Here is a 576,716-nt window from a genome sequence, read left to right on the forward strand (position 1 = left end):
TGATGGGATGCACTGATGTGGCATGCAGCCCCTCCTAGAACAATGGCCTCTTTAGCAGCTGTTCTGGTAGCATTGAGGACATCCAGAACTCTTAACTCTGTCTGTGTTCTCATTCACTGGACATAACTTGTTCCTTCAGCCTCCAGCACAACTAGTCCTTCTGAGAGGTTAGTGAGTTTTCCCCTCAGCCTTACCTCTTCATGTTCACTAGTTGGGATGTGTGACTTCTTCAATTTGAGCTTTTTAATCTTTTCTTTTCAAAACATGGCATCATCTTTGATGCCAATGACCTCTCCAACTTCTAAGTCATGAGTCTGAACATCTTCAAGATTTAGATTCAACCCCACCTTCTCCATATACCACACCACCAATAACAATAGTCATAATTTCAAGGTGGTTGTTCCTATTCTCCCCAAACCCTGGAATTTTGATGGCTGCAACCTGAAGACCAACTTTTAGCCTGTTCAAAGCCATTGTGCTTAGAGCATCTGCATCAATATCTTCAGCAATTATGGCCAAGGGCACCCAGCTGATGAGCATTAGCATTGTCAAGAGCATGTACAATGGACTGAACACTAGACATTTTCTTTTAACTCAACAGAACAGAGGCATTTTGGAATTTACATTTTTGAGCTTTTGATGTATTAATAAAATGTGGTTAAATGTATCCTCTATCCAATTTCATGCCTGCAATAATTTCCAATTCATAATTCAGGGTTTTCCCATCCTTCATTGTGATGATGCCCTTTCTTCCAACCTTTTTCATTACATCAAAAATGATGTTTCAAATGTCTTTGTCTCCATTTACAGAAACTACAGCAACTGAGCAACTTTTTTTGATTGTCATAAGCTTAGACTGCTTTTCAAGTTCAGCAATTACAGCAGCAGCAGCCAGCATCACACCTGCCCTGACTCCACTGGATTAGCACCTCTGCTGTGATTCTCAAGGCCCTCCTAGGCAATAGAGCATGGCAGAGCAGCAGCAGTCATGATGCCACCCAGCTTCTTCACTTGTTAGTAGTAACATCTTGAACAAGTTTAGCTCTGATATATCAGGGGACCATGGGAATATTTAGCATTAGTGTTTGACAAGTCAACCGACCAGACCTATAAATTCCTGATGGGGAGTCCCACCTGGCAAATCCATAGGGTCACTGGCTGTGGAAACCGGTTGTTTTCTGTCTGTAACTTTCTCACGTGCCATCATTATACCTCCCTATAAGAACAGCTGTGGGGTTCCTTCCACAGTCCATTGATAGTGTGTTTTACATCTTTGGACATATAGTTGTGGATGGTCAGGTTATGGTTTCTGTTTAAGCTGTATAATTCTGATGTATAGAAATAATACAACAATATTCTTTACTGACACAGGAAAGTAACAGTATTCTCCATTTCAAAGACAGCTAATTTTAGACTTTAGAACAAATTCAAGGCATACTAAACTGCCCCTGCAGAAAATACACAAAGACTAATTCCCAGGTGTTGTTTATTGCTAAATCAAGGCCAGGCAGTTTCCACTCAAATATAGCTCCTTGCAGTAGCTCTCTTTCTGCACGTACCCTGACTGCCCAAAGTTCAGGCAATTGTTTAATGCTTGGGATCCCTCGCCAACTTAGAGCTATGTGCATGAGTCAATGTGACATCACTAGCCTAAGAGAAACTATATGACTTATTTTGTGTTTTGAGAATGGGTAGGGCCCTGAAAATGTAACTTATAATTGTCCAGAGTTTGGCTGTGAGGAAACAGCGTTGGTGTGGAGAGAGACAGCTGTGTAGAGCTATGTGAGACCTGCTGCAGAATGTGTGTGTGTGTGTGTGTGTGTGTGTGTGTCTGTGTGTGTGTGTGTGTGTGTGTGTGTGCTGAGTGAGAGAGGAAGAAGAAGAAGAAGAAGAAGAAGAAGAAGAAGAAGAAGAAGAAGAAGAAGCATGAGAGAAGTGTGTAGATGGAGTGAGTGGGTGAAAGTGTGAATGAGTAAAGAATGAGTGAAGAATGCAGAAGTATGTGTGTAAGACAGAGAGAGAGAGAGAGAGAGAGAGAGAGAGAGAGAGAGAGAGAGAGAGAGAGAGAGAGAGAGCGCTTCTATGTCGAAGAGCTGTGCCTAGGAACTGTGTAAAAGGCTGTGTGGTAAAAGAACTATGTGAATGAGATGTTTAGCTGTGGCTGGGTGGAGATTTGTAACTATGTGGAGGCAAGAAAGATGAAGCTGTAGAGAAAATATATGTAGAAGATAAATGTATGTAAAAGAAAGATGTGAAAATGTATGTATGCAGGCAGCAGGGTGGACATATGTAGCTGGTGTGGAGACAGAAACAGTCAGAATCCATTCTTTTTAAAAAAAATATTTTTTATTTAGATTCCAATAGTTCTCTTTTTTTCTTTCATTTTTCTTTATTAAGAAATTTTCTACTCACTCCATATACTATCCACAGATCCCCCCTCCTTCTTCCTCCTCCCACCCCCCAGCCCTCTTTCCAAAGCCACCCCGCATCCCCACATCCCCCAAATCGAGGTCTCCCATGGGGAGTCAGCAGAGCCCAGCACACCGAGCCTTGGCAGGTCCAAGCCCCTTATCACTGCACCAAGGCTGTGCAAGGTGTCACACCACAGGCACCAGGTTCCAGAAGCTTGCCTGTAGACCAGTGACAGATCCCAATCCCCCTGCCTGGGTGCCCCCCAAACAGTTCCAGCCAAACAACCGTCTTCCATATCCAGAGGGCCTAGTCCAGTCCCATGGGGGCTCCACAGCCACCAGTCCACAGTTCATGGGCTTCCACTAGTGTGGCCATCTCTGCACATCCTCCCATCATGATCTCAACGTCCCTCGCCTGCAGTATCTCTCCTCTCTCTCATCAATTGGATTCCCGGAGCTCAGCCTGGTACCTGGCCATGGATCTCTCTATCTGCCTCCATCAGTCACTGGACAAAGGCTCTATGATGACAGCTAGGTTATTTGCTAGGCTGGTCACTAGAGTAGACGGGTCCAGGCACCCTCTAGATCACTACCAGCAGACCAAGGTGGGGTCAACCTTGGGGATTCCTGAGAGCCTCCCCAGCACCCTGCCTCTTTCTATTCCCATGTTGTACTCATCTATCATGGTATCTCCCTCCCTGCCTTCCCACTCTGTCCCTGTTCCAGCTTGACCCTCCCATTTCCCTATGTTCTCAACCCCCACTCCTCACCCTCTGCTACCTCCCCACACCCAGTCCACTCATGTAGATCTCATAAGAACCTGGAAACAACCTAGATGCCCCTCAACTGAAGAATGGATAAAGAAAATATGGCACATATACACAATGGAGTACTACTCAGCAGTAAAAAACAATGATATCATGAAATTTGCAGGCAAATGGATGGAGCTAGAAAATATCATCTTGAGTGAGGTAACCCAGACTCAGAAGGACAAACATAGTATGTACTCACTCATAAGTGGATACTAAATGGGAGGGAAGGGATGGCCAGACTGCAACCCACAGCTCCAGAGAGGCTAGCTAACAGGGAAAGACCCTAGGAGGGACACATGGATGACCCTGTGAAGCAGAAACCATTCTTAAGATGAAGTAAAAGAGAAAGTTATCATCAGAAAGAGTGTGTTTCCTTATTATTTACCTCTCAGATAGAAAAAGGCTAGCCCTCAGATATATAAGAATTTTTCCTAAGCCCTCGACACATTTGTAGATTTTCTTACAATACCCTGGAGATGGCCTTGGAGCAGGCTCTCCATAATGCCACTGATATGATATTTTTATGTTTATCCTTAAATCGATTCACTTGACAACTGTCACCCCTCTTGTAGAATATTATTTTAAGGTGTGCTGCTTTTGTTTATGTTGCATTTGTTTAACTCTGTGAAGCTGTGTCTAAAACACCTGATGGTGTAATAAAGAACTGAATGGCCAATAGCAAGGCAAGAGAAAGGATAGGTGGGGCTGACAGGCAGAGAAAATATGCAGAAGGAAAAATCTGGGAGAGAAGAAAAGAGCAAGAGAACAAGGAGGAGGACTCCAGGGGCTAGCCACCCAGCCACCCAGCCACCCAGCCACCCAGCCACCCAGCTACATAACCAGCAAGCCACAGAGTAAGGGTAAGATTCACAGAAGTAAGAGAACGGGGAAAGCCCGGAGGCTAAAGGTGATGGGATGAGTTAAAGTTAAGGGAAGCTGGCTAGAAACAATTCAAGCTAAGGCCAGGCATTAATAATTAAGAATAAGCCTCCGTGTGTGATTTATTTGGGAGCTGGGTGGCAGGCCCCCCAAAGGAGCAAAAACAAACACCACCACACCCCGTCTTTTGTTACTTTGGAACTTCCCAACTCTGCTCAGCACTCACTATTCTTCCCTTTGACCCCATTGTCACAGCTACAACAATGGCTAAAGGTTGGAAAACACCTTGAAACAGTACGACTTGAGCATTCACACCAAAGTTTACTTCTTCACAGTGAGAAGAGGAGCCAGTGCTACCTGCACATTCTAGCAAAGGTCTCATCTAGCAGGAGACTGTCGGTATTCCAACCGTTTCTTCGGAGCGGCTACTGAAGAGCACATAGCAAGGCAGGCCTTCAGCGGGGAGTGAGGACGATTTCTTGATTTGTTTACACAGAAGCTGGTTTCATCATGGCATTTCAAAAATAGCTTTACTTGACCCCCCTCCCCATCCCTTCATCCCCTGATCCTCCTGCTTCTCATCCCCATGAAAACACTGGATATTTGCCCAGGAGTAGTACAACTGGGCCACATTTTATAGAAATACTTTACACTTATTTTCACAGTGGCTGAGCACACTGAACAGCAGTGTGTAAAGCTTCCTCTTGCCCACATCCTTCCCTCTGTTTGTTATTTGTTTTCTTGATAATGTTCCAAATGTTGATAATGTTACTTGAGGTCTACAGTGTATGGAGGCAGTCAGATGATCTGCTCAGAAGAAACCAAGCAAATGTTAGATAACTTTTAATTTAAAAGTTTACTGTAACATTCAGGATGTAACTAGCAGAAGTTTCACACATCTTTGTGTTTTCCCAACATTAGATATTCTCTAATTTAATATTTATTTATTTTGATTTTGTGTGTCTGAGTCTATATGTATGTATGTCTAAATATTCATGCAGTGCCAGAGGAATCCAGAAGAGAATACCTTAATCCCTGGAACTGGAGGTACAGGTGGGTAGGGGAACCGAACCTTAGTCCTTTGCAGGAATAGCAAGTACTTTTAACTGCAGAGCCAGCTCTCCAGCTCTGATTATATACTCTTAACTTGTGAACCGTGTCTTACAGGTCGTCATTTTGGAGAATGAATTATACTGAAGACCTGTTCATACAAAGAAACAGAGAGAATTGCAGGGTGGCATTCAGGGATCTGGATTCTATGAAGAACCCTTCGACTTTCGCCAGGAAATTAACTGCTTAGAACTCAGTCCTCGATGTTCTTGGTTAGCCCCTTATTTCCAACATCTTGGGGCACCTGGAGTAGATTAATATTATTAGGTAAAGTTTGCTACATACACCTTGAGGCAAAAATTTACTATTATTGTCAGAAAACCAAAGACTGTCTATGAGGTCAGGTCTGTGGCCGGTCTCATGCTTTACCACGCTCTCCATGAGAGAATGAATTCACTCTGAGAGTTGTCTTATCTTTAACGAAGTGGGGAGACCTGTCTTCTCATATACACACAGCTATTGGAGACCACCAATACTCACGGAATGGACTCTAAGAGTGGAGACTGACCAAATTGGCTAAGATTAAGTCAAGAAAAAAGGCCAAATCTCGGTGGTATATGATCCTTAACTGTGCCGTTAACTAAAGGGCATTTATTTCTCTCTCACATTTACTGTCTGCTTTATTCTGAGACTTGGTCTCACTATGTAGCTGAGGTTGGCCTGTACTTGTTATCCCCTTGACCAACTATCCTCTTGAGGCCTGGGGACACAGCCTGACTTACTATTAGTACCTTTATGTCACCAAAAAAGATGGCCGTGTTTCTGTCATTTTTTTTGGATACATTTGAACTTGCAGTAGGTATCTTCAGAGACTGATAGATTTCCAAGAAAGTTTCACGTTCCTGATCTATAGAGCAGTGCCCCAAATGGCTGAACCCACAACATACTGAAGCAAGATGTCCATTCAAACTTGAACAAAAAATGAACATCTAAGACGTAGGATGTGACCCTTTAAAATATCCTCATGAAAATCATTAAATATGCACTCTCAACACTATTTTCAAGGCAAGTCATTGGGTTAATAGGCCTAGAAAACTTCGCTCCACATTTGCTGTCTCTGGTGGTGGAGAAATAAAGAAGAGCCTCTCAATTTCTTGTGGCTGTAAGTAGTTGGCAAAGAAGTTGGTTCCCTTATATGGGACTTCTGAGCTTGATGAACTGAGTTATGTTAGCAGATTTATTAGCACTGGACTTAAATAGATCAATTTCACCAACAGGAAATCACATTTAATCAGTACATACAAATTCGGATGATATTTGGCAAAAGATTTGACTTAGGACACAGTCTTTGAGAGCAAGCAGATTTTTATTTCTACAAATATCTAAAATCTTAATAAAATAAAACATATTTCTGAAATCTAGTGACTCATTCCTAAAATCTGGTATTATTGCTTGTACCAAGGCTAGAAGAACGTAACTCTTCTTAGGTATTGGTGGTTAAAGAAGCCTGCAGTAATGCATTCTAATTATACACAAAGACGAGGTGGGCAAAAGAGTAGCCAAATAAAAATAAAATGTAACTTCTCACTTATCCACTTAAGTACTGCTAGAAAGAGAATACATTTCTAAGGCTACTCAAAAACTAGTGACTTTTAATGTGAAAAGAAGTCTGTGAGAAAATTATATGGTAATTATGAGTAAAACAAGTTCTCGATTCGACTTGATGATAAATTTCAAATTTTCCTCTTTCCAGTTAATATCTACAGCAAGCAATTGTTTTGAAGATTCAATGATATAATTGACATTAAGTGTTTAAGACAATATTTATAATATTTACATGACTATATAAATGGATACTTCAACTCCCAATTCCAATTTCTTTAAAATGGAACTATTTATTTCAATAACTTGGAATTTTTCATGAGTCTTATTCACTTCCTTACGAGGAGTCAACAAATCATTGGGAGCAATACAAAAACTAAGGATGTGGAAGAGAAGCCCTGCTCTGAATTCCTGTAATGTGCCTGACAGTAGGCCAAGAATCTTTGTGTTTCATCTCAAACTTGTCCTGAAAATTTAATGAAGAAGACCATAACAGCAGAAACAGCTGTTCAACAATCATTAGTAGATTCTCCCATCTAAGGTGTCTATTGGGGGATAAGAAGTCTGTTATAGACTCCTCTTTATTACTATTGTTATTTGGAAAGTGTTGGAATCCACCTGCCAATTAAGTATCTCCAGTCTTCATAAGCCGAGTGCATATCCACTATGTTTGATCATGTGACTCTATAACTCATTATGTAAGCTTGATTGTTTTCTCTCTGATGCGTCTGAATGCTCTTCTACACCATAGAACTTCAACAATGCTATTTCATTTGCTAATGATGTCCAAACATGTTAAAATAAATTGCAGGGAGACACAGTGGGAAATGAGGCTTATCAGGTGGAAGATCAAATGGAATTAAGCTCTTGACTAAATGTCTGTAAAATTGATTTGACTTAATAAATTTGATGCAAATTGAGTTGTATCATTTGGGGGTGTGTGCGCACACATACATACATGTCTTTAACTTGCCAAGTACATCTTTCCACTGTCCTCTTAGAAAATCTCATGAATAAATAAATATAAATTGGTCATTTTCATTTTAAGAATTCACACTTTCATCTGCAATTGAAAAGCAAGTATAAGCCAGCCTGAGTGCGGACAGACTTTAAAAGCCATGAGGAATTGAGACTGCCCAAAGATAGCTCTGGTTGTTAGGTTGCCATGTTGTTTTTGAAGTTAGGGTTACTCTAAGTTCATCTCAGGTTTCTTTTTTACATCTGTTTATTTGTGGAGGGAGCAAGCATGATATGGCATGATTGTGGAAGGCAGAGGACAACTTGCCGGAGGTAGTTCTTTTCTTCCACCATGTGCACTGAACTCAGGTCTTCGGCTTGGTGTCAAGTGCCTTTACTTACTGAGCCACCTAGCTGGCACCATCACAGGTTCTTGATTAAACCCGATTACTTTCCCTAAACATTTTTGGTAAGATAGAGTGGTAGATAGATGATAGACCAATAGACAGTTAGATAGATGATAAATAGATGATAGACAGATAGATGATAGACACATAGATAGATATGGATAGAGATATATAGATACATAGGTAGAGATATAGGTATACCTTGTATAGGTATAAGCACATATTTGCAACTACTAATAGACAACATTGAATTTATCTGATCACCACATGATATGGCAAAGCTTGGAGTGAGAACATTAAGTCAACTCCTACAGTTGATTTTTATAGATTCTTTAGGATACACCTTCAATATCTTTCAGGAAGCTTTTCCTTTATTTCCTTCTTCCTATTCAGTAACAACAAAATATGTATCCTATTTAATCTGATGCCTTCATGTTATCAAAACTTTTGTTGCCTCTTCTGCCTTGCCTATAAGACTGTGAATGTATTCTAGATAATGACTTCATTTTGCTTGCTCTTGATCCCAAGCTACTAGCATAGTGCCCAATATATAGTGTATGCTCAATGGATGCTTGTTGAACTGAACCTAATCAATTTAGAAATGAGTTTGAATATGTAAATTTATTCTGAAGTATCTCCAAATACTGTGTAACAATATCCTCAAAACAACATCCTAATTTCTATCCTAGAGGAAGGCTTTTTAAGACATAGGAAAAACATAAACCACAAGTCTCAGGAAGTCCTCGAAACTTAAATTAACAGTAAAGACTGCTGGGAAAGGAGAAATTCTCATACTTGTGTAGACCTTCAAGTTGTGCAAAGAACTCTGGAGTTTCAGTTGTGAAACATCTGCCATTGAATCCTCTGTGTTCCTGTGAGTATGCCCTCATTCATACTCCTATAAGTAGCCCCACTAAACTCATTAAATGACCAAGTTTTACTTTGATAGTATCGTTTCATCTGTCATTTGTGCCCTATATGGGTTGAATAGTGCTCTTTTGTTTCTTTGTTTGGTTTGTTGGTTTTTTTAATTTTTAATTTTTTGCTTTTGCATTCCAACCAACGTTTCCACTCCCTTCTCTCCTGCCAGACTTCCTTCTCTGCTCTCCACACCATCCACTTCTCCTCTTCTGTTTATGTTCAGAAAAGGCAGGCTTCTGTGGATATCAGCAAGCCATGGTATAACAAGCTGCAATGAGACTAGGCATCTCCCCTTCTATTAAGGCTGTAGGAGGAATGGATCCCAAAAGCCGGCAATAAAGTCAGAAACAGCCCCTGCTTCCACTGGTAGGATTCTTACACAAAGACCAAGTTACAAAACTATAACATATATGTAGAGGGCCTAGATCAGTCTCATGCAAGCTCCCTGGATATCTGTTCATTCTCTGTGAGCCTCTGTGAGCTTAGGTTAGTTGGTTCTGGTGTTTTCTTGTGATGCTCTTGACACCACTGGCTCCCTCTTCCACAGGATTCCCCAAGCTCAGCCTAGTGTTTGGCTGTGAGTCTCTGCATCTGTTTCCGTCAATTGCTGGGTGAAGCCTCTCTGATGACAGTTGGGCTAGGCACCAGTCTATGAGTATAGCAGAACATCATTAGGAATCATTTCACTGACTTTTGTTTCTAGTCATGTTTGGTTCTGTTCTAGATCTCTGGGGTATACACCTCTGGGTCCTGGTTCTCAGGGGTGAGTTCTCTCTCATGATATGGGTCTCAAGCTGGGCCAATCATTGGTTAGTCATTCCTACAATTTCTGTACCATCTTTACCTCAGCACATCTTTTAGGCTGAACATATTGTAAGACAAAGGGTTTTTTGGCTGGGTTGGTGTCTCAATGCCTTCACTGGAAGTCTTGCCTGGTTACAGGAGATGGCCAATTCAGGCTCTGTATCTCTCCTTGCTATGTTTCTTAGCTAGGGTCACCCTCATAGATTTTTGGGAGTTTCCATTTCACTAGATTTATAGCTTGTTCTAGAGATGACCCCAGAACCTCCCAGTACTGTCTTACTCCATCCTCCTTACACCTGATCCCTTATGTTCCCATCCCAATCCCTCCCACCCAGACTCCTCCTCCATCCATCAGCAATGTCTATTCTATTTCCCCTTCACAGTGAGATTCATGTATGCCCCCTTGAGCCCTCCTTGCTACTTAGCCTCTTGGATCTGTAGATTGGAGCGTGGCTCTCCTTTAAGTGAATACATACTATATGTATCTTTCTGGGTCTGGGTTAACTCATTTGGGATGATCTTTCTTAGTTCCATCTATTTGCCAGCATATTTTGTGATGTCATCCTTTTTAACAGCTAAGCTATATTCCATTGTGTAGTGTACCACATTTTCTTTATTCATTCTTTAGTTGAGGGACATCTAGGTTGTTTCCAGTTTCTGGGTTTTACAAATAAACCTGACATGAATATAGTTGAGCAAGTATCCTTGTGGTATGATAGAGCATCTTTTGGGTATATTCTTAGGAGTGGTATAGCTGTATCTTGAGGTAGATTGAGACCCAATTTTCAGAGAAACCTCCATATTAATTTCCAAAGTGGCTGTAGAAGTTTGCACTCCCACCAGCAATGGAGGAGTGTTCCCCTTGCTACACATCATTTCCAGCATGCACTTACGTTTTTGCTCTTAACCATTCTGACAAGTGTAAGATAGAATCTCAGGGTCCTTTTGATTTGCATTTCCCTGTTGGCTAAGGATATTAAACATTTCTTTAAGTGTTTCTCAGCCATTTGAGATTCCTTTGTTGAGAACTCTCTGTTTAGATCTATACCCATTTTTAAATTGGATTATTTATGGGGTTTTTTTTATGTCTAGTTTCCTGAGTTCTTTATATATTTTGGATATTAACCCTCTGTTAGATGTGGGGTTGATGAAGATCTCTTCCCATTCTGTAGGCTGCCATTTTGTCCTTTTAACAGTGTCTTTTGCCTTACAGAAGCTTTTCAGTTTCATGACATTCCGTTTATTAAATGCTGATCTTAGTGTCTGTACTATTGATGTTCTGGGCAGGGAGCTGTTTTCTGTGCCAGTTTTTCATGGTTATTCCTTACTTTCTTTTCTATCAGATTCAGTGTATCTGGTTTTATGTTGAGGTCTTTGATCCACTTGGACTTGGGTTTTATGCAGGGTAGTAGATGTGGATCTATTTGCATTCTTTTACATGCCTCATTCAATTAGACCAGCACCATTTATTGAAGACGCTTTCTTCTTTCCATTGTATTGTTCTGACTTCTTTCTCAAAATCAAGTTTCCTTAGGTGTGTGGATTTACATCTGGTCTTAGATTTGGTTCCATTGATCAACTTGTCTGTTTTTATACCATTAACATGCAGTTTTTATTATTGTTCTGTAGTACAACTTGATATTATGGATGGTGATACTCCTAGAAGTTTGTTTATTGTACCTGATTGTTTTAGCTATCCTGGGTTTTTTGTTTTTCCATATGAAGTTAAGTATTGTCTTTTCAAGGTATGTAAAGAATTGTGTTGGAATTTTAAAGCAGATTGTGTTGAATCTGTAGATTTCTTGGCCATTCTTACTATGTTAATCCTACTGATCAGTGAGCATGGGAGATCTTTCCATTTTCTGATATCTTCTCTAATTTCTTTCTTCAAAGACTTGAAGTTTCCATCATACAAGTCTTCTACTTGCTTGGTTAGAGTTACCCTAGATATATTACATTATTTGTAGCTATTATGAAGGATGTTTCTCTGATTTCTTTCTCAGCCCATTTATCATTTGTGTTTAGGAGGGCTACTGACTTTTTTGAGTTGGTTTTGTATCCAGCCACTTTGCTGAAGGTGTTTTACCAGCTATAGGATTTCCCTGGTAGAATTTTTCAGGTTGCTTATGTCTACTATCATATCATCTGTAAATAGCATAGCAATACTTTGATTTATTCCGTTCCAGTTTGTATCCTTTTGATATCCTTAGGGTTTTTTAATTGCTGTAGCTAAAACTTCAAGTACTGTATTGAATAGTTATGGAGAGATTGGACAGCCTTGTCTTGTCACTTATTTTAGTGGAAATGCTTTAAGTTTCTCTCTAACTAATATGATGTTTGCTAATGGTTTGCTGTATATTGTTTTTATTATGTTTAGGTATGTCCCTTGTATCCTTGATCTCTCCAAGACTTTTTATCTTGAAGGGGTATTGGATTTTATCAAAGGCTTTTTCAGCATCTAATGAGATGATCACATTTTTTTTCTTTCAGTTTGTTTTTATGGTGGATTATACTGCCAGATTTTTGTATGTTGAACCATCCCTGAATCTCTTGGACGAAGCCCACTTGATCATGATGGATGACCTTTTCTATGTATTCTTGGATTCAGTTTATAAGTGTTTTATTGAGTATTTTTGCATCTATATTCATAAGGGAAATTGATTTGTAATTCTCTTAATTCTCTTTCTTTGTTGAGTCTTTGTGTGATTTGGGTATTAGGGTGACTGTAGCCTTATAAAAAGAATTTGCTCATGTTCCTTCTGTTTCTGTTTTGTGGAATAATTTGAGGAGTAATGGTTTTAGCTCTTCTTTGAATGTCTGGTAGAATTCTGTGCTAAAACCATCTGTCCAAGTTGGGAGCTGGCCTTCTGTAGGCTAGCTTGACCTTTGGTGCAGCATAGGTTCAGTGCATATTCATCATGGTGGGACATGGTGGCATGCATTGGCACAGGAGGTAACTTTCTGAACAGAAAATCATTAACACAAGCACTAAGATCAACAATGAATAAATGGGACCTCATGAAACTGAAAAGCTTCTGTAAGGCAAAGAACACTGTCAATAGGACAAAATGGCAGCCTACAGAATGGGAAAAGATTTTTACCAAACCCACATATGATAGAAGTCTATTATCCAAAATATATTTTAAAAACTTAAGAAACTAGACATCAAAAGCCAAATAATATAATTAAAAAATGGGATACAGATCTAGACATAGAATTTCCAACAAAATAATCTTTTTTATTATTATTTTTTTATTTTTTGGTTTTTCGAGACAGGGTTTCTCTGTGTAGTTTTGTGCCTTTCCTGGAACTCACTTTGTAGACCAGGCTGGCCTGGAACTCACAGAGATCCACCTGCCTCTGCCTCCTGAGTGCTGGGATTAAAGGCGTGCACCACCACTGCCCAGCAACAAAATAATCTTAAATGGCTAAGAAACAAAGAAATGTTCAACATCCTTAGCCACCAGGAAAATGCAAATTAAAACTACTTTGAGATTTCATCTTACTCCTAATAGCTAAGATCAGTAACACAAGTGACAGCTCATGCTGCTGAGGATATAGAACAAGAGGAACACTCCTCCATTCCTGGTGAGAATGTAAACTTGTGCAGTCACTATGGAAATCAACATGGTGTTTCTTCAGAAAATTTGGAATCCAGCTACCTCAAGATCTAGCTATATCACTCTTGGGCATATACCTAAAGGATACTCCATCCTTCCACAAGGACACTTGACCAACTATGTTCACAGTAACTTTATTCAAAATAGCACAAAACTAGAAACAATCTAGATGTCCCTCAATAGAGTAGATTTTTTGGGGGGTGAACTGGGGGCAGGTAGGGATGGAAGCAGGAGTGATCAGGTGGAGGGAACGCAATGAAGAGAGAGAGTGTGGGGGGGTAGAGGTATCTGGAATTCAGGGCTACTTGGGGTGGGCAGCATGGAAACCTAGCACAGTGGAAACTTCCCGGAATCTATGAAGGTGATCCTAATGAGGACTCCTAGTGATGCAGGATATAGAGTCTGAACCAACCATTCTTCATAGCTAGGCAAGGTTTCCAGTGGTAGGACTGGCTTGCATTCGGTTGTTGACTGAGAGGATTCAGTGTAGATTCCTAAGCAACCCAAGCTAATTCTAGGACAAAGGGTTTCTCTCCAAAAAACTGACAGTTGGCCACAGTGCCAAGCACACCATACACTCAGCTCATTGAATGTAGAGTGGTTGAGCAGGTATCTGCATGGAGTCTTCACTCCTGTGTTCTAGTTTCTTTGGCACAGGAAGGTACTTTGCAGGCTATGGAAAGAAAAACCTGGATCTCAACCCAGCCACAAAAACCTCCACCTACAATTTGTCTAGCATGCAAAATCTGCTTGGGTAATGGTGGCACAGAAATTGTGGGAGTGGCCAACTAATGTCTAATTTAAATTGAGACCCATGCCACAGGAGGGAGCCCATGCTCAACACTGTCTGGATGGCCAGGAACCTGAGTTCCTGAAAAAAAATCAATGAAATGATTTCTAGTAATAATCTGCTATATTCATAGATCAGTGCCTTGTCTGGTCATCATCAGAGAGGCTTCCTCCAACAGTAGATGGGAGCAGGTGCAGAGGCCCACACACAGACATGCAGAGAAAGACTGTCTAAATTAGAGGCCTCCAAAAAGGTCCTTCCTCTCAGAACTTGGGGAGTCCATCAGAAGAGGGGAAAGAAAGATTGTAGGAGTCAGAGATGATGCAGGACACCAGAACATGGCCTATGGAGTCAACTAAACAGGGCTCTCATGGGCTCACAGAGACTGCAAGTGTTGGCACCAGGTCCTCTGCTTATATGTTATGGCTTGGTGTTTTTGTGTGACTCCTAACAGTGGGAACAGGTGTGTCTCTGACTCTTTTGCCTGCACTTGGGACTTTTTCCTCCTATTGGGTTGCCTTGTCCAGCATCAATATGAGGGCTTTTGCCTTGTCTTACTGTATCATGTTTTGCAGTGTTTGGTTGTTGTCTTTTGGAGGCCTACTCTTTTCTGAAGGGAAACAGAGAGAGTAGGTATAGATCTGGGGAGGTAGGGTGAGGAGAGGAGTTAGGAGGAGTGGAGAGAGGGGAATCTGTGGTCAGGATGTATTGTACTGAAGAGGAATTTATTATCAATTAAAATAATTAAATAAAAAATATAAAAGTAGAAAAACCTGTACATCTGACAAGGAATTAGCACCTAAAATATATAAGGGATTCCAATAAATCAACAGCAAAAGCTAAAAAACAGAAAAATGAGTATTTTAAGTAAATAGGATATTTCTCGAAGGAAGATTTACAGTTACCCAACAGCCACATGCAAATAAACAAACAGACAAACAAAACAACCTTACTCACTCAAACATCACTAGTCACAAGGGAAAAGAAGATCAAACCCAGAATGAGATATCGCCTCACTACAGGAAAAATGACTATTTCCTTATCAGAAAGACAAATGATGTAAGTTCTGGTTAGAGCTATGGAGAAAAGGGCAGATATACATGCTGTTTGTGGGAACGTAAATAATGCAAACATTATGGAAAATAGTACGGATATTACAAAAATATTTTTAAAAATATTGGTACTAAAGAGATGGCTCATCAGTTAAGAGCATGTACTCCTCTTCCAGAGGACCTGAATTTAGTTCCTAGAATACATATCAGGAAGCTGACAAACATCTGTAACTCTAGTTCTGGGGCATGTAACACCTGTGTCTTCTGTGGTCACTATCTTCATGTGATTATAACCCTCTATAATGGAAAATAATGAACATATATATGTTACCATATATATTTATATTATACATTAAGTTATATATTATATAAAATTATATATTAAATTTAATGTATATGCACGCACACACACATATATAAATAAAATAAAACTACCCAAATGATCCAATACTTCCACTAACGGTCACTCATCCAAAGGTAAGGGTCAGTGTGTAAAAGAGACCTTTGAACTCCCAGTCTGTTGGAATCATAATGACTTAGAAATGGAACCAACAGGGATCCCTTTACTTAGTGAAGTGATGAAGGAAATGTGGCACTATGAATAAGACAATGCTCTTTGCCCACAAAACAGTGATTTTCTGTCACTTGTGACAACACAGATGTAGCTAAATATCCCTACACTACATGAAATGATCCAGACAATGAAAGGCCAGTGCTTGTGACAATTTCCTGTGGGATCTGAAAATGCTGATCTCAAGAGTGCTAGAGGAAGAACAGTGGTCAGCAGAGGCAAGGACAAATGGAGTGGCATGGGGAGGGCATTAGGAGGGCTTGGGGAGGTTGTGGGGAGGGCATTAGGAGGGCTTGGGGAGAGCATAGGGAGGGCATGGGGAGGGGATGGGGAGGGCTGGCCAATGAGTACAAACTACAGATAAATAGAAGTAAGAAGCTCTAGTCTCTTCACACTGTCTGTAGACTGTACATGAAAATTGCACAGTGTCCATTTCAAAAGAGCAATAAAAGAGGTTTTAATGTTTACAGTATGAATAAATGATAAACAGTTGAGGGACTATATATTTTTAAACTATTTTAGGCAGGATATAATGCACACATGAATAGAATCATCAGTTGACTCCTCCATAAAATGATTCCCCTATAAATAAATGATATATGTTTATATCAAAATATTTTTAAAAATTATAAAGTAAGTCATAGCTTCTACAAAATACAGTTTAGATTTGCAGATGGGCATCCATGTTGCATGTTCTAGGCTAAATGAGTTAATTCTCTTTGTTCATTTCCTTGCCACTGAATTTAATAAAGGAGAAATTAGCATGGTTGAGTGGCAGGTGCCTTGTAGGTTGCCATGGTTTCTGCATCACCTTCAAGTGCTATTCTGGAGTAGCATCAGCAAGCAAACTCTGTTGAACATTCTGAGCAGGTTCTTCTCTTTTCCTTCTGAAAACTCATTATGAATCTTAATATGTTTTAAAGGCTCCCTACCCCCAGTAGTCTCATATTAGTTTCTGGCTCCAAGGGATTAAGCCATATAATGCATTCTCTTGCTTACATTTGTTTAAGTGCTTTTCATCCCCTCTGGGGAACAGTACTAAGCATTGGTTCCAAGTTGATCTAAGCAGTTTGAACTATAATATATGCAGTATCTATTACATTTGGGTTAATTTGTACATTAAAAACTTAAAATTATTCTGTTATAGGGACTCACAGGTTATATTTGGGAATATATGTATATGCGAATATATATATACATGTAATGATAATTTTGAAAAAAGAGGCCATGAATTTAAAGGAGAGTGGAAAGGGGTATATGGAAGGCTTGGAGAGAGGAACAGGAAAGATGAAATGTAATTAAAATACAATCTTGGACAAGACAAATAAACAGAAGAAAAAGAGGCAGAGAGAAGGCACAAGAATGAGACACCCACTAGCTAGAACACTGAGGAATCCCATAAAAACACTAAACTGGAAGCCATAAGATATGTACAGAAGATATGGTGTACAGGCTGCTTCAGTCTCTGTGAGTTCATATGAGCTTCGCTCAAGTTGATTTAGAGGACCTTGCTTTCTTGATGTCTTTCACCTTCTCTGGTTCTTACAGTTTTCTACCTCCTCTTCAAGGAGTTCCCTGGGGCTGAGTGTTCCAAGGTCTCTCACTCTCTGTGTAACATCTGGCTGTGGGGCTCTGTATTTGTTCCCATCTGCTGTAGGAGGAAACTTCTCTGATGATGGCTGAACAGAATATCATTAGAACTAATCTTATCACTACTCTGAAGCATGAATCTAATTAGTCTTATCAATAAAACACAGGAGTCAAATATCAGGGTAATAACCTGAAAGATCAGAGAAGCAGAGGAGCAGCCACCAGCGACTTCTCAGCTCTCTGGATCCTCCAAAGGAAAGGGTCGGGATCCTGTCTCTGCTCTGCCTTATCACTTCCTCTCTCCACCTCCCAAGTGCTAGGATTAAAGACATGAGCCACCACCACAGGGTCTCTATGGTTAACTAGTGGTTAGCTCTGCTTTCTGATCTCTAGGCAAGCTTTATTTGTTAGAACATGAACAAAATATCACACAACACTACTTCCCTTCCCCCCACCCCCGTTTTTTAGACCAGTATTATTTGGTTTACCCTAGACCTCTGGGACATCTAGTCTCAGGTTCTGGGTCAATCAAGCAGTGTCAGGTATGTATTCCATCTCATGACGTGGGCCCTAAGTCAAATCAGTTATTACTTGGTTACTCCCACAACTTTGTGCCACCATTGCCCTAGCATATCTTGCAGGCACTGCACCATGGCAGATAGAGTGTTTGTGGCTGGTTTGATATTTATATTTCTCCTTTTACTTTTCTTTCTTTTTAAAAATTTACTACATATGTTACATCCAAACCCAAGTTTCCTTTACCTCTACTACTCCTAATCCCCACCTCTCAGGCCCCCATCTCCTCCCCTCTCCCCAAGACCTACTCTTCCATTTCTCTTCAAAAAGATCAGTGTTTCCAAGTATATCAACTGAACATGGCATAACAAATTAATTACAATAAGACTAGGCATAAACCCTCATATCAAGGCTGGATGAAGCGACCCAGTAGGAGGAAAAGGGTCCCAAGATCAGGCAAAAGCATCAAAGATACCCCCCACTCCAACTGTTAGGATTCCTATAAGAACATAAAACTATACAACCATAATGTATAAGCAGAGGACCTAGCTCAGACCCATGCAAGGCCCATGCTTGTCAGTTCAGTCCTGTGAGCCCCTGTAGTCTCTGCTTAGTTGATGCTGTGGGTTGTGTTCTTATGGCATCCTTAACTCCTCTGGTTCCTAGAATCCTTCCTCTCCTTCTTCTGTGGGGTACCCCTGGTCACTTAGTGTCTGGCTGTGGGTCTCTGCATCTGCTCCCATCAGTTGCTGGATGATGCTTCTCTGATAACAATTGGATTAGGCACTGATTTATGAGCATAGAAGAATCACATTAGTAATCATTTCATTGACTCTTTTTTTGCCAGTTCTATCTGGGGTCTCTGGGATTCCCAGGCTCTGGTTCCTGGCCATCCATGCAGTGTCAGGCATAGTCTCCATTTCATGGTGTGGGCCTCAAATTGGACCAGTCATTGGTTAGCCACTCCCATAAGTTTTGTTCCATCTTTACCCTAGCATATTTATCTGGCAGGCAGGACATATTGTAGGTAGAGGGGATTGTGGCTGGGTGATGTCCAGTCTCTGCTAGGAGCCTTGTCTGGCTATAGAAGATGGATGAATCTGACTCTGTGTCCCCATTACTAGGAGACTTCAGTAAGGTGATTCTTGTTGATTCCTGAGAGTTTCTATTGCACTAGGTTTCTACATCATCCCCCAAATACGCCCCCCCCCATTCTAGTCATCTCTGTTGGTGCTCTCTTCCTCCATTCCTCTACCCCTGGACCCTTCTGCTCTCTCCTCACCCACCCCAAGTCCACTCTCAAAATCTATTCTATTTTCCCTTGCCAGGGAGATCCTTACGTCCCCCCTTATATCTTCCTTGTTACTTAGCTTTTCTGGGTCTGTGGACTCTAGCATGATTACCTATTTCTTAACAGCTATCCACTTATAAATGGGTCTGGGTTACCTCACTCTGGATGATTTTTTTTTCTAGTTCCATCTATTTGCCTGCAAATTTCATGATGTCATTGTTTTTAACAGCAGAGTTAAAATACTCCATTGTGTAAATTACCACAATTTCTTTATCCATTCACTGTTGAGGGACATCTAGGTTGTTTCCAATTTGGGGCTATTATAAATAAAGAAGCTATGAACATTATTGAGCAAGTGTCCTGTGATAGGATAGAGCACCCCAATGCCTCAGAGTGATATAGCTGGGTCTTGAGGTAGATGAATTCCCAATTTTCTGAGGAACCTCCATATTGACTTCCATAGTGGCTTACAAATTTGCACTTCAACCAGCAATGGAGGAGTGTTCCCCTTGCTATACCACTAGAATGAGCTGTCACTTGTGTTTTTGTTCTTGGCCATTTTGACAGGTGTAAGATGGAATCTCAGTTGGTTTGATTTGCATTTCCCTAATGGCTAATGATATTGAACATTTCTTTAAGTGTTTCTCAGCTATCTGAGATTTCTCTATGGGGAGCTCTCTATTTAGATATGTAATCCATTTTTAATTGGATTATTTGTTTTTGATATCTAGTTTCTTGAGATTTTTTATATATATTTGGAAATTAGCCCTCTGTGGGATGAAGAGTTGGTAAAAATCTTTCCCCATTCTGTAGGTTGCTATTTTGTCCTATTGATGGTGTCCTTTGCTTTACAGAAGCTTCTAAGTTTCATGAGGTCCCATTTATTGATTGTTGGTCTTAGTGTCTGCACTAATGGTGTTCTGTTCAGAAAGTCATCTCCTGTGCCAATGCACTCAAGGCTGTTCCCCACTTTCTCTTCTACTAGGTTCAGTGTATCTGGGTTTATGTTGAGGTTTTTGATACACTTAGACTTGAGTTTTGTACAGGGTAATAGATACTGCTTTATTTGCATTCTTTGACATGAAGACATTCAGGTAGACCAGTACCATTTGTTGAAGATGCTTTCTTTTTTCCATTGTCTATTTCTGGTTTCTTATAAAAAAAAAATCAGTATGTGGATTTATGTCTCAGTCTTTAATTTGATTGCATTGATCAACCTGTCAGTTTTTATGCCAATACCATGTGGATATTTTTTTTGTCTGTCTGTTGTTGTTGTTTTTTTAAATACAGTTTCTCTGTGTAGCCCTGGATGTCCTGGAACTCACTTTGTAGTTCTGGCTGGCCTAGAACTCACAGAGACCCACCTGCCTCTGACACTAGAGTGCTGGGATTAAAGTTGTGTGCTACCACTATAGTGCCATAGTATAGCTTGAAATTAGGGATGGTGATACCTATGGATGTTCTTTTATTGTAGAAGATTGTTTTAGACATTCTGTTTTTTGTTTGTTTGTTTTTCCATACAAATTTGTGTTTTATCCTTTCAAGTTGTGTAAATAACTGTGTTGGGATTTTGATGGCAATGTGTCAGATCTGTAGATTGCTTTTGGTAGGATGGCTATTTTTACTATTTTAATTCTACCAATCCATAAGCAAATGGAAGATCTTTCCATCTTCTGAAATCTTCTTCAATTTCTTTCTTAAAAGACTTGAAGTTTTTGTTTTACGTTCTTTCACTTGCAAGGTTGGAGTTATTCAAGACATTTTATGTTATTTGTGGCTATTGTGAAGGGTGTTGTTTCCCTGTTTTCTACCAAGTTTATTTGTCATTTGTGTATAGGAGGGTTATTGATACTTTTGAGTGAATCTTGTATCCAGTCACTTTGTTAAAAATGTTTATCAGCCATAAGAATTTCCTGGTAATTTCTTTTTGGGATTGCTAAACTATACAATCATGATATTAATTGCAAACAGTGATACTTGGACTTCTTCCTTTCCAATTTGTATCCTCTTGATCTACTTAAGTTACCTTATTGCTCCAGGTAGAGCTTCAATTTCTATATTAAATCGATATGGAGAGAGTGGGTAGCTTAGTCTTGTTCCTTATTTTAGTGGAAATGCTTTAATTTCCTGTCAATGTAATTTGCTGTTGTCTACAGGTTTGCTGTATATTTCTTTTATTATGTTTAGATATGTCCCTTGCATTCCTGATTGCTCCAAGACCTTTATCATGTGGGTGTTAGATTTTGTCAAAGGTTTTTTTCAGCATCTTATGAGATGATCATGTAGTTTTTCTCTTTCAGTTTGTTTATGTGGTGGATTACATGTGGGACGTTTACCCAACCACCCCCACAGTTCCCCAGAGTTTTCTTGAGTGCGAGCAGCAGGAAATATTAGATAGAAAAATTTATTGCGGAGAATATCACGGAGATAAAGAGATAGAAAATAAAGGATAGCCTCGAGAGGGCCTGGAACCTATTCCAACGGGCCCCTACTGTCTCTGCCCCAGGGTTTTTATAGAGATGCCAAGGGGTGGAGCAAAAGACCTCCTCCCCCAGCACAGCCAAGTGCAGACCATCTCAGATACCTGCACTCAGGCCCGTGGTCTAATCATCCTCTATGAGGACCTGCTGGGTAAAGCCACGAGGAACCCGAGAATGGGCTCCCACAATTACATTGACAAATTTTCGTACGTTGAATCATCCCTGGAATGAAGCCTACTTGATCATGGTGGATGATCTTTTAGATGTGTTCTTGGATTTGGTTTGCAAGTACTTTATTGAGTATTTTGGCATTAATGTTCATGAGAGAAATTGGGTCTGCAATCTACGTGTGGTTTGGATATCAGGGTGACTATGGCCCTTGAAAATGTATTTGGCAATGTTTCTTATGTTTCCATTTTGTGGAATAATTTGAGGAATAACAGTTTTAGCTTTTCTTTGAAAGTCTGGCAGAATTTTGTGCTGAAACCATCGGGCCCTGGGCTTTTTTTTTGGTTGGGAGACTTAATGACTGCTTCTATTTTCTTCGGAGTTATAGGTTATTTAAACTGTTTATCTGATCTTGGTTTAACTTTGGTAAGTTGTATGTATGGAGAAACTTTCTTTTAGATTTTCCAATTTGTTGGTATACAGATTTTTGAAGTATGACCTAATGTTTCTTTAGATTTCTTTGGTGTCTGTTGTAATGTCCCTCTCCTTTTGTTTCTGATTTTATTAATTTGGGTAGTCCCTCTGTGTCTTTTAAGTTAGGTTGATTAAGATTTTGTCTCTCTTGTTGATTTTCTTAAAGAACCAACTCTTTGTTTCATTGACTTTTTTTCATATTGTTCTCTTTGTTTCCATTTTATTGATTTCAGTTCTGAGTTTGATTATTTCCTGCCATCTACCCCTCTTGAGTGAGCTTGATACTTTTTGTTCTAGAGCTTTCCAGTGTGCTGTTAAGTTGCCAGTAGAGCATTAAATGAAAATGAATGCACAATATACCCAAACTTATGGGACACAATGAAAGTGAAAAGAAACATTCATAGCTCTAAGTACCTGCATAAATAAATTGGAGAGTTCTCATACGTTTCTCTTTCGAGAGCATGCAGAGTACATTCTTGTACCAAATATGCTGGAAGGTAGATTTGAAAGCTGTACGTAGGCATTGGCTTAACTTTGAATTCATCATCAATGAGTTGTGTAGGTGTTGTCTTCAGCAATGGACCTTGTTGTCAGTTTGTGGAGAGCAACCTATTGTCTTGGCAACAGCCTGGGTTGTTTGGTGATTTGGTGGCTCCCTTTGAGCCAACAACTCAATTAGATAAAATCCAATCCTGGTACTGGAAGCTTTATTTGGTGACAAGAGGTGGCCAGTTTGGACTCTGTCTCCCCATTATTTGGTGATTTCAATCTTTAGCTTAATCTTATTATATTTTATTTTGTTATTTTTTTTAAATGAAGACTGAACCTAGTCCCTATGGTAAAAGCTAACAACTGAACTGTTACTTACACCTTCTGGGAGAGGAAATCAGTTTCCTTCAATAGAATGACACTAGGTATATCAACCACCCCAGGACAGGTCTCCTGTTTAGGAGCAGTTGACTAACATTTAATGGACTCCACAGTCTTTTGTGTGACATTTTGGTGGGTTTGGGGAAGATGGGTGTGGTTTTATTTTGTTTTCTTTGTTTTGGAGTGTTCTGTCATTGTATTGTGGGGGTTTTGTTTGTTTGTTTTGAGAAGGAACTTAAAGTTGGGTGAGTGATGAAAGGGAGAAAATCCAGAAGAACTTAGGGAGAGGGGAGGGGAAGAATATGATCAAAATGTTTTTAAATTTTAAAATTGTTTTAAATTAAAAAAAAGAAAAATATGTTAAAAATAAAAAAACCCACCAAAGTCCTGTTATAAATATTAAGGAGCCAGTTAGAAGGCTCAGTAGGTAAGGGTGCTTGCCACTAAGCATGGTGACTTGAGTTCTGTCCCTGGAACCCACAGGGTAAAAGCAGAAAAGACTATTACAAAAGTTATTCTTTTGTACACACACACACACACACACACACACACACACACACACACACACACGAGAGAGAGAGAGAGAGAGAGAGAGAGAGAGAGAGAGAGAGAGAGAAATAAATAAATGTACATTTGTTTTTTACTGTGAAAACTGAATGTAAAAGAATGTAAATTGGTCTTTATTCATAGCCTTTATAAAAATGAATTAACATTTTAGTGTTTTTTGATTGCTTGGGAGTTTTACACATGCATGCAATTTGTTTTGATCAAGTCTATTCCAATCTCTCACCCCTTCCCATTCCTCTTCTTTTCCTTCCCACTACTCTTCCTTCTCAACTTAACCACTGAGTCTACTTAGTGCTACAGATGTGCACAGGTGCAGAGAGAAAATGCTAGAAGAAATAGTAACTTCAGGAAGCAAGAGAAAGCAAGAAAAACAAACACATGTGTTTGTGTGTCTTTTATTGTAATAAGGAATTCAAATTTTAACCCCAATGCAGATATTTTAATTAGATTTTCTTTTACAATTTTTCTTTTTTATTATATTTTTGTTATCTAAATCAATATTAAAGTTTAAATATATCTTGACCACATTCTTCCCTTGTCCCAAATCCTTCTAGATCTTCCTCTCCTTCCTATCCATCCAATTTTAAGTTCTTTCTCAAAAAATAAACAAAAACTCAATACAACAAAAAACACTTCAAAACAAAGAAAACAGAATAAAACCAAGTCCAAAAACAAAACATAACAAAACATCAAACTACAACCAAGTAAAAGCACACACAAAAAAAATTATGTAGTCTATTGTATGTTGGTCAACTACTCCTAAACATGAGGCATGTCCTGGTGTGGTCAATCACAAGTGTCAACCAATTAAGGAAAATTGATTTTCCCTCTCCCAGAAGGTATAAGTGACAGTTCAGTCGTTACCCTTTACCCTAGTGCTTAGATTTTATTCCTTCACTCATTCATTATAAAAAAATAGCAAAATAAAATATAATTATATAAAACAAAAACCATCACCTTGAAGGTGAACATGTCAACCAACTGAAGGAAAATTGCCCAAGAGAAGGCACAAGAGGTTCCACTGCTCAGTTTCCAATCTCATCCCATTCTCTTAATGGGTGGCAAATGTGCTAGTTATTCTAGACATGCCACATTCCAGGTTCCGATAGGAGAAAGAACTGATCCAGGTGTGTAGCCATGCTTGTCCGTGAAAACAAGACAGAGCAAGGAATTACGAATGAGAAAGAGGAAAACTAGGATGCACTCTCTGATTTCTGCCTTTTTGTCAAAAGTCTCAATTCATTGTTGAGTTCCTCACAAAGTTTGTAGACTTTTTCATTCATGTTATTGATTTCGTGTCCATGTGGCTAGCTTTCTTACCAAGGTGGCTGATTCTTCTCCAGGTCTTTTATTACCTCACTCATTTGTATCCTCTTACAAACAAAGATCATTTCACAAGAAAACTTTCAAAGTAGCCAGCTAGCATTTTTCATATTTCTGATCTTTGCATTAAATACTTGAGTTTTCTCCAGAGTAGTCTTATTTCCTTGGTTTTTCATGTTTCATGTGTTTCTGTGTTGTGATTTGTGCAGTCTTTGGAATGAATATCTCATCTGGTGTGCATGAATATTGTGTGTGTGTGTCTTATTCTCATCTTCCCATGTAAATGCCAGGACTGTAGAAGCTCACACCAATGTGTTCATTTTTTATGGGAGTTCTGGGGATTCTAGGGATTAAAATAAAATGACAAAAGAGTATGATAAAATGAGGGGATTCAAACGCAGGCCCTCAGGCTTGCTCGACAAGGGCTTTTCTTTACTGAGTCATTTCCCAGTTCATATTTGTTAGTTGTCCTGATGAGTAGCCTTGCCAGATGAGGTGCATTTCCGGTCCAACTTAGAGAGGGGAAGTCCATTGCTGTGACAGCAAAAACAGTAAACTAAAACAAATTAGATACACATTTTAAATACAGTCAAGCCAAGGACTCTACTACACCACCCATGATGAAATATGTTGTACAGGGCACTATGCAGTTAAAAAATTACATAGGCAAAGTAAAATAATAATCACACAAAAGAAAGAATGGGCAAGGAAAGTGAAACGGGAAAGAGGAATGTAGGCTAAATAAAACAGGAACAGGCAGAATATGATGGTATCACAGACATGTAGAAAAGAGGAAAAATAAAAACCAACTGTTCTACAGAGAAGAAATCTTCAAGCAAAATTACTTAGATATATGAAATTTCAAAACTCCGTGAGTTGCATTAAAATAAAACAAATAATAAAAGACTATAATAAAGGCCAAAACATTCAAGGCAAAAGAAAAATTTAATCAAAATCAAAACCAGACAACAAAAAAGACTCTAACACAAAAACAAGGAATGCAGTAGCTTCTTTCTGAATTCTCGACCAGCAGAACCTGCCAGCTGGAAGACTGTCGGCTGACGTTGGAGGCTCTTCTCTTTAGACTCTTCCAACCTGTGCTGTGCCCAGAGCTGGTTGTGGCTCAGAAAGCTGCTGAGCAGTGCTGCTAGCTCCGTTTTCTTCTAGCATTTTTGTACCAGGACAACGTTTCAAAAACCGTAAGCTTTGCAGCTAGTGGATCTGCTAGTTTCTCACTCACTCAAAAGCCTCCCAGTTTGTACATGTTGTGATAGCTAACATCAAAGCCATGAGAGCTCTCCCTGAGGTATTTGGGTGTGGATCAGGCAGATCCACTGAGATCCATCACTAGAAGACCCCTCTTGGTCTTTCTGATCTTGCTGATCACAGTGTTGAATGTGTCATGTGAGACAGCTGAAAGTCAGGTCCCCTGGACATATCTTTAGAGTTTTCATCCCAAAGTGGAACACTGCATGCCTTTCTGAAGCTACCAATTGTTTTTGTTGAAGAGCATCAGTTTCCACTGCAGTTATCCTTTCAAAAGCAAACAAGTGAGATCAAGAACTTATAAATAAGACCTTCATGACCCAAGCTTCATGTCTGTTGAATGTCCTGGTGTAGCTAGGTCCATCCCTCTCCCAATCTACAGCAGCCTCATGCGGACATTCCCCTCAACAGGGAAGAGAAATGCTGACTTCTGGTTTCCTGGCGTGTAACTGTTCCTTATCATCCTACCCTTAACCAGTTCAGTCTTAAACAATATGTTCCCTCTCAACATGGTTCTCAGCCATAACACTCTAAGGCAACAAGTGTAACAAAATGAGGGTCTTCTCCATGGGCTGTCCATGCTAGCAGGGTGCCTCTCTTGTCCAAAGGCCCAGCTTGATTGAGGACTGTAAGAAATGTGATCTAGGCCTGTGTTAGAACTGTTAATCTCTTGACCAGGGCTCCCTGGATTACCTTTTAACATTGCTTCTGCTTCCTCATCCTCTGTGGGGGCCACATGGTGGGAGCCAGGTGATCCATACTTCTTTTCCTTGGTCACTCTCTGTTTTCAGCAGACCTTTCAGGTTTAACTATTTGCACCTTTGGAATAAAGTCTACAGACTGTTATCTCTATCCCCTGTGTTCACTGCATCAGACGGCGGCAGCTCTTAGTTCACTGTTGTTCTAGTCTTGTTTCTCTTGCTGTGATAAAACACCAAAATTTCCTTCGGGGAGAAAAGTTAATTTTAGCTTACAACTCAAGGGTCACAGTCCACCACTGAGGGAAGTCAGGGCCAAAACTCAGGAGAAGTCATGGAGGGACGCTGCTTCCTGGATCACACTCTGCCTTGCACTCTGCTTGCTTTCTTCTTCTACAGCCCAGACTCACATGTCTACGGATGGCCCCTCCCCCAGTGAGCTAACCTCCCCACCCCTCCCCCCCACCCCCCACCCCGGTCAATCATCAGCCCAGACAAGCTCTCACAGATATGGCCACAAGCCAATCTGATCAAAGCAATTCAACTGAGGGTTCCTCTTCTGAGGAATTTAGGTTGTGTCAAGTTGATGATAAAACCTACTGAATGTAACTATTACATCCCAGAACCATCTCGAATGTGCTTCCACAAGATGTTCTACATCTAAAAAGAACAGAGATGGTCTCCTCTTTTCACGAATCTGTTGCCTGTCACATTTTGCTGTTCACTGTAACTAACAAATTCATAGCAAAGCTGCAGCAGTCTGCAGACTTGATATCTCCCCTTCCCGATCCTGCTCTAAGAGCAAGTGAAGACACATAGGGTGGCGGAGAACTGCCAGAAATCCCTTGAATGAGTCAGGACAGATTGCAGAGTTCTAAGGCCATGGGTTTCAATCTGAATTTTGTTTCCTATACAAGTAAAAGCAGCCACATGGTTATAGATTTAACCATTTAACCAGATGACTCTGTAAAGTTACTCACCTATAACATCTAAAACCTGAAGACTTCTTGTAAATTATGGTGCAAAGATTGTTGAATAAATAATTTTAAAGAGCAAATTGTGTGATTATTTTCTTATGAGTTACAAATCCATGGGATTTCAAGTATTCACCATTTCTTCATTCTATTTAGTCTCAATTCAACGTCAGGCCTTCATGGCTGGGGAGAGGAAAGGTTTTTCCAAAAGGTCCCATATGGGGTCTTCTGGGAAGGGGTGTAGTTCTTTCAGGTACCAGAAGTTGTACTAATTTATAGACAACTTTTTCATGACCCAGGTTTTTGAATCATGGAAAGTCTTATTGAGGTCTGTTTCTATAGTACCTGGTGTTGGGAAAGACAACCCAGAAATTCAAATGACACCAAAAGAGGGAGGAAAAAAACAAGAAAATGGTGAATGTTTTATTTATTTTAGTCCTATTATTGTCCCATTACTGTTGGTTTTCTGGAGGGTTCATGATTTATGAATCTAATCTCAGTAAGTAGAAATCTTTTAAATGATTATCACCACACTTGGAGATACAATCTGGAGACCCAGGGAAAATTCAGCACTGAACACTTTCTACTCTCACAGTGGGCAGTATTAGAGACATTGGTACCATTTTACAAGGATTCTTCTTTCCTTTCAAACAGACACTATTTAAAGAGTTAGGTTCATTACAAAACTGGAAGGAAGAGCAGTTTCCTAGACACATTTGCCTTCACCTGTGCTAGACTTTTCCACTACAATAACATGTGTCATGATTGATGACTCTATGTTGTCATGTTACTATCATTCGTATTTCACAGTTTTCATAAGATTCTCTGTGATGATATTTTATTTGTGCTGAAATGTGATGATATTTTATTTGTGCTTTAATAAGTAAAACTTTCCTGGAGATCAGAGGAAAAACCAAGCTATTATAAGTAAACACAAAAGTCATGCAATGTTAGCACATGTCTTTAATCCTATCACTTGAGAGGTAGAGATATATCTGGATCTCTGTGAGTTCAAGGCCACATTGGAAACAGAGCCAGGTGTGGTAGCACATGCCTTAAATTCCAACACTAGTTAACCACAGAGGTCTAGAGGTCTGTACAGACAGACAGGAAGTGACAGAGAGAGCAAATCAGATGGCAGAACAGCAAGGCATATAGGTGTGGGTAGACAGGAAGTTGCTTGCATTTGGAGGCTGAGGTATCTGTGAGATGAGGTTAGCTTGTGGCTGTTCCTCTGATCTCTCTCAGGCTTTAACCCCTATACCTGGCTCCATGTTTTTTTTATTTAATAAGACTGTTTAGAAATTCATCTATAGTTCTCTCCTGTTTTGTAGGTAACTATATGGAATTTGATAAGTGATCAATGATGCTTTCATGGTATAATGCAGGACAATTTCACCACCCTACAAATCCTCTGTACTTTGTTCAAGACCCTGCCAGTGACATTTTCATTTTCTTTAGAGTTTTGCCTTTTCTGTGGTCATAAACTAGTGTCATACAATAGGAATCATGGAGTATGTGGGTATTTTAGAGTGGCTAATTCCCTTTAAAGATATGCTGTTGTGGAATATTATTTTTAGGTTTGTTACATTTGTTTATGCTGTGGAACAGTTGTCTAATGATGCAAAGATGTGTTGCATTTTTTTGTTACATTTGTTTAACTCGGTGAAGCTGTGTTACTTTGCCTGTCTATAACACCTGATTGGTCTAATAAAAAGTTGAGTGGGCAATAAGAAGGCAGGAGAAAGTATAGGTTGGGCTGGTAGGCAGAGAGAATAAATAAGAGGAGAAAATGGGGTTGGGAAGAAGAGAGAATCAAGGAGAGAGAAAAGAAGGGACCAGTCACCCAGCCACATAGCCAGACATGGAATAAAATGGAAAGAGAAGATATACAGATATAGAGAAAGGAAAAAAAAAGTCCAGAGGCAAAAGGTAGATGGGATAATTTAAGAAAAGCTGGCAAGAAACAAGCCAAGCTAAGGGTGGACATTTATAAGCAAAAATTAAGTCTCCATGTGTGATTATTTGGGGGCTGGATGGTGGATCCCCCAAAGAGCCTAAGGAGTAAAAGTGTAAAAACAACCAACTACAATATGCAATTAAGGTTCCTCCATGTCCCTGTATATTCTAAAAATTATGGTGTTCTCAGTGCTTATCATTTTGTTGTTGTTTTTCGAGACAAGGTTTCCCTGTGTAGCCCTTGCTGTCTGGAACTTACTTTGTAGACCAGGCTGTTCTTGAACTCACAGAGATCCACTTGCCTCTGCCTCTTGAGAACTGGGATTAAAGGTGTGTGCCACCGTACCCAGCCCTAGTGCTTATCATTTATTCAGATTTGATGCATCCCCTTCTTGTGCATCCACTTAAATACATTTGGTGTCTATTCTTCAAACCCATCCTTGCCCTTTCGAGCACATGTTTCTAGTATACCATCCTACACTGAAATTGTCATTGCCTTCATCCTTCTTATAAAATGCAGTTTCATCTTGCTCCATTGTGATGGATTCCATCCCTCTGGTCATGTTATCATCCCTTTACCCTTGTCTGTTGAAAACTTGGCCTCAGACAAGCACTCAACAGAAAACCTGACAAGGCTTAGGGAGAACCACACCTCAGCTGTGAGCAGCTTTAGGACAGGAGCTGAACTCTCATTCTATGAAAATGACTTATGTAAATCTCAAAGCAAATGATACTAGATATATTTACTTTAATATTTTTTTCTTTCAGATTCTGGGTTTTAATTGTTACTTCCAACTATTTCTCCTGGTGGATTCAAGGTTTCTCTTTCTTGTGCATTCAACATCTTTAGGATGCATCTTTTGCTCGCAGCCTGTGTGTGCTACTGAGTGTGTTGGTGTATACTTGTTTGTAATAGTGCTTTATGAACCATTGTATTTCTGAGGCACATGATGTTTGCATTGTCCCTTTGAATTTTATAAACTTGAGACTTTTTCTTTCTCTGGCTCAGTCTTAGAATTTGTTGGTTGATTTTCTTAAATTTTTAAAAAACAACTTTTAGGCTTGTGGCGACATTCCTGCTGAGCTCCTGGCCTGGCTCCCGAGAACAGCCCCTAGCCCTAATCCTTCCTTTGTTTAACCACACCTTCTGTTTCTCTTACCTTTGGTTTCTCATATTGCCCTATGTGAATCTTATTTGAGAGTCAAGGATCAGAGAGTCCCCCAAGGATCAAAGGCCTATGCAAAACTTGGTCCAGGAAACCTGGAAAACTGTGGCACCTGGCATTTGGTCTCTGGGAGCTCCTTTTAGTTTGCTTTGAAGGTACAGAAATTAACTATCTAAACTGTAAATGGAGTAAATAAATATGCCCTAGGTGGAGGGAAAAGGGCTTCAGTCCTTGAGGCTGGACCCCCCCTGCAGCCATGATAGGCTAGATTCATTCTTAAGATGCCTCTGTGTCTTCATTCCACGGACCAGCGTGAACCCACACACTCGTGTAGCGACCACACAGCTACATAGACTTAGTGTTATTTTCTATTTTTTTCATGTAGTATATTTATTTTATTTTCCTCTTGCTCTTTATTATTTCCTAACTTTGCTGTCTTTGATTTACTTTGTTTTTCCCTATTGTAGTTCCTTGGGGTATAATGTTAGGCCATTTGTTGGAAACTTTCCTGTCATTTGATGTAGGCTCTTATTGTTCAAATAGTCTCTCTTGCATCCCCCTTGGCATGGGCTCACATGTTTATCTAGAGAAACTTTGAAATGTTCCTCTTGAATTTTTCCTGTGGTCACTTGATTTATTGTTTCAGTTTACTTAGTTGTTTAATTGGCATGTTGTTTATTTTTCACATATTTGTATGTCTTCCAAAATTCCTCATGTTTCATAAAATTTTGGTCAAAAACAGTACTTGGGATGGTTTCAGTCTCTTAAATTTGTTAATAATTGTTTATTTCTCAGCATATGGCCTATCCTGGAGAATGTTCTATGTGCACTAAAATGATTTTGTTACCTACTATTCATGCATGTGAAGAAATATATACATATGAATATATATTCATTATTAATTTGTTATTTTGCTGATTCAAAGACAATATTTATCTATACAACTATTATTTCATTTCTTCTTGTTTATTCTTCCATATTTATTACAATGTTTATGATTTAGAGACTCCCAATATTGAATGAATGTATTTATTTGTGATTGTTATGTGCTTATCTTTTTTTTATTTTGTTTTGTTTTGTTTTGTTTTTCGAGACAGGGTTTCTCTGTGTAGTTTTGGTGCCTGTCCTGGATCTTGCTCTATAGACCAGGCTGGCTTCAAACTCACAGAGATCCACCTGGCTCTACCTCCTGAGTGCGGGGATTAAAGGCATGCGCCACAATTGCCCGGCATGTGCTTATCTTAAAGCAATCCATTTATCAACAATCTTATTTTATGTCTGTTGGCTGCTATATCCATGGTATATCAGCTTCCACCCCTTACCTTTCAGCTTAACTATGTCTTCCAGGCTAAAGTCAATCTTATTACTTAGAGCTGATCTATTTGGTCTTTGTCTTCTGATTGGACAACTTATCCATGAACATGTAAAAATAATGATGATAGGTTTAATGGTTAATTTTGACTATCAATTTAAAATGGCTTCATGGAAGTATAATTTTATATAGTATATGAAACTTATTTGAAAGGCAGAATTCGGTGAATTTTGAAATATAATTTGCTATTATCATTCTGATGATATAGTTTCCACTAACTTTCCTCCATTTATTTAAAAGTTCCATATACATCATACATTAATAAATGCTTATTCATCACTTAAGACAGAGATATATTCTAATAAATACATTGAAAGACAATTTTGATTGTGTGAACATGATAGAATTTCTTACATAAGCTAAGATATCTTCAAGGTCACCTGGCAATATGATTTTATGCAATCACCCTTCTGTAAGGGTTCCTCATTAAACAAGATGTTATGTAGTGCATTATCGTGTTTAAATAAAATATAAACATAATAAATGCAATGTTGATGCTCTAAATTAGTGACACAAATCTGTTCCTCTACCTCCAAACTACACCAAGGCAGCATTCACCTTCTTTCTACAACTGTACGTTACATTGGGTTCCCCAGAATTTGTATAAATATAGTCATGTAGCATGCACTTTTTTTCTCTTTTACCAAAGTCAGATAGTTCTCTTGAAGCTCATCCATGTCCTTGTCAACACTTGTTACGGTAAGTCATTTCAATTTCAATTGTTTCTTCATATGTATAGTGGTATATATGGCTCAAAATTTAAATTTTGTACTAACTTATTTTAAAAATCAATTTAGTAATTGAAATTCAATCAAGAAAATGGATAAAAACATTAACTTAATTTACACAGATAATGTATTTTAACACTACAACAAGACATATTATATCCTGAAATTCTTTTGCGCTCAAGTACTACTCTCAACCCATAATTTTTGGCAATCACTGACCTCTCTATCTGTATTGTTTTCCCTTTGACATGTGACACAGTTGGAGCGAACAGTATGTGAACCTTAGGGTCTCATTTCTATCACTTCGTAAAGGAATTTGAATTAGTTGTGTATAGAGATAATTGGTTATTTTCTAGTTAGTATTTTCACTGAGTGTTATTCCAAGGCACATAGGCATCATGGAATCTTTATCCATCCAATGACTGAAGAACATGTTAAAAATCCAGGTTTAGAAATTTAAAGTTTGAAAATTATAATCAATGCAAACAGAGAGATTCATATTTTTATATAAATGTATATTTTCATTCCCCAAGGGCAAATTACTAAAAGTGAGGTGCCTATATTATGTACAGACGTATGTTCCATCTTATAAGAAACTGAAATCATACTCAAAACTAGACACATTATTTTGAATTCTCCATTGTTGCAATGTATGAACATGTGGTTTCCTCCACACTCACATGAAGGACTACTTTGATTTTCATTTGCCTTTAAGATCAATATTATGGGCATCTGTTCATGTTTTTACCAGTGAACTACAGATCTCCTTTGTAAAATGTGGCATTTCTAATGTTTTGCTCATGATAGTTATATTTTCTTACTTGTCAATATTGAGGTTTACTTATATTTGTAATTACAAGTCATTGGTCATACATAGCTTGCATACATTTTTTTCCATAGTTGAGCTGTCCCTTATGTCAATAGTGTGACAGTAAAATACATATTACTAATTTCAATGAACTTAAGTTGATCAATTATTGTACTTTCATGTTTTGTGTTTTTGATATTATATCTAAAATCTCTCTGCCTCACTAAATGTTCAAACTCATCTTTGTTTCCTATAGAATTCTATTGTACTTTGGTTTGTCTTTACATTTTTAGTGAAGCATATGTAGTTTGAAGCTTGGTGAACATTTACCTTCATGAATGTGTGAAAAATCTATCTTCCTTTTCATTTTATTGCTTTTCTATCTTTGTAAATGCTTCTTTTTATTTAACATGGGTTGATTAGTTAGAAAACTTTAGTATAGGCAATTACATACCTATGTCTGTCATTTATCTTACGTTCTTCAACTTTTTTAGCTTATGTATCACTTGTTTTATATAAATTTCATTAGACTTTCTACATAGTTGCTTTTTTCTTAAGATAGAGATAATTTGAAATCTTTAAAAATTTGTGTGTTATCTTTTGTGTTATTTCACTGATTTATTTGTCTAGAACCTTCAATGCAATGCCCATTAGAAGTGAGAATAGATGTCTATATCTCATTCAGATCTCAAAGAGAAAAAAATCACTTTTCACATTAAGAAGTTCATTGATTTTCTTCAAAGAATGCCCAGTGTCAAAGATATTGCTCTCTTTTCTTTAGTCCCTTGGACTCAGCTGTTTTTTATGCTGCTGCTGAGGAAGATATTACATAGTGGTCCTTCTGTAATTGGTTCATATGAACAATCATGCTGACTGGATGTGGAACATCAAACCATACAGTCTTTGCACTAATTACCGATTATTACATTTGATTTGCAAAATTTTTTCAGAATTTTGCATTTGTTTATAAGCAATATTAGTTGTTGTATTTTCCTCTCCTTGTAGTGTATTCATTCATACAAGAGTAACACTGGCTTCCTGGGGTGATTTGGGAATATTCCCTGTTTCTTGGTTCTATAAAATATGGTTTCTGTAGGTAGGAAAATATCAGAAAACAAATAGGTATTAGGTGAACTACACCTGTTCTCTTAATCTTCCCACACTGAGCAATCAAATCACAAAGGTAGTGTCAACAGTCTGTACGTCATGGAGGACAATAAATTCCATGTCAAAAGTCAGTGCTAGTAAAGGCAAGACACAAAAATATGGATTTTCGTAATTATATTTTCTTTTTTAACTGTACAAATAAAATAAATTCAAGACAGCGTTTCCTTCCAGGAGGCAGTCTAGGACCTCTAAGATCCAACATGTACTGACAAGGCGTGTTTTAGAATCCCCTGAACTCAGGTCGGTTTGTTGTTCCCAGCCGTACGGGCCCACATAGAAGCGATTCCAGCGTTGTTAGTTAATGTAGAATGAAGAACAGAAAATAGACAGGAATTCATTTGTCTTTCACTATGGCCTGACCCCGTGTTCTCATTACATTCATTCCACAGTGGAGCCACCTTTCACTCTTATTGGTGACTCGAGTGTAGCTGTGAATTACCTGCACCTTTCCTTCAAGCATCCTCCTTAAAAATAGGTTGTTTTTATCTACAGCCTGGATTCTTGCTATTGGAGCTTCTACAAATTTGGATCTTGGAATTTTATCACTACTTTGACTTTGTAAGTGGACTTACCTTTCCTTTGTGTTATTTCCTTGTGGGAATTGGTCCTTTCTAGTGATAATGACATGGCAAAGCTGTCATTAAATGTACTCTGTTCATTCCCCATAGATACAGAGAGGAGAATCAAACCGGCCCATCAGTCTCCACACAGGATTCAGTGATGAACAGAGTTCATTTGGTGAGTGATATGTTTATTGAGGGGCCAAAGATCTTCTATTTTGTTGATCATGAACTGAAATTACCTTGCAAGCATGGAACTGGCAGAGACATTCTAAAACCAAGTAAATAAAATATAATTCAAAGCTATAGTCCATGAAATGTATACACACACACACACACACACACACACACACACACACACACACACAGAGAGAGAGAGAGAGAGAGAGAGAGAGAGAGAGAGAGAGAGAGAGAGACACTTTTAACAAAACACGCTATTGAAAGTGGTTTGAATCACTTAACACAAACTGAGAGCTTGCCTTATTATATTTTCATTTATGCTCTGCTCCACATTTTAGATTCACATCTTTGAATATACTTATTTGACTTTCTCCTTGGGCTGCATGACTAAGAGGCAACTGAACTCACAATACTCAAAGCCAAACATTAGTTTCTTCCCCTGAATTTATACAGATTAGTGCATCTGCCTCTTAGTATGTGATTACTGCCTTCCTGTCAGCCAGCCCATAGACTAGTTCACCTGAATCACCTGTCTCCCCTCACTGATCATGCCACCCTTCAACAGGACCTGGCTCTTGCCTTTTAAATACTGCATCAAACTTTCTACTTCTCTTCATTCAAACCCAGTCCATGCCAGCCCACCTGTCAGTATACACTTCTCCAGTTGCCTCAGGACTTTGCAGTTCGATTCCCTACAACCAGTTATCTGTACAACATTTAGAATCTTGGAAAATGTAAGCTGGATTCCTTTAGTTCCCGCTCAGAATATTGCATTTACTTCTGATTGCATATGAAGCCTGAATCCATTCTTATAGTAAAACAGACTTTCTGATAACTCTGATCTCAACTCTATTTCATCCTTCAGCATTGGTCACTACACACGCCATCCTTCGTGTGTCCCCGTCTTCTTCTGACTGAATGTTTCTCCTCCTCTATAGCTCAGTGTAGATTACATCTCTTTGAGAAGACTACCTCTACCTACCATCTTTAAAGAAGCAACTCCTAACTAAAATGAGAATAAATTTATCAAGCCAACTGTAGTCTGTTATACTTGCAACCACAGAACTCGAGGTAGAGAAGAATAAATACAGATCACGGATTAGAGGTGACCCCAGGCTACATAGTGGGACTGTTTAAAATCAACAGTATCAAAATCCTTAGATAATACTCCTCATATCATATTGCAATTAGTAATTGTAGTTTAGTTAATTTTCTTTTTAGTTGGTGCCTACACTAGACCAGACTAGAATGTCTATTAATAGATGAGTCACTGCTCTTATATGCCACAAAGCATGCTGGATCTAGAGCAATGCTAGATTCATGATGCTCAGAGGGCTTCTGACTGTGGCTGTGGCTGTCAGAGGCCAGGCAGGGCACCAGCAGGTAGCATTAGAACTCATGGAACATGGCGGGGTGGTTGGCAAAGCCATGTCTGAGTGAGCCTTGGAGAGGCAAAGCCCCAAGGACTATGTGTTCTGAGGATCTCATGCTGTTATTGAGCATAGCTCTGATTGTTGCCGTCAGTCACCACATCCCTCATAATCTATGGGCTGTGTGAAAACTCTCAGGGGGTTTCTAGCCCCTCACTGGGCAGTGTTACTGGTACTTATAATAGTGATGGACTTTTTCCAAACATTGCTGCTGGAGCAGATTAATGATTCAACCACCACCCTTAGAAAAAATTCAGACATGTAGATTGTTAGGAAGGTTAGCTTAAGATGTTTTTGTTTATGGCTTTGAGGTAGAAAATCTTGGGGAACAAAGTACAGTTTATAAAGACACACTTTCTGATAGTTGAACAAGGGATTTGTTGAGGTCAGAGAACAAGAACAATGAGAGCCTGGCTATTGCTGGCTGACGGGACCTTTCTTGATAGGATGGATTGGTGATCAAGGGTGATGATTAACCCTTTTCTGCCCTCAGCTTCCTGATATAAAAAACTGTTGATATGCACCCTGAGGATTTACAAATAGAGCTGACTGATTGTTTTTCATATGTAAAAGTTTAGATTTATGATTCTTTTAAGAATTTGTATAAGATTGCTTTTTAAGATAAATAATAAAGTGATTGATTCCTTGTTTGTAACCACAAAACGCAGGTCACCAGCTAAAGAACTGGCTGTAAAAATCCTGAGCCCTCTGCTCCCCCTCCTCAAGAGGAACACCCTTGTTATCTCATTCAAGAGTTAAGAAAGAGGCAGCAAAGTAACATTATCCTAGTTGGCCTTCCCTACAAGGCTTAACTGTAAATGACTCCACAGGACCCCCTGAGAAAGGTAAAACGGGGCTGGTGGAATTCGCTGCCACCACTACTGTAAGTGAGGCCCACTAGCAGGGTGATTCATTGGGGAAAGAAAAGAAAGAGTTAACTTGCAAAATGCTTGGTGGGTGTGGGAAAATAACTTGGAGTGGTTGCTCAACTTCAACTAACAAAGAAAGCCTTGCTGACAGGGTCTGCCCTGCTATAACCGGCCCCTGACACTAAACCGGAAATTCCAAAAGGTGATCCCCAATGTCCCCCTTAATCCCAGCACTGTGGATAATTCTATTTGCTCATCTCTCCAGCTGTTTTCCCTCTTCATGCTCTAACCACTTGTCACTCCTCCTACTGGGTAAGTGTCACTACCAGCTTCCTGCTTTGTTTATTTTTACTATGAAAGCCAGCATGCCAGGAAGCTTCATGTCGCCCTACCAGCCCCCATCACATGGAGAGGGACATTTCTATCTGACAAGTCATTCAGTCCACTTAGAGATGGCCCTGATTGAAACTCTTGTTACCAAGACACTTATCCTCTCTGCTTCCTCTTACTTCCTCTTAGCCCCCTCCTGTAACTTCCTTACCCTCTCTAAGAGCTGCCTAAATTCTCCAATTCTCATTTAACCCTGAAAATCCTTCTAAGGGTGGTGGTTGAATCATTAATCTACTCGAGCAGCAATGTTTGGAAAAAGTCAATCACTGTTATTGTAAGTACCAGTAACATACAGTGAGGGGCTAGAAACCCCCGAGAGCTTTCATACAACCCATAAATTATGAGAGATGTGGTGACCAAAGACAAGAACTGGAGCTATGCTCAGCAATAGCGTGAGGTCCTCAAGATACAATAGTCCTGGGGCTTTGCCTCCCCAAGGCTCACTCAGGCATGGCTTTGTCAACCACCCAGTCAGGTCCCATGAGTTCCAATGCTGCCTGTCGGTCCCTTCAAACGGCCCCCAACATGTGGCTGAGGAGCAGAGAAATCCCTTCCCCTGGCATTTCTGAGGATCTGGGTTTGATCCTAGTGCCATAAAATTATATTAAATAAATATATAAAGGAATGGACATGATACAGATAAAAAAAATACATACAGATAAAAATTAAAAACAAAATGAGATTGATTCTATTTGAAGGAATATTATAAGATTTCTCTGTTCTAGCTCAACCATTCCATTCCCTTATGTTCTCATTCACCATCCCCTACCCTCCATTGCCCACCCCTCATCCCCAGTTTACTCCTGGAGATCTCATCTATTTCTCCTTCTCAGGGCAATCTATGCGTCCTTCTTTGGGTCTTCCTTGTTAGCTAGCTTCTCTGGAGATGTGGGATGTACTCGGTTTAACCTTTGCTTTACATCTAGTATCCACTTAGGAGTGGGTACACACCATGTTTGTCCTTCTGAGTCTGGGTTACCTCACTCAGGATGATATTTTCTAGTTCTATCCATTTGCCTGCAAATTTCATGGTGTCATTGTTTTTCTCTGCTGAGTAGTACTCCATTGTGTATATGTGCCACATTTCTGCATGGCAAGACAGTTGTGTAGCTTGATCTGCTTGGGGGGGCCCCTGGCAGTAGGATCAGAATCCATCCCTGGTGCATGAGCAGGCTTTTTGGAGTCCACTACCTATGATGGGACACCTTGTGCAACCTTGAGGCCAGGGGAAGGGCTTGGACTTGCCTCTACTGGATGTGCCTCTCCATGGGAGGCCTTGCCTTCTTGTGAGGGGGAGTGGGGTGTGGGTTAGGAGGGGGAGGCTGGGGGGGGCGGGAGGAGGGGAGAGGGGAATCTTTGATTGGTGTGTAAAATGAATGAAAAAAATTCTTAATAAAAAATAAAATAAATAAAAATAAAAAAGATTCCTCTGGAATCGAAAGTGTAATTATTTAACCCGAAATGTGTGTGTATGTGTGTGTCTGTATTTGCACTTAATGCAATGACCTCCATTTTGGAAGTCAATGATTTCCCTTAAAGGGAAAGTGAGGCCAAATTGTAGAAATGATTAAATAACAAACTTCACTTATTTGGGGTGCAACTACAATTATAAGGGTAATGGAAAATGCATTTGAAAGAAATCCCTTTGGCAATGGAAGGGGGAGGCATGCTTACAAGGCTCTGTGGTGGTAACATTTACAACCTCAGTGACAAAAGAAGATAACACACAGCAACAGACAAGGAAGAGTCAAAGCTAATTCAAGCTTACGGGTCTTTGTGACTACTACACTGATCCCTTGAACAGACAGGAGGGCTGTGCATAAACCGGGGTGAGAACAAGGCAATTATGAACATCCTAAAGCATGTACACCCACTCACAGAAAGCAGATACCCTGAAAGACAACACGAAAAGACAGCTTACAAATGTAAAAGATAAATATGATAACTAGCAAAAAAATGAAATAGGAGTTTGATTTTAAAGAATATTATTATTTATAGCAGAAAATCGCATGCTACATTTTATAAAGGGAATAAGATACTTATAAAGTCATCGAGACCGACTTTGAATTTGTCCATCGTACGTGGATTGTCGTGGCTTCAAGGACTCTGAGAGCTATCAGGAGCCACCATTGTCACTTTGCAGTGAGGAAGATGTGGTTTGGTGTCTTCTGCCAACACTGACATCATAGGCACCCCATGCGGGGAGCTGGGGAGTTGAGCGTAGATGAAGGAACCTACTCAGGCTTGCCTGTGTGTCCACACGGGTGCAGAGAAGCTGTGTCTCCTGTTCCTGCTGCCTTCTCTGTGGGGCAGAGATGGACGCTGCTCACAGAACTTTTATAGTATCCTGAGCTTCCACAGCAAATGTGTGGAAGCGATGAGATTTTAGGTTTTAGCCCCTGTATTTCAGGTATGTGGTCTGCAAGGGTGTAAAACATAATGAGGCTGGGATTTTGAGTGACAACAAAGGAGTAGATCTCTGCCCCAGAGCCACTGTTGTCGGGGCCATACAGGTACACATGCTTTTCTTATGCTTCACCAAGTAGTAAGCCGTGTTATTGCCCTCATGTTACAGATATGTAAGAATGTGAAGACACAGAAACATTAAGTAACTTGACATACACCGTCATCTAATGAACAGGGGACTGATGGATTCTCTCTAGGTATAGCCACTCAGAAATGCACATTCCTTAGTTTTGTGCTAGAGCTTTCTCCTTGGAAACAGTAGCTGTGAACCTGAAGGGAGAGCAAATTGAGCAAAGATGAAGAATTCACCTAGAATTTAGGGTATTTATGAGAGGCAGGAAATGGATGCAGAAGGCAGGAAATACAGAGTAACTGGGACTGAGGACATTTAAAAAGGAATAAAAACTACAGATGGGTTGAACTGTCATCAAGGATATGGTGACTGATTGAAGTTTATGACCAAATGAAGAGGGGAGAAGCCATCTTTCCAGGACAAAGAAGCTGATTATTTCACATTTCACATTTCACAGTTCACAGTTCTGAAACTAGGGACCACATTGAAGAACAGAGTCACGTGCACAGGAAGGTATATGTGGTTTTAGCAGGATGGGGTTATCCCTCAGTGTCCTACTGCAATAGACTTTCCCCATCTCTTACTATTTGGCTTAAAGATTATTGAAAGAATATTTCTTGATCCATGGTTATTTATGAAAATCAAGAGAAGAGGGAACTTGGTGCTTGCTAGTAAATGGACAGGTGGACAGAGCCACAGAACTATGTCTTGGTTGCTATACTGGCACAGACAGGTGTTCGCTTGACCAACAGCAATTGTACCCACACTTCCTCCTGAATCCACTCTCCAATCAAATCAAAACAGTGTCCCAGAACAGTCTCTCTGCGTCCCTTGTGGTATTCTTATCATGACTGATGATTTCATTCCCTTGTAAGAATCAAAGGGCCCACACATGGATGTTTAGTACTATTTCATAAGGCCATTCTCTAGTTCTCTAGTAAACAGCATTTTACTCTAATTTACTGCGGGCTGTCTCATATTACATCTACCTCCAGCACCTTTCCTGTGCTGATACAGAAAGATGCATTATTAGTAAGAACACGTCCTGATGATGAAGACCTTACAGAAGAGGAATACTCTCTCTGCTGTATCAGCTATGTTCCTGAAACACACCAGATGGTAAAAGTTCACTCTTAACATATGCCCCGAGGCTCCCTTTGGTTAATTCCTTTGCAAAAAGATCTAAATTAATGTCTTTGGAATTTGTCTTCTATTGTTATCTGCTCTAAAGAAGCACAAACGAACAGCTTGAAGAAGTCTATAAGAAAAAGAATTAGTTTGGTATGTTCAAATGACTCTACATTTAATCTAGACAACAAAGATTAATGATTTGCTCACTCCCAGCTGGGGAGCTATTGGCAGAGGATGGCTACTTGTGGAGGGAAAATCATATATTTTTTTTAAGAGTGTGGCTACTGATAAGTTGCCTGTGCCCTGGTGGATGACCTTATACATACACATTGGGCAGCACTAATTGGACTCAGTGGGTTAAATCTACCCTACCCTATCTTATCTTATCCTATCTTATCTTATCTATCTATATTCTGTCTATCATCATCAATCTATCTTATATCTATCATCTATCTATCCATCATCTAAAATTTTTAAATAATTACTGATGATTCCTTAGTGTAGAATCATCACAGCTGTTTTTGACTCTGTTTGGGGATTGTGCTTGATGCTTCCCTTAATAAAGGTGACCATGGAAGCCCATTCTGCCAGGAAAATTAGATTAAATAGTCATCAATGTAAAACATGCATTGCTATTGTGGTCTAGCAGAAGTGGGGTCTATTCTCCTTGAAATGTTATTTGTGCTATCCTTTTGTTATTTTCAAAAATGTTTAAATGTTGCTACATGGATAAATATAAAAAATAATGTATAATGGGGAGAAAAGACAGAAACATAAAAATAAAACCATATTTATTTCAACAAAAATATACACACAGTGAACAATGAATATGATTACATAAAATAAAACGAATGTGATATTTCTTCAAATGCTAATATAAAATGATCTATCTATTTGTGGCTCATTTCCTGGGAATACACATTATTGGTTCATGTAGGACATATATTTAACATAAAAAAGAAAGCGAGTACTGACCTTTCAAATGAATAGCATAAGACTCTGAAAATGCATTACATGAAAAGATAAAATGCTCACCCGAGAACACACGTGCACAAAGGGTGGCCTGTACAGATAAAGGACAGCCCTGCCTTTGGAAAAGTGTGAGGGCTCTTCAACACAGATAGGTTATGATGTTGATAGTGACACAAATAATTCCAAGAATTATGTAGATATTATAGACATATTGGCCAAATTTGAGTCTCTAGAGCCTGCTGATGAACAATGTCATGGGAAAAGACATACTGTTACACTGTGCGCTTTCGTTACAAAGGAATAATTTTAAATGTTTGTAGAAATTCTTCCAGTACAGAATGGTATATACCTCCCTCTTTTAAATACTACTGTTACTGAGGGATAGAGTATACTGGTGTGTACCTACAGCACATAGCTTGTAGACAGAAGCATTTTTACAAGTTGCATTTACGCTAATGCCCATGCTCTTTGGAGCTAAAGGCTGGACTACTTTTTCTTTGAATACATATGCCTGAGTACGTATTGGATTCATCATTTGAGGGATTAATATCATCTTATATGCATCCATTTCTTTAGTTAGCATTTTCTGGTCTTCTTAAACCAGAAATATAATTGATGTATTTTATAATCTTAGAAATAAAATTCAAAGAGAAACTGACATGTCCCATTGCTCAGAAAGACAGAGTGCAAATTCCTGTTCCTTAATTCCATATTAACTGTCATTGTATTTTATCTAAAATGTTGATTTTTATCTTTCTATTTTTAAAGACAGTTTTTTGCTATAGTTTACATCTTTGTGTAGAAAGAGGCAAATGAAAAAAACCTTCTAATTTCAAGCTGGCAGAGAAATAAAAGATAAACTACACAAGGACATTTTACTTAAATAAAGCTAATATCATAAATATGGGAGCATAGCTTAAACAATTGGAAGTGGGCTAGATGAATACGAATTTGTGTTAAACCTGTCCATCAATCATGTAAGTTTTCAGAAAATTAAATGTCATGTTCAGTTGTGGGTAGTGCACGCTGTATACAGCTTCTAGATAGTAGAGATGTTTGTGCCCTCTCTGCTTGCTTCCGGCCACACTGCTGATCAGTCTCTCAAGTTTCTGAAACATGTACTAGAAAGGGAAACCCTGCCTTGAACACCCCCCAAAGTTCATTTAGTTCATAAAAGATTACAAAATGTGACCCTCATATTGAACTGAAGTAATATGCCACTTGGGAATCACATAGCTATATCTGGTTGTCTTAGCATATGATGTATTTAATCAAACAGACTGGTTTTCAACGGTGTTCAGTTTGGTAAACATCGGACATAGCGGTATGATTCTGTTTTCCTCTCTACAATGCCTCACCATCATTTTAGGAATTGAGATGGAGTGTATTTTAGTGATATTATGACGAGCTTAACATTCTCCTGACTTTAGTCCTGATGTATGATTTACAAGAAGGCTATCTTGCCACTTGCAGCACATTATTGATAGTTTTTAAACTCATCTCTCTAATTAAATAACCGATTATGAATAAAATGTTTCTACTCTACTATATAGACATGCAGGTTTCCTTAAAGCAGATAAAATCCAATATAAAATTATAATAATCTGATTAAAGACTACTTTCATTCAAAACCTTTCTAATAATCATAACCTCCCTCCAATAATTTGTTATTTTCGGGAGAAAAGGTTGTAGTGGCACAGAGCTATGTACTGGTTGATAAATGCTTAACAACTGGTATTTCATGTTATAAATATTCTAGTTTATAGCATTTGCCTGTTTTTGTGGTGTAAATGTTCCCACAGTGGCTGATTTCAAGATACCAACATTGTGTTCTTAAATGTGGATTCAGGAGATTCACAGTTGCATATTATCAATACAGCATTTGCACAATGCAGAACCACCAGAGCCAACTACATTGGAGCAAGGGGGGGTCAAGACCATGATGAGAAAAACCAGAGACAGCTGACCTGCTCTAGTGGGCGCTCACAAACTTTAGACTGACAGCTGGGGAACCTGCATGGGACCAAACTAGGCCTTCTGAATGTGGGTGACAGTTGTGTGGCAGTGAGACCAGGACTTATCCCAGGTACATGAACTGGCTTTCTAGAGCCCATTCCCTGTGGTGGAATTCCTTACTCAGCCTTGATGCATGGGGGAAGGGCTCAGTCCTTCTCCAATTTGGTATACCAGCCTGTGTTGACCCCAAGGGAGGCCTTACCCCCTATGAGGACTGAATGGGGTTGGGATGGGGAGTGTGAGGGGGACGAGAGAAGGGAAGGGAGAAGGGGAACAGTGGTTGGTATGCAAAATGAAAAATACTTAAATAAAAAAGAATAAATAAAAAGAAAAAAATCTGGTTTTAGAAGAGCCAGGAAGTTATAAGCTTTGACAGTCATCTTTACTTTTAATAAACTCAGTTCATATCTTATGGTTAGCCAGACACTGTACAGCAACCAGCTTGGACAATTCCTGAAAGCTCCATCACTTCCCATGAGTCAACTAGCACCAGTTTTGACACCCGAGAGAATGTCTCTTGGCACAGAATCTTTACAGAAGGAGGGATTTGATTTGATTGGATAAATAACTCATTTTTCCCCTTTACCATTCTGAGTTCTACTTTATGAAAACTACCAAAAGGGTGGGTGTATCATCCAGTCAATGTCAGCTTTCAAGGCTTCACGGTTTGTCAGCTTTAGTATTATGAGTGGCTAGTGGCCATAGGGAGCATGGCCCTGACTGAGGCGTGGCCTAATTTTATATAATTCATCAGCTGCATCATGTAGTTACCAGGACTCTGATGCATTGCCAGACTGACCAAAATGTTAGCAACTAGAAGATGTTTTAAGTAGTGTGTGGGTAAACTCAAGGCAATATTGAGGAAAAAAAGCAGAAGTGAGAATTCAGTGGGCTGGTGTACCCAAATATGGCCCTGTTTCAATCAGATATTTCAAGTATATATTTAACTGTCCAGAGCACACGTGCACACTCTGGACCTTCGGGAAATAATTATGGCTTTGTCTTTTTGTACTTTTAATATGTTTCTGCTAGGGCTCTGTAAATAGTTAATCCAGAATTGATACTTGAATTTGATGAGATTAGGAGAAAATCTTATTTGTGGGAAAGAAGACCGCATTGTTTAGAAATGTCATTTTCTTGATAAATTCTTTGCCTCAATTTGCTCTCCCTAGATATGGCCACGGTACAGCTTTTCAGTGAAAACGTGGATAGCACAGCATGACAGTGGCTGATAGAACTGTATGAGCACCTGTGTTTGTACAAGGGCGACTCTGATTCTGAAGGTCTTGGTAATGATGAGTCATGAAGTGCTTGTCTGAGTGCATTTGGAGAAGAGTGATCATGTGTAGGAAATGAGGATTTTCTTGGTGAGATCCTCTACTCATCCTCTGTTCCCATAGGAAATGATGACAGTGCTGTCAATGACTAAGAATTCGTTTGCATGTACAGTATAGACAGGTCTACCTTTCATGTTTCATGTTGACAAAGAAAAAAATGTCCTATGAAATGTCATACAAAACTGGAAAACCTTATTGGCTTTCCAGTTAATAAATATTTAGAATATTTGAGTTAAGATGGTTAATCTATAAATATATAAACTATTATTGTTTACAAAATATTTATGAGCTAAAAACATCATATAAGATGTCCTGGGATGCATATCACCACTTAAGACACTAAGAAAAGCTCAGAGCTAGACACAAAACCCCTGTGATCACAACTCTTTCTATCTTAAACTCAATATAGTAATGAGAATAACCACAAATCCTACCACCTAGTTAAAAATCAAACAATTAACAGATAAAATTAAATCACTGAAATGGAGACTAGCTTTCAGAACACTAGGATAATTATTTCCATAATTAGATGCAACTTTTCCATTTTAAAGCCTACAAATAGTTTGGCAACTGCTTTGGCAACAGCCACAGGCCGTTAGCTAAAATAAGAAATGAGTAATTGCATATAGAAGCCTCAGGGGGTCATCGGCTGTTCTCAGACTTTTGAAAAACTCAACATGGGACTAGAGATCTACCTAAAACTCCTTTACAGCAAGCATCTTAGGCAAAGGGCTCTCATGTTACCTGTGAAGACATAAAATACAGCCCCTTGAATGAAGTGACGACCGAGAGGTGTCTGTGGAGGAAACCTCTAGTGTCCTCAGAGGAGACGTAGCTTTGGACAGCACTTCCCACAGGTGAAAATGGGGAAAATGCAGGGTTTTTTCATATCACTTTACTAAGCATCAGTTCAAGTGATAAAACCTTATTTCTATTTGACTCTCCTCCTCTGTGTATTTTCATACATAGTGTAGCAATCCGCAGAAGACAGAAGTCACAGATTAAGAAGTTTAAAAAAGTTAGATGGTAAGGGTGGTCGTAATTGCTCTTCTGCAGTCATCTAAATGACCTGCCTTAATTTACCCACTTTTTTGAATGATGGCCTTACACAATGTGGTCAGCCTCTAAGGAAACCACTAATCTGGAATGTTAGTGATTTTACATATGGTGGTATTTTACAATAAGGACAAATTTGAAATCTCGATTAACTGAAAAATACTGTGTAAATGTATCACTGTTTATGGCTCATGTATGTTATAGGGTTCTCCACTTTACATATGTTGACCTATGATAGACTGAAAACTCACACACTAAGAGGACTGCCAGGGAACACCTTATAGATATGTCTCTCACTTCTGTGAATTCTTCCAAAGGAAATTCAAGCTGCCGAGGATTTTCATTTTGGGCACCAACAGACACTATTCTTAAATTTCTTTGAAATTTTAGTTCCTTAAAACGTTTTCCCAGGACACAGATAAAGGTTCTATGCTGCTCCATCCCTAGGTGGGTTTCTCAACCCATATTAAAGTTCTTCAAAGATCCATAGTTTGCGTTATAGCTCCTGGCTGTAATCACACTTTCATATATGGCTTAGAAGGTGGAATCACATCTGAGTTGGGTAACAAAGATGTGTGCAAACATATCTGCAAACCATGTCAGTAATCAAGGGCGAGGGTCACCATTACTTAATTGCATTTACTATACATGTTTTATAAAGCCCAATAAGCTAGGCTGTGAGGTTGTCTGGAGTCAAGAGTCCGAACTATGGTCACGTGAACTCAGTACCTTTACTAACTCCTCTCTACAGCTTAGAGGGAGTGTGACATTCTCTGAGTTACCTCTGGCACCATGGGACCAACCTTGTTTCCTCAGGACATGGTTTATTTAAATACACTTCAAACAGAATTGCATTTTCTGAACTAACCTCAACCAGTGAGAGTTAACACAAGGGAGAGCAGATAGACAGAACACAGCAGTGCGGGGTCACTTTCAGAGTGAAGTATTGGTTTTGGTATGAGCAACACCCACGCGTGCCTCATCCCACAGACTCATAACAACATAAAACAAAAAAAGACAGAGGTGGAGATCTTCCACAGTGTGTCTGTGTTCCTGTTTGTTTCCATGTTGGTACAGTTAGGTGTCAGCTTTTCCGTAAGTGCCTTCTGGAGGTCGGTAGCACTTGGGGAAAGCCATCAGCTGGAGCATGTTGAAAGCATACCTTCTGCATTTGATATTCTTCAGGACATTCTCTATGCGGCATCCTTCTCTGGTGAAAGGGGAAAAAGTACAACTTCATGAAACACAGAATAAAGAAATACGCTTTATTTGTTCAATGCAGAGTTGCAGCAACAGTCCAAGTAAAAATAATAAAGATTCAACTCTACATTGTTTTCCCCACAAGTGATGATACATCTTACAAAATTAAATCCTAGGCCAGGCTCAATACCATTATTGCCTTCGGAAAGATATGATTAAGTTTCTTAACAGATATTTAACTTTTGATAAACTCTTTAAATATAATTTGCTCCACAATACAGCTATACTTTAGTTTCATAAATATATCTGCCTTTGTATAACTTTTCCACAAATTAACTACCGGTCCCTTAAAACACATTAAAATCTACATGTAGCCCTAAGGATGCAGCTCTAGGAATAAGGCATTTAATTTATTAAGTCTGGCCCTATAGATTTTTAAAAGGAGGTTCCGTTCCTATTTGACTTTGTTGTTTTAGCTATGCAGTGAAGAGAGCAGACAGCTTTCTCGGCAGCCTGCTCCAAACACCAGCTTCACAAAAGAGGAGCGCTCCTCAACCACGGTACAAAAGTCACAGGTGCTAAAAATGGCGCAGCAAGACACAGATGAGACCTTGTTACAAAGAATAGAAAAGTAGTCTGAAAGCCAAATCAACCCAAACCATAGTTACAAACAGGTCAATTTAATTACAAAACATAAATAGCCATTCTTTCCATAAAGTTACTTGACACAAGAAGGTTAAATGCAGCGATGAATAAGAGCCAAGGAGGAACAGAGTAAGAAAACGGACACATTTCTATCAGCTGATCGCAACTATGTTAGCACAGTGGAAAGAAAGTCTGTAACCTCCTGCTTCCCAGATTGTCTCGGGGTTTTACTGGTGCACAATGTCAGTCCTAATTTCTCTAATAAATGAAATGGGAAGGGGAGGTTCAGAACTTCAAGCTTTCAGGATTCTATTTTTTATCTTGTTCAAAGACAGTAATTTTAAAACACATCTTTAGCTACTTAACAGTGGGAAAACACTTTTCCGTGAACAAAAGAGCAAAATAATTCACTTAATGCATAGTACTTCTGCCTTTTAGGATTTAGGAAAAACAAACAAAACCACAATTCGAACATTTCCTTTTTGTTGTTGTTGTTGTTGTTTAAATTCTGTGAATCTGAAAGTGTAGAAATATTACAACATTGTCCCCAGAATTAAAGTCCATTGTCGTTTGTAGAAAAGGAAAGAACACGGCATAAAATTTATTGGTATTTGGCTAGGAGTAATGCAAGACTTAAAATAAGCCACACAACGAGCAGGTGAGAGCTGACGAGAAGCAAGGCGACAGGGTAGAAGTGTCGAGAAGTCGGCTTGTTATCAGTTAGACAGCCTGTCTCGGGGTCATCGGATTCATTCAAGGCTCCCTGGGTTTGTCGGCTGTTAGACAGGAGGAAGGAGGAGAGAAGAGAATAGAACAGCATTTGCAGAGCATCCAATGTAACCTTAGAGAAAACACACACATACCTTATGCAGTACATCTGCACCGCAAGTTTTTATGCTAAGCAGCCTCTGTGCATCTGTACATTTTTTCTCTGTACTACATGGACAAACATTTTTAAAGAGGATATTCCCTTTGATTTTTGGAGGAAACAGCATGATGGTGATACTTAGAGAGGATAGAGCTACATGCAGAAGGAGGAATTGGGTGGGCACAATGGCACCCGTAAACAAGACTACATGAATAAAATTAAATGATGGAACAGTTCATATAAAATGATATGATAAATATGCCATTGGGAAATGGAATCATGATGGAATGAAACACAGGATTTGGGAGACAAGTGGATATGTTCGGCACATTAAATATACCTTCTTCTGGTATTGTATCTGTGTAATGTATTTAAAGTTGTAAAGTGATTTCTCGACATGGTTTGGTCTTTGAAAGGACTGAAGCACCTGGCATGTCATCTTTGGCAGCCATATTATTAGTTTAAGAAAATCCCATGCAGAGCCCTTTATTAGCTCAGTTCATAAATCATTTTGTCTTCAGCGCATCTTATTTACAGGGCCAAAGCTATTGCTACACCCTGTTTGCTGAAAACAGGCATATAGCAATTTTATTTTAGGAAAGAAAAGATTCTCAGATCACGTATGTCCTGTGCAAGAGAAAAATATTTTACTTAAAGGCAGTTCTAATTATGACAAATCTAAAACACATAACAAAATCTCAGTATAGTCAATGGGACGGAAGCAGTTCCCTGTCTATTAGCTTCTCCTGTATTTGGTCACAGTCACAGGCTGTCATGGAATGGAAGTGGACTGGATACAGGCTCCTCAGCCATGGCCCCTTTCTAAGCATGTGCATTCCCTGAAAACTTCCTATACTGATTTTGTGGTGTCAGACCAGGTTCTGACACCACAGTGGTCACATCTGATAACCATCAAAACCAGCTCACAGAGTGACATTTAAAACACCGAGTTGGTGGTCATGTGCCTGGTCTCCCTGTCCATTAAGACCTAAGCATTGTAACCAGAGACAACTGGATGATCTTGAGTATTTGAACAAAAGGGAGGTAATTTTGGACTGGCATAATTCATGTTCTCATGTTTACAAGAATTTGATTAATTGTTCCACTTCCCCCTAAATGTCTGGTGAACTAGATTATTTTATTTTTGTTTTAATTTTTTAAAATATTTTTATATTGCGTGTTTGTGTGTTTTTCCTGCATGTATATATGTGTATCATTTGCATACTTGGTGGCTGTGGACGCCAGAAAAAAGGTGTTTGATCTCTGGAATTGGAGTTACAGACATTAGTAAGCTATGATGTGGGTTCTGGAAACTGAACCCAGGTCCTTCGGGCGAGTAATCAATGCTCTTAACCTTGGAGGCAATTCTCTAGCCCAAATTTTACTTTTTACAGATTTGTCTCTTTTTATTTTATGTGTATTAGTGCTTGTTTGCATGTATATATATGCACCACGAGCAAGCCTGCTCACTGCAGCCAAACTGTACTTCTAGATGGTTGTAAGGCACCATGTGTGTACCTGGAACAGAAACCAGGTCTCTTGCAAGAGCAGCCAATGCTTTCTGTTGTTTCTTCTTAAAATTTGAAATCACAGTGTAATTCTACCATTCCTCCCTGCCCTTTCCTTCAGCCACCCCATCCCATGTCATACACTTCCTCTCTTGTTCTCGCTCAAGTTCATGGTACCTATTACTTTGTTATTATACATATATTTGTATATGTATATATACATATATATGTATATAAATTATATAGATAATTTGCTCAGTCTATATAATGTTAGGGAAGGCTCATGGGACCTCCACCCCAGGGAAAGAACTACAGGAAGGCTGAGAGTGGGAGAACTAGTCTTCCCCAGGGAAGAGCACATCAAATGGATTCTGTATGGAGTGGTCAGCCCTGAAATCACGCACATCTAGCAAACACTTAACTGCTGTGCTGTTAACCAATCCAGGGCTTTCTCAGGGGTCCCAATGAAAGGACAAAAGAACCTAGCTTGATGTCCTTGCTCACTTTAGACTTGGCAAGGCCAGTCTGGGGCTGGGGCTGGAGCCTCAGAGGAATTAAGGTTTCAGTTCCTGGGAACTTGGCTTTTCCTCCTGAAGAGACTGGAGTTATCAGGCCCATGGCTGCGGTGTACCTCATCTGTAATGCTCTGGAGTACCCTGTGTTCCCTCTGTGGACATTGCTTGATTACCTCCTGCTGACTTTGTCCCGCTGTATGAGGGACTGCACTGACTGGCCCATTTCTCTCCTGGAAACAGTGTATAAGTGCTGTACTTCTTAAGAGTTTACTTGGCATAAGACATAGCTTGAGTAAGACCTCCTGACTTCAACCTTTATCTTCTCTATCTTCTATCTCCTTATCTTCTGACCTCCTGGTCCTCTTGCTAAGGAGAATGACCTGCTGGTCCAGGTCAAAATGGCATCCAAACAGAAAGAAGAAGTGCTGCCATGATGTATAGATAAATAAAAGAGGTCAGCCTGGAGGAGGAAGCTCAAGCATCAGAGTAAAACATAGGAGAACATAATTTCCTCCCTCCCTCCCTCCCTCCCTCTCTCTCTCTCTCTCTCTCTCTCTCTGAAGATGTATTTATTTATCATGTATACAGTGTTCTGTCTGCATATATGCCTGCTCACCAGAAGAGGGCCCCAGATCTCATTACAGATGGTTGTGAGCCACCATGTAGGTGCTGGGATTTGAACTCTAGACCTCTGGAAGAACAACCCAGTACTCTTAACCTCTGAGCCATTTTTCCAGCCCTGGGATAGCAGAACCCTTAAGAGCACAGTTTTTCCTTTAGATCAGAGGTTCTCAATCTACAGGTCAGGACCCCTATGAGTTGAACAACTCTGCCTAAGACCATTGGAAAACACAAATATTTACAATAAGATTCATAACAGGAGAAAATTACAGTTGTGACAGAGCAACAAAATAGTTGTATGGTTGGGGTCACACAACGTGAGGACCTGTGTTAAAGGGTCTCAGCATAGGAAGGCAGAGGAGCACTGTCTTAGATTCCTTCCCTTCTTTCTCTCTGTTTTATTTATTTATTTATTTATTTATTTATTTATTTATTTATTTATTTATTTATTTATTTATGTAATGCATTGCTATGGTGCTTAGAGAAGTTCTTTCGTTTCATTCTAAAACTCTGCCCTTGGTTCCCTGAAGAAGATCCTATAAACTGAAGACATAGAAATGTGTAAGTAAATGTTCAAAGACAAAATATCACCTACAAAGGCCACAGGAGTTTCCTATAATTAATTTGCATGATAGAATTTGATTAGAGATTGTTTAGACCCACAGCATAAAGTTGACTCAATTATGATTCAATAGTCCTGTAAATCTGATCACTATACCCTGAAACAGACTCCCAGACTTGAGATGGGGGAGGGGGGAGCCTTTTAGAGATAAAGGGCCTCAAGGATGAGAAAGCAGGGTCAGTTCTGGATTACTTTCCCTTCAAGGTGCCTCTCTCCAGGAGAGGAGAATATTTCCGCTTCAATTGATACAGTTTGAAAATCACCGGAAATGGCCCTGCCTCATTTAGCTGAGGCAAATTCCTTCCTCTTTTATCGTACAGGATTATTAAGCCTCCTATAAAAGCCTTCTGCTCTTCATTTGGGGACACTGCCGGAGCCTGAGCCCCCGATACTTTGGACAAAAAAGAAGCCTGCTTGATGTTTTTGGAGTTTTCCACTACAGCAGGAGAAAAGGGGAGTGCAATCAAAACACAGTGGCAGAACCTGAGCGGACCGGAAGCCTGCTCATTCGGCAACAGAGCACTGGGCTCCTTGGCAGAGTGACCCACCCATGGCTCCCTGGGAGACCTGTCTCCCCACATCAGGCCTGTTAGGGGCAGCTAGGTCCCAAGAAGGGCTGGTGGGGCAAAAGTGCTTGAGGGGCTGAGACAGAGTCAGACAATGTCACCATGACAGAAGGTCTAGAACATTTCCCACACCAGTGTCTTTTCTGTTTTCACTCCTTTCATCCAGCACATCGGCTTTTACCAGCTCAACTTTGGATGCTGCGGGACTAATGAGTAATGAGCCCTGCTTGTAAAGTAGAGCGACCAGCGCTGCCAGAAACTGACAGCTGGGATTTGGCCCTCCATTTAACATTCAAGCATGGTTTTTCTCTGTATATCTTTACCCTCTTTCCTGGGCCAGATCAGCCCTCTGACTATGGCAGGGAAAAGGAAAAGAAACAGATAGATAAATGTAAAAAGTAAAAGCTGGACTGAGCTGTTAACATTCCTTAGGGAGACTTGGAAAGCTAACTCTCTCTTCCCCCCTTCATTCATTCCTTCACTCCTTTCTTTCATTCGTTCTTTTTTTGTAGTTGTTGTTTGTTTGTTTGTTTGTTTGTTTGTTTTTGGTTTTTGAGATGGGTTTCTCTGTGTAGCCCTGGCGGTCCTGGAACTCACTGTAGACCAGGCTGGCCTGGAACTCACAGAGATCCACCTGCCTCTGTCTCCCAAGTGCTACCGCCACCTGGCTTTTCTTCATTTCTTAAAAAAAAAAAAAAAAAAAAAGCAAACAAATAAGCAAACACACACACAAAATTCTACCACCTCTGTCTACTACCTTAGTTCAGCCTCCTTAAGTTAAAAGATATGATGCTATCATTTTAGTATTTTGTTTTAATTTTGATGGTTTTATATGATATATAACACTAACTATGATATATAACTAACACCAACAAAGAGAGCTAGACAGCAAATCTCAAAGCTACTGCCACTAAAAAGCAGCCAAGGTGGGGCTCTGCTGGGTCTTAGTCTCACTAAAAGACATTTGCTCCAAGAAGGCCTTCTAGGCCAATTTTATATAAAAAAGGAGGGAGACTTGTCTATATACCTATAAAATCTCTTGGCATTAAATATAAAATTTGTATAGGGCTAAAAGAAAAAATTATTTTAATAAATGAAGATTTATTTATGATTGAGATATCCATAATTATAAAATAAACTAACTAAAGTACATTTATAAGTGTACTATACATATAAATGTTCTAGTAAGGTCTGTAGGCATATAGATGATAAGCTTAAAGATAATGTGTATGATATTAAAGTTTATAAGATCTAAGATTAACAGTTACAAACAAAACTGACTATTATGTACATCAAATCAAGGTTTATTTAAAACTAACTATTAAAATATCACAAAGTTAAATATATCAGACCAGTGCAATTGATCCTTTGTGTGTTTCTCATATGAGGTACTACATTGCTCTCTTTGGCTAAACTGGGGATTCATCAATCATTCTTTTTTGTCTGTCATTGGTGGTTCAATACAGATATGTCCTTCTGTCTGAATGACATGTATGGCCTATGACTTTGGAGTCTATGAGAAATCTAAAGTTTACTTTCTCATACATTGTCAATTCATTTCTCACTTAAGTTTTCCAGTTTCTAATCACCCACATGTTTCTTCATTGATAGACATTTCCCAGTTTGCAGTGAGAATCTGGTGTCCTGGTTACAGAACGGTAATCCTTCCTGGGTACATGCTTCATCATGGTTCAAAAGAACTCTGTGCCTCTGAGTAGATGAAGTAGAGTGCTGATTGACTTGTCCTGGAGCTGTCCACCTGGTCTAGATGAAGATAACTTCCTTGATTTCCTCATTAGCTACATCCTGTTACAATGTTCAGAGAAAAAGCCTCAACTGGACCTTTGGCTATTAGCCACCCCTGGACAGTGGGATCATCTATGAGACTTACAGGGGAAAAAACAAAGAACAACTGTAACACGGGCATCTTATCATTTGGACTCACTGCTTATGTCAACCTCCTTTATATGGTACTAAATGGGACTTCCTCTATTCCAGAAAATGAGAGACACTGCTAAATTACCTGTATCAACTGTCCCTTCACTAGTTGTGAAGTTCACAGAACTTAGGAGTCTTTTAAACATTCAGGCACCAGTAACTCATCTGGCCTTAAGAAATAAAATAGGAGGAGCTGGACCAATCCAAGGCTTTCTCACAGGCCCTGACGGAAGGACAAAAGGAAGCTAGTTCTCGTCCTTGCTCAGGATTGGGCTTGGCAGGGCCAGTCTGGGGCTAGGGCTGGAACCTCGAAGAAGTTAAGGTTTCAGTTTCTGGGAACTTGGCTTTAGCCCTTGGAGAGACTGGAGTTACCAGTCCCAGGGCCGCTGTGTGCTCAGTCCGCGATGCTCTCCAGATACCCTGTTGCCTTTATTCAGCATTGCTTGACTAGCCTCCTGCTGACTCTGTGCCTTTGCATGAGAGATTCTGCTAACTCTGTTCCATCTCCCCCACGCAAATACCACATAATTGTAATTATAAATATCATCCTTACTAATATGTCCTCCTGACTTGTCAAATTTTAAAGTGAAGGTTATCTCTGCAACTTTGACATTCTTCTTCAGTACTCCCAAAGAAGAACAGTCATATGTTGAAATCTCCCTCTCTTTCTTTCTCTTTTCCTTCCTTCCTTTCATTCTTTTTCTTCCTTCTTCCTCTTCCTCATCACTATCATCATCGTCTATCAATCTTGTATCTACCTATCTATCAATTTATTGTAGTGCACATGTTACATTCTGATTGCAAATTCAGGTTCAAATGCTATCTACAATTTATGAGCATCAAGTACAGAAGTGCCCTGTTTCCTACTGAGGTGATCCTATAAATAGATACTACTTGAGGAATAGAGCACTCAGACTAAAAGAAAATGGAAAAACTAAGGGCGAGAAAATGTTTTCCAATAATGGTCCTTACTCCAAGTTCAGAGTGCTAATTTAGATCAGATTACATTCCCCCCGGCCCCAGAACTCAAAGAAACACTTTATATTTTACAGTCTGAATGCTTCATATGCTTTCCAAGTCAACATTACTAAGTCGAAGGGTTTTGTTTCTGGAAGAGTAATTTTAGAATCGAATTAATTTGTTGCTTATTAACTTCTATCTCTGGAGATTAGAGTAATGCATTAAAATTGCCTCCCATATAATCATCATATTACTCAGCTAGAATTCAAAATGGTCTGGCCACAGAGCTACTTGATGTGTGAAGATGGTGATGTGCAGCAGAGCAGACAGGTGGTCTTGGAACCACCTCCTTTATTCCTGCCAAATAGAGCATGAATGGACATTTCTTCATGGACACCAATGGATTTTTAAGAATTCTGCTTGTAGAAAATGTAAAGGATGCTCTCAGCAATTGTTTCACCAGGAGATTATGGTAAGTAATTAGTGGCTGTCTTTCAAGGCACCCTGACAATTCAGGGCCATTAGTGTTAGCTAGCAGTGACTGTGTATCACCATGAAAGCAAATCTCAGTGGTGTCCTCAGCAGAAATGCCACTTGATCAGACATTTAAGGGCAGTTGAATATGAAGGCTATAAAATAATCCCCAAATCCCTGTCAAAAGAACCACTTAAGAATAGGAATGAGTAAAAGACATGTCTCATTAATAAATGTACTGCTGTCTACAAGAGTAGATCATTCCTCAAACAAAACCCAGCACACATGACTCGATAATATTTTCTTTTTTCCTGTCTTTGACAATTCTGAAGGTGGAGGTCTTAACCGCTCACCACCGGTATTCTCTCAAATCATTCAGAACTCTGCACTGAAAATTCAGATGCCTTGCTTGCCTTGTGGAGATAATTATTCATTGATAGTTTTGCTACTTGATATTGTATTTCTTCAACTGCTATATTACTTCAGGCTCCCCAAAGGAAAAATCAGAAATTAAAACTAATTGAAAACAAAAACTTTTCTTCTGACCAGCAAACCGAGACCATTTCACATTTAATCGTCTGTTTTAAGTTTGGAGCTGTGGAAATACCATTTTGACATTATGATCCATTATTTTAAAGCCAATATCTTAAAGAGCTTTATTTGACTCAATAGTCACTTATGAATCAATACTTACAAAGAACCATGTTTTAACCCCCAGTTCAAACTGTGTAAAAGTTTAAATAGTCAAATTAGTGTAAAATAAATGTGATGCATGATGGGTACCCATGATAGCTTTGGGAATGCTACACACAATCAGAGAACCAAATACCCTCACATTAAAAAAAGACTTTAAAAGAAATCTTCAGTTTGAATCTAAACACTGAATACTGGAGGAAGTAAAGCCACCCCTGGGCTTCTACACAGCAAGTAAAGGAAAGCCTCCTTAGAACATAATTTCTCTGGTCCATATTTTATTTATATCATAGTCTCAAGTAAAGAGAGAAGTTTGTTTATATTTGTTTTCTTTTTCAAGTTAGCTCAAGATTTATGAGACTAGATGACTCCAGATAGACTCAATGAGTATGCTAGACCTGTACCACACATACAAATATACTTGATGACAAATGATCCTCCAACACTTTTCAGACTTCTGGGTTATAATTAGAATATTAAGAGAACATAACTGTATAACAACTGTGTGAATATTTAAATGCATATTCAATTTTATTAAATTATATGTAGGGAGAGGTAATTTCTATTGCGGTAAGAGAAGCCTTTATGGCCAGCCATAGGGTCACCAGCCACATTTAAAATCTCTTCTTTCTAATGTAATTCCAGATATGAGTTTAGAACGTAATGTTAGCATGTGAACTTTAAGAACAATTCTGTTCTAGGGTTGGAGAGATGACTCAGGCTTAAGAACACTTGCGCTTTTGCAGAGGACCTGAACCTGATTTTCAGAACACATGTTAGATGGCTTAAAACCACCTTCATTTCCAACTCTACTAGATCCATTACGATGTTTTGGACCATGTGGGCACCCGTGTGTGTGTGTGTGTGTGTGTGTGTGTGTGTGTGTGTGTGTGTGTGTGTGTTGGTGTGTGTGTACATGTGTTCATGTATATATCTGCCTACACATACAAACACACATAGATGAATGCATAAAAATAAATGAATGTAAAAATAATATTTCTAAATCTTCAAAGAAAGTGACTTGGAAGACACAATTTCATTTCTACAGTAGTCCAGGCTATGTTAGGCAGTGTTTTTGGCATCCTTGGAATGCAGAGGAAATGTGTGAAGCAGAGAAAGATGTATGCAACTCATTCTTCCATGAGAGAACTATCTTTCCTTCTCTATGCTTTATTCGTTCCTTACAGATGATCAAAATGGAAATGTCATCTCCAGACCATGGCCAAGCAATGGTAGAGGCTTTGAAGCCCATCTCTTATTTAAATAATTTGCATCCCTTTGCTGTCGTGACTGGGGTCCCTGTAGACATGTTTCCTGGGATCACTCAGATGCAGGCAGATGCAATGTTCCAGAGGTCGTATTTTCTCTCCTAAAAGCACAAGGAACAGTTCCCCAAGATATTACAGGTCAAAGGAAAATTAGAAGAATTCCAAGCAAGTTGACCTTCTATTTGGGTGCCAATGTAGTTCTTATCATTCAAATCTATTTTGTCTCGATTTTGAGAATTAAAAGGAACTAAAACTGACCTATTAGCTAAAGTAATTTAATTTTCCTTGCTACTACTTTTGAGTTCTGTTTTGATGTTTTCGTTTCACAAAATACATAGAAAGCAGATGATGTCTTCTTGGGGGTGGCAAGCACTTGGCAGTCATACTTTCGGGTGGTGGGTACAGATTGTTTTAAAAGGGAAGTTCATGCCCTCAGAGTTATAATTTGTGAACAGATGGCAGGAGTGACCATATATACAGTCTAAACTTTGGAATTACTGTTAAAGAAACAGAATAGGGGGGCATGAAGAGTTTTAAGTATAACTGGTTTTGGTCTTTGGACTTTAGAAAGGAGAGCATTTGGATCAGGTCCAGAAAGAAATGAGTAAAGGACCGAGGAAAAACATTATGGTAAAACATTTATGCTTAGTTTTGTGTGTATAAAAAGCTAATGGGCAATGTGCAGGTTATTTTTGGTGTATGTAAGGAATGGTGAAATGAATTTGATGTATCCACTTGAGGTTTGCTCTTGATTTTTCCTTCTTCCTCATGTTCTTTGAAGCTGGAGTTGAAAGCATGTGCCCCAGGGATGTAAGCAGTATTGAAAGTATAGTCTTGCCTGGGCTAAATAGATTTGCCTTCTTTCGTGACAGAGAAAATGTGAAGTGTCCACTGGGAAGGACAGTGCACAGTGACAGGATGTGTGAATGCTAAGGGGGAAATATAGGGAACAGGAGAAGAAAAGGGAGGAGAGAAATGGAGGGCCACAGCACACACAAAGCACCGCCTCGGCAGAGGACGTGGGACAGAGGCCGGTGCCAGGAGGATTTTGTGAACGGGTAGGGAGTGCACCCAGGGGACGGACAGGCTGTGGAATGTAGATGGGAGGCTAAGCCCGGCTCAGCCATGCTCTCCAAAGATGTGTGTGTGTGAGGATGGACTTGGATGCAGTGAGGTGAAGATGCTTGATGGCAGGAAATAGGAAAGGTAGGTCAAACTGAAGACTGGTGCGGGCAGTGCCAAGCTCTAGTGCCAGGCAACACCCATGGCAGGACGAGAGCACAAAATCGGAGATTGTCTTCTCTAGGCAGAGATGAGCTGATATGTCCACTGCCACTTACTTCAAAGACATTAAAAAGAAACATGGGCTCAGGAGATAGCTTGGTGGAGAAAGCGTTTGCTGCCCAAGAGTGACGGCCTGCGTTCAGATCCTCAGCACTCTGTAAGCATCTGGCGTGCCTTTATGTGCCCATTACCTCAGTACTCAGTGCAGGTGGGTCAGACACAGGGAGGACTGCTAAGGCTCATGGGAGTTCCAGAGTTCTATACCTTGCCTTATAGTCTTCTCTGACCTTCTAACATGAGTGCATGGGCAATGCACCTGCACACACACACACACACACACACACACACACACACACACACAAACATACACACACACAAACATACACACACACACATACACACACACACACACACACACACACACACACACACACACACAAAGAAACAAAACCCCAAATACATTACACCTTATTGGACAACATAAATAAGGTACTTCTGCAAAGCAAAGGGTACATACATAGAGATATACATTGTCTAGTAACTGTAATTATGATTTCATTTGTAAAGAAACTCCAACAACATGCCTTAGTTCTAATTGATCCAAATAAACAGATCCAAGAGTGGTCACTAAAATACTGCTAACATTTATTTCAAATGTCAGCCATTGTAGGATCAGCCTCTAATTAATAACCTCCTGAAGTTTATAATGATACACTCCCAATTAACAGTCAAACCCTAAGGCTTCCATCTCTCTTGCTAAACCTCAGCAGAAAGTAACGGGGCATGGCTATGCTCACCTCCCTGGAGGGAGCAGGAAGCCTGGCCACGTAGCTGCCTCACTCTAGCTCTTTCTGAAACTTCTAGATAGAACCAGATGCCATGCATGTCGTTAGACTGAGCCTACTGTCTTTTCTCAGCAGCCAGGGACGCGAGGCCGATTTTGGTAACAGGGCACAGTGCATATAAAAACGTAGGCAGGAGGAACATGAGAGAAAATAGCACAGCTTCTTCTTAACTAACTCCATTAAGTCTCAACTTCTTCCTTTAAAATGAGAACAGTCATGTGTCCCACAGGGTTTCTTTGAGAATTACACAAAAGCACACAGCACTTTCACAATAGTAAAAATGAGTAAATAAAGCAATTTTAAAGTTACCTTCTGTTTCTCTCCCCTAGATAAGTCTTTTGTGTGTGTGCAAACAGAGCATGTCCTGAGGAGGCACGAGGCTGCTTATCTCTTTCTTTCTGTCTCTTATGTATTGATGGAGAAGTATGAAGGATGTAGGGCAGCACTCTTTTCATTATGGATGAGCCAGGGTCCCCCTTTTATGTTCATGGCTGGTCTGGAACTCATTACAGACCAGGCTGGTCTCTAAGCGGCCTCAATCCTTCATCTTCTGCCTCCCAAATGCTGGGACTGCAGGTGTGTGTGCCATGCTCGGTTTCTACTTTCTCTATTTCAAAATGTTTCCTGAATTTTTCATTATGTTATGCTGATGAATCTTAAAATCGTGTCTCTAGCTGTCATGTCTGAATTATGCTGTTACATCCAGTTAGGTGTCTAACTAGAATCAGAAGGCCACAAGGCTAACATTCGCCTCGGTGCCAGCTACTCAGCTACATCACACCTTCCTTCTCATGACAGGTGCTGCGCTTCGGATGGAGAATGTAGAGTGCTCCCCAGAGGCTATTGCGCTTGCATGCTTGGTCCCAAGCTAGTAGCACTGATGTGGAAGGTTCTAGAACCTTTAAGAGGTGGAATCTTGCTGAAGGAAGTGTGTTACTGGGCTTTGAGGTTGTTTAGCCTGGCCTCACTTCCTGTCCTTCTCTTCCTGACTGCTGATGTACTGTGGGAATGGAAGTGAATAAACACGGTCACCCACCTGACGAGAACTTACGGCAGGAGTGGCGGTGGTAAGCGCTAAGAGGAGGCAGTATTTTCTCAGGTCTATTTTCTGTTTTTCTCTGTGCCCTTTTGTAACAACACTGAAGATAATCACCCCGGGTCCAACAGGGCCACCATTTGTGTCACTTAAAACAATGTGCCACAATAATGCTGGAAACGGCCGTGCTGTTTGCCAAACAGATGGCCATCAGGAAAAGTAAAAATACCACCCGGAGCCAATTGTGGTAATTGCTTGGAGCTAACTTTTCTGATTAAAATAATAAGTGTTGCAGCAGCTTCATTCGAGAATTACCAGGAGAAGTCTATGGGTACCACCGATTCTCTTCCTATCTATTTCTTAGTGCTTTGCTGCACATCATTCAGAAGTCACACTCTGGATCAGCTATTGTGTTCAACTGAGTAAGACAGACAGGCAAGTTTGGAAAGGCATACTTTTCCCTGCCCTGCCCCCACTATAGTCCTCTTCTGTTTAGATTCCCTATAAATTGCTTAAAGCCTTTCTTCCACTCAAATTGGTGGCATTAAAAGAGACTCCTAGTGGCCCTCTTCCTCCAGCCTCTGTGTTTTCTTCTGAGGCTCAGAACGCTAAGGGATGAACACTGGCTCATTAGCAGTCTAAGGGGCACAGGACTGGGGCTGTGTGCAGAAGAAATGGATTAATGAGACTCTGTAGCTTTACCACACACATTTCTGCTCTCACATCCTATCTTTAACAGAGGATTCAGTAACTCCTCAGCTTTTATAGACCATGGGGGCTCCTGAGTGCTCTTATGGCCCCTTACTCCATAGGATTTACACACTGTGGGACTCATGGCCTGTTCCTAACAGAGAAGTCCCTAATGCCACGGGTTTTATACACTATAGAGGCCAGTGGCCCATTTTTGGGCTGAAATACTCCCAAGGACTGGGAGGAGCTGAGGTCACACGTGTGACTGAGCTGTCTTTGCCTCAGTTGACCTCAGGGCACATAACACTCCTTTCCCTACACACTGATGAGTCTGGCAGGGTGGCTGCCACGGTACCAAACCACAAGAACGAGAATTCAAAGACCTGCCGCAAGAAGAGCAACCGAGAAAGTCTACAAGTGTAGAAAGTGGCATCATTAGGGCTTCTTTGCAGTGACAAGCACCATGACTGACTTGAGGGCTCTCCTCACATAAATCACTAATCCAGGAAATGCCCCCCATGGGCATGTCCACAGGCCATTCTCATGGAGACAACTCCTCAGCGTAGGCTTCCTCTTCTCAGGTGACTCCAGAGTTTCTGTCAAGTTTTGACAAAAAATAACCAGCATGGGTTAGGCCTAGTTTTATGCTTGGGATTACGTAGGTCACAATCTATTAAAATGGTCTCGATCCAGAAAGAAGATATGTTCTGATTATCTTTATTGAAGTCTGCATGTATCTCAAGTTCAGAAATAGTAAAATGAATCAAGTAGATTCTGGTGATGGACAAACTTCAATGTTCACCTAGATTCTTGGTTTATGAATCAGACTACTCTGGAACAGTGATATCAATAAGAAATTTCAGATTACAACAGAATCATCTGTAGGAGTTCCCTGGCAGAATTTTTGGGATCTCTTATATATATACTATCATATCAGCTGTGAATAGCAATACTTTGATTTCTTCCTTTGCAAATCGTAGCCCCTCGATCTCCTTTAGGAGTCTTATCACTCTAGCTAGAACTTCCAGTACTATATTGAATAGATATGAAGAAAGGAGACAACCTTGTTTTGTACCTGATTTTAGTGGAATTGCTTTTTGAGTTTCTTGCCATTTAATTTGATGTTGGATATTGGCTTGCTTTACATTGCCTTTATTATGTGTAGGTATGTCTCTTCTATACCTGATCTCTCCAAGACTTTCATCATGAAGGAGTGTTGAGTTTTTCAAAGGCTTTTTCAGCATCTAATGAGACGATCATGTTTTTTTTTTTTTCTTTCAGTTTGTTTATATGGTGGATTACTTTGACAGACTTTCATATGTTGAACTACCTCTTCATCTCTGGGATGAAGCTTACTTGATCATGATAGATGATATTTTTGAGGTGCTCTTGGATTCAGTTTGAGAATATTTTATTGAGTATTTGGTATCAATGTTCATGAGGGAAATAGACCAGTAATTTTCTTTCATTGTTGAGTCTTTGTGTGGTTTGGGTATCAGGATGACTGTGGCCTCATAAAATGAATTTGGCAGTGTTCCTTCTGTTTCTATTTTATGGACTAATTTGAGGAGTATTGGTATTAGCTCTTCTCTGAACTTATGGTAGAATTCTGCATGAAAACTGTCTGGTCCTGGGCTTTTTTTTTTGGTGGGGGGGGGTTGAGAGATTTTTCCTCAGAGGTTACAAGCCTATTTAAATTTTATCTTATCTTGATTTAACTTTGGTAAGTGGTATCTATTGAGAAAATTTCCCATTTCTTTGACCTAATGATTTTTTGGATTACTTGGGTATGTGATGTCCCCCCTTTTTGTTTCTGATTTTGTTAACTTGGATATTCTCTTTCTGACTTTTAGTTAGTTTGGAGAAGAGTTTGCCTATCTTGTTGATTTTTTTCAAAGCAAATACCTTCAGCAAAATGACTGAGTACAAGATTAATTCAAATATAATTAGTAGCCCTCCTGTATACAAGCAATAAATGGGCTGAGTAAGAAATCAGGAAATAACATCCTACACACTAGCCACAAATAATATAAAATATCTAGGGGTAACTCTAACTAAGGAAGTGAAAGACCTGTATGACAAGAACTTCAAGTCTTTGAAGAAAGAAGTTGGAAAGATAGCAGAAGATGGAAAGATCTTCCATGCTCCTGGATTAGTAGGATTAACATAGTAAAAATGGCAATCTTACCAAAAGCAATCTACAGATTCAATGCAATGGCTATCTGAATTCTAGCACAATTCTTTACATATCTTGAGAGACTAACACTCAACTTCGTATGAAAAACAGAGAACCAAGGTTAGCTAAAACAATCTTGTACAATAAAAGAACTTCTGCAAGTATCACCGTCCCTGATCTCAAGCTGTAATGCAGAGCTATAGTAATAAAAATTGTAGGGTATTGGCACCAAAACAGACAGGTTGATCAATGGAATCAAATCAAATACCCAACTATAAATCCACACACTTATGGACACCTGATTTTTGATAAAGAAGCCAGATTTATACAATGGAAAAAAGAAAGCATCTTTAACAGTTGCTTCTTGTCTACCTAGACATCTGCAAGTAGATGAATGCAAATAGATACATATCTATCACCCTGCACAAAACTCAAGTCCAAGTGGGTCAAAGACCTTAACATAAAACAGCTACAGTAAACTTGATAGAAGAGAAAGTGGGGAATAGCCTTGAACACATTGACTCATGATACAACTTCCTGAATAGAATACTAATAGCACAGGCACTAAGATCAACAATTAGTAAATGAAACCTCATGAAACTGAAAAACTTCTGCAAGACAAAGGATCATCAACAGGACAAAACAGCAGCTTACAGAAGGCTATAGAGAACTTATTTCCAAGATATATAAAGAACTCAGAGACTAGTTGTCAACAAACCCAATAATGCAATTTAAAAATGGGGTACAAATCTAGACAGAGAATTCTCAACAGAGGAATCTCAAATGGCTGAAAAACAAAGGAATGTTCAGAATCCTTAGCCTTCAGGGAAATACAAATCAAAAGGACTTTGAAATTCCATCTTATACCTGTTAGAATGGCTAAGATGAAAAACATAGGTAATAGTTCATGCTATAGAGGATATGGAGTAAGGGGAACACTCTTCCATTGCTGGTGGGAGTGCAAACCTGTACAGCTGCTTTGGAAGTCAATATGGTGTTTTCTCTAAAAATTGGGAATGTACCTACCTCAAGACTCAGCTATGCCACTCCTGGGTATATACCCAAAGGATACTCCATCCTACCACAAGGACTCTTGTTCAGTAATCTTCATAGTAGCTTTATTAGTAAAAGCTGAAACCAGGAAATGACCTAAATGTCCCTCATCTAAATACTAGACAAAGAAAATGTAGTATATTTACACAGTGGAATATTACTCAGCTGTTTTTAAAAAATGACTTCATGAAATTTTCAGGCAAATGGATGGAACTAGAAAAAAATTCATCCTGAGTGAGGTAACCCAGATCAGAAAAACAAACATAGTTACTTATAAGTAACTTACAAACTTACTTATAAGTAAGTAACAAACAAACTTACTTATAAGTAGATATTAGCTCTAAATCAAGTATGATAATGATGCAATCCCAGACCCAGAGAGGCTAAGTAACAAGTAGGGCTCAAGGAAGGGGACACGCGAATCTCTCTGGGAAGGGGTAATAGAATAGATTTCATGGGCAGACTGGGGGCACATAGGGATGGAAACAGGAGAGATTAGGTGGGAGGAGAATGAAGGGAGAAACAACTGGAATTGGGGATATGTCTGGGACAAGCTAGAAAACTTGTGTAATGGAATCTCCCAGGAATCTATAAGGGTGACCCTAGCTAAGACTCCTAGCAATGGGAAATACAGAGCCTAAACTGGCCATCTGCTGTAACCAGGCAAGAATTCCAGTGGAGGGACTGGGACACCAACTCAGTAACAAAACCTTTGACCTACAATTTTTTCTGCCTTCAAGATGTGCTGGAGTAAACATGGTGCAGAAATTGTGGGAGTGGCCAACCAAATACTGGTCCAGCTTGAGACCCATATCATGAGAGGGAGTCCATCCCTGACACCGCCTGGAGGGCCAGGACCCAGATGCTGAACAGCCCAGAGAGCTAGGATAGAAGCAAACAAGATGGAAAAAAGCTAACAACAATAAAAACACTCCAAATGAAATGATTCCTAATGATATTCTGCTGTACTTATAAATTAGCACCTAGTCCAATCATCATTAGAGAGGCTTCATCCAGAAATTGATGGAAACAGATGCAGAGACTCACAGCCAAACATTAGGTAAAGCTTGGGGGAATCCTAAGGAAGAGGGGGAGAAAGGATTGTTGGAGTTAGAAGGGTCAAGGACACCACAAGAAAACCCACAGAATCAACTAACCTGGACTCATAGGGGTTCACAGACTAAACTCACAATCAGTGACTCTGTATGGATCTTACCTAGACCCTCTGAATATATGTTATGGTTGTGTAGCTTGATGTTCTTGTGGGACTCCTAACAGTGGGATTAGGGCTTGTTTCTGTCTCTTTTGCCTGCTTTTGGAACCCTTTCCTTATTCTGGGTTGCCTAGTCCAGCCTTAATATGATGGGAGGTGCCTAGTCTTACTGCAACTTGATATGCCATGTTTGATTGATATCCTGGGAGGCCTTCTCTTTTCTGAAGAGAAAGGAGGAGGAGGAGTTGGGGAGGAGGGAGGTGAGAGAGAGAGCAACTTGAAGGGTAGGAGGGAGGAGAAACTGTGGTCAGGATGTAGTATATGAGATATGATTTTAAAAAAGATTACAACAATATTTGAGACTACATCAAGAAGTATATACATGCATGCAAAATTCTTAAGGAGGGATAGAAAATGAGGTAGAAGAAATCAAACCAACAATGTAATCTATGATTGGCATTTAAGAGTTGTCCCAATACTTGACATTGACTAAAGGTGAGTGTTGGGTGTGGTAGATATTTACTAATACATTTCTTTCCACAAAGCTGATTATATCAACAAGCAGGAATACACTTCCTAGGCAAATTAATGGATGGTGATTTACAAAGAACTCTAAAAAGACAAAGTATCAAGAAACATGGAAAACACTTCAGAAACCACACATAACTTCCCCAAACCACAAATTAATCATCTAAAGGACTTTGGCTTAGTCTTTGGGAGGCCCCATGGATGTTAGGAACTGATTTCATGTCATTTCATCAAATGGCTTACAATTGTCGAGTTCTGGAATCATAGAACGTAAAGCACTTCCATTCTTTTCATTCCCTTTCCTAAATAAAAGCAAATATTTGGTGGGAAGCCAGATGACAAGAAGTTGATGATAAACTTTATACAAATGTGATTGCAAAGACAATTTAATAGTGACCCAGAACACTCTTACTTAGAAATGGGAGGCTAAAATTCTAGTTCCTTGTGCTTTGGATGGCTACATTCTAATAAATGTCATTTCAACAGAAGACACATCTATCTCCTTCATTACCTAAAAATACTTGCCCTGTAGAAACAGTAATAAAAGGCAATAAAAGATGAAAATAAAATGTGCATTATTATCCTGTAAATTTCTATAGTTCTATAAATATTGGGATATTTTTTGTCCTAATGAAAATCAGTATACACAACACATAGGTATTTTACTATGAAATGATGCTTACGTCCTCGAGGGTGAGACAGTTCTAGGATGGAATCTGGATTTCCCGTTGTTATTTGTATAGTTTGGACAGGGTATATAATTTTGCTTTACATTAATATAGTGTTATTGAAAAGAGGGAAGATAATTATATCATTACATATGAGTTAATGTGAAGCTACATAATGAGTGTGAAGAGTCTCTCTCTCTCTCTCTCTCTCTCTCTCTCACACACACACACACACACACACACACATACATACACACACCCAAATTAATCAGTCTTGTACTTTACCTTGCCTGCCTGAAGCTTTTATGTATGTGTGTATACATATATACTTATATACACACATACCTGTATTAGTATAGCATGTCTGGATTACTTGAAGTCACTGAGAATCAGGAACTGCAATTATTGTGACTATTGCTATAAATATTGATATTTATTTATTAAGAAACAATGAAATAACCATGAAATATTTCTATTACTGATTAAAATATTTTTTGAAAACATAACATGTAAATTAGAGTAATGATGCCACAGTAAGAGTATTTATTATCCATTACTATTGTAGTCTTTAGATTTATAATTATGAATAATTCATATTGTATTGCTTTTTCTAAATTCTCTTTAAATTTTTCAACTCCAAATTTGATGGGATACTATAAAGATTTAGTTTTGCTTTTCTTCTTATTTGGTCCTCAGGATTGAACCTAGACTTCATGAATGCTAATTACGAACTGTCTCCCTGTGCAATCTCCCTGCCACACATTCTGGCTCTTTTTAACAATAACAAAAAAAAGACCTACTTAAAAAATACTGCTTGCTTTTATCATGATATAGATCATAGTGCTAATATTTCCTATTCCATGTCTAATAGAATACTTTTCACAGAGACACTGAATCAACCAATCTTATTATTTACTTTGTGTACCTGAAGTAATCATTGAATTCTGAAAATATTTAGCTGCAATTCTTTCAATCATAAATCATTAATATGTATTGCAGTTTTTGTTCAAATGTTTATATCTTTAATAATTGTGAGAATTTAATCTCTTTAATTTAGATAATGGTAATTGGAGATTGGATGCAGAATAAATTACTAACATGCATAATAATTTATAATAAAGAATATTGTTGCACTTTTATTACTAACTTAGTTTATTTATTCCCCAGGAATTACTTATTGAGAATTAATTTATCCAGAAAGTATTAACTGATTACTTAAGTATAACTCTTGTTCTCTCATGTTGATAAACATAAGCTAGTGCCATACAGATACAAGACACATATTTATAAAATAATATGGAATATTTTGAAGTAGAGAATGAATTGACTAATTCCTTATACATTATATATATATATATATATATATATATATATATATATATATATATATAATGTATTTGTTTCATCTACTAGCTAAAACTTAGGCTTAAATTACCTGGTGTCTTAAGACAGAATTTCTATACTGCATCTCATGGGTGTATAGAGCTGGGTTCACAGAAGTAAATTTCTTTATGGTTGGGTTTTTCCATGACTTTAATGTATAAGTATAGTTAATAATACATAACTTGCTGGACTTTGGTGGTATTGGTTATGTATTTACCTTATAATTATTTAATTATAAATATTATTTAATGTACATTTTTGTTCAATTCACATTACCACTAATAGAAATAGAGTGGCCCCTTGGTTCCCTTGGGGGACTGCCTCCAAGATGCCCCCTGTGGTTATCTGATCTGGAGGGTGCTCAGGTCCATTATCAAAAGTATTTATACACAGAACTACACATCCTCCAAATATTTTGTAGATTACTTACACTAAACTAATATCTTGGAAATGCTTAGTAAATGGTCATTTTCTGATTAAATAATGACAAGGACAATAAGTCTAAATTTGCTTAATGTGGACACATTTTAAAAAGGGTCATCTGCAAGGGACAGAGGTCCCCAGAACCTGGAGATTTGGTTGGGAGGGACAGGCAAGGCCACCGCAGACACTGTAAAAGGCCACTCAACTGCTCCAAAGGAGACAGTGGATGGATCAGACGTGTTTTGAGACACAAATCCGAGCCATGAATACAACAGTGGCTCCTAGAAGGCAGTCAGAAGAGGAGCCTGGGGGAGGGCTGCCAAGCTGGAAGAAGAACAAATGGAAGCTTGATGTGGACACTCTGCTGTAAGTAGCAAGATTCTGCATTCTCTTCACACTAGCTGTGGTGTTGATACTGTTTGTATATGGGTGGGAAAAACTGTACATAGTGACTTGTGTCTTTTGTTCCATTGGTGATCACTACAGTCTCATACAGACAAGAGTTAAAATTGTATGTGAAGTTATGGCTCAACCTTTCAGAACATATACTAGTTAAGGTTTTACCTGAATTTATTTCAATTATCCCCAAGAAACCGAAGAGAGGATTATCCTCACCTAGAAAACCAGGAGAGTAAATGATAATGATATAATGATTGCCAGTTTCTATCTGAATGGTACTTTAAAATTCCAAGTACAGGCGTTAACTGCTCGGCATTTCCCCTTTCATATGGGCTCTAGCAACCATTCTTTAGCCTGCTCCAAGCTTACTTATTCCACCTTGAATTTTGAACTCTTAAAGTCATAAGGAGCCATGGTAAATTCACATCTACAGACTATATTTCATCATCTCAATAATAAAAAAGAATGGAAGTATCTTCCTAAGAGTTTAAATGGTGATAGGATTTTTAGAAAATTATTATTTGTTTTTATTTTTAATTATGTGTGTGTTGTGTGTATCTGTGCGTGCAAGTGTGTGCATGCATGTGCACATGAGTGTAGTGGCCTCACAATCCAAAAGAGGGTGTTAGATTCCTTGGAGTTGGAGTTACAGTTATATGAGCGTTGTCCTGTGTGGGTGTTAGAGACTGAACCCCTGGCCTCTGCAACAGCAGTATGTTTCTTAACCCATGAACCATGTGTCCAGTCTCAGTAGTAAGAAACTTTTAGGGGACTGAAAAACAAGCTCTTTTTCTTAGAAATATTTTATAGTTTCAGTCAACCTTTATCCTCATGTAATTTCTTTGGATAACACTAGTTACTTTTAGTATATTAATTTGGAAACTTCTGATACCAGTCTTCTCGGTAATTTATTTGTAAATGACAGTATATACTGCTGTGCATCCTCTGCTATGAAGAAACTAAAGTCAGTCTGAACCTGGCTGGCTGCCCCATGCTCAGTGTGATAGTATGGCATTCATAACCCTTGGCTTATTTTCTGATTCTGAAGAGCTGGAAACAGCTGTGTCTGAGTGCTTTGCTGTGTGTGCATGAGATAACCAGGGCTAGGAAGCCAAGTTCATCACAGCCTCATTTCTGCTTCTAGCTAGAAACTGAACTTAAACTGACCCGGAAATGAGTTTTGTTATCCATATCGTGTAGTTTAGAGAAAGATGCATCATGGTGATAGGGAGAGTGATTGTCCCTGGGGCTGGCAACAGTTTGTGACAGTGCACATGTACACACAATGATGTAAAAATGAGATCATGCCACAAAGTCTCATAGATACTTTTCTTTCCTTGAGGATCGAGTCAGCCATGTCTGCTTGACTGAGTTGGGAATATGCAGCATTAGTTTTAATGTTCTCGGACCTCTTACTATGGTAGGGGACATGACTTGAAGAAGCTGGATAGAAAGCTCCATAAATTATGTTTAAACACATCTACTGACAGATAATGACACCACTGGGCAGCAAGTTGTGGAGATAGAGATAACAATGTACATAAAATCACTAAATTTTCATTATGTACTCTTTATAAGAGTGACAGATAAAAGCCTCTCCCCATGTGTGGCCACAGTCACAAATACCTGTGGTTGCTTTAATATCTCTAATATCTTTAATAACTTACTTTAAATAGCAATCAGCTGAAGACAAATATTAAGTATATATGTCATTAGTTTGAAGTCTCTAGATTCCTGACAATGTCTCATTAATTGAAAATATTTATTTCATGGACCTACTCTGAGAATTTATAATTCCAAGTGATGTGAATCACAAAACTAACTTCTAAAAATACCATTTTTATATCATGCCAAGTTCAAACTGGTTTCATCATTAAAAACACAAATAAGTAACCAACACTTAAAATAACAGAACAATTAGTACATTAGTAACAGTTACCAACTAAGAAGCACTGAAATAGCAATTCAGGTTCTAAATTCGTTGTTGTCATTTATAATGGGATGCATGATGTTAAGGCACAGGTGGTCTTTGGACTGTTTATATGGAAAGTTAACTCAAAACAACTATCAACCTCTAGCTAATGAATAAAAGCAGTTTCTTGTCAAATACGAAAATTATTCTCTATCATTTAAACTGATTGGGTTACACATTTTGTAGCTAGAATAGTATGACCATTAAATTATTATAAAATAATTAAAAATCATCTGCACTATTATCTAACTCAATCTCAGGGCTTGCTACACACACCTAAGGCATTAGAAATCATTATGTGTGCTGGGTGGTGGTGGTGGTGCACACCTTTAATCCCAGCACTTGGGAGGCAGAGGCAGGCAGATCTCTGTGAGTTTGAGGCCAGCCTGGTCTACAGAGCGAGATCCAGGACAGGCACCACAGAGAAACCCTGTCTCGAAAAAAAAAAAAAAAAAAAAAGAAAGAAAAAAGAAAAAAAAGAAAGAAATCATTAAGTGGCCATTCTGAATCTCAAGGGTCATAACTAGCACTTGTTTAATGTTATACAGATACATATTGATTTTCTACAATGAGTGTCTATAGAATTTTTGCAGAAAGTTTTGTTCTATAGAATGTGAAAATAATCTTTCAATAAATCAAGAAAGGAAGACTTAAGCAACCAGAATTTGTGATTTTATGAGATTTATTTTTAAGTGAGATTTTAATTCTGAACACTTCTATATTAAATAAATTTGAATTTTATTAAAAATGTTAATTTTAGATTAAACTTTCATTAAGTCTTTTTCTGTAAGGACCCTTTCATTTTTTTTTCTGTGAATAAATGAAGTTGTTAAAAGTGAGCTATTCAACACATCCTCCACTCAGGCATGCCTGACAGATTTGAGCTGGGAGCTATTGAAGGGGATTATATTCCAGCTGTAAGGAATATTCTAATCACAGACGTTGAAGTCATGGCTTCTGATTCAGGAAGCTTCATGACAGTATCATTGGTACTGGCTCCAAAACCTTCACAACACCCCAGTCAAGTCCAGATGAACTTTGCATAACCCTGTTTTCACTCCTCTAGAGAGTCCTGGTTCGGACTAACACTTTCTAACAGTGCCTTCAGTTGAGTCCAAAAGAACAGTTCAGTAGTGATTCATAGACACTTTTATGATGGACAGATGGATGGGCTGTGCCTATCTTCTGCTGTGATTGCTCTTTATAATGCTAGAAGTTGTCCTGTGATTAGTTAGAAGTTAAAGTCAGATTTTTATGCCATATTCTGGCCAAATCCACCTTTACCAGATTGTTCGGCTCACTTTTGGAATCAGCTGACAGCCCCTTCTGTGCTGTCTCTAGCTCTGCATTAAACACAATCAAAGGAGCTTTTCTCTAATGATCTTTGCATGCCCACTTGTGGGTTATATCATAGATATCACTCTATGACCTAAGCTTATAACATACAGAGGAGGCAGACACAGTGTCCATCAGAAGCATCAGTAGCGGGGTCAGGGAGGGTAGTAGTTGTGGGAAGGCAGCTAAGAGAATCATTGGGGAAAGAGGCAATGGGAGCAGAGACAGGATAGGATAGGGCTGTGGAACAAAGAAAGAAGAAGGTTGTTGTCTTAGAGTTTCTATTGCTGTGATAAAACACCATGACCAAAAGAAACTTGGGGAGGAAAGGGTTTTAGTTCACTATATTTCCATGTTACAATTCATTATGGAAGAAAGTCAGGGCAGAAACTCAAGGCAAGGTTCTGCAGGTAGGAACTGATGCAGAGGCCATGGAGGAACACTGCTTACTGGCTTGCTCCTCATGATTTACTCAGTCTACTATGTTCTAGTACCCAGAACTACTAACCCACAGTGAGTTGGACCCTCTCATACCAATCATCAATGAAGAAAATGAACTACAGGCCAATCTGGTGAGGACATTTTCTCAGAGGAGGTTCCCTCTTCCCAGATGACACTAGCTTGTGTCAAGTTGACATAAAACTAGCCAGTAGCCAGCATAATTGTCAAAAGCCAAAGTTGAAGACTGGGGACCTCACTCCTTGGAGGAGTTCAGGGTAGCTGCTAAGTACCAAAGGACCAGGGTTCTGACAGTTAAGGCTTTGGAACTGTACTCTGAACTGCTATGAATGGTGTTTTTCACTAACTGCTGAAAATGAGATTCCAGAGTTTCTGGGTTCCTGATAATCAAATCTTAGGACAATAACCCTGCAATATTAGCACCTAGCACTGAAGATCTCCAGTTTCTAATGGTAAGGTCACAAGTCTCTGGGGCTGCCAGCCTCTAACTCTGTCAGTCCAACACTCAGTGGACCTTCAACACTAAAGGTCCAAGGATTATCAAAACTAGAAAAAAGACGCCTTGCCTACTCGGTATTTTTATACAACAAGGGGAAAAGAGGACACAAGTCAACTCACTGCTAGTATCTTGAGAGCAAATTAGACCTCACAGTTTAGGAAACAGAAAGTGCCGACATGGTAAGATGATGTGATGATACTTGAAACAGAAATCTGACCAAGGAAGTTTGTGATAGGAAGACGAAGAAAGTCAGTCAAGGGTTTTTTTGTTTTTTGTTTTTTGTTTTTAATTATGAAGACCTAAGTTCCAGGCCTCATAAAGAAGCTACAGTTGAAATACTATGGTCAGTAAAAAAGTGCACCAAATTCCTAGAAACAGCTAAGCATAAAATCACACATATTACAGGAAAAGAAAAACATCGAGTGCTAAGTTGGAAATATAACTTCACAAAGGGTTAGTAACCCAATCCTATCATGTCCATGATGAAGATGGGATGCACTGTTTAGTTGGAAGATTTCTCTATTCACCCTTAGAGGAATGAACAGTATTAACAGGAGTAAGCTAAGAAGTCCAACCAATATGGAGCCTACCTTTTGCAGTCCTCTCAAATCTTGGTTGCTTGGTGTGGTGGTTTGAAAGAAAATGGCCCCCAAATAGAGTGGTGGCACTGTTAGGAGGTGTGGCCTTGTTGGAGGAAGTGTGTCACTGTGGGGGTGGGTTTTGAGGTCTCTTTTCTCAAGCTTCACTCAGTGTGATAGTTAGTTGACTTCCTGTTGCCTGCAAGGTGTAGCACTCTCACCTCCAGCACCACATCTGCCTGCTTGCTGCCATGTTCCTTGTCATGGTGATAATGGACTGGATCTCTGAAACTGTGAGTGAGGCCCCTCAATTAACTGTTTTCTTTATAAGAGTTGCCATGGTCATAGTGCCTCCTCATAGCAATAGTAAACCCTAACTAAGATGCTTGGGAATTCCAAAAAATGGTCAAAGTCCTCACTTTCTATGTGTCAAACATATTCATGCCTGAGATGAGGACCATTCTGAGAAGGTAACTTATTTTCTAAAATTGCATTATGCTGTCTATGAAGTCAGTATGCCCACATTCAAGAATGGCAGGCATCATCAAAATAAGTGATTTAATAATTGAAGGATTTATGATGACTTTGTCATGTCATGAGTCAACAATAAGAAAGTGCAGCACATTTATATGAAGTGCAAAAATGACAAAAAATACTGTATTTTAAGATAAGAATATTAAAAGTTAAGCACGTATATTCTATTTGTATCATTTTATCGTTATTTTATTTTAAAATTAATGAAACTTTACCTGTGATTGGGCTCACTGGCTGCCACTTACAAGCCACATTCATCCTTCAGTTATTGGTCAGGGAGGATAAGGCAAAGTTTCATTCAAGAAGATAGCTGAATTCATCTGTTTCTACCCAAGTGTTAAAAATGAGAGAGCTTTGTATCTATTCCACATGCCAAAGTCAACTTGCATGTATGTGCATCTTTAGTCTTGGATTTGAAACTAAGAGGGATGCACTGCTGCCATTTGTGTTAGCAAAAACCCATAGGCCAGGCCAGAAATAAGCTTCTGTTTAAATAAACATTATGGAAATTCATACATATCCATAGGCAAAAGATGAAGGTATAAAATCCAGAATGAATAGAATTATATTTCCCTTGAGCTACTCCTGCTCAAATTCTGTCAAAATTATGCCCTGAAAAATCCACAGAAATCCAATCCCTCTTTGTGTCATGCTCTTATTACTCCTCATTAAGCATTTCTGGAATTCACAGTGCCTAAGATCATGAAAACTGAAGAAATCAGTCCATTATCCCTCAAGTCCCAACTCAAATGCACCAGAGGCTGTCCCCTCTGCCTGAGAGCTCTCCATGCTCTACCTGCCTGCAGCAAATGATGCACATCATAAGCAGCCCTACACCTCTTCGTATGCGGTCCTTTACACTAGATTGGAACCAATTTATGGAAAGGAGTATCTTATGCTATCTGTATACCATGCTGTATACTAAAGAACAACATATAAAAACACCCATGAATAAGGTCCTCCATGAGATAAGAGTCAGGTATTTTAATCTCTTTGAACTATGTTATATTTATTTGGGGCTATTAATTAGTAAGTACCATGGAAGGTGAACACATTACTTCAAAGTTATGTATGTCCTAGTAAACATTAGAGGGTTTTTTCACTACAAACAATGAAATAGTTATTTTCATACTTATTTGATATTTTTCATCAGTTTGTATTATCAGAAAAGCTTCACAACAGGTGGTGGTGGTGCACACCTTTAATCTCAGCACTAAGGAGGCAGAGGCAAGCAGATCTTTGAATTTGAGGCCAGCCTAGACTACAGAGTGAGCTCCAGGACAGCCAGAGTTACAGAGAGAAACCCTGTTTCCAAAGACTAAAAAACAAAACCAAGCAAACAACAACAAATAAAAAACCCAAAACAACAACAACAAATGAGGAGGCTTGAGTGAGAACAAGCCCCAATTTCTTGGACCCATTCCCAGGAAGATAATCCTTCATTTTCATAAGTGGGTTCACATGAGCAGTGCAATATCACTAGGCTATTATTGCTCAGACTACACTTGGTGTCTTTTTCTCCTTTAGAGCATCACCAAAGAAACCATTTTGGGCCCAATCTGCTCTCTGTCCCACAGCACATAGCTGTATGAGAGACTCTGCATTATCCAGTTCAATATCATGTTCAAACACCTGCAGAATTCAGGAAGCATGCTCACCTTACAATTATAAATGAAGGACTGAAAAGGAAAAAGGAGTTGAGAATAAAAAAAGACAAAACCTGTCATGTAGTTCTATCTTATGTAACTATAATTTTAACATAATTTCACAAGCCTAATTTAAGATGAAAGCTATTGGGAGTGTTGTTGAAACAAACCAACATATGAGTATTTGCTGAAAGGTGGCTTGCTCAGAAATAGCTGTCCCTGTCTGAGAACAAAAGGCTCTTAGCTAGGCTTGAGTAGTCATGGTCTTATTGGTGTTAGGTCAACTGAGGTAGAAACTAACGGGGAAGGGTGTTTTTGTTTGTTCCACATTTATGTATTTATTTACTCACTCATTTTTTAAATATATTTTCTTACTAGCCTAGAACTTACCACTAGGCTTGGTTAGCTGGCAAGTCAGCCCTGGGTTATTTGCCTATCTCTGATTTCACAATGTTGTGATTACAAAAGCAGGCCACCCTGCCTGGCTTTTCATAAATGGCTTCTGAAGATCAAACACAGATCCTCATGCTTGGAAGGTAAATATTTTATCAAGAAAACCACATCCATAGCCCTAGAAAGAAGTTTCCAAAAACAGAAATCTTTGTAGTTTGCTATGGGTAGAAAATATATCCCCTATCTGGCAATGATGCCAGCTGAGAGGTACCTTTTCCTCTTAGCCCCCAACATGTCCTATACATTCTTCCCTTTCTCACCGACTTAACTATTTTCTGATCTTTGCAGAAGGATCCTGTACACAGGGCCAGAGAGGAATATCTTTGTCACTGTTTATTCACATCTGATTCTCTCCAAACAGGTTTGGAGCTTTTTGAAGAGAAAGAACCTAGTACATGTTTTAGATGACTCCAGAACGTGGCATGATGTTTGGTAGACAATGCACAGCGCCCTCAGACATTGTTTTCTTTGCTTTATCTACATCCTGTGGTAGTCATCTTCCACCACAGTGGTATGATGACCCAGTATAAAATGGAACATGTTTTATAGCTTTAACACACAATCAAGTCTACCCTGTGTTGTCTGCCCCCATTACACAAAGAAGCAGAGTGGAGAAGCAAATCAAATTCCTGTGATAGATTTGCTCTTTGTGGTGGTTGGCAGATCACAGATGCAGACAGGCTGTACCCGAGCAAAGGTATCATGGCTCAGTGCTGTGACTTGTACCTTACTTCAGCAAAATCAAGGGCATGATCACTGCAACTTCACCAAGGGACATTCTATTCCATTTGGCTTAGTTGTGCTGCTTGTATTCAATGGGAAATTGAAGGGACCTAGAACTAAGCTGCAAATTAGCTATCTCCCAAAATTTCAAATTTGGTCAAGAACTCATGGTCCAGTTTAATCCCAGAGTCAACTGCAAACTAGTCACAGAGTGGCTTCCTGTGGTTTACACACCACTGGTTTTCAGTTCTATGCTTTCATGATTTCGCAATGTAGGTAACTCAGTATCCAAAGGCATCACTATTCTGGATTTACCTGTTAAATGATAATTTAGAGTACTTGCTTATTTATACAAATGCTGCTTGCTGAGCCCTGATTACTGATTAATTCGGCATCATTGGAGAGAGCCATGTTCTATGAGAACTGGGAAGGCAGCCTAGCCAGTTAGTACTTTCCTTGATTCCTAAAACACACACAAAAGCTATTCTTGACAGTGGGCACTTTTAATTCCAGCATGAGGAGGCAGAGACACACAGATTCCTGCTGCTTGCCAGCAAGAAAGCCCTGCCCACTTGGAGACTTTCAGGCCAGTGAGAAACACTGCCTATAAATGAATAAATGAATGAATGAATGATAAAATAAATAAAAAACAATCAAACAAGTTAATAAATGTGGCTGGCACCTGAGAAACCACACCACAAATTGTCCTCTGCCCCTACAAGCAAGTACATGCACATTGACACACACATACACACAGGCACGCACGCACGCACGCACGCACACCACACCACACCACATAATACATAACCATACAGAAAAATCAAGTATGTTCTGTCATAAACTCCATCCCATTTCTTAAAACACAGGAAGCACATAATCCCCATTTACTTCAATGTTCTTATCTTAGTGATAATGCAATAGTAAGAGCGTATCTATTTGTATGTCATTGTGAAATATGAAGTATCTAAGTAAAGATAGCCAGAAACCCTGCTGCAGAGGATACACGGGGCACTGGAAACATCTTTCTACTTAATTATCCAATGAGGCAGAGCACTTTTAAAAATGTTATACAGTACATGGATCCAGGAATAAAGACAAATACAAGCTGGCCACCTTCAGCTCTTAGAAGCATGGATTTGAAGAAGGAAGGCCTCTCTCCAGTACCTCATAGTCATAAAAACATGAGCAACTGTACAACTGTATTCTTCTTTCTTATTTCAAGACCTAATCCATGGGGTTAAAATAAGATTCTAGGAACTGATACCTTTAGAGGACCTGGTATATACAGAAGGTAGGAAGGCAGGAAGGAAGGCAAGATGGGAGAGAGGGAGGGGGGGCATCGAGAGGAGGCAGGCAGCAGGATGAAGCTAGCCCTTTGACTCATGTTACTTGGTGTCATTCATATCCAAAACAGGCCATCTGATTTTTGCTTGTAAATAGTTGTAAAGAATTAAATTAGGAAATGTATTAAGAGATGGCAGAAATGACATTGAAGGAGAGTGGCACATACTTTTCCATCATGAAGGATTTGTAACAATTTCCTGCAACCAGAAAAGCACTTTCAAACACTTGAAAAGTAGATACAGGAGGAGGCAGTGACTTAAGATCTGTTGATCTAGATGGAGAGGACGTCCCCAGCAGGAAGAGATGAAGTGACAGATTTCAGCTTTTCTGAAGCTTTATTAGGCACATAGCTGTCCACCTATGGGAAGGATTGTTACATGAAGTAATGACCCCTGGTGATGAGATGTACTCAGGGAAAGGTCAGCTGACAACATGTCAGGGATGTCATATAAAAAACCCTTGCCTTGGTTGGCAAGGTCACTAGTAATAACCAAGGTCTCTCCCAAATGCTTTCATAATAAAATAACATTAACATGGAAAGTTACAAGCACATTGGAAGAGAAGGCATTTGAAGTTGACTGATGACAGACGAGTAATCAATACATAGTGGTTCACCAACTCATGGAAACAAAGAATAAGGCAGTCAAGGAAACTTAACACATCTATTTACAGTGTTTTTCTCAACTTTAGCTCATTTTAATAAGATCCATGAACACGGGGCAATTGAAAAGTCGGTATTAAATTTAGTTACTAGAAGGGTCTAAGGGTCTTAAAAGAACAAATCAATCTCTAAGTACAGTCACAATGACTGGGTGATGTGAATAAATTTACAAACACCATCAAGTTAGGTCTATGCAAAAGGAACATTCAAATAATTTTGTGCTTATATAATTTAGTATAGATTATTATTTATGTGAACTAATTATATTTTATATACTGCTTAAATTTATAGCTTTGGTTTCCAGATCAAGTCAAAGAGTGACATTTAAAAAGCTTATTCCAGTTCATTTTTCAATTTCAATTATTCTATTTGGATTATAAATTTTTCAATGTTTCCAAAAGTAGGCAACTTTATGTCATTTGCTCAGACACATAGATCTAACCTTAGTTACATATAAATTCTCACTTCTGCTCAGAGAAGCATCCCTTCATAGAGTGTAAACAGTTCAGACGCATGAGAACACCCCTGTCACTCATCAGACCCTCATCAAACCCACACCATCAAATCCCACAGTAACTTAAGTGAGACATTCACTTACATTCAACACAGAATCCTCGATGGAAAAATCCTGAAGAGTTAATGCAAAGAACAATGCACAGACTAAAAATAATGATGAGATAATTGTTCTTTAAAATATTGTGAAGTTTGGGAAAAGTTTGGGAAAAGTTTGGGAAAAATGACATCTACTTTGCTTCCCAATACTGATTTAATAGGGAATAGGGAAATAGGCTTCACATGTGTATGATGAAAAAATGAAAAAGATATTTACATCTGTTGAAGTTATTGAGTAGGATTTTTGTGTTTGTTTGATATACTGAATCTTAGCCACATGAACATAAGGCAAAAGTGTTATTTTGTATCTGAGAAGATTCATTGTTTACTATCTATGTTTCTTCAGGAGTATAACAAAAACATCAAATGCTGAGCACTTTCTACAGGGAGAAACCTGCATCTGTGGCATGCCATCTACCTTACTATGGAACCTTCTCCTTTAGACACTGGGAGAGCAGCACAGGAAGAGAGCTTGCTTATAGTGGAAGGCAATCAGCTGTGTGGGAGCCACACATCATCCACGTGGGCCATGGCATCTCAGCCTTAAGAGGAAGAAAGAATCCATAGGTAGTTCTGCTATGTCGAAACCAAACAAAGGGGAACACTTGTTCTGGGCCTCCTTCTCTAGCTGCATGCATGATTCTGGAGTCTAAGATCCTTTTAGTTTTATTCTTTTTCATTGTTTTCAATCAGTTCAATACATTTTTTTTTGTTTTTTTGTTTTTGTTTTTTTTGTAATTACTTACCAAACCTGAAGGAAATTATCAGAGTCATCAGCATTTGGAAATGTGTTAAGACATTGTAACTTATCTTTGAGATTAACATATTCCACCATTGCCCTTTTCTTTTTCTCCAAGCTCCCCCATGTATTGCTCTTTCCTTTCTTGCTAAACATTTAACCTAGATAAGGATATCTAAAAGGGGACTACCACCTTTCAAACTGAGGTCAAATTTAAAAAGAAGAAAGATACACTTTTGCCAAGTATTTTTGTGTTATGCCAAAATTATTAAGGCTCCTAAAATGGAATATTCTTCACTTTCATCTCAGCACCTGTTACAAGATTATTAATGTAACCTCATTCTTTGCTATTCAAGGGCTATAGCTAAAGGTAGCAAAATAACCATGCTCACATTTATCATAAATATATAGGGCAGACTGCAGAGAGTCATGACATTCTTTTCCCTTGCCCTATATAGAAAAAAAATACACCGTCCTTTTTCCATTATGATTTGAAACCATAACCTCGGCAGCATGAAATTTTAATTTATGAAAGAAGGAACCCGAAGCTCTGTATCAGAGCAGGTTACAGTGGAATATATGAATATCACAACTGTACCATTTTCTAAAAATAGATCTATTAACTCCTTCCCCACAAAAGCATTATGGTTTAGAGCTTAGTTCTAATTAGACATAATGCCTGTAGATTATGAATGCAGCTTTCAAAACTCAAATTCACTACCAAGATATTGCAATGCAAAGTTACATGGACCTGGGTCATTTCCATTTCTAGCATGTTTCACTTGCATTCATTATTAAGCTTATAAAAATAGGCTTAATTCTCTGTTCGGGAGCTGCACAATTTATCACCAAACTTCAAGTTATTAATATACTTGTTAAGTTTGTATGAATTTAGCCAAACCATTGAAAGCAACACACTAACCTATTAAACACAGTTGGAGTTTGGGCTCTGGAAAGCCACCCAACAACCAATGTCCTGTGGTCGAGAAGCACTCGTCTATAGTTGGCCAGGGGTCACCTAACTTTATCATGAGATGCTCAATAAAATACACCATTACTCTGTGTGTCATATGGATTTTGTATCTTATAAGATAATTTTTCTTCTTTAGAATCACTGGCAACGCTGTGGCTTTTCCATGAAGCTGTCTATGTCAACTGCAGCCGCTAAAGCTCAGCTCACTTCACAGAGGGAGAGTAATTTCTTCTCCTACTCTGTCACAACCAATATCTCTTGGAAGCTCTTGCAGGCCTCTTTCTCTTGTTCTGTTCTCTTTAAGAGAAAAAAATATTCACAGAATCAAATAAAATCTCATAAGGATTACAACAGTTTATGTTGTAAAGTCAAGAAATAAAAAGTGAACAAAAGATGGTATAGATCGCCTTTCCACATTCAAGGACAAAGGTGCTATCAAGGTGATTGGCAAACTCCCATGCATGTAAAAGCATAGAGGCTTCATTTCTCAAATAGTTCAGAGGATGCGCAATTTTGAAAACACATATATGTAAATGTAAGAGACTAGATTTGCTTGAAGTTTCAAAAAACTGCATCAGTAATACTCAATGTTGATTGAAAATGCATGCCACTCCTTTATTGTTGCTCAAGTACTTGCACTCTGTTTTATTTTTTAATTAGAACAATTTAAATGAGTATAGCAAATTCAGCAAGTTATAAGAATGATAAGTTAGAAGCAAATGGTAAATGAATGAGGTGACTGCATTCAAAATGAAAACAAAAAGCCCTGAAAGATGCTACAGATTTGATATGGATGCTTCACAAAACTGGTTTTGAGCTTTTGACTAGTTCATCCAAGAAATAATCCAATACAGGTATACACATACACACACATACACACACCCCAATACACAAATAAATAGATGCTTGTTTTTAGATAAAGAATGTTCTAAATAAGTAAATCACTTAAGAGCCCATTCTTTTCATTTTCTCGGTGTAGTCTGAGGACATCACATCACCTACAGCTTTAGTAGAGACACTCCTATGGGGATCCATCCTGACAAAGCAGCAGCTTATAGGGAAAAAAGCAAATGGAGACCACTACTACACAGTGACAGTGTCAGCCACAGCGCCCTTTAATGTTGACTGAGGCACACTGTGTAACCGGTACCATGTTAAGTGCTTCGGGATGTTAAATTTACTACATGTTCATAAGGATCCTGGATGGTGAGATGGGGTAGCTGTGAAGGTACCACATTAAACAGTTCATCTTTATGATATGCTTTCCAGTCCCATCGTGTGTGTGTGTGTGTGTGTGTGTGTGTGTGTGTGTGTGTTTCCATTTTTACATACAAATGTCTAAGAGCTTTTAGAATTAGGCTCTCCTTGTTAAGAGATGAGAGAACTAGGTAATTTAACTCCAGACAGCATCTTTCTCCTCACTGTTCTGTGATTACTTTATGGACCATATTGAGGCACGCTGTTCTCTGTAGGGATAGCTTCACTTAGAGAGTCTAAGTATTTCTGAACAGTGATTCCCCAACAAACAATGCTGTAATGCTGTAGAAATGTCATGTGATTTGTTACAGCTAACAAACTACCAATTTTGCAAATGATATGCTTTATAAATTATATTCTTGATTCCCTATAATGATGTCACCCTTGCTCATGTGGATTCAGGGGTGCTCACTCAATGGCATAGAATACAGTGTAATTGTACATAATTACATGGGGCTTTTGGCCATGATCCTGCAGGCACAAATATATTAAACTAGACATCTGAACGTCTGCAGCATCTGTGATCTCCCATTCTGGAGAAAAGCTTGCAGTCTTTTGGCTTGTGAAGACACTCAGTGTGTTCCATTGGACTGGAAATGAAATAGCTTAGATAGAATTCAAGTTAGAAGGATGATTGGAACTCTTTTATGATGACTGAAGGCATTCTGATGGAAGGCAAGAATTTCAGGTAGTACAAGATAATACATTATTTGCATCATCTTGTATTTATTTCTATTTGAGAGAAGGGTGATAGGAATATATTCCACTAAGTATGTATATTCATGAAATCATCATCCAGAAAAGGGCTCACGGACTGCTTATAGGAAAAGAGCTCATTAAGACATGCTAAGGTTGGGGCTCAGTTGGTAGAGTGCTTGTAGGCTACGTAGGAAGCTCTGGATTGGTCCCCAGCACTACAAACAAGATATGGTGGGAAGTGGAGGCAGGAGGATCAGACTTTTAAAGTTATCCTTGAATCCAATGGGTTCCAGGCCATCCTGGGGTAAGAGAACCTGCCTTGAAAAATGAACAAATCAACAACAAGAAAGCATCACTAGGTTAGGTGACTAGCAGCATCTGGGAATCACTTCCTTCATTCTCCTGTCTCAGCCTTCTTGGACGTGCACGGACTTCCTGGGGGTGGCCGTAAGTGCTTTAATAAAGACCCTTCGGTCCAAAGCTGCCTGCATCTTTGCTTCTTTAGTGAATACTGCTTTCTATGACATGTTTCTACTATACCTCATTTCCCAAGTGCAGAACCATAGGGTATTTTCGTAAGCTGCTGCAATTCCATTTGTATCTCTGCTGGGACTTCCTTTCCCTTGTCTGAAATACAGTCTGCTCCTCTCACCCCACAGGCTTATAAAAATGCCTGAGCATTCCACAAACTCCCATCAAAACATCCTGTATTTCTCTATCTAAACCCAAGAGAGCCTCTTGTCCTATCCCACTACACTTTTCCTGTTTTAAAAAGTGACAGCAGTTTAAAAAAATATGTCTGCAACAACCACTACCACTCCACCCTCTGGAGCCTGACAGAGACCCCAAAGGTCAGAGGTTAATATGTGGTGGACTCATCCTAACCTGTAATTATCCACAAACTCTCCATAATAAAACATCATGAAAGAGAAACTAGACCTAGTCTGTGGAGACTCCTGGAGAGGATGTAAATATGTTTGCATTATGAGGTAAATACAAGTCTTCATTGGCCAGAATGGGATGCATTAACTTTATCTGAAATGGTCCCCACACTTTTTTTTTTAGTAAAGGTATGCTGCCAATCTATGGTGGTACAAGGAGGTGGGACCACGGTTAGAAGTAGGTTAGGTTATTTTGGGTCTGTCTTTGAAAGCAATAATGAGTTTGGCTCCTTTCTATCTCTCTCATTTCTTCTGTGTCATAGTCCATTGAGCATCCTCCTCCACCACACACTCTTGTCATGATGCACTACCTCAGCAGGAGCAAAGCAAGGGGGCCAAGTGATGGTGGACTGGAGCTTCTGAAAGCATGACCCCAAATAAACATTCCTACACATCACTGACGAATCCCTCTGAGGACACTCCTATTACTGGTCACAGATCTGGGCAGAGATAATACAGAAACACATCACTGAAGTCCTTGAGGAAGCAACAGCACTAACAGAAAATGTATCTCTGCCTACTGTGTTCTCTGCTGACATAGCCTTTAAGACAGTCTGCAATTGTCTGCCAGCTTCAGTTACTTGTGGCTTCAGTTCTCACAAATCTCCTTCATTCTGAAACAGACTCTAGCAACTCATAAAACTAATCTGACCAACGAAAGCAAAGAAAAATAACTGACATGGACAAAACAGAGAGAGCCTGTCTGTACCTATTCGCTAACCAATGAACTACCCTTCTTTGGCAGTCTCCTTACAAAGAAGCATCCTAAATACCATGATGTAGACTTCAGTGCTGCAGGGTCACTTACTTCACAGAGCAGAGCATTTTGCAAATCGTATCCTCCATGTTAAAGACCAGGTACAATATGTTGGGAATGAGGCCTTCCACTTGATAATAAAAATCTAGGAGCAAGAGAATTGGCTCAACTGGACCAGTGCCAGCCTGTGAGGGAACCCTGAGGACCTGAGTTGTAACTCCATCAGTTACATACAAGCCAGGCATGGAGGTGTGCAGAAATAACCTGAGCACTAGTGGGTCAGGGGACTGAGATGGATGAACCCCTGGCCTGACCATCCAGTCCAGCTAGTCCATCGGCTTCAGGTTCAGCACGTCTCAAAGGATAAGGTGGAGGAATCAACTGGAGAAGACAACTGACATCAGACTCTGGCTTCTACATGCACCTAGACACGTAGGCATGTGTACCTGCATGCATTGGAGCACAATGGCATGCACAACACACACTCACATATGTACATCTCTCTCTCTCTCTCTCTCTCTCTCTCTCTCTCTCTCTCTCTCTCTCTCCCCGTCTCTCTCTCTCTCTCTCTCTCTCTCTCTCTCACACACACACATGCTGTGGATATCGCTATATGTAAATAAACTCTGATTGGCCAATAGCCAGACAGGAAGTATAGGCGGGACTAACAGAGAAGAGAATTGAGGGAACAGGAAGGGAAGAGAGAGACTGCCTGGAGCCGCCGCCAGGAGAAGGAAGATGTAAGGTACCAGTAAGCCATGAGCCATGTGGCAAAGTAAAGATTAATAGAAATGGGCTAAATATAAGAGTAAGAGCTAGACAGTGACAGGCCTGAGCTAATGGCCAAGCAGTTTAAATAATGTAAGAGTTTGTGTGTTTATTTTATAAGTGGGCTCTGGGACTGGCGGGACTTGGTGGCAGGAGCTGGAGAGAAATTCTCCAGCTACAAATGGCATCCAACGTGGTGGCAAGAGTTTCCACCTAAAAACTTAGAAAAAAGATTCTAAAACGGACCTAAAAACAGCTTCCTAATTGTCTCTCTCAAATAAGCGGCAGCTGCCGGTTTGAGCTACTGGCGGGTTCCTAGTGTGCACTCTCGACCTGCAGTATGGTGGGAATGAGGCCTCTGCAAGTAGCACATTAAACTGTGTGGTGGATTTAGCCTTTGCTAGTACAAAACAAAAAAAGAGGTTTCTGGGCTACACGCTACTTTGGTAAAAGTGTAGACCCACTATTTCTGAGAGTTACGGCTCCCAGAGCTGGCGGAAAGCGGACCACCGCCATGTTGGGAAGCTGAAGTGGGCGGAGCCAGCAGCCACTGTGCCGTTTCAGGCTTAGAAGGCTGCAGTTTAAAAGAAATAGGCTCAAGCTAATATAAAAAAATAAGCCACGTAAAGATGACTACCACACAGAGAATCTGGATTATGTTCTCTTTGATATTCGTAACTGCAGAAAAACATTTGATTGTAAAAGCTGTTGAGTTATGCCAAAATGTATATTTTAAAGGTACCTTGACTTCAAAATTTGGATATAAGGGTATGTTGCTTTGGAAAAGAGTCTCTGCTCTTGTTTCCACAGAAAGCCAGAGACTATGGATTTGTTCCAGATTAAGATACATCAGGTTTGACCAGCCAAGACCCCCTGAAAGGTCTCCAATGACACCATGGCCCAGATGATTCAACATCCAGAATGGTTTCAAGTCAACTGGCTCAGGTATACAGCCTCACGGACTACTCCATGATCCTAAAATTTTCTTTCTGTCTCCAGAAGATACAGCACCCCCCTCCAGCAGGAAGTAGTAAGAGAAGCTACGCCCAAATTCCCAAATATACCAAGCTGGCTTTAGAGATGGAATTGGCTCACTCCCCCTCTAAACCCAGACATATTGCTCAAAAAAAAAAAAATGGTTAAGAGATTCTTGTGTCCCAAATCAGAAGAGCCCTCTGGTGTGGGACAGAGAAAAAACAATATTTTTATTTAAATCAGGTTGATTATAAATACAATCTCTTTCTAAAACAAAAAGGGGGATAGTTTAGATATGATAGGATGAAAGGGTAGATTAATGAACCTACTTTTAAAGAGTAACAACTTGTTTAAAATGTTTTACATTGCTATAGATTTTAGTTTATTGATACAAATTTAAACTTAATTTTGTTATACTGTATATATATTTCTATTCTTGTTTGAGGTATTATGTTTATGTAACTCATTTAAAATTGTAATGGATAATTAAAAAATAGATTAATAGTTAGTCATCTATGATAATATTTGTAGCCATGTTATTTAAGTCTTCTAGGTATACATAGATATATTTCAGATAGATAGGTAGTCTTCAAACACTTCAAAGACCTACAGAATATGGCATTTAAAATGTTTTAAAAGTTTAGACTTTTTGGACAGTGAGACATGTCTGCTCCTGACAGCACCGATTTACTTCAGAGAGGAGGATGGGCATCAAAGACACTCCATATGGAGTTTATCTTCACCTTGACAAAAATAGCCATTTGGGCAAGAAACTGTTCTTGCCTGGACTGCTTGATCAACTGGACATGCAGGACCCATAGAAAGGTGACCACTGAACTTTGCTTGACAAAATGGTCCTTCAGGTTCCTGCTTTGCAGAGAAAACTGCCAGACATTCTACAAGACACAGAAAAAAGTGAATAGGAGACTCTAGGCCTGTGGGCTGAAGACAGATGCCCCAACTTTACAAGAAAACTTTGCATGACTGTCCAGGCTCAGCTGTCTCTGTCTACCCTGCAAGACTCCCAAAAGTTGCTTGCATCCTTCTCCCATTTCTCAGGCAGTGTTATATCCTTCTGAGGTCTTTGATGTGGTTAAAGACTAGATACTTACAATTTTCCTTAGTTATAATAAAAGATAAGTTAGATATAAAACCTTAAACTCACAAATATAAGATAGATAGGATCTCTTCTTTAATATTGTATCTGTAATTCTTGCTTGATAATTGTTTTGTTATATGTAATTTTACTATGTTAAAGTTAAAACCTTCCTTTTTAAAAAAAAAGAAAAGGGGAAGTGCTGTGGATATCGCTATATGTAAATAAACTCTGATTGGCCAATAGCCAGACAGAAAGTATAGGCGGGACTAACAGAGAAGAGAATTGAGGGAACAGGAAGGGAAGAGAGAGACTGCCTGGAGCCGCCGCCAGGAGAAGGAAGATGTAAGGTACCAGTAAGCCATGAGCCATGTGGCAAAGTAAAGATTAATAGAAATGGGCTAAATATAAGAGTAAGAGCTAGACAGTGACAGGCCTGAGCTAATGGCCAAGCAGTTTAAATAATGTAAGAGTTTGTGTGTTTATTTTATAAGTGGGCTCTGGGACTGGCGGGACTTGGTGGCAGGAGCTGGAGAGAAATTCTCCAGCTACACACACAAATAAAATTTACATAAAATCTAATAAGGTCACTGAGTCTTTAGTCTTTTACTAAAGAGGAATAATTACAGCCCTGTGCCTTAATGGAGATAACTGATCACATACCAAAACTTACACTCATCTGTCTTGTTAATGGTTTATCAACTATTTTCATTTCAAGGGCCCTGGTGGAATGGCAAAGGGAGACAACTGAGACTATGTGTTCTATGTGATTCATACTATCCACACATATAACCTATTGGTTCTTACTTAGACAAACAATTATCCCATGGCATTTTGTTGTCATTTACTCTGTAGTGGCCATTGAACTTCCCAATATATTATGTTAAAACAGAACTTTAAATTCAGTCAAATTTATTGAGCTTTTAAAGACTGGATCTGTATATCTATTAATCAAATGTGAGTTTAGGTTTCTGAAAAAAAATGCACCAAGATAAGATAGCTTTTAGCTCTCAATGGATATTCTAGAATTGAAAACAGAGGCCTCATTCCTATACTCTCTTCCTAAAAAAAATCCTCAAACTGCAGAATCAAGAGACAACTAGCCAAGCATGTATCTACCATTTTGTAAAACTGAGGCTTGATGAGGAAGATTTTGACTAGACAAGGCACCTCATAACTCAAGAACATGATAGAAACTGGTTGTCTAAGTCAGTGAATTCCTGTTAGAACTAGTTTAAATGAGGCAGACTTGGAGTGATTCTCTTTCTTGACGCCATCTCAGTGGCCAGCCTTCTGAGACTCCTGCCTTTTTTGTTTATCTGATCTATGGATCTTCTGATAGAGTGGGGGGTGATTGTTGCTAATCATTGCCCTGTAAAACACAGTCACTACAAAGAGACTATGACTGAATAGGAGGCACCCAGATTTCTTGCTACCTTTCCCATATGAAGAGATGGTCTGAAATCTACCATGTCTATCAAACACATCACCATGTCATGAGCATACCACTGAAAGTAACTCAGACTGTCCTCAGCTTGTGACAGAATCAAGTCCCAGGAATCCTGCTATGAGCTGACAATGCTGTACAAGTATTGCATCATATCTTAGTACCACAGCACCACATGGCATGACATCCATCCCCCATGCAGTTGTGTGACTGACTGGGAGCTGCAGGTCACTGCCAATACAAGCATCACAAGAGAATAACCTGTGATAGCGTTGACAAACTTTTGAAAAAGCCTGAAGAGTGGTTGGAAAGATTCAAAGAAAAATAAAATGCAACTGTTGATAAATTAAAATTACAAGCACAGTAAGTAAAAAACAAACAATAAAATTTAAAACACTGGGCAGCTCAGGGGGTAAAGGAGCTCCTGCTAAGCCTAAGATCGGAGTTTGATCTCAGGAACCCACATGGTAGGAGAGACTCGGCTCCTAAATTTCCCTTTGACCTCCATAAACATACCAAGACACATGTGTGCACTCACAAATGCGTATACACACAGAGAGAGACACATACACACATAACATATGCACACACACACACACAAAACACACATGCACACACACACACACATACACAAATAAGTTAACTAAAACCTTAAGGTATTATTACATCTAGTGTGCATCTTAGAATATTAGTTAAGTTCTTAATTTTTTTTTATTTCTACACCTACCTAAGATCTTTCAATTATAAGCCATACAGACCTAAGCATAAGTATTTGTATAACTTCCTGAAGGTGTCTAATAATCACTCATGGTCAATGTCTGGCGAGTGGAACTTCACAGACCATAGAGTAAAGAGGTTAGAAAATAGCTCTAGCACCATGAATGAAAAGCTGGACTATTTCAATGGCAAAAAATTAGCAGTCAACCAACAACTTGAGACAATCTTATTCCTGAGAAACTGCTGCCTGTACGGGAAGAACAAGTATCCTCTATTGGGTTTTTGATGTTCTGCTACCTGCATGTCTCTGTCCTGTTATAGTTATTTTATTGTGGACAAGACACCACACTCAATGTCTACATACATTGGTGAAAATAACAGAGTGTGTTGGCAGGAAGGAATATAAACTCTACCATTATATTTGACTCATTATGAGCCAATGTGACAGTGCACTCTAGTTTTGTACACAACCTTGAAGTTCTAAAAAAATGACTTTTTTATATGATTTCTATTTTAACTAATGAACTTGAAGTAGTTAAACACATAATAAAAAAATTTCAGGTGATACCAGTGCAGAGGATGAATGTGACTGGAGACCTATAATTGGCTGGCTCTAATGCTTTCCTGAGTGCTCAACACCAAACACTGGACATCAAGACTATTGTCTGTTAGGAGTAATTTTCCAGATGAATTTTTGAGACCAAAGCTCATGTTTCTTTGTAAGGACATATACTAATATATATAAGCATCAGTAATATTCAGAGGGAACCTTCACAGTCTTCTTTTGATACTTCTTTTATTTCTATAGTTAGTATTTGTAAATACACCCACCTTTTTAATTGCTGATTGTTCTAAAGTTATAAAACACATGATTTAACATTGTAGAATATTATTTTAAGATATGTTACATTTGTTTGTGCTGTGGAACATTTGTTTTAATGATGCAAAGACATGTTGCATTTTTTTATGTTGCATTTGTTTAACTCTGTGAAGCTGTGTTACTTTGCCTGTCTAAAACGCCTGATGGTCCAATAAAGAGTGACTGAGTCAGTAGCTAGGCAGGAGAAAGGATAGGTGGGACTGGCAGGCAGAGAATAAAAAGGAGGAGAAATCTGGGAGGAGAAGACAAAAGCACAAGAGAACAAGGCCACTCAGCCACACAGCCAGTTATGGAGTAATAGTGAAAGTAAGATACACAGAAGTAAGAGAAAGGGAAAAGCCCAGAGGCAAAAGGTCAATGGGATAATTTAAGTTAAGGAAAGCTGACTAGAAATAAGCCAAGCTAAAGGCCAGGCATTTATAATTAAGAATAAGCCTTTGTAAGTGATTTATTTGGGAGCTGGATGATGGCCCCCCCCAAAGAGCAAAGAGCCAAAAGAGTGAAAAACTAACAGCAACAATTTAATATGTGGTACTGGAGTTAAACCTAAATCCCAATGTTTCACAAACATAAAACTACAAAGGCTATACTTAGTTAAGTTTATTTAAACTACAATGATATAATACCAACATTATAACCTTTGATGTCTAGTTTTTATTTAATAAATGTGACTTACACTGTCAAACATTAGTCTCATTAGTTTGTGTTTATCAATTCCTTTCATTCATGACACTCCCAAAAAGTGATTACTATTATGTGACCCTTTTACAGATGAGGACATTGAGGTACCAAGAGATTGACTAACTTCCCTGAGGCACAAAGAAGCAGTGAGATTAACTTGTTCTTTGGTAGTATGTGAGGAAACCTGAATTCTAAGTTAGTCCAACTGGTTCCAAGCCCTGTCCTCTGACCTCCAGTCCTCTGACCTCTCCTGCTGACCTCTGACCTCTCCTGATGTCCTCTGACCTCTCCTGCTGCCCTTGACCTCTCCTGCTGTCCTCTGACCTTCCGTGCTGTCCTCTGACCTCCTGTCCTCTGACCTTCCGTGCTGACCTCTGACCTCCTGTCCTCTGACCTCCCGTGCTGACCTCTGACCTCTCCTGCTATCTTCTGACCTCCATGTTGTCCTCTGACCTCTCCTGCTGTCCTCTGACCTCCGTGCTGGACTGATAGAGTGCCTATTCCTATGAGCTTGTCTTACAAAGCCAAATGCCCAAAGATGGAAACCCAGGCAGTCACATGGTTTTTTTTTTCTTTTCAATCAACATGCCTTATGTTTTTGAAATATGTGCATACCTACACTCATTTCCAAAGAAACCCTCACACTCTAAAATAATCACTTTATATACACAAACTAAGAGATAAATTTGACTGGTTTGAAGTTTAGCACAAAAGAAATTTAACAGGAAAGTATTACCAGGGTAATAGAGACATGACATTTAAAAGACATAATTGGTTTTAGGTTAAATCTCCAGCAGCTTAATTTTTAAAAAGAAGAAAAAAATAATTCTAAATCACAAAGTCCCATAAATGTCACATCATAAGCAAATGTTTCATATACAATGCCAATTATGTGCAAACCTATGTAATACAAAAAATATGCATTCTTATGGTTCAGCATGTATAGGAACACATGCCTTTTGTTTACCTGTTTGAAGAATTTCCTTTCTAATTTAGAGGTCCTTTCTTCCAATCTTAAACAAATAGATGACAGTTTCACACTACAGGCACCTGACAGCTAAGTCCTGTCAGTCCTGTGGTGGCCCTGGCCTATTTACTGTGCTCCTCCACTAGCTGGGCATCCATAGTGACATCTGCATTCCTGTTTTGCAATTAGATTCCATCCTCACATTCAGTATTTTCCCCATTAGTACTGAAAGATTAGTTTTGAAAGACATTTATGGTAATAAAGCATATTTTATATGGCTGAGACGTTCATGCCAGGCTTCTAAACCATCCTCAAATGGTTATCAAGACTGATGACAGAACTCTGCTGAGCAATGAAGATGCCAGGAGACATGAAAAGATGTAAAAAGAAGCCTCTCCTTAGTGGAAAACACAGGCATTGCTGCAATGCAGGCAGGCATGCTTCCATGTCTCCACCGGGAGATGCAGAACCGCAAAGAAAGTGCAGCCAACGGGAAGACAGACAGGAAGGAGCAGGAAGCAGCTCTCAGCGGGGCCCAGAACCTCTTCTAAGCTGACTTTTGTCACCTTTATATTAACACGTGTCCTTGCTCATAGACATCTTGAATGAGACACCTTTTCTTTCCAATTATGGCTTCCTTCAAGTTCTGATTTAATTACTGTGGAAATTAATCAAGATATATCTTGGGGCATAGTATTGTAAATGTTGGCAGAATTGTAATATCAGATCTCTAAAGTATCATAGTAACTGCCTTTCTGATGGGGAATGTCACCAATGCAAAGACCATACCAACACGGGTAGACAATCTCTTAGTTGCATCTGGAGAGATTTTGTTTGTCTATTGACTTAGTGTTATTTTGTAAATACTCAAACATGTCAAGAAAATGTACTCTTTAATGAGTGTCTTGGCTGTACAGAGCCATTCACCTCAAGATGAAAAACTAACCAAGTGTGTTTTCCATGCACATTACTGAATGCATGCATAGCTGTATTTCTTTTTATTGCCCCAAATGAGTGGAGGGAATGCTTCTAACTGAAAATGTGGAAATACAAAGAAATCATGAAGTGTTTGGTCTTCTAGTGAGGTATGTGTTTTAACTTTTTTTAAAGTGACCTTAACATAAACAGAATTTAAGATATATCTGATACCTTCTCATACAGTCCAAGGCTCGGATGAAAAAGTCTTTGTGTAACTGATGCTCATCTCTCAGGATGGAGCACTGTTCCAGCGTCACTGACATCGAGGTCCTGTCTTTGGCACTTTTACAGCAGGTAAAGCGAATACCGTTGAGTTTGCGACAAATCTACAAGACACAAATGAAAACAAGGAATCAAGCGGTTCTGTCTACCCTATAAATTAAGCACATTGCCTTTTCCGTTTCTAAGCTAGAAGGCCAACTTTAACTTGTTTATTTCTTTGAGTGGGTATGGGGCTGCCAACACCACTACATGAGATGTCCCAGATCCCACAGAGGAGGCATACAGGATGCCTGATTTGCATAAATGCCACTCACAGCTCAGGAGCAATAGCTTGGCTGAAACTAAAGCAATCCGTTTAGCTTATTCCAGATTAAATGCTTGATGTTTACCTAAAGTCTATTTTTTTAACATCAACAAGCCAAAAATCTTATTATTGATATGAGAGGGTCTCATGAGGTCTCACCCCTAGCTGAGAAACTATTGGAAATTGATGACTGCTGGGGGAGGGACAGTCAGTTTACATCATAGTTCCTGTGTCTGAGAGGCTACTCCCGCTCCACAGACAGCTCCTGCATGCATTCACATATAGACAGCACTAAGTGGATTTAAAAAATCAGTAGGTTTAAAAAAGAGCACAAGACACTGGGAGGGAGAAGTGGTGGTGTGGGTAGAGAGGAGGAATTAGAGGGAAGTGATTTGGTTAGATTTGATCAAAACACGTTATATGGAGGTATAAAATTATCAAATAATAAAAAAATATTAAAATCACCTATTGAAAATAAAAATATTTTCTGGACTTGAATTTATGCTTCAAAATATCTATATAGATAAGGGAGCCCTATGGCAATATTGGGAACACTAAATTGGCTACCATTACTTCACATTGATTGTCACACAGCACAGTTACAAGCGACCGATAGATATACTCTTATAATGAACTGAGCATGAGCCCTGGCGGAAGCCATGACTACCCTCATTCTACAGTGGGGAAAACAGAAGCTTACGCAAACTGTGTAACCTGTCTGTGCACAGAGCAGGAACAGGCTGGAAATGCATGTCTGCCTAAGTCCAAATACTATGCTTTTAACTTCTGTATATCTGGTGTCCCTCTGTGACTTTTGTTATTATAAGACAGACAATGGTCTCTGGCTCAGGAATACTCATTTTCTCATTGTCTTACACTTAACATGTAGACCCTCTGCTCCATTTTCTTCTAGCCCATGATGGTTTCTGAGATGAGATTCCAATAATTAACTGCAGCATCAGCAATGCTAATCAATGTGCATTTAAGATAAATTTAATGTGACACAATAACCATCTACTTTATTATTTGTAATCAACGGGGCCTTAAAAGTGCCTGCTTGGAGAAGAAACATTAAAACTGTTTTTATTGAGGATTTTTTCACTGTATTTTAATTGTAATTTGGTACTTAAAATAAGATTTATATGTCCCTATTAATTCAGATTTTTACTCCCCTCTATTTCCAATAAAAGTAGCTAAAGAAAAATGAGAGTATGGTGTTATCATATCATCTCCTTTTACTTAGAAAATTTTAATTCTTTCAAATAAATAGTATTCTATATTTTCAAAAGCTGACTATATTCACAGTCATAAAATAGACCTTAATGTATACTTTTGAGTTATAATTTTAAAAGAATTAATATTCCTTAAAATATATTGCTACTTTCACATGTACCTCTCCTGCTGGAGATATTGAGTGCTTTGCATTTAAAGTCAAGTGCAGGTGGGATGCTCTCCACAGCAGGCAAGAAAAGTCTCCATTTCAGTCTCTCTACAGCTTTTGAGTGATACAAGCTTGCTTGTACATACTCAGAGAGCATTTGGTTTCTTAAATTTTTCCTTTTTATTATTTAAATTAAGTAAACAAAAATTAAAGAACTGTGCATTTTAATTAAACTGAAAGATCCAAAAAGGCAGTATTTCATTAGACAGATATAAAGGGGGCAAAGGGAAACCAAAATAAAATCCTTTGGTAATGTCAAGGAGGATTCCTGGATCTCTTCACTTTAGGTGTATTACTTAGTTGTTCTGGTTAGGAAGCTGGTATTGAAACTGAGCTTTCGCCTTACGTCAGTGCTGGGAACACACAATCGATGGGGAGTTGTGTGAGAACCTTATGAATGGTACACATACCAGACAAACATTCAGAGATAAGATTGATGAGAAGTGTTTATATATTCAAACAGGAAAAAGAATGTACCAAGAGAAGATGTGCTTTCATGTTTTCATGAATCCATGATTGATCTATCTTTTTAGATAATTTTACCTCATGTATACAATGCCATATTCATATGGTCCCCAGATATTGGAGGGCCTTGCAAATGATCATACTTCCTGGATTCTATGTTTTCAGCAAAATATGAAAAATACTGTAAAACTTACTATAGTGAATGTTTGTGAATTAATAACCATGATGGTATCACAGAACCATGTGAATTAATAACCATGGTGGATACACAGAACGCCATAGCTGGTGTGGTGCCGAGTGTGACCAGTGTAAGTGGCCTGTCTGAAAGCAGTGTTTCCTGGCTTTGTTGCCTTTGATGTTTTTTCCAAGCATATCAGGGAGGCATGGCAAGAACTTTGCTCTGTCTTCTTTTTGGTTGATTATTTTATGTGGTTTCATGGTAAATTATCCCTTCTTTTTTTCCAGAAGTAGCTAAGTAACATTGGTAATAGGAGGAAAGGTTGATCTAAATGCTTTTGATGGGGCTTAAGTAATGTGTGCTGCAGGGCTAATGAATCTGAACTATGAACTGTAGGAGTGACACAGCCAAGGCTGTAAACACAGATTCATCACAGAGGTCTCCAGGGTGCCTTTCCTGGTGAAGGGATGCTTTCCCAATGAAACTTCTAGGATTTGAGATTTTAACAAAATTCATAAATTTAATATGAACTCTGTCTCAGGTTGTCAGAGAAAAGCTTAAAACCACAAGCATGATTCTCTCCCTAATGCTTGTGGAAGTCTAGGCAGGAAAACAGGTGGATCTTCACCCTGAGGGTGCCATTAAGCAAGAGAGAGAAAAAGAGAGAGAGAGAGAGAGAGAGAGAGAGAGAGAGAGAGAGAGAGAGAGAGAGAGAGAGAGAGAGATTCACCGTTCAGCTTGTTAACCCATGGCAATCAATCAATAATAAATTCTGTGCCAATACTTAAACTAACAAACACATTTACAAGCTCATTAACTGAACAATGTGTCTAGGAGTCTTAAGTCAGGGATCTGGTAACCATACAATTGGAATCACGTGTCTCTACAATGGCAGTTCAAAATTCTGATTGCCACATAACATTGACAAGATATTTCCTTTTGACCTCGGAGTGACAAACAAACCCAAAGTCAGTAAGGAGGGTCAATAAGGAGCATTTTCCATGTTGAGCTCATCTTTCTCCATCTCTATTGATAAAATAATCAGCAATGCGATGATGCCTTGTTAAGTAGATAATGCAAGATGAAACCTAGGAACCAAAGTACGGGGCTCAGACCCTGCATCACATGTTCCTGACAATGCTTGTTGGTAATGGTGTGCAGGGGAAAAGGTGGAGAGGAGTGCTTACTGTTGCTGCCAGCCACATGATTTCTACATTCTTTCTTTTTTTGGCTTGAATATTTTGATGGAGATTGTCCAACAATCCTTTTAAATCATTTTGTTCTTGAAAATGTGAAATATCTAAAGGAGAAAAAATAAAGGAGAAAACCATGAAACAATGTCAGCATGAAGCTTCCTGTAGAGTTTTCTTGCAACATTTCTGCAAATGCAACTTTCAAAACAAGAAATGTCCTTCGGAAGAAAAGGTTTGTAAGGGAAATGATATTAATCCCTTTAGTTTTATACTTTATCTGAGGAGGTGCTTCTGTTTCCTCTCCCTCTATTTTATTTAACTATGGTAATATCAAACTGCCCATGAAACAACAAGGAAAACATTTTCCATGAATGTTTTCCTTTCCTGCTGCATAAGTCAGAGATGTCTTGAGATACCATCTCTTTGCCACTAAGTAGCTAGCCTGGATCGAGGCTATATATTAAGTTAGACACATGTGTGAGAGGAATCTGAAAGTTCAATTTGTAAATACAAAGCCTGTTTCTAGACAGGAAGTTTCCCCCATCTTGATGCTATTGCCATTTGGAGTCAGATAAGATTCGTTTTTATTTGAGAGGGAAGTACTGACTATTACAGGATTTCCAACTGCTTCTGGAAATCCAGAAACTATTCGGGAAATTATTATATTCAGACACCAGAAGCACTCTTTCCAATTTGACAGTGAAAACTGTGTCTGAGCGTTACCAAATGTTTCTTCCAAAAAGAGGAAGAGCCACTGCTGTCAAGGAGCACAGGTGTGACAGGGAAGGGGGACAGCACAGGCAGTAGTGACCGGCAGGAGGGAACTGTGGGACCAGGGTCCCGCTGCTGCTCTGATGTGTGCACACTAACAAGTGAAGCATGGGCAGCAAATGGCGCAGCCAACACACTGCACACCAAAGCCAAAGGCCATGTGCAATTACGAACCAAGTGTTCCTGACACCTGAGGAGATGTGTCAATGAAGGAAGGGGACCAAAACGATCCTTGCAAACAGCATTGGATCTGTAATGCATAGTATGAAAAGGTACCAGGCAGCTCACAAACTGAGACATGAGGAGTTCTTGAGATCCTAGACTAAGGCTAAAAGACAGGAGGGTACGTAAGACCTAAGGACCAAGTCCAGTTTATCTAATTACATGGAATACACCGAACAGACATTCCCAATTCTAATCATAAAACTAACCCAGATTTGCTTTAATAGTGATAAGAGTTTGTAGTTTAAAGTTTGTGCCAGATGTTTCATTAGCCAAATGACACAGGCAAGTAATCCCTGACAGAGTTTCCAGAGAATAGAGGTAGCATCTCAGTGAAATATGCAGGTAATGCCTATACACCAAGGACCACGAATGGTTGTGAGGAAACACACTCACTGAAAGTGATCATATTTCATCTCAGGTATCATGAGAATAGAATAAAATGAGTATTCTTCCACTATATATTCTATGTTATAGAAAATAGATTTAAAACATCTATCTGAAATATACATTTGATTTTACTAAATGACATAAGTTTGAAGAGTAAAATTTTCATCATGGAACTAAAGCTGATTCTCAAAGAGAAAATTTGACCCCCAAACGCTCTCTTAGTTAAGGCTACTATTGCAGTGATGAAATGATATTACCAAAGCAACTTGGGGAAGAAAGAGTTTGATTTTCTTAGACTTCTAAGACACAGTCCACCACAGAAGGAAGTCAGGACAGGAACTCAAACTAGGAACCTGGAGGCAGGAACGAAGCATAGACTATGGAGGAACATGGTTTATTCCTTCTGACTTGCTCAGCCTTCTTTCTTATACCATCCAGTACACCTTCTCAGGGATGGCATGCCACCCTACTGAGATGGGCCTACCTACATCCATCACTAATCAAGAAAATTAAGAAACCACAGATTATAGGCAAATCTTATAGACGCGTTTGCTCAACTGGGAGTCCCACTTCTCAAATGACTCTAGCTTGTAGGATATTGACAAAAACAAACAAAACAACAACAAAACCAGATAACATCATATTGCCAGGGAGGTCACTCTCAGTCAGACACCAGTGTTTATACTGGCCAATTAGAAAGAAACACTTATTAAGAAATGAACTGGTTACCTTAAGATTATAAAACGATATACATTTTTCAACTGCTTTTTAATCATTTAAAATAAATATATGTCATTTTAAGACAATAAATTTCTTATAAGACTGACAGAACAGAATATAAACATGAGAGAAAGACTCTAAAGCCTGTGTTGTAAAGACCTGTCTTTAAAATCTCCAGAATCTAATAAGGACAAATAGACGTCCAGGCCCATATTAAGTGCAGGAGAGTGTTCTGAGGCTGCAGCACACCAATGAAGGTGTCAGGACTGAAGGAAGGGTGGACAGGTTGGTGCAGAGCGTCCTACAGGAAACATTCTGGGTCCCCAGGAGCATTTGAGGCCAAGGGACAAATAGAGAAAGACATGGGCACAGGCGGCAGTGCTGTGGAGGCTGGAAAGTTGGGGTGCACTGGACAACATGCCTCAGCATTGCATGGCCCTGAGCGTAGGGTTTGCTTAGATGTAGAGTCTGGGTTCCAGCCGGAAAACAACAGCCACTGGTCACTCACTTCTTCAAGGTCACGACGATTCTTTCAAAGCCAGTTCACTCAAATATATTTCAACCATTTTTAAACCAATGTAAATTAATACATTTACTCTAATGTAAGATAAACGGTCTGGAACTGCAAAGTAGGATGATCACAGTTAATTAATTAATGTGTACTTTGTTATATATTTGATATCTTCTCACACACAAAGAAAGTGGTAACTATTTGAAGTAACAGATACATTAAATAGTTTGGCTAGGGTGATTATTTCATTATATGTATATTAAACCATTAAATTTTATTCCTTACATGTGCAGTCTTTAATTATTAAATATATTTCCATTAATAATTAATACAACATCCTGTGCAAGTCACATATTATACACACATACACATGTCCTCTCTATAACAAAATTTGTGTGAAATAGCATTTAATCCTAGTGTGTATGCTGCACCATAAATGTGTTTCAGCCACTTAAAAATTCCAGTTGCAACCTACCAAAATTATACAACATCAACACAGAGAATCAGTAGATTAGACGTTATCTCAAGACAGAGAAGAAAGGAATATAGAGCAATGATTTCCTAAACACACAATCTCTGTTTTGTGTGATGGAATAGCCCCACAAATGAACAATAGTATCAGGACATAATATCATGTATGTTAATAAATCAATACAACTAATGTAATTAATGAATATCATAAATATCATTATTGAATGAATACCACAAATGTAATTATTATCATGAGTGTAATTAATGAATATCATAAGTATAATTAAAAAATAAAGAAAAGAAAAAAGCTGAAAAAAAATCACTTTCAGTTCTAACATCAAAACTAAAAAAAAATTTGCAAAGTATTGACTCGGAGAAGACTGACGGCAAGATGCTTGCTGTAACTTGGGTGTGGATTGTTCTCCCAAAGCCACACAGTAAATGCATGGTCCCCAGGAAGAGCACAACCTTGGGGGCGCGAGGCCTAGTGGGAGCAGCTAGGGCATGCAGGTTGTGCTCTCAGAGGAGACTTTGGGACTCCAGGTTTTTCTTTCTCCTTTCGTTTGCTTCCTGGCCATAATGTAACTTTTCTCTGCCATGTATTCCTGCCATGATGTCACAGGTCCAAAGCATTCAAGGCCTGGGATGGCCAACGTAAAGTTGTTCTCTTCGTAAGTTTGCTAACTGAGTGATTTTCTTACAGTAAACCAACGCTGCCTAGCACAAAGTTAAGGAATTTTTTTTTCAAATAAACTTACAAACTGTTTCTGAGCTCCTCCTCCAGAGTTTTCCCTCAAGTCTTATTTGTGCTTGCACAGTTACTTGGGGTTTTACAAACTACTCTGGCATTTTTAAGATAGACCAACATATAAAAGAACAAAGCATTTCAATTTACTAATGGAATATATTTTCATTGTGGACATAGGATTTTAGACTCTGATCATTATGAAGGAGTTCCTGGAAGATGGTGAGAGCCTGAAGACCACCCATGCACTCATAAAATCTCAAAAATACGGTAACCTAAACAAGACAAGCATAATGACCACACCAACTGACATGACAAAGTTGTTGGGGGACATGTACAAGGCCCTGCCCCTAGATGAAAAGCTACAGGCAACCAATGGCTGCTGAGAGGAAGAATCAGTTTTGTTTTTTGTTTTTATTCCTGGGGCACAACTTCCTCATATAGTCAGCTCTTAAACTCATGTACATAGGAGCAGCACCAAATGATTCAGGGGTGTGTGTGTGTGTGTGTGTGTGTGTGTGTGTGTGTGTGTGTGCATGTGTGTGTGCATGTGTGTGCATGCATGCTCAAGGAAAGGTCTTGAATTTGAGAGTGAGTGGGGAACACAGAATAAGTTGGAGGGGCAAGACAGGGTTGGAAAAATAGAGCCATTTCAAAACAGACAGTAAGTCTCCTAAATGTGAGTCAAATGGACACTCTCCACCCACTGCCATCTCATAGTGACTGTTTGTTAAAGCATAGCACACAGATATAGTGTTCCCTAGAAATCCCTGCCCCCTTGGGCCACAATATGAGAAAGAAGCCAGGCTGAGGGTCTTTACATTTCCAGGTTCTTCGCCTTTCTCTCTCCTCACTTCCCTTTTGCCCTCTGGCCTCCCTTCCACTCCACATGCTTTCTCTTTCTCTCTCTCTCTCTCTCTCTCTCTCTCTCTCTCTCTCTCTCTCTCTCTCTCTATCTATCTCTATCTCTATCTCTATCTCTATCTCTATCTCTATCTCTATCTCTATCTCTGTGTGTATGTGTCTGTCTGTCTCTGTGTCTGTCTCTCTCTGTCTGTCTCTGACTCTGTCTCTGTCTCTGTCTCTCTCTCTCTTCCTATTTCTTCCTTCTTCCTATGCTGGAGATCAAATCCAGAGCCTTACAACGTGCCCTTCTCCTACAAACTATACACCTAGCCTTCTAATTACATCTCTAGAATGGCAATTACAGAAATTTATCATTTTTTTAAAACCAATATTGTGGTTGGTACCAATTTTTTTAGCCTAATAAAAATCCATGCAGGGCATAAAATCAGGTATAATTTGAAAAAGGGTAATCACTAATAAAGACTATTTTATTCGTTTGTGAACTTTCAAGATGCAATGGTAAGTTCAGATATATGAATAAATTCATGATCATGGAGAAACATGGGCTTGCTTTCGATTTACACCATGCCTCCTGAAATGTCCATACAATTAACAGACCCTGCTTTGGCCATGTGTGCCCACATTATTCTAATATCAAATTTAGACAGTTCAATTGAATCTCTGAGCAACCTCCATACTGTTTTTCAAATTGGGTTTTAGAAAGCAATTGGAGGTAAAAGGTGCAAAATCCTAATTGAATTATTGTTTATAATAATAAACAATAAAGGGGAAAACGTTGATAAAGACAATGGGCAAGCTTTAAGTGTTAATTCACTATGCTATTACATACACTAACAAACAAAATAAGAAAACAGTGCCACGCATATCAACATGGATATATTAAGCCAGAAAAAGAAATGAAGACAATGATATGATTTTACTGTATAAAACTGTATATACATAAATATATGCATATATTAAAAACATACATGAGAATAAAGAAATAATAAAATCAAGGTGTTGCTTCCCACAAAGGAAGAAAGACTTATGTGTAGAAAAGCTGAAGGGAGGGGGGTCACAAATGGGGCTTTTACTTTATCTGCAAATATTTGTTTTTTATAAAGGTTCTCATGCTGGGTTATAGATTCCAAATTCCTAAATCTTTCTTATCTGTATTTTTTTACTTCTGTATTTGAATCTCTCAGAAGTCTCTGAAAACAAAGCCATGATTCTAGGGAAATTACTTTCAATGCCAGTTCCCCCAGCTTGATGTGTGGTATAGGGTGAGTTGTTTGGCGCTGTGCCCCTTTCCACACTGTAAAATGTAGAGAATACAATTAATCCAAGCTGTGGCAAAACTGTCTACATTATTCAGCCCTGTGACAACTGTAAAAACAGAGAAAGACATTTGTTGCTCTTGGGAAAGCCAATCTCATCAGGACAAAACAGAGCCTATCCAGGAGAGCAAACACTTTCCTCACACACTTGTGGACGCAAACGCTACCACATTCACAAAGCAGTGTGCACCTGTCCGCCGTGCCCCTATAGAATAGAACAGGCAAGCAAAAGTTACATGTTATACTTTTATCTTCTGCAGTTCATAAAATGATGCTCCTTTAGCAGCAAGTGTTCTAAACAAAATAATGACCAGAACCAATGGCAGAGTGCTTGTACCTGAATAGGAATGGACTATTCTTCCCAGTGGGTTGAGCTATACCACTAAGGAACTCTGGGATTGACTTCATTATCTCATGGTCAGATGACACTACATTGCTAGAGAGTGAGACAAGTTCATAGGCATCTTTAGTCATGAGAGACTAGCTGCATAGATAAATGCATAATGATGTCAACGCACTAAGAAGAACACAGAGATTAAATGGGGCAAAGCTATCTCTTTTGTACTTCTGAGCCACTGAAACCACCCTAATTTGAAGCTTGCCTTACTGCTGGATTTTTAAGGGACATTAACCAATCAATATTCTTTATTGTTCAAAATAGTTTGAGTCAGGGTTTCTGTCCTTTGCCACCAAAGACATTTAAGGTAATTGCATGGTGGTGTATGTGTTTTTAACACTAACCAGCCACTTTATAAATGTGTGCTGTTATAGAATGGGACAGACACGTAAGATTATTTCTGGATAGCATCCAATCAGCCAGCCCTGCGATGATGGCTTTAAAACATTGCACCTTTGCAAACAGCGAAAGCTTGACTTCTTCCTTTCCAATTTCTATCCCCTTGATCTCCTTATGTTGTCTTGTTGCTCTGGCTAGAACTTCAAGTACTATATTGAATAAGTATGGGGAGAGCGAACAGCCTTGCCTTGTTCCTGATTTTAGTGGAATCGCTTTGAGTTTCTCTTCATTTAATTTAATGTTGGCTGTCAGCTTGCTGTAAATTGCCTTTATTATGTTTATGAATGTTCCCTGTATTCCTGATCTCTCCAAGACCTTTATCATGAAGGGGTGTTGGATTTTCTCAAAGGCCTTTTCAGCATCTAATGAGATGATCATGTGTTTTTTTTTCTTTCAGTTTGTTTATATGGTGTATTACATTGACAGACTTTCGTATGTTGAACCACCCTTCCATCCCTGGGATGAAGCCTACTTGTTCATGGTGGATAATTGTTTTGATGTGTTCCTGGATTCAACATAGTACTTGAAGTTCTAGCCAGAGCAATAAGACAACATAAGGAGATTAAGGGGATACAAATTGGAAAGGAAGAAGTCAAGCTTTCCCTATTTGTAGATGACACGCAGTATACTTGAGTGACCCCAAGATTCAACCAAGATTCAACCAAGGAACTGATACAGCTTATAAACACCTTCAGCAACATAGCAGGATACAAGATCAACCGAAAAAAATCAGTAGCCCTCCTATATACAATTGACAAACAGGCTGAGAAGGAAATCAGAGACACATCACCCTTTACAATAGCCACAAGTGACATAAAATACCTTGGGGTAACACTAACCAAGCAAGTGAAGGACCTATATGACAAGAATTTTAAGTCTCTGAAAAAAAGAAATTGAAGAAGATGTCAGAAAATGGCAAGATCTCCCATGCTCATGGATAGGCAGGACTAACATAGTAAAAATGGCAATTTTACAGAAAGCAATCTACAGATTCAATGCAATTCCCATCAAAATACCAACACAATTCTTCACAGACCTGGAAAGAATAATACTCAACTTCATATGGAAAAACAAAAAACCCAAGATAGCCAAAAGAATCCTGTACAATAAAACAACCTCTGGAGGCATCACGATCCCTGACTTCAAGCTCTACTATAGAGCTACAGTAACAAAAACAGCTTGGTACTGGCATAAAAACTGACATGTGGACCAATGGAATCGAATTGAAGACCCTGACATTAATCCGCACACCTATGAACATATAATTGTTGACAAAGTAGCCAAAAGTGTACAATGGAAAAAAGAAAGCATCTTCAACAAATGGTGCTGGCATAACTGGATATCAACATGTAGAAGGCTGCAAATAGATCCATATCTATCACCGTGCACAAAACTTAAGTCCAAGTGGATCAAGGACCTCAACATAAATCCAGCTACTCTGAACCTGCTAGAAGAGAAAGTAGGAAGTAGTCTTGAACGCATTGGCATAGGAGACCACTTCCTAAATATGGCACCAGTAGCACAGACACTGAGAGAAACAATCAATCAATGGGACCTCTTGAAACTGAGAAGCTTTTGTAGAGCAAAGGATATGGTCAACAAAGCAAAGCGACAGCCTACAGAATGGGAAAAGGTCTTCACCAACCCCACATCTGACAGAGGACTGATATCCAGAATATATAAGGAAATCAAGAAATTAGACAGCAAAATGCCCAACAGTCCAATTAAGAAATGGGCTATAGAACTAAACAGAGAATTCTCAACAGAGAAAAATCAAATGGCTGAAAGACATTTAAGGAATTGCTCAACATCCTAATCATCAGGGAAATGCAAATCAAAACAATTCTGAGATACCACCTTATGCCTGTCAGAATGGCTAAGATCAAAAATACTGAAGACACCTTATGCTGGAGAGGATGTGGAGCTAGGGGAACTCTCCTCCACTGCTGGTGGGAATGCAAGCTTGTACAACCACTTTAGAAATCAATATGGTGCTTTCTTAGAAAATTGGGAATCAATCTCCCCCAAGACCCAGCTATACCACTCTTGGGCATATACCCAAGGAATGCTCAATCATACCACAAGAGCACTTGTTCAGCTGTGTTCATAGCAGCACTATTTGTAATAGCCAGAACATGGAAACAACCTAGATGCCCTTCAACTGAAGAATGGATAAACAAAATGTGGTACATATACACAATGGAATACTACTCAGCAGAGAAAAACAATGACATCATGAGGTTTGCAGACAAATGGATGGATCTAGAAAAAAATCATCCTGAGTGAGATAACCCAGACTCAGAAAGACAAACATGGTATGTACTCATTCATAGGAGGATACTAGATGTAGAAAAAAGATGACTAGACTGCTACTCACATCACCAGGGAGGCTACCTGGAAAACAGGACCCCAAGAAAGACACGGGGATCGCCCAATGACGGAGAAATGGAAGAGATCTACATGAACAGCCTGGACATGAGTGGGGGTAGTGAAGGGCGAGGGTCGAGGGAAAGAGAGCTTGGGGGAGCGGGAGATCCCAGCTGGATCAACAACAGAGAGGGAGGACAAGGAATAGGAGACCATGGTAAATGGAGACCACATGAGAATAGGAAGAAGCAAAGTGCTGGAGAGGCCCACAGAAATCCACAAAAATACTCCCACAACAGACTGCTGGCAATGGTCGAGAGACAGCCCAAACTGACCTACTCTGGTGATGGGATGGCCAAACACCCTAATTGTCGTACTAGAAACCCCATCCAACTACTGAGGGATCTGGATGCAGAGATCCAAGGCTAGGCCCCGGGTGGATCTCTGGGAGTCCAATTGGTGAGAATGAGGAGGGTTTATATGAGTGAGAATTGTTGAGACCAAGGTTGGATAAAGCACAGAGACAAATAGCCAAATGAATGGAAACACACGAACTATGAACCAATGGCTGAGGGGTCACCAACTGGATCAGGCTCTCTGAATGGGTGAGACAGTTGATTGGCTTGATCTGTCTGGAAGGCATCCAGGCAGTGGGACCGGGTCCTGTGCTCATTGCATGAGTCGGCTGTTTGAAACCTGGGGCCTATGCAGGGTTGCTTGGCTCGGCCTGGGAGGAGGGGACTGGACCTGCCTGGACTGAGTCTACCAGGTTGATCTCAGTCCACGGGGGAGGTTTTGCCCTGGAGGAGGTGGGAATGGGGGGTGGGCTGGGCGAAAGGGGAAGGGGGCGGGAGGGGGGAGAACAAGGGAATCCGTGGCTGATATATAGAACTGAACTGTATTGCAAAATAAAAAAATAAAAAAAGTATAAATTACATTCTTTTGGAGGCTACAGAACCTTGAAAGGCATAAAAAGACAGTGCTGCACTAAAATTAGCTGTCTACTAGTTCACTCTTATCACTTACTAGTGTACTAGTTCACTCTTATCACTTACTAGTGTACTAGTTCACTCTCATCACTTACTAGTGTACTAGTTCACTCTCATCACTTACTAGTGTACTAGTTCACTCTCATCACTTACTAGTGTACTAGTTCACTCTCATCACTTACTAGTGTACTAGTTCACTCTCATCACTTACCAGTGTACTAGTTCACTCTCATCACTTACCAGTGTACTAGTTCACTCTCATCACTTACCAGTGTACTAGTTCACTCTCATCACTTACTAGTCTACTAGTTCACTCTCATCACTTACTAGTCTACTAGTTCACTCTCACTTACTAGTATACTAGTTCACTCTCACTAGTGTACTAGTTACTCTCATCACTTACTAGTCTACTAGTTCACTCTCATCACTTACTAGTCTACTAGTTCACTCTCATCACTTACTAGTCTACTAGTTCACTCTCACTTACTAGTATACTAGTTCACTCTCACTAGTGTACTAGTTCACTCTCATCACTTACTAGTGTACTAGTTCACTCTCATCACTTACTAGTCTACTAGTTCACTCTCATCACTTATTGTCTACTAGTTCACTCTCATTGACTAGTATACTAGTTCACTCTTACTAGTGTACTAGTTCACTCTCATCACTTACTAGTGTACTAGTTCACTCTCATCACTTACTAGTCTACTAGTTCACTCTCATCACTTACCAGTGTACTAGTTCACTCTCATCACTTACCAGTGTACTAGTTCACTCTCTTCACTTACTAGTGTACTAGTTCACTCTCTTCACTTACTAGTATACTAGTTCACTCTCATCACTTACTAGTGTATTAGTTCACTCTCACTTACTAGTGTACTAGTTCACTGATCACTTACTAGTGTACTAGTTCACTCTCACTAGTGTACTCTCATCTACTTTTATGAAGGAGGCAATATAAGAAATCAAATACCAAAATTTCAGCCTGCTCAGAGATGAGTATTTTGGCTTACACATGTTCAGAATTCCCTCTTCAATTAATTTAGAAACTTGTCACCAGAAGCCACAGGAAAAAAACTCAAAATTATTGTTAAAATGTGTTTCAGATACAGTATTAAAGATTTTTATGAAATTCCTTTTTTGTGTATTACACATTGAAATCCATGCCTGTATTGAAAAGAGAAGAGTGAGATAATAACATATTAACTATCTTTCTTTCTTTCTTTTTTTTTTTTTTTTGGTTTTTCGAGACAGGGTTTCTCTGTGTAGCTTTGCGCCTTTCCTGGAACTCACTTGGTAGCCCAGGCTGGCCTTGAACTCACAGAGATCCGCCTCCTGGCTCTGCCTCCCGAGTGCTGGGATTAAAGGCATGCGCCACCACCGCCCGGCTATCTTTCTTATTTTTAAAAGTCTCATAGAAATAGATTATGGCTGGATTACAGAATCCCAAAACATGTGACAACTGACAACAGGCCTGAGAGATTCTTCTTTGTTAGCTGGCACTTCAACAGCGGGACTTGAACTCCCTGTTCTGCTTGAGGCAGCTTTCCATAGCAACAGAACTAGTGGCCAAAGGTCTTTGTAAGAGAGGCTTTGTGTGCAGACCAGTGCAGGACTTCGTGAGTCAAGGGAAGTACGTGGATCATCACTTCTGTTTGTGCTCAGGTGGTAAAGGTCCTGGCAATGAAGGGAGGTGGGTGAGCACCTCCACCCATGCACGCCCACTTCCATGAACCCTATTTTATCCAACAACCACAGAGAAAGGATTTGCCTGTTGGGAGTAGATGAAGACAGGAACAAGAATGGAGTTTTCAAAACTTAGTTAAAGAAGGAACACAGGTTAGGAGGTAATCCCAATGTCCTACCAGCTGGCTGCTGCAACCGAGGAAGGTCAGAAGGCAGCCCGGGGGTAAAGGTCAGGCCTTCTCTGTCCTTCTCTATCCCTCCTTCCTGATGATAGAAAAGGAGCTGATTCTCCCAACAGTCCTCTTCTGTAGCTTATCTTAGTCCTCCAAAGGCAAGTGAGATCTTAGCATGTAATCCCACAAGGTCAGTGAGGCATCAGGGAGGGTATAAATGAAGTAAAACATAGAAAGAAAATTATAGAATGAAAAAAGTACACCAAAAGTCTCCAAAAGAACAAGGGAAGCATTGAAGAAATAAGCACATGAAATGTACATTTTATTTCTCTTCTATACCACTTCCAACTTAAAGTGGCCTCTTACTTGGCAAGCTGAGACACCCATATTCCCAGTTTATCAAGAGAGCACCAAGTACTAATTAATTAGCATAAACAGATGGCTCCCTTTTGACCTACCTGACCTACCTAATAAAGCTACCCTTTAGTTCTCCCTGTCCTGCTCGCCCGAGGCCATTTCCACTTTTCTGGAGATTTGTGATGCAAGAATGGGAGGGAAATGATGATCTAAATCGGATGAGAAGATGGATTGAACACAGAATGTCTCACCTCTGTGGGTTGACAAGAGGAGGCATGGTAATTAAAGAGTGACTATTCATATTAAATGCTGGAGGGATTAGAGTATAAAACTATGTAAAAGGTCAAATTCTAAGTTATTAGCAGTCCCTTCTGTGAATTATTTTTATTTATTTACTTTTCTCTTATGTATGAGTGTTTTGCCTGCATGTGGTCTGTGCACCCTGGACATGCCTGGTGCCCTCACAGGCCAGAAGACAGCATTGGACTTTCCTGGAACTGGAGTTACAGAGACCTTTGAGGTGATCTGTGGGTACTGGGGAGACCTCTGGAAAGCAACAGAGGCTAATCCATCTCTCTAACCTCCCCACTTTGATTTTAAATTAGAAGCTGAAATTACATTTTAGTCACCCCTAACAGATGTTCTGTTTATTGAATATGACATCAAATGACACTGAGCCATTGGAGACCCAGGAATTAATCCAGGTCAAATCCAGATACTTGTATTCTAAATGCATATCTTAAAAATTGAGATGAGGGGCTAGAGAGATGGCTCAGCGGTTAAGAGCACTGGATGCTCTTCCAGAGGTCCTGAGTTCAATTCCCAGCAACCACATGGTGGCTCACAACTATCCATAACGAGATCTGGTGTCCTCTTCTGACCTGCAAACATATATGTAGGCAGAACACTGTATACATAATAAATAAATCTTTAAAAAAAATTGAGATGATACTGTTAACCTACTTCTTACTGTAAGACCAAAAAATTACCTTTATGATGATTTTCTTAGAAACTCTTATGGATATTCCAAAAAGAAACGTAATTATTTTTGAAAATTTATCAGAGAATTGGTAATCACTTGAAACAGTAATTAAAGTTAATGCAGGTCTGAAGGAGTGCATGCTAGACAGAGAAATAAAGGTTATTCAATAGAAAGAATGCATAAATTCTTTCAAATGATAGAAAGAATTCACAACCTCTGTAACGGGAAGGATCAGTTGACTTGTCAGAACCCTGCAGAAATAGAATTCCCTGAGGAGCTCAGAATGCACAATAACCATTATCCTATCCATCTCTCCAGCTTGGCTACATGGACTGGGACATCTTTTTGTCGTAGAAACTGACAGTGGAAATATTAATTTTCTTTCCCTAGAGAGATAATGGAGGAATGTACTTTGAAGTACAAAGTATATGCGTGTTAATTACCCTCCTTTGGCTGACAATGACATACAAGTGTTCCAAACAGCTAGAGACCTATCTAAGTGAGCTTTCAACTGAATTCTTGTCTTTTCATCCTAAGCCATTGCATGCTGGCAGAAAAGGCTGGTGTATTGGGAGACCATCCAAATGCAATGCTTGGCAGAATGTGAAACGTGTGATGGGACATTTTAAGTTTGGAAACCCAGTAAAAAGGAAAGAGGAAGAAGAGGAAAGATGACGGAAGATCAGACATCTGCCTGTAGGGATGATGGAAGGTCAGATACTCCCTGTGCACCCACACATAGCAGAGCAGAAAATGGAGAAGCAGGAACTTACAGATCTAAGCTGTGAACACAGTAAGACAAGAATGGGGATTCGGAGGTCTGTTCGGTTTTTGGCCAGCCAGGCTGGTAGCTTTCTGAATGCCTGCCTATGTGACTACTTTTGGTTTTAGAAGCGTTTTTATTTCATGCTTCTGGCCAGTCTATAATTTAATGACAATTAAGTATCATTATCTCTGATTTTATGCATATTGAGAAATAAAGATTGAATACTATTTTGTAGCACATTAAATTTTCAGTGTGTGTGTGTATGTGTGGTGTGTGTATGGATATGCCTATATAGAGGTCAGAGGACAATCTCCAGGAGTTGGCTCTCTCCTCCTACCATGGGGATTCTAGAGATCAAACTCAGGTGATCATGCTGAGTGGCTTTTCCTTTCAAGCGGGACTCAGAGGTGTGTTGGAACTGAGTTGAGAACAAATTCCCAGTTACAAATACAGCAAATGGAAAAGCAAATCTCCACCATAGACCTGGAGATGCCCAGATATCTTAGAATCTGTCTTTTCAGTTCTGACCAGAGGTTGTAGACAGCACTGGTAGTTGGTTAAAAGTAAAGAAAATATCCAGCTGCAAGTCATCATGTGTGGAGCTGAATCACTGTTGTCCCATTATCCAGATGTGTGGATCTAAAAGAACTCAAGGTGGAAACCAAGTCCTTCCTAACAAATGATAAAATTGACCTACATCATTTTCTTAAATGATGTCTTGAGGAGCACTTATTTTATGATATGCTAATGATATATATGTTCATGGTTTCCCAATGCTAAAATAAAATAAAAACTATACCTTTAACCACAGGTTTATTTAGAAATGCTCCTCTAGCACATGAACTATTATCTATTGGGGAAATCTGAAGATTCACAAATTCGTGTGCTTCTCACTTGGGGGCTAAGGAACATAGGTAGCCAGAACACGGTATCCTCATATTTTACCACAGGACAGCTGATTGCAGTATATCCTGTCTGACTTGCATGCCCTCCCTGACTTAATCTTGTCTTCAGGATAATCTCTCATGCACAGCCTGACCTCCCTTCTGAAACTCAGAGACAACAACGAAAAGCAAGTTAATACAAAATAGGTGTTTGGGCAAGAGATATGCCAAGGGAGGGGAGTCTAGCAGTGCTGCCAGCTGCCCACAGTCCAGACCCCATACATGTGTGGTGTCCTCTCACAAAGCTCTTGCTAGTACCCAGAAGAAGCAATGTGAATGGTTCAAGACAATCTAGTGTTACTGCAAGTGGGGGGAAAGGTAGTAACTTATGTATTCATTACGGAGCCTGGAGAATAGTCAATCACTGTGAAAAAGTCGCTTTGCTAATTAGAAATGACTATACCAGTTTTATTTGAAGACCTTAGTGATGCCCTGTACACACGTGTGTGTGCCTGTGCGTGTGTGTGTGTGTGTGTGTGTGTGTGTGTGTGTGTTCACACACTGTAGTATAATTGCCTCACTTCATTTCCCCATTCCGTAAACACGGGTCATTTCCAGAGCCTGATGAAGTATGGGTGACCAGGCTCAGGGTTAACATCAATTTCTGACGCTGGGAAGCATGGCCAAAAATACATGACAGCAACACATTCAAGTTCATGCTGTGGTGATCCTGATGTGGCATCAAAGCATATGTCACGTGGATGGTGACTGGACAAGACTCACAGGTTGTAGACACTGGCGGTCTTTGTGGCTCAGGTAAGCAAGCTGTCACTTGTCACTATCAATTCTACTGCATAGTCCTGTCTGAGACACAGCTCGTAGAGTTATTAGTAATTTAAGGACACACCCATTTAAGTAGTCATAATCTTTACTGATATGTAACACGTGACACAATCTTCTCTGACATATGCACCCACTATATGCAGGACCTGAGTTCTAGTCTGCTCTCTAATGAGTGGGTGACTTTATGACCTTGAGCATTATGTGAGGACAACAGTTTGGTTTGCTGAAGAAGCTTTTCAAACCTAAGACTGATTGTTTTGCCCTTATAGGATGGGTCACATCATCCCCCTCATAAACTGTCACTCTCAGTGAAACTCGTAGCATCCCTTGTAGGTCAGCTTTTCTTGGAATCCAGTCCTGACTGGCCACCTGTCAGCTCTGCTCTTTACATTCCTTTGGGGAACAAAATCCAATAATTTTATTCAGGTAAGTATTATCACATAGTTATTTCTCAAAACAACATATTATTTGGATTTATGAAAAATATGTTAAAAAAGCCAGGCAGATATTAAATGACTGGGTGGCAATATTAAAATATGAAAAGCATTATGAGCTGGAGAGATGGGTGACTTGGAAAAGTTCTTGCCTCCCAAGCATGATGACCTGAGTTAGACCCAGAACCCATGTACAAAAGGCTGGGTGAGGTAGTGCACAAGTGTAAGTCCAGTACTAGTTAGGTAGAGACAGGCAGAGGCCCTTGGAGCTGGCTAGTCTTCAACTCTGGAGAGCCTCTGAGAGATCAAATCCAAGATCATCCTCCGGCTTTTACACTCATTTGAACACATGTGCACTTGTACAGATATGAACACACACACTAAACAAACAAATAACATTATCTATTAGGAGTGAGTTGTTCCTGTTTGTGGCACAATAAAATTCAACTTGAGTTATTATACATCGTATTTATATGTAAGCATCACTTTCCTTCTTTCTGGTCCTTTTATCTCCAGGGTTACTGTCTCAATGTGGTGATGTTACTTCATAAGTGTTTATAAAATTTGTATCATTGTTGGTTTCACTGTTTAAAGTTTCTTTATAATGTTGTCCTGAGAAAAGACTTGATACATGTAATCTATGTTTGGTTGAAATTAAAGGTCAACTGACAGGGTACAAACAGAAAATGCTGAGGGGTTCGAGAACAGCTCAGCAGCAGAGTTCCTTGGGTTCAGTCACACGCATAAAGACAAAAAGAAAGTGAAAACTGAAAATAAGGTGAAAGGTCAACGACAGAAAAGCCTTTCAGCTTAAGTAAACTACAATTTTTATATTTTAACTGACTAGAATTCTCAGCATGCATGCACAGCTTTTGCAAAAAATATCTACAAAGTATATAATAGTTGAACATGGTGGCTAATGCCTTTAATCCCCAAACTCAGAAAGCTGAGGCAGGAAGGCCACTGAGTTCAGGGTTAGCCTCAAATATGTGAGGGAAACCTACATCAGGACAATAGAAGAAAATGAAAAAAAAATGTGTTTTAGTAATTATGATTGATATTATGATTGATTTAAAGATAGTGAAGTAGATATAAATCTTTGTTTTGTGATTTCTTCCTCTAAAGCCACTGGAGAACAGTGGGAACCCCATAGCTGTGGAGAACAACTCAAATCATACTATGAGCCCTTAGAACATCACCTGCATGCAGAATACAATGCTTACAGAGCTCTAACTGGCCTAATTTGAGAGGCTTCACACTGGCAGGTTCATGGACTCCACACAGCCAGGGCAGCTTTCTCTTTCTAGAAGCCAGAATTCTGATTGTCTTCCCCTTAGGATTGTCTACTTTGCCTCACAAGGAAGTGGAAACCTCTGCTCACTCTGTGGGTTTTACTTTGGCTTTCTGGTGGTGGCAAGGGTCCCATTGTCCACTTCTCTAGAACATCTCAGGAAGACCATCTCCTTAGACCATATCTACTACCCTGAACTTTCCATCTATCCTTAAACATGTTCATCTGTTGTGCTGGTTTGAATATAATTGGGCCCCGTAATCTCATTGGCAGTGGCACTGTTAGGAGGTGTGGCCTTGCTGGAGGAAGTGTGTCACTGTGGGGGCGGGTTTTGAGGTTTCCTATGCTCAGGATACTACCCAGTATGTCAATCTACTTCCTATCATCTGCAAGATATAGGACTCACAGCTACTCCAGCACCACTGCTGCCCACAGGCTGCCATACTCCCCATGATGGTGACAATGGACTAAACCTCTGAAATACAAGTGAGCCACCCCAATTAAATGTTTTCTTTATAAGAGTTGCTGTGGTCATAGTGTCTCTTCACAGCAATAAAAACTCTAACCTGCCATCTTGACAAATGAAAGGAACAAAAGATGAAACAATGCTCCTACTTACTTCTATTTGCTTGAGCCTGCCTATGTCTCTTAGTGAACATTATTGAGTTTCCAAAGGGTGTGACTTTTACTCTGTCTTCCTACATGTACCATATGTGTTCTCTCCTTAAAAGCCTATGGTGGACTTTTATTTTACACATTTTATTAAAAACCATTCCATGAAGTGCTGCCATTGATTTCAAAGTCTAATTGCTTCTTCTTGTTGATCCTCATTGTTAACAAATGCACTTGCTCTCTCTGTTCACCTCCCCTGGATGACAATTCTGTCACTTTCTTATTTGACTCTACTCAGAGTAACTTCCCCATTGTGGTGTGCTGTCTCCTGTTTGCTGCATGGACAGATCTTTTCTTCATTTTCTAAGGGGATTATATAGAAATCTATTCACATAATTTATCTAAAATGAATTCTAATAAAACACAAGATGCATATTTTATTTCCTTGTTTTTATCAGGGGAGGAGTTATGTAGGATGCTTCCTAGTACAGAACTGAATGCTGTAACCATGCAGAGCCATGTGTATCAGAAACCATCCAGGAGAAAGTAAAGCAACAGCAGAAAAACCATGGCACTAAATTACTTGGGAAAAATTCATCACCCCCAAACCACTCTCTTCTGCAAAGGGGTTTGGAGTTAATTGTAGATTATCACTTGATTACATTGACTCATTAGACTGCAAGCTACCAGGGCACAGACCTACTCATCTTCATCTTCTCTGGTGATTGACACAGAGTATTATAAATAAAATCATCTCTGCCAGTGCCTGCTAAATTGAATGTGAATTCCAGCAAAAATTGCATATGTATGATGAAATATATGACAATATTATACTTATTCTCATTGCAAACCTGAGATTTTTTTCCTGCAACGAAGTATTTTATATGCAATTCTTATTGTTACAATGGATGAAATACCATATATGACAAGGATGTCAAATGTTTTAATAATAGTTTAGAACAGCTAAAATGTCCTCCCTGTTTTTCCTTCTTAGCTCTCCATGCTGCACAGCCCACACTTATTGTGTGAGGAAAGAAGTCCATTTTGGTGAATTTCTAGTAGACCTGGGTGTTAATACCATTAACTGTGTTTTACATAAATAAAAAATGTTTGAACACAATATTAGAAAAAGGGACATGACTTTGGATGTAATAAATTAGCAGTCAGTCCTTCCTCCTTTAAGGAGGGAAGAACACTTCTCTGGCTCCTTCTGCTAAGCTTGTGCTTACATCTGCAATGACATGGAGACTTTGAAACATGAAGCTCTCTGTACTAGTGAGTTAGAGAAGAGCTCTTTCTTGGACTTTATTCTGAATGTAAAAGGTAAGTCTTAGTGCTTGAGGGAGGCAGGAAAGGAACAGCAACAAGCCTTGTGCAAAGATCAGGAGGAGTGAAGCGCTGGCCATGCCTGCTGGATTGCCCCAGCTGATCAAGGTGCATGTGACTATCACAGCAAGGGCCAGGGGGAAACAGCTCCAGATTTACCCTGCTTTGGTATCAGGGCAGAAAGCATAACCCCCTGAAAACCGCAACACTGTACAAAGAAGACCAGGAGGAAGAACCCACAACAGCTGGCTGGAGACACTTGGACCAGGTCTTTATTTCTGATACACACTAGCTGCTTCAGACCAATGTTCAGCAAAGATTGGCAGGAGAGTGACTGCGCACTGTAGAGAACCTCTGGTCCGGCCCACTAAGCCTTCCAATAATGCTCCTCCCCCCCCCCTTTTTTTTCATGTGAGGGAAGATGAGAGCATAGGATCCTACATGAATTTAAATGAACAGTTATTCCAATGGCGCTGAGATTTTTAAACAGATTAGCTGGTAATTCACTATAATGTACCAAGCATCTCAGAAGGACATGGGCAAGGCTGATGGGCCACTTTTATTTTACATCACACTCCCACTTACTAACACGTAAGGCTAAATACTCAGTAACATTCATAGCAGCTATTAAAGGAAAACATTTTTATAGATTATTGAATTGAGAATATCCACTGAGTCTACGAATATGTCATGGAATTAGAGAATACTTGGGGAAGATTATACTTGCACGCAAATTTTCCTATATGAGTAAAAGAAAAATAAGAGCTCTCTGACACTGAGTGAACATATAGCCTAGGGAAGACCCATCATAGTCTTGATGTGATAAAGGTAGAGGATATGCATTAAGATTAATGGCATCCTCGGAGAGGAAATAATTTTTACTTCGAAAACCACATAGAATCCAAGCATTTCACCTGTAAGCCATTTAAAACACAGGGTTAGGAATTTCACAGGCAACATAAGTATAGTGCATTAATAAAAGCAAGTATTATATTTGATAAATTATCTGTCCTTCAATATAAGCTCCTTAAGTTTACTGTAAAAAAATAAAGATTTTATGGGTTAAAGAGATGACTCAGAATGGTCATATCTACCAGAATGGTAGTTCTTGCCATCATAGCTAATTCTTTAGCCTCTCCCTCTCCATTCTTCTAACACAGCTCTTTGGTTGCCATTTGAAAAGGGATGGTACCCAAGCTCTGCTTTGGGTTGTGACATCTCTACCAGAGGTAAAATCCATATATGTTCCTGTGATTATACAAATCTCAGAGTGTGACTATGACAACACCATTCTATTCTGCTGAAAATCTGATATGCCTCAAAAATATAAGAAACAAAGTAGGGAAAATCAAGTACACTAAGATTTAATGCATCGGATGTGATTGGCTCAATTTAAGTTGTTTCAATCTGTGGTTATAAGAATGTAGATAGAAATTTTGCTAGGTTTTGTAAAGTGGCAGTTGTAGGCCCTCCAAGATCCATGACTTCCACTGATAAGTGCAGATCTGACCCCTCATCAAAGATGTGGCTCCTTGGAACAGACAGAGACCACTGCAGAAAACCACAACTGATCAAAATGCAGAGAATAAGTGACTTAATAATCAGCCCGAAGTTATACATGTACAACACAACTTCTTCACTAAAGGACCATGAGGGAGGAGGTGACAGAGGAACAGGAAGTTTGCTCTGAGATTTAGTTTCCTAGAAATGTCAGAGAAACTATGCCCACAAAAATCTTATCAACATGGCTGCCTACACAAGACCTGAACAAGGACACCAACAGATATGCTGATGTGGAAGATGGAAAGTTCATACTGCCTCAGTCCTTAATAAAGAATTGCAGACAACTAAGGAATGTTGAGTCTTCCCCAGGAAAGAGATCCCAAGTTGGTTATCCAATGCCAAGTGGTCAGCTCCAAAATCATACTTACAAGTAACCTTACACAGACAGATCAGATTAATTTAATATATATTATAAATAGTATATATAATAGTATAATACATATGCACATGTGTTTGTGTGTGTATTTAACAACAATTAAAGAAATAGAGGTCATGAATTCAAGAGCAAGATAGCAAGAGAAGGTCTAATTGAAGGAAAGGGAAGGCAGAAATGATAAAACTATATCTTAATTTCAAAGAATAAAATGATTAAAAAAGTATCACACTTTTAAAGAATAACAAATGATGTGGAAAAATCCTCTTGTACACTGTAAAGAATTGTCACTCAAATTGGTTTAATAAAACACTAATTGGCCAGTAGCCAGGCAAGAAGTGTAGCCTGGGCAACCAAACTAAGAATGCTGGGAAGAGGAAGGGTGGAGTCAGGAGTCGCCAGCCAGATGCAAAGGAAGCAAGATGGGAATGCCATACTGAGAAAAGGTACCAAGCCATGTGGCTAAACATAGATAAGAATTATGTGTTCATTTAAGTGTAAGAATTAGTTAGTAATAAGCCTGTGGTACAGGCCAATTATTTATAATTAATATATGCCTCTTTGTGGTAATCTAGGAAGCAGCTGTTGAGTATTTGGGAGTTGATGGTGGGACAAAAACTTCTGCCTACATATGTCCAGCAAGAATTTTCACATAAAGCCTGAAAAAGCTTTGAAAATGATTCTAAACACACAAAAGTGGAGTCAAACTTGGCTTCTTGGTAACTGCTTTTTGGGGGGGTAGGCTCTGTTTGCTAGTGACAAGCAGAGGCACTGTTCTTTTAAGAGAAAGTTTCCTGACTCAACATTAGCAGCAAATGTGGGCAGCTCTTTTAAGAGGCCCTGCTATTAAACACTTACATGGTATTTATGAGCAGCAGGCAGCAAGCTACTCAGTGGCAATGGGGACCTAAATACTTCTCAGAGTTGGAACCATAAACATGGCTCCCAGAGCTGGTGGTAAATGTACCTCTGCCATAAGACAAAGGGAACCAAGGAGGAGGAGTCAGCACCAGCACAACATGATCTAAGTCACACAGCAGGTTTTTTTGCACATGGAGACAGAAAAGGTTACAGATGCACAATAAGAAATATTCAGAAAAAAAAAGAGCCTCGAAATGGGTCACAGTGTATTTAAAAAATATACATAGTTTTGGGAGAGAAAAGAGAAGGTAGAGACAGTTATAAAAAAGATACATAGTTTTAAAATAATAAGTAAAGTCCTTAAAAAGGGAGTAAAGTAATATTTTTAAAAGCCATGTAAAGATGAAAAATATACAGAGAGTCTGGATATTGTATGTTGTTGTGTTGTCTTTGAATTGTTTGACTGCTGAAGAAGGAGCAACAGCTGCTAAGAGACAATTGATTATAAATGGTGCTGGATTAATCCAATTTATAAATTTTTAAATTATCTTGACTTCAAAATTTAAGTCAAAAGATATGTTACTTTGGGGGAGAGGTTATGCTTTTGTTTCCACAGGAAATAAAAGGCAGTGTATTTATTCTGGGTTAAGAAAAATCAGGTTTAAATGAAGAAGACCCCCTCAAAAATCTGGCCACAAACATAAAGAAATCTAAAAGAACTACAAGACATATGATGTTTATTCTACATGCTCAAGTATAAAACAAAAATTATCTTTGGCTGACTTGTGTACAATGCACAATCTATACTTATACTAATACAGATATGGATGTTACCTTTAAAAGTTTTTATATTTTTCAGAGTAAGGGAACCAGAAACCAATGAAAATAACGACCCAGGTGATCCAACATCCAGAACAGCTTCCAGGTTGCTTACTGCAATGATCCAGCATCACAGAACACTCTAGCCAGTACTTCACCATAATCCTAAATTTTCTTAGGGTCCCCCAAAGATTACCAGCACTCCCAATCAACAGGAAGTAGTCTAGAGAGCTATGTCCACGTTTCCAAAAATAAATTATGGATATTTGTAATTGTTTACATGGATTGGTTACAAGTTGTTATGGATAATAGTCAGGAAGAAAGCTAACCAAAAGAGATTAGATTCAGGGATTTTCTTCTGAAAAGAAAAGGGAGATACAGAAATGATAGGATAAAAGGGTAGATTATTGAATCTACTTTAATCCAAAAACAACTATTAATCTTACATATTTTACATTAGTATGGATTTTGGTTTATTGATACAAATTTAACATTAACTTTATTATTCTGTATGTATATTTCTACTCTTAGAGTATTATGTTTATGCAGCTCATTTAAAAGTATAATATATAATTAAGAAATACAGAATAATAGTCATCTATATAGCAAACTTATAATCATGTTAGATATGTTTTCAAAGTCATACAGAGATATATTTCAGATAGATAGGGCATCCTCAAACACTTTAAAGACCTAAAGAATATGTCATTTAAAATGTTTTAAGAACTTAGACTTTTCTCAACAGTGAGACATGTCTGCTCCTGGCAGCATGAATTACTTCAAAGAGCATGATGATCATTCAAGAAACTCCATATAGAGTTTGTTTTCTTTATGGCAAAAGTTAGCCATATGGGCAAAGAAATTGCCCTTGTCTCAATTGCTGACAGTTACTGTCCAAACTAGACCAGCAGGATGCAAAAGATGACTGCTGAACTTTGTCAAGACAAGGTAGGACAGTCCCTCATAATTCCCTGCTTCATAGGAAAGTCTGTCAGATATGCTAAGCCTGTAGGCCAGAGTTGGATGTCTCAATTGTACAGAAAAATATCAGGTGACTGTCCACGAAGCTTGAGATCCCTGACATTAGGTAACATTTCGCCCTTTGGGGGTCTTTGATAGAGCTGAAGACTAAATAGTTACAATTATAGTTTTCCTTAGTTATAATAGAAAGTAAATTAGATACAAAACTTAAGACTAGCCATGATAAGATAGATAAGTATTTTCTGTTATTTTTCCAAATGCAAATGTATTAGATAATGTTACTGTAATTCTTATTTAATAACTGCTTTTGTTGTATATAATCTTACTATGTTAGTTAAAACATTTCTTTTTAATTAGACAAAAAGGGGGAAATAATGTAGAATAATCTTCTTGTACACTGTAAAGATTTGTCACTCAAATTGGTTTAATAAAACACTGATTGGCCAGTAGCCAGGCAGGAAGTATAGGCAGGGTAACTAAAATAAGAATGCTGGGAAGAGGAAGAGCAGAGTCAGGAATCACCATCAGATGTAGGAAAAGCAAGATGAGAATGCCATACTGAGAAAAGGTACCAAGCCACATGGCTAAACATAGATAAGAATTATGGGTTAATTTAAGTGTAAGAGTTAGTTAGTAACAAGCCTGAGCTACCGGCTGAGCATTTATAATTAACATAAGCCTCTATGTGGCAATTTGGGAAGCAGCTGCTGGATATTTGGGAGTTGCTGGTGAGACAACTTCTGCCTACAAACAAATTTAACAAATTTATTTTTATATAATAAATTGTAAGTTCCTAAAGACACTTGGTTATATAGTCAGCTTTTCCACTCATGGGATTAACATCCATGAATTCAAACACCATAGACCAGAAGTGTCCAGAAATTAAACTGCATCTGTCTTAATCTGTCATAGACTTTGTGTATATGTGATTATTCCCTAGAAAAATACAGCATAGTAGACATTTCCATACTGCTTAGATTGCACTAGGTTTTTATTAGTAGAAATGATTTCATTTAAAGTATTTGTAGGGTGTCCAGAAACCAATCCCTCATGGACATTAGGGAAACAATTCTATTTAGTTGGTAATATAGAACATTTAATGTCCTTAAATCTTTAAACATTTATTTCTTTGAATAGTTTAAATTCATATGTTAGGCAATGCTTGTAAGTACTTGTACTTATTTCCTTTTTAGGTGATATGGTTGTTTTTGGTATAAAAAAAAACCCTTCACAATTTTCCAATAACCTGCTTTTGATTTACCCTGTGAATAAGGATGGCATACTAATAGTTCTCAAACACTACTATGGATCAGACATCACTGGGAAGCATGGGCTCCCGGAGGATACTGGAGTCTGAAAGGAATGGAGGACCTGCATTGCTGATGGGTTCCCAGGTATGCTGATGCTGTCAGACTGGGAACCATATATAGTTTTTATAAATTCCTCTCTCCCCACTCCATGCTGCTTTAGTCATAGCCCTTGTCTCCAGCCTCCCCTGAAGATTTTTAATCAACAACTGATTGTTAATGTTTTCTACAACTCATATACTTACAATCAGGAGGCATCTTTTCCATAAATATCGAATAATATTCTTGAACAAGTTCAAAATTTTCTTGGTTAATACTTTCTTGCAAAGAAACATCTCCAAACCTGAAAATAGGAAAACAAAAACAAACAAAAAACCAACAACAACAACAAAAAAACACAAAGAAGGGAGTCAGGGGGCATGAAACAACACCAAAAAGTCACATTTTCTGTCTTGTCCTTTTAGATAGATGGTGATCCTTTTTCTAACCCACTCCACACCTCTTCTGCAAGTCTGCACCCCATATGTCTCTATCCATTCAGGATCTCCTGCTCATGCTTGTACAGAAGTCTAGAAGAACATGTCTGAAAGCTGGACTAAATGTCATCTTGCCCTCTGCCAACCACTGGGTACACTGGTGTAACCCTGAAGTCTGCCAGCGAGAACTTAACTCTGAACACATTAGGTGTGGGCCTGTGATGTCCAGCAGCTGTGTACTGGTGCCTCTCATCCCCCTTCGTCACAAAGCTTGTTCCTGTATTCCATTGTGACTGTCTTCTCTTTGAGTGTGTCCCAGTTTCATACTTGAAGTTTGTCTCTCTAGCAAGTGGCTTCCAACAAGAACCTCCATCCAAATCTATATATGTTTTTCCTAGGTGTCAACTGAAGTCTCACTGTAGATTTACTATTCGTTCCCAACCACAAACTGAAATCATTTTCTTCTATTGACTATTTCTAAACTGCTTCCAATTTCTACCACAAACTCAGATTTGGAATCTAAGCAGTACTCAGATGCCCTCTCTTTCTCCATTTAACCCGTTACTCACTGGGGTTTTCAAATTTCTGCTTTTATCACTACCGTTATATGAGGTGCAATTCCTCTCACAGTGCTTTGCAGACACTTCAGTGTTACACCTCCGGCCCCTCTTTCCCCTTCCACCGTCATTTAATGTATTCCTAGAACATGATTTCAATCAGCAAATGTTTATTGATATCAGCTGGGTATCAGACAGCCCATTGTGCATTAAGTTAAAATGTTAGAAAAGTTCATCTAAAACGTGTTTTATCATATCAGGTCACTAAACTGAAGTGTTTCTCATCTCTCTATAAAAACCAAATTCACAACGGGTGGTGGTGGTGCACACCTTTAATCCCAGCACTCTGGAGGCAGAGGCAGGCAGATCTCTGTGAGTTTGAAGCCAACCTGGTCTACAGAGCGAGTTCCAGGACAGGCTCCAAAGCTACAGAGAAAAACCCTTTCTCGAACAAACCGAATCCAGCCCCATTAGTTGTAGCATCTTACCTCCACAAATTCTTGAGAAGATGCTTGTGGGCTACAGTCAGACCATTCTCCCTAATTTAAGCATTATAATGCCCATGAGACTTCCCCATTGTTATCTTCCTCCGAGTATACTGTCTTACCTTCCATGTCAGCTGGACGACTTCTTATCTGTCCTTCAAAGCCAGTGAAAGGTAACTTCCCCTACAACAGTGGTTCTCAACCTTCCTAATGCTGTGGCCCTTTAATACAGTTCCTCATGTTGTGATGACCCCAACCATAAAATTAGTTCATAGCTAATTCATAACTGTAATTTTGCTACTGTTATGAATCATAATGTAAATATCTGATATGTGACCCCCAGTGGGATTGTTACCCACAGATTGAGAATCACCTCCCTACAAGAAAGTTTCTATTCCAGAATCACATTCTTTCTTAACTAGCTTTGTCTCTTCAACATCTCTGATTATTTCATGACCCAAATTTCATGTGATATTTGCTGACCTACTTCCTCTAAAGGAGGACAGTCTTTTTTCCCTGTGTCCTAGAGCTTGGCAAAGCAGTGGCTGGCAGAAGCCATAGTCTATATCTATATCAAATTGTACCTGAAGAACAGGAATACAGTATCTGCAAAACACATAGGACAGTTTCCTCAGGGTTCTCTGACCTGGCCAGATACTGTAAGCAACTGGAGGACTGTTGGACTAAAGTTTTGTGTTCTCACAAAAGTCATGTGAAAACTGTAACCTCCAGTATGTCTGTATTTACTGGTGTGGCTTCTAAAGAAATAACTGAGGTTAAACAATAATATGAGAGTGGGTTCTGACCCCACAGGATTAGTGTCCTTACAATGTGATACCAAAGATCTCTGCCCTTCCCCTACCTAAGTGTAAAGTAGAGGTCATGTGAATATTTAGAAAAAGAGCCATCACCAGAAACCAATGCCCTGGAACTGACTCATGGATTTCCCAGTCTCTTAACTGTGAGGAATAAATTTTAGTCTTTCAAGCTGTCTAGTCTTCTATGCTAGTCAAAGTTGATTTATACAATTCTCATTTATTTACCTAAGAATGATCATATAAAATATGTATTTATTATTTGGGATAAATATCAAATAAAATGTTATGAGATTTATGCAGTATATCTCACATGCAAAAGTTGCCTAGATAGACCAAAATTTGAAATCAGAAAAATAGGCACCCAAGAACAGAGGGCTGGGAAGTGATCAATAGCGTGTTGATGTCAGAGTGCCAAGCAAACTGGCTTTCCTGCATCCCTCAGCATTTCCCCTCTTCTGCAATTTTGTTTGTTCTTCAAATCCTATCACTCTCATACAGCTTCCAGGTAATTAAAAGATACATTTTTAATTTACAAGGGAGATAGAGAAAAGGAGAGTGCTTTCAAAACAAAGTCATCTACACAGTGCAGTTTGAATGACACAGATGATAAAAACTAGTCTAGTCTGGAGGCTAACTGGTCCTTGAAAATCCTAACTAGCTCTTTAAAAGTCTGTGAATGAGAGAGGCTGAGATTACTCTACAGGTCACACTCACAGGCTGTGTTCATACTTTCCTATTACATTCAATATATTTCTCAAAGTTTGGACACATTTAAATTTAACTAGCGGCATGATTCCTTTATATGTACAGTTTACCTTGTTACAAGAAGTAACTAGATAGTGTATTGATTGAAAGGAAAATGCTATACATGCATATGTCTAAATTCTGTAAGCAGAAATATGGCATTTCAAAGAAACACTGAACATCATCCTTCTCACGAAGCTTACCTCTCAGCAAGGGTCTGCTGCTCGTTGATCCCAACATTAAACAGAACTGGATACACGTGAAGCAACTGCCCTTCTTTAATCTGCAGAGGGAGCGACTCAAATACTGTCGCTGGAAGCTTGACCTCCACCACATAGTGTTCACTGCGGACAGCAAAGGGCAGAGAAAGAAATGGCATTTGCTATTTGCTTTAGGTTGTTTGTGGTTCCTTCAGAGGAAAAACAGGTTGGAATACAACACTGACTTAGGCTTTTGGAGGTAAAATAGTTTAATAACTGAATATGTAACCTTTGGCATTTGTGATTCCTTTGAAAATTTTGCAGAAAACGGAAACATTTTTCATTGGAAAGTTCCATTAAAAACGATCCTAACTATGCAATGTTGAAAATTTAGGATCCATATAATGAGCTCAGCTCCTTGCACATGTTACACTTTGTTATCTGATGTAGGAAAGACTTGATTGTAGACATGTAAAGCGTTTACTCTAGGAACTGGAGAAAGCTACATACTTTCAGAAGCATATGGAGTAGGCAAGATATATTAGAATTTCCAACATATTGGAAAAAGAACAGGACAAAGAGTGAGTCTCCTTCAGACAATCCTTCTGAATTCTCCAGTAAAACATTTTGTTAAACACTATTGATCATAGACTCATGTTGTGGAGCGGAATCTTTGTTTAATTATGTAAAGATGTGTTGCATTTGTTTGTGTTGCAGAATAATTGTTTAGCTCTGTAAAGATGTGTTGCATTTGTTTATGCTGCATTTGTTTGACTATGTAAAGATGTGTTGCTGGTTTACCTTGCTTACCTAAGGCACCTGATTAGTCTAATAAAAAGCTGAGCGGCCAATAGCCAGGCAGAACAGGGATAGGTAGGACTGGTGGACAGACATAAAAGGGGAGCCAGCCAGCCTGCTGGGGGCATCCAGCCAGACATTGAGGAAGCAGGAAAGCAGAATGGGCAGTATATAGATGAGGTAACTGAGCCTCAGGGCAGCACACAAATGAGTAGAACAGGTTAAATGAAGTTAAAAGAGCTAGTGAGAAAAGCCTAAGCTACAGCTGAGCATTCATAATTAATAATAAGTCTCCATGTCTTCATTTGGGAGCTGGTTGGCAGTCTGAGAAATACTGCTACACATTCACATTTGTTTTTAACTTGTGATGGCTGAGAAAACTGGGAGCACCATGAGTCCTGCAGCCATGGATATTAGCAGCACCCTCCAAATACAGAAACTGTAATTTCCTCTGTTTACTTTCTCTTGGATTATTTTTAATAGGCTGATATTTATTTCAACTCTTTCAAGAATATTAAGACACAAATAAGTCACTTCATGTTGAAACGTCATCCATGTTGCAGCATATGTAGGTGATGCGTGTTACTAAGTCACATTTTAGCATGTCAGTACACCTTGTCACATTTTGTCCATGCATTCATTAGTGAATATAGATTATGCATAATTTTTATTGTGAATAGTCTCACAGTGAATATTTAGGTAAATATTTCTGGGTTGGCAAATGCTTCATTTTCTCTTGGGTATATAGTTAAGAATTAAAGTGTAAGTTTGTATTTGATTTTTAAAGAAACTGTTTAGTTATTTCCTTTTAAATTTTCTAATTAAAATCTAATTACACCATTTCTTCTTTCCCTTCTTCCCTTTCCTCCTTCCATGTCCTCACATCCTTGTTATTCCTTCTCCAATGAATGGCCTCCTTTTCTTGATTATTATTATCATATATATGAAAAATACATAAATGCAACCTGCTGAGTCCATTTAGTGTTGCTTGTATGCATACAATTTCAGGGCTTAGGACTTGGTGTTGAATTAAGGTACTCTATTTTTCCTTACATTATATTTTTAAGTTATCTTTGAGATGTGAAAAGTCTTAGTATATTTTGCGAACAAGTCCTTTAAAATACATATGATTTTTATGTTTTCTCTCAGTTTGTGGCTTGTTTTCTCATGCTCTTAGTGATATCTTTTAAAGATATGTATATATGTGTGCATGCATGCATGCATGTGTGTGTGTGTGTGTGTATGTGTGTTATTTTCTGTGAGAAATGTCCCTACATGTATTTAAGTAACTGGTTCCCAGTTGGTGGTGCTCTCTGGAAGGTTATGGAACCATTAGAAAGCCTTGGTGAAGGAAGTGTGTCCCTGGAGCTAGGCTTGAAGATGGTACAGTGGGTCTCACGTCCAGGCCTCTCTGTGTGCCTCCTATGTGCAGATTAAATGTGATCAGTCTTCTTCCTGACTACCAGGTCTCCCCTGCAGTGATGAATAATCTCCTCTCTGGGACTGTAAAACAAAATAAGTCTTCTCTTTCCTTTCCATGTAGGGATACTTTATCATGGCCACAAAAAAAGTAACACACACAGACACACACACATGTACAAATATACACAACACACATACATACAGACATACACACATGTACAAATACACACAACACACACACACACACACACACACACACACACACACACACACACACACAGAGTTAGGGTGATGGAACCTAGGCCCAGTTTTCTCTGGGCTGAGGATCAAACCGAGGTCTCTGAGCTTGATATGCAAGTAATTCAACTAACTAAGCCTCCTCCCCAGACAAAACAGCTATTTGAGATGGCTCTTGTTATAGCAGAGAGGATGTGCCCAGACACAGTTGTTTGTCCTTCTGGGAATCCTGCACTTTTTTTTGACAAGTTCTGAACATAAATGCAGCTGAAGGAATGTCTTCAGCAAGAACATCCTTCTCTTCACTGCACAAATGGTTTGGTAAAATTCTTCATGAATTGTGACGGAAGTATCAGCTTGTCACATTTGGTAATAAACTTCAGAATAATGTACACAGCTGTGCTATTTTTCCAGGTGCATTTGTGAACAATTTTTATTCATGTTTTTCCTTCAATGAGTAGCAAAGGATGCATTAACATCCAGAAGAGACATTGACTTTCCTAGGGCTCTGTTTCCTGTATGTGCCGGAGTTATCTTTCAACCATGCACGAGGAACTGGCTATTTTGTATGCACCTTTAACACATAGTTCTAAGTAATTACTGTATGTTTACTTTGTCTGTTCTCCATCTTTCTCTAATACATGTTATGTTTACATTGTGACCTGAGACTATTTCAAAATTCAAGTAACTCATATAGTACTTAAATGTGTTAACATCAGATCACTTCAAATCTGGATGACTTCTGATTGAAACAACTTATTATATGGTATAATTCTTCTATTAAAAGTCTCTTTTACACACCATCATTTTTTATTATTTCTGGAAATTTGCCTGTCATAGTCTGACCCTAGAAGCTATTTATTAAAAAACCCTTCTCGGAAATCTCACAGTCTGAAAGTGAATTGTCAAAAATAATTAAGAAAAATGGTGGCGTATACACCCGACATAGAATATATCCTTCCTTCCATGTTGCTGCTTTTAACTGATTTAATTTGAAGTCATCTCAAGAATTATGAAGCTATTAGCTGAGCAATTCCCGCAAACGTAGAAACACCCAGAGCTTCGGACCAGACAGTAATGAAGAGGAGGAGTCTCTGGATGCCACTGCTACTTCAGATTTCTTATATTTCAAACATTATCAGGTTTAACCTCATGATCATTTTACAAACACTCATGGGACTTCTCAGTTTTCAAGATCTCCTTGTATCATCCAATCTGCATGTATTTCTCACAAAAAAAAAAACAAAGAAAAAGAAAAAGAAGAAGAAAACTCCCCAAGCAGAATCCGACCTATCCAAGGACATTTGCCTACAAAACACCATGAGCATGACAGCATCTGGGCTCTGGGCAGGGGCGCCACTCACCGCCTTCCTGTGAGAACGGGCAGGTCATCACTCGATTTGGCTTCGGTTATTTTAAATGCAACTTTCCTCAAATCTGAAATGCCGACAGCCATGTCCTCCAGCATTCCAATTTCATCACCTACGAAGGGAGAAAGGTGCCTTGTTACACACAGACCATTAAAATAAAATGTGCTTCCTGCTGTGCCTCCCTGCTGGGATTTTCTAGCAGTTCAGTGAATGAGTTTCTGAATGCAGTGAGTCCATTCAGCATACTTCCCCCAATTGGCTGTGAAGATTTTTATCAGTGAAATAGAATGGTTTCAGTGGACTCCAAGTCAATGTCCCTTTGAGGGAAGAAGAATTTTCACCTTTATTGGGGGCCAGAGAGAGATTTCTAAGACTTATATGAAGCGAAGTATCATTTAGACATCTTTTGATTGACGGGACTGTTATTTGGTATTTTAGAACAGAGAGAGTTTTACTGATCATTTTATCAATTATCAATCGCCTAAAGCTAATTTTGTCTTCAAACTGTGAAAAATTTAGCCTGGAGACATAATAAATATTCTAGATTAGCATAATCCAATAGAAGTAGATGAATAGGATGTGGGCTACATATATAACTGCACATTTTCTGATCTTCATTTCTTTAAAGGAATAAAATGAAACAAAGCAACATTAACTTTAATAATATATTGTATATAATCCCAGTATATACAAACTGAAGATTCACATGTAAAACAATATAAGCTACTATAAAATGCTACCTTTCCTAGTCTTTGAAATCTGATATTCATGTCTAGAACATATTGATTTGGAATAGGTGAATTTCAAGCACTCCATAAACACACGGGCTCCTGTATTGAACACTACAGTTCTAGACACAAGGCTGCAGTGTCTTTAAAATCCAGTCAATGAAACCAATGTTGTCAATGAGTCTCTATATTTAAAAAAAATCCAGATGGCTGCTCAAGAGTCCACACTGAAATAACACGCAATTCCATTTTCAAAGCATACTATGAATCCCAAGGCAGTCCTAAGGGTGAATGAGTACAGAAGTTAGAAGCTCTGTTATTTCTGTAATATGTGGCATAGAAAAGGCTCACTTTTTATTTTTGATCTTATCTGAAGAGACTGATGTATTATCACTACGGCTAGCAATAAGATCTTAATATGAACCCACGCAATACTTACTATAGGTACTTAGCAGTCCTTCATATTGTACCAGCAAGCCCACCGTGTGCAGCTGCTGTAGGAAGTGAGGATCATGCAGACTTGTATGTAATTTGATGATAAAGCCACACACCAATCCAGCAAGCTAAGGAAAGAAATCAATCAAGAAATTCACTGGGGTCAGCAAACTCATCACTTCAGTTTTTAAATATCTTCAGACTTTTGAGACATCACAGATTTAATTAAAATTCCCCAAGTGTATATAACAAAGCTGCTAGAATTTGCACATATTTATTAAAATAACTTGATGGTCTTTGATCTAGGGTAGCATTGTCTAAGGGCTTGGGAATACAGAATTGAAAAGAAGCTAGATAAATGGATTTTAGAATCAGGGTGGGAAATCTTTGAATTTAATGTCTACCGTCTAAAACCATGGCCCCACTAAATTTTCTTAAGATTTTCAAATTATGCTATTATTGTGTTTTTGCACATGTGACTAGAGTCACTAAAAGAATGTCATGGATAAGCAGTCTTAAGGGAGAGTACAATGCCTGATTAGCCCCATCTGCCACTGGACCACTAACAGCACAATATACTGGCAACAGGCAATTTGGTTAAAATACCCCTTTGCAATAATAACTCACAAAGTGAAGCTCTGTTCTCTCCTTCCCTCCAGGTACTTGACCTGTGAACCTGAATCATTGGCTGGAGAGAGGGAACAAAAGGAAAGAGTATCCCTGCCCTGGGGGTAGAACTGGCCTTGGAGTCATGATTAGGCATGGATATGCAAAGGGAGTCATCCTGCCAACAGACAAGTCTTGAAGCCTTGAAAACTTCTTTTGTGAATGAAAGAAGAGGTCACTGTGAAACCCCATCCTGAGATTTAAGAGCAAGCTGAATAAATAAGGGGTTCTATACAAACGCCCCCTTTGCTGAGCTCTTGGCCATCCCTTGCAGTGCAAGGCCACAGTCCCTTCCTTTTCACCCATAGGCTGTCTGGGCGATGATGCGAGGGACACTGTCTCTTCCCCACAGAGGCCATCCAATGTTCAAGCAAGACATACATTTCACATTGAAATGGATCTTTTCACAAAGCAATACCAAATGTTCAAAAGTTGCCCGCGATGTATCAGCCTGCTTATCCACATAAACAAAACAAGGTGCCAGGCTTTCAGAAAGGATCTTTAAAAATAAAACCAGGTAGGAGCTCTGCCCCTGTCGTGGATGGGACGCCAGCAGTTCACCTGGCTCTGTACAAACAGCACTGGGCACCCACCGCCTGACTGAAGACGATGTCTCTTCTCAGAGTCAGCATGAGACACTGAGGCAGGCTGTAGGCTAGTTCCTGAAGCAGCACAAACGTCAGGGATTGCTTGGCTCGGCTCACCACTTCTCCCATGCACTCCTTCAGGGTAAGGATGAGAGGGTGTAGCTGTCCATACCAGTCCTCTGTGACAGGGGGTGTGGAGCAAGAACAGTGGGAAAGATGTGAGTCTCTGAGAACAGAATCAACATTTCTAGTGAACTTGTACATCCTACCCAGGATTCCTGGATCTTTGCCCCTAGATGTGTGTTGACTGCTGGCTGCTTTTCTGCTTTACTCTTCTTTAATATGGGCACTTCCTGTCTGTCTGGTATGACGCCATCAAATTCTCTCTGTGCTGGAGACAGGACTATAGCAGGACTTCTCCCAAAGATTTCGTAGAAACTTGACCATCAGATCAGCTTTACTACCACAGGGACCCATTTGATACCAATCTTCCCCTCCTCTGCCCATCATGCATTGTTATCCCTAGGGTCAATTCTGGTCTCTCCCTAACTTATGTCCCCTCCTGCCTCCATCACACTCAGCTCATATCCTTCCTCTATAGTGTGGATGAGAACTTCCCAATCAGTCCAAATTTCATTGTTCTCTTTTCCTTATTTGAGATATATAAAGCAACAAAAGGCAACCAAGCACCATCACCACATGTAGAATAAGTCCAAACCCATGAAGAATCCTCCATGATCCGACCTCTGAACACTTGTCCAGAACCATTTTAGAAGATACTTGGCAATGCTGTGCTCTAAGTGTATTAAAATATCCCCCATCCTGCCCTATTTTCTCATCCCAAGGGCTTTCAAGATATTCTGTCTTCTAGAAGTTTTCTTTTCTCTACTTGTCTTTCTGGCAAACAATTTAGGCTCTCTGAAAACTTAGTTTGGGACCTCTATCCTCAACGATGTCGTCTCCCTGAGTCTTCCTGTCTTTCCAGAAGCTCGGGCTCTGCCATCCCCCTTGTGCACACAGCTTCCTCCTGTTACTGCTGGGAATACTTTTTAATAAGAAGCCTGTTGAGGGAGAGGAATATGTTTGTTTATTAATCACTGAATCCCCAGAAACTAGCACAGGGCCAGCTTTTAATAGGTACCAAAATTGTCAACGAATGGATCAATTTACAACAAATATTGTATGTTTTTATAAAATGCAGGTATATATGAGAAAGTCAAACTTTTGACATCATGGGAGTTTCAAATAGTGTTCTTAAAGAATTGTGGTGTGTGTGTGTGTGTGTGTGTGTGTGTGTGTGTGTGTGTGTGTGTGTTGGTAACAGTATGTACATGTGTGCACATACATGTACAGCTATGCATGCTTGTATAGAGGACAGAGGTTAACATCATGCATCTCCTTCCATTGCCCCCATCTTACATTTTGAAACAGTCTCAGACTGACTCTGGAACCCACCCATGGGCAAACATCTGGCCAGTGAGCTCTAGGTTCCACCCCTTCTCTCTGCTTTCCAGTGTTGAGAATGCAGGTGTCAATCACTGTGCTTGGCCTTCTGTTTGCGTGCTGATTGGTTGTGTTTTGTTTTGAACATTTTAAATAATGAAGAAAGGATGATGAGATAGGATCCAAACTAAGGTCTTCAGCTTTGACAGCAAAAAGTATACTCACTGAGCCTCTTTCCAGCACCCAAATAGCCTTTCTTAAAGTCAAAATAAAAATTGAAACCAATTAGGTACTTACATTTCTAACATATATCAACTGCATAATTATGGATCTGTCACATGATACAAGAACAAACTATGTCTTATTCAACTTATTTGGAGAACAAAGACTTGAGAAATATTAAATACAACTTTTTGATTGTGTGACATTCTATTCAAATATAAATTAATTAATCATGAGTTGACAAATACAACTTAACAAGAATGATGGAAGCTGCAAAAGTAATTATCAAGTCAGTTTGTGATAACATCATATCCTCAAGACAAGACAAATCATCTTCGAGAATGAACTGAAAGGTCAATAATCAGTTAAGACCTTGAACAAACACCAGAGAATGATAAAAATAATCATATCAAGGCTGTGCTGTGTTTACTAACATTTATTTGATGTTGTGATTAATAAACTAGATGACCTAATCCAAATGGTTGGAAGGATAATGAGTGACCCCAGCTTCACAAAGAGAGAAATGATACAACATAAAACAGAACATTGTATGTCATCTTTTCAAAAGATATTGTAAACTTAAGTGTTAGTATTAGATTGTGGGGAAAAAAACACTAGAGAATGGGAGATTCAAGGAAAGCTCATTACAGCTGGATTCATATGACAAAGAATCAGCTTATGCCTCAAGATGAAATATGATCAGTGGTTCAATTGAAGCTATTAATTCTCACACCATCGATTTTATAGGAAATGGGAAAGATCACTTATTTTCAGAATAAATGACATTGCAGGCACCAACAGTGTCCTATGTTACTCTGTATCTACCATGTTTATATTCTTTTAGATCTCATCTTCTCTAACTCTGTAATTGCTACCCTCAATGTGTAAGAGTAGTGTGTGTGTGTGTGTGTGTGTGTGTGTGCGCGCGCGCGCGCGCGAGCACTGACATCACCCACCCTCACACATGAAAACACCAGGAGAAGGAAATTCTGATAAATTTACTCAGAGTTCAATGCTGACCATTAGCTGCAAAGCAGTCCTGTTTTGTGATTGGTGCTGTAGGGTTGAGGTTCCACTGTGCAATTATGAAGCAGAAGATACAGTTTTTGTGCAGTAGGTGGAGCTGCTCTATCAGGCTGAAGTAGCCTTTCACTCATTTCATTCAGGAATGAATGAAACATTTTTGTGTATGTTTGCACAGTCCTCAAGAAACATGTATCTATTTTGCTTAAGCACCTTGACTCATGCTCTCCATGTCAGGGAGTAATAAATGGCTCAGAGGTGTAATCGGTTCTTTCTAGTTTGAAAGCAAAAGGCCAACTTAAGTGTCTAAGGTTTTGTCCTTGAATGAATTTGTCATTTCAAATGAAATACAGCTGTTTGCTTTTCTTAAAGGTTTTTGCAAATGGAAGCTCCCTGGACCACTGGCAAACATCAGGACAAGAACCAAGGAGAGAGGAGGAGGACAGAGTAGGAAATGAAGGAGAGAAAGATAGAGAGGAAGGGACCGTTTCTAGTCCTCCTAGAATGGGATAGAAGTACACTGATGTTCTAATCCTGGGAGAAGCAGGAGGCACGTCTCTCGCTAGCAGCATTCCAGCATCTCCATTTAATACAATACCTTACATTCTATATAAGACGGCAATCATGTATTTATGATTGTAATTCAAGAAGAATGAGAATATGGGGAGAGATTAGTTATGAATGAAGAGTTAGAAGTATGAGAGAGTGGTAAGGTGTCTTGAAGACTGACATTATGCTTTCTGTGGAGAAGCACAAACCAGGAAGGTAACGGACGGGTATTTCCTAGAAAGAGAAACAATCGGCTAAGTCAGTAGATAAAGGAACTAGTTGCAGAAAATTTCAAGGACTACAGGTTTATATCCTATGGCAACAGTCCCCTCCACCTCATAACTCACAGGTTATGACATTAAACACAATAGGCTGATGGCCAAAATAAAGGCTGAGTTCTTGTCACAAATGGTCTTTTTGCCCCAGTGATCATTCCATATCATTCTTACAAAGAGCAAAATAAGCTTCAGTTTACTCTTCAAAAGTGATGGTTGTTTTTTGGTGGGAGCAGCTCCTGGTTTGGGAAGGAGCTCACTCTTCACATCCTTCCATATTCTGTCATTTGCTTGGTGGTCGTTTTCTTCTTCACATAAAACCATCTCTTCATGTTGTGTGGTCCAAGTAAAAAAATCCCCACATATCTACTTTCCCAAGGGTTTTTTTTTGTTTCAACTGTGGTTTTACACATGTGCATGACTGTGTGTGCAAACACACATACTCATTTATGAGACACCTCCAGGAAGCAGGGCAGCTGCGCTTGCACTGTGGTTTTGTTCACACTGGTGCCTCACACAGCTCATCAGCTGGGCAGTCCCTGACTTTGCTTCTCACCAATGGGCTTCCTTCAGCGACAGAGGAAAACACAAAGAGAGTGCTTCAGTGTCTCCATAAAAACTTGCTGAGACTCCTTAACCCTGAGCCCACCAAGCAGAATCTTGTCTTGGGAAACCATAAAATGCGTGTGGCTTAGCTGAGCTTTTCCTGAGCTCTGTGAACGGGTTGGAAGCTGTCCAGGCAGAGCTCTGCTTCCCAGCCCTTTACAGCCTTCTCTAACGTATTCAAGTGAAACTAGCCAAAGGATTCAAAGAATGACTGCTGGGTGCCCTCCCTCCCCTCCACACACCATCTATTTCCTGTACAGGATGTCCGTGTCCTCTGAGCTCGATGGCTCTTACGTTGCTCGGGAGAAAAATAAAAGGGCCGTGGAGCAACCAACTGTAGCCTGGCATAATGTCGTCTCACCAGTTTCAGAGCCATTTTCTTCTCTGGGGTTTGACTGTCTGTCCTCATTTAAAATCATTAACCTCACAAAAGCATGTCGCCATTTTCAGTTTTGTTATCACAACTTTTCATATGGGGGTGGGGGGGGTCTAAAAGACTGAACGGCACTAAATGCTCAGCAAAGAGCTGAGAGATGTCCCAGCTTTGTCCATTTACTCAAGAATGTCTACGAAGCCAAAGAAATGGAGTAGCTCTTAAAGACGCTGACAAAATTCCTAATGCCTGAGATGAGCTCAGACTAAATCCTTACCTAACATGTGTTTTATATTTCATACAAATCCCACATAATACCAAAATGAAAATACTGTCATGGCTGGGTGGAGAGGATGGGGAGATGGGGATGGATAGCTTGCTCTTAGAATTTCCCTGGACTTTCAAAAACCCAGGTCCTATACCAGCATAGATAGGGCTTTTTCTGAGACCCTTTGTGTGAACATGTGCTGTAGGTTCAAGTTTACAATGTGAACAACACTGTACAATTTATCGATATGGGTGTGGCTAGGTAAACTACCAAGAAACTTTCCTCTGCACCAACTTTCAGCAAATTTCTTTGTATGAGTCTAACTTAATTATAGACCTAGACACCTGCTCGCTGGAAGCCTGAAATCCATACAGATCTCGAGGGGAGGATGGGTGAAATCCAGACAGCAACGGGTAACTGAGAAAGGAAAAGTGTCTGCTGGGGCTCAACTGCTCGAAGGGATTTTGTTTTTGTTTGTTTGTCTGTCTGTCTTTGCACTCTCAGAGTATCTTCTTCCCAGCCATCCTGCCCCCTTTTCTTGCCCTTACGATTCATTTCTTATCTCTGATCCAGGAATTGAGAACTCAATTTATATTTATTTTACCCCGACAAGAACCTATCTGGCTTCCTTACATTACCCACAGTATTAGTCAAAATACAGCAACCTTCAAAAGAACAAAGGTCTATTTTGCCTAAGAGCTTTGAAGTACCTAGTCCATGGCTGGTTAAATCCACTCCTCCATGGTGGGCATCCTTGGGACAGTGATAGGGGGTAAGAGAGAAACAGATTGCTCACTTCACAGCTAGGAAGCAAAGAGGGAAAGGAAGAGCACAGTTCTCCACATACTGCTCAGGAGCTCATCCCCAATGACCTGTAGACTTCTTATGGGGCCCTAACTCCTGAAGGCTTCATCATCTCCCAGGAGTGGTGTGCTAAGGAGCAAGCCCTCAGTACACATCAGACGTTCAGCTCCAAACCAGAGCACAATGTCTTTGCTTTCACAGAGCCATCTTGAGAAACACAATTTTACTGGACCACAACAGACATGCATTTGAATTCTGATGAGTGTAGCAATATTTGTACCACACACCTCCTAACCTCAAGTATCTTAAAAAATATAAGACAAGGAAGGTTAAAAGCAAACAGTGGTACCTGCAATTGGAGTGAGTATGGAAAGTAGGAGTTGGAAGAATGATTTTAAAAGTGAGCACTTAGAGGGAAGACAGTTGGTCTTCTGTGAGAAGCTGTGGTCATGTATGGATGTGGCCTGTTTGGAACAAAGGGAAGACATCACATGTGGAATGAGTTTAGTGAGGTTTGTGTGGTGTATAGGCAGTCATTATCCACAAAGCTCTGGAGTGTTGGGGCTCAGAGTCTGAGTCTCATAAATATTGTATGTGCTGTAAACTGACCGTAAACCTGAGATGACTCAAGGACCCAGAGAAGTAGGAATTTAATGCAATAAATGTTGCACATTTAAAATATTATTATTATGTTGCATGATGGGGACATCCACCTGCCAGGACACACTCATGGAGTTCAAATAACAACTTTCGAGAACTCTCTTCTACCTTATGTGAGTTTCAGGAATTAAACCGACTGTCCGGTTTACATGGAACTCATTGTATTCACTGAGCTCTCTCTTCGTACCTGTACTTGCTAATGTTGTAATTCAACTCAGTTGGATTGATGTGCCTAAGATATTAAGCCAAATACCTGGGGTCTCTCCTAAGGTTTCTGGAGGGAAAACCAGCCCCTAATGTGGGCTGCACCAGAACAGACAGGTATCAGGTAGACTAAGAGGCAAGGGACAAAGCCTAAGGGAACAGGCATGTTTCTCCCTGCTGCCTGGGCTGCCATGACTTGAACTACTCAGCTGTACCACTTTAACTTGCTATATCAAGTATTTTGTCAAAGAAATCAGAAAAGTAACTAATACAGCTTGCAGCTGTAGTGGCCGTTAGCCAATGGAGAAAAGAAGTGTGAAGTCATCAAAGGAAGAACAGGGAGCAGAGGAAGGTGGAGGTGAGGAGAAAACAAGACAGGTCATATTATATTATCTATCTAAAAAGGGAGCCAAACATTAAGAAAAAGTCTAGAAACAACGAGTGTCAAAGCAAATGAAAGCCCTGGGAGGGAGGGAGCACTTGGGTGATTTTCCCTCCCCTGCCTTCCCCACAGGACAGTATTCAAGAAAAAGACCAAACTGCATCTTAAAGTATAATCACTCTAGTGTCTGCTGGGTACGTGACTGTTCTTGACAACTTTGAGATGTATCAGAAATGAGCATGCTGCTTAGTCCAAGACAAATGAGCGTGAGAAGGACAGAGGAAACCTTCTTTCATGTCAAGGGACCTTGTTTGTCTAAACCCTGCCAGGATGAGAATAGTATCATAAAACTTTCCATTCTTGCTTTAGAGAAACAGCAAAGGAAATGCATCAGCTGAAACCCTGGTCAAACTTCTCACTTCACAGCATAAAGTTGGAAGCTTCAGGAAATTCTGCTAAGACAGCTTCCAGCAACCGTGTCCATTCATCATACAAGCCTTGCATTTGCTGAAGCACTGAAGCTGTGACCCAGGTTCTGGACCAAGAAGGGTCACAGCCCCATACTCCTTGGTCTTATTTGGCTCTAAATAAAGCCAAGTCTTAAGACCCTGGTCTACATGTAGGCTGAGTGAGACAACAGCCGTGGGTGCTACATTGACTGAATAGAGTCCTGTTAACCACAGGAAATAACTGTATTTTCACCCTCAGTCTACCAACATAGACTCAATAGAGGGTTTTAGTGATGTTCAAGGGCAGTGGAATACAGTACACAAGATTATTTTTTCTTTATACATATAAAACTGGAACACTAATGTTTAATATGTACTCAATTCACCAACAGCAATGTGAACACACATTTGCTAGGATGTTCTCTTCAGTAGTCACACGTCCTGATATTCTTAGATGGAAAGGAGCATCTCCTTCTTCCTAACCTAGCCCAGGTTATCTCTAAGTATGAGAATGTCCACCCAGCCTGGAATTTGGATCGACCAGGACATCAGAAATGGCAGTGATAGGATACTTCAACTCTATATCTCATCCACATTGGTTGTACAGCATTCCTCCTCTGAGTGTTATGAGTTCCTGCTCATGATCTTCTGCAAAATGGGAATGAAATAATCACACTTCTCTGTGTGACTGTGTACCTCTACATGCACTGACATTTGTCCTTTGTGTCCTTATTTTCTTCCTACTTCTGAAGATGAACTGAGCTCTCCAATGTATATCATCAACTCCACTCAGGATACATTAGATGCCATCACTAATACCCACTTACGAGCATCATTCTGGCAAGGCTCTTTCCTCCCTTCTGAGTCTGCAATTTTTACTAATTTATTCCCATCAGCAAATAAACATGATACTTCTATTTACCCCTAAGTTGAGCTCACTTCCTCTACAGTTCCTAACCTGTTTCTGTTTCCTTTACTGGTCACCCTTTTTAAATGAATGTACAACTGTGTCCAGTTCCTTTGATTTATTTCCTCTTTGTCCTCTCCAGGGCGCTTTAATCCCTACCTACTAAAGTGAAATCAATCTACTCACTGTCACCAAGGACTTCCAGCATGCGAAGTTCAGTCCCACCTCAAGCCGGCTTTGCTCAGTGCACCTAACCCTGTGTTTCCGGTGCCACAGTGCAGTTCTAATTCACCAGTGATTTTCCAGTCAAACATTGCTGCTCTCTCCACTTCTTTCTTACCTACTACTACTAACGTTTCCCCCAAATAATCTATAGATGATTTCCTTATTCTCTGAAAATTCAACATATTGTTGATATTTACTCTTGAATAAATTACCTTTTGTTTGTTGGAAGCCCTGCTTCTTGTATCTAACGTCATGGCTGATAGCTGTATGTCCAACTTAACAGTCTGGATGAATTCCTACACTCCTTTCCACAAGATTTATCCTATCTAGAATTTTCTATAACTCATACATGGACCATTCAATTTTTACTTGTTCCAGCCACAACTTTTTAGTTATTTTTGATGCCTGTTTGCATGCTTCTGTTTAAACTATGAGAAAACCACATTAAATAAGACTTAAAATAGGTACAGCACCTCAGTACTGTCTTATCTGCTCCATACCAGGAACTGTGCCATGTCTCACCTCTTTCTTACTGGTCTATACCAGGTTTGAGTCTTTCCACTTACATTCTAATTGTAACACAACTCTGTTTCTATCTAGATTGCATTGAGTTAATCACTGTTAAGCCTCTCAACTGCTCCCCATTTTCCTCAGAGTAAAAGTGGACTCTGTAGAGAAGTCAGAGATGATCCTTCCCAGGGCTTACCTCTGAATTTCATTTTTTCTCTTGCCTCTCATTCCACTCATTATTACTGGAGCCTTGAGATTTTCTGGATATGGCAAGCACATGTACCCACCAGCTGTTTTCTACATCCAACAATCCTTCCCCCAGATATCCACGCTGATCCCCCTTATCTCCTGTGTCTTTGCTCAAATAGTAACGTTGAAATGAAGTTTTTGTCAACTGATTATTTCATTATCCCAGTCTCGGACCCACAGTATCATTCAAAATGCTCTGACTTGCTCTGTATTTTCCAACACCTTTGTCCTCATCCAGCACCCATGCACCATACAATGCCCACCCTTCTCTCATGTTGTTTCCTAGTATCTTTTCTACTAAAACAGATATGTGAGAAGGGCAAGTGCCCCATCTACTTTATTCAGTGGTTCATCTTCCGTGTCCAAAATAGTGCCTGGCACAGAAGAGTTATCCAAATAAAATACATTGGGTGACTTTAGAAACATGCTGTATCTCTTTTACCATCATACAACTTTAGAATGGAAGTCTCCCTTTAATTTTTTTTCTTTTAGATAATCACCATTCGACTGAAAAAAGAAAGTGGACTCTAAGAATTTCAATGATTTTCAAAGACCACACAAACAAGTAAAGAACACATGGTATACCTGCCAAGTATTTTCCAAGTCCCATATAGCTATGCTACATCTTAATATAGTGTATGATTTTAAAAGAAAACAATAACAATTTTTCTGACAGGAATAGTCATTACAAATTTAACTTATGTTCAATTGTTATTGAAATTCTACCATTATAGAGAACAGATATGGTCCTGTTAGATTCTTAATACATCTATTAAGTGGTTATAATTATAGTATAGAAGTCATTTTAGCTATTCAACAGTGAATTTTTAAAGCCAAATCCAAGGATGTTTATGTTATAATGAGATTGTGCTCATTCAATATGTAGAAATCCATAGAATTCAATAGTATTAAGCCCCTTTAAGAAACCAAGCATTGTTTCTGATTTTTGTAGTTTAAAATAGCAAGGCAGATTTGTTATATATGGTAAAGTCACTAAAATACTTACCTAGTTTAAAGGACAAGTTCTCAGGAGATCAGCTCCTTTCCATGTTTTTAAATGTGCACACACATTGTAAATGTGCACACACATTGAAGACATAAATGGCCTGAGCATTTCTAGTGGGTGGGAGATGCAGAGAAGGCAATGGCGTCTTTATTCCATAATATCAATAACTCACTATTTGTCAATAATTACATTATGTGCTGAAGACTCAGTAATAAATTATAACACTTGGTGTATTTCTCACAGAGCCAAGTCTAGTAGGGGAGGTAGCATTTAAGACAATGTATATTGGACTCTGGACTGACAGCTGGGGAATGTGCATGGGACCAAACTAGGCCCTCTGAACATGTGTGAAAGTTGTGTTACTGGATCTGTTTGTGGGGCCCCTGGCAGTGGGACCAGGACTTATCCAGAGTGCATGAAATGTCTTTTTGGAGTCCATTCCCTGTAGTGGGACACCTTGCTCAGCCTTGATGCCGTGGGGAGGGGCTTGGTCCTGCCTCAACTTGGCATGCCAGCCTGTGTTTACTTGCCAAGGGAGGCCTTACCATCTCTGAGGAATGGATTGGGGGTGGGGTAGGGGACAATTGAGGTGGGGAGGGAGGGAGAACTGTGGTTGGTAAGTAAAATGAAAAAAATAAATAAATAAAAAAGACAGTGTGTATAGTCAGTCAGAGACCTGGAGTTTTCAAAAGAATTGCCAATGAGCCAGTCTTACTCAGACTGAGAACGTACCTCACTTGGCTTTCACATGTTTTAATAATTTTGAGTCTTTAAACCTTGAGATGTATTATAAAGAATCCTGATTTACTTGAGGAACCTTAAGAGATGCTAACTTTTGGCTGGCCCATGTCCCACTGTGGAACTGGCAGGCTAGAGTCAGAGTGGTGGCCACTTCTGCAAAGATTCTCTCTCCTAGTTTGCTCTGGTTTCTGTTCACTCCTGGCTTCATTCTTATTATCCTGCATGATGCCTTCAGGCCTTTGTGCTTGCAAGCCCTACAGAAAGTGGAGCAACATAATTGGCAGAAGCCAGTGAAAATAAAATCCTGGGGCTTTATTCAAAAGCTGTAAACAAACGTCATCTTTTCTTCCTCGGTGGCGCTGCTGCTGCCCTGTCACAGCAGTCGGTAGTTTTAATTTACTTTCTCATGTCACACTCCCTTGAGCATGGGGGTATGTGCCTGCCAAGCCTTAAAGACCCCAGCCTGACCCTGACTCCACAGTAAAGATAATTTCCCTCAGGCAAGTGGACATGTGAAGTCCCTCCAGCCGGGTAATGATGGAGAGGCTGGGCAGACACTACTAAAGGCATCCATGGGAGAGGGCAGGGTAGAACTCATGAGTCAGATCTCCAAGGCCTGGCACAGGTTCCACTATCCCATTGGCCTTCACTGATGACACAAACCCATTCACATCATCAGGATTTTCATACGTCAACACAGCACATTAATCCCAGAGCACTGAGTTCTCTTTAGGGACGACTCAAGAGCACTGACTCCATGAAGGCGCCTGAGGAAAGGCACACCAGAGCTGTGAAGGGCTGGCCTGTGTGAAGTGAAGCAGCAGCATCTTTCAAGGGCTGGCAGCGCAAAGCACACGAGTTCATGGTATATCAGAATGGAGGATGAAACGTAAGGAAGGAGAGCATGTCAGAACCCTTCAACTAGACACCTGGCGGTTCAAAATCATGAGGGCTTGTAAAATAGGGGAGGGCTTGGTAAGCAAGTTATGTTGTCCAGTGACTCAGACACAGCACCTTAAAGTATGACAGGCACAGAACTATTGAAATTTACGCATTCATTTTTCCAAGGGATATTCTAAGAACTCCAGATTCTTCTTGACTTAATTCCCCAAGTAGGAATCACTCTGTCCAGACTGTAATCCACTTTTGTGATTTTAGATAAATTGTTGAATCCCATCTATGAAATGAGGATCAATGGCAAATCTGCCCCCACAGGATTTTCATGAGGAGGGAGAGAAAAAGGATGTCTTGGACGTGTGCTTTACCATGTATGTAAGCACAGACCTTTGAGCTGGGAATGTGATTCTTATCAGGATTGACACCATGAAGGCTCTGAGCCATCCCAGCTCTGTATGGCTCCATGAACGCACATTTTATTACAGAAACATGGCTGTTGGCCTGAACACGCTTACACTTTGGTATATCAGGACAAAAAAATCCAGTTGCACGGGATATTTGACCTTTTCCAGAGCATTCCACAGTGCACTTGAGAAAGACACAGAAAGGAAGGCCATGCACATCCCAAAGGACACGACTCAACAAAGACATTCAAATATACAGTTGTTTTGGCCTTGTGTCTCAGGACCTGGACTCAGTCCTATATTTCCATCATTTTATCAGTGAACTCTATGAGCACAAAGGGAATGTGTATAAAATGTGAATAAGATAAGCCTGAGTGGGACAGTAGATATGATGGAGGAAAACACAAGGATTTATTAGAGTGCACCCTCAAAAGTGTTTCATACTGCAGTCATGGTGGACATCCATCTCTACAGCAGCATCAGGATAGGCCATCTTACGCTCCTAAAGCCACAGATATTTCACAATGTCGAGCCTAGAATGGTGCTTAAATGGTGTTTAAATCTTAAAAAACACCTAAGGCCTATGCCTGTCCATATTACTCCTAATGAAATGTGACTGCTCAAGCGGATACTATGGGTTTAGCTATCATTAAATTCAGCAGTAACTAAGAGTAGGGAGGTGATCCCCTGTATCACTCTGGAGTGAGTTACCAGAGGACACTGAGTCACCGCATAATTCTGGGGAAAGCCAAGACAAATGAGCACAAGCTTTGAGAAAAGCACCTGGGGGAGGGGGCTTGAGACTTTTCCTTTGAAAAATGCCCCTCAAAAAGTGCCAGTTCAAGCAGGACATGATGGCTCTTTGCAGATATAATTTTGGCTTAATGTGGGAAAAACAAAGTAAAATTGTGTTTATTGCAAAGAATCACATCTGAGCCGGTAGGCAGAATTAAAGGAAGCATCTTTGGATCACTGTCTAGATTGTTCCACACTAGAAACAAAATGATGTTTCCTGTAACCACAGCTGTACATTACAGTCTAGGCTAGAGTTGGCAGAGATAATGTAGGTAAGCCTCTTAACATAATTCAGGAGGCTTAATTACATAATCGTTAAGTTCACATCAAAATCTAAGAGTTTAATATTCACTGATTTAATCTTTGCAGCCTCAATTTATTATGAAATTGAAGGCATGTGGTGCTACACAGAGAGCAGATGTCCATAATTGTGTTTACGTGTACTGAAAGTAAAGGGGCAATCTGTGTTCATTAGCCACTCACACGTAGATATATGAACACATACAAATATATACACACATATATACATAACACACATTTACATGCATAATACATACACTCAATATACACACACAAATGTACACACATGCATACATAATAAACATATATTACACATGTACACATGTATACACACAAATACACATACATACACACACATAAATACAGACATTTGGAAAATCTATTTCAGTATTTAAATCTAAACAGTAGAGAAAGTGAGGCTTCTTTTAGTACTATTTATATTCATGATGAAAGAACTCTATAAAGCAAGTCACAGATCTATCTTAAAGCCCCCATTCTGAAGCAGATGATTCCACCCAAAACCCACACAGCGCAAATGCAAAATAGTATTACCATGCTAATACATTGTTAGGAGAAGAAACTATCAACTCAGAGGAAGAAACGTGTACAGACTGAAGAGGAACACAGGAAAAGGATGAGTGTGCTGGCATCTTGGAAGGCTATCAGAAGAGTGTTGTGCATACACATCAGCAAAACACATAAATTAAGGCTAGAATGAAAAATGAAGGGGGCAACAAAATGGAATTCAGCATGAATTTGATTTACACTGTGAAATTTAAAAATATATCATAACATAAAGAACAATCTAAACATGTTACATAATTAAACCCCAGCAATAGTTTAAAAATATTTGCAGAATTTAATTTATAAAAACAAAGAGAAGCAGTGCAGCATGAAGAAATGGATCACTCCCAGGGTCAGCAGTGTTGGCTCAGAGATTGCAAGCCCTTGCCACAGCCCAGTGACCTGAGTCTGACTCCGGGATCCATAGTGGAAGGAAGGAGCCAACACTCTGTAGGTTGACTCTTTTCCTCCATGGCATGCCATGGCACATCTTCACACAACACAAATAAATAAATAAATAAATAAATAAATAAATAAATAAATAAATAAATAAATAAATGAAAACATAACGTTTTAAGAAGCACTAACAGCGATTTTGTAAAAATGTCAGATGGTATTTGTCATGTCAGATACACAATAAACATTAGATGCTGGAAATCACTAGGTCATTGTAAGAAATAGAAACATATCATTTTTCTTTACAGCTAGTAGATATGGATAATATGAGACTATTGAAACTGATCTCATTATTAACAGCTATTTTGTGAAGATAGTATTGATTAATGCATTTTTACGCTGCTAAATTTCCCATTTAAGCAAAATATAACTTTTGAAAACCAAATGTGGCATGGAATAAAAAAGGCAAAGGTGTGCTCTTGAGAGCACATGCGTAAACACAGTGGATTCAGATTGTTACAGGACAATGCTTCTGTAAACCAGGTGCTGGATCTAAGTGCAGTTATCCAATTAAAGTGACTAGAGTCCTTGGAGACTGTCTGGACGTAGGGCTGTGGCAAGGAACCAAAAATACTTTCTGTTGCTAAAATCACAATGATTTGAGCCCAGAAGAAATGGTAATGGTATTAGATTATAAAACAAAAATAAAGAAGCATGTATGAGTCCATGGTGATAAAAATGATTAGTTGGATAAGTAATGCCTAAAAGGCAGGGGAATATCATAAAATATTCCTTCTCTTAGCAGTCTAACTTAAATGAGAATATCCACGGAATTGACAAATTAAATATTCAAAGACTCTTGTGTGTTAATTATAGCATTAGTACAATAAATGAATATCTAAAATAGCAGTTTCCATTTTGCTAAATTAGTTTACAATCATTAGAATCTCATTTCCACGAAACATTTATGGGAGAATGCTGATATGTGAGACATAAAAACATACATTTTATTTATGATGTGTATTCCAGCTCATTTAAAGTACATTTGTGAGTGTGTGGATGTGTCTGCTTACAGACATAAGAATGTTTGTAACCAGTTGAAATAAAAAGCATTTTCAATCCTATCTACTGCTTTTAAACAAATTGTGTAATGTATTGCCTTTGCTCATATAATTCTTACATGTAGATAAATTAGGGAACATGAGCACACGTCTCAAATATCCTTATCAATAATAACTTGTACTACAGCATGGACCCAATAGATAACTTTACTTGATTGTTTTTTTTTTATCAGTTCAAAGAGCATTATGTGTTTTTGTCCCATATTGCTTTGTGTGACACAAGTCAGGACAGAAACTGAAAGAGTGATCTGCCTCCATCAATGAGGAAGGCTATAAATTGATGAAAGGTAAAGAGATTTTTAATTAATCAACTGACTTAACTAATTAATGTTATTCTAGCTAAGCAGTATCATTTGAAATTTATTTAAGTATTCTAAAAGACACAATTACTTTCAAGACTCATTTACATAAGAAAATTACATTATTTTTTCATATCAATGGCTTACTTAAAACATACTCCCTGTGTGCTGTTGACCAGAAGGTAAAATGTTAACAAAATATTTAACTTTGAAATTATTGAGATAATATTCTGTATTAAACAACTTCACATTATACTTTAGATTGTAACATCTAGGGAATTTTATAACACAAAAATAATATAAAATGAAAGAAATATCTATATAATAAAGTGAAAATAAGAAAAAATATAAAAATTGGTTAGTGAGTGCACACTATACCACAGCTTGACTACAATAGTTCATGAGGGAGATCAGATTGTTAATGTACTGTAACTTTTAAACTTTTATTTTTAATTTTATATGTATAAGCATTTTGCCTTCATGCATGTTTACATGCCTGGGTGCTGTTGGAGGCCAGAAGAAGGTGTCCTCCCCTGGAAATAGAATCACGGTTGTGAGCTGCCATGTGGGTACTGAAAACTGAAGCCAGGTTCTCTGGAAGAGCAGCCAGTTCTCTTAACCATTGAACCATCTCTCCAGCCCCATTTTACTTTTGAAAAGTGTAACTTTAATCCAGGAGCATTGCTCTGGTTAGATACAAGTTGTGAAAAAGTTGTGTCATTTCAAATATTTTAGAACTTTGTTTTCATTGCTGGGCTATTTGAGGGGCTTCAAAAGGTAACAAAATCAGATACCCTTTGTTTCTGCTCTAATTAATATGCACTGAAAACCCCCCAAGGAACAGCCTGATGCATTCTGTCTCTATCTGTGATCCTTGGGTTCTACTAGCCAAGCCTGTTTTCTAGAACACAAGTGACTCTAGCTCATAGTTGTTAGCCAATGCAGGTCCAACTGTGATCTTTGGGTTCTACTAACCAAGCCTGTTTTCTAGAACACAACTGACTCTAGCCCATACTTGTTAGCCAATGCAGGTCCAACTGAAGAAAGTTGAACAGTACTTTTTTTTAAAACACACAATTATGACAAGTTTCCATCTTGATTCATGTGAAATTTGAGACTTACTAGATTCATTAATTTTAAAAATTAGCATAGTATTATTAAGAAAACTTCTACAGACAGGGATAAAAACCCAGTGTGAGCATGAAGAACACTGGCTGTTCACTGGTGTGGACGCACTAAAGTGGAAGACGGGCCATCTACAGAAGACAACTCTAGAATTCTATTATTTCCAAATAGAATTTAGGAAGGAATCTATCATCAATCATGTGAGGAAACATGAAATTTCAAAATTATTTCTCTTATTTTTTTGAGATTATAATTACATCATTATCTCTTCCCTTTTCTTCTTTCCAAAGCCTCCCATATACCCCTTTGTGCTCTGTTTCAAATTGGTGGCCTCTCTTCACATTAATTATTGTTGATATATTTTATATATACATATAATCACTGATATATGCATATACATATTAAACTCATGATGAAATATAAGCAATGGGACATCAAGAGAAAAAATTGGGAAAACATTAATTTTATAAAAGTCCATCCATACTTTGTTATGATTGCTTTTCTTAAAAACAATAAAGAACGGATTTTAGAAGTCAGTGTTAAAGAAATGCCTTTTAATTTCCTCTAAACACAAGATTCCCAGCAAAATACTAGTTCAATTATGACTGAACTACTGATGTCAATAAATACATATTGTTTTGTTCTTGTTAACATTAGTGGATTCACAACAACAATAGTTGATAGTGACATAGTATTGTTAAAATTTTCATTATGCTTGCTAATCAAGGTATCAATATGGCGAACATTTTGCAGTCATCTGTCATCTATCTATGATCTATCTATACATCCATCTACTATCTTATCAATACATCCATCTCCTATCTATTTAGTTGTCAATTTCTATTATTTTCTCTTAGATTCTGTCTATACAATCCTCTGTTTATACACATATACAGTTCCATGAGTATGCATACGCATATGTGTGTCTTTGTATACCTGCCTGCATGAAAATATAGCACTCAGATATGATAACAGAATAATGCACAGAATCAAATCTTCTTATAAGTCTTAGAATAACTGACAAGATGTCCTCAGAATAATGTAAAAGTTCTGTATCACTCTGTTGTCTGTTCAGGAACAGTGAGAGATACCAAGTTCTGAAATATCTAAGAATTTAAAAGCACATGATTGATTCTCTCTCAGCTATCATTTGGGAAACTTGTAAAAGTAGGTGAGACAGTAGCACACTCTAAAGCAGTGGTTCTCAAACTTCCTAATGCTGCGACCCTGAAATACAGTTCTGTGGCGATCCCCAACCATATAATTATTTTTGTTGCTACATTATAACTGTAATTTTGCTATTGTTATGAATCATAATGTAAATATCTGTGTTTTCTGATGGTCTTTGGGGGTTGTGCCCCACAGCTTGAGAACCACTGCTATAAAGAATGCACTTCCAGGAACCTTTATGTAGTTAAAAAAAAAAAAAAAAAAAAAAGGACATGGCAAGCAACCCTGAAATCACACCCACTGCAAATTGACAAATAGCCTCCCATAGTCCACGGCAGAACACCGTACAGTCTGTCATGAGCTCTTAATCAAAGGCACAATTAATTGACTCCTCTCTATCTCATTTTACCACGGTTTCTCATTTTCTTTACTGAGCCAATGATTGGTGAAAAGTGACTTCTTACCCTTTGGGTGAGATGCGATGGACTCCTCTAGGGAAGGAGCCGTGTCTCCGTCATTGCTCCTGCTGCCTCCGGTACCTTCCTCTTTGTGACTGTCTCTCTCAATCAGTTTGTCCACTGTAGCGATAATGCAGTTCAGGCTCTTCCCCACGTTGGCCCACACCCTATCCTGAAGATAGCATGGGTGTCACTACAGGTTTGATTACCAGATCATCACATTAACCAGCTTAGAGAAGCAGCCAGAGGTACCGTCATCAGAGCATTGAGAGGCTACGATAGTCTCACTATTGGACCAGATTCAGTGATACACAAAATCTATCTTCTCCCAATAAGGTCAAGGTTAAATTCTGTTAATTCCTTAGTTAATATAGTATCTTTGAAACAATAAAGTACTATATAATATTAACCAATAATTGAGCATAAACTGTGGCATTTTGCTAGATACATGTCTTATTTATTCACACACAAAAAATACTAATACTTTATTATTTATTTATTTATTTATTTATTTATTTATTTATTTATTTATTAATTAGTTTTTCAAGACAGGGTTTCTCTGTAGCTTTGGAGCCTGTCCTGGACTAGCTCTGTAGACCAGGCTGGCCTCGAACTCACAGAGATCCACCTGCCTCTGCCTCCCAAGTACTGGGATTACAGGCGTGCGCCACCACCACCCGGCTTCTAATATTTTAAAGAAAGACTATCACATCAGAAATTGTCTGTTCTTATGTCAACATTCATATAACAGAAAAACTTGTGGACTTAGGTGTGTATCACTGCAGTGCCCTCGGTATGTATGTATGTATTTATTTATTTATTTATTTATTTATTTATTTATTTATTTATTTATATAGCAGAGTTTCTCTGTGTAGCCCTGGCTGCAACTCACTCTGTAGACCATGCTGGCCTCTAACTCAGAGAACCACCTACCTTTGCTCTCCAAGTGCTGGGATTAAAGACGTGCACCACCACCACCCGGCAGTTACCCTCATCCTCATGTCACCAACATCTTCCAGAATGTGTTCATAGACTAAAACTCTGTCGCCACACTGATAATCTGCCCTTCCCCAATGGCAACACATTTCTGACAACCAGATCCTTAGATCTGCTTTTTATGCATGTGATGCACTGCAGCTACACAACTCACATCGTTTGTGTCTCCGCTCTGTGTGATGCACTGCATCTACACACCTCAGGTCATTTTTTGTTTCCTGGGAAACAGCTCATGATCCTAAGGGGCATCTTTACCACTGGTGTCCCCAGTTATGACAAGCTTGCACTTTTTGAATTTATTGATTCATAAGAACTGCACTACATTTTAAATAAATATTTTAAACATAGTCGCTTTGCTAGAGGAGACCAGTCTCCCTTCTTCGTATTCTTCTTACATAAGTTGGACACATAACTTGACGAAAGTGGTGACTCTGTCTCTCTATACAGCTATGAACCAAGTGGATTTGTGGTGTTTTCCACAAAGATAGGAGTGTTTCAGTGGCTACCTCCTCTATGACAGAGCTATATCAGATACCTGGAATGCTGTTAACGTAGAGATAAGTAAAGCAAATACTGAATACTAACACACCATCACTGGTTTACACATGTCCCTTAAGTGTGCATTTTCCATCTAAGTTAATTCTGTAAACACAATGATTTGGAACAGGGCAAATGTATGAAGAAAAACCCATAGCTGAATTTAGATTATTTGATTGTTGTCTTGTAAAAGTTAAGTTGAATAATCTAACCATGTGGGTTAGGTACACAGTTACTCTGTTTAGCTGAGAAAGTAACAGAATTTTCTTTTTAAGAGGCACATCCAAAGTGAGAAAGGTAATCTTGAGGATTTATGCACCACATGAATGTTGGACAGTGGGCAAAGCACCTCGTTTCTGAGGTCTCACTTGCCACCTAAAATTTGAGATGATAATTCTTGCTCCACCTCCTTCACCATGGTGCCGTCTGCGCACTGTGCCTTGTGTGAAAGTGTTCAGGGGAAATCATTACAGTTTAGTAGGCCCACATCCAGCCCAGCCTGGCTTTCCTCAGTGTGTCAGGCTTGCTTTCTTTCAGCCTGCAATCTTGCTCGTGAAGTATGCTATTAATCACAAATAATCATAACAATCTCTCCACAAGAGGCAGATCTTTCCTTCAAAGCGCAGCAAGGACTTCCCCTCTCAGGGAAATTAAGACACTAATCACATCTGCGGATTACATCATCCTCTGTGTGCTGCCTGGGGAAATGAGGCACAGGTGCCCCTTAGCTGGGAGGGAGCTCAAGAATGCAGAAAATACTGGGCAAAGGAAGAAGCTGGAAGGAAGGTCAGGCTCCTGTCAGCTTTGGATCTGGGGGGAATCTATCCAAACACAGAGACTTACTAAATGACCTATGACCTCTATTCAATACATCTTAACCACTGCTACCCACTTTATCTGCAAAGTGATAACATTAAGGAGTGAAGCAATTCTCTAGCTGATCCTGGGAATAAACTATTGCTGAGAAGCAAACAAGAAATAGATTCTCCTCCATTTTCACATTAGCTTTGCATGGAAGACAAATTTTCAGTTCTCTTTCTGCTGCCCATTTTGAAGGAAGCTTATGTTTTGATCCTATTGGCTCTTAGCTGCCTTTCTTATGTGAAGGAATACCAGAGATGACTTATTTTGCTCTTAATTCTGTCTCTGAAGAGCCAGAACACAAAGATATTTAGAAGGGGATTTGATATCCACATCCCTATGGGGTTCTCCATTTGTGTATCCCAAGACTACAAGATTCCACTGGTAGAGAACATGACTTCAGGGGTAAGCAAAGGCACTGTTTTTGGCCTGAGGAGCACAGTGAAGCTTGTTCACTGACCAAGGCCCTCAGGAACACAGTAATTGTGACAGATAGAAGGCATACATGCAGTTATTCATGGTCAGAGGACATTTCCTGAGAGTGAGAAATGGACAGTCTCTTATGCAATCCTTACATGCAATGAGTGGACAATCAAACTTTTATCACAACAGCTGCAAACCCTGAGCAGAGCATTCCACTCTTCACCTGTGGAAGGGGAACTCGGCTCCCCAAAGGTGGGGAAACTGTGCTCTGCTCATCACTGTCGCCTCCTTTATGATCTCTGCAGATTAAACTTGCTGATTTGTGCCTGTCTCTAATGCTAGGCTGTAAATTCTTTGAGAGTTCTGTTTTCACTCTATAGGACAGGAACTATCCCTCAGCAGACTTTTAGAAGTAAGGAAAAAGGATGAAAAGACAGAAGGAAACAAGATGATGGGGGGAGTTGCTGTCTATATTCATCTAGCATCTATATACTAGTTAATTTCACCTTCAAAAAAACATCAAATAAGTACATATTTTGACTCAGTTTTTCTGAGGGATAAGACTTTAGATAAAAGAAGAATAATAACATTCAATAGTAACATGGAAGAAATAAACTGGAACTTCATTTCTCTTGACTCCAAAGACTTGATTCCTCCAATGAATGAGTGCCCAGATAATGATGGCGTACCATGCCACATAGGACAGAGTCAGGAGAAGATGCTCCCATGCAGGGTCAGAGAGACAAAGGCCATTTCACAGCAGTAAGGTTAAGCTTCAAGTATCTGAGGTTGGACATGAGACCAATAGAAGCCATATTAAAATACATCCAACTACAACCACAGGTTAGCCACACACACTTGTAAGTCTGATACAAAAGGTGTCAAGGACGCAGGACTGAACAAGACACTTTAACAGTTGCCCATTGGTATACTTCAACAAACATTAAGTGGCTTGGCTAGCGGAGGAGGAGGAGGACATGTTCCTGATCCACTTCCTAAGTGGGATACACAGAAGAGCAAGTAGTCCAGGGAGGGAAGACGACAGTTCAATTATGAAGCAACTGGACTCAATCATTTTGGAAGCAGGACACTAAAGACTTATTGGCAAGATTCTCGAAAGGGAACCTGGTTATCTGAGTTCTCTCCTAAAGGAGCCCATTCCTTTAGATCTGAAAACATACACAGAAGGCAGTGAGCAGCAAACAGGCCTTCTCATTCGGATGGTTATTGCTGTGCCAGTCTGTGGCCGGGGCTCCTTGAGCCTCTGCTGCTGACATGATGGGGCCTACTCCTTTTTCCTCTCTATGGCAATCACACTGTACATGTCAGTCTGTTCCCAGGTTGAGGAAAGGCTGCTTAGTGGTCAGTGAGAAGACACAGTAAGTACAGAGATGTGACATTAATCCACATCTCTACCCTTCTCAGGCCAGAGGTGCTAAATTAAACTCTAATTCTGGGTGGCTCTCCTGCGCCCAGAGAGGTTTTAAAACAACCATTCCCCATCAGAGATCTAGCTTGGAAGGCCGTTCCCCAGAAATAGCAGCAATTACCCTACTGTGAAGAAGCAATAGAAGGTTGGTAGTTTACAGGCTAACCTTTACGAAATGGAGCCTGAACTTTAATTGATGCCCTTAACCTTGATGAAGACTCCAGGACTACCCTTCTCCTGAGAGGTTCTAGTCACTGAGGACACAAAGCAAAAGGGGAGCTATGGCAAAACTGACTCCATTCTAAGTCAGGTGCTGATCTAGGCCCTCATTTATTTGTAGGTTAGGATGTAAGCTAACATAAAGGTCAAACCCAGTGGCATAATTGACCATGTTTGATAGATGCAGTAGCATGTAACAGCGGGATCATTACAGCTGCCAGAGTGAACCATGAAGGTAGAAAGCAGAGTGATTACCCAGCATACCACGTGTTTATGAACCTTGCAGCATCAAGAGAGAGCCTGGATCAATAACGAACTTGGAAAAGATAACTCAGTAACACTTAGATGATCAACTTTTATGAGGCCAATTTTTGATCAGCAAGAATGCAATAACTCAATAACTCAGCCAGAACTGATGTGGATGTCCAAGGAACAGAGAGAGAGAGAGAGAGAGAGAGAGAGAGAGAGAGAGAGACAGAGAGACAGAGAGACAGAGAGACAGAGAGACAGAGAGACAGAGACAGACAGAGAGAGAGACAGAGAGACAGAGAGACAGAGACAGAGAGAGACAGAGAGAGAGAATAATTTTTCATTGGCTATAACTCATTTTTAAGGTCTTTGATTAGAAACACTCAGTTAACTAACAAGGTCAATCTTCTCTTCAACTCATCCTTGGGTTAAGTGGAGACTAGTCTAGACTAAACACGTTCTTTAACACTATAAATCTCTGCTCCTTGTACGAATTGGTAGGTCTTCTCTCTGACTCTTCATCTAGACTGTTAGTTAAAATGAGCTTCACATAAGATGATCTATAGAGCAACCAGCACATACATGACCCAGGCGACATAGGGCTCAAACACTTATCAGTGCACATAAGTCCACTACAAACACTAAGACCCATGGCTTCCACTGGAATCAAGAGCAATTTCCTGGCTTTGCCTATTATAGATCTTCCTGCTTTACTTTGACTCAGCTGCAACCAAACTGAGGTTTCATTCATTCCTGACTTCATCCTGAGTTCCAGACTATGCTCAACCTAATAGCCTCAGATAGCCACTGTTGCGAGTAATGACCTCTTCACATTCACTCTTCCTGTTGGGGTCCTTGTCCAGTCTCACAGTCAGAGAGAAGTTAGACCTAGCCACAAGTACTACGGTAATCTTCATCCACCCCCAGGATGAAAGCTTAGTGCCAGAGCTGGTCCTGTACCTTTTCTCAGCCTAGAGCCTTCCAGATAGTGAGGAAGACAAAGATAATTCTCATTCCTCTTAATCATCAGGAAAAATGCTGTAGCTAAGGCTACCATCCTTTCTATCCCCAAAACATCCTGTTAAAGTAGATCAGCACATGCTTATCAGGCACCTGCTAGGTGCTTGGTCAGTATAAACATCAAAAATATGAAGGAAACATTGGAGGAAGCAAAGGAAGCAATATTTCTATTGTGAAGCATACTGAGTTTTATGTCCACTGATGACACAGTAATGATTTTAACTTTTTTGGAGGGGGGGTTTGAGACAGTGCTTTCTCTGTGTAGTCCTGGCTGCCCTGGAACTCACTCTGTAGACCAGGCTGGCCTCAAAATCAGAGATCCACCTGCCTCTGCCTCTGATATGTGCCACCATCCAGCTCAATGATTTTAACTTTTAATTGAAAGTTGCATGCACACATCACTATACACTCATATAATTGTTAGCACCTGTTTTCACAGGTTATTACTTTTAATTGAATTTATGCTAATATAATCAGTCAGCTCTCTGTGTATAGCTCATCATTTTTTTTTGTTGTTGTTGTTTTACTTACTCGGTTTGGGAGCATCAAAAAATTTCTACTTTGAAAAAAAATCTCATTTTTTTATAGAATATATTGCTGTATGAAGGTACCTAGATTAAAGGTATTAATAAATTTCTAATGTATATAAGTACAAATCAATACAGTCATCAAAATATGTGATACTAGACCAGGAATTGGAATAATTGAGAAAGTATTCCCAAAGATATGGTGATATTCAGCATAAAACACCAAGAAGAAATCACTGTTACTAAATTTAATAGAATAAAACATCTCTGTGAAATCTCAGGTTGAGTTGGGGGATGACTAGTTATGGCTTTGGTCAATCCATCCAATCCGTTTTCCCCACATTGACACAGAAGAGTACCTTCCATTGGTATGTATCAAACCCCATGCTAAGTGCCGTAAAGCAGGGACTGAAGGTGAAAGTATTGATTGTAGGTTGGGAAAATGTAGCTATGGGGGGATTTCATGAATATGCATGCACATAAAGTTCTCATTTGGGGTTTCTTTTCTTTAATAGAACATTTGTGCATTTTAATGGACAGCCACGAACCCTGCTTAATCGCCTTTTGTAGACCTGAATAGTGGATAAGTATTCCAGGCACATATCTCCTGTGTGAAATGGACTGGAGAAGTTCAGGAATGCTTCCCATCCATCAAGGAAACTGATGAGCGACTATGTTCAGCTGTCACGTGGGGACCAACTGGCTAAATTCCCTTTGCCTCTTCTCTGCCCTTTCTGGTGCTTAGGGCAACTGCTTGGAAAGACCCCATTTTTTCTTTTTGCTAGAGTATTTTTTCTCTTTATTTATTCTTCTTTCATATAATACATCTTGACTGCAGTTTCTCTCCCTCCACCTCCTCCCAGTCCCCCGACACATACCTCCCCTCTCCCCTAAATCCACTGCTCCTCCATTTCCCTTCAGAAAACAGTAGGCATCCCAGAGAAGAACATGAAAAGAGAGCTGAGGAAAATACAAAATCCTTTCTTCTTCATTGTTTACTTGGTTTTCCCCAATGTAATAAAAAAATCAATAAAACAGGTTGTAAAACCAAATGAGTATAAAATTAATTCATTCGAATAGCCTGATAAAGAGCAGTTATGATTCAAGCTCTTAATAAATATAGTAACTCATGTCTTTTTATATAAATAACTGAAATATAGATCACTAAATGATAGAAATAGTTCATATTAGACTACATAATTTAGTGATTTTTGCTTTTTTCTTTAAAGTTGCTGTATTTCCTTAATTTTTAAAAAGGAAAAATAAATTATTTTAATGAAGTCAGTTTCACTATTTTTAAGAAAATTTAAGGTCTATATGGGGAAAAACAAAATTGTTTTTCTATATCAATGGTTCTGCTATTAATCTGTAATGGGAATTGATATTTAAAAGATATAGTATTATAAAAATCATATAAATTTTGTCAGCTGAAGAAATGCTGACTTCAAATCCTGGATAAATATAATGCCTAGCCTGCTGCCTAATTCCTCATTTCTGCTGTCTCATATTGACAGACACTTGGGTCAACCACATCATATAAGTGAAAGCAATCCACTCTCTATTATGTAACCACCATGCACCTGACCTTGTAACAGGAGAACTCTGACGATGTATTCCTTGTTAACTGTAAAACTGAACTTTATACTCAAGACAACGACCCCTATCATTTATTGGAAAGACCCCATTTTAATCACTGTAAGATTATTGCATAGTTGTATAGTGTGGCTGATGGATGAAAAGGAAAAAGATGGGACAAGGGAATAAGCTTCTTTGAATGTATTATTTATTTCAAATGACTAAATTAAAAACGACAGAGCTTTGTATTCTTTGGAGGAATACCAAGCAAAATTAAAACTGGTGCCACCAAATTTCTAAGACATTTAATTTCTCATGTACTTTGGCTCAGTAATCTCTGATGTAGTGATCTTGCAGTTTTTCTTCTCTCTGCTGAGAGATGAATAGTCACTATAGTGCTAAAGAGTGGGGAATATGTACCCAAAGAGGAGTAGTTGGAAGACGGAGGAATAGTCAGTTTGTACTGGGATATTAATAAATAATAATCAAAGCCACCCACAGTGCAGTGGCTGGTCCTACACCCATGCACATACAGGCAGCTTGGGACATTAATAAATAATAATCAAAGCCACCCACAGTGCAATGGCTGGTCCTACACCCTACATACAGGCAGCGCTGAGTGCACTCAGCAGTTTGCAAAGAGAAAGCCCTGATGTTGGGATGGAAAACTAAGACGGGGAATAGGGAAGAAACTGAAGGTGAAAAGGGGGGGTGGTGATCAAAGCACATTAGTTAATTGAATGAAATAAAAAGAAGCTGAACTTTCATAAAATTTCATCCTACCAAAGGGCAGCATAGTTCACAAATATTAGTAGAAGCTGGAATCTTGAAACAAATAAGGATTGGAGGAGATAACTGGGAATTTTTCACTATTTGGAGAATAAAAATTTTAATTGAATTAATGATTTCTAATACAGAACAATGCAGTGGACATAAGTAGATAATTACATGAAATTCAAGTATTATGTTATTCAAACTAAGAAGATAGATATGAGTAATACTTTAAAGGCTAATTTTAAATAAATTAATTCATTGTATAACTGTGTATTGATCACTGTTGGTAGGTATGAAAGCTGTTTTGCCAATTCTGATAATATAGTAGTGAACAAGAGACTGAATTTTCCTATAGAAATTTATACAGTACATAAACAACATGAAAGACAGAAATAAGAACAATTTACTGACAGAAGGCGGTGGCACACGCCTTTAATCTCAACACTCAGGAGACAGAGCAAGGAGGATCTCTGTGAGTTCGAAGCCAGCTTGGTCTACAGAGCAAGATCCAGGAATTCCATAGGCTATGTGAGCATGGGATTCCAGAGTAATTATTAAAGAAGATCATTTAGATTTGAAAATATATGTAAGTAAATATGTACACACATAAGCACAACTATCTGTCAAAACCTTCAGAAGTGAATGGTCATATTTCAATATGTAGAGGACTCATCCAGACAGCTAAACTACAGGGCACCACTGCTGAAGAAGCATAACCAGAGGTTAGCTAGTGTCAGGCTGACTATAAGGATTAACTACCTCTAAGGAATGAAGAGGATTTAATTCCCTCTTAGTAATATCAGGTCAATAGTTTCACATAACATAAACCTAGCTAGTCAGAGAACAGAATAAAATCTGTTTGAATATCAGTTTGCATAGGTCTCAGCGTGTTTGCATGGATTCTGCACTTGTCACTACAGGTGAGGTGAAAGGTGGACAGGGTAGCCCTCAAGAGGAGGTCAGCATGCAGACTACTACCGCTTGCTTGTGGGGGTACCTGACTGAGTGTGGTTTGTCCTGAGCAGTCTATAGTGTTTCCCAAGCAGCTATGCCCACTGCCACTACTTAGGGCAATATAAGTACACCAACATTCCCATAATCTTAAACACTTGTACTTGCCCCAGACATTTCTAGACAAGGTGACAGTATAGTGTTTTTAAGAACCCTATCAGAAAGCCATTCATAGAAATATGATTCTAAAGCACAATATTTGGCATCACCGAGTTACAGAAAAGCCTGAGTTTGTTTCAGATTATAAATATGGACCTGATTAATGGGATGCTTGATATGAATATTGCTGTGGGTTCGACTATAAATTAAATATGACAGTTGTTTTCCTTATGTTAACATAAATACATTTATCTTAATATGGAAAAGAAAATGTACTCTAGCTTAGGAAAGATTAGAATTTTTTTAATGAAATCAGGCTTATGACTCATTTTAAACTTTGTGTTTACTGGCTCTGTATGAACAACATTTCCACACACAAACTCAGTGCCTTGTAATATGCAATGTATTATTGTATTATTTAAGTATATAATGTATATAATGTATTATTTAAGTCAGGTTAAAATACACATTCTCTTAAATCTTAATTATTTCCTCTATGGTCAAAACTTCCACATTTTTAGCTTTTGGAAATGAACAGTGTGCATCATTCTTTTCCATGGCCACCCTTCTCAGGAGGAGCACACGGGAACATCTTATTCCCAGAATAAACATTAATTTATGGATATAACTTGAAGCAGGAATCAGTTGGGTAATTTGCATGCTGAAATGTAATCCAATTTGAAATGATAGTTTAGACTATTTCAATAATAAGAACAGTTTTCCTAGTTGTGTACCCCACTAGAGTGGGTTAGAATTTAAAGTATGATAAGATCATTTTTCAAACACTTTATTCGACTAGAAATAGCCAGATTTGGCTCCAAATCCACCAATGTATAATTCTGGAATTAAACCCCAATGTTGTAGAGAATAGTGTAATTACTGAAGCCACAAAATCTGGGACAGCCTAATCGTTTGGTTCGATGATGCGCTTTCACATGCTGGACAAACTAATCTTGAGATCCCAGCTGCTGGAAGCATCTGCTCTAGCAGGGTACAGAACGAAATGCAGTATGTCATCTTCACAGGCTGAGAGAGGAAGGATGCTGTGCTAGTCAATTTCCTGGCATAGACTGTCATAAAATCCCCAGTATTCTGTTGGAGTTGAATTGTTTACTAACTTTTCAGGAAAATAAACCTATAGAGCATTCAGTCATTTAATAACCAAAGTTTAGCAAATAACAGGTCTTTTTTAGGTATCACTCATTTCAGTTTTAACCACTGTCATATCTACTTGATAAGTATCATCCACATTCATGTCATTGGTTTTTCTCCATCGAGCCATTTGAAACTAAAACAGCCTTAGAAAACTGTAGAGTTGCCAGAGATTCTCTTTGATGACTACAAAGGAAAAGTTGTTAGATGCATAAAAATGGAGTCAAGAGGAATTTACTAAGATGTATGGTGACATATTGTGTACCCTAATAAAATTTGCCTGAAGATCAGAGAACAGAACAAGCCACAAGATTAAACATAGGGGTGGTACACGCCTTTAATCCTAGCACTCGGGAGGTGGAGATCCATCTGGATCTCTGTGGGTTCAAAGCCACACTGGACCACATAAGATTGACTCAGTCTAGGAGAGAAAACAGAGCCAGGCAGTGGTGACACACACCTTTAATCCCAATACTGGGAAGCACACACACCTTTAATTCCAGGAAGTGATGGCTGGGTGGAAAAAGGTATGTAAGGCCTGAGGAGACAGGAACTAAAGGCTTTTCGACCGAGGAAGCACTTTCTGCTAGTGGCCTTTTGGGTAGGCTCTTTCGGCTGAAGGCTTTTGCCTGAGAGGACATCCTTCAGCTGAGGACTCAGAGACATTCAAACAGAGGATTCATTGAATTTGCGAGATGATGCATGGCAGTGACTTGTTCCTTTGTCTCTCTGATCTTTTAGCATTTACCCCAATATCTGGCTCCAGGTTTTATTATTAAAAGACCATTTAAAATTTGAGCAACAAAGATGTATTCACTTCCCGTATGTTTATTGTAAGAAATGGTAGGCTTCAAACTAAGCGTTGTTACAGTGAATGAGTAGAAACTAAGAGAAACAAGTGGTATTTCTAGCAAAGGGACCAGTGTAACTTCACATTCAAATCCAAGTCAGCTAAAGTCGACAGAGGACATCTTCATATGTCACCAAAACCTGCTTACATTCATTTGAACATGGAATTACTTTCAGAATTTGACTATGTTAGTCATCAATACTGATACTTTTCTAACAAAAAATTAAGAGCTGTAATGATGAAGCTTATGATCCAAATCATATACCAGCATTATATCTAAAACATTTCAATTCTCTACATTTTCTTCAGGGTTACTCCATTGGTCAGAGGTGAAGAACATTTTGAAAATAATATGTTACATGGTTACTATGACTGCTGAATTACTTTAAGGATATTAAATCCCCCGGCAGAGGAATCTTTCTAGTAGAAAGTGATTACTGAGAAAAATCTGTAAGAATGCTATATGACCTTCACAATAATGATTTATAAACAAAGATAAACATTTGGAGGAGAGAAAATTTACTGAGTGGGAGTTCCCTTCTAACTGCATTAAACTTGTATTAAACATGAACTATTTCTATGATTTCAAGAAAAAAAATGACTTCCAGAGGAAATTCTTAAGATGTTCAGGGAGACACAGAAACGTGCAGACCTATTATGCTCAAGATGAAATGTTGTTCGAATCTTAGATGGTCTTTTAATAAAAACCCTGAGCCAGATAGCAGGGTAAAAGCTGAAAGATCAGAAGAGCCAGTCACTAGTTCTTACCTCTACAAAATCCTCAGCCTAAAGAGAGTGAGTTCCTCTTTCCTCACACCTTATATACCTTTCTCTGCCCTGCCGTATTCCTTCCTGGAATTAAAGGCATGCGTGCTTCCCAAGCAAAGGCATGTGATCTCAAATGCTGGGATTAAAGGTGTGTGCCATCTGCCTGACTTCTATGTCCAATCTAGTGGCTGGCTCTGTCCTCTGATCCTCAGGCAAGGTTATTAGGGTACACAATATATCACTACAATGAAAACCAAAAGAAACTTGGAAGACACTTTATCAACTGCAGAAATAATCAACAAGCCTTTACCCTTCCCAGAGAATGGCCTGTGATGAACAGAGAACTATGCCAGCTACTGGCTGGTTCCTTAAGGATGGAAATCCTGACTATTGTTCCAAATGTTGCTAAAATTGCACCCAATCAGCTCTTAAGCTTTCTCCTTTCCCTTCTTCCATCTTCCCTATGTCCTTCTCTCAGCCCAAGGCTCTCAGTATGAACAAAGGAACCCATCTAGTCCAGACCACCTCACCAAAGCCCTTTCAAGACTTCGTATGTCTCAGCTGAAGAAAAGGTTTCTCTGCAGACTCCTCAGATGAGAAGTGAGTCTATTTTGTATTCTAGGAGGGCCTAGAGTTGTCCACCTCCACCTCTACTTTCCAAGTGGTTATTTCCATTACAGCTAAGGTAAACTTTCATCAATTAAAAAAAAACAAATAAAATGAATAATAATCAGATATATCTGTGTGCTGTGTCCATAGCCACTACCTCTCTCCACAGAGGTCAAACACTCTGTTCCCTTTCTGGAATGGTTAACTTCTATTCCTGTGCCCACCTCCACTCTGACCACCACACTCTTACACTATTCTGTGTAGACCTCTAAGGCCACCTAATACAATAGCCACTTGTCTTTCTAGATTTCTGAATATGCTGTGGGCTCTAGGAGGCCCTAGGGTGTCATTAGGGGCTCCCAGTGTGCAGTGTAGTGAATCAGGCAGAATGCCAACTCTGATTGAAGAAAAAGGCTTTCTGTAAAACTTCCCACCAATGATACATCTCTGTCTTTTCTTCGTGCATCACAAGACACTCCTGAATTCAAACTGGGTGGAATAAAATCCTATTACCAGAGGCTATCACACAGTATCCCAGTCTTTGCTTCAACATTTTATATCTGTTAAAATGTTTTATTTCCCCTAAGTCTCTGAACTTCAGGTGAGGACCAAACATGGCTAATCTTTCCATTTCAAATACCTACTGGACTGAAGACCTCAAAAATTATCTATGGAATAGAAAATGAGGAAGAAAGAAGGGGGAGGGCCAATTTTAAATGGTAGGAAAAGTAGGACTTTGTGGGCGGGATCACAAAGTAGTAGAGGAAAATGATTAAAAGAAAGCACATCTATTTCAAGGTTTTTACTTGAATCAGGATAAAAACAGTAATTATTTCTCAAAAGCTTAAATTTGTTTAGTTAATTAAGTGAAGTAATTTCTTTTATATGTCTACTCAAATTCTTTAAATTCACAATGTATATTTTATTATATACATATATGTCTGACATATACTTATGTGTGTCTGATTATTTATATCTGACTTGTTTATTTATGTATATATATGCATATATATTATGGATACCATATATGTATATAGAGAGATCACAACTAGAGGTCTCTAGAGATAGATTTGGTTGTCATGATAAGACTATAAGCCACACGTTTTAACCAAGAAGCCCATATCAATACACCACCACTGAAGCTGACGAGGCCTGTCCAGGCAGTAAAGCATCACCTACACATCAACCACTTATTGTACATCCATCCTAAGAGCTAAGCATAACAGATACAGTTTTTATTTTATAGCTGAGAAATTGAACTTCAGAGAGGTTAACAGGTATGTACATCTTGGAGCTGTGAATGAATTGAGGAAGGGGAAGTTAAATTGAAGAAATATCTAACTTGCTCTTTTGAAATGCTGTCGTGTGGGAAACACAGACTTCATCAGCAGCAAAAACACTTACTCAGCACATACCTTGGGAAGCCTGTAGGTGGGTTTCTTGTGGTCAAAAGTTTATCAAAAGAAAGATCAGTTGCTGTCTCATGGGCCCTTAAACACTGTTTTAGAGACCTGGACCTCTCAAACACCCTATCCTAAATACTTTTAAATTCCAGGCTAATAAGAAAAGAATTGTTAACTAAAAATTTAACATGTAGTGCAGCTAGCACACTTCTTTTGTTGAGCCTGTGACTCAACAAAGGGATATCAGTATGCATACACATGTGTGTGAGCACACACATATATACATATACCACAGAGGCACTTGATGATCAATAGCACACTGTTCTTCCTACCTCTGCCCGCTTCCTGTTCCTCCCATCCTCTTCCTCTCTACTAGAGTTCCTTTCACACCTTTGTTTCCTTTGTTAATTTACCCTCTCCAACAATTATGCACATGCATAAACAGGGGACATGATGTCGGAGCCCTGCAACCAGTAGCTATTTAATCACAGAATCACTAGACAGTGAGAATTAAGAAATCTTCATGTTCACTCTCATTTAAACATGAATAAGTTTCTTAGAATATGCATATGAGTAAACCTCTACCTAGCAAGAGTGGAAATACTTGTATTCTACTACAGCTGACATGACTTTTTTTGGGGGATGGGGTGGTTCAAGAAAGGATTTCTCCATGTAGCCCTAGCTGTCCTGGAACTCACTCTGTAAACCAGGCTGGTCTCAAACTTGGAGATCCAGCTGCCTCTGCCTTTCAAGTGCTGGAATTAAAGGCATGTACCACTACTGCCCAGTTGATTCTCACTGTTCTCCTGAAAAATTTTTAAAATTTTAGTTTGGAAATGAATAAGGAAAGGCATTATAAGATTTTGCAATTTTAGTAATGGAAGTCAAGACTTATTCTTGGTTGTACACATGATTTGTTTGATAACATACGTATTTATAGCAAATAATTGTGATCAGGAATACAACTTTCACCTGCAACTTTCTCCTAAGGAGAAGTGTGGGGTATCTATGCACAGCTGTGTTTGTGACTGGCTTCCAATATATTTTTGTGAGAAGTGGAGCTTTCTTATTATGCTCGCTGTACTTCTTCGGGCTAAACCATGAGAGCAAATGAGGTGAGAAGACTTACCCACTCTTCTTCATCATAGTCAGAATGATGTGGGATGGAGTCCTGCCTTCTCAGCTGAGGGGGCTCATCCTGGGGACAAGTCTCCTCTGTGCTGTCCTTGGGAGACGGTGGTTTCTTAAGGATGCCTCCTGGCCTTGCCGTGTAGAGAGCTAAAAGAGCACTCCTGACCAGCTGGTCCTTGAAGGCATGTACAAAAAGCTCAGTCTGGAAAGAAATTGATGAGGATTAGAAACCCATGGTTGGCATCTCTGTACAGAGCTGTGAAAAGGTCAGTTGCAGATTTGTTGGTACTTAAGTGGAGTGTGTGTGTGGAAAATGCGCAGGAGGCACCAAGGAGGGAGAGTGATTCATACCAATCAATGGGAAATAGTTTGGTTTTGGGATCCTGCCAAGGATTGGAGTCGTCCTGTTTTAAAGTAAACGCTGAGGTTTTAAATGCACTATAAACACCATCTGTCTCCTCAACTGCTTCTCTTTGAGCTCCACAGTCTTTGAAGACAGATTTCACTGGGGATAATCATTTCAATACCTGCTGTACCTCTCACACAATCTCAAACATCCCCAAAGAAAGCCCGATCATGCTATGTCTATTTTATATTTAAAGCAGGAGTAAAGACCACAGGGGGAAAAGTTGCATTACAAAAAAATATTCAGAGTGCTTTCACGCCATGGAAAGATCTCAACAGAAGAGACAAAAGATCAGCCTTCCCTATGAAAATATTTGCTATTTTATAATTTATTATTGTCTCCCAAACTGTCTCCTTCACCACATTATGGCAGTAATGCGGTGTTAATGAGGTTAGGGTGAAACTTGACATGGGAGATTTTACAATCTAGAGGTGAATACTTAGGAAGTGCTAGAGTAATGACGGCTTACCAACAGTAAAGAGTTTTACAGCTGTACATTGCAATTTCCTGATCCAATGTTTAATAGCTTCACGCTGTAATAGACTGGAGGATGTAGTAATTGTTTTTCTTTAATATAGTAAACTTAACATGTCTGTGACCTAACAGTGTATTCAAAGACTAGAGATAAGCCAGCATTGACCAATATGGTTCATAGTTGGTAGTCACAAGGAGCCCCTTTACCCAAGTGTTATTTTTTGAGGGTTATTGATATCATCATCCGTTAATGTAGCAACCTCAGATAATGCTAACTTTATCATTGCTACATTACAAAGTAATTGTTTCTTAGTCTGCTCTCAAAATCCAACCAGCAGTGCCTTGGCTAACTCAAACTTAGTAAATTTTCTCTGTATCTTTTTGTGAATGTCAGTAATTAAAGAGATTCAGGTAAATCCTATGCAAATAAGTACAAAATGGCTTATTATATCTGTATATTTTCTTTATTTCAATAGATCATAGCATTCTAGAGCTGAAACAGACCTTGTGGTTGACCCTTCATTAATCAGATATAAAACTGTATTAGCTATTTTTCTATTGCTATGATATGACACCAAAACCAAGACAACTTACAGAAGGAAGAATTTATTTGGGGCTTACAGTTTCAAAAGGTGAGTCTATGAGGGTCAGAGCGAAAGGCATGGTAGCAGGCATGGTGCGAGAGAAGTAGCTCAGAGTTCACATCTCAATATAAAACCAAGGGACCGACACGGGTTTCTGAAGTGCCAAAGCCTTCTCCCAGTGATGCACCTCCTTCAACAAGGCCACATCTCTTCCAAACCCTTCCCAAACAGATCCACCAACTGGGGCCTAAGTATCAAATGTATGTGCCAAGGCAGGAAGTTCTCATTTATACCACCAGAGAGAGAGAAAGAGAGAGAGAGAGAGGAGAGGAGAGGAAAGGAAAGGAGAGGAGAGAGAGAAGAGAGAAGAGGAGAGGAGAGGAGAGGAGAGGACAGGACAGGACAGGACAGGACAGGACAGGAGAGGAGAGGTCAGGACAGGAGAGGAGAGGAGAGGAGAGGAAAAGAAAAGAAGAGAAGAGAAAAGAAAAGAAAAAAAGAAAAGAAAAAAGAAAAGAAAAGAAAAGAAAAAAGAAAAGAAAAGAAAAGAAAAGAAAAGAAAAGAAAAGAAAGAAATGTTAACACACTGCTCATTGTCAGTCCAAATAACGCTGGTTATGAGTTATCTAACAAGCTCAGCAGTCCTTTCTTATTCCACCCCAACCAACACTTGCAAGCAGTCTAAATGTCTGTGCCCTTTTCCCCTCAATCTGCATCCCTACACATTTTGAAAATCTACGTGTCAGAACTAAATTTCCCTACTACAAATTGCCCATGGAATTATTATTGATGTAAAAATTCATTGACTATTGTCAACTTTCAACAAATGTATTAGTTACTCTGTAAGAAAACAATAAATGTGAAAAGCCAAATATAAAACACTAACAATTGGAAAATACTTTAGAATAAATTATGAGAAGTCAGCTAGCTTATAATGGAAAAGCTCAGTGAGTATTCACTTATGCAATAAGTGGGAAAATGGCAATGGAAAATGCAGAACAAATAATAATGAAGAAATTAACTAAATAGTACTCCATCTAGTCAGTGTGCATAAAGGAAAATGGGTAAACATGCTATTTACATAATTTCTCATAGCCTGGATATACCCATTAATGCTAACTTAATTATTAAAAATGTTAATTTATTCCCTTTCAGGTTACCAAACTTTTTATTTCTTGCTAGTTTCAGTATATTCTTTTGATTTACTGTTTGAACAACAAGACTCCTCTGCATCCCTGCTACTACAGCTCCAATTTCTGCAATACTTACATAATTACCATGTAGAGGCATGGCAATTCACACCAACTAGAATCTTCTACAATGCTTGGATATTCACACTAACTAGAATTTTCTACAGTACTTGGCTGTTCACCCCAATGAGAACCTTCTTCAATACTTGGGATCACTTTTCTGCAATACTTACATAATTCCTAACTACAGAGAGGCATGACTGTTCACACCAACTAGAATCTTCTACTGTACTTGGGATCACTTTTTCCCCAAACATGTACACATAGAATCTCCACTTCATTTATTTAAATCTCATTTGGAAGATAATGCAATAGTGTCTTGCAGACTCTTTTTACAACCAGGACTTCTTTTAGAGAGCTAAATACAAAGTAATAACATTTTATACAGAAACCATAAGAGCTCAGCTTTAACTTTCTGTTTCTATGAAAAATTTTATCTGGATCATTGGAAGTTCTCTGGATCTTTTGAAACCTGCACACGCAGAGTCACATCTGATCAAAAATATCTAAATAGTCTATTTGCAAGATCCATGTGACTGGGGAAAATGTCTTAGTTTTCTTGATAAGCATTACTCATTATCGAAGATGAGTAGAGGTTAGATGATTTATGATCAAAACGGTAGGTTCAGGAAATTATATCCCAATCCATTTGCATACTGCTATTCTTGCAACTGGGCAGTGTAAGGAGGAAGACTAGGGAAGTCAAACTCATGGGATGTTATGACCTTGTTTCTGAATAAGTCATTGACTCTCCGTGAAACACTCTTCCTTTTTCACTCAGCTTACACTAAGAGAAAACAACAACGCTGTCTAAATGTTGTCATAAGGGTAGGTCAAATAACTCGTTTAAAATGTTGATTTAATGATGAAAGGATAAACTCTGAACCTGAGGATGATCTATTTCATGTGTTTCAGAATTTTTAAAAATGAAAGAAAAATGCTATCTTAGAAGTGAAATATTTTACCCTTATGGCATTTTTTGAAATTCATATTTCCATACAACTATTCTTCAAGGCAAAACACAGAATTATCTTAAAGTTTAAAACTACTAAAAATTACTTCTCTTGGGAATGCCTGAAGAAAATTTCCTAGGCTTCTGAATATTAATGACAGGAGAGTAGTTAGGATATGTTCATTTAAGACTACTCTTTTCCACTAGAGAATGCAACAAACTCAATCTATTCTGTTTAGAATTTCATTCTCATTGAAAATAAATTCAAGGCAATGAATTACAGGTGCAATCTGGTCATTGCACTTGTAATATAGAAGTAACTGGTGGCATAAATAGGTGACAGTTATTTTAATAGTCATTTATACAGCAAGAAAAAACTCCATTTATTTTTATATTTGATATGCTTTATTTATTTCAAAGAGAAAATATTTTTATATTCCACCATTGTTATACTGATATTTTTCAAAATCTCTTAAGGAAAATTATACTGAGCAGTCAGGAAGTTACAGATACCCCAGGCATTTATGTATCATGCATTTGACCTTGAATAAACCATTTCCCAGTTTATACAAAATAGAACTTTCAGCCTGTGAAAGTCTCAGTTCAAAATAAAGTATAAACTTTTTTCTGTTTACAATCCTCTTTTTTGACTGAATTTGTTATAAGTTTTCCTTTTGTGCCTTTTTACATCCTGGTCATTCTTGACACTGAAAGGGAAACCGGGAACCTTAAATCACTTTCTCAAAAGCATTTTTCCCCTCTCTTGGTGACATAACGTTCCCTCATAGTCTCAATTACCATCATTATACTCAGGTCTCTGAAACCCATCTTCATGCACGTTCTGAACAATCTTCAGCAACTTAAGGTCTTTGCAGGAAGAGTTCAGTGACAATCTGAATTCAAAGTGGGATTTCGCTCTTGCTTTGTTTCTGTTTGGTTGTGTTCTAAGATATTTCACCCGATGACATCATTGCTTTTAGCAACCCACAATGCAAATTCCTGGAGTATTTTTCCTCGACTTCTTTATGTGGGATTGCTGACCAGTTTCTCCTAGCTAAACCTTCCCAGTAATGGTCTAAGATTTAGACCCTGTCTTTACACCCACAGTAAATCTCCTTTCCGCAATCCAGTAAACAACTTGCCACAGAACCTTTATGGGATGATTTACTTTTCAAATGCTTTCTCTCTTTTTTCCCAGGATGTTAGTTAAAAGCCACGAATATTAAAATATAAACTATGGAGTCTTAGCACTGAATAATGGATCAGAATTTGTATGCTTAGTAAGGTCTCCCGGAAACGTGACTGACATAATGTGATGCCCAATATTGACCAGAAAGGTAAATATACATTCCCACTCTGCTTTTCTGTTGCTATAGGGATGGCCTGCACAGAGCAGGGCACATGTGCAGATGTCAGAAGACAAGCGGGAGCCTCGGCCTAATCCACTTGGTCTAAGATTGGGTCTCTCTGTTGTTTTCACTGTGTTCACTAGGATGTCAGGTCTGTGAACTTCAGGAGATCCTCTGGTCCACTTTCCACCTCACTGTAGGATACTAGAATTCTATTTCTGTGTCTCTGTGCCCTGCTTCACATGAGTTCTGGGAATACAGACCTAGGTCTTTACACTTGCACAACAAGCCCTTTCCCTACGGAGCGATCTCCCCAGCCCAGAGAATAAACCACTGGACAAAGAACTACATACCAGTTAGGTGCCTGGATATCAGAGCTATGTGAAGGAGGATTTTACTTCTCCTTTTCTTCATCTACATGTACCACATTTGCTAGCTGCTTCAATAGGTGGTTAGTGGAATCTCATTTGAATTTCCTATTTCAATATGTGGTTAGTGGAATCTCATCTGCATTTCTGCGCTGAGAAATGATGCTGAGAAACTCTGCATGCACTTACTTATCACTCACATATATTTTGTGGTGGAGTGCCTTTTTAACCTTTTTCCCTTTTAATTTGGTTGCTGTCTTATTAAATTGCATGAACACTTTATATATTCTGATACAGGACCTTTATGAGACATATATTTCCCATATATTTTTACCAGGTTCATGACTTGATTTTTCGATTTTTTTGCTTTTAATCAAATATTTATTTATTTATTTATTTATTTATTTATTTATTTATTGTGTATATGTGTGTGTATGTATGTACGTATGTATGTATGTACATGTACATGTGTGTGAACACTTGCACCATGGGAACTTTTGGAGGTCAGAGGATGATGAGGGCCATGGGCATATACAGCAGGTGTCAACTAGTGTTTGACAAGTTGACCCACCAGACGGATAACTCCCTGATGGGGAGCCCCACCTGGAAGAAGGCATGGAGTCACTGGCTGTGGAATTGCTTTGTTTCTTCCTGTAATTTTCTCACATGCCACCATTCTACATCCCTATAAGAACAGCTGTGGGGTGCTTTCCACAGCCTTTGGTAGTGTGTCTTACACATCTGGGCACACACTTAGCTGTGGATTTCTGTTTAAGCTTTATAATTCTGATAAACAGAAATATTACCAGAATATTCTTCTTTACTAACACAGGAAAGTAACAATATTCTCAGTTTCAAAGACAGCCTTTTACACATTTTGCAAAGACCTTAGAACAAGCCCAAAACAGACTAAGCTGCCCCCTACAGAAAATACACAAAGACTAACTCCCAGGTGTTGTTTATTGCTAAATCAAGGCCAGGCTGTTTACATCAAGACAGAGTCCTTGCAGTAGCTCCCTTTCTTCATGTACCCTGACTGCTCAAGGATCAGCCAGCTGTTTACTGTCTGGGACCCCTCACCAACTTAGAGCTATGTGCATGGGTCAATGGGAAATTGCTTGCCTAAGAGAAACTCCGTGACTTATCCTGTGTTTTGAGAATGGGTAGGGTCCTGAAAATGTAACTTATAATTGTCCAGAGTTTGGCTGTGAGGCAACAGTGTTAGTGTGGAGAGATACAGCTGTGTAGAGCTATGTGAGACCTGCTGCAGAATGTGTGTGTGTGTGTGTGTGTGTGTGTGTGTGTGTGTGTGTGTATGTGTGTGTGTGTGTGCTGAGTGAGAGAGGAAGAAGCATGAGAGAGGTGTGAAGGAGCGAATGGAAAGAGAGAGTGAATAATCTAGAAGTATGTGTGTGAGTGAGTGTGAGAGAGAGCTGTGTGAAAGAGCTGCTGCTGTGCACGTAGAGGAGTTGTGCCCAGGAACTGTGTGAAGTGCTGTGTGGGGAGAGAGCTGTGTAAATGATATGTTCAGCTGTGGCTGTGTGGAGATTTGTGACGTGTGGAGGCAAGACAGATGAAGCTGTAGAGAAAAGAGATGTAGAAGAGAAATGTACATAAAAGAAAGATGTGTAGCCATGTGAAAAGTGTATGTATGTAAAGATATGGAGATATGTAGCAGTGTGGAGACAGAAAGAGTCAGAGACCATTTTTAAGATGAAGTAAAAGAGAAAGTTATCATCAGAAAGCATGTGTGTTTCCTTATTTCACCAGTCATAGATAGATTAAAACTTGTTCCTAATTGCCCTCAGATGAAAAAGTTTCCTACCCCTAGCTACTCCGAGGCATTCCTTTTATTTCCCTGAGTGGATCATGGCAGCTGGTCTCTCACAGTCCGCATTAAGAATACAACCTGCAGGAATCTTTTCTTTCCTATTACCACGTGAGTCCTGGAACTTGAACTTAGAATGCCAGGCCTTGCCACAGGTGTCTTAATTCTCAGAGCCATCTGACCAGTCCCTTTTCACTTCTCCATCTTCTTTACTTTGCATTACACATGTGTGTCTGTGTGTCTGTCTGTCTGGTGTGGATTTGTGCACACGAGTGCACTTTCACTGGGGCCCAAGAGGGTGTCAGATAGCCTGAATCTGGAGTTTCAGGACATGGCACGCAGCCAGATGTAGGTGCTGAAACCCGAACCTCGATGCTCTGGTAGAGCAGCTGGTTTGCTCAGCTGCTGAGCCACCTCTCCAGACCCCACCTTTTCCTTACTTAACAATGTCTTCTCAAACATGAAACATTTATATTTTTGTCATTATCTTTTTAAAACCCTGTTTCTCATATTTACAGTAATATACAGTAAATAGTATTTTCATCATTAATCTATCCTTTCAATATTTCTCTTTTGGGGACTGGATATGGTCAAAATACATTTATAAGGTTATTAAAGAATTAGTAAACATTATTTATTTATATAGACAAAGAATGTTATTTTAATAAAGGCGTCTGTGTATCATTTGCTTGTGGAGCTGGAAGTGGGCATGAGGTGCCCTGGAAGGAGCTATAGACATTTGTGAGCTACCATGTGGGTGTTAGAAACCAAAGCCAGGTCCTCCGCAAGAGCTATTAGAGCTCTTAACCACTAAATCACCTCTCCAGCAATTTTTTCAGTATACGTTTGGTATTTGTTTATGTATTGGCATACAGTCTGATTTTATATTATCAATTTCTCAATTTTTGTTGTATTCTTTTAAAGACTGTGTTGTTCTGAGGCAACTTTAGCTTACTTGAAATAAATGACACCCTCTCAAGCCTTGTTTTAAAGCTTTATTCTTGTGGATTAACCACACCTCATAATCTAATTTTCTTTTAGCTGAACTATCAGACCCAAATTTTCTGAGGACTCTACTCAGAAAACACTGAGTAAGTCTTTTCCCTTTGCTGTGTGAATATAAAATATTCATAGCACTGTTTGAGAACAGAGAAAGCTCTATTGGCTAATGTCTGGTGTTTTTTCCCCTGGACAAGTACAGCTTATTCGTAAGCATCCATAGGTCAGACAAATCTTTAAACACACTCATTTATAAAGCTTCAGAGTTCTTCTATGTTAAGTCCCATCTTCCTTAAACTAGCCTCTGTGAATCTAGCCAACTTGGAATTCCCAAAGTCTAGTTCTTGTCTTTTCTTTGAGAAGTACAGTTCAGACCCTCTCTCCTGTGCTACAGCCTTAGGAAGTAAGCTGGGCATGCACAAGGATCACCCCTCGTCCTCTGCTTTCAAAGCATGGGACCCATTTGACCAGCGTCCCTCTTGAGGAAGAGTATCTATGTATCTACATCACACGCAATATCTTCTCATACTGGGTGCTTCATATACAAGTCAAATGCTTAATATTGTCTTTGATATTGTTTTCTTTGTGTTTTCTATTCCTCAATTTACCAATAAACACAATTCTTCATTGTATAACATTTCACTAATTAAATATTTACAATTTGACAGGGACTATGGAAAGCAGAAAGCAAAATCAAACCCTGAAGTTTCAACTGAATTTAATGAAGTAATTCTGGAGTTTTGTTTTGCCCTCCACATCTGCTTTTACCAACCATTAACAACCCCCCCTTCCTCTTCCCTTCTTCCTTTCAATTTAGGGAGGAGACAGACTTAGGGACGGTTGAAGTGACTGAGTGAGAAACTCCCTCTTAGGAACTAAGTATCAACACAGTGTTCTCTTCAATACCACACATCACTTTAACTTCCGAGAGACCAGGCTGCCATTGCAGAAAGAAATTTAAGGAAATCTTGAGTTTCAGAAGGAAACAGTTTTCATTTTCTTTTGAACATAATAGGGTGTACAGTTCTCCGTGGCTGAAGAGATGCTAGTACCAGATTTCTCCTGTAGACTGTGAGTTTGGACTCTAAGTTTGCACTGTAATTTCCTAAACACTCCAGATGCAAATCTGAGGTTGTAAAAGTTAACAGCCACATCTATATAGACTTTATCTTATAGCATCAAGTACAGTACCATGCACTATTAAGTGCCCAATGGTGCTTTTTGCTGAGCAGGACAAAAATGACTTTTTATGGAGTGGAGGGAGATATGGACATTTGAAAGCCAATGTCATTCATATTTCTGATCAATGGGTTATCTATATACTATCTATATTTCCGTTACTTTTTATTTGAAATTTATTTACATTCAATAATTTTCTTGAATTTTTGTCAAAGATCTTATCTGTATTTTAAGGAAAAGAAAATTACAATTTTAAATTATTCTGATATTGACCATTCATATCATTTGTTAAATTCTGACTTTTATGTGAAATTGCACCCTTTTTTTGAATTATTTAGCTAAATTCAGTGTTTTCTGTGTGTTAGATTAGTATGTGATTAAACTGCATCTTCAAATACTAATAAGTATATACTAATAAGTTATTACAAAGAACCACTGCCCATCAGAAGATATACCAAGATAAGGGCTAGCGATTTGTTTGACTGGCATGTGTGAGACCCTAGGTCTAATCCCCCATACCACAAACGGATATATAAGAAATTTTAAATCATAATGCAATTTAACTGACTTTGTGTAGTCTAGGACAAAAATACACAGTAATTATTCATTATTATAAATTTCCCTTTATGTTCTCCACCACACATATTCCTTAGTCCACTAAATCACGCATATATTCAAAGATATTGTACAGTGGTATGAGCTCAAAGAAGCTTCAGCTACAGACACAACTTATATGGGCGCTAACAATTGTTTAACATTTCTGTGCCCTAGTTTGTAATGAGAATAGTAACAACTTCATGGGATTATCAATAGCCAATATTGGAAATGATAGCAGCTCCCTCATACAGTTGTTAAAGTTGGGAATCTCACTGGAAAGAAGCCTTCCATTGATCCTGAGGCAAACACCACTCTTCCCTGCCATCATTATTACGAATACAACCATTGCCATCAATGGTCTGGAATCTCTTGTTGAGGACAGAGCTTTTCTTATTCATATTCTACTCTGTGCCCCTTGGTTTGGGCACAGGGACAAGAAAATTGTATGAATTCAGATATATATATATATATATATATATATATATATATATATATATATATATATATATATATAAATACACACACACATATACACACACACAAACGTATATATACATGCTTGTATGAATTGTTTGGTCTTGTGTTTAGAAGAGGACACAGTCCCACAGCATGGTTCTCAGTAGCAGCAGAGACGGCATGAACTGCTTTTGAATCAACAAATATCAACTCCTCTATCTGAATATGCCGTGCAGTCAGTTGAGATCCCCTCCTGCTCTAGCTTGAGTTATGGACATTGATAAGGCCTGTCGCCATGATCTCTGGGTGCCAAAGCTTGCCTAAGAACAGAAACACTACCTCAGCTCTAGATTCAAACACTTCCTCCGGCATCAATGTGCGTTGTCCTTAGCCTGCCTCAGACAACCGAGTTTACTGTACAGAGAGCTCTCCCCTACTGTGTGTAGATGCTCAGTGCTGAGTACACAGGCAAGCATGAGCACGGGCAGATGCTAATGTTTCCTACATGTTCTGTAGCATGAATTTCTAAAGCAGAAATAATAAGGAATACTATCCCCCGATGTATTAGTTTAGAAACAATAAAAGAGTGACATGTCAATCAGATGCTACAAAATTGCACATAGGTAGGATGATCAGGTCTTGAGACCAAACACACATGATAAACAAATATGAAGCTGTCTTGTATTGGAATTTGTGGAAAATGGATAGATTTTAGCTATTCTTGCCTCAAAGGCACCAAAAATAAGAGCTAAGAAATTACAAAAAAAAAAAAAACCTCACTAATTTGCTTCATTCTACTGACCTTTGAACTCTAGGATTATGTTTATGCCTTAAATAACACTGTAAATTTATTTTAAAAGTTAATACTATCTCAGAGTGTGGTGACACATGCCTTTAATCCCAGCACTCAAGAGAGGCAGGAGGATTTCTGAATTTAAGGCTAGCCTAGTCTACAGAGTGAGTTCCAAGACAGCCAGGGCTACACAGAGAAACCCTGTCCAAAAACAACAACAACAAAAAACTGGATACTATCAATGAGGTAACTTTTATTCTCTAACCCACAGAATTGTAAGAAATTCTGAAACATAAGCATGCCAGCATAATATTAGATTATATTGAGATTTATGATATCTCTAAAACAACTATTGTTCATGCTCAACTCAGGGACTAAGCCTAAACCCTTCTTTTAAAGACCATGCTGAACTGTTAACTTTCATAATTCTTTGAAATTCCAGGCATGAATCCTTAAAAGGATGTGTGGCTTACAAACTTATCTTTATCCTGCTAGTTTCTAGGGTGGAGAGATTTATCAGTGGACAAAGTCTGTCTACTCAACAGAAAACTTGAGAAAAATTTGGAGCAATTGTGGATTAAAGGAGGTGATAATACTCTGCCCATCCCTGTAGTGAGCTGCTCATCATCTGTGAAATGACACAGCCCTGCCCAGTGTACAGGAAGGACATAAATATCACTCTGCAGATGCACTATTTCCTAAAACTTTCTGCTTAGGTGAACTCAGAAAAACTTCATCTCCTCCACCCACCTACCCACAAGAGAGATGAATCAAAGTGAGATTACATTATTTCACTCTACATAATTACCTTTGGGGTTTTCTCCCGAACCACCCAGTCCTAAAGGAGTTTTCCAAGTTAAAAACAATTTAAAAACATCAATTAAAATATGTAAAATATTCATTTTATATAAATTAATCTGGCATAGGTAGATAGATCACTTGGGCTTTATTTGACTGCTAGGAATGACTCAAATTTTATGACTTTGTGGTTTTTTTTACCTTATCAGATTTTTAGACCTTTCCTCTGAGAAACAAAGGTAATACTTATCCAACAACTGTGAAGATTAAATAAAATAACATAAGGCCTGGAGTCCCTTCCTTGACACAAAGTAGCTACTGGTAAAATCTGACAAGCATTTCTCTCCTTTGTAAGATAGACAAATAGGTTGTAGCATGGAAAGCCACTGGGTTGAAATGAGAGAGCTTGTGTTGAGTTCTTTTTCTTTTTAAATTTATTAGAAAAGTCATTTGACCCTTCTGAACAGAAATTGACTATTTTTCAATGAATGTGGATTTTAGTTTTTCTCCTAGAAGTAAAATGTTCATAGAATTTAACAATGTAATGTAAAATTTTAAGTACAGCTTTCTTAGTAGCAGTGGATATAGATGAATAAAAACCACAGAAATGCATGATATCCAGGCTCTACAAATGCTGTCTTTAGAAAGGCAAAGAACTACCACAGTGTTGATTTATTCCAGAATTATTAGAAGTGTTTTCTTTGGTCAGGTTCTTCACTGTGTATTTATTAGAAATGTCTTCTAACAGGGTACAAAAAGTGTGGACATACAGGTGACAGATGAGCTCAGTAGTAGTAATCTCTAGGAAGCTTTGCTTCACATTTAAGGTCTTGCTCTGATTGGCCCATTTTCACCTTGGTTCTGTGTAATACAGCAGTTCTAATCATCTACAGAGTCTGCTACTGTGCATATGCCCCACGCCTGACCACTTTTATTTACTGTAGATATGGAGAAAGTCAATCTTGGAAAAACCACAGCTTGGGTTCTATCATATTTTTTGTAGTGTTGATAATCTTTTCCTGTTTGATAATGCTGTAGATAACAAAGGGGGATGGAGGGACTGTCCTTGCCACTGATGGGATCTACATTAAGGCTCTGCTTCAAATCAAGTGATCTCCCCACTGCAATGCACAGCTACATATGCATAAAATTATGTGATTATCAGAGGAAAATAATTTTCAAAATCTAATTCAATTCACTTACCCAAACCATAAACCAAAAGAAGGAATAAAAATAGCAATAAAAGAGGAACTATATACCAGGCAATAACAGGTTTCATTTCCTACCAGAGAAAGAAATAATGCATACGAAGCCCACAAAGAGAATGAAGCCAATTCATTTTGATCCTGTGGCGATGCTTTGAAGCTTCTTTTAACTCAGTCTCTTTTACATTTCCAGATGCCATGAAAGGTGATGTAGGCAGAAGGCAACACTTATGGGACTGGGGGATTTCGTTTTGCCCACTAGAGTGAAGGTTTGGTTCTTACTTTTTCTGAGAGCAGCTTTAAAGAACTCTTCAAGCTGTCTGCGGAGTGCTGGCTGGCAGAGTTTAACAGCAGGTCGGCGTGGGTTGCTATGAGAGGCTGCAGCTGATTGATGTTGCTGAGGACTTCCTTGGCCTTAGCTGTGTTTTCCGGTGAATAGTAGATGAACTGGTAGCCCGTGCTGCAACAACAAGGACAGAAGTTATGGAAGGCACAGAGAGCCTCCGCAGCTCTAAACACACTCACTTCATTAGTCTTGCTTCATAAATAAGAACAGAGGTAAGGCAGGTTTACCATGTCCTGAGAGTTTATGTAAATTTAAGGCTAGATCATGTAAAACCAGCCCTCGATCAACCAGAGGGAAGATTTTATATGATTACATATGTTCAGAATTACTATAAGATGACTGCTAATGTACATAATAAATCACTAAACCACACCAGGAGAAAGAGTAGACCCTCAACCCGTATGATCAACTCAATCGCAGTATAAATCCTGGCTTGCAGCTCACTAGGGCTGCTTTGGCAGGTTTTTCGTCCTTGGTCGGAAAAGAGGATCAACTTTGTAAGCAAGTCTATGAAATGGTTAAATTGAGAGACACTCACATGCAGAGAGGAAAACAATGCTTGGTAGGAAGGAAGCATTCAATACACTACCTGTAGTTTTCTCTGTGACATTGACAAGCACAAGGCAGTAACAAACACCATGAACTCACAAGTGGAGAGAAAATAAAATCAACTCCAAGTGGCCAAATAGCCCATTCTATTTTAAAGAGAAAAAAAAAAATCAAATCTAAAGCTCCATTATATTATCTCCACATTTGTTCTTAAATGTAGCTTAAAAAACTGAAGATTGGTTATTAATTAGGAGCCTTTGACTTTCATAATCAGTGTGTAGGAACTGCTGGGGAACCTGGTGAGAGGAGAGGTTCCCTGCAGCAAAGGAGCCCTGAGCACAGAGCAGGGTTGGCGTCCCAGGATGGGCAGCAAGGAAAGAAAGGCAAAGGAAAGGGAGAAGGGGGCGGAGGAAAGGGAGAAGGGGGCGGAGGAAAGGGAGAAGGGGCGGAGGAAAGGGAGAAGGGGGCGGAGGAAAGGGAGAAGGGGCGGAGGAAAGGGAGAAGGGGCGGAGGAAAGGGAGAAGGGGGCGGAGGAAAGGGAGAAGGGGCGGAGGAAAGGGAGAAGGGGGCGGGGGAAAGGGAGAAGGAGGCGGAGGAAAAGGAGAAGGGGGCAGAGGAAAGGGAGAAGGGGCGGAGGAAAGGGAGAAGGGGCGGAGGAAAGGGAGAAGGGGGCGGAGGAAAGGGAGAAGGGGGCGGAGGAAAGGGAGAAGGGGGCGGGGGAAAGGGAGAAGGAGGCGGAGGAAAAGGAGAATGGGGCAGAGGAAAGGGAGAAGGGGCGGAGGAAAGGGAGAAGGGGGGCAGAGGAAAGGGAGAAGGGGGCGGAGGAAAGGGAGAAGGGGCGGAGGAAAGGGAGAAGGGGGCGGAGGAAAGGGAGAAGGGGGGCGGAGGAAAGGGAGAAGGGGGCAGAGGAAAGGGAGAAGGGGCAGAGGAAAGGGAGAAGGGGGGCAGAGGAAAGGGAGAAGGGGGCGGAGGAAAGGGAGAAGGGGGGCAGAGGAAAGGGAGAAGAGGGCGGAGGAAAGGGAGAAGGGGGCGGAGGAAAGGGAGAAGGGGCGGAGGAAAGGGAGAAGGGGCGGAGGAAAGGGAGAAGGGGCGGAGGAAAGGGAGAAGGGGGCGGGGGAAAGGGAGAAGGGGCGGAGGAAAGGGAGAAGGGGCGGAGGAAAGGGAGAAGCGGGCAGAGGAAAGGGAGAAGGGGGCGGAGGAAAGGGAGAAGGGGGCGGGGGAAAGGGAGAAGGAGGCGGAGGAAAGGGAGAAGGGGGCGGAGGGAAGGGAGAAGGGGGCGGAGGAAAGGGAGAGGGGGCGGGGGAAAGGGAGAAGGGGCGGAGGAAAGGGAGAAGGGGGGCAGAGGAAAGGGAGAAGGGGGCGGAGGAAAGGGAGAAGGGGGCGGAGGAAAGGGAGAAGGGGCGGAGGAAAGGGAGAAGGGGGCGGAGGAAAGGGAGAAGAGGGCGGAGGAAAGGGAGAAGGGGGCGGAGGAAAGGGAGAAGAGGGCGAAGGAAAGGGAGAAGAGGGCGGAGGAAAGGGAGAAGGGGCGGAGGAAAGGGAGAAGGGGGCGGAGGAAAGGGAGAAGAGGGCGAAGGAAAGGGAGAAGAGGGCGGAGGAAAGGGAGAAGCAGGCAGAGAGGCTGCATTCACAGGCTTGGTGGAATCTTTCCACATCCTTTTATAGCCAAGAGCCGAACTCTGTTTATAAATACATTAAGCCGGGCGGTGGTGGCGCACGCCTTTAATTCCAGCACTCGGGAGGCAGAGCCAGGTAGATCTCTGTGAGTCCGAGGCCGGCCTGATCTACAGAGGAAGATCCAGGACAGGCACCAAAACTACACAGAGAAACCCTGTCTCGAAAATAAATGGATAGATAGATGATAGATAGATAGATAGATAGATAGATAAAATACATTAAAGTCTGCTTTGAATATTTGTGAAATATCTTCCTTACAGTTACTAGCTAAATTATTTAAATTCCCATAATTTTATTTTCATTTTTGAGAACTTAAAAATCACTGAAAAAAATACTATCTAGAAAGCGGTTTTTCTTTCTCCTTTCTTGGTTCTTTGGTAGAAATTATTTAAATCTTTAAAAAGATGGTAATATTTTACAGATATATAATATATTCCTCACAATTTATATACTTTTTTGTAAAGCAGTTATGAGCAGTGTTCTGGCATGTTCGAACTAATCAGGAGAGCGCACAAGGAAGCGACAACAATGGTCAGAGCGTTGGGGAGCTGGGAGGTGCACTGCGGCATGGACAGCACAGGGCTCATCCTCTTCTCTCTGCTTGTAGTTCCTGGTAGGAATGCTCCAATGCTCAACCCACCAGTCCTTAAGAAATAAAACAACTCCACATTCCTTTTGTAAAGAAAACAGTTGTCTAAAGGTATCGATGTGGCATGACAGCGGGGGATGGTTCTTCATACCCAGGAGCTGTGGTTACAGGATCAGGACTCACTGCACACCATGAACAGAAAATGGTGTGCAGTGGGTCATGGAGGCCCTCTTCACTGACCTACTTTCCTGGTATGAATGTCTGCTTCCTGATCTTATGGGGTCTGACAAGCTGAAGCTCCCCAATGGCTTAGTCCTCAGAAAACTAAAGTGCCCACGGCCAGTGTTCTCCCATCTTTCTGTTCACATGACTTCTTTCTCAGTACATCATTTCTGACGCTCCTTATTCTTTCTCCCGTCCCTTCGTTGTGGTGGCTGCCTCTCCCCCTCTCTGCTTTTCTGACACTTCACTCTGATGTTATTTGTAAATATCATCCACTTTCCCCTTATCCTTTCCTCATTCTGTGCCCTGAAAATTCTTAGCATTCTCCACCCGATTCTCACATATGCTTCCAAGAATCATTCTAAATACTCTTTTTCTTGTGCCTTAGGTGAGTGATGCCCAATGTTAGCGGGCATAAAGTGCACTGACAAATGGGGAAGGGACTTCGGCATTTTTTTTAGGATATAGAACTTCTTTGCAATGCCAAGAGACATTGCTTCAGTGGGCTCTGCACTGTGATACATCCTTGGGAGGTTTGACTGCCAGTGAACAACTCTGTCATTAGAGACACCCACTGTCCCTGATTTGCCTCTGATGTCCCTGTAAATGCTGGGTCACACTTCACAAGGAGTCTGGTAAAAACCTCACTTGAGCTACTCTCAATTTCTCAGAAGTGTTTTACTGGGCTACCTCTACTGTCTCTCTCTGTGTTCTGAGATCCTCCGGCTCCTCCCCATGACCACTGCTTCTTCTGACATTCCCAGCATTCTCATCTTTACCCTTTCGATGACCTCATCCTCTCACCAGAGACTGTTCAGTCAAGCCTGGGACATAACCCAAGATCCTGCCATTGTGGCTCAGTCACGTCTCCTCTGAAGCTGCTATGTAGCAGGCATCTTGGTGAGGCTGAAAGATTCATTTTCCATACTGGAGGCCAGTGTTGCTGTCCACGATGACACAATATAGCATGGAGAAAAATCATCATCCACAAAATTACACTGAGTATGCACGGATTTCGTCTAACTATTGAATGACTTACTCTTGAAACATGTCATATATTTAACAGTTATAGCTTCTTAAATGGGATTATGAATATAATTTAATTATCTAGAAAAAAATAAGTATTTTATAGTGGTCTGAGATGTAGACTCAATCCAAACATTTGAGTCAACTATCAGGATAAAACTAGAACAAGAAGAAAATAATTTTGGAAAAAAATGTATAGACTATAAAAGCAAATTATGGATGATAGAAATTGAAATTGGTTTCACATTGTATTTGTATGAAATAAAAAGTGATTTAAAATATGTCCTTAGACTTTACACAAAGCTAAAAACAATGAGAGCATGGATACATGCCCTTTTACATATTTCATACGTATGTATGACCTTAGTCTCCTATTGCTGGTCTAGCTTATCTCTTCATCTTCTAGTACCAGCAAGACCCAGGTCTCAGCCCTTGGAGCTTTGGAGTTGGGGAACCATTTGACATTCCTGAGCATTTAATCTAGTGGTTTAAATGAGTCAGCCATGTAAAGGGTTTTACAGTGCACATCTCTAGCCCTAACTCCAACCAAAACAAAACTTCTTCAGGCATTTCCACTTAATATGTCCAAAGGAGATCTCAGGCAGCTCCCCATCCTCAACACCTAGCTTGGCTGGACTCTTTTGCACTTTTCTTCAGGACACGGCCACTAGCTTCTCTTCCTCCCTTACAGTTATCAGAAGAGTCGCCCTTTCCTTTCAAATAAACCCAGAATCCAACCCCTTGTTTCCATGCTCACTACAAATATCCTGGTACAAAGGGCCATCACCTCTTACCACTAGGGTTACACACACACACACACACACACACACACACACACACACACACGCACACACACATACAGAGAGAAAAAGACAGAGACAGAGAGAGAGAGAGAGAGAGAGAGAGAGAGAGAGAGAGAGAGAGAGAGAGAGATTTTTCTCAACGTAAGTCCATACAGCCCAGGACTTAACTGTAACTTACCTGTTCTTTCTCTACCCTCCCCAAAACTGCTTAACCCATTGCTCAGCCTCACTACTATTATAGGCAATGGAGATATGGAACAATGTAAATAAGAAAGGAAGGACAATCAGGAAATGGAAGAAGAAGAAGAAGAAGAAGAAGAAGAAGAAGAAGAAGAAGAAGAAGAAGAAGAAGAAGAAGAAGGAAGAAGGAAGAAGGAGAAGGAGAAGGAGAAGGAGAAGGAGAAGAAGAAGAAGAAGAAGAAGAAGAAGAAGAAGAAGAAGAAGAAGAAGAAGAAGAAGAAGAAGAAGAAAGCCACAGGGGAGAATGGCAGAAGACAGGGGCTGATGAATTTAAAAAAAAAAAAAAGTATTCTAGAGTAGTAAATCTCTCTTTGATGGAGTTAATTCTCCCAAGGAAAATTTCAGGATGATTGTGACGTACTTTTCCCCAGTTCATAGACGTGTGTGTTTGTGTGTGTGTGTGTGTGTGTGTGTGTGTGTGTGTGTGTGTATCTTGAATCTAAAGAGGCATCGACATGCTCTTAGTTCTAACTGACAAGAAAACCATATGAATAATACATAAGAATTTCCACCTTAGTCAGTTGAATCTACCCTTCTGGCTTCACAACAAGCATCTGAAACCTGAAACGGCTGAAGGTACCATCAGACTGCTCTGCCTCTCCTTGGCTGCTTTTTTTCCTGTTGGATGTGAGGCTTAGAGAAAAGAACTAGAGAAAACAACACTCGCTTTCTTTGCCTGCAGTCGGTTCATTATGTAGTTAGATGAGCTGTGCTTAAATTGGTCTTTGTTTTTCAGACTAGTCTCCTTGTGGAAAACAAACACGAAACAAAAACACGAACCTTGCACTATTGGAAACTTTAGGGTCCATGTATGTGTTGATCAAAGTTTAATTCTACCACTTTCTCTCTGTCAACTGGTGCTGATGAGGAGACAGAACCATGAGACGGTATCGGCCACTCCGCTCCTCCCTGGGAACTGTTCGTTCCTCTCCTCACTGTCTCTTACTACCTGTTTTAATTTTTAAGCTCTTGACTGTGATTTTTTAACCATGACGGCCTCTCTTATATACAAGTAGATGTAATAGGCCATCTTCATGATATGCCAATTGTATTTTGATAAATCTCTTAAAAAATGTCCTTAGCATGCATTAAAGAAATGGTGATTATTACCCATGGATAAAGATACAGGAAAATAGAAGGTACACTCATGAGCCATTTCATTTTTGCCTGTTAAATCTAATGTAAAAAGAAAGTTTAATAAAGCAAATAATTGATATTATAGATTTAACTAAAGTCCAAATGTTTTCTCCATCTGTATAACAAATAATAACTGAGCCCATACTTTGTGTGTCTGGTATTACACTAATGTTTTCATGGGCTACATTTTTTATTTCCACAACTCTCCAGAAGGAAATACTATTACATTATGTAGACATGGAAGGTGAAGGTTGGGTGGGGCTTTGCGTGGGTCACACAACTAGTATGTGTGGCAGAACGTGGATTCTAGATTAAATCTTCATAATCACCCAGCTTGAACTCCTAATTATGTTTGCCTATCTCTTGAGCATTCTTTTGAGCCATTTTAGATTTTAAAACTTATGAAGCTATAATTAATATGGGAAAGATCTACAATGTAATAATATCATAGCAGGTACAGACTATAAAACTTTAAAATTAAATCTCTCATCTTCTAATTAAGACTGTTCATTAGAGAAGGTTGTGATTCTAGTTTATAACAGAGATTAGTCTAAAGAAATAATCTGTGAATCATCTGATGCTAAATTACAATCAACACATTATTTACTGACTGCTACTTGGCCAATGAATTGAGAAAAGCAAATGGTCAGAGCTAGCAGCAAGGCTGTGAGAGGATACATATTATAATTCCTGTTCACTAAATGTCACTAAATCCCATGGCTGGCCACATGGGATTAAAAAGAAAAGAAAGAACCCTTTTATTTAGGGGTGGAGGTGCCTTTTTTCTTGAAAAATTTCCAAAGTTGGACTCTCAATTCTGAGTGTCCACTAATACCCTGAGGGCGTCCACAGTGACACAGCTTGCTCACTAAGCATTCGACTTCAGCCCCTGATGTTCACATCTCACTACATAGATTTTTTTTCCCACAGTCAATGATGTTTCTGTTCTTCAAGGTTTTATGATTGTTGGAAGTAGGTTTTCACACACACACACACACACACACACACACACACACACACACACACACACAAAATCAATCTGCAACCTATAAGGAAATAAAGACCAACTATTTCAAAGGAAGAAAGGTTTCTGTTCCAATCAGCAAACTTGCTAACTTTTCCAATATATTCACTAACGTGTATAGATTTGTATCCTATGAAATGTATATATGCATAATTTGGTGTTTTCTTCCTTGTTACATCTGGATTCTCACCTCCCACCTTAACAAGCACACAGAACGCAGACAATCCCCAGTCCTTTCTGACACCATTATACTGATGCTCTTTTTTTTCACTTGTGCTGACCTCATAAATGAAGCCGTCTTTACCTTCTGTATGCTCATGACAAGAGTATGATACTGGAATTGTTCAGGAAAAGTCACATTTAATAGATTTTTTTCAATAATAAGTCATCTCATTTTAGGTAAGCCTTTTTCCCCATGACATAAATCTCATGTGTACATTTTAAAGTTAGTATTTCATCACAATCTTACAAAAATGAGATTCTTCCTAGATTATTAATGCTTTTTTATGTATGTGTGTATGTGAAAGCCTGCTTATCATATGTGCATCATGTGTGTGCTTGTTGCCCATGGAAGCCAGAAGAGGGCTTTGGATCACCTGGAACTGGAGTTACAGGTGGCTGTGAGCCACCCTATGTGGTTCCGGCGACCAAGCATGTCTCCTCTGTAAGGGTATCAGATGTTCTTAACTGAACCTCAGGCTCCTCCTTAGATAAATTTTTTTAAAATCTAGACAATACTGTTTTAGATATGGTAAATTATTTTCTTTTGCTGCCTCTGAAATGATTATGGCTAAGTATATAGATTAATAAAGAGTTCTAAGAATTATTCTGGAAGTCTCCATTCAAGGAAGTCCCCGCTGCTCTCATTCAGTACGTACAGGTTGACATGACACAGTGGTTTCAAGTAGTATTTTACTTTATGGAAAGCAAGTCCTCTATAGAATCTGCTCACAGTTTTTCAAAATAAGCAGAAGGAAATGGTTCTGGTAATTTGTTTATTGATGCAATATTCTGGTTTAATTCCTAATCTTTCCGTGGATTGACATCTTTTCTTTGATCCCTCCTTCTGGACTTCTCAACTCTCTTTCTGTGTGTCAGCATTTTATGTGTGTGTGTGTGTGTGTGTGTGTGTGTGTGTGTGTGTGTATACATATATATACCTACATATGAACTTATTAAAAGCTATAATCTTCCTAACTTTTATATGCAATTAAGACACTGAGTTATAAAATAAAACCATTTAAATTATTTTTCTGAGTAAACTGTGACTCGTTTACTTAATGTCAGTTCTCAAAAATGTAAGATTTTATTTATGATTTCCAGCAATTCAGCTGCAGCAACAGTGTGGTAAATCAGGAGGAATCAGCCGTATATTTACATTGCAAATGAGGACCAAGGATGAATGGTTTTCTGAAACCTCACAATTCAAATTCTTCTTGTTTTGTTATTTTTACACAGTGCTATTTTGACAAATTTAGTATCAAAACTTCTAGAGTTATTTACATATTGTCATTTATAAATGTGTAAGTCTTTTTCTTTAACAATTTCATTTCTCAAAACTTTGAACTGTCAAGTGGTGCTTCCTGCCTAAACAACAGAACACACTTGGTCTCCCAAGCTACTGGTAGGTATTGGAGCAAATCCCCAACTTTCAAATGTTAAGTGGAAAGCGGACAAGGGGTATTATTGTCAGCCATTAAGTTGGCTCGCTTTTATAAAAACTTCTACCTTTCTTCTTTAGAATACATAACTGTATATTTCCCTTCTTAGTGAGATGGGAGCAACAGCACTTTTGTAACACATGCCTCGTGGCTGCTGTCTGTCTAGGACTACAAGACATTGTGTGCATGTATCTATAAGACACTTTCTACAAGTGCATGTTTCTGATTCTGATTCCTGATTCCACTGTGTGTCCTTACCATCCTTACTTTATTCAGTCACATCTGTCACTACAGGGAGAGTGACTGACCTCATAGGAAACCTTTTACTTCATGGATTCACTCCACCGTTAACCTTGTCAATGCACCAAATGCCTGTCGAGATAGTTCCCGGGGATCTGGAGTATGCCAGACAACATAGTCCATGCTTTCAGAATAAGCTTTATCTAGAAGGATGTTTACACTGGAGGCTGAATGCTGATGGGGGAATGTCTTTCTGTATGTTGTAAATATGTGTTTCTCTGATTGATTGATAAATAAAGCCATTTGGCCTATGGCAAGGCAGCTTAGAGGCAGGAGGGAAATTCAAAGGGAGAGACAGGAAGAAGGCAGGAGAAGACACCAGCCCACCGTCCAGGGAGCAGCATGTAATGGCACACAGGTAAAGCCACAGACCACATGGTAACATATAGATTAACGGAAATGGGCTGAGTTTAAGTGTAAGAGCTAGTCAGTCGTAGGCCTGAGCTAATGGCCGAGCAGTTTTAATTAATATAAGCCTCTGTGTGTTTACTTGGGGGATGTGAGTGGGAGAGATTTGTCCAGACCGTTGACGGGCTGGGACACAGGGTATCTTCTGGCTACAGAAAGTCTTAGCTACAGAATCAGACTGGGTTTCTAGTCAGTGCCCAGCCTTAAGGTAGAATCTGTGGCAGTAAGTGTGGATGCCCATGCTGGTTTGCTATGGAAGGCACTGTGTGAGAGAGGGATGGAAGTGTTAAGCGTGGGAGAGGAAGCTTAAAAGAAAGCACAGACAAATTACACAGGAGAGAGAGCCCCTGTGTTATAGTTCCAATGTCAGATGTATGTACTCCAACGTGCTTGTGTGTTGAATGCTTGGTCCCAGCTTGTAGTCCTATTATGGAAAGTTCTAGAAATTTATGGAAGGGAAAGTATGTCAATGTGTGAGGACATGAATTAGTTGGGTATATCAGGTCTCTATATCCTCCCCTCAATCTACTTCCTGTTCATCTTAACGTGAATAGCCTTCCCCCTACCACAAGCTCAGGAGCAAGAGAGCCAAATATATGGATTGAAATCTGTGAACCCATGAGCTACAATAAACCTCCTTTTAAGTTGTTTATCTCAGGATTTCTAACTCAGAAAACTGCCTAACATACTCCTCCTTCCAAGTTTTGCTTTCCATACTTTCAATGATCTATGGTATACCATAATCTAAATGGAAAAATAACAGAAATAAATGGTTCATATAATTTTAAAGTTACATGAATTTCTTAGTAGTGAGATGGAGTCTTGGACCATCCTGCTCTGCTTGCTCATGGCTGCTCCATCCCTCTCTGCAGAGTGCTGAACACCCCACTTGATCACAGTCCCTTAGTAGCTTTCCTGGATATCAGCTCAACTATCAGGATATCTTAGAGCCTGTGAGCAAGTAAACTTTATTTTACTGAATAATAGACCCAACTGTCAGGAATGATGCTACTGGTTACCTTATTACAATATATTGTTAGAGTTCTATTTTATTATTAGTCCTTCTCCTTCTCCTTCTTTCTTCTCCTTCTCCTTCTCCTTCTTTCTTCTCCTTCTTCTCCTTCTCCTCCTTCTTCCTCTGTTCCATGTTTATATGTTCAGCTTTATCATATGTGTATGTATGAGGAAGTACAATAAAACAATCTGGATCTATCTGAGTTTTAAGGTATTCTCTATGGTGTGGTGGTATTGTGTTCCCCAAAATATTGTGCACCCTAATAAACTTACCTGGGGTCAGAGACAGAACAGCCACTAGATCCAAAGGCTAGAAAATAGTGGCACTCACACCTTTAATCCTAGCACTCCAGAGGTAGAAATCCCTCTGGATCTCTGTGAGTTCAAGGCCACATTGGAAACGGCCAAGCATGGTGACTCATGCCTTTAATCTCAGGGAGTGAGCCTTTAATCCCAGGGAGTGATGGTAGAAGTCAGAAAGATATATAAGGTGTGAGGACCAGGAACTAGCAGCATTTGGCTGGTTAAGCTTTTAGCTGGTTAAGCTTCAGGTTTTTGAGCAGCAGTTCAGCTGAGATCCACTGGAATGAGGACACAGAAGTTTCCAGTCTGAGGAAACAAGACGAGCTGAGAAGTTGGCCAGGTGAGGTTAGCTATGGCTTGTTCTGTCTCTCTGACCTTCCAGTGTTCACCCCAATACCTGGCCTGGGTTTGTTTTATTAATAAGAACTTTAAGATTCATACTACACTATGGGTTTGGGGATGCACCCCTTGAGGAAAAGGTAACACTAATGCACAATATGCAACTCAGATAATAACCTTCAAGTAAGAAATAGCCAAATTGTTTAAAATTATTAAATCACAAAATTATATTTGCCTTATAGAAATGTCATTCCAGACAAAATGAACCAAATGGTTGGATCAATGCCAGCCGAGAAGCAAGGAGAGTGATTAATCTCCTTGGCAGAGGCACACCTAGAAGATAGTGCTCTGTGGGTCAGGATTATCTTAACCCATAGTTCATTAGTGAAATGAAAGACTTACAGAGAAGTTTGGAAGCAGAACTGATATTCAATCTTTTCTTCTATTAAAATGAAGCAAAGGGAGAAGGGTGCCAAGAATTTGCTGACCCCCGAGTGGAACATCTGAGGGGATGACAATGCAGGGGTTTTTTTTTTTTTTTTTGGCTGTATTTTGTGCTTGCTTCAAGACAAAGAACCCTCAGGAGAGGAGAATGTGAAAGCCAGTGAAGTGGGAAGTGACTTGATATGGCTACCTTGAGGGTATGAGGGAAGTGGAGCTACCTATGGATGGTTTCACATGCACGCATGCACACACACACACACAGGCACATACAGATCTTACAAATCAGTCCTTCCAAATCTGGACATAACATAGGACTGTGTCTGAAGCCCAATGTTTGAGATTGAGTTGTAAACTGCGTATTTATGGAAATTAATGCTTTTTCAAAAGACAATTTAATATCATCTCTGAAATTTATGCACCTTTTTACAAAAATTTATAAATAAGAACATAAATTTCCAGAATTACATGAATAAGGATATATTTTGGGAGTATAAGTGATTATAAAAATAATTAGAAATAATTTAAATCTGTGGTATATTTATTAATCATACTATGTCCAATCAACAAAATCCAAGTCAAATTTTAGAGAGTATAAAATCTGGACCTGGAGAGACAGCTAGTTGGTGAAGGGCCTGCTGTGAAATCATGAGGACCTAAGTTCAAATCCTGGGCACCTACCTAAAAATCTTGGTGTGTGTGTGTGTGTGTGTGTGTGTGTGTGTGTGTGTGTGTGCAACCTCAGTGTAGATGCCAGCCACCTTGTTGCATAGACAGCCCAACCAAATTAATGAGCTTGAAAACAACTGAGGAAGACACACAGTGACGAGCCCTGGTCTCTAGACCTGTGTGCACAGCCCCACATGAATATGTACATGCATGGCACATGCACAAAAGAATGAAATTCAACATGGATTGATGTGATGCCAAAGTATTTTAATGAATATAAAGCTATTTATATGTTTTATATAACAATAGCTAATATTGATAAGTTTTTACCATATACAAGGGACAATTATAAGTATTATCAAAATTCCAAAACAACCTCACAGGGTAATAAACCTAATTTCAACTTTACAAATGAGAAAACTATTATATAGAAAGGTGAGGTAATTTCATGAATGTCACAAAGGCAATTAAATGAGGTAGAATTCTTTTTACATACCAATCAAAATGAAAAAAAAACTTTTTAAAATAAATAAATTTTAAAAAATGAGTTAGAATTCAAACTCAAGTAGGAATTGATGTCTATGAACTATCTATGAGTAAAATTTTCTGCTTGCCCAAAAATAAAGAACAGAAAAATTAAATAGGACTAGAAAAACAGTCAATCACATTGCATTCAGTGACTTGAATTTGTGACACATCTAAAATCATTCAGTGGGGTATACTGAACTGGTTTATTCTAGGAAAGGAGCCAAGGCATTTAGGATCTCAACTACATGTTCCTTTAGTCTGAATTTTATGCTATCGGCAAACATAATATACAACTAAAACAAGAATTTTACGAAGGAGAAAATAACATTTAAAATTCATTTAGGGTCACATGCAAATTAGTGAAAACACTTCTGATCCCATGTACCATATTCCATCTGTACTCTACAAGCCTTGTCCTTCAGTGTGCATATATTCCCAAGCCACGGCAGGACTACATACTTAAAAGTATGTATCTGCCTTTCCCAAGCTGTAGCTAAAAGACAACGCCCTTTCCTTTAGAAACATTTGGCATCATGTACAGAGACTGTGCACAGGGGAGCACCCTTGAGCAGAAAAGCCACATGTGCAGATTTGGCAGAAAGAGTTGTGTATTTGCTAAAAGATAAATTGAACTGTGAGCTAGAAGTAGCCAATGAGAACCAACTCACAGCAAGTAGAAAATAGACCCTTAAGGAATCAAATCATAATCAACACAAAAATTACATTACTGTCTCCTTCAAAATGACATTATTTCCAGCAACTGGATTCAGTTCAAAAGAAAAAGAAAAGGAACTGTCAAAGGCTTTTCACTTGGCCTTATTTTCACTGTGCCTATGTGATTTCATTAAACCACTTACAAGAAAGTTTTTAATGGAATATGTTCTTTCGGAAAGTAGAAACAAAAGCTGCACTTGAAAATGAATGACATGAATTTGAACTATTGGTTCAGAGACTGAACTTTTAAAACAAATTAGTTTGGGTATATTGGACATAACTCCCAAAGAAACAAAAAGGCATATGTTGTTTTAAAAACAAAGGGCATTCACTCATGAATGGGCCAAGTATTTCACACACCCTCCTGGCAAGACTTAGGGAAAATCCTGGAAGAGGGATAAAGAATTGTAAGAGCATGAGGTTGGCGAGGACCTGAGAAAACAGTGTCTTCTGGAGAGAACAGAACTGATGTATCCATGAACTTACATCTACTATACCTATACAAGATCACGTCAGTAAATACTCCAGTAAGTATGGAGTAACGGCCCACAAGCACCCAGCCCTAGCTAAGGAGCTGGTGACTATTGATCACTACTAGGGGAAGAAGAGTCTACTATCAGAAAACTCTGCACTGTGTCAGGTCGATGGTTAATATCACATAGGATGTCTGAGAAGAAGATAAAGATAAAATAATACAGTGGCAGTGAAAGTTTCCCCAAACCATGGCTTAAAATGCCCATCTTTATGCATGTATCAAAACAAAGAAGACCAAGAAGAGTTCCATCATTTAAAGTGATTCTCTGCCTTACAAAATTCAACCTCAACTTCTAGTTATTCATTTTATATTCTGAGATATACTTCCTTGCATTGTCTCTCACTGAAAACACAGTATCTGTTGATTCAAAAGGCTTCAGGAATATATGAATGGTGTGACAGCTCTTTTGATGTTGAGTTTGCTCAGGCTAGCTTTCAATGAGTAGCCCTAAAGCGTTTTCAATTATATATGTCCTCAGCAAGTCGTATTTGATCCATATGTTTCCCTGGAGCTCAGTACTTTTTGATTGACACTAAGTTCACTGATGATCATTTTAGTGTATTTTACAAATAAAATAGCAACAAGAGGATATTTAACACATGAGTATTCCAAAGAAATCAATGTTTAAAAGCACTTTCATTTACCTTAAGTTTCATCCTTCATTTATGCCCTTATGTGCAATTTCCCAGTGAGAAGTGATTAGTGAAGACATCACATATTCATGCCGATATTTCAAACATAAACATGTCTCAGAGTGCAAAGATGAACTCAACAATTGTCTTTGTCAATTGCATACAATGATAAATTATGAAATTGTAGAGTTATGCCTTACATCTCACATACTGACAATTTGCGTTCAGCTAGATTCTGGATGTCTTGTGTATTCATAAGTTTTGAGTCTTGTAATTATATTGTTATTCTCTTTAAAATATAATTGGTTGAAAAATAAATAAGACAATATTACTAAGTCAATAAAAAATTTCCAGTTCCAAGCCGGGCGGTGGTGGCGCACGCCTTTAATCCCAGCACTCGGGAGACAGAGGCAGGTGGATCTCTGTGGGTTCGAGGCCAGCCTGGTCTCCAAAGTGAGTTCCAGGAAAGGTACAAAGCTACACAAAAAAACCCTGTCTCGAAAAACAAACAAACAAACAAAAAAAACATTTCCAGTTCCATACAGGATAGTAGAAATAGCAACTATTTAACTTCTGCATATCACATTAAACTATTCCACACGAAACATAGTTCTCCTAAGAACTCTAAGGAGCAGAAGGAAAAAGGCAGAGTGGTTTGGAGGCCTCAGGATGTAGAAGGTAAAATGACAATGAATCTCTTTTGTTACTCTCTTTGACCTCTATGTGTTGTTATTTGAGTTTCAGAGAATGCCTCAGAGCAGAAAAATGCCAGCGTCAGCAATAAAAGTCATAGTAACAAAATAACGCTAAAAGAAAGCCAAGACCTGGTGAAATTGGTAGCCCAGTGAATCTTGCTTCTTGGAGTTACATCTGCCCATTCTGGGGATGAATGCGCAAGCCATGGTCCTTCTACCAGAGGCTGGTACGGAAGGAGATCATGAGGAACACCTCTCCCCGTGAGGACTGTGGGCAGAACACTGTCTGCCACTCACACTTGAGTAAACACAGAGCATCCCCTCTTCCTTGGAGTCTGTGGTTTAAACTGACTTCCCACTCCCCGCAGGAGATAAATTCCTTCCCTGCAGGGCCTGTCTACCACTGGAACTCTGACTGTTACTTCCCAATGTCCCAAGGAAACCAAACCACTTTCTACAACAGAAAGATTTGGAAGCAGGACATAGACAGTAAGGAGAAGCCCGGGGACAGGACAGGACTTCCCTATGACTACAGTGATGGGAACTCTATGATCCCCATGTGATACACTATTACAGACATACAAGCGAAAACTAAAGAAATGGAACAAGGACTATAGCTGAGACCACAGTATGATGTGAAAACTGGTAGTGTGAAGAAGAGGAGGTGGAAGAAGAAGGAAAATACATTTGTATTGGAAATACAGTGATTCAATTTTAGAATGCTTTCTTCTGAAACATCTGGTCTCTATGGAAATGGATGATTCTGTGACAAATGTGCTCAAATGTTTAAAAGTTCTTGGTTTGTCACTCACATAAAGTGTCTAATAGTTAAAAACTAGCTGTCATTGTAGAACTGCTTCCCCATAGCTTTCAATGTGGAGGTTTCTAATCAAAGAAAAACCACTATTGTGAAGGAAAATAATTGTTCTAATCCTAACATCGCTTTTATGGCTTACACGAATGCAGTCATAGCTAGAGAAACTTACAAGGGAAGTGCTCCTTCCTGAACGTGGGATGAGAGAGGGCATGTGTTACTGAGGCAGACACTTTAATAAGCAGCATTTATAAGTAGTTAATAAGCAAAAGTGGAGGAACAGTAATGCAAACTGTTAAGAGAGATACTGTTTTAGATTCATGCTTTCTTTTTTCCTAAGTAACTAAGCTTCCAGAGTTAGTTAAACCATCTAATTGACAGCTCTCCTTTACAAATGACACAGTTACAGGCTAGGACAGTTTTACATTGTGCCTCAGTCCAAGGCAGCAATCACCTACAGGGTCATCACTAACAAATGAAAGAAAAAAAAAAGGATCTGTGTTCGTCATTAAGCATCTTTGTCTCCATGGTTATACCAGGTTATCAGTCTGCACACTATTTTTCTGGTGAGTAAGAGTGGTACCAGAGTATCCCATTGAGCAGCCTGGCTTTCAGGACAATGTTCTGCCAGCAGAGCTCTCAAGATGCCCATTCATAAAGTTTGTGGGTTCTAGTCTATTCTCAAGTAATTTAGAGAAATTCAACAACTTTCATTTATCTGCTGGGTAAAAATGTTAAGAACTACTCATTAGGATGGATTGATCTTCAATATACTAACCTTGTCTACAGACTTATTCAAAGGAAAGATAATATCATCAATGAAATGTTTGTCTTCTTTCTTTCTTTACTTACTTCCTTCTCTCTGTCTCAAATCTGTGGAGTAGTTTTCGAAGACCTCCATTCTTGAATCCCTGAAAATGGGCAGCTGGGGCACCCACAGTGATGACGTCATAGAGAGCATCTGGAATGAAAACAGGCAAGGAGATGAACACTTTGCAAACATTTGTCTCCTGAACTAAAGTATCCACTCTTCAGGAAGTTTTAGAAATTATTCTGTTTCAGTTTGTAGGAGTGACTATGAACCCTCATCTCAAGGGGGTAAGAAGAACTAATCAATCTTTCTAAAAGCTACCTGTGCACCTCAACAAGTTATAATATTTTCAAGATTTATGACTGCATCTTAATTATATGCTACACTGCAGAACAGCATGTTCTCCATTCCTCTATGTACTTACTGAGATAACATGTTAATTGGTCTTTTGTGTGTTTTACTTTATTGAGTTTTGCATCATTTAATTTGCAATCATATTGAAATTCAACAATAATGAACAATTTCTCAACCAAAGTTTTCAAAGAGAAGAACTAAAAATATTAATTTATTTTGGCTCAAGGGCAGAATGGTACAATCACATTAAAAACAAAATCTATCCAGTCATTTCCTGCTTATTTATTCTGAAATTTACACAACTCAGAATACATACTTTTGTAATGTCTTACATAACATAGAAAGAATTCAAAATATCTCATTTTATTTTCCATCAAGATACTTTTTATAAAAATAAATCCATTCATATAAATTGAAATTCAATCTTTTGACCCTAAATGTTATGGCTTCAAAACATGCCATCATTTTTATATTCAAATGAAAGATAAGGAAGGCAGAGTATATGTTCTCTAGTTAAACTACATTTTTGTTGAAAAATCTAATTTTATAGGAGATCTTTCTCAAATTGATTTTGATATTGACATATTGGTTGTTTCTGAGATATGGTTTACTGAGAAAACATAAATCGTTTCATTAGTCTTGGGTAAACACCATCGCTTCTTCAAAATTATTCAATCTAGATCCACTTGAATTGTTATTGTTTTACATTAGAACATCTCCACTCTGAAAATACAAGATCAGGAGAAATAAAATACAATTTTCAATGTGACCCAACCCTTCATAACAATCAGTTAATGGACTGTAATAATAATTACAACCTGATAATAACTTTTTAACTTTTGAAAAGTCACTAATATACTGAAATATAATATTTCTGGAGATAGAAGAATGATTGTTTTATAAGAAATTTAATTATTTCCTACCCCAGAGAGTCTAATTTATGGTTAAGAAAAGGATTAGTTTCATAGTATAAGAAGTGCCATAGAGAAAGGCAACCAACGGTCTTACTCAGCTATGAAACCTATAAACCACAATGACCAGCATGTCAAGAGATTACCAAGGATGGTAGTGGCAATTTTATATGGGCTGTAACCAACAGCTGTCTAGTTTGACTTTAGACCTGCTCAATACAGGGAACACATGCCTAGCATTGTAAACCTAGCCAACTACTAGCAGTAACATGGACCACAGAGAAGAACCTACTCCTGCCGCTTTCCCAAACCAGTATAATCTCTAATTGCATTCTTAATATATATCCTTGTACCCATAGATAAGAGAAGCTCTTACCCCTTTCTGCCTCTCTTTTCATTAGATGGGGACCATTATAGAAAGCCACAACTGTTCAAGATACAAGGAACAACTATTGTCTTTTGATTAGAAAATGAAACGTATGAATCAAGCCCTGAGAAGTGGGTATGCTCTCTCCTATTAGAATGTCACCATCCCTGTCAATAGACAGAACAGGAAAACATTGTATACTTATTCACTACAGCATACCAACATCAGTATTACTCATCTATTTATCTATACTAGACAAACAACAGAAATTCCAGTCATACTGATATCCTTGACTTCAATACAGAACTATAAAACTGACTCTGGGTTCTTTTTTTCTACATTTAAATTTATTTGTAACCTCTTTCTCTGTCATTAAGGAAGTTGATTCTAATTATTAACATATATGCATATGTAATCAACCTCTCTATTCACATGAATTAGCTTTGTTGATGACCCACATTTTTGTAAGAAATAGATTTATCCAAAAAGTTGCAGCATTTGCATTTTTAAAAACAGTGTTTCCGAATGTTTATTAAGAATAGCCCTCCTTGTCCCATTCACTTAATGAAATTATCAGCTTGAGTATTTTAAGTGTCATTTATTATCACATTAACAAGAAAGTAAAAATAAATTAAAAACAAAAGAAGGTAGAGTGTATAAAATTCTAGGGAAGATTTACTTATTAATAAAAAGCAAGTTATGTTTCTTCTTGAAGGTGAAATGCCAGGAACCGGAAAAAAAAAAAAAAAAACAGCACAGTAATTGGCTACTCAATACCAAATGCTCATCCTGAAAACATATACATACAATTAACGCTATATGGACTAAGCAGGGAGTATTTATATCCTTAGGAAAAACTGTGTGTGTGTGTGTGTGTGTGTGTGTGTGTGTGTGTGTGTGTGTAACCACAACTGAAAGAAGCTATGAATTTGAATGAGCAAAAAGCAGTACACTGGAGGGGTTGGATGGAGGGAAAAAGAGGAAGCGAAATGATGTGAAGACAATTTTAATCTTCATATAGAAAGACAAAAAAGTCAGGATAGTTCAAACAAAAGACAGCAGCAACAACAAAAATTGCTGGAGGTATCACCATCTCTGATTTCAAGTTGTACTATGGAGAAGTAATAATAAAAATGCATGGTATTGACATAAAAACAGACAGGTGGATCAATGAAATCAAATTGAAATCACAGACATAATTCCACACTTCTAGGGACGCCTGATTTTTGATAAAGAAGCCAGAAATACACAGGAAGAAAAGAAAAAAATCTTCAACAAATGGTGCTGGTCAAACTGGATGTCAGCATGTAGAAAAATGCAATTTCGACCCATATCTATCACCCTGCACAAAACTCAACTCCAATTGGATCCAAGAACCTCATCATGAAACTACATACACTGAACCTGACAGAAGAGAAAGTGAAGAATAGCTTTGAACACATTGACACAGGAGACAGTTTCTTAAACAGAACACCGTTAGTGCCAGCACTAAGATCAACAATTAATAAATTGGACCTCATGAAACTGAAATGCTTCTGTAAGGCAAAGGACATAGCAGCAGCCTATATAATGGGAAAAGTTTTACCAACTCCACATCCAATAGAGGTCTAATATCCAAAATATATAAAGACCTCAAGAAACTAGGTATTTAAAAAACTAAATAATCCAATGTAAAATGGGAGTGCAAACTTGTATAGCCACTATGGAAATCAATATGGTGGTTCCTCAGAAAGTTGGGAATTCATCTACCCCAAGATCCAGCTATACTACTCCTGGGCATATACTCAAAGGACTCCATCCTACCACAAGGGCACTTGCTCAACTACATTTGTTGTGAATTTATTCATCATAGCCAGAAACTGGAAACCACCTAGATGTTCCTCAATTGAGGAATTGATAAAGAAAATGTGGTACACTTACACAATGGAGTATTACTCAGCTGTTAAAAACAATGACATCACGGAATTTACAGGCAAATGGATAGATCTTGAAAAAATCATCCTGAATGAGGTAACCCAGATCCAGAAAGACAAACACAGTATATACTCTCTTATAAGTATATATTAGCTGTTAAGTAGAGGATAATCTAGCTACAATCCACAGACCCAGAGAGGTTAGGTAAAGAGGAGGGCTCTAGGGGGCATACATGGATCTCCCTGGGAAGGGGAAATAGATTTTGTAAGTGGACTGGGGGCAGAGGGGAGTACAGTGGGAGGAGTCAGGTGGGGAGGTGAGGGAATGAGAGAGTGGATAGAGAGAGCTGGAACTGAGGGGCTTTGGGGGATTATGTAGAAACCTTGTATGGGAAAAATAATTTTATAAAATATTTAAAAATTATAAAGAAAATAAGATAGAAGTAATAGAAGAAACACAATGTTCATTTCTGACTTCCACATGCTCACATCAAAAACTTCAATCCTCAAATTAAATATGGCACCAATATTTATGAATCAAAAAGGAAATAAAATTCAGAACTAAATTTTAAAATTTATTAAATTAAAAATGTCAAAGCATAACCAATGTTACATGATTAAGAAACTCCAAATCATCACTAGATATATTTTAAAGAGAGAAAAGACCCTAAAACATCCCTCACATTTGACCTTTGTAGAAACATGTGAGATCATCCAGATGCAGGATCAGCACTTTATCTAAATTCTAAAATTGTGTCTCTTTCTCTTTCCCATGTCTCTATTCACCTATGACATTCCATTAATGCAGTCTCTTGTACAGGACACCTAAACTTTGTGTCTGGGTATTGAAGAAGCATTTAAGGTCTCACTCTGGCCTGTATTCCTATGTGTATAGATAAATTGATTCTGCCTCTCAGCCAGACTCAATGCCTAGAAAGCTTGGATCATTATGAATCTATTCTAGGTTCATAAGTTTTGATGGTAAAACTTTTTTCCATTTCACAGTTTAAAAGGTTTATTTGAATTTTTAAATGTCAGCATTAAGACACAAAAAGAAACACTGAAGACACCAACTAGAAAATACTATTGAATCTTCTTCCTCAAATGAATATAGATTTCAGGATGAGCAATAGCTTTGTTCTACAGCTACAGATATGGATATGTAAACTTTGTCTCACACTCTGAAAAACAGTGCACTGTATACAGTGAATAATCCTTAACTTAAAATCAGAGAGTCTGTCATATTCAAAGTAGATCACTCAGTTTCTTAAAAGATAATATTTTCAATAAAACTCACAAAATTATTATCTAAGAGAGGCTTAGTATTTTGGAACACTCATCTGAGAACTAACAGTTACTAATAAATGTTTAAACAACTAAGTCTCTCTCTTTGGGTCGCAGAGCCTTGAATTTCACTTGCAATTACCTAAAAGTAGCAGATTGATCTATGTAGGTAGTTAATTTCCTGGTCTCAGAATAATGAAGAAAGATGTCCAGTTAAAGAGCCACATTTATTCTTAACCATACTCCTTCAAAATCAGAATTAACTACAATTGATTATTTTTCTTTAGGCAAGAGCAGATAGAATAGAATCATCCATATAATAAAATCCAAATTGAAAGGTAGCAATTTAATAACCAGGAAAGGTACTATTAGTTTAAATTATTCTTATTTTCTCACTCTTTGTGTATTTTCATAATTTGAAGTTTTTAGTCATGTATGACAGAACTCTTCAGATTTTGGTGTCAAGAGACAATCATTAAAAACAAGGTGGGGTGTTTCATAGAAAACTAAAAAAAAGTACTTAAAGCATCCCTCCCTTTGTCTTTCTTTAAAAATGTGCTGTAGCTGAAAGTTTTCCTATGTCCCACCTGGTCAGCATCCGCTCAGATCCAAGTAAATGCAGAGAAGCTAGTATTAACTAAAATTTGCTTGGCCACTAGCTCAGGCTTACTACTGACTAGCTCTTGCACTTAAACTCAGCCCATTTCTGTTAATCTATATGTTGCCACGTGTTATGTGGCTTTACCTGTGTGTCATTCATTACATGCTGTTCCCTGGATGGCAGGCTAGCATCTTCTGACTGAGCCTTTCTCTTCCCAGAATTCTCCTTTTCTGCTTATCCCACCTATACTTCCTGTCTATCTACTGGCCAATCAGCATTTTATTAAACCAATGTACAAAAGCATTATCCCACAGCATTTCCTCTTTTCTCTTTAATTAAAAAGGAAGGTTTTAACTTTAACATAGTAAAATTACATATAACAAACAAGAATTACAGTTACAATATCTAGTCTATTTGTATTTTGTAAAATTAAAGAAAATATTCTACCTATCCTATATTTGTGAGTCTAAAGTTTCATATCTACCTTATCTCTTATCATAACCAAGGAAAACCATAATTATAACTATCTAGTCTTCAACTACAACAAAGACCTCAGAAGGATATAATATTACCTAAGTAAACAGGAAGTACATTGTAAGCAACATTCAAAATTCTAGAATGACAGAGATAACTGCCTGCCTGGACATTCACCCAAAGTCCTTCTGTAATGTTGGGGCATTCATTTTCAGTCCATATGCCTAGAGTCTCTCAGTCATTTTTCTCTGTGTTCTGTAGAATGTCTGGCAGTTTCTTCTGAAAAGCAGGAACCTGAAGGACCATTTTTGCCTTGCAAAGTTCAGTGGTCATCTTTCTATGGGTCCTGCATGTCCAGTCCATATAACCTTTTGTCAAGCAGTCCAGGCAAGAACAGTTTCTTGCCCAAATGGCTACTTTTGCCAAGAAGAAGATAAACTCCATATGGAGTGTCTTTGATGCCCATATATTTTAGATAGACAGGTCATCTTCAAACACTTTAGAAATCTACAGAAGATAGCATTTAAAATGTTTTAATAACATAGATTTTTTTTTATGATTATGAGACATGTCTGCTCCTGACAGCACCAATCTACTTCAGAAAAGATATGGGCATTGAAGAAACTGCATATGGAGTTAACTTTCATTGTGGCAAAAGTTAGCCACTGGGAAACAAAGTGCTTCTCGCATCGACTGGGGACAGTATGCTATCCAAAATGGACAAAAAGGACACAAAACAAAAGACTACTGATCTTTGGCAAGACAACTGTAGTTGCAGCTTTGGCAACAGGCATCCTCTGAGGCCAGAGCAATATGGCATCATTGCTGAAGTGGCTTTGCAATCTGGAAAAGGTACAGTGCCCCTTTCTTCGAAGGCAGCTGAACAGGCAGTGGACCGATGGCTTATCGTGTGCAGTGGAACAGCAGCTGAAACAGTTATTCTTGAAAGAGTAACTAGGCTGACGGAGTCTAACCTCTCAATAGTAGACTGACATTTAATAAAGGAGGTGAAGCCACCTACAAGCCAAGAAGAATGGGCAGCCAACTTCCAAAAACACCAGCAATTTCCAGAATTTAAAATCCTGAATCATGACAGGACACTAGTGGAATTCAAGTTTATCTGGTATATGGAAGACTCACACCAAATGTGAGGTCGAGCTGTAGGCCTTGTATACATCCTACTTCACAAATGAGTCTGTCAGATACACTAAGCCTGTAGGCCAAAGATGATGCCCCAAAGTGCAGAGAAACCTTGGGTGACTGTCCAGGCAACTGGCTGTTTCTGTCAACTCACATTTTTTTTGGAAGTCACTTGTTTGCACTTCCTGTTTTACTAGGTAATATTATTTCCTTCTTGGGTCTCTGAGGGAGTTGAAGATTAGATAGTTATAGTTATAGTTTTCCTTGTTAAGAAATTCAGAAAAGAAACTCACTAAGACGTGTTAAGTGTCTAAGTTCGAAAGACATCATAAGATAGTTTTCTGTTGGTAATATAAGTCAGGATAGAAAGTGAATTAGGTACATTTTGGATTCATCAAAATAGGAATATTTTCTCTGAATTGGTCAATGCAAATGGACTAGACATTGTTGACATATTTATTGCTTGTATATATTATATATAGTTATTATACTTATTGTATATAGTTTTTCTTATATGAGTTATAATTATTTTAAATTTTTTTTTATTTTTATTAGACAAAAAGGGGAAATGTGGTGATATTTTATTTGTTCTTTGATAAATAAAGCTTGCCTGGAGATCAGGGGGAAAAGGCCAGCCATTTTAAGTAAACAAAGTCAGGCAGCACACACCCTTAATCTGATCACTTAGCAGGCAGGGTTTCTGTGTGTTTAAGGACACACTAGGGAACAGAGCCAAGTGTGGTGACACATGCCTTTAACCCCAGTACCAACCATAGAGACCTGGAGGTCTATACAGACAGACAGTGACAAGGAAGTGAGGTAGCTGGGCTAAGAGCCAATGAGAGGGCAGAACAGCAAGACATAACATATAAAGGCATGGGTAGACAGGAAGTAGCTCAAATTTGGAAGTTGCAGAGTTGGTGAGGTAAGGTTGGCCATTGGTGAGGTAAGGTTGGCTGGTGGCTCTCTCTATTTCCCTGATCTCTCTAAAGCTTTCACCTCTATATTTAGCTCTGTGTTTTTTATTTAATAAAACTATTTAGAAATTCATCTACAATGTGACTTCCTTCATTGACATTACATGTATCTCAAGAACACGCTTGGTTTTGTGGAAACAGCAATAAGTCCCATGCCAAAGGGAAGCAGAATTTCAGTGGGTGAGCTTCATCAAGTTACAAAGACCAGATTTATTTGAGAATTCATAATAGAGCTTTCTTGTAGCTTTTAAATGGCATTTAATAATAGAAATGAAATAGCTCTGTTTTTACTGGAGATCTCATTAAAATCTCTTCAGCTATAAAAATGTGTTAATAGAAAAATCTATGCATTATGATCTCATATCAAGGAATAATTTAAACCTAATTCCTGACTTCAAAATGGCACACAAATCCATTTGACATGAATCAGCAGACGTTGGTATGTTTGTGTTTCTAAATAGCTCAAACAATTTGGGATCATCACTGAACTAATCTGAGAAAGATTATCCATACTGAGGAGATGATGTATCCTGCCTCTTGAGATACAGGGTTGAGGAAACTCTAACAGGCCCTCTTATTTGTTTCTTCCTCGTGGAACTAACGCTCTCAGTTACACTGAAAAATCTAATTGGTGTTGAATCTGATTCTAAGTTCACTCTCATGATATTAATATTTTTGTTTTTTATATTTTTAGTTAGACATTATTTAAGGTAATTTCAATAGCAACCACTTGAAATAGTTAACAAGGAAAATCAATGAATGTGCATGTGCATACAGTATGCTTGCAAGTTTTATTTTATTTTATACAAACCCAGAGCTGGTCCCTCCCCTATGGACTCAATTAGCAACTAAAAGGCTCCCGTTTTCTGGTTGGCTTTAGTGGTATATCTCTGATTCTCCTTTGCATGATATGGATTTGAATGAGATTCCCCCCTTTGTTCATATATTTGAAGGTTTGATTCCCAGTTGGTGGAATGTTTAGGAAGGGTTAGATGGTATAGCCTTGTTGGAGCTGTATAAGTGGGGGATGGGCTTTAAGGTTCAAAAGTCCACACCAGGTCCAGTCTTGCTTTCTCTCTCTCCCTTTATCTTGCAGATGAAATATAGGCTTTTAGCTCCCACTCCAGCTCTATTCTTTCATGCCTGCTTAGATGCTTCCTGCGATGATGATCATGGACTAAGCCCCTAAACCTATACAAGCCCCCAAGAAATGCTTCCTTTTATAAGTTGCCTTGGTCATGGTGTTTCTTCACAGCAATAGAACAGTTACCAAGAAACATTGAAAAGACAACCAATGGTTTCTTCACTAGAGTGCAGTTAGAGTTAAACTCATGGACAGGATTGCCTCAGGAAACTAAAAATTGAACCCATGAGATAGCTTCATTGAGTCAAGTTGGGTCAAGTGTTCACTCTAGGGTCTTTCTTTCTGTCTCTCCCTGCTCCTTCCCTTCCTGTTTCTGTAGCACAGACTCTGGCATCATGGCCCTTTAACAAGTTCCACCTGAAGGACTAGAGTAAAATTGTAAAATTCTGGTCATATATCTAAGATTTATAGTGCTCTGGTATCCAAAATTAGTAATGTATTAATAGTGCAGTTACATAAAAGAATTCAATGATATACATTTCAAATAGACCTGCCAAAATGTTGCTGCTCAATTACAGGATTAAGTGTAACTTAACTAACACCAAGGTTTTATTTCTTTAAAGAAAAACAATTGCTTTCATTTGAATTCATTACATTTTATGCCCCCAATATAGTACTTTATTATATCTAACACATAAAGGAATTACAACAGATTATTATACTATTATAAGAATATGTATTTATAATCTTTGTAAGTGATAGACTGTAAAAGTAGAATACACTGAAGTATTCCGGAGTGTGCACTTATAATTTTCATTCTGGAGATTCTGTTTCTGTTATTGTCACTTCATCTCTATTGGGGATATTTGTTACACTTAGGTCATCAATAAAGATGAAAAATTAATAGTCTGAGGGAACCTGCAGTTAACTGCAGGTTATCTCATTTGTCAGTAAAAGGCATCACAACATTGGTGCTGCTCAGTCACCCGATTCAAGAGCTAGACATTAGCCTTGCATTGGAAGGATCTGCCCACGATCAAACCACTCTTTAGAACAGAGTCTTTGCAATACACTCAAGTTAATTACAGATCCCTGGGCTATGCCCTGGCCTAATATGACCAGTGTTCTTTTAGAAGAAATTTGAGCAGAAAGCTAGTGAGTGAGAGAGAAGTAGGGGGGAGGGAGAGAGACAATGTTATAGAGGAAAAATGCAGGCAACATGTAAGCCTGCAGGATTAGCAAGGTGTATATTCATATCAGTAAAAAAAAATGGCAAGAAAGATCAGAAACCACCTAATAATAAAGGAAGGCTTCCCCTCAGGTTCACATGGTACGTGGCCTGGCTGACACTTGGATTTCTGGTTGTTTCAGGTATTTCATTATGGTAGTCATTGGAGGCCAATATCCATGCTAAACCAAATTAAATGGATGAGGTTTTGTTTGATTTTATAAATTCCTGCCTTTTAGTCCCCAGTTGTTTTCAGAGAATCAGAGGCTAAAAATAGTACATACATCCTACTCCACTATAGTTTATATTTCAGATAATATTTTAGAACATATCATAGTATACAAATTTTTATAAGAGATATGGAGTATAAAAGCAGTTGATAATACAGACTTATAATAAAATTATATATGAAATCATTACTAAATATTATAATGCCTAACTCAACCTGAACCCAAATCTGTACCCATTTGGCTCTATATGGTATATGTGAGTAAAGACAAAGACACTATCATTTGCCTGTGGTAAGAGTCAAAATTACTCTCTCCTTCCCACTTTACTGTGCCTGCCATTAAGTATTTATATGTAAAAACAGTTCCAGATGGTTCTCTAGTTCACATATTCCCTAATGGCCACTTCCTACTTCAAGACAAATTTGTCTTTGATTAAAGTTTGAGTTTTCTCTAGTTTTAATGGTCTTGATGACATACATGGATACATTTTGGCTTCATGATATCAAAGGACAACAACATGATAAACTGCTATTCCTATATTGCTCCAGATGTCTTACATAATCCATCTCACCTAATCAAAATCAATATTAAGAGCCATAATGACTTAAAGGATTAAATGAAGGACCCAGGCCATATGTAAAAGTTAGTACAGCTCGAATCCACACTCAGATCTGTTGCTGCAAGACATAGACTTTTACTGCACCATAAACATCGTTTCACATTAGCTATTGGGAAAAATACATGGTGATAGTTCTTCAATATAAGATCTTACACTTTAGTGTCTGGTGGTTTTAAAACTATTTCATATCATTAATGTTGAAATTACTGACAGAGAGCAATCAAGGAAGAATTCTTGAAGGCCTTGATCCTGCCATCATATACCCAGGACATAAGAAGGTGAAAGGTGAAAGGTGTGGGCACACACTGTAATCCCACAATCAGGAGGTGGAGGCATAAGGATCAGAAACCCCATCTACATAGTAAATTTGAGGCCAGCCTGGTCTACATGTAAACTTGTCTCAAAGAAAAAAAAAATAAAAACAAATACAAAGCATAAAATAAAACTGATAGATAAGTAAGTTAAAGGGACTTAGGAGGAACATTTAAAATATTTTATTTTCAAATGACAAGAGGGGCTAGAAGATATCCCACTGTTTAAAAGCACTTGTCACCAATCCCAATGACCTGAGTTTGATGCCTGGTAGAAGAGAGACATGATTCCTGCAGGTTGACCTCCACATAGGTGCTATGGTAGTGCATGCACACATATACACATACTATACATACCACACCCATATACAAACACCTTAAATGGGTGTAATAATAATAGAAGAAACAGTAGGGATTTTACAGAACAATAATAAATGTATTGCATCAGTCACTTGAGATCCAGCTCAGCTGTGCTCTGAGAACCCACACGTTTCTCTTGGACAAGAGGTCAAACAAACTATTCTACTACTTGCTGTTGACTTAATTTCACCAGCTCACTTGTTCTCACAAGAAAGAGAGTGTTGCTGTTAATAGTTACCAAAGCAGATAAGCAGGGTACTGCTTCATTCTGGAGTTTAGGCCTCTACCAAAGATAACAATAGAGAGTTCGTTTCCTACTTTTCTTTTTTCCAATTAAAGCAGTCACAAAATGATTACCCTTCAGTCATTAGGAACGCTATTTAGAGAACCAGTACTCTGAGTTTTCATCTCTAACTCAAGTCAGGCACCACATTTATAACTATCCCAGGAAAAGCAGCAACGGTGTTGTTTTGTTTCATCTCTGAGGACCAGCATCAGCTGCGGTTGTTTCGTCCTCCTGCTAAGCTAACTCTTAATTAGGGGTTCTGCCACGGTCAAGCTCTGTAAACAAGCACACCCCGTGACACAACTTGACTCTCCTGGGGTATCAGATACCTTTGAGGTGGGGGCTGTGCACCTGCATCCGCTGCAAGTGTAGATTTATGGGAACAAATTCTAAGCTTTTCTCTCCTTTGCTGCTGCTGGATTTGAAGGAGGACCCTAGAAGGATGAAGATTGGAAATGATCAGCAAATGAATAAACAGACACATAAACAAATATGAAACACGTGTGTGTTCAAAGATACATTTGGCAAAAATGATGATGTTACAAGAACTTCAGAAAGGAAAACGTTAATCCCTTCACTTTCCCCACAAATATTAATTTAAAATTCTTTCCTTCATTATTATGTTACTATAGTAATACCATTACACAGAGTAACATAGTTTACTCTTCCTTGCTTTTGATGCCAAGATAAAAGAGCTACAAAGAGTTTAATTTTTGGCTCCCTTATCTCTACAGCAGCACTTCTCATCCTTGTTCCCACAGGGCATCAATAAACGTAATTCGGTCTGGGGAAGTAACGTCACTGCCTCTTACCTGTTTCCTTGCTGAGTTCTGTCAGGATATCTTGGTACATAGTCACCATTTGATCACAGTGAGTAAGGACATTTTTCCGTAGGTTGTCCCAGTGTGGGGACAGGTCACCAAGGTCTTTTAACTCCTGGTTTCTGTTAAGAATACAAAACAAGATCATTTATTTCTCAGAATATTTATCTACAGTTATCTTTATGTTTTGGTTAGTCACATATGTGATTTTTAAATAAGCATGATTTGTAAATATAAAAAAAAATACAAAATGATAGAGCATTTTTTTTGTCTTTTGTTTCAACAATCAGAACTATTAATTAGGGCTATCAAACGAATAATAAATTATTTCAATGGCCTTCTTAGGAAACTCTGAGTTTACCAGCTTGAAATAAAAATTAAATAAATAAAATAAAAGTGCAAGAAGTTTAGACAATACAAATATCAAAAAAGGAAACTTTTTTGATGAAATCTCACAGATTGTAGACCCTAGTACAGTTTCCTTGGCATTCACTTCTCTCAAGGACAATTTTAATACTCTGCGTGCATATATGTTATCCCAGTTTTATCCAAAGGAAGACCTAATCCTGCCATTTAGGTTTAAATTATTAACTTTTATCCAAATTCTAGCCTTTAGCCAAGTTAATTTAAATAATCAGATTGCCTTTTAAAAGTGATAGTGATGAATGGTTGGATACATTGCTTAGTTGGATGGCTCCTTATTTCCATGACCTTTTGCTGGCCACGTTTTCATGATGTTAATTTAATCAGCAATAATGAACTGTCTTTGCTATTTTGGCCATGAAACATGCTAAATACCAAGCTAATAAATTCAGAAGATGTAGAATCTTTACTATGTAGGAATGCTAAGTGCAAGAATAATTGATGGTATATACAAATATGCCTTGTTTGCTGGTCTTTGCTGTTGTCTTTGCTTTGTTTCAATGGGAATGTGATGAGGTCCACTCCATCTTTCATCTGAGGTCTTTACATTCTTTGCTAACATTAATCTCATTCTCAGCTTTCCCAGAGATTATCTTTCATGACACAATATTCACTGGAGAAGTAATTAATAGTAGAAAATGAGAGTAAAAAGCTTATGATACAATGGGAAGTGCAGAGAGTGGAGAGAAGGTTGAAATATGGAAGAGTTGCGTTCTCTGACCTCAAATCATAGGATGTTCAAATTGATTACAGAAGAATGACAAAACAAGCAAGTGACTCCAGAAGGCTCCAAAAAGCCACGCCTAGAAGAACCAAGGTTGGATCTGAGATAGAGAAGTTTGGGGTACATCATCCTAATTAGTTCCAGCCTTTGCTATAAACACACAGCTCCATATGAATAGTAATACTTAGTATTTTTATGTATACTAATAAATGTGATTTATGATGGCTCTAAGTCATCATCAGAAATACTAACTAAAGGTTTTGATGATGAAGGAAAGGAGGGCACATAACAGTGTTGCTGAATTTCATGTGGGATGAGTCCAAGTGGTTATGCATGAACTTGCAACCTTTGTGGATGCCTACACAAGACCTGCACCAGATCCAGCCAGTCAATGTTCCCACAGGGCCCCTGGCTCTAGCTGAGAAGCTGTTGACAACTGGCTGCTTCTCCAGGGTCTGGCCCCTTGGAGACTGCTTATGCTCCAGTATGTGTCCCCACATTTGTGAGCGCGTGAGCAGCACTAGCTAGAAGCAGTGGGTGATGATACAGTTTTAAAAAAACAAAAAAAAATGTGGAAGACATGAAATGGAAAGGAATTATGGGGTTCAGGGGGAGTTGGATGCAAGGGTTGCGGATAAGATCTAAATATGTTGTATTCATGTATAAAATTACCGAGAAATTTTCATAAAAATAAAACATTCAAACCTGCCTTTCAATCATTACTCTGTGTCTCCAATAACACACTAATTCTTCCCAGAGAATGCTCTCCCCTGCCAAGAGTGCTGTGGATATCTCTATATGTAAATAAACTCTGATTGGCCAATAGCCAGACAGGAAGTATAGGCGGGACTAACAGAGAAGAGAATTGAGGGAACAGGAAGGGAAGAGGGAGACAGCCTGGAGCTGCCGCCAGGACAAGGAAGATGTAAGGTACCAGTAAGCCATGAGCCATGTGGCAAAGTAAAGATTAATAGAAATGGGCTAAATATAAGAGTAAGAGCTAGACAATGACAGGCCTGAGCTAATGGCCAAGCAGTTTAAATAATGTAAGAGTTTGTGTGTTTATTTTATAAGTGGGCTCTGGGACTGGCAGGACTTGGTGGCGGGAGCTGGAGAAAATTTCTCCAGCTACACAAGAGCAATCGCATACTCTCGCTGCACTTCCCTCACTAGCATTCTTCATTTTATGCACTCTCCTAGCCTGTCTCCCACTCCACCTCGTCCTTTAGCAAACAAAGGTAAATAGAGGAGGTTGAGAAGAACAGCTGGATATCAAAATATTAATAAGCACAGGTCCCCCACACATACAAACATCTGCAAAGAGATAGATGATGGCTCAGGCTTGCTACACAGATAGCGCATGCTCCGTATTTCTGGCCATCCCATGTGCCAAGTGTGACATTCTTCCTACTCAATGAATAACTGCGACAGATCACAGCAATAACTTTAGGAAGAATCTACTGTCTGTGTGTCTGCTTTTGTATCACCTTATCTAACTATTTCAAAACACATGTTTTCCCTGGCAGTGGGTGTGTAGTGCCCGGAAAGTTGTCATGGTCCCGCGAACCTTCCACACACAGACTAACAGCATCCCTGCCCCATGTGAAAACACAAGCCACTGAATAATACAGAGAAATGAGATTTAAAAACAAAACATGGCTGTGAAGAGTGAAGGCAAATAATTGAACATAGAATGAGTCTCAAGAATCTGCACGAAAAACAACCAAACCTGCTTTCTATGTTTTATCCTCAATGCATAAAATTTGCATGAGTACTCAGTTGATAAATGGTGTTAAAATGCCCCTTATACCTCGGGGCTACTGTGAATAGAGCAACGGAGGAAGACACTAAACCAGAGGCCGAGGGTGTGGACAGGCACTAGCCCTTCACCTTCACCTACCATCTCCTCCCATGAAGCTGTTCCATTTATATTTGATCTCAGTGTACAGTAATATTGCAGTGGGTAGGGTGTGCCTGCTGCTAAAATAAATGAAATACGGTTTAAGGACAACTAAACAAACTTTTAAGACTGGTGGGAGGGGACAGCTTGCAGAAGAGGGGATTCCAACATGGCTCACACGCACTAGGATCCTGTGAGTAACAGCCATTGAGAAACCATCACTTACCATAACACTATATGTCAAATCCTTATTGTAGATAATACAAATATATGTATATTTGAACATGTATGTGCATATAATATGATATATATATGTAAAGTAGTATGTGAGTCTGTATAGGAATATATCCTATATATTTTATCCCAAGAACCTTAGCAGTAATAACTAAGCAGTAATTCCATAACATATACTACATTTCTCTCTGCATGATACATAAGAGGCCAAGGGTGGTAGGAGAAGATTGATGATGAAAATGGGGAATCAAGAGAGAAACATCTAGAATATAAGTAGTTCAGCCCCTCCCATGGACTTTTACTCCTTATTATTCATTTCACAAATATTCGCTTGACTCTTCAAAGTAAAAATCACTATAGAGATGTCCAACCTGTCTATGGGCTTTTACATGCACAGGGAATTTCTTTAATTCTCAAACCAAGACACCACATGTGGACACATCTATATTAAAAGGGTGTATCCACAATTATAATTTTAAATGGGTTCATAAATTTAAAAATATCCCGGAAATTATTAAAAGTAATTATTGCAGCAAGTATCTCAGACTAATGTTAATTCAGTTACAAGAATGTAGTCAGACCAAAGAGCTTGAGGAAAATTTATATACCAAAGACTATGGCTGAGTAATAGAGACAGTAAAACGGTATTTTAAATTGTTATTATTGGAGTAAATAGAAATATTTTCCTCACAATGAGCTCTATAAAACTATTTTGTGGAATAAAAATAACTATACAATTTGAATGGAACACTTTAGTAGTTAGAATATCATAAAACCACATGTGGGTGTGCATGGGCGGAAAGTTTAATGGCCAAGCTGTTTTCATTCATTCAGCAAAATTAGATCTTAAATCAAACCCAAAAGAAGTCACAAAAAATGATCTGTGAGGGACAAAAATGAAATGCTAAATGGCCAGTGAAGAGGAGGGCACATAACTGATTGGTGGGGGGCTTCAGTTTCCTAAAGGGGTTGGTTGACAGCATAAAGCCAGCCAAGTTTAACTAGCTGTCAGGTTTCACGGTGCGTGCAACCCACGAGAAAAAAGTGCTTTCATTGAGAGTGGGGCGACAATTCTATCCATAGATTGCAGGTTTCTTTTTTTAACACGCACTTTATAAATGACTGTGTGGTTAATGCTGTAATTGATGAGCTACCATTTCACAGACAATGATGGAACCTTCTGAGTGGTCATTCACTCTGATTTTGACTTGACATTAAAATAAGTGGTTTCTCTACACATAATAAGGTTTCAATTTATATGCAAAGACTGGGAACTAGAACACAGTTATTTCAGGATTTAGTTGTAATCACAGAATCTGTATGTGATAAACAGTAGGATTCTATAATTTAATTTTAGGCAACTGCATTAGAAGAAATGAGGCACAATCAGCATGCCTTGTTCCAGGCTAAGAGTCTATTTGTTACTCTTGATAAAGGTGAATTGGTGTTTGCATCTAAACAATGCCTCATTCCTGTTACTGTTGGAAGTCATAAAACATGAACTGCAATTACTTCTTAATACCTGAAGCTCCCTGCTGACGTTCTGCTAGATCGTTGGGACACTGTGTTGTGTGACAGTTTCTCTCAATCCCTCTGTCCCATGCCAATTTGTTTTAATGAGTCATGAAAAGCACAAACTAAACAGACACTGATAGATCAAGGGAGGGGGTGAGGTTTTCTCTGTCTTCGCACCCTGCCTCTTCTCACTTCCTGAAAACACAAGCATTTCTGGATATCATCTGTTCAAATTCCACAGCTGCATGGGCAGGTGTTACCCAGGAAGGCTTGGAAGGTCTGTGCAAACCAGGAGGTTTTGCAGATGTTTACATTGTATTTGGCTGGCTGGTGAGTGCCTCAAGACCATCCTGGTAGTCTTCTTTTGCTGTTCTATTTGGTATTCAGAGTTAACTCGGCGTAAAATACATCTAATAATTTCATTCTTACCACAAGACCCAGAATTCACTGTTGCATGGTTACACTAAATAAATGGGAGATTTAACTGCACTGGGCACCTGTTAATGCTCAGTAGCCACACAGCTGGCATACTATGCGACATATTAGCAGCAAAGAACCTTTTCTATCCGTGGAAGATTTCTTGGGCAATAACTGCTCTAGACAAGGGGGAGGAACATGCCTGAGAGGTGACGTGTCTCCTCTGGGCCCCACTGAGGATAGAGACAGAACTGGGATGTAAACAGGGCTCATGAGGGTAAATTCTACTCACTTTCTCCTATTTCCTAGTGAGAACTATTTTTCTAAGAAAGTATCTATGTAGGGGACTCATTTGAATACTGTCCAACTCCAAAATAAGCTGCTTCATATGTTCTCCAAAGTGCATTTGATACATAGTCTTGGCCATATCAACTGATGGAAAATCCAACCACACAGAAAACTATATTTCTGCTATGTACCTATCAAACTTGTCTACACCTGGTATTGCTCTGAGTACCTGACACATTCCCTCTTTCATTACCTGTAACCTGTTGATGAGGGTACAGTTATCATCATTGTCAATATCATTTTACAAATGGGGAAACTGAGACCCAGAGAAGTCAAGTAAGCCACCTATGGTCACCTGCCTGGTACGAAGTTGATCTGATATTGCTCCCAGACAGTTTGGCTTTAGACCTGATAAAGGCTAGCTAGAGCTGTGTAACATGTGAAGATCCTGGTAAGCCACGAGCTATGTGGCAAGGGATAGGTTTATGGAAATGAATTAATTGAAACTGTAAGAACAGTTAGCAAGAAGCCTGCCACGGCCATACAGTTTGTAACCAATATAAGTCTCTGTGTTTACTTGGTCGGGTCTGAGTGGCTGTGGGACTGGCAGGTGAGAGAGATTTGCCCTGACTGTGGGCCAGGCAGGAAAACTCTAGCTATAAATACCATACTCTGGCTTTTTGATGGAAATGTGGTTGTAGAGACTTCTGAAGGCTACAAATCCAAGATCAGGGTATCAGCAGTTTGGGTTCCCTGATGCCTTACGGATCATTATCTCTGTTAAACCATATCATTGCCTTTACTCTGTGTACATATTCTTGCTTTCTTCTTTATGCCTAGATTTCTTCTGTTTACATGGACACTGGCCAGAGTTGATGAGGGCTATTAATATGATAATGGCCTCGTGGTCCCTTAACTACCTCTAAAGTGTATCTCCGGTACACTGAGGCTGTAGGGGTACAGCAACAGTCAACTGAAACAGAGCATGTGCTTTTAACTACTATTCTATTCTGCAGTGACTTGAATCTTAAATTTAGCACCAAAGCCTAAGTGTTAAAAGTGTGGTCACCAGCCATGGAGGAGACATTAGGAGATGGTTGGGATATTTAGGAAATGAGGCTTAGCAGGAAAAAGTTAGATCGCTGGGGTCATGTTTTTAAAGGGAATGCTGGGACCCTGTATCTTTCCTTTATCCCTTTGGTTTTCTGGCCACCTTGAGGGAAGTAAATGTTTTCTGCCATGTACCTCCCTCCCTCTCTCCCTCCCTCCTTCCCTCCCTCCCTCCCTCCCTCTCTTCCTCCCTCCCTCCCTCTCTTCTCTCATCTTGAATCTACCAGTCTGGGAAAAACGTAAGTGGAATAGCACAAGAATAAAGAGAACGATGTCGTCCTTTGTTTCAGCGGGCAGAAGGAAAGGGTGCAATGTTATTCTATCTCTTATTTCTACAGGGCAGAGCACACCCACTGCTTCCCAATAGCCAATGATCAGCCTGAAAACATACACACGAGTTAACACTATACAGACAGAGCAGGTTTTGTTTAAGATTAAATACGTATATGTGTATAAATATATGCACACAACAATAATTAATGAAAAAGGAAGCCATGAATTTGATAAAAGGCAGAGACGGTTATCTGGGAGGGTTTGGAAGGAGAAAGGGGAAGAGAGGAATGTTGTGATTATATTATAAATTTAAAAATAAAAAATACAGATTCAACTGCTAAGTATCTTGGATCAGTCCTATCAAACAAAATTCTGTAATATCTGTGCTGTCTAACTTGACAGCTACTAGCCTCAAGTAGATATGGCAAAACTGAAATATAACCAGGAGATTAACGTACAATTTTACTTTATTTAATTGTAAAAAATTTAAACAAGGTTAAATAGCCAGAGGTTGCAAGTATTGGATAGTGCAGTTTCAGTGTTAGAGTAAGTAAACAGTCAGGGACTCAGTAGGAGGCAGAGGCTTCAGGAGGCCCTTAAAACCGCCCACTACATTCCACATGCCCTTTTATAGAGCTTGTCACAATACTCATTTATAAATGAGTCAGAAGACAGTCTGGGGATGTCACACTGGCTGCCACAAACAAGTTTAATTTTTCTCAGGAAAAAGATAATATTAACTAACTTTATATTTATTAGAGATAGTTTGACATGAAAATTCCAGAAGTATCATCAGCAAATTTGAGGTGTCCTTTTTTTTTATATTGTAGAGTTCCTGAGACCCTAACACCTGATACCACCTAGCTAAAGATATACCTGTGATTAAAAACTACAGTTAGCTGTGCCTTTCTGTCTCAAAGCAGACAAAGTTGAGAGTAGTAAAGATGGTTAGCTATTGTTTATCTGGGCCACAAAGAGTAGCCTTTTGGAGCTCACGCACTAGTTCCTACAGCAATAAATTAGCCTTATAAACATTCAGGCAAGAATGCTTGAGTCATCCTTGACAAAGCTCCTTAAAGATTTGAAGTTCATATGTATACCTGCTTCCTCTTGGATTAAAGTTTAAGGCAACACGTTTGATCTCTACCCAGCCTTCTAATTTTCCAAATATAATCATACTGGCCTCTATTAATAATTTTGAGTTTTCTCAGAAAAAAAGACAACATTATAACTAACTTCATACATACTAGAGGTAGCACTAATGTCCAGAAGTATCAACAGAATATTTGAAGTGTTCTTATTTTTATATTTCAGAATACCTGAGACCCTAATGAATCTGAAGCCTTATTGCTATTCCTAAATCAGTATCTCAGCTCCAAGCCCCCAGTATGGTGGACAGAAAGTGAGTTCCATCCATTTTTTATCACTGGGAGTTTTTGACACAGTATATTTATGCTGCCAATGGTTTGTGGTACAGTATTAATCCTAAAGGTACACACAGACACATATTACATGCTCAATTTTGTGCCTCAAAAACTACCAGCTTTCCATTGTGATAAGAAAGAATAATAATAACTTTGCTATATACTTCATATGGCTGCTGTGTCCATTATTTATTATATCAAGGCAAGGAATCTCAATATATTAAAGACACATGTGTTTATGTACCAGATATATGTCATTCATTGATCATTTTGCACATGTATGCATATTACTTAGGGTTTTTTTGCACTTGGAAGAAATTGAAAATTTAGAACTGTCACACGGCTGTTCACCATCACTGTGCAAGTGTAAAAGTCAGAGGACAACTTGCAGCAGTCGGCTCGACCTTTCTTCCACAGAGACCCAGGGATCAAACGCAGGTCATCAGGTATAGCAGTAAGTGCCTTTTACTGATGAACCATCTCACCAGCTCAATACACATAATTCAGTGTTTATGACACTCTCTCACAATAATTTTAAATAAAGAATCTTGGCATAAAAAAGCTGTAGCTGTAGCTCAATGACAGAATGCTTGCTTAGCATGGGGAAATTCTGGGTTTAATCCACAGTACCTCACAAGAGCAAATAAAAAATAAGATAAAAACAATCACAACAGGACCAAATCCGCACACAACAGAACAAAGCATCCTTCTAGATGAATTTCACCCCCTTCTTTCCTGTAAGCGTATTTTAATATCCGAACAGTAAAATAAAACCCACATTTTGTTGCCAGCTTGATGACACAAAATACTCCACAGGACCTCTCATTAAAGGATTCCAAGAATTCACAACAATGAACTTAATGGCACACAGCATCTGCCCTCTCTGCCAGGAGTTGGTAGGTCAAAGGCACTCATATGATGAATAACATACCACTGTGCAACAACATAACATAAACAAAAGTGAGCAGAAAAGTGGAATTTGTCAAGCATGAGCCTACAACAGAATCAGAATGTGGGGCTATTAATTCATTCCTCTGGATCCTTAGGGTTAGAGTATCCTCAAGAAAGAAAACAAGGAAACAAAGAAAATATGTGAACAGAGGTGCTTGGAAATCTACACACCATCTATGAAATTCATCGGTTTGAGGCTGACTTTCTAAGTATACTGTCTAAGAAGAGAAGCTCACTCCTGATTGCTTGTCACTCTAAGGCATGTTCCTTTGAAGTCAGTAAAGGTTTTCATCTTTTTTTTCTTTTTTTCTTTTTTCAGGTATGTACAGCTCAAAGGACATTCTGAAAGGCTTAGGCTTCAGCTGTGTGGAAGAAAACAAGACATATTAGCCTGCTCATGAACCAGGGACAGATCCCGATCCCCCTGCCTGGGTGCTCCCCAAATAGTTCAAGCCAATCAACCGTCTTCTGTATCCAGAGGGCCTAGTCCAGTCTTGTGGGGGCGCTTCACAGCCACTGGTCTACAGTTCATGGGCCTCCAATAGTGTGGCCGGTCAACTCTGCACTTCTTCCTGTCATGATCTTGATGTTCCCAGATGTTATTCTGCTAAATGGACATAGCATGAAGCAGCCCTCCCTAAGTTTTTATAATTATTCACATAGATTAGCACATCTCTCAATCCTCATCAGGAAATCTTCTGTTTGCAGAAGATGGCAATCAATACAAAAACTATAGCTTGTCAATGTATAGATGATGAATACATGGAATGGTCAGCTCTAAATATCATACCTTTCCCCACAAGGCTCGGGGATCATCACAGGAGACAGACGGGGAAGAAAGACTGTATAAGCTACAGGCTGTAGATGTCTGCAGCAAAACTGCATTTTCAGGGTCTTTGTACAATGAACTCACAGTGTCTGCGGCTACATGCATAAGACCTGAACATTATTGAGTCAGTCAAATTCCCAAAGGGAATTTCTCATCCCCATCTGAGAAATGCTAACAATTTCTCTAAGGATGTGGCCACTGAGAGGCTAACTGTGTTCCAGTAGATAGTCCTACACCCAGGTACATACAGCTCTAAGTGCACTCAGTGACTTCTATACACGAAATGAAATGAAATTTTGAGGAAATATCAGAGGGAGATTGGGAAAGCATTTGAGGAGGGCTTGGGATGTAATTTCAAGGAAGGTTTAGATAAAATATTTTATATGCATGCATGAAATTTTCAAACAAACTTTAAAATAGTAAATAAGTAATGAAAAGCTCCCAGTTTGTGATCATTAAAAAGTATTTCAGATCTCTGACCCTCAATAGCAAAATTTAAATAATTATAATATTGAGTTAAACGATTTCTGCAATAAGAAATTTAAGTAAAATTACAAGGATTCAATGAACATCTACTACTGTAATGAATGAATGATCTGTCTTCATAGTGCTTACAAGTTTTATTGAAGCAAATTTTATCATTTAAAAAGAAAAAATTGAAGTATTTACTGACAAATAAACCACATGATTGTTGTTAATATGATTTATCATTATACACATGTTCAATTTTGGAAACTGAAATACTCAAGCAAAGTCTATCCTTTCCCAGAAGCCAATGGAATTTTGTATATAAAGTGTGTTTTCAACCTCTGTTTCAGTTTTCTACACTCAAATACTTAGTTCATTTTTTCAGTGTTTCTTCATAAGTTTTCTCTGCATTATAAAACAAAGCATATATTTCTGTTTGATATAAAATTTGAAGAGTGGCTTCCACTTACGTTTATGAAACATTCTTATCCTCAGTTTCAACTTCATCACCCTATCTACTGGAAAGATTCTCTGTTCTCTGTTCATTAAATGAATGATTAAAATTGTAAACAGGAAAGGGATCATGGGAAAAAGAGATAAAAACTGATGCAATCGAATTATTTTCTTCTGGAAAGTTACATTGACTATAGAGTTTATTTATAGTAAAATAGAGTTTTAAATGTCATTTTATGGTATAAGAATTTATATTTCTTGATACAGATAATACTACATAGCCACAGGGGTCTCATCTAAATACATGCATACCACACTAGATTTAATACAATATGTATAGTCTCCATGGAACTTATACTACATAGGTACAACTATTATGTAGACTGGGCCTAGCAAGCTTTGAAATAGTGTGAAATCTAAAGGAAATACCCAACATAAAGAAAATATGTGGTGACATTAGAACAGACTATGAATATTTTATGCTAGTAGTTTGAAAAGACCTATATAACTTATCCTACACTCAACCATGCTAGAAGAACTATAAACACAAGGACACACACACACACACACACACACACACACACACACATACACACACACACACAGAGATGTTGTTTGTAACATGTCTTTCTTTCCTTCTCATCAAATCACTCCACAATATACTAGTTACTTCTCCTTCGTTCTCTAGTTACACTAGATCACGTAAGTAATCTGCTTGTGAGTAGTAACAAACCCCCTATGTCTAATTATTATCAAAACATTTAAACTTCTAAAAAGGAGAGTATAACTCTGAACACTATAAGGAGAAATTCCCCTCCTCAGTCCATCCTAGCATGTAGTGCTGGTACGGTTTTCAAAGGGCTAAAAATCAAAGCTGTCTCCAAAAAGCTCTCATTGCAACCTGCATTTTAGATATATTTCAATCAGACTGTATGAGCCTGCAATGTGATTCATGGGTTTGATATAAAAGTTAAGGCTGTGGGCAAACAAAAGCTATAACTAAACTATCACAGGAACAGAATAGTGGGGTTCAGTCAGAGCAAAGAAGGGAAGACAAATGTCATGGGTTTGTGAGAAATTGTAAAACAAGAACAATCAGAAATTGGAGTTGATTTGGGATAAATTTAGTAAGATATACTATTAAGTTTGGAAAGGGTGTTTTGATTTCTTGAGACAAGAACTGGCTAAGAATAATTTTGGAAAAAAAAATCAGTATGAGTTAAGCTTTAGCCACGGTGGGCAACTGCAACAACTCATATAGGTAGAAGTGTTTAGCTAGCAATTAGAGGGGAGGTTCTGGAGTGAGATACAAGATTTAGAAAGGTACAGCATCAGAGAGCAGAAAAAGCAGGAGAGGTCAACTGCCTAGACCTAGGCAGGAAAGCAGGACCATCCTGTAGGGCTCAGATGAAGGAACTGCTAGGGAGAAGCAGAAGGCACAGTGGGTTAAACTACCAGGAGAGTGTGTCTACAGAGAGGATGTGAGACTGTTTCTAAGTGAAAGGATTCTGCTGAGAGGGCAGACATACAAAGGATAAAGGATGTTCGTTCTGAGTTATCGGCAAACCTTACCAATAGATTTTTTTCATGATAAAATACTTTAGACTTTTGAAAGATTGAACAACAGAAATCAACAACAACAAAGATGGAAATAATATCAGTAATATAGTGTCAATGTTACTTTAATGTCAATTAAAAAGACTGATCATATTTTTCTACATCTTGGATACAAAGTAGAGTTTACTTTCAGATACTCCTGGAAAAGTTGGGAAAAGGTATAAGTATGTAATAAGGACAATAAATATGAAATCAGAAGCAACTTAAAATACTTAAGCTTTCCGGGCAGTGGTGATGCATGCCTTTAATCCCAGCACTAGGGAGGCAGAGGCAGGTGGATCTCTGTGAGTTCAAGGCCAGCCTGGGCTACAGAGTGAGTTCCAGGAAAGGTGCAAAGCAACACAGAGAATCCCTGTCTTGAAAAAAACAAAAACAAACAAACAAAAATTCTTAAGCTAACTGAAAATAAACACTGGTATCTTCATGAGGTTAAAGAAAAGGAATAAATCTTTCTAAATATAATTTGGACAAAGGATAAAATCAAACTAAAGTTGAAGCCTTTGGAAAATAGTAAAATGTCATCATAAATCTCACAGGTGGCAGAGTATGTATGTGATCTCAGAAATATTCATTACAAGTCATAGTTTTAACCATTTCTTAATTTAAACAAAAAGAATAGGAAAAAAAGCTACATGTGATCCACACAAGATGGAAGTTTAAACAGTGAAGACAAAATAATTTAATGAGATAGGAGAGATATACTCATAGAATTCTTTTTAATGAACATTAAAAATAAAATACATTAACAGAAAACTATATGAATGAAACTATAGATCTATATTAGAATAAATAAAAGATGCTGTGGAGCTGGGAAGTTCCACAATCTCCTGCAGCTCCAGCAGTTGCTAGGGATTGGAGGGGCTGGCCCTGTCCTGAACTGGAATTAATGTTGCTCTCAGACCTCATCCGAGAATCTCCTTTGTGCAGCAGATGGTGCTTAACACAGAAGTTACAATTGGTCAAAGGGCAGAGAATAAGCTGAGCCACCGATGGGCCATCTATATCTCAAGGCTGTTGTGATATTTTGTTTGTGTTCTGACCAATAAAAATTGCCTGAAGATCAGAGGGTGGAGCTAGCCACTAGTTAACCATAGACATCTGGAGGTCTGTACAGACAGGAGATAGGAAGTGATATGACTGGGAAGAGACAGGAAGTGATAACGCAGGATATAGACAGGATCTTGGACCCTTTTGGGTCTGAGGAGATGGAGAGGTAAGAGGTGACTGTGGCTGCTCCTTTGCTTCTCTGATCTTTCGGCTTTTACCCCATAACCTGACTCCAGGTTTTTATTATTAAGACTAATTAGGATTGTGCTACACAATGCCCTCCCCAAGGCTCAGAGACAGTTACCCTAAAAAAATGGTGCAGAAAGAATGTAAGAGCCAGATTTGGGGAGGACTGGAGTGAAACAGTATCTTCTGGACATGACGGAAGTGATGCACTCACAAAGTCACAGCTGCTGTAGTTGCCTGGACAAGATCCAGCTGGTCAACATTCTGGCATGGAGCAGGAGGGGATTAATAAGCCCTCAATCCTGAGAAGCTACCAAGAGTTGATGGCTTCTAGGGGAAGCATAATCAGTTTTCTGTAAAGATATGGCTCCTGGCAGGTCAGCCACACTCCATTGGATGGTGCCACACCAGAAGTATGTGGATGACACAAGTTGGAATCCATGTGCTATTAAACTTAAAGAAATGAAAAGGAAGCAAAGTTGGAGGAGTAGGGAGGTAGGGCTAGATTTAGGAGATTAAGAAGTTTATTAGGATGAATGTGATCAAAATACATTGTACAACATTCTCAAAGAATTAGCAAGAATATTTTTAAAAAGAGAAAGAAGACATTATATGATCACCCTCTGGATGAAAGAACTGGTATTACAAAGATATCAGATTCTTACTTCTTTTATTGAAAATAGATTTTCTTCCTCACATAGTATATCCTGGTCAAGGTTTATCTTTCTACTTCTCTCAGTTCCCCCCCCCAACTCCTCTCCTATCCAGATCCACTCCATTTTTGTCTCCCATTAGAAAACAAACAGGCTTCTAAGGGATAATAATATAATAATAAAATTTAATAGGATAAGATAGGATAGGGTAAAACAAAAAGTAACATCTTGGAATTGGAGAACACAAACAAACAAAAGAAAAGAATCCAAGAGAAGGCACAAGAATCAGAGACCCACTCATTTGCACACTCAGGAATTCCATAAAAGCACTAAACTAGAAGCCATAATATACACAGAGGACCTGGTGCAGACCCATGAAGGCCCTATGAATGCTGCCTCATTCTCTGAATTCATAAGAGCTTTGATCATGTTTATTTAGAGGTTGTTTTCTTGGTGTCATCCATCTCTTTCTGGCTCTTGCATTCTTTCTGCCTCTTCTTCCTCAGGGATTTGATGGAGATATCCAAATTAGGGCTGAGTGTTCCAAGGTTTCTCACTCTGCACAATGTCTGACTGTAGGACTCAGTGTCTGTTCCCATCTGCTGCTGCCCTGATGATGGCTGAACAAGGCTCTGATCCATGAGTACAGCAGAATGACACTAGGAACCATTTCATTGCTACATTTATTTGTTTATTTTAGAACAGTAGTATTTGAATTAGACTGTCTAGTCTCAGGTTCTTGTACACCCAAGGAATGTTAGATGCAGGTTCATTCTCAAGGAGTGGGCCGTAAGTCAAATCAGACGTTGGTTGGTGACTCCCACAAGCTTTGTGGCGCCATTGCACTGGCTTATCTTGCAGGCATTGTATATCAAAGGGTTTGTGGCTGGATTGGCATTTATGTTTGGTAGCATACAGAGTATGTTCCTGTACAGAAGATGCTAGAATGTACAGGTGAAGACTATGTAGGCACCAACTCAGCTTCCCCGTGTTCAATGAGTTGTATAGGTGTTGTCTTCAGCAATGGGGCCTTTCTGTCAGTTTGTGAAGAGCAACCTGTCACTTTTGAAACAGACTGGGTTGTTTGGGGATCCCCATGGGACTTCCTTTGGCCAACAACTCAATTAGATATAATCCAGTGCAAGAAGTGGAAGCTTCATTTGGTGACAAGAGATGGGCAGTTGCAGCTCTGTCCATCTCCCTCCCCCGCCATTATTTCCCAATTTCAGTTAGGCTACATTCACTTATAAAGAAAGCTCTACTCTACTAGGTTTCCAAACTGCCCTCAAATGGACCTTAATTTTCTCCTGCATCTCCTCATTTGATCCGGCTGTTTGCAATTCATCCATAACTGTCTATTGTATTTCCCTTTTCTAACGAGATCTATCTAACCCCCCAGAAATCCCTTTCTCTATACCTAACCTTTGTGGTTCTATGGATTGTAGCTTGGTTATTATTGATTTAACAGCTAATATCTACATATAAATGAATACATATCATTTATCTCTTTTTGTTTCTGGGATACTTCACTCAGGATGATTTTTTTTTCTAGTTCAATCCATTACCTAAGAATTTCATCTTTTTTTAATGACTGAGTACATCCATTGTACAGTGTACTACAATTTCTTTATCCATTCATCTGTTGCTTGACATCTAGGTTTTGTCCAATTTCTGGCTATTATGAATAAAGCAGCAATAAACATGGTTGAACAAATGTCTCTATTGTAGGATCCTTTGGGTATATACCCAAGAGTGGTATAACTGGAACTTGAGATAGATCAAGTCCCATCTTCCTGAGAAACCACCACATAGAGGTGTATAAGTTAGCATTTCCATAGTGGCTGCATATGTTAGCATGAGTAGTATTCCACTTACTCCATATTCTTGCAAGCATGAGCTATGATTTGTTTTTATTAATTTTAACCATTCTGATAAGTGCAAGATGAAATCTCAAAGTAGTTTTGATTTGCATTTTCCTGATGGCTAAGGATGTTGAACATTTCTGTGTTTCTCAGACATCTGAGTTTTCTCTTTTGAGAATTCTCTGTTTAGACCTGTACTTTATTTTTTATTGGGTTATTTTCTTGATATCCGAGTTCTTTATGTATTTTGGATATTAGCCTTCTATTGGATGTGAAGCTGGAAATAAATATTTTCCCATTCTGTAGGCTGCAGCTTTATCTGAATGACGGTGTCCTTTGCTGTGCAGAAGCCTTTCAATTTCAAGAGGTTCCATTTATTAATTGTCTTAGTACAAGGTGTCAGCTTTTTAAAAAGGAATTCAGCTGGGCAAGCAAGATAGCACAGCAGAAAAGGTACCTGTCACCCAGCCTTAAGACCTGATTTTGATTCTGGGGATTCAAGTGTGGGAAGAAGAGACCAGACTCTGCATGGTTCTCTGACCTCCACACTTACATTGTGGCACATCCATGTGCGCCCCTATCAGTCACAAACTTAAAGTAATAGTAAAAATACTGTAAAGTATTAAGTAAAATAATAGTAACAATACTGGGTAAAAATTAAGTACTCCTTTGCTGTGGTGACTGCTAAATTCCCTTAACTTAGTGATGGTGGTGGGGAGCTGTGGGCATTCAGCCCAGAATAAAAGATGAAAAAGAAATCAAAATTGGCCACATTTTCACTAGTATGGCAAATTTAGCAGTTCCTTCTGTAATGCTAATAAGCTTCAAGTCACAAGATTTCAAATGTAAAATAAACAAAACATCAAGAGACTGATTAATATTTATGAGTGTATGTGTATGTCCGTGAACGTTGACGCTAGAGAACAACTTATGGTGTCATTCCTTGGGAGATGAGACAGGTCTCTTGGTGGCCTGCAGTTTGCCAGTTAGTCTAGGCTGGGTGGCCAGCAGACCCCACAAATCCTCGTGTTTCTCCCTCCTCAGCACTGGGATTTAAGAATGTACCTCCAAACCCAGCTTCTTTTTCCCGAGTTCTTGGGACTGAACTCAGTTGCCACTCTTACAAGCGAAGCACTTCGCTGGCTGGATCATCTCACTAGCTCAAAGCTAGCTTTTTAGTTACAACACAAAAGATCACAAAACATACATAAAAACTTGAAATGAAAGTAATATAATGTAAAAATATGATTAAAACAATATTTAAAACATGCTGTAGTATATATGTTAAGATAACTCTTAAAAGTAAAAAGGAACATTTTTATAGTTCTAACTAGGTCATGGACTTCTTTGGTTTTGGTGGTGGGTAAGTGCATGAAAATATATTTGATAGTTAAGGCATAAAATCCATTGTAAAGCTCCATGGCTTCAGAATGGCTATTCTAACTGTATAGAAGTTCAGTGAGATATATAGACTTTGGGTCTGGTTAATTTTGGTGTGTAATATTTTTTATTTGAATGTTTTAAATAATAAGTTTACTCAAAATTAAAAAAATAAAATACATTGGATTTCACATTGACATGTTCCTTGTGTTTTGTGTTATTGGTAATCAACATATGGGTGAATATTCATCCACATATGAGATAAAATATAAATGTCTTAAAACCAGTGAGTTTATGATTTGCATGTATAAGTAAAGGGAAATTTTTTTATGCAAAGTTGCCAGAGATAAGTAGGAAATAGGAAATCAAGGCCATAAAATTCAGACTTTGCCTCTAAACTCAAAATATATTAATGATATCCACTAAAGTATCCCTCAAATGTTTACTATTAAAATTATATTACATAATATAGGGCTGGGGACATGGCTCGGTAGTTTAGAAGTGCAGCAGGAAGACATGTGTTTGGATCACTAAAAACCCATGTAAAAGCTTGACATGGTAGCAAATACCTGTAACTCAACACTGGAAAGGGAAGGTGAAGCTAGGCTGACCAGAGGAGCTCCCCAACCAGCTACTGTAGCTGAAGTGGCGAGCTCCAGTTTCAATGACAGATTCACCTTAAAAAGTAAGGTGGAGCATAATAGAGGAAGATATGTAAAGTTAATCTCTGGCCTCCACATGTGCATGCACAGGCAGGTGTGCTCACATACACATGTGTACTACGCTCTAAACACACAAAATAAAAAGAGGTAAATTAAATTATGTAATATATGTGCAAACATTGAAGCAACAGTTTATATGTGTGTTAGCAAACACTTATATGATAGAATACCATGTAATTATTACAAATAAAATTTTAGGAAAATTCAGTAAGGCACAGAAATATACATAAAACTCAGGGAAAGTGAATGTTGTGTGTAGTATAGTATATATTTTAATATAATTTAAATTGTTTGAAAGCACATAAATGGAGCTACATGGCCTTGATGATGAGGCCATCTTTTTGTTTTTGTTTTTCAAGACAAGATTTATCTGTGTAGCTCTGGCTGTCCTGGAACTCACTCTGTAGACCAGGCTGGCCTCAAACTCACCGAGATCCATGATGAAGCCATCTTTACCCAGTATAGTAGCTAAGCCATGCTGTGGAATTGCTGGCAGAAGACAGCAGCTAGAGCATGGTTTCCCACCCCACGGACAGCACAGGGTGTGTACGAACTCTCAGTGACAGCACGCACCCACTGAGCACTAGGGGAACAACCTAAAATCCCACCATTTCTGGTGCAGTTGCACAATCAATATCAAAGGAATAACTTTGAGATCAGATGCATTTGCACACGCTGAGATGCCAAGACATTATCACCTGCCCGAAAGAGCCTTGAAAGCTCTGTGATTACAAGTATGAACCACCAGGGAATTGAAGAGCTAGGTCCCGGTGTTCTTGATGTCTATGCAATACGCACAGTAAGTCGATCAGCTACTGAAACATTGCCTTGGGGTAAATATAGGAGAAAGCAAACTTCTAAAGGTTTGCACAAGTATGTATGGGTATAATATGTATATATGCAACAATAATAATGAAAGAAAAGAGGCTATCAACTTCAGAGTGGGGATGTGGGGGGCAGGTTTGAAGGAGAAAAGGAAAGGGGGAAGTAATGTAATACTGTTTAATTAAATTGTGTTATACAGATATTATTTATTTTATATACATATATGTTGGTATCCATACATAACATATAAATTAGGTTAAGTTATAATAAAGAATCCTCTTTCAACTGTAAAAAAAAATAGAAGCAAAGAATAAAGGTTTGATAATTTCTCTAAAATGAAAGGAATAAAATATTTAAAATAAGGCTGAGGAGATAAACTTTGAATAGATAGTCATATTTACTTGATAAACTAGAGAAAATGAACCTGCTATTAGCTGACAAGCCTAAGCATTCTGTAAGAAGAGCAAGTGTTAGTGTTTTAATTTTACATCGCTGTGAAATAAATTAGCTTTTTCAATCTACAGTCCAGAAACAGCATTGTTAAGACATTAGTATATTTCCTTCCATGTGCTTTTAAAAATACTTATGAAAACTAAGGTGAAATCTTTAATTGCTTATTAGCTTGTACTTTATTTGATTTCATATTGACAAATTGTAGATACATTTACAACATAAAGCAGACACTGAACATATGGATCTGTGTTAGAGTGTTTCCCTGGTTCGTGCAAGGCTCCAGGTTCATTCTCCAGCATGACACACACCCAGAAAGTTACATATTAAAACACAGCTCAAGTGAGTAAGGAAATACAAACTTGATACCAAGGAGGTCATGATGGCCACAGAAGGAAATTCTGCTTGCCACAACCAGAGTAAATACTGGAATTACAGACCCTGCCTTTTCCTTCTGGTGATGGAATTTAGAGTGATTTTACCCTTTATCACATTTCCTTTGTTTTATTACTTTAATTGTTCATATGCATTCTTTTCATAATAAAAAATTCTTTATGTATTTCAGATCTGTATTATAAGTTATATCTTCAGGAACAAATGTCCTGAAATCACTAACCACAAAATGAGCCCATCTTCGCCGCAGTAAACCAGCGATGGCTCGGACTTTCTGGAGCTAAACCGTAATATAGAATCCAAAGTGCAGCACTATGAAAACCCTTCACTGTCGATTCAAAAGATTATTGTATTTGAATTTAAACTGAGAAGATGCCACTGCCCAGGCCAGTTGGAGGGAGCTCCCAGAGGATTTAAACTCTGTCATAGCCATAAGACTGTGTATGTACAATCTCAAATTTAGTAAAAATGGTTCAGACTGGGTCCAAATGTCACACTCACTGTGAGACAAACAGCAAGTGTGGTTTGGGATGTCAGCTGCAGGCAAGGACAGATACTGTGAATGAAAGATACGAAAGTGGCTGCTGTGCCACTTGTCATGTCCCTGCCAGCAGCACTTAAACTTGGGCGGGATTGGCTGCGAAGAATATGCATTTCTTCATTCACACGGTAAGAGGATGCATTCTGCAAACAAGCAAACAGTGAACACATGTGGCCCTGCAAACATGCCCAGACTAACTTACAAACATGTCAAACTCAGATGCATGAAAATCAGCAATACACTTCACTGTCAAGACTTATTTTTTTCATCTTTAGAAGCAGATTTGACTATACATAATTAGCATTGCATTAATTATTTCCTTCAACTGCTGTTATCTTTCAAAGGCAAACTCACAATCAAACTTGAAGAAACTATGGGTCTCAGAGACTCAAACTGTCGAACTGATACCATCTTTTTCTTTCATTATGATTGCTACACACACACACACACACACACACACACACACACACACACACACACAACCTTTTAGAAGTTTGCTTTCTCCTATGGTTACCCCCAAGGGAATGCTTCAGTAGGTGACAGACATATTGTGTATATTGTTGCCTATGCATCAAGGACACAGGGATCTGGCTCTTGGTTCCTTGCAGTATCTTTGATTACCCAGTGCTTTGTACTGTGAGATGACGGGTAATCTCAGAGCTTTCATGAGCTCTGTCTGGCCCTTTAGAGAATGCCATGGCATCTCAGTGGAGCATGTCCTCGCATCTGATCTCAAACTGCTTAGCATGGCAGTTCCTTGGTGTTGACTGTGTACCTCCACCAGAAATGGCGGGCTGCTCATTATTCCCTCCACCAGAAATGACGGGCTGCTCATTATTCCCTCCGTTATCATTTTCTTGACCCTTTCCCTCCCCGTGGTCTTTCATGGGGACTGAGGACTGCTCCTAGTGACTCTGTCTCTTCACACTGCGAAGATGGCTGGTCCACTTTTCTACAGTTGCTATCCTGTTTCCATTTTGAATCTTTTGTAATGTTCTTTTTTCTTTTTCTCTACAACATTTTAAAGGATGATTTTTGAATTTTTAACAAGTTCTAACAATAGGCGATTTATATAAAAATGGTAGCAAAAGGTTTACAGAGCAGGCTGGTTTTCGCTGTTCCTAGGCAGTTTTCAAAATCTATTGGGTTTTATATAGTTCAGTTTCCTAAGATTGAAATATAATTTTTTTTGAACAATCCTAGTTCCTAAGTCCAGCCCTAGCCTTGGGACTCCGCCCAAGCTTTCCACCAGCCTTCTGCATGTTTTAGTGTGTATTTGCTACCAAAGTATTTGAACAAAGCAAAGACACAGAAAAAGACGGAACCAGGAAATGAGGAGGCATTGCAATTTGAAAGGAAAAACAAAAGACAACAGAAATTACTATGGCTTGTACCAACAAATTCGGCAACTTAGAGCCTTTCCTGACTTCATCCTCACTGAAGCTCCTGATTTTTCTACCAGTGAATAGACTGGACAGAGACGTGTTAGTGAAGTAATGGCAGGTAGGAGGCAGGGCTTGGAGACAGGAGCAGGGATGAGGCAGAGGAGCAGCTCTTCAGTCTAGGGGATGTTTTGGGTAGACTAAGGAAGAAACGAGTCTTTCTCTTGCACAGAGTTAGGGTACTCTGTTCACTAGTTTGTTGTCTTTTTAAATAAACTGGAATTAATGACGCATCAAGCAAGCTTTTCAATCCCCAAATTAATCTAAAATAAGATGTATCGAATACAGAACATAGCATAATCATTTATTAGTGTGTGGATAGATTTCCATTATCAATTCTCTGAGCCTTCAGCTAGTTTCTTGGGGATTTGGGACTAAGTTAGATGGACTTCCTTAGATGCAGTTTTGGGGGTTAGGTCCAGTCATCACCTCTTCATCTGTTTCACTGGGCAAATCGTGCTTCTCAGCTGAGTGATGGTCCAGGTCCTGCCTGGTATTCGCTGCAAGGCTGCCTCCTCCAGAACATGTCTGGGTTTTCCACTGGAAATTCCTGGCCATGTTTCCTGTGGCCTGAGTTCCTTTATGTGATCTGATTTCTTTGTCCTGGTTTTCCTCATCCAGCCAACCTAAACACCCACCTCCCTGCTTTCCTTTCAATTGTTGTTTCTCTAGACCCACACCAGTCTCCTTATGTCCAAGATGATAGGAATTCCAACCATGCTCCATGGTCACGCATACCCGACGGAACACTTAGTCATCTCCGCCTAGTCATTTTCGGGTCATACGTCCTGTGTGACCCATGCCCCATGGTTACGCTGTCACTCACGCGAGGACCTGACCGCATGATCTCTACACGTGGGCCTGTGTGTGCAGATGCACCCTGGCCTTTATAAGGTGGTGCCATGTTCGCCGGGCTCTCTCTCTCTCTCTCTCTCTCTCTCTCTCTCTCTCTCTCTCTCCCTTCCTCTCTCCCTCCTTCCCTCTCCCTCCCTCCCTCTCTCTCTCTCTCTCTCTCTCCCTTCCTCTCTCCCTCCCTCTCTCTCTCTCCCTCTCTCTCTCTCTCCCTCCCTCTCCCTCTCTCTCCCTCTCTCTCTCTCTCTCTCTCTCTCTCTCTCTCTCTCTCTCTCTCTCCCCCTTCCTCCCTCCCTCTCTCTCTCTCCCTCTCTCTCTCTCCCTCCCTCTCTCTCCCTCCCTCCCTCCCTCTCTCTCTCTCTCTCTCTCTCCCTTCCTCTCTCCCTCCCTCTCTCTCTCTCTCTCTCTCTCTCTCTCTCTCCCTCCCTCTCTCTCTCTCTCTCCCTTCCTCTCTCCCTCCCTCTCTCTCTCTCTCTCTCTCCCTCCCTCTCTCTCCCTTCCTCTCTCCCTCCCTCTCTCTCTCTCCCTCTCTCTCTCTCCCTTCCTCTCTCCCCCCCCCTCTCTCTCTCTCCCTCCCTCTCTCTCTCTCTCTCCCTTCCTCTCTCCCTCCCTCTCTCTCTCTCCCTCCCTCTCTCTCTCTCCCTCTCTCTCTCTCCCTTCCTCTCTCGCCCCTCTCTCTCTCTCTCTCTCTCTCTCTCTCTCTCTCTCTCTCTCTCTCTCTCTCTCCCTTCCTCTCCCTCTCTCTCTCTCTCTCTCTCTCCCTCTCTCTCTCTCTCTCTCCCCCCCCTCCCCTCTCTCTGTGTCTCTCTTTCTGCCAGGCCTGGCTTCTCCCATCCTATCCCCTCTTCTCTCTAATAAAGCCCATTCTAACTCTGGTAACCACGGCTTGTGACTCTTTCAACCAACAACCTGTGCCGTTATCCTTTCACAAGACCCTCCTTAATTTTTTTAAGTTTCAGTTTTTGCTAACACTGCTCTTTTTTTGATAAACAATAGTGGTGTATTTATTCGTATTCTAACCAATTTTGCCAGTAGTGTACCCACCCTTCTGTTGGGGAATATTATTTTAATTGTGCTACTTTTATTTATCTTGCATTTGTTTAACTCTGTGAAGCTGTGTTACTGTACCTGTCTAAAACACCTGATGGTCTAATAGAGAAGTGAAGGGCCAATAGCAAGTCAGGAGAAAGGATAGACAGGGCTGGCAGGCAGAGAGAATTAATAGAAGGAGAAATCTGGGAGGAGAGGGAGAAGGAAGAAGCATCCAGAAAAGGAGGAGGACTACAGGGATCAGCCACCCAGCTACACAGCAAGCCACAGGGGAGTAAGAGTAAGATCTACAGAAGTAAGAAATGGGAAAAGCCCAGAGGCAAAAGGTAGATGGGTTAATTTAAGTAGAGGAAAGTTGCCAAGAAACAAGCCAAGCTAAGGCCGAGCACTTATAATTAAGAATAAGACTCCATGTGTGATTTATTTGGGACCTGGGTGGCAAGCCCTCCAAAGAACAAGGAGCAAAGAGCCTGAAAGAGTAAAACAAACAGCACCCTATGTGGTGCTATTTCTGGCATAGGTCAATTTGGAATCTCCAGGGACTGCAGAGTCTACTAAATGGTACAATATCACTTGTCATAAGTGTATGGCTGTTGGCCTGAAACAGGAACCCAAGCACAAAAAATTTACTTTCTACTATATGTTTCAGCAATTATAGAATTATAAAACTATGGAAACACTGACAATTATGAGATTTTGGATGTTAAATGTGTTTCATATGATACAGTATTCTGTATTTTTAAGTCACTACAGGCTTGTTTGAAAAGCAGAAAATCAGATTATCTAATTATTCATGGTTCAGAGATGATCTTACAAACCAATGAACTCACAAATCCTCCTGTGTTATTATAAAAATTGATTTCATTTCATTGTAAAAAGTACTTTCCATTAACATGTCTCATCAGTTATCTTTAATAAATGTTTTTTTAGACCAAAAGTGTTTAAAAGCCTTGCTAAGTTACACAGTCCATAGATAAGGCTACTCTTCTTTAATTCAAATAGGAACCAAAGAGTAATCTTATACAGATGAAGTAAAGACATGAATCAGCACTTGTAGTATTGGTTCACTACAAAGCTTTGCATAAGAATTGCAGCTCAGGATACAAAATAGCATCATATTTGCAATGTGTATGTGTGTGGAGCATTGCACTGCTACTTTTGCACACATATTCACAGATAGATGAGCAAAGGTCTATACTTGGTGTTTTCTTCAGTCACCCTCTACTTTTTCTTTAGAGACAGAGTCTCTCACAGAACCTGGAACCTCGCCATGTAGGAAGCTGAGCTGGCTTCAAGCTCCAGTAATCTCTGTCTCCACCCCCACGGCACTGGGACTACAAATGTGTGCCACCTGCTTTTGGACTTGGCCACTGAGGAGTTCATGCAGGTCCTTATGCTCTCACAGAAAGCACTTAAGCTATCTCCCGATCCCCATAATTTCAAATTTTATATCATCCATATTGGAAAAGGTAAAAACAAAAGTGGAAAGGCATTTGAGGTCAACTTTAACATCATTCACAAGTGTGAGGTCAACTTTAACATCATTCACAAGTGTGTGAGGTAATGTATGTGTGAATTACTCAGTTGTAACCACTTCTCAATTTGCTAACTTCAAACAAAATATTAAATATCTACGATATAGAATTTTAGCTAAAGCACAAAAAAGAAATGTGAGAGATGATTAATATCTCTTACCTACACAAGTCTTCTTTTATGTGAAGAGAGATCAGTTCTTTAGGAATATGAAAAGAAAGAATGCTCTCTGACATCTGCTCACGGATCCGCATCCACTTATTGTCAGATGTGGGAAATCTATATAATTTACACACAGGATTCTTTAACACTGGCAAGAAGAAAAGGGCAACAGTTAGATTAGAAGCAAATGTACATCACAAAGAAGCTCAGTAAAGAAAACCATTAATCAGGGCAACATTGTGCTTATCCATTCAATAAAATCCTGCTTATCAGAACCCATGAGTGAACTTGAATTTTTAATAATTGTATTTTTTACATCGTATTTTGGTGTTAGCTTCTAGAACTCTTAGTTTTTGTTAAATTTGATAAGCACACCTGAAAATTCAATTAGTAAATGCTACAATGGAGGTTCTTCACTACCTACTCAGTTCTTTGTCTTTAAATGTTTTATAAAACATACACACCTATTGGGAGCCATTGGTAGCAAAAGTCCATGGAGTAAACAGCAGTGACAGCTAGAGTTCAGAAGGTCAACCTATCAGAACCAAGGGTTCTGTTAGAGGAAACCATCACACGGGCGTTATGGAATTACTGCCTTTGGAATGAACTGGCTGTCTCTTGTGGTAAACTTCTTGCGCAATAACAGCTATGATTCTCCCCATTTACCGAGCATCTCCATGTTGTGTGTACATGTAATCTCATGACTGCATCTCAACCTTGAGCACAACTTTCCCTATACATTTGGGGTAATTGGATAACTGTCCCCAGATGAGTTTATTTTTTTTTTATTAACATGTATCTGGCCAGGGCCATTCTCCAGACAAAAGTATTTCAGCAAAGATACCTTTTTTCCAAGGGCAAAACTGCACATAGATAAACATTAGCTCATCTCACCCACAGACAGAGAAAAGAATCATTAGCAATTAAATCTTCAACTCCTTACCTTCACCCCGGGTTATTTACATAAGACTTTAGTTTAAGAGATTTACTGCTCACATTCCTGGGATGATGTTTTAGCCACTTGCTAGTTACTGACCCAAGAAGATTGCCTATAAGGCCAGGCCTGTGATAGGTGCCAAGCTTCTTTCTTGTGCAAATTAAGTTTTTATTCCTCCTCAGCCAGGTGCTATTCCTAGATTACCTAACTGATCTTAGCCTTTAGTTGACCCTACCAGAGAACTCCCCTTTAGTCACTCCTCTTTTGGGTTGTAATTGGAAGCTGACATTTACTGATTTATGTGTGGGTCCTTATCACCTCTCTCTGTGACCCTGAAAACTTTAAGCCTCAAACTGCTTTGCCAAAGAATTACTGTGTGTGTATATATACTGGTTCCCTGAGAGCACTGGGAGGATGGATGGAGAAGAACAAAGATGAGGACGGAGATGGAAAGAACTAGGTAGAATGATGAGAGAACAGCAGAAGGGACTGAGAGCAGGAGGGACTGAGAGCAGGAGGGACCGAGGGCAGGAGGGACCGAGGGCAGGAGGGACCGAGGGCAGGAGGGACCGAGGGCAGGAGGGACCGAGGGCAGGAGGGACCGAGGGCAGGAGGGACCGAGGGCAGGAGGGACCGAGGGCAGGAGGGACTGAGAGGAGCTAAGTAAGAGCAAAAAAGGAACTGTGTAGATTGAATCACCATGGAAGAATAAAGTGAATGGACTAAAGAGCTCAGTGTGCTTAGATTTATTGAATATTCCTCAGATTAGAATCCTCAACTGGTTGTTAGACTCTTCCATGGACCCCGGGAGCAAACCATATAGGCTGGACCTATTATTGTTTGTGTTGCACACCTATAAATATAGATGAAAATACAAGTGTATACACATAAAAATATACTTTGGAGCACATTTATAAGCCTTTTCTGGTCACTCTTAGCTTTATGTACTTCAGTAAATGACAATATACATGTTATATCATAAATATTTGAAATTCTTTTCAAAGGCCCTACTAGCTAAAAAATTTTATGTATCAGAAAGGCTTATTTCTTTATTTTAAGATTTATAAAATAAATATCATTCAGATGTCAATATGTCAATATCACACTTCCTCCCCTTCCTGAATCCATTTACTATCTGAAGCAAATCTTTGACATTGGAAAGATACTACTTAGATTCGGTGGGCAGTGTTTAAAGAGTAACTATGTCATACAATCAAAGACTCAGGAGTAGAGGAAAGGGTCATACATTAACATTATACATAATACTTTTTCATGAGTCCCAAACACACAACATACTCCCAATCATACCTTTAAGGGCAGAATGTTCTTCCAATTGCTACTGAGTGATGATACCCACTGTAACCCTCAACCACCGAAGTTTAAATAGCAGTACAACCTCAGACACTACCAGTCAGAGGGAGTCAGCCCAGTTCACTAACAGAGCGCATTAAGACTATTAGTTGAGGCCAGGTGGTGGTGAAGCATGCCGTTAATCCCAGCACTCGGGAGGCAGAGCCAGGTGGATCTCTGTGAGTTCAAGGCCAACCTGGTCTACAGAGCAAGATCCAAGACAGGCACCAAAACTACACGGAGAAACCCTGTCTTGAAAAAGCAAGACCAAAAACAAACAAACAAAAAACTATTAGTTGACATTGAAGTGAATCTATCAGATTGTAAGTAATTCTGAGCATAGAACATGGATTAGGTCCCCTCACCATAACATGTAAAAGGCCTTTCAAATCTTTAACGTTCTGTAAGAATACCGTATCTCATTTGCTACTTGAGTAAAGATAAAATGTCTTTCCTGAACTTGAAATGAGAATATGTACACCCATCCGTCTATAACCATCTCAAGGAAAGCCTCTGAACATTATCCTTGTGAATATGTATGTATCTTATTAGAAGCCTTGATTCTAAATGTCACTTTTTATTTTGTATGCATGTTCACGTATACATGTGAGCATGGGGTAAGTACATGTATTATATGAGCGTATGTGTGCAATGAGCACACTTGTGCATGTGCTCTCAAAGGACAGAGGGGTACATCAGGTCTTCTGTTTTAACACTCACTGCCTTAGTTGGAGACAGTGTCTCTTATCAAACCTGAAGCTAAGCTAAGAGCTTGTAAGTCCCCAGCCACCCTCCTGTCTCTTCTCCAGCCACCCAGTGCTAAATGTTCCCATGCAGAGACATGGCTGCATCTGGTCTTGCATGTGGATGTTGGGATCTGACTCAGCTCCCATACCAGCACAATGAACATGCTCATCCACAGACATAGCTCTGAATTCTTTAAATGTCTCATTCTCAAACCAGCAAATTCAAGTCTCCTAAAATACTTCTCTACCCAGCCAAGAATAAGACAGAAGACTCATCTTCTGTGGAACTGACAAACCCACAAAGCAGCAGCAGCTTTACAGGATAATGAGAGAAAAGAATTTGACATCTAGAAATGTATGCTCAAAGAGATCATCTTCTTGATATTTTCATGATTATTTGAAAACTTATCAATTTAATTACAACACAATACATACAAAGTTTACTATACCTTTTCATCTGAAAGAAGAATCAGTAAAGACTTATAGCCGGAAACTAAATGAATTCATCCATTATTAAAATAAATGTGTTTCAAAGATATGAAAAGTTCACTACCACTTCCATTAGCCTATCTCTAAGAGTTGAGAAGAGATGAGAAGAACAAAGAAAAAACATGAATTGAATTCAATAAAATACCACTTGGGTTAAGATCTTATAAATTCATATATGCATACTGAGTTTAGAAAGGTGACGCTTTTTTGTGGTAAAACAAAACCTCAATATCTGAAATGTCTAAAGTATTTCCTACTAATGTATGAAAATATTAATCAGTTATTATGTAACCACTCTGTTGCTATGCCTTAAACCCTTTTTCAGAGTTACAAAGCATCTTTCTGTCTCCCAAAACACTTACAAAGGTTCTTTGGATTTTTCTTGCCCTTTAAAGATCAGTAATTATTTTTTTCATAAAATTTAGATTTTGAGTTCTGTCAGAAAACATAAAGCTCCCCATTGTCTCTGCTGAGCCCCAAACAAGTCATTCACCTTTTGATGTTTTGTTTGATTTTCATTCCAGTGCTCCTCAGGTTTTCTAAATATAAACCTGTGTTGAAATTTTTTAAAGCAGAAAACAAGGACAGTTTGATTAATGATCAGTAGAGAAACTCTCCTCTGACCACTATACACACAACACCCAGACTCCACAGAGGGGCTGCTGCTGTTGGAGGAAACTTGGGACAATAACAAAGTACACACAGGCACACACACACACACACACACACATACACACACACACACACACGTATGCACAGATACACTCACATACACACAAACACACACACAAGCACATGCATACACAAATACACACATAACATACAAACACACACACAGGCACATGCACACAAATACACATGCAGCACATACACACAAGTGTATATAACACACTAACACACAGCAATACATACACACACAAACACATATACAACATACAACACACACAGAAAAACACACACACAACACACACATTCACAAAAGCAAATACATCAACATATTCAACACACATACATACAACACACATTCACAGAAACAAATACACCAACACATTCAACACACACACACACACACACACACACACACACACACACACTCTTCTGGTAACTTAACCATGAAAGAAAACCACTTCACGAATGTCTCCCATGTAACTTTTATAGTATTGGTGCTGATATTTGAGACTTGGGTTTCCCAAAGCAGTACCAAACTGTATATATTTGTCAGTCTCAGAACAAATACGTAATGTGCTATGTTTTGCATCTGAAATGCCTCTTACAACCTTGTTTGTGTAAGCCGCGGCTGCCAGCCTTAGTTCTGTAGAGAGGTGGCAGAGCCATTGCTGACATGTCCTAGAAACCACCAGACTTCACTCCTGCCTCTCTTTCTCTGCTTTTTGGCAACAATGAGTTGACCTACTGTGCTCCATCACACGTTCTGCACCATAATGGTCTGTCTTGCCACAGGCCCAATGGTATTGAAGCCAATTGACCAGGCCAAAATAAACCTCCCAGTTCTCAGGGATTTTTGTCACAGTGATGGGAAGCTGACTGCGTATCGCATGATGGAATCCCCTTCACAACTCAATTTAATCCAGCGGCTTTCCTTTATGACACTAGGCAAGGATTTCTCTTCTATATCATAAAATACCATAGAATGCAGCATGAATTTAAAATTGGTATGGCCTGATCTTTAACCATCATGAGAATATTCTGGGTAATTGAAAAAAAAAATACAGATAAGATGATCTCAACTCAAATTTTTACTTGGCCAATGATGGCAGGTTTCACATCCTCACATAAAAGGCTGCTGAGGGACTCACACATCAAAAACCTAGCAATGGACCCAAATGCTGAGTGTGTCTGCCAGCTCTTTTCCAGCCATTCTGCATGCACACTCCAGCTGTATAAATGAACATGTGACTGGGACCTTGAACTCTGAATCTCCATTATGCCTCTTGTTTACGCGTTTCTGACTGTACAACAGGCTTCTCCCCTCAATAATAGTTGTGCAGAACCTAATGAGTCACAGTTCAAAGATTTACTTACTTTTACATATATGTATGTGCTTGCTTGTATGTTGCAGAATATTTAACTATGCAAAGATGTGTTGCATTTGCTTAACTATGTAAAGATGTGTTACATTTGTTTACGTTGCAGCATATTTATTTAAATATGTAAAGATGTGTTGCTGTTTACCTTGCCTGCCTAAGGCACCTGATGGGTCTAATAAATAGCTGGATGGTCAAAAGCAAGGGAGGAAGTATAGATAGGACTTCCAGGCAGAGAGAATAAGTAGGAGAAGGAATCTAGACTCAGGGGAGAAAGAGAAGAAAGAAAAAGAGACACCAGAGCAACGTCAGGGGCCAGACAGACAGACAGAAGAAGCAGGAAAGTAGGACATACAGAATGAAAGGTAAAAAGTCCTGAGGCAAAATGTAGATGAAGAGAAACAGATTAAATTAAGTTATAAAAGCTAGTGGGGCAAACCTAAACTAAGGCCAATAAATCATAATTAATAAAAGTCTTTATGTCTTTATTTGGGAGCTGGTTGGTGGCCCAAAGAACATTCCAAGTACATTTGTGGTTAAATGCATCATGTGGATGCAGGTTCCTGTGGAGACTGGAAAAAAGTGTTGGATCCTCTGGAACTAGAGTTATGAGCAGTTGTGAGATGTCTGATGTGGCTGCTGGGAACCAAAGCCAGGTCCTCTGCAAGAGCAGTAAGCGCTCTTAACTGCTGAGTCATCTCTCTAGCCCTACAAGAGTCATCTCTAAAGACTGCGTATGTGTATCCCCATTTCCATATTTATTATGTTTTTTCCAAAGCAAAGGTTAAAAAATTCCATATGACAGATTCCACAGAGAGAAAAGCTCTTGAGATGTTTTGCGTTGTGTCAGGGTTTTATGATAACTTAATGAGTCTTGTTCTAAACTGGTCCACATCTCAACTGATACATTACCCTCTTGAGATCCAGCCCCAGGCAAACACAAGAGCAGAGAGGAAATGGAAGATTTCTGTCATTTTAGCATCTCTATTGAAATGTCTGTATCATCTCTCCCAGACTCTGTAACAGAAATGTGCTAAAAGGTGGCATGCCACCTGCTTTCCACAGGGTTCATCAATTATAAAAGCCAAGCTGTGACAATTCTGAATAATTCAAAGATGTCGAGGAAATGTTCAACAAGACCAAGACAGACAACACATAATAGCCCTCTGTCCAAGCAGCCTGGGGCAAAAATACAAATCACAATCAGCAGGGATGTTTTCCTTCTGTCTATTTATGGAAATAACAAAGTATGAGGGGTTATCAGTGGGCTAACTGGGGTTTTGAAATGTGACCCAGGGTCCAAAGGATCACCAGAAAGCACTATTACTTATTTTATCATGTTCTCTTCATCTGCTTCTTCAGAAGTACATCTCTGCTCATCTTGATTCCCCACATGGCTGTGAGGAGGAGGTAAAAAGGACTTACTTAAATAGGAACTGATGTCATTAATTTCAGATCTTCCAAAATGATGACTTTAATGTACTGTGTAACCTTTGAGGGAATCCATTCTTCCCATACTTTCAATTATACAGTTGTTTAATTGTTTAATTTTCCAGCTGATTGTACAGATCCTGCCTCTTCTCTAAATACTACACTGTATTATTAAGGGTATGTCCATGTAATTCAGTTAGATACCGATGCACCTCAGTGGTACTCAAAATTATCTTAGATTTATACACATCTGAAATGGTACTCAGCTCCTATTAATACTGGACAAGAACTGAACAATACAAACAGAAACAACAGAAACACTGACAAGAAGAGGAAGTAAGAAAACCACGAGAGCTCAGAAAGCAGAAGCAGAGAAACAGGGAAGAGACAACTTTGTAAAAGGCAACATGTGTGATATAATTTGTTCACAGATTAAGCTCCCGGGGCTGCCAATGAGTCCATGATTAAGAGTGATGACTAGTCTTCCAGAAGGCCTGAGTTCAGTCCCCTGAACCCATGTTGGATGGCTTACAGCTGCCTAAGCTTCCAACTCTAGGAAATCCCCCGTTCCTGTCCTCTGTAGTCACCTGCTCCAAGTGCACACACCCAAGCACAGATAAACGCATATGAGCGTAGTTTTATTCTTAATGATAAAAATAAGCTCCTAACAAATTTGTAGGAAACATTATGGAATCTAAATTGTGTTGCCATCATTCAATCACAAACAAAAAATACCACATAGAAATGGGTTCTAAGCTGAATTGACAACATTGCTTCTCTCATCCCTCCAGACCCAGGGGTTCTTGGTCTTCCAAGTGTTGATTTAAGGCCAAGAACAAGAGAAAACCCTAACCTACACCCTGATAAAGAATAAACAAAATAAATGACTCCATGGCTGATGCTTGGTGAATTCAGTCTACAGAATTTCGGTAGTCAGAGAAGGGTATGCTTCAACTCTGTCCATTCTATGATGGATAGGGCAGGATGCAACTGGAAAAACTCAAAGGCAATTCACATTTCATGCAGAGAAAACTAGTTACTTACTAGTACACCTCTTCTCAAAGCCGTTGATACACCTCAAAGAATCACCCCCTGTCTACCAGCCTCAGTTAGACTTCCTATGTAACCAACCACCTGAGCCAAGACTTAAGACTTCCTCAGTCTCTACTGCTTCTGTCCATCAGCTGTCTCTCGTTTAGACTGCACATGCCCCATGGTTCTTAGTCTACAACTGTGTTGTCAGTTTAGATGTTGTGGTATGTCTTCTAAAGGTCCTTGTATAAAACATGTGACCCTCTAAGCCGGGCAGTGGTGGCGCACGCCTTTAATCCCAGCATTCAGAGGCAGAGACAGGTGGATCTCTGTGAGTTCGAGGCCTGCCTGGGCTACAGAGTGAGTTCCAGGAAAGGCACAGAGCTACACGGAGAAACCCTGTCTCAGCGCCCCCTCTAAATGTGACCCTCAGGTGGTACTAGTAGAAGATAATCTAAATGTTAAGAAATGAGGCCTCTTAGAAATGGGAAGCTGCAGTTTCTGGTCTCTTTCCCTTCTCCTATTCCTTCGTGACTCCCATTGCAAACCATTTGCTCCCTGGGTGCTCCCATGATGATGCGTCTGTCAGTCAAGTCAGAGACTGCGCATGAATGATATCACTTGATCGTAGACTACAACCTCTAAACCTGTGAGCCAAAATAACTTTCTCTTTATAATTCATGGCCTCAAGAGTTTTGTCACAGTAACGGAAGGCTCACAGTGCTGAGTTAGCATGGGACGCGACCACCTTTGGAGTAGGGATGAACAGGTTGTTGGTTTCCCCCTGTATCTGCTGCAGTACTCAGGGCTCATTCCACAGAAATGCAGCTCACAGATTCCCATGAGGAGAGAGGACACAGCACCAGCCACCATGTGACCTGAGAGGAGGAGGCAAGAGAAAAGGACAAGGCCGAATGCCTTGCTTATTAAAGCACAGAGTCTCAGGGTGGTGGGAAGAGTCACCCTGGCTGAGTGCTCTGCATATCCTTCCACCAAATTCTCCTGCTCAACGTCATCTCCCTGCATTGATTAACTTCGTCTATCTGAGGTAGACAAGAGTGCAGATAAACAGAATACAGAGTTGAAACATAAAAGGCATCTGAACGATGACGCCACTGGTTAGATGACATTTACCCTTTCACGGGAAGCTGATTAACACCCTAAATATGTTAGCACAAACTAAATGAGAAGAGCTGCAAAGTCCCCACGTGCAAGGGGAGTTGATTACATTAGATTATTAAAAACAATGAAGGACAAGGGCATCTGGCATGTGGCAGCAAGAAGAAACCTGAGAAGTTGGAAGGGGACTCTTGGAGGGAAGGTGGGGCCAGTGGGAAGGCCTGAGCAAGAAGGGAAAATGGAAGCTGAATGTGAGCAAAGTACAAGATGTGAGTGTGAGAGGGTGTCACAGAGAAAACCACTGTTTGGTAAGCTAATTAAAAGATAAAGAAATAAAAGGAATAAGGACCAGGGTTTTAAGTCAAAATAGCCCTAAGTTTTATAATTAGAGTAATGCTATGAGATAATCCTTTTGTATGTTGTGAATATGTTTTATTCCCATTGGTTAGTAAAATAGCTGCTTTGACCCATAGCAAGGCAGGATAGAGCCAGGTGGGAAATCCAAGCAGAGATAGAGGGAGAAGAAGGGCGGAGTCAAAATAGACACCAGCCAGCCAGCAGCCAGAGGAGCAAGATGTATTAGAACACAGGTAAAGCCACAAGACACGTGGCAAAACATAGATTAATAGAAATGGGTTAATTTAAGCTGTAAGAGCTAATTGGTAATAAGCCTGAGCAATAGGCCAAACAGTTTGTAATTAATACAAGATTCTGATTGTTTTATTCTGATTCTGTCATTTAAAGAGTAACAATCACACAGGTATAGATCACTTAAACTAGTATAGCAAAACACCATCTCTGATATAAAATGGCATCATCTTACACTTGACAAGGTAACTGTCTTAGTTCTGCATGAAAATAAGCAAAAAGGAAAAATACTGGAGAGCTGATAACTAGCTGGAATCCATGAGCACCCAGAATGAACAGGGTGAATATTTTTACAGCCTCAAGGTATACTAAATCATGGATAGGGCGTTAGTGAGGAGAATACTAACCCAGTGTTTACTTTAGTTATGTGTTTCTGTGAAAGCAATTTTAAATCCTAAGGCAACATATAAACTAGAAAAAATGCTGAGGTGGAACCTGCCTATAACTGTAGTATATGGGGAGAGCAGAGCAAGACGCATTGTAAGTCCTGAGATAGCCTGAGATACAGAGCAAGATATTGTCAAACACATGTGCGCGCGCGCGCGCACACACACACACACACACACACACACACACACGAATTTCACAGTGATTTTTAAAGAAAACAAATTCTATTATTCAAACCTTAAATGCAATTATCTGTTAAATGAAGCATATAATCAAGCAAGAACATGTATCACTGATCATTTGACAAGGTGTTATCAATTTCCTATGGTATTCTGTTATGGAAGAGTCATGTATTTGAGAGCGAAGAATATATCACTGATTCAAGTGCTCTCTTTGCACCTGCTCCAGGACTTCTGAGCTCCTTGCTACTCTAGGCCCCTTCTATCTCTTTGCACCTGCTCCAGGACTTCTGAGCTCCTTGCTACTCTAGGCCCCTTCTATTTCCATGTGTGCCTGTCACTGGCCAATGACCATCATCATCACAGGAAAGCTCGTCTTGGGTGCCTTGTGTTTTAAGAAAGTATCATTGAGAAGACATAGATATATCAAGCCCCACCACCACCACCACCACCCCACCCCCCACCCCTGCCTTTCTGGAGCTGGAAGTCCATTCCCAAGGAAGCTGAAATAATAAAAGTTTCTCTCTTTCTCTCCAACCCACCTTCTCTCCCCCTACCCTCCTTATCTGGTTTGGGATGACTGTTAAATAAAGGACCATGTGGAAGAACTGACTCTTTTGTCAGGCTCACTTGAAATCTCAAAGCTGTGATTCACCAGGACTGAAACTACTATTTAATAAGTAAACTTTATTTTACCAATAAATTATTGGTCAGGTTCTACAGGGCTGAAGATTTGTATTATGTCAGGAGAAAAGGGTTATTACTAAACAATGTGAAATTGAATTGGCCAGGCTTAAGGGCCCCACGTTTGTTAATGCGTGCGCCTCTGCAGTAGCTGGCAGTCTACATCACCACAAAGTGGAGCAGACCGTGGTTGACGCTACACACTGGGCCTAATTGGAGAAAGGTTGTGGTTCATGTCTGAATCAAAAAGAACTAGTCAATCCCCTAAATAGAAAGATAGTCTGTATGTATTGGTGGATGACATGGGCACATTCCCTATGTCTGTTTAGGGTCCACTTACACGCCTAGAAATTACCAGTGTTTGATAAGTATGCCCTCTCAGAATAGGAAGGGCAGTGACATCTTAATATACAACATGACAGTAGTCTTTAAAGGACAAAGGCTCATTTCATGACTCAATAAATAGGGATGTATTCAAGGAAGATGCTTCGTCAAAACTAACACTAGCTGACAGTCAGAAACTCATAACAGGGTCATTCACCAGACTGATTTAACATCCTAATAAAAAGATTTAGAGGATTAATTACTCTTCAAAAATATAAAATATGTGTACATATTTGACAATATAGAGAGAATCGTTTCCTCAAAAAATTTTAAATGTTTTTGGATGTAAATGAGAATTCCTGAAAAACATAATTACAATGGATTAAGAGTTTGTGTGTGGCTCCACAAGAAAGTGCATCAAATGAACACACTTATGGAGCGTTTTGAAAAAGATGGAAAATTTTCACAAGCAAAATTATGCTTGCTGCATTCAATTCAAACATTAAGAGTCAAAAAGAAGCCAGGTCTGGGGAGATGGCTCAGAGGTAAGATCCTTACTACACAGGCTTGTGGGCTTGGGTTTCAATCCTCAGCTTCCATGCAAAGCACCGAGGAAAAGTTTGCAGCCAACAAGACAGACTGACTCCAGGTGCCTGAAGGCAGCCAGTCTAGATGAAACTGGGAACTCTGGGTTCAGTGTCAAATCTTGTTTCAAAAAAAAAACATGGTGACGAGCAGTTGAGGAAGACACCTACAGCCCACCTCTGGCCTAGGCACATGCATGCAGAGGTGAGCATACCCAGCCACACATGCACTCACACACAAAGCAGAACAAGATTTCACAGGGGAAGCCCAAGACTGCTCAGGAGAATTTGGTCACTGACATGCAAAGGCTGAATGCCAGCTAGGTCACCTTGCTGCTTGGCAAGCCAAGGCTTGGACACCAGTTCTGGGAGCTTGACTATCTATGCTCCTGCTTTACCAATGCAAGCATCTTTCAACACTACAGGAACCTATCTGCTACTCAGAAGCACAGAGGCAGAGGAGGTGCTTAGGCAGGAAAGCCCAACCTGGTGACTGTAGGACAAGCTACCAGCTATACTTCAAGTTCCAAATTAATTGTCCCAATTCCCCATTCCCCAACATGAAACAAGTTTAACTTCCTTACTACCACCCTGCTTAAATAAATAAAAATAAGACACACAGTGGGGAGGTTGAATGAGAACTGTTGAAGTGCGGGAATGTTTAGTCCTTAGTGGGTAGTGCTGTTTGAGATGATTATGGAATCTGGGGAGGCAGTCTTGCAGGAGGAAACACATGGCTGAGGGTGGGTTTTGAGAGTGTATAGCTTCACCCTACTTCCAGTTCACTATGCTTCCTGTTTGGGTTGAAGATGTGATCTCTCAAGCTTCCTGCTATGGCTACCATGCTGCCACTTCCTGCCATGCCACCCCACCATGATGGACTCCTCCCTCTCTGGAACCATCAGCCCCCCAAAAAACTTTTCCTTAAGTTACTTCTGATTATGTTTTAGCACAGCAACAAAAAGGAACCAACAACATGTTTCCAACTTGATTGTATGAATTATATAATTATAATATGCAATTTTATCAGAGCTTCACGTACATGACACTTATTGTGCTTCTAGGGTCTTGTTTCCTCATATAGTTAAGGTTCTTGCAGATCTTTTTTACGTGACCTATAAGCTCTTCCTTGAGTTTTCTCTGCTGCCCTCAGATCCCCAGATTCCCAACACACATCCAATTTTGCAACATCAACAAACCAGGGAAAGGATGAGACCTTTAGGCAAACAGTTTTTGCATTTTACAATAGACAAGAGAATTTCCTGAATAGTGAATAACACCTCTAGAGTTATAAATGGAAGATTGTAGATATGACATTCTCTCCCACTCAGTAAGGATCCATAACTCACTCCACACTGCCAAGTTGCATAGACTACATTAATGCAAAGCCTAGAGAAAAATGCCAATAGCTCCCTTTGTCTAAAGATTAAAATTCCCACAGGGGAATTTAACCAGGTTCATGCCAAAGCTGCTGAGTTTAGATAGATAAATAAAGAGAAGGAAAGACAGGAACACATAGGCCAAAGTCATAGTAATTTTTTTTTTATCATCTGCACAATGCACTTCTTATCTATCTAATGCATAGTTTGGGTTTCTTAAATTTGGAAACTCTAACCCTTAGGACCCTGACTCAAGTGGCCTCATTCTGCCTAGTGTAAGGTGACTAAAAAGAAGCCGTTGACATCTTACATTCTGCACATTCCTTGAGGTTGCCTGGATTAAGACATTTAGAAATATATTCAGAAATGAGTGGACGGTCACCCCCAAACCTGTCACCTCCATGAAAAGAGAAAACTGATAATTCATTATGTTTTACTCCATCAAGCACTGTGTGAACTCAGTACTCAGGAGTGCCTCTGAGAGGATGCTGCCCAAGTTCAGCATCATAGAATCCACAGGAAATGAAAATGCATGTTCACATAGCATTAATGCAAGTATCCAAAGTTGAGTTACATACCTGCATTTAATAAAGGCAAGTTGTCCTTCCCGCTCACACTTTCTGGCGCTGTACATTCATATGCTAGTGCACACTAGGAATCAATAGAAAAAAATTAATCATGCTTTAAAATAATGAAATGAGAGACTAAATGATTTACTTTTGTTTGTAACAACATGGAGCTCGACATGTGATTTCAAGAGTTTTAAACAAATTGTTTCTAACTTCATCTTGAATGTATTGTTTGCTTAAACTGTGACCATTTGCTCATATCTATATCTAATACACTTGGACTATGTAATTACAGAGTCCACTTTAGTTCTGGTTAAAGGGCACTCAAGGAATAACCAAAAAGAAGAAAATGACTGTTGCTCAGCACAAAAATAAAATATACAACCTTAGGAAAGTGAGTCAAGGACCCAAATATTTACATTCCCTTCACATTGGTGAATTTCAGCATGTCATTACCTATATTTTCAGTAAAGGAAATGTCAAAATAAAACAAAAGCATATTGAATAATCTCACTTATAGGACAAACAGATATTCTTTGTCTCTAGCTCATAAAATAAGAGGTGCACTATTATAAATAACCTGCTTTGCAAAGCTAATGATTGAGAGTTCAGAACATCTGAAACTAAGGATTCTTTAGATAGAAGGAGAAGAAGGCACAGAAGAGGACAGTTACATGTCCCCAGCGACCAAAGCATAGCAGGAAACAGTGTCCCGAACATTTCCTCACTTGTCTTCCTACGAAGCTGTAACTAATAGAAGAAACAAACTTCTTCCAGCCCCAAGAGGCTGGTGAGAGACTAATGTTCCTTCCTCTCCTGCCAAAGAGGAGAGGAAGCAGGGAGAATTTCCACAGCAAGCGTGCCAGATATTAACAGTCAATATAAACAAAACAAATAAAAGGCCTAGAATATTCTTAGGTTGAGAGCATCTAAGGGAAATGATTATCCATCTATAGGTCCCACCAGATGCTTCAGGGAAGCACCTACAGCCTCAGAACCCCATCCCCAGGGAGGTGACCCAGAATTCCTTGGGCTATTTCCTATCTGCTCTAATATGCACCCCTCACCCTCATTTCCACCCCTTCTTCCTTTCCCTAGCGACTGGTCTTTTCTAGAAGCTCAGACACAGAACCTTCATAATAAAGGAATACACATATGCCTGAAACACTTTTGAAGAGGAAGACAAAAATTCCAAGTCTTTGTTAATAGCACTAAATTTTGTCTAGTACTTATGCCTTGACTATGACATTTATCTACAATATGCAGTAAGTTGGCTAATACAGTTTTGCAGTTTCTGTATTGAGTTTACAGAAAAGTTACTACAGACTTTATTCTTTTAAATAATTTTTCTAACCAACTAACCAACTACAAGTCATCTGTGGTCATCTTCCCTTCCCTCACAGGTAGGCTGGAAAGGAACTCTTTTTTTTTTTTTTTTTTTTGGTTTTTCGAGACAGGGTTTCTCTGTGTAGCTTTGGTGCCTGTCCTGGAACTCACTCTGTAGCCCAGGCTGGCCTCGAACTCACAGAGATCTGCCTGCCTCTGCCTCCTGAATGCTGGGATTAAAGGCATGCACCACCACCGCCCAGCTGGAAGGGTACTCTTCAAACCCCTGGAGACCCTTGCAGTGAGACTTGAGTTACTTCAGGCTCATTTCTCCCGTTTCCAATACGTTCTCTTCTCTTTTCAGTTCCCACAAAGCTGTTAAATGATCTCTTAGGAGTACTGTAATCATCATCATATCAGCGTGTGTGTCCACGTGCTGAAGTCAGATCTAAGGGCCTCAGACTGGTGTAGAAACTCTTCCACAGTGTGTGTGTGTGTGTGTGTGTGTGTGTGTGTGTGTGTGTGTGTGACAGCTGTCCATGAAATAATTAGAGACAGTTTTGAGACATCGTCTTTTGAAGAAGCATGCTGTCAACAGAGCATAGCAGAGTGATCTATATGGAACCTTTTTAACAAAATACTGAATTCACAGGGATCAGGGCTGTTCTGAGATACTTTTTTCCTCCATGGAGGCAACACTGGCTTTGTCGTCAAAGACCACTTTACGATTAAATAAAGATGAGGAACGAATAGAAGGTCCTCATCTGTGACAAAGGACACATGGGAATAGGACCTTCCCACCCCACATCTCCCGTCCAAACTGGAAAGCAGATGGTATCATCTCAACTTAATAGCATTCTAATTTTGAATGGACTATTCACAGTTAAATAGAGATTTAGGTCCATGACACAAAATCATACAACATCCCCCACAACTGATTAAATCAACCAATACTGCTCACCAGGAATCAGGTTAAATCAACCAATTCTGCTCACCAGGAATCAAGTTAAATCAACTAATATTGCTCACCAGGAATCAAGTTAAATCAACTAATATTGCTCATCAGGAATCAAGTTACCAAATTGGCATATTGATTTTTAGGTTTATACATTCTAGAACTATAACAAATAAACTTCTGTTTTTTATGTTACCTAGAGCACATACTTTGTTATGGAATCCCAAACTGTCCAATGCAAGTGACAACCTTTTGTAGGTTTCAATACACGTGACATGTGATGCTTCCTGAAACACCAACTACAGCGCTAAGAAAGTTCTACTCTTTCCTTTCAAGTCCATGCAGTTTTCATTTATTGATTTCTTCTCCCTCCTCTGTGTGTGTGTGTGTGTGTGTGTGTGTGTGTGTGTGTGTGTGTGTGTCTCCATATGCACACTGTGGAAGAGAGGGCAGAACTTTGGGTGTTTCTCTCTATCACTCTCATTTCAGTGTCTGGAGAGGCTGTCTCTCACTGAAAGGAAGCTCACCATTTTGGTCAGGCTGGCTAGGCAGCAAGCGCTCAGGATCAGCCTGTCTCTACTCCAGGCCCACAGTGCTGGGCTTACAGGCACTCACAGTCATGCTCAACTTTTTAGTGGGTGCTGGGTTTCAAACGCTTGTTTGGCTAGTGCTATTATCAAATGGGCCATCTCCCCAACCATTCAAAGCCATGTAGACTATAAAGATGGCTATTATTCAGTAGTAACTCCTAGACTAAATCTTTTATCAGTCACCAGCCACATACATTTAGATCAGCTCTGGTGACAGACAGTGTCACACACTTTATAACAATTTTGAGTGGCAAGATCTATGGAGAAGTTTATCCTTGGCCGTTCTAAAAACATGTCGCACAGTGCTGACATAAAATTTATTTTCATGTAATTCATATGAATATTGTATATATGAGAACTTAATATACATTCATCACTTAATTATATTCTTAAGGGTTGGCAGAAGACTGTAAGTTATTTTATAAAAGAGAAAATTGCAAAAACTCAAGATTTGCTGCAAGTCCAAACAGGACCAAGTTTATGTCAACAATGTTTGGCGTATTTATGAGTTCTGTTAACTTCCAGCACACATCTGGGACTGCCAATGTCTATCAAAAACAAAAAATCCATTTCATCTGTTATGAATCCACATTTCTGGCCCATAAAAGTTATGTGGTACTTTGGTGGGGCATCCTGGGTAACAAGTTCTTCAGTTCTGAAAAGAGCATCACTCCAGTTGCAGTTTTGTCACACTACTAAACTAGAGCACAGGGCAGGGGAGCTGTGAGGAGGATCCAGAGGGGGCTCAGGGCAGACCCAGCAGCCCTCAGTCTGCATGACCCAATCATAGCAGTTCACTCAAGTCCGGGGTGGGTAAACAGTTGAGATAAAGCAGACACGTTCTGGAACAGACTTAGCATCCCTCATTTTACAAGGCTTTGTTCAAGTAATGGCCTGGTACCAAGGGGCTGGTCAGTACAGGGCCATCCAGGGACAGGCAGATGAGGAAAAGCGGCTCATCTTTGAAATGGGGGTGATGCTATGGCAGCTGGGGTCCCGGTACACTGTTACAGGTTCAGGCAGGCCTGTCTGCTTACTTCAGTACTTGGTGCCCAGTTTAGAGTTCGAATTGTCTTTTGTCCAAGCTAACGGGAGAATGTGTGTCGTGGTGGCAACGACGAGCTTTACGTGCTCCAGGGATGTGGCTGGAGTGGAAGGACTAAGCCCCAGGCCAGACGTCTCAAATGCACAAAGCCAAAGATCTGCTTCAGAAACTTGTCATGGCCCTACTTTCAAAGGCAGCCTTGGCATACGTCACAGTGTCTGATAAGGCCCCTGGAGAATGGGAGGGAGAATGCATTCGGGGAAAGAGGAAATAGCAGCCTGATCAGGGAAAAGAGAAACAGTTTTTGAAAGACAGAAGTATGTTTTATAAATGTTAGGTAAACATAATCTCCCAAGTAGGTATTTCCCAATGCTCAAACATCAAGCACATTCTATGCTGGCTATTCTTGGTTGTCAGCTTGACTACAACTGGAATCAACTGAGACACAAGCTGAGTGGGCTAGCCTGTGATGGTGTTCCTCAGGCGGATTATAGGAAGCAGGGATATCCATCCTAAATGTGGGCCGTGCCTTCTGGTGGCAGCCCAGAGCTTTCTGGACACAGAAGAAGAAACATTGCTTTTTGTCTGTTGGCCTTTACTCTTGCTGGCAATTCCATCTGTCCTGTGGCTGTGGCATTCCTTCCCTGATGTTAGAACCAACTTCTTTGGCACGCCAACACGAATAAAGACGGAGAGCTCCAGGAACCTCCAGGCCTTTGGCATCCGCTCAGGACCGCAGAGGGATCCAGCCTCACCATGGACTGAACAACTGCTGAATTCTCCACCTCTCCAGTGTGAGGCAGCCATTGTCAGTCTCCCTGGACCACACTCATATAACACACACACACACACACACACACACACACACACACACACACACACACTCTCTATCAGTTTCAGCTCTGCTCCCTTATAGAAACCTGACTAATACATATTCTACGTTAAGGAGCAACAAACTAGAAAATAAGTCACAGCAGGCTTTATCCTTTAAAATGATCATTTAATACAAAGTATAAGTTATAGTATGAAAAAGCATTTTGTTATTAAAATTATAGCATAAAATGTCTTCCTATTAAACTCTTGGAAATTTTTTAAGCCTGAACTGTGTGTCCTAATTGCTTTAATACAATAAAAAATTACATTTGTAAGGAAAAGATTAGGCTGATGTTTATATTGTCTGTTGTTATTGCTGTCGTTACAGAAAGGGGAAAAGAAAGAGAAAGGCCTGAGTAGATCTTCCTCAGGTTCGGACTTCAAAAACACTGTTTTATTTTATTTATTATATTGCTAGCATTGACTGTCCTCCAGACCTATGTCTCGGTTCTATTCTGCTCTCTCCCTCGCTCTCTCCCTCCCCTCTCCTCTCTCTCTGTGCAATTTTATAAAATACAAAGTTCCTGTTAAATATGCCCTCCTTTATATAAAATTCAAATTAGAATTGCATCTCTTTCCAAAGATGTCTTTGGGAATAAAGAGCAGGCTATGCTTGGCAGTCACTTTCCCAGAATCCTCCCTGTGTCTCATGCAGGGTAATCATGGCAGAATGCAACAATGATCTCCACTTTTGTTCCAGCTGAGAAGAGATCATATCAACATGGGGCTGGCACAGAAGAGTAAGGTGTTCTGAATGGCACAAAGCTTTAAGCAGCTCTGGGGAAATGGGTACTCTGCTTCAGAGAGGAAATGCACATATTGGGCCTTGATTCCAGGGATGATTTCTCATTTAGCTTTTGAATAATGAGATTTCAAACCCCACAGGATGTTGGCAACACAGGCTTCTGGCCAAACTTATCATTTCTAATTTAATCTGTGCAATGAGCTGACTGCAATCCTACCTTTTGTCCCTGCACATCTGTCGTGATGTGGTCGGTGTCCCCATCCTCAATCTCCCCCATCTTCACAAGGCTGACTTCTATGGTGCCGACCACTTTGCCACCATCTGAAGTTCTGCAAGTGAAAAATCAATGAAATACTAAGGTAAGTATCCTCTCTCTTATAAGACATCCAGAACACATTTACTTCTGAAAACCAGGGACTGTTATTTAATTTAAACAGATCTGGTCCATGCACCACAAATCACATTGCTAGCACTGTGTCATTTTCGTGAATTCATGAGGTAGGACCATGGATGGCAATGTGAAGATGAACCTCCCAAAGGGCTCTCAGGAGTACCCGCAGAGGAAAGAACACAATGCAAGTGATCAAAACCCTACACTACATTATAAACCCTGGGTTATAAATGAAAATCTCTACCACAGCATAAACTGGTGCCCCTCTATCCCAACCACATGAGATAAAGCTCATGTCTATTACAGAAGTACTGCTGTGTGAAACAAAAAAGAAATATCTAGGTATATTGGTATAGCTGGGCCACTGGCTCCAAAATTTGACTATGTTCCTATTCTTTAATATCTTCTTCTCAAGAGACAATGCAAAGATGTGTCCTAGCAAACCTAAGCGAAGATGCTTGAAGCAGAACCAACAAGCATCTTAGTAGTAGTAGTAGTAGTAGTAGTAGTAGTAGTAGTAGTAATAGTAGTAATAGTAATAGTAGTAGTGGTAATAGAGAATCTTAGACAAAAGTGGGAACCTAAAGCAGAAATGACTCATCCAGGAACAAAGCGGCAATGCTAGGCATCCATCCTCTTAATGTTTATTAGTCATTGAAAGGCTCATCTATATTTAGTGATGATGCTGATTGTACTAGTAAGATTTTCATCATCATAATTTTCATCAGGATAAAATACTATGATTGGTAATAATAAAGCACACTAAAGATAAAATTAACAAACCACAAAGTTTGAAGATTCTCTAGTCTTGTTTTGTTTTTCCCTAGGCAGGAAAATCTGAAGAATAAATGGTTCCATCACACCATGGAAACACCAACATCATGCTACTGAGTTTCCCTTTAGCCTTGTGAAAACAGGGGTTGTGCCATTCCAGAGGTTTGATGTGTTAAAACTTCCTTCTAAGCCCTCGGGTTAGACTAATACTCTTTGCCAGCATTCTATTCTGAAATCTGTCTAACCTTATTCTTGATATTGATGTTGTACATAATTTAACAAGTACCTTCTAAATATCCTTGTTATAAGAGGTGTTAGAAAAAGAAATAAGAAAATTAATGTAGTTCATCAAAATGCTAATTAAAGAATGAGTAAGTGAAAATGATGCTCAATTGTGTTACTAGCTCATGGTGATTTTTCTTCTAATAAAATAAAATGTAGAAATTAAAATGTACAAAAAGAAACTGGAATAGGAAAATCCTGGTGATATTTGTACAACTAAACTCACATTAAAATAAAAATAAATATTTTTCACATAGAAAAAAGTGTGATTTATTGTTAAATAGTATGCCAAATTTCTTACTAAGATATTAAATAAATGCTTCTTATAACTTTAATTCCAATAGTAATTAAAATATCAAGTCCAGTTCTGAAATCAAAATAGAAAAACATTTTTTTCATCAGTTGTTTGTGTGTGTGTGTATGTGTGTGTGTTGTGATTTGTGATCTGTGATAGTGTAGAAAATCACATTAGTGTCAATTCTGAGATAGTTTTAAATAATTCATTTTATCATTTGCTGCTTAAATATGTCAAAACAAGGCGTTACAAGTCATAAAATGGCATATCTCTGAATAACTCTTCAACACCTGTAGTTAAAAGGTTTAATTATGACCTTTATTGGTAGTACGAATCACTGTTTCCTGGAGATGTGCAGACTTTTCCCCTGAAATTGATTACCCATCACAAAAAAAAATCTTTTAATTCTCAAAGAGAAGTATTTGAACATTTTTGCTTGAGCACACTAAGCTAGTCTAATTTTAGGTAATGTAGTCCCTGTGTATAACACGCTGGATCTCTCTCTCAGCTAACACACGCATTGCATCGGATGACTGAAACACCTGGTGGTGAATGAGTCACTCTGTTCTAGTGCTGTGTAATAAAGGGATTTATCCACTGTGTGTACAGATCTGCACCTGAGGACTGGGTTTGCAAGTCATGGGACCTTTTGTTCTCCTCATTTGAACTTAGTCCTTCTTTTCCAGACTAGATTTTGAGAGGTGATGAAGGTTAGGTGTCCAGCCAGTGTCTTACCAAGGTCTCTACTTCCTCTCCACTTGGACCCGGTGCTAGAAGCTGTACAGCGGCCGGCAAGCGGGCATGAATTGGGTCTCCATGGTCATCACATTCAGTGAATTCTCTCCACAATGGTACCGAAGTGGACAGAAAGACTGTGACCAAAGCCTGTGATGCATCTTGGCACCTTTATTTCAGGAGTATTTGGATGCTCACAGCACCCATAGGAGCTTAGTGCTGGTGTGACATTTAAAATCCTAATGGTGGAGAACAGGTCAATCACTATTGCAATGCAAGATATCACCTTCTCAAAATGCTAAGGTAGATTAATAGACAATGCACAAGGATGTGTGTGTGTGTGTGTGTGTGTGTGTGTGTGTGTGTAAATTCTGATTCACTGATCTTTTGTTCCCTTTTAAAGCATCTGGCTGCTTGCTCAATGACTTACCTGTCTTTTGTATTTCCTACATTATCTCCTATATCAGTGGCCCTCAGCCTTCCTAATGTTGTGACACTTTAATACAGTTCCTCATGTTGTGGTGACCCCCAACCATAAAATTACTTTTGTTACTACTTCATAATTGTAATTTTGCTGCTGTTATGAATCATAATGTAAATATCTGTGTTTCTGATGGTTAGATGAACCCTGTGAAAGGGTCATTAGACCCCCCAAAGGGGTCATGACCCAGAGACTGAGAACCACTGCTCTACAGACTTCCATTTAGACACTGAGTAGAATAAAAGGAAGGCTCTTGCTAAAACTACTGATATTAGAATTCTAGCTTTAATTTCCCCTATAATCACTTTCCATAGGCAGCTGTTCAAAGTTCTCAGAAGTGCACGTCCCCATTTGAGATCTGTGACACACAGAGGTGGATCAGGTTAGACACTAAGGAACTGAATCCATAACCCCTCAACCCTGCTTCAGTCCTTTACTGAACTAAACTGTAATGTACATTTGAGGTTATTAGTTGTGCTACAATATTTTTCCACTCAGAGTACAGCCATCAACACACTTCTTAGATGGCAAAGTCACAGTTCATGAACCTAGAGGTCGTTACAAGACCACTTCTGAAAGATTTAGAAATAGATGCTTTAGTTTGTTTTTCAGATTCAGGACTAAACACAAAAGTTCCTTTATTTCAACATGGTAGTCTTAATGCCATTTCATAATGCCTTCCAAAACCAGAAATACTGGCCAGTGTACCAGAATCCATCCTCAGATGATGTTTAACTATGCTTTCAGCTCATCTCTCTTCACATGGAGAATGCTTTAGCAACAATATCTTAACCATTATTCAGCATGAAAGCCCTAGCAGATTTTAATTTTTGAAAATGGATCATTATCTCTACAGAAATATATTGAAGAGAGTTTTGGACTAGGAACCAAGAAACCCGAGTTCTACACCCAGCTCAGTTATGGATTAGCTCCTTGAGTTAAGGCGGACTACTTCTCTGGGTTCAGTTTAATTTACTGGAAAACAGAGTTCAAACTGGTACTGGGAAAAAAAAACCACTCTAGCTCCATGTTCTAGTCATTTCTGTGACCCCCTTATACACATCAGCAGCAAACATGTTGATGCACATGTGAGAACAATGTCAGGCATGATACAGCCTCCCTGCTTTTCCCTCATCCACCTACCCATCTCCATTTACCCCCAAACAAAGCAAATGTCTGCCAAACTTGGGGAGTAACTGAACAACGACTTTGGTTGAAGCAAATGCAAAGGCAATCCTGGTACATCCTAGTGATTCATGTGGCAACGCAGTGAGGTTGAAGTGTTAACACCCCCTGCAACACAAAGAGATGAGGCCATGTGCTCTTACGTGGTGCATTGACAGCCCATTACTACCAGGAAGAGCACAAGAGAATACGCCCCCTGCAGTATTTCCATCAGACCATCAAGTTCCCTTCCCATCATCAAAGGGACCTAAATATTTAATTGTGACAAGTTGTGGAAGGAAAGAATGGGGGATTTCAGCAACACAAATCTATACACCCTTCCTACTTAGGATTTCAGAGATATGAATACAATAGTGATGGGGGTCCTTGGAAGTCTGACTTTAAAATACACCCCCTCGTGCTTCCTAATGAAATATTCACCCTCACAGGCAGAAACATGCATATATTTTTAGAAGATAGAAGGAAATGCAAAAGGCGGAATATGTGTCTTTTAGTGACACACATTCTCTAAGTGTTTTCCTGCCTATTTTGCCGTCCTTTAACAGATCAAAAAGAAAAAGAAAAGAAAAACACTCCCAAAGATGTTAAACATCAAAATGTAAACAACACCTCTCTTCTGGAAATGCCACTGCAATGCAAACCACCAAATGTCTCTGTAAACATCCAGGGGAAAGCCATCATTAGCCCTGTCAGCCTTTGTGAATATCAAGCAGTTCTGGTGTCATACACAGGGATTTGCAGCCGTGAGACATGCTTTGCATCTAAGCCATCGAGACATGCAGCTCAGAAATGAAAATCTCATCCGAACAAGAAAATAAACAAAGGCCATATGTAGCAGACACGGAGAGTCTTTCTGGTGCATATAATTATACTGTTAGATTAACCCAGGGTGCATGGAAGTGAGAAGACCATGTAGGAATAGATAGCTGAGGCCATCCGAATTCTGTACGACATTCATGAGTAATCAAGGCCGAAGAACTCTTCCAAGCCAGCCATTAAACATTAGGTTCCAACAGTCTTAGAGCCCACCCTCCACTGTGTCACCCTTGGGGCTTTTATCTTCCTCTTTAGAAACTCATCCCCAGAAACTCTACAAGATTCAGCCCCTCTTCTATGAAACCCTAACACAATTCAATCCATCCAGCTGGGCCCCCAGCTTCCCCATCTAGAATTCCAAATTCCCTTTCTCCTGACCTCACTATTTTATAGTCTATCATTTTATACCAGACCCTCCTGTCCTCAAATCCAAACTCGTTCACATGAACAGTATTGGTTTCGGAAACCCAAGCCCCAAGTATCCGGTTTCTACCTTTCCTTAGTCCTCCAATCACTAAGCCCCAGTGCCCCCCCCCCCCACGCATCCCAAGCAGCTCCGTCATTTCTCTTGCGTTCTACCCAAAGAACCTGCTTCTTCCCTGAAGTCTTCCTCTCACATCCCATCCACACCAGGTTCTCTGCCCTCACTCTTCCTTTCATTATTTTATTTTGTTTCTCATGTTAAATCTTTAGCCATTGTTCAATCTAAATTACAGAAGCTAAACAATATAGTCTGTCTTTCCAGACCCTATAGCAGGAACTGCTAAAGTTTATGGAAAACTTTGTATTTTGATTTATAATGACTCACCTCATCACTAAGCAATTGTTTAATAATTTAAAAAATTTATTTATTTATGTGTGTATGTGTGCCTAAGTGTATATATACATGTATATATGAGTGTGTGTGTGCACGTGCACGTGCATTGCATGTATGCAGTGCTCTCAAAGGCTGGAGGAGTATACAGGATCCCCTGGAACTATATTTATAAGCAGCTATTAGACAACTGATATGGGTGCTGGGAACCCCTAACCTCTGCAAAAGCAATGTGGGCTCTTACCAACTGAGCATCTCTCAGGCCCTTCTCTATTTTTGAGAGAAGGTCTCATGGATCCCAGGCTTACCTTGGACTCACTATGTAATCAAGGATGGCTGTGACCTTCTGCTCCTCTTGCCTCCTACTCTCAAAGACTGCAACGCGGGGTTATATATTATTATAGAATTATTGGTATAAAGCTTAGGTTACCAAAAAAAAATGCACAGGATGGAACTACTGGCCATCCATGTTTCAGACTCACTGGTTTGGAATTCCTCCTTATTGTTCAAAAAAAAGTGCCAATCAGACATGAGGAATTCCACTCAAATAAATCAACAAAAGCAAATATTACTCTACTAAATTAAAATAAATGATAAATTTTAGTTGAGAAGCTGTTGGTTTGATGATAAGTGTGAAACATAAATGATTTCCTTTAATTAAGGCATATGGATCATCAAGATGAAGAAACAGGTTGACTAATAGAAACACCTTTGTCAGAATTTGAAGCAACTAAGACTACACTGAAGTGAACAGGACACTCTAGTCTGCCAGTTGGATTGCAGCTGTAGACAGCGTGGAAGGCTACTGTGCCATCACACACTGAGTGAGCCACCCAGTCAGTGCAGAAAACATGATCACTGCAGTATTTGAGGACTTGAAAGCAAATAGCAGAGGACATATGAGACGAGAAAGTCAGAATCTCAAATATCAGCGAACCAGCAGCTATGAGAGTCCATTTCCCTTCTGATCTTCCTTGACCTAGACTAAACACAGTCCCAGTCTTAGAGATTATCCTTAGTGTAAACAGGGTCCAGACCTCTGCTGTCAGCTCAGGATACAGAAGTTAGGACTCCTGATACTCCAAGACAAAGGAGTCTCTCTCTGCATTCTCTTGTGCTCTAGATCCCTGTACCCTCATGGTGACAGTGGTGGAGACAGCGATCAAAGTGGACGGAACCAGGCCTCATAGGCTGCTCTGTCATTCACACCTTCCTGTAAACTACGAGAGGAGAGCTTCTCCAGGTGAAGCTACAACCCCAATTGTGTGGGATGGTGCCCTTTACATGTCCATCATTTCTGTTCTCCTCTCATGTGATCCTAGAAAGAGGGTGGGATTACACAGAAAAAAAAAGGCAAATAATAATGATGGAGAACTAACAAGAGAAAGCTGCAGGACACAAAGCAGTGCCAGAGAGGTCATGGGGAAGATGGAAGAAAGGAAAAGGAGCTCCAATGTTGTTAGTGGGCTCCCAGGAACAGGCTGTGGATCTGACGTAGACTCTAAGAAGTGATGTATTAAGACAGATCATCAGGAAGACTTGTGTACTTGAATGATAGATACCAGGATAGATCCAAAGGACACAATGGCTTGGAAAACAGAAATGAGAATACAGGGTTTCTCCAGATAAGAAGTTAGCACACGCCGGGCAGTGGTGGCACACGCCTTTAATCCCAGCACTCGGGAGGCAGAGCCAGGCGAATCTCTGTGAGTTCGAGGCCAGCCTGGGCTACCAAGTGAGTTCCAGGAGAGGCACAAAGCTACACAGAGAAACCCTGTCTCGAATAACCAAAAAAAAATAATAATAATAATAAAAAAAAGAAGTTAGCACACAAACATTTAGCCATAAACAACTGGAAAACAGTTTTAAATATCTTTATAGGAGGTTCAAAAATTGTAAAAGGTAAAATCCTATTAATGTCAATGATACACATAAAGAAAGTCTAGATAAGTAGACACGCGTTGATAAAGGATTAGAAGATACAGAATTATTAAAGCTGTCACCTCTCCCCAAGCTGGTCCACAGATTCTGTATGATATGAACAAAAATCCAAGGACAAATGTTTGGTGACTTCCTTGAACTGATTTCTGGAGTTCAAGGAAAGGAAATAGAATGGACAAAACAACCTTGAGAGAGAAAAAGTGAAATATTTGCTGGAACTGATGCTAGATGTAGTAGAAACCTACAGAAACTATACAGCTAGAAAGAGAGCCCAAATGCATTAGTAAAAGCTAAATAAAAGAAAAGAAAGGCAATATGCCTAATTGGTTTCTGAAAAAGTTATGAGCAAGTCAGTAGAGAAAAGTCTTTTCAGTAAATGGTGCTGAGACAATAAGATCTTTATTTGAAATAATAAAAAAAAAAAACCAACTCTGCTTGAACTTCACAACTTTAGTAAAAGATAAAGCAGTCCATGAACCTAGACTTATAAAAATGATGCAGGGTAAATTCTGGACCAGACTTTAGCAAAGAACACGTGACACCAAATTCATGTCCTACGAAAGAAGAAAAGTGTCAGGATATGGGAGCTAATTATTGTAAAGCCAGCATTTGGGAAATGAAGGTAAGAGGATGGGTAATTCCATGTTAGCCTGGGCTAAATGATATGACTATGTTAAAACATCAAGTGGTGGGCAGAGATCACAGCAAAGAGGGATCAGGAGACAGGGAGAAAGAAGAAAAGAAGAGGAAAGAGCCAGACTGGAACATCGTCAGAATTGACAACTTCAGCACTGGAGAAGACTGTTATAAGAATAAAACATCAGGGGTGGTGGTGGTGGTGGTGGTGGTGGTGGTGGTGGTGGTGGTGGTGGTGGTGGTGCACACACACCTTTAATCCCAGCACTCAGGAGGCAGAGGTAGACAGATCTCTGTGAGTTCAAAGTCTACAAAGTGAGTTCCAGGACAACCAGAGCTGTTACACAGAGAAACCCTGTCTTAAAAAACCAAAATAATAATAATAATAATAATAATAATAATAATAATAATAATAATAATAGTAATAATAATAGGACAAGTATTTAACTAGGAAAAAAATTCTGATGTGGCATGTGTGAAAAAGAATTTGAACTAAAATATACAGAACGCTCTTAGAACTCTGCAATAATGAAACAAGAAAATAACTAACTAATGAATATGTAAAATACTTGAACACTTACATTTGAAAAGGAGGGTGTACAGATGGCACAATCATGTGAGGAGATGATCTACAGCGTGAGAAAATGAAAACCACTATGATATGCTGCTTCGACAACTTAGGCAGCCAGCACGGCTGAACACTGACGGACACTCTCGTATAATGCTGACAGGGAAATAGTTCAGCAGTTTCTCTGAAAGCCAAACACTTACCAGGTAAGCTAGAAGCAAAAATCATAGACATCTATCCTAAGAAACGAAAACTTGGAATCATTTGTAAAAGTACACACAAAAAAAAATTTAACAGCTTTATTCATAATCGCCAGACAATGAAAGCGTCCCAAATGTCACATAATGTGAATTATTCAACCAACTGTAGTATACCCATGGCATGAAATATTATTTATCAAGAAAAAGAAACCTGGCCCCCACAAAAAATTGTATGAATTTTAGGTATTAGACTGAGTGAACGGAGTTGATTTCTATGGTTTAGATATTATTAGATTCCCAATTGTTCAATTTCTATCTTAAAAATTAAAAATCCACTAGAAGGGACAATAGACCCTTTGGGGACAGAACAGAGGTGGCTTTGGGGGGGTGATCAGAGCTCACCAGCAGCAGGAGGGCTTTCCTCGTGGTGATGGCTGGACCATCTGGCCATCTCTGCTTCTGGCCCTGTAATGCACACTTCATTATGTGTTATAATTCACAGAAATATACAAACACTTTTACACTATTAGGTTGTAAAGCTGAATAAATGAGAAGGAAGATAGCAATCTTCTCTGAAAATAAATTAATAAAAAGCAAAACAACAATTTAGTCTGGGAAAGTAAAAAAATCCCCTCATCTTAAAGGGGTTTCTTTTCCATTTCAACCAAATCTAATTTTCAATATTTCCTTGGGATGGCAGACCCAAAGTATGCATTTTATCTCATGCACTTTGCTTTTAAAGTAACTAAAGACATTAGAAATCTCATACATGAAATTTAAAAAAATACCACAATTCATCAAATTGGATAGGAAATTGCTCATTCAAGGACACACAATGAATTTGCCACACCAGTGACCCAGGATCAGGGTCTAAGTCAATCAGTCATCTACTGCAAAGGTATTCACTGAGACAGATATAAAGGAAACTATTGCTAGGCTTTTGCTTTGTTTTATGATGATGACTTGTCAGCATTGATCACTTGAGTTGGGGGAAGGATGGGTGGAGAGGAGGGTTCACATGTGGAAGAGGCCTTTGAAAGAGGAGGGAAGTGGTGTCAAGACTAGGATTGTGCAGGGTTAGTACACAAACAGCCACTAAACTTGAGTAAATGTGGACTTTTTTGAAAGGAAAAAAATGGGGCTGGTGAAATGACTCCCTGAGTAAAGGTGCTTGGTCAGTATGCCTGGTAACTGGGTCAGACTCCTGAAGCCCACACAGAGGAAGGATAGGCCCTATTTTTGAGTGTTGTCCTGAGGTCCACAAGAGTGTTGTGAGATGCACATGTCCGCACAGGCACACACAAACAATGAGAAAACTATAAAAATAAAAAGATTTAAATGAGAAGAATGTACATATCTTTAAGGTTGGGGCAGAGCTTTTGTTCTTTCTACAGAACTTTTTATGTGAATGGCTTTCAAATGTTACAATGCTAATCAAAAGGCACTTGGATACTAAAAACACACACGACAATCATGGAGAATTGGCACACTCAGTTATTAAATGCTGATGATAAGACTGTATTTAATATTAAAATTTTGAGGTACATATTTTTAATCAGACTTTTTTGTGCTTTTGAGTTTTGTGTCAGCTTCTAATAGTAGGAGGGAGTACAAGAGATTTATCAAGAATGCCAGAACCCAAAGGTCAGAATTATGGTGTGCGAAATGATTTTAAAGTATAATGTATTTCCAACCCGTACAGTCAGAAATTCAATGAGTTTTAAATTCTAGGAGACATGTACTTTGAGACTGAACAGCTCTTGTGACCTACATTCTCATGCTTAATTGCTTCTGGATTTGTTTTAAATTCTTCTATGACTCACTAACAAAATCCTTCAGTTTTTCCAAATGACATTTTCTTTTCTCCTTTAATTTAGCATCATCTTCTACCAATAATATTTTGAAATTCATAAAAAAACTATAGAAATATAAAAATAATGTAAAATTAATAGAAAACAGTCATTACTTAAAAACACTTGTTATTTGTATTACTAATCATTGTTCCAGTCACAGGAATGGAACAGAGCAAAGGACAACAATGCTTATCTTTATGGAAATTACATTCTAGAAACAAACAAGCTATATATCAGATGGTCAGAGCCCTGGAGGAAAAACAGTTAGTGGAGAAGGATCGTGAAGTACTGTGTTGAGGTAGTTACTTTGTAATGAGGGATGGACAAAGGTCTCTAAAATGACATTTGAACAAGCACCAAAGGAAGAGAGGCTGAACTGTACATCTCCCTGGAGGAAGAGCATTCCAGGGAGCAGAGCATTCAAAGGTCTTGAAATGAAATGGTGCTGCCATGTTCTAAAAACAGCAAAGCAGAGATGCCAGGTCACTGGAAAAAAAGGACTAAGAGATCCATCCTAGTTTCATGTCTATTTCTATGATCAAATATCCTGACCAAAAGTAACAGTTGGGAGAAATGGTCGATTTGACTAGCAGCTCTAGGTTATTGTTAAGGGGAAGTCACAAACTCAGGACCTTTGGACAGTTAAGAACAGAGAGAAGCTCTATGGTTGTGGCACACACCTTTAATCCAGCACTTAGGAGACAGAGGCAGGTTAATCTTCAGGTTCGAGGCCAGCCTGGTCTACAGAGCAAGTTCCAGGACAGCTAGAACTACAGAGAGAAACCCTGACTCAAAAAAGGGGGTAGGACAAAGAGAAATGAATGCACTAAGGCTGCCTGCTCTCTCTCTCTCTCTCTCTCTCTCTCTCTCTCTCTCTCTCTCTCTCTCTCTCTCTCTCTCTCTCTCTCTCCTCTTTTCATTCTTCCTTGCTAGTAAAGTTAGGATGTAGCCTAGAGAATGTTGCTATCCACAGTGAGCTGGGTCTTTCTATATCAAGTCATGCCACAGACATGTCAACAGCCCAATCTGACCTATTCCTCATTAAGACTCTGCAGGTGGTTCTAGGTTGGGCCAAGCTGAGAGTTAAAATAACCAGCACAAGAAGCACATGTGAATCTTAATACAACCTCGCTTGTTTTCACAGACTTAGTAACTCAAAACAGCACTCTAACTTTCATAGGTTCTATGGTTCAGAAATCATCAGAGTCCTTGAATCAGAGTCTAACCAAGTCGAAGTCAAGATGCAGGCTGGGTATAACAATCTCTTTCACTCATGGAGGCTCTAGGGAAGAACATGCTTCCTATGAGAGCTGGGAGAATGTATTCCCTTGAGGCTATGTTTGATTGAGGTTTCCATTTTCTGTCACATTATCAGTTGGACGTGATGCTCCAGTTCTCTATTCCATAAGACTTTCTCCAAAGAAACTCCAAACACAGTAGTTTGGTTTTTTTTCAGAGCTAACAGTAGGCTTGCCCATGCCCGGTTAGCTAAGACAGTATCTTACATGGTACCCTGGCCACTGATGTATAAAGTATATGATTGGCTACCCACTAGCAGAGGATGAGAGCTGAAACTGATGGGCAAGGCGGTTCCCCTGTCATTTTCCCGGGTTATACCCACACTGAAGGGGAAGGTGTTGTGCAAAGCATTCCTCTAGTGGTGGGGATCATTTGGGACTATCTTAGCATCCTGTCTCTCACTAACAAAGGTTTATGAAAGAGTTTAGACTAGAATTTTACAGGCCACTGTAGGAACTTTCATTTTCCTTCTCACTAGAATAATCAACAGAGCATTTTGAACTGAGGTAAGTTTTGAAGTGAGAACTTGAGTTACAAGTGGAGACATGATGGGTAGATGGGAAAGTAAAGCCCCAGGAAGACAACTGAGAGAGAAAAGGCTAGAGTCGAGGTGGATCAGAGTCTAGTTTAACTATGGTTCAGAAATCATCAGAGTCCTTGAATCAGAGGTCTAACCAAGTCGAAGTCAAAAATGCAGGCTGGGTATAACAATCTCTTTCACTCATGGAGGCTCTAGGGAAGAACATGCTTCCTATGAGAAAATACACTGTGGGAAACTGTCAAATTATTCCAGTGAAGCAGAAACCAAACAAATTAGCTAAGAAAGGAAGAGGCGAGAACGTTTCAAGATTTGAGGAATGGATGTAGCATGAAGCTATGGCCCAGACAGTGAGACTGTGAATGAATCACGGGTTAAATGGTAGTTCTGCACCTGTTATTGAAGATACCCAAGAAATTAGGGTGCATGCTCCCAAATGCAGCCTGTGAACATGGAAGGCAGATGCCTCTACACAGTTGAAGAAATGTAATTGTGAGCTAGGTAAGATAGATAGTGGTTTTAGTTAGATTTATTTGTATCAAAAATAGTAGCTTATAGTTTTAATTCAATGGTTTATTATACTACATTTTGCTCAATAGGAAAGGGGAGACTCAGGAGTTGAGGGCATATGATTTCTAGGAGATGGACCATGAGACCTTAGTTAGGCAAAAGGAGAGGGCACTTGAGGGGGCTGTGAAGGACAAAGATGAGAAGTAGCAGTAGTGACTCCGGGGTCACAGACATACTACTTGGAATGTTCTAGAAAGATCCAAAGCAATATGCTTAAAGTGGAGACTCTGGAGGGATGGGATTAATACCATTTGTCAGGTAGCTAGAAAAGAAACCTTAAGATAAGATGAACTACTAAAGTAGGGTAGAAAAGCCCCAAGAGTTCAATGATTGATAAAGGTCACTGACATGGCTACTGAATCCAATTGTCAGAGAGAAGTCATGCTGAACTGATACTGTGTCAATAGTTAAAACTTCACAGATGGCGGTGACAGATAAAGTTCACCATAGAAAGGGGAGAGGCCAGATGGTAGGAAGCATCAAATTCAGAAGATTCAGATGCTATACAAAGAACGTAAGGTTAGAAACAAAGGTGGCTGGGGAGAGCTGGCAGAGCTGTGAGAGTGGAGCTCAGACACCAGGACTCAGTGAGCGAGCAGAAGCTAGCAGGGGCAGTCAGAGCACCAAAGAGAAAGAAGGATACGACACCAGACAAAGGATGGACAAAGAGCACCAGGAATGCCACATGGTGACTAAACACTGGAGTGAAACACAGACTGAGTTTAGTCAAAGCGTGCGAGGGTAGGCAGTCTTAGGCATAAGGCTAGAATAAAGGCCTTCAAGGACCTGTCTTCTGATTCTAGCTTGTTCCGCCTTATTGTCTGAACTCTGCATTGCTGAACCATTTGGTAAATATTCTCTAAGTCAAATGTGGCTGATTTCACAGCTGAAATGGATTAAATAGAGTCATAAAGATTTAGACAGAATTCTGCTATTTTTGTTGAGGAAGTAGGGTGAGTGTATTGTTTTTATCTGCACCAAATAAGGATATCAGCAAAGACAAATCAACAGCAAAATGAAATCAACTGTCTCCTACCAGTTTTCTATAGAGTACCCAAGAAGGATGTGTCCTCCCTCCTCTACTTCTCCCCTCCAGATGTCATTGCAGATTTCTGACAAGAGCAAGATGCCTCTCTTAGTAATTCTAAGCACACTTCTAAGGGTTCATGTGAGGAAATAAATTTGGCTTTAATCTAGACTGAAGTGCAAACAGGATGAGGAGATAAATGACCAGAGCCATAGAATTAAAATTTATAATTCCAAAAACATTATTATACTCTTCTGTAAATTTTAGGTAACTGGAAGAAATGTGTTCCCAGTAAAAGGATTCACTTGTTTTACCTAACACCGGATTTAGCATTTCTTATCTGTTAATATTAGAAAAGCTCTTAAGTCCTTTGACCATCAGTTCTGACTACAGTGAGTGAATCCTATGGTCCATGCTCACCTTCAGCCTCTCCTGGTTCATCTTGTGGAAACTGAGTCATCAGAAGTACTGATGATTACCTAAGAATCCTAGGGTCAGAAGATTGTCTTGTATTTATTTTAAATGTATTACTGAAAGCCAGAAGAAAAGAGTAGCCTTATTCTGATTTGCAGTGTTCGTGGGAAACAGCGGTGGTTTGGTTCGGTTCTCGGCAGCCTGCTCTTCAGCTCTGAGGAATTTTTCCTTCTGCTATACTAATTGATCTTTCCTCAGAGTAGGCCACGTTTGGGAGGAATTTATCTCTCCTCTTTATTTCCTTCCCTGGGTTTCTTCTCATAGGCTGCATTGTCTACACAGCAGCAGGAGCTCCCGCTCCTGGCTCCTCTGTGCTAGGCTAAGCTGTTCTTTATGTGTAGAGAATGTTTTCTTATAAGCATCTTTATCTTCTTCCAGGAGAGTACACGCATTATCTGCAATGTTCTGGTCCATGGTGTGCTTCCAAATTACTGCTACAGTGAATTTTGCTTCCCAAATGTGACTGTGGAATCGTTCATTATCAAGAAGGATAGACGAACTTCCTTCTATAACTCCCTTCAGAGCCTGTTAAATACTTTATTTCCAGAATATTCCCAGCAAGAAGTGTAAGTGCAAAACATTTTCATATCTTGTGAGGGGAGTTCCGAGGCGTGAGCTGCACAGAATGCCAGGCTCAGTCCCTGTAATGATTAATCCTCACTGTCAGCTTGTCTGGATTTAGAAAGTCCATGGAAATGCACCTTTGGGAGTGTCTATGAAAATGTTTCCAAAAGATTTCAGTCGGTGGGAAAGACCACTCTGCTGGTGAAGGACATCATGCCGTGGCCTGGTGTCAGGAACCGAATAAAGTGAAGAAAGTGAGCTGCATCCCAGCATGCACTTGTCTCTTCTCCCTGACTATGGACACACTGTGAACAGCTCTGTTGTATTCTTTGGTCGTGTCTTCCCTAGGGTGATGGACTGCTCTCAACTGTAAAGCAAAATCACCTCTCCCTTAAGCTGCTTCTGTTAGGCATTGTATCACAGCACCAAAACATAAAGCAAGAAAGACCTAATCCACCCTTTGATGCAGCCATGAACAATCTGGGGTTGCATAAACCATCGTCGTGGGTAAGGATTCAGTGCATTTTTATCCTGGATGACTATGTGTCTTCAAATGCTGACACCTGTTTAACTCTTGCCTTCTTTTAAGCACATTGATGTCTTTAAGTAGACTGTATTCTTCACAACTTCAATGAACTTCCTTCTATGGAACTGAGTATCACATCTGTTGCTTTCAGAAGTCGAGTGATGGTTATGTTTGGGTTTTTACTAGTAATGAGGAAACACATATGATACAGCTAAGGTACTGCCTGAAGGTGTTTAAAAAACTGTAGCAAAATCTAATAACCTTCATTTTAATCCAGAGAAGTAGCAACTAACAACCCCACCACCAACTTGGGTGTTCCAAACTCATCGGTTCCCTCTCTCGGAGTTCTGGAGGCTGGATGTCAGGCTCGGGGTTCTCATGCCGGCTTGCAGGCGGCTGCCTTCAGCTGTGTCCTCACATAGGGCAGAGGGAACAAGTTCTTAGCACGTTGAATGCGAGTGCAAATCCCAGGAAGACCTTTCACCATGAATCCACAAAGCTCTAACCATCTGCCTAAATCGCCATCTTCAAGTTTAACACGTGAATCGGAAAGGAATAGGCTCAGACAGTGAGCCTCTAGCAATCTTCAAACATTTCCATTTCGAAAATTACCAAAAAAATCTTCATTTTGGTCACTAAACATAATTTTTATCTAATGAAAACCTTTAAGTCATATTTTTAGAATCTGGGAAGTTTTATACTGTGGCTTTGAGTACTTGATCTGGTTCACCTTCTTTCAATAACCCTCATCTTGCATTCTGCAAGACTCCGCTGTGTACGAGTTGTCTTCTCTCAACAGAATTGTACCAGGGGCTGACTCAGTTGAAAACATTCTGTAGGCATTTGGCTGAGTTGCTTGTCCATGAGAACTAGTGTTATTACAGGATGTAACCACTGCTTTCTCCCCAGAAGAGAGGGAATGCCTGGACCCACTGGGTGGAATTTTATAGCAAAGTGAACTCAGATAATGCCATATGCATTATTTCCCTAGGATGTGGTGTTTTTTTTTTTTTTTTTTGAGACAGGGTTTCTCTGTGTAGCTTTGCGCCTTTCCTGGAACTCACTTGGTAGCCCAGTCTGGCCTCGAACTCACAGAGATCCGCCTGGCTCTGCCTCCCAAGTGCTGGGATTAAAGGCGTGCGCCACCACCGCCCGGCGGATGTGGTGTTTTTAAGCGATATCTGGTCATACCTGGAGCAAAGAAAAGAGTGTAGGAGTGAAACAGTAAAAGTGACGGTAGCTGTGTACCTGCACCTAGCTGCAATGTGACCATCTACCAAATAGTCCCACCGCCATAACTGGAACCACTCCTGCCACCACAACCTCCCTGCCGTGGTGGACTGTCGCCTTAGACTGACATTTCTGCCTGTCAGTGCAGATCTTATCAACAGAAGTCAAGGATGACGGGAGAGTCCCAGGAAGACACAAGGGCTGGGATTCCAGAGACAAGTTACTATTTTCTTTCTATATGTATCAAACTCTACCACAATGAGTAGACGTAGGAAACACACCACCTAAGAGTAACTATTAAACACACCAGTGTTTGTTGTCCTAGTCAGGAGACACTGATCAATATCGTGTCCCTAAGAACTTACAGAGCAGACATTCAGAAACTCCTTGTAGGACACAAAGGAACTGACATGGTCAGTCCTGTGATGTTCAGTGTTTGCCAGAGCCTCCTGCCTCTGAGGCCCATTCAGAAGAGGCTCACATTCAGGTTCCCTGAAAATGCTCACAAAGATGTAGATTCAGAGAAAAATGCTATGAGGAGCCTTGAGACACTATGCTTCTTGGACAGTCATTACTCTGGCTCGTAATTTTCAAGGGTCACTATGTTGTTAGAGGATATATATATACATATATATATATATATATATACATATACATATACATATATATATAACTTTTTCCTCTATGGACTGATATTCTCACCATGTATAAACAACATGTAGGTAGTGGTGTAGTTCTGTATTTGATTATACTATAAAGCATAATAAATGTCTACTTGAGTAGATAAATCTCTGTGAAAAATTTTAAGTGCATCCAACATGGAAGAATGGTAGCTGGAGGGAAGACCCGGGACAGCTGGCTGTGGAGGACAACAAGAAGGCAGTACTGGAGAGGGTTTGGCTTCGGTTCACTCTGGGATGGAAATTATACTTGTTAGTGCATTAAAATAACATTTCCCCTCTCTTTCTTTTCCATTTTTACTTGCATCTGAAATGAAATAGCATGAGCACCCCACACACCATTATTTTCTGGTACTTCTGCAGAAGGGAGGTAGCCCTAGCAATGCTAGGATTTTAACTCTTTAAATATGACTTGGGTTTGCTGTCAGTCTCAAAGGTTAAATTTTCTTCAGTAGGAAATTACTATTTTTTTTAAAATTTTCATTGTGTGTTTCATGTAAGGCATAGGGTTCATTGATCTCTATAATAGTCTCTCCTGTTATTTTTTTTAATGAATCAATGTGTTACAGACTATTTTTTGTTGTTGTTGTTATTCTTTGGTTGGTTGGTTGGGTTTCTTTTTGTTGTTGTTGTTGTTGTTGTTGTTTTTCTGAGACATGGTTTCTCTGTGCAGCCCTGGCTGTCCTGAAACTCACTCTGTTTACCAGGCTGGTCTCGAACTCACAGAGATCTACCTGCCTCTGCCTCCCAAGTGCTGGGATTAAAGGTGTGCACCATCACCACCAAGTTAATTACAGATCTTTTTTGAAAGCACTGAACAATGCTTTCTAGAATATCCTTTAATCACTGAATGTTAAGGCTTCAGTGATGATTTTTCTCCACTTAATCAGAAATATATGTCCTTGACTATAATTTTAAAGACCTTCCTGGTCTACAGGGAGTGTCATGATTATTTTCATCATTAGTTCGTTATTGCGAACTTCAGTCACTTAAGTGGATACAATTCAGAACTGAGCTCAGAATTGTCTTCTTAAAACTAACTTCCTGTCAGTCTCCAACATCAGCACCAACAGCAGCTCCACAAACCAAACCAACAAAACAAAAACAGCAAAAGCCTTGCTTTCATTTTGTTCTGTCTTTTCTCTCACATCTCACATCCATCCTATTGCCAAATCAAATCCATCCTATCGCCAAACCAAGTTTGTCCTTTTATGGAAAATGAATCCAGAGTGAGATTCTGTCTCACCAACCCTGAACTACCTCCTTATTGCCAGCTCCCAACACTGCTCACATGACCTGATATGGTCACTTCCCACCGGTTCTCATTTTCCCTGCTCCCACTCTTGCCCTCCTCAAGTCTGTCTAATCACAACTTGGAGGTGAATCTTGCATTTGTCTGTTCAGATCCCTATTATAGCTCAACTTTCCTCTGAGTACAAGATGATACGGGCACCATGGCCTTCACCCATCCACCAACTGGATGTTAGTACTTCATTAGTCTCTTCCTTGGTTCTGTGGCTTGCTCAACTCACTCAAACATTTGCTCCACAGGACTCTGCTACTCCTGGTACGCTACAGACAAACTCCTTCCGGAGCTTCATCTGACCTCTGGTTTTCCTGGGAAGAGCATCATCACCATCACCAGTGCCGGGCTTAGATCTGCTAAGTGGTTTTTCTCACTGCTGACTTTGCTCAGATAGTCTTTCTAATGAAATTTGCGCTGAAGTCTCAAGACTCAAGTGATAATATGTGAGGACAGTGTAGGACAAAAGCAAGAAGGCATTAGTCAGCCTAGGGTTGTTTAAGTCCCGTTTGACAAAAACAAAACAAAACAAAACAAAAAACGAAAACAAGTGTGGTCTTGGTGTTATGGATACTTGATGTTTGTGACAGCAATAGTGAATAGTGGCCAGTGTTCATTACGGACTATGGAACAGGCACTATTTCAACTGCATTGCATGTGTTATTAAAAAATTACAAACTACATGCTATTCTTAGCTCTATTTCCAGGTAATATTTGTGAGACTTCCAGAGAACCCGAACTAGAGCCTCTCTTTCTCCTTCCTAAAACTTATGTAAAGGAACCAACTGGCAGCCCTACACTTTGCCACAGACCCTCATGACTCGCAAGGATGTGGTGACTGAGTACAGAGGACTCAAAAATTAAAGGGAAAACTCAGAGTGACTCTTCATGTATTATTATAAAACACTGCTTTGTTCTCTGGTTCCGGGCTCTCTAACAATTTCATGAGTGACCCAGATCCTGCTTAAAACCAATTACACTTAATGTAGCTTGAAAAGTTCTCAGCCTCCTTTCCAACTCACCTCCCTGCAGGAGAGCACAGGACAGAAAGTGTGCAAGGCTCCCTTTGAAGACAGTTCCACAAGGTGTAAAAATGGGAAAACTCTACAGGGACGGCATGTATCCCCATTTTTAGTAACCCTGATCAGGAAATTCAAATAAAACTCTTTTGTATCATTTTATTTTCATGACTGGGCATTTTCAAATTTAAAGAATTCAAAGACATGACAAGGACAATCTTTTAGGAAATACTATAATTCCATAATAAATATTATAAAAGCAGTTATGTGCATTTCTAACATTTTCCTCTTCCCACAGCCTTCATGCAGCTTACAGTTTCTCTTGGTCTATTCTTCAAGTGATCATTTGAGTAGAATTTGCTTCATGATGTAGTGAAGGTGTTGGGGACTGAGAGATGACATGGAGAAGAGGAGGCAGAAAATCCTTGTAATCAAATGATAGCATAATTTACTTTAAACCTGGCATTGGAGTTTATAATTTACCTCTTCTTATTGGTGTTATTCTCACCACTCGACAGGTTGGGAAATTTAAGCAAAGTAATTAGTTCCTGATGACAGTGACTTCTTTCATTATAGTCTCAGCTGATCCTTTCATGTTCTTAAAGGCCAATGCACTTATGCCCTGCAGAAATCCATCTGTACTGGAACTGGTGACAAATCTCAACAGCCAAGACATTTAGTGTCAGTGGGCAATTTGCCCAATAAGCAAACACAAGGCCCCTTGGAGACCATCTCTTCCATTTACCATGCAAGCCACTGAGAAATCTTCAATTTGATTTTAGATAAGAAAACAGGATTTTTCATGCAAATCTAATAAGTTCCAAGTACTCCAATCAGGGAATCCAGTGACTCACTCACCAAATTATTGGCTGGTCTAAAGACAAATGTCTCCCACTGTACACAGCATTGAGGAAAACAACCCTGATACACTGGTTTTAATTGTGTTTATTTACACATATATTTATTTTGTTGTGCTGAGGATGGAACACAGGGCCTGTGCACACTAAACAAGCACCTTGTGCCTGAGTGGGGGAGCAATGCAATGACTCAGAAAGGACAATTTGCTGGAGCTGCTTTCTTCTTTCCAGCGTGTGGGGCCATACAATGAAACTTAGGTTGCCGGGTTTAGCGGCAAGCCCCTTCACCCACTGAGCCAGCTCACTAGCCTCTGAGCTATGATTCTACTGTGAGATAGTCAGACTGCATTCCACAGCAGCAGGACTCGCTGAATTCCACTAAGTGAGTCAACACAGAGGTCCTGAACCCCAGAGCTTGCCAAAGGAAACCCTCTACAAGGAAGGAAAGTTTTCCCTCTGCTCCCAGGCAGCACTTTCGATTGCTCTCACATACGGCTATTAAATAGGACTGATAATCTATCAACAGAAAATCCAAAGATAGCCTCACCATTAGGAGCTAATGGCCTTCTTTGGCCATTCAGACTCTATTAGCTGGACTAGGAATGATGGACTCAATGGAAAGACAAGAAGAAATTCATTGGTCAAAGGAAACTGAGGAGTCAGTGGGAAGCCATGGACATCGGGTGGTGACTTGACCTTCCTGAGAACGTGCCTGGATTGTTTCGGGTTTTCTAGGGGGATAAGAGAATTTGGGGGTGAGGGATATGAAATGATTACCAGACTAGTGAAGCAGTTAAGCTGCATGCCAGCACACACAGACATGACCATGCTCTCATCTAACCTGAGCTCAGAGACCATGAGACAAAGGGCTAGCCCAGGAATGTAAGAACTCTGAGCCCACACAGACATGACCATGCTCTCATGTAAACTGAGCTCAGAGACCATGAGACAAAGGGCTAGCCCAGGAATGTAAGAACTCTAATCCCACACAGACATGACCATGCTCTCATGTAAACTGAGCTCAGAGACCATGAGACAAAGGGCTAGCCCAGGAATGTAAGAACTCTGAGGCCACACTAGGACAGTGTTTGGTGACCCTACACCAAGCAAATGTGAGGGGAGAGTAATGGTTGAAGTGACAGATGGAGCTAACGTGAGACTGAAATGCTACCTGGCTAAGGTGGAGAAGCTGCGGTGCCTGCCTGAAGATTCTGTGTTCCTGTGTGCCTGGTTCTGCTCACTGTGGAGAGGAGGCCTTAGGTGGGGCAGGAGGAGCAATACGTGAAGTTCTAAGAAGAAAAACACATAATCAGATATGAATTTCAGGAAGAGAGAGTTGCAAATGATGCTGAGATTCCTATATCTTTTGGGCTGCATTTAAAATAACTGCAAATGTTTCATTTTATCAAGAAAGGGACAGAGCTAACAGGAGGAGCTCTCAAAAAAGAGAGTAAAGTTTACTTTGTCATGGTTAAAACAAGCAGTCATCGTGGAATGTGCATGTTCTGTGTATCCAAGCTTTGAAAAATTTGCCATGACCTCAACCCTTGATAAAGAATTAGAGGTAAGTAAGGAAAGCTGAGAGAAGGAGAAATAGTCTTCCCAGGGAAGAGCAGCCCAGTTGGTTATCCAATATCAAGTGGTCCTACCTGAGGACGGGCATGCAAAGAACATTATTCAGACCAAGCAGGTTTATTTATGTATTAGGAATGCTCATACACACAGATTAACAATACTCAAAGAAAAGGAGGTGATGAATTTGAAAGAAAGCAAGGGGTAAGGAACATGGAAGTATTTGGAGGATGAAAAGGAAGGGGTTAAAGATGTAATTACATTACAATCTTAAAAAAATCAAAAGACCATGGAAGAAAGAGATAGCAGACAATTTGAAAGTCTTTCCTTGAACATTTTGTATGACTTGCAGAAATTGAGATCTACACAGTCCAGTGGTGTAGCTGTAAGTGTTCTGGGACTCTGAAAGCCTCCACGGGGAAATGGGGGAAGAACAGTTTGATATGTGAGTTGAAAGTGAATGTCCATTTGATAAAGTCCCACACACCAATCTACTCAAGTGCGTGCTAAAGAATATGCTATGGTAGAAGCTCATACGTAAAAGTAGACAGTGCATCTTCTATTTTCCTATAAAATTCTGGGTTTTTTTTTTTACTACTGCTATGAAGGAGGATTTTCTAAACTACATAAGTATATTGAGCCATGGATTTAACTAGCTGTTAACAAATGGTCTGTGAAGAAATTGGCTCATAGTCAACCCAAATAAAGTTGTCGTCATGACATGTGTCCTATGAGTCTCCCAAAGTGCCTTGGAGGGTTAGTGAAGACCGAGAAGTCATTTAAAAACAAAGCTTGCCTTTCTTTTCTTTACAATGTAGCAGCTTCAAATATATTTCACCATCGAATTCCTTTCCTTGAATATATACCAATAACAACTGTGATAACTAGTAATACAAAAATCACCATTTGCACAGAGATGATATAAATGCAAGAGAGAGCAGAAACATGGTGATAATGGTGAACATGACTCTGGTAAGTAGGAGAACATCTAATACAAAATGTTCAAGTTGAATGTAATTCTTTTCAGGCTAGTCATTCCTGAAAATTATCTTCACAGGTAAATTAGGTCTCAGATTTCTTAAGCAGGTACGTCTTTGTGTACAGAGAGTAACTTCATGCAATTCACATTTTAAAAGAGGAAAGACTTCAAGCCTTTCTGTAAAAATTGAGTAGCTATTGAATGTACTCTAGGCATGTGCTGTCCCGTCAGTGTCTGAGAACTCTAAACCAATTTACAATATGATGGATTCCACATCTTTTGAACAATGCAGAGGAAGGAAGTGCTAATTGGCTTCCATGGCCTTATCTTCAGTCATGAAAATGACTTAGGGCCATAAATAAAGGTGCAGAATAAATACCTGCACAGATATCTAAGAAGTAATGAAAGCCTAGCTGGATGCAAGGGAAAATACCATGTTGATACAATATGATAGTATTATTGTCAGTTAAGCAGTGGGTGGCTGAGGAGAACCTGTGTCATCTACTCTTTCAGCCAGACTGCATACAGAATGCCTAATCTAGTCCTATAAAGAAAACAGAAAACTCTCTAAAGATACCAACAAAGAAAAATATCACATATAATTATTAGCATTCTCTGTGCTGGGCATCATTATAAACATTTCATGTTAGTGATTCACACAATCCTTATAACAAGCCTGTGAGGGAGACAGTACTGGAATCCACCCAGAACCACCCACCTCAGAAAAGAACTCTTTACAACTTTCATTAGCAGACATTAGAGAGGGAGAGCGAGCAGCCTGACCCCAGTGACTTGAGTGGTCACAGGACAAGGACTTGAGCTCAAGTCCTCCTGCTACCTCAGCGCTCCCTGATAAGAATACTTAGGGTTGGGTAGAAAAGATGCTTTCAAAAGCATCAGAGAGCAGGGAAACTTCTACTCAACTCCGGAAAGATGAGTTGAAGTTTGGGAGAAAGTACAAATACTTTTCCAATACCAGGCCTGTCTGTAAATGGAGAGAGCATCAAGTATCAGTACCTCGTCACTAGCGGGGTCCAAGAAGGACATCAAATGCCAGTTTGAAGGTCCCTTCCCATCCTCAAAATAACTGAGTGCTAACACGCTAAGAATGATAATGCACATGCTCTGGGGAGTCCTTGGTGGACAATATCCAGTCTTCCTCCTGCAGCAGCTGTGGAAATTTAGGAAATCAAGCTGCTGTTCTAATATTTGCTCATCCATAAAACAGGAAAAATATCATTATTTATCCCGTTAGAAAATGAAATAACACAAAAGATGAAAAAACGCTACCTCTGTGGAGATCTATGTAAGTGTCAGAGCTGCAGCAAAAACCTCCTGTAAAGTTCCCGCAAACAGGTCAAAGGTCAGCAAGGGAGGGGGAGGGGGAGACTCCTGGGAGTGCACCATGGAGTCAGTGCTCTGGGATACAGCTCTTCCAAGCAGAGCCTCTGGTTCATCCTGCTGTGGGGCTGTCGCTGACTCATACACACTCCTGCACGCTCACTTCCTGTGATAAGGATGCAGCATCTTGATGTACTGCTTTTGGGCACTAGTACCGTGATTTATACTTTTGTTGCCAAAATAACAACGAAGTACATGCCGTCCCTGTCATCTACATCTCCGCAGATGTGTTCCACAATATTCAATACTATTCTCCTTTAAAGTTAAGCAGAGATGTGCTACTCTCCACAAAAGTGGGTGTTTCGGATGACAGTTCATTTATATTAACATTTTTTTAACACAGAAAACATTTTAGACATACATAACACTTAGTTTTGTGGGACCAGCAGGTAGTTCTGTCATAATCATCATTTATGCTCCAGTAAGAAAGCTGACTTAAAGGCTAATGAAACAGAGAGCCTAGGGAGATGGCTCAGTGGATAAAGCTCATATTATACAAGTGTGGGGACCGGAGTTCAGATCCCCAGAACCCACATGAAAGTCAGACAGGCATGGCAGGATGTGTTAGGATGAGCTGAAAGAGTCTGTGATAAGGGAGGAAAAGGATGAGGGTACTGAGGTCTACATTGAAATAAATGTAAATCTTAACCCGGAATTTAGCTTCTCAAGGAGACTGCAATCTATTCCTCGCTACTGTCCTGCGATTTACTTCTCTTGCTCCTGGACAGATACTGGGTGAGAAACAAGACAGGGAGGAAAGGTTTATGTTGGCTTACAGTTGAGGGGCTCTGTCCATCACAGCAGAGAAGGCAGGCAGCAGGAGATGGAGACAGTTGTTTACCAAGCATTCCCTTAGGAAGCAGGGAGTGGATAGGCAATGAGTCTGGCTATGAAGATTCAAGATCCTCCCCTAGTGGCCCCTGTCCTCCAGCAGGGCTCCACCTCCGAACGTTTACACAGCAATCCAAAACAGCTCCACGGACTGGGAAGCACATGTTCAAACACACGAGCCTAGGGGGTACATTTCACATTCCAACAGTAACATACAGATAATCTTATGCTTAGACAATCATATTCACTGACTTATATGGAATCTACCTAGAAATAAATTCTTGGTACTAGTCTTACATAAAGCAATTAAAAGATATATACAAGGAAGCCATCATCAAAATAAATTTCCAACTGAAATTCATTCACTGAAGCTATGCTTTGCTTCAGGCATACAAAATTGAACTTGATGATGGAACATCAAGAAATTAAGACTCCCCAAACTGTCCAAATGGTGGAGTAGCTGCCAGAGAAATAAGTAAGGATTTTAGTAAGGCTGTGAGCTTCCTACAAGGTATAAACTAGAAAGTGAACAAATTAAAGAATTAACATAGTTCTACCGTTCTATGGATAGCCAGCAGCCACAGGATCTCAATCAAGCTAATGCCAAACAGAAATGGTGTCGCAGGAATTCAGCAAGTTGGTGCATAAAAAGGATCAAACACAGTGCTTGCACAGAGTATTGCTTAATAGATCATTCATTAAACACACTCTCAGTATCAACTGCAAAATAGTTACCGCTGTTATGTTCTGAAGAACCCATCACTGTCCTTAGTACGTACAAAACCTTAGTATTTGCTAACTGAATATGTGCTGAATGGAAGTTCACTGTGAGGAAAACGAACAACAAAGCCCAGGGAAGTTGGAAACACTCCTCTCTCTCTCTCCCTTTGAGGATTTTCTAGTAGAAAAGTTTAACCGTTTTTGTTGCTTCACGTGGTTGTTGGTTTGCCAAAGTGTAGTACAAACAATGGGTTTGTTCTCTTGCTTGCTAGCCTACTCAGTAACAGACCTTTGAATTTTCCACTCTGTTATTGAATAGTACAAAATACTATAGCTCTCCTAAGTACCACTTGGATGGCCTCAGAGGTTTGAGACAGGCTAGAAGAGCATATGAATGCCAGGTACTTGGGTGGCAAACCATGTCCAGTTGCTTCAGGTGGCCACATCTCTGAAGCTGGTTGGAACAATTTTCATTGTTTCCCTCAATAGTTTGAACTTGGTTCCCACTCTGGCACCATAGTGAACATACCCGAGTTCCCCACAGCACACTGATACTCATTTACTTCTTCCCTATTGTAAAACTAGGTGCTGTGAGGAAATCTGAAAAACACAAACCAGTGAAGAAATGGCCCTGTATCCAAGTCCTTGCTGTCACTCAGCCACCAAGCATACATGGCAGGTGACATTTCATACTGGAAGCCAGCAGTCTCTTGCTGAGTTGTTGAAATGAACAACTCTCCAGTCAGAAGAGTATAAGTTTAGATCAATTCTTTCTTATTTAAGAACATGATAATCTTGGAAAAAATGCTAAATTCTTTCCACTGCTGTTTGATTTATAGGATGGGTTAAATAGCATTGTTGGTAAGTTTGATAAAGATCAAATGAGCTACATCCAATAGACTCTCAGAGCAGAGCACACGATGTGCTGTTGGTGGTGTGTTTTCTTCTAACTTCAGTTACTAATGTAAGAATCCTCAATATCTGCACAATTAAAATCACAATCAGTCGTATGGTAGTGCGGAAGTCAGGACAGTACAGCAGTAAACTGCACAACCCCACAGAGAACAGAGTTAACATACGACAGAAGTGGGGGATGGGCACACATATGAACCAACAAAACCAAGTCAATTAACAAAAAATGATAGAGGTCACTACTAAATGAGGACACCAAGTCCATTTGGGAAGCTGGAACACTCAGAACTGGTGACATGTGGGTAGGAACCAGGTTATATATTAGAGGCCTTTCTCCAAATATATGTAAACAAATGTTATCCTACAATTTTAAAAGATATACACATGAAATTTGAGTCTAAATCTACAAATTATATGCACGTTTCTTTCTCCTTTAAGTTTTCTGTAAGAAAAAAAAATATCCGATGCACTTGATGTCCAGTTTCAAGTGTGTGAGAAGAGCCACACTGAACACAGGCTCCTCTTCTAGGGGACTAGATGGAGGATTGGAATTTGAGTTTCTTGTTAGCTCCCGAAGGGTCAGAACCCACAGTCTGAACCTTCAGGTTTGGGGAACGTGAAACAAATGGGCCATAAAAACACCAGTGCCTGGAGGGACGTCTACCAACATGCCCTCATTTCTATGGATGGGTTCATTCTATGGTTTAAAAACCACAGCTGGAGCATAGAAAGGATAACAGTCATGGATAACCACATGAAGATAAAAAGCAAAGGACAACAAAATTGTTCCTTAACCCTGAATTACTGTATTCCAATGCAGAACCCCACAGACAGTGCATCAGAAGAAGATAAATTATATCAAAAACAAAAGCAAACCAATTACAGGTCATGTGCCGGAAATGCACAGGCTAAGGTAAGCTTATAATCTGCCTGGATCAAGGGAAAGAATGCCATGGTTTGTTGCAGTTAGTATTTTTCATACAATCAAAATCAAATGACTATGAATTAGAGACATTTAGATCAAAATAGGAAACTTATTTCTATTTCATGTAATTCTAGAGATTTTATACTGCTTTTTTTTTTCTCCTCAGTATTTTAAACTGGACCCTCCTTACACACTTTCAAAGGCAGTCTGTGTGTTCACTAATTTTTATCTCACTGAAGAGTTCTTAATTCTATCCTTTAAGAAAGAAAGCAGGAGGATCCAGGCAAGTCTGAGGGCCACCTGGTCTACATAGCAAGTCCCTTGGGCCAGCCAAGGCTATCCAGTTAAAGCCTGTCTTCAAAATACAAAGCTGGTTTCTGTTTCAGCCCCTAAGTGCTGCATCAGTGTACAGCATGCTGCAGGTGCAGATGAGAGAGTCAATAAGATGAGGAATGAAAGTTCCTTAATTGCTCGTGGGCAAGCCAGGCATAGTACTGCCCAGTCTGCAATCCCTGTTTGAAAGGCTGAGGCAGGCAAACTGAGAGTTTAAGGCCAGAGCAGGCAAGACCCTATCTTAAAAAAAGAGAAATAAATAAATAAGCATGCACGCAGGCTGATAATTTTAAGTGAGTTCAGTGTTTGATATCTTCAGCCACCGATCCGGGGTCTTGGGGGTAGCCTCAGCTTCAAGCACCATGCTAGGCTGATAGATTCCAGAGTGATTGCTAGTTTTGTAGCTGGCCCATCCATAACCCAAACCCAAAACCACAGCAAAATTTATTGAGGAAAACATTACAACCCTAGAAAGCGTTTTATGTCTTCCCAGATAAAATATACTACCATACCATGTTTATAGAAACTCTCTGACAGAAGCTAGAAAGACTAGGGTTGCCTTTCAGAACTCGCATTCTGCTACCTATAGAGTATTTATTAGCATAATTGTATAATATAACATAATAGTTCAGAATAAAAATGCAGACTCATGAAGATCAGGGAAATTAAGTAAGAAAAAAACATGAATACAGATTCTACCAAGAGACACGGAATACTTAAGGAAATACATCAGATGAAAACTAATTGCTTAAGTTTAATGAAATAAATTGTGGCTCCAAGTGGTTCTTTGGAAAGAGAAAGTATAACAAATTTAGGACATTAGACCCTGAAAATAACCTCATCAGAACAAGAGCTTTGTGAGATTAATGAACAACTGTATATACAATTCTGTATCCATTCACGTGACGTAATTGCAGAGTGGTGTTCTTTACATACATTATGTCATAAAATTTGTTATACACTAGAAATAATAAACTATTTTCAAATTTATTGCCAGTTTAAAAAAAACTCATTCTATATCCTTTCTAGTACGAATATGCCACTTTGTAAGGCTGTTCATCTGATATCAAAATAAATTAGGCTCAGAATTAGCTAGGACCCATTGATCCACTTAAATGTCTCATTGTCTTAGGATTAATACAGTAGTGACAGCATAGAAAAAGTCAGCTCCCTTTTCGTATCATAAAGCTACCACTTTGCACCAAGCATAAAAACTTGCCCATCGATACAGTGGCATTTTTATTAGAGAAAGTTATTTCACAGCATGACCATAGTTTGTAGTTGTTTTATTCCAAAGACTGTTATCACCTTACTGCTGGCACAACTGTTTTCCTAACACAGACTAATAATTCAGCCTCGAGCAGTTGCCTATGAGAACGGGACTCCTTCAGTGTGGCAGCCAGCCACACCCTGGCTGTTAACTCTGCAAACAAAGAGACTCACCTCAGGCTCAGCGACAGCAGTTGCTCCTTGGACCTCAGCAGCTCCCCAACTTTAAAACTGGCCCAGCCCAGGAAGCTCCTCTGAAAATGAGGGAGAATGTTTTCATCAACTCCTGTGATTCTCTCTATGTTTTTGTTCGCACACCAATTACACAGAATTAGCTTTGAAAAGAACAAAATACTGAATCAATTAGCCCCCAAATATTTTACTGACAGAAATACCATGCTTAACTTGGTTAAAGACAGACATTGACGGCATGGGAAATAACAAGAAGTAAAAGCCAGCGGTCAGGACTTCCCACTAACTATAGTTTCCTCCCCCCAAGAAAACCAGGGTCAAAGAAGATGCTAAACTTTCAACAGTTACCAAGATATCCACTTACTAGAATGCCTCAAATCACTGGCAACAGCAACTCTGTTGAAGATAATGAGAAAATCTGCCTCTGGGAGCTATTTTTACATGGGGCTCTGTGTGAGTTATAAATAGAAAGACAATATTTCTCTCCATCACAGAAGCATTTCGAAGCATTTGCTTCCTTTGTTGGTTTTTACTAGCCTGGGACAATTTCATCCCAAACACACAAATAAATCATACTTCTATTATATTTTCTCAAATTAGTTTTTAAACATCTCACAACTGGGCATCATGTTTACCAGTAAACATTAGCTGTCTACTCTTTTCAACTCAATGTAAAGAATAAAACTGAAAATTGTTCTTTCCTGGTCTCAGGATTGCAGTCTATTGATGGTTCTGGTTACTTCTGGTTTGAATGTGACAACATTATGGCATAAACACCATAGAGAGAATTTCTTCTCCCCTTCCTCGAGGGTAATGACCGAACACAGAAGTGTCAAGCCCATGGAGTCACCTACGCCACTGCTGATGGGCAGCATGTGATGCCCATAAGAGGCCAACAGCACTTCTTCCAAACTTCCTCTGGCACAGCTCTGCTGCCAGACTATGCTTGATGAGAAGCTGGGGTAAAGAGCCTGAGACAGTGGAATGTTTTCAGAAGAAAATAGAAAATCACTCCATACATCAAAAAGGGCAGTGTGTGTGTGTATGTATATGTATATGTATGTGTATACTGAGTTATTCCTGAAAGAAAAAATCTGGTCGGAATTTTGTATTAATATGTATGTATATTACCTGTGTATGTTTTTGTGCTTAGGAGTGAGCAAGGAAGCCAAGATGAGGAATCAGATTCACTGGAATTAGAGCTACAAACAATTGTGACCTGCCCCATGGGTGTTGGGAACCAAAACCAGGTCCTTTGCAAGAGCAGCAAGTGTTAACTGCTGAGCCGTCTCTCCAGCCCCAAGTTGTAGCCAAAAAAAATAAATAAATAAAAAATAAAAACAAAAAACAAACAAAAAAAAAACCCCTTTCTTTTCTTTTCTTTTTTTTTTTTTTTTTTTTTTTTTTGTCTGTACCAGCAAAAGCTATATCCACCATGCACCGTACTGCAAGGCTTAGAGATGCCACTGTATACAGTGACAGGAATCAACCATGCTGCACTCAAGCCCATACGCTGTGAACCGGCACACTGTAGCTCAAGTCCACACACCAAGGCGTCTGTGTTCCTTGGCGTCTCTATATCTCGACTGGTAGGAGATGAAGTAGAAAGCTGGTTTTGTCTCTGTTACTGTATGTTTGGGGATGGGTGTATTAATGTGCATTCAGGCCTCCCTGGAAAGCTGGATTCCTGTGAAGTCGGAGTTACAGTTGTGAGCTGCCAAGTGGATGCTGGAAATCAAACCCGGGTCCTCTGAAAGAGGAGCAGGTGCTCTTAACCTCTGAGCCATCTCTCCAGACCACACTATAAACTTAAAAAAAACATATCCGGTTCACCTTCTCTTTCATTGATAATTAGGAGTTTTAACTTAAATTCCTATATCCCATTCCATTCATTATTTACCTTCCAATAAAATTCTCAACAGCCTGTGAATTTCATGAATCCCCTGACTTTCTAAGCTTGTTTGATGCACCCTTGAAAATCATGTAGGTCTGGAGGAATGTAGAATAAAAGAACACATATATAATACCATGGTGGCCTTTAAGCCATAAAGCAGCAATTGCCCCAGACTTGAATTCTGCCACTAGAGACAGGTGGAATGGCTAATCTTAGGTATGAGCTATGGCCACATCATAAGGCACAGCTGCAAGGAAGGTTGGTGACCGCAACAAGGACTGTCCTGTCTTCTGCACCAGGGCCCCTTCCAGCAGCAGAGCTGCAGCTGGTCAGTCTCAGAGACACCCGGGGCTGGAAACAGAGGGGCGTGCGCCGTGCATTATGCTCTACAGTGAGCATACACAGTGTGCCACGGCCGATGGCCTGAAGCAAGCACTCCCGTCCGAACTGCCAGCCCAGGCTTGATCCCACACTTCAGAGCCTTCCAAAATAAGACACATTAAAAAGTAGTGCTGGTAAAGGCCTGAGAGCATGCCTGCCAAATGAGATGAGAAGTTACTTACTTAAATAGTTTATTTTATTCAGTACCTAATTTTACCTAGGGACTTGATGTTGGATGAAATGAACTATCGGAAGGCCCAATTTTGTTAAATTGTCTTTATTTACTCACATTCTAATTAAAATATAATTATGTCACTCCCCCCAGATCCCTCCACATCCCTTCCCTCTAAGCCCTTCCATGCTGTACCACTCTCAAACTGATAGCTCATTTTTCCTTATCGTTGTCCATATGTATGTGTGTATGTATGTATCTACATGCACATGCACATAAACATGTAACTACCCATGGAGAGGGGAAAAACAACACACAATGCTAATGTAAAACCATAGTGATACAGAGTTATATTTGTCCTTATATATGTGTGCATATATATATACATATATATGTATATATGTATATATATATATATGTTCTGTTATAACACTGTAACACCAAATAAGAGAATATATGTAAACACAATAAATTTCACAAGGTCCCTAACTTTGTTCAACGTGTGTATGAAATTGTGTAGATCTGAGTGACTCTGGAATAAAGCAAACTGAACATGCCGTGACATTATGGCAGTCTCTTTAGCCATCAATTAGCAATTGCCATATATACTCATGCATTTATTATTATGTATTTGTGTATTATATATAATATATAAGCAAATTCATAAATACAGTTTTATGTGTAAATATAATGTGTGTGTGCTGAGTTTATTTTTATTGTTTGTATGCATATGGTTTCAGGGCTGACCACTTTGCAATGGATTCTCCAGTCAGGGTGCTCATCTCTGGAAAGGGCTAATTCTCCCTCTCTCAGTGATCATCAGCTGTCTGTAAACTCTCTGTCGAGGGGTGGGGGTCTGTGAGATCTCCCCCTTTCACTATAGCAAGCCTGCTGATCTGTGTCATTGTTCAGGTCTTCTTCTGGAACATTTCTAAGACAGGCAGTCGCACAGCAGACTTCCTGGTCCTCTGGCTCTTACAGTCTTTCTGCCCCTCTTCCATGATGTTCCCTAAGGTTCCATTTTCAAAATAGGATATTATTGTTTTACAGTGTAACACCAAACAGGAGAATTGCCTATACATTTACATTCCTGTATGTTTCTGTTGTCGTTATTTGTGTTCCTTTTACCTCATCATAAGCCAACATAGGATCCTCCTGACCCCCAGCCCCCAGATAGAAACAAACTGTCCACCTATGTGAACACTGACTGGACACACTGAAAGAGAATAAATTAGGGAAAAATCAGTTTTCTTTCTTTCTGAGATCTGAATAGCCACAGAGAGGGGACAAGCAGCACACAATGTTCATGTAAAACAACGATATAGAGCATTATTTCAAGCATAAAGTAATCCAGACAGAACACTAGCAGCTGTGTGAGGAGAGCAGATCATGCATTATGGACACTGACCCAGGGACTGAGATGACACACCCACGGGTCTACTGCCTTAGAGGGGTCTCCTGACCACCCAATGGAAAAGATAGAGTATTTGAAGAAAGAGGGGAGGAAGATGATGGTGAAGGGGAAGAAGGGGGATGAAGAGTGGGAGGACTAGGGGGAGAAGGAGAGGAGGAAGGGGAGAGAGTAAAGAAGCAAGAGAAAGACAAGGGGAAGATGGAGGGGGAGAGAGAGAAGGTGAGGAGGAGAAGGCTTATTTATTATTTAGTTGAAAAGCATCTGTAATACAGAAAGAAAAATATATATGCAAAAGTAAAAATTGGATTCAGGTGAAATCTAATGAGAAGGAATCTAAATATGATAAAAATAGAAGATATAAAGGTTATGATGTCCTATGCAGTTACTACTGTTGAGAAATATTACGCATGACAATTTGCTCACATTTGTGTTAGCACATGTGAAATATTTATAGGCACTGTCTATAGGCAGAGGGAATTGCTGGGGTCCACAAGAATAATCCGTCTTGCACACAGCCACAGTAATTCAGGTTCAGGAAACCATGTTACACCAGCATCTGTTCATCCACAGTACGCTGTGCCTAGATTCCAGGGCAATTCCCTATCCTGATAGACTCTTTGTTTGTACAGTTCATAGCTCTGACCGCCCTTGCCTGCTCCTGACAATAGAGCACTCCCAAGTATCATCCTGGGGAAGACGATCATTTCAGCACACCATTTGAGTCATTCACTGGCTGGAGAAAATAGCCAGGTGAAAAAGAGGTCATCAATGGCTCTTCCTGGAATCTCCACATAAGGAATGTGAGGCCAAAAGTTTATCCTGCTGCACTCTGTAGGGACACGGAGCATGTTGTAGATAGACCAACAGCTCACAAGACTTGAGACCTCATGCTATAAGTCCACAGCGGCTTCCTTGCTCAGTATTAAGGATGCTGGCTGAGATATAGAACCACCCACAGTGCCACAAGACGGCAAACCTCCATCATGAAGGCTTCTCACAGCCTTAACTTGGACGATTGTCCTTTATACTACTATTTACATGGTTCTCCTCAAAATATTTCAAGTACTGTACAGAGCTGTGTTACACAAATGGATTAGTTACTAGTTTAATAGCTTAAAATGTGACTACTCCATGTAGAGGGATCAATAAAACTTAAAATGTCCACTGGGTTTAGAAAACTCAGCATGGCAAATAGAAACATGGACTACAACTTTGTATTATATTGAGCATATTTTAAAAATATATTATTTTGCGTATACTGAGTTAAAGAAAAATAAATTAATTTAGTTAGTCTGTTTCTTTAAACTATTTAAAAACCTAGCTACTGAACATTTTTAAATGACACAAAAAATAAAAAAAAATAAAAATTACATGTGGCAACTCTTATATGTTACTCATTTAATTTTGACTGAACACTGCTACATTGCAGATTAAATGAGCTGACCTTTCTTATAAAGCCATATGTATATGTATTTATAATTATATAATATATACATAATATGTACATATACATAATCATAGAATAAAAAATTTTATAGCCTGAGAATTTGTCTTCACTGTCAACCATAATGAATTTGGTTGCATGGTGTCTCACTCTACAATAAGAACTGTTAATATTGATAACAGCATCATAAAGAAAAAATGGAGGCTAACTATTAGGAGTTTATGAATAACCTCCAAACTAAAGAGTATTTTATGATGGGTCATCTACGAAAAAATTGTGTATTTGTTATAAATACGGTTCAGAAGGTCTAAGGGCACAAATTGGTATCTATTTGACTAAATCCTGGGAAAGGTTTGGATACATCCAGTAAATGTTGCTGAAGTATGCTCAGAAATAAATGGAACACAATTGTAGGAATCAGCTTGTGTTGGGATGAGGGTTCTTAGTACATCATAAGGACGGAGCCGCTATCAGCACTGAGTTCTTGACCAATAGCATCAACTTTCAAACCCATTAGTAGCATTCAAGGAAATATTCTGAAAATTGATGGGATATGTATTAAACAGTGGTCCTTCACAAGCGCTCAACATGTGTTAAATCTTCACTATGCAGAATAACATGACTTAGTCTGTCAGAAATTCAAGCTATGTTGACTCATCCTTATTTAAGGTAATTCTTTCTGTGTGTAAGATTGATTTAATGATCCCATTTAACAATTGATTGGAGTGCTGATGTCATAAAACATGCTCAGTTTTCTCATGTTAGTATGATCATTTCTAGACTCTCCTCTGCTTTGTCTGTGATTTGTCCTCTTATGGCTCTAAAAACAATGGAAAGTAGTTAGTAGACCAAAAGGAATGCTCTTTGATTATTTTATCAAGAGTCTACGTAGACTAGAGTGAACCAAGTCAAGAAGTCTTTTTTTTGCCACAAGTACAGTGCCTAGAAGTGTGCAAATATTACAGAAATCTAATACCCAAATTTTCATTACTAGTAGAGTTTTATTCCTTGCTGTTGTTTAGGCAGGAACTATTTCTAGATGCTTCTGGAAGGACTCAGTTTTTCTCAATGACATGTAAAGGGCAGAATACCAAGCAGGAATTCCCAGACAGTTTATGTTTTCTAAACCTGAAGGAGCATAGTGACCTGAATTTAATATCTTACTCTTCCAAATAGGAAGATGAGGAATATGTTATCTGATGTTGTGGTCAGAATGCACAATACCATATGAAAAGAAGCAGAAAATGGACAGTCTGGTGTTCAAATTCCTTTTGTGTGCTTATGATACTGGGAACATTTCTCAAGATTAAACAAACAAACAAAAAAACCACTAACCAATTCCTTTTAAGTCAGTTTGTCATTTCCTGTACTCTGAATGGCTGACTGGTTCAACAGTCATGTCACAGAATCTCAACTAAGACTTCTATTTGGGACCAGGAATTGTAGCTGAGTTTTGTCAAAGAAGGGACACAGTATCAAAGGCACCCCATCTCAGGTCCAGGGAACCTCCATTAGGAGCGGGACCCATAGTGCTGGGAATAAAGTGCTGAGAGGACAAAAGTTTCACAGAACTGGCCGATCATCCACCCTCAAGACCTCCCATTAACAAAAATGTAGGGTTATGGTAAAGAAGGCTGGAGTTTCAGGTATACTGCCTAGGTGCTGGGTCTCTCTCCTAATTGTTCTCTAAGAAAATATTTCTATGCCCAAGGCCAGTAGAGTTTTGTCCTAAACAAAAGATTGAAGGCATCAAAACCATCTTCCTTCTTTAAGGCTGTAGGATGGTCTTCTTTGGGAATCATGGATAATCTAATGCTGAACGTCATTGGGTCCCATACAAAGGCACAGTAGAGAGGTGCCTGAACCTGAGAGAGGACACACCAGTGAAGATGCCTGTGGGGCTTAGGTGTGACCCAGTAGATTTACAGGGGTTCACTTGGGTCAAGCTTGTGACACAGAATGTGGCTCACTGGCATCCATGTGCTTAGATGGAATCTTGGCAGAAAGAGTGCAGGGTAGGAATGGGGCTGGACAGTGAAAGAGCTGACCCTGAGCCACATCCTCCACGGTAGGGAAGTAAACAGTAGGAAAAAACACACAGAGTCCCTTGGATCAAATCCACAGGGCAGCTAGACTTTCTGTCTTGGCCATACTGAGGACTCTGACAGGCGTCAGAACCACAAAAAAGGCTACGCCCTCACCCTGCAAATGCAGAGCAGTCTCTGTCCCTACCCCTCTATGTCACGGCCTGAGCAATAAAAAGGGCACAGACATGTGAAACTCTTTGCAATGGATGGTGTTACAGAGATGTGATTGTCATGGAAAAGGATGGGAAGATGGGGCAAAATAAAATAAAATCAGAGACTCAAATTTTAAATAAATAAAATGAATCGCCAATAAATTGATTAAAAAAAAATAAAAGTTCACACATTTAAGCCAAGATACTATTAAGTCAAAAACAAGTGGGCAATTGAAAACGAGCAACTTGGGGGACAGAGAATTAGAGTAGAAAATGAAACCAACTCATTCCTTGAACTCAATAAATAAGTGGAACTCTTTAATAAAAGACTGTATTGGTTATATCCTGGGTTAAAATTCTCTAGAGTTCTGGGGTTTTACAAAGGCAGTCTAGGTGTGATGAGGGCATGCCCTGCAGACTGGTTTGCAGGAGGCCGTGGTTGGTGGCCGGATGGTGACTGTGGAACAGAGGCAAGACAGAACAAGTGCAGAGTAGCACCAGGGTCAGCAAAGGCCTCGGCTGTGGATCTTCCTCGGCTGGGAGGAACTTGCTGGGCCCTTTGCGAACTAGAGTACAAAGAGCGTGTGTGGCCTGAGGACCCACCAAGACCAGTGCTGGAAGAGCCGTGATAGGAGCACGTACAGGCAGAAAACCAGCAGTGGAGATGCCTTTGTCTCTGGAAGACTTTCCTCCCTGTTCTGAGAAGAAGCCCGACGATCTGGTGGGGAATAAGGGAGAAGGACGCCCCAGCCTGCCTCCCTTCTCTGTACCAGCAGATGCTCTGTGAACTGTCATTCTGCTCAGGCAACTTGCACTTCAGCGTGTGCTTTTGAAAGATCCCCTTGGTACAATGGCAAGCGGCCACTTTCAATGAGAGGAATTGAATAGCACCTTGTCCCTCGCGCCTCGTGCAGTGGAAGAAGGCTGGCAGGTTCCTGAAAGATCTCTAGATGAGCTCTCAGTCACCTACTTTACTCCTGAGTGTAGAGGCCTTGGGAATTCTGCTGTGGGGCTGTTTGTTCAGATTCTGCCATGGCCAACTCTGGCTTGATCTGAGCAGAAAACACTGGTATCTTGCACAGGTTGCAGATGCAGTTCTCCAGCTGTGTCAGGCAACCCTCAGTGGGTGCTCGATGCTGCACTAAACAGACATGGTAGCCTGCTGCTTGATTCGCATCCTAGGAAGCAGGAAGAGGCATCCTGTCCTGACTAGCTCTCTGCCACTCTGCTGTGATGCTGCAGCTCACACCGGCGATTTCCCTAGCCCCCCACGAGTCCAGGAGTGCTAGCTGACAGTTGCAATTCTGCAGGACAGTGTCTAGGCTCACCTCTCCCCATCTAAACTACATAAAAAACTCCTTTGAGAATGGATTATTTTCAAGAGACAAGAGATGAATTCTGCTCAACTCAGCAACAAAACACGGTTGACTCCTCAAATAGTCACACCCTGGTAACTTAATTGCTTTTGGCAGCTCTTAGGCAGACAGGAAGTCAGAGAAAATCCAAAGCATTAATTTACAAACGATATGTGTACCTTTGGAGTTATAAGAAGCACCTACCCCAACTTCTGGCGGGGGATCCTTGCGCTCCGGAAGGACACTGGTTCGAATCTATGGAGAAAAACAAACATTTCCTATGTGACTTCTGAATAGAAACTTGGGCAGAAGTTTCACACAGTCCTGGGCCTCTGTTCTCTTCTTCTAATGTCAATTCAAACTTGTGAGTTAATCATCAATGAAAACACCTGCCCTCAATGTCCACTGCAGGGCAATAAAGCTGTCTTTTTACAGTCCTAAAGCTTCCCGGCTTTTGGAGAAGACAGAGCTCCTTGACCTTCACTCATTTCGTCCTTGTCAGAAGCAGACATCCAGGACTTAAGTGAATCACCTTTTATCTCCTCCAAAACCAACTTTCATTCACTGTCCCAAAGGAATGATAGAATGGGAGAGAGAAAGTAATTCCATGCATGCTGGACAACTGTTCTCTGAACGAGAGAGCCAATGCCCAAGCTCCTTCTAGGAGATTCCTTCCCTGTGAAAACACTGGGCCATAGGATAGGGCAGTCACATCTGAATTAATTTCAAAACTAAGTCTCACGCAGTGGTAAAAGGATCAAACACCAGTCACCAGGAGAAGCATGCCACATGAATATTCCCAGTGAACATGAACCCTTTGGATAATTAGACATGCACATTTTACTGAGGGGTGGTTATCTACCCTTGTTTTTAACTAGAGCTCTGGGGATATTTTCAAATTATTTGTGTTCATCCTTGCTCCTGGATTTTCTGAGTCTGGTATGTAGCTACTGAGCCTAGTTCTCCTAAAGACAATTAAAAATTCCAAGTGGGAGAGAGAGATTACCTTTCTCACGTAAGAGAAAAGGAAGCAAGAACAAAGAAGGCAGGCATGACAGCCTTTGAAATAAAATGGGATGATCCAGTTGAATGGATGCAGGGCAATATGAAACTGTGACCTGTTTAACTGGAGAGCAAAAGTCATCAGGCATGAGAATGGATGCACAGACAAGAAGTAGGCCGTGGAAAATGTTTCTTGAGGTCATTCTAAAAAAAAACCGTTTAGAAGCACAGCCTGTGAGTCCCTGAGGTTCTGATACACCTGAGTATTAACAGGCCAATGGTCCCAAGAAGAAGGGGTGGCTACAATATCCCTGGTATGTCAAAGGCTTCATCCAGCTTTTATGGCCTGTGGCTCTTTAACACAGTCTCCATGTCAGAATAAATTCATGTGCTACGGCAGAACATGCCTTAAGGCTCTTCATTTCTTATGACAGATCCAGTTCAATCACTGCACAACTTCTCAGTCATTATACTGCCAAGGTGTTTACCAGTGAGCAAAAGCAACACCAGGAAGGATGCCTAGAGTGTGAACAACACAATGTACGGCAGGTGCTCAGCTCAGAATGCACGAGGGAAGGCTGCCTTGCTGAGTGTTTGGTAGCTTGGTAGCTGCTCGAATGTTCTTTGGCCAAGTTCGCTGTTATGTCTCATTATCTGAGAAGAGTCAGCTATCCTCAGAACGATGAGGAAAATATAGAAATATTGAGCTGTTACAGATCATGGAGAGCGTGCACACGCGTGAGCATACACACACACACACACACACACACACACACACACACACACATACACACACACACAGAACAGAAGTAATTGTCCATAAGTACAGCCTTGTTCCTTGTTCCTTTCTTCAAAGTTAGCAGACTCTGAAGACTACATATCATAGGTATGTACATATATATGCAACCCATGCACATATACACACATGCTATTCGCATTCTTTTTCAAACTATTGACTACCAACATCACTTTCAAAAGGGAAATACTTGTGTGGAAAATACAATGAAGAGTGACCGAAAGTGGTGAGGCTCACCATGCACAGGACTGATAAAACAGTTGATTTAGGGAATATTATGTGCGTACAGAGAGACAAAGTTAGAATAATATTAACAATTCCAACACGGCCCATTAAACTCTGATATTCATCTGATTTTTATGATTCCTCATAAATATGAATAAGCTATAGAAGAAAGAAGATTCTTTATCTCAAGTCATATGCATAAAAAATTAAAGGTATCACGGACTGGTTTGCTCTATTCTCTGTATGTGTATTTTTATGTATGTAGGGGAGGGAGAGGAGGAGTAGGAGAAGACACAAAAAATGAACTTAATATTTATTTTGAATAGTAGGAGGTTAAGTACAGGTTTGCACAGTGTTAAAATGTTGGAGTTGATACTGTTGATGTCCAGGTACAGCTTTCCTTACATGCCATGTGTCCTATTGTGCATCTCCATTGCTGCATGGAGAACAGTGGTTTGCCAGTGAATAGGGCCTGTCCTCTCTGGGGTTTCACTGTCTAGTGGCTGTGACAAATATAAAATGTCCGCATACGATAGAGCAAGTACTACAATAGAAATGACCGCACTGGCTATCAGTGTTTAGACAGAAGACTAAAGATTCGCCCTGTGGCTATCAGGGGAGGCTGCACAGCAGAGGTGCTCAGGGTCTTGAGAAATGGGTAGGAGTTCTCAGCAAGGAAGAGCACAAGGGAACATGAAGGGTGTAAGGTGGTAGGTATGCACCATATAGCTACTGAAGCCCAAATGCCTTTGCAAAGTCTTTCTTCCTGAGGATGCTTCAGGGAGCCTGTAAGGAAGAGACTTGATTTAAACAAGTTTGGAGAAGTAGATTGGGCCCCCAAATGTATAAGGCCATGATGTTATATAACTGGAACCTTTTTATTTATATACTTCTCCCAGGCAACAGAAAGCCGGAGAAGGCTTTGGGGGCAAGCATTTGAATCATCCCGAGTCCTTCTGAGAGCTCTGAGCCTCTGCCCTTCTGCCTTTGTGTTGGCTTGTGAGATTAGTGTAGGTCACTGTACTGTATCCTTTTCAGCCCTTGGAGCTGTCCTGGGCTAGAGAGAGGAGGTAAGGACTGAGAGGAAAACTAAGGGAGTGGAATAAACGAGGCAGGAAAGGGGTAAGGTGGGAGAAAAACAGGCAGAAGACAGAGGGGAGAGAACAGAGTAACTGGAATATGGGAGAGGGCGGGAGTGTGTGACTCACGACACAGTTCTGAACAAAACTGGATGTGGCCTCTAGGCTTCCAGCGGAAGAAGATATGGAGCCACGGCTGTTAGTAAAGTATTTGGAATGTTCTGGTTCCTCACCATGTCATGCCTCCTGAGAATTAATGGCCTTCTTTGGGAATTCATTTTTCCCTTTTTCAGTCTTATTTACATTTTTTTCTCGTGTCTTCAATGTGCTTCTCCCAGAATTTTCCCAGAACAATAACAACAAAAAATGTGTACCCAGCTATACAATCCAAGCCCTCATGGCTTTGGTCTAGAGTTTCATGACAGCAAATGAATCAGGGTGGACCAGGTGATGTGTGTGACCTGATGCATGCTCACACTCTGAGTGTCATTGTCTTATCCCCTAAGTTCATGTAAATCAAATTGCTTTCCTGTCATTTCTTACCCTCTGTCAACCCCAGAAGTTCAAGGTTCACATGTGTTAACTTTGAAATGATAAATATGGGTAGTTAACTTTGATATAATAACCACATGCTAGCAGGTAGGGAGTCATCCTGACTCTCTCATCAACTCCCTGCAGAATACTTTGCTAACTTCCAAAGCTTTAAGGAACTGCCAGAATATGACTCCAATAGGTGAACACAGCACATTCAAGCTCAAATCCACAGAGGAAAACTCCGGAAGCAAGTGAATCTTATTATACAGAACATGGATGCTGCTGTCCCTGGGGTAAAGACTGCTGCATTTTCACTGATGAGTAAGTAACTGAGCATGTGGCAATGGGCTGTGCTGGAGATCCAGAGCCAGCCAAGGAGAAGGCCATGCTATCAAGAGTCTATGTTTCTGGCTGCATTCCCTAGACCTCTGGTTGTCCATTTCTGCACCGGTAGACAAGGAAGGAGCAACCTCCTCTAGATAGACACAGATGAAGTGGAGGGGAAGTTGGAGATCATCTGGGAGGAATACCCATGAAAGAGCCTCCATCCTCCACCAAGAATGTGGTCTAAACTGGTAATGTATTTGGAAGTGAATTGCATATAGAATCAGTCTTTATTTCTTAATATAAATGTTGCTCTAGACCTCTGTGCGTGTTGACATTGGCTTGCTCCACTTTGATGAGAAATGCACCTACCTTGATATTGAAATATGAAACCACGATGGGGACAACATATCTACTTCCTTCTGTAATATGAACATTCTGTAAGGAAGTGTCTCAGGACTCCCTTCACTCAGGTATGACCCTGTGACTCAATCCCACGCGTCACAGTGTATGTCAGGAATAGCTGTTGCATTCACAGTGGGGTTTCTCAAGAGGCTACAGTATGTCGTCTTAGTTGTCTCTTTGTTCTAGTGGCCAGTAGTCAGGTCACCCAATTATCTGGTAGTAGACAAGCTGCAGACTTAGAGAGCCAAGTCTCACCACCAGAGCAAATGATCAACCAAGAGCCACTAACCAGCATGTCTCTATATTAACTGGATGTAGAATTTTTACTGATGTGTAACAAGCTTAACTGCCTAAAACAATGTGCACTAATTTGTTCGCAGGTCTGTGGGGACTCAGGATGTGGAAAGAATGGTTCCCCGGGCAGATCCAAAGGCTGCAGCCCAGAGCAAGCTGCCCATGCCCTCACTTAGAGACTCCACCAGGGAAGACCTGCCTCCAAAGTCCCACAGGCTGTGAGTATAACTGAGTAGCCCACAGATCGAAAACAGAGGTCCTCATTTTCTAGATGATTGTCAGCTGAGACAAATGAAAATGTCACAGGCCTCATATCTGCACTCTGCTGTGTGGCCTCCTCCATGTTCAAGTCAAGCACTAGAAAATTCTTTGTGAAAAGAGATCCATATGCAGGCCCGGGGCTGACTTCCCCTGGATCCGAGGAGGAAGCTAATTCCTTCCCAGTGCCGTGATGGACCAAATGGGGCAAAGAGACTCCTCCGCAGGCCCGCTCGGGCTTTGAGGAGAATGCACGGGCAACCTGGCACCTTGTGGCTCCAAGCAGACAGGGCACTATTATGGTGAGCAAATGTATGGGGGGGGGGGGGGAGAGAGAGAGAGAGAGAGAGAGAGAGAGAGAGAGAGAGAGAGAGAGAGAGAGAGAGAGAGGGAGAGGGAGAGGGAGAGGGAGAGGGAGAGAGAGAAACAGAAGGGTTCATTTCCTGTGGACAGAGGCATATTTGAAGAGATGAAGCAGTGAGGAGCAGGATGAGATGGGAGGCTTCACTGCCACCCAGGCCCATGGTGATGTTTGGGCCTGGGCTGCTGCTGTGGCACATGTCTAGGTTCATAGCCCTGATGCAGCTACAGTCTGTGCTGCTGATGTTCCAGGTTCCCGAGACCACCAAAGTCAGAGAGGATAGGACTGTACAGAGTGGGCCCCGCCCCTCACTGGCTGCAACACTAGGGAGAACGGGTTCAAGTACTCAGGAGAGCGGGTCCAACACCTCACCTGGGCGGCACAATAGAGCTGACCCTGTTCATAGGGGCACGGGCGAGCTGGCCCTGAGGGCATGAGAATAGGAGAGCAAATGGCGCCCCTCTCATCTGCCACGAGGTGGCACGGGTGAGGGAAAAATGCCCTCCTCTCCTTACCCTTAGACACATGTAGCAGGTGGGGGACCAGACCCAAGCCCTCACCAGCTGGAGCACTTGGGAGAACAAGCCCTGTGCCTCACCTCGGCAAGATAGTAGAACTGACCCTGTAGACACTGGTGAGCCAGCCCTGAGGGCATGAGAAGGGCATTGTTGGTACCACTTCCTTTGTCTGCTGTGTGGTGGTGGAAATGATGGAAAGCTGCGCTCCCCCCTCTCCCCTACCGCCTCCAGAGGGCGAGGGAACCGACCCTCCCCTTTACCAGCTGCAGCTCTCTGGAAAGCAAAGCGGGCCTGCTCATCATCTGGGCAGCACAGCAGAGCTGACCCTGTGATGGGAGCCACAGATGAGCCAGCCCAAGAACCGACTGTGGGAGATCTGGCCCCGCCCCTCATCTGCCTTATGGCAGCATGGGGTGGGGGAGGGAGATGCCCTCCTCCCCGCCCCTCAATGCCTGAGGCAGGTGGGAGAGCTGCTCCTGCCCCCACAGCTGCAGCACTCCAGGGAGCAACCCCCCCTTCCTCCCCCCACCCCCTCTCCCCCGCACCTAGCCGGGGCAGCACAATAGAGTCAACCCTGTTGGTGGAGGTGTGGGTGAGCCAGCCCTGAGGCTGTGAGTGTGGGAGAACTGTCCCCACTGCTTGTCTGGCATAGGGTGGTGTGGGTGGGGAAGACATGCCCTTCTTACCCCTCCACCCTAACAGCCTGCAGCAGACAGGGAGTTGACCCTTGCCCTTACCAGCTGCAGCACTCAGGAAAGCAGGCCTGCTCCTAGCATGGGTGGCACAGTAGAGCTGACCCTGGTGGCAGAGGCAGCTGGCCCTGAGGGTGTGAGAGTGGGATAGCTGGCCACACCCCCCTCTTCTGACTTGGTGGTGAGGGCAAGGGAAAGATGCCCCACCCCCTTGTTCCTGCCACCTGTGGTGGATGAGGGAGCTGACCTTCCCACTTACCATCTGCAGCCCTAGGAAAGTGGACCCAGCACCTCACACCTATTGACCAAGGTGTGTGTGAACCATCCTGAGAACATGAGCATGTAAGATAAGGCCCCACTTCTCATCTGCCATATGGTGGTGTAGGTGGGGGAGAGATACCCTCCCCTCACCTCCTTCAGTCCATCAATGTCTGAGGCAGGTGGGAGAGCTGACCCTGAAGTCATGAGAACGGGAGAGCTGTTCCTGCTCCTCACCAGCTGTAGCACTTAAGATAGTGTCCCCTACACCTCACCCTGGTAACAGTAGAGAGGGCCCTGAAGGTGGAGGTGTGGGAGATCCAAACCTGAGGACAGGAAAGGGCAGGAGAACTGGCCCTGCTCCTTGCTCCTTGCTGCAAGGAATGAACTCACAAGGAAAATGCTGGAGCGATCACCTTGGTGGTGAAGACAGGGTCAGCTGGCTGGCTGACCAACCCTGTAACTACCCAGGCCAGAACCAGGGTTATGAGTTGGCCCACCCCAGCATCACCCTGTATGTGATCTCCTGGAGCACGTGAAGGGACCAGTCCTGCAGACTGAAAGCGGCAGGATCTCCATAACACAGGGCAACAACAAGATGACCAAGAGAAGTCCTAGTGAGGGCCCAGCATCGATGGTGGAGCAGAAACCAGAGGCCTTGAACCAGACCAATGACTCTTTGCGAGGATCACTTGCACATAAAGATACATGGACAAAAGTGTTTACTTTGTGACTCACTGTGTCACACTGCAGCTTCCATGATGAGATTTTCCCTTTTTTCTTTCTCTTTTTTTCTCTTAAATTTTATTTTATTTTATTGTGGGGCGGGTTGCAAGGGCAGAGGGTGGTTAGGAAGGGGTGGGAATGAATGGGATGGAGATGCGTGATGTGAAAGACACAAAGAGTAAATAAAAAGAAATTAAGAAAAAAAACAAAATTCTTTGTACCAAATTCTTCTCACACAGTAGATCTTTGTCTTCAGAAAAAAATCTATTCCCTCTTACAATCTTACTTGAGCAGGTCAGGGTGTCCTCAGAACACCTCTCTTTTCTCTCTAATTTAAAACAGACATTAAAACCGATTAGAAATTATAAATATAAACACATATATGAATACCAATTTGGATCACATGATATTTTGGCATATGTATGTATTACTATATTGCATACTGTTTGTGGTACTGGGGACGTACTGCAGGATTTCCTCACACTAGGTAAGAACTGTGCTACTGAATCACAACCAGCCCTACATGGTGCTCAAAATCAAGTTAACACTGCCATCTCCCCGAACACATCTCATTTCTTTATCATGGAAACGTTAAAAATCCTTCTCCTTTTGAAATCTATAATATCTAATTGCTGCATGTAGCCACTCTATTATGCAGTACCCACTGGGATGTCCCACCTCCATGTCAATCTCCCCTCCCTGTGGCCACCTGAATTCTCCCTGACATGCTGTAACCACCATTTTCTTCTCAGCGTCTGTGACATGGTCTCTCTCATAAAGGGAGCCGTGAAGACTGATGGGACCATGGAACTAATGCTATCAAGTCATAGTTCTGGGAGTTATTCTGGATTGTGTGGCATAGAAGGAGGATCAAACAGCCCACTTTAAGATTCTGCCTCCCACAGTGACCACTCAACGAGCTTTCAGCGTAAGACACAAGGGTGATGTTCATAACTGTCTCAGAAGCCAGCAGAATTTACAGTTCTCATTTGTTTCAAATGGAAGTTTACAGTCAGATTGTAGGTAGGATGAAATGAAGCAAAATAGTTTATGCTAAATCGTTGTTTCCTACTTAAATCTCACCAAACCTATGGCAAGCACTTAGTATGGTCCAACCACCATTAAACATATTGTAGTTCTCAGAAAGTTAAAGGTTAATAAAACAAAGTTTGTTTTTCATGTTGTTTTTTTTGTGTGTGTGGGGGGGTGCTTTTTGAGGGAGGGTTGTTGTTTTGGGGTTATTTTGTTTTTTGTTTATTTTGTCTTGTCTTGTTTTGGTTTTTGTTTGCTTGTCTATCTACAGGCAATAAAAATGACCTGGATAATTAAGAGTCAAACGTCCAAACATAAGTGATAATAATTTTTAATTTTCTAAAACTCATCAGTGAGTCTGGGCTAGTACATGATTCCACTATTGCTCAATTTTTTATAGTAGAGAACGTGTGACACATGTAAGCATAAGTGATTTTGACAACAAAATGAACCTTGCAATGTGGAAATATGGTTCTCAATATTCTAGAGCCATACTTAGAATTTCTGAATCCTGAATACCTCTAGTTCACTAGCTCATTTGTGAAGATCGTAAAGCCATTGTAACAAACCCGGGGGCAAGAGACAGGTTTGCTCTGTGTGGTTGTTTGGATAAGAATGGCCCCCATAGGCTCATATATTTGAAAGCTTGGTCTTTAGGTAGTGGCACTACTCCAAGAGGTGTGGACTGTTGGAGGAAGTGTGTCACTGGGGGTGGGCTTTGGGGTTCAGACGCTCAAGCTAGGCTCAGTGACTCTCTTCCTGCTGCCTGCCAATCTGGATCTAGAATTCTCAGCTACCTCTCCGGCACCATGTCTGCCTGCATGCTGCCATGTTTCCTGCCCTGACGATAATGGACTAAACCTCTAAAACTGTAAGCCACCCCAGTTAAATGCTTTCCCTTAATAAGAGTTGCTGTGGTCATGGTGTCTCTTCACAGCAATAGAACATTGATTAAAACACTCCATGAAAGGTATGTTCTTGATATGAGATAATAGAAATTGCATAAGACTGTAAAACATGAAAATCATGTTCAGCAGTCTATAAAGCAGGTATTATCAACATATAAGTCTTGAAGGGTAACTTAATATATAAATTATAACATCCAGCTCTAAATAATTCTGAAATTCCTAAGATCCCTTCCAATATGAAAAATGAGTAAATCCTAATTCTTTTGTGAAAATTTTATTAGTAATATTTACTTGATTTTCTCAGGGGCATACCATGTTTAAATAAAAAAAAAATACCTGGGTCAAAGTAGGCATACTTTTAGTGAAAATCATCTCAAAACTGATTATCTAAAATGATTGTTATTAATGTGTTAGTAATTGTTCTGTTGCTGGAAAAAAAAAAAAAACCTGAGCGAATCAACTTGAAAAGGAGATAATGTTTAATTGGGCTCCTGGTCCATGTTGTCCTGTCCTGTGTCTCTGGGCCTGAGGCAGAACACTATACCACAGTGGAGAGTGGAGTAAAGAAGGTCTGTTTATGTCAGAAAAGGGGAAAAGGCAGATGCCGAGGTCCTAAAATCCCATTCAAGGGCATGTTCCAATGACTCAACTTCCTTCCACCAGGATCTGCCTCCCGGGGTTCCATCACCACAGGCTGGCAGCCAAGGTTTTAGCACATAGTTCTTGGAGGGCAGTTAATGGCCAAGCTGTAACATAAACCTTGACGCACATTAGAATTAACCATTACCACATATTCTTCGCACATTATAATTAACTATTACCGACATATTCTTCGCACTTTAGAATTGACCAATACCGACATATTCTTGTTTCTATGCTCATTTCTATGCCAATTCATCATTGTGCCCTAGTATAGTTAAATCAAAAAGTACCATGAAAGGACCCAGGCATCAGGATGTTTTCAAGGCTCACTCTCCTTGTGGTTCTAATGTACATTCATAAATAAAAAAGGAATGTAGCATGAGAAATTTTAAAAATAGTGTATCTTTCTTTTAAGTATGTGTATATGCGGGGAGTATGGGCATGAGTATCTGAGGAAGCCAGAAGAGAGTTGGAGTTACAGGGAGTTATAAAGATACCAAACATGGATGCTGGGACCAAACTCAGGTCCTCTGTAAGAGCAGCAAACCTTCAACCAATGAGCCATCTCTCCAGTGCCAGGACTTCTTTTTTAAACAATATTAAGGGATTAGTGATTACTTTAAATGTCAAGGAACTACAGAACTCATCATGTGCCTTCTAGCAGACAACTTGCATTTGCCCTTTGCTAAGAAAATGTTTATGGTGGAGATGGCTGATCAATTAAGTCAAAGACTGAACTGGGACAGAAAGGAGCAGGAGTTTGTTTTCCTCCAAATTCATACGATGATGCCTTCCTTTCTTCTCAGTACCTCTGAGAATGACCGTGTTTGAAGACAGGACTGGACCACTAGTAAAGTGACGAGGTTAAAGGGAGGACCACAGACCTACAGACCAGCAATTAGTCTAACAGCTGTAAGAAAAAATGCTGGGAAAGCTCATGTGCAGAAGACAGCAGGGGAGCGGCTACTCCAGGCCAAGAGGAGAGTCTTAGAAGAAGCCAACCGTGCCAGCGTCTGTACGTTGCACTTCCTAACTATAGGACTACAAAAACATCTCAGTTTCTATTATGTCAATATCAATTCTGTGGTGTTTCTCCTGAGCACCTTGGTAATGACACTGGGTTTGTGTTGTATGACTTTCCAAGATTTAACTAAGATCACGGTTAGTCTTTGGTTCTCAACCCCCGAAGAGCCCACAATTATCTTACAGGGTTCCTGTGTACCTCTTTAAAAGCATTATACCTTGCACTGCCTCAAAATCTGGCAAATTTCTTTAGCATAAGACTAGCCTGGAATTTGAGTCCTTTTTTGATCTCCAAGTTTGACACTTCAGCTACACACGCAATCCAGAATCTTTGTAGAGTTTTGATTGCCAGCATCTCTGTTCTGTTCAGTGAAACCTTGATATTTCAGACTTTCAGTTCCAGCAGGATCCGTGGATGCCTCGTGGTGAGAAATGGCCCTTTTGTCCTTCTGTATCAACTCACTCCCTCTGTGATTCTCAACTGTCCTGCTTTTTGTCCTTTTCCCTAGTTTCCAAAGCACTGTGGAACTGAGGGAAATTCTGTTCTACTCCCCACCCCCATCCTTTGCCTGGTCCCTTAGCCTCCCATCTTTCCAGGAATTCAGTAGATCAGTTTTGAACTAATGAAAACAAAGCTCCTCAACGAAAACCTTAATGTCTCCATTTTTCACTTAACCCAATACAAAGACTGAAAGCCTCACTGATTTGTCTTCCTCTATGCAGGCAGAGATTCTTAATGTATAAAATTTTCCATAGATGAAATTTCCTCTATCTGGTCATTTCTGCTCACACAGCTGGATGATATGTTCAAATACATAGATTTTGTCATCTGTCTGGCTCTTATTCTAAGTGTAGTCAGAGTATTTCTTACTCATATCATACTCCAACAGAATTTGAATGCACGTTGCGTGTGCATATGTGTGTGTGTGTGTGTGTGTGTGTGTGTGTGTGTGTGTGTGTGTATGTGTGTGTGTCTGGAGATTGAACCCAGGGTCTCATGCATACTGTGCTGCATGTCTTCTAGTATGAAGCAATACCCTAATCTCTGAACTTCTTAATATGCAGAAGTTGTTGGAAAGCTAGTGAATCTTCGCAACATTTGACTAAAGGATGAAAAGCTAACCTTTAATAGAGGTCATTAAGTGTGATTGCAATGGTAAATAAAATGATGTCCTTATATGTTAGTTTGTTCATTGAGAAGTTTCTGAAAAAAAATTTACAAATGCCTATTTATAAATGGCTTTTCTAGTAAATAGCATTTGTTCCAAAGCCTAAATATTATCCAAAAATGATGCAGTAATTATTGACAATGATTGGCTATCTTGGTTGATACTAGGTAAATGCAATCATCTTTCAAATGCCAAAACACGTTTTACCAAATTGTACACATAAAAATATTCTATAGACTTCAAAGAAAAATATGAATAAAAGCAAATGTAAGCACAGTTTTAGTTTGGATGCATCCCATGTACCTAAGATGGTTTTCGTTTCTCCAAGGCAGTGATTTTCACACCACAGATCTCTAGTCACATGGGTCCCCTTACATTGAATAGCTGGCTCTTTAAGACTTCTAATTTCTCTCTATGAACATGCTATGATACTGAAGTCTGGTGAGCACACAGGAGGCTTGTGGTTCTTCAGGTTAATGGTGACTGTGATGGGGCTCCTGAGTCCCATAACTCTCAGTATGCCTGCCATTACCTCCATCTTATTCCATGTCCCTTTCCAATGATAAAAGGATCTTTGCACACAGGTGAAAGAATAAGGAACGATAAAAATGTCTGTCTATTTTCTTTCTTTTGCAGGCTGTGTCTGGAAGACTCACATTCTGCTGAAAATAAGAGCTGTCAAAAGAAAAGGTTCAGTTCTGTGGGTAAAAGACTTCTTTCTTCAGCAGTTCTACTCTGCTCTCCATACCGTTTATTTCTGTATCTTTCCAAACCCAACACCAGGCAAGGAAAGTGAGCATCCTCCAGACATAGATGAGTCCTGCCCTATGCATTTACCTAAAGTAAAAAGAACAAATCTCCCAAGAGTGGTGCAGTTGAAAACAACAGGTTTTTCCTTAAGTACTAAGAAATGTTTAAATATTTCAAGTAGAAATAAAGTACAATGCTTCTTTGCAATACAAACACATATTCTAAAGTTGGTATCCATAGGTGCTGAAGACAAGAGCTGGATCTGTTCTCTGGGTGTGAACTCCCATCCTGCTGATTCACTACTGTAGTCTGTGCCTGTAATGTCCACCTGTCCATCAAGGGTGTGGTGCCCAGCTTGGCTCTGTGAGGATGCAGTGGAAACTTCAGGAGGTGAGCCTTAGTGGGATGGTTTGAGGTGGCCGGGGGTGTGCACTTGAAGGGGAGAGTGAATCTGGTCCCTTCTTTTCCCTCCTATTTTCTATCACGCAGCTGTGAATTGGGCAGCTCTGTTTCTCCATATGCTCCTGCCAGATCCACTACCTCACCAAAGACCAAAGCCAACAGCACTGATGAGTCGTTGATGTAAACATAGGAACTGGAAATCCAAAACAGCCTTTCTTTGTAAGTTGATTTTCTATGGTATTTTCATGGTGATAGAAAACTAGCATGCCCCCTCCCCCAAACTCATGCATGCCTCTTATTAGTATGTAAAGTATTTCTAGATCCCAGTTCACTTCCATATATTCTACATCAAGAGTTTGTCAGGTCAGACCTCCATAGTAAGTAAGTCCCTCGGCCTCCCTGTCCTTTTCCAGCATCTTAATATACAAAATAATTGTGTCATTATTCTGAAAAGTGAGAAGAAAGTCATTAAGGCTGATTCACTAATCTCACACTAGACCTGGTGGATCTATGTATTTCTAAGAACTTTCTACCTTCAAAAGACATAATTGAAAGCTTGGGGTTGGTGAATAAGATAGTGAAAGCAAAGTAAAAAAACAAAAATAAAAAATAAAATTAGGCTCAGGTTTAATTATTTCAGGGATGCATGTGCTAATTTTAACTCAAGGTCACCTCAGATCTGTATTGCATTATTATTGCCCATTTTGCAGGTAAGAAAACTGAGTTTTAGAAAATGAAAGGAGTTCCTCCACATCACTTCATTAACAAGAAGCAGGGTTGACATCAGACGGTCCGGTTTGGAGCCTATGCCTCATGGCAGTCTCTTCAGAGCCAGGGCTGAGGGTGACTCTAATGGGCTGCCCTAGGGTTGCTTAATGAAACATTGTAAAACTAAAACTCTATTAGCCTCCAGGAATAGAAACATAAAGAACTGATCACACTACTAGATTCAAAACCACCATTGTTACATATTAACCGTCCCACAATTAAGACCACAGTCATGAGTCAATGAACAAGCCATTAGACAGAAAACAGTAATATCAACACAAGCACACGTCTATTAATCTGTTGCTCCCTGGAAGTCATTATCTCCAATAACTTAAGGCTAAATAATTTCTAGGCAGAATCAAAACAAATGTGGTATTGTCCAAATATTCCAGAAGGTCATTTACAACTTAGAGTTTGTTTATTCTTCTCAAGAGATTATACAACCCTGTTGAGAAATCGTTTATATAGTATACCTTTAAAGCCAACTTTTTTCATGAACTAGAAAATGGAAGGTTAATATGAGGCATGGGATGTAACGGCCAATGCATCTATTCAACAAATATTGCCTTCCTTTCCAGGCAAAAAGGAGATGGTGATTCCAGTAGGCAGATTCTACTATCACAATAGATTCCTTCCCCATGAAAATTTTACCAAAGTCTCTAATACTTTGGCTCATAAGTCTCAACACAGATCCTGATTTGAATTACCTGTAAAGTTTTAAAATATGCTTATACCAGGGTCTTTTTCCTCACTGCTTTAAATTTTTAGATCACTCTAAGCACCGAATTTTCCTTCATAGCTCTTTGTTGCAAATATGTGTTGGGAAAGAAAATGAGGCTCCAACTTTAACTTTCATCTTGCAAGAAAACAAAACTCAAAGTAGCTTTTCCACCAAGACATATGAGTGATGAGTGGAGAGATTAGCATTTCAACATAAATTTGCTGTTTCCTAAGGCAATGCTTAGGCCTTAGGCCTGCGATCATGTAGAAAGTGACAGCATACCATCTACCTGCAATTCTTGACATTTTGGTTGTGAGCCTAGCCTTTAAGGCTAAACTATCTTTCTAGCCCATCCCTGCAGCTCTTATCCAAACCACAGGTCTGCAGTCCTCAGTGTGATCCAGTAAGGGGCAGGTATGGTCAAAACTGTGTCCATAGTGATGCTCGGGTAATAGTCTCCTTTTAAATTCTCATCCTTTGCCCAGGACACAGTAGAGTATTCCAAAGATTGTATGGCCTATGATATCACAAAAGATTACACACAGAACACACATTGTCTTTCCTTATTGATCAGAACTTAATGAGATTTATGAATATAAAATAGTGCTACCTTCTTAGGACAGGTTTTGATTTCTTATAACAAGACTCAAAATTATGTTTAATTTAACTTACAATATATTATTTGTGACTTTATATAAATCTGGACTTTGAAAGTTTCTAAGTTTTGATTTCTAATAAGGGAAATGTCCATGGCTAGTACAACACATGTAAACAAAAGTGCCCAAGACTTTCAAGAATTTTTAAGATCCTAAAGTGTCTGAGACCCAATGATTCAGAAATACTGTTGCAAGTGGGCTTCAGTTTTGGGTCAATCTCACCATTTTATAGAAGCTTCATAATGTCAAAGTCTCTGTCAGAGGTGGATGGATATTTTCACAGGCACATAATACCCCAGGTACTTAATATCCTAGGCTGCCCTGTGCCACAGTGCTTCCCTGGCCTTGGTTGCTGTCTTTGCCTCTAGTGTCTTCATACATGTTGAGGAAAGGCAACACAGTCGTGAACAAGGAGCAATCTCTTCAGGGATCACATTTGAACATTGGGAAGAGATGGAAAACATCAAAATAGGGAAAGTGTATACAATAGTGAATCCACATCATGCTCTGAATTGTACCTAACTGAAGTTATGTCACCAGCTCTAGTGAAGCTAGTTTGCTCTGATTCTGACTTTAAGTCATTGCTAGTGAGAATATCGCAACTCAGTGGAAACTCAGAAAGAATAGCATCTCAGCAGGCCAAGGAAACAGTAAGTGCAGAGGCTCTGAAGCCAGAGTGACTGACAATCCAGAGAGAAGAAGAGGGAAGAAGTGAGAAGAAGGTCAAAGGAAGGCAGGACTCCAGTAACACTGGTTCATACTGTAATTGCCATAGGAAACTCTGGTAGGGTTCTGAGCCAAGAAATGGTGTGACTTTTTTCATGCTTCAAAAATAGCATCCAGTCTGTGGAGAACAGATGGCAAGAGGTCAGCAATGGAAGATGAGATGGGAGCCATTTACAAATGAGAGTCGGAGGACAGTGATTCTCCTTTTTCTAGAGTCAGGAACAAGCTAGGCATGCAAGTTTGAGGGAACTCATCATTGGGTTCCCTTAAGTCACTTGTTTTTGAATATTTATACAAAGCAGATTGGTATTGACAGAAAACAACACAAGTGTGAAAATTCCCTTGAGTGTTATTGCATTCATCCTTGAGGAAAATAATGTTCAAGGGTCACAAACTTATTTGTGGGTTAATCATTATTTAAGTAATTTTAGCACTAAATAATGATTGATAAGTTGTTCATAGCCCATTTATATCGCAGCTATTAAATAATAGCACAGCTCTTGAAATATAGGAATAGTTAGAAGAATGTAACCTAGAGAAAGAAGTTTTACAAAAAAAGTATACGCACTGAGACAATCATACCATTACAATTACCTGTGGAAGCCTGTAATGAGTGTGTCAGTGGAAGGACATGTGCATTCTGGCAGGAACCTAGAGCAGTGCTGAGCAGCAAATGCCTGTTGCTTCTTTCTGCACGGGGACCGTATCAGCAAGCAAGGGCTCAAAGATGGGCTACTGGCCAATGGTGATGCATGTGGAAAGACACAGAAGGAAAGGACAGAGCCCACAGGCTTAAAAGAAACTCCTCTTTCTAGTACCAACAGTCATATTAACAGGACTCGGTGAAAATGTGTGGACACAGTAGTATGCCTGGTGGTATCTGTATCTGGCTTTGTCATTGAAGTAAGAAGGCATGCTTCATCTGCCTTAAAGCATTAGCCCTGTGACATGATTCTTTCTTTGTCTACTGAGCAGTTTCCTTCATGTTTTACAAAGCAACAGTCTCTCTCTCTCTCTCTCTCTCTCTCTCTCTCTCTCTTTCTCTCTCTCTCTCTCTCTCTCACACACACACACACACACACACACACACACACACACACACACAGAGAGAGAGAGAGAGAGAGAGAGAGAGAGAGAGAGAGAGAGAGAGAGGAATATTCTACAAAGCAGATCAATTTCAGTGAACCACATTTATCAAATGCCCAAAATAGACCTGTATATTCAAACCATAAAATTTTATAAAATGTATCTTCTCATGTGCTTAAGGATTTTTACTATCTCAAAGAAACTACATTTTAAATCAGAAGCTTAAATGTCGGAGGATCTCTGTCATGGGTCTCTTTGTGCTTGAGTTGAGTTTAAACTCAATGTTCTTGCTGCCTCAGAGCTGACGAACCGTAGGTAATGAGTTCAGGCATCTTAGAGAGTTCTAGAATCCAATGTACTAAGCAATGTCCACTCATAAGAGAAATAAGAAACCTTGTCACAAACTCATCTTGACACAGATATGCTTTTTATCTGTCATTTCCTAAGGTGAATTCCCTATGATGCAGTCAAGAAGAAACTAAAACATCTCACCTAATGATGTTCCTCATTGTCACAGGGTAGATGAAGCCACAGAGAGCAATGGATTTAATCCAAACTGGTTTTCTCCTTTCCTTTCCCTGTTTTAATGTTCTGTTTCATTTTGTTTTTACTAGTACTTTGAAAGTTTTAATTTTTGAGCTTTCAATATTTTATTCAGGTTTTAAGTAATGTTAATTACAGCATTTGAAGTGGAGAAGCTGATTCTACACAAAATAGAAAACTACACACTGTATGGAGAAGACTCTACACTGTACCTACTAGAGTGCCGAAAACACGAGTGTTGAAGCTATCACAGAGTCCAGGTTAGACCCTCATGTTGTCATGGTGACTGCAGTCAACTGCCCAGTCAGAGCTGGAGATCCTGGAGATTTCATACTCTGTGCAATGGGAATCAAGGGAACTAAAAAGAAGAGGAGGAGGAGGAGGAAAGAAAAAACCACACCACAACACAAGGAAGAATTAAGTCCTGAATGAATGTCTCCATTATTACCCAACCTCTCCACCCTAAAATGACACAAAAGAAATAGCTAGCCATACCCTAAAGACTACTCTTGGTGTAAACCAGGTAACTGATGGGACAGAGATGGGAACAGGGCACGGAGATCTGTCTGAAAAGTCCCTTTCACACAGGTGTGCACACGTTTCTCAGCAGTGAGCATTAGGACGCCAAGACTCAACGTCAGGAAGCCACAGTTCCATGTGTGGACTCACACAGGTTTACAAAGGGCCAGCACGTTCCCAGCTTCCATTTGCAGGAAGCCACAGTTCCATGTGTGGACTCACACAGGTTTACAAAGGGCCAGCACATTCCCAGCTTCCATTTGCAGGAAGCCACAGTTCCATGTGTGGACTCACACAGGTTTACAAAGGGCCAGCACATTCCCAGCTTCCATTTGCAGCCTGCCATCTAGAGGGGATCCTCCCCAACCCACATCTACAGCTAAAAGGACCTTGTCTAGACTGGAGTTTCTTCTGTACATCCCAAACAGTAGCACTTTAAAGCTGAGCCATCCCTAGCCTAGAAATCTAAGGTGGTATTTATCAGTTCTTGTATCTCCAACATACAACATTAAAAGGTACCCTAAATTCTGAAGGTAGCTATGCTGCAAAATAGTTTAAAATTAATGATTGTACAGTATTCATTTCTGCTTTAAATTCCAGTCCTAGACCAGGCTTGTAGCCTCCAGCACTGACATCCTTGCCATCTGGCAGAGCTGACATCATCAGTTTGATATCTGGCTTTATGGTCTGAGTGTACCCTAAGCCGATCAGGCATCAAGGCTGACCTGATACTTGGCTGCTATTCCAAAGTGAGTGTACTGTTTCCTGATAACCAGGAGAGACTGAAAGCAATCTCCAACTTCTTATTCACCTTCTGGTAAATAGGAGCCTCCAAACTCTGGTCGTTCACATTGGTATGAACCTGGAATTTGCCATCTTGTAGTCAATTATGAAGTTGCTTTGGGTCACTTGGGACTTCGAGGTCTCAAAATTCATCTGATAGCCAGCCAGCCATCATAACCAAGCACCAGGTCGCCTGGGACAGAGGGCCCAGCAGTGTCAAAGTTCACATCACAACATAGGTTAATATGCTCCCTCTTGTACCATCTTGATTTTAGCATTCCTCCCTCCCCTCTTTGTTAAGTAAGAAGAATGAATCAAAGGTCAGCTTCAGTGCATGTGGGGATGGTCTTCCACAGTGACCTCGGTGCCCAAGGCACGGTCTATGTCCACTTCTCTGTAAATACCTGACAGTACTCAGTCAATCTGTACTTGGTTTCCAGGCTGCCACTCACTTTAATGGTCTCTGTGTTGGAGGAGCCTGAGCTGGTAAATTCCAATCCACTCTCCGTCTCGTTTTCAAACCACGTTTTACAAAGTCAAGCTGTAGTCCTTGGTGAAGACATCCCTGGCGGGCTTGGCTTGCCAGCATAGGTGAAAGACACAGCCATTGTCTCTGAGGAGGTGATGGCAGGAGTATCGGCTGCTACCTTGAGGCTCAGTTCTTTGAAAGTTTTAAACAAGATGTTTTGGTCACATTTAGCCCTTCTCCCCCAGCTTCTGAAGACTGTAAGCTCCTGAGGCAGCGGATGACCACAAGGAAGCTACCACATACAAACTCCTAGAAGCTGTGACACCGTGTACAAATCCTGTGCACTGGGCAGCCCAAGCAGACCAAATCCCAGGTAGGGGAGAGGAGCTGGGCAAACAATCTCACCCCAAGCCATGGAGTTACCAGAGACTGACAGCTGCTGGGAAGGGAGAGACGATTTCCCATAACAGTGTAGCTCCCAAACATTTTTATTTTTTAAGAACAGTGGTATGCAGTAAATGTTTAACTGTTGACTCTCAGAAGCTAGGGGTGGAATACTCTGAGCTATCTGCGGCATAAACATCTCAACTAGAGATACCATACTATTGACTTGAGATTACCAACTATAGACTCGGTAGAGATGGGAGTGACCAGCTCTTTAGGGCTATGACAAACAGATTCTAATACCCTATATTATAGGATCACTGAGGTCCAGTGGTGGAGATGTCTGTGGGACCTATCCCTTGAGATTCTGGTGTATTACGAGACTGGCTACAGCTACCACAGGCTTTAACAAGAAAAAAATTAGCATGCAACGATATTTTAATGTATAATCCTTTCATCTTATGTGTTACAAGATAAGATCATGTCTCTGAAACCAATAATTTTAATTAAGAGTCAGTAGAGTCTAGATGCCTAGCTAAGATGAACCCAGAGCTATCTGCTCAAACAGATTCCTAATTGAAAAATCTTTTAAAACCAATGGAAACTTTGGTCATGGGAAAGACACACACACACTCCAGGAATCTGGCTTACTAGAACTGATCTCATGACATATCTGGGCCCCAGGGTCAGTGTTAAGTGCTCTGGCAGTAAGTACTGGATGCTTCAAAATTTTCTCTATCTTTGGAGTATCTAACTGCGATCTTTGTAGACCACAGATCATGTTCTATACCCATGTTTAGAAAAGTAATATCACTCAAGGTCGCAGAAAACAAGAGAAAAAAAACCAGACTCTGCCAGTCTGTAATGGGTCATAGTTTCTAGGTAAAAGTCAACCCATAGAAAAACCTCCCATTAAGGAATTTTAAAATATTTTTCTAATTAATAAGAGGGTTTTATTTTGCTTTAGTTTTTTTAGTATATTGACCATACTAATAATATCATCTCTAGAAGAAACGGTAAGTTCTTCTGGCTTCTTTATATTAGTATAATTGCATCGTTTTGTCTCACTCAAGCTCTATAATATGGCAAATTTTGCTTTGTTACCATGTTTTGGGGACATTAAATTATTTTATTGATGATAGAGGAAGAACATTTATAACCCATAACGAGATCCTTTATTTTTGGCTTTTCTTGAAATAAAACAGAAGGGGTTAACTGTCAGTAAGCATCTAGAACAGCTTTTGTAAGGATTGTTAAATCAGTAGCCTTCGTGGGGTATACCGATCTTCATGAAAAGAACAAGGGGAGAGAAGAGTACTAAATGCTAATTTTAAAAGAGCTAAACTGATCCTCAACAAGCCTTGGGAAATGAACAGCCAACTTGACTAAAGAGGAATAGCATGAATCCGGTGATGAAAGAGAAAGAAAAGAAACAGGATAGCTTTGTCATGAAAACCCAAGTGACAGCAGGACGGTGCACCTGTGAACAGATGGATGTTCATGAGCAAATGGTTATGAAGACTAGACAGGGCCAAGGAAGGAATTCAACCCTGCAATTTCTTCTTCCCAAGAACAAAATTGTGTGTAGACTCAATGTTTTCTTTTCTACTCCATTTTTCATTTAGTACCTTTTAAAGCCACAGGCACAGACTCACAAGGTAACCTGAAAAACATAAAACCTGGAGGTATCAAAGAAGCTATGCACGTGCATCCTGAGCACAGGTGCTGAGAAGGGACATGCCAAGTGTGCCCGCTCTGGTTAGCAAGTGTCATAGGTCTGTCCTCTCTAGTCTCACTAATCTAAGTGAAGTCTGTGGGTGGCAGTCCCAGAATTACCTGGGAACTTGTTAGAAATGCAGACTCCTTTGGTCCCATGTTGGTTGGATTACAGCATTATACTCTGTGTGTTGCAGGGTGGTCCTTAAGTACATGAAAGTCTGAGAAAGCCTGGAGTAAAGAACTCATTCATTCAAAATGGAGGAGTTTGCTAAACAAAGTGATCACCCCTTCCTACCTTATCTGTATTATGGAAGTCAGGAAGATGGAAACATAACAGAGTATTTAGTAAGACATATGTTTAAAATATTCAGGGTACTCCATCATAGTAAGGTTTAAACATCATAAAAGTCAACTGTAGAAGTTGATTGCATCATCTTGTCTTTATGACCGATACCATATTTTCCTTTTTTGATTTACTTTTGTACATACTGCATTTACAGCACTGATCTTCTGCCTTTATTTACCTTGGCTTTGTTGATGTACACTTGACAATATGGATTGAATTGAATACACATATTGTGTACAACATGATGTTTGGGTATGCACGGATTCTGAAATGATGATGACAAGCTCATTAACCTTTTAGTCAGAGAGATTTCTTCATGGACATCTGAGATCTGCTCTCCTAATAAGTTCAAATAAACAGTCTAGAATAGTTAGTTGTAGTTACTACACTGCACTTGAGACCCTCACAACATTCTTATAACTGAACATTTGTGCCTTTGGCCAACATTTCCCCACTTCTCCTTCCCCTGCCTGTAATGACCACTCTTCTAATTCTTCTGTCTGTTCTATGAATTTGATGTTTAGAGATTGCACAGGTAAGTGAGATCATCCAGTCTCCCTCTGCCTGATTTATTTTAATGTATACACATATATATTGTATGTGTGTATATACATCATAGTATGTGCATGTGTGTATAGACATATATTGTATGTGTGTATATACATTATATATAAATATTTATTATATGTATACATACATATATTGCCATTCAGGCTTACCCGTGTTACATTCCTCCCAGCAATGTGTGGTTATGTTCCTTCCCAGTATCCCCACCAACATTTGTTTCCCTGTCTTTCTGAAAATAAACACTTTTACAGGTATGAATAGATCTGTCCTCTGGTTTTGTGTACATTCTTTTATGACTAGTGAAGTTGAACACCTGTTCCTTCTGCAATCATCCTTGCAGAGATGTTTATTTGAGTCTTTTAAAAAAATAGTTAGCTTTATGTGTGTGTGTGTGTGTGTGTGTGTGTGTGTGTGTGTGTGTGTGTGTTCACACGTATGAACACCTGAGTGGAGGTCAGAGAGCAATTTGTAGGAGTTGGTTCTCTCCACCATGAGTCCTGAATACTCAGCTCAGTCAGTCAGCAAGCTCTTTACCCTCTGAACCATCCTGCCAACACCCTCTGTCCATTTCTAGATTAGATTACTTGTTTTTTGCTATTGTTATGTCTTTTCCTTTATACATTTCTTACATATTTTGCTTATTTACTCCCTGTTATACACACACACACACACACACACACACACACACACACACCCCAAATATTTTCTTCCACTCTATATATTGCCTTTTCATTTTCTTTTTTTAATTCTATAATATTTACTAAAATATTATCTTTTTTAGGGGTATTGGAATTTATTAAGATATGTTAGGGAAATACTCTCATGAAATACAGATTTTCTTAATTATATATCTTTAAATACTACATACAAACAATTTAAGGAGTTACTATACATTTAACAAACACAAGCTGCCCAGTTAGAATTTTGTACTGTAATACCTCCCAAGAATAGTGCTCACAATTCAGGCAGCTTCCTGGGAAAGAATGCAGGAGACAGTATGTCTTTCTGAAGATCTGCAAACTCCCAAAGCAGCAGGAGAAGTTATAAAAAGAAAGGCATTCGACCATTTCCATGGGAACATCCTCATGACTCCCGTTATCTTTATTAAGTAAGAAAAAAATCTAGTGAACAGCTATCTAACATTCGTATGGGACAAAGGGTTCTTTCTTTCCTAACTTCTGATACAGCGTGCTGTGCATGTGTGTGTGTGTGCATGTGTGTGTGTGTGTGTGTGTGTGTGGTTTGTGTGTGCATGTCTGTTTTGTGCATGTGTGTGTAAGCTTGCAAGTGTGGTGTGTATTGTGAATGTAGGGATTTTTTTTTTTGTGTGTATGTGTTTGTATGTACCTATATGTGTGTCTGCATGTGTATGTGTGTGTAGTATGTGAGAATGTATGTAATTGTGTATGTGTGTACATGGTTGTCTGTGTATGTCTAGGTGTGTGCATGGATGTATGTATGTGCCTGTTGTGTGCTTGTGTCTAGTGGACAGATTTGTACAGCTGGTTTTCTCCTTCTGTCTTTACATGTTCTTCATAAGTTCCAGCCATTGAGCTCAAGGCAGCAGTCTTGTGACTTCCTTTACCCACTGAGCCTTCCTGCAGGCCCACTGTGTGCTGACACATGTCAAGGAGCAAACTCTGCAGTTTGATCACTGCAGTAGCTGTAGGTTTTACCCCTCAGACCCACTGTATCCATTAAGCTCGTGAGAAATTCACTCTCCGTGTACCAAAGAAACAGTGCTACAAACTGAATGGACAATAATCATGTATTCACTCATCCTATAAGTGCCTGATATTCTAAATTCTCCAGTACTAGAATGAAATCTGCGATATAAAAACAATGCCACTACATCCCTGAAAGACAGGCAGAATTAATGGTGAAACTACAGGATGTGAACAGGAGAATCAATGACTTTTAAAGTATTTGATATATATTTATGGGATGGAAAACTGCATAATTGTTTAGGTGCAGTTTAATGACTGTGACTTATCAACCTAGTGAAACTACTACCTGGGGAAAAACAATACAGCTTGGCCAGTAACCCGTCGCAGGCTTTTCCCCATATGACTTCTGCCTCTGCCGCAGAGACAATCACGTCCTGCGCTCAGCTTCCCTTTCTTTTCCTTAAAGTATGATCATGAAAGAATATGCCAGAGGCTACAGTGTCCATGTCTCCTGCTTACTTTCATGTCTAGCTGAAAGCACATAAATACTGTCCATATTCTCTTGTTCATACATCTTTTGAAAGTTACTCACATTATTCCTTATTATTGCCAGATGTTAGTTGTTTTGTTTTGTTTTTCTTTCTGTGACTATACATATACAGTGTTCCATCCCTATTACTCTCAGTGGATATTTGGTTCATTTCACTGTATTATTGGGTTGCAATAAAAATAACCTGCCGTTATGAAATTCTTCTGCACGGGCCTGATGACCATGTGTAAATCACATTCCAATGCACAGACTCAAATCAGTAACTGCTACATATCTTTAGCCACCACACCTGCGCCTGACTCACATGGTTTTTCACCCTGGATGCCTTCGTGACCCCAGTAACGTGAAAGTTTCAGGGCTTGATCTGTTCTGGAAATGGTTAGAATGTGTTTTGACTCTCACTGTAGTTTTAATGAGGCTGTTTGCTGCCATGTGTTTGCTGGCATTTGAGATTTCCCTTTTGTGACCTGTGGGCTTAAGTCTCCTGCTCTCTATGCCCACGGTTGACTTGCTTGTGCTCACTTATAGGGGTCTTGGACATGTGTTACTGATCCATGTTTCTTTGTCCTTTGTAGCTTATATTTGTTGTAAAAGGTTCCTCATTCCTCTTCTTTTGACCCCTTGTGGTGCCTTTTCCACCTGACTCAGAAATTTGAGTTTGACAACATTATGATAAAGCAAAACAAACCAACAAACAAAAACAAACAGCAATGGGCCACTCATGTTATACCTTTAAAGGATCACTTCTTGAAAATGTGTCCAGTGTCATCCTCCCTGATTCTCTGTCCTAGCAGTGATCCATTAGTACTTACACAGCTGACTGAAGTCATATTAGCTCAGAATTGTCTTTGTAAATGCTTTTCAGTTTTTCATGTGTCTGAAAGTTTCTCTCCCATGAAACCTCACCACCGGTCTTAACCAACATCCAACAAATTAGTTTTTTAAAATCCAGTTGATGGGAGACTAACTTTCCAATTTCTCTAGCAGTTTGCAATTAAAGGCAACTCACAAAGAGAATAAGATAGATTGTGTATGGAAATCTCAATGGAAGTCTCACTGTTCACCTCGGCATACAGTCCCAGCTAATAAGTGAGTCAGATTTTTTTCTTCCTTTCAAATTCAACACCACAAGTTTCTTGAAGCCTAAATTCCTCATAAACACCAAGAACTTGTGGCTTTACCTAGCATGAAGAACTCTACGTACTTCCAGGCTCTAATTCCCACACCCTGGAAGTAGTGTTCAAAAGACCCAATCTTCCATGTGCCTCTCCAGATCCCTGGCCTGCCCTTCTCTGTCCTGACGTTGGTGCCTGGAGGCTGAGCCTTAGACTCTACCAAAGGAATTTCTTCTGCTCCACCTTCCTAAGGTGTCTGACCAGTAAGGACCATGACACGAGAACAGAGCACCCAGAGGGGAGCTTGAGGTTGAGATGCAGGCTGCCCTGTCTTCCTTCCTGCTAGGGGCCTTCTGACTGGCTGTGTGCCTTATTCACACTGATACTCTCTGCTCAGTTCTGTCTCTGTGTTTCCTGGGAACTCTTCCCTTTGAACCTGGGAGTGCTGATGGTTCTACAATTACCAAGCCATGTTACTGCATTGCTCTGAGCTTCTGCTTGCAAACAGTCCCTTCGTAAATAAACTCTCCTGGAATTATTCTCATTTGCAAGTGCCATCTGTTTCCTGTTGGGACACTGACTGATACAGATTTAATAACCAGGCCATGCATGTGTGCAAAAAGAGAACCCAAACAAAGTATTAAGGCACATTACTGTAAGAGCTGCTCTCTCAGGCTCATGGATAAAGCACAGAGAGGCACACTTGTTTTTTTTTTTCCTGAGGATCTCAGGGAATGATGAAGGAGCACACTCACTATGTGGAGCTTTGAAGATGTATGAAATAATGAACATGAGATTATCTGTCTCTCTGAAGGACAGGTGCTCTCTCCCAGGACTGGATTGTAGACCTCAGGCATTGACTGACAGCTGGATTTCACGCTGTAGGGTATGAAAAGCATTGTCTCTGTACAGTCCCTTCCATCTTCTTGTTAACTCATTAATAGTCACGACCACACTTTGAAACTAAAATGAGACATTACTGTAATACACTTTATTCGTGAGCCAATGAATCCCAGCTATGAACTGAATTCACAAATTTTCTCCCTTACTATTTTTTCTTTCTTCCCTTTGTCCAAAAATGACAAGGCAGATACTTTTGATACTTATTCATTGATTTCATATTCTATATTCTATTACTCTTTTATCTTCTTAAGCTTTGAATATTAAAAATTAAAATACCCCCTATTTGGTAGTTCACATTAATCCTGAAAAGTAAAATAATTATGAGAATGTGAATAAATGTATGTCAGGATGCTTTAAGAAAAGACTACTTCTCAGATCCAGGATGGTTTTTTATAGACAAGCGTCATTATCTATGGACCACAGGAAGAAATGTGTGCACACTAACATGCATTTAACACTGCAGGAAAAGCACTTCAATCTGTGGAGCCTGTTAGCTGAAATCACCAGTTGAAAATACGCAGGGTATCTGGACAGGGGAAGAGCTGTGGGGCGCTCTCCCACTCTGGCCCCTATAGAAACTGTGGCCTAGCTGTGCTGTGACAGGTGAGGAGTGATTGGCCTGAGGTCCCCCTGTTCCCCAGTGCACTCACTTTTGCTGCTTATGGAACAGACAACAGGAAAGTGAGGGCCACCCACCCTCCCCACCCCACCCCCAGTGCATCATGGTTTCTCCCTTCCTTTAGCTGACAGTGGTGAGGAAGCTCAGGCTTTGTACTGCTTTGTAAGTAGCAGATCATACAGTTCATTAGCTGGTGATCTGAACACCCCGAAAACACACACAATCTTTTACTAACAGGCCATCAAATGCTGTCTGTATTAACACTCGGCTCTTCTGCTTCTGAGACAGGACCAGACAACTAAACCTTCACAACTGGAGCACTGCACCCTAAGAACTGAAACTGCAGCCCACTGAACCTTCACAGCTGGAGCACTGAACCCTAAGAACTTAAACAACAGCCCAGAGCACATACCACCACTATTTACTGATGATTCTGATGGTAAAAATTAAGTTACATTTTTAACAGAAAAGTACCACAAATTCTATGGTACTTAATAGTGAATATTTAAGTATACTTATTTACAGAAAAGCTACTTTGGCTACTCTTTTGGTAATATTTAACACTTTATAAAAAAGCAAAAGTGGGTCTCTATGTTAATGCTAGTTGATGTCTAAACTCAACCGCATGTTTATATTTTTAAACATAAGATGTGATACAAAACATGGATATTTTTTTCAGGGGATAATTTCGATTGGAAAAAAAAAAACATTCACCTATAGAAGTTTTATCACTTACATTCTATTTTTTCAGTCTATCAGAATATGAACAGATAATAGCCTTACATAGTTGTACTGGATTTACTTGTGTTCCGTGGAGATGGAAGAATACAGTGAGTAATGTATTGTGTTGCATGTTACTTTTCTCATCAATGTGAGAAACACCAAAAGCAATATAACGGAGGATGGGTTTGTTTGGGTTTATAACTTGAGGGATGCCGCCCATGGTAGAAGGCATGGCAGCTGAAGTAGAGGGAAGGGGCTGATGGTCACATTGCATCAGCAGCCCAGAGGCAAAGAAAGAGAACAAAGGGTTGTTGTAGTATAAAACCTCAAGGCCTGTCCCTCAATAACCTATTTCCTCCAGAAAGACCCCACTTCATAAGCTTCTCCAGCTTTCCAAAGCAGTGTTACCAGCTGGGGACCAAATGTCCCAACACATGAGCCTATAAGAAGTATTTTGTTTTCAAACTACAACTTGCAAGTACATTTAATTCCATGAGATTTAGCTGTAGTCTGATCTCTGTGGCTATGATTAAGTCATAGTGTCAAAGGTAGACCAGATGTCTTATGATCCCTATATCACGTAAGCCTCTCAAATCCTCAGTATCCTTGGCCCATGTAATTTCTTTGCCTTGAGTGTGAACAAGCCTTGAGGCTTGCTCCTAACCTAGGCAATGACAAAGGTAATGGACTATGGCTACATTAGTGGTCATACCACATGGAAACTGTGATGATATCGTCTTCATGGATCTTTATATCGTCGTTATGGATGATTTAGCATAATGGGCCTAAAGGCTGTCTTTACACACTCAGAGAGGTTCACATTCCAAGAAACTGCAAGTAGCCTCTAACATCTGAGATGACCTCAAGTGTAAAGGTAGCAGAAGCTGGGGTTCTTATGCAGCTGAAAGACACAAAGTTCTGCCCACAACAGGACTGATCAAAGAAAAGAAAGAAAGAAAAAGAAAAACAGTGTTCCTGCCCAAGTTTGTTCCAAGATCAGAAGAACATGTGTTCAATACTTTGACTCTGTCCTCTGAGACCATGGGCAGAGAACTCAACGAGGGCAAAGTTACTGGACCCAGAGTAACTAGGAGACAGTAAATATGCGAGGTGGTAAGCTACTAAACTGAGTTATTATACATTTCTCTACCCTCAGTTCTTTAACATATAAAATAGAAATGTTGAATCTCCTAGATTAGCTGTGGGCACTAAGGGCCTTAGTGATTTCATCACACACACACACACACACACACACACACACACACATTCCTGGACCCGATTCTGGGAAAATCTCAATTATTTCTACTGCAACGATGTGAGATAATTACATTTCCAAAGAGTAAATATAATTGTCTTAGGAAGATGTGAACTCAACTAAGGTCAATAGTGAAAATGAAATCAAGAATACTTATTAACCAAGAACTTGACAAACTTAATTGTATTATATTTGACTTTTCAAACAATCCAAAACAAAATTGAAAGCCAGGAGAAATTGCCTCAAAGCATGCTCCCTTGTCCTTTCAAGCTTTCTCTCCATCCTTGCCATAATATCCTCTGGCCTCCAAGGCACAGTTTCCCTTAGTAACTCTGTATGGTGGAAAGAAGAAATCTATTTTAAACTTATAATAGCTCACGCCATGCTTAGAACATAATGGCCTCTTCTGCCAAAATGTAAGAATTACTCCATATTTGTACAAGAGGATAAATTAAAATTATAGAGAAATATTTATAACAAAAACAATTCCATAACACATAAAAACTCAAAACAGACTTCATCCACTTAAAATTGATAAATCCCATGGCTAAAGCCTTCCTTTTCTTTAATAGCCACCCAAACTGGCTAGCTTTTAGCCTGAATCTCTGAAAGTGAGCTTTATTTATTACTCTCATTTTGATTTCAGATCATTTTAATTACCAATAAAAAGCAAGCACCAATACAGAATGGGATGTTTATGGAATGTTACTTATGTGGATGTTTTTAAAGCTAGAATAGATAGTGGCCTCATTCCAAAGGCTCTATAAAACACTTTTATAAGTGAATGCTGATCATCAAAATTTTGTAAAATCCCTTTTACTAGTAGAGAAAATGAAAAACAGAGAATGGCTAGTGTCTTAAAGTGTGCCACATACAAGTCTGAATATTTTAGCTAACTCCGTAAAGTGTCACCCATGCCTCAATTCTGTTATCAGAATTATCACTGCCAATATGAAGGATTGCCTTTGTATACTTTCAGTGCAGACGCATGAGAGGGCATTTGAATATTACCAGCAGCAGAGCTGATGTGCAACAATCTGTGGTCCTACTTATCACTCTGAAACCAGAGGGCACTTCGCAATACAAGCAGCTGGACAAGAACTGGTAAAGTGGTATGCTGCTCGGTGAAGTCAACAGGCATCTCAATAGCCGACTAGAATTTCTAGCCCATCCTGTTTTATGATGAAGAAGATATCAATGTTCTAGAGATGGAGGAAGAGCCAGGAGCAGAACATTTATCTAATGGATAATCAGAATATCTTTTGCTTCTGAGTTCACATAAATTCCCATATCTGTGAAAGCTTTAAAAAAATCCTGAAAGTTTATAATAAATCACACTAATATAAATTGGCCTTTCACAAAACTTGGAAACTGGAGTTTTGCCTATCTTTTTAATAATGAATTCTACAGGCAGAGCTACTGGCTGCTCTGTCAGAAAAAAGTGACCAAGAACTCCAAGTCACCCAAAATGCCTTTTATGCCCATTTTATCTACCCTACAATCTGATTTATATACTTTCTCATCAACTGAAATGCTAACAAAATTCAACTATTTGCTGCTTTTGATAGCTCAGCCATTAACTGCTTGTAAATTTGGTCCAACTATTTAATGTTTTTGACCCTTTGTCTCTACAAACAGCAAGGAATAATGTCCTTCATCCTTTTCCCTGAGGGAGGGGAGGCTCCAAAGCAATACAGTGTGAGTGCACCTTAAAAATAGCAAGATACTATGTAAATACAACACAATATTACCATTAATATTAATATAGCATTTCTAGCCCATTGGATGTGACTGCTGCTAATTCATAAACTGAATTTCGCAGCATTTATTAGCAATGGCATTTTGGTGCTTTCATGACATCACCATTTAGTAGTCGACAGACTTTGCCTGTCTTTTCTACTAATGGCTACAAATCAATTTCATTCATACTTTATAAAATAGCCTCTCTCTTGCAGCTAATGGGGACCAACTACAGGAATAGCATCTTGTCATTTCCTTCTTCCACAAAGGTGTCTTAAGCAGCTGACTGTTCCCGCCAGATCAGGAATGTAAAGGAATGTAAACAAAGTGACAATGGGATGGACACACACACACACACACACACACACAAATGCAGAATCAAAGCAAAGATAACCAATTCATTTAGATTCCCAACAGAACAACAGTAGCCTACATTTGAATTATTTTAAAATCACTAAAAGAGCTAGAATTAGCAAAGAAATATGTTCTTTGCTCTACTGATAGGAGGAACAATAACTGTCCACGCCCCACATTCCCCAGTAGTTCCCTTTCTACGGTGTACAACTCACTTGACAAGCTAACCTCTGGACTGTGGTTCCCAGATCTCTATTTTTTCATTATGAGATTATGGTAATTCAGACAAACTTTCATCTCAAGCGCCCTCCTCTGTTTACTGACACAGGCAAACAGCTATCCATCTTTCTCAGGAAGTCATGAAGGCATAGTCACAACAACAGGAAAATGAGCCCTAACTCATCACATGTCATTAGTGTCAAAAGATGTGCGGACCTGGGCACTCAGTTCACATAGACACAGTCTCTGCACCCTACAAGTTTATGAAGTAGGAATCAACAGCACTTCCTTATTCCCTTCCAGGAGAATCTGCCCCGCAGACACCTTAATTATTAAACCCACATCAACGCTCTAAAACAAAATGGTCATTAGCTTGGATCCATTTCACTTTCCATCTTTTTGTCTCTTGCCTTCTGTTACTCAAGACTTTAAGGAGATTTGTGAGAATGAAAGAACATACAAATAGAATCAAAACGCAAAATATTTTCAAATACAAAATGCCATGAAATAATCAATGCTGAAATGAGACCACAAAGAGTGGCATACTGATGAGGTGAGAAAGGATAAACAAACAAACAAACAAAAAAAAAACAAAAGCAATTACCCTTATAAACCAAATGAGAAGCCAAATAAACAGGAGGAGAGAAATTTTATCTGGGTGAATAATGATAATCAACACTGTAGATTGAAGCCCAGAAGGGAGAAGAATGAGGATTTTTGTTTTCAAAACATTAAAAGGCAGATTTTGGATCTGTTAAAATAAAATGTATTTTCCTAAGTATGATTTCTTCTCTAGCTACTCAGAAAAATAAAACAGATTAGAATACTGTCAAGTCAAGCCTCTCCTATCTAGATCACTATTTGGTTTAAATCAGGGCCCACATTTTAAGTCATAAAGTGATAATACTGAGTAGCTTCGGTGCTGGATTAGGACAATTCAAGAGGAGAACACGTTCCATAAATTGGAGTCTTCTGAATTTAAAACGGCTCAGGGAAGGGCATCTGGAGCCATTTATTCTCCCAGTGACCAGGTTCAATTTCACAGCTCATCTGGATTTCATTAGATGGCAGGCTTACTTGGAAATCTGCAATTGCTTTAATTTCCATTTCACTTCTTGAAAACGAAGCCCAGTCCACCCTTGTAGAAATATTGAAACAACCTATCTACGACTAATGTCTGAAAGTGCCTTGATAAGCAACTAATCTTCAGTCTGATAAAAGGAGGTAGAGCCGTGATGGTTCCTGTCATTGGACTCCGTCACAGGAATGCCAGCCATTGCAAACTTCTACGGCAAATAATGAGGTCTTTCTTCTCAACAAGCCAAATGGAAGATATATAAAAATTCACATCATTTACATTTCAAATTTAATAAATAGTCAACAAATAAATATTGAATATCTACTATATTCCTGAGTTTTGGAATGAAAATTCTTCAACTTTCTGCTTATAGATGTAAAATGAAAGTTGTAAAGAATTAGAACATGTATGATTTCAGTTTTCAGATGAAAGCACTACATATATTCAAAATATTTGATTATTATTATCTGGCTACTGCTCTGAGAAAAACCCTAGACCATTATCACTATGGAGCAAAATACTACAGCACAGCTAATGTACTTGGAATATGCACTGTTCTCCAAAGACCCACGTGTTAAAGACATGGTCCTCAGCTTTGTTCTACGAAAGGCAGCAGAATCTTCAGGGTGAGGCCTGTTGCTAAGTCTCAGGTCACCGAGACAGTGTCCTCAAACAAGATTACAATGGGGTGATCCTTCTGCCCCCCTTCTTACATCCCAGCCACCGTGAGCTGCACATGTGTGTTCTGGCATGTCCCCAACCACGCCGTGTCTATCACCACAGACCAAGAAGCCGCGGAACCAATTCACTATGGACTGAAATCTATGAGAACAGGAGTCAACGAAAGCGTTTTCTCTTTTTAAGCTGGTTCCCTCAGGTGTTCTGCAATAGTGGCAGAAAGCTGTCTGACACACAAATAAAGATTGGAGAAAGCCAATGAAATATTTACTTGAGCATCTGCCTGGGGTAGGGATGTGTCTAATATCTAACAAAGTAACTTTCTTACTGTTATACACATTAACAAAGATGCCAGTATTTTCATTTAACTGGCAACTTGAGAAAATCGAAATGAAAGATAGTAAATTTCAATAAAATATTATTAAAATGATCCAATGATGAAAATATCCGAGCAAATAAAGCCCGTATGAAGGTTGGTGACATCTTCCGGTGTCATGGACATAGATGACTGCAACAGAAATACAAGGCATTAGGAGATTTGGGAAGACTTCAGCAGGTGAATATTTTCTCCTAGATTTAACTATACTTCTAACAAGGGTGGTTCATAAAAATGGGATTACCTTGCAGAAACGGGAGGGGAAACAGGGTTCCAGGTCCCAGTGTGAGATGCAATATTCTCATTCTAAGTAAAAATTATTTATTAATATTTTGAAAGAAATAAAAGACAGAGTGTGGTGATAAATTTTCATGAAAGCATCACTTGGATTCTAAGAAACTGGAACTTTTGCTGGACCTCACAGCCAGAGTTAATAATACACCTCGAGATCACTTAAGACTTATTATTCCACTGTGTACTTAGTAGTTTGTTTAACCCAATATTAAGAGAACAATAGAATAGACAACCCCACTTGTCTTGGATTCCCTTGTTTAGTGAGCTTTTATAACCTAAGCTAAGTCTAGTTTTCATCTTAAATTACGTACTCTTTTACACCCCAACCCAAAGCTGTGTGTGTGTGTGTGTGTGTGTGTGTGTGTGTGTGTGTCTGTGGGCAATAATTTGCTGAAAACAGCAAGCAGGGTGAAAGAGACCTTACACAACAAATATCTACCATAAATGTTGGAAGCAGCCTATTGCTTGGTGACAGTATGCTTGCAGTAGTGAATTCTTTGGGGTCAGGTGAAGCGAATAATTTAATCCTTTGTTAAAACAACCTCTTGAAGCTTTCTCATTCCTTTTCCATGTGATATTTTCTACACTGTCCAGTAAGGATAGAGCGAAGTTTTTCTTAGGGACACACACTGGTAGGAATAGAGACACTTTCAAATCAGACAAACACAGATGACAGGTAGGTCAGCTACAAACTACAGCCAGACAGAAAGCACACGGAGTGAAGTGGGGAATTCAACCTTGGGCTCACTATCGGGCAAATCACTCAGGAGGAAGTCTGTGATTTCGTTCCTGAATTTAACATGGAGGCAACAGAGAACTGTGATTATAAGAAGCATACCAGAATGGGAGAATAACATAACTCCAAATGCTACCCTGTAATTATGAAACAAGACATCATCACGTGACTGCAAAAGACCATGAAAATCAAAGATACTCTTAGTTCTATATCAGGAATGATATCCTTTCATCCTCAAGCCTTTGCTTATGCTACAGCAGTGGGTTGAAACCAACCCTACCCTGCTTTCCCAGGAGGCTACCAGACAGCCTGTGCACTCATCAACCCCTAAGTCAATTATCTCACTATTAATTAATTAATTGGCAGAAGGCAATATATATACATATGGCAAATATTGCCTACTTAGTGAACTCAAGGCATTCAGCATTCAGATACACCAATATCAGGTCTCATTGAAAAAAATTATTTTATTTCCGGAATATTTTACTTTACCGACTAAATCACTAGTCACTTAGGAATTAAAATCAGGCTTGCATCCATCATCTGCCTAGAATGCTCTATCAAGGAGAAGCTCAAAATCAACACATGGAAGGCCTTTTGAACAGCTTTCTCTTTCTTACTTCCTTTGCTTTGTTGGATTCAAACCCAGAGTCTTAGGCATAAGAGAAAAACAGGGCCCTGTCCGTGTAAGTCACAAGTGTAGATCTAGGATATAAAGAGTAAAAATTTAACCTTTCTGAACAGGAGTTTGGTGATGGGCTAAATCAAGTAGAAGAACTTCCATTTTGCAGACAAGAACTGGCCTAACTCAGGGCAATGGCCGTGTAAACCATCCCTGGTAAGGAGTCTACAGGAAGGGCAGTTCCTTCTAAAGCCATGACAGGTCACCAGAGCAAAGCTGTACTGTCCCACAAGCCTGTTGGTGCCCAGAGTGGCTTGAAGGCATTCGCAGTGGGCCGGATTCGGCAAGCTGAAAGGCTTCTGAAGAAGCTGGTATTTAGTGCTTAGCCTTGCCAGCACCAGGGAAAGAAGCAGCTGTGAGTTTTCTAGAGTTTTTATAGCTCCTTCCCCTCGGCAAGAAAGATTTGTTGTTTCTCTGCCAGACTCCTACTACATTTGTCTGTTTATTAGCGTCTGCGGCATTCTCTGTCTAGTAGCCAAGATCGTCATGGTGATAGCCACTTATTTACAATCTGTGCTTAGATGAATTAACTCCGAGTCAATTATCAGCTACATATCTTTATTCAGATAGAAACTCTGGCATCACTGAAGACAAGCCACTCTCGGGGAAGCAAACCCCAGAGAGGAAGGATGGCAGCAGATGAGATGAAAGGGGCATTGCAGAACCGTTCCCGAACCAGAGGGAAGTCTGCCCTGCTCTCTCTCTCTCTGCAAGCAAGATTGTTAGGAATCCAGATCTACTTTTTCACAGTAACTTAGCACCACATGAACCTCTCAGGGAGGGAAAGTCAAAGAACTGTCAGCAAACTGCTCAGAAAGGCGGCTTGATTTAGACCAGCAGAATCTTTTTGTTTCTTGCAGAGACAAAAAAGGTTTCTCTAAAAATGTTAAGCACAGGTTCCTTTACAGCATCAATTGTTTCTGAAAATATTCGATAAAGATTCCTTATATAGCACCAAAATGTCTTTGAAGAAAAAGATGTATGGAAAAGGGAGAAATACAGGAATATGTCCATCAATTTGGTGTTAAGAATGGCTTTCCATACATGCTACATCTTTAGGTTCTTCCTGCTTCTGAAGGAACCAAGGGATCACAGATTCCATTGGGGTTACTTCTATTTTCTTGTAGCACTGAGGATGAGACCCCGGGCCTCTGTCAGGAGAGGCAGGTGCCCACGGCTGAGCTACAAGGCCCCCGCTGCTACACTGTCTTCAGGCACCTTGTAGAAGCAGACAAAATGAAAGCTTGGTGCACAAATAGTTTCAGGTCTTCTTGGACTCTATCTACGGTAGGTAAGCTTTGAATTAAAGCCATCATCGCCATGTGAATCTGTTCATTCCTTTTAAGTAAGACACAGTTGAAAGCAAACAAATAAACCACAGACACTGGACTTGTTCTGAATGTGGTCCTGCTTCAGGACAACAAACCACAGATACTGGACTTGTTCTGAAAGTGGTCCTGCTGGAGGACTTGGAGCATCACTGCCACATTGAACGTGGTCCCTGAGCCCTCAGATGCATACAAGGAAAGCTGCCCTGAGCTTGCAATGCTGAGGAATACGGGCTGGATTGAGTTTCCATTGTGGAAAATGCGCATCTCCATCCTGCTTTCTCTGTACATCACAGATATGGGCTGTGAGTTTAGCCCAAGCATACAGGCCATGCTCTTTCTCAATGAAGGCAAAATAATAAGAGCAGAATCTTTGTTGTTACATTCCCAGATCAATACTGGCTATCCCTGTTTCAACTGTAATTTTCATAGGACAATTTAAAGATAAAACACGGGATGTATGACTTCCCTTCTAGCTATTTTCCTTGGCAAAACCAATAAGAACGTAAACCCTAAACCAATTTTTCTTACACATCACTAATATAGATGCAACTACAGTTCTCGGCACATTCTGTCTTACTCGGGTTAATTCCATTCCTCATTAATGTTTTTAGCATTACTTTATGATAGTGGAATAAGTATATTACTCATAAGCCATTGCGCCTCAATCAGAAGGAGACCTCACGTGATGTAAACATTGGTTAAAAGCCCTGCTACTGGGAATCTATCTGATAATGCTGAAGTCATTTAAGAATATTTATCCTGTTATTGTTGAAGGTTTAAAAGAGCCAGAATGTTAACACTTACACAATTCTGTTTTTACTTTGCAAAATTAAATTTGTATTTCTTATCCCAAAGCACTTTCTCGATCTAAGCTCAAGTCCTGGTTCTTTGTATTTGCTTTGTAAACTAGGACCTGAGACTCCCCAGATGATCTTTCTGTTATTTCAGCTGGTTCTCCCTCAGGCTTTCCTAACAGGGAGTTTCTTACAAAGACTGAAAGATGCTCTCCCTCACTGAATCGCCCACGGGCTGTCTTTTCCCCAGGGCTAGTGGAACCACCTGGCACTATTTCCAGCAAAACAGCACTATTGCAAACCTTCCGGGACCACCAGGGCCAGCCACCCTGCTCCCTCTGAGGAGTATTTGCTCTCAGACCTCAGCCAGGGTTCCTGCCCCCACTCATCAGATGCCAGTTCACTTCAACTCCACTGGTCATTTCCTTCAAAAGACCAAGTGTTAATTATTCCTGTTTGCCTATTGTCTCCCCAGATCTAGGGGAGGAAGCTGCCTTCTGCCTCTGGCACTTTCCTGACAATTCAGAGGGCTCTTTTGGCACTTTCCAGAGTCAGGAAAGCTTCCAGCCTAATAAATGACCCCTTAAATACTGTGTTCAATAGGCTGTGTGGGTTGTCATCTGACTGGGCCCTGAGGAATGTGATAAGTCTCTGAGACAGTTAAGGTAAGGGTCACTGCCCCTGCCTTGCATAGGTAACATTTTGCTAATCACTTGTTGGGTAGGAGGAGACCCTGAACTTGAACTCAGTTCCAACTTCAATGTGAGTAAATTCCTGGAGAAACTGCTTGTGCTCATAAAGGGAACAAAGTATTTGTATACTTTCACTGTCCATCAAAACTTATATAAATAGTTAAAGCAGATCTTCTGTATTATGTAAATCCAAAGCTAATTTTCACATCATGATTCTCCATTCGCAATTATTGCTGGAAATAGGTTGAGATGTACACCATTAAAGCAGTGATTTTCCACGAAATGTGAACTTGCTGAAAATGTCCTAACCAACCTATGCACTTATTGTTTCCTTTAAAGCCAGGGAAGCAAAGTGTCCAGGGAAATGGCTCTCGTCTCCCATTTGGTACTTCCAGGCACTCTTAAACATACACACAGACACACAGACCATGGAAGTGACTGGTAAACTTCTAAGTAGTGTCTATTTCCTGACAGGTACTCGGTACAGCTTTCCAGACAGGAGTATCCTTACTGTAGTCAGCCAACTCATGTGTTTCCCTTTCTTCTTGACTGCTCAGTGGCTCTGCTTCTATAGGCTGCTTTGTGTGCCCATAAATCACAGGAATTCCTGCCCAGCACAATGGGAGACACCAGCCAAAGTCTAATCAAGTTTATAAAAGTGTTACAAATACTTCCCCAGTGGCCGCCTGCTACTGGTGGCCTTAAGACAAGAAAGGAAAGTGAAGACAGAGGCGCCAAACCTTTCTCCTCTTCCCCCAATGTCAGAACTGAAACAGGAAAAAACAAAGTTGCAATATATTTGTATTCCTTGTGCTGTATGAATATGCTAAGACATGTTCTGTATGCTATGAATACAAATTTTTATTTTAAAATCTTATATGTGCATATATTTACATATGTGCTCTATACTATACTATCAGTTTTCTCCAAGCGTATGTCTATGACTCACCAAGAACTGAATAAATTTATTTCTTTAACGTTTTCTTCTTTCCTGTGTGTTTGTATGTATGTATGTGGGGATCCTTGTGCCATGGTCCATATGTGAATGTCAGAAGACAAATTACAGGAGTCGGTTCTCTCCTTCGATCATGTAGGTCCTAGGGATTGAACTCAGGCGGTCAGGTGGCAAGTGCATCTGCATGCCGCGCCTCTTTGCCTGCCCTAAAGACTGCAACAGTCTCCGTCCTACTTAAATGAGATGAGACTTAAACTGCCTTGTGGTAGCGGCACACAATGAGCAGAAGTCAAAGGAAGATACAAAGAACAAATCAAACAAATATTTCCACCTCTCTGTTTATTTGTTTTTGATGAGATGCCTGAAAGTGTAAACTTCTGATTTTAAGACCCAATGTTATCAGGATGTATCATTGAGAAGCTAACAGCAAATGACAGTTTCCAAAGTGCCTCTGTGTATTGGTGAACACGATCTCCTGCAAGGGGCAGCTTACCACAACAGTCGTGGGCTCAGTTATGCGTGGCAGCTTTTGCTGACAAGCAGCCTATTGAGCTATGAATGCTCTTTCTGAGAAATCCATAGGCTGATGTCTCCCCAGACCATCACTCAGATAATTAACTTTATCACTACTCTTCAGAGAGTTTCTGTACTTTGAATCACTAATGCCTGTGGTGCTACCTAAGAACATATACTAAAAAGTTAAGAGTAGAGTCAGGGGAGATGACTCAGTTGGTAAAGCGTCTGCTGCGGAAGCATAAGGACCTGAGTTCGCATCCCCAGAACTCATGTAACAAGGCCTGTGTGGTGATCTGTGACTATAATCCTAGTGGAGGGGGCTGAGAGAGGCAGATCACTGCAGCTCACTTAAGAGGCCAGAAATGATGTGCTTCAGGTCAGTGAGAGACTCTCAAAACATAAAGAAGAAAGACACTAGACATTGACAGCCAACCGCCACAAGCTTGCATGCGCACCACTTGCTTCCACAAGCTCACATGTACATGTGCGCGCGCGCGCGCGCGCGCGCGCGCGCACACACACACACACACACACACACACGTTACTAAATACAATTACATTAAGCATAATAGAAACAATATCTACACCTTTAATATTTTATGAAAGAGTTGAAATTGTGTATATTCTAACTTTATCCCTCAAAATGTGTGAGGGTATTAGAGATCACACTAGCATATTCAGCAGCAAATTGTCAAGGCTAGAAACACCAAGACTGCTACATTACAGTGTCGTTAATCTGCAACTGTGTGTGTGTGTTGGCCTCTAGGGGGAGCGCCATGCTCTTCTCTCACTGTTCCTGATCAGATGTCAGGACACTGTAGGAACTGTGTTTTCAGGACTGGGACTTTTAGAAGCATTGAGAGGTCAGTATAGTATCACAAGTAAGACTCACAGTCTCCATTCCTTCAATGTGGCAAGCCGACATAGTCTGTCTCTGTCTCTGTCTCTCTCTGTCCCTCTGTCTCTCTATCTCTGCCTGTCTGTCTCTCTCTCTCTCTCTCTCTCTCTCTCTCTCTCTCTCTCTCTCTCTCACACACACACACACACACACACACACAGACACTTTTGGCATTTTGGGTGAACTGGCTGTAATACTGAAGCACATTAGTTCTTTTTTCTGGCTTCTAATAGTACATGATGATATTATAGAGATGATTTGTTAACTTCATGGAAAATCAACTAGTTCTGTGACTTTAATTGTATCCCATTGCTCTCTGAATCCCACTTTCCTTACTAGATGGTTTCTGCTGCACCCCTAACCACACAACTCTGTGCATCTTTATTTGTCAAAATTTATTCTCAATGGCATTTCTTCCCAAATGAAACTGTGATCAATAACTCTTGGCAGTCTAAGGCATTTCTCCACTGTGTGATTTAATTGGCATATTATTCCTAAGGTCACAGAACAAGAACTAAACCATACAGTAAGCACATAAGAACTCAGGAGAGATGCACACAATTTTTCAGAAGCAGAAATCTGACACAGAACAGCCCCAAACCACCTAAATAGAAACCTCACCAGCAAAGTCACATCTACCAAAATGTAATCTATCTCATTGTGCACCACATGCCACCCCAGCCTTGCCAGAGCCATAGGACTTGGGCTCAGCAAATGTGCACACTGATCCTCACACCTACAAATTCAGAGGGTATGCAGACTCCCCGCCCCGCAGAAACCATTGTTCTGCCTGAGTAGCAGGTCTTCTACAACTATGGCAGTTCAGGCACATGTATGGAGGGCACACAGCTCATCCTGTGGAAAAGTGCTGTGGATATCTGCATGCTGTGAAATGTTGCTCTGATTGATTAATAAATAAAATGCTGATTGGCCAGTGGTCAGGCAGGAAGTATAGTGTAGGCAGGACAAGCAGAGAGGAGAATTCTGGGAAGTAGAAGGCTGAGTCAGGAGATGCTGCCAGCCACAGCCATGACAAGCAACATGAAAGATACTGGTAAGCCACAAGCCATGTGGCAAGATATGGATGTACAGAAATGGGTTAATTTAAGATGTAGGATCTAGCTAGCAAGAAGCCTGAGCCATTAGGCCAAACAGTTTAAAAAATATGAGTCTGTGTGTTTATTTGGATCTGAGTGGCTGCAGGCCTGGGCGGGACTGGAGATTTCCCCAGCTACAGAAAAGGAACAGGACTTTCACAGAAAAAAACATGTGGGATTCCTCATCCCTCCCTTGCATATAGTAAGTTCTCACTTATTACAATTTGTATGTGTGTGTGTGTGTGTGTGTGTGTGTGTGTGTGTGTGTATGCATTTGTGCATGCATGTGCAGGCACACCTATCTGTGTGGATATGCATACACATATGTACACGTGGAAGCCACAGGAAAGCATTGTATATTATTCCCCAGGAGATGTCTCACAGGGTTTCTCATTTCCCTGGAGCTTGACAGGATAGGATAGCTAGCCAGTAAATCCCAGGCCCTTACTGTCTCCATCTTCCCACCACTGGAATTGCAAGCACATCAACATTTTATATGTATTCTGGGCATCAAATTCAAGTTCCCCATGTTTTACAAGACTTGCTATTTACTGAGGAGCCGTTTCTCTAGCCCTCCAATTCTACCCTTTATGTATTTAGGGTACTCAAGGAATAAACTGGGCAGATCAATTAAGGTAAAGGACAGAGAGGAGAATTAGAATTGTGAATTCCAACCCTTCTAAAGAATTCATCTGAACAAGAGTGAGTTGGAATTATGGAAGAGAGGAAAAAAACATCTTAAATTGCATTTAGCCTGTTAACCTAAATTTTCAAATTAAGAAACCGAAAGAAGAAAGAACCGAAAGAAACTCAATACTTCACTAAAATGAACTTTATTTGGGCTCACCTCAGGTATTATTATGTTACTTTCCATATGGCATATGGGCAATCAACTTCTGGCCACACTAGAGTTTAGGGACTCTGGTTAAAATATACTTGAAACACAATTTACCAGTCCGTTGTTATCTGTTTAGAAACTCTCTTTAACACTTTTATTTATTTATTTATTTATTTATTTATTTATTTATTTATTTATTTATTTATTGTCTGGGTGTCTGTGTGTGGGCATATGCACACCACGGTGTGTGTATGGAGGCCAGAGGACAACACAGAGCTGCTGGTTCTGTTCTTACACCATGTAGGTCCTGGGAATAGAACTCATGCTGTCGGGATTGGAGGCTGCTGATTTACCTACTGACCATCCTGTCTCTAGTTACCTACTGGCTGAATGATGTTCTGTCATTCCTCACATGTTGTGAGCTGACTAAGCAGCTGTGTCTGGCTCACTCAGGCATTGGACGAGCTACTGGCTAGGCTGGAGCCAGATGCCCTAAGAGAGCAAATCACATGCCTGGATCCTCAACCAAGATGGTTGCAATAGCTGTCACATCTGGGACTCACTCCTTTAGCCATCCTTCATCTGAGCTTTTATTCGATGCTGGAAGTCTCCCAGGAGGGCAAAGGTAGAACCTGGAGTGCCTCTTAAGTTAGAGGACCAGAAGCCATCGTACACCACTTCTGCGGCAGCCTGCCTGTCACAGCACAGGAGAGGGAAGAAGGGACCTAAAAGGTGGGAGATTAGACTCCGCCCCTTTATAAAAGAAGAGTCTAAGAATCTTCCAGGACATCTGACCAAACACATAAACACAAAAGAGAGGATCCGGGAGGTTGGATAAGAAATGAGATGTAGACCCGTTTCTTTCAACAGAATGTGTACTTACGAACAGATGAGGAACCGGAGGACATTGGCATATTTCTCAGAGTAATTATTTTGAATTCTAACAAATAGGAGTCATGCCAATGCTGTGCTTGCGCACCTCATGATTCAGGCTCAGCAAATCCTCACTCCACAACAGTGGGGACAGAAGTAGAAGTGAGACTTTCACAGAAACTCAGCTGTGCCTTGTCAGTTTATTTACCAGGTACATATTCATTCTTATCTGCTATGAAAAACCATGGCCTTCTCAGCCAAGGGAAGCAATTACTTTAGCACAGAGAATTGTTATGTAACAACAAAAGAGATTCGGAAGTCACCGGTTTCAGGCAAGACTAACACGTTCAAAGCAGCCACTGTTTAATCACAGAAACCTCCTGGAGCAGTTCAGCTTATCAGAGCATGAGGCTAATGAAGTCAAAGCTTTGATCCCCAGATAGGCCAATTAATTTCAAGGGGAGAAATCCTTCTGTACAGAAGGATCGCCTCAACCGCACCCCTTCCTGCTGAGTCCTGTCATAACCTCAAGAAAAATGGACAATAGAATTCAATAGGAAGCATCTATTTTTGTGAATACCACATATGCTGCTAGATGCTGATAGGGCTACAAAAGTATGACCTATATAACTATGTTTCCAGAAATTTTCAGATTTGTGAAGGAAAAAATAGGACAATTCAAACATCTAATAGCTAGCAGGTGTGTCCAAACTGTGGCCTGAGCCATAAACCCAGGTGTTCTGTGTAGCCATGAATGTGACAGGACATACTTTATAAAAGTCACAATGTCTAACTACTGGAAAGTCTTCTTTCCTGTGTCTAAAATGAGTAAAAGCTGGATGAGAGGTGCAGGAGAAAGGTACTTTTTTAAAAGGAGTATAAACAATGTACAAAGGGCTGGGGGATGGCTCTGTATCAAGAGAACTGATTGCTCTTCCAGAGGACCTAAGTCTGATTCCCAGTCCTCTCCTGGCGTCTCACAATCATCTGTAACTCCAGTTTCAGAAGATCTGATACTCGCTTCTGGCCTCTATGGAATAGGGTACACATGTGGTATATGGACACACGTGTAAATAAAACATTCATACACATAAAATAAAATTCTTTTACATGTACAAAAGTAGTGATATTCACACTACACATTTAAATATGAATCGAATGGTCCAAGAGGAGAAAGTAGCATTCTGGATTTTCAAAAGGGGCTTGGGGAAGGGAGAACAGCGAAGCTTAAAAAATTGAGTTGTATGTGCATGTTAATCTAAAAGGAGACTAAGACAATGACTATGGATGCTAGTGAGGTGGGATAATTTGGAACTGTGGGAGGTGATACATGCAAGCAATCCCCGAAATTAAGAGGGGAGGGATGCAGTTTGAGGTCTGCCTGTGCTGAGAGAACCTGTCCTTGAAGAAAAATCAAGAAGAAAGTCAGAAAAGACGACGACGACGAGAGGAAGGCAGGGAGTAGGAGGTAGCCAGAGAGAAAAAAAAAAAAAGCAGAAAAAGAATCTACATTGTTTGAGAAAGTATTAGAAAACAACTGTAGGTCATTGAGCAATGAAAGAAATAAACGAAGTATTTTTGGAAGCTTATTCTGGCCACAGAGAATATGGTTGCGTGCAGAGGAAATGAATGGTCAGGAAGGAGACAGTAGTTACCCGATACAATAAATTACATGAGTACACAAAAGGCCAACACCATGTGGAAAACATCCAGAGCCCCAATGGACAGGTCACATCTCCAGGGTGAAGTGTGGTTGATTCACTGTGCTCAGAAAAGAGTTAAGTGAAAAAGAGAAAATGGAAATTTTATATAATGTTTGATAAAAGAGAAAGTGTGAAGAAAACCTGCACAGCCTCAGAGTCTTCTACTAATGACTCTGCAGCTTCTAGACAATGGCCAAAGGCTTTACTGGGACCACCCATTAAGTCTGGGGACTTCTTGATTTGTGTGTTAGGGTGGTGACCAGTTATGAGACAAAAGGTTGTGGGCAGTGTCAGGAGAATAGCTGAGGTGAGGGTTGGTGAATCTGATGTTAAATTCTCTTCAGCCACACTTAGTGTCCTAAGAAAAATGAAAGTAACTGGACAGTGGAACTTATCCAGGCTGGAAACCCAGAAGCTGCAGGAAATGTTTTAATGAAGACATCTGAAACAATCCCATCATATGGCTGTGGCTAAGGAAAGGAAGCCATGTTAAGTAAGCAAGACTGACAGGCCTGGTTAAAAAAGAGGAGGAGGAGGAGGAGGAGGAGGAGGAGGAGGAGGAGGAGGAGGAGGAGGAGGAGGAGGAGAGGAAGAGGAAGAGGAAGAGGAAGAGGAAGAAGAAGTAGAAGAAGAAGAAGAAGAAGAAGAAGAAGAAGAAGAAGAAGAAGAAGAAGAAGAAGAAGAAGAAGACGACGACGACTTGGATCCTTAGTGGAAAAAAGGAAAGACTGATATAAGACTTCCTAACTGTTAGGAGACAACACAGGAAAATATTTCAAGATACAAAAAAGGCAGGGACTTTCTAAAAAAGACAAACAGGACTGCATGGGATTAGAAAGGTTCTAGAGAAAAACAAATAACAGAATAGAGAGACATCCTAAAAAATGGGAGGTAAAACCTTTGTAGCGATTCATATAACAGGGAATTGGCACCTAGAATGTGTAAAGGTCTCACAAAGTCAGGAGCACAAATAAATGGTCATGCCATCTTAATGGTCATTGAAATCTATAATTTTATATTAATTCAAAATATTTTGCAACGAAATTCTGGGAGACTGAATTCAATTAATTATAACATTATTGATATCTGAATAATTTTTTAATCTGAAGGCCCTGTCTTAAATCTACATATACCACTTTGAAATGACACCCCAGTAAAGATAAAATACAATATGTACATGGTAAACTGATGCAAAGAGAGGCATCTACTCACAGACTGTAAAAGGGGACCTGCCTCCTGCTACATCACCAAGCACACCCAACCAAGTGCTACAGTGAATTAAATCTCACCAGACTGAAATTTCTCCAGCTTCCAACACAGCTGTGTGGTATGAACATGCACTGAGTCATTCTTTCTAAAGCGAGAATTCTCAAGTTAAGCTGCATGCTGGAATTTGTCAATAAGTTTATAAAAATTCTGCTATTCTCATGTTATGCCAGACAAAAAATATCCAGAGAGAAAGACCAAGATAATATTGTTTCTGAGAACCTCCCTGGTGACTCTAACACAGCCAGGGTTGAAAGTCATGCTGGTCAACGGGATTCCCAACTCTCCAAAAGTAAGAGGATCAGGGGGAGACCTTCTTACAAAGTGAATCTCCAGCACCCAAGTTCCTAAGCAGCCAGGCTGGGGATCTGTATGTTCAGACAGAGAGCCAGAAGAAAAGTTCCTATGTCTCAGTGAACAGCGCTCAGAGGCAAGCTGTAAAGCCACTTGAAAGCTCTTATTTGCTGGAACAATCAATTTAGGAAGCAATCTCGTCTTTCCAGATAACACCCATGTCTAAATGGCCATTCTGACCTTCCTGCTGCAATGGTCAGTCTGGCTACAATTGAGAAAATCAGTTCAGAAACCATTACAAAATGATTCTGGCCTATGGAGGGACTTCATATGATGGTCAGTGGCTGGGGTTGTCATGCCTCTCACCCCATGGACATATCATCTTAGAAATAACCACTGATATTATAGCCTCAAAAGTCTCTGTGACATTTATTCAAGGAGCAGCAAAGAACACTGGAGAAAATAGGCTTCAGGGCAGGGCTGCAGGTGCCTTGCCTCATAAAATTAACCATGCAAACTTGGGTTATTCACTGAATGGTTTCATGCTCAGGTTTCTCCTTTGTAATCTCAGGAACTGTAATCATAGTACCTAACCTCACATTGTCATCATGCACATGACAAGAAAAATAAGGGTATGTGAGCACAAGCTAAGCACATGGAAAGGTTCATATGTATTACTGCTAACCTCACAAAATGTACAAATACTGTATAGTTAACCAATGACATCAAATGGCTTTTATGTCCATTTCTGTTACTATCAACAAATTATGTTGAGATACATGAATTTAAAAGTAATGCATTGATTATGCTTACTTTGGTTAAAACTTTATTTTCCTTTAATTTGTGTGTTTAAAGGCTCCTGGGATCTTGAAGTCCTGTAAACTACCTCAGTAAGTTGTTGAGTTAATATAACCCATCTCAGCAAGGAATTCTTCTTCATGTCAAAGTTTATTCAGTCATGCTGAACTTTAATCCCATTTTTTTGTCCAGGTTTGGTTTCTGTGCCCAGTTAGAAAATGGCAAAGTGATAGCTTCTATTATATAATACTGATTGTAGAAAAAACACGAAATCTAAAAATTAATAGTGGAACCTTGAGATGTGTTTCCCTTTGCACTGCATGTCATAGGTAAGAGAAGCTTTTAAAGAATGCCAAACAATGCATTATTAGAGGTCATTTTAAGCACAAAGTGGACCCCATTATAGACCATGAGTTCACAATCCTACAATAATCTATGTGAATTCTGACTCTATAAGAGTATTCATACAAGAATAAAGCATACATGGATGGTAATTATGAAAACAACACTTCGGAACCCACTGTGTATAAGGGTGAATGAAGAGCCAACCCAGCAGATATCAAAGAGGAGTCCAAGTAGAACACTTGTGTACTTAAGATTTCCAGTATTACTTAGTGATTATTTTGTCTTTAAGAAACAGCTGGTCATCTAAAACCATTTGATTTTTTTTTATCAGAAAAAAAAATATTACAGTCAAGATGTTTCAAAATCACTAAATGCACTTAAAACCAGGGAAATTCATGGGAATCTACCCTGAAAGTTCATTTCAGAGATTCATATTCCTGAGGAATATTTTATATTCAAAAGTCAAGTGTAGTTATAATATACTAGAAATAATTAATGCTAAAATCCTTCTCTAGCCTGTGAAGAATTTAGGTCATTGCGTGGATAGGATAATGTCTATGTTAATTCTCCAAATCCCACAGGATTCAGGTCAGAGACCTACACACTGCAGAAAGAGAGAACATAATTTTAGATAACGTTTGAAGGAAATCTTGAAAAATGATTAAGAATCTGCATCAGCATCTCCCTTATTGGAAGTTCACCATAGGCAAATATTTATAGTATATAAATACTATACCTGCTCGTTACGTTCTATAGATAGCACGCACGTGCTCGGTTTGCTCTTCGGGCGTCATCTTGATGCTGTCTCATTATGCCAATGACTCTCTAAGGATCTGCTAAGTCCACTGTTTCAAGTGTATTTAAAGTCTCAGCCCTTTGCTCCATTACACTGCCAACACACTGATGTGGCTACACTGCCTTACACTCTGGTATCCCACAGAGCAGATGGCACAATCATTTAAAAGTGCAGAGAGGGGACTTGGGGGTCAGAGAGATGGCTTGGTAGTTAAAAGTACTTACTGTTTTTGCAGAGGATGCGGGTTCAGCTTCCAGCACCCACATGGCAGCTCACAACCATCTTTAACTTTAAGGGTTCCTGATGCCCTCTTTTGGCCTTTGCAGGTACTAGGCACACTCATGGTACACATACATACAGGCAAAACACTCATATATATATATAATATATATATATATACATACATATATATAATAAAAACAAATGTTTGTTTTTAATTTAAAAACCTACAAATGGGGTTATGTCTTTTCCATATCTAAGAGCTTTCAGAGTCTGAGAAAACTGAAAGCATCATTAGGAACCTAAATGGGCTGGTACTAACTGCAGCCCTAATACAACCTCTAGTGGGATATGAACCAGTTTTTTTAAGTGGGGCAGACACTGTTCTTTGCCTACTCTATATCATTTTGGCATGTGTCCCCTAATGACATAACCCCAGATTTGTCAAGACTTGAAATTTTCCCAGCTTCTTGTATAGTCAAGGTATACTCTGCCTGATTGTAGCATCTATGACATGTAAGAGGCTGTTTCTAACTGAGGGGCTCTGCTAAGTTTCCAGTAGGTTGCTGAAGAGAAATTCCCTATCCATCCTATAAAATCAGATTCCCTACTATTACAGTGCATCACAGAATCCTGCTCTTTGTAACACTGTGTTTTTGTAATTTCACTTATGTCTCTTGACTTTTCTGCACGTTCTATAATCATCATTTCTGCCTTACTTATAGTTGGTCATTGCCACCTCTCACAGTATTGGTACTAGATAAATATTTGTGGCACATAAGAAAGAGTAAAATCATTTATTTTATAAGAACTAAACATCATAAATGATATGATAAGTCCATTACATCAATGAGCATTTGTGACACTTTTATCTTGTTTAAGGCATTAATGTTGATGATGCAAGAGTAATGAACAGTAATCATGACATGGCTCATGCCCTTAAGAATGACACAGACCAATGCAAAGGGAAATTCATGGGCACATGCAATCAATATGGGTGTCACAAACATGACACAGATGCCATAGAGTTCAAAGGAAAAAGAAATCCTTATTGCTGAGCACTAGTGTTGTGGCTGAACTGATGTCTAGGCTCACAACATTCAGTCCTATGTGAACGAAGCAGGGAAGATGTGTTAACAGTGAGGATGAGCAACATCTCAGAGTGGTTACCCAGGAGGTGCCTCCAGAAGCTCAGGTTGTGCATGGGGAACATGGAAGAGCTTACTAAATATAAAGGATACAAACAGCATCACTGTGTGTTCACTTCCTTTAGCTCCACCCTCAAGACAATCCAGGTGGATCCAAGGAATAATAATGCTTGTGCTTTGGGCTGGCAAGATGGCTCAGTGGAATGGCGCTGGCTGACAAGACTGATGGTCTTTGTTTGATCTCCAAAACCCACATGGTACAAAAAGAGAAGCAACCCATAAGCTGTCCTCTGATCTACACATGCATGCCTTGGTAAGCACAGGTACACACACACTACCATCACCACCAACAAACACAGCTTGCCTGGGGATCAAAGGAAAAAGCTAGCCACTATATTAAACATAGAGGTCAGACAGTAGTAGCACATGCCTTTAACCCTAGCATTCAGGAGGCAGAGATCCATCCAGATCTCTGTGATGAGCTCAAGGCCACACTGGGAACAGAGCCAGGCATGGTGGCACATACCTTTAATTCCAGCACTAGCTAACTATAGAGGTCTGGAGGTCTGTACAGACAGACAGGAAGTGATAGAGCTGGGTGGAAAGAGGAAGTGATGTAGCTGGGCGGAGAGAGGAAGTAAGATGGCAGGGCACAAAAAGATACATAGGGGCGAGTATACAGGAAGTAGCTCTCTTGGGCTGAGGATTTCCTAGCGGTAAGAACTTGTTCTATTCCTCTGATCTTTCAGCTTTCAACCCCATATATCTGGCATCCATGTTTTTTTTTTTTTTTTATTAATAAGACTATTTAGCAGTTTGTGTTACAACCACCACCACAACCACACCACATGTAAATTAACATGTGGAAATAAACACAAAGCATTGTATAGTACTGCTTGCTTGAAAGGAACAAGAGAATGTTTGTGCCCCAAAGGAAACAGAACAGAGATGATCTTAAAGACTTTCAAGTCTTCTACATCCAGAGCATCACAAAGACCCCTCTTGGGCAGGGGGAAGGGTGACCGAGGTGCATATCACATGAAACACTTTCCAAGATGACACATCATATTCCTTCCAAAGGTTTTTGGATATTAGCTCATTTGTCTCCTAGCATCTCTGAAAGATAAATGAGAGCGTGCAGGTTCGTATTGCTTCTCTAAAAGGGGTCACGTGAGGCAGGGAAGGGTGAAGCTGAGGAGAGTTGCTGAGCTCGGGCAGCATCAGACAGAACTGGAGTCTCCTCTTCCATGGACTCCTCTTAACGTAATGTCTCAGTGAAGGTGGGGGTGGTCCAGGGGAAGAGGCTGTGCCTATCATTGGGGGACCAGACTTCTTACATCTTTGTGTGGTGCTTCTGCACATCAGACCATGGGATAACAAGGAAATGAACCTTAAATTTGACCAATTTGGACATTAAGAGGAAGAACAGAGAGAACAGTAGTACCTCACATTCTAAACAGAACTGCAAACAAATGGGCTACTTCTAAGGCAAGCCTCCTCAAGCATCTGAAGTGGACTTAAAGTCACAGTAGCCTTCCAAGTCTCCTTAACTGTAAAATACACAGAAAAAAAAGATACAGAGGAAATCACCAAAGCCTTACATTCTTGCCACAAGCTGTTGCCCTGACGGGAGGCGGCATCTAATGGAGGTTGAGATGCTACTATGTTACTTGTTTCCATTCACAGTGTTTTCCTGATCTTCCTGGTGTTCTTCAAGGATGAGGAAAAAACAAACTGAAAAGAAGACAGACAGCAGAACACAGTGATGCTCTCAGCACCACAGTGTGCTCTCCCTTCATGTATCAGATGGGAAGGTGACCATCTAGGAAGAAAGCTGGACGGGAACCTGGCCAGCTTCAACCTCAGAGCAGTGGACTCTGGTATTTCTACAGCAAAAACTCCCAAGTGCAGTCATGAGATCTGGTTCAGGTGATTGCCAGGAAAACGTTCCTAACCCCTGAGCCATCTATTTAGCCCTTCTATGTCCCCAGGACAGACAGCCGTGCCACTAACAAGTAATTGCCTAGAAAGCAAAGATGATCCCCACAAACAGGACACTCCCAAGAATGTAAACGATGACTGGTCTTACTGGTCCTCTTTGCCTACTTCCCACCTCTCCAAATAAGAAAAAGAAGAGGAAGAAAGAGTGCAGACCCCAGCCAACAACCTTTTCCCTGAAGAGGAAGAAGTAGATGAAAAAACTAAACCACGGCGTCCTCAGAAATCAAAGAGCCCAAGACTGGCCTGTAATGTTGAAATTTCTACCTGAGAAATGACACTGGAGTTTTCAACCAGACAGAATGTGAGTTGTGAAAAGTGACTTGAAAGTTGTCTAATCTGCCTAGGATGTTGCTAAGGGATCTGTTACCCCGCTGGGAAGACGAATGTGACATAGCACAGCAGGGGAGCAAGGACTGGTGGAAACTAAAACCATTTCATGCTTGTTTCCCACTGAGCCTAGCCTTCTCATTCTACCAGATAGACATGGATGCAAAAATCAACAGAGACCACGGGGGAGGAGGGGCAGGCCTTGGCAGGAAAGGAAGACTGCTATTTATGCTTCTCCACAGAGATGCTTTACCGCGGTGAAAGCAGCCCATCAGCGCTAGGTGTGAGAGATACAAAGAAAAGAGTCCGCAGCCTTTCTTGCTACAGCGCCGGCTGTTCTCAGGTTCCCGCTTCCACACTCGGATGTGGGCAGTGCACACTGAGCAATCGAGAGAGAGTCACACTTGACACCACAAGAACATTTATTTCAAGCATGAGCTACACCAATTAAATGCAATGTGTATTCACAACATTAGTCATTTCACACAGCACCTGATTATAATGCATGCTCCCTGCAAAAGCAGCCAGGATTTAGCAAGGTATAAAACCACAAAACACTGTTCTCAATCATCTATCATGATTTTTTTTTAAAAAATTACAATTTTTAGTGGCTTAATGCATGTCAAGACAATCCATTATTTTTCCTCACTCCTGGTAACTACCATTTGAGCTTATGATCATCTTGATGGGATGAATTGAGCCTACAATAACCTTAATTTGGCAATAATTTTTGAAAGTATTTTCCTACCACCACAAAAATAATAGCTGTGAAGTTGCCATAAATACTGAAAATAAATACTACTAGATGCAACTATCTCTGATTTAAAACTCCTGTGATTAAGTTTCAGAGCAAGGACAGCTACAGTAAGTCATATAATTGAGAAGTAAGAGAGAAGGTAAAACTTAATTCTATATTTGACTGTTAGTTTATGTAAGGAAACTGCCACTCTGTAATCTATGTGCAGTTTAACACACTGCTGCATAGAGTGAAAATAAAAGAATCTAGTGTGTGTTCAAATCAATTCAACAGACTTTTTAAGCATCCTAGAACAATACATCTTGTAGAGGATTTATCAAAATTCACAATGGTAAAGATAAACAAGATACTAGAAGCATGTAAGTGTCACCATAAACAAGATGCTATGGAACAAGCCAATATATTTACAGCCTACAAGCAAGTCCCACTCGCTCTAACACTCAAAATGGTTAAACTATAAAAGGTTAAAGGAAATGACAGTCTATAAAGGAGAGGAGGGTCAAGAGATACAGAAAGGATTAGGGAAGCAATGAAAACTAGAGCTTGTTGGTCAGTTTACCCTGTCACTAGAGAGAAAGGTATAAGGGACAGAGCCAGGTTAACAAAAGATTTGTTGAGAGAGTGAATGAGGAAGTGCACAGGCCAGCCGGAACAGGAACTGGAGCCGGAGAGGGAAGCAGTGAGATCCCTAGAGAGGGAAGCTAAGCTAGGGCTGGGGGGTCAACAGCCCAGCTTTGCTCACCTTCCATGTTGTCTGCTGACACTGCCTAGAGCCAATGTCAAATTCACAGCAAAAGACTCGGGGGGGGGGGGGGCGAAATCAGAGAGTCCAGAGTAGGGCACAGAAATGTGGAGGGAATAGGTTTGGGTGCTGGAAGGAAAAAGCAAATGAAACACCTGGCTTATTCCTTAAAAATAAGAATTCAGAAAACAGTAAAACAGATTTCTTGATCAGTTGTTTGAGGTCACAAAATCCTGTCTTGATGCCGAAACCTAGCACAATACTGATAGAAGAAGGTGTTGAAGAGCCTAGTAGTATACTCTGGTCAGGCCACCTGACACTAAGAGACCATGTCACCGATCATTAATTAAACAACTGACTGGTGGAACACATCAGCTTTGTTCCTTCTCAGGCACAGGTAAAAACTTGGGTACAATGAGTGCATTATTTTATGAAGCTCTGAAATCTTCTCCAGCTTATAGGACAAATTTGTCACTCAATGAGTACTTAATGAAGGCATTTAAGTGACAAAAGATTCTACAAATCTTTAATGACTCAGAAAACATATAGGAGAAAATCCACAGAGCTTGAAAACATGTTTAATTCACAATACAACAGATGTGCAAAGGGGTTAGGAAAATGAAAGTGAATCCTGGGAATAACACCATTAAAGTCTGAAAGAATTAACCCAAAATACAGTTTCACCACAGTTCTTATAGGCTGGAGGTAGAAGATGGAATATCCAAAGGTTTTAATAGGAAGTCCAAGAGGTTAGGTCTCCCTCCAATGCTTGACTATATATATAAAGATATATATCTTTCTCAATGATTCTTGGCATTTGTGGTATCACTGAATTCTTTGAAATTGATATACACAGGTCCTGAGATAGTCAACTTCTTACTCTCTATTTTTATGACTGCATTCAAGAGAGAGAGTGCATTTTCAATTGTAAGTGGAAAATTATGACGTCTCTCTCCCACAGGATATGAGCAAGGCCTGGGTCCTTCTTTTGAATTACCGAATCCCAATAATAAAGAATTAAATTATGAGCTAACATGTTGCAGGACTTTTCTGAGAGGCCACTAACTGCACCTTCATCTGACAGAGAAACACACAGACTATTCTCCTAGGAGTCATGTGAGCATTTTGGTATACCCGGGCTACATGACTGCATGAGTTCTTATAAGGAGGTTTGATTTCCTGGGGATAATTTGTGTGTAGGAAAGGATATAAAAATAGATATGAAGAAAAATAATTACCCCTGGTCCCTTAAGATTGGCTACAAATGTAAGTTCTGACTCATAAATTGGTATGCAAAAACAAGAGAGATTTCTATCTTTTTGATCATTAAATTTATATACTTTTTTTTATGTGTATGGGCATTTTGACTGCATGTATGTCTGAGAATATGTATGAACAGTGCCCACAGCAGCCAGAAGTGATGTCATATCATATTCTCTGGGACTGGAGTTTCTAATGATTTTGAGGCACCATGTGGGTGCTGAAAATTGACCCTGGGTCTTTTAGAAGAACATCCAGTACTCTTCACCACTGAGTCATTGCTCCAGGCCCTGGTCATTGATTTCAAATACAGAGCATCAAAGGAATACAAGATTAAAAAGAAAAAAAAAAAACGTTTTTGTTGTTGTTTTTTTTGAGACAGGGTTTCTCTGTGTAGCTTTGTGCCTTTCCTGGAATTCGCTCTGGAGACCAGGCTGGCCTTGAACTCACAGAGATCCGCCTGCCTCTGCCTCCTAAGTGCTGGGATTAAAGGTATGCACCACCACCGCCCAGCTTAAAAAAAAAAAAAAACCCTTTTTAAAGACACACTCTTGTGTTTACTGCCCCCAATCTCACGTTCCCTCTGCTTAGCCTCTGGGTTCTGGGTTATGTGTGTTTACCAACACTGCTTGCCAAAATTTAAACACTAACTGATCCATTGTGTGGAACATATTTACAACTAACAAGGTCAAATAATTGGCTCAGCACAATTTCATAAATGTTGTAAAGAGCCAACCATTTTCAGCTAGAGGAGACACTGTAGAATCACACTGAGAAGCAACCAATAATGGGGTAGAGAGTGGTTCAGTAGATAAGAACACACATCGCTCTTGCAAGGGACCCAAGTTCAGTTCCCACATCAGGCCACTTACAACTGCCAACCAGCCCAGCTCCAGGGCAGCCAAAGCTTCCCTAGGCACTGCACCTATGTTCATATAGTCATACTCAGACACAAGCACACACATAAAATGAAACTAAAACAAAGTCCTAAAAAGAAAACAAACATTCTGTACCTCAGTTGTTTAAAGGACTGAGTTGGGAAGGACCTCTTTACTAAATACCTGCTATGCTGGTTCCTTTTTTTTTTTTTATCAATTTGATACAATCTAAGGTCATATAAGACGAGGTAAGCTCAACTGATAAAATTCCTATATCATATTGGCCTGTAGGCAAGCCTACCAGGCATTTTCTTGATTAGTGATTGGTGTGGAAGGTCCCAGCTCACTGTGGGTGGTACCACTCCTGGAGGAGTGATCCTGGGTGCTTATAAAAGAGCAGATGAACAAGGCATGAGAAGCAAGCCAGTAAGTAGCATCCCTCCATGGTCTTTGCTGCAGTTCCTGCCTTGAGTTCTTATCCTGACTTCCTCCATGATGGACTATAAGCTGTAAACTGAAGTAAACTCTTTTCCTCTCAAGTTGCCTTTGGTCATGGTGTTTATGATAGCAGCCACACAGTGGTCACCACACCTGTCAGTAGTTAGTGCCCTCAATCCGTGTCACATTCCTGTAGTGTGGGAGGCTGTCATTCACAGCTCTGTTCTCTGGACAGCATTGATAGGCTACTACCAAGAATTCCCAATGTAAATTCAAAGGGATGCAGCATTATGAATGAAGGGAATGTGGTAGACTACCGCCTGGAATTCTCAATGTAAATTCAAAGAAATGCACATGTATGAATGAAGAGAATGTGAAATAAATTTTGAAACAAACTTGTTACAGTCATAACAATGATCAGAAATACATACATGCTTCTACTTTCAAGAAAAATGTCAATCAAATAACTAATAATCTCCCTCCAGCTTTCCTCCAAAATCTCTGAAGATATGTCTCTATACACAAATCTCTTACCAAAGCGTCTTGTCTTCACTTCCACAAAGTCCATTCATTTCTTTTGTATGAGGAAATGATCATCAATATTTTGGACGCTTCTAATGCTTTTGTCTATCATTAATTTTAGATTGTGTGTGTAGACATACAAAAGAGGAGGGGTGTGTGTATGTGTGTGTGTGTGTGTGTGTGTGTGTGTGTGTGTGCACGTGCATATGTGCATGCACTCATCTATAATTAGACGACTTCCTATTTGACCTCAGGTGGGAAATGGGAGATGGAGGAATGACCTTTCTTTAAGGGGCAGTGCCTTGAGAATGTCCCTAACTTTCTAAACCAACTTTTACCTACTAGATGTCATCAGATGTTAGACAAGAGCAATAAAGACAGTTACATGTATAGAACCATTGGTATGTCAGGAATTCTGCCCAGGACTCTATGTGGCTACTTATTATTTATTACTTACAGTGGATGAAGAACAATTTATTACTGCCCCCACTTCAAAGAAGAGACACTGGAGCCTTAGTGATGTCGAATTTGCCCAAGATCACAGAATCAGAACTCTGGAGCCAAGGCTCAAAGTTACATTTGCCTGATGCCAGGCATTGCATTAACATCATCCTTTATTGTACCAAATTAACACATAAGTCACCATTCCTAATGAGGTGCAATAGGGGCGTTAGGCTCAAAGCTGAGAGAGTCCCTCTGGCTATGGCTCTACAACTACAGTAGGCTGAGCTACCTTACCCTGCTAGGATGATGTATATAGTTTGTGTATCTGGACAAGTTCCAATCTGTTCTTGGAGATAGAAAGATTATGAATTTTTTTAAGAATTTAATTTTTGGTTAATGATGCTAAACTATTGAAAAGGAGAGTTAGAAGTATTACCTATTAGGCTTTGTAAGTGAACAATAAAAGGCCTATTAAGTGGTGTACTTCCAATATCTCTGTACTAAGATATTCAGAAATATGAAAGCTCACTTTTGACTGGCATGACTTATACATGGCCTATGTAGTTAGTAAAGTCTCTGGGATTAAACAACAGAATTGTCTGCAAATCTAAGATAACACTCTAAAACAAAGTCAGCGCCTTCATTACTGTGATGAACACAGATTATTATTGTCTTATATGTGTCTTCTGACTCAAAGCATCAAATAAAGTTATAATAAATGGTTTGATGTCGAGTAATGACTCTCTTCTGTTGTTCAAATATTGAATGATAGTATGTTATTTTCACATTCTACAATAGGTGAACACATCAAAGCATCACACCAAATAAAACAAATATATGCTATTCTGTTTACCAGCTAAAAACTAAAGAACAAGCCAACACAGATAATTTTTAAAATGAGAATACAATGTCTTTAAAACTAAGCAATAATTTTTCATTTCTATTATTCACTGTGCATTTTTGCTTATAGTATTCTTAGTCCTCTAGTCATGAAATATTAATAATAGTGTCTGTCTTAGTTAGGGTTTCTATTGCTGTGAAGGGACACCATGACCATGGCAACCCTTATAAAGGAAAACATTTAATTGGGGCTGACTTATAGCTTCAGAGATTTAGTACATTATCAGCAAGGCAGGAAGCAAGGCAGTATGCAGGCAGACATGATGCTGAAGAAGTATCTGAAAGTTCTACATCTTGATCCTCAGGAAACAGGAAGTGAACTGTCTTCCACACTGGGCACCACTTGAACATATGAGATCTCAAATCCCACCCGAACATTGACACACCTCCAGCAAGGCCACACTTCCTGATAGTGTTGTTCTCTATAGACCAAGCATTCAAACACGGGAGTCTATGGGGGCCATATTTATTCAAACCACTATGGTGTCTTTTCTCTTCTAATATGTGTAACAACTGAAATCTACATAGAATATCACCATTTACCAAGAAAAGCAATTGAGCAAACTCATTGTTCTTCCAAAATACATACAATATGAAGGACATTGAAACTAAAAAGCAAGAAAATATACCAAATGTGCTTCAAAGGCATGCCATCCAGCTATGACTGTGTACAAAGAACATACTTTTCCACCTATTCAATGGGAACTGCTAAGATACATTCTATACAAACAGTGTAGAAACAGAGAAATCAATGAGAAGGATTGAGAGGCGCCTCCCCAATGGGGCACAGAGGCAGAAGCAGGCACTACATGTAGAAAGAGGCATGAGTGTAGGGTGGAGCTCTTGAACATTTCTCCAAAAGCAGTAGTGGGAGAGGAGGTGGGGGAGGAAAAGCCAGGGGAGAAGGAGGAGAGATGACCAAAGATGAGAAAGAGGGAAGGAGAATTGGATAAGTGAGGGAAAGTTGAAGAAATAAAAACAAAAGGAAGCCTAGAAGTTGCCTACACACCTACCATGTGCAGTCACCCACATCTGTCCACACTAGATACTGGTACCTACACGCCAGGTGCACTTGGTTTTGCTTTGTGCTCATTTCTTCTTTGTTGTTCCTCTCCTTAATTCTTCTCAAATAATTGATGAAATTCCTCATCACAACCCAAGGAAGGATTCCCTTAATAGTATTTCCAGAGTGAGAAAACCAAAACCTTCAATCAGGATCAGATAGATTCCCAAATGGTCTCTTAAGCCACATGTCTAGGAAACTTGGGACAGAACTCTGAGAGACACCAGTAGGCATGCAATGGTAGCTTACAAAATGGTAGCATTTAGGAAGTTAAAGGGTTAAGAATGCAGACACCTGGTCAATATTCAAACCTATTTATTAACCCTTAGTGTCTATCTTTATGACAGTTCCCAGCCTGGGACTTTGTACAGCAGTTGCTTTGAAACCCCACCCCAACCTCCCATACTGAGGCACAGTGACCCGTGCACTAAATCCCCATGCAGAGTGTGTAGAGCTCTCAAACCTTCCTTTAAAACAAAGGGCACTAATAATAAAAGGTAGGTAAGACTTGGTAATTTCCAAATCATAAGATCTATACAACATAATTCAATGCATTTAAAAAAAGGGGGTAGGACTAAGATAGGCAGAAAATAGGAGCTGTCATTGGTTCTGCCACAGAAATGTTTAAGAAAGGGAATACGGGACAGAGGTGACTGCCAAGCAGGCCCCCCTCACTAAGTCCTAAAGACATTTCCAGTGTGGCTTCTGACCTCTGCTGGGAATGTGTGCCTCAGAAGGAGAATACAGAGAGGAGTTGATAAGCAGTGCCCATGGTGCTCGGGAGTCCTCCCTCTCTGAGAAGAATCAGTGAGCTTGGTGTCAGGCCAGAAGTAGCAACCCTGGTGTGTTCACTACCCTATCCCTCCTGATGCCACTACACAGAACCTCCCAATTGCTTGCTTAGTTTTTCACACTCTGAACCAAGAACTTATCTTCTGCTCTACCTACCAAAAAAATAAATGCAGGCGTACATACACATAAGGGCATCTGGACATGAAACAGAAATGGTTTTAAACTGAGTCATCCCTTTTCTGTACCAGAACAGGGCTCTGTCCCAAATAGCTGCTGACTCTTACCATTACTATTTTGAATGTCTGACTCTATGTGTGGCTTAGTGGAATGAACCTGACTGAAGAGCCAAGGCCCCCGTGTGTCATAACTTCTATTTTTGCATCTATATCTAACAGATCGATGCCCTGTCTTAGAGCCAAAGGTGAAAACATGAATAGAATTAGCAACCTTTGACCTTTGAAAGTTCTGAAAACTTGAGACAGTAAATCTCAAATACTTAGAGAAAAACATATTTTTGTGAAATAATTGGAGTTGTTTTCATTGAGGCTTAAAATACATAAGTAAAAACACTTGTGTGGAAAAATCGACAGATACAAGTACAATGTATTTGACTTAGCATGGTGCTTACTGTCATGTTAGAGCATGAAGATCAAGCACACAGGCTCTGGAGCTGAGCAGCTGTTCAGGCGTTAACTAGCTTTATGATGCTAAGACAAATTATTTATTTCTATGCCTCTGCTTCAGTCTGTTAATCTAGAAAATGAGGATGAGTCAAATGTATCTTGCTATGAGATGTCTTTATGTATGCTGTGAATATGTGTTGCTCCCATTGACTAATAAATAAAACTTCACTGGCCTATGGCAGGGCAGGATGGGGCCAGAGGCGGGAAAATCCAAAAGAGATAGTGAGAGGAGAAAAGAGAGTGTGTGGTGGAGGGTGGGGGGAGATGTCAAATAGCTGTCCAAGGAGCAACATGTAATGGGAAGCTGGTAAAGCTATGGAACATGTGGTGATACATAGATTAATAGTTCTAGGTTAATTTAAGATGAAAGAGCTAGCTAGCAAGAAGCTTGCCATAGGCCATACAGTTGGTAATTAATATAAGCCTCTGAGTGATTATTTTATAAGCGGCTATGGGACCGCAGGGCCAGGTGGGACCGGAGAAACTTCTGGCTATCTCCCATTGAGATAGTATAGAGGTTAAGTGCGCAAACGTGCTAGGGGACACCAGATGGCTTGATATCCCATCATGCCTCTGTGTAGTTGGGAATTTTCGCACAGCACCTCTATTTAGTTGATATGTGATAGAGCACAGTGTATGAAAAGTTTGCTATTAATGATGATAAGTATGAGAATGATTAAAATATAAATGGTTGGGCATGGTAGCAAATGCCTGTAGTTCCAGCTAATAGGTACATGTGAGACTGAAGTTGAAGTTGGAGGGAGGCTTGCTTACACTCATGAGTTTGAAACTAGCTTGGGAAAGATAATGAGAACTGAGATTAATAAAAATAATAACACATGACACAAGCATGCCAGGTAAAGAGTCATTCGAGAAAGGCTGTCTTTGATCATACTCTTGAATAAGAGATTTTCTCTGGTTATTGTTAAAACAAACAAAAGTGAAACAAAAACCGTCCTAATGTTAATTATAGAATGAAGGTACAAGTAAAGATTACAGAACGAGAGGCCAGTGAGATGGCTCAGAGGGTAAAGACTCTTGCTGCCAAGCTTGATGTCCTCTGTTTAACCTGGAACTACCTGACAGAAGGTGAAACTCAGGCCTTGCAAGTTATCCTCTGACCTCTACATGTGCAGTGAACACTCCTGCCCTACTCACATAAGCAAATGGAATAATTGTTTGAAGGCCTCCAGGAAGAGCAACAGTGATTGTGTGTCAGGTACACAATGAGTTTTGCAGTGATGATCTTACTCTGCCCTTACAAAATTATCCTGACTATCCCTCATTTTACTGATTCGTAAATGGAAATAGAGACACATTAAGTAACTGGCCCATGCTTAGAGAAGCAGAGAGCAGAGCCTGGATATAAATCTCAGGACACAAGCTCCACAATAATGTCGCTTCCAACAATGGTACATTTTCATGTTAACATTAACTTTTGTGAGTGCTCTGGATTTATCAGGGAATCTCACCTAAGTAAACATTTTCAAGGACAAGAAACAAAGAAGTTGATTTGTAATAAAATGGGGAGCTTTCCATACTGCAGTGTGGCTGAGCTGGTTCAAGGAAACATCACCTTTCCCACGACTGAATGCCATTTCTTTCATTGTCTTCCTTCTATTCTTCCACAGAAGATTTTAACCATGTTTACTTTGAATCCTTGTTTTTGTCAAACTAGTCAGAAAAATGTTTGTTGATCATGCTGTTCCTAGTAAGAGATAGCCAGGCAGTACAGTTCTCCTTTTGCCTTCAGAAGCCATAATGACACTCTTCATGAAAAATAACTTACCCCCACCTTCAATTTCCAAAGGCATCATGGAAAATAATTTCCCCACTTGGAATTCAAATGATCTAGACCCAAGGTGTGGATACTATTATCTTCCACTTGGTAGATTGAGCCAAAGAAGGAATTGAAGCATAAACAATGTTGCATAAGAAAGTTTGCAAATTAAAGTATACAAAGTAAAACTTGGTATTTTGTCTAAAGCATTTACTTAGAGACTCTAGCTCTGTCTTCTAGAATCCTATTGCTCACTACTCCAAGACTGACAGGATCTCAGCCCAAGTTGCTGCAGTGGCCTACAACTCATGAACAGACATGATCAATACAGGCTAAGATGACAGTCTTTCCATACACTCACTGACTACCCAGTCCTTGCAGTTCTGTTTGTGATTCAGCTTTGTTGGTCTCTTCACTCTCTTTAATTCCTCAGCTATTCTAGTAGTAGTAGTAGTAGTAGTAGTAGTAGTAGTAGTAGTAGTAGTAGTAGTAGTAGTAGTAGTAGAAGTAGTAGTAGTAGTATTCTCTAGCAGTAGTATTTTCCAGTAGCAGCAACAGTAGTACTAGTATTCTCTAATACATTGCATCCAGACTGCAGTTGCCCCTCCCTTCTCTCCGCCCAGCTCTCCCAGCCACCTACCTTCTCTCCCACATCCTTCTCCATTTCCCTTCAAAAAGAGCAAGGGATAGCAACCAAACATGGCATAACAAGATTCAATAAGACTAGGCACATAACCCTTAAATCAAGGCTGGACTAGACAACCCAGTATGTTCTCAGTTACTCTTTAAGGATTTTCCAAGTGGACAGTGTTTTTCATCTTCCTGATATCTCTGTAGATCTGGCAGTCCTTTGTCTCCATCCTAAAACTCCCTTCTACTTTGGTTTCCACCTGTGCTACTTCTGTCTTGTTCCTGTTTTTCTTACCATGCTTTCTCTTTGTAACAGAGCCTGACCATCCCTAACTCCCACTACGCCAGCATGTTCCAAGAATCTAGTCTATATTTGGACTATTTTCTCAATCTACTTTTTTTTAAAGTCTTTCTTCATTATCCATGATCATTTCTGTAAGCCTGTCTCCCTTATCTTTATTTCAAACCCACTGTTACTTAATCCAAAAATCATCCCAACTTGTCCTTTTTCCACGCATCTCAGTCTAGAGGGGAAGAACAGGCACATAGGGCACAGACCTGGCCAATGAGACTCAAGAAAGTGTCGGGGAGAGTTTGTGTTCTCTAGTAGAGGTGCAGTGGATGGAATCCTTTCTTTGTGACCTCCTAAGTTAGATAAGCAAACACAAAGCCTTAGAGCGCAGCATCCATCTTGCAACCATGCAAGGGTAGGAAAGGAGGACTGGAGGTCATGGAGATTAGAGGAGTGACTAGGAAAGAGGATCCTGGGCCTCTGATGGTATCATCATACCCACAGCTGAAAGGGCATCCACAATGGCCACATGTGACCTTTGCTGTGTATGTTGGGGGGAGGGGGGAGTAGACCTAATCACTTATGCAACTGTTAGATAAATGTTTCTAAAAAACATTTATCTTCTTGCTGTCTCTTCGTTCCCTGTGTCTACTTCCAAATGACTGCTTAGATTTTCCCACATGGATTTTCCAACTATACCAAATTTATCATAATGAAAATCAATTTGATAGAAAAGAGTCAGATATATGTGGCATCTTTATATTTAATACATAGCAGCATTTTGTATAGAATAATAGTTAAAGGCACTTTCAAACCGTGATATAACTAAACCCTAATGCAGCAAATACAACTTCTGGGAAGCCCTTTGAGGAAGTGGCACTGGACTACTCAGCTCTTGTCTCAGACTTCTCCGATGTTATCCTGGCATCTGCTTCCTGGGATAAGATCTCTTGATCACTTGACATCTCCTCTGAAACTCTCTCAGATGTCACTTAGCTCATTGATACCTAAGCTTTGCTTCTGTCACTCAGCAAACCATGGGTGGGCACCAATAACCTTCAGAATTGAACTCTGACCACAATTAACTACGATCTTTAGCAAATTTGGCTTCCAGCTCTATTTATGAAGTGAAGTAATGGGGATGGCATGGGAATTAAATGTGCTACTGTATGTACAAATTATTTCTAACCTGTTATGTTGCAAGTCAGTTACTTGATCGTTATTTTTGTAAGGCTCCAAACAGAATTAAGTAAGTACATGATTGTAAAAGAATTTACCTTCCCCTTTACCCTACCATTCATTAATTACCACCGCTTGTACACTACTCAATGTGTAATCAATAATGGTACTTATGCCTTTCTTTTATTGATCTTTGATGTTTCTGGGAGTCTCACTGGTTCATCTGTAGGGGTGTGGAAGGGCAGACTTTTTGCATATTTGGGAGATGGTGATGTTCTCAGATGTTGCTTCCAATAACCTAATCTAGTTAGCCATTCATGAATTTCAGGAGATTGAGCAATAGAGGAACCATTCAGCTAATCTTTTTCCCCTTCCTAACATTTTTTTTAAAGCAGAGGAAGCCTACATGAAGCATAGACAATTATTTTTTCACTGCTTTTACTTTCTGCCGTGTCCAAGGTCAAAGGATCCTACAAAGTCCTTTGATTTGGTGCCCTATGAATGACATCTTAAATACTAAATTGGATGGTGACTGGGACAGAAAGAGGGACAGGGTGACTTTCTTGTCAGTATAGCATATATAAGAGGGATTTATTTTGGTCTTCTCATTCTTTCTCATAAGTCATTTGAGGAGACAGAGCATAGACATATTGCCCAGTATAATGGGACAGAAATGAGAACATTTGATCAAGATGGCTTGCTTATAGGCATGGCTGTGTATAGTGTTCACACTTTACAGTTTTCTTGTTTTCCCCTTCGGAAACAAAGAGACTCAGGAAGCGAATGTCACAGTATCAGAAGGCAGAGTAGCAGAGTTACAAAATAGAAAAATGAGCTTTTTTTCATTGTTCTTCACATGTGTTGAAGTGACCCAGCCCCAGAGCATCTTACAGACCTGTCCCAGCGGCAGGTCACCCAACTAGAACACAGATGACATGTCGGACCGAAAGGTACACGGCAAGGACAGTCAACCTTATGGTGCCTGGCACCATCAAGTCTTCTCTTAGACAGACACAGTGTCACTCAAAATGAACCTCTGAGTGCAAAACATGGAGCAGATGCAGCCAGTGTTGACATTCCCACTGCATTCTGATGTTCTAAAGCAACTTCGCAGGAGTTTTACATTTTCCAGTCATTGAGAGAGCAGGTACTGTATAGTCTCCACTTCAGAACAGTAGACGCTGAGATCCCCATCCACACAGTCTGTAGCAGATCTGAGGCCAAAGTCACTGCATTAAACTCTGTCTTGGACTCTCAAGGTGCCTTTCTGTCTGTAAAGGTATCTATGAGGGGGCTAAGCAGTGTACCCTTGACCCCAGGTGTGGCATGTTCTTGGCACAGCCCTTTGCTATGTATCCACTTCCTCTCCATGCTGTTCAGACTTTGTTCTTGCAACCCCTGGTGAGGCTTCAAAATGCTTTTTAATATAATCGTCCATTTCCAGTTTGGTATCGTCTTTTCTCTGATACCTTCTTAGGTTGCAAGGAGATGCAGCGTGTAACCCTGTGTATGCTGAGGACAGCAGCAGAGGGAGGCAGTGTTGCCCCATCCAAAAGGAACGCCCTGCCTGTGGGCTACATTAGCTGGAAAGGTTCTTTGTAGAGACAAAGAACATTGTTATTCTCTGAATAACATTTCCAAGCATACCTTGGCCTTTTTTCAGCTATAAATGAACTTAAGCCTTGAATTTAAAATTTAAAGCTGTACCTAACAGCACACAAATACATGCATGCACACACACTCATGAATATTAATGTATAGATTCACACTTAAATGTGTGTGTATGTATGAACCACAACTACAGACTAGAGTTTCTGAGATAAGGGCCCAGGTTCTTCGTTGTTCTGAGGTCTGAGAAAGCAGCCCTGCACGTTCCACTCCCTCACAGCTAAAACTGGAGAATGACAAGCAAGTATACTAGCTTAAATAATCTCCTCAAATTCTAAGAGGAAGCAGAGTAAAGTTATAGTTGAATACAATGTGCTTATCAATAACTTCCTCAAAAAACTCAATATATGGCAATATAAAAAAATCAAAAACTGTATAAAATAATAAGCCACATATCTAGTTAAAGAAATCTCTATGACAGCTTCCAAAAGCAAATCTTCATTAGGGTTCAAAGCTATGCCCATAGTTAGTACACAAGACTAATGTCTTTGCATCCTCACACACTGAATTCCTCAGGACATGATACAAGAAGCCACTGCCAGCACAGCGTTTAGAGCCCTCCTCAATGAGCACACTTTAAAAGACAGTTTGACTTCATTCACGATACTCAAACAACCACGATCATGACAAGAGGAAAACAAAATCTTTGTGATGTGGAAACAGATAGCCCTCAACACGCATTGGCCATCACCTTCTGTTGAAACACACACGACTTTTCCATTCATTTAAAGATAATTTTCACTTCAATTTAACCTAACCTGGTTGTAATTATCATTCCATTCACATGACTCCAAGAGAAGCCTATGTTTCTTCAGACTTGTCTTTTGTTCCCACTGCGCTGTGTATATAAACTTGCGGTAATTAAAAGCTATTCCTAGCCAGAGCAGTGAAAGCTTTTGAATAACTAACTGCTGCTCCTTTCAAAACAGAAGAAATATTTTGGCAGTGTATCACACTTCAGTTTTGCAAAGCCAAGCATTAGTAGGAATCTAATACAGGACACATGTCCCCACTGCCTACATTTGGCTATTTTAGGGTTCACCACCATCAAACAGTGAGCTTACCAAACATCCTCCCACAGAGACAGCTGTGCCCAAAGGGCTGCAGGGTAGACAGACACAGCACTGATGGCCCGGCAGACAATAAGGGCCAAGCCACCAGGCAAATGTCAACAGCTGAAGAGACCTTGAAGATAAGAGGAGCAGGGCCAAGAGTCCAGAGTAGAGGAAAACAGCACAGAGTAGAAGTGAGCTTTTTCAGCCCAGGGCTCCAGTTTCACTCACAGACCTCACAGGTTGGTCAGGCATCGGATGATTTAATAAGCAGGTAAATGGTGTGGGGTCCACTCTGAACCATGACTGAATTACCGTTTATGGACTCTACTAGCATACGAAGGCTATGTGATATGCAACAGCCCAGGCGAACTCCCCTTAGTTCAAAGAGTCTTCATAAGCTTCAGGAAGTGTCAGGGTGACTGACGTTCTTGTCCTTCTCTACTCTGACCTGCCTTGGGTTATTTTCACTGACAGATTTCACTGCATGTGGAGTGTCACTGATGGCACGTCCTCCTACCTTCACAGGCCCACACCTGCTAGCCAGCTCCCATGTGCCGCTTGTTCACAGTGGGCCCTCCTGTGTATGGGCGGGGTGGGGGAGTTTCCACCATGACAGCCCTGATTATGGAAACCTCCGAGTATAAAGATGACATTCTTCACAGGACTATGGCAGAGACACCCTTCTTTTTAAGTGATTTTATTTATTTACTTTTGTTTTAAGTAAGGAAATCTATTACCATGATTGTTTTATTCTATTTTTATTTTATTTCATATTCTTTTTTCCTCATTTTAAATTTACTCTCCTCCATTCCATCTATGGTATGGATTCTTCTACCCCTTTCTATGTATTCATAGTTGTCCTATAAAATAACACATATATACGTAGTCACCCTTTATCATTGGCTATTTTAAAAGAAATGATAGCCAGGTACTGTGGCTCCTCCCAGTAACCCTAGCACTTTGGAAGTGGAGACATGGGGATCAGGAATTTGAAGCTTGTGTTAGCTACATAGAAAATTTAAGACCTGTACTTCAGAATCCGCCTCAGAAAATAATACTAATATTTAAATGGGGCTTTTAATGGCTTCTGCAGCATCTTTATACCAGATGGTCTTTCCAGCATTTGCCCTTTTACAGCTCTAACACATGCACTGTGTCCTTCTTTCACAAAGACTTCACGAGGTCCTGCTGGACCTCAGTTTGCACACATTTCCCCACTGGCTATGATGAGATAGACTCAGCAGAGCACTTGCATTTACCTTTAAGTATTTTGATTCTTAGGGTTGATAACAAGGAACAATATGGCTGAAGCAGATGTGCAAGTACGTTTTATTTTAAAAGGTCCCATAGATTACTTTTTGAAGATGAAAAACACATTCCATCAGCATTTTATAAGGATACATTTTTGTTACGGCCTTGCCAAAGACGCTCTTTGTTTCAGCCTTATAACATAGTAATCACACTACTTTTCTAAGTTTGTGTTTCTAACCAAAAAATGTGGGAATATTTTTCTGACATATTCTCTGAAGCCTGTCTCTTTAACTCTTTGTCTAATTTTTACTACATTTTTCACATGGTAATTTTCATGTAATAGAGATTAACTCTTAGCTTCAAATTGCAATGATTTTCCACATCCATTACTATTTCTCTTTTTATGCCATATAGTCCTACATATAAATCTTAGGTTATCATCAAGTCACGAGTAGCCATATATGAATTTTAAGAGTGCCATTCTTCAGGAAATTTCCCTTGCCCCAGACTTCTGTATAATCCTCTCTTTCAGCTTCTTCATTTGTACTCACTTAGCCTACTGAAATATAGTTCTCAATGGGAAAGGATGATACATGATTTTCTTCCAGGTGAATAGTTGCCATTCAGCTTATTTAATTTTACTCACTTAACCTACTGAAATGTAGTTCTCAATGGAACAGGATAGTGATAGTGACATGATTTTCTTCCGGGTAAATAGTTACCATATCAGCTTATTTGGTGAAATCCTCCATCATTTACTTGCAGAGTTAAAGCTGTCCTAACCATGTTAAATCATCATGTGGCCTACAGTCAGCTTCCAGATCTAATAGGCCTCACTTCTCTGTCTGTGTATTTTTGGGACATCACACAGATTTAATTGCAATCCCTTTATGTTATGTTTTGATACCTGGTCAGGTTAGTGTTATCATTGTGTTTAAAACTGTCCTTGACTATTCTTAGACAGCAATTTTTTTCTTTATAAACTTAAAATTTGATCTAATACTTAATATCCCTTTCCATAAAAAGGAATTTTTGAGACCTTTTTAAAAACTACATTCAATTTATAAGTTGAACTTAGACAACTTCTGTTTGGTTTCCTGTTCAAACATAGTCATACTCTTCCATTTATAAAGATTGTATTGAATATCCCTCTGTGAGAAATACTATTTCAACTAATTAATGCTATTCAAGAAGAAGCTACTAGTGTATAAATGTCCATGTGGTGGTTTGAATGAGAATGGCTCCCATAGACTCACATGTTTGAATGCTTAGTAGTCAGGGAGCATAACTGTTTGGGAAGGATTGGGAGGCGTGGCTTTATTGGGGGAGGTGTGTCACCGGAGGCAAGCTTTGAGGTTTCAAAAGCCCATCCAGGCCCAGTCTGTCTCTCTGTCTCTCTGTCTCTCTGTCTCTGTCTCTGTCTCTCTCTCTCTCTCTCTCTCTCTCTCTCTCTCTCTCTCTCTCTCTCTGCCTGCTGAATGTGGATCAGGATATAAAAGTCTCGGCTACTGCTTCAGTACCACGCCTGTCTGCTTCTCACCATGATGATCATGAACTAAAACTGTAAACTCTAAAACTGTAAATAGCCCCAATCAAATGCTTTCTTGTATAAGAATTGCCTTGGGCATGTTGTTTTTTCACAGCAATAGAACAGTGACTAAGACAGTCCATAACCAACCAATTATACTCAATTTACCAAATGATAATATTGGTTTTTACTTATTAAAGTCTTTGGAAGCTTCTTGGAATTTCTATCAGATTAGTAGAGAAGGGTATGCCCATGCCTTCATACATGTAAAGAATTTTTTCATTGCTCATACACTCCAGGAAATGCTTAATATTGTTAACTATAGTAGTCAGCTTCATATCAAGTGTATTTCCATATTTAATTATTTAAAAGATTTATTAGACCTTATTGGTAAATGTTTTTGTTATGCTCTTGTAAGCCATTTATCTGTTAGCAAAGACATTAAATGTCTCATTTGCACCAGATTTTCTCCTTCAGTTATTAACAGCATGGGCCACATTGACAGAGAAGGTGACAGTGAGGTGCTCTAGTTTCCTAAGATAACTTCACTTGGTTCAGGCATATGCTTTCTTACATAGACCATCTGTAGTATATACTAGTCAATTTATAATTTTATGCCTATATTTTAATTGAAATTTGGTGATAAGTTCATGAACATTCTTCAGGTTTTGGCATTCAGCTTAACTAGCATTCACAATATATGCTTGGGAACTATTGCATTTTTCCCTGTATATTTACTGTGGTATTGTTTACGTACCAGTGATTTCTAGAACAGTGCAGTAACCACAGGGGTTGTTTGAAAGAATAACTCATACCAGGGGATGAAGTTCAGTGGTAGAGTGTTTGCCTTACATGGTGTGACCTTATGTGACCTTAAGCATCATTACCCCTCAAAAAAGAAAAAAATGAAAGAGTAAGGAACATGTGGTTCTAACTTAAAGCTCACCCCTGACATCCTACTTCCTTGTGATGAGAGATGGGAAATATTTCCAAAATCCCCTGAGTAGGATCTCCTCAAACTCGATGTAAAGAGTTTGCATGACTCCACTCTAAAGACAGGCAGGCGCTCTCTGAGAATCCTGCTGCACCCTCAGTTTTCTCAATACTCTTTCATGATGATTAAATAAGACAATAAAAAACGCTTGCTACTCAAAAGTAGACTGCAGTGAAAACTGCAACAACAGTCATTGCTGAACGCTGCATGGAGGGTGGGCACTAGTACATACAGTTCATACAATGCTTCTCTCCTCAACAACAGCCATTGCTGAACGCTGCATGGAAGGGGGGCACTAGTACATACAGTTCATACAATGCTTCTCTCCTCAACAACAGCCATTGCTGAACGCTGCGTGGAGGGTGGGCACTAGTACATACAGTTCATACAATGCTTCTCTCCTCAACAACAGCCATTGCTGAACGCTGCATGGAGGGTGGGCACTGGTACATACAGTTTATACAATGCTTCTCTCCTCAACAACAGCCATTGCTGAACGCTGCATGGAAGGGGGGCACTAGTGCATACAGTTCATACAATGCTTCTCTCCTCAAGTGATCAACAGCAATTAAGCTGATCACCTTTTCAAAACATACCGGGAAGTTGCCTCACCTTACCTAACTGAAACAGAGTAAAGCAATTCCAGGTGGTGGAGCTTTTCTTAAGTTTTCCTCTGCTACTTTTAAAGTATTAGGGCTCAAATAGTTTGTTTTCAGATCCTTAGTAAATAAGTTTTACTATTCCACTGTAATGCTCTATGCAGGTAGCATCATCATATTGTGGAAAATGACAGAATATCAATAAATATCCTTCTTTCTTTTGTGTAAGTCCAAAACAGACACAAAAATAGAATAAGAAACTAACAACATCCTTGAAGAGATGATCTAGAATAGCACTGTGTGTGAGGTGGGAGTCACAGAGAGAATAGGAACAGGAGAGGGACCAGAAAGAAAACAGTTACAAAGGAACCCAGAGAAGGATGTACTTGATACACACACCGCAGAAAAGTAGGGACAAGACAGAGGTGGGAATTCAGAGGTGTAGAAAAGTTAAGGTATAAACGGGGACAAGAGACTGTCACCTCACAGGACACCGAGAAGTCACACGTATTATAAAAACCTTTCAGAAAATTCAGGCTAACATCCAACAAAAATGAAAAGAAATCTAAGGATTACTAGACTCTTCTACAAAAACATTAAACATGAATATAATACAGTAGTTGTGGTTTTTTATATATACACCAATTCACTGAAATCAGGATTTCCAAGAGTAATTAGCACACCAGTGTCATTGTGGTACTGTTTATAATAGCAAGTAAGAAGAAACAAACCACATTTATAAGCAAGTAGATAAAGGCAAGGTGGTAAATACATGTGATAGAACATTATTTACCCTTAAAAAACCAGGAAACTTCACACTAGAGACAGAATGGATGAACCTCCAGAACATTACATTAAGTGAAACATGTCTATTACATATGGACAAGCATTGCTGACGCTACTGTATGACATGTTTAAAGTTGGCAAACTCTCAGAAACCAGGGGATAAACTATGATGCCGAGGATAAGGGCCAGAGTGACTAAGGATCTGCTAATTCTTGGGCATAAAGTCCCACTTATTCAGGACAAATAGTTTCTAGAGATTGTTTTACACATTGAGACTACAGTTTAAAGTACCATATTATGCACAAAGTCTTGCCAAAAGGGAGGCCTTCAGTGTTCTTATTACAATTTCCAAAAAGAAACACTAACCTTGAACTAAAAAAAAAAAATAATATGAGCTTAAAATTTTTAAGTACATCTTAAGGAAATTATTAGGTCATAGACAGAAAAAAATCTTGCAACACAATCATTCAACAAAATCATGTATGTCAACAATATACAGAAATGATTAAAGCAAACTTTAAAAAATAGGCAAAAGGCTTATAAACTTCAGTAATAAAGATGTCTAATAAGCATAAAGAACTACACATAATCAGCCATCGGGAAATGTAATTCATGAAATCCTGCTAAAGGAAAGGACTAGCAATGCCAAGTAGCAAGGAGCAACTGTGGCATGGGACAGAGTTTGGTTGTTTTAGGAAAGGGAAACATGAGTCTGCCCTACCATCTAACAACTACACTCCTCAGTGTATATCCAAGAGGATAAAAGCACAAGCATGTGATGTTTTATTCACTGTTGTCAAATACTAGGAACAACCTAAATGTCTACCAATAAAGAGATGAATAAACAAACTGTAGCCTGTCACAACAGCTTTCAGCTCAGCAAGAAAAAAATATGGGATGTTGATTCATACAGCAAATGAATGAATCTAAACACTATGTTGAACACAAGTCATTAGTCACTAGACAAAACACACTATATTGTTTCGAACACATAAATTTCAAGAATAAATGAAATACCTATATGAGACAGTGGTTGTCTGAGTTTGTATGGGATTATCAGTCAGCTGCATAAAGACACAAGGGAACTTTCTGGAATAAGTGGAAGGGTTTCTATCCTATCTTGGGCAGAAGTTACATGCTCATATGTAGCTAATAAACTCATCATTTTATATCCATCCATCTTATTATATTTAAAGTATACAGTAATATAAAATAAGCACCCCATTTTTAAATGCATGCCAGTTTTCATCAGGCACATGGGAGGCAAACTCATTTAGAGTAGCAAACTTTCAAGAATATGAACCCTTCTGTGTGGATCTCTAGCCCCCATTGAAAACTATGCCTTCCCAAAGGCCAAGGTTGGGAGAAGGGGCAGGTTGAAAGGCCCACAGAGAACCCAAACAAACAGAAAAGCATGGTCAGAGTGAAGACAAAAGTATGGTCATAAACATAGAAATCTCACAAATAGTCTTACCCACTATTTTTTACTTTTCTTTATGAATGGTTGTTAGACACTCCATTATGCAATATATTTGGATATATATTTATATTCTTGTTTATATATATGTATATACATATATATAAACATCAATCTACCCTATCATCTAACAATTATACTCCTCAGTATATATTCAAGAGAATAAAAGCACAGATATCTGAGGTTTCATTCATCATTGTCAAATACTAGAAACAACCTAAATGTCTATCAAATATATATACATATATTTAAATATATATTACATATGATTGAATGTATTATATATAAATATATGGTATATATTTGATATACACACACACACACACACACACATATATATATATATATATATATATATATATATATATGATTTAAGTACTTAAAATTCGGGTTCTAGATTTTCCCTATCTGAACACTGATATTTTTAAAATAATGAACTTTTAAGCTCTATGATAAGAGTGTTCTAAACACATCTATTGAAATGAAAATATACCGTGGGGGTAACCAACAATGCCTGGGTCACAGCACTAGCTGAGCTTGGAGAGCTGAAGGGTTTAGCATGGCCTGAGCTCTCCAGACACCAGCTGCATCTTCAGAGTCAGCCCAATGACAGCCCACTCACAGGACTGTTGACACGAAAGGAAGCAGGCATGCAGCACTTGGTGGAGCTTCAGTGGTCCATAGTCTCAGTTGCCTTCTGTCTCCCACCTCGCCATGACTCCCTGACAACAGAATCTGTGTCTTAACTAGTTAGACTGAATGTCTGAAAGAGCCAGTGCAGAAATCACAGATGCAGAGAACAGGGTCCTTTTGTCTAGGGACTAATCCGCACTAACACTATCCACCTGCGGCAGAGAACACAGGAAGCAATACATTTGTAGTAACCATTGTTGATATGGCTGATGTTCTGTAAGGCTTTAGTGGAAAGTCAGAGCAGTAACCGGCAGTTTTTAAAGTGAGGCAGGCTGCACCTTCTAACCCTAGGATTGTTGAGTGTCCACTACACACCAGATTCTGTGTTATGAACTAATTCAGTGATGGATAGAGCAAAGAATTATTTACCCCCAGAGCAAAAAGAAGGAGGTCGATAAGCACTTCTGCAAAACGGAGCAGAAATTCACTTTCCAACCACCAGCAGAAGCAATGCTCTGACCTAACCATGTGCTGGCTGATTGGATAGCCTTCCTCAGCAGGGCTGAAGGAACTTCGTCCAGTACCTTCCAACACCCCCCAAGTTGCATGGGAGAGAGGGGAAACAAATGTTGACACTGATATTCTTTGCCACAAGTTTCTCCTTGATCAGAAGTTTCCACAGTAATATGAAAGATTCCAATTCCCTGCTTGTCCCTAAGGCTGAATATTGTAAATAAATTCTGAAAAACACATCTATTTAAGTTTCAGATCCTGGGGGAGATTTTACACCTCTCTTCTCCTGTTTCAGGCTTTAAATCCCTACCAAGCAGCAGGATATTAGAGCAGCCCATTCTGAAAATATGTATTTTTTTCATACTGAGAGAAGGTCCAAAATGTTATAGTCTTGATAATGATCTTGACACCTCCTGACTTCCTCCTCAGCCCCCAGCCCAACAGTGTCTGTCTGTCTGTCCCAGAAGGCAGTGCCACCACACAAGGGACTGTGAAGGATGTGAAGGAGGAGAGTCATTCTGAAGCAACAGTTAGACTCCTCTCGATTGTTATGAAGATTAATTGCATTTCTTCTGAAGTCACTGAGATAATCAATCTTGGGTCCAGTTGTTTAGAGGAATATAAGAACAGCTAGGTAACAGCGCGTTAAGTGCCTTGCAAGCACAGAGAAAATGTCAACTTTTCTCTCTAATAGCATGGAAAACAAGTATGTCTGCAAGTTAGCATGAACTAGTGAGCTGTGACATTAATCTGACTGGTTAACTCTGAGCAATGATAAAGTCCATTGGAAGACCCAAAAACCAAGTCATCAGACTCAGCCAACTAGAGGACTTAGCCAATTTAACCAAGAAGACCTGACCACTTTGGGTCTAATATGATTAAATGCTTGCTGCAATTGGATAGTTAAACTACTTTAAAGTATATGTATATAATCACCAATCTTCGGAAACACACACAAATTCACAGTCTCATTTCTTTTGGTTTAGAAGTGTTAGGATCTAAAGCACTTAGGTTGTGAAGCACTTATAAGCTATACCTTAGCCCACTCACTTCCTCTCCCCACGACAAAGAGAACCTCAAGAGATGGCGGGAAAACACGAAAAGTTGGTGCACCTCTGGGGACTGTTAGCAAATTACTGAACTATGCTTCCATTTACACTTGCATCGTCAGGACTGCTTCCCTAGCTGTTCGAAGGAACAGGTTATGCTTTAGTTCACAGTGTCTGGTGAAGGACAGGCAGCTGCATCTCTTAAGTGTGTTCAGGTTTCCAACCTTTGAGTCTACAGCTAGAGTTCCCAGCTCACCCAATACTCTAGCAGGAGAACACTGCCAATCAGGAAGAAAGTCTTTAAAGGAATCCACAGAATGAGTTTCCAGAACTAAGGCAAACAGAAAGTGTAGCTGTTGAGTAAACAAACTGTTATACTGTGGAGGATGAGTAAACGTGTGCATTTTAAGTGGAGGGGACTGCAGTAGATAAAGGCACTTGGGGTGGATAACATTGTGTTAAGGTTTCAATGTGAAATGTATACCACAGGTTTGTTGTGTGAATACACTGCCTCCAGTTAGTGCCATTGTGCTTGGGGTTGGGGAACATTTGGACATGTGCTCCTGAAGGTAGGCATAGGCCACTAGGAGTGTAGGAATGGGTCTTTGGGGATTATAACCCAGGGCTACTTCAGTTCTCTCTCTGTCTCTCTGTCTCTCTTTGTCTGTCTCTGTCTCTCTGTCTCTGTCTCTCTCTCTCTTTCTCCTGATCTAAAGAGCCGTGCTGTAGATTCCTCCCACCCTGGACCAAGTTGCTCACCACTGTGGCTCTGGCTTCCCTGGCCTGATGGACAGTATGCCTGAAAGTGAACCAGATTAAACCTTCCTTCCTTAAGTTGCTTCTGTCGGGTATTTCAGCATCAAGACAACGAAAGTGCCCAATAAACCTCTAATATTTCTAAAAGTTTAGCAAGCATAACTCTCTGGGGACAAATCATAATTACTGAAGCATAATATTCCTAAAACTCTACCCTACTCACAGTCTCTGTCCATTTGTCTGCACTTGGGCACTCCTGGAGGATTTCCTTTAATTATGTGTGTGATACAACACAAATCCAAGTGTTTCTGCTTCCCTTCCTCAGCCTCCATCACACCCTCAGCTCATCACCTCTCGTCATAGCTGCATCAGGGCCGCCCACCACCCATTAGAACCAGCTCTCCGCTCGCTCCCCATTGGATGAATTTCCCTCCATTTCTTTCTCTTATCTGACAGAAGTTTGTGGGGAAGGGAAAGAAGCTGGGGACTCTGTGCCTAATTCATCAGGCCTCACTCACACCCCCACACAGTCTTCTTTTTCTTGTGCTAGTCCCCAAATCAAGAAAAGAAAAATGAAAAACCATAACTCCCAAGAAAATAGGAAGGAAAATGTTACTAAATTCTTGCCTCTGTTTTAGAATATAAACCATGCAGAAGAGCAGGAGGAAAGATTTTAAGACTCAGAATACCAGGAAGTCAGCTGTGAAAGTCTCTCCTAGAACTGACTGTATAAAAAAAGACCTGAATTTGGCAACAGACAGGACAAGATGGGGGTGGGGATTTTGAAGGGTCTCACCTCTAGATAAAAGACTATAGGAAACTTCTGAGTCTTCTGAGAGAAAGAGAATTATCCTCCCCCCAGGATGACCCCCTTTAATGGCTGTCCAATGTAGAGTGGTCAGCCCTGAAACCATATACACATAAACAACTATTGAATTAGAATTCTATTTCAATTAAAAACATAGTTTTTTTAGAAAAGAAAAAAGTTACTAAATATAGAAAATGATCTTGTTCATTAGACTTGTGTTTGGCTTGTACCTGTTATGAGGAACTATGATGCAAAGTGATGACTACAGTAACAGTAATTAGTAATTGCTCATGTCTCTGTACATGCTGGATCTTAAACAATTCACATACATTTACTCATTTTGTCCTTATAACACGCCTCAAACATATAAGGAGAAACAGCTATAGAAAATAAGCACCCTTAGACCCAAAGCTGGTAGGTGAAATAAATCCAGAAGTCTGAGCTCAACTCTCTTTCTTAATGACTGTAGCAGGTTCACATGGCTATTTCTTTCCCATAAATATGCTTACTTTTAGTTGGGAATTTATTCCACAATTTATGAGAAGTGAATATTCCTGGTTTGATATATATAAATCTCCTTAATATATTTTTTCTCTACTAAATAACCTCACCAGTAGACTGGCTGTACGAGTTCTTTTACCTACATTGTATAGAGTTATTATGGTCAAACCAGAAATGTCTAAGTAAGGCAGAGTCAGGGCTACACTTCCCCTGTGTGGTTCTTCAAGCCCATTAGCTTCCTTTGGCTTCAACCAGAGCCCTCCTTGGAACTTTCTGGTCTAACTGCCATCAAAATTCTTCCTTGCCTCATGCTTCATTTTTGACTATTAAAAATCCCATCGTTCTGCTGCCTTGAAAACACATATACCTTCACTTCAGCACAGATATTTGAAGGGGAAAGCTAGGCTACCCTCTTCTCAATGTCTCCCAGCAGCATTGAGATCTGGCCAGGAGTTATAGGAAATATCTCTATGGATAGTGTCAAGACATCTATGTGCCTAATCAGATGAGAGAATTCATTTGATAAGAAAATCAAATTGGACAGGAAACTTGAAGTATCTAGAACAAAAGACCAGTGAGACTTTGCAAGTCCTTGATGCAAAGAGGCTGATTACAAACTTCGCTGAGTGTTTCCACTAACCGCTATGTTGGGTAGTAACAACATCAGGAAAAATCGTTTCTCTAGATTCAGTATAAAAAGATAAATAGTGAGAGTAGAATACTGTCAATCTCCAGCTTTTAGTAATTACAGCATCTAAAACATTTAGACTATTAATCTGTTCCAATTTCCTTCACCCCAAAATATTATCCAATCAGCTTAAAAATACAGTAAAAATATAAGCCAAGAGATCAAATCAGCCTTCTTAGAGAAGAGATGGGTCTGTCCAGAAAGCTTTTGCTCCTGGCTAATTACCATGCTGGTAACAAGCCAAATGAGTTTGAACAACACACAGCAAAGTGCACCCACAAGACAAACACAAGTGCAGTGCAAACAGCCCTCTTTAAAATGCTGGTAGCGTCCAAAGTTCAACAGCTTGGTAAAGTATAAAGCCCTCTCTCTATCCCCAGAGAAAGAAGTTCAAGTACTTACCGTGTCGTGGGACTTATCCTTGACATCATAGACTGTCAGTTTGATTCTAGTCTCTTCATAGATGGGATACTCAGATGGGAATGTGACACCCGTCAAGAACAGTGGGTCTTTTGTTCCCTGAAACAGTATAAGCAGATAACTCGGATTCAATAAGGCAGCAACTGTAGCCGGTAGCATGCAGGGACAAATGAGAACACGGGGAGTGTGTCTCTTTCTGCTTTTCTAGGAAATAGATCTATTCAAAGAGAGATCTGAAGAGCCAAGTGTTGTTTGTGGGCAATGAGCCCAGGGCCCCATCGTACTGAGGGCTACTGAGCAGGGGAACTTGCATTTTTTAAGTGGCTAAGGAAGCTTGAAAAAGACCTTGTTTTAAAAAATTGTAATCAGAACATATCTTTAGAACACGTTGCCAGTCCATTTAAAGATATAGATAGATAGATAGATAGATAGATAGATAGATAGATAGATAGATAGATAGCTGTATATATTTATCATTTAGACAAATGATCTAAGATACTGCCTCACCAAACTGAATGAAGCTATTTTCTCAAACCATTGGCAATCCTGTGTTATTCTTTTAAAAAATGTTTTTTCTTACTCTGCTTCAATAAAAAGCTATCCTCTATGAGTGTGTGATTGTTTTTAGATGTTTAACAGTGACTTTTTATTCCCTAAACCAATTTGAAAACTAGTAAGAAGAACTCTAAACGTGATGGATTGGGGGAAATAAATTATTGCTTGGTATATGGTCCTCAAGACATTTCAGTGCCTCCAAATCAGAAACCTGGTATCTAACATCACATTTTAGAAATATACATGCAACCAAATGTATTTGAAATGTTGTAAAAACTCAATGAGCCACTGGTCTACTAAAGTTTCTGAATGTGGTGTTCACTTACTCTTTCCCTCATTCTTTTTGTCTTCAAAAGGCAAAGTGCTCTTTTCTTGGCCAGACACATTTGGAGACAGGCAGTGAATAAAACATCTGAGAAAATTGTGCCTATTCTATATAAAAGTCAACATAAATAAATTTTATAGCTATGATAATGAATTTCAAATATGTGTGTTTTATCACAGGAGAATCAGGAGATACAAATCAGTAGAACAAAATCAGAAGAAGAAAATCGTTACTTTAAAATTTGGCAATGTTTCAAAATAATCAAGTTATAATAATGTCTGAAGTGTTTTCACTAAGAAAATGACTTTACAATTTTAGCCAAGCTGTCTTTCTATGAGTCAGACTACTTTTAATTCAACTTTGGGCTAACTATACACTGTACCAGCATTGGAACCTGAAGTCTCCACAGGGCAGATTCAGGGCTGCCTGAGGGGCCAGACGCAGGACTACACACAGGATTTAGGTCACTCCCAGAATAGAAGTGACTCTAGTGTAGTCTGAATCATTGGTTCCATCCACTGCTTCAAAGCAAACGGTGAGCTAAGCCAGCAAAGGCTTAGCAGACTGTCTGTGCTCATACAGAGAAGCTCCACATTCTGAACAGTGGGGCTCACAAGTCTAAGAAAAACCAGAGAAGCTGAAGGAGCTGTGAGTACACTCTCCAGAGCCCCAGATGTTCAGATAAGTATCTGTCCCTCACTGAGGTCATGAAATGTATCCGGAGAACAAAACTATCTAAAGGGAAAAGCTGTCCTGTTGAATCTGAGCCAGCACCATAATGAATTTCCCTGATACATGTTGAATGTTGTGTTAGCAACAATAAATGTAAATAGGAAATCTCTCATCCCCATGAGTAATATTTACACCTTTTGCCCGGAAACATTACGGCTAATCAAGTTAATCATCTACCTTTCTTTGGAAAACACTGTGTTTTGAAAGACACATGGTAAAGAATATAAAGTTTTCACTACTGAGCTGGAAAAATTGTAAAGAGCAAAAACCCCTTCACCTGTTTTAAACTCAGTAAGTACTTTAAATTTTTGCATCATTAAATGTTTTCATTCCATTTTATTTAAAATCAATGTAGACAGTAGATCGTACACATAGAGACACACAAATATATAGACCAGTATTCTGTTCTCTGGGAATTCACAGTGGAAGGTTTTCTATGGAAAAAGCTAAAACTTTTCATAGAAAAGCCCAAGTCTTTCCTTGTGCTTATTCTGCATTTGCTTTGAAACCTCAGATCTGCGTTTCTTAAGGACAGATGAAAGGAACAGCCGGGCATAGACCACAGGCTAACTTATGTCAGCTGTTCAGCGGGGCGGGAGAGAGGGAGAGGTGGGGGAGGAGAGAACAGCATGCACAATGCACACAGACACCAGCGTCCAGAGAGAGAGAGAGAGAGAAAGAGAGAGAGAGACAGACAGACAGACAGACAGACGGAGACAGACAGAGGCTGAGAGAAACCCATGCCAGGCTCACCTCCACAATTTCTGTGCTGGAGTACCTCGTCAGGGTCTGCTCCACAGGGTGGATTACTGAGATCTGCACTACTGTATTCAGTTTTCGATCACAGACAGGAGCCACGAGATCCTTGCACGCTGGCAACAGCAGAAAAAGAAAGAAAACAAAACAAAACAAAACACCTCACTCGATCTCTTAGGGCAAACTTCTGTCCAGAGCTGAAATCAACTTTGTCTACTGGCCGAAGGAAATCTCCTGGTTCTCAGCTGGCTTTACAGAGGAAGTCTCTTGGAAGTACCTTACAGAAATAGGAAGTCACGTGCTGCCAAGCTGAATTGAGAGTTCATTTCCACTGACCACATTTGCAGCACATGCAAATCTCGAGTGCTCTGAGATCGCAGATCCAGTGTGGGAATATGTCCACACACAGCTCAGGGACTGCGGGGCTTTGACTAGTTAGTAACCCCTAGGTTTCCATTCACACTCTTGCATCAAGTAAGTTGACTGGGGCCACAGCCAGGAAACTAAGATGTGTCTCGTTGACACTGGCTGGGTTAAGTTAAACGTCTGAATGCCCTCTCCACATTCCTCCCCTACCTGTGTATAGAACAGGCCTCCTCCAGTCCTCCACCCTGCGGAAACAGGAAGAGAGATTACCCTACCACAGCGGAGTTCAAGCAGAAGAGGAAGCAGGGGGGTTAAAGAGCCCTCTGTCTGGAATTCAGGACCATCCTGGGAGAGAGCAACTCCGATAAGGATTGAGTAATTGCTGCCCAGGGGCCATACATTCTAAGAACTTTTCTTTACAGGCTGGGTCCTGTTACAGCTCCAGCCACCACGTCGTACTCACTGGACTATTTTTCTCCTCTCACATAGCATTCCCTAGTTTTAGAAAAGGAAAAAAACAGGGGGGAGAAGCTATTCCTTTTCTCAGTAAGTCTGGCATTACTCTCCTCTCTGCATCCTCCCTCTGATTTTGAAATAGTGAATTTTCTTGGATTTTTAAAATTGCTACCTCTTAAAATCAACTACTAAATGTGATAAAAAGAGAGGGGACCAACTGCTGGCCTGCTGCAGGCTGCAGCCACTGCTGGGTGAACGAGAAGCAGCCCTGTGAGTGGTTCATGGTGATAATGTCCAGGGTTCCACACTGTCCCCACCCCACTCAATGACCAGGAAGCCATGCAGAGGAGGAGGCTGTGTTTACAGTCGGTAATGGCACCTCCTGCAATTTGCAGGGCCACTGGGACAATGGTAATACAGCTTAAAATTGAAACTTGAAAGTGAAGTAATTTATAGATGCAATTATCACCTTCCAATGGCTAGCAGATCCCCTTATTTATAGAAACAGAATGAGACAGGAAAGGCAGGTGCTTTGAAAGGGAACCAGCCTGGGTTACGTCCAGTTCTGGTAACTAAGCAATGCTGGGGGTGCCAATTTCACTTCTTCACTTCTTGCCAAACTTTGGGGTCTTTTTATCCCTGTCTGGAATTTTGTGTTAAATTTTCCTTGCTGAAACCGCATGCCTTAAGCAAAACAGACAAGCTAAGGGAAGCATGGGTGGAACAAAACAGCCACGGCTTATCTGTTCACTATTTTCGGGGCATTCAGCTCATTACCTAATCTTCAGAATATACCAAAAATCCTTGTCTCTATTTCTCTCTTCTGCGTACCAACACAATCTCTTGCAAAATGGATCTGCCTTTGGAAGTCTCACTGTCACGATGATTTATTGCTTAATCCAATAAATCTACACTTTAAAAAAAAACCCACCTACACATAGTTTCAATAACATCAATACATGACTGGAAAACTTTTTTCCACTGCAAGATTCCACGCACACTGCCCTTTGGTGGTTACTTTGATCACTTTATTTACTTGCCTTATGAGTGTGGTTCATTTTATCACTCCTCTTGGCTTTCTGCTCACTGTGAACATCTACTGAAGCTGACAACTATCTTGTCTTTGGGGATTACAGCTAGGGGTTGTGAGTTTGAAAACCACGCATCACACCCACTCTCTGGCGCAGCCTCACCCCTGTCTTATGAGCTCTTGACACCTTTGATCAAAATAAGTCACATCACTTCTAAGTTCTTATCGGGCTTGGCTGTGGCTGCGGTTCTTCCCAGAAGCGAGCAGCTATTCTGTGGTTCAGCAGAGAGCCTCTAGGCTGCACTTCCCATAAGAACAGACAGCATATAAAAGCAAGATTCTGTGCAGCTCTTCAGATGCCCGAGAGTGCGCCAGCAAGAACACTGACAGCATCGCCATTTGTATTCAGCAGCTGTAGAGGTTCAGAACCCGGCACAGAGAACAATAGCAACAAGTTACACTGGAGCCTGTGCTCTAGTCTCTCTTCTTCCTAAATAACAGCCCTCAGCATTGACTGCTTCTTAATACCAAGGCAGTGAGAGGGAGAGATCGTGAGATCAAACAGAATTCCTGAAATGTAGCTCCAGATTTCCTGTTGTCTAGTTCTGTGGCACAGAGTAAATAAATCACAAGCTCAACGGCTCATCTGTCAGGGTGGAAAGAATGTGAGCTTCTTACTATGAACTTTTACATGCAAGACTCATGTTTACTAATAATGTTATATTAATATTTAACAGTTTTTTGATGCTATTGCTATGTAAAATAAATTTTACTGATATAGTTCTACTCAGATGGCCCCTTAAAAACTGTTACCAGATCTGCATCTCTTTATAAGTACCAGTCTATGACATACTACATGTCATACAGTGAAATAGATAAACATGGATCTAATTCTCCTACAACTGCCCCTGGAGGACTGTGAAGGCTGAGTCAGTGGATAATGCATGGAGATGCTACTCATTTGAGCATTATGAGATCTAACCTGCAAGGGATTATTCAGTAGACAATGAAGAACTGTGGTGGTTTGAATGAGAATGGTCCCCATAGGCTCACATATTGGAATACTTGGGGCTTAGTTGGTGGAACTGATTCAGAAGGGTTAAGAGGTGTGGCCTTGTCGGAGTGTCACTGGGGCTGAGCTCTGAGGTTTCAAAAGATTTGTGTGATTCCCAAGGTTCTCTCTCTGCCTCTTGTTTTTGAGTCAAGATGAGAGTTCTCAATTGTTCCTATGCTCCACCACCATGGAATCTAACTCTCTGCAGCCACCAGCCAAATTAAACTCTTTCTTCTATAAAGTGCCCAGGTCATAGTTTATTATCATAGCAATAGAAAAGTGGCTAAGACAAGAAGTCTAAAAATATGCTTACAGAATCTGAAACTGTTCTATCCATCTTCCAAAGCATTCTTACCATAGTCTGTTACCACATGAAACTCAGCTCTAAGAGTCCCCTAAATAAATAGCCTTCCTCAGTTATAACACTAGAAGACTGCAATGTTTGGGGACTTTTTCTTTCTGTTTTATTTTAAAATTCTCCCTACACCACCAAAAGCTCTACAAGCACTTAATGGTTGCTGGAGAAGAGAGAGACCATTTTCTAGTGGTGTCACCACTGGTAAGGTGGCTGTGATAATGAATTCACAACACGCCCCCATGGTTGGGCATAGTCGCACATGCCCGGTGGGACCTAGTCACTTCTGTCTAGTCATTTTCCCGGTCAAACATCTTGTGTGACTCAGGACTGTGGCTTTACATGCTTGCGTAAAGCATGTAATGCAAATATGTGATCTATGGGCATGCGTAGAATAGCCACATGGGCCTGTGCGCACAGGCGCAGCCCAGCCTTTATAAGCCAGCGCCATGATTCCCAGGCCCCTTTCACTCACGTGTCTTTCCACGGGCCTGTGCACATCTGTCCCTCTCCCTTATCTTATTAAAACCCTTGTTAGTGGATTCTGTCATGTTTCGTGACATTTCCTCACAGGGTAAGAATGCCACAAAAAAACCCAACAGGCTGTGTTCTTATAAATGATCCCTTGCTTACCAGGAACCCTAATTAGACACATTAGGCCATCAAAATAAATGAATAAATAGCAAATAAATGACATGAAAGAAGAGGGCAGTAGTTGGGAAGAGGAAAGGACTCAGTGGGAGTCAGAAGAGAGTAATAGGCAGTAAATACATTATATATGTATGAAAATATGTAACAAAACTCATAATTAGGTATAATTAACTTATGCCAATAAAATGAAAAAATGGCTAAAAATTAAATGGTGGATTAAAAAATAATTCTAACTATTTGAGTTAAATGGTATTAACAAGTGATACACTCATCAGTAGCTCTTTAACCTTTGCTTCTGCCTTTTTACTGATTTTCTTCGGACTGAGCTGTTGAAAAGCATTTCCCAAGATCAAGACTTTGAAGGACCTGTGATGAAAAGTTGGGGTAAAAATGTGCTCATGTCCATTGATTGATTGTTTTATACTAAAAAGCAGAATGGAGGGAAAAGGAGTCAGAAATTATAATTTTGTGGTTTTCATAGCAATATATAAACTAATTATAAATGATTCTTTTCCTGGTGACTTTGACATAGTATCCAGCAATAGGAGCGTTCGCTTTCTTCTTCCAATGATGGTGAGCAAGGTGGCTATAAAACAAACCCCAACTTGGGTTTGTGTAAGGGCCAGGCAGCTCTCCTCTCATAGAAAGAAATACTCAGTAGAAGTGTAATGATAAGAATAAATGGAGCCGTTGTGTCTTGGGAGGAGGCTGTGCATAAAAGCAATCAGGAAAAACCATGAAATAGCAGCCAATGTGTTTTGTTCAGACTCTGAAATCCCAGCCACTGTGTGAATGGACAAGCCATAGTCTCCACCCTCTGCTAACCTCTGCCTGAGGGCTAGAAGTTGCCAATGTCTGTTCTAGATGCTTGTAGCATGTCATGGATGTCTAGATAAAGAAAAGAACATCTTCTGCTCTGGTAATTATCTCATTATTTGAGGATTCTGAGGTCAAAGAGCAGGCATCTTCAGGGTTGTTCTCAAGTCAAAGATTTCATCAGCCACAAAAATACTGTCAGTATTAAATAAAACATCAGCCTATGTTTCTTACAATTATCTAAATCATACCATATCTATTGGGCTCAAAGAACCTTTCCATCACTCTAGGTAACTTTAGCTGAAAGCTGAAAACTATCTCACCTCAGAGAATAACACAACAGTCCAATTCAAGGAAGTCTGAGCCTTATACTGGATGTGTTAAAGTAAGCATGCAGGGGTACAGAAATAAGGGATGACAGGTATAAGCTTTGGGGCAGCCTGTGCTCATAGACATCCCAACCAATCATCTCCTTCCCTCCAAGAACCATTTCCCCTGTGAAACTCAGCCAGTTTTTGTTGCTTTAGCATCCAGTCTTAGTAACAACTGGCAAACTTTACCTTCTTTCCCCTACATCTGAGCAGATGAGGAGTGGAGATGTGGTGGTAGAGGGGGAGGAGGTTATCATGTATCCCAGGATGGTCTTGAACTCTCTGTGTTGCTCGGGATGACTTTGAACTTCAAAGCCTACAGCCTCTACTTGGTTGTAATGGGATTAGGACACAGGTCCATCCACAGTTTATATGGTACTGGAGAGGGACCCCAGGGCTTCACATGTGCTGGGACAGAGCTCTTCCAAATAAGCTACATCCCTAGCCTAAAGATGGTTTGTTTTTCGTTTTGTTTTTGTTTGTTTATTTTTGACTGAAGATAAAACTGTGTTTCCTAGCTGGATCATACCTGAAGAACTATGGCTTTTTATAAATGACTCATTCTGTTGACCCACTGGGAACAACAACAACAACAACAACAAGAAGACTTTGTAAATTTTGCATGAGAACTACACAAGGTAATTCTGATAGTTAATGTTGATTATCAACTCCACTAGAAAGACTTAGGAGACAAGCCTCTGGGAATGGCTGTGAGGGATTATGTATATTAGCTTAACTGGAATAAGAAGAGTCACCCTGAATGTGAGTGGCAACATTCCTTGGAACTGGGTCAGAGTTCAGAAAGATTAAACAGGAGAAAGTGATCAGATCGCCAGGATTCATCTTTTTAATTCCCAGTTGTGGATGCAACATGCCCAGGAGCCTCCTGCTATGGCCACCATATCCCCCTGCCATGACAGACAGTATCCAGGACTGTGAAGCCCAAATAAGCCTTTTCTTATTTAAACTGCTATTGTTAAAATTCTTTGTCATAATATTAAGACAAATAATAAGATAGCGTGTGTGTATGAGTGTTTGTGTGAGAGTCTGCATGTGTCTGTGTATGTGTGTGAGTGTATTGTGTGTGTATATGAATGTGTGTGTGTATGTGTGTGTGTGTGTGTATGTGTGTGTATACGAAAGGCTGACTTTGTGATGATCTTCCTGCCTCAGTCTCCCAAGTGCTGGTATTAAAACCGTGCATCACCACACCGGATAAATCTTGCAATAAAAGCAGAACAATGAACTCCAGAGTGGCCTGGCGGAAGTACACCTTTGACTCTGAGGTAAGTCTAAGGAACTCTGTGCCCTGACTGTTCTCAGGGAATCCTGATGACAGACACCCAGGCCTGGGAAGATCAAGAGAGGTCACACTACAGAAGACAGGAAGTACTCTAGGTCCAGTGTGTGGCCTTACACACACACGGGGCCTTAGAGAAACAAACACAGGCTTCCAGCTTCTCCCAGATGACACTGCTCTTATCTAAGCACTTCTGAGATTAGGATCTGCCTCTTTCCTGAGAAACAAGGAAGACTTTCACAGCCTGAGGATAGCGTCTTATCTGTGGCTCATATTCTTAATGTTTGGTTACATTTCTCCAAAATACAACCTATATATTATTTCTTCTTGTACTCTAGAAAATTAGATTCTACCAATGAATTGATAAGGCAATGTAGCTTGTGTTTTTAGTCCAATAAATCATCGGACTCCATTATAGGGCTTCACAGTTACCAGTCTACACCAGTGATTATGTTTAAATTAAGTTAATTTACATCATGCATGGAAAGATATATGAAACAATTAAGAGCCTAATAGCCCCTCTCCCTAATTGCTTCTCCAGTGTCTTAGGCTTTCTCATTTTCAGTTGCCTCTGCCTGGCTGTTTTTCTGTGTTTTCCCTCCTTTTTTCAGGAAATTCAAGAAACAATTTTCTGAAGCCTGGGGTGCCAGCTTCTATAGCACCGATCTCCGGAGGAGATTTACTAGACGATGTTGCCCAGTTGCCTGGCTCTATACTCCAGAACACAACTGGGTGGAGGAAAGTGGCAGTGTGTACTGTGTTCCTGCCTGGTACCCACACCCACAAAAGGAGAGTTCCATCAGCAGCTGGGTGCTGTGGGATGGTCTGTATGTCAAGTGTGTTGCTGATTGGTCAATAAATAAATCACTGATTGGCCAGTGGCTAGGCAGGAAGTATAGGCGGGACAAGGAGGAGAATAAAGCTGGGAAGTGGAAGGCTGAGTCAGAGAGACACTGCCAGCCGCCATGATGACAAACGAGCCATGTGGCAAGGTATAGATTAATGGAAATGGACTAATTTAAGCTGTAAGAACAGTTAGCAAGAAACCTGCCACAGCCATACAGTTTGTAACCAATATAAGTCTCTGTGTTTACTTGGTCGGGTCTGAGCGGCTGTGGGACTGGCAGGTGAGAGAGATTTGTCCTGACTGTGGGCCAGGCAGGAAAACTCTAGCTACAGCTGGGCATCCTTTTTTTTTTGTTTGTTTGTTTTTTGAGACAGGGTCTCTCTATGTAGCTTTGTGCCTTTCCTGGAACTCACTCGGTAGCCCAGGCTGGCCTCGAACTCACAAAGATCCACCTGGCTCTGCCTCCCAAGTGCTGGGATTAAAAGCGTGTGCCACCACCGCCTGGCCTTTATAAGATGAGCTTAGAGCTGCTTCCTGGAAGAATAAGACTCTAATGGTACTGAGCTGGTCTATGGTCACTGACCTATCCCTCCTCCACATCCATTCTCTGCTCTCTGAAATTTTAGCAGTCTTTAATTTATTAACTATTTTTTATTTTTATATTTTTATTCTTTATCTCTTTGCTCCTTCTAGTTTATTTTTATTGAAAATGTCTGCTTTCTGTAACTTTTCTCATAGGTTTTATTGCTTTCTGTTTTCTTCTCTATTATGTTTTCTTCTTTAATATCTCAAATTACCCTCTAACACATGTTCCTTTCATCATCCTGAAAGACAAGCTCCCAGGAACTGCTGCTTGTGTGTTCCTAAGATCTGGGACGCTCAGGGTCAAGGACAAATGACAGTTTCTCCTCTCAGTTTACTAACCATTTCTAAGACCTCTGTAGAAATTAAAAAAAATGTTAATTTCTCCTTAAGTGTTGTGTGGGAGATTTTAAATAGCATACACTTCCCTAAAGAGAGTATAAGCCATGTATAACTGCCAACACAACCAAGAGTTGTTGGAAAAATAAGAATAACTGTATAAAAGTAGGTGTGTAGGGGAAACATTTGAAGTCTTTGAAATTTCTCTTCATTTCTGTAAATTTCTCTTTTCCCTTTCTAGTCACCAAGTTAAAATAAAATGTAAAAAGAAAAACTGATTTTCAAAATTCAAAGTCACTGTATTTCTCTCATGAAAGACACCAGACTTGGAATGACAAAAGATGAAGAAAGGACCAGGTGAAAGAAAACCAATCCTGGAGGCTGTCCTCATGCCACAGGCCCTCGGGCACACTGGAAGAGCACCGTGAGTGTGTGCTTCTAAATCACCACCACGTAGATTTTACAACTCTTCTCCTATAAGATGATACGTGAAACATGTCGAGTTTCTGGGACTGGTGGGACATTCATTTCTGGAACATGGACTGTTTGGGCAGCTCTGTGATCAGACCCTTTGCTTCTGCTAATGAGTGTCCAGAGTGGCAATGTGCTGCCTGCTCCAGCCTCACAGGCCCAGCGGGCCCAAATGTGCCCCTTTTAGACAGTCAGCCAGTGGATATCTGTAGACTGTGATGGAAAGCTCAGGAATGAGGACTTTCTTTTCACTTTACCAGTAAGTCAGTGTTCGGAGTCCTAGTTAATTTTCTGTACAGCTTGCTCTTCGGCCTGCTCAGTAAAGGATCAGCTTTGCATCCGGCATTTCAAGACTATGCTCTTCAGAGGAGAGCTCAGCTAACACTTGGGGAAAGCATGAAGCTAATGTTGTGTGGAAGAAGCAGATGATAGAGGAATCCAGGTGATGATTTACAAGCAGGAATGTCAAAATCCTGCCTTCCGAAAGACTGTTTCACAGTTGCTGCTGCACTGAAATTTGAGCCCCACTGCTCCTAAATTCCATTACAGCTAATTCACTCATAAGTAAAACTGATTTCTTTCTTCTAAAAGGCTAGGATCGGGTTGGGAAATATGCCTTGCAATAAAATGTCTTACTTGGTCATGTACAGAACAATATAAAAAGAAGTCACCGTAATTTATATGTGTCTGTGTGTGTGTTAAGTGGAAATCTGTTTTTATAAGAGGAGAAAAAGGTGGGCAAGAAGCTGGAACTCACATCTTAACTTAGGAAACATTACATTACGGATGCTAAAATACACTCCATATCCAGGACCGAGTCAAAAACTTCATTGGGTAGTCTGGGGAAAGAAAGTGAAAATGTAACCTCATCTGGAACAATGGTTCTCTCTGAAAACACTGTTGGATTATCTGTGCTGGGGAGCAAGAAATCATGCCAGCTGTAAAGCAGACAGCTCATTTGCATATAAAAAGAACAAATTTTGTTCAAATCACTCTTGTCAGCACCAGAAGACGTCCATTCTTGAACTCATCCCCTGCTCCCTCGGCTTCTCTGCTGTCGATCCTTAGAAAATCCTATTTTGTCTTGTTTTCATGAATATTACTGAGGTGGCTCAGATTCCATCTTCTAGCAATTGAATCATAAACAAGTCTGTGCTCGTGTCTCTTTGGATTTTGATATCTCACACCGACATGTCACAAACCGTCAGCTGGCCTGGCATCGCCTGGCATTGCACACAGGCATGGCTCTGTCTGTGTGTGCTCCCATCCCACATTCCACTTTGGAGAGACAGCAAGCGTGTGCTGCTTGCCGCTGTTCTTTTTAGCAGGAACATATGTGCTGCTTCAGAAGGCAGGAAAATGTTATTCCAAGGAGGAACGCAGGTTCTGCTGACTACTAAGAGGAATAGCGACATCCCATTAAGGAAATCTGTAGTACTAGAACTAAAATAGAATCACTGTCTTCAAGCACCAGGACCTGACCTCAATCCCGAGAACATACATAAATAGATGAGTGTGGTTGTGCCCGTGCTTGTAATCTTACTGCTGGGAAGGTAGAGACAGGCAGATCCCTGGGGCTTGCTGGCCAGGGAACCTAACCATCTTGGTGAGCTCCATGATAGTGAGACCTTGTCTCTGAAACTAAGGTGGAAGGCACCTGAGTCATAATACTCAAAGTTGACCCCTGAGTCACACTCCCACAAACACATACATACGGGGGCGGGAGAGGAAAGGAGAGAGAGGGAGGGAGGAATGGAAGGGAGAAAGAGAGAGAAGGAGGGAGGAATGGGAGGGAGAAAGGGAGGGAGGGAGGGAGGGAGGGAGGGAGGGAGGGAGGGAGGGAGGGAGAGAGAGTTAGATTACTGAGACTCTTACTTTCTGGTCTCCAAGGGTGACATTTTCCCAGAACAGTTGCCATTGACACAGAGCAGACAGGATTCTTGCCAGGCATAAGGCTGGTGAGTGGATTCAGCAAGGCTCATGGATACTGGGTCTACCTTGCTCTAAAAGGTGAGGCCAGTGTAGTTGGTGGATAGAGGAGGTACCAGCAAAGGTCTTAGGATACGGCAAGCCTCGGTTGTTAAACAGGATGGCTAAGGGCAGGGTGGACAAAGTTGCTGAAGTCTATCTGAATCTACACCCTAGTTGTTGTTTAGGAGAGCAAGGGCCTGGGATGATGCCTTGAGGGTATGACAGCTTCAGAGAGACTCTGAGGTCGACTTGTCTGGGCAGGAAGAAAGAAAGGGAACAGCCACTTCCTGGCTGATTTCTCCTCCAGCACACTGAGTCATGTGGATGTTTCCAACAGATCCCAAAGAAGGTCGTTTCCGGTGAGTTTTCTCAATGTGTGCTGCTTTAGAAGGGTTGAAAAGAGACTGTGCCCAGGACTTGCTTTTTAGAGAGTGGTGCTTAAATTAAAGTAATTTTTTCCTGTGAATATATTGGGTTCAATACTTATGTGTGAAATCAATAGTTTTAATATCTGGGAATGGTGATGTATGCCTGTAATCCCAGTGAGTAGAGGCAGAGGCAGGAAGATCATGAGTTTGGGGTCATCCCCAATCTATAGCTAGTTCTAAGCCAGCAATCTCTGTGTGAGGCATTTTCTCAAACAAAACAAAACCAAGAAACTCGTGTGTGTGTGTGTGTGTGTGTGTGTGTGTGTGTGTGTGTGTGTGTAACTGATAAATTGTTTTCAGTCTATTGACAAATATTTTACAAGCAAAGTTGAAACAAAAACTAAAATAAACATGCAAAATGTAGATTAGGAACTAAGGCTGGAAAGGAACAGGAAGACTAGACGTTTCCGGGGGTGATTAATCTCATTTTAAGTGTCCTTGTCTTGACCTTTCTTTGTTGAACAGACTGAATCTCTTGAAGGTGATTCTTCAAGCACATGTGAGACTTTGTGCTAACAAAAGAAATTCTCAATACAAGTTTTGAATACGAAGACTTTGAGGATATCAAGCCCTCAGAGGTAGGATGTTGACTCTCAGGAACTAGAAGGCACATCCAGGCCAGTTCAAGCTACTACTGACTTCCAATCCATGGTGTAGCAAATAGGTAGATGTGGAGGTGAGAAAGCCATATGGGCAAGTTGGGGGCAGAAAGTATGGGATGGTTTGAAACAACCCTCCTACTTCGACAGTCTAGGGGGAAGATGAAAATCAGTCAACGAAGAGGGAACGTTTGCAGACACCAAAGGGTTTATTTTTCCAGAGTGTTTTGGGTCTTCTGAGAGGACAGTTCAGACCCACAGCCCCGCAGAGCAGCTATCTGATGGCAGACTGCTTGGAACCCAGGGACACAGAACATTTTCTAACAAAGTGGTCCAAACCATTACATTAACTTCGAAAGAACTTCTTGACTCCTCCATGATAAGCAGGAGCCTAAGTGAAATAAGAAGGGGTTGAAACAGGCAAGCTGACACATGCCTGCAGTCTGCAATCCTGGTGCTCTAGAAGCTTTAGCAAGAAGATTGTGAGTTGGAGACTAACCTGTGCTATGTACCAAGACCCTGTCTAAAGTAAATGAAAATCAAGAGAAGGCATCTTCCATTTTGGTTTGGGAGAATATTTTTTCATTCTGTCTATATTCTAAACAGTCAAAAGAAAAAAGTTCAAGGTCATAGATTCTGACTCTAACTATGTCTTTAATTTTGTTAAAGATACCCCTCCACTTGATCTGAAAATATGGATAATTCTATTCCTTCTCACTGGATGCTTATAAAGATCCAATTACACAGAATATGTGGGCAAATGATTTATGAAGTTCCTAATAATATATTAATGATGCACTTCTTACATTCATAAACTTAGGTCAAACATTGTGAGTAATAGGAGCTATCATCCACAATTTACAGATAAGGAATTGGAATGTCAGAGATGGTGAAGGATTAACACAAATAACAATTAGACTACTACCAAGTGAACCATACACACCTAGCAGCATTCTTATGACTTTCGGAAACTGTCTTGTTCAATCTGAAAAGCAACACAGAGGAAAAGAAGTTTTCACAGTCATGCAGGTAGCCAGGGGCAGAGTCAGGCCCCAAAGGTCTGGAGCTGGCAGCCCAGCAACTGCTCTCCAATGCAGCCGAGCTCTGCCTCCCTGTGTGACATGCTGCAAGCTCAAATGCCATCTCCAACCTTCTGACCACTCGATTCTTGTTATCTTAGTTGCCTGTGATTCTTCTTGCTGCCACCTGTAAGTGTCTATTCTTAAGAACATCTCAGCCTGGACTACTTGCTTCCCAGTGTCATCAACACAAGGGCTTTCAAAGTTATCTTGTGAGGAATTTTGAGCATCAAATTGGGCACACATATGATTCAAATCTTGACAGTCAGATACAACCTGGTTATAGAATCCATTAATCATACCCCATTACAGATTCTTTATATCAGCTCTTTCTAGAAGAACCCCAAAGCCCCTAAGACTCTACTTTTCTGAAGACAACATGGAAAGCATGAGATATGAATGAATAATGAGTTGTATACATTATGGCCTCTGAACTTAATTTTTCAAACAATACTTTTGCAGTCAGTATGAAACACTGTCAGAAGCACCTGTAAAGACATCAATGCACTGCATGGATTGGAATTCATGCACACACCCAGCCCAAGGAAGCTTGCTGAATGCTGGAAAGGTGTTCTATGAGGGTCTAGGTGGGAGTGCCATATAATTTCAAGCACTGTAAACAGGAAAATAAAATTGAGAGAGCTGAAGGACATTGTCAGGACAAGCTTCTAGGATGACCAGACAGTTGGCTGTGATCTAGGAGTCAATATGTTCAATATGCAGGCAATGCTCAGCCCATGTGAGGGTCAGAAGGACAAGGTGGACTGGATCAGAAGGTATGAATAGCATGCTTCCCTAAGATCTAGGCAAAATTCAGTGAGTTGCTATGTAGTCTTCGAGGCTAGGTACCATGAGTTGGGGAACAGGGGAGTCACCTTAGATACCTCTGACTATTGTGTCAGGAGAGAAGTGCTCAGAGACTGAAAGCCATATTGATACTGGAGGACTTCCTTCAGTGGTCCAGATGACAGCCCCCCATGGCTTCGAATTGATTGGCAGTGGTGGGGAGCAACATCAATGCTTCAATTCACAGTACTTGTTCAACACAACGTGTGCAAAAGTAGACGGTAGCTCTGACGGTAGTTGATGAGGGAGAAGTTGTCCCAGTGGAGATAGAGTTTGGGATTTCAGTAATTGAGTGGATGGTTGTGTATTTTACAGACACAAGTATAAAATATTTTGGGGACAGGAATACAGATCAAGAGGTCGAGTTTTAGCTGTCCTAAGTTTAAAAAAATTCTTAGACAAATAAAGACAAATCCAGTAGAGCTTTGGAAGCGAGTAGAAAGCTTTGGCCACATGAAGGCAAGGACTGCAAATTTCAGAAAGGCCCTTAAATGTTACATTAAAGCCATGGGTCTTTACATTGCTATGGATGTTTTCATATTTTAAAACAAAACTGACATTCTGAATTTGAATACACTTGGACTTGGGAATGCATTGCTGAGCGTGATTTCTGTCCCTATCAGAGCAGTTTGTGTAGTGACCAGTGGGTAAAGTAGAGGGACAGGGACAGGGACAGAAGAGGGAGAGAACTCCAGAAGCTTCAGGCTCCTCCCTTCCAGATAATGACTGCAGGCTTGTTGCTCAGACTCCGAAGATCCAACTTCTTCCAATAGGAAAGAGAACAGTGCTGTCTGTTTGCAATTGCAAAAGGTAAAGCTCCAGTCAGAAGCATTTTTGGAAAGACTTTTTTTTCAGAAGGACTTTTTATTAATTTTTATTAATCTTCTCTTCCACTCTAACTCTCTGCTTGGTCTCTTTTCTCCATAGTGTGATTCTCCATTGATCTGAGATACACTTAGTTACCCAACAAGAAGGTTGACTGACAATATCCAACCACACAGACAACATTAAGGGATTCTATACCACACAGCCTCAGTGGCTTTAACTTTAACAGGATGCTGCAACACCCAATGAACCTTTGAGAGAGATCTGATTCCTCAATTGCTCATAAGTATCAATAAATACTTCAAAATTAGCCTGTTCCAATGACCAGAGCTCTCAGCAATTAGACAATTCAAGGAAGAGAGTAATTAGGTAAAACACACAGAGAGGGAAGTATGAATGGTGGTCATGAATAAAAGACACAAATAATTATGGCAGTAAGGGAACATTTAGGGAAAAATGAAATATCCCACAATTTGTTTAGTCCATGTGTAACCATTCATTTAAAGCCAAGGTGTAAATTTGGTGAAAGACACCACTTTCATTAAATGCCCTGCAGTATGTTACACAGAAAGAAATGGGACAAGGAAAATACACTCATGCCGTAGCAACTCAGCTGCATTGAAAGGAAACGGACATGGCAAGAAGAAACAGGAAGGAAAACATTGCTCTTGCGTACTTCTGGCTTGGTGACTGATGTCATGAGTCTCAACAGCCACAGGCAGTGTCGTGCTGGCACTTAGACCAGCATTAAAGAGAAAAGCAAAGATCTGAGTGCAGAATGCACTAAATCTTGGGTGTTGGGAGTCACTGCCACAAAACAGACCTGTTAAAATACTCTAATTGGTTCATTTCCTCTTCTTCAATTAAATCTCTAATTATTTCAGCAATGCAAAAACAATTATGCTGGTCTTAGATAACCTTTTATTGCTCTTCTCTCTGCCATTCTTGTACTTTTAATAATCAACCACAGAGAACATGGCCTTTGCAGTTCAGAATCTAGCTGCCTTCATATTCTCGCTCAACACCATTGTACAAAGGCTGGACTTGTCTGTGAAATGTGAATACAGAGAAACACCTTTGGAGTCCATTACAGCTACAGGAAGAAAGCATATGAACTACTCAGCTTTTAAAAGACATCAGGAAGTGGTAGTAATCATTGCACACAAACATTACAGGACCCAGAAGGCCTGCCCAGGGAAGCAGTGACTGCGATGGGTAGATCCACCCAAGGTAATAGTCCTAACAATAAAAAGCCAATCTTACACTATGTCACATGCTAGTTTATGTGGTTGACATGTACTAACTAATTTGTTCTTCACAGGAACCTTCTGTGGTAGATACAAATACCCTTCTCATTTATTACATGACATTCAGAGATACAGCACAGTTATTCCATGACAATGTAGCTAGGTAGCTAATAACTAAGATGAGATTCCAAAGCTAGCAAGTTAGCGACACATTCCCAAACTCTTAGGTAAGCTGCTAAGGTGAACTACTGAATTCCCAGTTCAAGTTTAGGTTTAGCCTGAGCTAAGCCCATTAGCAAATTGATCATCTTTATTTTTGCCATTGTGTCCTTAGTAAATGGTAGCTTAGAAAAATATCTCTTTCATTGTATCACTAATTATTCGCTGTTAACAAACTCACATAGTTCAAAGACTACCTAGGAAAATTTTCACATATGCATCTCTAAACCAGTCATCAGTTATCTGGACATAGTTCATTGAGGGTCCTCTCTGTCCATCTCAGAGAGGCCAGAGCCTCTTGAGTTTCATCTTTCACAGTCCTAATGTCAGAAAGACTCATGTGGTCATGGTAACTTAACACAATTTACTAGCAGTTTAACAATGTTTAAAAACTGATTATTTAGAATTTCAAAACAAGTATTTAATGTAATAATAGTAAAAGTCACAAAAGGATTTCTGGTTTTTTCCTATTTCAGAGTAGGATTGTAAGAAAGAGTAAAAACTGGCACTAACTGTCACAAAATGGAAAGGGAGCTCTGGGATTTTATGTTTTCTGCAGCTCACTACTCTGTCAGTTACATCATGTGTTCCTTCTAAACCAAATGAGGTATTGCTCATCGTTCAAGACCCAGATCCAATGCCAGTTCCTCTGAGAAGAAGAAGAGTCTGATGCCAGAGTTAATCCTACTTCCTTAGCATGCCCAGAGTCATTGGAGTGTCCCATTGCACATCCATAATGTAGTGTGCCTAGCATGGTACAGCTCTCTCTGCCCCATTGCTGGAGATTCCTAGTGAGCAGGAACTGGACAGTGAGGATGCAGTCTGATGGTTAAATGCAGAGCTTCAGAACTACGCAAATTCAACTTGGACCATGGCTGCATGGTCTCCCATAACATCTTTGGAAAGCTCACCTTTGTAAAGCCAATAGTCTTTGCCTATTGAGTAAACACAATATAAGAGTGCAGCTCTGGCCCCAAGATTCCTGAGATCAAACACTGGGCTCTTTATTATATCATCTATTCATGTCAAATTTTTCTTACCTGTAAAATAAGAATGATGATAGACAAACTCTTCATGTTTTATGAAAGTTAAAATAATGAATCTGTGCCAGCAAGATGGCTTAGTGGGTACAGGTAATTGATGTTAGTTGTCTTCTGACATGTGTACTGTGGCATGTGCATGGTAATCATACCAACAAATGTGCACATGCATACAAACAAATTAAAAACAAAAAGAATGAATCTGTGAATTGTGAATAACAACAACAAAACCCACATTCACACCGTGTGGTGGTGGCACACGCCTTTAATCCCAGCACACGGGAGGCAGAGGTAGGTGGATCTCTGCGAGTTTGAGGCCAGCCTAGGCTACAGAGTGAGTTCCAGGAAAGGCACTAAAGGTACACAGAGAAACCCTGTCTCGAAAAAAAAAAAAAAAACCCAACCAACCAACCAAACAAACAAACAAACAAAAAACCCACATTCACTAAGAGTCTATTCTTTATATTAGCATCTGGCTGATTTGGATGATGTACACCTGTTTGTATACAGCTAAGCTAAAGCTAAAGCAGTTTGCCGTGGCATCTCTTGTGGCTTTGCACAATGGATCTATCATTTATGGAGGAATATATCATTTTACATGTGGCAGAGTATACTGTAATTATTAGCAGGAGGATGGTAGTTAATTTATTAAGTAAACCTGGTCTAATGGAAAGATCTTCCATGCTCATGGATAGGAAGGATGAACATAGTAAAAATGACAGTTTTACCAAAAGCAATCTACAGATTCAACGTCCCCATCAAAATCCCAACACAATTCTTCACAGACCTCAAAAGAACAATAATCAACTTCATATGGAAAAAACCCCCAGGATATCCAAAACAATTCTGTACAACAAAGAAACTTCCAGAGGCATCACCATCCCTGACTTCAAACTCTACTGCAGAGTTATAGTAATAAAAACAGCTTAATAATGGCATAAAAACAAACATGGGGATGAATGGAATCAAATCAAAGACCCCAACATTAACCCACACACCTGTGAACACCTGGTTTTTGACAAAGAAGCCAAAATTTTACAATGGAAAAAAGAAAGCATCTTCCACAAATGGTGCTGGCATAACTGGATGTCCACATGTAGAAGAATGCAAATAGATCCATATCTAACATCCTGCATAAAACTCAAGTCCAAGTGATCAAAGACCTCAATATAAATCCAGATACACTGAAACTGTTGGAAGAGAAAGTAGGAAGTAACCTTGAATGCATTGGCACAGGAGACCACTTCCTAAATATAACACCAATAGCACAGACACTGAGAGCAACAATTAGTAAAAGAACCCCCTGAAACTGAAATGCTTCTATAAGATAAAAGACATTGTCAATAAGACAAAATGGCAGCCTACAGGATGGGAGAAGATCTTCACCAACCCCACATTTGACCAAGAGCATACATAAAGAACTCAAGAAACTAGACATCAAAATACCAAATGATCCAATTAAAAATAGGGTACAGATATAAACAGAGAATTCTCAACAGAAGAATTTTCAAATAGCCAAAACACACTCAAAGAATTGTTCAACACCCTTAGTCATCAGGGAAATGCAAATCAAAATGACTCTAAGATACCATCTTACACCTGTCAGAATGGCTAAGATCAAAAACACTGATGACAACTTACGTTGGAGAGGATGTGGAGTAAAGGGAACACTCCTCCACTGCTGGTGGGAGTGCAAACTTGAGGGAACCTGTTGGGTGTGGGACAGAGGGGGAGAGTAAGGAAAGAGATGTCTTGATAGGGGGGACCATTTTGGGGTTATAGAGAAACGTGTGCCAGGGAAACTCCCAGGAATCCACAAGGATGACCCCAGTTAAGACTCCTAGCAATAGTGGAGAGAGTACCTGAACTTACCATTTACTGTAATTAGATTGGTGACTACTCTAATTGTCATCAGAGAGCCTTTATCCAGTAACTGATGGAAACATATGCATAGATCCACAGCCAAGCACTGGGGCAAGTTTGGAAAGTCCTCCTGAAGAAAGAGAGGAAGGATTGTACAAGCCAGGGGTGGAGGTGTGAAGGGTGGGGTTGAGGTCATGAAGGAGGAACTCAGAGAGATAGCTGAGCTGAGCTCATAGGAGCACATGGACTCTAGACTGACAGCTAGGGAGCCTACATGGGACCAACCTAGGCCCTCTACATGTGTGTGACGGTTGTGTAGCTTGGTCTGTTTGCAAGGTTCCTAGCAGTGAGATCAAAACCTGTGCCTGGTGCTTAGCTGGCTTTTGGAAACCTGTTCCCCATGCTGGATTACCTTACCCAGCCTTGATGTATGGGAGGAGCTCAGTCCTGCCTCAACTTGATGTGCCATGCTTTGTTCAAGGCCATGGGAGGCCTGCCCCTTTCTGAATGGAGATGGAGGAGGAGTGGATGGGGAGGAGAATACATGAGAGGTGGGGAGAGGGAACAGGAGGAGAGGAGGGAGGGGAAACTGTGGTCAGTGTGTAAAATAAATAAAAAAAAAGTTAATAAAATTTAATTAAATTAAAAAAACAAGTCAGGAACGAAAGAGGCCCAGGAGTAGGGCCTTGCTGTCTCAACATACTCAAGCCACCAACTATTCTACATTACTTGGGCATTCCAGTGTCCTAGCCAATGGTTCTTCACTAGCTATCAATGCCCCGTGCTACTTTTTTCCTCAGAACTACATCAACATGTCACTTGGTTTCATGTCTGTTCAAATGAGTAACCTATTTACAGCCAATTAGTACTCATTATCTCATCATAAGAACTATATGACCTGCTGCTCCAATGTCTACTGTTCTATCACCCACTTTGCGTGAAGTCACCTAGGTCTTCAGTACAGTATGACAATTTCCAAATATACAGTTATACCTTGGACATGTTCCTTTGGATTCCTAGAGGCTTCTTTGTAATATATGTATAAGAAAGTTCCTCTTCCCCAAGTAAACTGCCTTCCTTCATATAGGTTCTTTCCAGCTGCTCAGATTTTCTGTCTGCATAGGACTTGCCATTAACTGGGAATACTTCATTTCTGAGCTAGCAGTCACTAGCACAATGAACAGATGTGTGGCTCACTCTTCTTGAAGAATTCATCCTGTTTCCATATCTTCATCCTATCATAATGAAAGCTTTCTGATATGCACATCACTTTCTGTGTCTTATTTCTGTCTAATGGGCTGCCATTGAAAATCAAACTTTGAGATAAATTAGCTTCACCGATATGACGTTATAGTGCCAAACAAAGAACTCCAAGGTCACGTGGAAAATATATATGCCATTCTCTTCTATGCATTTCCAGGAAGTGCTACCTATTAATTTAAATTATAATATACATTATCTACATAAGAAATAAAAATTTACTTTTTTAAATTTTATTTACTTTTGTTTTTATGTATATGGGCATATTGTCTGTGTATAGATCTATACACTAAGTTCATTTAGTGCCAGTAACGGACAGAAGAGGGTAACTGATACTCTGGAACTGGAGTTATAGGGGTTATTAGCTGCCATGTAGTTGCTTGGAACTGAATCCCAGGTCTTTTGCAACAGCAGCAAGTGCATTTAACCCCTGAACCATCTCTCCACCTGCTACCTACTTTTCTTTAAACAGAGTCTCACTATGTAGCCTTGGCTGGCCAGGAACTCACTCTATAGACCAGTCTGGCTTCAAACTCATAAAGATCTGCCTGTCTCTTCCTCCTGTGCTAAGGTTGAAGGCATATGGCACTATGTCCAATAATAAAATAAAAGTTTTAATGAGCAATTTATTGACTTGAGATAATAGAGATAAGTGGTAATCAACATTTTAAGCATACTTGGGAATAAAATTAAATGGTTTCTAAATATTTCAGTTACACCTTTTCCACTATCGATCTTCTCTATGCAATTTCCATAACAATTTCAGGAACATGTACCCCAAATTTAAGAAATGTCCCTGTTAGGTTTGCTTAAAATTGATGTTGCTGAACCTATTATGTGCAAAAAGAAAGACTCTTCCAACCTTCTTGTTTGTTTCCCTCAGTTCTGTGGGCCTCACTTCCTTCCTGAAGACAGCAGCTCTTATCACATTGCTTTGCAGTGATTTATGGTTCTATAATCTTGGTGGGGTCTCCAAACCTTTCTGTCTTCCCCTCACAGACACAGTTAATCATTCTATCCACCCACATGTGGTTACTGAAGGCTAAATGGAATTACATGAAATGTCTGAAAGTTTCTGACAGCACACATCTGGAGTGTTTGTTTCTTCTTCTTTTTCTTTTTTTCCCTTCTTCTTTCCTTCATTAGACTAAGCCTATCCTGAGGAATGGCATAACAGCAAATATTCATTCAAGTTTTTGAATAGATATGTCTTCACAGTGTTAGGAATAGATCCACACAGCCTGTGTCCTACATTCAGAACACAATCTGAAAGCAGGGCTTAGTGGGATACACCTATAACCCTGGTATCTGGCTGCAAGATTGAGGCCAGCCTGAGTGACCAAGCAAAACTCATTCTCAAAACAAAACAAAACAAAAGTAAACAGCTTCCCACCAACAAAATAAAAACAACCCTCCCCCAATCTGAACAACCACAAACCCACATTTCTAAATTCCAGTGAAATTTTCAGTGTGCACATTGTTGAACCAAAGGATTTTATGATTAATTTTGATAGACTTATCTTCTCATTAAATGGAATTGTATCCAATGCCAGTGTCTAGGTTATTATTTTAGAGGGTAAAGCCTTGAGTCACTGCTTAAACAAAAACAATCTTATTAAACTGCAAAAAAAAAATCAACATTCTCTGGGATTTTTAATTAGTTCTTTCCTTGTGAAAAATAAAGAACTGCTGTACATGTGGGAAGACAAGGAAACAAATGTGGATTCAGACTCCAAGCCGTAAGAGCAAATTGCTTCATTTAGCTGCAGTCACTCATTAGAAATGGGGTTAGCAGTGGACAGAGTGCTTTCTCTGAGCATGCCTATCTAGTTCTATCAAGATGTCTTTAGCCAATTAGCTTGCTCAATTGACTAAGCATCTCCTACCTCATTTACTTGACTAAAGATGGAACAGGGAAATTCCAGCAAGAGAAAATGATCTTCGCAGAGATCACTGAGAAACAAGTGCTCACATAAAATAATGTATTCAAAGTAATAAATCACTTGCGTAAATAATAAGTGTGACTATTTCTCCATTGTATAAAGCAAAGACATTGGAATTTCCAAGTTATTTTAATATTTTGGTAAAGGGTAGTGAATCAAACATCAAAGTATTTGAATAGGAGAAAAGGGCTCCTCTCTTGTTCTACTTTTTTTCTAGAATTTGTTCTTTATTTATTTTGTTCAAGTAACTATGTATCTCCTTAAATAGTAATAAATGTTTTAGAAAATTATTTTTCCTCTTATTCATTATGACAATGAATAGTTAACAATATAATATTTAGAGCCAAAGAAGTTTTGGAATTAAAAACATTTCCAAGGCAGGAATTAAACGTAACAATACACTGAAACCCACAGGCAACAGTTTATTGATGATGTCTTTGATGAGATAGAGAAAGTTCCGTAAGAAGTGGGAAAGTTAGTAATCTTCACATGCCATGAAGCTGACAGATTGTAACATATATCTTCTAAATCTCCAATTCCCTCTAGACTGACTGTGTTTGGTAAATGTGTGTTCTGTTATTAAGCATATTGTGGTATTTGATAACATAAAATTATCCACCTTTAGCAATTTTACTGTATTTTCAGTAAGTATAAGGAAAAAGAGAATGGACATTACTTAAATTGGATCCAGGACATTATCATGAATGAATTTTAGTGATGTGATTCTCTTCCATTGATGTTTCAAAATCCAAAATAGAGACAACAGAGCTGCCACTGAACTTGACAGATTTGCTACTGGACTGGGCTTTTATACTAAATAGCATCGCTGGCTTTGATCAAAACCACTCATTTTAACTGAAATAAAAAGTAGGTATCTGTTCATATAAGCTCTCTCTTGCAAACTGGTCTCCGTCTCCCTCCAATCCCAGGGCTGTCTCCTTCAGATCCCCCTTTCTCCTGCACGTGATAAAAGAGGACTGTGTTTGTACTTTGAAATGTGGCACATTGCTCTAACTACTCTTTTCTTTCAGGAAAGCTTTAAAAAGGGGTTTGTTTTCTTTCAAATTAGCTTCTACTAGAAGATAGACAGGTACTCCAGCAGCACCGGCTTCTCATCAGTGTGCCAAAGATGTCTGCCTCTCCTTTTGCATCTCAGCTTACTTTCAGAAAACAGCTTCTTTCTATGCCCCAAACCATGTCAAAATTCAAGCAAGGAAGTACAGCTTTATCAGTTTTGCCATGAATATTTCTTGTAGTTTTTCACAACTTTGCCTGTTTCTCAATACCTAGGAAATTCCAATCCAGAATGCTGAGTTACCCAACCCTTTTAGCAAGATGCAACAAAACAGGATGCTCAAAATACTAATTATATACAATTATTTTCTCAGTAAGTTATACTTCAAAATGGGTTGAACAAAGGGCACAAATTTGCTACATAATCAATGGAAGTATGTGTGCCTAAAATTAAGAGTTCATATCACTAAGACTCAGTTCAATATATCTATATTTTTAAATCTGTCCCCCAAACTTCAGAATATATCTTTATTGACATATAAAATATATCTCATCTCTGGATGTCAATTTGAATATGTGCGCATTTAAATCTAAAAAGCTTAGTTTAAAACAAAATGTAAGCTAGTGTGGCACCCAATGGATTCTATATGCAACCCAGATTTTTGTTTATTAATACAAATTAGAAAAAATAATTCCTATGTTATGAGAAGAGTTTTTAATAGAACAATGTTCATAAAAGTAAGATGTAATAATACACATAATACACCTATAATTTGCAAACTTCTGCACAAATTCCCATTCTACTAGTTGCTATAAATAAGGTAGGATTCCTTACCTAGGATGAATTCCAACTGCGGCTTATTGGGGATCTTCTGGATGCCTATAAATAATAGGGATAAGTTTAGGTTTTAAAAGTATTTGTTATCAATATTATAACAACATATGTACTGTTTCACCTGACAAGATATTCACATACATTTTTGGAAGAATGAATAAAGGTAGATAATCAGGCTTAAACGTTTATGAGTTCTCAGATGAAGGCAAAGTATTTTTGTAAAGTCAATGGAAATAAAGAAACTTCATGGCCATAGAGAAACCCCAAAAGGACAACCATAAAACATGTTTGTCAACTGTGTCTATTTGTTTTGGAAGTCTGCAGTTAAGTGGGAGTTTTACAAAGAACCACCTCATCAAAGGACTGTCTTAAGTAGGTTTCGTTCAAGCTCTCTGACTTGTAAATATGGAATCATTAACAATAGGCAGAGCCCCAGTCAAGTTCTAGTAGGCAAGGACACAGAGCTGCTTATTTTGCTTACTTATTATTTCAACAAAATTGTGCTCAACACCTCTACTCCTTTCGTCTGTGATATTTTCAGGAGAAGACAGCATATAAAATGATGAAAGATGAAGTGAGAGTGGGGAAGAGAGTCTCAGAATGAGGGAGTGAGGTGATCAGGATGCAGGAATGCACTGTGGGAGGTGGATGTTGAAGATCATAGTCAACAGCAGTCCCTTGTGGGAGGTGGATGTTGAAGATCATAGTCAACAGAGTCCCTTGTGGGAGGTGGATGTTGAAGACCAGACATAGTCAACAGGATCCCTTGTGGGAGGTGGATGCTGAAGACCAGACATAGTCTATATTAGAGTCCCAAACAAGCATGGCCAAGGGTGTGAATGAATGACATTCCATTTGTTATAATTCATAAGTAGTCAAAGAAACCAAAGTAAAACATATAGAAAATCATATCACTTGACAATAAATATAAAGCTCCTGCCCTTGTTTGTGTGCAGAGACTATTTAAATTAACTGATATTTGGTCAATAACCTATTTTTAAAACCACCTTTTTGAATAAAATACAATGCCTTTTTATTCACAGTTAGCAATTTCTTTTTTAGCACAATAATAATTTATTTTTTCTCTCCTGCTAACATTTAAAATGCTTCAATTAATATTGTTAGACTGCCTAATAGATGTTAGAATCATTAGGTATGTTCTTGTGAAATAATCCAGTTTTGTTTATGTTTATGTTTTGGATACTAATAATTAACTCCTCTCTAAGCTTTGGCAACCAAATTTTTGGCAATGCATCCAACCAATATCATTTTCTAAAGATGATTTTTAAGATATAAATTTAATGAGGCTAGGCATATATTTGCTGGTGCTAAAAAATGTTTTTCTGAGTAAAAGGATCATTCTGAAAAAAAGGATGCAGTTTAAACTAAAGAACAAATTGAAAACCTAGAATTTTAAGCATGAGAGAAAACATAGTATTCTTTTAAATTTCTAAATTACTTAAATAGCACAAAAATTGACCCCAATGGTCAGATTTAAATCTTGGACAAATTAAGTGTTCTTTGTTATGTGAATTAATGTTGTCTGGGAGAGTAGCAAGGCAAACACTGTGTGATATTTTTCACTAATGTGTTCACCTTACATACTGTTTGGTCTTAACAATGTTTAACTTTCAAAATACTGATTCTCTATAGGAATAAATAAATACCAAGTAAAAGCTGTTCTTAAATATGATCAGCATCTGGAAAGGGTCCATGAAATGTATTTATCAGTGTTTGTTTGTTTGTTTGTTTGTTTTTGGTTTTTCGAGACAGGGTTTCCCTGCGTACCTTTGTGCCCTTCCTGGAACTCACTTGGTAGCCCAGGCTGGCCTCGAACTCACAGAGATCCGCCTGGCTCTGCCTCTCGAGTGCTGGGATTAAAGGCGTGCGCCACCACCGCCCGGCATTTATCAGTGTTTTAATGCACATTTGAAAACTTGATCATTTGATGCTGGTTCATGTTGACCTATCTATCAACTGTGTGATCCAAGATAAAAGATGAGAAGAATGTTGTCATGCACTCACATTCCAAAGCACAGAGAGAAATGGGGAAACAACTGGGTAATCTCATGCAGTTTGGTGAAATCCAGGTTCCTGTGAATACACAGGGATATTTGTCTGGTTAACCCAGTTTGGCTCTTCAGAGACCTACAGGAGGTAGGACACATATACTTACTTGTGAACTGAATGTCCTCAGGATCATTAGCCTGAGCTGTAGGAAGAAAATGCTGGCCTTCTTCTGATGTTCCTTCCTCTTTGATTTCCATGATCCACCTCACAACTGACTTACTTTCCACGGTGTCTTGTCCAAATGGTACCAGATAATGGGCTCTGTTTTAATGCTGATGTATCTTCACACTAATGATCTAATATCTCACCGTGAAATTCTGCACATAGAAAATATCAAGATTCAACATTGTAGCCATTTTAGAGCTCAATTCCAAGCTAAGAATTAATATAAAAACTACAACTACTTACAGATTGCCTTTCCTCCGTGCCAAGCCTTTTACACTTCCAGAATCAAGTTACACAGTGCACTGGAGGCTCTAGGCTAAGTTAATGTTTTCACAATAATCATTACAGTCATAGGAGGAATTTCTAAATCCAGAAAGTTATAGTCATCCCTTCAGTTTAACTCTCTGAGCTAGAACACAGCCTAGAGCATCCTGTCAAGGAAGTCGCCCACTTTGCCGCTGTGACCTTCACTGACTCTTTCCACTGGAATTTCCCTTTATGTCCCCTATGTCCTCTCTGCCATCATCAGAACATTAGTCATGAGCACAGAACCATGATTTGGCATGCTCTTTTCTTCCAAAATGGGCTCGCAGGTTGAAAAGGGGAGTTTCTGGTCTCCTTATTTTCTAGTCTCCTACTGTTCTGTATGATAGTGGTTTAATTATTTAATGATTGGGGTATGCTGTGAGAAGAATGAAAACAATTCTCAAAAGCTGCAGCTCAAAGGAAAATGAAAGCAACAGAAAACTGATGGTAATCAACACTGAAAAAGGTCCCCCCCCCCAAGATTTAATACCCTGCTGTAGATAGCTTCAGGTAGTTACAAATTCATGTTGATATACATGACGAAGAAAGAATTGAAAAAAAAAATCAATGTTGTTTTAAATCAAGTTACCAGCTGAATTAAAATGTGCAAAAATCTTTAAATGTCTCCACAGTGCTGTTTAATGAGATAGCAGGCGACAAGTTCGGTTTGGAATACTGATGTGACCTCAAAACCCACAATCAACAATCCTGAATTCTGTTGTTCTTAACCAAGTGGCTTCATGTAAGATTCAGCTTCAGTTCTTAGGAGTCACTGGGCAAGTCACATGCAGAAAGCAGCCTGAATCTTCAGAAAATACTGCGAAATAGCTGGAGATAAATGCATATTGTTTCTTAGTAATATAAGCAAGAGACTATCGTCTAAGGTAAAGGACTGTTTGCCATCAATTAGACCATAACTATCAATTTCAAAATTATTTTTTGAATTAAGACAATTCTTTCTAATTTCTTTTCTGTCTCTTACATTAATAATTCTTTTCTGATAAATACACACGTATTCATTACATAGTGTCCCTAAGACCTGAAGATTCTGTGGCTCTTGGGTTATAAGGATCTTGTCAACCTCATTATATTATTTTAATTAAATACTCAACCCTAATCCTGATCAGTCATTAAAAAACTTTGAAAGACCCACAAAGGATGATGGAAATTCTTGATAAAATAGCCACTCAGCACAGTGAATGTGAATAATTGATAAAACAAATGCTAAGGCAGGTACACGTGTGCACTTGTGTGATGTGGAGAGAAGGCCCAGAGTGAAGAAAGGTGCTCTGAGCTCTTGTGGCTGTGGTCCCATTTGAACGTATCATCCACCCAGAACACACATAGCAAGTGCAAACAGTACACAAAGGAAAAGCAAGTGCTACTGCTGAGCACGAGGTTCTATTTTTACACCTCTTTTGTTACACTAAAGAATAATTACGATTTGATACTTGCTATCAAGATATAATGCCTCAGAACATAGCAGCAGCAAAGCTCCAGAAAAACCACTGAATTTCCAGGGGGTAAGCACAGTGTTTATCTACTGCTGTGCTCGGCTTCCTTTTTTGGGTCTGTTTGGAAGTTTTCTGGTTTGCTGGTCATCCACACTGTGGTTTCTGCACACTACGCATATATTTAAAGGTCTGTTTTTAAGCAGGGTGACTATTCAGTCCAGGTCTTCCACCTTTGGATCCACTCAGAGCAATGAATAAAATGCAGAGTTTACCACAACAGCTGGAAAATGCTGTTGGTTCTCTCCTGCTTCCCCAGAGGAGGACGAATGATGGGTAGCTATATTTCAAGTTACATTTAATTGAACAGCATTTCTCATAAACCATGTGATAAGCATGGTTAAATATTTTACATGACTCACACTAAAATGAAAACTCTGACATGCTCATGTAAGTCATGAAAAGACATCATGGTTACTTAGGAAGAGACTGGCCACACATAGGATAACACAGAGACATTCCGCAGTGGAGGGGCAATATGAGATGTCTTCAACATTAAAACATTAAAAATGTCTTCAACATTGCAGTGTGGTGCTGGTCATTCATTATTGGCAGCCAGATCAAATGGCATCTTCTGGTCAAGACAGAATGCTGAAGGTAAACAGTGGGCACAAGACATGATAACAAGAATGATGTACTTAGCCATTGTGGTGTGTTTCAGATAACATCCTTCTATCACACTGTCCTATATTAACATAGCCTTGCCATGTTTGAGAAATGTTTAAAGAAAGGTTACATTAAAAAATTTTTAAGAAAGACTGAAATTGTAATAAAAATTACAAAAAAGATAAAAGAGAGAATAGAAGAATCAGGTCTTGCGCACAGAGCTCCTAGAGCTCAACATGAAGACATAGTTCATTTTTTTATTCTCTATTTTTAAGAAATGAGAATGCTTCCAAATAAAACATACAGACACTCAGTGACTAGCTAATAGAAAAGCCCACAAAGCAGACCAGATAGAAAGAGAAGAACTAAACCATGTCACATAGACTGTATATTTGAACTGTAGAAAGTTCACCAAGTGTCAAGGTAAAGATTACCCCAGAAGCCTGAACAATGGTGATGGTGAGGAAATCGTCTCATTTGTAGGTGATTTTAGTAGTGCAGAAAAATAAAATGAGAATCTTTGCCATCATAGAAGTATCTGGTTACAAAAGAGAGCCTTAATTTCAAAGGAAATTGTTAAACAGACTTATTGGTCTTAGTGACAGAATTTGGTGTGATACTAGAGCAGCAATTGTGAAAACCAGGAATGTTATTGATACCTAGGAAACTCTAAAGCAATGGACTGTCTGGAGAATAAACAAGATAACATTTCAATCATGGGAGATGGATTTTGTTATTTAAGCATGTTGCTCCACTTAGAACGTGCTTGAACACACATGAGCATAGATGAGAGAGAGAGAGATGAAATAGAATAATATGTGTATATTTGGAAACGTTGTCTAATGGCTAAGTCAATATAATGTGTAAGTTCACTGACAAATGAAAAGAAAGGTTTGGAGAATCAATCATAAGATACAAAGATATTTAGGGAGATAAGTAGAAATTCTTGAAAAAAAGCTTAAGGAGTAGTGAGGAAAGCTGGAGACAGGAATAAAGAAGCAGCCAATGGAATGTTGTTATTGCTCCACTGAACTGCTCTTTCTCGAGTAGCAGGGCCACTGGGTAGAGAAAGGACTGCTTTGATGGTGACATGTAAGCATAACTGATTGATGAAGGGATGCAGGAAATAGTAAAAAGAAATATAAGAAATACAGTCTGCTCTAAGGAGGGGAACTGACATGAACTGAAAATGAGGCAGTAGTCTCACAGGAAAACATAAGTACTTAAGGATGCTCCCCACAATGACCTCAATTCCTATAGAAAAAAAGACATATTCATATTAAATATAGGGAAATCTCAATCCACTTTGAAAAACTCAGACCGTATAGGTAAGGATCAATAAATCCAAAGTCTTGGTTCGTTTTTTATTTCAACTTGTCACAAACTCAGACATATCTGCTAAGAAGGAATCATAATTGCGAAAATGTCTCCATGAGATTGACCTGTTGGCAAGTCTGTGCGACAATCTCTTGGTTAATGATTGATGGCAGAGGGCCAAGCATACCCGGCTGGTGCCACCACGGTGCTTGTGGTCCTGGGATGTGCAAGGAAGCAAGTCGAGCAAGCTGTGAGAGACAAAGCCAATAAGCAGCGCTCTTTTATGGCCTTCGCTTTAGTTTTTCCTCCAGGTTCCTGTTTTGAGTTCTTCCCTTGACGTCGCTTCTTGATGGGCTGTGATCAGGACATACAAGCTGAAGTAAACCCTTTTTCCTCAAGTTGCTTTTGGTCATGGTGTTTAATCACAGCAGTAGAAACTTAAAGCATTTGTAAACATTAAAATAAAGATGATCTATGAACAAATAATACTATAACAATGAGAAACAAAAAAGCATACCTAGAAAGTAGACATAGAACTTTTGAGCTTCCATTTGCAAAGACCTAAAGTTAATCAGCCACACAACAGTCAAGGAAATGCCAACAATGAGTACAAGTGAAACGTTACACTGATGAATTAGGAAAAAAATCTCATGACCATCAATTGACCTAAATCTAGGAAAAAACAAAACAAACAAAAAACACAGCGGCCTCCAAGGGACCAAGAACAAGAAGAATGGTAAGCCACAAGCTTGTAGTAAGAACTCGGCCAGAATGTTTGATTAACTACTAATAGTTCAGGGGGGAGCATCAGGGTAGAGAAGCCTCCTGAGATCTTTTAAGTCAGGGGTTGTCTGTACTCATCAACAGGTCCTTTGTCTTAGCCAAACTCAGGTGCTTATGAAGAAGGCAGAGCTCAGTGGGTGTCTAGATGGCACCTCTTTGTGACATATGCCTGGAGGAAGGCATGTGGGGGCAGAAGTCACCGCAGTAAAGCACCTAGCAATAGTCTAGTCACCTCCTTACAATGCAGAAATGACAGATCTTGTTTCCATGAAGGCACAACCCTAGACCCATCGCAGTTAGAGAGTGGAAACAAGAAAACAGTGGGGACCTCTGAGACAGGACCACTAATGACTTTCAAATCTTTATTACTGTGACCTAAGGTCAAGGAGCTTACTATCTGAGCTCTAGACTCTAAGAAATCAGCAGAGAGCAGCCCTGCCTGACTCATGCCCCACTTCAAGAAAAACAGAGTGCAAATATAGCAAGCTGCCCACATTCCACTTGTGAACATTGTGAGCATGCTACAGTTCACATGTAAACAGGGAACATTTACCCCCACCAAAAAAAAGCCAAAAGTTGAGAGCAGAGAGCAGTCTCCAGTCACTCAGCCCTACTCCTTCTGTGTAGGAAGGAGTAGCACCAGTCGAATGTGTGGTTGGCTGTGCACTGCAGGTTGTCATAGGAACAGTACTGAAGCCTGCTGAATTACTGACTAGATTGATTCCAGCTCCCCAGCACATACATTAGAGGCTTAAGAGTAAAACTGGGATGTTCAACTCCAGCCATGAACCCTCTTTAGCTCAAGGTCTGCTGTTCTACACAGCACACAGATGAGGATTAAGAGGAGAGCCAGCAAGGAAAAGGAGGAGAAGGAATGTGAGCAGGAGGGGAACGAGAAGGGAGGAGCATGGAAAGGAACAGAAGTTGGGGGAGGACTAAACAAGAGAAGTCTTCTAGAGAAAATGTAAGAGCATAATTAAAGAAGCCACACCCAGGTAGTGAACGTATACTGAAACTATCAAAGATAGAACTGGAAAGGGAGTGTTCTGAAAGCTATAGCAGAAAATTCTACACAACCAACCAGATGAGGAATGACGGCAAAGATAGAAATAGCAAAATGAATAAAATAAATATTGAAAAATGTAAAATAGAGTGAGTAACACAATGAAGACTGTCTTCGGCAGACTTATCTGTAGATTTGTCACAACCTAGAAACTACCAAATCAGACAGTAGGTCAATAGAATGTCCCCAAACAGACACAAAGAGCACAGAAGAGGCCAGTGACAGCACATTGGTGACACTGAGCATGGGCACTCTGCCTCTCAGAAGAGGGGACAGAGCAAAGATTTGAGGTGATTCTGATGAAGACAGCTCCAAACCCACTGAAAGACATCGAAACACTTATCTAAAGGTGCTCAGAAAGTATCAGGCCAGGGACTAGCCCAGCCCTGTACAGCATTAAACCCCAGGCATCGCACACATACACACACACACACACACACACACACACACACACACACACCAGCATCAGGCCTACTCACAGTGCTGTAACCCATCACAGGGGAAAACCCTGAAGCAGTCTAAGCAAAAGATAACAAGTTGAGAAACACAATGGCTTTGATGGCTTCGTGTTAAAAGAGCAGACTGACATCTCCACTCTTCTGAAATAAGAAAACCTGTCGACCCAGCATTCTACACAAGGCAAAAATAACTGCTAAGCACTGAAGAGCACTAAAGACTCTTCATCTGGAATCAAGGAGTGACGACCTCATCACCAGCACTTGACGAAACGGTAAGAGAAGTTCTTCAGGCACGGCAGAGACATGCAGGTCTACGAAATAAAGAACCGCTCTGGAGATGGCACAACGAAAAATAAAAGACAAATCCATTTTCTCTTGCTTTTAATAAGAACAAAAGATAATTGCCTAAGGCAGAAGTGGGTACTTTCTGCTCAGAACGTAAATTTACAAAGCCCTAGGTTTGTCCTCTGGCACTGAAAAAAAAGGAAAAAGTAGAGAGAAACAAATAATTTGTGGGCCATGTTTTTGTTGTTGTTATTGTTACAAATACTCAGTTTAGATGTTGCTATGTAAAAATCAGCCATTGATAAACTTCATCAGACAAAAGTCACTGTATTCTAGATTTGACCTGTAATCTAGAAACAGAAACCACCAGTTTATAGCAAAATTAATAAGAAAATATTCTGTTTATAGCATCTAAAAGGACAATATACATATACATATATATATGTATATATATGAGCAACACTAAAAACAATGAGAAGAAGCAATGAGGAATACACTGTATTGCTTATATATTCAAGGCACATTATATGATTATTCTACTAATACATTAGGAGATAGACATTGAAGAATTACACTGGATATGGCAATCATCAATGGTAATCATTAATGGCATTTAAACATATGATAAGCTAATAATGGGAATAGAATAGAATAAAAATATAAAATTGCCAGGAACCATGTAACTTCTTTAGGGTACAAAGCCCGAGAAAAGCATGAACAAATTCTTGTAGCAAGGCCCTGGAGAATCAGACCCATTTTGGCAAGGCTAATGGATGATAGTTCACTGCATAATTCTGGGCGTGACCCCAGGAGCATAGGTGCTACCTGCTGTCTGTGCTTTCTTTACACAAATCATATTGCTGGCTGCCTCTATTTCATTTTCTCAGAGCTACAGATAAAATAGCTATTACAAAAGGAAAACTTCCCCCTGATGACTCTCCTTTGGGTGAGCCAGAGGGGATGTAGTTAAAAATGTACAGTGGATCTGATTCAGCTCCCAAACCTTTGATGTTTCAAGTGTGACTATGAATTCAGGCTTCTTAAGAACAGGATACTGCCTTTCCATCCCACCCTATGACTAGCCTGAAAGAGTCATAGTAGCTCATGACATTACAAATTTGCATAACTGTTCTGGAGATGATGATTTTCACCACAAGAGTCTAAGAGAAATGCAAATAAATAGATGATATCAGGAGTTAATGGAAACAGTCTAGGGGAAGTGATTGAAGCAGAATCAAAGAAACCCATAGTGCCTTCATTTCTAATAGCTGTGCCAATACTGTAGGAAGTTGAGAGGAAGGGGACACAAGAACCAGGGATAAGCAGAGCCAACTATTAAGAGTAAGCTTTTAAGTTATGTAGTTTACAGGATGATAGGGAAAAGAATCTGGACTATCCCCTGTAGGAGCCAGAGTAGTACAGAATGACGAATGAATTGATTCAGCCTTGGCTGGTGAGTTGATTGTGAGAACTTAGATTTTACCAGAAGTAAATATTAACCACTAGAGACAAAACTATCTCTCAGTCGCCATGACGCTGTAACCACAAATGCTGCCAACTGGACACACTGCTCCTCCTGTAGGTGTGCCTAGTTAGAAAACTTCCTTTGTCACTTGCAACACTGCGTACACTCCTGACATTAGAGCTCTAGATCAAGTAGGTAATAGTTACATGTGGGAAAGTGGGGGACAAAAGAAGCACAGGGTAAAGGAACAAACTGGCAATTGCTGTTACCATTATTAGAAACTTAAGGAGACAAACGATTGTAAAACTGTTCATGCAAATTATTGAAATAGTATAAACAAAAACGGCCCAGGCTACCTGGGGCTGCTTGCTTGGTGGAAACAGGTGGTCATAGCTTCTTTGCTGCGTCAACTTCACACATCTGTCCCAGCTCATTGGACCCATTGGGAGCAAGGCTCCCTGTATAAAATGCATGTGCAATTTTTAAAAAAGAGCAGAACTAGAATATATGGAATCCAATGACCACAAAGATTTTAATTCAAATGTAAGTAATTATATTACACACACACCAATTTTCAGAACTAAGATTGTGCAGAATAGCAAATGCAAACTATATTATTTCACAGCCGCATTCGAGTATTTACTTTTGTTGCATTTCAATCTGCTAGCATAGAGATGGAAGAAGCGAGGGGACGAGAAAACGTGCGCACTACAGACACTCGTCATAAGAGGGCTGGAGCGGCTTCCCAAACGCTTAACAAAACTGATTTTGCTTCTACTAATCTTAGCAGGGTCATTGTTTAATTATAAAATGTTAATCACCAAGAGGCATAATAACCCTAAATGAATCCTGTATGAATAATCCTATATACATCTAACAATAGATCCAGAAAAAGAAGCAGATCAACTCACTGTTCCCCCTGGAGGCATCGATGTTCCTCGGTATAGATGCAGACAAACCTTCCTGAGAAGCTCACCTAACACCATCTAGACATCTACCTACCTGACAACACAATTCCCATTTGCTTTTTCAAAGTCAACCCAGAGAATCCATTAAGAGAGATTGTTTGGTCACAAAATAAACCCTAACAAGTTTAAAAGAAATGAAGTAATAAAAAATACATTTTTGGCCACAATAAAACTAAACTAGAAATTACCCAGTAAAAGATATTTAGAAAATTCTTCAAGTGGATAGAAGTTAAATAATATATTTCCACATAACTCATGAATCAAAAATGAAGTTATAAAGATATATTTTATGTGTTTAAAATTAAGAGAAATCTGTGTACTATGTATCAAAATATGCTTGGAGGGAAAGCTATAGTTTTAAATGTATGTATTAGGAAAATGGATCACAAATCCATAACCTAAGCTTATAATTATAATTAGAAAAATTCAAATTATATTTACAAAAATAGAACAAAGAAAATAGTATAGACAACAAGTATAATGTATGAATATTTACTTTCCAGAAAATATTTATAATGCCAGTAAATTAATAACAAAAGGCAAATCAACTCAATCAGAAAAAAATCCTTGTGACTATATGAACTAGTAATCAAAATATTAAACAGACTTGGCTAAGAAAAATATTGGGAAGTTTTCAAATTCATTAGCAGTCTGGCAAAGCAAATGAGATATGACCATATAGTCATCAGTAGGTAACAGTATTAAATTGCAAGCCTGAAATGTTGGTGAAGACTTAAGCAATGCAAGTTTCTACAGTGATGGAGCATCAGCCATAGTGGAAACCAAACTGCCAATGTCTGGTAAAGTGGAAAACCAATGCCAGCCATGGTAGAAACCGAGTTGTCAATGTCTGGTAAAGTGGAAAACCAATACCACTTTGAAGCAGATATTCAAAAGAAACAGAATGGAATGCAAGGAAATAATTTGGAGAATGCTCACAACTAGTGAAGTTCCAATAATAAAAAGCATTGCAAACAGGCTAAATATCCCTAAGTAAGAAAGTACATCAGTATATTGTGGATTTTCCATTCTATTTGGCAGCAAAGTTAATAAATTTTGTTTCATATTAAAAAAGATCAAATTCAGAAAATATTAAGAAGAGGAGAGTAAGACACAGGAGGGGCAGGAAGACAGAAAACATGATAAGATGTTTAGAAAGATTCAAAACATATAAGCCGACACTAACAATTTCAAACACGTAGCTCCATTTTGCACAGTGTATACAGACATGAGGCACTTCTTACAGGAAGTAAACAATGAACGGGAAGTCTGACATCCTGGGATGTTGGCAAAGAGGGAGGCACTGGGGATGTGGTCTGGAAGGGAACACAGTCGTTTTAAACTCCATCTGTAAAGTTTTCTTAGACATAAACAGAGGCATATAATCATTTTTCCTTATTCCTTTATCTGTTTTACATATTCTTATGAACTTAATCAACTAAAAAGAGGCAAAGTCGTGTGCTGGGAAGAAATACAGAGGCCATGTGTAGGAGCTTTAGGTAGGTAGATGGAATCTTGAGTTGACTCTCATGAATGCTGGGTAGGAACAAGTAGTTGGGGCTTGACACCACAGATGAAGGGGTGACAGTTTCACTGCTTGGTGACTTTCTCCCAAAGGGCTGGGCAGCCTAGCAAGATGGTACAAGAGACGAACTGTTAAAAATTGGTCTCATAATGCATTGAGAAAAAGAAGAAACCAATAATGTGATACTAATAAGGAAACTGAAGTCATTTAGGCTGAATTGGGAAGCCGTCTAAAGGGAAAGATGTGATTTAGTGGCAGATGAGTGAAGTATTCCATTCTAACTGATGAGAACTTCTAAGTACAATCATGAGATAAGTGGGTGGCTGAAACTGGTTAACATCTAAATGATAAAGAAACTATGCATGACGGGTGTTACATAGGAAATTTCCATGGAAATTAAATCATCTAATCATTTAAAAAGAATAACAGTCAGAACTTGGGGACCAGGGGGAGATAATGTCCCTAGGAATAATTTGCAGAGGACAGAAGCTTGGCCAATAAATGTGACAAATGTGAGCAGAAGTAGAAGGTAGTTATACATCTGTAATCTTACATGAGGTCATAGCAACACAGGAGGCCTAAGAAGATAGGCTCACCTTAAAGTCTACAGTGTGGACCTTTATGCTCCTTTGAGGAAACAGTATGGGCCATGTCCTTACAAGACAGAGAAAAAGGAAGTATTCCCCAAGAAAGTGAAAGACAAAAACACTCATGGACTTAATGGAACAACTTGAAAATTAAGATCAGGAGATGTCATGGTCAACCAAGCCTACAAAATAGGATGATATGGCATGTAAGGAGAACAGAGGAGCCTGTGCTTCAGGGTCATGTGCAGAGGAGATGCCAATGTGAGACACTGGCTATTGCCTGCTCTTGGGTTGTAAATGGGCCTTTATTCCTGACCGGTTCCATTTTGTTCTAGCAGTCTGCAAGAGAGAAGGCGCCCCAAGGAATGGCGAATGCATGCCTCATTTAATCTCTGTTTCCTCTTGAACCATTTAGTGATATGTTCACAAACTACCGATCATGAAAAGAATAGGGGCCGGGAGTTTAGTTCATTTGTAGAGTGCTTGGCTGGCATGCGGAAGGCCTTGGGTCCAAGCACTAGTACTGAAAAGAAGCAAAACAAGGATAGTTTACAAATCAAATATAAGAATCAAGTATGTCAACAGAACATAGAATTAACAGACTATGAGAAATTTGGGATGATTATCTCTGAAGAGATGAAGACACTGAGACCCAGAAATGGACCAGAAGTGTACCCAGCTGCCAGGTGAGAGGTCCTTATTCTAGAGCAGTGGTTCTCAACCTTCCTAATTCTGTGACTTTTAATCCAGTTCCTCATGTTGTGGTGACCCCCAACCATACAATTATTTTTGTTCTTATTCATAACTATACTCTTGCTACTGTTACAATGTAATCATAAATGTAAATATCTGTGTTTTCCAATGGTCTTAGGGAACCCCTATGAAAGGGTCGTCAGAACCCCCGAAGAGTCGTAACCCACAGGTTGAGAACCACCTTTCTAAAACGAGTTTTGTAGCTTCTTCCTTTCACCTGTGACACTCCTGGCTACTACTCATACACCATCTAAAAGGCTAAGAATTTCCATCGAATGTTGATAGAAAGTCTTGAAAGTTTACAAATTATTTTTCTACAGCAGCTTCCTGTGTTATGTTGGATTTTACTCAACAAAAATACACAAAACCTGAAACCCCAAATATGGTTTCGCAACAGCTGTCCCACAGCAAAGTTTGTTGTTTGTTTTTGAGATAGGGCCTCCTGTACTCAGCTGACTTTGAGCTCACTGCATGGCTGAGAACAACCTTGAGACTTGAGATCCTGTGACTTCGTCCCTGAGCGCTGACATTCCAGGCCGGCACCACCAGCTTGTTTCATGTTGAGAACAGCACCCAAGGCTGTCTGCTGGCTAGGCCAGTGCTCTCACAATTCAGCAGCAGCCCTTGTTCTTACATTTTGAATTGAACATAATGGTTAACATTGGTAGCACCCTGAATCCTTACTGGTTGTCAAATGGCTTCCTCTGTTATCTTCAAACAATAAAAAAAAAATTAATTTAAAAATTAAACTCAAGGCAACAATGAGATCTTATTGTCCATACTTAAATGACAGAGGGTTTTCCCTGATACTTTTCTTTGAACTGTATATTACAAGCATATGGTATCTGGCAACCCATGTCCACTCTGTCTTAAGAGCAGAGATGATAAGGTTGTTCCTTCCTTTGTATGTACTCAAGGGGAAGGCTAGAGAAGTGGGGCCTGAGCAGCGGCAGATGTTTCAAAATCCTTGTGAATGCAGTCACATATACACATCCAGCATCCAAGGCCACTCAGATCTCATGTGCCTCAGCAAAATGAAAGCTGAAGCTTTGATTATATCCTCGGGGCATTCCTAATGCAGACATCATCAAAGTTATTAATTCACAGAACTGATTGAATTGCTTGTGATGATACATTTCAGGTTCTAAACAGTATTGGCTAAATTATCTGCAGTTTCTAGTGATGAATTGCTCGTTTTCTTTTGAAATTTAAATTTTTTAAAGTGAGACAGATAACAGATTTAATTAAAATGTTATCTTCTGCTTTTTATTATGGCAGGCAAGAATAAATGTACATATTGGAATTTCACTTCAGCTCTCCAGAGAAGTTCACAGAGTGCCTGGGGTTACCTACAAAGAATATAACATGGCCCACGAACCCTTCTCACTCCACTGCCTAACGCAGACACATCTCACACTCTTTCACTGCTGGCTTCTTACCTGTCCACTGTGTACAAACCACACATTTCATCTTGATTTATTTAGTGAAGCCATTCTACATGAATATAAGAACAAGCAATGTGCAATGTTACAAGAGGAAATTCTGTCACTGCACACGATGGGTAGAACATTACCAGAAGCACACAGGGAAGTTCAAGGCCGCTGTCCCACCAGCACATCAATGCAATCGTCTAGGACACATCACAGAGCAAGAACACGTCGTGGGTTGATTTAATAAACCCTCTATGCCATGACTGTCCTCTGTGATCAGAAAGGAATGTCTGGCACTAAAACACTGGGGGACTGGAAACTCAAACACGATGAAATTCCATCATTTATGCCTGAATACTGAAAAAATCATGGGCAAACTTCTCGACAGCTTCTTGCCTACCTTCCTGATGTGTAAGGCAAAAGCCTTGTGCACACAGATGAGCACTGGAGAAGCCAGGAACGTTAAAGTCACACAGCTCACCTCTTCAACGGAATGAGGTGAGAAGCCGCTCTTCCTGGAACACCAGGAATGATGTCCTTTACAACCTGATCCTCTGCATCGGAGACAGGCTCTGCCGTATCTCCCAGAATGCATGTTTTTACTTATTCAAGACCTTTCCCCCTAAATCTTAAGCATTGTTTTTAGACCATAAAACCCACTCTTAGGAGTGAGGTCACTTGTGCCTTACAACAACAGCCTAGGTGACTTCTGTGTTGTCTTAGGGCCAGGCCAATCCTGACACCCACAGGTGTTTACCTCATTCAAGCTCCCCAGACCCCAAATCTTGGGCATATCTGAGTCAACAGTACCCATTCTTGTGAAAGAAGCCAGATGTCCTTGTAAGGAATCTCGATGTAGACATGTCTTACATTGTCGTGCACTTGGAGCTTAGTTAGTTGTTATCTGAATATTTTCTTCAAAAATCGTACTGTGCTTAAATACGACTAAAGTAAAAAGATCTGGGCCGGACTCCAGAAGCCCTGGTCCAGCACCAGTTATAATAAAATCAGGCTGAGCTGAGTTTCATTCTGTCTCTTTGCGGATTGTTTTTTCCCATGCCTGCTGAAAAGTCTGCAGGGGAATCACCACACTGATAGCTTGTAGAAGTTCAGTTTTCCGACTTCTTTGGTTTCAGCATAAGGAGAAGAGAGGAGAAAAGGTATCACATCTATCACTTGTGTGCTGTGCATTTGATCAGCACTTAGCACACATGAAGTGCACAGTACAAACAGGAGTTTCCTTTCAGTCTTCCAGAGCACTGAGTTTTCACTGCATCAGGGGCATGGCAGCTCTGCCTACGCCCCTCTCCACACCCCTCTCTCCGCACCCCTCTCTCCGCACCCCTCTCTCCGCACCCCTCTCTCCGCACCCCTCTCTCCGCACCCCTCTCTCCGCACCCCTCTCCACACCCCTCTCTACACCCCTCTCTCCGCACCCCTCTCTCCACACCCCTCTCTCCACACCCCTCTCCACACCCCCCTCTCTGCACCCCTCTCTCCACACCCCTCTCTACACCCCTCTCTCCGCACCCCCCTCTCCACACCCCTCTCCACACCCCCTCTCCACACCCCTCTCCACACCCCTCTCTCCGCACCCCTCTCTCCACACCCCTCTCCACACCCCTCTCTCCACACCCCTCTCTACACCCCTCTCTCCACACCCCTCTCTCCACACCCCTCTCTCCACACCCCTCTCTCCGCACCCCTCTCTACACCCCTCTCTCCACACCCCTCTCTACACCCCTCTCTCCACACCCCTCTCTACACCCCTCTCTCCACACCCCTCTCTACACCCCTCTCTCCACACCCCTCTCTACATCCCTCTCTGCACCCCTCTCTCCCCACCCCTCTCTCCGCACCCCTCTCTCCACACCCCTCTCTCCGCACCCCTCTCTCCACACCCCTCTCTCCGCATCCCTCTCTCCGCACCCCTCTCTCCGCACCCCTCTCTCCACACCCCTCTCTCCGCACCCCTCTCTCCGCACCCCTCTCTCCGCACCCCTCTCTCCGCACCCCTCTCTCCCCACCCCTCTCTCCGCACCCCTCTCTACACGCTTCTCTCCGCACCCCTCTCTCCGCACCCCTCTCTCCGCACCCCTCTCTCCACACCCCTCTCTCCGCACCCCTCTCTCCACACCCCTCTCTCCGCACCCCTCTCTCCGCACCCCTCTCTCCACACCCCTCTCTCCACACCCCTCTCTCCGCACCCCTCTCTCCCCACCCCTCTCTCCACACCCCTCTCTACACGCTTCTCTCCGCACCCCTCTCTCCGCACCCCTCTCTCCACACCCCTCTCTCCACACCCCTCTCTCCACACCCCTCTCTCTGCACCCCTCTCTCAGCACCCCTCTCTCCCCACCCCTCTCTCCGCACCCCTCTCTACACGCTTCTCTCCGCACCCCTCTCTCCGCACCCCTCTCTCCGCACCCCTCTCTCCACACCCCTCTCTCCACCCCTCTCTCCGCACCCCTCTCTCCACACCCCTCTCTCCACACCCCTCTCTCCGCACCCCTCTCTCCACACCCCTCTCTCCACACCCTTCTCTCTGCACCCCTCTCTGCACACCATGCCTGGCTCAGCATCCTTATGCTTTTGTCATTGTCATGTAGAGACCCTGACTCCTTTCTCCTTGAAGGGTACTGTGAGCATTTCCTCACCCCCTGACTCCTTTCTCCTTGAGGGGTACTGTGAGCATTTCCTCACCCCCTGACTCCTTTCTCCTTGAGGGGTACTGAGAGCATTTCCTCACTAGAGTCTGTCCCTTTATTGCACTAATAAACTCGCCTTTGTTTGACTACTTTTTGTTGCTGTTCTGGGGCCTCTTTATATTCTCTTATGCTGTATTAGTCTGATGTGTATATTAAAGTTCCTCTCACATGGCACCTCTAATTGTGGTCATTCACTGAGAGAAACAGCAAGTGCATAAGAAGCCAGCTACCAGCCCAGCTTGCCAAGCCTCTTCTGTTTACTCTGGCTTCTTGGACAATTCATTTCACATACTACTCCTGGGTTATGTTTTTGCATAGTGGGAAGATGGTAATCCCCATTTATTAAACTATGGCAACAAGTAGATACATTAACACGCACTAAGTTTTCAGTGTACCATTTTGAAGCAGGATGCACTACTACAACTAAAGACCTTCCCAGTGACCAGGAACAAATGAATGCATGCCACCCACAGATGCTGAAGGACCACTAAAGCGAGATGCATTTATTTCATCTGACTGTTCTATGACCCCTTGTATTGAGGGGACAAGAAGCGGGGCAGTAGAGAAGTGTTTGCACGGACTTAGTTCTCAGCATCATGTGCACGTGACTCATAAAGCAAGGAAGGACATAAAGAAAAGGATGCAGGGACTTTTCAGAGGACTAAAGTCCCACTGGGTGGCAGGGCCTGGCTCCTGGCTCTGAGGAATATGGAGGGAGGACTGAAGACCAATTCACCTGACACTGCCAACTGATAGAACTTTTCTCTTGATGCTCACAGCCTGAATTCATCCCGCCAGCAGCACAGAAGTTGGGATGGGAGCAAGTCACAAGTTTTCTAGAGGTCCATTCTCATGGTAGGAAAGCACAAAGGGATGCAGCAGAGAAAGGAAAGAAAGAGGCAGGGGCGTGCCTGTGACTTGGTTGTCATGGGCTCTGTGCTGAGCTCAGATTCTGGAGATGTCCCACAGAGCATACTTTCTGAAAACAAAGCAAAAATGAAGTAGTGAAATGACAATCTCAAGGGGCACCCAGCACTGAGACGTGGACATGGAGTCTGACGGGAATTTAAAAGCCTTGGAGACAGAGAAAAGGAAGAAGAGGGAAAGAGTGACAGGAAGAGAGAAAGAAGAAGGAAGGCAGTAGGAATGGAGTATCTGGAATGAAAACAAAGACCAGAGCTAAGGGTGTGGGCTGTGCATGGATGTTAGCGAAGTGACCAGTGAGAGGGAAGCAGGAAATAGATGTGATGTCATCTAACCGAATCATTCACAGGAGGCTGTGATTCATTCTCACTGTATGTTAGGCACAGTTTATAATCCAAAAAATAGTACAAGTGGGTTATTTCTTGATACTGAGAGATTACAGTGTCACTCAACGAACCAGACACTAACTGAGCATCTATCATACCTAATGACATTCAAAGTGTCCTGTGTAATTCGGCAACATGCTGCCTGGACTATAAGTAGAGCTTACATCCTGCATAGAAGGATCTATAACATCTGCAAGAATCAGTTTGAATGAAAAGATCAATAAATCTGCCTTTGAGTCTTTGCCTCTGTTGGACAGAATCAATAAACACAAGTCTCTATGTTTTCCTTGGCAACACTCGGTGTTAGATATTGTGGTACGTGTTCTCAAAGCTAGCATCCTTTCTTGTTCTACTTCCCACTGTTCCTCTTCTTTCCAGTGCTTACTGCTGGACGTCCAGGTTGGCTCCTAAGCATCAGACAGTATGTAAGTGGAGACACAAGACAAAATAGAAATCGTGCTGAAAAATGAGATTAGAAAGTCTAATGATGGAGATGCATAAAAACTTTAGAGCATAGTTACCAATGAGTCCAGCACGGCACAGAAAGTGTGGGAGCTGGCAATGAACCTAGGCTTCAGAATTTAAGACTACTGTATTTCCTGACCAAAAAAATGAAAGCTTTGGAAATCAGAAGCTGTGGACAATTCACTTTCTTGAGAAAACTCCTCAGTGTAGTTCAGACTGCATCCAGATTGCTGCCTCCCAGAGGCCACCGCAGGCCCAGACCGGCGCTTGCTCAGTATGGCTGGACTATCACTAGTTCTGTTTTCTCCCCATTTTTGTGCTTCCATGTCAATCATGTTGCTTTCTTTTCTTTGTTGAAAAAACTATTTTCAATTAAGATTTCTAATTAGATTCCACATTTGAAATGCATCTCCGGTAGAAAGCAAATGACAGGAGAGATAATTAAAAGGCAGCTGCATCTTGTCTTTCTAAGGATGAAACATAGCTTTGGGAATTATTTGTGATTTTCTTCTTCTTTTTAAATAATGATCAATTTAATTGAAAGATGTCGAATTCATCTATAAACGTCCATGACCTTTCTTCCACAAGTGCTAAATTCCTCTTCATAAAGTGTAAATGAACTCTAGGTCTCAGAATCCTTGGGACTTCCATCAACTCAGGTAAGAAATCCCAGCTTACTCAAGCATTTGTTAGCATAATGAACCAGGCACCAGCCCTTCTCTTTGGCCCTGATGCAAGAGGTTTGCTTGATCTGTGGGGTGGGGTGGGCTTAAAATACGAGAATTTTAAAAATCAGCAATAAGCATTTTTGGTGGAAAGGAATGAGTCAGATTAGTCAAGATGCAAACAGTATTTTTGTGGTTTTCCTGTGTTGCTTTGACTTTTAAAAATTAACATTGCTAATGCTGATGCTAAAAAATTATGTATTAAGCTCTTATTCAGAGATCCTTGTTGCCACCTCAGGCCGTCTTCACTTTCAAATACATTGAGTACTTGAAGCAACTAGCCATGTAATCTAGGTCAAGAAGGATCATGTGTGCGATCAAGCTAAACCACTGTGGCAATCAGATACCCTGGATTGAATTATCTGGATCCTAGAAATCTACCTGAACTAGTTTAATATGCATAAATATGAAATGGGCCTCATTACCTAAAGGGAGGCTAGATCCAGGTGTAAAGGAATATCATAAAACAGGTCACAAGACAATCTTCTGGAGCTGCTCACACTACAATCCAGTGAATTAGCTTTGGGAAATATTAAGATAAATACAAAGCACATAAATGCACACAATTATATATCCATGTACATGTCTGCACACATATGTGTGCAGATATATGTGTGTGTGTTAATTTTGCTTTTTGCATAATTTCTAAAAATCTGCTCTGTTCATCTGTGCTTCAAGCACCTGCAGATTTCAGCCTAGACATTTCCAAACTTTCTTTACCTCAAACCATGCTATACAGAATATCACAGGGAAGTAACACAAAGGAATGAACACAGTGACCACTTCTCTACACAGCAGTGACCCATTTTCACTCTGCTTCCCCTGGAGACGAAATGTGAAGACTAGGGGAAGGGGTAGGTTTGAAACCACCTGTCAGCAAGGCATCAACAAAAAAACCACAGAGTAAAATCAACCAAGGCAAACTGGTCCAAAGACACCTCACGATATATATTAAGGCCCTGCCATGCTAGGCTAGTTTCCATCTTCATTGCAGACTTATCTCCTGTCTGTCTCTACCTGTGTGACCCCATTTTTTCTATCTTCTTTCTTAGTCTTTTTCCTTCCCTGGGGGGGAAGGGGCTCCTTCCTTTTTTCTTCTTCCTCTCTTCCTTTTTTTTCCTTCTCTTCCTCCTACTCATCCTCTTCTTCCTTTTATTTTATTTAGTGTTCCTCAATCTGCCTGCATATCTTCATTCTCACACTTCGGATCTTAATTTAAAAGACAGAGAAAAATCTATACTGTTTACCCTAATTCAGTAGACTCTTCATTCTTTCTCAATGTATTGCCATAGTGAACTCTGCATTTTTCCTTAATAACTGTCATCATAAACTTTTCTCATATATGGATGTTTCTTATGCCAAGTTCCCCCCACTGGATTTCAAGTCCTGTAAAGGCAAGAATGGACATGGCTATTCTGTTCCATCATGTAAAAGCCTTTCAGAGGTCACTTCCTCATGGGTAATGATAATTTGCTAATTTTCACATTTCTGTCTATATCCAGTGTACCTGAAGCCCCAAAATATTATTTACTATAAAGAAAGCAATTAATTTATCTTCAGAATATGCTCAACTACCTCTCAATATACACTGACACCTATCTAGGTCACCAAAATAGCAGAACTATAAAATAGTTTGTTAATAAAGAAGCAATATGCTTCAATAGTTATCAGTGTAACGAATATATGGAGAATGATTCCTGTACCTGATATATGTTGTGTTCTTCAACAGCTTGGACGTTTGCTTATTGTTTCACTGGTTTTATGGCTCTATAAAGTACAAAAAGAATAAAGTTTTAGAATATTGTGTTACATATACACAAAAAACACCATAATAAAATCCTCATAAAAATGTCACATACTATCATTTGATATGCTTCCAGTGAACAGCATTACAAATATGGTGGACTTACCATCACACTGTCCACAGAACATTGTTTACTTCTAGTCCAGGTTAACATGCCCCTTGCAGCTCAGAAAGTTCACTAGAAGAATTGCCATTGCCCCTTGTTTCCTATTCATACATGCCTGGCTCTCTTCTTTGCCAGACATTGCTCTAAGTTACATAGATTAACTTATTTATTCCTTATAACCGAGGGCCAACATGAGGTCAGCTCAATAGGTCTGTATTACCCAAACCCAACACATTCCAAGAAAGCCTGTCTCAGGATTAGCCTTTAGTTGGCTGCTGGGAGATGACCTCTGAACTCCTGAAACAGTCTGATGAGAGTGTTTAGTTTTTCAGACCATGGAGTCATTTATCCATCATCTCTCCTCTTCTAGTATTACCATCCTCCTTCCTCTTAAAGCCCTCTACCCACTTTCCCCTTCCCCCATCCATAGCATCTGTGTCCTCCAGTTCCCCTCTCTAGAGCTTCTCCCCTCACACTGTAGCACCTTTTAAATTTTCTGGTTTCTGTAGTTATTCCAGGTTCTATAAACAAAAGCCATAAGGATAGCACTGTTTTGTGTTTACATAGAATTATGTCATGTGCCCATGTGTTTGTGCAAGTGTATGTGTATAGAGGCATGACTGTCACACTTGGTTGCTTCCCAGAACTTGAAAGTGGATCTCTATTGTTGAAGACACCATACACTTTGGACACAGGACTTGAAGAAACCTAGCTGGGTGCAACTCAAAAGCCTCTTCCTAAGGACTAGCTTTCACAGTACCAGAAGGTCCTATATAGATGTCAAGGGAGTAAAACATCAATAATCCTACCCAGCTATGACACCAAGAACCACGACAATGAGCAGCATAACAAGATACACTCAGGTGTAAGCTGGCACTTGTATCTTGGGAGTAACCCACGATTGTCTAATTGGACATTAGGTGCACTCAGTGTGAGGGACTTTATGCTTTTCACTATAAACCTAGACAAACACTCACGGCTCTGAGTCCATGGGGACTAGAGAAGAACCCACTACTGCCATTTGCTGAGTCAACATAATTTCTAATTGTGTTGTAAATACTCTTTCTTAGAACCACAGGTGGATGAAGCTTTCACCCCTCATCAAAGAAGCTTCTTTTTGCAGTAGATGGAAACCATTACAGAAGCCCCATCTGGTCAAAATGCAGAGACTGATAGTGGGGTGCCCAGCCCCGAGTACACCTCTACCACAAGCTTTCTACATCTAAAGCAAGGAACACTGTGGAAGAGGGGCCAGAAAAATTGTAAGGGCCAAGGGATCAGGACATTTGCTGAGGGATGTAGCATCTATATATGACAGGGAACTATATGTTTGAAAACTCAACAATATGGTTATTTACACAAGACCTGAATAAAGACAACACCAGTTGACGCACCAATACAGATGAGGACAATCTCACAGCACCCCGCCCCTTGAGGAAGAGCTACAGGTAATTAATGGGTACTGGGAGCGGGAGTATCAGTCTTTCCCCAGGGATGAACAGAAGTAATGAATTTGAGAAGGAGTCTGGGAGTTGGAGAGAAGTTGGAGACAGGGTGGGGATGATGAAAATATAGGACATGTATATGAAATTTTTTTTAAATTAATTTTTAAAAGAGTGTTTGGTACATGCAATGCCTTGGTCTTTTTTGCTCCAGGTGACCAAGGAAGTGTATTACAAAGCATGGCATAGAATGAATACCTAATGTTTAAGGGAAAGGGACACTGGCGTCTAGGCAGCTGGGGTCATTCACATTGTAGACCCATATCACTAATCTCAGCTAGGATTCTGGAGCTGAGAGACCAGATAAATTCTTCTGGTTTTCCATCATTCATCTGGGTTACATGTTTTGTTGAAAGCTCTGGGCATGGGCATGACTCCATTGAAAAGAAATACCTAAAAGTCAGTTCCTGAATAGCTTCACGAGCCTTCTCCTTCCATGGCTTCAAGTCTGCATTGTTTCATTCATAAAACATGTCAAGATTGTGTAGCTGTTCTGAGTCTAGTGCTTGCCTGATGGTGAACTTGGGGGACATAAGGACTTTTTGGCTTAGGAATTACTATCCCACAGGTATAGGAAGAGAATTGAACAAAGAAAGGTCATAATGAATTAGCACGTGCCAATGCCCTAGGTTTGACCTACAGGAATTAATAAAATAACGGAACATGCTTCATTGAGTTAAATGTATTCTTTAACTGTTACAATACTTGAAAAACAAATTTCTTCCAGTCTTGATAGTGATGCAGGTGCAACATAAGATCTCCCCTTCACATAATCAGTTCTCTCCATTCCCTTCAGTCCTTGATATCCATGGAAGACTGCTTCCCAGAATACTCTGAATGCCACAATTTGAAGCTATGCAGGTTGCTTCCAGAAAGTGATGCCGTATTTGCATGTAGCCCAGATATAGCCTCTCTACACTTTAAGATGTATCTTAATCATATTTAGTAATACCTAAGGTAAACGCTGTGAAAATTGTTGTGCTATATTGTTTAGAATATAATAATAAGAAAATATGGGAATTTTCAGTACAAATAGAATTAAAAATATGTTAGATCCAAGGATGTAGAATCCATTGATACAGAAGGCCAGTGGGAAATGGCTTTTAATTTAGACAATTAATTAAACTACAAGAAGGGTAAATATTACATCAAACCAGGCCTAAGTCGAGAAACAAAATACTCCATCCCTAATTCTCTTAAGATAATTTGAGTGTGATGGATTCAGTAATGCTCTGAAGGTAAGTGCTAGAAATTTTCATAATAAGAAATTAGACAAAAGTTACAATGAAGAAAATAGAACCCACCAATCAGTCACTAAGTAGATGCAAAACAAAAAGTATTTCACCAGTCCCTGAGATATGTCGTGTGCTTAGCATACTAAGATACTTTGGCCTAATTGATCACGATCATTGTGTGTCTGTGATGGCAGCTTCATCCTAACTTGAACAAACCACAGGTTATCCATCATTTCAAGTCAATCCAGAAATTAACACTGTGCCCCCTTGTACATATTGCATATGGCTGGGCCATGTCCTGAATATCATTACATTTAAAATCGTGATGAGCCGGGCGGTGGTGACACACGCCTTTAATCCCAGCACTCGGGAGGTAGAGCCAGGCATATCTCTGTGAGTTAGAGGCCAGCCTGGTCTACAGAGCAAGATCCAGGACAGTCACCAAAACTACACAGAGAAACCCTGTTTCAAATAAATAAATACATACATAAAATAAAATAAAATAAAAAATAAATAAAATTGTGATGAGTCTATTATGACTGTTTAGAGATAAACACATTCTCATGTGGTATATAGTGTCCCATCAAGTCCTTAAATGATTTTTTTAAATGCAAGAAAAACATACACAAGGGAAAGCCCTTACACAGTGATGATAAATGCATTTAAATAAACAGGACAGTTGTGTAAATCCAAAGAACAAGATTCTACAGTGCGGAAAGATCAGTTGTGTTGTATGAGCCTGAACCTTTCAGGCTCATTTTGTTCCCATTGCGGCGCTAGTCATCACTGTCGGTTCCCATCATGGAGCAAGAACTAATATTTGCTCTAATCTCCTGAAGGCTATAAACCCCCTAAATAAACACCCCAAAGAAGTTAGTGCAAATAGTAAGTCTCATTTTACACTCATCATTACCTTCTCAATAAATTATCAAATTTCCATTAATTAGAACAGGAAAGTTTTCTTTAAAACAAACAGCGAAATTCTATTATAAGTAACTTGTGGGTCTTAGACTGGCTTGAACATTATCATTTATGATTAGAATGTGGGACATTCTAACAGGTTGAAATGGCACCATCTGGGATCCCTTCTTCCATTATAGAAGTCAGTGCACTCTTTGGTCTTTGTATCCATTCCCCCTGTGGTCCTGAAGGGGATGATGGGATGCTCATCACACCCAGTTTTCCATTCTACCGTAGAGTGTGGGAATTATGTGGATGAAGCCAAAGCCAACTCTGCAGAGGACTGTGTCTGTGTCACGCTGCTCCATGGAAGACACTTCGGTTTCAGATGTTTATATTGACCTGAGACATCCAGGGTGACTTTTGAGGAAGAGCCTCCCTCCCCAGTAGAAGGTTTTGGGGATATACTAACAACAAGAGCTGAGAAGGGTTGAGTTGAGAAGTGGTCAGTGGTCCAGGAGAGAGCATGTCAGGTGCCTCAGGGGATCTTGAAGTACAGAGGTCTTCTGGTGTCCCGAAAAAATCAAACCTCTCTTCCCTACAAGTGCTGGCATTTATATATCTGCTTTACAAGGTATCGATATGTAGTTATTAAATGTTATTATAATCAACCTCTTCTAAAATAAAGTTAAAAATCCTGGTTTCAAGAGCAACTTGATAAAATTTTACTATTGTAGCCTAATTTCCATCATCCTCTTTAAGAGCAAAGTGCAATTTAGCAGTCACTAAGGTTAAGCTCAGAGTGGTCTTAATTCAACCATACAATACTACAAAAATTTGATAGAATTAATAAAATAACTCAAGCATATTCCCAGTGTGCAAGGTAAATTTGCAACAATAACTTTTCTATGTAACAGTAATAAATAGAAAGTAAATCATTCAAAATATAGGAATGTGACTTCCCATAGTAGCAACAATAACTTGAATCATTACAGCAGTAACAACAAAATCAATACAATACTTATGAATAGCAGTGTAATAAAATTATAAAAAGCTGTAAAGAGAACTAAGGAGCCATAATGCATGCATGAGTGGGAAAGTATTCACAATGAAAATAGTACTTCTTGCACAAATTAATTTCTATTTCTAATGCAATTCAAGTAAAAATTCCAATGGGAGTCATTTTACAGCCTGTTAAATTTTTCTCGAGTTCATTGAAGCTGTGGATGATAAAGAAAATTTTGAATATGGATATTAAAAAGATGTGTTTGCACTAATGATAAAATATGTTTTTTAACACAACACTTACCACAGTGCAGATATGGCTCTGAAAGGGAGGTACATATTAGTGGCACAATATGGGAATCTCCTCAAGTACACTATCTTATGCATTTTTTCTTTCAACAAACTCGGAGCACCTGATGGTTACTACTATGTTACTTATTAAAATGACAACAGTTGCTTCGTCCTCCCATTAATTTTGGAGGGGGCCAAAATTAATTGCTATCTTCTTTAGTATAACTTAATTGAAACTGACACAAGAGTGCATGGAAGTGGACAGAAAACTTAAATTTAGTGAACATTAAAAGAGGGACTGCAAAGGCAATGGACAGAATTGTCTAGTAGCTACTGAAAAAATTGTCTAAGTTTCAGAACTAAAATCAAGTACATTCTACTAGGCACCGATACTAATTGCAGGTGTATTATGGAGGCAAACACAAGGAAATCCAAAATAAAAATAAAAGTAAATGTAGTTTATTTACATACAATTTTAGAGAGACCAAGTGTACTTTTGAAATCTTTAAGCTTATACAAAGAAAATGTCTGGCACATTACATTAGAGAAAAACTCCTGTAGCTTAAATATCAAAATAAAAGTAGATGCTATCAGTAATAACTCAACTACATCAAAATATACTTTAAGTAAATAATTAACACTAAGAGATAAGCAGTCAAAGGAAAATTTATAATTAGAAACACAACTCTTTGATGAACAAATGGAAGAATGTTTGGCCTCATTAGTACCCAAGGAAATAACTAGTAAAGCAATGGCCAAAAACAGTTCATCTAACGTATTGGCAAGGAAGAATATTCACATTTGAAGTTTTGGGGGGGTTGCTTTGAATAGTGATTTTCCTGCATCCTCAAACACAGTCTCTAAGTGTTCTTGCCACAGTACCAGAACATAGAGCAGCATTCAAACCCCATGTGGTTAGTAGATGATGTCCCTGACAAGTACATTGTATCTTAACATCTATCAAACATGATTTTAGGTAACTGATTGTCAAGCATTTACCATGGCCTTAAAGATACCACAGTCAACATTTGGAATAAGTATGCTGAACAATAACATGAGATTGTGAAATTGTTTCTTCATGGTAATCCAAGCAAAAGTGTAGCCCTGGCTTCCCAGAAAATGGCTTCTCAGAAAACCCATGTCCACACTTTCAATGTGGCAATTTCATGCGATTCTAATTATAAGATTCTATTCTAGAGATAAAACACAAAGATAAGGGGGAAGTAAGAAAGACAGGTGTGGCCACTCACACCTTGATCATGCATTTGAAAGTCTGAGGAAAAGCTAACCGCAGTATTGAAGTTATCCAGAGTGGGATGCAGACCAGTTAGGCCTATAGAATGTGATACCATCTCAAAACAAAAAAAATAAATAAATAAAAGAGAGAAAAAGAAAAAAATAAGGAAAGAGAGTATAAAGAATTTTTGCAGTATGTATTAAATAAGAAAGATTAGAATGTACCTAAAAATTAACAATATAGAAATATTGGCAAACGTGTGTTACCTTGACTTAGTTGACTATTATCACCATTACACACCATTACATTTTGACTCATAAAAGTCAAAAATTCACAAAGGCTCATAGTGCAATGCTAAGTCTACATAATATTCAAAGTTGTCTTTCTCCTTTATGAGAATGGTATCTGGGAGCCAGTGAGACTGCCGATAACCCATCCTCACTCCTCTGTCCCTAGTAATACATTAGCAAGGTTTCTTAGCTATAAAATGAAAGAATAATAATATCATGTTAATCCTCAGATGCTATTTCTTTATGGAATAACAAAATCAGACAATTCCAGTGGTGGAAACAGGACCTGTCATACAGTAAGATTTCACAGCTGCAACTGTAGCATTTATGTCAGTTATTAAGCAAGAAGCTAATCTATCCATACCCAACAGTTAGATGATAATACCTGGACTTGTGGGAGATAGACCAGTGTGGTCACTCTGCTGTGTGGAACCTGTGAGGTGTTCTTCTTATGTCTGGAAAGGTTCCACTGCTCACAAATAACCAAGGCAGATATCACAAACCCATTGCTGATTCTTTCTTGCAATTTGAGTGCAAGCATGTGGCCTGGGCCTGTGATATCATAGGACCCAGAGTCAGCTCAGAAACACATGCTTCATAGAAGCCATCTGTCTGGCTATCGGGGAAGCAGCACTTCTGTCAAGTCTAAGAAGCAATGAGGCAGAGGCTCAACCCTCAGGCATTGTGTTTGGTGTTTCAGCAAAACCCCATGGGCCAGAAGCAACCTAGACAATTCTTTCTTCATTACGCTCTTCTTCTTACACACACACACACACACACACACACACACACACACACACACACACACACTTGATAAGTGCATTGGTTTAAAGATACATTATGTAATGGTTGTAATTTCCAATCTAAAGGTTTTTTTTTCAATTTTGAAAACATTTTAATGTGTACCACCAGTGCATTAGGTCTGTGGCACCACAACTGTCTCTGTTGGATAATTTCACCCTCCTGAAGGTCTTCAAATGAAAAATACTTCTTAAAGTATAGAATAGATTGCATGTTTGTGGCTATGCTAAAGCACATAGATATTCAGATGTACAGTGATAGGAATTTTATTTTACGTTTTACTTTTCAAACATTCTCATATCCCTTGAAAATATGGATCACTTATTAAAAGAAAAATATGTTTATCAGCAGCTTGCAGCATCATTTGAAACATTATGCATAGCTCAGGCTCACTGGCTAGGCAAGCCCTTTAAAGACCATCATATGTCATTGTGTCTGGTCACACATCTGCTGTTTGAATCACCTTTATTCGGTGCCCAGATCAGACAGACTGTCACCCCAATAATACTGAATTCACTGAACTATTATTCCAGAAGCAAATCAGACACTTTATGCCTTGATGTTTGTCTATCACAAAGCTTTTCTCTGGGTGTAGAACGGATAATGGATCAGGGATTTTTCTGTCTCTCATTGTTTGGTGGGAGAAAGAGCTGAATCCTGGGTCTTGTCTATTGCTACCAATAAGCTACATCCCTAATCCTTCACATTCTGATTCTTGGAACAAATTTTTGTTTAAAACATTATTGACCTAGGGAATATCATGGGAGATGGATGGAAAGATATAAGAGCCAAGAGCAGCACTGTGAAATTCTCTATTCTGGATATGACATGGTCATTGCAGTCATGAACACAGCAGCAGTGGGTCACTGCATGTGTGCACACCCATGTAAATGCACACACATACACACACACACACACACACACACACACGAAAGAGAGAGAGAGAGAGAGAGAGAGAGAGAGAGAGTAGTCAGGAAGAAGAAATGGTTCAGAAAAAGTGAATAAGAGAGAAAAGGTAAATATAATCATAATATATTGTATGAAATTGTCAAATTAAAAGAACAGTTAATTAAAATGATTGAGGAGCCCACATATGTGGTCAGATGGTTTAGAATGACCGAGGCTCTGGTTTCTTCCCCAGTACAAGCTGACGAATTGAGAGGGACAAATATGCTGATCCTTGTATTTGTTGGAGCTCTCTTGTTAAACAATTTGTTAAAAGACTCATTTATGGCAAATGGCACCATCATTTGGACAAAGCAGCAGCCTATAGAATGGGAAAAGACTTTCACCAACTACACCTCCAATAGAAGGCTAATATCCAAAATACATAAAGAACTCAAAAAGCTAGATATCAATAAAACAAATAAAGGAATAAAAAATGAGTTGAAAATATAAACAGAGAATTCTCAAAAGAGGAGACACAAATGGCTGAGAAGCACTTAAAGAAATATTCATCATCCTCAGTCATCAAGGAAATGAAAATCAAAACAAACTCGGATATTCCATCTTACACCTGTCAAAATGGCTACAATCAATAAAAACAAGTCACAGCTCACGCTGGTGAGGATATGGAGCAAGGGGAACACTCAGCGATTGCTAGTGGGAGTGCAAACTTGCACAGCCACTGTGGAAATCAGTGTAGCAGTTCCTCAGGAAGATGAGAGTTGATCTACTTCAAGATCCAACTCTACCACTCTTGGGCACATACCCAAAGGACACTTCATCTTACCATAGAGGCACTTCATCAACCATGTTCATTGCTGCTCTATTCATAATAGGCAGAAATTGGAAACAATCCATATGACCATCAACAGAAGAATGGATAAAGAAAATGCGGTACCAAATGGAGTATTACCTCAGCCATTAAAAAATAATGAATTAATGAAATTCACACTTAAATGGACATAACTAGAAAAAAAGCATCTAGAATGAGGTAATCCAGACCCAGAAAGACAAATTTGATATGTATTCATTTATATGTGGATATTAGCTGTTTAAGTCAATGATAACCAAGCTGTAATCCATAGAATCACAGACGTTAGGTATAGTGCAATGGATAGGGATGGGGGAGATAGATCTCCTTAGGAAGGGGAAACAGAATAGATAGTTATGGATGGCTGTGGTGTGGGACTTGCTTGTGGGAGGATCAAGTGGGGAGGGAAAGGGGAAAGAGAGGTTAGAGAGGGTATATGGGGAAAGACAACTAAAATTAAGGGACATTTGAGGGGTAGTATGGATACCAAACACAGTAGAAACTTCCTAAAGTATATACATATATGAAAATAATCTAAATGAAAATGCCAAATAAGGGGGGATATAGAGCCCCAATTTACCACCTCTTGTCACTAAATGAAGCTTCCTGTATTGAGATAGACCTACATCTAATTGAGGTGTTGGCCAAAGGAGTCCCATTTGGGACCCCCAAAAATCTGGGCTGTCACCAAGACTATAAGTTGCTCTGCATAAACTGACAGCAAGACCACATTGCTAAAAGCAACACCTACACAGCTCATTGAACATGGAGAAGTAGAGCTGACGCCTAAGTAGAGCCTTCACTTCTATATTCTAGCCTCTTTAGTACAGGAAGATACTCTGCATGCTACCAAAAAAGAAACATAAATACCAACTTAGTCATAAATGCTTTGATTTACAATACTGTCTGCCTGCAAGATATGCTAGGGCAATGGTGGCACATAGCTTGTGGGAGTAATAAAACAATATCTGATTTGACTTAAGGCCCACTCCTTGAGATGGAACCCATAACCAATACTGCTTTGGTGCCCAAGAACCTGAGACTAGATAGGCCAGGGACCTAGACAAAATAAACAACTATTTATATTCTAAAAACAAACAAACAAGAGCAAACAAGCAAACAAACAAAACCTTATCAATAAAATGACTTCTAATGACTTTCTGCTGTACTCATAGACCAGTGCCTTGTTTAGCCATCATCAGAGAAGCTTCCTCCTGCAGCGGATGGGAACAGATACAGAGACCCACAAACAGACATGCAGAGAGGAAGAAAATTGGAAACACTCAACCCCAAAAGGGACATCTCCATCAAGTCCTTCCCCTCAAGGATCAAAGAACACCAGGGAAGAGGAGGCAGATAGAGTGTAAGAGCCAGACAGGATGGAGGACACCAAGGAAACAGGGTCCTCTAAATCAAAAAGATCGAAGCTCATATGAACTCACAGAGACTGAAGTAGTATGCACAAAATCTGCACAGGTCTGCACTAGGTCCTCTGCATCATATACAGTATGGCTTCCAGTTTACTACTTTTATGGGATTCCTGAGTGTGTGAATTACTAGGTCTCTGTTTCTTGTGTCTTCTCTTAGACTCTTTTCCTCTTGTTTGCTTGTTTTGTCCAATTCTGATGTGTTTGTGTTTGTTTTATCTTATTATATTTTAAAGTATTAGTATCCCTTAGAAGCCTGTTTGTTTTCTAGTGAGGGACAACAAGAGAGTGGATTGGGATAGGAGGGAAGCAGGAAAGGAACTGGGGGAGTAGAGGGAGGAGAAACTCATGATATATTATGTGAGGAAGAAAATCTATTTTCAATAAAAGGTAAAAAGAAAAAGATTCATTTAAGCTAAATCAAATACTTAGTTTTTTTCTTATTAGGTGAATAAATACCTCTTCAAAAACTGAAGCTACTATCAAATATTGTCAGATTATGGCAGTGGGTTACTTCCTTAGATTCAGTAAGAACCTGTTCCTCTCCAGCCAGGACCTTGCGTGGGATGCAGAAGGCTTTTCACACTGCCAAAGATCAGTTGTTCTTCAATACTGAGCCAAAACACATTCAGAAATGTGCTTTTGCCGTTTGTGAACATTCTTTGCATCCCCAGCTGAGACTCTCATATCAGTTCTTAAAATCCCAGCTTAGCTTCTGTGCTCAGAAGAGACTCAAATATGGGTTTCTCTGCCAATCCACCGTTTTTTGGGGTAACCTGTTACTCCAAAGTAAAGACAGAAGTGCCAACCAGTGCACTCTCTCCCATCTCTTCAGATCTCAGCTCTCATTTCTTTGATCCACGTGAAGTAAACAAAGTTTCTGCTCTCCCTGGGTTGTAACTTCAAAAGAAATTTGAAATCGAATACAACACACAAAGATTTAAACTTAGGAATGGGAAACTTGCCTATTTTTAAGTTTTTCTTGAAGCAGCTAGCCAGATTTAAGAGCAAAATCTAAAGTGTCTTTAACCACAGATCCTTCTCACTGGCCCAAAGACACTTAAATGTTGATAGCTTCTTTTTTTTTTTTAAATAAAGAATAGAACTCTTAAGTCATCAATAATGTGAAATAAAACATCCCTAAGGAAAAAAATGGTTACTTAGTGATATTGATTCTCAGTACAGGTACTTCTGCTCAATTTTATGACCTATAAATTCAAAGTGTAGAAGTCACTTCAGCAACAATGTATAAGGCTGAGATGTTCAATTGTAGAGTGCTTGGATCGCATGCTTGAAGCCATGGGTTGGATCTCCAGGACCAAACACATAAACCAATAACCTAGATGCCCATTTTTATCTAAATTTTTACTCTGTGCATGTGTGTGTGTGTGTGTGTGTGTGTGTGTGTGTGTGTGTGTGTGTGTGTGTGTGCAGATTCGTATGTGTTTGGGCACATGTGCCACAGTAAACATGGAAGTCAGAGGACAACTTGCAGAGTCCCTTCTCTCTTTCTACACGTGGGTCTCAGGAATCAAACTGGGTCACCAAGGTTTGGTGGCAAGTACCTTTACCCAAGGAACCTTCTAGGTAGCCCAAACACAAACTTTGATAGCTCGATACTAATAAAGATTAGAACTCTCAAGTCATGTATCATGTGGAATATAAGCCCATAAACTATTGATCAACATAATTTCATTTAAGTCAGTGATTTACTTTCAACCAATAAGCAGAAATATAAGTTGAGCTGCAATAATAATTTTAGGTGTGGCTTCTGTTCTGGTTGAAAATCAATAGATGCATCTTCTGCATGCTTTCAAATAAGAGCTGCCCCACCTAAAACTAGAGAAACCTTACATAGTCATCAGTGAGGGCAACACATGTAGTTCTCTAGCTTGCTGGAATCCTGGCCCCATATCCACTCACTCAACAGTATTTATTACTTCTAATCTGGGGTAGTAGCATTTTTCAGTAATAGTTAACTACGAAATTTCAATCACTTAAGCCCTTTACTCATAAATCTAACTTTGCTTTTAAAAGGAAGATGGTGGAGAAGGAATGTGCTTATTGAAATTTTTCAGAAACTCGGAGTGACAGAGAGAATCCTATATCACCAGAAGTTCTGTTAGTCACCCTGTGTATGTGCATCCAACAGAGAGATGAGAGGTGAGACAGAGTGGGCATTTACTGGACAGAAATGGGTACTTCCAATAGTTCAGTTAGGGGACAGAGAATATGAGGCTGAGAATCTGTATTATAACTCTAGAAGAGCAAGGATTTCTGACAGTCAGCCAGCTGTCCATCTCCTATCACAATGAATTTATGATGCTCCACAGCAGGCAGCATGCATATGTCTGTATCAGTGCTGGACATCTCCATAAGGAAGTGCACAAAGGGCTTTCATGAAATTGCATGTGAGACACATGAAGACAGAGAACAATCAGGAGATGATGACTACAAGCACTTAACTCGTCCCGGAGAACAGAAATCAGGAGCCAGGAGAAAAGAGGTTCCTCTTCCCAAGGGGATTGTTTCCATAATTGTGTAACTAAAGATAACCTGCTCCACAGAAGTTCATCTGGGATGCTCAGCAGCTGCCCCTTTCCTTCTTTGTTAGGTCTCTGCATGGAGTTAGTCTTGTTTTATGACTTTTCACATCTTCTCTGTGAATACTGCTTCATCATGCTCAACCTGCCGACACTTTATCAGCTCAGTGAAAGTCCTTTAAACATTCCAGAAGGACTATTCTCCTCAGTTCCTTTTAGAATTATATTATTTATGATATGGTGGCTTGTGATTTTGCATTTTGTTGACATAAAATATCAATTAATTTTTCAACTGTTTACTATATTTTTGTATGTCTAAAGGAATTACTGACATTTATTTGGTGAATAAGTAAACATGTGAAGATTTGTATAGTGAATTAGTGTTTTTAAAAACATTGCATAACACAATTGTGAGGAGAGAGCAGATTTAGTGAAATCAGGATGTTTGTGATACATTTCTAAAAATCTCCCAACAGATTTGACTTTGTCAGCTTTAGAGAAGAAGGAGACCACATCGAAGCTAAAACAGCTAAGTCACATTTCAGTCAAAAGTACAACTAGGTCAGTGGATTCCATCCCTTAAACATAAGCCAACAGGCAAGTTTAGGAAGGTGGATATCCACTCCTTACGCCTATTTAAAGCTCACCATGAAAGAAAGGGTCATCGGCCTTATCTCATGTGGTCTACTGCACGGAAAGAACTAGAACAGACAACTGTGTGAGACACCAAACAATGGTATGCCCTATGACATTAGCCTCTATATCCTTTTGATGGTGAGTGTAGCCGGAAGGTTCTCCATTCCCGAGTTCCTCCAGTCCCATCCGGCTCCATGGTCCCACAACCACTTATAAAATAATCAACCAGAGGCTTAATATTATTCACAAACTGTATGGCCTATGGCAGGCGTCTTGTTAGCGAGCTCTTATAATTTAACCCATTTCTATTAATCTATGAGTTGCCACCTGGCCTTGGCTTACCAGTACTTTCACATCTTGCTTCTCCTGACGGTGCTGGTGTCTCCCTAGACTCCACCTTTCTTCATCTTTTCTCTCTACTTGGATTTCCCGCCTGCCTCTAAGCTGCATTTCCATAGGCCAAAGCAGTTTATTTATTAACTAGTGGGAACAACATATATTCACAGTGTACAGAAAGACATTCCCCAGCACTCCCCCTTTTCAATCTAATCAAAAAGGAAGGTTTTAGCTTTAATATAGTAAGATTATATATAAAACAAACAGTTAGCAAGCAAAAAATACAGTTATAATATCTAGTCTACTTGTATTTGGCAAAAATTAAAGAAAATATTTTATCATCTATCCTATATTTGTGAGTCTAAAGTTTCATATCTAATTTATCTTTTCTTAAAACCAAGGAAAATTATAACTCTAGTCTTCAACTATATCAAAGACCCCAGAAGGATATAATATTACCTAAGTAAATAGAAAGTGCATTGTAAGCAACTTCCAAAACTCCAGAATGACAGAGACAGATAGATGCCTGGACAGTCACTCAAAGTTCCTCTGCATCATTGGGGCATACATTTTTAGCCTATAGGGTTAGCCTCTCAATCATTTTTCCCTTTGTCCTGTAAAATGTCAGGCAGTCTCCTCTGCAAAGCAGGAACTTGAAGAACCATCTCGTCTTGCAAAGTTCAGTGGTCACCTTCCTATAGATCTTGCATGTCCAATTTATACAACATACTGTCAATCAGTTGATGCAAGGGCACTTTTTTGCCCAGTGGCTAACTTTTGCCACAAAAGAAGCAAACTCTATAACGAGTTTCTTTGATGCCCATCATATTCCTTGAAGTAATTGGTGCTGCCAGGAGTAGATGTGTCTCATTGTTCAGAAAAGTTTAAGTTTTTAAAACATTTTTTTAAAGATTTATTTATTTATTATGTATACAGTGTTCTGTCTGCACATATCCCTGCAGGCCAGAAGAGGGCACCAGATTTCACTACAGATGGTTGTGAGCCACCATGTGGTTGCTGGGAATTGAACTCAGGACCTATGGAAGAGCAAGCAGTGCTCTTAACCTCTGAGCCATCTCTCCAGCCCCTTAAAACATTTTAAATGTCATATTCTGTAGGTCTTTGAAGTGTTTGAAGATTACCTACCTAATTGAAATATATCTATGTATATCTAGAAAACTTAACTAACATGACTATAAGTTTGATTATAATGGATGACTAATTATTAATCTGTATTTCTTAATTATATAATATCAAATGAGCTGCACAAACATAATACCTTAAACAAGAGTAGAAATATACATATAGTATAACAAAATTAACTTTAAATTTGTATCAATATTTGTATCCATAGCAATGTAAAATATTTTAAACAAGTTCTTGCTCTTTAAAAATAGATTCAATAATGTGCCCTTTTATCCTGTCATATGTCGACTATTCCCTTTCCTTGTTCAGAAAGAGATTGCATTTATAATCAACCCCATTTAAATAAAACTAAACATTTGTAAGCAATATTTTGGGAATTTGATCAAAGTAACAATTAAAATGTTAGAGGGAAAACAAATACAACGATATGTGGGTGTTCACGCAGAAGTCATTTCAAATCAAAATAGAAAAATCCAATTGCCTGTGTAAGAATTCTGGTAACTGTTTATGAAATATGCTGGGGAAATTATACATTGAAAACCAAACTAAGGTTATGGCCTATATAGGGAAACAAAAATATCATTATAAGGGGAAAAGCATATATGCTTTGCTTAAAGTTCAACCAGCCTTATCAATTTTGAGATAATACTGTATAAACATGAAGTTTTAGCTCTTCAAACTGGACAAGTTTCCTGGACAAGAGATAAAGGCCAGCAATCAATGTCACAAACTGGCTTGTGTTAACAACTTGCTTTGCAAACCATAGAGAGTCAGGCAGAGGAACATGGCAAAGAGGCTCTCAAGGAGTCTACAGGTTGAGTACTGTCTGTGAATGAATCTCAACATCGTCAGCAAGCTTATCTTTTAAGAAATAGCAAAAGCAAGCTTTTTCAACAAATTGAAGGGAAGAAGCCAGTTGGAGTCTCTAGGAAACCTACAGTGATTACCAGTCAAGGGGCAACTGAAAAAGCCAAGCAATTCCCAGATAATTGGGAGCTTCTGGCTATGGGGCAAAGACAGATACTGACAGCTTCCTAGCAAGCCATACAAGCCTAATTGGTGAGTTTGATGAGTTCAATCATATTCCCCTCCCACTTTTCACCATAACTCTGCTCAGACCCACCTCCACCTCCTACCCATCCTCAACTTCCTTTTCTCTTTTCTTTTTTAAAGAGCCCGTCACATTCAGTCTGTGTTGCCATATAGTTCTGAGCATGGGACTATCCACTAGAGCATATTTGACCTACTGGGGCCACAAATACACACACACAAAAGCATTTGGGGATCATGTCTAAAAGAGACTAGTTATCATACTAGTCACTAAATGGAAAGACTTTAGAGGCCATGAATTATCCCCTATAACTATAGGTTATGAGTGCAGAAAAATTATTGTTTAAAAATGAAATCATAGAAGCTAGCTTTTCTGCGACTTTATTATGTTCATGTTCTGTACCTAAAACACTGTCTCACCATCATCATCATCATCATCATCACCATCATCATCATCATCATCATGTCCCTATGTTGGAAAAGTGGGATATCACTAAAAAATTCCATACATAAAACTGGAGGACCAAACTCTAAGAACAGTTTTCTCCTGCCAAGCTATTGACATGCAGGCTTGTGGAAGTGAGCAATAGGAAAACTGCCTCAAATATCTAGTTCATTCTAAAAGATTTCAGAAACTGGGATTTTGCTGTAGACTGAAAAGGCTAGATATCAGTGTGAAAGCCTCAAAATACCATTGAATTCTGTTCTATGTGGCTCATAGTTGTAGATGGAGAAGCTGGCACTGTGGGTCACTCTACTCTGCTGGTGAGCTCTACCCAGCTCATGAGGGCCCGTCACTTGCCTATTGTGTACTTGGTTAAATCTCAGTAAAAGCTTGAAATCTGTTATGGTGAAGATATTTACACCTGAGAAATGGGCATACATTCCAAATCAAGATGTATGGTTTGTTTGTTTTGTTTTATAGAAATTCAGATTGGTAGAGCATCATTGCCCTAAAGGGACACACTCAAGACATGTTCAGAATTGTGACTACAAGGCAATGAACCATTTTGAAGAAACTAATGGAAAGCTAAGGAGGATAGTGATGAGGCCCCGTTGGGCCTAGACTAAATGTTGATTTAGTGACAAGTTACCTGTGAAGTGTTATCAAGGTTTAAGAGGTGAAAAGAAACAAAACATAAATATGAGAGGTGTTTGGTAAATGCAGAAGTGATTTTCTATCTCTGTTAGAAGGCAGCTTCAGAAAGCCTTGCTGTTCTGATGCAGCAAACGGGGTCTGTGTCATAGGGAGGAGAGAAAATGGGAGCAGTTGAAGAGACAAAGGATAATGTCTGTCCTGTTCCAAACTGCAGTGCACAGTGTGAGAGAAGAGTAGCAGGGGTTACTGCTAGAGACCCACCACTCTGCTTTAGAGAACCATGCAGAGTAAGAAAACATTTACTCTGACCCTGAAAAGATGGAAAAACACTGAAGTGCAGAAAGATGTGAAAAGGAAGCATTAGTGTCAACTGTCACCCTGACACAGTGTGGCATCCCAGGGAGAAGGGCCTTGGGAAACAAGGGACTGTGTTGCTGATGTGAGAGACCTGCCCACTGTGGGCAGCATCATTTCCCAGGCTTGGGGTGCTGCATACCTAAGAAGGAGAAAGCTAGCTGAATACTGGCATGGGTTGCTGCATCACTCTGCTCCTGACTGTGGATGATGCCCTACCTTGACTCCTCAGCAGGGATGCGCTGTGACCTGGAACTGAGAATCAAACAAACCATTTCTCCTTTGAGTAGCTTTTATCAGGGAATTTTATCACAACAACAGGAAAAGAAACTAGGACAGGAACCCAGAAAAATAATTACCAGGCAGAATATACGTTCCTCGTTAGTCACGAAGGAGCAGGGCCTTTACACACGCATTGAGAGTCCTGGATAGAACAGAATCAGAAGCCAAAAGAAGTAAAATCTGAACATTTCCCTACTTTTGGCTTTATCTGCAACTATTACTTCTTTGTTAGCGTGTTTAAATATTAAAAATAATTTACTGACACTATACCATCAGGTCATCTTTGTGAGATATTATAGTTAGATACATTCTAAAGAAACATATTAGGCATTTGGCTATTCACAATTTGGATGAGAAATAAAGTTGAGTGGGGTTTTGGGATAAGGTGAAATAAGGATCCTAAAGAATATCAAAACATGATTGAAATACTCCAGTGTCCTAAAGAGTAGTGTGGTCCCACATAAGGATCTGTAACAGGGGGAATATATTCTAGTATGCTCTATTTTCAAGTATTCCACTAGCCACTGAGCACTGAAATTTGCCTGCTACAATGAACATCAGTTAGCAGTGGCACTCAGAACTGAGCCCTGGAGATGCCCAGGAATTTTTAAGTAGAGACTCAGATGTTTACCCATCAATTAGAATGAAAACTGAAGGCAATTACTGCTCTTAGGACACTAAAGGAAACTTGATGCTAGAAAGAAGGTGACATGCTTCTGGAACTCAGCACTCACTCTGAGTTCATTAGAAAGGCGTGTGGGGAACCAAGGCATCTGCTTGTGGACCTTGGGAATGTGGCCTTGGTGATGGAGTATTTGATATGGACCAGAGTCTGTTGTGCATCATGAGAGATTAGTAGTATCTGCAAACATGTCCTTTCCTGTGATGCCTGCTGGTCTTATTGCTATGTCATAAGAATACTTAAATTTTAACAGGCTCAGAAAAATCTGTGTAGGCTGGCACATGCCTAAAATCCCAGCCCCAGGATGCAGAGGCAACATTCAGAAAACAACACATTGAAACAGCCAGGAGATGCAAAGGAGGATGTCAGCACAGTCCAATTCTAGTGGCCTGGCCTTGTTAAGTCTGCAGCAGAAGCTGAGGAAGGATACAAACACGAGTAAGCTGAAATCAACATTGTGTATGTATTTAATACAGAATGCCCAATAAGTCTTAAAGAATCAGGGAAAGGGAATGTGCCTTGAGAGAATAAGATGTTCATATTTTATTAATATCTATTTGAAATACATCCTAAAATATACATATACACATCTCACAAAAACTGTCAATTTTTGAAAAGCTAGGAAATCTGTGTGTTCTCTATATTTAAGGTGAAAAGTTACAAGGTCCAGTCACCATGTCTTGTTGCTCCCCTTTGTACCAAAGTGCTAAACTTAAAAGGGTTGTAGTTCAGTAATACCTACCCCTCAATTATAGAGTATTTGGTAAAATTCCACTTAAAGAACAGATAGCATAATATTACATGAAATAAAACATTCATAAGTAAAGAATTAGTTATAAACAAGTTTTCATTCTGACATTATGGAAACAATTGCTGTTACATGTCCTGGATCTAGTGAGTGATTAACATTGATTTCTGTTTAAGAAATGAGTGTTCATGGAAGTAGAAGTTGGAGTTCCTAGGATCCTATTTTGTCATCCAGGCACTGAAGCAGATGCCTGACCAGCACCAGTGAATCTCTGTCCCTTGTGGGCTTAGGAGATTAGTCTCTTCCCTTCTAGGGGATGAAAACAGCCTTCAGTGAAGGCACACAGCAATAAATTTTTTAACCTGACATCAAGAGAGAAATGAAGTTACTTTGATGGAGGAGTCTTTGATCTTCTGCTGGAAAGCTTGGAGAACAGAACAAAGCCCTGAGAATCCAGGCATCTTCCCAGTGTTCAGTTCAACGTTTTCAGGATCACTTCACTGTCATGGGAATGCTCTGATACAAACAAACACTACACGAGTGATCGTACAAACTTTGGAGGTTCAGTCTTTAGACCGAGCAGCTGGATTTCCAAACTGGAAAGATACTCATTTAACTCTGCTTTCCAAAATCCGAGTTTACATAGCATCTCAGAGGTCAATGCTCCTCGATTAGCCACAAAGAAAACAGTAGATTTATACAATTTATACTAAAATCAGCCAGATTTCCCTTCTTCCCTCCCTCCCTGCCTCCCTCCTTCCCTCGCTCTTTCCCTTCCTTTCTCCCTCCCTCTTTCCTTCTCTCCTTTCTTTTTCTACCCATTCATGCACATCTTTGCTATCCTCACTCATCTTTGGTTATACTTGTGAATGATTGGTATTTATGAATTCTACTGTGAAAATTTCCATTTGCTAACTATAATGAATAGTGCTGTCTGCACATTCATATAAATATATTTGTGATTTATACAAGTCAACTAGCTCTGTTTACTAGCAGAATTGCTCATCATGGAGTACATGCATGTGCACTTGTGTGTTTATTGTGAAACATGTTTCCAAAGTAGGTTTCTAATTTGCATCTGCACCACGTCTACGGGAGACTTTGCATTCACATACATCTAATGAGCTCTAATTTTTATTATTGCTGCTTCTCTGAGCTTTTCTCCCTACTTCTTTATTAGGGTATTGTGTTCCTATTGTTTTGCACAAACCATGTGTGCAGCAATGTTTCACTGTGTATTTTGTTCTTTGTGTTTTAATGGCCACAATGTCAAACAGGCACAAATGACTTTGAATAGCTCGTGCCTCCACCCCATTAAATTAGGTAATTAAAATTAGAGAAGTGTGCTAATCTTATTATGGAAGTTGATTTCTTATCCACAGCCTTAGATGTCAGTACTCAATGCTATCATATGAAACATCACTTACATGTGGTCTTGATAAAATAACTTACAAAGAATAAACCCCTACTCTCACTCTGTGGGGGCAGAGAATCATAAAGTAGGAAATTATTTAAAAAATGAAGAGGGAGAGGAAAAGCAGAGATCTCTGTAAACAGGGTTTTTAACTATAGAATCAGAGTAACCAGATCTAATTAGTAAGTGGAAGGAACTTGTGGGAAAGAGTGCCTTAGCTTAGTTCTTGCCCTGCTTTGAGCCCTATAAAGCCACATGTGCATAACTGTGGCTCCTGTTGCTCGGCCATTTTCCATGTGAACCTTACCTGCTTACCTGGTACTTTATTAACGATGCCTCATGCTGTTACTGCAGCTCTAACTGATAGCAGACGAAACCAACCCCGGGCCCTGGCCCTGCTAGTATAGCTCTGTTGCAAGCACATAATGCCACGCCACTGGGAAATGCAGTAAGTTCCAATTGTTCTCATCTCTGTACAGCATAAAACCAATCCTCAGGCTAATGTGTTCACTTAGCTGGAGGATATACTAAAAAATGCAAAAGTATCAAAGCTATGTAAGTTAATGACGAAAATCCCAAACTTACAAGAGATGGTGAACTCCAAGGTTTACAAGGAAAACAATGAATTCTCAAAATATTCCAGTGTTTAATCCTTTCTCAACTTTGAATGCACTTAAGGCACATGTTCTGTTGCCTATGAAGAACACTACACTTAAACAAATGTAAATTCTGTCTGTGTTTAATTTCCGTAACTTATTTATTCAAAATTATCCTAAAACAATGATCTCTCCCAGGGTTGTCCCAGTAGCCCCAGAAGGTCTCCAGTTCAGCCATCGCACTGGAAGGCGGCATCATTGTGGGCACAGTGCAGACCACAAGTGTGCAGCAGTTTCAGGGCCATCGACACAGCTGTCCTCTCTCATCTGACATTAGGGAAAGGAGAAGAGGCCTCAAGAAGGAGTACACAGATGCTGACCAGCGGTTGTGTGGTCTATGCCTTATTGGGCACAGAAAATTGAAAAGGTAATTACAACTGAAAACAAAAAACTCCATCCAAGGTACGTATTAAGTTTACTTAATGCAGGTGTTTTATCCTTGGCTTTACGGAAATCTGAAATTCTACCACAGCCAGCTTATTTTATCTTGTAACTTATTTTTCAAGTGTTTATTAACTTCGCATGGGTGATTGCATAAGGGAAATGAATCAGTGCTCACACATGCCAACCCAGCAATACATGCCCACGACTCAGTTGTGTCAGCCTCTACTATGATGTCACTCTTCCTAAGACAAAAGCCACTTCCTGAAGAGCAATGTGACACAAAAAAAGAGTGTCTCAAGAAAACAAACAACAACAAAAGAGTGTCACACTACCTCAGGAATGGAAGCCTGCTGTGATTCTGAGGGAGCACCAACTTTCATTACAAAAAAATCTACATGTCAGAAAGTCTTGTTCAAATATTTGAAATATTCCAGCTTAGAAGACAATCTCTATAATTCATTATTCAAATACTAAAGACAAGGTATAAGTCTGAATTGTTAAACAGGAAAGCAAATTTTATGACTCATAATATTTTAGGTTCTGGTTTTAAAAGAGGATTGCAATTATCCAAATTGTCAAAAAACATTTTCAGAAGTTATTGAAAAGACGTTTTGAACTTTGAAATGACAAAGGTCAGGATTTTTGAAGTTGGGTAAGACATGCCGTGTTCCATTATTCCTGTGATCTAATATGGATCTTCAAGAATAAAGGAACAGAGTGGAGAAATGGTGCAGTGGTGAAGGGTGAGCACCGCTGTTGCAGAGGACCCAGGTCTGGTTCTCAGCAGCCAAACCAGCTGGCTCCCAGCCCCTTGCAACTCTAGCTCCAGGCAGATCCAACGCCTCTGGCTTCCAAGAGCACATGCACTAATGTGCAGATACCCAAACACACACACACACACACACACACACACACACACAGCAAGCTCCAACATTTTCCCAACTTTGAATCAAACCATGAATATATGTCCATCCCCGGCCAGGAAAGTCAATGAGTTTTCTCCCCAAAGGCAATGGCCAGGAAAGATTGTGAAGAACTTCACTGAAGCCCGAGGATAAACTTGACACAGGAAACCAAATTACTCTGGAGAAGGCTAACCTAATGAACAGCCTTGGGGTAGAGTAAGTCCTGTAGGACTGACTGCCCCATCCCTGAGACCAGGAGACCCTGAAGCTATACAGCAAGGAGGTCTGGCCAGCAGCCCCTGCTACTGCCCATGATCAGCATCATAAATCTCTCTCAGGCTTTGGCTGTTTTCATAAGCCAGAAATGTCTTTGTAAACAACCTAGGATTCATCCCCTTGAGGAAAAAACAGTAAGATAATACTTTGTTTCAAAGGTTGGGCAATATTCCACTGCACACATGAACCATATTTTCTTCATTCACTCATTAGCAAAGGCTGTTCAGATAGTCTCCACAACTTGGTTGTCATCAATAATCTTTCCATAACCACAGTTGTGCTAACATCTCAAGATCCTCAACAAAACCATTCTTCCAAGCAAAAATAGAGAACTTGGGAACACTTTAATAAATAAGTGGCTAGTTACCAAAGGATGAATATTGTATGATTCTCCTCATGTGAAGTGTCTGAAATACCAAATGTACAGAACAGAAAATAGAATGGTAGTTGTCTGGGCCAATAAAAGAAGAAAACAGTTATTATTCAATAGGTAAAAAGTTTCAGGTGTGCAAGACAGAAAAGTTTTAGCAATGTGCACTGTAAAGCATTCTGTGGGAATGCTATAGTAATGTATACTTAAAATTCGGCAGATGAAGCTGGGCAGTGATGGCACATGCCTTTGATCTCAGCACTCAGGAGGCAGAGGCAAGTGGATCTCTGACTATGAGGCCAACTTGATCTACAGAGTGAGTTCCAGGACAGCCAGGGCTATGTCTCGAAAAACAAAACCAAAAACAATTCAGCTGAGGAGCTAAATTTGATCCCTAAGATCCATGTGGTAGAATAAGGAAATCAACTCCTGCAAACTGTCCTCTGAGTTCTGCATGCCTGCCTTAGCACATGTGTACACACACACACACACCAAATAAACAAGTAACTAATAAACATAATTTTAAAAATTAAAGCAATGTCATGTTAACTGGGCAGACTGTCCTATGTATGTTTTCATATGTAACATAATGAAAGATAATCTTACAAACAGTGCCAGCCTCTCACACTGCACAGAGGGAAAGGCCTCACTTCCAGGAGCTGCAACTGGAGAAAAGAAACTGTTATCACAGTGCCCAACCTATGCTCATTACCTCGAGCCCATCCGGGCCTCTGCAGACATTACTCAGAATCCCCTACATGCATTTTTCCAGTGGAAAAACCTAAATGATCATATGTTACAACAAAACAAAACAACACAACGTAAAAGCACATTTTAGGTTATTAGCTGCCAAAGTAGGAAAATTAGAGGAAGAGAATTGTCCAAAGAAATAATATATGAGGAATGCCAATTGCATTTGAACTTTAGTTCCATGTACACACATATAACTAAATAACTTCACTCTAAACTACAGATTTCGTGACATAAAAAGGAGTGGACTCTCATCATCAAAGACCAAACTGATGTGTTGGCAGGTCAATTACTTTAGAAAATCAAAAATGAAATGTGGAGGAATGCTAGAAATTGTGAGAAAAATAAGATATTTGATGAAAAATACACTAGAATCAATGTAAAAATAATAGAAATCCTAAGAAGAAAGGCAAAGAACAGATGAAAGAAAACTAAAAATTGAACCAAGAGAGAAAGCAGGAGAAATCATGAGTGTAAAAACCTCACCTTGAAATTTGATAAATAGTAGTCATTTTACTGTCTGTAGCAATAATAAATATTAAAAGCAAACTGAGGGGGAAATACTACTTGTAAACATTACAAAAGACCAAAAAATATAGTAAATGGCAGGATGGCCAAACAATTTTATCATAACTATCAAGCAATATCTAAACCAAATAGGTAGGTACTTAAGTGTGAAAAGTGGTGTAACAGGGACAATGTCCCTCCACTTAATATGTACATTTAGCAGAATTATGGACAGAATCCCAATAAGACTTTAAATAGAAATAGATAGAATGATTTGATATTTACATATAGTTGATATATACATATGATTTTACAGACAGTTGCCAAACAATAGCCAATAAAATCATGAAGTAGAAGAACAATGCGACACTTACAATCTTAAGAGTGCTGTGTTATGACAGAGCTGCTAAGTACCTAGCTCAATAGAAAAAGCCTGGACTGGATTTCACTACATACATACATATATACATATGTGGATGCTTAGATATTTAGATAAGTAAAGCAAAAATGGATTATTAAATAAGTATGCTAGCATAACTCTCCAAAAATTAAAAGATTTATCATCATCTAAAATCACAAGCTATGTAAATTATTCACTTACTTAAAACAACAGATAGAATCATTGGTAAAGGGCAAGAAAATCTACATAAAACTAGACTCTCAAAATTACATATTTACATAAACACACACACATAGATATATATACGGAGGATGTAAATTCTTTCTGAAGCAAACTCTCAATTAGTAAACAATAGCATTAGGAAAATATATTTTCAAAGCCAATGATAGAGCATCTAGAATACCATAAATAAAACATTAAAATAAATAAGAAAGAAGGAACTCAATAAAAATATGGTTAAAGGCTGTGAAATCACAAATCATAGACCAAAAAATTGCTTAATTTTACCAATATTGCTGAAAACACAAACAAAACCCAATGAAACATCAGGTTTTGAAAAATTAAAAATTGTGGTGGTGTCTATGAAAAAAATACACCAACACACTAAAGGAAATTCAAGTGTGGGAATCCACTTGGAACTGATGGTAATTGCGAGCACTTTTCTAGGACATTCCTTATCTCCTGCCCATGAGCCCTACATCATCAGCATTTACATACAGGAGAACTTGGTTTTATGTTCATTCTGACCAAAAATAAACACAGAAACAAAGCCCTGTTAGGCAAATGCTCACATGTAGAGACACGGCTAATGGGTGAAGATCCAGCACAGAGCAAAAGGTCATTTATCAGTAAAAGAAGTGACTTAGTGTTTCAACACGGGAATGAGCAAACCTTCAAACTCCATCAGCAAGTCAGACACAGATACTGACAAATAATGTAAACATCACCACAATAGCAGTGCAAAGGATTCCAAATACACATGTGAGAAACTAAAATCAGCACAAACATTTTTTACTTTATAGTATCATATGAAATAAAACATAAGGAGTTAACTGACTTTTACCAAATTACTCTGGATGTAGAAGTGGTCAGACTGATATTGTGTATTAAAGATGGAGAACAGAGCCACACCAAAAATAAATAAATAAATAAATAAATAAATAAATAAATAAATAAATAAAAAGACAATTGCGTGCTGTGGAATACTGTTCTGTATGCTGTGACTGTGAGTTGCTCTGATTGGTTGATAAATAAAACACTGATTGGCCAGTAGCCAGATAGGAAGTATAAGTGGGACAAGCAGACGAGGAGAATTCTGGGAAGAGGAAGGCTGAGTCAGGAGTTGCTAGCCAGACACAGAGGAAGGAAGGTGACAAGGCAGAACTGAGAAAAGGTACCAAGCCACATGGGTAAACATAGATAAGAATTATGGGTTAATTTAAGTGTAAGAGCTAGTCAGTAATAAGTCTGAGCTAATGGCCGAGGAGTTATAATTAAATTAAGCCTCTGAGTGATTATTTTATAAGCAGGCCATAGGACTGCAGGGAGCAAGGCTGGACCAGAGAAAACTTCTGACTACAATTGGGAATTGAAAACTATATAAAAATATGCAAAATTTCATATGAAAACATAATTATATGTAAATGTATTTGTGACCATCAAGAAATTGGCATTATGGGGCTGGAGAGATTGCTCAGTATTTAAGAGCAAGAGCTGCTCTTGCAAAGTACCCAGCTTCAGTTCCCAGAATCAACAGAGCAGCTAATCATCAGTAACTCCAGGTTTAGAAGATCCAACACCCTCTCTGGCTTCTGTGGGCACCAGGTATTATCAGACAAGATATAAAATAAAAATAAATCTTTTTAAAAATAGTTATGAGTTGTTTTTTTAAGTGTTTTTCTTTTTCTTCATCAACTAGGAAAGTGCCTCTGGTGTGCTTAGGAAATGTCTGAGAGGTCGGGGATCCATAGCTTTGGTTGTAAATGGCTCTACTGCATACCCAAGTTCTACTCTGACTGGAGAGAAGAGTCTCACTGTATTATCTTGCTTTTTGAGTTCCAGAATTATTAATGCATACATGAAGCTTTTAAGAATAAAATACAACAGTATTATTAACTGTTGAACGCAGTATCTGTACATAGGAAGAGTTAAAAGTATTAACATTATAAATATTTTGTACTATAAATATTAGTACAATCACTTTATAGTGATTACTGACCAACAAACAGGGTCCTGGCTAAAGAGAGATTGTGTATACAGAGCAAGATGGTTTTAAGATTTCAATTAGCTGATGAGAAATCATCTTGTTACATTTCAATTCTACCTCCTAGGTTATATTCAGACAGAAAATTAAAGTCTCTCATGATACTCAAAGTCCTTGAAATGAGTCTTTCACCTAACTTCAAAAATTCTGAGTGTAACTATACTATGCCTACATATCTCATATATTTTAAAATTATTCCTGTTGGATCTACTTTAAAAGTTATTATCAGGCTCAAACAAACAAACAAACAAAAAAAAGAGGTTGACTGACATTGTCCACACCATGTGTTACAGTATATCTGCTGTAACACTAAATGTATGCTACAGTCTGATACAGGAACTGTTACTACTGCAGTTGAAATGTGTGTTAAAGTTTGTTTGTATGCTTAGATATATCTACTTCTAAATCTCAGACTAGATCTAAAATGGTTTGTTGCTACTGGTGAATGTAAGCACTCTGCAAACAGTAAATATTCTACAACTTTACATGTAGCAGAATATTTTACAGAGTTTCTGTCACCTTAAGAGTCTTGGATGAGGTCCTAAAATTGAGGACAGCAGGTAACAAATGTTCCCATCTTCTAAAAAGAGGTGCCAGACACTCTTCCCCAGGCCATGTAAGATAATCTATACATGCTCTTACATCCTTTCTTTATCACCTATCATCATCTGTAGACAAAATGAATATAAAGAGGCAGTAGAACTTTTGAGAAAAGCAGATGGCCTGGAAGAGGGAGGGTCAAGCTTTTCACCTCCTCACTTCACACCATGTTCAAGAGATACCCCACTGCATCAGCTACTGGGCACTAAAACCACAGGCAATGTGTCAGGATGCAGGATACCAGACAGGGAGAATTTTGAGTCTCTTCCTTCTGTTTCTAAGTCTCATGTCAGAGCTATGAGGGGAAAGAATAAAAAAGAAAGGACATGAAGCTTTGTCAGAGCCTGCCTCCCCTACCTAAGCTCTGGGGATTCACGGCAAACCCGGGAACTAGACAGAAAGATGCTTTAAATTCAAACAGAGTAGAAAGCTATGCTGTGTGATATATTCATAATATCAGAAAATAATAGTCCTAATAACCAATGTCTGTTTAAATATTATTTCTGGAAAAGCTGAGAGATTTCCCCAGAGGCTAGAAGGGGAGTCCCAGCTATTGGAGGACAGTGTGTGAAGAGGGACAAATCTGCTTCTAAGCTGTTCCAGACTTTATGGTGAACTAAGCAAGCATCTTTCCCTGTTTGATCTGACATTGTGCATTGTGCTCACCCTTGAATAGTTTGTAGTGTTCTAATCTTAGGTTTATGACCCCATTTATGAAGGTTTTTTTCATAATGTCTTTGAACAAATTAGTCTTTTCTTCTCATGACTTTTAAGTGCAAGCAGCCATGCAGCATCATAGCCTCTAGTGTGACCTGTCTCCTCTGAAACAGTGGAGATGTGTTGCTTTTCTCTTATTCCCAGAGCTTAGAACAATCTCTCACTCGAACCAAAACCCCGGCATTAGCTGAGTGAGTTCCTAGGAAATGAATTATGAGTACAATCAGACTCCAGGAGCAGACAATACTTGCTGCATCCCAGCCCTCTGTGGGATAGATCCAGAGAACAACCACAGACAGCAGAATGTGTTCCATGCTTTCCTGAAGACTCACCGGAGGAGAGCCAAGCCAACTCTGTCTGAGCCAGGAACATAGAGGTACAAGTGTCGTGTCTGCATGAAGCATATGACTGTTCCTGTCTTGGAATGCGTCAGGCCTCGGGAATGAGAATTAAAGACATAGAAGCCACTCTAATCCTTGGCTAAAGTGTTACAAATAAAGCTTACAATACTGTGTCGTGAATCCCAGTTCAGGAAATGCATGGCAATCCTTAGCCGAGAGTAGCAAACCCTTAGAATTGGAGAAACTTGAGTTTCCCTGATGCAGGAAGATACAGACACAGAGGTAGACAGCATTTGAGCAGGTGAGGAAGTCTGGCATCGACACCCACACTCCCACAGCATCCTGTGCTGAGAGTGTATGCTGGCTGCGCAATCTCAGTGTAACTGGTTTGCTCTTGGTAGTGGTTTTAATGGTACATCCAGATTCAACCTAAGTTTACAAGTGTATTTGTAACCCAGGAAGGTCACAGCATCCCTCAGTTGGTCTAAGGTTGAGAAAGTTCTCGATCACAACATGTCTAGACTATTATAGTTACTCTAGAAGACTTGCTGTTCTTTGACTACCACATTGAAGTACAAACATCCAGCCAAAGCCATTCCACTTTATCACCTAGTGTTTCTTAGGACCTGGGGCCACTCCTCCAAAATGTCGTGTTGAAGAAATCTAGGCATTTCACATCACAGTCTCTGTGGGAGGGTAAGAGCCAAACTCCAGCATTGACCATCGTTGTCTCTAAAAGCCTCCAGGATTTTCATTAATTCCCCACAGTGTTTATGGCATCTTCTGATTTTTGCCTCAGTAGAGTTGAGTTCAATATCTTTCCACTATTTCAACATTCCTGATTATAGTCTGTCGGGCCTATTTCACTCCATCTAATGTAATTCTTCTTTGATGTCCTTCATAGTACCTCAAACTATGTCACAAGGGTGAGAATAGTTGTCATTGGTACAAATAAAGAAATATACATACATGTGTATGTACATATCTGGATGCATATATTCAATGGCATTTCTCAATATTGCAAACCAGTAGGTCCCAGTGAAGGTAAATTTTGCTTCCCAGAAAAAAAAAAGGCAAAATCTAGAGACCTTCCTGGTTATTGAAGAACCAAAGCACCCCCATTTCAAGCAAGCCCCTCACCCCAGCTTGAAACAGGCCTGAGTTTCAAAATTCTCAGAACTGCTGACATAGGTCCCAGGACAAAGTCAGGATATTTGAAGAGCCATCTGGTAGCAATTGATTAACCATAGAATGCCCCAATGCTGGAGATGGTTGAAGTACAAAGTCAGGATGTTTGAAGGACTATCTGGTAACAGTTGATTAACCACAGAATGCCCCAATGCCAGAGGTAGTCTATAAAGTTTGACAAACAATCGGTTAAAACTACAAAATAAGATAACACAGAAATTCTGTAAAGCCCCTAAAACCTCAGGCAATCAGAATTGTACCCATACTAGCACCCCTAAATGATGTGAACTTATGGATTTGCCTTTAAAAACTGAGCTTGCAGAGGGGCGGGCACCTCCTCTAGCCTCCACTGTGTTGGGGTGCTCGACCGAGGTACCTGCTGCATGGCTTGAACTGCTTCAGTAAACCTTGCGTTTGCATTTTGGAGAGTTTGTGTCTCTGGTGGTCTCTTCGGCAATCTTGTGCCCAGGGCACAACAGTTATTACTGCGGGGGGAGGATCTGAGAAGGTTTGCTGTTGAAATCTGATGTGAAAAGGCCAGATATACTAAGCAATTTAGAGCTCCCAGAGAAGCCCTTTCTCCACAAGGAAGCAGGACTTAGCATAATGCCTTGGTGGGGAGGTCTTTGCAAAGGAATTTGGCTCCTAAGAGCAACTGTGGGCAGGAAGCTTTCTGTAAATAAATAAATAAGACCCCAAGAGTGATCTTCTCTGGGAATTAACCCAGACAGGAAAGTAAGGTTATGCCCAAGCCTTCAGTAGAACAGATAGTATCGCCTAGGGTAGCAGAGGCAGGCGCCTGAAGAGAAACTAAACATCTTGTGAGGAGAGCACCAGTGAGAAATAGGAACAGAGGTAGTAAATTTTGTCACATGTGAAATGTTAACACCAAACATATTTTGAAAAATAAAGAATCTATAAATTGACTCCTAGATAAGTAAATACCATTTAATGAAATCTCAAGTTTATTATCTGGTATATCCATGCCAAGCTAACACTTTCAACACCATGATTCTTATGAGAATTTAAGATCCATATAATCCAATCTGCTGGTTTGCTGTGTCACCTTGCACTTCCAATCCACATGAAGTTATTTTCTAGTAAGAATCTAATTAGATGTTTAATTAGTCTACATAAACTATGGAATTGCCACCCTGCCATTATCCGATTTAGTATTTCATCCCCCTCATTTACTTATGCACTAACAGCTCCAATTCATCTAACATTGCACCACACCACCACTTAGTGTCTACTTGCAAAGCAATGGCTCTTACCATTGCCTCCTTGGAAAAATTATTTTGAATTTTCAGATGTTCCCTCTATATCTGGCAACTTATCATAAGGAGATTGCTTGGTTTTCTTCTCATTTAGTAGAAAAGCAGTTATTTCAATAATAACAAAGACCAAATGAATGCAATTCATTTGTGGTACAAAGATTGCATTTTATTTGGTCAATGAAATAAACACCACCAAACAAAACAAACTCCACTTCTCTTCATTTGCATACAGCTTGAAAACTCGTATCAGGACAAAACAGTTTAAGGTAAATGTGAATAGATCAGATGCAAATCCATTTGTCTAGTTCATAGTGGAATGATCTAATGAATTTTCTCCAAGCAGTACATATCAAGCCATAGCCAGAAAATAGCACAACTTATTTATGTTTGTCCCCCATTTAGAACTTATATAAGTTATGTTTGTCTCATGCCTTTGTAGCAATACACTCAAGATCACCTGAGTATCCACAAGAGCTACCATTCAAGTTTAAAAATGCATTAGTACATGAGAAGTAAAAGTGTGACAGACTCATTTCAGTCTACACTCAGTACACCACGACAAGTGTTGAGAGAATCTTCTTGGAATAAATACTCTGACACCAACAAGAGCAGAAGAGATGTCACAGGTGGACTGGAAGATGGGAGAGATCCTAAAAGTCCTCCATCCTGGGTCCAGTTTGTGTTTTCATTTTATGTTCTAAAACCACAAAGAGACGTGGACAAGCAAGCAATATTTTACAGAAGCGTATGAGGTGGTCAGCAGTTGTTAGGGCATCTATTCATTGTTTCAGCTATTTCCCCAGGTCATTGTGTTTCAGGTAACAAATGATGCCATGGTTTGTGAATAGGCAGTACAAGAATGCTTTACATAAATCACTAATAAATGAGTATCTAATAACTGGTCTTTTCTACCTTATTCTACTTCACAAATCAGTAAGAACCAGTGTTTTTAAATCACCAGAGAACACACATTTAAAGTAAAAAAAAAAAAAAAAAGCAATTCTACCTCCAAATTTCCTAAGACAATTTTTAGTTTAGATATACCTGTCAGTTCCAAATTGAATGTGTCTTGGGTCTTTGAAATCCTTGGAAATGAGTATCTTATTTCATTTCTATTCCTTCATAAAGCAGAATTGACTTCAAATTTCCAAATTCTGTTCTCATTTTACAATTTCCACAGGGTGTGTTTTGGTTAGTCTGGTATACCATTCCTCCTTTAACTTCCTTACGTGCTCATTTTTCAGTTCTATCCTCAAATTTCAAGTTAAGGAATAAAAACCCCAAAGTGCTAGTTTTCCCCAGTGGCCTTTGATGAAGGGAAACTTGAGATGAAACTGTTAGAAACAGATCAGAGCATGATAAGAATTTTATAAAGGGAGAAATATGGAGACTAGTAATTCAGAAGAGTGAATCTTACAATAGCTATCAAAGATGGAACATGCTCTGCCTGGTGCTCCCTCTAAAATAACCAACTCTTACTGTCTGGAAATCCTTATAGATGTGTCTAGAAAAGACTCATTTACCAGTCAGCACCAGGTCCTGATTCTGAGGTAACAAGACTTAACATCATCCATTAAATCATACTGTGGTCTGTATGTAGATAGTGTAATAGTTTGCACCAGGAATTCTCAACTTTAAGGGCATCTTAAACTAACTTATCAAATATGTAAGCACACCAATGCTCCAACTCTTCCTAACTTCTTCAAATCAGAATATCTAGTCTGCAACACAAACATGGGTGTTTACTTTTATTTTTACTTTTTGATGCTGTTGTTTATTTGGGCGACTGTAATTTAATTAAATTTCTCCCTTCCCTTTCCTCCCTCTAAATTCTACCATATATTCAACCCTGCTCTCCTTCCAATTCATGGCCTTTTTTTCCCATTAATTATTATTCTTTAATGCTCTCCAAGGTAAGATGTGGGAGACTTCATCATTATGCTATAATGGTTAACATTGGCTATCATTTTGGTGGGACCCAGAATCACAAAATATCTGTGAGGAATTTTCTTTCTTAGATTACCTGAGGTGAGAAGATCCACTCATATGTAAGTTATACCATTCCGTGGGCTGGAGTCTAGAGCAGAGTAAAAAGGAGGAAGGAAGCTGAGCACAAGTCATCAACACTGTTTATTGACTGGGGAACTGGAGGTACCACGTGACCAGCTGCCTCATCCTCCTTTAGCCACACATTTTCCACCATGACGGGCTGGATCCCCCCAAACTGTAAGGGGGCAGAAACCCTTCCTTTCATCATAACAAGAGGAAGAGCAATCAACACAAATGGCTACTGAGCAATAATTACGAGTAACATTTGGATTTTGTGCTGGTTGAGTTTGACTGTCCACTTGACCCAACCTAGAATCACCTGGGAAAAGAGTCTTAAGAAGGAAATATATAGCTCATGTTGGCCTGTGGGCATGCCTGTGGGGGAATTGCCTTGATTCCTGGTTGACCTGGACATACCCATTCGTGGACTGGAACCTGGACTTTATGAATGAAGAAAGCTAAGTGAGTCCAGGTGGCAAAGGAGTAAGCAGACAGGACATATGGGTGCATTTATTCTTTCTCCACACTGACTGTGACTATGTTGCTGAGGCTCCTGTCTTGACTTCCCCTCAATAATAGGCTGTAACCTGAAATTCATCGCAACCCAAATAATCCAAAAAAAAAAAAAAACCTTGCTTTTCTTTAGATTACTTGTTACAGCAACAAAAGTGAAATGAAGGCAGAACAGATACAGATGCCCAGAGCGGTTGTTGCTGTGATGAACCTCACAGTATTGTCTTTGGAAAGAGGGTTGTGGAAGGGAAAAGTCAGGAGCCATCTTGAGAGACGTTTCCCCCTCCCCTCCTCCAAAGGTATTTGCTGACCAGCAGTTTTAGAAGTGACCGGAAGTTCAACTTATAAGACTGGGACAATTAATCTATGTATCCTGGACTTGGCAAAACAAATATGGGGAGTAATGGGCTCAACTGACCTCAGAGGAGAGTAGGACTGAAACAGTAAATCTGAATGTATATATCCTGGGTTCAACAAAAGCAGGACATAGGGAGTAAAAAAGTATGTCTCTGTAGATACCCTGAATCCTGTTAGCCATCAGTAACCTCATGCTTATAGTTTAGCCAGTAACTTCAAAGAACTACCTCACCCCTAGCCCCCTCATCCAATCCCATGCCGCATGTAAACTTTTCCTATCTAAATCCCTTCAAGTGAGTGCTCGGGGCCGTTCTCCTCCACTCGCTGTGTTGGATGTTGGATGGCGGACCAAGCTTGCTTGTTTTGTTATTAAAAACCTCTGTGTGCTTGCATCAGATATTGGCTCTGTGGTGGTCTTGCTTGGGGGTCTTGTGACCTGGGCACAACAGTTGAATCGCTTAGAACTTTGGTCTGGAAAAGCTGTTGAGTGCTCAGAGCTTGAGGGGCTGTTCCAATCAGAGTTTGAAAACCTGGAATGCTAAGAGTAACAGGGGCAGTGGAGGCCCAGATCATGTTTCAGACAGATACAAAGACTCTATTGGCATTCAGTTTTATTTCCTCGAAAGTAAGACAGAAGTATTAAATTTAACATGAAAGTGTAATTTTTAAAAACGCTCTGATTTCATATCCTATAATTACAAGTCATGATTGGTTTAGTAATTTAATCATTGAAAATACTTGAACAATTTCTAGGTATATTGCAACAAGACTTGGTTCTGATATGACAATTGAGAAGACTTCATTCTTACCATTATTGACTTAAAGCCCAGATGACTGATGTGTGAGTCAGGGCATAGGTATGACCTCCATCTTTATACTCACCATCTACAAGACATTACTGAACATTAGCAATATATCATGTTTTGAATTGAATCCCATTTATCTATATAATGTTTTCAGAACACCTTGATTCATTTATAACCTTTTTCTAAACTTGTAAAAGGCCATGACCAACAATATAAACATTACTTTTTGACCTTGTTCAAGCGGATGTAAAAATAAGGAAAGAATAAAGGGTAGACATTTATCACTCCACTTAACTTCTCTTCTTTATTTTATTCTCTTCCTCATCATCATCTTTGCCATCATTCTTAACTTGTCATGACTCCAAAAGTATAATCTCTAATGTGCAATTCCAAAAAATATCTAAATGAAAGTTTTGATCCATTTTGAACGCTTCAATTCTTGATTATCTTATACTATTCTTAAAAAGAGAACCTGTGCTCGTTATACCATAAGAAAAGTATAAGAGAAAGCCAGGTATGGTAGGACAATCTGTAAATAACAGTACTTGAGAGACTAAGGCAGGAGGGTCACAAGTTGGAACTTGTCCCCAAAAACCTTTTTTTTTTTTTTTTTTTTTTTTTTTTTGGTTTTTCAAGACAGGGTTTCTCTGTGTAGCTTTGCGCCTTTCCTGGAACTCACTTGGTAGCCCAGGCTGGCCTCGAACTCACAGAGATCCGCCTGGCTCTGCCTCCCGAGTGCTGGGATTAAAGGCGTGCGCCACCACCGCCCGGCTCCCAAAAACCTTTTTAAAAGAAGACTAAAAGAAAAAAAAACCTATATGAAAAATTCACTCATGAATCAACAACATTGGTAGTACTTCAACACAACATTTAATCAAATTTTAATTAATTAAATTAATCAAATAAAAAATACTCATGTGAAAGAAATTTCAAATCCAATCAGAAAGTGGTTACTTACCCCCACACCAGTCCTACCACTACTGTACCAATGGGCATATCTTAGCTGGTGTGTTATTATAGCTCACAGAATTTGTTCACAGCTGGGGAAAACTACTGAAGACTTTCCACCCCAGAAGTCTGCACAGCACCTTCTGGCTCTGTGAAGCTTGGGAGGAAGCTTCCAGTTAAGTTTTAGCTTGGTTTGTCTATGTCCTATGACCAAAGTATATGGTATCTTCAGAGACAGAATCTTGCTATCAAGTCCAAGTGGACAATCAAGAAAAATGCTAATAACTCTTATTGTTTGGGGTCTTATGGGGACAATATGCCGTATTTTCCAGTGGAGTTTTCTTTTAGTAACCCATGGCTTCTGGTAAAAGCATTCATTATCTTCCCACACAGAAGGGAATGTCTACGTAGCACTTACTGTAAACCTAGGCAAGACTTCATGGTTGGGAAGGTCACAGACCATAGTGAGAAATCCACTACTGTTGCTTTGCCAAACGACCATATTCCTAAAGTGTCTTCTACATACACGTGCTTATATCTATAGTTTAGTGCTTCACTACGACCTCGTCAGAGAGGCATCTCATTGCAGTGAGGAGGTTGACAGAAAAACTGGTCACAATGTTAATCATTAGTGACAATAGAGTGCTCAACCCTACTCTAAATGAGATCGATATTGCTCCCACAGAGGCTCAGGAAACATTATGGAAGATGAGCATGGAAATAATGTAAGAGCTAGACAATGGGGAAATGTATAGCAAAAAGTTATGTTCTAGTCGGGAAGTGGTAGCACACGCCTTTAATTCCAGCACTTGGGAGGAAGAGTCAGGTGGATCTCTGTGAGTTTGAGGCCAGCCTAGTCTACAGAGAGAGATCCAGGACAGGCACCAAAACTATACAGAGAAACTTTTTCTCATAAAATAAAAAAAAAGTTGTATTCTGCATGTTATATAGCCATTGTACTCATGGTATCACTGCTACTGAGGTCACCTGCACAAAACTTGCACAAGATTGTACCCATAAACATTTGTTACAGATAGAGAAAGAGTCCTTGAGCCCCCACCTCTCCCTGAGGGATTAACGTCAGTTAATGTTTGCTGGAGGGGAGGATGGCCCACTTTTCCATAGTGTAGCCACTGACAAATTGCTCCAGTAAATTCCCTTCCACCCAGGCTCATGTAAATAACTCTAATTAAATTCAGTGGTTACATGTATCATAACAGAAGAAGGACTTGTCAGGAAGAAGGATCTCAGCAGGAGAGAGGGGGATGAAAGAGGGTAAGAGAAGGTGAAGACATTTGCCAGTCATTATATGCATGTATGAAACAGTCAAAGAATTAAAATATATTCAAAAGAAAAAACTAAATTCTTGAATCACTTTTAAAATTTTTCATGTACTATATATTATAAAGTTTTTAAATGTTTCTAAGAATTTTTAATAAACTGCATTTGAAATAGTATGTAGCTGAAATTTTTATATGAGAGAGCATTTCAGTAGCTTTAGAATATTGTGAACAGATATTGGTACACTGTCTTCTATGTGCTGGAAACTGTTGGAGGTCGTAAGACCATACAAGGGAACACAGACAATGACTGAGTCCATTTGGACTGCCGTAACAAAATACCATAAACTGAGAAGCGTATAAACAATTTATTGAGAAGTTTACGTCTCAAGGTTGGGGGTAGGAGGGCAGTGGTAATTCCAAACTGAAGATACCAGCACATGTGGCCTCTCAAGGGAACCTGGTTTCTGGTTCGCGGATCTCTGGGGCTTCTTTACAAGGTCGCTAATTCTTTTTGTGGTGTTTCCATCCACAGGACCTAATCAACTTCTTAAGACCCCAACTCTATTCCACTAGAAGCCAATACCTCATATAGGGACTTGAGGACATATAAATGTCTGCAGTACAGAAATAAAATTTCTTCACTGTGGAATTTATGTACAAAGCAAGCAAAAGAGATAACAGAAGATACCTAAGTGAGAATATCTGCAATTGTGGTCTTAAAGAAAGGAAAATGTTTCTGGATTTCTGCCCTGTTAAGGACAGGCTAGAGAGGGTGAGGCCTGAGGAATGTTCTTTAGGTAAGTGTGTAGTGTTTGATGTGAATGATAAGTAGAGATCAGCAACATGGAAATTTCAAGCACATGTAAGTATGAGGATAACAGAATGGTGGTGCCTTCCTGGAGGCTTTTAATTATGTGACACAGACATCCTCACATCCTCACAAGATACAAGAAAGTGATCAAGCCATCAAAATGCCTGTCATCAGCTCTCGTATAGCTTGTCTCAAGGCTCATTGAAATCTTAGCTCATCCTTGCTTCCTCAGAAGCCAGTCCCTTAGTTACACCACCACCACTCACAAGGAGAATTCACATGAGAACACTCTCCTAAGCTTCTAACCAAGGATGGAGTTGGAACAGGTAAATAACGATGAACAGCTGCACTGTCCTTTGCTTTTACTACAGTTTTTACATCCACTTACAATGACTCTTAACATTTAACATTTGTGCTTTTTATTACATTGTATGATAATCTGCAAAGCTGAAATAGATCAGACTGGCACAAGTGTTCAAGTTCATGGTTAAAAGCCTTGTCTACGGACAGACAGACGCTGGCATAAGGTCTAGGGAAGCTACTCCTTTTTTTGGCACAAAATTAACGTTATGACTTTTGCTGAGTGTGTGGGTCTTGACCTGGAATGCCAGCACCCAGGAGGCGGAGGGACAAAGACAGTGAGTTTGAAGCCACCTCTGTTACATAGCAAGATCTCCAGTGGGAAGGGAATAATCTTAAGAACGATCATAACATGAGTTTACAAAGAGACCAGTCACCTAGCACACAAGAAGTGTTCCAAAAAATAGGGGATGAACAACTGAGTCAGAGGGAAAGTGGTCTGCCAACGTGTACATGCAATTCGAGATCCTCTCACTTCTACATATAAAGAACTCAGTAGTAGAGTGAGGCCTGTGTCACATACCCCAAAATTACCTCCTAAAAGTTCTTTCTTCTGTCTGTGGTCATCTAGGAAGTGTTATTCACCAATTATTACATCAGTGAAACATTTGATGTTGGAATTGAGAAATCTGAAAGCCTAAGGTGCCCTAACTCAACCATAGAGTGCACATCAATCTTCAAACATGATGCTCATGACACATGGCAAAGTGAGGCTAAGGGACCTCCCAAGTGTCCTGGTGCTTCTAATGTATGCCATGCCTTAGATGACTTCCTCCATACTACACAAACACTTCCACAGAAGGCAATCTGGAGGTCCAGCACTCAGCATTTGGAAAACAAATCCTAAAGACAATGGGATGAGTGTGTTCTACACCCAAGGAACAAACAGGATTCAGGGAGATGCTAATAAGGCAGATTTTACCCCAGGACTCTCTGGACCACTCTATGGGAGTGAGATCAGAGAGAGAATGAAGGCCAGCTGGATGAGTTTAGAGAGAAAGCTCCTTACTCGTATTATGTACATATACAATTAGTAAAAGTATCACACGTATACATATATGTGATATTCTTGTGACTAAAACTGGTTTAAAAATCATTGAACTAATAAAATAAAGGCCTTTATAAACCATAAAATGATTTCCTGATGCCATTTTTAAAAATCATTATGGCTGTTTCTTGGTTCCTGTAAAAATTTAAATGCCTGCTTTATTGGAAAATTGCTTAATTAGATAATATTTCTCAAGAACAGGCATTGTTCCAAGTCAAAGATTTGTTTCGGCTTCTGCTATTCTGTCCCATAAGCACATTTGATATGTGGTTCCTAAAGGGATTCATTTGGTGGAGGAGGCAGGAATAGTTGACTAAACTCTTCTATCACAAAATTAATTCACACAAGCTCAACCTAGTTAGTCATTTTCTGCAGAGAAAACAAAAAATGGATGATGTCCTGGTTGTTTTGAGGGTTAGCAAAAGAGTGTTCCCTGCTTTACTCCATTGGAAATGAGGGCCCTAAAGGTCTCATGTCAATTACTGGTACTTGGATATTTATTCTCAGGTCATCGTCCAATACCAAAGGGATATGGAAAAATAATCACTAACAACAGAAATCCAGCCTGATTCAATGTACTTTATTGACCCTAAAAAGGTAAACTGCTACACAATGCTGTGTCCAGTGAAGTCAATAATACGGAGTTGTGGGATGCTTCAAGTACTTCACATTGCATCTGTCAATCATTCCGTGCTGTGAAACACATGGACTTAAGACTATGGTTCTTTCATCACAACCGCAGCTCACAGAAAGTAAGTCACCTGCTGAAGGTAATTATTAGATTAGTGATTTGAGTCCTGGGACCTAGTAGCAGACATCAAAATGCCATTTTTAGTTCTTAGTTTCACTACAATAAAGCAAAAGAGTATATTCTGGGAAGGGTCTTGACAATCTTAATGACACTTCTGTATTATCTCCTTATGGCCTTTCCAGATCTACATCCCTCACCTTAATCCATATCCTGGTACTTGTCTAGATAGTACCAGTGAGATTCCAGATGAATCTGATACCTCCTTGGGGTTAAAGATGAAGGGCAAATGACCTCAAAGGACTTAATTTCTTAAATCCTCCTTGCAGGTCACCTATGATTGGCTGCATCCCTCTATTGAAAGATGGCGTTTTCCTAAGTGATGCAGTCTTCTCTGGATTCTGGTACCTTCTCTTCCACTGTGCCCAGTAGAAGCTGGCTGTTACACTCATCGCATTCTGTTTGTTATTTCCCATAAACTCTTATAACACCTCTGGAAATAGCTCTTTCCACTAAACTTTTGATTTGCCTTTACAAAAATCTAAGCAGTGCACTAAAATTTTAGTCTAATTTATGCATGGGTTATCAAACAGACAGTGCAGCATGACATGTGTTATCTTCATCTCCCATCCTTTGCATATTTTGCCCAGGAAGTTAATTCTATGAATATATAAATTCTACCCCATACTGCCATGGCACGTGGGCCAATTAGCATTTTATCATCTTGTCATGAGCCAGGGTTGTCTGGGAAGAGAGAACTTGAGCTGAGAAAATGCCTCCTCCATCAGACTGTCCTGTGGGGTATCTTCTAAACTAATGATATGAAGGTGCAGACCACTGTGGGAGGCCTCTCTCAAGATCCCCACTAATTATTCACACATGCATAGGTATCTCATTTAATGACCAAAGACAACTTCTGTATTCAATACAAAACTGAGAGTGAGGTTAGCTCTTCAGAGTCCTTTCTTGTTCTCTCATGTTACTCTTTCTAGAAGAAGCCAGTAGCATTGGGAAGGGGGAACTCAATTCCTCAGTCCAGTGGTCTGTGTCCGCTGAGTACTGGGACCTGCTACTAAGAGCCAGTGCCCACTGTTCATTATGTGGTTAAGATAGCTCATCCTGGGCCTGGAGAGATGGCTCAGAGGTTAAGAGCACTGACTGCTCTTCCAGAGGTCCTGAGTACAATTCCCAGCAACCACATGGTGGCTCACAACCATCTATAATGAGATCTGGTGCCCTCTTCTGGCGTGCAGGCATACATGCAGGCAGAACACTGTATACATAATAAATAAATCTTTTTTAAAAAAAAAAAAAAAAAAAAAGCTAGGGGGTGGTAGTGCAAACCTTTAATCCCAGCACTGGGGAGGCAGAGCCAGGTGGATATCTGTGAGTTCAAGACCAGCTTGGTCTACAGAATGAGATCCAGGACAGGCACCAAAACTACACAGAAAAATCCTATCTTGAAAAAAAGAAGAAGGAGGAGGAGGAGGAGGAGGAGGAGGAGGAGGAGAAGGAGGAGGAGGAGAAGAAGAAGAAGAAGAAGAAGAAGAAGAAGAAGAAGAAGAAGAAGAAGAAGAAGAAGAAGAAGTAGAAGAAAGGAAGGAAAGAAAGAAAGAAAGAAAGAAAGAAAGAAAGAAAGAAAGAAAGAAAGAAAGATGGCTCATTCTGAGCAAGTGAAGTCCTCAGCCATGTGTCTCCTAGATGAGTGCAACCTCATGATATCTTTGAACCAATAGGACCCAGTGAGGCCTCTCCTAAAAGCAGAGACACATGAACTGTATGAGATAAGAAATGTGTGCTTACAAATGTTACTCTTCATCCTGTTTTCCTATCTTATGCAAAGTTTATGTTGTGTGTGTGTGTGTGTGTGTGTGTGTGTGTGTGTGTGTGTCCATCTTTTCCCACAAACATTCATTTTTCAAGGAAGCGCTCCATACAGGAAAACAATAGCACATTTTAAAAACACAGTGCACTAAAAATCCATGCTTGCTCCTGCACACAGAATAAAAGGTAATTTATAAAATGTTTTTATCTAGGAAAGTATCCTCCAAACTGAATGCCAATGCCACATTCTCAGCATATTAACATAACTTTATTAATTCATACTCAATTTTGTTTGTATCACTACAGGATTATTCCACTTTATTACAGTAACATGAAAATATCATGCTGGTGGCATTGAATTTGTTAGGGAGTTAACAGAGCAATGTGTTCATGGTCGGCCATTACCTATGTTAACTTACAAAATGGAGTTCCTTATCTCGACTGGAAGTAGAAAGTGAGTCAGTTAGAGACGTGGGCAGCTGCCTGGAATCCTGTTAAGGTACCACAGTGCATTAGCAAACACGAGTTTCTGTAGATACAGAAAATTTCAAGCAACTATCAATTATAACTTTACTGCGGGGCGTGGTGACCCAAGACAAGGAGTGCTAAGGTAGGAATGTCGCCAGAGGCACCCGGAGCAAAAACCACATCCTCCTCCTCTACGCCTTCCACTTGATGTAAAAGTCAGTTTATCACAACTGTTTCAGATAAACATCAGCATGTGATCAAATTTAATGAGGTAAATGTTTGCTGATACCACTGTATTTTCAAAATTAAAATAATCAAAGGAATTAAAAATTAATTGTAACAACTTTCTCGGTATCTGCAGACCGGTTGCAGGAAAAACTCACTCAGTATTATATCTCAATAACCCTGAACACTCAAATTATTTTTTACATTTATGTTAATTTTCTCTAGAAATTTCAGGATTCCAAATTAACTTTAAAAAGGAAAAAACATAAATCTACATTTAAAATAAAATACTAAATGTGAACAAATTGTGCTTTTTCAAGGGACAGTTGTTTAACCCTTAAAATATTTTATTTTTATTTTAAATTATATGTTATATGGCAGGGTGTGCAATTCCCTTAGGGATCAGAGGAGGGCAGTAGATTCTCTGGAACTGGAGTACAAGCAGTAATGCCCTTTCCAAGTGGGTGCTGGGGGAACTGAACCAGAATCCACCAGGAGATCAGCATGTGCTCTGAACCACTGAACCATCTCCCCAGTATCTTATTTTACTTTTATTTTTCCATTTTTTTTTTTGCACAAGTCTACCAAACTGTTTTTTAGAATGGTTATAATCATAACAAAATTTTTTAAAAAACAAATTAGATCCAAATGCTTTATTCTTAAATAAGTTACAGCAGAATTTGATAAACCCAAAAACTATGGTAGAGTTATGGTTTTGAAATAGGAATCCCAAACTGCCTCTCTAGAGCACTCCCATGGACACGGGCTAATTTGTTCAGTACAGGTTTTAGAGCCTTAAGGCACTTCAATTTTACTTGATGTTTATTTCCATATGTTTACAAATGATTGCAGGAGTAGAATGCAAGAAACTTACTTCTAACCTGAAATGCTTGAGAAAGTCTCATATTAATTGATTCTGTTTATCCTGTTTGGTATTATGTCAAAATTATATCTTTGCTGATCAAGGGATTTGAGACATACATGGTGATGCAAATCCTCCAGTGAGTTGGCTTCTTAGATAAAGCTGTAGATTGGATTTCTGCTTAAGACAATTTCAAAAAACTGATATATTTACTATGAAGAATCACCAGGGATTTAATTCTGAGAAAGCTTACACACCAGATCATGTCCAATTTCTGTATTTTACAAAGATTTCAGTTTTCAACGTTTCATACTATTTGTTGAGTGAGGTGAATGCATAAATAAATGAGTACACACATGTTGATTCTGAAAATATCTTAGTGAAAATATACTGCACTCATCTGAAAAATACTTATAGTCTTAATGTTAATCTTACTTTTCTTCAGATCTGTATTTTAGGCCCCTTTCAAACTGTAGAACTAACATTATTACAGCCTCCTGCCCCAGATCTATACTTAACACCATGAACTATGAAATAATTTCTAAGAGAAAAATCAAACAAACCGTCAAAGTAGTACCAGCTAAAATGGATGAAATATAGGTCCTGTCATGAAGGATATGGAAAATATAATCATGGAAATCAAGTTAAATTACATAAAACAATTAGGGGAAATTAAGTGTTATGATGTATAACAGGATTTCCCAAAATACCCACAAGATGTTAATAGATGTTTCATTATAAAAAGTAAAAGGCTTCTGTGATCAAATAAGCTTGGGAAATATTTCTTAAGACATTACCCTCTTGGCAATTCACAATTCCATTAGCACGTTAATGACTAAAAAGTTTCCTAGCACGGAAAATGGCTGTACTTTTGATTAACCCAGAATGTCAAAACTTTTCTTGACTATAGAAGCAGTTGTTAAAATTATCTTCTTAGGAAAGATATATATATATATATATATATATATATATATATTAGAATACATAATATATACATTATAATATATGTAATATATATATTAAATTTTCTAGGGTCAGGCTGGAGAGATGACTCAGTGGTTAAGAGTACTGGCTGCTCTTCCAGAGAGCCTGGCTTTAATTTCCAGCACCCACATGGCAACTCACAACTGTCTGTAACTCCAACTTCCAGGGGATCCAACACCCTCACACAGACATACAGGCAGGCAAAACACCAATGCATATAAAATAAAAGTAAATTAAGTTTCTAGAGTCAAAGTTCAACATTTGATATCAAATCTCTACTTAAATCAACAGTTATTGGTCTCTTGATAACAGTTATAAGTACTGGCTTAAAGAAAAAAGATGCATGTACAGTTATAAGTACTGGCTTAAAGAAAAAAGATGCATGTCTAATCAAGGTTTATTTAAAAGTGCTTGTTTTTTGCTCAAGCTTTTTCTAATTATTATATAGTAGTTAAAAATACCAAGCTGGTAAACTGACCCAGGTGATCAATAACTACATTTGGAAGCATATTGTCATGCGGACAAAGGAATTATGAGACAATACTTTGTCCTTGACCTACAAAGCCCACGAGGTCCCTGGTGTGTCCAAACTATCTCTTGAGATGTCCTTAGCTGTAGTATATCAGCCATCCTCTCTTTTGGGGAGGACAGAAACCATAGTCTATTGGTCTAGTCTACAAAGAGGAGGGTCAACAGGGGGAAACTTCCTCAGTACTTCCTGGATGGAACAACTGGTAAAAGGAAGGCTCAGGACTCAGAGTCTCCTCCTGACCCCATCACCATGAGGACCAGACCCTCCACTAGCCATGATAGTAAAAACTATAGTTAATTGAAATGCCCAGCATGAAGGTTACAACTAAACACTACAATGAGTGTTATGTTTCTTTAGCAACCCAAGGGACTTCACTCCCCTTATTTAAATCCATGTTCTATTTAGAAATCTATTTCTCACTGGTGATTCCTCCTTCATAATAAAAATGTTTCCCAGTCCTTGGCTCAATTCAATAGTGCTACCCCCACCCCCTACAACCAAGAAAGATAGGCCCACCAATGTTTTAACCTAAATATTCAAAGATGGTTAAATTCTTCTCTAAAAAGCCACCTGAGAGGGACCTTACTGCTGTGGGATGCTCTGTATGTCAAATGTGTTGCTCTGATTGGTCAATAAATAAAACACTGATTGGCCAGTGGCTAGGCAGGAAGTATAGGCGGGACAAGGAGGAGAATAAAGCTGGGAAGTGGAAGGCTGAGAGAGAGACACACAGCCAGCCGCCACCAGAACAACCAGCATGTGAAGATGCCGGTAAGCCACAAGCTACGTGGCAAGGTATAGATTTATAGAAATTGATTAATTTAAGCTGTAAGAACAGTTAGCAAGAAGCCTGCCATGGCCATACAGTTTGTAAGCAATATAAGTCTCTGTGTTTACTTGGTTGGGTCTGAGTGGCTGTGGGACTGGCAGGTGAGAGAGATTTGTCCTGACTGTGGGCCAGGCAGGAAAACTCAAGCTACACCTTACAGTGGGATTCTTGCCATATTAGCAGCTATTGAAGTGCCTGAAATCAGATCCTGGTTTCATCACTCCCAAGACCAGTCTTGGAGGCCAAAGGAAAAACAAGGGAGGAGTCAATTGGGCGAATGCTTTTGTGAGCCTGTTGAGAATTCAATGGACTTGGGTTTAGACATTTTTTTGAAAATCCTGTTTTGGCTTCTTTGTCCCCTGCTTACGGTATATAACACTAATAATTCTAGCTCTGCTTCTTCCTTCCAGGCATCTGTCAGTTACTTCTTTCCTCCTACATCTGGAAGGTATACAGTGAAACCACTGGGAATGTTTGGTGAGGTCTTTTAGATAGGCCCATGGACAGGTACTCCAACTATCACACCTGATACCCCATTCAGCTGGAAGAAGTCATACTGGTCAGCATTCCAATTCTATAATGGCAACTCAGGTTATTTCTTGAGAGGGGAAAATGATGAGAACAGGAGGAAGAAATTGGGTCGACTGTTATGGGCTTAATAAAAAAGAAAGAAAAGTGACCAGTTTATTCTTGGCTTAAAGTTAGAAATGTCCTTGGGTTTTGGGCAGCTCCCTTCTTGCCAGAAGCCAGGAATGTCAGGAGTGTTGGGAGCTCTGATTCATGATCTAGTTCCAAAATGATTTAAGGGTTATCTCTTCAGAGGATATAATGTCAGAGTAGTGATAAAGCATCACTAGAAAGAAGAAAACTCTTGGGATTTCTATTGGAGCTGATTTCCTTCTGTTGATTTGCCTTGTCCAACTTCAATGTGATGGTTTTTGTTTTATCTTATTATTATATTTTATTTTGCTGTGTTTTGTTGTTATCTCTTAGAAGTCTGTTCTTTTCTAATAAAAGACAGAAAGGAAGTGGATCTGGATGGGAGGGATGCAGGGAGGAACTGATAGGACAGAGTAGAGGGAGGGGAAACTGTAATCAGGGTGTATTGTATGAGAAAATAAACTGTTTTTAATAAAAGGAGAAAACAAAATAACTTTAGAAGTTGAAAAACAAAACCTTCTGAAAATTACAGCTTGGCTGTCATGAGATGTTTTCCTTCAAGACTCTGTCCATAAAAACCTGTCATCTTTAATCACACACACAAACAAAAACATAAATGCAGATGTGGAAAAAAAACTTTCAATTAACTGACATCTTTTAATAGTTATCAACGTTTGCCATATTTGGTTCACATTTCTTTATTCCCCTTATTTTTATTTTACTTGTCTAAGTGCTTTGTTGGCATGTATGTCTGTGTACCATGTGCATACAGGGCCAACAGAGACCCGAAGATGGATGCTCTGGGACCAGTTACAGAAAGTAGTGAGCTATGATGTGGGTTCTGGATTTGTAGTTGGGAACCAAACCTATGCCCTCTGAAAGAGCTGCCACTGCTCTAACTATTTAGACATCTCTCCAGGCCCTGGCTCACATTTGTTAATCTAAAGGTAATAAAACATTTCTTATACACTTAAGGCTGCCTGACCTTGTCTTGCTACCTCCACCTCTTCAGATGCTACCAACATTTTGAAACTATATATATATTTGTGTCTTAGATAGGGTTTCTATTGCTGTCAAGAGACACCATGACCAAGGCAACTCTTACAAAAGAAAACATTTAATCAGAGTGGCTTACAATTTCAGAGGTTTAGTCCATTATCATCATGGTGAGACTTGGCAGCATGCAGGCAGACATGGTGCTGGGGAAGGAGCTGAGAATTCTACATCTTGATCCTCAGGGAACAGGAGTGGGCATAGCTTAAGAATAGGAGACTTCAAAGTCTGACCCACAGTGACACATTTTCTCCAACAAAGTCACACCTTCTAATAGTGCCACTCCCTATGGGAGCCATTTTCTTTCAAACCACCACATTTTTGTCCATGAGTTTTTGATTCTGGTTAGCGTATTAGTACCAACAAATAATTTATAGCATTTCTGTGTCTTAAATTTCTACAAATGTACCTTTTTAATTTTTTAATCTGTTGGTTCTATTAAACATTTTTTAATGAAAGATATCTGTTATTACACAGAGACTTGGAGTATTTTGATTGTGAAATTTATTTTCTTTGCAAAATAAATCACATAAATATTTGATTTGCTTCTTTAAAATCATTTCAAAATTAAGTAGTGAATTAACTAAAATGCTAATCTTTCACAACATCTATGCACTAATGATAGGCTTTTCCTCTCCCCTCTGACAGAAGTATGATTTTGGTAAGTTCCTTCCTTCCTGCTGGAGTCAACCCTACACGTATAAAGTGAGCACCCTTGTTTCAATTCTGTTGTGATATTTAAATTAAAGAGTGTGATGTGTGTGCACCATCTGGGACAGCTCAGTCAGTGTTATGTTGCTCACTGCCCTTATGTTATTCCATGCTGCTCTGAAAATGCAATGTTGCTCGTTCTCTTCCTACAGTAGTATTTTATGTTATGTACATATTTTGACATTTTAATTTTTTTGAGACCGAGTCTCAGGATGTACACCAGAGTTTCCTTGAACCCATGATCTTCTTGCCTCAACCTCCTGAGTGATGGGCTGCAAGTATGTGCTATACTTTCTTCCTCCCTCCCTCCCTCCCTCCCTTTGCTCACTTTCTTCCTCTCTATCTCTGTCTCTGTCCCTCTCTCACTCCTCCTCTCTTTCCCCCATTTTTTGAAATAGATTGCTCTCAATCTCACCTCAACCTCAAGAGTAACTGGAAGTAAAGATGTATATTTTTATTGTGCTCATAATACTTTCTTTTATCTGTATTACCCATAAGATGTTCATCACCTAAAAAAATTGTATTTGTTGAAAGAGTAGACAAAAATTTAATGACAAACACAGACTATGTCTTTACTTTGGGATTATGCTGAATGCTCACTTTATACAAAGTTATATTTTGATCTAATGTTATGGAATATTTGTTTAACTATGTAAAGATGTGCTGCGTTTGTTTAGTTAAGTAAAGATGTTGCTATTTTACCTTGCCTGCCTAAGGCACCTGATTGGTCTAATAAAAAGTTAAACAGCCAATAACAAAGGAGGAGATATAAGCAGGACTTCCAGGCAGGGAGAATAAGGAGGAGAAATTCAGGCAAAGGGAAGAAAGAAAGAGAGACACCAGAGAGATGCCGCTGGCCAGACAGACAGGAGAAGCAGGACAGCAGGACATACAGAAGGAAAGAAAGGGGAAAAGCCCGGAGGCAAAACATAGATGAATAGAAACAGGTTAAATTAATTTAAAAGAGCTAGTGAGACAAACTTAAGGCTGAGCATTCATAATTAATAATAAGTCTCTGTGTCTTTATTTGGGAGCTGGTTGGCGTCCCAAAGAAAATTCCAACTACAGTAAGAGAAGAGAAGAAAAAATTCTCACAATAAAAGAAACAAATAAACTCACAAACTGGTCATCCAACAATCAACCAAAGAAATTGTATTGCTTCCAGTGTTTTAGTCCAAACAACACTGTGGTAAACATATGCCAGCATGAATCTGGGGTTGTTGTACCTAAGTTTGAAAAGATAAAACTCAATCTGAGGGACATTCCTAGAAAAGGAGATAGTGTTGGGCTATTGACTGACAAGAAAATTATCACTGACTCCATCCTGGATCAGGAAGCAGGGTCTCGGAATAGGGGCCTAAAATGCATAGCAGCAGAGCAATTCTGAAGAACTTTCTAGAAATGCAAATTCAGGGCATTAGCCCCGATGGCTAAGCTTTTCTCTGTGTATAGACTAGCAATCTGCAATTTAATCATCCTCCATTTGATTCTGAGGAGGCTGGTGGTTGAGAACACTGGCTTAGATTATGAGTAGGAGGCAATCCCCAGACTCCAGTGAGTATGGCACACAAGGCAATATGTGAGCTCAGGGCAGAGACATGTCTTATAACGAGCCCCAAGTCTTCTTTTATGATGCGTTAGCTTGTGCTCAGATTTTCATTGTTCTTTACTGAACATCTTTCGAGTCTGAAAATCACTTCTCATCTCTTAGTTTCTCCTTCTTGTCCACCTGCTAGGTCAGGCAATGCCAAGTTGATAACCCTCTATCAGCCTCTGCTATTCCCACCTTCTCAGCTCCTGCATGCTTTCAGCTGGGAGGCTCCTCAAGGAGAGCAATTTGTCTGGCACAATTCCATCTCTAGTTAAATACCATGCACATTCGCAAAGCTTCATTAATGATAAATGATAAATAGCCTAGATCCTAGCTTTTAATAGTAGGACTCCTTGGCTATGAATTATACAAGAGTTACTAATATATGCATAGCCAGGGGCTCCCCTTTGCAGACTCAAACCACAGCAGTCCACAAAGAACATGCTGTGTCTCTACTGTGTAAGAGAGCATTTTTATTTCAGAAACACATTTCATCTTGTTTCCAATTGACATGGTGTGTAAAAAGAATAAAATATTAGCCACCCACAAACATTATTTGGCTACTATCAGATTTTCCCATCATGTTTTCTTAGTAGTTTCATAGTTTTATGACAGAAATGGAGGTGGTGGTGTGGTGAGAGATGTCCTTGCAATGAAATGAGACTACCCAGTATGCTAATGTTTCCTATTGTCAATTCCAGAATCAACATCCATCACCCCAGGTGAGTGAGGGCCCCAGCAGGCTCTACAAGACATATCAGAAGATAGTATCTGGACTGTAAACTAACAGAGACTATCTTGCAACATCTGCGGATCATATCCATGTTTAATAAGACAGATTCACTCTTTACGGCCTTGAAATCTCTTAACATCATTTTAAATATAATTCTGGTGTGTTTCTTTTACTTTATAATTATTATGTCATATATATTCATATTTATAAACTTAAGATTCATAAAATACAGGATCACATGCAAAAAGAAGATCCCTAAAATATTTTATTATCACTATCTTTTACATAGTAAATGATTTAGGAAAAAAGTGGAAAATATTTGAATTCTTACTATTTTGAATAGTTAAATACTGCCACCTTTAAGGTGAAAAATCACATCATGTTACTTTACAGTTAAATCAATTTACTTGGCTACTCAATTTATCTACAACCACAAGTAGGAGTTTTGAAGGAAATTCTAATGTTGAAACTGCTCATTTATTTGCTAAGGAATTTTAAGCTCCTTCTTGAACAAACTTCATGTACAAGGGAAAGATGAAAGATACACAAATATCTTTGTGTAAAGATACTAGCCATGATTTTGTCTTGGTGAAAGTACTATATAATCTTCAAATTATATATATATATATATAAACATAGCTATACATGTCCTCTGTTATAGCAAGTATCATTAATCACATCCTATATACTTGAAAATATATGTAAATCATTTTCAAACTTATACCAGAATCTTATTTACCAAATTTACACAAATATACAAATATGTGCATATAGTCACACACAGCAAAAACACATTTGCAATGTCTCCCTTTTCAGTTAAGAAGTTAGGGGAGCTAGGAGGAATGAGCCTGGGGAAGTTGTGGTTGGGATGTATTATATAAGAGAATAATTTTCTATTTTCAATTAAAAAAAGAAATGAAGAAGAAATATGTAGACAGTAAGCACCACAGTCATTACTGTGGTCTTGAGACGCAGTTTTGAGCTGGTGGAGGTAAATATTGATGTGAAACCACATTTCAGCAGACAGGGGTGACTAAGCTGTCAGTCACATAAATGCACTCTGCAGGAGAATGTTCAAGGTTTATAGAGCCCCTTTTTTTTTTCCTTTGATAAATAAAGAGAATCATGCATTTCCTTCTCTTGGGACAACTTTACTACGCTTTAACATACCAACCAGGGACAGAAAATTAGTTCAGCAGAGCAATCATTGTGCCGCTGTAGATGAGCAGCAATGAAAGTGGGATTGGAGGATCTGTAAGGGCCCCAGCATGCTTTCCAGAAGCCCTGTGAAGTCAGTCAGCCTCACATCATCCGCCTTTGTAATGCAGTCTTGTCATCCGGGTTCTTCCACTGTATGGACCTTTGCACGGTTGCAACTTATCTTCCTGTGGTTTGGGAATCTATGCTGCTTACACGGATCAGATTCTCATACAATTGTAATCAATGTGATGCTGAGGTCAAAGTCATCTCAAGTCTCAACTAGGGAGAGGCAGGCTTCCAGTCTCACATGCAAGGTTGTTGGGGGAGGTCGGTTACCACCGGGGTTGTCAGTGGAGGGCACTTCCCATTCTTTGCCAGCCTACACTCAACCCAAGCAGGCACAAGAAAAGAGGCAGAGAGAAGAGGCCTGCAGTTGAGAAATCACAACTATTCATGATCTAATCATAAAAGTTACAGTTCCTACTTTTGTCATACTCTGTTTGGAAGAGGAGGGTCATCAGGACCTGCCCACAATCAAGGAGAGGTAATTACAGAGAAGCACAAATTCCAACCTGCCAGAATGACTGAGCACTACATCAGAAGATGTCCCAGTCCAGGATGTTCAGGAAAGCCATTGATGTGATTGCTGCAAGTTGATCTCCCTGCTCTCTCCATTACACACTGTTTCATGAGACTGGGCAATCCACAGAAAAAATGACACTAGTCAGGACCGTGTACTTTGTGTGTATGTTTGGAAACAGAATATTTCTTGAAAATTAACAGAGGGCATTTTTATCATTTTAAAGAAAACAGTTTATTTTCATTGAAAGAATTTGAAGATTTATATAATAGAGTTTTGTTAACTTATATGTTTAATCGTATCTTAAGTTTCAAACAGATGTTTTTCATCTGAAGAGGTTCATAGCATTGTTGAAGTAGTGGTGAGGCTGATGCTTATTGAGAGCCACTGGTAGCAAAAGTCCATGAGAGTATACAGCAGGTGACAACTAGTGTTCAGAAGGTCAACCTATCAGAACTAAGGGTTCTGTTAGAGGAAACCATCACGCAAGGCGTTATGGAATTACTGCCTTTTGAATGAACTGGCTGTCTCTTATTGTAAACTTCTTGTGCAATAACAGCTATGACTCTCCTCATTTACCATGCATCTCCATGTTAGTGTACATGTAATCTCACGACTGCATCTCAACCTTGGGCACAACTTTCCCTATACATTTGGGGTGATTGGATAACTGTCCCCAGCTGTGTTTATTTTTCATTAACATATATCTGGCCAACGTCATTCTCCAGACAAAAGTATTTCAGCAAAGATACCTTTTTCCAAGGACAAAACTGCACGTAGATAAACATTAGCTCATATCACCGACAGATAGAGAAAGAGCCACTAACAATTAAATCCTCAACCCCTTACCTTCACCCCGGGTTACTTACACAAGACCCTAACTTAAGAGATTTCCTGCTCACATTCCTGGATGATGTTTTAGCCACTTGCTAGTTACTGAGTTAAGGCAGTTACTTCCCACTGACCCAAGAAGATTGCCTACAAGGTCAGGCCTGTGATAGGTGCCAAGCTTCTTTCTCATGCAAATTAAGTTTTTATTCCTCCCCAGCCAGGTGCTATTCCTAGATCTCCTCCTCAGCAATTACTCTGAGCAATTTATTAATTTACTAATAATTTACTAACCAAATACTACATGCTCTGACAGAGGTTGCTTAGCCACCTAGCATATGTCCCCCTCCCTATCAGAAAGCAGCTGCAGCTGGGCCGAGCGAGAAAGTGGCGCCAAAGACAGTTACTTTCTTGTGACTTATTGACCCCTAACATTCTACCTAGTCATTTCTAGATTATAGTTTGAGCACATAAATTCCCTAATTGATCTTAGCCTTTAGTTGACCCTACCAGAGAACTCCCCTTTAGTCACTCCCCTTTTGGGTTGTAATTGGAAGCTGACATTTACTGATTTATGTGTGGCTCCTTATCACCTCTCTCTGCGATCCTGAAAACTTTAAGCCTCACATTGCTTTGCCAAAGAATTACTGTGTGTGTGTATATACTGGTTCTCTGAGAGCACTGGGAGGATGGATGAAGAAGAACAAAGATGAGGACGGAGATGGAGAAAACTAGGTAGAATGATGAGAGAACAGCAGAAGGGACTGAGGGCAGGAGGGACTGAGGGCAGGAGGGACCGAGGGCAGGAGGGACCGAGGGCAGGAGGGACCGAGGGCAGGAGGGACCGAGGGCAGGAGGGACCGAGGGCAGGAGGGACCGAGGGCAGGAGGGACCGAGGGCAGGAGGGACCGAGGGCAGGAGGGACCGAGGGCAGGAGGGACCGAGGGCAGGAGGGACCGAGGGCAAGAGGGACCGAGGGCAGGAGGGACTGAGAGGAGCTAAGCAAGAGATTAGAAAAGAAACTTTGTAGATTGAATCGCCATAGAAGAATAAAGTGAATGGACTGAAGAACTCAGTGTGCTTAGATTTATTTAATATCCCTCAGATTAGAATCCTCAGCTGGTTGTTAGACTCTTCCAAGAACCCTGGGAGCAAACAATATAGGCTGGACCTATTATTATTTGTGTTAAATGCTATATAATGAAATATGCTAGTAACTGAAAGCTATCAGATAACCAGTGTTATAAAATCATGCATGTATCTACTTAAGGAGAAAGATTAGAGGTTGGGGTAATAGCTCAGTCAGCAAAGTGTTCGCCCTGAAATCATGAAGACCCGACTTTGAGTCCTTAAAGGCCACATTCAAAAAACGTTGAGCATTGTGGCCTGTGCTTGTAGTCCCAGTGCTGGAGAAATGGAAGTAGGCTGATCCCCAGGGCTCTCCGGACAGCCAGTCCCAGTGCTGGAGAAATGGAAGTAGGCTGATCCCCAGGGCTCTCCGGACATCCAGTCCCAGTGCTGGAGAAATGGAAATAGGCTGATCCTCAGGGCTCTCCGGACAGCCAGCCTAGCTTGCTCATCCCCGGGATTCTCCGGACAGCCAGCCTAGCTTGCTCATCCCCAGTGCTCTCCGGACAGCCAGCCTAGCTTGCTCATCCCCGGGATTCTCTGGGCAGCCAGCCTAGCTTGCTCAGAAAACCGCAGAGAAGTAAAACACAAGGTGACGCTTGTAACATAATCCCTGCTAGGTGGACCACATGCCAGGACTTGTGTTCCCACTTTTAAGAGTAGATAGGCAACATAAATTGTATTTGATGGTTATATGTGTTATTTCTAAACATTAGTCACTGTTCTAAGAAAGCACATAGCCATATATAACACCAGAGGGCAGGTAAAAGCAGTATCTTCAAAAGAAAAATAATTACATAGTGAATAATACCAATGCTAACTCCAAGGCACAGTGGCTGTAGCACTGACTGAAAAGCATTCTGAGTCACCTTTTAACTCACAAACTACATTAGTTATGAAACTAATTGTCACGAATGTGTCTTCAAACAGTCCCAATATTTCGTTTGCAATTATGGAGGCAAGAAGCCATAAGGTCGATGTGTTGGCACTGGCATGCTGTATTGCTGGAAGCTTAGAGAAGCATCAGCTCCCTGTTTTGCCACATTTCTACAAAACACCGGTCTGTAATATGTATTTACTAAGCCAGTGTTGACTGAATATCTGCTACAATGAGATGCTCTTCCAAAGTCAGTGTATATTCAAATGAACAAAGGTAGAAAGAGAAACAGAAAAGCAAATAAACAAGCATATATATTTATTAGGAGAGTAACACATGGAATGGAAATCAAGGCAGGAAAACGAAATTTAAATGATGCACCAGTGCTATTTCAAGTAAGGTAGTCAGCAAATGTCTCTCTGATCAGACTCAGTAGATCCCTAAGTCATGTGAGGGAACCAATCAAGGTATGGAGAGGAAGAACATCCAGGCATCAAAAACAGTGACTGACCAGGTCATGCTGTGGGAGGATGCATTAAGATTTTAGAGTACCATTCGCTTAAAGGAACATGAATGAATAGGCAATATTTTTAAAGAGTCATAGACTGCTGGGCCTAGACTATAAGCCCCAGGTCAAAGGCAAAAGCCTGAAGAATGGACAGAAACTGCAAAAAAAAAAAAAAAAAAAAAAGAAAGGAAGGAAGAGAGAGAGAGGGAAAAGAAGGAAGGAAGGAAGGAAGGAAGGGAGGGAGGGAGGGAGGGAGGGAGGAAAGAAGGAAGGAAGGAAGGAACTAATAAAGAAGGTAATGTTGGCTTGGAAAAGCACTCTACAATAAAGGGGAGTAAAGGTGACTGTCTCCTGGGTACAGTTTCAAAGTAGAGTCAATGCATGCACAGATAGAGGGTGTGGATAGAAAGGGTCATTACCAAGAAAGTGGGGGTCTTCAAAGCTGGGAGAGAAACAGGAGGGGAATGAGAAAAGAAAAAGAGCAAGTGTTCTCTCAAGTCTTCAGGGAAAATATCTTTGTACTACAATGAGTAGATTTTTCAAGAATATTAATTCCATGGCTTATAGAATTCCTTGGATATCATTCAAAAGAATGATGAGCCTAAGGTAAGAATAAGTGCTTGGGTAGCATCAAAAACTGGAAATGGTGTTGGACAAACTCACTACAAGCCACTGCTGTGCACACTTGCACAGCATCTATGAGAAGTGATTTCTTTTATGTGTCCTAGTTGATGATATAGCTTTCAACATTACTATGATATGATTTATTGTTATCTATTCTTCACTTGAGTAAAACGACACTGTCCTTATAAATGGCATAAAATTTCACAAATAGATTTTTTTAAAGCTACATGAAGGTCACATTTGCTGTCAAATCCACAGTCACCAAGTAAGGAAAAAGACCCCATGAAACTAACCAAGCATCTAATAAGTGGGCTTTTACCAAATAGAGGTACTAGAATTTACCAGTGCCATATAAAAAGGTCAATTATTTATATAGAAAAAACTATTATTTAAACATTTAAGATTAATGTAACTAGTAAATATGTAGATCACGTGTCTACTTTTTAATATATGAGAGCAACTTACATAAATGATACTTTTGCCATAATAATGCTGTTGTTTTAGGGAGCCAGAGGTTGAATCCTGAACCCAGCAGCACTGATTACATTTTGTTATAGTCAGTTTCTATGATCCATCCAATGGCATGTCAAATTATATATGTTTGACCATACTCTTTACTACATGCATGACATGGACACAGAAATATTCCCTGACCAGTCCTCTGCACCCACTCCTACTCAGCTTGGACCATTCTCCATAGAGCAAGAAGAACCGTCCTCCTAAGACTCAAGTCAAAAATCCAAAGTACAACTTCCATATGATCCAGCCATATCACTTCAGGAGAAATATCCAAGAAAATCAAAGTGAGTATAAAAATAGAGATATTTGTACACCCATGTTCATAGCTGTTTCCAATAGCCAAATCAAGGAATAAGCCCAAGTGCCCACCCATGGATGATTGATAAAGGAAATGTAGTATATATGCACAATAAAGGTTTATTCATCCACAAAGAATGTAATTATGTTGTTTGCAAAAATGGGGATAGAATTGAGGATCAGTATATTAGGTGAAATAAGCCAGTTACATAGGGACAATTGCCTCTTAATTTTTCTTTTTTTATGTTAATCTAGGTGTATGTGGGGGTGGACTAAAAGGATATGGAAACAGAGTATATAGTAAGCATACTATCAGGATATAGATAGGAGAAGGAAAAAGAGGAGTAGTGTAAGAAAAGTGATTGAGGTGGTGATTATGATCAAGTATAGTCTATGCATGTCTATCGGATATGTCGCAATGGTACACCTTACTTTATATAATTCATATATGCTAATGGAACTGGACAAAGGTATCAGATCTGACATTTGTCCTCAGCAGCTCTCAAAAGTGTCCACCTCTTCACAGGATAAGGGCCAAAGCTGTGTCACCGCTCTCCTGCTACAGCACACCCTGCTCATGACTTTTCATTTTTTGAGGAATAAATCTAGTCTTGACCAGCACAAAGACTTCACAGGACACCCTTTCCCCCAGTGTCTTCTGAGTCATATTCTAAAGGCTTGTGATGATTCCACTTTATGTCAAGGAACATCTTCCTACCCTCCAAGCTTTTCAGTAGTGGCTACGGGGCTCCCTACTGTATTCCCTGACCTTCCCAGCCTTGTTTGGTAAACAGTAATTTTGAATTAATGTGTGCTGGTTTGATGAGTAGCTGTCTACCTCATCTGATGGCCCTCAGGCTTTCACTAGAGGACCCCTATCAGTTCAAGTTGCAGGCATTTGGTAACTAGCTGATGAACAGCAAATGTATATAAATTATTCACAGAACAGAATAAGAGGACATTTAAAAATAAGCATTAAAATAGAACACATTAAAATTTGTAAGTAAGAGTGCAAGATATGCACAAACATCTAGAAATCTACTACTCTGCAGGAGTCATGGAGTGGATAATTAGGGGAAGTGAGCTTGGTGAAGTCAAATCTTAGAATTTGGCTCAAAGGCTGTTTGTTCGTCCGCTGCCCACCTGCCTCCTGTGCTTTCAGACCCATTGCAGCTTTGTTCTGCTCCACGTCAGCAGCTTCAACCACAATGATAAACACTAAGGATTTTTAAGCTAATGCTGAGGAGTAGATTGAAGACGCCACTAATGAACATAGAAAGTGAATAAAACACATGCCAAAAATACAAGTGAATTTGAAAATAATTCCTGTACTATGGTACCTAAAATTACAGTTCTAAAAAGTAATTTGCCATTTGCTCTTTTCTCTTTGGAGATTAATGTCCAAAAACTGATCTGAACATATCCTGTCTTCCTATCAAAATGAGTTTTATCTCACCTGCTTGGGGACAGTCCAAAGACACCTAATCCCACTGTTCAGTGGCAATCTTATTAAACTCTCCATAAAAGACAATACCTCTTCACTTAAAAACCACCACTTTCTTAAACAGCACAGTCCTTAACTGCATTCTAAATATTTGTCCTTATGTTCTCTTATGTAAGTGTAGATTTTACCCCTCATTAAGGAAACATCTCTTTGCTATAGCTAGAGATCACTGCAGAAAAGTACAACCAATCAGAATGCAGAGTTGTGGAGCTCAGTTCCAATGGACACATCTACAAAACACTCCTATACCTAAGGCTCAAGGATCACTGCAGAAGAGGAGTTTGAAAGCTCGTCAGAGCAAGAGGATCCAGGAGTTTGCTAGGACATTGTATCACTTACATACAATGTTGTAAGCTACACCCATGAAACCCCACCCACATGACTGCCCAAAATGAACCACACAAGGACAATAGATTTGCCAAATAGACAGGGAGAGACCACACAATACAGCCTTACACACCACACACACACACACACACACACACACACACACACACACACACACACACACAAGAAATCTATAAGCAATCAAGTCACAGTAAGAGTGAGAGAAATTCTTCCTCAGGCAAAAGCACATCAATTAGTTATTCAATTCCACATTGTCATCAGTGAAAACATATACCTACAAGTACAATTATTCTATTTTGTTATATTCTTTTAAAAAATGAATGAAAACCTAACTATTGGGATAAAGGTTAACAACTGACCTGTCACTTAGACCTGCTAGGAGAGGGAATTCAGTTCTTTTCCAATGGAGCAACACTGGGTATAGCAACAACTCCAGGGCAAGCCTCGTGGTCAGGAGGAGCTGACCAACGTAGAATGGACTCCACAGTTTTTTCCTGTGCTTTGATTTGGTTACAGCTTGGTGAGTGTGTGTGTGTGTGTGTGTGTGTGTGTGTGTGTGTGTGTGTGTGTGTGTTGGGGTAGTGGTGGTTAGTATATTGTTTTCTTAGTTTGTGGCAGTTGTACTGGGTTGTTGTTTGCTGTTTTTGAGAAAGAAGAAGTTCAATAGGGAGGGAGAGGAAGAGGATACGGAAGGACTTGGGATGGGAAGAATATGATTAAGATATATTTAAAAATTGCTTTAAATAATCAAATATAATAACAGAAAAATAAAGAAATAATTTTTGGGGATCTCCTGGAGCAGAGTTACAGTGATCATGAGCCTCCAGGCATGGGTTCTGGGGACAGAATCCATTTCCTGCCAGAGGAACACACTCTTCACGCTCACGGCTGAGCCGTCTCCATAGCTCCGACATTAACTTCTGTGTGTCACTGTTGCTTCCAGGGAGATAGCTTTTCACCCGAGCTTTACCTGCCAGTTCCATACAGTCTGCACCATTGGTTTGAGGTTTTAATGAATGGAAATCAAATATACACAGGTATTTCAGAAGAATAATCCAGTTTTAGGGACAATGTTGAACCCGATAGTCCAAACAGCCTCAGCCAACCTCTGTGAACTCAAGTGTTGCTGCTATTTTTAAGAAGAGTGGGATCTAGTCTCAGCCTCTCATTCCAGCCAATGTATCACATTTTATAAACTAGAAGGAAAAACAAATGAACTTCAGTGGTAAATTGGGAGAAGCAAGAGGAAAGTGTCATTAAATGTCACCCTAACATCTGCTCTGTTAGGCTCCCACAGGCTCAGGTCTTGAAGACCCCCTCCCTAGCCATTAGTGCTCTTCAGTGGCCGAGGAGCCTTCGCAGGTGAAGCCTAACTGGTAGAAGATCCACACATTCAGGCTTTGAAGGTTGTGCTTGGCTTTTGGTTCCTGCTGCTCTGGATGCTTCCTGGTCTGTGATGAAGTGAGCAGCTTCCACCACACGTTTTTACTGCCATGACCTTAGCACCACACCATGACAGACTAAAATCATGAACCCGGATTAATGCCTCCTCCTGCTTCCGGCCACAGCAGAAGTAATCAGTACGGCTACCTAAGCCAATGAAACGATGTACCCATAAGAATATAGCCACAATACTGCCCAATACCAGATTTTCCCTCTGGGCACATAGTAGGATTGCAATGCTAGAATGACAGGTCATAAGCTTGCTTTAGACAAGAGAATCTGTGCAGAACTGATGGGTGTCACTTTTGAGTAAACGCCCTTAACAGAAAATCCAAATTTACTAGGTCCCTCTTCACCACTGCTGCATCTATGTTTCTACAAGTGGTACAAATGCCTTCATCATGGGTCTTTATATTGAAATGCAGTGGCCAGAGCTCCCAGGAACTCATTTTGGATGCTTTTGCTACCAAGAAATACCTTTCTATTTAAGCATCTACAAACTGAAGTGATCTGTTTCTTTCTCTCTCTCTCTCTCTCTCTCTCTCTCTCTCTCTCTCTCTCTCTCTCTCTCTCCCTCCCTCCCTCCCTCCCTCCCTCTCTGTCTCTGTCTCTGTCTCTCTCTCTCTCACACACACACCTCTCTTTCTCTATCTATCTATCATCTATCTCTATCTCATCTCTCTCTCCCTCTCCTGTGTGTGTGTGTGTGTGTGTGTGTGTGTGTGTGTGTGTGTGTGTGAATGTAGGTACACATGTGCTAGGGTATGTCATGCATGAGTAATTCAAAGGAAAACCTGCCAGAGTGGAGGTCCATATCTCCCATGTTGCTTGAAGAGATCTCTTTTGGTTGCTTCACCACTGATAATTCCAGGCTAGCTGGTCTGGAAGCTTCCAGGGAATCTCCTATCTCCACCTCCCACCTCATCGTGCATGCACTGTGATTACAGATGTGTGCTTCCACGTCCAGCTCTCACATGGGTTATAGGAACTCCAACTTGGATTCTCACTCTTACATAGCAAGCATTGTATCCAGTGAGCTATCTCCCCAGCCAAAGTTATTTCTTAGCATTACCTAGCTCAGTAGTTCTCAACCTGTTAGTCATGGCCCCCTGGGTAGTCACATATTAGATATTCTGCATATCAGATATTTATATTATAATTCATAACAGTATCATAATTATAGTTATGAAGTAACAATGAAATAATTTTATGGTTGGGGGTCACCAAAACATGAGGAACTGTATTAGAGGGTAGTAGCATCATGAAGACTGAGAACCACTGACTAGCTCATCTTTAATAACACATGCATATAATTCCAAGTCTCCGAAAATATTCTCAAGTTCTATACTATGATGCTCCTGTGGTTAGAATGACCCAAGTACAACAAACAGCACTAAAGGGCATGTGTGGCCTTTCATAAGTGATAAATTCATAAATGGTTTTAGCGTCCTTCTAAAAGGACTCGGCTCACTTCAGATCTTTAAAACAAACATTTCTGACTTTTTTTTAAAAGTGTATTGATTTTTATTTTGTGTCTGTGAGCATTTTGTCTACATTTATGTCTGTGTATCAGGTGAGTGTCATGGCTACAGAGGCCAGAAGAGGGTATGAAAACCCCTGGAACTGGAGTTACAAGTGGTTGTGAGCTGCCATGTGAATGCTGGGAACTGACCCTCACACAGAGCAGCCTGGTCTTAGTTACTGAACCATCTCTCCAGCCCCCATTGATGTCCATAAAAAATTTCTAATTCTGGTGTTTTATTCTAAGAGCACATATGAAGTAAACAGATTAAGTAATATACAAGAGATGGATATATACAATGATTACAAATGTCATTAGGTTTCAAGTCATTGAAATATCTTACTTTATGTAGCTCTTAAATTTCTTTTAAGATCATTGGTCTGAAGGAGGACATCTGAGTACATATCCAAAATTATTTTATGAGTAAATAGAACATTTGTGATGTCCTTTCCTTGGCTATAGAACACTTTACTTTTGAACAGAAACAATATCATTTGTTCTTAAAATAAATTCTCTGGAGATGAAATGTTAATTTTGTAGCATTTTTAGTAGTCATATCTAAAAGAGAATCAATTATCATACATTATCAAGAGAGCATCATCATTTTATGGGAATGAACATCGCAACACTTCTGCAGAATCCATTCAGCAATTCCAAACCCTGAGAACTTCAAGAGTCAGTTGTTATTCAACAGAATCTGTGTGCTCTCCAGAGATGAATTCTGATGATGTCCCATATTTAACCACTAAGAGAAGGAACAGCTGAGAGAGAGCTCAGTTTACCCACCTACACAGAGCTGTGGACATCTGCTTTTTTTTTTTTTTGCTTCCAAATAAATGTCAACAACCTGTGTGTGCTTTTAACAGAAACAGAATTCCATAGATTATTACTTGCTATGCTCTGAGTAACTGCCATCTGTGTCTGCCACAGCAGGATTCTAGATTCTTCTTGGGAGAGTGCTTATACCTCCAAGCTAACTACACAGCTGTGTTGTCAAGGGGAGAGGCTGGCTTCACCATAGCCACTCTTGATCAAGAAGAAAGGAAAGACTGTTGAACCATGACGGTTCTTTCTATAATACAGGCCCAATAATGCCATTAACCTCCTGGGATTGTGAAGTTTAGATGAGCCGATCCACACAAACTAATAGGCACATGGTAATGGTTCTATAAATTGGTGTTACGGAAGTAATTACTACCTATGTGAGTCAACACTACTTGCATGGGTATTTCCCAGGTTCAGCCCTTAGGCATCCTTATTTGTCCAATCATAGTCTCTCCCATGGAAATCTTACCCAATCTCTAGTCTTCCATTGTCAACTCTGAAACAAGATTCCTAATGTTCAAGCTTATGCATTGTTTCTAGACTGATTCTCACTCTTTCTGAAATATTCCCAACAGGATAGCCGCTCACTTCTTAAATTACTCCTGTCTACATCATGCATTATATCCCAACTTATTCATCTCGGGATTAGGTGATGAGAGCCCTAGCAGGAAGCTGTTTAAAGAGCTGTTCTATTTTCTCCTGAACTGTGCTTATCACAGCAAGGATTCTGCAAAGCCAATTGGTCTCAGAGCTATATAATTATTTGACAATTGCCCAAGTTTTTGAGAGGAGGTAAACATATTGATATATTAATAGTATGAAGTCAAATTTCTAATCATATGTATAAGGATTAAAGTAAATCAGTGTAAAAGTGTTAATTCATGACTTCTAAGCAAGTCTTAGATTTAATGTTTCGATAAACAATACTGACTGATTTGCTATTCTTGCTTTTCTGTGTATGCTGTGGTAATTGGCCATCCTCTTTCTTCCATTTTCCACTCCAAAAGCTTTTCTGATTTTAACTTCTAAAAATTTAAACTAAAAATTTTCTAAGCATGGAGAAAATAAATGGCCATTAATTCAAGAGATAATCAACCACCTGAAAATCAACAAAAGAATGGATGATCATTTTCTGCTGTTCTGAAATTTAGGATTTTATTTCCTTCTAAGCCACAAAATCACTCTTTTATTAAAGAAAGAAAAGCGTCAACTGCATGAAGAGTGGTGTACCCTGGCACTTCTGAAGCTGAAGAATTATCTGTCTGCCCTTCACTAAACAGCTTCCATCAGAACTCAAGGACTCTAGGCAGCATGGAAAACAGGTGGGCCTCAGCACTCAGAAGTCTGTGAACTTCTCTGACAGCCACATGCTTTCTCTCATCAATGAACTTGACTCCACACTGCAAATAACTAAGGCTGGAAGGGACTGATTTTCTGTTACTCCTCTGGTAAGAATCTGTCAGGCCAATGGGGCAAGTTATTTAACTATTGTATTGCAGATTTCACTCTTCCTGTCTCTTCAAATGCATAGTTCCCTTATGTTTAAAACTCTGATCCTGTATTTGTCATTGGGGGAATTGAAAACTGATTACAAATGTCATTTTTTTTGGGATATCAGTTACTACACTTCTCCTCATGACTTTAGAAAACACAGTAAAGAAGAACAGGAGCAACATGGTAGGTGACAGAGCATGGCCCTGACTGAACAGTGAAGACATCGGCTGCCCTTTGATCTCTGGCTATGAGGAAGTACATTCATGTGACATAGCAAGTCTCAGTAACTCTACTCTCTACAAAAGTCTACACTTCCTTCAATAAATGTGTTCTTTCCAAATTTTGTAATGTCCTAGATCACCTATAATTTTGCAAATACTTTCTTTTGCTTCCATATTTCCTCCTTTATCTAGAAATTTATCTATTTAAAAATTTGGCCAAAATCATAAGTCTTTTTGCTCAACCCTAGGAATGACTCAGTACATAAATAACATATACTGATTTGGATGGATGTATCTTCATCTTTTTTATTTTATTCTATGTTAGGCTTAAAGATAAAAGTTAACAAACAATATCATAAATAATTTAATTGTTTTCTGTGAAAACTTTTTTTTCAAAATCAATAATTCTGTTCTTAGCTTCTCCTATATTTTTATTTTCATTGTTTTCCATGTTTTTGGAAGGCTGACTTTATATTACATTTTTGCTCCTACCTGTTGTTAGGCTATCAAAGCTGTATTGTTGGCACAGACAGCAGACAGCCAAGCATTATTAACCAGTGACTTTGAAATGAGCAATGGCTTTGTCTCAAATGTTTCCTGTATTGGCTCAAGTATACCTCAGTACAGTGTCTAGCCTCACTTGATATTTGGTATACATCCTCTGGTTATGTTAAGGAACCAAACACTCAAACTCAAATGTAATTCTTAGAATTAAAACTCATGTTCATAGTATGCATGGCTGGAATTCAATATTTAGTGTCTTACATAAGATGGAGTTGATAGAAAGAATTGATGCACATAAAATAATCTATTAAAGTTGTATTAATTGTTATAAATGTTAACAGCCATTACCAACTGCGGTGCTTTGAAAGAAAATGGCCCCTAAAGGGAGTGGCACTATTAGGAGGTGTAGCCTTGATGGAGGAAGTGTGTCACCGTGAGGGTGGGCTTTGAGGTCTCTTCTGCTCAAGGTTCCCTCAGTGTGACTTTCAGTTGACTTCCTGTTGCCTGCAAGATGTACAACTCTCAACTCCAGCACCACATCTGCCTGTATGCTGCTATGTTCCCTGTCATGATAATAATGAACCTCTGAAACTGTAAGCAAGCCACCTCTGTAGCTAGAGAGTTTTCTCTCCAGGTCCCGCCAAGCCCTGGCAGTCTGACAACCCACTTGTAAAATAAACACACAGACGCTTGTATTATTTAAACTGTTTGGCCTAATGGCTCAGGCTTCTAGCTATCTAGTTTTTCTATCTTAAATTAATCCATTTCTATAAATCTATACCTTGTCACGTGGCTTGTGGCTTACCGGCATCTTCACATGCTGCTTGTCATGGCAGAGGCTGGCAGCATCTCCCTCCGCCTTCCTGTTCTCTCAATTCTCCTCTCTGTTAGTCCCGCCTATACTTCCTGCCTGGCGACTGGCCAATCAGTGTTTTATTTATTGACCAATCAGAGCAACACATTTCACATACAGACCATCCCACAGCACACTTCAATTAAATGTTTTCTTTATAAGAGTTGATATGATCATGCAGTCTCTTCACAGCAATGAAAACCTTAAGACATCAATTTATTAAATCTATAGTTTTATTGAAACCAAATTATTGCTTATCCTAGTTAGCTTCAACTCTCAACTTCACACATATTAGAAATGACTTCAGAAGAGAACCTTGGTTGGAAAATTCCCTAGATCAAATTGGCCTGAGGGCAGGTGGGTGGGGGACTGTCTTGATTGTTACCTGGCAATGGAGGGCCCAGTGCTCTGTGGGTGGTACAGTTTCTTGGGAAAGAGGTCCTGAGCTGTAAGAGCATGAGTCTACACAAGTCAAAGAGCAACTTGGCTGTGAGTCACCTGGTCCAGAGGAAAACTGCATAAACTAGCAAGTGGGCTTGGCTTCAGTGTCCTGCCCGGACTTCCCTTGATGATGGACTATGTCCTGGAAGTGTAAGTCAAATAGACTCTTTTGTCTCCTAAGCTGCTTTTGGTCAGAGTGTTTTATCACAGTAACAGAAATGGGACTAGACCCTGTTTTAATGTACACTTTAAAGTGTGGTCAAGGGCCCTTTCCAGTATTTAAATGACTCTCTAGAAGCATGAAAATTCTGCTGCTATTTGGGTTTGGTCACACTTATCACCAAAAAGTGGAAGGATAAAGGAACTGCACACATCACACACACATACACACACATGTGACCTGGGACAGCTCCTTTGAACTTATGCAGTCTCCCCTGAGCACAGTTAATATGTTCAGTGGTGGTGACTTGGCATGCACAGGGGTATAGAACATTGTGCTGTTCCTTTTTATGTGCTCCCCATGTTTTATACAGAATTACTGCAGGGGTGTGCTGAAAAGTATATATTAACAGCTTAGATTAAAGTTTTGACAAGGAGTAGTGATTCCTCACATATCCTATTTGTCTCATATCCTATTTCCTCACACATTGATTTTTCTTGTAGCCAGGGGCCAGTGAATTTTAGCATAGAGGTCACTTTATAATTTAAGTGACAACGTTGTCGTTTTGACTAATATTCTCAAGATGTTTACAAGAAACAATCAAGTCAATTACACTTAAATATCAGGACAATGGGTGTAGTCCACAGGTAAGAGAGAACCCTTGAGCAGAAAAAAAAAATATGAACTAGAATTGTTGAGTTCTGAGTCAACACTGAGGATAAAATTCTGTAGGTGGTGCCAATGGGCAGGAGAAATGGGTACTTATCACAATGGGTTTGTGGGGTGACAGGGTCCATAAAGGAAAACTAATGTACTCACCTGGGCAGAGACTGAAGGCCTACATATAAGATGTCGTTTCCACGAACAAAAGAGAGAACAACTCAGTGGGAAAAAGGAAGAGTGACGTGGAAAGAGTGCTTACCAGACCACTTAAGAATTAGCAATTAACTAAAGATGGAAAAAACAGCTCCCTGATAGAAGAACATTTGTTTCCAAATAACTCCAAGTAAACCCTTAAAATTATTTTATAATTTGCTTAGACTCTTTCAAATGTTGGTTTCAAAGAAAACAGTATGAAAAACTGAATTAGTTTTAAATTTAAGTTTAAAGTTTAAGATGCAACGTTTCTTAAGAAATGTATCATTTTTAAGTCCTCCTGTTGACTTTAAAAACACCCTGGACACCATTCTGTATACTTAACAAAATCAGAACAACAAAAACGTTCATCTGAACCTGAAGATTTTGCAAAACAGAGCTACTCATCCTGTGTGACCTTTATAAGATTGGAAGCAAAGAGCACAGCTTGGTCTTGATTACTAATCATCCACTCAGCCCTTATGTAAGTGGTGTTCCATATTCCTCTTTGTGATCATTATTTTTTAAACACTGAACATATTCAACACCCACTGCTAAATTGGTTAAATCCACATGGCACCAAGGGCAGCCAACAATCTGGAGTGTTTTTAAAAATGGGAATTGATTAAAAATAATTTATTGCAAACTCTGTGACAGAAATCTCCCAAAAATAATGTTGACATTCTAGCTATGATCTAGAGAATTCATCAGTAGTGCACGTATATGAGTATATATTCATACCAAGCATAGGCCTGATAACAGAAATTCACTCCTAAAGCCACACATTGAGCCATAAGCTTTCAATCAAACACATTCATTTGCCTGAATGCTCGCAACACTAAGAATAATGATTCTTTAGTGATACTATAAAAAGATGCCTTGTGTATGGTAGTTGAAGAAAATATGGCTCATCTTAAATACTGTCTCAGTTAGCTGGAAGGCTCTTGTGTTGGCTCTATAGTTTTGACCAAATAGCTGAGAAAAGGAGGAAGGGTTTTATTCTGGCTTACAGATTCAGAGAGATAAGTCATGATCACTTGACTCTGGGGCTGAGTAAGGCAGAATATATGTGAGAAAACCTGTCACAGAGTTTGTTGACCTTGTGACAACCACTGAGAGACAGAGGAAAGACTAAGGACTGAGCACAAGCTTTTCCTTCAAAATCACAACCCAGAAATCTGTGTCTTCCAGCTGAGTCCCATTCCCTAAATTTTCCTCTGTCTCCCAAAATAAAGTCAGCAGCTGGAAAGCAAGTATTCAATACATGAACTGGTGGGAGCATTTGTATTCAAACGAGAACAGTTCTCTTATGAACACTGAGAAGTATCTAACTTGTGCTGTGGCAAACAGCCTGTTTTGAAACTGTAGCATTCCCTAGAGGAATTCTGTCTTTTTCCTGTTACAGACAAGGGAATGAAGGTTAAGGAAAATAAAAATATTTACCCAGAACTTTTTCAACATAATAATTCCTCTATTTAAACATAACTTCCTTCTACTTAGATATTGCAAAAAAAAAAAGACTTTTATAATCATTTTCCTATACAGTACCTTTTCCTGCTCAAGAAGTAAAAAGGAGTTTTGAAGGAGAAAACAGGGAAAGAATTAATGATAATGTTGTGGCTGGACACTGGATCAATTATACCTCAATAAAGCAAACAAATATTACAAGTAAGAAATGAAAGAGAAGTTATATAAACAATCCTGTCCTCATACCAGCTTCTTTCTATGTATATTAAAATCACAAATTACACCCCCCCACACACACACACGCACACACGCACGCACACGCACACGCACACGCACGCAAGCACGCACGCACACGCACACGGATCCATCCTGAAGAGACACTCATTGGTTAACCACAGCTCCCAGGTAGTAAATGGAGACAGACGTTGTTTCGTGATTCCCAAACCTGGAAGTCTGCACGGTCTTTAGGGTGAAAATGCAAGACTTGCTTCAGGCTGCTCCTCCCAACTGCTTCGTGTTGGCTATATTTGTCACTCAGATACCTGAGCATCTGGGGAACCCATAAAACAGCCAGATGGCACTTATTTGCATATTACATGATGATATCACAACAACAAAAGATACTCTCTACTGAAGCAGAGTATGTTTCACAGTATACTTGATGAATTTTCCCGAAAGAATAATTCTGTCTTTCCATTTTTATTTGAGTTTCTCTTGTTAACTGCCATTTACTACAGAAAGAAGTTTCTCTGGTTAGGGCTGAGAGATGCACTATTCTACAGATTTCACAATAATTCAGTAGGAGTCAGGTTAATATTATGTCCATTTAGTAGCACAATGGTAGTAGATTCTCCCCTAGGATCTTCCTATCCACAGGTTCTTGGCCCCAACAGTGGTGCTGGGTATGTGTTTCTTCTTATGGAGTAGATCATAAATCCAGTCAGAAAGTGATTGGTTATTCCCAAGACACACGTGCCAGTGGGCATGTCTTATCAGGTTGGTCATTATTGTAGCTCACAGGGTTACCAGCTGGGTAAGACTGAGGATTGCTTTGCTCCTTTGGTAGCTTACATAGCCCCTTCAAACATGTGGAAGCTGCTCAGTAAGGATCAAGCTTCAGGTACTGGCTGGATTTCTCCATATTCTGTTACTTGAGTATGTGGTCTCTTCAGCAATAAGATCTTACTGTCAAGTTCTGGAGGTAAACCAAAAATAATGGCAATAGCCTTGTAGTATTTGGGGATCTATAGGTCCTTGCTGGCCAATAACTCCAAAAGAGGTAACCCATTCCTGGCAATGGGATTTTTATTTGTTAGTCTGTGGTATCTAGTTGGAGCACCTTGCTGGATAGTTTTGTGTCAACTTGACACAAGTTAGTTATCTGAAAGGAGAGAACCTCAACTGAGGAAATGCTTCCATAATATTGGCTGTGGAGCATTTTCTTAATTAGTGATTGATGGGGGAGGGTCCAGTCCACTGTGGGTGAGGCCATCCCTGGGCAGGTTGTCCTTGGTTCTATAAGAAAGCAGGTTGAGTAAGCTGTGATGAACAAGCCCAGTCAGCAGCACCCTTCCATGCCTCTGCATCCGCTCCTGCCTCCAGGTTCCTGCCCTGCTTGAGTTCCTGTCCTGAGTTCCTTTTATGATGAACAGTGATATGGAAATATAAGTCAAATAAACCCTTTCCTCCCCAAGTTTCTATGTCATGGTGTTTCATCGTAGTGAGAGTAACCCTCACTAAGACAAGCACTGTCTATTTAGATGCTTTTACATACCGAGAATAAGAGACCGGAATGCTCAGCATTAAAAGGAATATTTGTATCACATGCTTTCTTCTTACGGTCAGGAATCATTGCAGAATAGAAGGAGAAAAGATTGCAAGAGTGAGAGGCAGTGGATGAATGCAATGCAATGGTGTTTTACAGACACAATAGAGCAGTTTCACATACAGACACACAGCAGTTGCAGCAACATGCTGAAGACCTGTGTAAGCTTAAACCACACATAATCCCAGCATGGAGAGAAGGGGTGGGTATGAGATCTGCCTCCCCCACCACTCCTCCACCCCATTAGCTGAAGAGCTATTGACAACTGACAGTTGCTAGGAGAGGGACTGTCAATTTTCTTTAAGGGTTTGGCTCTTGGAAGTCCCAGAAACATACATGCAAGCAACATTGAATGTACTCAGCATGTTGTATGCATATGTTCAAAACATTTATATGTAGATGTAAAAACAATGGGTAAAGAAGAGAAAACCACGAATTTGGGAGGAAGCATGATGGAGCAGGGACAGGAATGGGAGGGGGAAAGAACACAAAATTCAATGGCTAGGAAATGGGGGATGGGAGATGGTCCTGGCAGAAGCTAGGGTAGGGGTATTTTGTCTATGATAGAAGTACATCATATGAGATTCTCAAATAATATTTTTAAATGCAAAATAAAATTGTGTTATGTCAATCAACCCTCCAGTGGGGTCAATTCTGATAGCTGATCAATTTGGTGGAAGTCCCAGGATACAAACTCAATTGCATTGGATGATCACATTGGCCAGTCATCAGAACAGTCACAATTTGATCGGTTTAAAAACACAGTTTAAGCTGGTCATGGTGATGCAATGGCTATGATTCTAGCATTTGGGAGTCAAAGTGGAAGAATCACAAGTTTGAGACAAATGTCAGCTGCAGAATAAGAAGCCTATGAAAAAAAGAAAAAGGAGGACGAGGAGGAGGAACAGGAGGAGGAAGAGGAGGAGCAGGAGCTGTGCTTTTGTTTAAGACAGGGTTCTTTGGGGCAAAGAGGTTGACAGGGAGTGGAGGGTTACAGTTATGATAAACTAAGTACATTCTAAATGATTTTGCAAATATGTAGACAGTAAAAATATAGGTGTTATGTTTTAACAAAATAGCCAACTCTAGAAAAATAAAAAATAAAAAGCCAGAGACTATGAAATTGAAGGCCCATTTTATCTACAGTATCTACTTCTGATGCCTTTCTATGACCTAGTCCTTGTCAGAATTGCTCAAAAGGAAGGAATCTGATATCCTTAAATCTTTGTGCTGATGCTTTTGTTGAAATTTAGTTTAGTTTAGTTTTGTTTTTCCCAAGAAAACCCATGTAAGTGATCACAGTTTCTGAAAATATTAGGGTGGGTACCACAACAAAGAAAAGTTTATTCATTACCTTGGTACTAATATTTTTTTGGGATGTAGAGAAGACAGAATTAACTTGCTTGGGAAATGCCTGTTAGTTCTCCACTGTTTCAGTGAGTTGACATTAGCTCGATGCTGGGATTAACGCAATGTCAGGTTCTCTTACAAGTCTGTGCTCCCATGTCTCATGCTATCATACTCTTTTTTTTTTTTTATCTCTTTCCCAGTAAAAAGGTCTGTTCTGGAATTTTGCCCATTTTTATACTCAGTTGCTCACGTTTTTATTGTTGGGTCCTTTGTGTGTTTTAGAAGCACTTCCTCACCTGACCAAGCCTCGACAAATACTCCGTTCTATTTTGTAGCTGTGTCTCTTTCCTAAGGCATCGTGTTTCTCAGAGGTTTCAGTCCCAACCAAGTCTAACCTGCTGCTTCTTCCCTTCACCTGCCTATGCTGCTTTATCTAAAACACTCAGTGTCGAACCCCAGTTCCAGGTTTTCTCCAACAGTATACTTGTTTCACACTTTCTATTCAGCTCTATAACTCATTTCCAGACAGTTGAGGAAGCTGTAAGGTCTGTATTTAGATTGATTGTTTCATTGGTGTCTATCTAGCTGATCAAGCACTATTTTTTTGTGAAGTCTGTCTGTGTTCCATTGTTTCACCTTGGTTCTTTTGTCAAATTCGGTTGAGTATAGAAGGTCTGTTTTAAAGCTCTTCACTCTGTTCCATTGATCTATTTGTTTATGATTTAGACAATACACTTCTATTATTGCTGAAGTTGTATGATAAGTCTTACAGGCATATATCTCAGTTTCTGACATTTTCTTCATAGAAACTTTAAAATACACTCAACACCACACACACACACACACACACACACACACACACACACACACACACAGAGAGAGAGAGAGAGAGAGAGAGAGAGAGAGAGAGAGAGAGAGAGAGAGTTGATTTTTCTGATAGAATTGAATGAATTTTGCAGACCCATTTGAAAAGAAATGAGACTGGGACTACAAAAAAAGATACCTTCCTTGATATTTTGAATGTATCTTGATATGGGAGTATCTTCCCGTTTATCTAGATTTTTTGTTGTTGATTTGATGATTTTAGGAAGCAGATGCAGAGATCCATGGCCAAACCCCAGGCGGAGCTCCAGGAGTCCAATCGACTAGAGAGAGGAGGGATCAAATGAGCAAGAGATATTGAGACCGTGATGGAAAAAGTAGAGACAACTAGCCAAGCTAGTGGAAACACATGAACTATGAACCAATAGCTGAGGAGCCCCCATGGAACTGGGATCAGGCCCTCTGGATAAGTGAGACACGGATTAACTTGAACTGTTTAGGAGGCCCCCAGGCAGTGGGACCGGGACCTGTCCTTAGTGCCAGCTTTTTGGAGCCTGGTGCCTATGCTGAGACACTTTGCTCAGCCTTGGTGCAGGGAGGAGGGGACTGGACCTGCCTGAGCTGAATGTAACAGGCTCTGCTGAATCCCCAGAGGAGACCTTGCATTGGAGGAGGTGGGAATGGGGGGTGGGTTGGCAGGGGAGAAGGTGCGGGGGGGGGGGGGGGGCCGGGAAGGATGAGGAATCCGTGGTTGATATATAGAACAAATAGAAAATCTCTTAATAAAAAGAAAATTTAAAAAGTTCATTTATCAGAGTTCTGGAATTTTCTTCATATGTGTATCTTATTCATCACATGTATGTTTCACTAAAGTTAAGGATTTCATTTTGGAGATACTAATATAAATAGTAATTTTTTATGTCAAATTCCAATTGTTCACCTCTGCAGTGTAGAAAATTAATTTACATTTGTATATTAACTTTATATCATACAAACTTACTATAATTGTTAATTCATGCCTGAGGTGGTTTCTTTTCTTTTCTTTCTTCATAATGATTTTTTTAGATGATACATACACACAGAGAGACACATAGGCGCGCGCGCGCGCGCACACACACACACACACACACACACACACACACACACATATGGAGAGAGAGAGAGACACTTTGGCTTCCAGAGCTGTAGCTTTTTGGCTTTTTTGGTACAATTTTTATTTCAAAAGCTAGTTTCATAAAAAGATTATTTCTCTCCCAAATAGTGAAGACTAGGCAATGAAATTTTGCCAAATATTTTGCCAAATTAGTAACTGCTACATTGCTGTCTTCTAATCCACATAATCCATTGAGTGTAAATAAGATCCTGTGTGCACTGACATAAGCTCACCAAATGAATTAATATTTCACACAGAGAAAACACTGTCAATCTTCCTTGTCAAAATGAGCAACTATTGGTTTGGTGATATAATGAATGTGTTAGCAGATGTTCAGAGAAAGGAAAGCCTTAATATTTACATGCACAAAACAATATATTTCTATTATCATTGGTGAAAAAGGCCCTGTGGAAACAGCATAATACCAGGGCCTAAAAATTATATTAATGGGAATTAGAAGCCCATTTCTCAACGGATCAATGTATGTACATGATTTAAAGTTAATGTTGCTCACATTTACAGATTACATTGCAATATCCTTGCATTTAAGTGTATAATCCTGAGAGAAAAACTTTACTTTTATCCACATTTTCCAATTTCAATTTGAATCACTAAAGAAATGCTGTTTCCTACTGCATTCAGGGTTCTAACCATGGTTTAAGTCTGTCCTTTCTCTACCACTGCATTTAGGGGTTTACTGTGTTCTAACCATGGTTTAGGTCTGTCCTTTCTCTACTGCTCCTTAGCTAACAGCAGATACAATGCTTCTATTTTCAAGTAAATGAATTTTATGCAAACTCATTTCCACTGTTACACAATTAATTTACCATTAGCATTATAATCTATTATATTTGTAGATGATAGGCTGAAAATGAAATGGAACTTTTCTTTCTGATGGAGCGAAATCCATTAGTGGAACTTCAAATTGTATAGCTGAAAGGTCATTTCCCTTCATTGTAAAGTAAGTATTCTTTCTCCCCCTTCATTTTAGAATTCAATTGTAGAGTCAGCATTTACGAAACTGTCCTCCTAATGACAGTCAGTAATGTTTGCTCTCCTTCATTGCATGGCATTTTTTCCTCTTTAAATCTTCAACTATTACCCAAAGTCTAAATTGTGTATGGTTTTATGGGGCCTTGGTTATATTTAACTTGAAATCTCCATAGAACATACATTTTATAAAATTGCTGAAATGGTTCTGGAAATTTTTAATGATATAAGAAGTCTTATCTGCTCCTTAAAAGGCCATTTTAACTTTGATGCTACCGTCAAAATATCAAGGATGCTAAAGGTAACAGACATAACAGACATGCAAGAAATCCCACTTAGGAATGTCAGAACAGGGCTGTGGTACCCCACCATATGAAAGCATGGAGAGAGGGGGGCAGCAGAGTTTTAGGGAAATTGGACCAGAAGTATTCTTTGGGGATGTAAGGCTCCATGACAGACAAAAGTATGTCCGGCATGGAGCTCTGAATTCATTGTGCCAAGTCTATAGAGTGAGGCAGCAAGATCAGGTGCTTTGGCAGGTAGGTCAGAGGCACTGCTGCTGGCATGCCATCATTCCAGTGCCTGGGGTTACTAGAACATAAGTGTGAATGTGTGACTGTGTCCTGAGGATCAAATGTAAGAAGCCAAGGGAGAGTGGGCTAGCCTAGAGATGATTTGAGTTCTTCTCAAGGGAAGGACAGGGAAGAGACCCTTGAAGGGGCCATCACAGGCCGGGCTTGCTAATTGACGCATCTGGATGGGAAGGATGCCTAACCCAGGTATCAGGAGCTGTCATCATAAGAGACTTAGCATGTCGCTTAGTGGAGGAAGCCTCCATGGAATGTGTAAACCATAGGTTCAATCTACAATATAAAAAGGCTTCCCCTGTGGCACAATATAAAAGAATCACTCAAGAAAGAACTTCATGTCTTACCAGTCCTCCCCTGCTATCCTATTTACTCTCTGGTTGGGTGGGAAGCAATAGCTTCCAGGATAAAAGAAACAAATGAAGATTGAGTGTTGACTAATAGATTGGACACGACAACCTATTTTCTGAGGTGAGACGTCTATTTTGTGTAGATAGTGACTGTAAGTCTTTATATTACCCAGGAGTAATAGACTTGTTGATGTTTTCAACCAGTAAGGTAAGAAAAAAAAAAACTTCTACTAAATCTGTTTTACATGAATACTCAGAAACAAAAGATCTGTGTCATACAGCTCCTTCCCAAAAAATTGTACTTGTTTGTTTGGTATTGTGTATACAAATCCAGAATTTGAATCTAAAAGGTACTGACTTTAGATGTGTAGAAAAGAAATATAAATAAATGACTTGTGTGGCTTTACTCATGCCAAAAGACTAATGACTGTGAAGTGGTAGAATAAAATGTATTAAGGAAAATATTACCTGCAGTATTTCTAGACACAAAGGCAGAAAGATGCAATGGAATTATAGTATAACAATTTTGTCCTTAACAATAACAAGAGTTAACCTGTGATGTGCACTTAGCTTATATACATTTTCGAAGGCATTTTGTAGGAAGAGATTATAAAAAGTTCTCATGCATCCCATGGCTTAGGTAATGAGAAAGTGATAGAGGCACACTATGGAATGTGCGCTAAGTGACAGAGAGCGAGCCAGAGATAAACCTCTCAAACAATATCTGTAATAGCTTAAAAGAAATAGAGGCTAAAGAGGGTTATCAGTCTACCTCACAGCCTCTGATCTAACCTCAAACACTAGTGTGGACAGGTAATCAGCCACTCCATGGCTCCCAGAGATATTCTTCCTTTACATCACTATGTAAAATTCAGGGAAAGCGGCAAATACACCTGAGGATGTAAAAGATGCAACCCAAGAGGAAGCTGAATTCCCACTACAGTGAATGTCCTAGTTTACAAAAATAATGCATGTTGTAAGTATTAAGAACCTCAGAAAAATATAAACAACATAGAAATCACCTATGATTTCATTATACATATGTAAACACTATTAATAGTTTATCATATTTTTCAAAATGATGGTGCTGTTATAATCTTTGCTATATGATTTTGGTCAACTTAATATTTTGAATATTTATTTAATTCAGATTTCTTCTAAAACATACTTTTGTTACATAGCAACACTGAGTTACTGCTTCCCCCACCCTGTTCTGATTCCCACTGCTTTCTTGACTTTTCCAAAGCAACCAGGACAGTAAACACGCTCTAGAATGCCGAACAATTGCAGTCTACATATTTAGAAGGCTTACCCAAATCAGGATTTTGTGTGTAAGCAGTGTGCCTGGCGTCTCAGAGATTCTACAAAGATTCTAGCCAGATCCTTTTAAATAAAACATCTGACTAAAGAGCACGGTGGCCTAACCCTTTTCCCAAGTTCTGGGGATCTCTCAGACATAATGAAGGATGCTTCAGTTTCTGAATCCCCAAGTACTTACAGAATTCCCTGGGCAATAGTTAAACATTAAGTGCTTATCACTGGCTCCAAGTCTCTGTATTAATTTTCTGCAACCCAATTAGCAACATTGGGCAAAAAGAAAAGTTGCCTTCATCCTGTGGATCAGTAGCAAATTGGAGAAGTGAGTGTCAAGTGGGTCCTCGGAGGTCACTGAGTTTATATCCCATTTTAGTCCTCGGGAAAACTAAGGAGCATGAAGGTTAAGTGACTTGGCTCAGCTCAGTGTACTGGGTGTAGCTCAGACTCTGGCTGGCAGAAGAGATACTGTTTCCACATTTCCTGAAAGGAAAATGCACACCTCTATAAATAGGAACTAAAAGAGATCCCTACATTCTATGATGCTGTATTTCCTTATTTGGGGGAAGATGGGCTAGAAATTACTTTAGAACCTGTGATAACATGTCCAACATCTTAGGAATGGAATGATAGTGGAATCTGTAATTAGAAATCACTAATATAATATTCAGTGGGCCACAATCTAACTTTGTTTATTTGTGCCATCATGTTTATATAAGAGGCTGAACTCTTAAATATTGGAAGGAGATCTGCCTTATTCTTGGGGAAACCTAGAAGCTAATGATTGCCAGAACAGATACTTGAGATGGACAAGACACAGTTCTGGGCAGTGGAAAACCCAGAGAGAAGCACCACAGGTGACCACCTTGGCATAATAAGCAGTGTCTCAGACTTCTCCCCAGTGCCACTGAAGACATTCTTTGGAATGCTTAAATGGGAGAAGACCCAAGATGCTCAGTACCAGTCACCACAGGACCATACTTCAGCTCAAACACCAAGAGTCCCAGGCTTTAAGGCATATGTGTGGAAATTGTTAACAGTGACCCAAGTGATTTATTCTGCTCTGTTGGTGGTAGAGCCCTAGCCAAATATTTAAAGTAATATAAATATCCAAACAGAATATAAAGAGGTCATCAGAAGAAAGGTCTTCCTGGAATGCAAGTGACAAGATCAAAAGATAAATTAGTAGAAGAAAAGGTTAAGTCGGCGCCCTGCCCTACAGAAGATATGCATGCCAAGAAGATAAAATGTTGAAGAATATAACATTTTAGTTTAGATGCAAACTTAATTTCTTCCACAACAGCATTTGAAGTATTTAATGTGGGGCCTTTCTCTGATACTGAAAAAAGCCTTGGGTATAAAGCAATCATTTTGACTAAATGCTTTATAGATGCACTCACACTACAGCATTGCAGCAGCCTTGAGGTGTAAGTCATTCAAAATGACATGTTTTCAGACTATCAGAAGGGTTACCTTAAGTACCAAATATAATATGTGCACACACACATAAATGCAGATATAGGCACATTTGTTTAAAATCCTGACAGAAAATCATTCTAGAATGTATTAAATTTTATGAGGCCTTCCTTAAAAGCATACTGGGCATAATGTAATTTTCCTTGATGACCCAAAGTCATCACTGTGAATATTAATTATGATACTATACAGTAATAAAAGTATGTATCTGATGCTTTCAAAAATCTCTATTCTCTGCTGCCCTTAGAGCTACAGAATGCCAGAATTAAGAAGGACTTGAGTGCTTCTCCAACCTTCTCAGTTCCAAATGAGAACACCAGTGTCAGAAGAGGAGAGAAGGGGCTTAATGGAGAGGACACGGTGACATACCTCACGCCTCCCAACTTTAACCCAGAGTCCTTTCAATTAACCCTTACGGCTGAGCCCTGCGTCCTCTGCTTCTGCCTAGCCTCAGCTGCCTGCTCCGTTCCACCCTTAGTCCCTGCTGCTGGTAATAAGTGCGATTCTCTATAATGATGCACTCTGAGGGGGAGATGCTGGTCCAGGAGCCTAAACCATGACAACGTGACTGATGAGGACAGGCAGGTTCTGGCAGTGCATAGATAAAATTTAAAACTTAAGTGATTATCTAAAACTGAGAGAGTAATCTAAACTGGACTCCAGCCAAGCGATCTGATCAAATGCTGGAGTTGTAGGTAGAAGAGGTGAAGTGAGGAGAGGCTACAGGACCAAACGCCATCAAGCCAGGGCTACTGGAAGCATTAAGGGAGTTTTTAGAGACAAAGCCCACACTGTGGAAGTTCCAATAAGCTAGGCTGAGACACCCCCAATGCACCTATTAAAGAAAAGCGTGAGAGTGAAAGCAGAGGAAGAAGGTGGTCTCCCTGTGGCGACACTGGGGATGAACAAACTAAAGGGTCCAGTGAACTCCAACTTGGCATACTACCGTGGGATTCAGACTTAGGGGTCAATAATAAGAGGCACTGGTCATGCTGTGGCCCTGCCCATCCCGCACATCATTTTCTCTGCTCTGGTTTGTCTGACAAGTTTAACAGACGGGGTGGGCAGAGGGGGACACTGTGTGAAACTTCCGCCAGGGAGCCAGTTTCCTCCTCTGGCTGTCATTGGGGCTTCAACTTTTCCCTTCCCCCAGGCCAAGCTTCCTGAGGAAATTCTGATTCCTTGGGGCTATTGTTTTACCAGCCTAATAGGTCAGGAGGAGAACACAAGTGTCTTTCTTTAGACTCCCTTCACTCCTGCCAGGATAGTTACAGAGCCCCATGGGAGGTGGCAGGGGTGGATGCTCATAACTGAGATGACAGTGCCTTCTTCCAGCCTTACACTGTGTTTTGAAAATCAACACAATGGAAGGGGGTGTGTCTTCTAATACAATGCTTTTATTAACTTTTTAAGGATTCTTTATATGCATATTAATGTATTTAGGACATATTTACCACCCTCACTTAGGTCCTCTCAGATCCATCCCCATCCTAGACCCTTCCAAATTTCAATGTCCTCTTCATTTTATACAGCCAACAGATTCTAATTTGTTTCCTATATACTCATGAAGATAGTACACTCTACGGGCATGAGGTCAACTGACCAGGGATCATGCCCTTAAAGAAACTGACTCTTCTTTCCCTGGAAGCCATCAACCATTAGTAGTTCCTCAGCTGTATCTCAGGACTCATAAATGTGTCCCTATTCTCTGCTTGAATGATGACTGTCTTGACTGTGTTTAAGTCGTGTACTACACAGCTCCAGGGAGTTCTTGAGTGCAGGGGTGACAGAACACATCAGTTATGCTGATTTGAACCTGGCTCAGGAGAAGGTCATCTCTTGGATGGTTAGGTGAGTTTCATGAACATCCAGTGAGAAACTTCAGAGGCTAAACCATATGTAACAGTTGTCCATAAAGAGACTGGAAACCTGGGGCTGTACAGGAACCAGTCTTATTTAGTTCTTCTGAGTAAATATGTAGGTTTGTTCCAAAGTTCTCTGAGGTTTCAGAACAAATAAATTATAGGAAGAAGAGGAGTCACTTTGAGGTATAGTTTCTAAGTTGGTAGAAAAGTCCAACAACAGCCCAGTGTTCAGGACCAGGAAGAAAAGATGGAATAAAATATGGTTACACTGACCTGTTGCAGGAAGAGGGTAAATTTTCACTTTCAGAAAGAACTATGCTTTTTGAAAATAAGAAGACAGAGGGTCCAAAGGGGTAAGTGACTTACCCAAAGCCGAGCAACAACATGGCCGTCAACTCTGCTTAAAACGTCTCCCAGACCGTTCTGTCCCAGGGTCAACAGGGCCAAGACTTGTAAACTCTGTCTGTCAAATAGTGTCAGCTTGCTTCTCCACATCAACACTTGGTGTAATGCTCCAAGTACTGGTCACTGGTCAGGGTCCATTGTCCCTGAACACAGGGTGGTGAGCCAGAGGATGCTGAGGCAGGAAGATGAACTGGAACTCCCCTTACGAACAGGTAGCATGTTCCAAATTCTGTGCTGCATAACTAGGGTGCAGGAATCAAACTGAGCAGACCAAAAGGTTTGTGACCTTGGCAGAGAAGCAGCTTCAGTAGGCAGCTGTGTCTTATTCTTTTCTTTGATCTCTTTGATGAAGGACAGTTCAACTGCTCTGAGATGAGGGGATTTTCCTAGAGTATAAATTGTTTTCAAGTCTTCTCTCCCTTATATCATGATCTCTCACTCCTTTTGTCACATACAACACATGCATCCATGTTTTCACACATGCATACACAAAAACATACATGCACACACAGGGAAATGTGCATGCATACAAGCACACAGACACACACATACATGCATATGCACACACACACACACACACACACACACACACACACACACACACAGGAATTTTTCATTTTCCTGACAAGAAATGAGGTTTGTCTCTCATCTCATGCACTTTGAAATGTTTAGTTAATTCATATAATTCCTGAAACCCTTCAATGTGCCAGAGCACTGGACACCTCAAAGCCACATTTTAAGACAACATGTTTTTTTCCTTAACAAAGTACATATTATAGTTAGGAAAGCAGAGAGGCTCATAAATTACATGGATCCTTATCTGGCTGTGCTGTGTGGGTAAATTTAAAGTTGGGCAACCAAGTCTCTGAGTACAAGATGAAGCAATCTTGCCACCCGTGCTATGAATATGAAGGGGTTAATGTATGAGTCAGTGGGTAGCGTGCTTGACACACATTGGCTCCTGGAGACAAGCTGGGAAGGAGTGAGACTCCCCAGGGAATGGCAGTCCTGAAACCTGGAGAAAGGTGCCAGGCGTCACCCCAGAGGGAACATGTGGTGTTTATAAATGGACACGAGTTGTTTGAAGAAGAGGACATTTGTTGCTTTATGACGCTTGGTAAGGACATGATCTGTCTTTGAGAACACCAGCCAATGTCCTTGGACAAGTCTCCTGCCCCCCCCTCCTCGTGCAATCCACATGTTCTTGAGAGAGGACACTACATTTTCTGTTACACAGCACGACCAGCTGCCTTTTCAAAGCATTTACAGCCAGGGCTGACAAAGTGGGACTAAATACTAAATTACAGCACATTACAGAATGGAAAGAATTAGTCGATGTGTTTTCCTCTTGTGACTGTTTTAGAGATTGCAGAGAAGTACACGAGAGGGTGGAAGGAAGCAGGAACTGGAATCTCAGTCAAAATGTCTGTGGGACATTCGATGCCGAGAATGACCCATGCCCTACTACTGGACTACCGTGTTTCTGTACTGCAAACCCTTCCCAACTCCTCGAGTCTATTATAATTATCCAAACATACAGAAATCCAGTGAGGCAGTTTCTGTGTCTTTATCTGGAAAGCAAGGAGTGTATTGTCATAGAGTGGTTGGAAAACAGCATGCAGTAACTGGCCAAACTGACCCATAAACTAGAGCAATAAGTGAGGCAGAAACTAAATGACATATGGGCAGGAAACAAGTCCATATCCACACTGGAAAGTTGGATGGTAAGAGGGCATTTGACCTGTAAAGGACAGGAATGATGATTAAAGCCAGTTCTATCTACTTTAGAGGAAGGTATATGCAAGGGGTCATGGATAATTAAAACACAGTTCCACCTATTAAAAACCTGCCTGGTTGTGAACCAAATGAAAACAGCTGCCACCTTGTCGGGGGCATGTCAGAGAAGTAGTGCCTGACTCAGCATCTGCCAGGAAGGTCATAGTGTCCCCACCATGGTCACCGGGGTGTTGTAAATGTGTTTGGACATCATCTTACATCGTTTGGGTGATGAAATCATCTGAGGCCTAACACCGTGGCAGGGAAGAGGCCTCATTTGTAGGCTTCTGAAATTCTTCTGTGCCTGCCCATCATCTAGAACGCTTGTGAAGGAGCAGGCTCTCATGTTACGTCCCACAGAACCTGGATGTGTGCATTGCTAACTAGTTTCCCAGTGATGCTGAGGCTGCTGCTCTGAGATCAACATTTGGATGCCATGGCCAAAGTCTCCCAGAATAACAACATGGGGCCATGAAATGAACCAAATCTAGTATATAAAATTCTGGAAACTTACAGTCTACCTTCTTTCTCCTTTTTTCTTTCTTTCTCTTCCTCCTTTCTGGTCCCCACTCAAGGAAGACAGAAATAACTCCTGCAAAGCAGAATGGGGATTTGGGAAGCCTGAGCCCAGCTTCCTGGGTGCCATGTTGTTGTTGTTGCTGTTTAATGTCTTTGAGGGTTCTTGCTCCTCTAATTTAGGGTTGGTCAGTTTGAGGAAAGACAGGATAACTGATTGTTGTACAAACATGTCTTGATCCAGCCTTGAACTTGTGGAGGCAGTTGATCAGCATGGGCCCTGCTGGCAAGCTTCGTTGTAAGCTGCCGGCCTTTTTGTCTTGGGTCAGGAAAAAAAAAACATTTATTTTTACATGATGTTTAGGAGTGTTTTGTCTGCATGTATGTATGTGCACCATATGCATGCAGGGCCAGGAGAGTCCATAAGAGGGCATCAGAGCCCCTGAAACAGGAATTACAGATGGTTGTAAGCCACCATGTAGATTCTGACAACCAAACTCTGGTCCTTTGCAAGAGTGGCTGGTACATCTCACCACTGAATTGTTTCTTCAGCCCAGGAACTTGGAGTCTTTTAAGAACAAAGAAGGTACTTAATAGTATTCTGCTGTGCCCCTCCCAGCACAGTCTCAAGGATACTAAATTTCAACCCCAGATGGGGACTTGGGAGAAGATTGTGAGAGAGCAGGAGTTAGACAGATGCCCTGGTAGATGGCCATATAGGGAGAGATCCATGATTAAGTAATAAAAATAGTGAATTTCCAAGATGCCTGCCTTCTTCCTCAACCTCCTGACTTGAGACAAAAGCCTGGCATCTTCTGTCTTGCACCAGCAAGCCCCTGCTGACGGAGCAACTGGTTCAAGGAGCTTAAGAATGGTTCAGGACATGTCATGCCACAGTTCTTGGCCGATCAAACATCCTAGATTTTTCAAACTGACTCCCCTTAATTAAGGGAGGAAGACTCTTCTCCAGAAGTCTGAAACCCCCCAGACCTCTTGAAGAGACTGGATTTTCAGCCCTCGGAGTTCCAGCTCTGCTTTGCAAAGCATCTTCTTCTCAGTGTGTCTGCTGCAGGGGTGCTTCCCGCCTTTCTTCAACTTCAGATCGTCTGTGGTGCTTGAGATTTCCCTGCAGCTACCTGTTCATGTTGTGTTCCAGATGTTCCCTGTCTTTCAAGTCTTCAGTTGGCAGAGGAGATGAACCTATCAAGACCCCTAGGCTCTACCAGTTGTATATTATCATCAACAATTTCCTTGGAACATACAACACGATGGGCTAAAGAGAATTTCAAAAACCAAGGAATGTTGACTCTCAAACAAACAAAAGCTGACGAACAAAGTTCACAGTCACTATAATTTGGTGCTTACCATCTCTCTGGAATTATGTTAGTTATTTTATATGACTAATTCTTCATAATATCACAATCCTAAGAAGTAGGAACAATACTTATTTGTGGTTTGATGATGAAGAATCTAAGGCCTGAAGAAACAAATTGCTTGCCCAAAGTCATAGAGTTTTAGCCAGCATATGAACACAGGCAATCCTGCCTACATTCATAGTCACTATATTCTACTCTATTCCTCTGCTATCCTGCAAAAAAAAATGGTTTTGATATGAGGATAAATCTCTATCAAGAAGGTGTAATTTTTATTATTAGTGTATTATTATTATTACTATTATTATTATTATGTGCTCCACTGAATCCTGCAGACTTTTCCTTCTTTCTCTAATTATTTCCCTAGCTTGTGTCCTGATTTTATGGAGAGCAAGGGCCTCTCCAGATTTCCATTCTGTTTTTCAAACAATTCCTCTTTGTTCTCTGTCAGCAGCATTCTCCTTTATTTGACTGCTCAATGCTAGGATTCCTGGGAGCCCAGTCTGCTCTTCTGTTTGCTCTCCATAGTTCCTTCCATAGGTAGTACCATCTGCTTCATCGTCACGTGGACTCAGAAGGTGCCTCACTGCATTCTATTCTACATAAAGAACCTGACATCCCAATGTGCATATGTGAAAGATCAGATCAGATGCAGTAGAGGTGAAAACCTGGCCTACAACTGCTATCTCCACATTCATTGTCTCTAAGCACCATGATGTAGAGGTTGGTCCCTGTGACCCATGCATGTCCCACTGCCCTATTATTTCAGTTAACACCCCCAAGTTCTTCCTGCTAGCATTTCTATGTCTTGTCTTGAAAATTTCTAATGACCACTGGAGTTGTCAATGTTCACCCAAATTAGCAAGCCAAAGGGATAGAGTGTTGATGCCTGCTAGTCAACTGTAAACTTACCAGGGCAAGCTAGAGAACAATATCCATGTCGCCTTCCCTCAGGAGGAAAAGCATTGCAGCACATGCTCTATTCTGGTGTCTAGGATTCTCAGAAAGCATAAGATTTTACAAGCTAACGTGATTCTTTTCATTGCTAGCTTTCCCTTCTCCAATCGTTTCATCACTTCTTCATTTGTATTTCCCAAGACTGACTCTCAGATAAACCACTGGCCCTTAGGCCTGCCTGCAGTCTGCTACTGGAGAAGGCTATGCAGCGCTGTCTCCTTCTCCATGCATTGTTCGAGCCCTGTCCCGCCTCCCCAGCTTCAAGCAACAACTACACTAGCTAGAACCACAGGGCCGTCTTTGCTCTCTACTCCTCTCTTCTACTCCTGGAAACAATGCCTACTAGCTTAAGCCATCCGCTTTTCCACCATCTCCATCAACCATCCCACCCAGGGTACCAGAACTCCAGATATTAGAGGGCTACTGGTAGCAGACCCCTCACTTGTATAATAGGTACAGCTTACCTGAACACGTCCTGCCTCTCCACTTCCCCCATCCTTTACCAATACAATAACAATATTCATTTTCCCTTTCTAGAACTGCAGGAATCTCTTCCATTTTCCCCACTGAGAGTTTCAGCATGTGTTAATCCCCTGGAATCTCAGCAACCCTGAAAAGGGCTGTTACAATAACCCCTAGCCCAAGGCATAACACTGAGTAATTGAGTAACAAAAGTAAGGGAGAATCTAACATCCCAGCTGAGAAAGGGTCAAGGAAAAATACATTAGGAATTCAAATATTAGGCAACAGGATGGCTACCAACCATTTCAAGATAAAGGAGATAGGTAGAGATTGGATGAGGAGTCCAGCCTGCAGATGCTGCCTACATCCTTAGAATGTGGTGGACAGGGATGCCCTGGCACGCTCTGGCACACTGTGAAGGAGAAACAGAGGCTGACAAAGTGTTGGCAAGGACATCATGCTTAAAGAGCTAGTTCAGCAGCCCAGGTGCAAGCATGCTTGTAAAGACAGCAGCTGTGGGGTGGAGAGGAGGGCTTTACCCGGAGATGTTCTGGAGGGGGAGTCTACAAGATCTGTGAACAATGCAGTCTGTTTCTGTATTTATTAGACACTGAACAGCTGTAAATAGGCATTTTACAGCTGATTTATATAAACTCCAAGGCCAACTTCAGTAGGGTAAGGATTTTAAGGCTGATGGAATAAAAGCTCGAAGTATTCCCATGTTCTGCCTACAAGCAGCATATATATGTTTTTATACCCACACACATGCACTCACACATATTTCTTATTCAGCAACAAAGAAAAGTATTTAGCTCTTGGTGACTAATGAGGATAAAGATGTTAGTGTAGAATGAGTTGTTATTTTTTTTTAATTGTTAGATTAGTGTGATGGTTAATCTTTAAGATTTAAAAAAAATTTAATTATGTGTTTATGCCTGAAATGGGGTTGAGGTATATACACATATGGGTGCAGGTGAGCTCAGACTAGAAGAAGGCATCAGATCTTCTAGAGCTGGGGTCACAAGCAGGTGGGAGTCATTCCACGTGGTTGTCAGCTTAACAGGATGTGGAGTCACCTAGGAGATCAACTCATGGGCATTACTGTGAGAGTGTTTGCAGAGAAATTAGAGAGGTAGAAGACCCATCTTGATTATAGGCACCTGTATTCCCTGGGCGACAGTGTGGTACATATACACTACGCAATACAATCATACACAAAAAAGAAAAGAAAAGGTGGAGGAAGGGAGAGAAGCACCCACGTTGTCTCCTCACTTCCTGACAGGAAGCAACGTATCACACACCGGCGGCCACGGATAGAAAGAGCAGCTGTCGCCACCATGCTTTCCTGGCCATGCCTCCCCCGACACGGCGGACAGACACACCGTCTACCTGTGAGTCCACAGCCCCCTTTCTCCCTGAAGTTCTCTCTTCTGGTATTTTATCAGCAATCAGAAAAGAAATGAAGGCAGCAAAGAAACAGACCCTCGAAACTCTGCCACCTCACAACCGAAAAACCAAGTCCCCATCACTACCCAGTTCTAGCTGCCTAGAGGAATGCTTTGCCCACTCTTCTACAAATAGATAAAGGTGTAACTTCCAAGAGGGACAGATACCATTCTCTGTGTTCCACACTAAGCAGATCCAGAAACGCCTTCGGTCCAGGTACATCCTGTCCTCACTTTGTGGGTCACCTCTATGTAACCAGGGCATTTCACGGCTAGGTCCCTGGCTCCAGATGGAAACGAAGTTGTGTTTTGATAGGTTCTTATTTGTAAAATGAGGACAGGGGAAGGACAAGTTGAATGAAGAGAAGGTCTGTACTATGTGGGGAAAAGAGGAAGAACTCAGCATCTGAGTCAGTATAAAGAAGACAGGAAAAGAGGAAACCTGAACCCTGTACACTGGAAGAAAGCCCATGTGGTGATCAAAGCAGGCTCGTCTGGAAAGAAAAACACTGGTCACGGGAAGAAAGGCAACCAGTTCGGCCTAAGGTAAGTTCGGTTTGAAAAAGGGGCCAAATATGCATGTGGCCATTTTCCACTGAGGTGTTATTTGGGGGAGAACATGTTATATCACCTAAGACAGTTTTATTTCCACTTGGAGTCAGAAAGATAAGCTTAGCAGTTACAGGAAGAGAAATAAAGGCCTGAAAGAGGTGCACAAATTGTAGGGGAGAATATCAATTGCAGTTTTTATCACCCCGGATGATGCTTTGGAAATGACAATATTTCTTTACACCCAGGGGAAAGAAAAGAAGACAGAAGACCAAAAAAAGAACTTTCTTATCTTTTTCTATTGCATAAAAACTGATACAACACAAACTAGCCTCAGTACCACAGGCCTAGCAGCATCCTCCACTACCACACTGCAGGTCAGCTTTGACCACAGCTGTTCAGCCAGTGCGAGCCCTTCAAAGGGACAGCCTGGACTATCTGCGTGCAAGGGCGAGCGTCTCCCAAAGTGTCCATGACTGCTGACGGAGCTGGAGAAAGCCTGGCTGTTTTCCAGGGTAAGCTGCTGACAGGATATTTTAAGAAGGAGTTGAGGAGAGGAAAAACTTAAGAATGGATAAAAGTTGGGGCTGAATATAGGTTCAGCTGATCTGAATGGATAAGAGATCCAGAACACATCCTAAAACCTTCAACTCCTTCAAAACCTCAAAAGGACTTCTGTGAAAAGCGACATCCTCTTCAGAGAATGAGAATAGGATAATTCATAGTTCAGGAAGACTCAAACCTGCCATCATGAGCCACTGCTCTTCTCACTAATCCAAACTCAAGGACTTCACAAAGACAGACTAAAACCTTAGAGCTCATGTGTCCTGCAGTGGCTGTGAGCAGGAGCAATGACAGAATCCATAAATGCAGCCAGGACTGACTTCTATGAGCCCCTACTTTAACTGGAGGGCCACAGTACTCTCAGAAGGGCCTCAAGAATCAGTGTTAATTCAGAACCAATTCTCTCTGATTATTTTCTCTCTGTCAATGCATAATTATCCTTGAAAAAAGCTGTAGGAAGACTGGCTATCACAGAGACACAAAACCTGGTCTGCACGAGACTCCCTCTCCCCTCATTAACACAGGCATGGGCCTCGTGTGTCTTGAGATAGCAAAGATGTTTTGGTCAGAGCAACACTTAGTATTTCACGTGATCAGAGGTTTGCAAATAGAGACAATCATACCATCAAGTCTTTATCAAGACTGTGATTTAATTTCAACATATTACCCACATGTCTCCACATACTCCACATATAAAATAAATTTCTTTTATATAGTCATAGCAATTTTCAGATGCACCAATAACCCAACATATATATTAATTATGGAGAGAGTTAAGCTAGACCCAACATTAAAATAATTTAAATTATCAATGCAGATGTTGAGCATTCTTTCAAAAGCACACCAAAACAATGAGAAAAGAAAGCTGTGGACTTTCCCTGTTACCGCCAGCTCTTTTCCCTTGTCTTACACATTGAGAAGTTTTAGGGTCTTTATTACCTCTAACTTGTAAACATAGGTTTGATGTGTTTTGATTTTCACAATAAGAATAGATCTGATGACACTCAGTTCATGTCATTGCCTAGAGACCCCCAGCGACACATGTTCATCACATCTCATGATGCCACTGCATATAAACAGCAGGAAGAAAAAAACAAACATTCCATATCTAACTTTATAACATGTTTGTTCAGTGAGACCTTCTCAGTTGGGGTTACATAAATGAAATGCTTGGCACGCTTTAGTTCTCAGAACTGGAAGAGCCCCAGGGAGAGTCACCTTAATGTGACCTCTCTTTTGCAGCCATAAGAACTCTTGGACACAAGGTCATAAGCCCTGACTGTGGAAGGTAAGATAAAGTACCTCATTATCATCCTCAGGACACATTCCAAGACCCTAGTATATGCTTCAAACCACTACATGACTCAACCCCTATGGATGCTGTTTTTCCTACACACACACACACACACACACACACACACACACACACACGGCTATGATTAGTTTAACTTGTAGCAAGAGATTAATAACAATGATAAAATACAGCAATGACATCAATATACAATAGGCATTATTGCAATCTGTCACGTGTTCATTTCTAAAATTTTTCCATTTAACAGTTTTGGTCTATAGATAACTGAAAACAAAGAAATTAAAACTGTGGCTGTGGACTTAGTGTTTTTCCAAAGACTGGAAGATCTATGGGTGTTATTGTTGATTTTTAAAAAGTAAATCTGAAAGAGTTGATAAAAATTGTTATTATACTTTTGGAAAATTTGAGTAATTGCCAAACCTACAGATGAGCATTTCAAATTACCCCCAAAAAAGGTGTTTGATAAAACAAAACTTTATCAAATGTTAATATATATGATAATTTATGAAAGGTGTGAGAAATCAGAACTATATTTGCTGTCCTATTCATTGAATGACAAATAAATTTTTAAAAAAATACAGTTCTCAACTCACTGACTTTTCTGGGCACATTTCCTGTTAGGGAAGAATAAATTATAGTAAGTAAAAGAAATTTAAGATTCTATGGAAAGATACTTCTAAGACCTCAATTCACAATGGAGATATAAGGCACTCAGGGAAAAACTGAAGAAGTCTTAAATAATGTGCTCAAAACTTTGTTTTTTAATTTAAAAAAACTCTGTGTGTGTATGTGTGTGTGTGTGTGGTGTTTGTGCATATGTGTGCATGTGTGTGTGTGCACACGCATGTGTGCATGTACAGGTGTGTGCACGCCACAGTGTATGTGTGGAAGGCAGAGGATAACTTTAGATGCCAGTCCTTGCCTGCCACCTTGTCTGCCTATGGCAGGCTAGCTGCCAACATGCACCTGGGGACTCTCCAGTCCACAATCCCATCCCTTCATAGGAGTGCTGGGATCACAGATACAAATGCTACAGTGTCTGCTCTCAGATGGGTTTAAAAGACTCGAACTCAGGTCCTCACACTCATCCAATGAGAGCTTTACCTCCTGAGCATCTTCCCAACCCTTGGTAAAGTTGATTTGTGAATGGAGCAAGAAATAGTTTCCTTCTAACATCTGTTCAGATATCAGCTTGAGATGTGGTCGGCACCTAGGCTCTCCCAGGCCTGGAAAGACTAAGGGTCCATGCACATGTACACTGTAAGAAAGGTTTCATGGAAGGTAGAAAACATCTTTTCTTTTTGAGGTGTCTATGCACATTTCAAGTCTGTGGCATTATGTCTGCATTTCTTCTTTTTCTCCCCTCCATTTTCACTTAGGAGTTTCCTATGTGAGAAGAAAAATGAAAAAATTTCCTGAGAGAGCATTTCTATTGTACAAAAGAAAGAAAGAAAGAAAGAAAGAAAGAAAGAAAGAAAGAAAGAAAGGAAGGAAGGAAGAAAGAAGACCTTTAGCTTAGAGAAAAAAGGACAATTTTTTAGGGGGCAGAGTCAGGGATCACTGCATCTTTTTGCTCTATGAGTCCATAGTGGGGGAGTTATACATGTGCGTGTGCGTGTGCATGTGCGTGTGCGTGTGCGTGTGCGTGTGCGTGTGCGTGTGTGTGTGTGTGTGTGTGTGTAGGGATTGTCTTACGAGGTTTTGAAAGGATTTAGAGTTGAAAAGTACTGTGAAAAACAATAAATCCTGCCACTGAATGATTGTTATAAGGCTCAGCACCTTCAATAAAAAGACACTTCCCTTCAGTTTCCAGTCACATCAAATTCTCATTACATGCAGCTAAATCCCATTTCTCTATTGGGCAGACTGTATCACAGGCAACAGCTTTATGCATTGAGTGTTGCAACACACACTTACATCCCTGAGAGCCAGGTCACAGAGTAAATTATAGTGCTCTTTTCCCTTGATGAATGCCAGTATTGCATGTCAGGCTTCCCGGGGACTGGGAGCAAGAAAGTAAGGTAACCAGAGTGCCCTTGGAGATGAGAAGAAATCCTGCTGCCATTTGAAAACAGAACTATCCACCTCCGAGACTCACAGAAAATCCTTTTTGTGTAAAGGGAAACAAGACGGAGGGTTTGGAGGGGTGGTGTTAGGGATTTTTCTTTAATTTAAAATCCTTGAGAAAGAAAATCAGAGGCTATATAAGGGAAAGAAAATAGCAAGCAAGAAGAGAGAGAGAGAGAGAGAGAGAGAGAGAGAGAGAGAGAGAGAGAGAGAGAGGAGAGAGAAAGGAAGGAAGGAAGAAGGGAGGGAGGGAAGGAAGGTAGGAAGGGAGGGAAGAAAGGAAGGAAGGAAGGAAGGAAGGAAGGAAGGAAGGAAGGAAGGAAGGAAGGAAGGAAGGAAGACAAACAGGAGGTGGAGAAGAAAGGAAGGAAAGGAAGGAAGGAAGGAAGGAAGGAAGGAAGGAAGGAAGGAAGGAAGGAGGGAAGACAAACAGGAGGTGGAGAAGGAAGGAAGGAAATCCTTAGACTAGAAAGCCAAAGGCCTACATACAAATGTGCAAACTATTTTCACTTCTCATGCTATTTGCAACTACTATGTCTTGCACTATTTCCTTCTAAGATCTGTTGAGAAAATTAAGAACGTCAGTGGAGTTAAAGTCCTAGGCTGACCATGGAAATCAGAATAAGGGGGTGCCAACACTAATAATGAATGCTGAAACTCAACGTGCAAGCTTCATGTCAGAGCACACCCAGTGCCATTAGCAAAGAAGCCTTTACAGAAAGGGATGTTTAGCAATGAAGAGTTCCACTAGCAGACAGGAAGATGAATGGCACTTTAAAAAGAAAATAGGTCAACTGACATGAGTGAAAGGAGGCAGGAAATTGTCAAAATTTTAAGACAATAAAGCTGAAAGGGAGATGAATTTCAAGGATGTGAAAGTGATGTGCTCTCTTCCTAATAATGTGCCTTCTGGTTCACTTGCTGCCTTCAGTTTGCTGAGCTTGAGAACATCCTGTTGTGACTTAACTTGATCTAAGCATCTAACTGAAGACCACATCACTATCAGCATTCATCTTGTCCAGATGCAAGGCCGACTCCTGAACAGGCTGATTGAAGAGAGCTAAGACAGGAAAAATGGCAAAAGAGCAATGAAATCCAGGCCTGGAATGGTTTGATGATTCAAAAAAATCAGCCTATTTATAGGCAACTGAGAATCGATCCCATAGTTACATTGTAAACATCAATCCTTCATTCACATACATTAGATCCAGGGAGTGGATTAGAAAAAATGACCACAATGTAGTCCAGTGTCTCCAGCCAACCAATGAAGTTTTTCCTGATCTTTGAATCTGGAGTGGTGTTGAGCCTCACCTTGGCTAACAGAAAGTAGCAGACAATGATTGTGTCAATTCTGAGAATAAGCCTCAAAAGAACATCTCCCAAGACAGATGTCCACCTCACACCTCATGCCTTCAATCTCAGCACTCATGATGCTGAAGCAGGCAGATCTCTGTGAGTTCCAGACCAGCCAAGCTTTTATAGTGAGTTCCAGGACAGCCAGAGCTACATAGTGAGATCCTGTCTCAAAGCAACAACAATGAACTTCTCCTCATATGTTTCTCAGATTTTTCTGTTTTCCTAGGGCTACTCTTCAAATTTATGCATCATAGGCTAGCTGTTTCTGTTGTTCCACACAACAACAAGTTTATCATCAGAAACAGAGCCAACCATTTGAGCTTCTTCTGTTGAGAATTCTCTGTTTAGCTCAAATGACTGAAAGACATTTAAGGAATTGTTCAACATCCTTAATCATCAGGGAAATGCAAATCAAAATGACTCTGAGATACCATCTTACACCCGTCAGAATGGCTAAGATCAAAAACACTGAAGACAGCATATGCTGGAGAGGATGCAGAGCAAGAAGAACACTCCTACATTGTTGGTGGGAATTAAAACTTGTACAACCACTTTGGAAATCAATATGGCACTTTCTTAGAAAATTGAGAATAAATCTCCCTCAAGACCCAGCTATACCACTTTTGGGCATATATCCAAGGAATGCTCAAACATACCACAAGGACACATGCTCAACTATGTTCATAGCAGCATTATTTGTAATAGCCAGAACCTGGAAACAACCTAGATGCCCTTCAACTGAAGAATGGATAAATAAAATGTGGTACATGTACACAATGGTGTACTACTCAGCAGAGAAAAACAATGACATCATGAGGTTTGCAGGCAAATGGATGGATCTAGAAAAAATCATCTTGAGTGAGGTAACCCAGACTCAGAAAGACAAATGTGGTATGTACTCACTCATAAGTGAATACTAGATGTAAAGCAAAGGATAACTAGACTACAACTCACAACTCCAGGGAGGCTACCTAGTAAAGAGGACCCTAAGAAAGACACAGGGATCACCTAATGACAGAGAAATGGATGAGATCTACATGAGCAACCTGGACATGGGGGCGTAATGGAGGGCAAGGGTGGGGGAAAAGAGAGCTTAGGGGAGTGGGAGGTCCCAGCTGGATCAGGAACAGAGTGGGAGAACAAGGAAAGAGATATCATGATAAATGAAGACCCCATGGGAACAGGAAGAAGCAAAGTGCTAGAGAGGTCCACAGAAATCCACAAAGATTCTTCCACAGTAGACTATTGACAATGGTCAAGAGAAAGCCCAAGTTGACCTACTCTGGTGATCTGATGGCCAAACACCCTGACTGTCATGATAGGGCTCTCATCCAGTGACTGATGGAAGCAGATGCAGAGATCCATGGCCAAGCCCCAGGTGGAGCTCCAGGAATCCAATCAGCACGAGAGAGGAGGGATTATATGAGCAAGAGATATTGAGACCATGATTGGAAAAAGCACAGGGACAAATAGCCAAACTAGTGAAAACACATGAACTATGAACCAATAGCTGAGGAGCCCCCATGGAACTGGATCAGGCCCTCTGGATAAGAGAGACAGTTGATTAGCTTGAACTATTTAGGAGGCTCCCAGGCAGTGGGACCAGGGCCTGTCCTTAGTGCATGAGCTAGCTTTCTGGAACCCAGGGCCTATGCTAAGACATTTTGCTCAGGCTTGGTGTAGGGAGGAGGTGACTGGACCTGCCTCAACTGAATCTACCAGGCTGAGCTGAATCCCCAAGTGACATCTTGCCTTGGAGGAGGTGGGAATGGGGGGAGGATTGTGGGGGAAGGCTGGGGGTGGGAGGAGGGAGGATAGAGGAATCCATGACTGATATGTAAAATTAAATTAATTATAAAATAAAAAAAGAAACAGAAACAGATGTATAAGAGAGCACACTTGAACAAAAGAGCCACTCAACTGATACCAGACCAAACTACTTCCCCACAGCATTATAAACCAAGCAGTGGCTGTTGCTTCAAACCATAATATAATTCAGGCTGTCTTCATGCAACTAAAGACAATGGATGAAATTCATACTGTTTTTCAAGCTTCATACACATACTGCTAACTTGCCAAATCTTTACTGAGTATAAAGTAAACGACTGTCGTGCTGAAAAAACTTGGTGACTGCTTTCAGGGAAGAGAACTTGTCATGCAGAATGTGTGACATGCTGATCACATGGGGATGCCAGCAGGTCTCGAAGCAGAGGATAACTGAGTGATGGCTTTAGATAGATTTACTTGTGGGCAAGAAGGGAGAAAAGTGGAGTGGTATCCCAGACAAAGAGAATGCATATATTATGAGGAATTGAAATAAGCAAATATAAGCAAAGTGGTCTTGGGTTTTATGATCAGAAACTAAGATTTAGTCCAGGAACTGAAATTTTAGCAAGAATTAGACCGTGGAAGACTTTATATGGCCCCTTCAACAGTTTAGAAATACATAAAAGAACAATTATTAAACTTTAGGGCACACAAAAATCACACAGTGATGTTGCTGTAAGTGGATGGAGCCTTTGAGCCCTCTTCCATTGAAAGAATTACTGATTGAGTTATTGTTTGATGGAGCCATATTCTGGCTTCACATTTGATTTTCATTTTTAATTTGCATCCTGGGGGGATCTAATGCAGATTGCTAAGGACAAATCTTGAAGTCCACTGCTGTAGGATTTGAGGTATAAGAAGAGGGTCTCCTTTTGAATATTATTTTCAGGTCAACATTTTAATCCATTTGTTTTTTCTGCTTGTAGTCTGGTAGAGAGATGTAAAGAAGCACAAACTCAAAGAAAGAAGTAAAACTTGGCAAACATAAACTAGGAGGAAGTAGTAAAGATGTGGACCAGCGGGTGGGATACTCGGGAGGTGAGTATGTGAGGGGTTTTGTTGATTGAGGGGAAAATGGATAGGAAAAGCTGAAGACAGCACAGGATGAAGTGAGAATTGAACTATTCCGATGAAGCTCAGACATCTCTGGTTTGTAATCCAGAGGCACGGGTTTCAGAATTAGGTCGACAGACAGTAAATCACAGCCTGGGAGCTGAGGAGCCCTCCAGGAGAGCGAAGACAGTCAGGAGGGATCAGGCTGGAGAAGAGCAAATGCAGCGGCATGTTAGCAAATAGAGGACGTGTTAGAAGGAGGAAATGAAGAGCTAGCTCACAGCTTGTGGATGAAAGAGAGTGAGATGGAAGCATGGCCATGATGCCGTTACAGAGACGACACCTAAGCCAGCTCTGCTTTAGGGCAACTACAACGTGTGGCCACATGCAAAGGTAAGTCTTCTCACTGGAAGGTTCTTTTGATCAGTTCTGCTTCACTAGAGCTTTGGATGAAGACAGTCCAGCAGAGTGGATTTTAAAATCACATAGTAATGAAGCTGTGAAGGCACAATTCATATGACCCCTTTAAGAAAGTGCAAATGGATGCATGTATTAAAAATAATATTAAATATTACATAATTAGTAATATATTTTGGTGAAGTATTTTTCAAATTCAGTCCATAGATAAATTTTGATCAGTAGTATATTTAATTTAAATCCTATATTCACATATAAAATTATATGTAATAAAATGTTTTTTTCTTATTTCGATATATATCATCTTTCAAACTAGGATCAGAAAATAACTAGGAAAAAATGGGACGAAATGAAGTGGGCTTTATGAGCCACAGAGTTTTTGCTGCAGCTATCCAGTTCATGACTGCGTGCAGCAGAAAGTAGCCCTGCATGTGGCAGAGACTGCCGTTTTCCAAAGCCTGATCTATGCTGTGATCTGTAAGGATTTTATGTTCCTTATCTCTGCGCCATATTGAACCAACCTTACTGCAAGAAGGAAATACCAAGGATATTTTGAAATACTTGAGAATGTACACATAAATATGTCTAAATGCTTATCAAAAGGAGACGAATTATAGTCTTTGCATACATGTAATTCTAGCCAAAAATTATAAATAATAGTTAGAACACTGAATATATTCTCATTTCTTTTTTAATTACCTTGCCCCAAACTCAGATTATTTTTTTAAACTGAAGAACTTGAAAACATGCACTGTGGTGCATGGCTACCCACATATACACATCATACTCCCACACTAATTATAAATAAATTTTAAAAATGAAATCTCTACGTGATCCAGCAAGACCACTCTTGGGCATTCCCTAAAGGATTCTATATCCAACTACAAAGATGTTTACTTCTCTGTAGTTGGTTTTTTACTCTCTGGAGGCCTGCCACCCAGCTCCAGTAAGAATAAGTCTCAATGTATTCTTACTGATGAATACCCAACCTTAGCTTGGCTTGTTTCTAGCCAGCTTTTCTAACTTAAATTATCCTGTTTCTCTTGAATTACATTTTTGCCTCTGGGCTTTTTACCTTATTTTATTCTAAATATCTTTCTTTCCTTCTTACTCCGTTGTTGGCTGTGTGGCTGCATGGCTGGCCCCTGACATCCTCCTCTCTTTCTTCTTTTCTTGCTCCTCACTTTCCTCAAGCCTGGATTTCTCTTCCTGTTTATTCTCTCTATCTGGCAGCCCCACCTATCCCTCTCCTGTCTAGCTATTGGCCATTCAGCTATTTATTAGACCAATCAGATGTTTTAGGCAGGCAAAGTAACACAGCTTTACAGAGTTAAAAAAAAATGCAACATAAAAAAATGCAGCACATCTTTGCATCATTAAACAAATGTTCCACTGCATAAACAAACATAACATATCTTAAACTAATATTCCACAACAGGCATCCACATTTATTACTGCTTTATGCATGATAACAAGGCTATTGAACTAGGGTAATGCCCACCAACAGATGAGATAATGAAAACATAGAGTTTTACTCAATTGTAAAGAAAGGTGAATGAAACTTCCAGGAAAATAAAAATGGAAACGCCACATGCCTCTCATCTGCAGTTCTTAGTTTTCATATGTGTATCTACATGGAACTGAGTATGGACAGAGGCCAGGGGACCAGAACCAGAGAGGAAAAGAGTTTGTAAGGAAGAGGTTAGTGAGAAGGGTGATGTGACACAGGATATGAAAAGTGAAATAGGGAATGTTGAAGAGAGAGGACTTAGAGAGGGAACAGGGGCCAGGGAGCTCTGGGAGTGGAAGGTGAGGGAGGGTCAATGAAAAAACTCCATTGGGAAATCTGCTACTTTGTATGCTAATTAAAAAGTAAAATAATTAAATGAAAGAAACGCATGTAGATTGTGGTTATCTCATTTCCCGAAACTTCTCAATCTGAACCAGTTTCTCTGTTTTTGTTCATCAGCTTAACGCCTTCATGATTACTAGACAACAGATATTGTGAAGCCAGAGTACCTATGAGCCCACTTAATATCGAAAACCTGATTTCTAAATATCCTTCAACAAAAGACAGCTACAGTTTCCTGGAGGAACAGTAGAGTCAAGATTAGGGGAGAGGAAGTAGAAGATTGGCTTCAATTCTGTGCCAGAAAAAAAAGTGATGAAAAATAAAGAATAAAAAGCAAAAGACAAAAATCTTCTTATATTCACAGCTAACATGAAGCCCTGTCCCAAAGGTCACTCCTGGGACATTGAACAAAGTTGGGATTTCAATGGACTGCAGTCCTTAGAGAATCCATAAATATTCACAAAGAAAAATGATGGATAAACAAAGGAGGGGGGAATTCTTCTCCTTCTAACCAACTAAAAATTTCAACTAATGTTCATAGATTAAGGAATGATGAGAAAAGAAAATTGCTGATCTGGGGAATATGGCTTGGCATTAACAGTGCTTCACAAGCATTGGGACTTGAATTTGGATCTCCACATCACTGTGTGAAAGGTGGTGTGTGGCTGTGCACACCTACAGGCCCAGCACTGGGTAACGGTGGTGTTGGTGGTACAGAGACAGGAGGATAGCTGAGACTTAGCACAGTGAGCTCTGTGTTCAGTGAGAGAATTTGTCTCAAGGGATAAAGCAGAGAGTGATAGAGGACATAAGATGCTGTCCTCTGCCCTTTGTGTGCACATGTATGAGTATACATACCCCACACACATTATAATATATAGTAAGGTAACGAAACATTCAAGTTATTCTCCATGAGATGTTTACATGGGTAAGGAAATATAGAAAGTTTGCAGCAGCTCACTTTTCAGTATTCTTGCCGGAGATGTATAACTGAATTAAATGTGAAGAAACATCAAAAAACATGTAATGATTGCCAGAGCCTGGTTGATCTAGTAGTGGATATTTGGGGCTGTACTCACGCCTTACAGGCACACTCAGTATGGCCTTCATTTTGGTCTCAAGGAGACTAATTTAAGGACTTTTAAGAAGAGAGACTGTTCCATCAAGAGACAACACAGGCAGCAGACGGTGCAACACAAAATGAAGGCATGAAAGTGAAAGTTATGGGAGATATTGAGAGCTGTAAGAATCTATTACATTATTCTGGGTACATGGTGATAATAATCTCTACTAGGGTAATGGCCGTAGAAATGGAGATGTGGAGGCTGAGCAGAGGAATAATATGAAGAATAAGAATAAGAAAGACGGCATTTCCCTCGTGGACGGAAGCGGATGGAGAAAAGAGGAGGCGGTCTGTACTCAACAACTCAGGCACATAGGTGTCTAGGTGAGAGGGGAGTAAATGGAGGGACAACAGGGGAGTCTGCTTCGACAGGTACATCAGGTATTATTGAGACACCCTGAAGAGAATTCTAGCACTCTGCAGGAGAGATAAAATCACAGTTGGAGAAAGAAGATTCACACAGGAATGACTGCATTTGACAAGAAACTGAGTTTAAAGAGAATATTGTAACAATTCCAGTATTATAAAGCCACAAAAGGAAAGAGCTATATTTAGCTTTTCTTTATGAAGCTTCTCTGGCATGTATAGTGAGGCTCTGCAGAGAGAGGAAGAGTTAAGAACAGTTGCTAATCTCTTAAATATCATTTTGTGGGTGCACAGAACATCAGTCTTATTTACAAAATTTCACACACTTTGTGTGCGTGCATGCATGCATATGTGGCTGGGAGTATACACACTGGTGTGTGCACGCACATGTGTGCACATGGAGGTCAGAGGACAATCTCAGGTGTCATTCTTCAGGGGCCTTCCATCTTTTGCATAAGATAGGATCTCTCATTAGCCCAGACCTTGACCAAGTTTTAGCTGGACAGTGAGCTCCTAGTATCCCTCAGCCTCTATGACCTAGTTTACCATCACTGGGATAACATGCATGTGCCATCATACTTGGCTTTTTACAAGGGCTCTTAGGATCCAAACTCAGGTCCTCACACTTGTGAAGCAAGTGCTTAAGCCATCCCCGCCACCACCCCATGCACCTCATTAAAATCCTAGATAGGTATGTATTAGGTAGACAGAGAGGTAGAGAGACAGATGAAGTTCCCTTTGCCACTGATTTCCATTGGACTTTATGTCGAATAAAGACAATTATCAGAGCCTCGCTTTAATAATCACTTGGGTTGACTGTCAAAGCCTGTTAATCTCAGCGGTCATCCACCCAGATGCCATCATTTCACACTCAGTCATCTGATTCTGCACATTCCAATATTTAAATATAAGGAAGATGGGAAGACACATGTCCATTCATTTCCACTCTGTCTCAGGAGCTCACGTCTTCAGGCTCCAGTCCCTGTAAAAAACAATGATTTACACCCTAGAATGTAGTTACTGGAGGAAAAGGGTCGTTCTTTGAGAATATTTGGGCCCATTCAGCTGTGGGGCAGTTGGGAGACAGGGAGAACAACCCAGGCCCAAGGGTAAAACAGCCTTGAAAGAAAGGAAGGGCCCAGGGATGAAGCTGCCCATCAGTGACTGCACATAGTCATTTAGTCATTCCTGCAGAGGCTGCCAGCAGGTGGGCAGAGTTAGTCTTCAGCCTATTATTCCAGTCCCAGTCCTGCTTTGGGCATGATGTTGGCGAAGGAGCAGGATGGCTTAGTCTTTCTCCACAAAAGTTAGAAAGAAAGAGAGAAAAATACCTCTTTCATTTCAGTTAAAACACTAAAAGGTTGGAAGAATATATGCTGAAATGAGTAAGCTTATTCTAACCGAGCACTTTTATTTTCATACCTCTAACAACAGTGAATTAGATGCACAGATACTGGAAAAAGCACACATTCCCCAGACGATTCCAAGGCTTGCCTTAAATTCTCAAGTCCTTCCTAACTACAGGTCACTGCATACTGTAAGATGTTTTCATTACTGCCGCTCATTTATTTATCCTCCTAAAAAGGAACAGCCATACCGAGAATAAACACTGAGGTACCCAGGAGCCATGCTCCGCCCTCCTGCAATTATAGCACAAGTGTCTTTAAGACCCTGTGTGCCTCCAACAAGCATATTAAAGATAAAACCACTCCACAAGGTTCATCTCCACCAGCTGTGTGCCTTGGAACGGAGCTTGGCTCCCAATTTAGGGTCAGCATCAAGAGCTGCCCTGGGAAGGGCTGTGAGTCTCAGTTGCCTCCTGTCCTCTCTACAGTTTCACTTCCTGTTCTCATTCGGTTCTGAAGACTTTCTCCATTTTTCTGTTGTTTCTTTCTTTCCTTACTTCTCTCCTCCTCCTTCTCCTCCTCCTTCTCCTTCTCCTCCTCCTCCTTCTCCTTCTCCTCCTCCCCTTCTCCTTCTCCTCCTCCTCCCCCTCCTCCTTCTCCTCCTCCCCCTTCTCCTCCTCCTCCTTCTTCTTGTTCTCCTCCTCCTCCTTCTCCTCCTCCTCCTCCTCCTCCTTTTCCTCCTCCTCTTCCTCCTTCTCCTCCTCCTCCTACTCCTTTATTTCCATTGGACAAAATTCTAGGGTAACAGAGCAAGTTTGACTTAACCAAGTTATTTTTAACTTTTTCCCATTTCCAACTTGATTCCCAGCTTCCACCCTTGTAAGACCTGGATCTCCATCTTCTGGTGACTCACCAAGGTTCCAGTCTGCCAAAGAGCTACCTGAATGCTTGCTTGGCTGATACAGGGGTCAGCTTCTTGACATGGACCCTCTTCCTTTATCCTGTGTATGCAAACAGGGTTTAGAAATGAAAATGAACAAGCAGTAGAGGGCAATCCCAGCACTGGAGGATCAGGAGTAGCAAGCTACTTGGGCACACAGTGTGTTCCAGGCTAGCCTAGGCTACATAGTGAAACCCTATTAGAAATGAAGGAGGAGGAGGAGGAGGAGGAGGAGGAGGAGGAGGAGGAGGAGGAGGAGGAGGAGACGGGGGAGGAGGAGATGGGGCGGAGGAGGAGGAGATGCGGGAGGAGGAGGAGAAGCAGAAGAAGAAGAGGAAGAAGAAGAAGAAGAAGAAGAAGAAGAAGAAGAAGAAGAAGAAGAAGAAGAAGAAGAAGAAGAAGAAGAAGAAACAAAAGCTGAAGCAGTAACTAAATGAGAGATAGGAGAAAGACTAACTCTTTCTTCCCTCATTCGCGCCCACCCCTTCGTTTCTACTTAATGCCATGTGAGGCTTCCCCATAGGTTGTAGCAGGCTGTCTTTTGGGCCAATAACTAGCCCCCAAATTATGACATGGAGACTTAGTATCAGCTGTGAATGCTCAGCCTTAGTTTAGGCTTGTTTCTGGCTAGCTTTTATAATTTATTTTATTCTCTTCTCTGTGTTTTGCCTCAGGACTTTTTTAAATCTTTCTTTCATTCTGTATGTCTACTCCGCGTCTGGCTGACTGGTGGCTGCCAGGCTGCCTGGCCCCAGACGTCTCCCTCTCTCTCTCCCTGTTCTCTCTCTCTTTCTCTTGAGCCTAGATTCCTCCTCCTACTTATTCTCTCTGCCCGCCAGCCCTGCCTACACCTCCTCTGCCTAGATACTGACTTTTGAGCTTTTTATTAGACCAGTCAGGTGCCTTAGGCAGACAAAGAATCATATCTTTACATTGTTAAACAAATGCAGCATAAGCAAATGTAATCATATGAACACACTTTTAACTTTTAGTGAGCAACAATAGGTAGGTTAGAGAAATACTATACAGGCCTAGGGTTAAGGTAGCATGACGACTACAGAAGGACTATTAATGCAGCTCTGAAGATTCGACTCTTCAGATGTAATAGTTTTGCTGAGATTACAACTTAAAAGCAAACTGAATGTGTGACTTTTTATTTGTTTGTTTTTAGATAAATGAGAGATCAGGTTAGTGGGTGATTTAAGGAGATCGTGTTTTTTTTATTTTTTTGGTTTTTTTTAGTCTATATATGGGCATGAATGGAGAAGATTAGACATACATACACTATCTTATCTTACAAATTTGAAGTGGTCATGAATGGCAAAAGGTACTGGAAAATTGTGATTTTCTTTATCTACCTCAACTTTGACCTCATATCTGGAAAAGGCAAGGATAATCCTGGCCATTGTTCAATTCAATGGCCACCTGAAGGATATACTTAATTTCTTAGCTATGCCCTGTGCAGTTATTACCATCACAGCAGGGGCAATTTCTACATCTAAACATTGCTAGATGAAAGTCATACCACATAGTACACATTTTTAAAAAGTAGAAATTTGGGGGACACGGTCAGTACCTAATAACCACCAAAAGATCACATAGTTTGGGCCAATTATTTAAAAATGATTACCAAAGGACTATGCAAAATATGAACACTGCAAACTAGCATGGGAATTTTGTGTCCTAAAAAGAATGTGCTCTTCATATGTTCAAAGGGCTCCAACTTCATGGAGGGAGATGGAGGTACCTTTGTTAGCAGCACCCTATAGTACTGTGCGCCAAAGTGTCCCTCAAGCTTTAGAAACATGGCACTAGTGGGTGCATACAATAGCATAGGAAATGGACATTGTTATCACACCTGTTTTATAGATGAGAGAACTTGGGAAAGAAGCCAAGACTGGAATTCAGTCAATGACAGGTCTCATCTCTAAAACCATACTGTTACAATATTGGTGATTGGCTTCTTTCTCTGGTCATAAAAATTCTCTGAGATATAGGTAACTGAAAATACGGTTATATTGTGTGCAAATTAATTTCAAAATCACATCTACATTTATGTTAATGGTCACTGAGTACATACTTCACTCTCTGGAAAACTTTGATATAAAACAATCTGCATGAAATATGAAAGATACTTTCATCCCCTAGTGATAAATGATTCAGGGATCAGAGCCATTTGCCCTCACAATCACACACATACACACACACACACACACACACACACACACACACACACACACACACACTCACACAATACATGTTTCACAAATGCCACCTCTCAAATAAATTCCCATATGTTGGAAATAATGACATAAAAAAATCAATATTCTTTTTCTTTCCTCCCATCTTCCTTCACCGTTTTGGTTTAATAGTTGGATGTAAGAACCCTTATGCACCCCTCCCCTCACCTAAAAAAAAAAAGCCACAGCAATTTTAGAAATAAAACTAAGAAAACACAGCTTGTTTCTCCTTAGAGAAAAAACACAATATAAACTTTAAAAGCCACATCATTTTTCAGTGTCCATGAAACAAGGAAGCCAATATTGCTTCTTTGTGTGTTTTGTCTCATATCATATAATGAACTGATTTCCAATAGCATTAATAATACATTCTCCTGCTAAACAATCACGTCCCAGGAGCATCGTTATCTTCTTTTTTGTTTTGCTCCCCAAACACTCATTTGAAAATTAACTTAGACCTCTTATTATACTTGTTCTTATAGTCACTGAAAATTTTTAACACATTACAAAAAATAATTAAGTGATATTTTATTGCAATTTTTTTCATTAGGAAGTAATAGGAATAACATTTCTCAAAGGAATATAATTTGAGGGGGAAGGTTAAAACACAGAATGGAACTTTGGAAAACTGAGTTCCTCTGAGTAGGATGAGGGTTCATTAAACTTCAAGCTTCATGGAAGCAGATTGGAGTTCAGAACTTCATAGTGATCCTATCAACCAGAAGTTTCCAAATGATTAAGCCATTTTAAACTACAATTAAATGATGAAGAAAACAAATGTATTAATGTGTGCAAACAATCTAACTCATCCCCCCACATCTGCATGCTAACCAAGTGATTCTGTGGACCTCAGACAAACTAAGCACGCTTCACTATTCAGAGCACAGTTGTAGCATGCACAACCTAGTTGTTAATGACTTTTCCTCAACCCTTTCATTTCATTCCAGGCCCAGTTTCTACTCATTTGTTACTACTCATCAGCTCCCACACGGCCAGGGAAGACATATCCCCTTCCTTCAAACCCGAAGTCCCTTATCAGACCTTTACCCTTAAGGATTAACCTATAGTTGCCCTTGACCTTCCTACTTGACTCTCATTAATTAACGACTCTTCTTCCTAGCCCAGCCTGTTCACCCTGAAGGACCGAGAATTGCTCCCTCCATAGAATCCTTCTATGTTCTCCAAAATTAGTAGGCAACCAGATGGGGCAGGAGCTAGGAGAGATGAGCAGAGAGAGCTTCAGAACCTCCAGTTGGAGACCTCACACTACATCGAGAAAGGCTTCCTACCTCCCAGTCCCACCAACCTTCATTTTCTCCTCTTTTCTGCCTCTGATATTTCTGTTTTGTTTCAAACCCTGAATTCTTCCCCTATCAACCACATTAATCTGAACATTTAAAAAAATGATTACATACATTCAAAAGCATATATTATGATGGTTTTGCATATGAAATCAAATGGTGAATACAGCCACTGAATTTGGTCGCATGAAAAAAGTCAACTGATAATGATTCACATGCACTGATTACCACATTTAAGACAATAATGATTATGGATAATCACAATGTATAATTGTCTCTGTTATTTCATTAATTAATGGACTTTTTCTTATCGCACATAGTCTGTAAATCCTTGAAGGCATACTATAATTGATTCCTTGCCATAAAAAGTCAAAGAAATTTTGTTGCACACCTATCTACTGACTAAAAGCACTGGTACAAGGAATGAGAAAGTAGGTTTCCATAACAGCCATGGAAGTACGCAAAATAACAACACAGTGAGAACTTTGCCAATGGACTGGCAGAGTTAACTAGAATCAGATTATTACAAAGAATGCATCAGTCAAAGAAAATAGACATATATTGTGTCTAACCAAGTTTTTGAAGTTTCTATTCAAGAATAGTAGTTAATAGTTTCTGCTACACACCAAATATGTAGGAAACATTTCATACATAGATAGATAGATAGATAGATAGATAGATAGATAGATAGATAGATAGATAGATAGATGGATGGATTGGTGAGTAGGCAGGCAGACAGACACACAGAGAGACACACAGACAGATAGAGTAGACCAGTTAATGTTTTTCCTGTTTTTTACCAAGACAATTAAGTTCATGAATATTTAGTCTTTTCCCACATATTTCAGTTGTGTGAGGCTGCTGCATAATCAGACAATATTAAAGAACTGTGTTAAGATTGCCAGAGTCTCTTTAAATTTATCTTCATATTCCAAAGTACTTCTTACTTTTGACCATTATTGTCACATGGATTATTGAGTTCTTTGTGTCAACACAATGTAAATATGCCATTCTGCTCAAAACTAAAAAAAGTAAATGATGCTGCCTTCTGTATTTTGAGAATCACTAGGCATTGGTATGTGTGTGCCCCAAGAAATAACCGTGAGCAAGGTGTGCTGTGTAAATGAATGCGGTATGTGTTCATTACTCAAAGTCACCCCAGTCACAAGAGAGAAATTACACTGATACTGATATAGTCATCACTTAGAAACACTGACTAGTGGAACAGAGGTTGAAAGACATGAGAAGATTGCCTTATTTCTCACAAACACAGCACCATATTCTAGGGAAGTAGAATTAGGAAAAAGTTTGCATGTTATTAGTAGTATTAAAAGAGGATGCTGAACCTCTCAGCTGATAAAACTGGGATGGATATATTGAAATTAACAGTGACTTGAGCTTTTTGAAGTGAGCTATGTTTTGATCAAGATAAAAATATCCAGGTCCCATTTGTGTGATATGTGATGTTAGACTATAGTCTTACACTTTGTGCACCTCTCTCCAGTTTATCATCAAATGTGAGCAAGTAATGCTTATTTTTACATTTATGCATCCCATGGCTATAATTAAATAAATTCTCAGTGAATAGTGTCAATATATATAATATATATATTTACGTATGTCACTACAGTAAACATTATATATATATATATATATATATATATATATATATATATATATATTGATATATAGGACAACCCATTCTCTTAATTGTGGGGTTTAAATTCAATGAACTGTAGATTAAAAATTTTGAAAATAAATTGTGTTTGTCTGAATACATAAATACTTTTTTCATAAACTGCATTCCCTGAACAGTCAACAACTGTGCAATATTTACATTGTCCTAAGTGTTATAAATAATATAAAGATGATTTAAAATTTTCATTTTAAATATGAGAGTTATTTAGGAGACTTACTCAGGATCCACAGTTTTTAGTATACATTGAGTGACATGGAATCTATTTACCACAGTTGCCAAGTAATGATTATATACATAAATGTATATATACATATACATAAATTTATAGCCTCTTCTATATGTAATATTTGTGAGTTGAATATGTTCTCCAATCCTTTTGTATTGGGAAATCAATTGCCAATGCAAGTTATCAAATTGAAGAGACTGTTATAAGATGTTTAGGTCATGAGAACTCACGTTGTCATCAAGAGAATGGGCTGGTTGCTGTAGAAATGGGTCATATTTGTTATTCTAGCGATTTGGTTATCATAGAAATTGTTGTTATAGCCCCTCTTCTCCCACCTTCTGCTGTGGAATTATGTATTCACCATATGACGTGTTGCCTTGGACTTGTTAACCTACAGACCATAAGCTAATAAATTGTTACTCTTTGTAAATGATTCAGTCTGTGATATTCTGTCACAGCATCCCAGAGGGACAAGCTTCCGTTTGCCTACTGTAACTCTTATACAAGTCTTACTGGTTCCTACAGAAAGGAAAGAAAAAATATCAGCTCACTACCAGGCTCTCTATAGTAGAGGAATATTAAAAAAGGAATTTAAACAAAACAAAACAAAAAACTACCTCACTCTATGGATCTCTGCAGTTTTTCTTTCTTCAGTACAGACTACCCTGGGTGCTGAGCACTAGAATAGTGCAGGCAGCTGCATAGGAGCTAAGCACAAATGTGAGGTTGTGAAGAATAATTTATTGAATCATTGGGCTCAGAGTAGTATAAACTGCCCTCCAGAGAACCCTCGGGTAGTGGGCTCAGAAGTAGCTCCTTCCAGTCTATCTGGAATGCCTTCTGGAGAAGCTTCTGTGGAAGTACACAGGCTCCAGGGTACTGAAAACCCGCCACCTTTACTGGCAAAAAGTGTTCTCATCACATCATCTTGGCTAAATGCTCTCATTCTTAGTTTCCCTGGTCACTTTAATATTTAAATAAAACAGGCCCTCTGCTGCACTACCTGTTAAGGTTTGAATATTCGTTAAAGTATCCCACAAGGATCATCTTTGAACACTTGATCCTTAACTGATAGGACTGTTGTGGGACTTCTGGGATGTAGAGATCCTTGTTGGAAATGTTTGGTATCAGGGGTGGCCTTCTGGGTTAAGGCCCAATCTTACTACTGAACAAGACCCTCTGCTTCCTGACAACGCAAGAGGCGAGTAAACCAGACCAGATGAATGGGCTACGTATGGACTGCATCCTCTGAACTGTAAGCTGAAATAAAGCTCCCCTCCTGTGAGATATTCTGTTCCAGGGACTAAAGAGTAATCAACACAGAGACGTGGTACTGAGAAGCATGGCCATTGCCCTGATCAACTACCATGTCATCTGCAGGACTTTGCACATGGTTTGTGGGAGGAACGGAACAAGTGAGGCTCCGTGGGTGGGAGAAGCCCCAAACTGCTATCCTTAGTTCTCAACAGGCCATTGTAGGAGAGTGCCAGCAGATAGGCAGATGATTGAGAGCTGTGTTCATGAGGTTTCAAGGGGAAAAAGAAGTCTGTCTCAGGTGGGCTAGAGACTAGTTGTTACATTTTGGCAAATAATTTGCTTACATTCTGACTGAGCCCTGAAAAGTTGGGTGAGGTTGAATTAAAAATGATTAACCTGGCTGAAGCAATTTCAGGACATTGTAACATCCAGACTGGAGAACAGTTGTTCCTGACATGTTTTAGCTAGGCTTACAGTGAATTCCAAGTCTTTCTGAAGATGTGAAAGAAAAAGAAATTGGATACATTTATAGTTGCAGCCCAGGTGGATCTGGACAGAGGCCATAATTGTTAAAGAGAATTAGCACCATTGGAGAGAAAAAAACCTTCACTTCACACTAGAGTAATAGGAAAGGTGTGAAGGGCAAGAACCTGGCCATCAGTGACTCCATGTTGTGAAATAAAGTCACATTAAATTTTTTGTTTCTAAAAAGAAACTATGAAAAGAGTGCCTGGGCAGAGGATGCACCACAGGGCCGCCCTGCCTGAGCAGAATCACTTAGGGAAGTGCCTTTCCTGGTTACTGCAGCCATGACCCAGGAAGGCATGTCTGTACATTGAGCTGGCAAAGGACACTGGCATCATCCACATGGTGGGGGTTTTGTTGGAGCTTCTAAGAATTACAGGGTCATAGATGTTGACAGCAAGATTCCAGTGAGGTTAGGCAATGTGTAGCAGGATTCGATTCCACATACGGAGCTCCTGAGAGAGATATAAACAAAGCTGTGAAAGTGAAGCCTTGCAGTGGAGACCCCAGGATGCTAAAGACACCAGGATGTGTTATTTCTGCAAAGACAGCTACCAGCACTGAGTGTGGCGATGCCAAGAGAGGACATGTGTACCACAGGCAGCAGAACCCTGCAGGGAAGGCTGACCAAGTCTGTTGCAGACTACATGGCACCACTACAAGCCCTAAATGATAGGCATGGGGCTACGGGGCTCAGTGTTGTGCCATTGAGAATTAGAAGTGCATGACCTTTTTTTCCCCTTAACGCTTATCAAATGTTTATTTCTGAAATGTTCTGTTCAAAACTTCTGGAGCATAGTTGACTGAGCTATGGAAAATAACGCCAAGGATGGAAGGAAGCAGCCATATTCACCGTTCAGCAGAGGCATCCTGAGGTGGCAGCAGCTTGAAACACAAACTACCCTCCTATCTCCCGGAATGGCAGAAAGGTATTTGGTTTTATGTTTTGTTTTGTTCACATTATAGGAGCTCACAGCTGAGAAACTGCCTTGAATCTCAGTAGAGACTTTTGACTTCAAACTTCTATGAAAACTGTTGATGTCGGATTATATGCATTCTGCACTTTGAGACTGTCATGGACCTATAGGGTCTAGTGGCAGAATAGTGTGGTTTGAGTATGAAATGTACCTCACATGTCCATGTGTTTGCATTTGTGGTTCCTAGTTGGCAGTGCTATTTGGCAGATAAATCATGGAACTTTTGGGATGTAGGGTCTGGCTAGCAGACACAGGCCACTAGAGGTGGGCCTTCCTCATCATATCCTAGTTTCTGCTTCCTGGTTTTTAATGATGTGAACAGCCGCACTGGAAGACTGAGCTCTTCTGTCCACCTTAGCTTTTCTACTATGATGGACTACACCTTCTGAAGTGCAGGCCCCAAATCACCACCCTCTCCTCCCCTAAGTTGTTTTTGTAGATTCTGCAGCCCAGCAATGAGAAAAGTAAATGACATCACTCCACATTTATTTGTCTCTTGCCTTTGTCACAGATAGGCGGCAATCATTTGTTCCCCAAAATAGGAAAGCAGAAGGAAGGGGATTGTGCTCTTTTTTTTTCCAAGACAGGGTTTCTCTGTGTAGCTCTGTGCCTTTCCTAGAACTCACTCTATAGCCTGGGGGGGGGGGATTGAACTCACAGAGATTCGCCTGGCTCTGCCTCCCAAGTGCTGGGATTAAAGGCGTGTGGCACCACCTCCTGGCTAGGGGATTGTGATCTTAAGGCAGATCATCAAAGTACTTTGGCCTATGGATGAAAATTCAAAATTCCGTCATGGATTGCCACAGACAATAGTTACATATCTGTCCTTTTTTTTTTTAAACTTAGTGTGCTAAAGATGAAAATCTGCCACCTGTCCGGTTTAAATTCTAGTCTGTATAACCATGGGCCGTGGTAGTGATATGAGAAAGATGTGAGTGGAGCAGGTTGAGAAGCAGGTCAGTGTAGGTAACTCAAGCTGAATAATGTGTTGAATGAGTGTATCATGAGCATGGACAAGAGGATGCCCAACACTAGCCCCTGCACTGGATGAGTTACCAACATATCACCAGAGTGCTTTTCAAAACTGTCAGGGCTAAATTAAAATATCATCTCAGTAAACACTTCCAGTAGTATTTTGTGGGGTTCCTCGTATATCTATACTGACTAGTTCAAACTCCCTTACATTTTACTTGCTAAGACTTGCTATTCAATATTTATTTTGCTTATATAATACCCTCTTGCCTTCAGTCTCATAGTTTCCTGGACACAAGACAGGTAACAGCCGTGGTGATTCATATAATGCTGACTTCATTAAATGCTCATTATATGACTTTATAAATGAAAACATGGAGGAAAGAAGAAAGAGGGAAAAGAAAGAGAGAAATTTAATTTTAGAAGTCATGAAACAGTTACTAAATACCACTTGGTATCTCAAACTATCCAACAAGAACACTGAATGGAACAACTTTCAGCTCCCAATAGTCAAAACAAGAGAAACTTCTCGTGGATTGTGTTTCCCCAAGGAGGCTCTAGCCCTGCTATTTTGTCTCATTTTATCCCCAGATCCCATTTGACTCATAATGCAGCAAAATTACAGTAAGAATCCAAACAAAAGGAAGAAATAGGAAGAAAGGGGGAATAGTAAAAAGAAGAATAGTTATATAATCAGTTTTCTGTGACCATAACAAATACGTCAGATACTCTACTTAAAAAGAGAAAAAATGCTTATCTGAGCTCACAGTTTTGGAGGTATTGTCTATGATGGGTTGGTTCATTGCTTCAGGGCCTGGGGTGAAGTAGTACATCATGTGGGATTATGTAGCAGAAGAAGCTATTTATCTCATGGTGGCCAAGGAGCTTGACAAAAAGGAGGGACTGAGTCCAAGGGTCTCCCTTCAAAGACAAATGCCATGAATGACCTAAGTTCTTTCCAATAGACTCTGCCTCTACACAGTCCCGCTATCACCTGGGAACTCCAATTACTCATGACTAAGTCTTTACCCTGTGAGCTTTTAGAAGCATATATCCAAACTACAGCAAAGAACTTTTACTGACAGAAACAACTAGCATACGGATGCAATAAAAAAGAGCAAGAAACCATTTACAAACGTTTCTTTAAAACTGCAGAGCATTTAAAAAACACATTCTATACTAACTTGAGAATCCTGAGGCCCTGAGCGGGTTGTGAGTTGACCAAGATAAACTCACCAAACCAGTGTTTTATATCAACCATCGACTTTTCCCACCATACCTCACTGCTTTTCTGATATATTTTTATTGCTGCTATAAACTTTAAAAGTTCTACTGTAAATAATAAAAACCGAAATAAAAACCCTTCTCAACCCCCACAGTCCTCATCAATATTATGGGATGACTAGAAAGCTAACTCACGGAACCACTGTCAGTGTTAGATGAGAGGTGAGCACAAAAGGCTTAGGTCAGAAGAGGCACATTGGAAAAACCCAATGAACATAACTGCCACTAGTTACTACTAGTTTCTTCAACCTAATACCAGTTTCAATAAACATCTTCTCACAAAGCCAGCATGAAGCCCAAAGTAGAGCTGTGACAAACGTAGTTCTATGTCACAAAAATGAATTGACTCTGTTACACCCTGACCCCATGGTTACAAAGCTGCTCAATGATTCAAGGTACGACACACAAAACAATAATTTGCACCTGCATTACTTTAGGAGCCTGAAGGCTTGTCTGTGCTTTTTCCATGGCTGTTATGAATATATCAAGCTATATGTTGAGAGATCTAATGCTTTGAACTACCCGGGGTATTCCAAGAACCCACATGTAGCACAGCTGTATTTCTGCTCAACATCAAGGAACGGCTAATTCATTTTAAACAGATATTTATTGCATTTCTAATATTGCCAAACACTTATTTGTTGCTAGAATATAGCAATGAATAAGAAAGGGTGGGAGGGGTCCATGATATATTAGAACTATGTTCTTGTGGAGGAATGGCCTGGAATAGTGAAACAGTAGAAATGAAAGTGTTTACTCCTAGAAAATGCTATCTACTGAACCCAAAGTGTAAGCTGCTGCTACATTTAAGCAAAGAGATTTTTAATATGAAAGCTAGCATTTACCTTGACACCATGCATTCTGTTTTCTAGGTATGGTTTCTTCAGTATGGTTAGTTATTTTGTTCTTCCTTATTTTCATCAGAGATTCAAAATGAGAATAATATGTAACAATGACTGATATCCATTGATAATTATAGATTATTGTTATTGGATGGATATGCTGAAGCTTTTTTAAAAAGGTGCATATAAGCATATCTTCCAGGGAAAGAGAGAGACACAAGTAATGTTGAGACTCCATTCATGCTTCTCTACCATCCCCCCCCATCTCAATGTATTCCTTATGCTAAAAGCAGCACCCACAGTTGGTGGTCACACCCATGAATCTCTACACAATCCACACTTCATCCCCCTCATCCACTACAAAAGAAATATCAAATCAAAATCCACATCCTCATATCCAGGGACCAATTCAATAGAGCTAGAGAGCTGTGATTAATGAATGTCTGGACTACTGGTAGAATATTCTATACTGAAAATAATGTATTCTATTTGCAAATATTTTATTTAGGAATACAAAAATAAACCATTGACTTAATAACAATATATACATTGATACACAAAAGCATATATGTATGAATTGAATATTAATCTTACAGATAGAAAGGTGGCACATAATTTACAAACAATAAATGTTATTAAATTCATATAACTTTTGATTTCTCAGATACTTTTGCTGACTTTGTCTCTTCTTGTATCTATACTGACCATGGCCACACCTGAACTGTGAAGTGACTTCTGGATTTATTACCAAACACTGAAGTTGAATCTGCGTGTCTAACATATTGTTCATAACATTCTGGTTAATCAACAAGCCAACACTTGACATACAGATTTCTATCTCTATCATGGTGAATTTTAGTCTATCAACATGAGAGTGCTCAAGGCAAAATTGAGGAGATACTCAGAACATGGCCCCGCATGATTTTTCTGTCAAAACGATGTGATTTATTCTTTATATCCAACCCCATGCTAATCTCGATGGAGAATGTAGAATCATGCATAACCACTGCTCTGCAAGAGCCTGTCTGTGTGCTAGAGGAAATTCAGGTGAGGAGAGAAGGCAGACAGTAATCCAGGGACCTGTGGAATAAGACTGGCCTGTCTGCATGGCAAAGAACAGGGAGGCTGTGCATGTCTGCTAGCACAGACTGCCCTGATCTGTCACTTGTCAGTCCTGACAGCTTACACAGGACCCTACGTCTGCAGTGGTCACTTTTCCTATGTGCAAAGTTTGTGTCCATCTGCAGAACCAAGCTTCCTTCTGTGCATAATATTGAGGTGTACCTTGACCTTCAGACACTGCCTGTTCCTTCCCTTTTCCATTATCACTCCAGCTGTAGCTCTCTGTGTCTCTGGGTACCGAATTTTCTCTTCTTATAAAAGACTGTATTCTGGGTTGGGAGCCTCACTAATGACTTCAAGTTAATCTCTGGAAGAGCCTTGTCTGAAAACCCAGGTTTTTTTTGCATTCTGCGTACCAGGGTTTAGGTTCAACATGAAGGTATATGGGGCAAGGGGAACACGACATTTCAGAGCTGTCTCTGTTTCTGAGAAGTATTATATCAATCAGTTTACACCTGAGCTCACCTGCAATCTGTTTAAAGCGATTTGCCCACCTTGACTGTGATCCTTGTCATTATCATGAGAAACTAACTCTCAGGCAGAAATCTTAATTCTCTGGACTTTTATGTCTGAGGAAATGCATTATCATGGCCCCTTGTAACTGAAAATAAAATGTCTCATGGTCTACCTCAACCAAAAAGGCAGGGCAGTGGGGACACAGAAGGACCGAGACAGTAGCCACAGCGTTGCTAAATCCAATGTGTTAGACGTTGTGCTGAAGCTGCTTTCATTCATTTAGCAAAATTGATTGGCTTGATTGATTGCCAAAACAAAGTCCACATGGTTCCCAGATTCGTGGAGCCAGCATAAGAATCAGGGGATAGACTAAGTACATAAGCTAATACACAGAGACCACAACTGTAGTGTGAAGTACCAATACCGGTAAGTTAGGGAAGACGCACTTATTTCCCACAGGAAAGTGAGGCTGTCTGCACTGCTTGCCCTACCTGTCTCTGGAAGTTTAATGCACAGAGTTCCAAAGCAAGTCAAAGACACACTTTATTAAGCTTGAAGGCCTGGAAATAGAGACAGAAAGTAGAGCCGGCATGAAAGGAGGCCAGCTCTTGTGGATGCTGTGGAAAGGTAGCTGGAGGAAGCAAGCCAGTAGAGATCAGGGTGTGATGTGTTACTGAAATCGCATCGCTGTATCAAGTAAGATTCTGAGTTCACAAGCAGCAAGGAGGTAGTGCAATGGTAGGTCACTGTGAAGATGCCATGCATTAAATAATGTTGGGTGCTTTTTCCTGTCACTTGTCTACACTTGGCAGACATTAATAGTGGTGACATGAGACCAGTCCAGCATCGTTCTTCCATTAGTTTCTATTTGAAGCACCCATCTGGAGAGAGAATCCTAACAGAAGTTCTTGATTAAGGACCACCAATTAAAAGATACAGTTACGCCACTGCAGGCTGGACAGAATATGGTTTTGTAATTATATTCAAGCAGCAATCAAAGAAAAAAACATATTGAAGGCCAAGTTCCATTTTGTTCTAGAGTTGTGGAGGGAAAAGACAGGGGTGATACACGTGTGTGTGTGTGTGTGTGTGTGTGTGTGTGTGTGTGTGTGAAAGACAGACAGAGAAGGATTTAAGCAAATCATGTCAAAGTCACTTAATCCACATCTTAGACAATCTGGGCTTCTGTGGAAGATTACAAAGGTGTTATTTCATAGTTTATCAGGCCTGATACACATATAGTCATGTGGAATATTATCTTATCATATGGAATTGGTCCAGGTTCAAGATGTTTCTTGTTGTAAAATATTACATGATATATCTTTAAATCAAAAATAATTCAGAGCTCTTTTCTCACTTTATCACTGTGAAATTTATGAAAAAGATACATCTGAAATATGTGTGGACCATCAAGTGTAATGAGAAAAAATTGTCCTGTTATTACTTTGGTTCTTAAGAGAACAAAAGAAATGAGAGCAGAGGAAAGGCCATCTTGTCAGAGAAACACACTTGTGCTTCCCCTTCAGAGAACGGATGAGAGATGTGAGAGGTTGTGTTTTATGTTCCTCTGAGAGCTTCAGGGACTCACCCTCCAGTTCAGGGCTTTACAAAGCAAAGGCCTCCAGTGTGTCAGTTATCACTGAGATCCAGCTTTACAAGCCCTCCTGGAAGTCAAGGGCAAGCAAACCGACTACCAAGTCATTGTCAGATTAATAGGTTATTGATGGGTGTGCTATCATTCAAATCATCAAACTCAGTGGGCAGCCATGCTCTGTGGAATTTAGGTCACAAAGAAAGAGATAAGAGCTCTGCTATTTCCATAGCTGTTATTTCTAATTATCCACTTTCCTTCAGAATTCCTCATCAGAAATCCTTGAAATTACATAATGACCAATTGTTTTAAAATATATATTTTATATTTGGTAGCAGTACAGATCCATTTTTAATGAGATTGTTTTGGGGTCTTACAGTCACAAAACTGGTCCTGAGTCTCTGGCAGTTAGTGATAGTACAGTGGACATGGATGTTACTTGAATGTGACTAGAAGAAGGCCAGAGAGAAGGCTCAGCAGTTAAAGGTTCATGCTACTAATACTGACAACCCAAGTTCAAACCCTGGTCTCACATGGAGGAAGAAGAGAATTGACTCCTGTAAGTTGTCTCTGACATCCATATCCATGCCATGACACACATGCATCCACACATACAGACAAGAAGACATGAAACTACAATAGATAAATAGATAAATACAATTATTTTTTAAATAAAAGAAAGGAGTAGTAGTCACCAGATACATGACAAAATTAATGCCTTCAGCAACTGTGTTGAAATGGAGAATGCTAAGTAAACTTAGGGAGCATCTGTTTAAAAAGATGGTATGTTAACAATATGCATGTGGAAACCCATGGCCATGACCCCAGCCGTTTTCATCCTCTCCATGCTGTCTCTCTTCCTAGACACTTCGCCCTCCCTGGGAAAGGCTTCGTGGTCTTGATCACCTGTCCATTCTTTTCCTAATCTGCTGAAAACATAATCATCTAATGGCAAAGAAATAAATCTAATCTCAGGTGGCTGTAGATCATGTAAAAGCTTACGTTATAAAATTATAAATTTGTTTTTAAAGGCCTGGGATTTGACCAATTATTCTTATTAAAGCTGCCAAGCAAAGCCACAAAGATGTATTAGAAGAAAGACAGCACAGGGGATTCCGTTTCTCTTACCTGGGTTGTGTTCAAGTGTAAGGAGTGAAACCCAGATCCCCAGGGTCCCTCAAACTGTCAGTGTTGTGCTCTAACCTCTTCAGAAGAGTGGAAAGTGGAGAGCAGAAAAGACCCAACTGAAACTCACCACATGAACATGGCTGACGTAGGAAAGGGTGTTGCTAGATGTTGACAGCTTAGCTGGTTCATGAAGAATTTGGCTCACCTAACAAAGGAGTGGCAAATGCCCAGCTGTAAATGGGTCATTTGTGTCACCCCTCCTAGGCTCAGAGGACATCTTGGGAGAAAAGGCAGAAAGAATGTAAGGGTCAGAGAAATGGGGATAGAGGTGTGGAACCCTGAGGTCTGGGCACGACAAGGCTGTCGTCTTCTTGAACTCATAGCAGCCATAACTATCTGCACAAGATTTCCACAAGACTGAGCTCATCACCATACTCTCCTGGATAACTGAGGGCCTCATGACTCCACCTTTCCTTTAGTATGTATATGAAGTTAATGGTTAACGAAGGAACAAGAGAGACCTTTTCTTCAGTCACACATCACAAGTAAGGTAACCATGCTAAAGACAAACTCTCCCACATGTTGCTTTAAACAACCCTAATGAAACCCATCATATCACAAAATAAAAAGACTTAAAAGCAGAGGGAAGGCTAGTTGACAAGAGAAAGCTGGTTAACAGGAGTGAGAGAGGGCACAAGAGATGGTAAGGTAAGGTAAGGTAAGGTAAGGTAAGGTAGGGTAGGGTAGGGTAGGGTAGGGTAAGGTAAGGTAAGGTAAGGTAAGGTAAGGTAAGATGGGCTATGATTGAAGTATATATGTATATATGAAAATGCCAAAAGAAAATCTATGAATACACACAATTAACATATGTTAATAAAACATCAGAAAAGTTGCTCTTCTAACTGAAGAAGAAAGGAGGCGCTCAGCAAAAGTTTCTCATAGCAGGTTGGTATGTGTGAAATCAAAGTCTTAAAATGAGCATATGCCTGACCACCTGCATGTGACATGGCACCTTCACTGCCTGACATTGGCCATACTAGATTCTGTGACTGCTAAGCAAACACCAGGAGAAAAGGCCATTCTCTCCACAGAACCTCATAAAGCTAAACTGATTGATGCCTGGTGAAGGATCATGTCACAATGCACTTGGAGCTCAGCATTTTGCTTCCTGCACATTTTGCTGATGCTCAGCCAATGTACAAAATCTTCTAGCTAGAGATCAATTACTGTTTGCATTCGTTTGAACATATATGATGCAGAGAACAAATTACTAAGATTGAGTCTCATTTTTCTAGTTTATTAGCTGTGTGACCTTAGCAAATCTGAACTTCTCTGAGCCCCATTTTATCATAAAAAAGTATATAAGAATAATATCAGACCTCTTACTCCCAAGCATGAGATAAAATATGCGTCTCTCTGATATTGCTAGCCTTGCCAATTTTTCATTCTGAATGAGGTCATATTTATTTTGAAGCTAAGATTATAATGACTTAGAGATATTCCCTGCCTAAATGAGAAATGAACCTCTCTCAAAGATCATGTCAATTACTTTTCAAGAGTCTAGAACAGGGACTTACCAGCTGATGTCATTCTGGCTTTCACTGTCTGTTTTCACAGGTCTGCTGGCACACACTGTCAGGCTGACCCGTCCCTGCTGGGACAGGGAGTCCCAGCCCCTCTTTCTACAGAAGAAGGAGACTGTGAAAAGGTTTTGTCAGGTGCCCAGTTTGCAGACGCCCATGAAGCTGCTGCCTGGAGCTGAAGCAGAGCTGACTGCATCCTGAGGCAGAAATGTGTCCTGAACAGCCACACTGGAGGACAGAGACACCCGGCCTGCAGCAGTGCCTCAGGGGTCGCCCAGGCTCTGCAGTCTCCAGAAAGGACACTTTGAGTCCTCCTTCCCTTTCCACAGGGAAAGTTCAAAGAGCTTGTGGAGCGGTGGCACGCTGTGATCCCTTCCAGCCATTTGTCATCCGTCTCTCATCCTTTGTGTCAAACAACATGCCTGAAAAGTTCGCAGTTTCCAGACAGCAAAGGCATGGCTGGAGACAGACCCTGCTGAGGACTGTAAGGTGGGTGGGAATAGCTCCTGAGGCCCATTCAGCTACCCTGACTGAGAGGCCTGTTTATATGTAGATGTATTCATTTATTAATTATTTCGTCCAAGCAGCTTATTAAATGAGACTTGTGGAGTGGAATCAAGAAATAATATTGTTTCTCTCATCAACGTTTTCAGACTGATGTTTTCAGGTAGCCCACTCTTCTGACCAGCACTACAGAAGAAGCTTTTTCTTTTCCGGGTTGTATTATTTCCTATCCAATAGTTCTGCACAATCACTTCTAGAACTTGGTGAAAACCTAGTTGAAAACCTCCCATGTCTCTACCCTTGTTCCATCCTAGAACCCTGCAACAGAGACAGGACTGATGGTCTATCCAAGAACCGTGCAGTGGAGACAGGATTAATGATCCATCCTAGAACCCTGCAATAGAGATAGGATTGATGGTCTATCCAAGAACCGTGCAGTGGAGACAAGATTAATGATTCATCCTCCACCTTCTCTATCTAGACTCCTGCCTCTTCTGCCCCTTCCCTCTCCCCGCTCTGTGTTTGGATGAGTACATGTAACCATGCAGGTACACATATGCATGCATGCGTGCATGCGTGTGTGTGTGTGTGTGTGTGTGTGTGTGTGTGTGTGTGTGTGTATCTATGTGTGTCTGTGTGTGTTTGTCTCTGTGTGTGTCTATGTGTGTGTGTGTCTATGTGTGTGTGTGTCTATGTCTGTGTGTCTGTGTATGTCTGTGTGTCTGAGTGTGTGTGAAGGCCAAAGGTCAGTTTCAGATGCCATTCCTTGGACTGTGTCCACTTCACGCTTTTAGACAGTCTCTGGCCGAGAGATCACCAACTTGGCTAGGCTGGTTGCCCTCTGATCCCTAAGGACCTGTTGTGTCTGCCACCCTGTGTTGGAGTCACAAGTGCTCACCACTATGCCTGACTTTTTTTTTTCATGGTTTCTTGGGATCAAACTCAGGTTCTCAGGTTTGCACATCCATCACTTACTGACTGGGCCATCTGGCTAGCCCTCTAGGTTTTCTGTATTCTCCTTTTCTGACGGAGTTAAATGGTGAAAAATAAAAGAATGAGAGTTTTGTTTCTTCTTATAATGAACCTTTAAAAGCACATTTTGTTTTAGAATGATTTTAGATACTCAGAAATTACCCAGGTAGTAAAAAACACAACCCAAACCAAAATAACAACAAATCTAAACTTCATACCCCGTTGACACGTAACATTAATTAGTATAACAGTCCTGTCAGAACTGATGAACCAATATTCACACATTATTATAAGACTTGACTGAGAAATACTGGGACTCTCCAGTCTTCTCCAGAAGCCTCTTCACCCAGGCATAGATCTCTTCAAGCTCCTCTTGCAAATGACACTTCCTCAGATTTTCCTGGGTCTTGAGAATGACTGTAAGGTACTACAGGTCCGTTATGTTGTAGAATGCTCCTCAGCTGGGATTTGTCTATGTTTTTTCTCATGATCAAATTGGTATGGGAGAGGAAGTCCACAAGGTGAGGTATCATTCCCTGTACTTCACATGAGGTCAGCATGATTTCTCACTGTTCGTATTGACCTTGATCTTGTGGATGAGGCTTTTCTTATTTTTTTCTTTTATTGAAAATCGATTTTTTTTCTCACATAATATATCCTGATTATGGTTTCCCCTCCCTCTACTCCTCCCAGTTCCTTCCTACCTCCCCATCTGGATCCACTCCTTTTCTGCCTGTAGTTAGAAAACAAACAAGCTTCTAAGGGAATATAGTATAGTATAGTATAGTATAGTATAGTATAGTATACTATAGTATAGTATAGTATACTATAGTATAGTATATTATAGTATAATATATAATGAGAGAAAGCAAAAACTAACACATCAGAGTTTGACAAGGCAAACAGAAGGAAAAGAACCCAAGAGAAGAACCCAGAAGAAGAGACCCACTCATTCACACACTCAGGGGTCCCACAAAAACACTAAACTGGAAGCCATAATATATACGCAGAAGACCTGGTGCAGACCCGTGCAGGCCCTGTTCATGCTGCCTCAGTCTCTGAGTTCATATGAACTTTGTTCATGCTGATTTTGAGAAGCTTGTTTTCTTGGTGTGAGCCATCCCCTCCAGTTCTTACACTCTTCCTGCCTCCTCTTCCATGGGGTTCCTTGAGTCCTGTGAGGAGGTCAGGGTGACTTTATGGACACAGTAGATAAGTCTCTTTAAAAGGTTTCTCTACCATAAAGCCTCTTCTCTCTCCCCTTTCCCCTCTTCCACGCTGCACTTGTAGAAGGAGGTCAGTGCGCACAGACCACACTTCAGGAGAGAAGCAATGCTCTCCTGCTAGAGAACATAGTATCCACATAGATCATCTAGAACTCTTTTCTGTGGGGTTTATCTGTTTTCCCATTTGCTTACTGAATAGTTTATTTGTATTTATATGGATGTATAGGCATTTGCTTTAAATTCTGATAGTCCAGTGCGATTTTATTTTCTCACATGAGTGTTCCTACTTGGGCCACTCAGAGTTCATTCAGTCATCTCCTCTGTCCCTTAGGTCTGTCACAGCCTTGTGTGTGTGGTGTGTGAGTTACACCCAAAGCACACCAGTGTTGCTGTATGCTGATTTTCTTGCTTTCTGGAGGCATGTTTCAGAATCTCCTTGTCTACTGACTGTCCCAAAGCAATTCTCAGTCTTGGTTCCTTTTATAGAAGAATAACTAATGTCTGATCTCTTGTTTTTGCCCTCCTCCTTCCACAGGGACCCATCCTCCGCTGTGTGGCTAATGTCTTGGGGGATATTCTTTTGGGTTGGTAGAGTGATTCATACAGGAAACTTACTACTGCGCATTCCTAGCACATCAAAGTGCCCCAAGTTTAGCACCTTCAACTCCTGCTAACGATTGATCTTGGTGTAGCAGGCAACACCAGCTCTTCCTGTATAACTAGCTCATCCAAGGGCGTGCACCTCTTGGCTGGGGCCTTTCCAAAGCCATTTTAGCCACCAGTCAAAGCAGCCATAGACAAATTCATCTTTTCTTGTTTGAGTATTGGACAGAGTCTAATGTGGGCCCTTTTCTAATTTTACTGTCAAAAGAAATTCTAGAAGGCTTCTTTCTGTTAGATGTTATGAGGTGTGAAGGAAACCACCCCAGCCATTTCAGAGGCCTATATGAAACTTCTAGTTTTTATATCAAAGTCTGTTTTCCCTGGCTTTAGTTGGGAAGTAAGGGTACAGGTCACAGAAAGAATAACTAGCTACCTTCAATGAAACCTACACTGAGAAGCTCTCCATGAACTCTTTTGGTCTAGCACAGAACCTGGAAAGATGGAAGGGAGAAACAGAACCTGCCTGCAACTCTCATGAAGCCTTATGAAAATGAATAATAATTCCTTTCCAGTCTGACAGATTCTTGTCTTCTCTGTTATTGCAAAACATATTGAAAACAGGTCAGATGTCACCTTTCAATACTGTGTTTTATTAACAAGAACTTTTGATACGAAGGATCTGAGTTAGGGGCTAACACCTACACTAGTCAGGGTGAGGATTAACTGTGCAAAAGACACGTTGGGATCCCAGAGCTTGTAAAGTGCTGCAGTGTTCCAAGAAACTGAAGCACTTTTTCCTCAGTGAAGAGGCAACCTGAGATCGACAGAGTGTGCAGATGAAGAAGTATTCTGAAAAGTAACATTCAGAGCGAGCCACCGAGGACGTGTTATCATCGGCCAGCAGAGGTACTTGAAGGTTCTGAGTAAAGAAAGACTGTAAACAAAAGCTGGGAAATGCGGAGGAGAAGGGCTGTTGTAAGGCTATGGATGTGAGGTGTGGTAGGCAGATAGGCTGTGACAAAGGTACAGTGGGAATGAGAACAGAGACATCATCAGGCCCCGAAGCCTCTTTTCAAAGTGAGAGGGTTTTGATGGTAATCGCAGGAGAAACGGCACGTAATTTGTGGACATTTGTACTGAATGGGAGAACTCTTCCACACCATGAATTCACTCATTTTCTAGACAAAAAAAAAATTGGTTACTATGCAACTGGGAGTTGATAATGAGAAGGAGAAAGGAATGAAAGGGTCATATGATCTGTCATCTATTCGTGGGGGTGCACACATGCATGTGTGGGTGTGCATACAACAAAGGAGGACACCAGGATCGCCTCCTCCTTTCTCCTTTGTCCACAATGTCTAGGTGAACCTCTAGGCTGGCAGCCAGCGAGTCTAACAATTCCTCCCTTCTCTGTCTCCAAGAGCATGGGTTTACAGGTGGCCACACAAAGCTGTTTACACAGGTGCTGGGCTCTGAACTCAAGTCCTCACGCTTTGCAGCAAGTGCTCTTACCTGAGTCGTCTCTCCCTCGGTCTTACTTCATGCATGACTGGTTTTCTCAAAACTCACCGTTTTTTGCTGTTTGCCCCAAGTGGTGTTTATCCCAACCAGAGCACAGGGATTCCACAGGTGGACAGCGGTGGTGTTGGTCTCAATCAGAGCTTGGTGATTCTTCAAGTGGACAGTGGTGGTGTTGGTCTCCGTCAGAGCTCGGTGATTTCACAGGTGTGCAGCAGTAGTGTTGGTCTCAATCAGAGCTCAGTGATTTTCTTAAATTATGCTGGAAAAGTTGAGAGTCATTTAGAAACAGAGTTTTAATATTAGATCACTCATAAGCCTATTAAAGACATTTAATAAATAGTTAACAACATCCTCAAATGAAAATACCCCATCCCGATAACTGTTTTCTGTTATCAAATAACTTAAAAGATAAATGATACAATCTTTAACAATCCTGTGGTGATATTGTGTTCCCCAAAATATTGTGCACCCTAATAAACTTATCTGGGGTCAGAGAACAGAACAGCCACTAGATATAGAGGCCAGAAAATGGTGGCACACATGCCTTTAATCCTAGCATTCCAAAGGCAGAGGTCCGTCTGGATCTCTGTGAGTTCAAAGCCACACTGGAAACAGCCAGGCATGGTAACAAGAGTCTTTAATCCCAGGAAGTGATGGCAGGAAGCAGAAAGATATTTAAGGCGTGAGGACAAGGAACTAAGCCTGGTTAAGCTTTTAGACTTTTAAGCAGCAGTTCAGTTGAGATCCATTCTGAATGAGGACTCAGAAGCTTCCAGTCTGAGGAAACAGGATCAGCTGAGGAACTGTTGAGGTGAGGAAACTGTGGCTTGTTTTGCTTCTCTGATCTTCCAGCATTCACCCCAATACCTGGCTCCAGGTTTGTTTTTATTAATAAGAACTTTTAAGATTCATACTACACAATCCCTTCTAAAAAATAGAAACGAAAGGACCGCCTCCTTATTTGTATTAGAATAGCATTATTTTAATACAAAAACTAGATAAAAAACATTAAAAAGATAAGTCATAAGCTAATAACTCTTATAAATAGATGTGTAAAAATCCTCAACAAAAAAGGAAGCCAACCATATTCAACTATGCACAGAAGAAATTATAGCCTGAGGGCAAGTGAGATTCATTCCAGTTGTTCACATCTGGTTCAACACTTGAAAATCAATGTCACCTGTCATATCAACACAGTCTAAGCCACAAAGAAATCTCATCAACTGCTGTGAGTCCACCAACCAATAGAGACAGCACTCTGATGAAATCCAATAGGCGCACTCAACAAAAACTCGTGGTAAAATTGGAATACAGAGGGACTTTGCTGACTTATCCTCAAATGACCTTCAACTGACATATTGTGATCAAAGGTAAGAAAATGGGCACTGTTTCTTTAAGACAAGAACAAAGAGAAGAATGTCCTCTCTTACAACTCTGACTCAACTTTGTCCTGGAAGTTCTTATCTTAAGATAGGAGGAACAGAGATTGTGTGTGTGTGTGTGTGTGTGTGTGTGTGTGTGTGTGTGTGTGTATGTATATATGTATATGTGTATGTAACGGAATTTACTAATTTATTGTTGTTATTTAAGTTTAAAATATTTATGTTTAGAAAATACCAAAGTGTCAAAAATGGCACCAGAAACGTTAGAAGAAAATAAGGAATTCCATCAGGGTCAAAGGATACAAGCTCCTGGACAATAACCAATCACTTTTGCTACACATGAGTCACTCACAATTAAATTTCTGGTTAAAAACAAACGCAGTTATACTAGAACAAAACAAAATGTGTATGAAATATTTACAGGCTTGACATGCATCTGTCTGTAAATATTCAGTGAAATAATAAATTATCAGACTTAAATAAATAGAGATACTTCATGTTCACAAATTGAAAGGCCATTGAGATTTTAATTCTTTCCAAATACATTTATATACTTAACAAAATTTCATAAAAATCTCAATACTCTATGTGATAGATAGCAACAAACTGATTCAAATGTTTCTGAGTAACGGCTAAAGTTTATGAAGAATAATCAATACAGTAATACTGGAAAATAGGAGCAGAATTAAAAGCTCACTAGAAATGGAGTTTTACTATCTGAATACTCATATATCTGTGAAAGGCACTAAATAAATAGTTAGCAACCTTCTAACTCAGGTTAGACTCAATACAAAACTACAGAGTACTAGTCATACTAGTCTCTCATTCAGCTGCTGAGAGAATGTCTGAGAATTTGCTGCATTTAAAAATTTGTCACTGAATTCATGAAACAGTTTTTCCTGTTTTTTGTTGAAACATTTATAGTTTTGCATTTCACATGCAGGTTTACTATGATTTGTGTTTAGGTATTAGATTGTGTCTAATATTTAATACAAGAAACACTCCATTTGCCTCATATCTTCTGAAGTTGGAGTTGATGGCCAGTTGTCCTGGCTGCTTTAGACTCAAGTGGAGCTAAACATCATGGTAGTGGAAGCATGCAACACAAGAGGCTTCTCACCTCCTGTGGGTCAGGAAGCAGATAACTAGAGCAGAGGGTGAGCTTGTGCACACAGGCTTCATCCTCCTCCTCCGTATTCTACACTGATCAAAAGCCTATCAGGTACTGTGGATCACATTCAGGGCAGCCCTTCTCCTCCATTACTCTCCCAGGATGTCAGTCTTACCTGGAAACTCCTCAACCACCCTTCTAGAAACTCGTAGGGGTTCTACAACATAATTTCACTGACAATTATAAATCAAGATCAACAATAGCATAGAGCAATTAATAATACTTAATGACAAAGGACTAATAAAGAAGGTGAATATAACTGAGCAGAGAACCCAGAAAAAGAATCCCATAAACACGCTGACTCCTCTTAGACAAAGAAACAAAGACAATTCAGTAGAGAAGACATAGTCTTTTCAACAATGTGCCAGAACACACACACCTCCATACACACAAAAATGAGCCTGGGTAGAGCCTTACACTTCTGGCAAACCTAAATGCAAACCTGAACAGAGAAACCAAGCTCCAGAAGCTTCACAAGAAATCACGGTTAAAGGCCTCAATGACCTTGGTGATGGGTGTGGAAACACACCAGCACCAGTACAATCTGTGAGAGAAAACTTGAGAACTGGACTTTGCTAAATTCAAACTTTTCTCTGCAAAGAGCTTAAAAACATAAGTTACAGGTAAAGAGAAAAAACTTTCTAATTTATATCTAGAACATAAAAGAGCTCTCTTTAAAAGTAAGCATAAGAAAAAAAAAACTTCAGAACTGGGCGGTGGTGGTGCATGCCTTTAATCCCAGCACGCAGGAGGCAGAGCCAGGTGGATCTCTGTGAGTTACAGGCCAGCCTGGTCTACAGAGCGAGATCCAGAACAGGTACCAAAACTACACAGAGAAACCCTTTCTTGAAAAAAAAAAAAAAAAGAAAAAGAAAAGGAGAAGAAGAAGAAGAAGAAGAAGAAGAAGAAGAAGAAGAAGAAGAAGAAGAAGAAGATTTCAGAATTAAAAATAGACTAAATATCTGCACAGATACCTCATTGAACAAGAGAAACTGCTGATAAATTGTATACAAAAAGATAAGGAAAATAAATTTTCATTAGGGAATACAACTCACAGAAAAATAAAATATTACTGCATGCCAGAGCGATGGTTAAAATCTAATGATAACACGATTACAATAACAACTGCAGTAAAGATACAGGCCAACAGGACCACTAATTCCTTGCTGATGAGAGTGTAAGATGAACCACAGCTCTGCAGGATAAGTTGACAGTTTGCTTCATGGCTCAAGATAGCTTTATCATACAACCTAGCAAGCACTTACCATGATGTGAAAAGTTGTGTTTACCTTGAAACTGACTAAATGGTGATTGTACTGTGCATAATCACCTACACCAGAATAAATTAAAGTGTATTTCAATAGGAGAATAAACTAATGGATTTATAATACAAAATAAAACATTGCTCAGCAATATGAAAAGGTATTAAGTATTGGATAGATCAGGAGAACTACTGCCAGTTGGAAAAGGCCTACCTGAAAAAAGTACATATGACATTCTGGAGAAGATAAAACTGTACAGATAGTCAAAACTAGAAGTGTTGGAGACAAGAGTGGAAGACTGGCCAGGTGGAGCATGGGTGATCTTTGAGAGTAGTGAAACTATTTTGTACAGTATTATTATAACAGACATACTATACTATGTCTTTCTCAAAATCCACAGTAATTCACAATGCAGGCATGGTCTGCAGACTTGTCAAATCAGCTAGCACACTGAGAAGTCTCAAGACTAATGCAGAACATAAAAACAAGTCTAGTTGTCCTGTAAATGTGATAAAAAACTGGACCAAAGGCCGGAAGAGCTGGACATCAACACTGTGTTCAGTGGACAGAGAGTGACCCTATGGGCATTCAGGTTCACAATTCTGACACTGCTACCCATGGAAGCTAGCACTTCACTGTAGATGGTGGAAACCAGGTTTCTCACTGTTCAAGTGAGAACTCACAGATTAGCCAATTGGAGCAGGCTAAAATGGATGTCTGATAATGGATTAGAGTTGGATTAATAGTATAAAATCACATCAGCTAGCTAGCTACTAGAAAGTAGACAAATATGTATATATATATATATATATATATATATATATATGTGATTGACATAGTAAGTGATAGATAAGTTACATATGAAAATGTTTACTGATATGAATATACACATAAACACATATAAAAACATACATTCCCTTGCTATGTCTATGACAGTGCCCATCACCACTGACATTTACGTAGCACGAAGCCCAGGCAGTGACGGTTTCTGTTTTTTAACACTCTCTTTCTCCAAGACTAGGAATGGGGCTCCTTTGAGACATGGATGATTTTCCAGCTGAGAATAGGAACATAAGAATTTAGATGTGTCAGAAACACAGAAAGTGACCTTCAAGGAGTGACCATGAGAATGCTCTTGTGGAATTTTAGTTTAAGATGTGTTACATTCATTTCTGCTGTGGAATATTCATTTAATGATGCAAAGATGTGTTGCATTCTTTTATGTTGCATTCATTTAACTCTGTGAAGCTGTGTTATTTTGCCTGTCTAAAACACCTGATTGGTCTAGTAAAGAAATTTGCAGCCAATAGCTAGGCAGGAGAGAGAAATAGGCAAGGCTGCCCAGTAGAGAAAATAAATAGGAGGAGAAATCTAGCAAGAAAAGGAGAAGGAGAGGAGGATGTCAGGGGCCGGTCAACCAACCACAAAGCCAGCCACAGAGTAAAAAGGAAAGAAAGATATATACAATTAAAAAAAGGTTAAAAAAAAGTCCAGAGGCAAAATGTAGTTAAAGAGATATGGGATAATTTAAGTTAGAAAAGCTGGTTAGAAACAAGCCTAGCTAAGGCCAGGCATTCATAAGTAAAAATAAGTTTCTGTGTATTTATTTGGGAACTGAGTGGTGGGCCCCCAAAGAGTAAATAAATAAATAAATAAATAAAAATTGAAATTAAAAACCCAACTACAGAATGCCCTAGATAAAACCCAATAGAAGCATACTTTACAAAAAGTCTAGCCCACACTGTCAAAGTCATAAAAGCTAGGGGGTATATGATCTCTATAAATATTTACTTTTCTCTTTTATAACAATAAGTACTTTATTTCTAGTGAATCATTTGCTTCTCACAAAAATCTTATAAGGTGGATGTTATTTTTATTGTCAACCACAGAGAAAGCAGTTTGCCTAAATATCATATGCCTTATAAAAAAGAGTTCAGAGTATGGTCATTCTGTTGGCACCATGGCATTGACTAATGACATGGGTCACATAATCATGACATGTCACATAACTATGGAGGGCACAAGTGCTATTACAGTATAGAATAGGGCTTATTCTTTGATTATCTGCAAGAAATCTTAGTTTTTATATTATAACTATTTTAATTTGGGTTTTTTTGTTTTCCTTTAAATAAAATGTGTATATAGGTGTATTTTTGCCAATAACTGAACTGGTTTTAAGGCTGTCAGTTCCTACATGCTGTAGTGTGAGGTGGACTGTGTAGTCTTTGCTGTTTCCATGGTATCTCTCACTTTCTTCCTGCTTCCCTCTCTGCTGTGAAGGAACCTTCATGCAGTGCCTCATAAGTCCTGCCTAATAAACACCTTCATGCTAGTAGTCTGCATAACTGCAGACAAATCTATCAATGACTGGGGTCACAGATGACATGCACTTTCTAACTTCTCCCCTGTGGATACTACTCTCTCTAGCTGCTCAATGAGGAGAGAGGATTCAAGCTCATCAAAATGACAGAAAGTCCAAGACTAGACAAAGCGGTGCTTTTTTTTATAATAGTGGAATAAACACAGATGTATGGAATTGAATTACTTAAATTAAGCAAAATTTATTCACTAAAGTTTGATGTTTAGAAGAGTTCTTAGTTTGACTCCAGACCAGCAGATATAAACAGAGGCACTGACCAAACCTGGAGTCATCCAGATATCATGGGATAAACTTGGCAATGAACAAATGGAGATTGTCATGCAGAGGCTACTTGCTTCTACACTTCCCATCAGTAGACTTAAAATTCTGGCCACCTAGAACCTTTTTCTGTATTATAAATCTATCTTGTCTTGTGTTTATGAAATGCTATGACAGTTTTTTAACTTTTTAAAAACAATTTCATTCCTACAGAATCTAGGGCATTTTCATCCACATTTTACCCATCTAATCTACCCATCTTCCCACTGAACCCATTTACCAACAATCCTCCATCTACCCATCTTCCCACTGAACCTTTCTCCTGATACTCCTCCATCTACCCATCTTCCCATTGAACCTTTCTCCCGACAATCATCCATCTATTCATCTTTCCCCTGAACCTTTCTCCCAACAATCTTCCTTCTACTTTGATGGCTTGTTTTTTTAACCTATTGAGTTTAATCATGCTGGTTGTGGGGACATGAATGGAAAGTTAATTTTTGTTTGTAAAACTGTCCTTAATTCCCAGGCTTGTCTGCCGTTCTGTTACTTATTTGATTTCTATTCCATAGATTTGAAAAGGTCTTATGACTTGCTTTTAACCAAAGACATGTGGGAAAAGGGATACCATGTAATGTATGGGGACTGGATATCAAAAGACAAAGCTTCTCCCTCCTGTGTCCAGTTGCCGTGGTGCCCTGAGATGATGTTCATGTGAAGATGCCTCAGCAGCCAAGCCCATCTGCCTTGCAGAAGTCAGTTCCAACTGACCACAAGCTAATGCAGAAGTGAGATGAAAAAATTTGGGGTTCTTTTTTTTTTAATTCAACAAAGGGTAACTGAAACAAATGCTTCAGACCAATCATCTCCCTTTCTGTCTTTACTGGCAGTTTAATAACTACCATGAAAGTTATTTGGTATTTATTTAGGATGCAAGCTTTTTAAACCATGCTGCTTGTAAAACCACAATAATCCTCAATAAATGGCCTCTCCATTCTCACTAAAATGATCGGTTCACCCTGACTGGTACTTTAGGACGTCAGTGAACCACTGGCTCCACAGCTGCACAAAATAAAAGGCACTGTGTCCTACCTTTTGTTCTGGTCTCTAAGGCTGTGATATCTCATTTGTTCTCAAAAAGAAAATCATATTCTGTGTCCTGAAAGTCACAGTTCATTCATTAAAACATGATTAACATACTAAAGGGCTGGAGACTCATATGCTGTCACTCAGTCTTCACAACACCAAGATGTCACGCATGGTGTGGGGAGAAATGAAAGCCTTGCTTAGGGTCTCCCCAACAGTAGGAGAGAGGACCAGCATTCTACTCTGAGGTGTGATTGATAACCAAACTTATAGGATGTCCTGCTTGTTTTTATCGACCTTAATGTCCAAACTAAGAGGTTCTTGTTTATTCAAAGGGATTTCTTCAGAACCAGGTCATGACATTCTGTGCCTGTGCACAGGAAGAACAATGTGCTAAGAGAACATTGTGACCGTGGGGGTCACCAGTGCTCATATTTGCTGCAGGTCAGGTTTCAAGAGTCCCTGTACATTATGCTTTTCAGATCCAGTCAGAAGAAATCATTAGATAAACATGGTAGTACAGATGACCCAGGCGCAGGGGATTTTTTCCCTCCAATGACTCCTTACGTCACTCAGAATCCTCTTTTTTTTTAACTAGATAATCTTCCCTGAGAGAGGATTAAACTCTGGAAGGTGGTTGTCAGCAGGTTTCAGAAGCAGGCTTGCTGCTGTATAAATCCCTTTATCTATAAGCGTCTTTCCATTTGGGGAAAGCTAATGAATACGGTGATGAGTGTCATTTAAGAATCTGTGGTAACTCATTAGCAATTTTGTTCACAGTGTCTGAGGCCACTGTGCCTTTTCCTGAGACACCGAGGGCTGCAGCAGGTGATAGCACTAGAGTGCCCCCATGCTGGGAGCCAACTCCCTCCTGCAAACATGAATTTACAGTCTGAAAACCAAATGTCCCTAACTCCACAGCAAATTTAATGTGGAAATAAGACCTGCATGAAGGAGCACTAAGCAATTTTAAAACATCAGATTAAAACACAGCTGTTCAAATACGTATTTTCAAACATTTTAGATCTTAAGAATGTTTGCCTAGAGGAATTTTTTCAATCATTTCACATGTAATATTCTGGCCTTGAAAGTGCTAAAATTCCAGGAGGAAGCCAGTGGCAATCTTTCTGTTTATTTGAAAATGAACAGTGAAATCAGATAACTCTGGACTAAGATCAAATTATAAAATGAGTCCTTTTGAAAGTGTCAGTTTTGACAATCTGTTGAACATTTATAAATCTTTTAGGAAGTTGGAAATCAGAGGCAAATTTACAAACACAAAGTAAAGGGATGATTCCAAGTCTGTGATTGTCGCTTTGCTTCCTTTCTCATTATAATAGATTGTGTACTCCCTATAGAATAATTAGAAGGATTGAAATGTCAGCAGATATGTCCATCATCTAAATAACAGCTATCTACATAAGGTTATTTATCATGATTATTAAGTGCCCTTATATTTTGTAATACTGATTTCAATCTTATATGTGAGGTGATGAGGAAAATAGACTGCATTCTGACTTATTTGTGCAATGTTTGGCACAAGCACTTCCCTATAATTCTTAACTAAAACAAGCAAAATGAACAAGAGGCAAATTTTAATACCGTCTATTGGCCATCATGCAGCTATTCCATAATTCATCTGATCATGCTTTTTGTTAAATATTGTAAAATTACATATGAAAAACAGATAAATATTATATAGGGACATAAAACTAACTATAAAACCGAGCATATGCAAATGAGGGTCATTGTATTCATTCTTCTGTTACTTTACTATTAGAGAACTAGCACACAGATTCCTCAGACTGTCACATGTGTATGTGCCAGGAGCCTCATGTGTCATGGAATGCCTCATTCCCGGCTGTCATAAAGTGTGACACCATCCATGTCTGCTGGAGACCTCTTGGTATCTACAAAAATGTGCATTGGATTCTGGTTTGTCAGTCTCTTAAAGTCAAACCAGAAACCCCTTGAGCTGCTTTTCCAAGTGCTGATGTACAGACGAGGTTTGATGTTGGTAGTGTAGGTTTCCTTTCATGCTGTCTTGTTTTTTCTTCTTTTGCATATGGATATAGTCTCATTCTGCACAAGTATTTACAAATAATATACTGCTTCTCCAGAAAGTATGTTCCACAGAATCTGCCACTGAAAACTGCAAGAAGTCTTACCGTCAAGACCCTCCCTGTCCTGACCAAATCGCATTGTCCAGCCAGGGCTGTGGTCACTAATTTCAGACGCATTGGGCAGTTCTCATCCCATCCACCCTCTTCAGTGTCTGCTCTCCCACCCCCCGCACTGGTGAGTTACATGTATATTCCAGTCACACACAAGAGCCCATCTTCTCACTCTACCTCTCAAAACATTACTCTGGTTTTATGGGATGTTCTAATTTTTCTTTATGACTGTTTTTCCATTATGACTGTAGATTGAAATTTCATCTCCCTTTAAAAATATTTATCTATTACATTCATTCTGGCTGTTCTGTGGTTTGACTCTTGACCTAGATTCTCCTCAAAGCTCCTAATGATTTTCTATTAGTGGCTTAGTATGATTAACATCAAGGTCCCAAGGCTGCAGGTGGAAGGTCAGAGCTTGCTGAGTCTGCCTACAAGTTGTCAAGATGCTGATTTAATTCATTAGCCAAGTCCAGCATAAGGCAATTTTGCAGGCTGTAAGTCAACAAAGTGAATCTGAATGTTTCTGTTCAATCAGAAAAAAAGCTTCATATTATGACTGTGTGAGCCTGAGTTTATGTATTACCCTAAAAGAAAAGGCCCAGGAGTCTCTTCTCTTTTTCTCTGGCTCTTTTCTTTCCCTTTTCCTAAAGAAAGAATATTGTGCTCAAACTCACATTGTTGGATATTATATTAACTTAAAGTGTTTAAAACTTCATTGACAGATCTCTAAAAGGAACACTTACCACATTGTCCCCAAAAGGCTTTTTTTTTCTCATAAAAATTATGATCCAAAATGTTCTTGCACACAAAGCTCATCTGGAGGGCCATCTATAAATACCCATGGTGCTGATGACTTCCTAGAAGCTACTTATCCGCTTAGTTGCACTTATTATTCTAATTTCACACATACTCATTTTCTCTTGAATAGGAAAAATGCTTCTTGAAGAGTCAACTGTTTTCTAAACCCATTGCTACTGCTGCTTTGCTTGCTCACTTCACACAACACCCCCCAAGCACCAGCTGAAGCAAGAATGGAATCGTGTAAGGCACCAAAGGCACTGCTCTAACAGTCCTCCACTACACCACTGTCTGAAGTCCTGCCAAAGTGCGAGAAATGAGTACTCTACAAGAGCACATATATAAGCACTACCTCTGTCTGGGGATTGTGCATTCAAAATGCAACAAGGCTGGGGAATGAGGACATTTTATTTTAGTTAGTAGAACTTGGCATAGCAATATGTAGCTAGTTCTACCATATTTGGCATCTCCATTCTAATATAATCAACCTATTATTAAGAGTCCATATTAACCAAGAACTCTAAGGAGAATGTGCTAATCAGCTGTATGTCACTGTGTTAAAATGTCAGAGGGAAACAATTTAAATGGGGGAGGCTTATTTTGGCCCACAGTTTTAGACAGCTCCATCAGAGTTGATTGACACACTGCTTGGGGCCTGAGCAAAGCAGAGTATCCTGACAGTGGTGGGTGCTTGGGAGAGGAGGCTGCTCAGCGCATGGGAGTCAGAAAGCTAAAGAGAGGAGTAGGGGTGGGAACAAAATACTCCCTTCAAAGACACGAATCAACGGATGTCTAACCTCCTACTGAGCCCATGAGGCTGGGATCTCATGAATGCATTAGTACGTTGAGGGAAGCATCCTCAGGGTCCTCATCTCACAAACCTCCTACCCATAAACATCTCTGCATATCAACTAAGTCTTCAGCACTGAGTCCTCATGAGCCATCTCCTAACAAAGCCACAAGAGATAACTATAGCACTCAGGATAAAGAGACATTTACAGCTGGGCGGTGGTGGCGCACGCCTTTAATCCCAGCACTCAGGAGGCAGAGGCAGGTGGATCTTTGTGAGTTCAAGGCCAGCCTGGGCTACAGAGTGAGTTCCAGGAAAGGCACAAAGCTACACAGGGAAACCCTGTCTCAAAAAAAAAAAAACAAAAAAAAAAAAAAAAAAAAGAGAGACATTTACTTTAAATTCCTCTCCTATTGACTGTTGACTGACTGTTGTTGTCACTGGGTAAGTGAAAAATTCTCATACTAGTTTTTGAGAATCAAATGAAATACACACACACACACACACACACACACACACACACACACACACACTAGCTCCATTGGAAGGCATCTAGACTAAAAATCATTCCTTAGTCTTCCTCACACTGAAGTTGCAGGCCCTCTGATACAAGCAGAAGCAGTAAGAGGGGCACCTGGAGGACTTCCTGAAATGAGTATGTACCTTTCTCCCTCCTTTTCCTTCCGGCTGCTGAGAACAGGAAGACAATGGAGATGTAGCCACTGTGTCCTTAGATGATTCCGGGTGAGAACGGAAGTTCATGGTGACATCAGAGAACTACCTGGCATTCTTGGACTGTCACCCTCTAGATTTTATATGAGAGAGGAGTAAAATTATATGCAGTATAGTTGCTATTATTGTCTTAATTTCTCAACAGCAAATAACTGAACCCAAGCTTAATTCACATGTATTTGTTAACAGTGGATGTTATTAGATGTAAACTAACACACAGTTAATAAATGAAGGCTCTTTAATTCCCACAGGATGTATAATATAATAAATTGAGCTTTATAGGGATAAATGACTATTACATGCTACAAGATCATCTATTTTTGAGTCAATTTTAAGACTGGCTATCACACATATCACATGACAATAGACCCAATTTTGGGGGAGCTATGACTGCAGACATTTGGGAAAGCTAAATTCATAATATATACATATATACATGCATTAGATTGTCAGAATCATTATACACAGAATCATAATACTCCTGAAATTTTCACAAATAACATTTGTGTCCATAGTATCATGTTCTCAGAATATATCCTTCCATTATAAAGAAAAGATACTTAGATTTTATCATATATATTATATATCAAAGAGTGTGTACTACAAAATGCATTAATATTGTATGGTTGGCAGCAACTAGGTTCAGTTGCAGGCTGGTTATTTAGCCCCATGCATCAGTCTCATGACACAGTACCCAAATCCATACCCTGATTAAACTGTAAATACTCATAGGTCATGAACCTTAAGATTGTTTACAAAAAGGAGTCTTCCAAGCCAAGAACACAAACATCAATTGTTAGTAATATTAAGGAGTCAGACTTTTACTGGATGCCACAGTGTTATAGTAAAGTTCTTTATAAATGAAAACTCATGTTCAAACTCAGTGGTAGTAATTACAGAAAGAAGGATGACCAACGGATATGAAAATAAGCCTCCGATCGGACCAAAGCATGCTCACATGGTCCCTTTTCCTACAGTGGCTTTCCTTGAATCCATGCACTTCTAGCTTGCCAGAGGTTTTATGAGTACAGCCTTTGTTTCTACTGATCAATTGGGCACTAAAAGGGGGAAATTCCACTCAGTCCCAGAATGTGGAGATACAAATGCTGAGATGTACTTCACAGCAACTCATGTAAGTTTATAATTGATGTGCGTCCAGCTTCTTACAGGCCACACTGACCCTGTGACAGCACATAAGAAAGCAGTGTTGATGAGGGAGACTTCTGCTACCCAGAATAACCTTCCCTCACAGGAGCAGGATGAGGGCAGCATCAAGAGACAGCAGATCTGGGAATCACACCTAGAGTTGGGGCTACATGGCTCTCAGATGAGATGTGGCTGAGGAACACAATTAGAGAAGGCTTTCCACCAACTTCATAAAGTTTTGTCTGTGAAACAATAAATGAGAAACATACTCTTCCAGAGGCTGTGTCTGTCACTCAAGCATAACGTCTCCTGAAATTCAGAAAGACAAGCACAGAAGGGGAAATGGCCTGCATGAAATCATCTGATAAATTACTCAACAACAATACCAATCCTACAGAACTCCCTGGGCAGAGGGCTTGCTTATTTTTCATCTTGCCTGGTCATGGGGATCACATTAATGCAATTTCTAGACTATTCAGGGAAGGAAAAAGCACAAAAGTTGGAGTTTCTTGGGTCTCTGGTCATTTCTCAAGTTTTATATTCTTCTTTTGAAATGTAGTACACCACATTATTATAATTTGTTAATTAAACTATAACATTTCAGAAATAACATGAGAAACACATAAAAGTGCAGAGACATGGAAAAGAGCTGAGAAATGCTGCCCTCTAGACTCAATCCAAGCATTGCAATCATTACCTTACTACTGTGGTTGCTTACACAGGGCCTTCCCATGACTGGCTCTGCCAACAATCAGTCATGAAATGGGGTGGGGCTCAGATACCCTATCCTTTACTTAAGGGCTCTCCATAGATTCTGGTAGAGGGAATCACCATCTTCAGTAGTGTATCTACTGCTGAGCGTAACAGGTTCCAACAGATAGCTCCAAACCAATGCTCACATAGACGACACTGAGGACTCAGTGGGTCACAAAGCAAAATGCATAAGTACGAACTCAAGAGAGAGATTTTTGAGGAGTAGACAGATGGGGACCATGGGGACAAGGGAGGAGATGAAGACTGATAGTTGTCAGCGTGCACTGTGCATGTGTGAAATTATCTAAGAACAAAATTAGTTAATTAAAAATAAATAAAACTGTCAACATGAAGGAAGAAGCAATGTGGTAAAGTGTCACATAGTGATGGATGGTAAGTCAAATCACAGTTTCTAAAGGGAGTTAAAGGAAATATGATTTCATACACTCTGTGTGATGAAGTAGAATTTCCAATGGATACACTGAACAATGGATATTGAAAGAATTAATATTGTTAAAACGTTCATACACTCAAGGTGATTTAGATTCAATCCAATTCCTGTCAGAATTCCAGTGCCATTTTCCATAGAAATAGAAAATAATCTTAAAATTATAGGCATCTACAAAAGATTCAAACAGTCACAACAATCTAAAGAGCATTAAAGCTTGAAGTATTGTACTTCCTGACTTTAAAATATATGATAACACCACTGCAATTAAAACAGCATGGTGCTGCCCTGAAGACACAGATGTGACAAATTGATGTTAATAAATAAATGCACACGTGTATGATCAAACTATTCCCGACAGAGTATCAATACTGCACAGTGGGAAGGATAAGCATTTCAGTAAATAACTTGGAAAAGTAGATACATGTACACAAAAGGTTGAGGTTGGACCCCATTCTTCTGCTACACACAAAAATCAACTCAAAATGGATTAAATACTTTCCACATAAAACCTAAAAGTAAACAATACACAGAAGAAAACTAAGGGAGAATCTTCATGACACTGGCCTTAGTCAGTACTTCTTGAATTGGACAAAATCAAAACAAAACTGCAGTTTGGTAGTAATATATCAAACTGCCACACAACCAAGAAAACAACCAAACAAGAAGGCAGTGGGATGGGGGAAAACAGTTCCTGAAGTCTACCTGAGATCCGAAACACAAACAACCAAACAAGAAGGCAGTGGGATGGGAGAAAGGACTCCCAAGTCTACCTGAGATCCGAAACACAAACAACCAAACAAGAAGGCAGTGGGATGGGGGAAAAGACTTCCCGAAGTCTACCTGAGATCCGAAACAGAAACAGAAAACAGAGCTGAGCGTAAACACCCAGTCTTAAACAACTGTAAAAAACATGCATGGACTTTCCCCCCAACCAAATGATATACAAGTAGTCACATAGTGTACAAAACCATGCTCAGCTTCACTCAGCATGAGAAACAAACAAAAGACTTCATGCATGCTAAGATGGTCACTGTTAAAAATCAAAAGAAGAAACTGCAGCGCATGCTGGTGTTGAGGTGAGGAAACCAGAGCCCCAGTCTACCCTGGTGGGAAAGAACAGCAAGCACACCCACAGTGGATGTGTGGATGGTATGGGCAGGTGGCTCCACAAATAATAATACAAAACAGAAATACCATGTAATTCAGTGATACCATTTCTACCTATGCAGAAGACTTCAAATCAAGATCTCCAAGAGCTATCTATACTCCCACATACACTTCAGCATTGTTGACAGCAACCGTGATGTGGTGACAGCCTCAATTCCAATGACAGACGAATGATAAACAAATTGACACATAATTACAATTGAATATTGTGTGAGCTCTAAAAGAATATAGTCCTGCTGTAATTAATAACATTAATCTACCCTGAGAACACTATAAGTAAAATAAGCTGATCATAGGAAGATCACTACTATCAAGTCCATTTAGATTAAGTTATAAAATAGTTAAAACCTAGAGGCAGAGAGTGCATGGGGGTGGGAGACATGGGGTAATGGGAAATTGCATCCAATGGAAAATAAAGGTCCAGTTATATAAAACGTAAGTTCTAGCCGGGCGGTGGTGGCGCACGCCTTTAATCCCAGCACTCAGGAGGTAGAGCCAGGCGAATCTCTGTGAGTTTGAGGCCAGCCTGGGCTACCAAGTGAGTTCCAGGAGAGGTGCAAAACTACACAGAGAAACCCTGTCTCGAAAAACCAAAAAAAAATTAAAAAAATAAAATAAAATAAAATAAAATGTAAGTTCTATAGCTTTTTCTGTACAACAGTGCAGTTATGATTAATACTGCTTTGTGCACTTTAAAATTCATTAAGAGATCAGTTCCAGGACTAGAGAGATGGCTCAGTGGGCTAAGTGCTTGCCTAGCAAGCAGGAGGAACTGAGTTTGAGCTATACTCCACCCAGTCTACATTAACAAGAACAAAAACACAACACTTGGGAATGTTGGCTCATATTTTAAACCCTGTGCTAACTATGGAAACAGAAAGTTGTACAGGATGGCAGGCTAGCCAGCCTAGCCTGTTAGGGCAACATCGATGGCAGTGAGAGACTCGGACTCAAAAATGAAACAAAACACAGAGATGGATGGTGTCTGGGGAATGGCACCCATCTACAAATGTCTTCTGCCTCCACTTACATGTACACAGACTGTGTCTCAGGAGTAGACCAGAGGAAGGAAATGGAAGAAGAAAACGCACGTCCTAGGCAATTAGAACAATGATAATTTCTGAAACGTCCTGTCTCACATGATTTAACACTGGTTCACAGTTCTAGATACTGAGATAAATGAAGACAATAGGAAAATGAAAAACTTTTTAAGGCTCAGGCTGTCCCACCAAATTCCAGCTAATTCACAGCTGAACTGGAGAAGAACTAGGTGTCTGCTTTTATTCTAATTTACTTCTTGTCATTTCCACATGCTTCTCTGTATCTCTTGGTTTAACCTTCTAATCCTATTTGTTAAAGGTCCACTTAAGACATCTCCTCTCCCAGAGCTTACAGGAATGATGAAGTTTCTCTATCTAATTGTGTTGGCGGCTGTACTGCCAAAAGTCTATACTGCATTAAAATTCATAGAACTGCACACCACAAAAATAAAATTTTAAACAGCCCTTAGTGCTACTGACAACTCTCACTCCTGTGTAGTCTATTTGAATTTTTCATACCGTAATTTCTTTGTTATTTTCAGCAGAAAGCAAAGAACACAGGCAGAACATTTTAACCCATGCCCATATAGTTTCTGTTTTGTTTGGTTGCCTACAGCACCACATACAATTCTTCTAACACCAACTATAAATGGAAAATAAGGTAATGAGAGGGAAAGTCAACTCCTTTCCCTAGTATACCAAATCTGCTCACCAAGAGGAATATTTAACAGCAGATAGGTAAACAGTGTGGATCTCCTAAGAAGATAGAATCGTATCAAGTTAGGTCAATCTCATACAGTTCAGGGTAAAGCCAACGGTGATCACAACTCCCCACCCTCTATAGAGTCCTGTACACTAGACACAGCATTGGACATGTGTCACTTATAATTTATACTACCTTGCAGGAGAAAAAGGAACACCTTGGATGACACTGTCTGTAGTTAACATGGACATGTGGCTTAAACCTAGGACATCATGCAGGGTACCAGTGTTACTCAGTGTAATTTAAATTGTACCTACCTATTCCTCTGTGTTAGTCTTCATGACATGGTAAACCCTCAGCCTCAGCCTCCAGGAAGCCACTGGAGTAGGGGTGACACGTAAGAGGACTACATCTCCATATCCTGCTAATCCACCCTTCACACATCCTTAGAGCTACCGTCCTAAAACCAACGAGGTTTCCTTTGCCGGCAGGATTCTAAGATGACTCCCAATATCACCATCTCTTGTTTCACACAACTCACAGATTTCCAACCTTTTCAACTTGAGCAGAATTGTGAATACAATGGACTTTTGCTCCCATGATCGGGAAAACAATTGGTTGAGTTCGAATTATTTGAAAATACGGTTATCTGAGTGACTCTGACCTAGTCAGGTAAATGTCTAAGAAAACATGACCCTAAAATCAGACAGATATGATCTGATAGATTCTCCAGTGCTGGCTTTGGAGATGGAAGGAGCCATGTAGCCAAGACTTGAGATAAGTCTTAAGCAGCTAGGATATCACCCCAGTTGACTGTCAGCAAGAAGCTGGGACTCAATTCTACACTCACAAAGAAACAGGTTATGCCAGGAACCATAAGAAGTGGAAACATGACCTTAAACACTAGTAAAGAATTTACCCCATCATGACTTCAACCCCTTAACATACCGAGAGAGAACCCTGTTGCACATGAACCTATGAATGGTCACTCTTAATTCAATGAGTGATATGAATTTTGATATCAACAGAAGAATTAATTTATGCACCTTTTTCCATTTGAAAACCCTCACCTAGCTACCATATGGCAAAATTAATTAATCGTTCTTAACATTTGAGGACATTTCCTCAAATGACATTTCTTGCTGTAATGTGCATATTTTCTATTCTTCACGGTATGTGTCTGTCCAAAACTACCCATTAATATGTCTCTTCATTATATTCTCATTTGAACAAAAGCCCTACATAATGAGTGATGGTTAAAAGATCCTGCTTAGGAGACTTTGAAGAAGCTCTGTGAAGCACACTACCACTGAAGTGTCTGATACACAGCCTGTAGAGATAGGCCTTTCATAGTCACACAGGCTGTAGAGACGAGCCTTTCACAGTCACACACAGGCTGTAGAGACGAGCTTTTCACAGTCACACACAGGCTGTAGAGATGAGCCTTTCACAGTCACACACAGGCTGTAGGAGATGAGCCTTTCACAATCACACACAGGCTGTGGGAGACGAGTCTTTCACAGTCACACACAGGCTGTAGAGATGAGCTTTTCACAGTCACACACAGGCTGTAGAGAAGAACCTTTCACAGTCACACACAGGCTGTGGGAGACGAGCCTTTCACAGTCACACAGGCTGTAGAGACGAGCCTTTCACAGTCACACACAGGCTGTATAGACGAGCTTTTCACAATCACACACAGGCTGTAGGAGACGAGCTTTTCACAGTCACACACAGGCTGTAGAGATGAGCCTTTCACAGTCACACATGACACCACCTAGGATGCCACCCTTCCACGCTGTCTCCTCTGCAGAACTTCAGGGTGCTTTGGCCAGCTGCACCACTCAAGACTTACTCCTGGCTGGTGAGGAGGCTCCTGCCGCCAAACCTGACAAGCTGAGTCTCATCGCTGGGATCCCTGGGATGCAGGGAGCAGAAGGAGGGAAATGAACAAAATTTAAAAGTCAATGACAGCTGAAAACAGAGACAGTGTAGGTGCTTCAAGGAAAAGTGGTCAGACATGGCAGCTTAGTGGGGAAAGGCGCTTGCTGCCGACGCTGACGGCCTGAGTTTAAACCACGAGATTCACAGAGCAGAAAGAAAGAGCTATCCCCTGCAAGTTGCCCCCAACCTCCTCGCATTGTGTGTGTGTTGAAGGGGGTGGTGTATGTGCACATGTGTATGTAAGTATGTGTTCACACACATACAAACACATGCACGGTAAATATATAAATAAACATTTTCAGAATACTTATTCTTTGTTGCTTTCTCTAGCACCATCCCCCTGCTGTGTTACTCTGGGAGTGCATGGGTTGTTTGCATTTTCCATTGCTTCTTGTTTCTGACAGGCATCTCATAAGCTGTAGCCCTACCATATTACAGAGCTGTGGTGTTCAGTTTCTCTGCAGAGAAATATATCCCTTTGCTCTGACAGGTTTATTCTTCTGAAGTAGTTCCCCTCAGATAAGTGATAAACTCAGATAAGCATCCAGGACCATTCACAGGCATGTGCTCCAGGGAGGCGCACAAACAGCGGCAAAGGGTGGTACAAAGGATTTATTTCCTAAGGAAGAATCCACTACTGTACATGAGACTATGACCGTAAAAGGCAAAATCAACCTGACTCAGATTTCACTAGTCGGCTCTCTTCTTACCCATTATTTTTATGGAGGTGGAATGTAATCTTCTTACCTGTAGAAAATAACCCAGGAAACCACATGAGACTATGCTGGCATCTCCCAGAGCCAAAGAGATAAACAGAGGTGGTTGATGAGGAAACAGTACGCCTAGTGGTTCTATGTTCCGATTGCCTGGTGCTGGACTGTGTGAAGAGAAGCAGGGATGTTCCAGGAGAGGGTTCACCTCTTTTGGAGCATGGAGATAACACTGTATAGACTGAGTAAATCCCCGAGTTCTTACCTGTAGGTAAGGAGTGAGCATGGTGCCTCCATTGGGGGATGCAGTACTATAGCACTTCCAAAGACAGAGTGCACATAATTGGAAGGTTCTAGAATCTATCAGTCACCTTCAAATAAAGTATCTCATTTGATCCTCACAGTAACAACATCCAAAATAACAAGTTGCCTTCTTCTTGATCCAGATCTGAAATTTTCTGTTTTCTAATTTGTGGCATTCAAACTTGATTTCTGAACTTAATTGGGCTTCAAAAATCAACAGTAAGCATCCCTCCTAGGAACCCTTTCATTACTGCTGTGTGTGGCATCAATTTTGCTGGTTAAAAAGAGACTTAGAGAAATCATCTCACCTAGCGGTCCAGCTCTGCAGGGAGCTTCATTATCTCCACAGTTGAACAGTCCTCGCCTTTCACTGTCTAATCTTTCATTGCCAGGGAAGAGCAAGGTAGCATTTTCTATCCTCAGTGAGCACTGTGCAGGGGAGCACACTGTGGTCCCAGGGAACCACACTCCTCAGTCTCGGCCCAGTCTGAGTGAGAGGAGCCTCCATGTGCCATTTGCAATACCTCCTTGACAATTAACAGACAAGAGCAGCTGATGGTGTGCCCTGGATGTGAAGTGCTGGAGGCAGCTGAATCATTGCTACTTCTTAAAACGGAAAGAATAGCTGTGCTTGGGTTTTCCAGAACCAACAGCGTGGGGCTACGGATAAATGACAAGTCTTAACAGGGTAAAGCTGAAGGAGGGGCACACTGAATTACATGTGTATAAAAACAGAAATGTGACAGCATATTGTAGATAGAAACTTAATTTTTCCCCATTTTTGTGCATCCTTCCTTTTAAGTCTGCATAAAAGGCTCCCTATAACCACTCTGCTCTTCCTTCTTGTGCCCTTATATGCCTCTTGGATTTTTGAAAGATTTATTTATTTATTTATTTATTTATTTGTTTGTTTGTGTGTGTGTGTGTGTGTGTGTGTGTGTGTGTGTATGAGTGTCAGGCAAGTGAAGGGAGCCGTGGAGGCTAGCACAGGGCATCCGATCACCTTTGTTTGGAGTTACTAACCATTGTGATCACACAGCAGGGATATGGGAGCCAACTTGAAGTCCAGAGAATATCAGGTACTCTTAATGGCCAACCCATCTCTTCAGTCCTGAGTTTCATAAAATGTTGTTGGTTCTCAAAGATGGATCTATTGTAGTTAGAAACTAATATTGATTTTTCTTCACATATTAACAACAACACAGAATACAGTATATTTTACTATTAATCCTGAAATACATGATAGGGGTGAAGTCAGTGCGTAGGCAGAGAGCAAACCTAAATCATTGCCCTGTGGAGGCTTTTAACTCGCCTACAACAAAACTAAAACATATGGACAATAATAAAATAAATGTTCATAGGCCAAGTATCATAGCCAGACATTATCTTTGCTGAAGAGCCAAAGAGAAATAAACATAATTACTGCATAAAGAATTTCATTCACAAACTATATGGATTCCTAATACTGAATCCTTAAAGCAGCCGTCAGCAGAACATGGTGGGATTTTAAATATAGACTACCCAGTTGTAATGCTAGGTGACATTCCAGACTTCCTACTTGCAATTTTGTGAGTTTTGTAGTAATTAAACAATGAAGGATTTTCTTAATTTAATAATTCTTCTGAAATTGAAAAATCCTTTAAAAACACTGCAGAATCCTCGTTGTTCTTTCAGACGGTCGTGTAAGACAAGCACCAGCGCATTTGTTCATCCTGCACTGGCTGCTGACTAGGAAACAGGGATGCTGTGCTTCTGCACCTGCAGTACAGATGTGGGGAGGCTTTTGCTGGAGCAGGAAATAGCCCAAAGCCTTTTGCAGATGTATAGAGGAGACAACTTTTTAATCGTTGGTTCCCAGGAAAGGTTACTTTGCACTCAAATCTCCCCCAACAGTTATGTGGGGACTGGTTACATCAGGAAGCGAAAACCTATCCAGTCAGAGGGTGGGGGCACTAAACATGAATTGAGCTGCATTTATGTGGCCATGCTCTGTAAAATTCTCCACAAATTCTTGAAACCTCCTTTTCACTACCTCCTTATTAATGAGCACCACATGTGTTACCGATGGGACGTTCATAACTTGAAGCTTCTGTGGCCTTGAAACTAATTGCCCACTCACTAAAATGTTGCCCCTTTTCTCTGAGAACATCATGTTGAGGCTGTAAGGCTTCTGACTAAACAGTATGCTTCCTAATAAGTTGAACTGGGGTTTCTCCATTGCATAGCTCCCATCAGAAGCAGGAGAAGAGACACAACACTTCTGTGTGAAGCCTTGGAGAGCAGATGGGCCTGAAGTAGAGAACTCAGAGATACCAGAGGAATATGAGGATGGGGAAACAAGTTGGAAGGTGGTGGATCCCCTAAAGACTGTGTGGAGGAAAACTCCACTAGTTAGGAACACACACACACACACACACACACACACACACACACACACACACACATACACACACACACACACACACACACACACACACACATGTATGCAAGCATGCACACTGGACTCCTATAGAAATGATAAGTGAAATTTTTGTGCTTCTTTGATTACAGCAGGTAGAATAATCTTATAACTCCAAATCCAAGAGGAAACTACAAGAAAACTTTGCATACAGAAGTTTTTATATTGCTAACAGGGTAGGTTTGGTGACATACATTTTCATTCCCAGAATTCAGGAAGCTGAGGCAAGAAGATTAGGAGTCTCATAGTGAGACCTCTTTATAGTGAGATGCCTGACTCAAACAACAGCAATAACGTGAGGCCCTTAATTCATCTAAAATACTTAATGAATGTCTTGATTGCTGTTTTGTTAAGGGCTAAAAAGATATTGGAACAAGTTTGAGGTCCTTTATTGAAACAAATGATCAGGATAAGGAGAAAATTCAATTTGGAAAATGAGTAATTGGAAGACATTAAGAACGTTGATGGAGATGACAAGAAAGGTGTGAAGGACCAATGGATGTTTTTCTAGACTGGAAGTCATCAGGCAGGCCATTCCGTCTCTCTTTACTCTCCTGAGATGTTTAACATCTATCATGTTTATCTGCTAAAAGGTCAAGTTAGACAAAAAGATGAGAAAGCTTTTCAAAACTACTAAGAATTATAAAATGCTGTCATCGCTAACTTATGCTAATCAAGAAAAGGTCTGTAGCCTGGACGATAATGAAACAGTGCTAATTTCACTTATCTTTCAGAACAGGAAGTAAAAGAGAAGTTATAATTATACATTTTAATGTAGAAAATGAAAGTCCAGAAGGAAAAGGAAAGATGAAAAGTAGGGGGTGATGGATTTAATAACAGATTACATTGGCATTTAGTATAGGCAATGAGCCAGTGTTTATATAACAATTGTTTTGATACTGGGTTGTGTGTTTTGAAACAATCTCACTTGCTGAAGTAATCATATTCAACATTTAATTTTTTCTTTTGTCTTAATAAAGAGAAATTAATAGATTTGAGATTTATGGGGACCACTTTAATTGTGAGTTATGTGTTTCTAAGAATTTCTACAGCAACCGTTATCACAGTCATCAGATTTGAAACAAACCTGCTGAAGCAGAAATGTTTAGTAAGTGGAGATTTGTGCTCCTAAGCGGCTGGACTAGGGAGCTAGCAGCTCATACTGACCAAAGCTAAATTCCCAGAACCCGCTCAGCAGGTTCACATCTGCCTGTAAGTCTGCCTCCAAGGGCCCTGATGTCTCTGGCCTCTGAGGGCACCTGCACTCACATACCCATACCCATATAAGCCCCCACTCCCTGTATACATAATTAAAAATAAAAAATAATGTTAAAACAGAAGACTATGGGCTATATTAGAAAAAAGAAATAATTATTTTTTAATTTTTGCTCAAGTGAACTAATTATCTTGAGAAAATATTTCCTGATAGTCCAAAAATGTGAGAAATAACTGACATAAAAAGATGGATATCATAGGTTGTTTTGAGCTAATCTCTGTGGTTCTAACTCTCTCTCTAAGGATCCACCTGGCTCACAGGTCAGCTTCCCTCTGGGCCTGAAGAGAAAGCATGTAAGAGGAGACATGCACTCACCAGTGGTGATTGTCCTCTTTGCTACATCTAGAACATCCATGCCAGGATGATGGAAGTCACTTGGCATGTCCTACACTCCCCAGAAGTCTTGACTTCCAGGCCCAGCTACTCAACTATCTTTTGGTCCTGGCTACTCCTCACCATCTCTGTTCCTAGTGCAGCCATATCCCTTTACAGTCTCTTAGCTGAGGCTCCAGCAAGGTCCCACCTAGCCCTGGGTCATTGTTTTTTTCTGGGCCTGTATTGAGTCGTTCCTTTCCAATACCCGGTAAGCATGTACAAACTAGGGTAATGCAAGGATGACAGATGGGACGTTCAGCCATTTCTCACACACTGAAATCAAGAGCACTGAAGTGCTCTTGAGTCCCACCCCCTCACTGAGGATCTATTGACAGCTGATGGTGACTGAGGGAGGGACAACCACCTTTCTTTCAGGGAGGTTTACCACGTTCCAGAGGGTGGCTACATCCATGAGTCTAGGAGCAGCACAGACTTGCCTCAGTGCCTTATTAAGACAAGAAAAAAGAGCCTACAGAGTTGGGAGGGGACAGGGAGGTGGAAAATGGACCTAGGATGGGAGGGGGAAGGATGGGGGTGAATATGATAAAAATACATTGCATTAAGTTCTCAAAAAATTATAAAAGTATTATATTAAATTTTTTTAAAGAATTTGCTCTTAAAAATTTACTGTATGTAATAGGTATATATGCACAACTGTGTAAGCAAGTATGCTTGCCTGTGTATGTGTGTGAGTGGAAGCCAGAGGTCAATATTAAACGATTAAGTGTTTCTCTGTCTTAGTTTTTGACAGGGCATCTCATTGAACCAGAGTTCAGTGCTCAGCTAGACCATCTGGTAGGCAAGCCCAGAAATCTCCCATCTCTCAGGGCTGGGGCTACTGCTGCACATCACTGTACGAAGCTTTCAATGGGTTCCTCACACTTGCTTGGCAAGCACTTTTCCCCCTATGCCGTCCTCTAACAATGTTTTTAAAGAAAAACACTAACAAAAATGGTACGTAAGTATTTCACTTCAGTACAAAGTAATAAACAGCATCTCAAAACAATAAAAGTCACAAAATAGCTCAAGAAAGCATGGAAAACAAACATATCTTTCTATTTTCAACCAAAATATTTATATTTCATATATCTCTTGTCTCATAAATTTCTTTTCTATAAATTTCTTTTCAGGAAACAATGATCAACGTGTCAGAAACCCAGATGCAAGATTATACATGGAGACTTTGTTTACAAACGCAGAGACTGAAAGTAACACAGCAAACTAACACAGTTAAAAATTTAATATAGCATCGGAAATATTCCCATGAGCGACTAGAGAGATGCACGGTGGTTAAGATCACCAGCCTCTCTTGTAGCACTCACCTGGCAGCTCAAGACCACTTAAAACCCCAGCCCCAGGGCATCTGACTGCTTCTTCTGGACACTACATGCACGAAGTGCACACCCATACTTTGAGGGAAAAACTCACAAATATAAAACAAAACTTATAAAGATCCTGTAAACTATGTGAAATGCCATAAAAATTTCAGCAGATTTGATTAATAAAATCGCAATGAACAACTAGTTGATATTTAGAATCTGCCTGAAAGATAAGTCACTATATATGAATAGGTATATACACATATATATGTATGCATACATAAATATAGTAACAACTGAGAGGAAGGGATTAGTGATATATACATGTATATTATAATATAATAGTAACTATATATAACTGATTAATAACATTTAATTATTCTCCTAAGAATCATGCAATTTACTCTTATAATAAAAACGGAAAGCTGTGTACAACTTCAGTCTAATAAGTCTTTTTGACAAGAAATAAACCTAAAGAAAAATAATAGAAATTTTAAGATGCAAACATAGGAATTTACAGACAAATTAAAACAAAGAGTCAGCGGTGATTAATCCACTATTTCACAAAAACAAAGTTACATGGGGTTTAAAACATTTAATAATATTATGCATTCATTTACAATGAAGCAATAGTTACATTTTTATTGTATTAATATTAATAGGAATCTTATAAGGCAATGGTAAGTGGAAATGGAAAATGTTCCATAAGCCCAACTAAAATATGCAATAGACATCATATATTATATTAAAAAAAATATGTGCACATGCAATGAAGTTTCAGACATCAGGATAGTGGCAGACACCTATAATCCAAAGACTTGGAAGGTTCAGAGTTAGGGAATTGCAAGTTTAGGGTAATCCCAGGCTACATGTCAAGCTCCAGCCTGGGGTGGGCTAAATGGAGAGACCCTGTCTCAAAAGCCACACAGATAGTGAACTAAGTAAGCTTCCATATGGTTCTCTTGTGTGTAGAACATTTGACAAATATGTATTACAAGACTAAGGAATGAAGCAATCATATATAATGACTTCCCTGAGTGATTATTTTTAAGATCTCCGTGTGTGTGTGTGTGTGTGTGTGTGTGTGTGTGTGTGTGTGTGTGTGTCTGTGTCTGTGAGTGTATGTGTGGGTGTTAGTATATGTGCCCATGAGTGAGGGGCACATGTGGAGATCAGAAGACAACATCAGATCCCACGTGCTGAAGTTACAGACATTTGTTGCAATGCCTGTCCCATTAAGTGGGTGCTGAGATCTGAACTCAGTTCCCCATGATTGAGCAGCAAGAACTCTTAAAAAACACTTGAACCATCTCTCCAGCTCCATGCTACTTTTTTAAGTATATTTTCCTACTGATACACAAGTATATGTATAATCAGACAAACTACTTAAAAATATAAAACATGTATCTGCTATTGAAACCAATTTTGTAATATAAAGAATATAAAATTGAAAATGTGACAAAAAGAGACTGCTTAGAGCCTAGAAATGATATTTCTAACAACGAAAAAGTCACACGAATTGGGTTGTTCTAAGATTCAGCTCTTAGAAACAAAGATGTTAACCTGAGATTGACTCTCTGTGTAGGGGACTGTATCTTTG

The 576,716-nt window shown here is 39.9% G+C and overlaps 1 protein-coding gene and 2 pseudogenes across 8 annotated transcripts; all 3 read right to left on the reverse strand.

Moving 5' to 3' along the window:
- Positions 1 to 4,484, reverse strand: part of LOC131911144 (60 kDa heat shock protein, mitochondrial-like) — a 4,842-nt pseudogene extending 358 nt beyond the window's left edge.
- Positions 4,485 to 45,617: 41,133 nt separating this feature from the next.
- Inpp4b (inositol polyphosphate-4-phosphatase type II B) lies at positions 45,618 to 404,977 on the reverse strand. Of its 8 annotated transcripts, XM_059262649.1 has the most exons (26): positions 404,774 to 404,977; positions 402,598 to 402,642; positions 378,788 to 378,906; positions 376,405 to 376,521; positions 296,976 to 297,026; positions 287,855 to 287,934; positions 257,898 to 258,009; positions 252,156 to 252,228; positions 238,244 to 238,391; positions 212,511 to 212,641; positions 212,028 to 212,132; positions 210,338 to 210,349; positions 202,399 to 202,410; positions 201,113 to 201,115; positions 199,601 to 199,709; positions 182,368 to 182,545; positions 168,846 to 169,049; positions 153,221 to 153,386; positions 134,796 to 134,968; positions 133,541 to 133,664; positions 132,368 to 132,485; positions 128,550 to 128,690; positions 125,512 to 125,609; positions 99,838 to 99,950; positions 96,212 to 96,366; positions 45,618 to 48,983 (listed from the first exon to the last, which is right to left on the reverse strand). In XM_059262649.1, exons 1-26 carry the CDS (start codon positions 404,862 to 404,864, stop codon positions 48,851 to 48,853), a joined length of 2,811 nt encoding a protein of 936 aa, XP_059118632.1. In that variant the 5' UTR covers positions 404,865 to 404,977; the 3' UTR covers positions 45,618 to 48,850. The 8 variants fall into 8 exon arrangements, with proteins under 8 accessions (XP_059118632.1, XP_059118630.1, XP_059118637.1 ...); XM_059262647.1 differs by lacking the exons at positions 201,113 to 201,115; positions 202,399 to 202,410; positions 210,338 to 210,349; XM_059262646.1 differs by lacking the exons at positions 45,618 to 48,983; positions 201,113 to 201,115; positions 202,399 to 202,410; positions 210,338 to 210,349 and adding an exon at positions 50,220 to 50,394.
- Positions 315,726 to 327,429, reverse strand: LOC131910369 (voltage-dependent anion-selective channel protein 1-like; annotated as a pseudogene).
- Positions 404,978 to 576,716: the final 171,739 nt, after the last annotated feature.

Source organism: Peromyscus eremicus, chromosome 5 (genome assembly GCF_949786415.1).
Source record: "Peromyscus eremicus chromosome 5, PerEre_H2_v1, whole genome shotgun sequence".
Classification (NCBI taxonomy): Eukaryota; Metazoa; Chordata; class Mammalia; order Rodentia; family Cricetidae; genus Peromyscus; species Peromyscus eremicus.

Bases quoted from the DNA above. Each gene is read 5' to 3' on its own strand.
- Inpp4b (XM_059262646.1), bottom strand. From the start codon at position 404,864: ATGGAAATCAAAGAGGAAGGAACATCAGAAGAAGGCCAGCATTTTCTT. The intron at 258,010-287,854 runs GTGAGTCTCTTT...TTTCACTTGCAG, and splicing joins CTGCTGTCGCTGAGCCTGAG to AACTTCAGATGGTGGCAAAG. The intron at 238,392-252,155 runs GTATGTAACTCA...TCTTCTTGCCAG, and splicing joins CTTGCCTTTATTAAATGCAG to TGTTAAAGAATCCTGTGTGT.